General features: G+C 41.2%; 4 protein-coding genes across 9 annotated transcripts in view; 1 reads left to right on the plus strand and 3 right to left on the minus strand.

Annotated features, from left to right (window-relative positions):
* Nucleotides 1-5,034: 5,034 nt before the first annotated feature.
* Nucleotides 5,035-466,527, minus strand: tmem132e (transmembrane protein 132E). 2 transcript variants are annotated; one of them, XM_080436344.1, is made up of 9 exons: nt 465,959-466,527; nt 158,557-159,505; nt 87,472-87,612; nt 73,203-73,395; nt 62,553-62,696; nt 47,291-47,496; nt 32,630-32,909; nt 14,500-14,694; nt 5,035-9,416 (listed from the first exon to the last, which is right to left on the minus strand). In XM_080436344.1, the coding sequence occupies exons 1-9, from the start codon at nt 466,020-466,022 to the stop codon at nt 8,334-8,336; spliced, it is 3,255 nt and encodes a 1,084-aa protein (XP_080292470.1). In that variant the 5' UTR covers nt 466,023-466,527; the 3' UTR covers nt 5,035-8,333. The 2 variants fall into 2 exon arrangements, with proteins under 2 accessions (XP_080292470.1, XP_080292469.1); XM_080436343.1 differs by lacking the exon at nt 465,959-466,527 and adding an exon at nt 160,487-160,856.
* Nucleotides 466,528-482,310: 15,783 nt separating this feature from the next.
* Nucleotides 482,311-576,716, plus strand: part of dtx2 (deltex 2, E3 ubiquitin ligase) — a 449,633-nt gene continuing 355,227 nt past the window's right edge. Inside the window, exons 1-9 of one of the 3 annotated variants that reach the window (XR_013933657.1) lie at nt 482,311-483,061; nt 486,446-487,049; nt 488,633-488,691; nt 492,966-493,169; nt 495,961-496,022; nt 497,080-497,247; nt 499,301-499,462; nt 500,074-500,163; nt 501,812-503,233. Coding sequence is in view for 2 of the 3 variants with exons in the window: in XM_080436349.1 (XP_080292475.1) it covers nt 482,689-483,061; nt 486,446-487,049; nt 488,633-488,691; nt 492,966-493,169; nt 495,961-496,022; nt 497,080-497,247; nt 499,301-499,462; nt 500,074-500,163; nt 501,812-502,048 (1,959 nt within the window). In the remaining variant the exon portion in view is untranslated. Of the gene's footprint in view, nt 483,062-486,445; nt 487,050-488,632; nt 488,692-492,965; nt 493,170-495,960; nt 496,023-497,079; nt 497,248-499,300; nt 499,463-500,073; nt 500,164-501,811; nt 503,256-576,716 lie in introns of those variants that run through there. The other 2 variants (XM_080436349.1, XM_080436350.1) reach the window with 2 other exon arrangements.
* gtf2ird1 (GTF2I repeat domain containing 1) lies at nt 511,613-550,318 on the minus strand. 2 transcript variants are annotated; one of them, XM_080436345.1, is made up of 27 exons: nt 550,047-550,318; nt 544,109-544,238; nt 543,493-543,634; nt 542,014-542,193; nt 541,031-541,214; nt 538,335-538,651; nt 536,684-536,779; nt 535,833-535,916; nt 533,942-534,125; nt 529,869-529,894; nt 529,226-529,358; nt 528,174-528,217; nt 527,862-527,942; nt 526,637-526,768; nt 522,905-522,958; nt 522,598-522,702; nt 519,209-519,392; nt 518,595-518,656; nt 517,451-517,516; nt 516,555-516,822; nt 515,520-515,548; nt 515,365-515,412; nt 514,650-514,727; nt 512,876-513,068; nt 512,448-512,485; nt 512,243-512,352; nt 511,613-511,823 (listed from the first exon to the last, which is right to left on the minus strand). In XM_080436345.1, the coding sequence occupies exons 2-27, from the start codon at nt 544,232-544,234 to the stop codon at nt 511,755-511,757; spliced, it is 3,033 nt and encodes a 1,010-aa protein (XP_080292471.1). In that variant the 5' UTR covers nt 544,235-544,238; nt 550,047-550,318; the 3' UTR covers nt 511,613-511,754. The 2 variants fall into 2 exon arrangements, with proteins under 2 accessions (XP_080292471.1, XP_080292472.1); XM_080436346.1 differs by having other exon boundaries at nt 522,598-522,675; nt 550,047-550,051.
* The window catches only part of clip2 (CAP-GLY domain containing linker protein 2), a 43,091-nt gene continuing 18,959 nt past the window's right edge, over nt 552,585-576,716 (minus strand). The window contains exons 6-18 of one of the 2 annotated variants that reach the window (XM_080435170.1): nt 571,517-571,714; nt 570,629-570,732; nt 570,354-570,414; nt 567,363-567,413; nt 565,896-566,300; nt 564,756-565,349; nt 564,167-564,224; nt 561,522-561,605; nt 560,013-560,169; nt 555,577-555,736; nt 554,864-555,049; nt 554,694-554,753; nt 552,585-554,582 (exon numbers count right to left, since the gene is read on the minus strand). In XM_080435170.1, coding sequence (XP_080291296.1) covers nt 554,571-554,582; nt 554,694-554,753; nt 554,864-555,049; nt 555,577-555,736; nt 560,013-560,169; nt 561,522-561,605; nt 564,167-564,224; nt 564,756-565,349; nt 565,896-566,300; nt 567,363-567,413; nt 570,354-570,414; nt 570,629-570,732; nt 571,517-571,714 — 2,130 coding nt within the window. In that variant the 3' untranslated portion in view covers nt 552,585-554,570. The remainder of the gene's footprint in view (nt 554,583-554,693; nt 554,754-554,863; nt 555,050-555,576; nt 555,737-560,012; nt 560,170-561,521; nt 561,606-564,166; nt 564,225-564,755; nt 565,350-565,895; nt 566,301-567,362; nt 567,414-570,353; nt 570,415-570,628; nt 570,733-571,516; nt 571,715-576,716) is intronic. The other variant, XM_080435171.1, reaches the window with a different exon arrangement.

Raw genomic sequence — 576,716 nt, forward strand, 5'->3', positions numbered from 1 at the left:
GTTAAGTAGTAATTATCATTAGGTGTCTTTGTATACATTCTGTTGTTGAGACCCTGAGAAAAGGCTACTGCTAAAATGTTGGTCAATACAATACAATACAAAATCTGTGGACTTTTCTCAGTAACCATGTGCCGATTTAAGAAACTACTTGACGATCAACAGTTTGACAAGAAATATTATTCCAATGTTTACAATGTTTTGGAGCAGCCCTATACCCCTCACTTGATTTACGTATTTCATATTTGAAACTCCCTTTTTCAAATGTGCTTTCTATCATTCCCTATGCATGCGAGATGCATGTGTCCCAGTGCAGTGCACATGGTGGGAAAGATGTGATACACAACTGAGGTGGACCATAGAGACATAAATGTAACTCCATACCCAATTAGCTCTGCACCAAAGTGGAAAAAGTGGAAAAAGGTTACTGTTGGATTTAGTGAAAAAGACGCTAAAGACAGATTTAAGACAGCTGGGGCTGAATTTGCACAGACTCTCGTGATTCGTTTTTTAGGGGGCATGTTGTCACGTTGATCAATGTATATTTTGGTGTTCAGCAAACATGGACTTGTGCTGCCATTTTTATGCAAGTCTGCGATTGGCTATTATTACCAGAGTGTTGTAATTGACTAGTTAGTGTACTGTGTACTGTAGATCTCATAAGCTGGACAGACAGATGCACAATTGACTTGTTAATGTCCATAGCCTGGAGGGACGATTGCTCTGCAATTATTAATTCACAAAAATGACATAGTTGTCATTGACAGATTAAAAGAAATATTAGAGATTTGAGGACCGTGGGCAGGTGTCAACGTGCAAAAGAAATATGATGCTGATCGACCAATATGGGTAGTTTGTGAGATTAGCTTGGTGTTTCTCAAAGTGGGGTCCGGAGACCCCCAGGGGTCCTTGGGGAGGCCATTTTTTAAATACAGCATCACAATCATTTTAACCACTTTATCCATTTATACGTTGGCTATTCAAAAATAGCAGATATACAAGCTCAAAGCGCGTCACTTTGTGCTCTGCTGCAAGCTTGTACATCTGGTATTTTTGAGAATTTTGGAAAAATATCCAAAATGTTTGTAAATCTTTTTTTTTTTTCTCTTCTGGGGTCCCTGGCACAAAACATTTTCAGATGGGGGTCCGTCCGTGGCCAAGCACATATCATTTTGGGGGTCCTTGACATGAAAAGGTTTGAGAACTATTACTGGATTAGCTGGCAGTCACACAGTCAGGGCTGAGAACACTTTCCCCTAGCATTTGGTTTCGAAAGATTAGTTAAGTTTTGTGAAGAAACAATAAATTCAATGGCTCTAAAATGTGTCTAGGTCAGGATGTACCGTAAAAGGCTTACATTGATATTCATAGCGTTCTTCATTGTGGTCAAAAACCTTTCATTTCAGTGCACCACCCTTGTAGTGTTGGACAGCCTTTTTTCTGATTCATTAATTATGAATGAAGCCATTTGAGGTTTTTTTTCCCCCCCAACCTCAGCGTCTGTGAGTCTGCCCTGTCAAAATATCAGTGGGCTGCCATCAGAGTATCCAGTTTTTGTGGGTTTATGCTTTACTTTTTCTCTTTTTTCCCCAGAGACTGACCAGATTGATTTTTGGAGTTCCTCATTCATCATCACCAATATGAAGGACTCACAAGGAAATGCCTCTTTCAGTAGTTCGCTTTTTAACTGCACACTGATTGCCAGTGGTGGACAGTAATGAAATACATTTACTTGCGTACTGTGCTTAAGTAGAAATGTAATTTACAAAATATAGTGGAAAATAGTAGATCTACAATCTCACGTCACGACACATTGTGAGCTTGTAGATCTTCTGTTTTCACTATTGCTGATGTTATGGAAAATGTCTGCATAATACTTTTTTATGTCTAAATTTCGATACAGCAATGCATTGATATTAAAAAGAAAATGTACTTTGTAATTTATACTTTTGAATAGCATGTATTTTTAAAAGCATGTACTTCAGTACTTTAACTCAAGTACAAATTTGACATAGCAACTTTCACTTGTAGTTGAGCAATATTTGTCCAGGAGTACTCTGTCCAACACTATTGATTGCTCATCTCTCTGACATGTAGGTCTACACTTTCATGGAATCTAGATAGTTCACAACAGTCAGCATTTTGACAAATTGGAGGATGAATCAAGGAAGCACTTGTTTCCACTCCATCTTTCAGTGTAGTAGGTCGGAGAGGCTTATTGTCGGTATCAGCGCGGGAGTCTTTCCCCGTTCCGCAATGCACTCGACCCTTGGGAGATGGATTGCTGAGGTGAAACGCAACACCTACCGTCAGCTTCCAGTAAGTTTCCACACGACTTGCCACACCCAAGCCATGCTACGCATAGGCTGAGTTAGCGGTGCCCGGGATCGAACCCATGACCTTGTGGTCTAAAGGCGAGTGCTCTATACCGACTGAGCTACCCGGACACTAAATGAATGTCTCCCCCTGCTCTCCAGCAAGGAGTCATGGTTTGGCTCCGTCTCCCGCGCTTCAGTGGTTTCACTTTGGTTTGGCAAGCCACCTGTAGTTGCTTATGTCAACCAAAGATAACTCGGCTCATAGGCTGAACATCACACATAACTTATTCTTTAAGTGTATAATATCCAACACGTTAAATAGAATAAAAAGGTGGCCTCGATACAGTCTGTGACCATCTTGATCAAACACATTCACTGACTTTATTTGACTTCAAATATTTGAAGTTTGGCATACTTAGTTTGGCCTTCCTCATCAACCTCAGCTTCATGACAGGAATGTGATTTACTTCCATATGTCTCATTACTGTGTTCAAATAAAGTTTGAGACATTTTCAGCAATATATATACAGTATATAGAAGTCGCAATAGCCATAGCAGTATATCACACGGCAGTTTGAGTATTTTGCTTAAAATACCGTATAGCATTTGTACAGTTTGTACAGTTTTATTATATGAAATCTAAAATCTTATTGTGACCCTTAACCACACTAACCCTGGTGTCCATGTTTTGGGCAAAGTTTCAAAACATTTCAATATTTTTGTATTTTCTTTTAATTGACAAAGTGTACTGTAGGGCTTAAGTGGTTAAAACTGAACAAATCCACAGAGGGCCAGAGGAAGGTAGTCAAGGAAACAATCTGTAGATTTCACACGCAACTTGGATGTAACCCCAGCTGGATCATGGGTGTTTGATGGAGCCTGGTGACAGGTGCCTGTCACGTTGAAAGATCAGAAATACTCAGAGACAGGTTACATCACTGAGAGCTGGAGAGAACTTCTGGGAACTCGTCGGATTACATCACTGATAACGTGCTTGTTGTACTTGCATAAAAGGACAACCATTAAGTTTCAACTTAGCATTCATTATGTTACATTGTTTTAGACTTTTTAATCACGTAAAACATTCTTCTACAAATTGTTTAATTGTTGAAGGAGAATCACCTTAAAGTAGGTAAGTAGTTCACCCCCCAAAAAATGACTTATTGTCTATCAATTACACACACCATAACGCCTTGAATTCATGGAGAGTTTTTAGTTGTTGTTGCATTCCAGAGCCAATAATTTGATGACCAGCCACCCCGTCATCAAATTATTGGCTCAGGAATGCAACAAAAATTAAGTTCTAGGCTTCATGGGGTGAGTGATTGATAGAAAATAAGTAATTTGTTTGGTGAACTACTCCTTTAAGCCGATGAAAGACGCAGAGTGATCAGTTGAAGGCATTTGAGTCAAGTGGGAAAAGATATTTATCCTATACCGGCATGGGTACAGGAACATATGGGGGCCACTTTTATTTCCACTTTTTTTGTTGTTGTTGTTAATCCCTGCATCCCCGCTAATGCCCCTCTGTGCGCCCAGCAGGGTGTGTGATGCACAGGACATTTAAATTCATTAAATCCTCAAAACTTCAATTTGAGCGCTCGGAGAAATCACTGCAAGATTGTGTGTATTAAAAGAGAACTGAGTGAATAATGCAATGCAGCCCGCGGCTATTGGGGCAAATTTGAAATTGCGTGTCCGTGCTCTGTAAGTCAGCCAGTTATGCGTGACTTGTTTTTAGACTGTTAAATGTGACTGGGCTCTCTGCCGCTGGAATCCTCAAGTATGTTGAAATCCGGGATCAGCAAATGTGTTCCGGGCCCTCAGACATTCTTATCTTTCAATAATTTATATTCCTACTAACCCGTCCCCGCTCCTGCCATTTCTCGTCCCTGTGTAGTGCATTCCCAGTCTACATTCTGACCACATACTGTCGTAAAACAGCGATAAATTCGGCGGTGTCGTAGGATTATTTGAGGATTGTTGCGCTTGCTAGGCTGCACATCTTTCATTGGATATCTGGGAGCCAGTCGAAGAATAAGTGGTAAAAACAATCCGAAAAATACATTTTGAAAGCTTACTGTAGATACCAATATTACGATGATACAATACAGCCTGTAAGTTATATATATGCTTACCGTAGATACCAGCACTAATGTTACAATGACACAATACGTTTTGAAAGCTATTTATACTTTCTGTAGATACAAGCACTAATATTGAGAATAATAGCTGAGGCACACATTGACTTGTCGTCAATTTGGGAGAGTAATACTTTCTTGGGGCCTTTGCATTTCTAACAAGTGCTGACTGGAAACATTTGCCAATTTCTCAATAACAAAAAACTGTGTGGACACAAAATGATTTATGCCCTAACAACGGAGTCATTGCTGGTCAGTGACAGTACAGGATAGGATAGGCTGGCAAAGGATAGGCTTCTAAAAAACAACCCTGAACATAGTAACCTACTTTGAATTCTGCTATAGCAGCATCCTATCTGTGCCAAGGACAGCGAGCAAATATCACTGCAAGGAAACTGATTTCATTATGAAATACCATGTGCAACGTGCAACCCTTTCACTAATGGATAAAAACAATACAACACTATCGATCTCGTTTTGTTTGTGTTTGTTTTCTTGGAATGACGTTGTGAGGAGTAGGAAGGACACAGTTTGTGTATTACATTGTCTTTAGTACTGTACATATAACGGGGAGGAAATACAAGGAGTTTCTCAAGAGAATACAGGAAATTTAACAGTGCTCTATACATGAACATATTATCTTTAGTGTGACGTCGCCTGGTACAGCCAGTGGAGCTGCACGTGTCGCAGTCTTCCAAGGAGGGGAGCGGGGATACATCTCAAGGTGTTCAATCACATGTAGGAAAGAAGACAAGAGTCTCTAGTAGCAGCTTGGAGGAAATACAGAAAGTCCAGTATGCACACCATCACCACAGTGGCATTACACGAAAAAACAAACAAAACATGTACATACAATATATACACAAGGTGAGCGGGACTATAAAATGACTTGAGCAATAAAATGTTTCAGAGACATACAGCAGTGATGGCAAATGCATGAGCTAACGTGAAAAATTCAAATAAAACACTGTAAAAAGCTGCTATTAGAAACTTAGAATCTAGTATTAAGCAGTGTCCTGGTTCGGGCTGACCGTGTTAATACAAGAGGCAAAGTACAGTTGAGAATCCTACATTCATCCTGAGACACCGCCGTGTGAAATGTGAAGTTCAAACTTTGGGGGTAAAATGAAAGGCCTGTGACTGACTTGGTTTCATGGTAATCCTGTGACTGAAGGGAGGGCTTGGACTGTCAAAGACATTTACTTTTAGATTGCATATTATCAAACACTAGATTACGGTTGTTATTTATTTAAATCACATGGAATGTATAGAGGGCATGCAGAAAGTCAAATCCTTAAAGCCCCAATCCAGGATTTAGTTTTTGGAGTATAATAATTAGGTAATTATATACATAATATTCTTGATGGGTAGGATGCTGATGTAAAATAATCTCTGAAAATTTCAGATCCCACCGTGACTAAAATACAGGTCCAGTATGGTCCAATATTTACAACTATTATAAACAAACCATTTACATCTTGAAATGACGTCTTAAACTCCCATTTCAATGTCACATTATGATCCGTTTATTGGGAGCTCCGTCAATCAGTTTCAGAATGAATATTTGTCTTCCCTCTGGTGATCTATTTGAGTTCTGGATTGGGTCTTCAAAAAAAAGAGGACAAAGAGGACTAAATACCACTAAAATATCAACAAAATATCACATTTTGATTTTTTGAAAATTTGATGATTTTGAAAGCCCATTCTCATTATCACTGAGAAAACAAGTGACATAAGCCCGCATACGATGATCAATGTCAGTCAGTCAGTCAAACAAAGAATAATCCAAGCCCTCTGCACTAAAATGGAAATAAGGGGAAGTGTTATTGAAACTCCTTTTTTCTTTTTGTTCACCATTATAAGTGATCTCTGGTCATACGCTCCAGCTACTCTCCAAATACATGGCAACAGCAATCACAAATCTATGTAGGTCAGTGGCAATTTACCCAGTCATGGTGAAATTGTGACAGCTCTTTTGTATGTGTACCAATTCATTTCTCTGTCATTTGCAGTTTAAAAGGTAGTTTAAACCAGCATCGGTAGACCTTCAAAAAGCTCAACTCAACGTTCTCCTCGTTTACGCAATCCCACCAACAAACCACATCCATTTGCTGAGCGTCTGCAATCATTCTGATTTGTGCAAAAGCAAAAACCACGTACTGTCAAACTTAGGATTTCAGTTTACCAAGTCAGAGTCCTGAGATATTCAAAACATTTCCATGGCATCATCACAACCACAACCGCGGCATCTGAAGAGCTTCTCGTCTCAGTAGCGTCACAGTACCACTGATTTCTCTGAAGCCCGATTTATACTTTGTCGCACCGCAGTGTATAAATTTAGCATTAGAGTACAAGGCTTTTGGTCCCCTCTCTGATCCACTTCTGACAAAGCATCTTTCTGCCCCTCCGTGCTCTGACTGACTGGAACGGAGACAACAAAAACACAGCAGGGACACGAGGGATAGTCACGATTTGAGAGATGATGAAGTGACTGGTTTATCTAGCAATCATGTCAGGTAGATGAGAGCCCCTTCCTGCAGTATTTAAAAGGACACTGGGTACGGTGTGGGCACGCGTCCATCTGCGTTCCCAATCATGACTTTGCCAGAACGCCATCGGGTTGAAGGCCAGCCAAGCTTGTTGGAGAAAAATAAATCATAAAAAAAAGATGAATAAAAAATAAAAAATACATAGCAGTGCCAAATCCCATACCATTTTTGTTAAAAAGCGAACAGCTCAATAATCTGTGTACCAAGGGGAGCCTCCATCTGACTGCTTAATGGTCCAAGCCCTCAACATCTAGCTACAGTTTAACTTGGCGTGAGCTACTAGTTAATATGCAACTCCAGCTGCATATGATTAATACATACTGTATACTAGGAGGGCCTGTATGCGTTTCGGCCTGACATGGCATGCATGTAATGCATGATAACATATGTAATTTAGTAATGAGTGTATTAATGATTACATAATTACAATACAAACATTTACAAATTTGGAAACTGATTCTGATTGTGCCTCAAGATCTCCTCGCATGCAAACAATGGCGGAGCTCCTTACGATATGCAAGCTCCTCTCTTTTCATACCACATGTCTTGAGATCAGCGGTAGTATGTTAACTAGTTGCTCTTACTACACTGTCTCCAGCCACAGTGAGAAAAACAGGGTGTCAGAAATGATACAAGCTGTGAACCGTGACCATTTTTATAAGGCATTACATTTGCTTGAGGACCAGATGAAATAGTAGTAGGGCACTGCTTTTGGCCACCTATGAAATGTAGAAAAAACGTCAGGAATGAATTTGAGTGTGCTGCACCAAGAACCACTGAAAAGAATGCTCTCCCTTCTTTGGCAAAACCAAAATGATTTCATAATATAGTAGCTTCCACAAAGAGCCTCTGACAGGAATTTGTTCATCAAAGGTCTCTTGGTATGGAGTTTGAAAACATATAGTTAATATAGTGGCAAAACAGGGCCAGATCCCATTCCATACACCTGTCCATATCAGGCTTGCTATTTCATCGCCCCGAAAAACAAGACAACAGCAGCACTTTTCATGAGGCCATAGCACAGTGCTTCCAATCAAAACGCATCATTCGTCTGGTCAGTTCAGATTGGGGTCTTCTGGTCTATAATGCACCTGTCCTTGTGTTTTTGCCATTCTAAAGAGTGTGAGCATGTAAGGGGGGGTGGGGGGCAGGGGGCTTGGGGAGCACTGTGCAAACAGTAATGAAACGAACCCTAACCGCAACCAATAGCTGGCCTTATTCTTTTGTTTGTTTGTGAAAAATTATCTTTCACTCGAGTGAAAGAGAGAAAAATAGAAAGGAACGTTTCTTTTAGAAAGCCGAAGGCAGCGCCTCTCGCGCTCTTGGTCTCAGGCTATTTCTTTTATTCTGCGCATGTAATCGTGTAGTTCCTCGGGGTCTTGGAACCCCATGTCCTGGCAGACCCATTGAATGTCCTCTTCGTCCGCTACGGGGATGGAGTTGTAGGGCATGTCCTCTGTGGGCAGCGTGGTGAAGGTGGTGAACTTGACCCTCTTGCGCTTGGAGGTGGGTGAACTGGCCTCCTCTCCGTTCTCTTTAGTCGAGCCCCCCGAGCTGCCGTCGCCCCGCCCGTGGACCTGGCTCTGAACGCTGGTCTGGGAGCTGCCGCTGCTGTGGTGGTCCCCGTGGCAACAAGTCTGTCCGGCCTCCAGGGCGTTGCTGGGGCTCTCCACCTGCTGTGGCGAGAGGTCGCTCTGTGCCCTCAGCGGCTGGCCGTTTCCCAGGAACACCCAGTGGTGGGAGTGGTCCATGTTGGCCTGGCCCTCCGGGGGGATCCTCTTGTGGCGGTACTTGAGCACAAAGACGATGCAGTTGATGAGGAACACCAAGATGGCCAGGCAGAAGACACCCAGCAGGGCATACATGCCGATCTCCAGGTCGGTCATGTTGCGAGGCGAGTGGACGTAGTCGTCGTCGTCCTCCTCCTCCTCCTCCTCCTCGCCCTCGGTGGGCCTCTCCTGGTTGCTGATGGTGGGGAAGTTGGTGTAGTCGATGGGAACGCTGGCGGGCTGCTCGTTTGACGTCTCGTAAATCCGCCCTCCGACGTTGGCGTCGACGACGGGCCGCCTGGTGGGAGCGGCCGGCTCGCCCTCGCCCTCCGTGTTCACCTCCTCCTCGGAGTCGTCCTCCGGGCCGAAGCGGACTTTCACGTAGACGCCGGCCGACGCGATGACGCTTTTGCGCTTGGTCTTCTGGCAAGCCTCACATATGGTCATCTCGACTCGTACCAGCTCGCCGGAGCCTTCGCCCTCCGCCACCACCACGGGCCAGCGCTGCTGGGGCTCCTGGGAGACCGACGCGACCTTGTCGTCGGACGTGGAGGCATTGAGGTTGTAGTCCTTGGGGTCGAAGTAGCTCAGAGGGGCCGCTGTGCTGTCAGTGTAGTACATCCATATGGACAAGCTGGCCTCCTGTCAAAGCAAAGAGAGACACGTTGCTGTTAGCAAGGTTGAATTTTATACATTTATTTATCAATAAAAAAATTAAAACACACACGTGTCGCGGTGCATTGTGAGCTTGTAGTTTGGCTATTTCCGGTATTTGTATTAATCCAGTATGGTATTAAAATGCTTAAAGGTAGGGTAAGTGATTTGCTTTGGTTAAAATAAGTGTTAAATAGCTCTATATTCTGATAGTACTCATTGCTATAGAGTGTTTGTTCAGTATTAGGAGTCTCCTTGTCTCTCCACCTCTTTATTAAACAGAAAATGCATTTTCGTTTCAGTTTCAGTTTCATTTCCAATTTTATCCAACCAGGACAGAGAACTCAATCAGGATACAGATTAAACAAGTGAAATTGGAAGTGATGACACTAAGAAATGAGCAGACAAAATTGGAACTGGAACACTATACAAATGAAGCTTAAAAATGGGTACTTTCTCCTGATTGGCTGAGATTTTGACACCTACCGAAAAATGTATTTTCTGTTTATTAAAGAGCTGGAGAGACAGGGAGACTCCTGTTACTGAACTAACACTCTATAGCAATGATTACTATCAGAATATAGTGTTTTAACCTTTTAACAAAATACTTTTTGTTTCAACCAAAAAATATCACTTACCCTACCTTTAAGAAAAACTGTTTATTTATTTTTTTACCCTGGCTGTTAACATTATACGCTTATTTTAAGATATTGCAAACAGCCCTATAAAAGTCAACAAAGCATATTAAAATAGCAGTAAAAAACAACAACAACAAAAAAACTATTTGGGCTATAAAACAGCCACGATCCAGACTTATGTTTATATTTCCCAGGAGAATATCTGAGTGGTTGAGATGTTCTTCTTTCACGCACCCCGGCCTCTGATTTGATGTGATTAACGGCCTTTGAAGTTCTGCCAATCCCCGAAGCATCCCTGAACATCAGAACATTGTACTTAGCACACACGCCTGAACAGGCACGCAGTGCACTCGGTCTCTGATGAGCACAGTGGTGCACCACTTTAACCCTTAAAGACCTGAGACGCATCTGTGTCATTTTTAGATTTCTTTGGCTATTTTTCGAAAAATCGTGAAAATGAATACATATTTTTAAAGCGAACATTTTTGACTCAAATCTTTGCTTCTGGGGGATTCTACAAATGTCTTCTAAAACAGTTTTTTTTAAATTTTTTATTATGTTGCTATTATATCAAATGGTTGTCAAACTTTTTTCATGTCAAGTACCACCCAAAATGTTGTTCCAGGTACCCCCCAGAAGCTTTTTTTTTTTAAATGTTCGCTTTAAAAAACTATATACATATTCAAAGATTTGCACACATTTTCATGATTTTTCAAAAATAGCAGATCTACAAGCTCGTAGCGCGGCACTCGGTGCCGCGCTACGAGCTTGTATATCTGCTATTTTTGAAGAGTCTTAATGGGTTAAAGCGGGCGGGCGGGAAAAGGGTAGCAGGCAGGAGCGTTGTCCCGTGGACAACAACGCAGCGGTACTGCCCGGCACAGGGCTAAGTAAATGCACAAGCATGTTCCACCCAGGATCTGTGGTGTTGTGTGTGTGTGTGTCATCACGACCTCGCTCACATGTTGTGTTACCCCCCCCCCCTCTCTCATCTTCGGGGAAAGCAACAGTGCGGGGTGTGCCCTGCATGCCTCGGGTTGGCCTGACAGATTTAACCCATTAAGACCTGAAGCCGATTCTACAAAATGTCTTCCCAACAGTATTCTGGAAAAAACGTATGTTTCTACTGTATATCAGTGGTGGTGCGCAAACCTTTTCATGTCAAGGACCCCCAAAATGATATGTATTTGGCCGCCAACCCCATCTCAAAATATTTTGTTCCAGGGACCCCCCCAGAAGCAAAGATTTGAGTTAAAAATGTTCACTTTAAAAGAATATATATATATTCAAAGATTTATATTTTCATGATTTTTCAAAAATAGCAGATCTACAAGCTCATAGCGCGGCACTCGGTGCCGCGCTATGAGCTTGTAGATCTGCTATTTTTGAATAGCCAAAGTGTAAAATAATGCCTTTTAGCTCAAATAAAAAAATTACACAGATGCGTTCCCGGTCTTAAAGGGTTAATCTGCGTCAGAACTGAAGAACAGTACCGCTGGAGTTCTTGCCATCAACACAACAAGGCTGATTTTTTTTTACTTTTGTTTTTGTCCACAGCTTGCTATAAAAAAAACACAACCGCTCATACCGCACCTGTTGGGAATACTGACTATGCAGGGAAACAGTTCTCTCTCTCTGACATACTGTAGCCTTTTAGTTTCTGAGCAAGTTGCCAGGAGAGACACTGTGGAAGAAGGATTTCTGGATCTGAGCCAGGGCTCTGCCATGTCAGCGTGTCAGGATGAGTGTTTGATATGCATGATTTGAATAATACATTGAACACTGCCTCCCTGTCGTTATGAGTCTGCTCCATGCGTAATGAGGGCTCACACAGGAAAAACAAAAACAAAAAGTAAAGATAAGGGTTGTATGATGCTGACAAAAGGTTTAAAATATTATGTTGAGACCTAAAGGCAGAGATTTGTGCACTCTGTATGGCACACAGCTTAGCCCACTAAACTGGTAGCACACATTTCCTTTGAATGTATCTAACGTGCATATTTTCACTAAGTATGTGTAAGATTGAGCAGAATAGCGTCACAGCTACCTGTCAGGCTTGAATTTGTACTTTACTGCAACTGGGAATTAATGACGACATTAATTCAGCATAAATGGCTGGGCTTATAAAATATGTATGTACAGTATAACACTCCAGCGGAAATATGATTCTCACGGTAACTTTGCATTAATTTCTATTTCCATTATGAGAAGTAATGCATAATATATTTAGCTATTTATTTAAGCAACCATCAAAAGTAATCGCTAGGAGGCAAGAAAGTCATTTTTAACGTAATGAGTTATAATGACAATACTCTAACTTGTCACCTGGGGAGTATTTATTGGAGTCAGCGGTTTTAGACCTGGTCAATTGGAAAGGGAATAGCACAAAAAGACTCTCGACTGTCAACTTCCACCCATATATTCTTTATGACTTTCATTCCATTCTAAGTAATAGGGGACATTTAGAAAGTTTCCCTGCGAAACAAAATCAAATAGCTTGAAATAGCTCCAGCACTCTTGTGAGATCTGCGCTGGCAGAGGGCTCGGCTGCCTTTTATGGCCAGGCCTTGGAGAGCACTTAGGACAATACATTACAATAATTAAATTTCAAGGTGGCCCGGGAAGCGGAGAGCAAGAAAAATTGGAATTAAATGCTACTTTCTCTCGCGCGGGATGCTCGATGTGGTTGCTTGGCCACGCAGGGAAGACCGGTGGAAGGGCAGGGTAGTGTCGAAAACGCACGCACTGTAAAAGCCTCAATGTTCATTTGACCTATTAAGACCTGGAACGCACCCGTGTCATTCTGTTAAGATTTCTTTGGCTATTCAAAAATAGCAGATCTACAAGCTCGTAGTGCGGCACGAGTGCCGCGCTACGAGCTTGTAGATCTGCTATTTTTGAAAAATCTTGAAAATGTGTGCAAATCTTTGAATATATATACATTTTTAAAAAGTGATATTAACCACTGATATTATAGCAACATATAACAAAAAAAACTGTTAGGATTTAGAAGATATTTGTAGAATCCGCCAGAAGCACAGATTTGAGTTTAAAATGTTCACTTTAAAAAATATATATATTCAAAGATTTGCACACATTTTCAAGATTTTTCAAAAATAGCAGATCTACAAGCTCATAGTGCGGCACTCATGAGCTTGTATATCTGCTATTTTTGAATAGACAAAGGAATCTTAAATATGACACAGATATGCGTTCCCGGTCTTAATGGGTTAACTCAGAGAGTGTACAAATGTAACCGAATGGACCCGCAATGACCTGTTCAGTCCCATCCGGTTACACTTGTACACTGTCTGAGTTACGAATGGATAATTGAACGCTGAGGATTTCACTGTGTATACACACATTTCCCTTTACGTGAAATACTGACCAATTACTTCCGTGAGAGAATAGCCCCCACAAAGCCTCAGCTCTCATTGTCAAGGCACAGAGGCAGAGACAAATAACTAATTCCTCAGTCTCCTCACTTCTTGCTTGTGATGCAATGCGCCTCGAAAGTTATATTTTTTAATAATATAAACCAGTGACGGTTCCAGCCGCATTACCTTAGAAATATGGATCAATGCTGATAGATTCTTTGATATAAAAAAAAAGAAACCAATTTTGGATAGTGCTACACCACAACTAAAACTGCCGTCCACGCTAATAAACAATGTCTGGAAGCTGAGGGGACCTGACTCACACAATTAATCCACTGTTTTACTCATTAATAGTGGCAGGCGAAAATGTGAAAATTTGCGTGGCACCATAACCTGTGAGAGTTTTTGCTGTAAGTAAACATTTTACTGCTCTACAGAAAGAGTTGTGGGGAGACACCAATTACTTCTTGGAAGCGACACAGGTTCACATGAGAAGCACAGCAGGCAGGGGCAAGTAGAACCTGTCTGTCCAGGGTGGAAAGCAGAAACGCTCCAATTAGATTGGTAAGTCTGTCCTAAACTTTGATGGTCACTGGGAACGGTAATAGCTTATGTGTGAGGTTACCTAAGGAGAAACTAGATTCTATTATTGACGGTGAAATGCATATCAAATTGATATAATTTTGTGGAAAATTAATCCCTTCTTTTTGCAGTTTGCTGTGCACAACACATACTGGATATTTTATGTTATAACCTAAGAATATGTTATGACCGCTAGAAAGGAGAGATTTGTCATATTTACCATTCACAGGAAAAACAACTGTATGACAGGAAAAATTATATATTGTAATCAGCCATTATTTTAACGAGGACAAATAATAATTGGGTTTTTCTTAGTTGCCACAGCTGCTGGTAGAAGTAGCAGTTATCAGTCAAAGCTGATGAAAACAAACAGTGCTAATGAATAGTGAGTATCACAGCAAAATGCTTTTTTTGAAGTGTGCAATGTTCCGATGTTTCATCCTTCATTCCACAACATGATAAATAATAGCAAACCTGTTTGGGCGCGGTGAGCGTCTGGAGCCCATAGGCCTTGGCCACCATGGTGTGACTGTTTCCAGGGCTGTGCTGGAGAGACAGACTCAGGCCAGAGATGGCATGAACGCGCAGCTCTGAGATGGACACCTTTTCATCTGTGACAGAGAACGACGACTGTCCCAACACTGCATCCACGGCCAGGGGAGACTCCACCTGCAGGACAACAAAAAACATCACCACATTAATAAATGTCAGCCCTAAATACGTCATCGTACGACACGAAGCTTCAACAAATGGATTGCCTTGTTCAAGTTGAACATGAATAGTTCACAACAACTTGTGTTGTTTTTGTTTTCCGATGTGTTCAGTGTCCTGAAGCAGAGGGAGGCTGAATCAGGGCATCTCTGCCCATCCTGGTCCAAAAAGACATGCAAGCAAGATGAAATATAAAAATAACCAGTCACCTTGCTGTGCTTAAATCAGCCACTTTGTGCCCTCCAAGTGCACATAAACCCCTGTGTCCATCACAGTGCCAACAAGTACGTATAATACCAAAACCATTAAAAAGTCAACAGTCTCCCCATGTAATCGATAGTCTTTGGCTGGCCTTTACCACCTAGTACTTTGAGCACTTTTTAAAGATCATCACTTCACCTTGCAGCTGCAGGCAGAGGTTATTAGTAGAGACAGACCAACGTATTCGTCTGGTCGATATCAGACATGATTTGACTTTTTTGACAACATCTATTTTTAACCACTTTCAACCTGGCATACCTTTTGGGCATGTCATAATTGGCAAACATTTAAAAAAAAGTTTTCAGCTTTCCGTGTTCGAGGAATATTCTAACTCAGACTTAATCCTAAATCCTAATGACTTGGTCAAAGAGAAGAGCGGTGCCCAATGATGCCCCAGCCTTGTTCTTAGATTCAAAGGTCGGACCGTTCATTTGAACTCAGCACTACCATTCTCATGAGTCTTCCAGTGTGAATGATGTATGGCTGCATCAGAGCAGTGCAGGCTTTGATGCTCCTCAGTGCCAGTTGAAGCTTTTATTTGGAGGAAGCGAGTGGTGATCTATGTTTTAAAATGGTCATAAATAATCTGTGTGTGTGTGTGTGTGCGCGTGTGTGTGTGTGTGTGTGTGTGTGTGTGTGTGTGTGTGTGTGTGTGTGTGTGTGTGTGTGTGTGTGTGTGTGTGTGTGTGTGTGTGTGTGTGTGTGTCTGTGTGAAGCATGATGCATGACACTCGGATGATGTGACATTCAGACTCCAGTCATTTTGGATTGACTGGGGACATTTTTGGTGAAAAAAAAGAATAAATGTAAACAGGGAAATACGGTTCAGCCCGAAGCCTTCAATTTATCCGTCTCAGGTGATTATGTGGATTCCTGCTGCAACATTCCAACTGAGAAAGACAAGGCGCTGTATTTATTTATCCCTCATTGTTGGAGCTGTTTGTTTATACTTGCAGGATTAGTGCATTAGACAACTGAGGCTGTGTACCTATTCAACTGTAAAAAATCTATAGATTTCCGTGTCCATCATTGCTATTAAATTGGTCTCCGGGTGTTTCAGTGGTACTGAACAAAGAGAGAGAGAGAGAGAGAGAGAGAGAGAGAGAGAGAGAGAGAGAGAGAGAGAGAGAGAGAGAGAGAGAGAGAGAGAGAGAGAGAGAGAGAGAGAGAGAACGTCTCGCATATCAAGCCTGCCAATCTATTTTGAGTCCATATCCTCCTCTCTCTCTCTCTCACACATATCATTCATTTTTCTAAGTAAGGCCTCCTTGCTAGTAATACTGTATGGAACTGGCAACCAATTATCTCTTGCTCTGTCTCTCCCTCTCTCACGTTTTAGTTCATCTTTTTAAGTAAGGCCTCTATATTAGAGGTATAATGGAACTAATTATCATTAGTCTTTTCTATGAAGAACAAGGTTGTATTTTGAGCTGAACTTATTTATATACAGTATTGCTGGTCCCAGAAGTTGGGAGTCATACACCATCCACGGTTCGTTCCTGCTGTAACTCTTTGTAGATTACTGTATGCTGACACATGGTGGGTTTTGAAATGCTGAGCATGGCATTAAAAGCCACTGGAGTCAGCCAATCCCATTAGCCAATTGTTGTTGAAAATATTTAATCACTTTTACCCTGGTGTCTCTATTTTGGGAATGTAATTATAGGCAAAAAGGAGTTTCAGGAGTTAAAGTTGTACAATGCAGAATCCCAAATAACGATTTTTAGCAACCTCTGCTGGTCACTACCGTCACTGCATACAATTTCCCTAGTCCTCGATTACCCAGAATTCCATTCGTTTTCACCGGAAGCCGGAAGCGTTTCAAAAAGCGATCTTTTAATTGTTTTATACTATCTACGGATCGTTTCTCTTAGCCAGTGGAGCATTAGTTACCATGAGCTGTGCTTTCTTTTTCTGTTCTTTTTCGATCTTCCAATCCTACATTATCTTAAAATCAGCGTGAGGTTCCTTTTTGTTAATAGCGCGGTAGTTCCTGGCCAAACAGGAAACCGTTGCGGTAGTTCCTGAGGACGTCGGCCACGACGTCATGACGTTGGCCAGGAACGTCATTTTCCCGGGAAAGTCCCCCCCGTACACGTTCAATAGAAAATATATAAATAAAAGGCTTCCGGGGGTGAAATTCACGGAGTGGGTGTTGTGAAACTTTTGCCACTCGCAAAAGATATACAATTTAACTTTAGTTTTGTTGAAAACGTTACCTAGTATTACTTTAAATAAAAATATAATTGAAACATTTTCAAAAATAGCATATCTACAAGCTCTCATCACATCACTCCACTTAAGAGGGCTTAAGTGGAGTGCATAATGAGATGTTGCAAACGACAATGCAATATCAGTCAGAGTGCCAGTGTAGTATGTTTGAATGGAGGACGAGCACCCAAAATAACAACCTGGATTAAAGCCTAATAATAATACATTTTATTTATAACGCACTTTACATTTTTGCAAATCACAAAGTGCTACAGGGTTTAAAAACAAAGGCATAAAGATAACAAAGGCAAGACAAAAACAAAAAACATTGGGTAAAAGTAGATTAAAAACGAATTAAGACATAAAAAATATGTTTTGAGTCCATATCCAAATATCTACCGCTCATCCGATATATTATGCTTTCGGATTCAGGCGGGGCTACTCTGCTACGCATGGCCAAATTCCACTTCCATGTGTACTGTATATTGTTGAATCTGATGGATTAATGTGCCAGAGGGGAGAGTTATGGTTCATTGGTCATAGAACCGCGCACGCACGCACGCACGCGCACACGCACACACACACACACACACACACACACACACACACACACACACACACACACACACACAATACCCTGGGGGAGGATAGTAGATGGATGCATGACTTTTACTTTTTCATGAGGAAAGAGCCCAGCGGAATGATGGATCACTCCCTCTATTCTGCTTTCTCCCCAAAAAACCTTTGCATTAGGCCTTATTGAAGAGCTTCTTTTTCCAGTGATCGATTCAGCAAAAGAACCAAAGCAATATCATATCACAGGTCTAGCAGAGCAATTTATTGTGTGTGTAGTGACAAGGAGACAGATCCAGGGGCCTTTTTGCCTGATCGAATTTTATTTTTTCTAGCATTGGTTTTCAGTAATTCTGCATACCTTTCTATTGTGGTTGAGGTTTTCACAGACACAATACTGTAAAACTGGCTAAAGATAAAAAATCAATCAACTGATTGATTGATCATATACGCTGTCCCTGTCCCAAGGCAGGATAACGAGGGTAACAACCAATGCCGGGTGATCATTCGTTTATCACAGTGGTTCTGAAAGTGTGGTGCAGGGACCCCCCGGGGTCCTTGAGGGGGTTCCAGCTGAATGATCGGTAACTCTCAGAGTTACGGGGGTCTGTGGCCTGGCCTAATGCATTATCATTTATTGTTGATCGCTGGTATCTCGCACCTAAAATAGCTGAACTATTATAAGCGCACAATGCATCATATTGGCCGGATCAACTCAAGGAATTCACAGACTGGCTGCCTACCAGTATAAAGGTGAGGCATGCCAGCAACACACTGCCTGTGTTCTGACTCAAGTCTCTCCCCACACTGTCAGGGAATCCCAGTGGGACTTTACCATTTCTTTTTACCGGGGGAGTTCCTTGTTGAGAGCAATGTTAATCTATTGGCCTGGGGCTGCATTTACTGGCTTCACCAACCAGGGAAGAAAAATGTTTTATTGAAACGTTGCATGTTTATGCACAAACTGGGCCAACATATTTTGGTCGTTGTGTGAGCTCAGATCGACATCATCATTTGGGTAATGGTGAACAATTTCAATCAGTGTTTTTTAAATTGTTATTGTGTTTCCAGGTAGTGCACATTGCACTATATACAGGCCTCACGTTGAAGCTATCAAACTGGGATTCTGCTGAAACAACAACAACATGCACATACGTGTACTAGTTGCATTTTCCTTGGAGTAGTGAGACAACATGGCGGAGCATTGAAAATACTCAAGTAGTCCCATGAGATGGTTTACCACTTCTTAAACCATCTATACTTAGTAAAATGAACTTGAGTTGTCACTGTACTTAGTGGGCTCTTTTTTCCCTCTACACACCAAATCTCTTCGCTGAAAATAGCTCATCTACAAACACTGAAAAAGGAAATAAACTCAGCTGTAGTTTAACATATTTATTGAATTGTAATGAATGACTGAATTAATTAACTAATTAGACTAACATTTTTCTTTTGTTCCAGTGCATGGGACAACTCCACAGAGAAGGACCTTAAAGTGAGGAAAGGGCTCGCATGGAGAGCTCTTAACACATTCCATGCCAGAGTTTAATCTCATAATGTACTCACCAGTGCCAGCGTTTTATTGTTGTTTTTTTGTTTTTTTCATGTCGCCACAGACCTCGCTAAATAAGTTAAAAGTGCGCGTTCATTTGGTTCTAAACACACAGCGGATCTGTGAGAAACGGCCAGCGAAAACAGTTTCCAAATGCGAGCCACCATCTTGAAGATACAGCCGATCAACGCTAAACAGTGATCAGCGAGGAGAAAAACAACAACCGAGAAAATCGAGTTTTAAACAGGATCCCAGACAGGAAGCGGATACGATCGAAAAAAACGGAACCCGAATAATTCTGTTTCCGACCGGAAACCGGAAACGGAAATGGATCAAAAAAATTCGGAAAGTGCACCTGGGGCAAAATCAATGGGAATCGGCGGTTCGCGTAGATCTACACGACTGGCACGCTGCGGCTTTAAATAGGTTCGCGTAGATCTACGCGACTGGCATGCAATGTGTTAATGGCATGACCAGTGCGTGGAAATCCAACCTCCCCGACACATCAAGATCGGTTTCTTTTCTGCTATGTGGAGTCCGTTCTCCTTTATGGCTGTGAGTGCTGGATAGAAGTCCTTGGATGGGTGCCACGTGCACCAGAATGTTACGTGTGGTGCTGAACATCAAACAGGACAAACACATCACAAACAAACGTCTGCACAGGGTGCTGCCACGTGTGTCAGAGAACATAGCAGTCAGGAGGATGAGACTAGCTGGTCATTGCCAGAGAGAGAGAACTTCCTGCCAGAAACCAACACACAGGCGTCAATCAGTAGGACGTCCCCCACACCTACTGTACCTACGTGGATGGGCTTAAGAAAGATACTGGTGCAGAAAGCACAAACGAGCTGGCCAAATTTATGGAGATACGGGATGACTGGAGACACCGATGGAGGGCTCGTCTGAGGACAACGTATAGAGAGAGCTCATTCTGAATACAACTGCAGCCAATTAGCATTTTAACAAGGTAAAAATAGGACAACGAAGTCTGAATGCAGTCCGCTAGATGCACTGTTTAATATGCAGCAGCATTATAATTCTCATATATAGATAAACAATGAGTACAATGTGTGTAGCTTCTGCATTGCATTTCAAAATAAATCTCAGCTGAAGTTTTTACAGAAAAGCATTTTGTGAGGACCTCACATGAACCAACGTGGGTAGGCCGATAGTGATGGCTTTAAAAGTAGCCTAAGACTAAACCGTGTGTGTGGAGCTGTTGTAGTGATAATGATGATCTTTCTAGAATGTCACAAGCCTGTCGTCACTGTCGGGCGTAAACCTTGCATGTCCAAAACTGTTACTTTTCAGGAAATGGAAAAAATAACCTGTATTCCAATGGATTCAATGCTATAATTTAGTCACAAGCTCCTGTTAATAATTTTCATTGGTTAATAAATATTTATAAAACTTTTTTTCTTTTCTTCAGAAATAGTCAATCTACAAGCACACAACACGTGCCAAAAAAACCCTAAAAGGTTGAAATATGGAGATGCAAGTTTTCTGCCTGACAGCGACAATGTACTATGTTTGTGTACTACAATTAGAGAAATCTAATTAGAACAATCATCTCTGTCAATAAACACAACATAATTGCAATTATTCAAATAACGAATGCGCACAGCACGTGGAAGGATTTGAGCTTATTATGTACAATTGTGCACTGTAGGAATTCCACTTCCAGGCCCAAATCTATGTTATAAACAGCTACTAGAAGTACTGGCACAGGGGGCGGTTAAGGCTCGTAACATAATATAGGCTCTGATGCAGCCTGACAGCGAGTTCCGGGGTTCGATTCCCGAGTCCGGCAGACCTTTACTTTAAGTCACTCCCTGACTCTTCCCCGTTTCCTGTCAATCCCCACTGTAATATCAAATATAAAGGGAAAAAAGCCAGGGAAAAAAGAAAGGAGGGGGGAAAAAAGAGTCACACAGACTTGGTTGATATTCTTAAACTATTTTTGTAATCTCTAAATAATTGCCTCAAGGACCAAGAAATCACATCACACGAACAATTCAAGACCTTGTTTTATCTTGACTCAGCATGAATTCTCCCTGATCTCTTATTAACATCTGGAGAGCCCTCTCTCTCATACTGTAGAGTGGAGATAGCTCCCCCGCTTGAAGAACTCGTCTGTCCTCCCTAATCATGCTCTCTCTTTGCTTTTCAAAGCTTTATGGGATGAGAAGCTTTGGATGTGAGAGGGAGAGGAGGGAGAGGGCCAGGCCGCATTGGCCACTGTGCTCAGATTAATGGCACTGAAATGGGAGGCAAATGCATCCAAAGAATAAATGGAGCCGTACCACTGAAAATTCACACGAATAATATCTTTCTTTAAAACTGAGGCAGGGGGCTGTTCAGTATGATAACAAACACTTAATACGTTCAACTTAATCTACCTAGCCAACGGAAAGTATGCCGCACAGTGAAATCCTCAGTTGTTTTAAAAATGTACCCCTAAGGCTAAACAAATGATTGTACACAGGCTAAGGACAACACCCTGTGTTGCACGCACCAAAGGGCCATTTGCATCTTATGCAACCGAATTAAACCACTAAATGTAGGTAATTATGCATGGAGTATTACAGATTAGCCAAACCTACCATGGGATAGACATGTTATTTTCAGCATTAACATCCTGATGTGTCCTGGACAGTGATATTTTGCCAATTAATGAGGACACTTAACAGACACTGCATCTAACAAGGCGTGCATGAAGGATTCAGAGGGATAACAATTAAAGTGGAACACATTATGCACACATCATTTCACTAGCTGCATCTCATTTACATTTTAATCACGCTTTGTTGGCCCTGCACCTCCACTCCAAATGCACTTGATGATGTTATTTGGAGAGGCATTGTGAGTGACCTTTTGTTTGTTAAGTGAGAGGGGTACAAGGGTTGACAACCTTATTTCCTGCTGTCTGACCATATTAAAAAAAGACCCATGGTGTATGTTTATAGCACAAGCATTTGCTTCAGTGCCAGCCCAAGGTCTTTTGGGGGCGCAAAAGAAGAAGTCTTACAGAAGAAAAGTTTGGACGTCGGAAGGAGCATGTAATGGCCTTTATGGGGCCCCCAAATAATTTCCCAACGGACAAAAAATAATATATCATCTGTCATCTAGCTGCACCCAGCTATACAGTAACTGTCTGCACTGCACAGGATACTGGCTGTTTTAGCAACCGAGTTAGCTAATGTTATTTACAAACCACCACAACCTTGAGAAGGCTAAGATAACGTATTGGCGCTGTAGCGGTTTTAAAATTGTGAGTTTTTTCTTTTTTTCCACCTCACACAGATAGGTAGGCTACATTTGTTTCATGGCAGCTGGACAGTGACACCTAGCTGGATAAGCTACTGCTGGCAGTTGACAGGCAGTGACAGACAGTAGACACTAACCCTACCTCACCTGCCAGTTTGGTGGTAATCGTCAGGTGTGCTGTGCACAGCATCCACAACTTAATAAAATCATCCTTCCTAGTTCCAGAATTAGGTTTAATAACTTAAATACTTTGTTGACGGGGGTCCCTCAGAGGTCTATACTTGGTCCCCTCCTTTTTTTAATAGGGATGCTAGGGTTCATGTGGTTATAATTTTTTTAATTACATAAAAATGTGATTGGCAAAAATACAAATCCCCAAACCAATTGTGGGGTCCTAAACAAATGATACTTTGTTTAGTGGGTTGTTCCAGCCCTGTTTTATGTCTGAAATGACCATTAAGTGAACGATCATTCTGGGTGAACATTACTGAAATGGATCTCTAGAGCACCGGCAGATCCAAAGCTTTGTGACATGGAAATTTAAAAGAGGATTTTACGTGGGGTAATGGGCTGAGGGTTGGTTGCATTGAAACAACCTTAATGGAACATATCTACTGTATGTGTCTGTAATCATAACATATCCTCATGATGCATTGCAGTCAGCTACTATCTCCAACGAGTGAAACCTCCGTGTGACAAAGCATATTAGGCATTACAGTTTACAGCCAGTCAGTTACTGTATGAGAAATATTGAAAAGATCACATGGACATGGCCACTATATTCCATTAGTGCTGACTGATGTTTGAGTGATTGGTTGATTGATGTTTTTTATTGATATAAATGCATATGCAAGAATATTATTTGTACATATGTCAAACAAATAAAACGCAAAAAGGAGGGGGGGCACTAATGATTGCTGACATAGCACATGGGCAAATCAGGAGGCATTTGAAAGCACACAAGCCTGACAGTAGCAGTAGCCACCATCAAATGAGTTGTTACAAATAAAATAAAGATTGCGAGGAAGACTAGAGCATAGACCTCAATTTATGAATTATAAATTGATAAATCATCAATAAAACACTGTAAGATGCTTTTGAGAAGGCAATCAGATACAGTATGCAAGACTGTCAGCGGGTCTAAACAGAGCAGGGAGCTGAAAGGCCGCAGGTGACGAGTAATTCACTGCTGCTGAAGCAAGAAGGCTTCAATAAAACATCAGAACATGTCATCAAAGCCAACCTCGCCCAAAGAATCTTTTCAACACTCCCATACCTTTGAATCATGTTTATATTTTACAAATAATGAATAAGGAATGAGCTATAAAAATATTGCCCCTTTTTGTTTTTCTTCGGGAGGTCATCTGGAGTTTTGTGATAACTTGCAGCATACTGTACAGTAACTGCAATATCACTCGTGTTATTTATTTTGTTTTGTTGTCAGGGCTTGAGATGAAACGCACAATCGACTAAATACTTGCACTTAACATTTCCTCTTATCTGCATCTCTCTGTGTTTTTGTCACTCGGGATTCTACCAGAAGCGGTTAGACTTCTCGAAGCCTCGCATTCCACAATATGGATGTTTTTCTCCTCCATCATCATGCACTTCAAACATTGGGTTTGATACAAAACACACAGCTTTCGGTGTGAAAAGCCAAGGGATCAGCGAAGCTGCGAACATTATGGATATCTGCCGGTTATGTTTTGTCTTCTCTTGTCTCTAGGTCTCCGACTAGCTGCAAGCACAGACAAACCTGAAGAAGATTATTAACCTCTCTCAAGCAGTGGAAAGTCCTCACGGAAATGTATTCTTATGCAAAAGGCGAGTCTGGGTATGAGATGAGTTGACAGTTTAGTCAGTTGTTTATTTACAACTTTATTTATTGCACTCCAAATACAATTCAATAGTTCTTGTCAGAGTCAGTCGGAGACACTTGACCTGTTCAGTCATCCCTTGAAGCCTCAAAAAGCGGTGGCAATAAGAAGAAAAATGGCCCGCCACCTAAAATGCCAAATAATAGACCTGGGTACTGTACATAGCCTTCTTTCATCACCTGGCTGGTTACCACTGCCTGCAAAAAGCCTATTTTACTTCCAAACACTGATGTTGATCAAGCTAGTAGCACCATCCCAGCCATGTGGCCTGAAGGCTTTGCAGGTTTGCAAACAACTCAGTAAGGCAGAAAGGAAGGGAGAAGCAGAGAGCCAAAACAACCAGATCTGTCTGTGCTCAAGAACAAAATATGCATGCGCGCACGCACACACACACACACACACACACACACACACACACACACACGACGTGCATGTACACCCGCCCACCCACGCACCCATGCACGCACAAACACAGACACTTGACAAAATGTAATATTCAGAACAACAGCTTCAACAAATTGGAGCTCCATCTGTCTCTTTTTGCGGACTAAATTGACAGATCAATTTTGGTGTGGTTATAGTTAGATTTTTTTACGCTGTCATCTAAAGTGGCATGCGAGACGAACATTTCTCATTATACTTTTCGTCAGTGAAATTAACATTGGCGTGCGCTGATGTGTATCCCGTCTCTTTTAAGCTCATTAGCCGATAACAGGAAGTGTTTTTCGGTAACAGGGATAAACTAATTGAGTGACAATATACATACATGAAGTCTCTCAAAACAGTGAACAATTAAAGGAATGATGCTCACATCCCAGATCCACACTGGAGCCACACAATTCTCATGTGGATCCCAACATCCACATGATTCCATTTAAACAAGGGTCTGGTCTGGTCTGTCCGTCCGTCCGTGTGTCTGTCTGGAGCCAATCTCGCAAAGTCAGATCTCAACAGAGCTTGAATTGCTCAGATTTGGACACGGATGACGTCATTGGCTAGACTCTTTCAGATACAGGTAGTCTGTAAGTAAGTGGTTGCCGGTGGAAATGGACGGAAACCCTTCTCAAAGATGAAGAGTCATAATAAGTCATAAATACATCATAGATGACTGGCGTCATAGACTGGCCACGTGAAGTCTGAGATCAAGAAGCCAGACTGTAATTACACCCTGTCTTTCGGTCACAAATTACATTTCACCATCAACCAATCACCAGACTAGCTTATTCACTTAACAAAAAAAAGGCCCCAATTCTGAATTTATTTCCATATGCATATAATTCCTCTAGGCTTCTTCTTATTTTTGTATATTTTATTTTAATATTATTGTCATTGTATGTTGTTGTAGCGCAGTACTTTGAGAGTCAAGTCAAGTCAAATTTATTTTATATAGCACATTTAAAAACAACAGCAGCTGAACCAAAGTGCTTTCCAAACAAAAGCAAGACAAAATAGACCTTAGTCTATTTACAAAGCAAAGTAAAGGCATATAAAAAAGCAGAAGCAACAATAACAGAACAGAGGACCTTGTACCTGTATGAGCAGTGACAAATAAACCTTCTTGATTCTTAATTGTCGATATTCATATTCATATTCAGGACGAAGCCTAGAGTAAGAGAAATACTTCAGTTCTCCATCATAAGATGGATAAATCATCCATTGGACTGAGCCCTTTAATAGGGACTTAGGGAGCACATTGATGGACTATATACAGGGCTGTTCATTTCTCCAACAGGGTCAGGGCTCTCACTAAAATATGCTCCATAAATGCAGATATTTAATTTCTTTTAGACCTTTATGATTTGGTTTTTCTACGACACCCATCATTCAAGTTGAATGGGGCGGAAGGCAAAGTGAGCGATGTGACTCCATAGTAAGTGCAGCTGAAAGAACCAAGTATGAATACACACAGATCTCATTTCAGTATGGTGTTGTTTTGTAAATGAGACATCTCAGGATTCTTCTAATTGGAACATTGCTAATGCTGTCGAAAGTTAAAGGGAATGTCGATTCATTTATAGAATGCAGCTGGAGTTGGAATTTGTATATCAATGAATGACTCACTGATGGGTTGACGTCAAAAGGAAAGCAATGGATGGCTGAGCACTTTGCGATATAGCCGAATAAATAAACAATGAATAGATCTATTAATCCATATTTTTCTGTGTGTGTGTGTGTGTGTGTGTGTGTGTGTGTGTGTGTGTGTGTCTGTGTGTACACACAGATTGCCTGTCTCTCTATCGGCTTCGTAGATTGGTTGAAACATTTGCCCATACAGTATGGAGATCCCTTACAACGGGTATTGTAAGTGCTCTGATAACAGGTACTGCACTAAATACTGTACTCTCACAGCAGGTATTGCACTAAGTACTCTGGCAAAGGGAACTAACTGCACGAAGTACTCTGGCAAAGGGAACTGCACTAAGTACTCTAGCAAATGTGTGCGCTAGCATACTCAAAAGTAGGATTGGGTTAAAAAACAGTATCAATGAAATGAATAAGGCAACTGACGTCGGCATAAGTGGGATGATACAATAAACAGTGAATATTGAGCCATTCCACTAGATGAGATTGGGACAATGGCCAAATGTAACCAGTTTACCGAGATGCAATCATCTTCAGCACTGCTCTATAGAGACACTGGTTCTCAACGTCTGGTCCGAGGCCCACCACGGGTCCAAATGGACCCCTACAGGTCTGTAACTCTGAGAGTGTACAAATGGAACCAAATGGACCCATAAGGGTCAGAGTTAAATAACACTGAGGATTTACAGTGTACAGGTATCCAATGGGGATACGTGGCCCTAATGCATATCAAACTGGTCCTTGAAATGAAACGGGTTGAGAATCAATGAACTAAACTGTCTATTATACTGGAACCCCAAAATACATTGTCAAATTCTTGGTGATTATTTGCACACAGAGAGTGAACAAATGGAACCATAAGGGTCCATTTGGTTCCATCTGTAACACTCTCAGAGTTACTGACCCGTAAGGGTCCCTTTGGACCGCTGGTGGCCCCCGAACTCGCTGTTGAGAACCAGTGCATCCAGACACCATAGATGATGTCACAGCCATTGAAAGTCATACCAGTGACATAATTAGTTTACAACCGCCTTGTTTTCTGACAAGCACCGAGAAGCATTATGTACCGAGGTAAATTGATCTACAATTATTCACCCCTTTCAAGAGATTACAAATGATGTATCGCTCATTTAGGATGATGGATGGCTGACATATATATCTTTCCTCTTCACTTCACTATCATCAGATGCATCTATCAGACAATTATTTTCTGTCTCGCGACAGGCTGAGAGTGTGATCACTCACGATGGTCCAAACTGTCAACAACTTTGTTTTTTACGTTCCAACAAATGACCAGTCAAGCAGCATTAGATCACTGCGCTGAAGCATAGTCGCAACGTATATCTACCCCGACATATTGTTGCTGTCAGGCAGAAACCGCTTATGTCCATATTCTAACTTTTTATGTTTTTTCATAAATTAATGCCCTACTTCGTCATACTACAGTGTCATAAAAAAGTAGCAGAAATAGCCGATCTATAAGCTCAAAACGTGTCACGATGCAATGCGTTTTGAGCTTGTAGATGTGCTATTTTTGTATTCGAATCCTGAAAAGTAAAATCTTTGGACATATGAGGTTTCCACCCGACAACAACGATGCTTTGACTGATGCATTTTTTAAAATATTTTTTAAGCTCCGCTAGCGGCCAGGCTTTAAAGGAATGGCTATGTCTGTTGCACAACAAAAATAGCTGACAACACGTTAGATAGATTTTCCCTATTTCTCGTATGAAGAAGTAAGCCTACACAGTATATAGTTAAGTGGTTACAAAACTTCAGACCAGTAGCCTTAAGATCTTATGTTATAAAAGTATTGGAAAAGACAGTCGTATGTCTGGCAGGTGGAGGGAACACTTGATCCCCCAGGAGTTCACTTAAAGAGCAGACAGAGGAGAGGAGTACGCCACACTAACCTTATTCCTACAGTATCTGTAATGTGATTTGGAGGGCCCCATGACTCATGTCAGGACTTTATATATAGCCTGCTCTTTCAATACCGTTCAGCCATATCTGCTGGCGGAGAGATATTTTTATGATTTCCATCTCGAATTTTAATATCGTCGGTTGGATTGGGAACTTAATGTCAGATGGGTCACAGTGTGTGAGAGTCAACAGCGTCTTCTCACCTACCTGAAAATGTACAATATTCTGTTTCCTAAAGAGCTGGAGAGACCCCTGAGACCGAACAAACGCTCTGTAGCAATGATTACTATCAGAATATAGTACTCTAACCTTTTTAACAAAAAAAACAAAAAACAAAAACAAAATATCACTTATTCTACCTGACTTTGATGATGAATTAACTAATTTTGCTGGGGACCCTCTGGAACCCCATCAAGGACCCCTGGGGTCCCCGGTCCCCACTTTGAGAACTACTGCATTAAATAATCTTGATCGATGTTTATATCATATCAAAATAAAGTGTCCAGAACATTAGCTATGTCTAGTTTGTCAACCTCTGGATATTTAGAACAAAATAATATACTTCTAATAGTCAATAACAAGTGTCCTGTTCTTCCAGATATTATGGTTAATATAATAATAGAATAGAATAATGCTGCTCCAATGCGACGCTGCCGGCGCTATCTAACTAGAAATACATGTTTGGTTGTGGTGACTTCATGATGAAAGGCTGCTGGTGACTCAGTTCAGTAATAAGCTTCCGTGTAGTGGATGCTTTTGTGTCTACAGTAAGGAGAGGTTCCTTGAACTGAAAGTAAATAAAGCAATGGATACAGTTATTAAGTTCAGACAATCCCCACCTACACAGAGGGAGCCGTAGCTTAATGGGTAGGGAAGGTCACCGGTTCGCCTCCCGGGGTCCGTGTGTGTCCCTGAGCAAGACATTAACCCATAATAACAGCTCCCATTCTGAACGGCTCTTAGCAGCCATCAACTGGGTGAAGCTGAAACTCAATTTCCCACTGGATTAATAAAGGTCTATCTTCCTTTATCAATGGAGCTGAAACCCAGTTAGTAACGCAGTAAGCATTTAGGTATCGCATAATAAGCGTCATTTTTAACAGAAGGTGCATGCCATCACTAACGTCTATGTTTTACCAGTGAAATTAATTATTTTAATGTGCACAGTTTTATGATGACTCTGTTGGATAAAAGCGTCTGCTAAATGACTGTAATGTAATGTAATGTTCTATATATCTCATATTGAACCAAAGTAACGGAAAAATATATATATATTAAAATGAAAATAGATATACAGTACAATGCGTCATGATGCAACATGTTGTGAGCTTGTAGATTATATATTTTCACTACCGGGTATCTTGAAAATAGGGCTTAATTGAATAATTCATAATGTTTTATTTAGTAAATTTGGGTCCAGGGAGAATCCAAATGTCTCTGCCATATTGGACTGTCTGTGCTCTTGGCCTACAGTACAAAAACCTCACAGTACAAAGAGATTCAGAATCTCCTTTTGTTTGTACGACCATTTGCACACATCATTTAGACAACCTCTTGTTTTGTATGAGTGCTATTTTGCACAGCCTTGAGGAATTCAAATTGATCTGTGGTTAATTTTCCCTCTAGTGGGACAATAAAGCCTTGAACTTGAATTGCACTTCATTAACCACTTAAACCCTATCTACTTTGTTGATATGGTGTCCCCCAGAGGCCTATACTCTCCCGGTCCCCCCTACACCAAATATTGATTAAATCTCAATTTAAATGTGGTGGACAGCAACAAAGTACATTTACTTCAGAAGTATATTTTTTTGAGCATCTGTACTTTACTTGAGTATTTGGTATTTTTGGATACTTTCACTTTCACTCCACTACATTTCAAAGACAAATATCATACTTTTGACTCCACTACTTTTCTAGAAAGGGAAAAAGTACATCATGATTTAAACATCTTAAGCCAGTGTTTCTCAAACTTTTACATTTCAAGGACCCTTAACTCTGACAGTCTACAAATGTATTTTGCAATTGTATACTGTCAGAGTTACTTGTAAGGGTCAATTTAGGTCAAAGAAGTGAAAATCTGAATAAAATGGTTAATATTTCAGTAAAAACACATCATATAAGTCACATAATACAGGTCAAATTTTTCGGAGGGAGAGAGGGAGCGAGGAAGTTTGCACGCCTGCACGTGTTTGTTTGTGTGGCACTGGCCACAATGAGACGGACAAGAGGTGCATGGAACGGTGTGGTGGATGCATCTTGCCGTTAGTAAGATGCTAAGATTCATAATAAATATCACACACCTAACACAACAGAAGTATTTTCAACTTCGACCTGCAAGTGAGAAACTCAAAGTGGGCAAGCTGAGGCACAGCAAAGCGGGGGGGGGGGGGATAAATTGATCAGCCCCAATGGGTCTGAGGTTCTGACACACGAAAGCTTAACGTCTGAGTTTTTCATGAGGCGGAACTGTAGGGCCAGGCTACTGGAGCTATGTGAAGACAAGAGGTGCATATATATTCCTCTCGGATGCAAGTGTAATATTACTCCTCTTATCAAAACTCCGGTTTTAGAAAATGTACCTATTATTAAAGACATAACGATGAACTAATATAGCTATTTATTTAGTATAGCAGTCTCAGTCTGTACGTGTGTACACACATGTTTGTTCAGAGTGCGCACACGCACAAGCATTTGTTCAGTGCATGTATGTTGTTAGATTGGTGAGTCGTGAAGGAGGGGGGTGGCGAGCCATGGCCAAGTCTTTTTGGGGGGTCGCCAGTCAAAAAGGTTGAGAACCACTGCCCTAAAGGAACCCACAGAGTCCCTGGACCCCACTTTGAGAACCACTGATTTAAGCCCCATTTCAAATATAGTGGAAAATAACAGATCTACAAGCTCACAACACATCACATCGCGACACGCAGTGAGCTTGTAGATCTGCTATTTTCATTTAATGATGCCCATGCCCAGAATAGGGACATGCTAGGGTTCATGTGTGGTTAAAGTTCCTGTCTTAATGTTATGGGGTGCAATACATCTTCAGAAGCATCTCCCATAAAACCTTATATCTCATCAAATCAAAAGTTAAAGCCTCAATCTGCGATTTCTTCAACAGATTGACAGACAGGGCCGGATCTAGGCATGGGCAAGGGGGGGCAATGCCCCCCCAAATGCCCTGACTGCCCCCCCCCCAAAAAAAAAAAAAAAAAAAAACGGGGGGGCTTGTGAAAGTTACATTTATGTCATGATATGAAATGTGAGCTTACCATAATCAAAATAATCCTTAATCATATTCCATCATGTATCATTGCACAATTCAAATAATGCTCTGCCCTGATTTTCCATGGGCAGTGTTGCCAGATATTACTACTCCTAAACAATAGGAAGCAGTATTACACAAACAGCCAGAAAAAACGCAAAAAAAATTTGACGGCGCGCTTTGCGAGGCGCCGAGGAAGCCGCCCCCCCAGCATTTCTTAATGCCCCCCGAATTAATAATTTCTGTATCCGGCCCTGTTAACAGAGTGTATAATAGCAGGAACCTATAGGTTTACAACTATAATACCAAAACATATTGTACCAATTGTTTAGGAAAACGGAGCGCTGGTGTGGGGGGCTTCTTTTTTTTTCTCGCATTAATCCCCAAGATCAAGAACGCCCCTCCCCCACCCCCAATCACGGCTGATATACTGTGTCAGTGGTTCCCAAACGTTTTAGCTCGAGACCCAAAAGAGAAATGTGATGTCTCCCCAGTACCCAAACTAGTGAAAATAGCCGATCTACAAGCTCACAACACGTTGCGATGCAACGTGTTGTGAGCTTGTAGATCTGCTATTTTCACTACTTCTTAAAAGTATTTGTATCCTCTCTAATTAATGGATCTATTATTATTATTATTTCATGGAATTCTTTTGAAAAACGTTTGAATTAGTTTTGAACTTTTTCTTTTAATTTTTAAATTTTGGGGGGAAATTAAAAATTATAATTAGGAAACAAAAAATAAAGGGGTATTTACACAATAAAAAAATGTGGCCACGACCCACATATGGGTCCCGACCCACTGTTTGGGAAACAGTGCTGTATGTGATCCCCCCCCCCCCCCCAAAAAAAACCAAGGACCTAAAAATCCACTGTGTTTTTTTACCTTCAGCACAGTGGAGCCCAGCTCCAGGCCGACCAGGACGGTTCTGTCCACCAGCTCGGCGATCCTGGGGTCGGCCACCTTGAGGGAGTCCTGCACCAGGTCGGTGACGTCCACCTGCCAGTCGGGTCCCAGCATGGTGATGACCTGGTCGGTGCCCTCGGTGGACGTGGTGTGGAACTGGGTCAGGACCTTGACCAGAGCGCGCTGGTACTGCAGGGTGCAGCCCCGACTCAACCGCCTCTCGTCCTCCTCCTCCTCTGCGTCGCTGTCCCTGGTGCTCCTTGGAAAGAGAGAGAGAGAGAGGAAGAGACAATTTAGTATTGTCATTATTGGTTATTATCAGGGTTTGATTTGTGTTGAAAAAAAAAAAAAGAGGAAGGGGGGCATTTTCTTAACCATTTAAAGCCCTATATAATGTACTGCTTCGTAGAATTTTGATTTCTCCCCCCCCCCCCCTAAAATATAGATGGCAGGGTTAATGTGGCTAATTGGCTAATTGGCTAATTTTATGAAATTGTTCGATTCTGATATTATATCAAACATCACACCATCAATATCAAACATACCAGTCTACTGTACATTTCCCAAAGGTACACATGCTTAGTGAGCCCGCCTGGGCAGCAGCCAGAGGCCCTGGTTGTCGCAGGTTTGATTCCAGGCCAGGCCGGCAATGTGTTGAAGTGTGTCCCTGAGCAATACTTGTAACCCCTAATTGCTCCCCGAGCGCCGTAGAATGGCTGCTCACTGTATTAATATATATATTAATATGATTATTATTATGCTTGCCCAAAAATGCCTGAATGTTGCTCTGCTATACATGTGGCAGTGGAAAGTATATCAGGTCCCCTATCACAACCCCCCTTTTCTCCCAGTCTGTTTATTTTGGGTGATCCTGCTACAGTATGTTGAGTGACGTACTATATCCCACTTTAGTTGATTAGATGCAAATTATGTTATCTTATGTTAGGGAAGAGGCTCTTGGTTAAAAAGCCACCTCTGCTCTGCACCTGTGCCATCCCTCTCTTGGCCAGTTGGCTGCTTTAGAGCGACTGTCATATAAGCTACAGGACAAGTTGGAAAAGTACAATTTGAAATGGGGGCAATATCATCTTTATATGATGGGAGGTCTGACGGCGTTTCAGGCTCTGAAAAGCAATAACTTACTAGATAGTGTGTGGTACAGAGGATTTTTTTCCCTTCGCTGAAGCCCCTATGTTTGTTGAGTGATGCTTCTAGGGGTAATTTGTTTTGTTTTGTGTGTTGGTGTTGTGTTGTGTTGATTGTGTTTTTTATTTTTTATTTTTTCTGTTTGTGTGTTAGTTGTGTTTATTCTTTTGAAAACGAAAATGTTACGGTTTTGTTAACACTATATGTGTTTGATGTCTGTGTGTTTACTTTAAGTCTGACCAGAAGCAGGGATAAAACATATCCCCACTGGCAATGATAAACGAAAGCTTTTCCTCACCCCCTGCTAGGAAAATTTAATCCCGTTTATTAATTATAATTATTACCTCCACCCACAGACGTTTTTTTTTTGTCTGTCTGCCTGGGAAGAAAATCAGAAGATGTGGATTCTCACCAATTTAGCTTGAAGATATTTGTATAGACCATACTGGATGTCTGGCATGTTTAGCTATGACTCACCGTACTGTATACTTGACATTACTGCCAACCATTTCACAAAGCATACTGTGGTTTTATCTTTGGATTTCATTCCTTTCGATTCCATGTCAGTGCTGTATGAAAATCAACTGATGCAGGCTTGAAAACATGCTTGAGATAGATATTCCAACATGCACTATTTCATTGTGGCGTTCATTTTTGTCATAAGTCTAGCCGAAAATATCCTCTGGAGAAAAGATTGATTCACAAATCACTTCAAATGTCTTATTTAATAGACTATTATTCAGGTAGATTTGGTTGCATTTTAACGACTGCACTAAATGTAACAATAAAGCAATTAATGGCTAAATAAGCCATGTATGTTTATGTACGATAATATGCAGTAGCTGAGGTGAATGAGTAGACAGACTCTAGCTGTAATTTTATGGTAATTGGTTTGCCCTTTTTGGAGCTCTCAGCTTTTGTTTTTATATGGACAAAAACATTTTTAATAGAACTGATTGTTATTAGCTATCACTTACAGGTCTGTATGATATTGTATGTGGTCTTTCAAAGGCATTGCAATTGTTCTGAATCTGAACATGGGATCTTTTTGACAAAGAATAAAAATGTGAATTACTTATAGAACAAAACAAGCGTCTACATCTCATTTTGTTTAGTCTTCTGGGACTACCACTACTTCCAAAAATCTCACATAATTACAGGGACTGATTGTATACATCAGTACGTGTTTACTTGTTGTGCGGTGTATATCATAGCATGTGGTGATGACATCCTGCTGTCATCTTGGGTTTGCTGCCTCTCTTGTTTGCTCTGCAGGTGGCTCATTAGTGTAACCTGGAACACCCAAGGCACCCGTTGGGTGTGTTCCCGCTTCTATAGAAGTCCTGGCTACAGTCTAACCCCTCTCTGCTCCTCCCTTCAGGGAGCTTTGATGTGCCAAGACCCCCCAACTTCAATTGATTTCCTGTATCCGTGTCACTCACGTGGGTGCCCGCCCCTTCAGGAGACCAGAAGCAGGTCATGAGTTCCATCAATTCCAATAGAGAAGTGAATGTGAGCACAGATTTTGATCAATTATTTTGCCCCATATAGTCTCTGAAATGAATACAAGCCACATATTCTGAACATTTGAACACTAAACTGTCATTTTTCAAACAGACAAATCAGAAGAAATGTCTCTTTCTTTAAGACCTGTCTGTGTCAGCAACACACTCTCATGAGTTCTGGCAATATTGATCAGAGGACGTTGCGAAGGATGCGAAATCTGACAACAAACAACGCCTACGTAGGACACCCGGAGTGTATACCATTTCATACTCTTGGCAAGGTGTGGAATGCGGTATCTTCTCTAATAAGGATCTTCTGTCTAACCCAGTGGTTCTCAAAGTGTGGTCGAGGGACCCTCAGGGTTCCTTGTAACTCTGAGAGTGAACGAATGCTACTTGGTATTTGATTCCATTTGTTCACTCTCAGAGGTATGGGGTCCTTGAGATTAAAAAGTTTGAGGACTGGTGTAACCTCTCTCTGTTCCTCCCTATAGGGACCTTTGGATTGCGGTTTGGTTGTTTTATTTACTATGTTACACTTCACACCATGCACACCCCTCTTACACTCATCTACAGCTTACAACACTGACATTAACCCATTAAGGCCTGAGTCCGATTCTTAAAATGTTTTCTAAATCCTGACAGATTTTTGAAAAAATATATAAAAAATATTTGTTTACGATTTTTCAAAAATAGCAGATATACAAGCTCATAGCGCGGCACTCGGTGCCGCGCTATGAGCTTGTATATCTGCTATTTTTGAATAGCCAAAGAAATCTAAAATGACACAGATGCGTTCCCGGTCTTAATGGGTTAACACCCCATATTGTAAATGTACAGTATTTGGTAAACACTTTGATTTGGGCTAATTAGACTTCAACCTTGGTGTGTCTCCCATTTGTTGTGGTCAACGTGCCAGGTCTCTACTACGTTTTTTGTTTGGTTCTCATATTTGAATGCACAAAACCTCTCGCCTGCCAATCAATTAGCTGCGCCCCCCCACTAGAGACGCCGGAAAAAAACAAGCAGGTGGCTAGACTTAATTAATACTTTGTAGCAAGTCCATATTGGACGTAAAGCCGCTTTCAACGCAAATGCCAACGTGACTCACATTGGCATGTTTTTTGCAGTTGAAAATCCTTCATATTTGTCATGCAGCAGGCAATGTGTCAAGGTGTTAATTAGACTTAATGCTAACGACATGTGACAGACAGTGAGGGTTCAGGCGATACATAAACATACGTTGGGTTGTGATTAATAAGATTCAACAGGGGGATATCTAACCAGCACAGCCCCGTAATTATATCACACAAGATCAAAGCAGCCCTCCCAGCCCCTGGATGCAGTCCAAGAGTCGTGTTGCAGGCTTTCTCTCTAGTGGTTCTCAAACTTTAATTTCAAGGACCCCATAACTCTGAGAGTCTGCAAAATGGAACCAAATGGACCCGTAAGAGTTACAGACCTAGTAAGGTCAAGGAACCATGAGGGCCCCTGGACCCCACTTTGAGAACCACTGCTCCAGAGAGAGCAGTGGAAAGTTCCAGAGTGATGTCTCTTGGGTAATCTGTCTCGCTCTCTCTAGAGGCCACAGTTAACTTGAACACCTTTCAACCGGGTGTCCCTATTTTTGGGCATGTCATTATATGTGCAAATTCTTTCATATAAAAAATTATAAAAAATATGAATAGCAAAAATAGTAGATCCCCAAGCTTGCAGCCCCTGCAGACCTGCTATTTTCACTGTTTATTTGTATTTATTTTTTAAATAGGGGTTGAGTGCAGGGTTAAAAAACGTGTCACATGTCATACACTTCACGTGATAAAGTGAACAAGTTCTGATCCTGAGGTTCTAAAAACCTGTAAAGTGCCCTGTGCTGTGCCAGCTGTGTCAGATTAGACCCCCCATCACGCCGTCGGTGAGAACATTTCCGAGCCATAAACCCTTAAACCCTATATACTTGACCAGGGTCCCCCAGGGGTTTATACTTCCCTTTTCCCTCCACACCAAATCTCTTCACCGAAAAGACCTCATAACACACACACACACACACAAACCCCACACACTGTCACGTTTATGGTGTCAAACAGATGTGCAGCATGTCCCATTTTAAGCCTCGACTCATTTTATTATTTCACATCAGAGCGCATAATGAGAAGCGCCACAGCGTGTCTCCATACGGATGACATCTGCTACATATGACTGAGAAAACGGACCTGTAACTGTACTTGATCTGCCGTTGTTTTCATCTCTTCGCCAGAAATAGCATATCTACAACAAGCACACAACGTTGTGAGCTTATAGATCGTCTATTTCTGACGAATGTTCCCCCCGGAATAGGGGGCTCATGTGAGGTAGAAGTGGTTAAAAAAACACACACAGCGTTTTGGAAGAGCGCCCTTCTTATTTCACAAGACCCCTAGGTAGGAGGGTTAAACGAGCCAGGTGCATCCCCAACCAAGCACAATCTGTTCTACAGATAGGTGTATGAATTATCCAAAGTCTCCACAGCAGGTCTGACAGGATGCCAGTCTGTCCTTAAAAGGCCCTCTGCCGCTTCATTTTTCACTGGGGCTTTTTTATTGAATTTATTCCTTTGACTCGTGTTTTGGACGAAAGATTGATTTGGTAGCAGCAGCAGGGCGTGTCAGAGACGAAAAAATACTTCCCACTGGGGGTGCAGCAGTTAATTGAACAAATCGATTATTAAAAAAATTATCGATAATCGAGCACTTTTAATAAAAATAAACTATTTATAAAAGATTCCCATTGTGGGCGATGTGACGTGTTGTTATTTTCAATATTATTGCATTTCACTGTTGCGTGACGAAGTATAAAATAATGCATAAGTGGTTAATCGATTCGTTGATCAGAACGGATTAAAAAAAAGGTTTTTTCGATTAATCGAAAAAGTAATCGAAAGAATAATCGCTAAGAAAATAATCGATGGTGTTGATTAATATCTATAATGTTAATATAAGATTAATGTGGTTAATTTGAGCATGTTGTGTCTACTCGCCCCGACAGGCCCATGATTACATTCACTGTGCTGCAGGATGCAACGTTCCAAACCCACTGAGAATGCAAAAGCATGAAAATAACTGGTTCGGTATCACACAAGACAGTGAACACTGAGGGGAAACAAATTGAGAGTATGCTTTCTGTGTGTGTGTGTGTGTGTGTGTGTGTGTGTGTGTGTGTGTGTGTGTGTGTGTGTGTGTGTGTGTGTGTGTGTGTGTGTTCTCTTAGCTAAAACCCACATGCATATGCATGCATACTGTGTGAAATCAGTTGAGACCAAAACATGGTGCAGTGGTGGACGCAATCTAATCCAGCAGTAAATGATGACATCTGGGTATTCCACTATGGGACTCTGTAGCTTTGAGAAAGAGTGTCCTTGCTGTCTAGGACACGTAGTTTAACTTGCGTTCACAAAGCATTCAAGGCAACACCATGGCTATGCTGTGAGTCTGCAGACTCTTGATTAGAGTGGGGGAAAAAATAATGAGACACGTTTCATGTCCTACCCGGGATTCAAACGCGGGTCTCCTGCGTGTGAGACAGTGAGACCAAACTTCTTCCGCTCTTCCGACACAGAATCCTAACTTGGCAAGGATATTGCGCTTATGAGCTTGGGGCAGTACTACTTCTCAACCAGCAGGGTGTTTCACCCCGACACCAGGGTCTACATTTCTCAACGGAACAGCAAGGAGACCGCCCCCCAAAAACCACTGCGGATGTGCTAGTTTAGTTATAGTATTAACATACTCTACCAAACAACGTTGGTTAAAATAATGTTTTATTCATTAAAAAATAAGTTCTGGATTGCAGCTTTGCAGCAGTTTCACAACTCCAGACTCAGTTCAGACAAAGTTGACCTTCCTGGGGAATGTACTGTATGTACCAGGAATAAGCTTGATTTTCCCTTTTCTGTTTTTTGCCGAGTAGATAATATTGTCTGTTCTTATTAGAGTCTGTGATACAGCCCGAACAAGCTGCAGCTTCACTGCACACAGACTGACCCCCGCTGTCCTTTTTTAGAACATGTTAGAGGATAATTCGGCCAGTGAGCAATGCTGCTGCAATGTGGCAAAAGACGCACTGCAGGCCATGGGACCTTGCGTCTGATGAGGGCTTACAATGTGTCACACTGCAGAGTGCATGGACACTGTACTATGTGGAGGAATTACAGAAAAGGCTCACACAAAGGAGAGGAAGCCTAGAGCATTTACTGTATACAATTGTTATTTTTTACAGTTCACAATACGCCATGACGCAATGCTTTGGGAACTTGTAGATCTATTTTTGCTCTTATGAGTACAACTTTGGAACACTTTGAAAATGTTGAAATGGTTTGAATTGTTTTGACATTTTTAAACATAACATTTCACCTACGTATAATGACATTCCCATTGGGATGCCAGGGTGCAAGTATTTAAGGCTAGTGGAAAGGCAGAGCAGCATAAGAATGAGGGAGAGAGAGAGAGAGAGAGAGAGAGAGAGAGAGAGAGAGAGAGAGAGAGAGAGAGAGAGAGAGAGAGAGAGAGAGAGAGAGAGAGAGAGAGAGAGAGAGAGATGCGGGCATGAGAGGCAGATTGTCAACTCATGCTTGTGAGTGTAAATTAGCAGACAGCATTTCCATAACATGAATATGATTACTTTAGCCGGGCCTGTTGTTAACATAAAAGCCAGCATCTTGTTTTGGTGTTACATTTACACTGCTAACATCACACTAAGTACTTAAATTGAGATGGAATAACTGTTAACAGTGACTATTATGAACAAAGAGTGTGTTCTGGTCACCTGATTAGCTATACTGCACATTTATTGACAAACTATTCTCAGCTTTGCAGCACATGGCTGAACCCATTTTGGGCGGGAACCCCTATTTGTAACTATACCTTTCAAGACAGGAACCCCTTTTGGGGTTCCTGTTGCTATAGCAACATATATATATATATATATATATTTTTTTTACACATTTTTGTAGTTTTTCAGAAAACTTGGATTTAGAAGGCGTTTTTAGAATCGGCCTCAGGTCTAAATGGTCACACCACTCCTTGTTTTGAAGCCGGTACGTGTGGTAGGAACGGTGCGATAATGGCAAATGTATGAATAAAGTTTGATATTAGACTTGAGACTTAATCTTTTTTTCCTCTGTGATCACACGGTTACGCACGCTAGTCAACTCCACAAGCGAGTCTTTTGCCCAATGCGCCATTTTGCCCGATGCACTGTTTTGCAAGCCGTTTTTGAAGCTTTTCTGTGTGTTTCTCGAGTGATTGCCTCCTTTGTCTTGTTAAACAGAATTTGGGGGCAGTAAAAGGTTTGTTTAATACGTTGGTAATGTTTGTAATGTAAACAATGGAGTAAACAGACTACTGTATATTTTCATTTATGATGTGTTCCAAATAGCATTGACTCCATCTACAAATAAACTCTTTAAGAATGCATGTATCCCGGATTGGGCCTTTAATATTTTTTAACTGCAATTTAAAGTGATGTTTAGTAAAGGCAAATCCATCTAAGCTGCTCATTTTTTTTGCCAATGACACATTAACTTCTCGGTTCTCAGCATGCATTTGATCTGTGAAGAATGGCTAATGAAGTTTAATGGAGATAATTTGGGTATTACAGTCAATTGTCTGCAGATTTAATGGATGGTAGGAGGCAACAGAAGTAGAACGTGTACCCCATCAATAAAAACACTAACTTAACTGGAAACATCATTAAACCTAAAAATAATTAAAGACCCATGGGGTAAAAGACTACCACGTGAGTAGACCTGTCTAGTCGGTATTATGCAAGAGCATATCAGCAACTTCAATAGACTAAGTTAGGCACTTTTTTTAGAATGAGCTGTCTGCAGCTGTCTACATTTGCAGTTTTTTCTCACTTCGCACAACATTACAGGGCATTGTACATACACTGTATGCATAAAGCATATGAAATGCTCTGTTCTCAGCAGATCCTGCAGTATGCAACAGAGAAAATAATTTTCTGTAGGTCTGCTCGCTGCATTTATGTAAATAGAATACAAGCACAAGTCTGTAAATGTATTTGGGTATTACCAATTGGTAGGGGTAGTAAAAATATTAAGGTTCTGGTTCCGCAAGGCAATAATCATAATCATAATCATAATCATAAACAATCAACACGAAAGAGTAATCAAAGAACAGCAGCAATATTAAGACATATTATTCATCGCTGGTCCAACAGTAGCTTGAGTGTCAAATTATTGACATTCTATGAAAGCGCATTTTATAACATAAAATGTATGTACCTATGTACAGTATGTTAGGACCCTTTGTAGTAGTTCAAAACGCAGCCATGATCAGGGAGTACTGACATAATATAATACAGTAATATAACATAAACGTTACAATTCAGTTTTGACCCATCTGCAAATGGAAGCATAATGGGTCCTGTAGCTCTAAACTCAGCAAGTATCCACTCGTAGTCTAATTCTGTATTCTGCTTGATATACTGTACCAAGTGATATGAGGTTGAAATTACTTTTCTATCATAAAATGTTGAAATGTTCTGGTTCATTATTTCCATTCTGTTCTCAATTGTATCCAGTATAACTCCCATTGATACCTGGAACGCATCTGTGTCACTTTAGATTTCTTTAGGCTATTCAAAAATAGCAGATATACAAGCTCATAGCGCGGCACCGAGTGCCGCGCTATGAACTTGTAGATCTGCTATTTTTGAAAAATCGAGGGAAAAAAAATTAGGTTTTTTTTTTCAATTTTTTTTTAGGATTTAGAAAACATTTCTAGAATCTTCTCAGGTCTTAATGGGTTAAGAAGTACCATATTACTCAGTGTAAATCAATCCTTTTACACACACAAATAGGTATGTCATTAGAACAAGATTTCACAAGATACAAGCCCCTTTTACACAGACCGTTCATGGCAGGAATGTTGGCCCATCATTCCGCCTCACTGGTCTTTATAGAAGGCAGAGACACATTTCTGTGCCGTCTTTGAAGCCAGCAGCGGTGGTAGTCACAGAGCTGAAATGACTAAGGGCCCTTAATCTTACCCCTTATGCCTAAACGTATAATCCATATTTTACTATTTTGAAAAACATTTACAAATAGTTCAAATAGCCGATCTACATCGACACGTTGTGAGATTGTAGACCGGCTATTTGAACTATTTTAAAATGTTTTTCAAAATAGTAAAAAATGGCAAAAACTTTTAGGGTTAAGGGGTAAGGCGTAAGATAGGGCCCATAGGCACAGCCAGCAGGGCATGTTTATGTTTATTAAAGCAGTTGTTCTCAAACCTTTTCATGTCAATTGGACCCCCAAATTAATATGCATTTGGCCACAGAGCCCCATCTGAAAACATTCTGTGCCAGTGATCCAAACACAACATTTGTGTTGTTAAAGTGTTTCAAAAACATTAAAAAGACACGTAAATCTTTCTCAAATTGTTTGTGAAAATAGCAGATCTACAAGCTCACAGTGCGTCGCGATCGGCTATTTCCCCTCCTCAAGGACCCCTGGGGATCCCCGGACCCCAATTTGAGAAGCACTGTACTAAAGGATCTCCATTAATCTTCCTGGGGTCCTGAACATAGTAAATACGACAAAGACATTAATTCACAAGACTCATATAAAGAATAAAAAACTATCAAAAAAGTAAAAGTAAATCAGGCAAGTTAAACAGAGTGAAATAAATTAAGGATAAAGTTGTGACACACAAACATTATAATTATGTACAAAAACAAATGAGCTGATTATGTGGCAACAAGGACAATTACATATTATGTGTTAAAATACCTTCAAATTGCAATGGACAAACACTACAATTATGCATAAAAAACTGATGAACTAATTATGTATAATCAACAATTAGAAAGACTAATGGATAAATAAATGAAAGAATTTAAGGATATCGCAATAACAAACCAACTGGAAACACACACACACACACACACACACACACACACACACACACACACACACACACACACACACACACACACACACACACACACACACACACACACACACACACACACACACACACACACACACACACACACACACACACACACACACACACACACAGAGCTTCTGCACATGTACTGTAGGTCCTGTAGAGGGCATGGAGTCACTCAAACTGGTAGGGTTTGTTCTTGGGGAGCATGAATGGTAATGCGTCCATACGATTAAAAATATCTTGTGTGGAAGTGCAAATTCTGGCCTATGGGTGAAGCTAGAGGAAAGGCCATGGCGCCACCAAAATCAGTATAGGGTACATTTTCCAGGGGACATGAAGATGCACAACCACCATTGAATTGAGATTTTCAAATCCAAACTGAAGACCCAGCTTTATACTCTTGCTTTTAACACAGTTTGAGGTCATTGCTCTATCTGTTTGTTTTGTTTTGTTGGTGTTTGCTACTGCCTTTTATTTTGCTTTGTGTATAGACTAAGGTCTATTTTTTGCTCTTGTTTTGGAAAGCACTTTGGGTCAGCTGCTGTTGTTTTTAAATGTGCTATGCAAATACATTTGACTTGACTTGACAACAGATTTCATGGCAATCAAGCCAGTCGTTTTTGAGATATCTTATTTTGGATTGGCACCTAAGTGGTGGACGGACCGCCCGTCCGTCCGTCCAAACGACCGACTGACACTGGCATCCTTAGAGCCCTGCTACGTGGGGGGGCTTAAAAATAAAACGAAATATTTACGCTCTGCACCAATCGGATCAGTAAAGTTCAACACAGTTCTACAGTGCTTCGTCGAGTGCAGCAGAGCGGCATCCTTAACACCTTTTCATCCTTTAACATTAAAGGAGGGAAGGTGTTGAGGATTAAAGGATTTGAGTATAAAAATACCTTTGTGTCGTTATGAAAGAGTAAACAGCAGGTCCCCCACACTGTCTTCACCTCTACCGAAATGTTTATCCTCCTTGAATTTAGTTTATAAATCGACTATACTTTTACTGAAATATAAAAAAAATCTAACAATAAACAGTAAACAAGTCCACAAAGTGCATCAACCACCATATACATTGTTGCATAAATCTTCAATAACATTCCCTATGTAAAGAATGTTAGAATTTAGAATGGAGCTTATATCAGTTTTCTCATTTTAAATGATATAACATTTAAACCCGGTATGCTGATACACAATTGCGCGTGGTAAACCAAAGTTAAAGAAACAAAACATGTCTGATATAATGATGTACACAGTAAAATCCGAGTGTTCATTTATCCATTTTATACACTCCCAGAGTACAAATAACACTCAGGATTTTACAGCGTATAGTCAAAGCCACCGCTCAGTTACAGTTACATCATGTTCCCTGTGAAAAATGACATCACCCCGTTCACCTGTGTCACCCGGCCACCCCCACAGTCTCGCATATTTTTATAATGTGGCTGTGAGAGAAAGAGTTCTTTCATCATGCTGCCTGACAAGGCCACATTCTCAGTACAGTCAACACTGACTTAGTGCCAAAGGCAAATTCAGGTGACAATGCTCTCGCTCAAACGTGTCATTTGTGTTCAACTCGGATGCTGCAAGTCTACTGCACCGTGCGTCATCGTGCGTTGACGACACGAGGCTCATTACCTCCGCTGAGACTAGCATTTCCTAACGCTATGGCTTGTGGGCCTGTATCACAGTTTTGTGGGTCCCCACACGGCAATAGTACTACAATATTTTAATGAGATATTAGAAAAGGGGGTTAATTTGTGTTCAGGGTTGAGTGGGTTTATAGCCCTCGTTCCCACGGGTATTATTATCCCTAAATACAGGCTACCATGATAAATCTTGGTGTTTTATATTCTTTCGGTTGAGCTCATTCCACTTTTATTGCCCGCTATATTCCATCTATTGACAACAAGCTATAATATTGACACGAAGGCCACGCGGGTGGCCTTGATCCTTGAGGAGGGCAAAGTCATAAAAACAGACATGAGAACCGGCTTGGATGACTGAATCACATACAGTACAGTACGTACAGTACATGATGTACAGTACATGCACAGTCTGTATACTGTACTGTATCTATATTTTTGCCTCCTTATTGAAAGTGTAAATCTCTAACTGTTAAATTATACTAGACTTCACTGTACGACAAATAGCAATAATAGCAGATCTACAAACTCTTTAAACAATTTTTTTAAACGTTTTAAAAAGAAATATGTGGCACATTTCAAAATATTTTGAAACAATTTGAAAATTTGCCCAAAATAGCGATGCCAGTGTTAATGTGGTTACATATGATAATAATAATAAAAAATCTAATCAAACCAAATTAAAACATTACCTATTTCATTAACCACTTAAACCCTATATTCTTCGTTGACTCCCCAGGGGTCTGCACTTTTGGCGCCCTCCTCCTCTCTCTCTACACCAAATCTCTTCGGCAAAAATAGCTGATCTGCAAGCACACAACGTGTCGTGTTGCGACGTGTTGTGAGCTTGTAGATCAGCTACTGAATGTTTGCCTATTTTTGCTGAATGTTCACATTATTATGACGCGTACAGAATAGGGACACTAGGGTTCCTGTGGTTAATATAGCATACTGTATATGTGATTCTTTCTTGGCGGGTACAGGTACTAACAGTGTAAATGACCCTCTTCCAGACAGAACCGATCAATGACCTGGTTGTTAGTATAATGAGCCCTTACATGTTCTTTCGGCACCCAGTGTTAAATTGCTGCAGTACCTATAGTTTCTGATGGCACTAAAAGCTTTCTAAGCATTTTAATCAATGTCAAATTAAGCCTGCTAGACTAAAATGTCATGACTGTTTTAAAGTAGTTAAATTAGTTAAGTGGATTATGCTCAATTACTCTCTAGTACAATCCTAGCATGACATTGAAAGAGGACACAGTGCAGTGCTGAACTGGTACTGTCTATCCAGGTCCATTGCTCTGGCTCCTTCAATATCAACTGGATCATATATTTCACATATAATGAAATGACAAGTCATTTGAGCAAACACTGCTGACCTTCCTTCGATGTCATGGGTGGTGACACTGAGCTTAAGTCATTACCATGTTGCAGTACTGTACTCAACAAGACCTGCCCTAGAAGAGGCAGTATACCCTCTATGTGGGGTCCTTGGGGGGGGATTCCAGGGGGTCCCAAGCTAAATTAGTATAGTATCATTTCAACCACTTTAACCATATTTTATACTTTGGCTATTCAAAAATAGCCGACCTACAAGCTCACAGCGTGTCACTTCATGATGTGCCATGAGCGTATATCGGCTGTTTTTTTTCTTATGTTCGAAAAATTTAGAATCATTTAGAATTTCCTTTTTATTTTTTACACAAATCTTCTCTTCTGGGGGTCCACGGCACAAAATCTTTTGAGATGGGGGTCGGCGGCCATATACATATCCATTTGGGGGTCTTTAATCTCTCAAGAACAGATTCTGCTCTGTGTTTGAATCTGTCGGGGGGGTTCGTCATATCGCGTACGCACTGGCCTACAAGTGGGCGTGCCTTCAGATCAGGAAGCAGGCCGCGCTTTACCCAATCAAATGTAGTGGGCGGGATTTACGTGTCCGCCGATCCTTCCCCACTCGAAACAAACCGAAACTCATTTAACAATAGCGTCCTCGGAGCAGACAAAACCACGGAAAGATATTCACATTTTAACTTGCTCTTTCATCATAGAAACAAGTGGGCTTATAACCAAAACGATCCATGTTCTCTGGGAGAAGTGGTGTTAGTGTTCCGTGTAGAAATATTGTTAGTGGGAATGAAAACATAGTCGCACCAACCGGAAGTCATGCGCTGAAGGCAGACCAAAACCCCGGTTTCCTTGCGCACGGGTGCTACGTCAACTTCCTCCCAGAGCCAACTGAGATAGTAAAAAACAGCAGAGGGCGCTGTTTTTCCTTTTCATTTGGCGATGGGTTCCCAGATTGGGGGGTCTTTGACATGAAAAGGTTTGAGAACCACGCGCTCTATTAAAATTAATTGTAATGTGGAGTTGAGAGCTCACCTGCGATCGGGCAGAATCGGCACCCTCCAGCCTTTGATGAAACTGAGGTTGCTGTCGGAAAGTTCCACGTTCAGCGGAAGCTTGGGCACCCACACCGTCAGCTCCAGCGGAGCGCTCAGATGTTCGTAGCTGAAGATGACCCTGGCGTTCATGGAGCCGCGGGTCTCCTTCCCGTTGACGAACACGTAGTCGCAATTCATGGAGACCTGGGGGTAGACAAGGGTCAACAGTCAGACACCATCTATATGGTAATAGTCACGTCAGTGGCTGCGGGTGCCGGTGATATGTGATGATGTACAGTGGAAAAGCAATACACGTGTCAGCGTAGCAATTCATTACACAGGATTTTTTTACGGTCGAGCAAATATAATGAATTATACGTCTCCCTCTCACTTACTGACTGCTCATTTAAGACACAATGATACCCCTGTTAATGCGCTAACTTTGTGCTGGGAGGGACATTTTGGACTTTTGTACAGATAATGCTGATGTGCAAACGATGTTTATGTGGGGATGTTTCTCCACTGTAATTTGCATCTCTTATGCAGCACAGGAAGAGGCCATAAGTAGCTGTTTACAACCAGTGTTGCCAGATTCTGTGAGAGAAACACGCAACCAGGTCTAGGAAAACCAGCCCAAAAGAAGCGACTATGGGCCACATGAGCACTTTAACATATACATCAGCTATTTGAAAATAGCAGATCTACAAGCTCACAACGCGTCGCGATGCGACGCGTTGTGAGCTTGTAGATCGGCTATTTTCAAATAAAATCTTGCGGGGAAATTATAATAAGCAGATCTGGCAACACTGTTTACAACCAGCATGGACCCCTCACCACCCAACCCACCCATCTCTATCACCAATTCTAATTTTAGCGCAGTAATCTATGTGCGGATCGACACATAATGTGCCAATCAAACAACGAATTTGCATGAGAGACGAACGCAGAAGGCACCAACTCTAATTTATAATCTACAAAGCTACATCAGATACTATAATAATGATTGCCGAGTCCATATGCGAGTCTTCAGTAGATATTAATATTATACTTATGTAATATGTGACACAGCAGGGGTACGTGGCGTCAACTTACGAAGTGGAAATTCAGGAATAAAAGTCCTCCAAGGAATTGCAATATTGAACTGAAAACTGTGCCTTAGGGTTTTCATTTGCTCAAAGACTCCAGCTCCAGCTGAATTATCATAAATACTTGTGCACCGTCTAATACTAAATTATTAACTGCAATAGATCTAGGGGGGGGGCTTTGCTTTTGGGATCCCATTGAAGATTTATCTGACAGTGGGAGGGAGCTGACATTGTAATCAGAGCAGCTAATCTCCCGCAAATGGAGGTCGAACCGGCCGGTCTTCTCAGGGCTGGAGATTCATCATAGCTGGGAGGAGGTCTGAGTAATAAAATTCCCCTTCCACACAGACAGGCTAGAGGTGGAGAGGGACTGTGTTTTCCACTGGGTCGGGCTAATGCAATTTCAGAGGATTTGACCTCAGAAATTACCCAAGAGCCTTCCTTGGTGTGTTGTTATTGTTCTTTTGGAGAAGATGCATGGTATCATCTGTACATACAGGCTCGTAAAACAATAAAAAATAATAAATAGGGAAAGCAAAATAACAACACAATAACCTAGCTCCTTTGATTAATCCCTTAGTGGCCCTTCTGTGACAATGAAGTACCTGCATGCATGCAGGCAGGCAGGCATGCAGGGAAGGTACACGCGCGCACGCACGCGCACACACACACACACACACACACACACACACACACACACACACACACACACACACACACACACACACACACACACACACACACGTGAACGTATCTCTAGTAAGTCGGACTGTGAGTCCACTAACTAGCTGTGAGTGCTCTCTGCAGCTGCGTTGGTGTCTATTGCTGCTGATAAACTTGGCCAGCTAATTGCCAGTCAAAAGCTGTTAGCAGCTACGGGCATCAGAGGCCCCATGGGAGACTGCTTGAGGAGGGCTTTCAACGCACCGTGGCGCCAGGTTGCCAGTGCACGGCCGCTAATGCACTGTGGCACCTTCCACAGCGCCAAAAGATTGCCTGGGTGGAGTGGACAGGTCCTGGCCACTTCAAGCCGTGTACTACTGGCCATGCATGATTATAATCAACACCTCATAGAGACTGGGTCAGTTAAATATAGGTAAGCACACCTGGTACGGGCTAATTCAGATGACCGCATTTTCAGCTGAAAACTTATCAATTATTAATTCGGCAAACAATTGCAGATCTACAAGTTCACAACGCGTTGTATTGTGGCACATTGTGAGCTTGTAGATCCGTTATTTTTTGCTATTTGATGACGATACAACATGTTATATAAGGTTTAAGTTTAAGAGTTAAGGAGTGACTGAGACAGGGGTGGAAAGAGGTGTCAGAGGATCCAATAATAGAGACATGATAAATGGTTTGACCAAAGTTCCTCAAGCCCATGTGCTAGTTCACTGTGCTGTGACATAGAAAGAAAGAAAGAAAGACAGAAAGACATAAAGAAAGAAAGAAAGACAGAAAGAAAGAAAGAAAGAAAGAGCTTAATCAGCATTTTACAAATGCATGAAATATTTAGGCTTAATAACTGCTTAACCGAATACACAATACTGATGACTTTAAATCAATCTCAGCAGTGTAGATACATTCCATACTAATAAATCACATTTGGCCTGGTTTGCATGTTCCATAAACACCTATTATCAGTGTTCAGTATCAAATAATTCATCTCCATGTCTTATTCACTTACTCAAAATTCCCTCTTAATCAACAATGCTATATACTTTCTATTATACCACAGTTATAAATAGTTCCAACATCATGACCTCCAGCATTCTACTGAGTGCCAATATCTCCCTATGAAAGTAGGCAGACCAAATTTGTATAAAAGTGTCACTCTGTCTTATTTAGCTTAACCTACTGTAGCAATGACCTCCAGCTGTCAAAAACTGTGAAATATTAACGAGCAACAGTTTGCCACTGGGTGAAAATGAATTACAAATTACGTTGAACAAAAAAATTCTGAGGTCAATGAACTTAAAACCTAAACATACACCAAATGGGCCAAATCAACGCTATCTTATCCAGAATGCCACGGCATGCCTGGTCTTCGTCCTCCCAGAATTCTCACGCGTCTCCCCCCATTGTGTTTCCTTCTCCGGCTGCCGCATCCAGTACAACACACTGACTTCCATAACAGAGTATTTCTACATTGCAGTCGGCTATTGATACTTTTACTTAAGTAAAATATGGGAGCACTTTTTCCACCACTGTGCACCGGACCTGCCTTGTTTTGGCTGAGGCGCGGTGGTACTCCATTCTTCTTTAATGTGTGTGTGTGTGTGTGTGTGTGTGTGTGTGTGTGTGTGTGTGTGGGGGTGTGTGTGTGTGTGTGTGTGTGAAGCAGGGTGTTGCTGAAAAAGAGCACTGGTGCTCAGCATGGCTACCCTGGGTAAATAACAGTACACCCAGTACAACACACTGGTGATGGCCTACAAGGAAGTCAAGGGCACGGCACCCCCTTACGTCCAGGACATGAGTGGTGTGGGGTTCCACACCACTTCCATCAGCTAACACAGGAAGTCTGTTCGGATCTTCCCTAAAACAAGCTGGTCATTGCTCATCACGTCCTAAACTGGAATAAATAACCCATTGCAGTCAGAACTGCAAACTCACTCCCCATTTTCCGCTGAAGTCTGAAAACTCACGTCTTCAGAGTCCACCATACACCCTCGCACTCCTCTTTGGTGTCCCTTCTTGTCACCTTACAGTATATCATCACTGTTTTGGCATTCAATCATAAATATTGATAATTCAACTGACTAGTCCATTCCCGTGGGGGGATATGCGCACATGATCTGGCAACCCGGGAGGCAGTTCGTCCCATAGCTCGCGGGGCCATCCCACAGCTGGGCAGCCGTAACCATGGCGACATTCTTTTACACAAAAACGCTATTAAACAGCTGAGATTTGGTGAAATCGAAAAACGGGTTTCGCTGTTCCGTGCACATGGTAATGGTCAATGGCTGTGTGCAAATTCAGATCAATTGCTCCAGCCACTGTGGAGAACCGGGCAGAACAAATGTTGGCCTCACCACCTCACCACTACAGAGCTTTGGATATAATCACAGTAATACACTCGAGGTCATATTTTCATTATATTAGAATTGGTGTGCTGATCTAGCACTTGAATTATTGCTTAATTGTAAAAGGTCTCACATGGGAATAAGTGGCTAAAGAGTGGTTCTTAAAGTGGGGTCCAGGGACCCTGAGTTCCTTGAGGCAGTATGCACCCTTACAGGTCTGTAACTCTGCAAGTTACGGGGGTCCTTGAAATTAAAAAGGTTTGAGAACCACTGGGCTAAAGCATAGCTTTATGCATAATGTTATTGAAATGCATTCAATATAGTGATGCTACTTGCTCCTTATCTTGTAATCTTTATATTTATTCTGCTGCTGACTGCTGTAACAACTGAATTTCCCCTCGGGTGCAATTAAAATTGCGTCTTATCTCTTACCTTATCAGATACTCCAGGCAAAAGAACATTCAAAATCCAAATGCAAAAAAAAAATGGTACAACATATGTTGTACCATTTCTTGGTGTTGAAATTAAAATATTTTCACTTTATCAGAAACATAACGATTTAACCACTAATGCCCTATTTTATACATCGGCTATTTGGAAATAGCCCACCTACAAGCTCACAACGTGTCGCGATGCAACACAATGTGAGCTTGTAGATCTGCTACAAAAAAAGAAGAAGAGAAATTGCATAAAATCTTGAAATAATATGATTTTCTTTTTATTGTTGACATGATTTTTTCTTTTTATGGAAGATTTAGGTTGAAAGTGGTTAATTTTCCATGGGAGGGGGGACAGAAACAGACTATTGTTCCATTAACAATAGTCAGCAGCGGTGGCCTAAAGGTTAGAGGAGTGTGTTTGTGACCGAAAGGTCCCCAGTTCAATCCCCTGGACCGGCAGGAGAAATCTGGGTGGGGAAGTGAATGACCACAACTAACTCCTTCCCCAACACAGCTGAAGTCTACGGAGCCCCTAAAGTGGCATAGTGCAGATTTTTTTAATGTCGTGCTAATGTCATATATGGCGTGGCCACGTCTTATTAACTCGAGCGCTCGAGATCCTAAGACGTTCCCACGTCATAATTAAAGTGAGAGAACGAGATCCTTATGTCGTTCAAACGTCTTAATAAAGCGTGCACTCGAGATCCTTATGTCGTTCAAAAGTCTAAATAAGGCGTGCGCTCGAGATCCTTATGTCGTTCAAACGTCTTAATAAAGCGTGCGCTCGCGATCCTTATGATGTTCCCACAATGAGATCCTTATGAGAGCCTATACTCACCTTTACGCACAGTGGATTTACTTGGATTATGCGACACAATAGCCTGTGCGTTCATCCTATTCTTTATTATGGTGAAGAAATTGATGCTATTATTATAATAATAATAATTATTATTATTATTATTGTTTTGTTCTTGTTGGTGTACAGTTGGTTGCAACTTGCAATGGATACTGTCGCTGTCAGGCAGGGCGCATAACGGCACACAAAGGCACAACATTCAGATCAGGCTCTCTCTGGACTGATTCTCAACGAATCTCTGTGATTCTAATTTTCCTATGATCAGCAGAAGTGAGAGTGTCAATTCCTTGATCAAATATGGTTTTATTCAAAGGAAATCAAAGGCTACAGCTTATGGAGCCAACATCGGTATAGTGTCAAAGCGGCTCAGAAGAATGCCCTTGAGCATTGCACTGAACCCACAACTGCTCCAGGGGAGCTGCTCAGTGGTGGATAGTATAAGGCTGTGGTTATACTGGGCAGCTCCCATGGGTTTTAATGTGTGTTTAGATGTAGTTCACATCAAAACGTCAGTCACCCTTGTTACTAACACCTAAAAAAACCCTAAAAAAACGACCTTATATATATATATTTTTTTTAAAACGTCCGAGCTGCTCCAGTGTCCTCTCCTTTTTCGCTGCTGTATTCTCCCGCTCCTATGTCGCACCGGTAGTGGTGTAAAGTAACTACTGTAAGTACATGTACTCAAGTACTGTACTTAAGTACAATTTAGAGGTATTTTTGGAGTATTTCCAATTTTCAGTACTTTTACTTCTACTCCACTACATCTCAGAAGCAAATATTATGCTACTACAATTATTTGAAAACTTTAGTTACTAGTTACTTTATACATTTGGATTATTATTACAAAACATACATTAACCATTTCAGCCCTATATAGATTTCGGCCATTTGAAAATAGCTCACAATGCGCAGCTATTCAGCTATTTTCAATTTTATACATTTGAAAAGTTGTGAAATGGGACATTCTGCATAATGAGTACTTTCTACTTCTGGTACTTTAAGTACATTTTGATGCCAATACTTTTGTACTTTTACACAAGTACATTTTTAATTCCGGACTTGTACTTGTAACAGAGTACTTCTACATTGCAATATTGATACTTTTACTGAAGTAAAAAAATGTAGTGCTTTTTTCACCACTGTGCACCGGACCTGCCTAGTTCTGGCTGAGGCGTGCCGTGCATGGTACTCCATTCTTCTTTAATGTGTGTGTGTGTGTGTGTGTGTGTGTGTGTGTGTGTGTGTGTGTGTGTGTGTGTGTGTGTGTGTGTGTGTGTGTGTGTGTGTGTGTGTGTGTGTGTGTGTGTGTGTGTGGCAGGGCGTTACGGAAAAGGGCACTGGTTCTCAGCGTGGCTACACTGGGTAAATAACAGTAAGAACATCTTTTTAAATTAAAAAAGTGAAATAAAAACTGACAGTAGCGGCTGAGTGGTTCTCAACCTTTTCTTTATCAGGTGGCAGCCTGATACATGAAAATCCCCAGCAAAATGTGTTAATGCAGCATCACAATCATTTTAACCCCTTTATCCATATATTATAAGTTGGCTATTCAAAAATAGCAGATCTACAAGCTCACAGCGTGTCACTTTGTGCCGCAGCTTGTACACCTGTTATTTTTTGGAATGTTTTGAAAAATCTCGAAAATGTTGGGAAGATTTTGAATAATTTTTATTTTCAATACAAATTGACAAATATTCCCTTCTGTGGGTTGGGGGGGGGTATATAATCCATTTGGGGATCCTTGGCACGCAAAAGTTTGAGAACCACTGGCCTACAATTCCAATCCGTCTCGTCAACAGGCACATCATGGAGCAGCAGGACATGACACCCACATCTCCATGTGAAGGACACGCACAGCTCAGTCCTGATGGGTTTTGGCACTGCGAGTTAGAGCCAACGCCAGCTCGGTGACATTCACATTCTCACCACAAAGGCATGGCAAAGCACGTTTTCCAGACAGAAATGACAGAAACTTTTCTAGGTAAAACTTTCTGCCCGAAACATTAAAAAAAATGTCATGGGTGTTATAGTACATATCTTCACTGTCGGACAGAAACCTTACAGTATCAGTGTCCAAAAAACTGATTTATTATCATTATAGGTGAATTTATAAAAAGATAGCGAAACAGATCTACAAGCTCACAACGTGTCACCACACGGCACGGCCACGTTGTGAGCTTGTAGATCATCTCTTTTAGGTACTTTTACGACTATAAAATAGAGCAATCATTTATGAAAAAAAGATGACTAGAAAAGTGCGCTAGCCGTACACAGCCGTACACAGGCAGGCAGGCAGACAGACAGACAGACAGACACACGGACAGTGGCAAAAACGTAATCCCCGCCACCGGCCGGTCGGTCGTGGCAGAGATAATGATATATGGAGACACAAAGTTCCTGTCCGACAGCTATGATATACTGTTTATTTAAGGCTGATACAAAGGCTTGTATCAATATTGTGAATGGGCCTTGTAACTGTTATGAAGCATTTCTTCACGCGTTATGAATGTGTTGCTAAGCTCGCTCCAACTGTTACTAATGAGTTCATTTAGCTCTTATCTGCTAAATGAGCCGAACCCCATTAGCCTATTGTTGTTGAGATTGATGATGTTGAGTTTGAAAATTATCTGTGGCTCTGGTGTTCTCATATTTGCTGTCTTGCCTTCTGGAAGGTGTCACGGGCCTAATTCAACAAAACATCTGCTACAACGGGAGCTGAACTGACTAGTAGCGTAGAGAAACATATGCACTGGCGTATACCGTATAGCTAGCTACCATTTGTTTGTCTTTTCACTGATTCCCTTTGAAATATGACCTGTGGCGAGTACAGTAACGACATAAAAACCTGCTATTTCTGGTCTGCATGAACAGTGTGAGGTTTGTTGCCGTTGAGAAATGGCATAAAATGGGATTCGCAGCACAGCACAGCTGCTGCAGTGTCATCATTTATAAGCAGTACTCCTAGTGCTAACTGCCTGTGTTCTGATGGACTCGTGCATGAACGTGCCAACTTGCTGTGTACAATCTAGCATCAGTAAGCTAGCACAGCACCCAACTTTATATTAAATTGTTTTGATAACCTGTCTCAGGTTTCGCAGTGACTTTTCTTTTTTTAAAACTAGAATCTAACTGTTTATTCCTTTGGGGGAAAGGCATAAGGCAATATGTCAAGTAAATGCAGTCAATTAAATGAATTTGTATAGACCATGCAGGTGTATTGCTAAAGGCCGCTGCATATGGCATGCCTACATCTTGAGCCACTGTTAACCACTTAAAGGGAAAGACCACTCATTTTCAACATTGAACTATGTCTTTAATACACCTTAGAGCTGTTGTGTGGAAATAAGAAAAAAGTCCCCCCCGCCTTCTGTGTTGCCTAGAAAAGGATATTTGATTGAGGTCATGTGATCAATGTTGAAAATGAGTGGTCTTCCCCTTTAAGCCTTCATCATACTTCATGAAATTATGACAAATAGCTTAAGTTATTTAAAATGTTTTTTTATTTTATTTATTTCTTACCATTAATGGCAATAATAATATGCCCAAAATAGAGACACCAGGGTTAATGTGGTTAAGAGGAAAAACAAATAAATACTGTTCCACATTTTTCAAGACATTTCCCCCAGTTCTTAATAATAATAATAATAATGATGATAATATAGACCTTATTAATCACGCTGGGAAATACAGGGGGGGGGGCTTGGTCATCCCATGGCTATAATGGCATTCACTTCCTCCCCACCCATTCAGCTATGGTCTTAACACCTAAACGATGAGACCGCCTTCTCCCTCCGTGACTGCAAGCACGCTTCAATGCCCCCTCGTGACCTGAACAGCACAACTGACCAGACGGTTTCGTGACACAGGAGCATCCTCTAGGGCATTTACTTCACTTCCACACAACCCCCCCCCTTATTTCCCCCTTCTAAACTTGCAGGGGGGCTCCACTAAAATGTGAATGTGTCGACACTGATGAGGCATGGGCCAGGGAGGCTTGCTTTAACCCATTTAGACCGGGAAAGAATCTGTGTCATTTTTAGATTTCTTTGGCTATTAAAAAATAGCAGATATACAAGCTCGTTGCGCGGCACCGAGTGCCGCGCTACGAGCTTGTAGATCTGCTATTTTAGGAAAATCGTGAAAATGTGTGCAAATCTTTGAATATATATATTTTTTAAAGCGAACATTTGTAACTCAAATCGTATTGCTTCTGGGGATTCTACAAATGTCTTCTAAATCTTAACAGTTTAAAAAAAAAAAACGTATGTTGCTTATGTTGCTTTTTTCATGTCAAGGAACCCCAAAAATTATATGCTGTTGGCCGCGGACCCCCATCTCAAAATATTTTGTTCCAAGGACCCCCGGAAGCAAAGATTTGAGTTCAAAATGTTTGCTTTAAACAACATATATATTCAAAGATTTGCACAAAATGTTCACGATTTCTCAAAAATAGCAGATCTACAAGCTCATAGCGCGGCACTCGGTGCTGCGCTGTGAGCTTGTATATCTGCTATTTTCGAATAGCCAAAGAAATCGAAAAAATGACACAGATTCTTTCCCGGTCTTAATGGGTTAACCCACACAGGGCAGGATGACCGTGGGCACACACACACACGGACATCTGACACGAGGCTTTATCTCCATCGTCACATATGAGGTGATGGGACTCACACAGCCTGGGGAGAGAGGATGATTGGGTGGGGGTGGGATGTATCTTGCTCTTGTGATGGTGGGAGGTCCTCTCTCTCACTCTCATTCTGACTATGTTACCTTTCTCTGCCAACCTTTCTCCCCACATTGCACTACCGTGCCTGAGCTGAACCCTCGGGCACTTGAAACTTCAAATGTGCATTCACAAGCATGTGTGTCTATGCACTTGTATTTATGTGTGCACTCACTCACGCACATGCCTGCGTGCAGATACACTTGTGCGCGTGCACACGCACACGCGCATATACACACGGTTCACTTATCTGCCAACATTGACATATACTGTGGCTTATTTATTTCCTTTGGAGGGAGAGGAACAAGTAAACAAATAAATAAATAACAGTCCCCTCAAAGAAAAATGAGAGCAGCACATCCTTTTTCAAAAGTTGGGAAAAAATTGCAACAATGGCAGGCTGGCAATTATCCAAATGGAAGCAAGCTGAGGGGTGAAAACAATGCATTGTTCAGGATAGAGGTTTAGGGCGTAATCTGTCTTCAAATGCGGTTTAAATTCCAATCTCAGTCACCAGTGCCATGCAGATATGACGGGACATTTTAAAGCCTGTCACTTCATTTAACTAAAGTGGGGACTGTTGTGGGCAAACAAATATATCAGCGGAAATAAGACAATTATAACTAGAGTAGGTCTGCATGACTGCCATGATTTGAACAGTGGCCCTCATTTATCAACGCGGTGCAGACCAAATAATGGGCGTACGGCGAGATCACCGCAACTTTCGGCATTTATCAATATATCCTGACGTTGCCTTCAGCCTACCGTACGCTGAGATCTCACGTCTGGTCGAGACCAGTTGTTTACGTTGGCTGCGCCCGTTTATTCCATTCTAGACCTGCGGAGCAGCATTGTCTGACTGTCTGACAGGCATCTGGACACATATATCCACTCCAAAATGTATATCTACACTAATCCCTGTAAAAATATAATATTTTATAAACTAATTTAAACAAACTGCTTTAACAGTCATTCGGTTAAGCTTGCAGATCTGGCTGCATTGGCTATTTGAATAGCAGATCTACAGGCTCACAACAGGTCGCATCGCGACGCGTTGTGAGCTTGTAGATCTGCTATTTTCAAAATATACGAGCGCTTCTGCGAGCGCATTTTCGGGAGTTTAGACCGGCGCAGCGGCGCTGCTGTTATATTTCCATGGCCACCGGGAGATCAGACATTTAACCCACGGTCCAACACACACCAGCCTTCATCCATTAATGTTCTCTCCAGGCTATCTCTCATTAATGTGGCGTGGCATGGGGACTCGCCCGCCCGACGGTCCGAGTCTCACTGGGAAATGGGAATAGCCTTGACTGCTTTATTTTAGTAACTCGAGCGCGCACTGCTCGGTATGGGTTAAATACATTAATATACAAACGTATTCGGATCCATTCATGGCGATGTGGTATCATAATCTGTCATTCATGTAAGCTACTAGCCTACTTCATTGACAAAGATTGTACCGTTACGCAGTTGGGCTTCAAGTAGGTGCGTGTGTGTGTGCGCGTGTGTGTGTGTGACTTGACAGGCAGCGAGGCGAGGCGAGCCGGCGAAACTCTTTCTTATTGGCTTTCCATGCTCTATTTGGTCGTATTCTGGTTCGCCATGTCGTAAAATCGGGGCGTTTCGAGAATATTTGAGGGCGTGTTATTTAATTGACGCTCGGTTTCAGCTGTGAAATTTATCAAGGCTCCGACCCAATGTACGCTAGGATTGGCTGTGTAGGATTCGTTGATAGATGTGACTTCGACGTTGGTGTACGGCCGCATGTATGGAAAAATATAAGCCAGTTTATACGCTCTGTTGATAAATGAGGGCCACTGTGTGCCCTGTTAAAAACACACAATAAAACCTTGTTTCTCCAACTTTGTGAATCTTTGTTTTTCTTTTCTTTTCTTGTTTTTGCATTCTTTTGAATGCTTTATTGAACTGTCAGGACCTGTACATTTCCCGGACTTGAAGGTCCCATCCTAAATAAGTCTCTAAACTTCAGTGGCATGGGCAGTGAAGCTAACTCACTCGATATTACACAGCCTAATGCCTCGCCTTTAATGGTTGACAGAACATGATGTGAAGTGCCAAGGAACCAGCCATCCCATATCAACACTTGTTCCAACTCTCTATAGTGCGGTCAGCCCAACAGCAATGCAGACAATCCTCTCTCAAAACCTATAAAAGCTACACAGGATATTTATGACTGTGTGTGGTGTCATTCTGATCTCTGCCCCATGAAACGCTTTGATCGAATTATAATAAAACTCCTACTCTCTTCGGCGAGCCCCCTTGTGCCTAACTAATCTGCCTGCAGACTCATGCAGAGCGAGGACGGTGCACCAGTGGTTATGATCAACCACATTTATGAGCACCTCGAGGGTTTTTGTTTTTTAGCAGTGCATTTAACACGACGCAGCTTATGGAATCACAGGGGTGAAGCCAATTCCATCCGTCTTCTGACAGAGCACAACAGGCATAAGCCATAAGGACATGGTTATGAATATTCTTTGTACAATGTCTGTTTTTAACATATTCTGGAGCACACTTTTTTTTTGGGCTTGAATGTAGATCATGGTCTTAGACCTCACTTGAGTGTCTTAACCAGGATTTGATTTGATATCCCCCTCTGGTGATTAATTTTTTTTTTATCACCAGTGGGGATATGTTTGATCCCTGCTTCTGTTCAGCCTGAATTAAATACATGCTTTTCCTTTTGGGAAATGTAGACTGTTAGTTTAACCACATTAACCACAAAATAGGCTATCCCTATTTTGGGAAAGTTTGCCAAAATGTGTCAAAATTCCTCTTTCTGTTTTTGTAATTCAAAAATAGCAAGAAACGTCCCACTCTGTGTGGAGTTTGCATGTTCTCCCCGTGTCTCCCAGGGTAGTTAATACCCTCACAAAAACATGTAGTAATCCTGGTCACTATACTGCCTCCCCCTGGTCAGCCGGGGCGCCTGATGGAGGGGAAAGGAACTGGTTGGAATAACGTGTTCCTTCCACGCGCTACGTCCAACCGGGGAAACTCCCCCCCTGTCAGGTGACAAGAAGGTCAGTTGGCTCTCATGCATTGAAGGAGGCATGAGCTCGGCCCTGGGCTCCCTAGGCTGGCGGGGGGAGTGTAGTGCCCAGGATCACTTAGAAAATTGGCACAGGGTGAAAAAAAAAGGGTTACAAAAATCGTGGGATAAAAAATTTAAGAAGAAAAAAAAAAACGGCCAAACTACAAGCTCCCAACCTGATAATTTAATTTCTCTGATTGTCATGAAGAAGCATGTAGGGCTTACGTTAAGTGGTTAAGAAAATCAAACCCTGGTGGCAACAGATGCGGGGCAGGGAGCATTATGATATTCTCCAACCATTATCTGAAAAGCTTGGCCCAAAGTTGGCCTACAGGCTGCGGTGCATTGATCTGGGGGTCACTACATCTTCTCTACACCATCACTTTCAATATGCTATGTCTGATCTGATGTTATTTAATTTCAGCTCACGCTTTGTTCTATTGGCCACATAGCTGTCCTCCTTCCCCACAGTGCAATCCATTACGATCGTATTTGACTGGAGAAAATAATGTGTAATCACATCCCCTATCGTGCTTTGAACGTTGCTGTGATTGCTCTGCAATTTACTTTAACCCATTCAAACCGGGAACGCGTCTGTCATTTTTTGATTTCCTTGGGCTATTCAAAAACAGCAGATATACAAGCTTGTAGATCTGCTATTTTTTGAAAAATTGTGAAAATGCATGCACATTTTTGAAAACATAGTTTTTTAGAGCGTTTTTTTTTTACTCAAATCTTTGTTTCTGGGTGGGGGGGGGGGGTCCCTGGAACAACATATATTGAGATGGGGGTCCGCAGCCAAATACATGTCATTTTGGGGGTCCTTGACATGAAAAACATTTGAGAACCACTGATTATAGCAACGTACGTAAAAAAAAAAATAAACTGTTAGGATTTAGAAGACATTTGTAGAATCCCCTTAAGCAAAGATTTGAGTTACCAAACGTTCGCTTTGAAAAATATGTATTCAAAGATTTGCACAAAGTTTCATGATTTTTTTTTTTAAATAGCAGATCTACAAGCTCACAGCGCGGCACTCGGTACCGCACTGTGAGCTTGTATATCTGCTATTTTTTGAATAGCCAAAGAAATCCAAAAATGACCCCACAGATGCGTTCCCGGTCTTAATGGGTTAAAAAAAAAACTAATGGGAAGTTGATATTCTATCCTCAAGCTTGCATTCCCTGCAGGTCTGCGTCTGAGTGATGATTGTTCTGCTTCCCGGGACAATGGTGTTGTTGTGGCTGCTGCCATCCCCCCTTGGCAAAATGAAAGACACAAGACGGTGGGCGTTGCACTAGATTAACACAACGTACAGTATCTCTGTAGGGCTCGACTGACTATAGATCAAGGGGTGGTGGGACTAGTGTTTTAAAACCCATGATATGGAGCCATTAGTACTTCTTTTGTAGCTTATATTGATTTAGATGTGGCATTTCAGAATGTACGTCCATCGATTCATAAGGGAGATACGGCAGAAATTGAATCGAAAGCACACATGGGCTAACGTATAATGATGTTTTTATGCTCTCATGGGGTTTTAATCCATTAAGACCTGAAGCCGATTCTACAAAATGTCTTCTAAATCCTACAGTTTTTTTGGAAAAACGTATGTTCTATATCAGTGGTTCTCAAACCTTTTCATGTCAGGGACCCCCAAAATTATATGTTGGCCGCGGACCCCCATCTCAAAATATATTGTTCCAGGGACCCCCAGAAGCCAAGATTTAAGTTAAAAATGTTTGCTTTATAAATATATATATATTCAAAGATTTGCAAACATTTGCAAGATTATTCAAAAATAGCAGATCTACAAGCTCATAGCGCGGCACTCTGTGCCGCGCTATGAGCTATTTTTGAATATATATATGTTTTTGAATAGCCAAAGTGTAAAATAATGCTTTTTAGCTCAAATCTAAAAAGGACACAGATGCGTTCCAAGTCTTAATGGGTTAACAGTGGTGCTGTTTTTTTTTTACAGCGCGAGGCGCGAGGGACAGATGAGGACATTTTCTACGTGAACACCTGACTCAAGATTATGGATATTCGGGGAATTGATTTTCCTCTACCTTCACAATGTCTTCATTGGAGGACTTGCATTGCACGAAGGACGATATGTCAGTGACGGCTCCATTCATCTCTATGGAGACCATCTTGACAGGAATGGCCACAGTGCGCCCGGTCAGGATGGCTGTGTTAATGATCTCGGTATCCTGTGAAGAGAAAGCAAGAGACATTTCACATCATGGAGCAGTTTGATGGAAAGAGCTCACTCCCCCCATGGATGGTGTCATTTATTTTTTAAGATTGCAAATCATTTCCAAAATTTCCATTTCTAACGTTTTCCCGCAATGGCAGACCTGCTTTCATGTAGCCGAGGCCCCTCTTCAATGGTTTCTGTATAATCACCTGCATTATTGCAAAGACTGTACAGCAACAAGCCTTATACAGTATACCTTTATGTCAGCAAATACGACAGAGATTGAAATTAAGCAAAAAAAAAAGGATAAATCATCATTTTGTACGGGTTTTGCAGCAAAAGATGAAGTTGTAGGCACGGTGAAAGTTTGCAAACTAGGCACAAACTTCAACAATCATTCATCTAAAAATGACTTATAGCACAGTTGACCCTCCGTCACTGCATTTCAGTCACCTTCACTCTTCTCAGGTGAAGGGGGGGGGGGGGGGGGGGGGGGGTATATTCACAAATATTCACATATATTCATTACAATATCTAGTTAAGTTACAGCCGCAAAGAAAATGTGTTCAGTTGCATTTCTGTAATGGAAACGTTTTTAATTAGGCCTTGTAAACACTGAGCGAACAATTCGCCATTAGGCATAACATCGGAACATACATGAACTGTGGAATTTAGATATTTTTAAACAGAGGAATTTAAAACTAGGAATGGGGTAAACTATAACAAGACATACATTACAATAACTGTATTGGAAACACATGTTTGATGGGGAGAAAATTGTTATATGCTTGCTAAAATATGTGCATATATTTACAGTAACACTACTGACAAAGAATCATCTTGTGGGAAAACGAAATAGCAAGCTGGATATAATAATGTAAAACTAACACTTTATTTACTCTAAAACAAGGCCCAAATTGTGTGTCCATCCACATGCTTATTTTGACTGCTATGGAAAGGAAATAGCCAATTAAAATACACGCCTTCAGTTGAAGTGTGAATCCATTCATTTTTATTGTGTTATTATTTTTGTATTACTTTTTTGCAGAGCATGGAGGCTGCAAAAAGGGTACGCGCATTATCTCATTTGTGATGCTTGCAGGGCCCATGCAGGAGAGAGACCAGGGCCATGGACATGTCCCTAATTCAACACAGTGAAAATAAAATATATGTCAGGCCCTCATCTTTAAGGTGTTAATAAAGCAGCAGGAAAAGCATGTGAGAAATTACGCCCTTCTAGTTTTCATGGTTTCCTGTGTAATCACACTGCGCCCCACACTGAGTGTGTGATATATCCAGCAGCGAGATGGCTTCAGCCCAATGAAAACTCATGCACAACAGCATAAGTCTGTTGCAAACACCTTACGGTTCACAATATCTGATTTGATATAGGAAATGCACTGAATGAACTTGTAAAACTAAACAAAAGAACAAAAAAAGATTTGGGATATATACTGACAAATACAATGCAATAGTTGGAATCAATGGAATTTCATGAATTATATTCATGAATTTCATATATCAATCTTACAATACTTAAATAAGTAAAACAGTAGATGCTGCATAGGGAAAGGATAAGGGAGGTGAAATAACTTAAGAATAACTATGTACTTCTAACTATGTACTTCTGTACTAGAAAGGTGGTGGCATAAGTTTGCTCTGGAAAAAATGTGTATGATGATCTTTTGGTTCATGACTACAAAAACTGAAACAATAATAATAATCCTACCATAAATGTGCGAAATCTCATATGTGTGTGCTTGGATATGTGTAGTTCACGTATCTCGAGAACCGTGCCACCGATCGACTTCAATCTCGGCGTGCGTATCGCTGAGGACCTGAAGGAGTGTGGTACTGAGCAGGAAGTTGGTCAGATAGGTGGTTGTCAAGATCCGCTGATCCGACCGATATGCCGACAGATATACAGTATAGGCAAAATAGAGACAAGGACAGAGAGATACAGAGATCTCCATATATGGCCATAGAAGGACAGTGTCTTGAGACAGCTTGTGATTTGGCACAATAATGACATTTTATTGAATCGTGTGTCAATTGTGACTCACAATCGTGAGTCAATTGTGTGTGGATGTATCTGTAGTTCACGTATCTTGAGAACCTTAACCTCTTACTTTATGAATTCAGCATAGCAAAAAGGTGAGTGATGGAGCTGACCATTCTCACGTAGCTACCGGTTTATGGTACGTTTACAAAAGCACGCATGCATCACACCAGGTGCTGGACTGAAGAATGCATCCATGAACATTTATCGGTTTACCACCAAGTTTACTGCCCTTGTTTTCTCACCCTTCCATCACTCCTTTCTTCAACTAATGGGACACCTCATTTGGGCTTCGCTGACTTGGTGCGGTCAATAGTGGTCTAATGTATGCGGAGAGCCACAGATTTAATTTGATTCAACCACAACCTCTAAGAAGTCTCCCACTCCACACACTGTTAAATCAGTGGCGCGCCCCTAAAATCACTTCCTGGCCCCCAGTTGCAGCAGGTCAGCCCCCTGTTGGAAGAGAATCAGCTTACAGTAGCAAACGTTTACATCCTGGGATTTGTTTTTGCTTTTTCATTTGAATTGTTCTTCTGTCTCTTGTTTCCTGGCTGCTCTCCCGTCCTCCATCTTTCCTTCCCTCCCTTGTCATGTTTCCATTACAATCAGAGCTGATGGACTCTGGAATCCCATTATGTGTCACCTTTTCTTTGTGTTCCCCCTTTGAAACAAGTATCTCATTTGTGCTTTTGGTATAAACCTTGACCCGCCCACCCCACCACCTATACCTATACCGTATCAGCACATTGTGAAAATGCTGATCTGTGCTAACAAGCTGTCAGTGGTTGTGCAGCAGCGCTAGCTGCCAAGTGCCGCTTGGTCCCTATATCTGCCTTCATCCTTACGATGGCAATTATTCCTCAGCTAAAGAAACCAAGAGCACGTGGTGTAGGATACGGTCTTTCTCTGTAATGTCACAAAGGTTCCAACAAAGTGACTTTCATGTGATAAAAAAATGTGGCATGCATGTGCATGTGCTTGTGTGTGTGTGTGTGTGTGTGTGTGTGTGTGTGTGTGTGTGTGTGTGGGTATGTGTATATATGTATATATATATAAATATATATGTGTGTGTGTATATATATATATATATGTGTATGCGTGTACACACACACACACACACACACACACACACACACACACACACACACACACACACACACACACACACACACACACACACACACACACACACACACACACACACACACACACACACACACACAATATATATATATATCTTGCAGACAGGATAACGCAGAGAGACAGGGCACGGGACATGCGAGACAAAGACAGGGGTCGGACGCGACCCCTCGGGTTCCCGCACTCACAAGTAACACACAGCCCGCACGACAACCGGCCCGAGCCACCAGGCACCCCGTATCGCCTTTTGCTGTATTTTGTCCATTTCTCTGCCATTGGCCGTTCAATGATGCACTTTTCACTTTAACCCATTGAGACCTGGAACTGTCTAATTTTTTGATTTGCGCTAAAAAGCATTATTTTACACTTTTCACACTTTTCACTATTCAAAAATAGCAGATATACAAGCTCGTAGCGCGGCACCGAGTGCCGCGCTACGAGCTTGTAGATCTGCTATTTTTGAAAAATCGTGAAAATGTGTGCAAATCTTTGAATATATATATTTTTAAAGCGAACATTTTTAACTCAAATCTTTGCTTCTGGGGGGTCCCTGGAACAAAATATTTTGATGGGGGTCCGTGGCCAAATACATATAATTTTGGGGGTCCTTGACATGAAAAAGATTGAGCACCACTGATATAGAAACAAACGTTTTTCGGAAAACTGTTGAGATTTAGGAGACGTGTAGAATCGGCTTCAGGTCTCAATGGGTTAACGGCCGTTGTATATTACCCTGACCTTTGAGAATCCAACGCCAGGCCCCGTCAGTGCACAGACATTCGTCGTCAGTGCTCATTAACCTCTAATGGTAGGCATAAAAGTGTGCCTTTAGTACCTGGGTACAGCGCCCTGTTCATGGGGTCTTTTTTTTACATAATATAAATATGAAAAGAGCTGAGCCCCTGTTTGACGGTCAGGTCAGATGGCATTTAACCCATTGAGACCTGAAGCCGATTCTACATGTCTCCTAAATCTCAACAGTATTCTGAAAAAAGTATGTTTCTATATCGGTGGTGCTCAATCTTTTTCATGTCAAGGACCCCCAAAATTATATGTATTTGGCCGCGGACCCCCATCAAAATATTTTGTTCCAGGGACCCCCAGAAGCAAAGATTTGAGTTAAAAATGTTCGCTTTAAAAATATATATATTAAAAGATTTGCACACATTTTCACGATTTTTCAAAAATAGCAGATCTACAAGCTCGTAGCGCGGCACTCGGTGCCGCGCTATGAGCTTGTATATCTGCTATTTTTGAATAGCCCAAAGTGTAAAACAATGCTTTTTAGCTCAAATCTAAAAATGACACAGTTCCAGGTCTTAATGGGTTAAGAGATTACGGTGGGCAGCGGAAGCTCAACTTATAGCTGCCAGGAACTCACTCCTCACACAGCTCCTGCCTTACCGTTTCTACACTACCAAATACAGTACAGTTAAGTTCTAGCTCATTGATTTCCCTCTAAACATAATACAGGATGCAGTTAAAGCCAAGTCGTGCAAGAGACATTAAACCATATGGGCGTCGATATGGGCATCTTCAAAAGTAACCAGACAGCTAAAGCTCTGAAGTTCTCAAGGCATTTCGCCCAGCACGCCCTTTAATGTATATTATTCTGACTTAAAATGCAGAAAAGCTGCTTAATGACCAAAGGCTTTTAAGGTGAGGTTGCTCATTTGAATCCCCCTTCTCACAGTGCAAAGCCTTGCCACCTAATCTCCTTCCATTGTTCCATGTGTGTAATCATTTGTCATGGTTGTTAATGAAACCCCCCCCCCCCTTGACCAGTTAAACCCTATATACTTCATTGTCCGGAGTCCCCCAGGGATCTGTACCAGGCCCGCTCCTTTTATCCCTCTACACATCAAAATAGCTGATCTAAAAGCTTGCAGATCTGCTATTTTGATGCCGGTTGCATTCAGAATATGGAGGAAATGTTGAATCAGATTCTTTCCCATGTTAAACAATACATGTTTGCAAAACACCATAAGGCTCTGAATGGTTAGCCTGTTGGATGTAATTGCTGCTCTCTATACCAGGTGCCGTCCTAAATCCATTCCCACTCTGCCTTCTAGCACCTCGCTAATTAGGAGGTTGACTTGATCCCGATTGGAGTGCTCCCTTTTTTCACTTGATCAGTCACATGGGTCAAGACTGGTTAGATCCTTCAACAATGTCAGCAGTGCCCAGAGAGGCTAATGGGGAGCACTAGGGCGTTCCCACTGCGGGCGGACACAGTGTGAATTTACTAGGTTGCAATGATTTTCTGGAGTGATTAATTTTCCTTGCAATGGGAACCTTGCCGAAGTTTGGAGCACGTTTCACGGGCCACCCACGATTCTTAGGCCCGCGCACTGCAGGCACACAGGCTGTTATTGAACAACATTAGTACGCTCCCATGGATCGTGATTGCGGGACCCCCAGCTGCGGATCGAGAGTTTTTGGAATATGGCTGTGTACTTTAGATTGATTGAATTATGAATATTTTATTGGGAAGAAATGTAAAAACATATTTATTGCTGTTGTTGTCATTATAGTTGCTACTGTTGTTGTTGTTGTTATTATTCTTGTTGCTGCTGTCCATCGTATGTGCCCCCCCCCCCCTCTTCCCCCCTAACAAGGCAGATGGCCCCCCCACCCTAGAGGAGCCTGGTGGCTCTGCTCAAGGTTTCTTCCCGTTAAAGGGGAAGTTGTCCTTGCCACTGCAGCCAAATGATTGCACAGGAGAGAAAAACGTTGGGTCTCTGCTCGATATTTAAAGTGCCTTGTGACAACTTGTTGGGATTTGGCACTAAAATAAGCCACCTGTGTGGCTGCAATGAAAAGTAAAACTGCTGGTCTGGCATATTTAGGCCAGTGACTAATATGACTCACAGTATTCTTGACATTACTGCCAATCATTTTCCAAAGCATACCCCGTGGTTTGTTAGATTTTCCAGAAAGCCATTGGATTCCATTCACTTTGGTACGGTATGAAAATCTAGCCTGGTAAACCCTCCCTCCGGAAATCTCAATTCCATTTAATTTCAGGAGTGAGTCTGGCCTGATCCGCCTGTCTGCAATATTGGCTGTGCTGGAGTTGGGCGGGAGTAATACCGTTGACTGACAACCCCTTCAGCCAATGATAATTTTTCCCCTTCAGCCAATCAGCAGTTCACCAGTCTTAATGTGACGCGACGGGACTTTTGAGACAGCCATACCCAAAATGGGTTGCCTTTTTCGGGTACAATGGTGTCACTGCCCGCCCCTACCGGTTCTCTAATTTTTTTTTTTTAAATAGGCTTTGTCATGATTAATTGACCACATATATGAAGTTAAACAACTAAATTCTATCCAAACGATATCTTATAAGTAAATTCCGTGCCTCAAAATAGAAGTTAGAGAGCTTTTTGAAGTAAAAAAATAGCGGAGAATTGGCCGCACAAGAAAAAGATGGCTGCCGTTCGTGTTTTGGGCTCACTCGAACTCGCCACGTGATTGGCCAACGTAAGCTGTCAATCACAGAACAATGAGCGACGACGCTGATAGGCCCGGCCGTTTGGCATACAGAGCCAATATTGCAGAAAGGCGGATCATGCCAGACTCACTCCTGAAATGAAATGGAATTGAGATTTCCGGAGGGAGGGTTTACCAGGCTAATGAAAATCTACTCGCAGAGACTTTCTTGACAGACTGTAGGTAGTCCAACATGCCATGTACTTAATGCATCTTAAAGCGTGGTTTTACATGTCGGGTGGAAACCTTTTATTCTAAAAACGTTTCAAAGTAGTGAAAATAGCCGATCTACAAGCTCACAACACGTTGCATCGTGATTGTGACGCTTTGTGAGCTTGTAGATCTGCTATTTTCACTACTTTTGTGCGACACTCTGGTATGTTGAACTAAGGCATTCATTTACAAAAGAAAACGTAAAAAAAATATGGAGATATGAGGTTTCTGCTTGTCAGCAGATACAGATACAGATATAGGTATAGATATAGATATAGATATAGATACAGATACAGAGATATAGAGATATATATAGTTATATACACGATATACTGTATGGCGATATACCCACGGACCCCCATTTGAAAAGATATGCCAGGGACCCCCATAAGAGAAGATCTTTACGGTTCTAGCAGTGATTCTCAACCATTTTAATTTCAAGGACCCCCAGTTTGACATGCATTAGAGGCTACGGACCCCCATTTAATGGCATTTCTATCTCTGGGACCCCACTTTATATTGTAAAATCAATGTTAATTTAACTCTGAGAGTGTACAAATGGAACCAAATGGACCCGATAGGGTCCATTCGGTTCCATTTGTATACACTCAAGAGTTACACACTCATAAGGGTCCATTTGGTTCCTAACTATCCATCATTTAGCTGGGCACCCCCTGGAACTCCCTCAAGGACCCCTGGGGGTCCTCGGACCCTACTTTGAAAACCAATGGGCTAGACAATGTATTAACACCGCTGGTCCTTTAACCTCTGTCACCCTAATATCCCTATTTTGGGCATGTCGTTATAGGTGAAAAGTTTACGTTTTAAGTTGAAGTTAGTTATTATAGGCGAAAAGGTTTACAAATTCACAACGCGTTGCATAACGACACACTGTAAGCTTGTAATGCATCTCAATGCAACGCGTTGCGGTTGTCTCCTACTTTCATCGCACAACAGAGTATGTAGGGCTTAAGTGGTTATGTTTGCCTTCCACTGCAGTAATGATGCAGTTACTATCAGCACCATGGTGATAGTGTGTGTGTGTGTGTGTGTGTGTGTGTGTGTGTGTGTGTGTGTGTGTGTGTGTGTGTGTGTGTGTGTGTGTGTGTGTGTGTGTGTGTGTGTGTGTGTGTGTGTGTGTGTGTGTGTGTGTGTGTCTCATGCTGCAGTAGAAAAGCAACTGTTAAAATACAGAGAATATTTAGAATATTTTCAAAACAGCTGTGGTCGTCTATGCTGTTTCTGTATCTGCGCACAAGGAACAGGTTAAGTACTCGTTAAGTATAGTGGGTAGTAGCTACAGTAGTCTATTGCACATTTATATACAACAGAATGAGTTCAGTAGCCTTTGAATTTCACGGTCGGAAACGTTTTATTGTGTTAAATACTGTATGCAGTATGGTTATTCTGTCGGTATGGTCATTGAGCAGGTCAAATGAGACCATGCTGCCACCAGCACTGAGGAAGTGCCCATGAGCCAGGCACCAGAGAGCTTTACAGTGCTGTACTCAGAGCTCTAATCCGACAGATAAAAAAACACTGGAGGATCTCATTAAATATTCCTTTGTTATTATTATTTTATATCTCTTCATCACTAAAAGTACTGCATAATGTGTTTGTGAGTCCAATGAGACTTTAAAACAATACTGTCGAGCAAAATGGAGGAATAAACTATAGAGCGGTACCATGCTTTGAACCTCTTGGAATCGGCGATGCAGAGAGTTCACCCAATAAAGGATATTTAATGTATAAGAAGGTTTGCAAGGTCCAGGGGCTCCCTTTTCATATGTAAAACTATTTCTTTTTTTGTCAAAGGTAATTGGCCAATGCTTAACAGATTCAATGTCCCACCACACACCGGTAGTGGGACCTTGAATCACCTCAACATTTACCTCAGGGGCTGGATTCTAATCATAATGAAATCTCCTTCAGGCGAGCTGAGACACTCTCCATTTCATAGAAAGCTATAGTCGAGACCACAAGAGAGAGGGCCTAAACCTAAGGGCTGTACCCTATTGTATCGTATTCGCTTAATTTATTTTCCTTTGTTCCCACAATCAGTTTACCAACCCCACTAATTACCACCATTCAGGAGTAGCGCCACAATTAAACGAGTGGGCAATTACAAATTCTCTTTTGAGACTCCATTGGCTCTCAACAAATAATATCAATCAGTGATAATGTAAGCAAGTAAGAAAGTAGAAACGCATTAGAACATATGGAGCACCAGTAGAACATTGTTGAGTGGGGGTGTGCAATGATGGGCCTCTGGGGGTGAGGGGAGTGGCATGTACAACTATAGTAAAACACATCTTATGCTAACCACATACTGTAGAGCTTTCTGCACTGAGCCAGACAAGTATAAGAGCATCTTGAAATCATGTAATAATCAAAAAATATTATTATTATTATTATTAATATTAGTAATATTATCATCATCATCATCATCAGCAGCAGCAGGATAAGGATGAAAGTATACACATGTTAAATACTTAATTTTAAAGGAATACTTCACCCTTTTTTCCTATCAATTACTCAATTACTTTTTTTTTGTCGCATTCCCGAGCCAATGATCCAATATTTGACCGAATAAAGTTAATAGGGGACCAATCTTAACAAGAGAAAAAACATATTTAAACGTTTTTTAACCTGAATCATCAGTAGGCTCATCAGTGATTACACTGTGGGAGTTGTTTTGGAGTTTATATTATTCTTTTATATACGGTAGTTTACTTTTGGTCTCCTACCGCAGCAGAGTCCTCAATTATTGAATTATTGGGTCATTAATGCTCCATGAATTCAAGGCTTCATGGGGTGAGTAATTGATAGACATTGAATTTTTTTTGGGTGAAGTATTCCTTTTCCTTTAACCATCTCATTGTTGGGATGGTGGCAACACCAGAAAGTAAAGAAAAGATCTGCCACTGAATCCAGTGTACCAGGGAAATATGAGCATAGCATATTAGGAGTGAACCATTCGTTAACCTATTCAATCCCGGAACGCATCTGTGTCATTTTAGATGTCTTTGGCTATATTAAAAAATAGCAGATCTACAAGCTCATAGTGCGGCACCGAGTGCCGCGCTATGAGCTTGTAGATCTGCTATTTTTGAACAATCTTGAAAATGTGTGCAAATCTTTGAATAGATATATTTTTAAAGCGAACATTTGTAACTCAAATCTTTGCTTCTGGGGGGTCCCTGGAGTAAAACATTTTGATGGGGGTCCGTGGCCAAATACATATCTAAAAATGTTTTCTAAATAACAGTATGTTGCTATATCAGTGGTGCTCCAACTTTTCCATGTCGAGGACCCCCAAAATGATATGTATTTGGCCGCGGACCCCCATCTCAAAATATGCTGTTCTAGGGACCCCCAGAAGTTGTTCACTTTAAAACATATATCTATATTCAAAGATTTGCACACATTTTCCAATTGCAGATCTACAAGCACATAGTGCGGCACTCGGTGCCGCGCTATGTGCTTGTATATCTGCTATTTTTTTTATAGCCAAAGAAATCTTAAAATGACACTGATGCGTTCCTGGTCTTAATGGATAAAAAGAAACATGAAGCATGTGTTCCTGGATCATGCGTGTCATAATGCACTCACCATGGACAGGGGGAGGATAGCCTGGATGTCCCTCTGCACCACCGTCAGCTCCGTCACCACCTTCTCAGAGTCAGGGGGCGGGTTCTGCCCCTTGTAGTCGATGTTCCAGTTGATCCTCCGGGTCACCGACAGGCTGGTGAAGTTCTCCATCTCGAAATCCAGCTGCATCACCTCCACGTTGCCCAGGAAATCCCTGCCGGGACAGATGAGAGAAAATATTGCTGTGCTGCGTTGCAATATGCTCATTGAACAGCTCATTGGCAACACAGTGGGAACTGCCTCAGGGTCAGGACTGCATTTTTATCATCAAATGTTCCATTTAAGTCAGCTTTTCTGTCATGAAATAGATGTTTTGTGATAATTCTTTGACTTATGCACACAGCTAAGACTGACAGAAAATGTGTTTTCAGGAGAACTGAGTAAGGATACATATTAAACAAGTGAAATTGGAAGTGATGACACAGAGAAGTGAGCAGACAAAATTGGAACGTATATAACCTATAAAAATGAAGCTGATAAATGGGCACTCTCTCCTGATTGGCTGGAAATGTCACCTACCTTAAAATGAATTTTCTGATTAATAAAGTGCTGGAGAGACAGGGAGACCCCTGTTAATGAACAAACACTTCTATAGCAATTATTACTATCAGAATATAGTGCTTTAACCTTTTAACAAAAAACTTTTTGCATCATATCACTTACCCTACCTTTAAAGTTCCCAAAGACAATATAAGAAACATGGGGAAATTAACTGGTCCTAAGATGTTACATGTCCTGAACAAAGGCACTAGATCAGTGGTTTTCAACCTCTTATCATACAAAGGTCCGTTTTTTATTCCGTCTTTGAGGCACGGACCACCATTTGATGAGATTTAGCCTCTCAGACCCAAGACTTGTTGTGGTTGTTGTCGTTGGATACGATTTTGTCCACAATTCCATGCTGTATTGATGTGGTACCATTAGGAGAGACAACAGGCAAACGTTGATCAAAATAACAATTCTCCAATTAAGTAATGCAGATATTTAACAATAATTTAAGGGTCCATTTGGTCACCAACTCGCCATCATTTAGCTGGGGACCACCTGGAACCCCCTCAAGGACCACTGGCAGTGTTGCCAGATTCTGTGAGAGAAACAAGCAACCAGGTCTAGGAAAACCAGCCCAAAAGAAGCGACTATGGGCCACATGAGCACTTTAACATATACATCAGCTATTTGAAAATAGCAGATCTACAAGCTCACAACGCGTCGCATCTTGTGAACTTGTAGATCGGCTATTTTCAAATAAAATCTTGCCCGGGGAATTATAATAAGCAGATCTGGCAACCCTGACCACTGGTGGTCCCCGGTCCACTGGTCGAGAACCACTGCACTAGATGGTCACCGAAAAACTGCATTTACAGCGCAGAATGCTTTTTTTATAGTCTTCCCCACACTCCGAGCTTTACAACGCCTCACATTCAATCATTCGCTCACTGGCGGCGGAGGCAGCCATGCGAGGCCCCGGCCGACTCGTCAGGAGCAGTTAGGGGTTCGGTGTCTTGCTCAAGGACACTTTGACGTGACGCCAGGCAACCAGGAATAAAAGCGGAAACTTTCCATTTGCCAGATGACCGATCCACCTCCTGAGCCATTTCTTTATTTTCCTTTTTTAACCCATTGAGAACGGGAAAGCATCGGTGTCATTTTTCGATTTCTTTGGCTATTCAAAAATAGCAGATACAGTATACAAGCTCATAGCGTGGCGTGAGAGTGGCGCGCTATGAGCTTGTACATTTTCTATTTTTGAAAAATTGTGAAAATGTGTGCAAATCTTTGAATATATATATATATATATATATATATATATATATATATATATATTTTTTTTTTTTTAAAGTGAACATTTGTAACTCAAATCTTTGCTTCTGGGGGGTCCCTGGAACAAAATATTTTGTCCAAATACATATCATTTTGGGAGGTCTTTGACATGAAAAAGTTCGAGAAACACTGATACATAGCAACACAGGTTTTTTCAAGAAGACATTTAGAAGACATTTGTAGAATCGGCCTCAGGTCTTAAAGGGTTAACTCTGTGGAGACTGAATCCTTTACAATGTACAATTTGAGCTCAACGGAGTGCGCTTCTTTATTGGCATCCATTATGACAGCAATTTTATGATCAGCTGACGTGTACGTACAGTGCCATGTGCTGCACTCGCTGATGACTATTCATGGGGCCGCTGCAGAACTGATGCAGCATGCAGATCCTGTCAATAAACAATTGCTGCTTCCTAAAAATGTATGCTCCGTCGCATGATGGTGTCCTGTGCCGAAAACAGCAGATTTACAAGCTCACAACCAATCGCACCCACGCCGCGTTGTGAGCTTGTAAAATCGGCTATGTTCATTCATCAGGCTTAATTGTACAAGTCCCCTTCTCGTCACACCAGAGTGTAGAGCTTCTGCAAGCAGATAGCTAATTGAGTCTCATGCGCTCAAACATTTGTTGACCTACTGTATACTGTAATGACTATACATTTGATTCTAAATGATCAGTAGCTTACAGTATAGGCCTACGTAGTCCAATAGTTTTGATAGCTGTGAGTGCATTGGGGCTGGGCAACATATCAATATTATACAGTGATATTGTGATATGAGACTAGATATCGTCTGGGATTTTGGATTTTGCAATATAATTTACCCTGGTTTTAATCAATTAAGCCCTATTTTGTACTACTTTCGAAAAAATCCAGAAATAGCTAAAATAGCCGACCTACAAGCTCACAATGCAACGCATTGTGTTGTAAGCTAGTCTGGGAGGCTTCGGCTCAAAGCCTGGACAGCAGGGGCGCGGCCACTGATTTCTGATTCAAATCAACAGCCAATGAAGAAAAGGGGGCGGGATCCACATGCAGTGGGTCTTACATGTAAATAGGAGCGACGGGAAGCAATTTCCCCTTGAGAAATTGCGGCCGCCATTGTTGTGTACTGCTGTTTGCCTCTCGTCGGACTTTTTAGACGAGTAGACCGGTAAGAGGCGTGTCCGCTCAGATTCTGAGCGCAACGCACGTCCGGCCCACAGATAGCAGGGCTTTGGCCCAGAAGTTCCTTCGCCGCTCCCGTTTGTATGCGAGGCGAAAAACTTCTGGGAACTCAGATTAGTTGTAAGCTTGTAGATATGATGTCTTTGTTATTTTTGAACATTCTTGACAGGAAAAAAATTATATCATCGTTACAATACAATATTATCATAACAATATCGATATTGAGGTATTTGGTCAAATAATGCCATGATATTTGATTTTGTCCATATCACCCAGCCATAGAGTACATCAATATAGATAGCAATCTAACAGCCTCCACTGCAGTGTATGTGACCGTGAAACTGAAGAAGGCTTCACTGATGCCTGTTGGGCTAAAGTTCAGCAAGCCCTATATAAAATCTACTCTCTGGTGGCAAGGAGCAATATTCAATTTCCACCTATGACAAGAAGTCAAGAACCATTACACCTATAGCCCTCACCTGATACTGAAGCTAAGTGAGTGCGATCTCCCAGAGACTGCTTTCTGACGAACTTGGGCTTGACTAAGTCATACAATGTACAGTAAGGCTCGCCATCGGTCAATATGGCACACAGAGCGGAGTTCATGTAAAGATATACCTAGCTTTTTGCACAATAACTTGCACCACAAAAGGAGTTTTTTTAGTAGTGGTTTGCAAAGGTGACTAAGTGTATGGATGTGCATGTGCATAAAAATGTGTAGGTGTGACTAGATCATTATTGTATATATTTCCAACATGTTTCCACTGACTGTAAATTTGATTTTGCCATTGCAAAAAAGGAGCTTTATTAACCAAAATAGTCTGAATACTTTGTGTAATATATCTTCAAATTACTTTATCTTACTTGCAGTGAACAAAGCAAATGTAAAAATGTCTGCAAATAAAATGATAAAATTGGGTATTGTGGTAAACTAGGATGATATATGACCATTATGGCCACTTTTGACCATGAGGCCAAAAGTTAATAATCTCTTCAGGGCAACCTTAGGATGGATTGTTTAATAGAATATGCCCATTCGTTCAGAATATTGGCTGTGACCTTGACTTTTGACCTTTTTCTTTTTTCTTTTGACCAAATACTATCTTCGGGCAGCCTGATCATTCCCACCAATTTTCATGAAAAGTCCAACAAGGCATTTTCTATTTTAACATTGCCCTCAATTGTGACCTTGCTCCTGGACAATTCTGACCAAAGAATTTGGTTAAAAAGAAAAGTAAAGTTAACTTTCTACAAGATGTATAACAATCAGTCCATCCACAAGTAAGACGCGCGAACGCTGTAAGCGAACGCAGCTCGAAAATATTGTGTATTTACGGACTTGTAATCCGTGTTATTTCACCGTGATGGAGAGAGAACATCGACATCGTGTGTGTGTGTGTGTGTGTGTGTGTGTGTGTGTGTGTGTGTGTGTGTGTGTGTGTGTGTGTGTGTGTGTGTGTGTGTGTGTGTGTGTGTGTGTGTGTGTGTGTTTTGCAGGCTGTTGTGCATTTTAATCAGAGCATTGTCTACATTCCTGCACTCTGGCGCACTCTGGCGGCTGCACACAGGCAGTGCACGCACACAGAGAGACACACACACAGACAGACAGAGACACACACACCCCGAGCACGGTTTCATAGTAAGCTCCACTTGCGCGGAGGCGCGCCTTCGGCGTGCCTCCTTCCGCTGCGTTCGCAATTATTTTGCTAACTGACAATATGCTGCCACTCATTGCTGTGGGCAGGGGTTAATATGCTTAAAGCTGTGGACAGTGAATCCCTGATTGATACTTGTGGTAAATAATTGAGTAACTACAGACAGGCAGGAGGCAGGAGGGGAAAGTAAAGAGCGAGTGCTTATGGATGTTAGTGGATGTTAAAGCCTTAATGATCGCCTCCCCATATAGGATATAATATTTATTTTATAAGCTGTGCTTCAGGGTTCTGTGGTGGTTGAAATAATGTAATCCTTTGATCCCAGCCCTGTTAAACTGATTAATATGGAGATTCCAATACATCTGGTTCATAGCTGCCAAATAAAAACAGCTTTACAGTATTTTGTAATGTATCAAGAATGACGTACACTAAAATAAATGTGCAATACATTCAACACACTATACCAAGATACTAGGATGATGAGTTATCTCCATAGACAAGTCGACCATTTTTACTGCAGACATTTTGGCAAGTCATAGGACATGCAGTGTTGGGTAATAAAATTAATTCTGGGTGCGTTTCATTTAGGTGTGTATGTGTGCCAGCATTAAGTTAACTGTACAGGAGTTGTCCATGCATGCTGGAATCCAGTAAATCCAACAAACCCCTAAATGAAACACGGCCAGAAATAATCTTATTACAGTTTGGATTGACCATCCAATGTTGCTCTTCAGAAGAGAAAGTTGCGACGTCACTTCTGTCAATTCTATCCATCAATCCGTCAATCCGTCAATCCGTCAATCCATCAATCCATCAATCCATCAATCCATCAATTCATCAATCCATCAATCTCTCTCTTTTTCTCTCTCTCTCTCACCACATTTCTCTCTCCTCATGTGTTAAACTTATGCAAGTATGAAATGGCCTAGAGCTAAGGGTGCAAAATCATAAAAAAAAACATAAACTGCAAAAGGATGAAATTTATTAGCAGAGGGAAAAGTATTTCTAGTGTCTTCCAAAACAAGTCACTTTGATCGTAAATAACTGTTGGTCCACAGACTAAGGCACACTTCGGGGCAAATCAACAAACATACACATTCACGCATGCACACACACGCGCGCGCGCACACGCACACGCACACACACGCACACACACACACACCCCTACCAAAAGGTGCACTGTGCGATGTGTAGCCCCTTCCCATAAACAAGTGGAGTTACAATAAACAAGCCATTGTGTTTCAGAACAAGCTGGCTCTCCTCCTCCCTTGTGGCACCTCCCCTGGCTCCCCACCCCATCTATAAATAAGCTTTCCACACAGCCAACACACTACAGCAGCCAATGTGAAACAACTTTGCCACTTCTGGCTGACTGTATCCATTTTTGTTTTAGTTAAGTCAAGTGAAGAGCTAGATTTTTCTTTCAATTAAATTGTTCATTACTTTTCGCAGAGAGCAACCAAAGTGCTGTTAGAACAATTTACAATTTAGTCTTTTTTTGCGGACGTGACTTGCAATCAGAGTGACTTACAAGTGCGAGAGCAGAGTAAATATGAACACTAGTCAACAAACTGCAGGGTCAGTAGAGGGCAAAGAAAACAATATAGTGCTTCAAAGAAACTGGGATAGGTTAGGTAAACATCAAATATATAGCATCGGTCTAAATTGTTTAGACTCTAAACAATATGCTACCTACTGTATCTCAGCATTTGTGGACAAGACAGACAGATATCCAACAACTAACCAATAGGGGTGTGTCGATACACTCATGTCATGATACGATATGACACGATATTGGGCTCACGACATCGATACGATATGGCACTTTTTTTATTATGAAAATATATGGGGGGGAAAAAAAGCGAATGCAAACAAATACTTCTGTTTTTGCATTATTATTATTGCAAAAAAAAATCGAAGCAATATATATTTTTTCCGATACGAAAACGTATCGCGATATATCGCGGGATGATATATCGGCACACCCCTACTAACCAACATACTGTATACAGTACATGTGCATATTATAAATAGCATCTATCTTCTGTTAGAGGTCATTCATTCTGCAGTGGAACATCTACTGCACAGAAGTGGAAGGCACAGGTGTGGGAGGGAGGGCAGGGGTGGACTGGCCATTTGGCGTACCGGGCAAATGCCCGGTGGGCCGCGGGCCAGTGGGCCGCTGGGCCACCCAAAAAAAAAAAAAAAAAAAATTAAATCAAATATTTTCGTTCCCGTTTTAGGATTATTACGGTCATTTCAGGGTCGCGTGGCCCAATTATTAGTTACGTTAATGTTTGGGCTGGGATGCTTTCCAGCAGGGGCCTCAGTGCGGCTGCAGAGTTCATGTGCAGGGCTGGGCTGAACAGTGAAACGCTCCCCCCCCGTTGACAAAACGGGGGGGGGCCGGTCCGGACCAAAATGCCAGGGCTGAATTTTGGTCCCAGTCCGGCCCTGAGGGAGGGGCTGAGAAGATTCGAACAAATCTGGCAGGAGATCTGGGAGGGGGAGCCCTAAGTCTTAACGGATCAGTTTACATCAAAGATTCACGAGTCAAAGTGGAACTGAAAACTACATGCAAAATCCAATATGTACGGTCTGCAATATTCTGAAACTTGCAACGATGAATCAGAAGCAATGCCCATCAGCCAAAATGTTAGGACTCGAGACAGGGGAATTTACATGACTGTAACGTTTCTCTGTGTTTCTTCTTGTTGTAAATCTTTCAGGAAATTATGTTTTTTATGTAAATTAGGGAAGAGCTTAGAGCGGGCAATAGTCTTTGACAAAATGCTTTGGAAAAAGAGGGGAAAACAATGACAGGGACATGATCGTGATCACTTGTCGGTTGCATTATGTCCCAAATAAATACAATACATATTATTAAGGCCTTGTGACCGTCAACATAATAATAGACGATTGACATAATATAGGGTATTGTGGTATGAAAACCCCTATATTGTGGTATTAATACTTTTACTTAAGTACATTTTAGTACTTCTTCCACCACTGGATGTTGTATGCTTGTGACTATCAAAAATATCACAAAGCAGCTTCACAAACAGATTTTCTCTCATGGCCTTTTCTGAATGACAGTAAATAAGTAAATAAGCACGTTTTCCAAACCCTGGCCTGCAGTGTTGCTTGCTTCACCCCAAGCTTATTCTTTTGTTATCCAGAACAAAATGTTGCTGATTGCAAATTGGCTTATATAAAAGCAGATGAAATTAGATTCTGTTGTCCTGAGAAGACACTTTGTTTTCAAAAAACATTTTAATCACAATTTGGAAAAATCAATAACCCCAAAAAATCTATAATAAATTGAATTGTCGCTATTTACAAGCACTATTAGCATTAATCCCCTTAAAGTTAATTTTCAGAATGGGCTGAAAATTGATTACAATGTGGATGGTTCCAACAATGCAAAACCTGCTTGAAGACACAACAGTGGACAAAGGCCACTGAACTATGAAAGAAGGATAATTAGATCTACACTGTCACTGTGAATGAAGAAAAGCGTCACCTCTTTCTCTCACTGGGCAATGATTTTTCAGGTAATTAACCCTTAAAGACTTGGAACGCATCTGTGTCACTTTTTGATTTGAGCTAAAAAAGCATTATTTTACACTTTGGGCTATTAAAAAATAGCAGATTTACAAGCTCATAGCGCGGCACCGAGTGCAGCGCTACGAGCTTGTAGATCTGCTATTTTTGAAAAATCTTGAAAATGTGTGCAAATCTTTGTATATATATATATATATATTCTTTTGAAGCGAACATTTTTAACTCAGATCTTTGCTTCTGGGGGTCCTTGGAACAAAACATTTTGAGATGGGGGTCCGCGGCCAAATACATATAATTTTGGGGGTCCTTGACATGAAAAAGTTTGAGCACCACTGATCTAGAAACATATGTTTTTCAGAATACTGTTGGGATTTAGAAGACATTTGTAGAATCGGCTTCAGGTCTTAATGGGTTAAGACACTAGTTGACCAGAGTCCCCCAGTCCATACTAGACCCCCCCCCCCCCAATACACTTATATCTGTGCTGAAAATAGCCGATCTAGAGTACAAGCTGTGAGCTTATAGATCTGATAGTTTCACCCAATGTTTGCCCCCAGAATAAGGACATAAGGGTTCAAGTGGTTAACGCCAGAAGTTCACCAGACGCTTATAGGACCACTTCACCTGTCTTCATAAAATTGGTCTTCACTAACGCTCATATTAAGATGGCACCATTTTTGTCGCTCTGTGTCTCAGAGGAGGGCTGTGGACAGTTCAGTGGACCAGTGACATACTGTAATCAGTAGGCAGGTTTGGTAATAGCAAACAAGATTTTTTTTTAATTAATGCTAGAACAATGGCTTCCATTTCAGCATGCTCACTTTCCAGGAAGAGACAGGCTGTAATTTATCTTAGCTTGGAATCCCCATCTAGTAGGGGGTACTAAGCACAAAAAATGGCCAAATCGTTACGCGGCGGATAAAAGCATGAAATTTGATACAGATGTCCCTTGGGTCTTCCTAAAACATCCTAGAAGGGGTGCCCAAAAAAATCTTAAACAGGAAGTGAGTTATGGACAAAATTCAAAATGGCCACCTAAACTGTTGGCCGTTGACTCAAAAGACACCAAAATAATCTCCAAAAAGCATAAAATTTGGCACATATGTCCCTTGGGTCATCCTAAGACATCCTAGAAGGGGTGCCCAAAGGAATCTGAAACAGGAAGTGAGTTATTGACTAAATTGAAAATGGCCGCCTAGTGTTGTCGATTGACTCAAAAGACAACTAAAGAATCTCATAAAAGCATACAATTTGGCACACATGTCCCTTGGGTCATCCCAAGACATCCCAGAAGGGGTGCCCAAAAACATCTTAAACAGGAAGTGAGTCATTGACAAAATTGAAAATGACCGCCTACAGTGTTGTCGATTGACTCAAAAGACAACTAAAGAATCTCATAAAAGCATACAATTTGGCATACATGTCCCTTGGGTCATCCTAAGACATCCTAGAAGGGGTGCCTGAAATTAGGAAACAGGAAGTGAGTTATTGACTAAATTGAAAATGGCCGTGTACAGTGTTGACAGATGATGCAAAAGACACTCATAAAAAATAATCTCATAAAAGCATGAAATTTGGTACAAATGTCCCTTGGGTGATCTGAATGCATCCTAAGGGGTGCCAAAAAAAGTTTTAATAGTCTCTCAATGGAAAACACTCCTCCCACACGGGCTGCACTGCTACAATATTCAAATCGAGCAGCCAATCTGGCATTTGGTCCAGAAGCCTGAAAGCTATGCAATCTCTACCATCTCCTGACAAATATGGATGGATTAAAGTCGCTGATTCGTGGACACCTTTATGGACACTCTTGCCAGAGGCTGCTTAAGTTTGTAGAGAACTCAAGTGTGGCTGCAAAGCTGAGCCCTTCTGTTCGAGAAAGTGTAGATGCCGGGATGCTGGGTTACCTTGCAGAGCATTATGCCAATGTGCTGGTAATTGCGAAATGGCACACATGAATACATGTAGTTACTAAACACTAATCACAAAAAAACAGTAATGATCAAGAAGAAAATACATGAGAAGATAGAGTGTAAAACAAGCAAGAAGATGTAGAGTGCAAAATAAATAAGATGCAGAGAGTAAAATAAGAATATGCAGAGTAAGATAAGATGCAGAGTAAAATAAATAAGAATATGCAGAGAGTTAGATAAATAAAGAAGATTCAAAGAGTACAATAAAAAATGTATGCAGAAAGTAAAATAAATAAGTGATGTAGAAATGAAAACAGAAGGTAGACTACAAAATACGGCAGGTTATGCACTGCATAACCTGTCATATTGAGTCTGCATAATATGCAGACTGCCATGGTCAACTGTTTAAACAGCCATTTAGAATTTCTTCATGGTCCCTTCCTAAAAAGTTTAATAAACAAGCAAACAAACAAATAAATAACCCCTTCTAGGATATATTAAGAAGCACTGAATGTACGTACCAAATTATACACTTTTATGAAGTCCCGTTATGTTTTCTTTTGTGTCAACTGCTTTAGGCGGTCACTTCCTGTTTAAAACCTTTTTGGGCACCCCTTGTAGGATGCGTTCAGATCACCCAAGGGACATTCGTACCACATTTCATGCTTTTATGAGATTCTTTAGGTATCTTGCATCATCTTTCAACACTGTAGGCGGCCATTTTCAATTTAGTCAATAACTCACTTCCTGTTTCAGATTATTTTGGGCACCCCTTCTAGGATGTGTTAGGATGACCCAAGGGACATATGTGCCAAATTGTATGCTTTTTGGAGATTCTATAGGCTTTTTGAGTCAATCGCCAACACTGTAGGCGGCCATTTTCAATTTAGTCAATAACTCACTTCCTGTTGAAGACTTTTTTGGGCACCCCTTCTAGGATGTCTTAGGATGACCCAAGGGACATGTGTGACACATTTTATACTTTTTGGAGATTCTTTAGTTGTCTTTTGAGTCAATCGACAACACTAGGCGGCCATTTTCAATTTGGTCAATAACTCACTTCCTGTTTCAGATTTTTTTGGGCACCCCTTCTAGGGTGTCTTAGGATGACCCAAGGGACATGTGTGCCACATTTTATGCTTTTTGGAGATTATTTTGGTGTCTTTTGAGTCAACGGTCAACAGTTTAGGTGGCCATTTTGGATTTTGTTCATAACTCACTTCCTGTTTAAGATTTTTTTGGGCACCCCTTCTAGGATGTTTTAGGATGACCCAAGGGACATCTGTATCAAATTTCATGCTTTTATCCGCCGCGTAACGATTTTTCACTTAGTGCCCCCTACTAATCCCCATCAATGACGTCACTGCAACAGTAGGCAGGTTTCTGAACCGTCCATAGCCCACCAATGAGAGGGAGAGTGAGTAGACGCAAATGGTGCCATCTTACAATGAGGACCAAAAGTTTGAAAATGGGTGAAGTGCTCCTTTAACACATTGAGTGCCAATCGCGTAGATCTACGCGAACCTATTTAAAGCCGCCACGTGCCAATCGCGTAGATCTACGCGAACCGGTGCTTTTTCATATTTTTTTTTTTAAAAATGACTTTTTTCAATTTTTGGTACGGCACATTTCATTGTAGCACCACCGGAAACTGAATTATTTGGGATCCGGTTTTGCCGATCCCGTCGGCCCCCATTCTAATGACGAAACTGAAACTCCATTTTCTCCTTGTAGTTTTTTCTCCTCGCATATCACTGTTTAACGTAAACCGTTCTAACTACTGTACAACATGGATGCCCCGTGTGACACGTGGTCTTCACTGGTGGAATCAGGGAGATCTCCGCGATGTTTACAAACAGTGCACAGCTCAATCTTAAGGATTCTATGGCGACGTGAAAAACAAAACAAAAAAACAATAACACGTTGGTTGGCACTGGTGAGTACATTATGAGATTAACGTCTGGCATGGAATGTGTTAATGGTGCCTGGAGGTGTAAATGCTGAACGCTAACGTTGAGGGGCTGTGGCTTTGGGAGGGTTAAAAGTGAACTGCTAGCGTTGGTTCATTGTTTTTTATGATCTATGTTTTGATTCATAGTGAAACGCTACCAGCATTTAGGCTGTCAAATAAACCTTATTGGGTTGTCAAGTTCTACAACCATAATATAACTTGTTGCCCTGGGCTGGCCTATGAGGTTCAAGGTGATCTTTATTGGTGCGTCTTGTGTACAGGAGTAAAAAATATCAGTTTTTATTATCGTCTCCTTAGACACAATAATAAATAAAAACAATCGTAGTGTGTTATTTGTGTCTTTGTTGTTCTTAATCTTGACCCATATGGGGGGACTGGGGGCGGACTGGCGTATCTTACACCTTAAGCATCTTTGTTGTCTTGAACTTCTCTCCCTATGTTTTTGTTTCTTTTGTTTGCTTGTTTGTGTGTGTTTGGTGGTTGGTTTGTTTTTAGTTTGAATATTTTTAGGAAGGCAGTATATGTGGAAATAAACTCTATAACTCTATAACTGTGTTATCCTATGATTGTGCAATCTACTGTTTTGTACATTTGTTCTCACCATTTGTACAGCATGCTGGTCCTGATATGCATTTTAATAATCGAACGACGGAGAGGACCTAAAACATGGGTGTACGGTACCCAAGCAACTAGCCATTTTGTCAAAAGCCCAGTCACTTCCTGCATGTGGTCACTTTAAACAAAACAGTTGCTTTGCGGTGTGGATCTGCAGATGAATTCTCAGTTTCTCATCCTAATGAAACAAAGAATTGACGTAGCAATTCCTAGAGACATGCCTCTCATTTTACATAGTTTTATGAATGATTTGTTCTAACTTTAATATCTACTTGAGCAGTAGTGACATATTCCACCTTGTCTTTGTCCCAAGGTAGTTTCTCTGAAGCTCTATCTATGATAATTCCACTAGATTTACAAGGCTATTTTCTGTATTCTCTGAGCAGGTAGCAAGATTACAGAACTAGGGAGGATATAATAGCGGGATGGACGGGACAGTTTATTGACAGTTTATTGGCTTCTTATGCACTGTGCATAATGATTATCCAGATTTCGGATACCCTAGCTGTTTCACGATTCACATTAAGTCACACTTAACAGAAGGTCAATTGTGCTTGCAAAATATCAGCATTTTGTCAAAGTACTGTATAATATTGTTAATTTAGCCACTGTGGAACTGCAGGCGCGTGTCATGGCCACAAGCACACGCGCACACACACACACACACACACACACACACACACACACACCTATGCTCACCAAGTCAGAACGACTGGCTTAGGCGAGACTTTAAAGGGATAGTTCACCCAAAAAAATAACCCATGGAGACTTAAATTCAGGATTTTAGTTTTTCCGCATTCCTAAGCCAATCGTTTGATGACCAGCGGTTCCGGTAGGAGACACAAAGGAGACTTTCTGTGTCTCCTACCGGGAACCGGAACATGGGGTGACTAATTGATATAAAGAAAGTCATTTTGGGGGGTGAACTATCCCTTTAAGTCTACTTATATCGTATTTTTTATTTGTGTTTCTCATTTCAAGTTGAATCTCTCTACTCTTCCCTGTACCAATCCTGTGTTTTAGGCTTACTGGTCTTGTGTTGCCAGACGATTGGAGATCTCAGCCTATACAACACATCTGGAGACCTCTAAATGCATGGTAGGTAGGTGCTACAACAGCATTTGTGCTTTGGAAAACAATCATATCATCGCTCCTATATGAAGGGCTGCCCTAGAGAATTTGTACTGGTTCTGAAATGCAGTTTGCTCTTTAAACTCTATTCCCACCCAGTTCTAGCTCCGAAAGCTGCGAGATTGTCCTTGGTTCTCTGCTGTTGAGTGAAGCGTTTAGAGACTGACTTATGAGCCTATAGATGCTTACTGCTGCGCCGCTATAAGACACCTGAATTCCCCTCACCCGGGGGGGGGGGGGGATTCAGGATCAATAAAGGTCTATCTATCTATTGAAAATGAAAAATATCCTTTTTTGTATACAGGATGATAGAGCAAAGTATCAACGGCTCCGGCTCCAGCGGGTGGTTGGGATGGATGCGGTGTGTGTTTAGGCCCGCGGCTGTTGACTTACCCCTGTTTCACTCCTTTGTTCTTGTTCACATCGACGGTAGTGATGGAATGCTTGGCCCCAGACTGCAGCTCCCAGTCTACCTTCCACTGGGCATTTTTCGATTTGGTCTGGCGCAGGTTCACCCCTTTCTTCGCCTTGACCCTGGTGGAAAATGGAATGGTGAAAAAGGGGGGAGATAAGTCAATTTTATTAGAGGGAGGGGGTGATTTATGAGCGAGGTCAGGAAGTTGGGTATCTCACGTGAACCATATTTCTCCTCATTGTATCACGTCGTGGCAAAAGCAATTTCAGAGATGAATCAATGACAGATGGAAGTCGACGACAGGGCTTCTAATACATATTAGACCATGGGACAAAGGTTATTGGGTTAAATTAAGGTTACTTGTGTGAGGTAGCAATGTCTTTGAACATCATAAAATGATGATGTACTGTATTACACACAGCATTTATAAAATAAAAACAATTTGTACTTCAACAAGACATTGATACTACAGTCACCATGCTTAGTGACCACATCCTATAATGTATATCTGTACTTTACAGTTAGTGACTGATATAACATGGTAAGAATTCCGTAATTTTGTGTAATGTGATGTGAAAGTAAAGTGTATGTGTGAGGATGTGTACTGTTACTCTACTGTAGCTTAAAGATGTAATACTGTATGGACAATTTTGCACTTTGAATAATTAACATCTGCCGTACAAACCACTGAACATTGACTTAATGTAACTGTGATACCATCGATACAATTTGGAGCTGCTTTGTACGGAGAGAATCCTAGGGAAACAGAAAACGCGCCTGCAGGCGTACAGGGGGATTTTCCGGTGATGAGGATATGTTGCTGTTGCACTAATAGAGAATAAAGCTCAAGCACTGTATGGGTCCATAAAACAAGTTTCCCTTACTGTATAATATACAGAGACAATATTATTGTCTCTTCAGCAGCTGCACATTTTACAGATGACATCGCATTGCTCCCTGTTTATGTTCAGCATTAGCTGGGCTGTCCTAAACGGTCTCACTGTGGATTAATCACAATCATGGCCTACAGGCTGTCCAGTAGTAGGAATATCATTGGTAAATTCTTCCCATTTTGAATTGTAAAGGTGACTGTAATTTGGGCTCGAAAACACTTTCCCGGCATGATTTTATCCAGACTTTTTGCTGATTATTGTAGATACCTCCACCAGCACACAGAAGGGAAATAAATAAACATTTTTTTCCCTCTGAGTTATAGTGAATCTGCTCATTCGACCACAGACCTAAACCCGACTCCATCAATGATGCATGATGGGGGACCATCCACTCACCCATGTGCATCTAGAGACAATGGAGATTATTGATTTATTCTAATGTTCTCGTGCTCATGAAACAGGATATGGAATGAATGATTAATATACTAGGATTCTCTTTGTCTGTCTAGTGTCTCCAAGCCATCTTGTTGATAAACAAAAGGCACTCTGTGATGGCTTACTCGCAAAATGCCGGAATTTCAAGGATCCCACGCATAACAATTTTGCCATATAAATCCCATATTAATACAACCCTACTTCCAATAAACGATAGGTGCAATTTCAGAGTACTGCCAAAGGGTAGGCAAGGTTGTTATCAATATGCAAGTGTCTATCTCTGTATGAGGACATTAAAGCCCCCCCCCATCCCCCCCTCATGGGACACTAATGACATTGCTTTGCTTACAGGGAGAGGCAGCCTAGCCTTGTGCCTTTGTTGCTCCGTGTTTTCTCTGTGTTTTCATTTCAATTACTTTTTCTGAAAGATTCAGGGACACTATGTTACTGAAATACCCTGTTTTAGTTCAGCTCACGTCGCTTTGTATGACACGGCCGTTTGATGTAGTGTACAGTAAATGAGCCTTTAGGCAGCTCCGGTGTCTTTCAGACTCACCTAAAGGGATGTGGATGGATGCGGTTTTTAAGCCCTGTAGTGTTTCTACTTTCTATTGTTCAAGGCGAGCACTGCAAACTGCCTCGCCCACTCTACCTGTAAAAGCTACCGACCTGCAAATTAATACATTCCGAAACGAGGAGGAAAAAAATATTAATTGAATCTGCACAATACCAGGGATAGAGAGAATGCCCATACAGACGCTTATAATGCAAAAATAAATCTAGAATAAGTCTTATAATCTGTGTTGTAACGCTTTGCTTACTATCAGTTCGCTCAAGCGTGAAAGGTGGCGTGCCTATTGCCGTTGACTCTTCAATTAATCTCCCAAATAACCTGATTATAAGTACCGATTATTGATATTAGTAGAGCATGACCTCTCCCTTTACACTCAATGCTACCCAAATAAGAACGCAGACATAATGAGCAACATTTACATTTACATTCATTACGCATTTTCCGCAGAAGATTATTATAAAGTCTACTCTATATTCATCATAATCTTTTGAGAGAGCTTGCATATTGTACAGTCCCAATGTTTTTAATCAGATGATCCATTTCACAGACTCCAGTTAATTTTTCCCCACAAATGAGAGGGGATGAGGCATTACCCCTGGGAGCACAACATGAATGGGGCACAGTACTAAAGCTGATTAATGAAAGAGCATAGCAAATGGAAAAGCCACAGCGTCGACCAGCAATAATGTAAGCCCAGATTCTCAGAGAATCTTTGTCAGCTGCGCTGCCCTTACAGAAGCGAACCGAGACACAGTCTGAGCCACTTTGAACATACAGAGTTACATTTGGTCGTCCGGTGCCAAAAAATAGCCGATCTACAAGCGCTGTGAGCTTGTAGATCTGCTATTTTCGGCGTGGGACACCGTCGTGCGATGGATGATAGATTTGGCTTGAGACTAAGTGCTATTACTTACTCATTCCACACAGATGCCTTGTGCCATGGCAACACCTATTAGATTCTGGGTTTGTTGGCTGACTGTTAAACAGGAGAGCTTAGCTCTGAACACTTCCACTCATTCCAGGCCAGACTTGTGAAAAGGCTTGCACATTGGTAGTCCGACAGTCGGACCATAATAATGTCTCTATTAACTCTCACTCGTTGAGCACACATTTAGTTTGTCAATTTCTATATGCTGCATGTTACTGTATACAATATACTGTACTCTGGTATTTAACCCATTAAGACCTGAAGCCGATTCTACATGTCTCCTAAATCCCAACGGTATTCTGAAAAACGTATGTTTCTATATCAGTGGTGCTCAATCTTTTTCATGTCAAGGACCCCTAAAATTATATGTATTTGGCCGCGGACCCCCATCTCAAAACATTTTGTTCCAGGGAGTCCCAGAAGCAAAGATTTGAGTTAAAAATGTTGGCTTTAAAAATATATATATATTCAAAGATTTGCACACATTTTCACGATTTTTCAAAAATAGCAGATCTACACGCTCATAGCGCGGCACGGAGTGTCCGTCCGTCTCAAATGATATCAGATACAGTATCACCCTTAAATGCTGCATGTGTTGAACTACAGTAACGGCGTCTCCCCTGCAATAGACAGCGGCTGGAAAAGCGATGGGAACTGCTTAGCTCCTTAGATCACAAGCAGCAGTCTAAGCAATCATCCGGAGCACTTTAATATCTATCTTGTGTTTATCGCTGCAAGTAAACCTCTTTGAGATTTTTTTATTTTTCTTTTTACAGTGGCTTAGAGACATGCAGCTGGAGAGCCAGCAGGGGGTGTAATGCAGCCAGGGACAGATTTTTAATGGGAGTGCTGAGGAAATGAGTAGATAAGCTGGGGCAAGATCAAAGAGTAGATCAAAGAGCAAGATGACACATTTTGACCTGCAGCTGCCAATGTGCATGTACTGAAGCGATTACGTAACATCCGCCAAGATGGGAACAATTGTCAAAGATCACAGATAATAGACAAATCCAAAGCATGCATTTACAGCATGGGATTACAGTCAGTGGTGGAAAGTAACTACGTTGCATGTGCATTTACTTTATTTTACACTTTGGCTATTCAAAAATAGCAGATATACAAGCTCATTACATGTTCGTCCTTCGCGTGCGAAGATGACCATTGACTTCACGATGTCTTGTGGGTGCGAAGATGTAGATCTGCTATTTTTGAAAAATCGTGAAAATGTGTGCCAACCTTTGAATATATATTGTTTAAAGCGAACATATTTAAGTCTATTCTTTGCTTCTGGGGGTCAAATACATATAATTTTGTGGGTCCTTGACATGAAAAAGTTTGAGCACCACTGATATAGAAACATACGTTTTTTTCAGAATACTGTTGGGATTTAGAAGACAATTGTAGAATCGGCTTCAGGTCTTAATGGGTTAAATACACAAAGTAATTGTAATTAAATTAAACATTTCCATCTACTTTTTACTTCCACTTCACTCCATTTAATAGTCGTAGAGTTCATTATTTTCACCCCTTTCTTTCTCACAGTGTAGTAGTTTTGCCAATGAAGCCTCCCCACACATGTCTGTGTCGACACTGCTGTTGTACCCCACTGGCTGAACTGCCAGCGAGGAGCCCCCGCCGAGAAGTAGCACCTCTGTCCTACTCCGCACGTTCAACACACCACTCCAAGACCCACTATGGCATCATATTGCTGACATCAGGGTACTCCATACTGTAATTGGGGATTTGCGGATTTTGCCGATATTTTTGGGGAGATCCGCTGATCCGACCAACTGGCAACTTCCCACTTGGCGCATCACTCAGTGTTGCCAGATTCTGTGAGAGAAACAAGCAACCAGGTCTAGGAAAACCAGCCCAAAAGAAGCGACTATGGGCCACATCTTGCGGGGAAATTATAATATGCAGATCTGGCAACCCTGGCATCACTCCCTCGGGTCCTCTGCAATATGCATGCCATGTTTGAAGTCGATCGGTCCTATATATGGGCATAGCGGTCGGATTGGACTCGAGCACGGCACCTCTTCGGGTCGCTGGGAAGTCGGTCGGTCGCACGGTTCTCGAGATACATAAGGAACTATACAGACGGACACACAGACGGGGCAGAGATTTTGCGCAGTCATTGTAGGATGTTCAAATCATCCGATATCTCACCAAAAATCGAAGATTAGAGAAAGAAATCCCCAAAAAAAGGAAAACAGATTTGTGCATCCAAACTCTGTTATTTCTTCTTTCCTCTCTCCCATTAATCATCTCACGACCCCCTCAGATTTATCTGGTGACTCTTAGGAGCCTGACCGCCGGGCTGGGGAACACACTAGAATAAACTAGCTCAACTGTATACAAAGTAGTTCAACACGCTCCACCTTCAGGAGCTGCAACAGTAACATGCTGCTTCAGTATTAATAATAATTATATTATTATGATCAGTCAGAGGGATCAGACCGGTACTTTTACATTAAAATGAACTAAAATGTTCATTTTAATGTAAAAGTACCAGTCCGGCTAACTCATGTATTTTTAATGCAGCATTTTAAGTTAGCATCAGGGACATCATAGAGGCCATACATGATCATTGAACTGTTTAATGTTTAGCTTCTATCACAATTGAATCACCTTGCACATCCTTGGAAGATAATTCCTAGGCTGACAAAAGTATATTGTGCTGCTACATGCTGGAACTTAAGAATTCTGGCTGTATTTCTCCAGATTCTCAATTGAAAGGCCTTTCCAAATAATGTGTGTGAGAATAGATGCAGTGCAGCTAACACATATATCTATTGGATTAACCACCAAATGTTTTTTAAACATTTTCTCCTTGCTTTTACTTGAACTACAGTTCAAAGGCAACTGGTGCTCCGCACTGCACAAATCCGATAAAGTTTCAGCTATACTTCAAAGCTTAAACTGTGATGAATAGCTGCAGCTCCTAAACTAGACCTTAGTCCATGCTTATCTCCTGCACCACTTCCATTATTGATGATGTGCAACATTCCTATGTTTTTTTAACGTAAAATATCTAAGGGGCAAACAGATGGGACCTGTATTCATCAGTTATTGCAAGAATCTTTTTCTCAGCAAAGTAGAATTTATATACGCACTTTGGAATACTGTAAACTGTTGTGGGTCCTAAACAGCAAGTCCCACAAACACAGCTGTACTGTATTTACTTTGATCAGCAATAAAGTCACTGACAAATGTCGTCCACCTCAATTTTAATATTTGATTCAAGTTCAAGACAAACTCTCTATAATGGTACATTTGACTGGTTAAGTCTACTTTAATGTAGCCTCTACAGCAGGGGTCATCAGCGTTTTCAGGCCAAGGACCCCCTAGCCGAGAAAGAGTTTCAGATAAACCTTTGCCGCTCTTTTTTCCCTCTACATACTGTATATAACTCTTTGCCAAGGCGTTGTGAGCTTGTAGATCGGCTATTTTTGGCTAAAGTTCTCCTCAGAAAAGGGATACTAGGGTTCAAGTGGTTAATGTAAAACAAAATAATCATATCACACAAAGATTTGGGGGACCCCCTGTAGTAACTCTGAGGACCCCCTAGGGGTCCCGGACCCCCTGTTGAAGACCTCTGTTCTACAGTTTGTCTTGTTTAGAATCTAAACATTACCATGAATGCATACATTCCTTTCTTTTCTTTTTTTTTTTAAATGGCCAATAGAATCAAATGTGTACTGTGCAGTGTCTGGACAAAATCTGAGAATTGCACCATAAACAAGTTACAGTATAATAGCCATTGTTACTTGAACTTTTCCAGGTAACCCTCTGGGATAGATACTTTTGGTCCAAACAGTGCTGAATGGGTGAAGCCAGAGCCATTTATTAGAGAGTTACGCCAACCCGGGGGGGCAGAAAACAGCGCCGGTCACACGTAGTTCATGTAAACTCGAAATAGTGACAAACGCTCATAGACTCAGTGCAGTCCGTAAACTTCCGGTTCAGGGCTTTGTCACTATTCGCCAATAGAAGGCTCTGTAGAAGACCTGGCCTGATGAAGTGAACGGAGGTGGCGTAACTCTCCAAATAAATGGCTCTGGGTGAAGCTATGTGATGCTGTGTTCATTGGTTCATTGGAAAAGTTCTTCTCTCCTCTTTTCTATTTTCCCCTCCATTTTTGCACTTTTCCAATAATTAATTAATCCAACATGCCCTCGACAAAACAAAGCATAGCTTACTTTGTTGTTGTGGTAGCTACATGGCTACCGTCTCGCATGCATATTTACATCATGCACTTAACTCCTCCTACCTTCCCGACTTAATTAACAGCTCTACTGTCTTATGGAGATGTAAAGCAGGCGGCATGCTACAGATCAGATCAAATGTGGGAAGAAGCCATAAGAGTTCCCTGCTGCTTTTGTCTGGTAAAAGCAGGTAGTATGCTGTTCATTAGTGGTATATGGAGAGTGTCCAACCATGACACCAGTCTGTGTTGCATAAACCTGATGACCCCATGGTCTAAATGGCTTTAATTTAATGCTAATGCTATGGGGTTTGTCCTTTCTCATCAGCTATATTCACTAACAACTAAATTGGTTAACAACAACAACATATAGGAGTAGATAGATGGTTACTACTACTGTACGCTGATGCCCGTTAGGAATGATGCCTGTTAGGGACTTATGCCACAGCGGTTATGATTAGATAGATTCAAGGGATTCAGCAACAGGCCCATCAAATTGGTTCCAAAAAGGGGGCTGTGTCAGTTCTAAACGAAACACTGTAGTTCCCAGGTTTTTCTCAAACCAAACATATGTTGCTGGGATTTTAGATTTAAATTCTTTGAATAATTCCTCCAGATCTTTCTCCCCCCTCGAGTTCCTTCCATTTTTCAAATTTATTTTAATCAGATACAAGACCCCCTGTTCCGGTTTGCAAATATCACTGGGAAACTACAATCCCCGAGTGAAATTACCGGCCAAAATGACCAAGACGCTCCTTGCTGCATGCCAAACACAAACAGTTTGGATGCCAGTATCTGCCGTTTGCTATTGACAGAGCATGTTGCAGTGTGGGACATTGGGAAAAAAAACAACATTTGATCATGGATGGTCGTGACAACAGCCTGCAGAGCATTTGTAGTGCCACCAGTGCATGGGCCCCTGATAAATGGAGTTAGAACTTCATGCTGGTCCCTTCAGCACTGCGCAGATAAATGCAAAAAAGTAAATAAACAACTAGAATGTCAGCACTAGAATGTCTCAAAGGCATTAACTGCACTCAGTTTTGCATTATAGCAGAAACCAGGCCTTCTCCACAAGCTAAATCTGGCCAGGGAAGCTTTTTTTCCCCTCTCTCATCTGTGGGCAGAAGCTCCATTAGGTCCTCCGAGGAGGCACTTTATAGACAACTTCACCACTTGTCGGTTCTGCAGACACGACAAATTCCATTCTGTGACAATATGCATAATTCAAAATAAGTGCATATTTGTATTTGTCCTTGGCCTCTGCCGGCTTTTCATGTACAACATGTGATTCAATCACATACTCCCGCTGCTGCGAATGATACTTTTAATCTCGTCTCGGGGCCACGCGGTGAGCTACTTTAGGTGCAATAAAACCCTCTTTAAGGTTTTGAGAACTTGATGCACCCACCAAGTGTGCTGAAACCATGAATCTATTGCAAAGCTGCTGCTCATGACCATCACCCACTGCCAATGTTTAACAAGATCCAATCCACATCCTCTGTGCTCGCCAAGTACTGTGGCCATTCTGGCCAAGGTCAAAGAATCTTTTAGTGTTACACAACCCCACTAAGCATTCTAGCTTTTCTTTTTTTCTGGTTCATGGCTCTGTGAAGATATCTTTATGGATACACATGGACAAAGCCACACACAAACCCTTAAGCCCAGTACTGTATAAAGGGCAACATTCACAGGGCTTTGTCGTCAACCAGACATGATCTGTGATAAATACTTGATAAATTTGGTTGGCCTATACAGCAAATTAACCCATTAAAACTTGCGTTGGCTATTCAAAAATAGCAGATATACAAGTTCACAGCGCGTGAGCTTGTACATCTGCTATTTTTGAACATTTTTGAAAAATCTTGAAAGAGTGCAAACTACTGATTTAAAAGGCATTTGTAGAATCGGCCTCAGGTCTTATTGTGTGAAACACCGAGTGCCACCTAAAATAATGGCTTTCTCTGTGACAAGATGCACAATTCAAATTCAGTTGCTGATGAGGACGCTTTGCGCGTGATCTGTTCGTCATATGGCAGCCATAAGGGCCAGAGCGGCCAATCGTAGCAGATGTTCATTTTGCATAGTGATGCACAGCACCACCAAAAGATCTGACACTCATTATCACAATCATATGATAGAGCAGCCATCTAACTGTGAATAGAGCAGCTGGGCCATGCAAAAGTGCCTGGCCACAGCAGGGACATTATCGGCATAGACAGAAATTCGGTAAAATAAAATAGGCTATAACAGGCAGGCACAGCATCGCCCAATAGTCTGGATGTGTCCTAATCTGACAATTCATTGGAGGAGAAAACAAGGACAAGAGAGTGGGGATAGTAATTTAGTTGTTCTGATGAGCTCTTATTTTGAGGATCGCAATGGGTAGCTGCTGACCTAATGTGGATCCATGTAGGCATCTTTTAGTGACACAGTAAACATTTGCATTGCGTTCGGAGCAGTGGTTCTCAAAGTGGGGTCTGGGGACCGACCCCCTGGGACCCCCAGCAAAATGAGTTAAGCCATTTTGGGCGGGAACCCCTTTTTTAACTATACCTTTCAGGACGGTTCCTGTTACTATGTACTGCTGTCTGTGCCTGAGCACAATGTGGGGCATCGTTACTATGTACAGTATATAGCAACATATTTTTTTCGGACCCAAATGGGTTAAGATAGCATCAAAATCAGTTCGACCACTTTAACCCTATATATACATCTTACAAGACATTTTAACAACACAAATCTTGTATAGGGTCCAAATATTTTCAGATTGGGGTCCGTGGACAAATACATATCGGGGTGTCCTTGACATGAAAAAGTTTGAGAGCCACTGATTTAGAAGAGTTGGTGGTTTTTATAAGCTGGTAAAGAAATGTGTGGACTAAAAGAAATATCCACAGCATACAGTATAGAGAGGATGCTGAGCTCTCTAGACTATGTAATTACCGTGAATTATAATGCCGAAAGAGTGGCTTATGCTCTGCTTTTCTCTCAAGTTTAGGTGTCTAATCATATTCCCACGTGCTTTAACTGGATTCTGAAAACACAATTATAGGCTTCCCAACAGTGGCAAGGCTGGTAAGCTGTTAGGAGGTGAGTAGATGATTGTGCTTCCTCTTGAAGTGTTTGGCGGATATGACAAAGTCATTTCAGTCCGTGGGTAATTCCAGTGCTATGTGCATCTGTCCCTTTGGCGATGTGGGTGGCAGAGCGGGCAATTAACAGCACGGGTGTTCCTTTTCTGATTTGGGGGAAATTGCATGAAAAATGTTTCTAGAAAACAAGTTAATAAATATTGCTGTCCTTGACTCTTCGTATTGAACATATTCTTTACACAAGCGTTTTAATTTATCATGCTCTACAGGGAGGGTTCAATAAACTCATAATCATTTGTACTGCCAATAACAAATTCCCCACGACTCAACTTTTAGACTCAACTGAGAGCAGTTATTCAATGTAGAAAAACAGCAAACAACTCAAAATGTATAATAATATAATAGTGTTTATTTATTGAAAACGCAGCTGTGAAAAGCTTTGCAGCTTCAATTAATCACATGAAGTTAAGGTTAATTTATTGTTGGGCTGTTTTGCAAGGCTGTACACTACAGGCATCCAGGCTCAAAGAAATGGCCTCCTTTTCGTGCGTTTTTCTTTAGTCTAACCATTAACCAAGCATGTTCTTTGAAATGATACGAATGGCTTTACATAGACACTCTGTCTTTTCTTGACATGTTCTCGCCATAAGGTTACATACTGTAGAGCCAACATTATGCTTTGTCTGACGTAAACTAACAAGCTGAAGCAGCTGCCATGCAGCACATGACAGGATTGTCATGCTACAGTATACACACAGTGCTCACGCTGCCATTGGATGGGATCTTTTTATTAAGACATGTGAAATCTGTGTAAACCACATGTAAATTCACCAGTGTTATCCACTCCATATCCAACTCAAAGAGTGGACAAATATAACCAAATGGACTCGTACAGGTCCATTTGGTTACATAAATGTTTTGTACAATCTTGGAGTTAAAGGTACAATAGACACTTAGCACTTACAGTGCAAAACCTCTGTAGCGTAAGTTTTGTGCTTCTCTCGGGTAAAAAGTACAAACTGAAGCACACATGGATAATATCAGCAGCCAGCTTACAGAGATAAACAAAACCATTCTGACCCTGAGAAAATTCTTTAAATTATTATTTTGCCACCATACAATTTGTTTTGTGTGGAAAAGCAGTACTTTTATTCCACACATTTTAAAAGCTCTGTAGAAGTATTATTTTCTTTTTTTTAACCCATTTAGACCTGAAGCCGATTCTACAAAATGTCTTCTAAATCCTGCTATATCAGTGGTGCCTGACTTTTTCAGGGCAAGGACTCCCAAAATGATATGTATTTGGCCGAGGAGCCTCATTTCAAAATATTTTGTTCCAGGGACCCCCAGAAGCAAAGATTTGAGTTAAAAATGTCCGCTTTAAAATAATATAGATTCAAAGATTTGCACACATTTTCAAAACATTTCAAAAATATTTGAATAGCCAAAGTGTATAATAATGCTTTTTAGCTCAAATCAAAAAATGACACAGGTGCGCTCCAAGTCTTAATGGGTTAAATTATCTGTTTCCATAAAGACGTTATTACTACAAACCTTTAACACTGAGGATTTTACTGGGTGGATGGTGCTAATGCATTGGATCAGATTCTGGACCACTGTGTCATGCACAACAGACCACCGCTTCCAGGGCTGCCTGTGTGACAGGTGGTCTTCCACCGCTTCCAATTGCATCCTGGAGCGGTTCGTTTGAGCTCGCCACATGTCCTCCTATGAGCATGATTGCCTTTAGTCTGTCTGGCAAATAATGTGATACCAAACATACCAAATAACTCATGATCCATTACTGAAAATTCAGAGGTTGGCCAAAATGGAGTGCTATAATACAATACAATGATACATTTATATGGGGTGGGGTGGGAGGTTATTGTGGGGGAAAACGGAAAATACAGTGCCTATGCTGTCTGTATATTTTAAGTAAATATCTACAGAACAGTCAATGTTAAAAAGAAAAAAGGGTCCATGGTTTAACAAATGTAAAATTGCAGTTCCTTGAAATATATATTTTTGATAATCACTGCGTTAGAAAATACAAATTAAAATACCTTCAATAAATACAACACACAAATGTGACAACAGGGGATGAGGAGACACGACGGCAGACAACGTTGAAAATTGAAATTGGAAAACATAGTGCTGGCTCGCGGTCCCAGAAAAAATGCATACTATAGTGGACACAAACATAATAAAAAAGCTATAACCGATTAAAAAATATTTGTAAAATGATAAAGGCTAAATTGTAGTCACTGCTTGTTATACTAAAACCAGTCTTCTGTGTTCAGACTGAGTCTATGCCACACGTGTCAGTGCCAGAATTGATTGCATGTAGAACAGAAATTGTGAAACACAACCAAAGTGAAATGTATCCCTCTGTAACACACACACACACACACACACACACACACACACACATGTGCGCGCACACGCACGGGCACAAGTGTTGGCTGGGAAGGCTCCCTGCTGGAGGACAATTATTCTAAGTAGTTTTCCCATCAGCCAGAGCCATGAGTGGAAGACCCTCGGGTGAGTCAGAACCTTTCTGTGGAGGCAATCGGGGAAATAGCCACCGTCCAATTTATTTGATAAGGCGAGGGGAATTCAAGACCTGCCAACAGATGCAGACAGAAAAACCCGGGACCCCTCTGAAAGCCAGTTGCTGACATTTTCCGAGGTTCACATCACTATGCATATAATGATATTTTAGCCAAGGCTCATGGTGAAAATCAAAAGTTCAGCGGTTCAATGGACTGCCGTTTGCTTTGTGCATACCCAGCTGGCAGATTAAACAAAATCTATTGGCTGCAACCCACTGGGGCATGAGACACTGAGTCAGACAGAACGCTGCCTCATGGACAGCAGTAATTACAATATACTGATGGCGTGCAATTGAGCTTTGCCTTAAGTTACCTAGGAGACTCAATTTAAAGATCCTCTTTGAAGGGGGGCTTTGCAGCATTCTAAACGTGCTGCTCACCATCTCCCCAAAGGTAGTCCGTCCCCATGGGGGTGGGGGGTGGGTTGAGTCAACAAGGACTACCAGCCCCGTCTTGGGGGCTCTCGTCAACATGAACGCAGGAATGTGTGAGAAAATGTTGCGTTCTCCCCTTGGACACCCCCGACCATTAAAGGGCCACTAAGCCATTATACACACACACAGACAGGCGTGGTGGTGAGACAATCACACTTGTCTACTATTCATTACTTTCCTTGGATCGATGCATTTGAAATTAAGCCTGTGTGTTAAGTGTGCTTTCGGGGTTGCCTGGTCTGATAGCTGGACCAGTTAGTGCGCTAACCACATGCTCCTTGTGATTTGCGATGACCCAGGTTTCAATCCGACTCCCGGCAAGTCTCGTGTCTCTGCCCTCAGCTTTCCTGTCTCTCTATAATTTCACATATATACACATATATACACATATATATATATATATATATGTTACAGTATGACTGGAAAACCAGTCATGAAAAACGAGTGCTCGTTTTCTTCGAGTTCCAAAAAATAAAAAAATAAAATCTTGGAGGTACCGAAACTATGGGCGGTGTGGCGACTCGCTCTGTGCGGTGACTCGCTCGGTGCGGCGACTCGCTCGGTGCGGCGACTCGCTCGGTGCGGCGACTCGCTCGGTGCGGCGACTCGATCGGTGCGGCGACTCGATCGGTGCGGCGACTCACTCGGTGCGGCGACTCGCTCGCCGGTGCCTCTCGTGGCTCAAGTCACCTTCAGACGGCGCGCCTCCGTCGGTGAAAACGAGTGCACCTTTTTCAATCCGACTGGTTTTCCAATCATACTGTGACTGTATATATACATATAATGCTTAACCACTGAAACCTACCGTCCCTGTTCTGGGTATGACATAGTAGGCAAATATTCTGCCAATAGCCAATCTACATCTGCTATTTTTGGTGAAGAGATTAATAGAGATTTAAAAAAAAAAGGAGTTGGCCAAGGATAGACTCCTGGGGAACACCGGTCAATGAAGTATATAGGGTTTAAGTGGTCTAAGGAGAACCATAAGCCGTTCAAAATGAGTGGCTGGCCCTCCTAACAGAAGCCACAAAAGTGGCTTTGTTGAAATGGGCCATGGTTGCATTCTTGATCATGGTGAAATTAGAAAAGAAAAAAGAAAAAGAGGGGGAAAAAAACACTTCAAGAAGAGTGCAGCTGCATTCTTGATGAGTGTGAAATCTGAAGAACTTCTTCTGAAGAAGTGTTCTGGAGAGCAACATTCAGGCGTCGTCAGCACATCATGTCAAGCATCTCAATCTTGTACCTGTAGGCTTGATTCATTTTATTCAAATTACCCCAAATTTACATCAAAGATCAAGTTACAAGCAAAGCTAAAAGTTAAGGATGGCATTTGACATATGATCTGATAGGGCCTACTGTAGATCCATCTTAGAGAGTTTTTCCAGAACATTCTGTCCCATTAAATCTGTTTCGGGGTCAATTCCAATCTGTCAAAAAACATAAAAAATGTTACGTCTGTCCTTGCTATCTTATTTATATGAACTCTCCCTTCTGGCAGGGACTATGAATGTGTGCTGGGGCAAAGAACGCTCCAGTGCATGCCGCTCAGTGCCAGACATCATGATCATGAATACTGAGCAACTCTTCCCTCGACGAACAAAAACAAGAAAATCAAAAGTACCGATTTTTTTAATGCATACATTGGAGTGTGTGTGTGTGTGTGTGTGTGTGTGTGTGTGTGTGTGTGTGTGTGTGTGTGTGTGTGTGTGTGTGTGTGGGGGTGTGTGTGTGTGTGTGTGTGTGTGCGTGGAAACAAACACAAACTCGCAACATTGTTCTTTATCAAGACAACAGCCCTTTAGCCGCTATATTGCATGGCTGAGGCTTTGCGCATGGCACGACACGTCATCACAAAGACGCATCATATGCATCTTAAAGGACAACAAACTTATATTTTTGTTAACAGTGATGGTACTGTATGTTAAATACGTATGTCAATCCACTCACTACCAGTTACTACACTATAAGTATTAAAAGTGTATTTGTCGATCCACATTTTGGAATACAGGTATTTGCATGTTTTTGAAGAGGTCATACTTTGTTTGCAAGCTTAAAAAAAACGAACTTTCACTGTTTCAATGTATGTAAAACTCAAGTTTAGCCGTCAGAGAGCATTACTGTATCTGAAAAGCTCTGTAATTAAATTGCAGAGAGAAGAAAGATTTTCACTGAATAAACCTTTCTTCACTTTTTACTATTTACACTGACACTCACAGTGGCTTTCAGCATATAGTGTACACTGTACAGTACATACAAATAGTATTGGGTATTGAGACACAGTGGTTGTTACAGGTATAGCATCTCAAATATCTTCATCACAGGTCTCTATAATGTTAGACCACCCTGGTGCATCAACATTATACCAGGGCAACAAGGTTTACTGCAATTATAGGATCAGGGTTTTACATAATTTGCTAAATTAGTTATCTGATCTAATATTTAATATCAGCCTTAAAGAGGATTAAATTCATAGCCACAAACACGCTAGGGGTTGCATCTGGGGGTCATATTGTATTTTCAAACAACACACTTGAGATAATACAGTATCTGTTTGTTTATCCATATCTAACTTCCATGAAATGTACAAACCCTGTCTTTACAAAATGTGTTGACATGCGCAACGTAGTGTTATGTAATGCATGCAATTGCAAATTGTCAGCCTTTAAATGGCTTTATGAACTGTGGATCTATGTTTCTTGTACAGGGCAAAATCACAAGTGTTAATTTAACTCAACACTCTTTTTCACCCTTTTTTTTAAAGGTTTATTTTTGGGGTTTATGCCTTTTATTTTATAGGACAATAGACTGACAGGAATTGGGTAGAGAGATGGTGAGTGACACACGGTAAAGGTCGTCGGGACCGGGATTCGAACCTGCAACACGCAGTCAGGCAGCCAATAGGTGCCCAGACCGCCACACCAGCAGCCCGGGCCAACTCAACACTCGTTTTAACTGTGTACTGTGTGTGTGAAAAAGGGCAGTGATACTGAGATGATTCAATGAGGACATACCCCGCCCTTGATGAATTACTGTATAGAAGAAACACTGACACACACTGACGTTAGTACAAGGAAAGTCATGCGCATCTGTCTGTCAATCTGATAAATGCGCACCAACAGCATTAAAGTGCCAATTACCACCCGCCCCCCCCCCCCCCCCCCCCGCTTCCACACGTCGAGTCCAGTAAACAATGTGAACTCCATTCCAGTCTTCAACGCCTCACGCTCCCCAAGCTCTCACCAATATCTTCTCAGTTCTGCTCCTATCATGCTTCATTTTGTTTTACAATTAGCTCTATTCAGCTCCTTTTTTTCTTGTTTTTGGCATTAGGTTGTTTATCCATCGCCTGCGCAACATTTGCATCCAGAATGCCATGGTGAATGGAATGTTATTGTTGTTGACTGGTTCATTGCATGAACCAGCCGATCTCTGTGATTGGTTCATAAATTGTCTTGGATGAAAATTAACTCAGGCAGAGTCCCTAGTTTTAAAATGCAGAATCTGAGCATATACACAGAGTGCATCAAAGCTGTATTAGGTAAGTTTTGTTTTGTGAATAAAATGTTACTCTGTCCAATCTGTATGGTAGAGTATGTTAATACAATATAACTTGTACAATTGGGGTGGTTGTATTTGGTCTCGGGCTGCTCTTCTATTGAGACATTTAGATCCTGCATGTGTCTAGGTTAGACATGACACGATCCTGTTTATGGTTTGACATTAATTTGAACCTGAAGGTCAAAATTCTATTTCTCCGCCAGGCAAGCAGGCAGGTATACTATTATAGTTGCAAGGCCGCATAGTTGCAAGGAGCGTACATTATCCAGTCAGCTAAAGAGCCAGACTCCCTAGTGAGCGGTAACGTAGCACGATACAAGCCTACAGTCGTCTCCCCCACATGGAAGCACGTCCACGCTCCCAGGAGTGACGCTCGACCGGGGGGAACCTCCACAACCAGGCGGGTAGCGTGCTGTCGACTTGCGCGACAGCCGCAACTATGGCCCTTTTTCTGTGAGAAGGCTGCCACTAATCTAGTGTTGATCCAACAATCAAGTGTTGATTATCCAGTCAGCTAAAGAGCCAGGCTCGCTAGAGAGGAGTAATGTAGCACCGTAGAAGCCTACACTATTAGCTCAGTGGTCAAAAATTGCAGCACTTGCCCAGGAGACCCACGTTCAAGTCTGGAGTAGAACAGAAAAGTTACATAGTGCAGCTTTAAGCATGACTGTTCCCTGATATCTTTCTAAAAGTAAGAGTCCGTGCTGATCCTTACACACAACTGAAAATTCACCGAACTAAAGGAAAACCATAGGGTCACTAAAATCAGTAGGGTTCAATTAGTTTTTTTGTTCATTATTAGAGTAGCTAATTCTTTTTACCCCTTTTTTCTCTCTTAAATGCAGTTATTCTGCCAATGACGTCAGCCCCACATATTTCAGTGCTGCCTCTGCTGTTGCACACTACTGGATCACCTACCAGTGAGGAGCCCCCACCGGGAAGATGTAGCACCTGCATCCTACTCCTCCCGTTTAACACCCCCGCTGGCAAGCACTGCCCCAGCCCACAGGAGTACGTGAGGCGACAAAGACCACCCTCTCAGTCCGGCTTCACTGCCCCGAACACGGGACAAATTGTGTTCGTATAGACCAGGGGTGTCAAACTCATTTCGGGGCGAGGGCCGCATTGAGGGAAAGCGTGACTTGATGAGGGCCCGACCAGTTGCGCGGACGCACATGCGCGCTCGTGTTCACCTACACAGCTGTCACTGGTTTGTTATAGACGCTCAGCCAAACCGGATGCCCCCATTTGGGGTTGGCTCAAGGCTGGCGCTAAAGGAAAGGCCATAGAATCAGTTTTTGAAATACAGTATGTAGCTCTGGACCAAAGTGGTGGACAGAAAGACAGACAGACCGACAGACCGACAGACCGACAGACTGTAGCATCCTAAGAGCTTTTATTTTTGCTCTTGCTATGATAGACTTTCATATTTTCTTCAGTAATGTACGAGGAGTACAAGGAGTTCCTCTGACAGCGTTGCTACCCGCATTCTTGAGAATGATGTCAATTAGCCGGCTACAAAACGACAGCAATACTCCCGAGAGCGGCTCGGAGCAACATGACACACCCCTCGCCCTGTGTAGATCTATGTCTTTCAAATGCAAATCTAGCGTCATTGACCCTGGGCACAGGCATTCCTCCCGGTATATACCCACTAGAATACAGTACATCACACCGTTAGAGAGACATCTCCAGAGAAGCATGAACTGTAAGGATAGACCATAATCTTCCCACTGCCCAGAGAGAAGCTGTACACAAATTCCATTGAGATACAGTGTGTCTCCTTATGCAGGACTAGTGCAGCTGTACTGTAGAGCTGTTGGCGGGGGAGATGCTCAGACAGGCAGCCCCAGCAGTCCAACCACATGCTTTCACATGAGAATCAGAGGTACACTTAAGTTCTACTCTGAGAAAGATGACATTACTAAGAAATAACTTTTTTTTGTCCCTTTAGCTCAACCATGGTATATGCTATTCTGACATGTCTATAGGTAGACCAGTGGCCACTAGAGATGTTTTTCCTTGCGGAGGATGGCTCTTTTTGAAAGCCCTGTAAAGGTACTTCATCTTACTGCGCTGTGCATCCCACACATTGAACAGATTTTAGACAGTAATTAACTGTGCTGGAATAAAGCTGGGGTTGGAGCATTCAATTAAGTGTGGGAGTCCTATTTTTTTATGCTTGTTATTTTTGTAACCTTTTTTGCGTGCTTTCTTTGAACCTTTCATGGAAAGAGAGGATCTGTTGCCATGGAATTTAGTTGGGTTGATCACTACCTTGCCAGAATTACACTGATAAAGTACATAAAGGGCCACTTAAAGGTAGGGTAAGTGATATGTTTTGGTTAAAACAAAAAGTTTTTTGTTAAAAGGTTAAAGCTTTATATTCTGATAGTTAAAATAATTGTTAAATAGCTGTGGTAGTAATCATTGCTATAGAGTGTTTGTTCAGTAACAGTAGTCTCCCTGTCTCTCCAATGCTTTAATAAACAGAAAATACATTTTCACAAACTTTCAGCCAATCAGGGGAGAGTGACCATTTATCAGCTTCCTTTTTTATAGTATTTCAGTTTTGTCTGCTCATTTATTTATGTCATCACTTCCAATTTCGCTTGTATAATCTGTATCCTGTCTGAGTTCTCTATCCTGACTGGATAAGATTGGTATCCAGACCTGAGAATGCATTTTCTGTTTAATAAAGAGCTGGGGAGACATGGAGACTCCTGTTACTGAACAAACACTCTATAGCAATGATTACTACCACAGCTATCAAACAATTATTTTAACCAAAGAAAATCACTTAGCCTACCTTTAAGGTAAGGTTAATACATCCTGTATTAAGTTTTTTGATATACGTTTTAGTATAGGTTTTTAGTTTTTGACGGCAACAGCTAAAATAAGTCTTCCATTATAACTAACTGATATTGTGCAACGTCTGAACTCCAAATAATATTGCTGACTTATCTGTAAAACTCCTTCCTGAAGGTGTGCCTCATTACCATGATGACATAAATAAACAAATCAGGTGTTGATCGGACTATCATCAAGCCATTACCGATCCATCTGGATATCGGCTTGGGACATCTCTAATTCCAACACATCATTTGTAAACATTGGTAAAAGCCATCCCTCATCATTGTCCTTGCTTAGTGCGCAAAAAAAAGAAGTCTCATAGCATTTGTGTGTTCCGGAGACACCTGCCTCTCCCCAGGCCCTGCCAAGTCCTCAGTGACAAGAATTACCCATGAAGCACTATAGACAGTGTCCCAATAAAACCAATTACCATTCTCTTGAACGCCCTCGCGCTGATAAAAATTTCAGGGCTAAATGGACCGTATCCTGCACAAATCCAACTATTGTAATCATAATTCAATGCACACACTGCCCCTGCTATATAGGATAAAAATCTACTGCTAATGGACTTTAGAACGCTCAGAGCAGGCCTTTTTGATGGTCAAAACCTGGCCCTCTCTCCCTTCCCTTGTGCATGAGAGGGTCTGCCTGGGAGGGACAATCATTGACCATGCAAACACTCATTGTTTACTCATGACTAATTAAAAAACTGCTCAAACAAGTCAACTAAAATCCAAGCTGTGCATGTGTTCGATTTTAATTTAGCCAAATTACGTTTATTAGCTTTTACATAATTGCCTTTTTGTCAGTAATTACAGTTTATTGAAATCACTGTTAAACATTTTGGAAAGAATACATTATGTAAGCAGTGATTGATGACTTGAACTTGTAAAGCTCTTGCTGGGGCTATTAACGATGACAATTCATATTTACACATGCTTGTCTTGCAAGCCATTGGGTACATATTAGATTCTCATCAAAATGCAACGGTTCAGAATCGTTGGGTGTTATGCTATCATTTCTCAAAAATTCTCTCTAATTTATTAATATTGTCCATTCAATAGTGCACTAGAGTACTAACATGAGTATTTACATGACATTACAAGTAACTTGTAATGTCATGTAAATTTCAATATGCTTGACAGAGCAAAATACATTTCTAGCTAGTCTTGACGGATTCATCGGGAAAAGCAGGGAAATGAAATTGTGGATTGTTGATATGCAGTCCAGAGAACTTCTCCACTTATCTTTGTATTCATTGTCATCTCTCTGCCCTTTCGCCAGAGAGTAGAAAACAATGATGGCCCATATTAATCTCAAGAAGATATAAATGTCACATCAGGCACTTATTGAAGATCAGTGAAATATCAGATTCTTGGCATTGCATACTAAATGTCAGAGAAAAAAAAATATATATATACAGTATACTATTGGTGCTGTCGGGTGGAAACCTTGCTATGTCCAAAACCGTTACTTATCAGGATAAAAATAAAAAATAAAAAAGCTCAAAGCTCGTCGGATTGCAACATGTTTTGAGCTTGTAGATCAGCTATTTTTGCTCCTTTTGCGTGACACTTAAGTATGACATTTGACACCTTTTGAGGGGTAAACACAGCTGAAGGGACATTAATTGATGGTGTGTTTCACTCAGGTGTTTCTGTGTGGCAGCATGGAGAGCTCCTTTACAGTGAACTTCCTGCTGGTGCGAGACCCTAAATAAGACCCTAAATAAAACACACCCACAACAGTAGATCACATGCAGACCTACACCAAGGTGGTAGTTTGTCTACCTACTGTGGTGTGATGTTGTGTCAGTGCCCTGTCCCCTTTGGGCCACTAAAATGTCATGATACATGTGACCACTAAATCACATGTGTCGAAGTGTCTCTGAGCAAGATACTTTGACCCCAAAACGGCTCCCTGAGCGCTGTATTAATAATAGCGTCCACTGCTTAGGATGGGAAAATATATTTATAGTGCCCACTGGTCCTTAGGATGGGTAATGCAGAGGACAAATTTCACGGAAGTACAAATATACAGTGACGAAAATATCCCAAAGGAGTGGGGACCAAATTATTATATATAAAGTAAATAAATGGATTACAGGATTAACAGTAGTTGACTGTGTAATCAGCTACAGTACAGAGTACATGATTTTCAGTACAAATATTTAGCCTTCATTTACATACGATACATTTACATAAAATTACTGGCAATTACAAGCAAATCACAGCGCACCTGGTGACTATCAGTCGTTTGGTGTGATAGCCCCAGTTACATGTACTCGGTCATTGTTTGTTTACTTTAAGAGTGCTCTTCTTATTACTCCAGTACGCTTCACATTGATTGGCTCGCAAAATTAGGCGACCTCGCGGTCATGCAGCTCAATATGAGATGAGGGAATCGCGTTAGATTCATGAGTGAATCCTGAATTCAATCACTCGCTTATGGAATTTGTATTTGTTCATTGATTGCATGAGCCTATAATGGGAATTTCATATGTCCCCAGTGCTGTAGAAGGCCACGATTTCCCTCAAAGAAGGGAAATGGAGCAGATGGCTGCATATGCACTGCCAATGACCACGGCATCCTTTGGTGCATCCTTTAGTGTACTGTGCATGCCATTTTAGGCCCCATCCATCTGTACTTTGAAGGAGATATCACCAGGCTTCCTTCTACTTACTTGGGAGAGCAGTAAAAATCCAAGAGAAAGAATCCATGAGTCACGTAAAAGCTCACATTCTTCATGCTATAAGCTGCACTGACATTTCGTGAAAATGTTGCCTCAAAGAGAATCTTAAATGTGTTGTTAAATTGCAGATTTGTTGAAGGTCACACGTAGCTTCTGTAAATTATGTGATGGAGAGGCGAATAAAGATAAACAAAAAAAAAGGAAAAATCCTTGGAGGCGGACTGCGTTTTATCATGCCTGTGAGGTGGTGGGGCATGGGGTGCACAATCCCACTTCACAACATGGAGCATGTATAACATTACAGCCCGAGACCCCACTTTCACCTTCTAGTGCTTAGCATTAATACCTTGGACTGTCCTCATGTCAACCCTCCCCCCCCCGCCCCCTCCCAAGGCTCCGGTGAAATCGCTGTGCTGTGCTATCTTTTGTCCTCAAGACTGTTCCCTCTATACCTCCCAACACCCACCGAAAACCTGTCTCTTCTTTGTTCATTCATTGAACCACTTCTCCGTCTTCTTCTCGCCCCGCCAGTCTAATTGCCTTACTTTGCCAAATGATCCAACGAACTGTGCTGAGAGTTCAAAAGCTACAGTAATTATTCTGTCTGTTCTATCCAATCACCAAAACCCCCCCCCCCCTACCCCCCAACACTTTTGAGCTGGGGGCGCTGAATCAAGACGCGGGAAGACGGTGGATGAAGTTAGCTCTATGACTGTCAATTCTGACAGCAAATTTCTTATGACAGCCGGAGAGTAATTATCTTCAAGCAGCCCCAAAATATGGGGCTGACAGTTCTATCTTCAACATTTTTTGATACACCATGCGATAGAGGTACAAATGCTGTTATATTTCTAGATTTCTGTGAGGAATATTGCTCAAGTAATCATGTAAAAAAAAACATGTCACTTGTGAAAAGATAAACCATCAGAAATTTAAATGTTCATACATTTGCATGGTTCACAGTTAACCAAAATGCTGGACTGTGGCATCGTGTATCTGAGAAATCAATCATAGGCTCAATGTATAATTATTGGGTTCAGAATCACACACTTTGACAGGCTCAAATACAATGGGTCAATTAAGATAATATTGCGTGCTAGCTCTCGTTCTTTAAAGCTTCAAACACACGTTTAGTACCTTTGGGTTCATTAACTAATTATTTGAAATTATCTGAATATACCTACAGAATTCGAGTCAGATATATAGTTCATTATCACTAGCCATGATTTTGCTAGTTTCTCTACTGTAAATCCATGAAACAATAATATTGCTCCGATAAGTTATAAAAAGGAGAATATATCCAGGGGAATTTCTGTTCATAACTATTTCTGATAACGCAACAAAGGAGAAATAACTGGAGGCAGGAATCGCTATCAGACAAGACTGAATTACTTCGCAACTTCGTCAGATCAGCAAGTGACCAAAGCGTTGAAATGATGCCAAGACTCCCAGGCTAGTGTAGACCCCTGAGGTCAGCCATCTAATTAGACGATCACATGGGTGTCGAGCGAGCTAGAATCACACACTGTGGCAGCATCTCACTAAGTGTAATCAACAAAACATCCCCAACTGATATTTTTCAGCTAAATACAGTCATATCATTAGCGCCTGGCTTTTGGAGATTAAGCAAGAAAAGTGCTTTGAGCTCAGCCACAAACATTTTCTCTTTTTTTAATCAAAGAGTTAAAACGAAGTGCTGATTCACTGAGAAAATATCCCAAGATCCCCTCTTTGAAAAAGCAGCCTGCCTTTGTGTTTTCCCATAGGCATTCCCCACAAGATAACAGCTAAGGACACTCCAAATCACACTGCAAAATCCTTCCCCTTATTGAGTAGATTTTCTTAAAGGCAGTTTGTGCATATTTAACTGTTGGACAGCATTGGTAAAGGAAACATTATTAAGCCTCCGGAGTCTCTGAAAGTCCACCCTAGATTCATACCATAACCTCTTCAAACCTAGCCTGGTAAACCCTCCCTCCGGAAATCTCTATTCTATTTGATTCCAGGAGTGAGTCTGGCCTGATAGCCCATTGTGGGGGTTTCTAGTGGAATTACCAGCTAACCGAGCCTATCAGCGTCGTCGCACATCGTTCTGTGATTGACAGCGACAGTTGGCCAATCAGGTGGCGAGTTCGAGTGAGCCCAAAACACGAACGGCAGCCATCTTTTTCTGTCCGCTATAATCTCCGCGATTTTTTGACTTCAAAAAGCTCTCTAACTTCTATTTTGAGGCACGGAATTTACTTATAATATATCGTTTGGATAGAATTTAGTTGTTTAACTTCATATATGTGGTCAATTAATCATGACAAAGCCTATCTAAAAATACAAATTTAGAGAACCGGTAGGGGTGGGCAGTGACACCCATGTACCCGAATAAGGCAACCCATTTTGGGCTTGGCTGTCTCAAAAGTCCCGTTGACGTCACATTAGACTGGTGAACTGCTGATTGGCTGAAGGGGAAAAAATATCATTGGCTGAAGGGGTTGTCAGTCAACGGTATTACTTCCGCCCAACTCAGCCTGCAGCCAATATTGCAGAATGGGCGATCAGCCCAGACTCACTCCTGGAATCAAATAGAATAGAGATTTCCGGAGGGAGGGTTTACCAGGCTACTTCAAACCCCTGTCAGAACGTAACCACTTAAACAGTATATACTGTACTTCATTGACCGGAGAATCCCAGGGGTCTGTACTTGGTCCCCTACTTCTTTCCCTTTACACCAAATCTCTTCGCCGAAAATAGCTCACAAGCAAGCTCACAATGCGTCACGTTAAGTCACATTATGAGCTGGCAAATCTTTTATTTTCACAGAATATTAACCTATTTTTGCAGAATATTCACTTATTATGACATGCAGGGATGCTATGTGGTTAACAGTGCCTAGCCTGAACCTGTGGAAAATTGCTATTATCAAAATGTTTGAACATCTAATAATCTCTGCCAACAACCACAGCTGCCTTATTCTACGTTTGCGTTATGTGTCATTAATGGGGCATTTAATTAATAAAGTTGGGTTTTTCCATGGCACCAAGCGTAGCTTCCCCTAAGAGCCCATGCAGCTTTAGTCATTATTCATGTACCCTCAGTTTCTCCCCAAAACAGAAATTTATGGGATTCTGCTTGAATCCCGTTTCTAAAAAAGAGCTGATTCATCAGTCAGTCTGCTGTCAAACAAACGGATTATGCTTTTCGTCCTGTGCTGGAGAGAGAGGAGGAGGAGAGAGATAAGGGAAGGCTGAAGAAAATGAGAGGACGTAAGGAGTGGACAGAAGAAAGGAATGAGAGATAAAAAAGGATTACGGGAGAAAGGGAGAGACGTTAAGAGTGCGGACGAGGAGACATATGAGAAGTAATAGAATGCAACAATAAATCACATATTGTTATGGTTTTGTCCCAGTCTTCTGCGTGTAGAAATCAGCACTTGTTTGTGTTCGTGTGCGCTCACGCGGCCTGCACGAGTGAGATAGATAGGGAGAGATGAAATCTTTATAGATAAAATAGCTGTCACAGCCTGCCTGACCTGGCGGTCCCACTCTCTACTGCAGCCGTTCCCAACCACCTTTCTGGACCAGGGCCCACTTCACAATCTCGAAAGCGATCGTGGCCCACCCATCTGACCACTTAACGCGGCAGCCATTCGGCATGTTAAGTGGTCAGATGGGTGGGTGATCGACATGCGCTTTTAAGATTTGAAGTTTATTTTAACGATCAATCAATCAATTGTGTTCTGGCTTGGATCACAGGAACTAACTAACATACAGCATATCAGTATCGCATATCAGTATCACAGTGACAACTCATTTTTAAAGGTTTTAAACAAAAGAATACCACCAAAAAAAATCAACATTCATTTTTCAATATTATATTATCATAAAAAAATCATTGTCAATTATTTGGGGGCCCACTTACAATATCGTCAGGGTCCACCAGAGGGCCACGGCCCACAGGTTGTGAATCGCTGCTCTAGTGGGTTGTGTGTGTGGGCGTGTCTTTCTGGAGCTGCTCCCTGGCAGAGTGACCGCCTGCAAACAGTCACCTCCACAAGCCGGTCAGGAATCCCTATGGTCTCAATCGATCCTTTGCCAGACCGTCTCGCGTTCATGCCAAGCTCTCAAGCCTTTTGTCGAGGCCTTGTTTTTGTGACCCGATACTGACTTCTGCTCTGTTTTCTACATGAACATTTTCCCTGTTCTTTTGGATTTTCCTTTTCTTCGCTTTTTTTTTTTACCTGGGCCTGCCCACTGTTTTTGCTGCTGCCTGCTTTTTGTTTGTTTGACTTTTGTTGCCATTAAAACTCTGCAAAGAGTGTACGTCTGCTGTGCTCTCCACAGTGTCTGAGTCTGACATTAGTTCAGTTCTGTTCAAACTTTATAGCATTCAGTGGTGCAGAGGTACAGTAAATGAATAAAAAAAGTTGGGTAAACACTAACTTTGTCTGTCTGTTTGTCAGTCTACCGATCGATCAATGGGTAGATCTTTCTTTTTACTGTTGCTGTCCAAATGGTGACATTTGCCAGCTTGGTACATCAGGTCTCAGTTGTTCTCTGTTATCGTCTGTTTCTTCGTCACTTGTGCTATTGTGTCCATTTCTCATTTATTTCAGTCTTACTGTATTTCTTTACTACGTCTTGAATCAGCTGCCATTCCTGAAACCTTGTCCTTCATCTCCGTCTCTGGCTCCTGCATCTCAAGTCTCCCTTCCTTGTCTCTTCTCATCTCTTCCTTCACTGTCTGGAACTATGATCTTCGCTGTCTGGACTCTGGAACTATGCTGTCTGGTAATCAAAAGGTCACTGGTTTGTCTCCTGGCCCCGGTGTATGTGTCGGAAGTGTCCATGAGCAAGACCCTTAACCCCTAACTGCCCTCCCTCAGGCGCTCCTCATAACCATATGAGCAGTCATCAGCTCAGTGTAGGAGTAGCTGAAAACTGATCTTTCCCCCGCAGGACTAATAAGGTATTCAAATCAAATCAAATTAAAAAATATAATATCGGCCACATTGTTGAAATCAGACACAAACTGTGCATTTGCACTGTTACTAGCTTTGAGTAAATTATAACAGAGGCTTAAGGAAATGATAGAATACTTTTCCTGTGGTATATTGGAGTAAGCTTAAAACGCTAACAAGCTGATTGTTTACTTGAGTTTACCCTCCACTGCACCCGCGATTACATCTCAGAAAACTGTTGTGACGGAATTTAGTCATTTTTGCGGCATTTGACAGTATTATCTAAATGTGTTCTAAATGTTTCAGTGCACCCTGTCTGTGTCTAGTTGGCTGAGGGCGTTGGGCTTTCTCTGACATGCACATTCATTAACTCAAGTGTGCAGCGCTGTTCCTCTCCACCCTTTTTGGTTGTTAAAAATGTCTTGTGAGCCAACCACAACACAATGCAAGGCCAAATGCAGCTACTGGATATAGCTGATGTGCATTTTTTTGTTTCCCAGATAAAATGTCCAGGACTTTCAACTTTCTGGATTTTCTTTATTTTCCATCATTCTTCCTTTACAAAGCAAACTCCCTGGGCTTTGGAAAACAAAGTAAAAAAATATCCCTCAGGTAAGCTTGAGCCTCAATTCCACCAGACGTGCACAGTAACAAGCACAAAACGCCATTTAGGAACGTCAGGCCCCAGCAGGGACTAACTACAGTCATTTACATTATCCATTGACCGAATAGACTATGTCATCTACTGTATCTATCTATCTATCAATCTCTATCTATCTGAGGGAGGGGAATGGTGGGGGGAGGGGTATTTTTAGATCTGGCTGTGCGCAAGCGCTTCTATTTCTGCGTCGGACACACTTCTGGTGGAATCACAAAAACTTGTCTAGAGTGGACGCAGAACAGAAGTGGGCAGAAGCGGCGCTTAGGTTCTGCATTGCTTCCATGCCCGGTGGAATTGAGGCGTTACCAAATTGTCTTTGCTGAGGGGGAGGAAAAGTGGATGTTGTAATATTTAACACGGACACCCTGTGAATTGCGGTGAAGCACAGGGGGCGCCAGCCAGTTTCCTTTCAGGACCCATGTTGATCAACTGGACAGTTCACACCATTTATAGCAGCACACAGCTACTGTATGTCCAGCAAATCTGACAATATGTCAGATAAAAAATCCATCAAAAAATGCATTCCGGTGCGTTAACAGCCCGGCTCCTGTCTTTGCAAGAATTTCACTTTGCAACAATTCACAGCGCCTCTGTGAGAGTGCAGAGAACCCGCCGTAACAGGCATTTGTAGCCTCCATTGCAGACCACTGCACACAATTACAAGTCACACACTACATTTATAAAACTAAACTAAGCATGTTGCTTTTCATCAAAATCAAAGGTAGGGTATAGAACAAATCTGGGTAGAACAAAATATCAAATCAAGGAATTGCCACTCTCTCTTTATTCTCCCTTCTGTACAACAACAGCACAAGCCTGCAGGGTAAAACAGACACACACACTTCCTGTCTCGCTTCATGAGTCATGACAGGGAAATACTGCACTATAGAGTGAATACAGTACGTATCCATTCATTGTACACCTGGCCAATTCTGTCTGAGGCGTTCTCTGCCAACTCATGATAGTACGGTAATTTGACACACAGCTATAGGCATTTTCCTGCCTGAGTAGTGCTGAAGCAGTGCACTGCACTCTAAACCACATGGAGAGGTGATATATCACCATAGTGTACTGCTACTGCCAGAAGAAGAGGTGAGAGTTCCCTTAATGGAGAGGGGAGAAGCCTCAAGACAACATAAATTAGATATGTATGTTTCATTAGCATGCATGCAGTTGCAGAAATTATAGATCTAGTTATCCTTTTGATTGTTATTTGCCTGAGTGCGTTGAACGGAGCTCCGCCTGTGCAGCTAAGTCCTATTCACTGAACTGAAAACACAGTCGAACATTCAGCTCAACTCACTCAACCAATGAACTGAAAAAGGCTTGTTCATTGACTATAGACTCAAGTCAGTGGAACATATGTGGCATACTGTATTACTTCAAATCCATCTGCAAAGTAACTAGTAACTAAAGTTTTCAAATAATTGTAATGGAGTAAAAGTACAATATTGCCTCTGAGATGTAGTGGAGTAGAAGTAAAAGTACTGGAAATTGGAAATACTCAAGTAAAGTACAAATACCTCAACATTTTACTTAAGTACAGTACTTAAGTAAATGTACTTAGTTACTTTCCACCACTGCGTATGGGTCTTGCATAACACTGTATATACACCCGCATAATAAGCATGTGTGTAACCTCTCGAGTATACTGCCTGAACTAACCTCGCAAGCTACTGTACATATCATTCCCGCTTTTTCAAAGGTGGTAGAATGGCATGGCCAGCATAATATCACTGCGTAGATATTAGTCTGGAATCTGTGTGGAACCTGCATTTCCAAGCGGCGGATTCAAAAAAAGGCCTCTGGTGATAAACCCGCCCCGCCCCATATTTGCATACCGGTTCCTGATTGGTGCCCCACAACTTCGGGGGCAGCAAAATCCAATCACAACCAAGCGGGGCCAGGCTAATCTGCCGAGGGTTTTAATTTATTTGCACTGGCAGATTCATCTAGTTTCCAGGCTAGCATACCCGTTTCCTGTTCAGTCGGTCTACCGATACAGCTCTTAAATGAAGTAAAAAGAACGGAGCAATTAGTTTCTAATTGTTCCCATTGTATATTAATAATCTCTGATGCACAGCTCAGCATGATCCTTTCCACACTTCAACCTCTCAGAATAGCCCTTTTAATAACAGTGACGGCCGCATTGACCTTTTATATGATTTTAAATATACCATTATCAGTGACAGAAGGAAAAGGTGGTGATGCAAGCCATCTCTCTATTGTATGGCCAACCATCTAGTCTAATCACATTTCATGTTGGCCTATTATCTCCTCCAATTAAGATGGCTCTGATTAAGACTACTTTAATTAGGTATGTTGACCACTTAAGCCATATTTCAAATATAGTGAATAAAGCCAATTTACAAGCTGTAGGTCAGCTATTTTCATTATTATTATTTTTTTAACATTCCTGGAATTTTTTTTCATGTCTAAATTTTAATACAGCAATGCATTGATATTGTACTTTGTAATGTATACTTAAAGTAATACTAGGTAACGTTTTCAACAAAACTAAAGTTAAATTGTATATCTTTTGTGAGTGGCAAAAGTTTCACAACACCCACTCCATGAATTTCACCCCCGGAAGCCTTTTATTTATATATTTTCTATTGAACGTGGACGGGGGGGACTTTCCCGGGAAAATGACGTTCCTGGCCAACGTCATGACGTCGTGGCCGACGTCCTGGCCGACGTCATGACGTCGGCCAGGAACTACCGCAACGGTTTCCTGTTTGGCCAGGAACTACCGCGCTAATAACAAAAAGGAACCTCACGCTGATTTTAAGAGAATGTAGGATTGGAAGATCGAAAAAGAACAGAAAAAGAAAGCACAGCTCATGGTAACTAATGCTCCACTGGCTAAGAGAAACGATCCGTAGATAGTATAAAACAATTAAAAGATCGCTTTTTGAAACGCTTCCGGCTTCCGGTGAAAACGAATGGAATTCTGGGTAATCGAGGACTACGGAAATTGTATGCAGTGATGGTAGTGACCAGCAGAGGTTGCTAAAAATCGTTATTTGTGATTCTGCATTGTACAACTTTAAGTATTTTTAAAAGCAAGTACTCCAGTGCATTAACTCAACTACAAATTTGACAGAGCAACTTTCACTTCAGAAATATTTGACCGGGAGTAGTTGTGTACTTTGTCCGCCTCTGGCTATACACCACGGACTGTGACTTTGTCGGTGCGTCCAGGATGTCTGGTCGAGGAGGAGATCCAGCTGCTGTTTTTGCCAAACCGTTCATCTGCCGCTCTGTGGACATGGCTAATGTCACAATTTTTTAGGTGCATTATGTTCACGATTGGATTTGCCAATCATTTCTTCCGTGTGTTGGAATACTCATCTGGCCCACCTTGGTTTTCTAACCAAATTTATCTAGATTTCTTTAATATTCTGTGTTGATGATTGATGAAGTGATGATTGTTTGTGTAATATGTAATAATTTGTTTAATATGTATGTTGATGGTGCAATTTATGGTGCAATTGCTGCTGAGGTTTTTCGCATTACTCGATCTCTAAAATGATGTATCACTGCCAACGCACAATCATACTCTTTCTTGATTCGTTTTTTAAATTTGGGTCTGAAGATCAATGCTCTTCGTAATGCTGGTTCATTTGTGTCTGACCATCAGTGTATTCTTTTTTTTATATTGTTTTTAATGCTTACATTCAACCCATCAAATACCTAGCCTGGAAACCAGACGAATCGCCCTCTGCAGTTTTAATATCTACGCAGTGATATTAATCTGGCCATGCCAGGCTATCGAATGCCCTATCCATCCTTGTGCTCTCAAACAGCATCTTCTCCTGTCTTAGTCCTGACCGTAGTGAGGATATGACCTACCCTGTCCAGACTAATGACCAAGTCTGCTCACTTTAATTACCACTGTTCTGTTTTTGGTCACCCCGAAAACAAAAAAAAACTAATTGGTTTATATTGTTCACTCGCCTTGGATCAATGATAACATTTGTTGTCTTAAAAGAGAATGCAGAAAGGTTGAGTGTAGGAGGAATAACAATACGCTGGAGGTGCGCTACATCCACATGAAGGAACTGCTTTCATCTTTTAATCAGAAATTGAAGGAGGCAAGAACTGCCTATTCGTTTTTAACTTGATGCACTGAAATAAGAAAAATACTAGAGCTTTGTTAAAGGACGACTTTATGACGACATTTTCAACCTGTCTTCATATAATTGGTCCTCACTCAAATTGTACCAAATTATCATGAGCATTAGTGAGAACCCATTATATGGTTGGAAGTTACAGCGTGCAAGGTTCTTACTCCTAAGACATAAACATACGTATATCTGTGCAAGCACCCAGATTGGTGGAATCTGGTCCTCTGCCTTTTCAAATGATGAGTGCAAAATGTGTTTTTTTTTATTACATTTTTATCCCACGATTTTGTAACCCATTTTTCACCCAGTGCCAATGCCTAAGCTTGTAATCCTGGGCGCTACTCTCCCTCTGCCAGCCTGGGGAGAGCCCCGAACTGAGCTCATGCTTCCTTCAATGCATGAGAAGTGAGCAGGCCGCTGCTTATCACCTGACAGGGGGGAGTTTCCCCCGGTAGGACGTATTCCAACCAGTTCCTTTATCCTCCATCAGGCTGAACAGGGAGAGGCAGTATAAACCCAGGATTACTGCATGTTTTTTGTGAGGGTACTTTCTCTATAGGAACACAGGGAGAACCTGCAAACTCTACACAGAGAGGCCCTTTCGCCAACCCCACCTAGGGTATGGGCACTGATGACGCGGAGGAGAGAACACAGCGCCCACAGCCGAACCCAAGACCTTCTAGCTGTGAGGCGACAGTGCTACCGACTGCGCAACATGTTTTTTTATCCATTCTTTGTGGATAACATCACTGACATAAGGTCCAAGACAATGCCTTCCGGCTGTAAAATTCCTAGGGTTGACTGTCCGGCAACTGTTTCCCTGTTGAGCCAATTTGGCCCAATGTCTTTGGAACAGCCATTGTCTTCCATATGTGTCCCTCCTCCAGCCCTCTTGACATAATTCCTCTCGCTTGAAAGATCCCTTATGGAGGCATTAATAATACAAAAAATCATCCCTCCATTCCTCCATTCCTCCACCCATTAATCTACCTAAAATGGTTAAATGGTTCGTAACGCCCACACCAGCTAGAGGCTCTATGGTCCAGTCATCTTTACACCACATGTAGCATAGATTAAACAGCCTTTTTTGTTTGTTTGTTGGCCATAACCACTTAGAAAAAATAAAGTGTTTTGCATGAACAGCCCATCAGGCAATTAGTATAAACTAATCAGGCCGCTCAGTATTATTGCAGACAGAGTGAAACCTACAGTACATCAATCTGTATTTCCAGGTGCACTAATGAAGTATGTGGGACAGTGAAGCACTGAAGAACCTGCTTCAACTGCATCACTGCCAGCAGCAGGTGAGCATAGTCAAGTTTGTTAGTGTAACCCGATGAAGGTCTAATAGACCGAAATGTTGCTATACTCCCATTAAAACCTTTGCTCTTGCATTTGAAGAGAGTGTGCGGGATTTTTTTTCTTTCAGTACGTTTGGGCCCTCGTCTAGTCTCCTTGTCGCCTTGTGCAAAAGCTTTTCAAGTTTGTTAGTGTGAAAATTGTCTGTCTGTCTGTTATTGAACATTTTGCTATTTTCAGCGGCGCGAGGGACTGGGGGGACGGTGGACGGGGGTGTGTGTTAATTCATACACGCATCTTTCTACTGTTACAGCACAGTACTCATTTCTATTAAAGGGATATTTCACTTTCAAAAAAACTTTTGGTCATTTTATCGTCTACTCAGGCCTTTGTGAGCCCCCCAGACAGTTTTTAAGTTGCTTGATTCAGTATTTAAATATTTGACATTCATTTTAACAGACACGCCCCCTTCCTATACAAACCCATTGTAACTTCAAACTTCATTTTAACCATGTTAGATTCATCAAAAACACCCGTCCTTGGTTCTGGTGACTCACCCTGCCCTCCTAATGCGTGAGGGGGCCGTGTTTTTCCGATCATTTTTTTCATTTATTTTATTTTATTTTTTTATTGTATTTTATTTTTTTCATTTTCTCCAAAAAATATTAAAAATAAATGAAAAAAGTAATTGAAAAAACACGGCCCCCTCACGTATTAGGGGGGCGGTATGAGTCACCAGAACCAAGGGCGGGTGTTTTTGATGAATCTAACATGGTTAAAATGGAGTTTGAAGTTACAATGGATTTGTATAGGAAGGGGGCGTGTCTGATTATATGAATATCAAATATATAAATACTGAATCAAGCAACTTATAAACTGTCTGGGGGGTTCACAACGGCCTGAGTAGATGATAAAATGACCAAAAGTTTTTTTGAAAGTGAAATATCCCTTTAAGTTTAAATGTGTTGGGTTCGATTCCCGCCGGGGGACGCTGTGGGCGTGTCTTCTCCTCCGCGTCATCAGCGCCCGTACCCTAGGTGGGGTTTCGCGAAAGGGCCTACTCTGTGTGGAGTTTGCATGTTCTCCCCGTGTCTCTCAGGGTAGTTAATACCCTCACAAAAACATGTAGTAATCCTGGTCGCTATAACGCCTCCCCCATGACAGCCGGGGCGCCTGATGGAGGGGAAGGGAACTGGTTGGAATAACGTGTTCCTTCCACACGCTACGTCCAACCGGGGAAACTCCCCCCTGTCAGGTGACAAGAAGGTCAGTTGGCTCTCATGCATTGAAGGAGGCATGAGCTCGGCCCTGGCCTCCCTAGGCTGGTGAGGGGAGTGTAGCGCCCAGGATCACTTAGAAAATTGGCACCGGATGAAGAAAAAATAAGGGAAAAAAAGAATTAAGTGTGTTATCAAAGCAACACACACAATGGATATGAAAAAGTTTGAGAACCACTGAACTTGCGAATGTGGGGAAAAAAAACAGGAGAAGCTGGCTTATGTATTGAAAGAAAACAGCCTGTACAGCTTGTTCTGCAAGCTGTTCTCCCAGAAAGATACACTAATCAGTGCAGGACTAAATGACTGGAATAATTGCAAGCAATTACTCAAGATGCACAAGAACAGCCCAGAACATGCTACGCACATGACATGGAAGCAATTACAGATTCGCCAAGAAAAGGTGACTTGATGACACTTACAGAGGCTGAGGTTATTTGAGAGTGTTATTCGCTAGTTGTTTGCGACTTTACGTCATAAAATTAAAATCACTGTTGTAAAGCAAGTTTGTTAACCCATTCAATTCAGGAACGCATCTCTGTCATTTTAGATTCCTTTGACTATTCAAAAATAGCAGATATACAAGCTCATAGCGCGGCACTCGGTGCCGCGCTATGACCTTGTAGATCTGCTATTTTTTCAAAAATCTGCAAAACTTTTTGCAAATCTTTGACTATATATTTTTTGCAACTCAAATCTTTGCTTCTGGGGGGTCCCTGGAACAAAATATTTTGAGATGGGGGTCGGTGGCCAAATACATATAATTTTGGGGGTCCTTGAGATGAAAAAGTTTGAGAGCCACTGATAATATAGCAACATAAGTTTTTTTTCAAAAAAACGGTTAGACATTTGTAGAATATATATTCAAAGATTTGCAAAAATTGTCAAGATTTTTTAAAAATAGCAGATCTACAAGCTCATAGCGCGGCACTCGGTGCCGCGCTATGAGCTTGTAGATCTGCTATTTTTGAAGAGCCAAAGAAATCTAAAAATGACAGAGATGCGTTCCCTGGATTGAACGGGTCAATGGGGTTAGATCTGGCGAAGGGACCTAGCATTGGACAGCAGGTTGGATAAGGTGGTCATGCAGCGTTAATAGGATGATGATGGCATGCACACATGCCTATTAGCCACAGTTGCGCGCCCACGCTTTCAGGGGTGGAAGCGGGAACCATGTACAGGTCCTTGCCTAGGGCTACTAAAAGGATATGTCCCTGTCAGCTGGGACCGGGTTCATTTGACAAGTGATGTGCAGTAAACAATCTAGCCTGGAGACACTGGCAAAAAATGAGCAAATTTTATTTTAGTATTATTTAGTCAGTCTTAAAAATGACAATCCACCTGTGTGTGGGTGTGTGATTTACAATACAAATATGCTGTCGGTAATGTGCCACTTTCTTCTCGTTGAAATTGGTTGTTTTCACATCTCACATTATCCAAATGAATGATTTGTTTAATCAAGCTAATTTAATCAAATCAATCAGACTGGATTGACCATTTGACCGCTACGGAAAACCACCTCATACCACAGAAAAGATTTCTATGCACGCCCAAATTGGCTGCATTCATTCTTGATTAGTTTCCAGTTTTTGGAGAACCACGCCTGATTTATAATGGATAAGTGCCGGTGTCACGCATTGGAAAATGGCAGATCTACAAGTTGCGAGGTTGCGTTGTGAGGTTGTAGATCACCTGCGTATAAATCAGGCTTCTCGCTCCACTGTGTGTGCTTGCATTCGTTCTCCAAGTGCAGCAGATGTGTTGTGTCAAGCGATCAGAAGGCCTCACCAGGGGCTACCAGCGTTAATGAGTCGGAAGTCATTCATGGCGAGGCACTATTGAACAGCTATGGATTAAAGCACGTGGCTCATTGGGCAGTGAGGGGAGAGTAAAAACAAGCAAGCCAGGTGGAGAGGTGATGCAGTTGTACATGATTGTGTACTAGATCAGTGGTTCTAGAAAAATGTCATGTCCAGGACCCCAAAATGTATTATGCATTTGGATCCCCCCATCCAAAAGTATTGTGCCAGGGATACCCAATACAACATTCGTGTTGTTAAAATATATTTTTTAAATCCAACAGAAGATTTTGTTTTAATAACAAAGCTACAAGCTCACAATGCATCGCGATGCGACACATTGCAAGGTTGTATATCTGCTATAGCCAGTGTATAGGTTTAAAGTGGTTAAACTGATTTAGATGCTATAATGATTAATTTAGCGGGGGACACCCTGGAACCCCCTCAAGGACCCCTGGGGGTCCCCGGACCTCAGTTTGAGAACCACCGTCTGCACTGGATGTCTTGAATGATTCAGAACCTGGAAGTAAGTGTTCACTTGTTTGAGCCATCATGCTAGCTAGAAGATCAATGCCTGTGCTCTTTTATTCTTTTTTTTTTTGGGGGGGGGGGCTTTTTCTGCCTTTTTATTGATAGGATAGTAGGCTGACAGGAAATGGGGAGAGAGGTGGGGGGATGACATACAGCAAAGGTTGTCGGGACCGGGAGTCGAACCCGCGACACACTGTCAAACTGGATTACCAGCATATGTGGTATGCGCCTGGACCGCTAGGCCAGCGGATGCCCCCGTGCTCTTTTATTCTTGTCTCTATGAAAAGCATCATTGTTTATTCTCTCATTATTCCAATCACAACATTGACTCAGAGTAATTTTTATCAACTGCAGCAAGAAGATAATTGATGATCACGCTAATGACAAGGTTCCTTCCTTGACCTCACCGTCTATAAAGAGGGCGATAATACACGCGCGACGATGATCTACCATGACCCGATGAATAGAAATGCACTCGTGAAAGCAGACGGTAGTCATTCTAAATGTCTGATGCAATATTCCAGAAGACAATTGCAGTAAGGATGCAGCAGTAAATGTAAGTTTATTTCATGAATAGAGCTTCTTCTAAAAACTGATGTAGACAAAGGGAGGTGCGCTCTAGTAGGCACAGGCACTATTCGTCAATAAACAACGCATCAATGACTGTCCCTGCCTTCGATTCTCCACAAAATATTCACCCCTGGCAAGTGAAAAAACACATTTTAGAACATTGGCAACTACTAAAGTGATCCAATAATGAGGAAAGTTTGCTCTAGTTCTCCCCTCATTATATTCAAGGGGTCTCCTGCTATTAAAGATCGGGTCGTTCATAATGCTTATGAATAAACCCACCATGCAGAGTTAGATGCCAACCCCTTCACCCCTGTTTTGTGTGTGTGGTGCAGTGGGCACTGTGTTCATTGAGAAAACAACACGAGGAACAAAATATGAAATGTATTTGTTAATTAACTGCAGTACTACACAGACACGTTTATATCTACTGAAACGCCCGTGCAGGGGTGGTATAACACGTCGTTAAAACACGGTATTGCCGAACACAAAACTATCATTCGACACAAAGATGTGGACTTACGCAATAGCACACCATTATGTCAATGCTAATCATGGCTCTCCTGCCACCTTAAAGAAGTCTGAGGAATCAAAAAAGTTTCTCTCTCTTCACCAGGAGGAGACATTATTATTAACTTCTGAAAATAAAATGGAAGCCTATTGGCAGGGCCGGCCGCTGGCATAAGCAGTCTGTGCGGTTGCTTAGGACCACAACCACTAAGGGCGGGCACATGATCAGTACCCTCCCCCAAAGAAACCCCCCTCTTATTATTGTTATGTATTTATATATGTAATTATGTTATGTATCCCCTTCCCAAAACTGGCATTATCAATTTAAAGAGGATATTTCATGCAATTAATTTTCTGTCTGTCTTCTGAAGGTTTTTCCTCAGCAATGATACATGAGTCTCAGAGTCAGGCATTTTTTAGGTTGCTGCTGGAGTACTTGCTTTTAAAAAATACTAGTATTACTTTTAGTACACATTAACTGTATTGTCTGTATTGTTTTCACAATGCGATTACAGAACCTCGGAATGAAATAGAACTTGCTTAGAATAACTAGAAACGCCTAGTGAAAAACTTCATAATAGAAAACAGCCATTGTACAACCTCCCACACATTCCCGCTAATTGAGAAACATTTCCACCTCAGAAGATCACACTTCTTGAGAAAACTTGGCCTTTCTCTCTTCCTGTGACGGCTGCTCTTGTTCAGCCATCTCTGGAGATGTGTTACTAGTTACTTATTTGGATTATAATTACCAAACATACATATATATGTACACATACATGTACATGAACCACTTCAGCCCTATTTAAAGGGTTGAGGAGCTAACTTAGTCAATTGGCCATTACTCATGGTATGGTCAAGATGAAGCAGCCATGTTTCGTCTGACATACCGTAGACTCTTCTTCTGTGGTTTCTGCGGGAGCAGGAAGAAAGGTCATGCTCGCAGGCAATCAAGAAGTATGATCATCTGTTCTACAAAGATACCTGAATGTTCACAAGGTTCTCAATCAGCCTGAACACGTACTGTGACAGACTGTGACAGACTGTATCTTAGTTGAAGTTAAATATGTCTCTACAGGTGAGAAATATCAGTCTGGTCGCCATCCTTATTTTTCTATGGTCGTGCGTGCGTGCGTGCATGTGTGTGTGTGTGTGTGTGTGTGTGTGTGTGTGTGTGTGTGTGTGTGTGTGTTGTGTGTGTGTGTGTGTGTGTGTGTGTGTGTGTGTGTGTGTGTGTGCGTGTGTGTGTGTGTTTTGGTTGCATAAGCAGAGAGTGTTTTGAGAATCTTGCTTAGGGCCACCAACTCCTAGGACCGGCCCTGCCTATTGGATTTCACAACCCTGAATTCTGTGGAGCCATGTTGATAAAATAAGGAATTGTTCGCTATGATGTTATTTGTAATCTAAAGGGTAAGAGATGTAATTCATTTCGACTAGGTTGAATTAACCACATGAAACGTAGTGTCCCTATTCTGGGGTGAACTGAACATTTAGGCAAAAATAGCAGATCTACAAGCTCACACATCTGAGCTTGCAGAGCGGTTATTTTCTGCGAAGACATTTATCCAAGTCACAGCTGCTTTGACATTGAAACGCTGCTGATTCAATATTTAAAAGATCTGTGTGCTCCAGTGTCTTCCTCCAGGTTAGTCCTCATCCAGTGAAGTTACCCCCCTGTGATTGTATTGATCTGTTGTCCATTACTGAAAGCGCCCAGTATTCTGAGGAAGCTGAAGCACGAGTGTTCCTCTACATTTGAAGCATTATAGAATATTTGCAACTATTTGAATGGGGTTTCTGGTCAACTTCTGAAATATTTCAGAAAGTGTAAAACATTATGTCGAGAAAACAAAATAGTGGAGGTACTTCTGTAACTTAACTGGCAGCAAGTTTGACACTGATCAGTCAGTAGTTTGTGAGATTAGCTCCGGACACCCCCCCCCCCCCCCCCCCCCACACACACCACACACACACACACACACACACACACACACACACACACACACACACACACACACACACACACACACACACACACACACACACACACACACACACACACACACACACACACAACACACACACACACACACACGGTTAGCCTCTTGCAGAGCCACGGCGTGAAATACTGAGTAAGAACGGGGAAAAAACGTGTCCGGAATGCAACCCATGCTGTATCAGTGCCATCATGGTCTATCCCCCGAGCCACAAAAGGAATTAAAACCTCCGACTGGGTTACTCCATAGGGAATGTGACCCCTAACCCAATTAGCGCGTTAGCCCCATGCTCTGCCCATTAAGCAACATGCTACAGGCACCAGATTAGCTCGCCCCCCCCCCCCCCCACACCGCCTACCATTGGGAACCCGGCACATGGTCTCCACACTGCAGTGTTAAACATCGTTCCTTGCATCCTTCCATCCCAGACAGCCAGGAAGCAGAAGTGTCCCCCCCCCCCCCTCGATCTCCTCCTCAAGCCAGATAATACTGTGGGCCACCTGGGGCGGGACACAGCACACCAACAACAATCATAGGACCAAGAGGTGGGGGACCGGAGAGAGAGAGTGTTAGGGACCTGTTGTCAGTTCCAATTGGCTTGCCCTCGCACGCACGCACGCACGCACGCACGCACGCACACACACACACACACACACACACACACACACACACACACACACACACACACACACACACACACACACACACACACACACACACACACACACACACACACACACACACACACACACACACACACACACACACACACACACACACACACACACACACACACACAGAGAGCTCTCTGTGCGCCACTAAAAGAAGCCAAGTCTTGCTCACTTGAAATGGCTGGCTCAAAGCTGCACTGTACCGTACGTTGGCTAGGATTAAAATCCTTTACCGGTTCTCTGGCATGCTTTGCGGGCGACACAGCAACACATCAAAATGTTGCGTCACATCATGACACTTAACGCTAGTACTTCACAGTGACATTTTATCCAGATTTCAGTGTGTGCAGTTAATATTTCTCACTACTCACAGATTCTGCATGACCAGTAAATGGAGTTTGTGAGGGATGCCTAGTGCTGTGAAAAACGTAACCACTTGAGCCTCGACTGTATGGTAAGTGAAATTGAAATTCTTTGAAATGTTTCACCTACAATGACATGCCCAAAATTAGGGAGGCCAGGTTTAAAGTGGTTAACGAAGCCGTGGAGAATATGAGCTGAAGGCATGTGTCTCTCTGCCATTCTTTAAGGATTAGTTTGCCTTAATAAATAGAATAATGAAACCATTTTTGGTGATGCGCAGTAATTGTCATTGTGAACTGTTAAACACTTGAACCCTAGAGCTTTCCCTATTCTGGGAATGCTTTTCATCCCCATGTCATATAGTCAAACATTCAGCGAAAATAGGTGAACACAGAACCAGAGATAACGCGATCCGAAGATTTACTGCTCCATTCACTTCCTGGTTAACTTATTACTTAAAAATGCTGCCTGTGTACTTTTTTTTTTTTAGTATGTATTTTTGGTCGAGACATGCTATTCTCAAAGGCGGACAACAAATGTCAACGAGGTCGCGATGACCTCGTTGACATTTGTGAGGCCACACAGTGAAACCCTCAGTGATTAGCAACTATCAGGGGATCGACCATACTGGAGATAAATATTCTGTGACTACTTGAAAAGGATATAAAACACAAATAGCTGGCAGTGGGTGAGTTTATTCATGTATATACTCTGGCAGTTAAAGAGTTAAGTGTTAATATCCTATGCATCCAGGCATCCTTCTGGGTGGTAACAGAATCTGCACTAAAATGTATAATGACTTAAGGGCAAGCAGTATAATTTTGATCATATAATCCCATAAGGCCAGCATCAAATACAAAAGTGTAAGATTCTGAAATGAGATGTGAGATAGGCTAATTAGTAGGCTAATAGTGGACAGTAGCCTAAAGCTTCTTTTAGATGCCTTTAGGGCAACAAGAAGGCAAATATTATTCTAACAGTTACATTTGGTGAAATGGTCAAAAGAAAATCGCAAGTGCAGTATATTTAGACAATCCACATCATAATGTCTGTTAGAACGCTGGCCTCCATGAAATGACAGTTGGAAACGGTGATCAACTGCACCATCATCTGTTTCCACTTTTATCTTTATGCTGCACAGGGGATTGGAGAAACACAATGCGTCTCTTTAGGAAAAATAGAGTTGCAAACGTTACACTTTTCCTTATTACAACCTTTGTGAAAATGCCGTTGTTTTGTTGTTTTGCAAGCTAAACAATTTGAAATTATACACGGAGATGTCTTTATTTTATTTTTACCTTACCAACTAATAAAGATGCATATTAGATGAGAGCACATGGGAAACAAACTTAGACAATAACGATTACCATGGCATTTCTAATGGTTTTGTTTGTTTGCTTTGTTTAGTATTTTATTTTATGTTGAAAAAAAGACAAAATATTTTTAGTTCATGTGTGTTTGGGCACGTGTTATCATTGGCAGGGCACTGAATTATATAAAGTTGAGTCTTTCCACGGCACCATGCATGGCTTCCACTAAGAGAACATGCAGCTTCAGTCATTATTCATGTACCCTCGGTTTCTCCCCAAAAACAGACATTTATGGGATTCTGTTTGAATCCCGTTGCTAAAAAAGCGCTGATTCATCAGTCAGTCTGGTGTCAAACAAACAGATTATGCTTTTCGTCCTGTGCTGGAGAGAGGAGGAGGAGGAGGAGGAGGAGGGAGATAAGGTAAGGCTGAAGAAAATAACAGGAAGAAAGGAGAAGACGGAAGAAAGGAATGGGAGATAAAAAAGAATTAAGAGAAGGAGAGAGACGTTAACCCAATAAGACTTGAGGTTCCGATTCTACAAAATGTCTTCTAAATCCTAACAGTTTAAAAAAAAAACATATGTTTCTATGTCGTGTAGTGGTTTTCAAACTTTTTCATGTCAAGGACCCCCAAAACGTATATGTATTTGGCCGCCGACCCCCATCAAAATATTTTGTTCCAGGGACCCCCAGAAGCAAAGATTTGAGTTACGGTACAAATGTTCGCTTTAAAAATATATTCAAAGATTTGCACACATTTTCTCGATTTTTCAAAAATAGCAGATCTACAAGCTTTGAATAGCCAAAGTGTAAAATAACTAGAGGTCTGGGCGCCGCTAGCCGAGCTTGTATATCTGCTATTTTTGAATAGCCAAAGTGTAAAATAATGCTTTTGAGCTCAAACCAAAAAGCTCAAACCAATGCGTTCCAGGTCTTATTGGGTTAAGAGAGCAGACAATGAGACGAGAAGTACACAGAATGCCACTATAAATAACATATTGTTATGTTGCTTTTTGTCCGGTCGTCTGTGTCTCCAAATCAGTTGGTGTGCACACACGCCTGCACGAGTGAGATAGATAGGAAGAGATTAAAATCTTAATAGATAAAACGCCTTCCGCATGCAACGTGTGCCCAATACACACGGTGGGACGGGTCAAGCAATTGTCCTGACATGAAAATAAAATAGGCAAAACCCTCTGTGTTAATTCTAGGGCAAAAAGCTGTAGCACTTCCTATGAAGCCCCTATCTGTAATGCATAATAAACCTTTTGTAATCTGCTTATAACGTATAATTATAGCTATAGTCATAAATACTCACAATGCTTTTAAACAGTCATCATAACACATTATAAAATATTTTGTAATGACTTATAAGTCAAGTACAGTATATATTTATTGTAATCTGCTTATAATACTATATCATTACAGTTCTAATCACTCTTAAGTACTCTCAACACATTATAAAGCCTTTTATAATGACTTAAAAGTCAAGTATCATAAACCTTCACAATTACTGGTCACTCAGACTTTTTCTTATGGCCAGGATCATAGTGTACTCTTAGTTGTAATACAATATAATAATCTTTATAATGCATTATAATCACTGTTATAATACAGTATAGTGTGATTATAAGACACTATAAGTGGTCATTGAGTGTCTTGAGTATAGTGGGAAAATTTGTTCTTGAATTAAATGTATGCAAGAGCAACACACAAAAGGTTACTGCATACAACTTCAGGAACACACTGTGATCCTTGCCAAATATGTTTCTGAGTGCCCAGCAGTTAAGTATTATAATACTTGACCTTATTAGTAATTTATAAGTCAAAAAAATCTTTATAAGGTATAATGAGTTCTCATAACTATAATAACACAGTGCTACTGTATAAGCAGATTACAACGCATTATAACCACTTTAACCTCATACCGGAGTCCCTCAGGGCTCAATACTAGTGTATTTTCTGTTTTCTGGAAAGCTTTCCCCACAATACCGATGTTGGGGTTTAAGTGGTTAAGTATGTTTAAAATGCATTATAGACATGGGTGTCATAGGAAGTGTTACCAATCAATCAATCAATCAATCAATCAATCAATCACTCCTTCCATCAATTACTGGTGCTGTCCAAATGGAGGGGTGACATTAGCCTGCTCCTCTCCTCTCCTCTGTTGTTCTGTGTTATCATCTGTTTCTCAGTCACTTGACTCCTGTTGTGATTCTGAATCTTCTTTCCCTCTTTACCGTCCTTCTTTAATCTCCACCAGGCGACTCATGTTTTCAACCCCGTGTCTGTCCACAGCTAATCTCACCCACCACTTGGCTGATCAGCGTCATATTTCTTGTGCACGCTGACAGCAGGCCAAGGACCTAAATTCTATAATATTTATATTTTTCTAAGCGGTCAACAACAATAATTTTTTTACATTTATAATCACAGCCAGTGGCAGTCTTAAGCACCCGTTTCAAGAGCTCATGTGGTGCTATATCCCACCCTTCATGGAAACTTGTTTCCATGGCGAGATAGAACTCTGGTTCTCAGAGGTCCAAATGGACCCTAACAGGTCTGTACACTCCCAGAGTTAAATTAACACTGAGGATTTTACAGTGTCCCAAGGAGGAAAAAAGGCCCTGTTTGTACCCTCTCAGAATTACAGACCCTTAACGATCCATTTGGACCCCTGGTGAGCCCCGGACCAGATGTTAAGACACAGTGATTTAGAGGAGATGGTTTTTTTTTTACCACGTTGTTACTGTTTGGAGCAGGTCTTTATCATTTTGCTACTGTGGTTTGAGTTATTGAGTGTTTTAGTTAACTTACAGTTTGTCCTGCAAATATGCCCAAGTCTAAATTATGCATACCCATGCAAACACAGACTCAGACTCAGACACTGATGAACATACCCACACTCTCCACACCTGGGTTTTTGATTTGTGGAGCACATCTTTTTTTGTTTTGTTTTTTTTTGTTGCCAAATTGTTTTTGGAACAGTGAGAGCAGAGAGCACAGCTTATTGTTTAGTAAACAATTGCACTGAATTGTTTTTTGCCTGCCTGTCTGCTTGACTGACAGATTTATTCATCAGTGAGATCGAATTGACGATTGTTGGTTGAGTGTTGAAAGAATAAATATCTTTAATCTAGTGTTGCCATGTTTGCTGTATACAGCTTGCTTCAGGGTAGTGACACTTCATTACTGGTAGTTTAGCCACTTGAACCCCAGCATTGCTGTTCTGGGGGGAAGATTCGACAAAAATAGCAGACACAAGCAGACACAAGCTCACGTTGCAACACGTCGTGAGCTTGTAGATCTGCAATTGTTTGCGAAGAGATTGGGTGTAGACAGAAACAAGCTGTCCATAACCCAAGTACAGTTGCAACTCGGGTCCATTTCACTAAGACTAAAGGGTCTAGTCTAAGTGGTTAACCAACGACATTTCCAATACTGGTAGTGACAATGGGCCCGATTCACCAAGCTGTTTACACCCATATTTTGAGTGTAAACAGCCTTATGGTCTTAAATGGGGGCGTGGAGCAATGCAAAGGATCTTCCATATGAACGCGCCTCTGACCTTCAAGCAAAAATGAGGAACATCTGTGATCCGCACATATCAGGGATTTACACACCCTTTTGTGAATTGCACGTCGGTTTTTGCTTAAGAGAAAATACACCCTCCTTTAGCCACTTTATTTACACGTTATTTACACTGATATTTACGACCAGATTAGTGAATTGGGCCCAATGTTCAAATGGTAAAATTACATGTTTGCACTTCCAAGTCAGGGAGAAAGATGGAGGTACAGTACTAGGGCATGGCTCCTGGCGGAAGTTGTGCTCTACTGAGTGCACCTTTCTAGTAGTTACATCTTTTATCAGCTGGCATTCCTGAAACCTTCTCCATCATCGTCATCATGTCTCTCTGGCTTCTGCATGTCAAGTCTCCTGTCCTTCCCTGACCTCATCTCTTGCCTGCTGTCTGAACCTACAGAATAACATCGGCCACGCTGTTGAAATTAAATCTGACACAAAATGTGTGTCTGTATTTTGTACAGCTACTAGCTTGGAGGTAATCATAACAATAAAGGATGATCAATATGATATGATTGTTTTTTGCTGCGAGGAAGCTTAAAACTGCATGGAACGAGCTGACTGTTGATTAATAAAACGGATTGTGGAAAATATAAGCTGCACATGAGTGGCTGATAGCTACTTACATGCTCTTTTGTTCAACATATTATCATTTGGCACAGCACTGCTTTGGTAAGAGGACTAAAACAAGCGATCCCTGAGTTCGTAAAAGACGAGGTGTAGAGAAAATCGGGCTGGAGTGTGCATAACCCATTTAAACCATGCTTAAACGCTATTTCTGAAATAAAGACGAGGGTGAGCAGCATTTACCCCGAATGTACCCTCCGCTGCACCCGATTACATTTCAGAAAACTCTTGTTATGGGATTTAATAGAGTCATTATTGCAGCATTTGACAGCATTATCTAAACGCGTTCTAAATATTTCAGTGAACCTGTCTAGTTGACGGAGGCAGCGTTGGGCTTTCATTTCTCTGACATGCACATTCATTAACTCAAGTATGCAGCACTGTTCCTCTCCACCTTTTCCGGTTGTTCAAAATGTCTTGTGAACCGACCACAACAAAACGCAAGGCCAAATGTAGCTTTAGGCTACTACTGGATAGCTTACCAGCTTTTTTGGTTTCCAAGATAAAAATGTCCAGGACATTTGAAAATGTGGGATATTCTTTATTTTCCCTCATTATTAATTTAAGCAAACTGCATGCATACTTTGGAAATCTAGATAAGTGTTTGTCAAAGTGGGGTACAGGGGCCCTCTGGGTTCCTTGAGGTGTTTCCAAATGGACCCCTACAGGTCTGTAACTCTGACAGTGTGCAAATGGAACCATTTGGTTCCATTTACACACTGTTAGAGTTATGGGGGTCCGCGGCCAAATACATATCATTTTGTGGGTCCTTGACAGGGAAAGGTTGGAGCACTACTGATATAGCAATATATGCTTTTTTCAAAAAACTGTTAGGATTTAGAAGACACTTGTAGAACTATATATTCAAAGATTTGCACACATTTTCACGATTTTTCAAAAATAGCAGATCTACAAGCTCATAGCGCTATGAGCTTGTATATCTGCTATTTTTGAGTAGCCAAAGAAATCTAAAGTGACACAGATGCCTCCAAGTCATGTGTCTCTAATCCACATACTAGCACAGGGCCTGAGTGGGTTATTAGCATGTTTATTCTGCATCACCCAGGGCTCTCAAACTCACAACTTTAGACACCATGGGCAAGTCGTGAACTTTCGAGATACAGCACTTGCCAAGTAACAGTACTATCTTCACACTATGACCGAAGGCAGATTTCAAACCAGTGTCAGAAATTCCATTGACAATGTTGTGCAATACAGGTGTCTGTAATTTATATTTACAAAACCAAGTGCTCCATAAGGGAGAGAACCCGATGTTTAACACATTGAGTGCCAATCGCGTAGATCTACGCAAACCGGTGCTTTTTCCTTTTTTTTTTTTTAAATGACTTTTTTCAATTTTTGGTACGGCACATTTAATTGTAGCACCACCGGAAACGGAATTATTTGGGATCCGGTTTTGCCGATCCCGTCGGCCCCCATTCTAATGACGAAACTGAAACTCCATTTTCTCCTTGTAGTTTTTTCTCCTCGCATATCACTGTTTAACGTAAACCGTTCTAACTACAACATGGATGCCCCGTTTGACACGTGGTCTTCACTGGTAGACGCAGGGAGATCTCCGCAATGTTTACAAACAGTGCACAGCTCAATCTTAAGGATTTTAACAAGGTCTATGGCGACGTGAAAAAAACAAAAAAACAACAATAAGACGTTGGCACTGGTGAGTACATTATGAGATTAACGTCTGGCATGGAATGTGTTAAAAAAATTCTATTTGCATTGACTGCATGAGGATAGAAGTCAAAATACTCTCGAAAATGCATTTTTAGATACAATTCTGAATTTATTTTCATGAGCATTGGAGCTTATTATTTGGCAAGAATTTGCAGTAGCTGTTTGCTGTTCACAGTCAAACATTTTGATGCTCTGTGGGCTCAATCTTTTTGATAAATAATCTTTTGTTAAGGACAGTCTGCAGATGCAGTGCAGCCAGTTTGATGTCAACTGAGCAAAATGTGTGGGAGGACATAGGATCCTACAGTACATGAATTAATTCGTTTTACAGTTTTTAAGATAAAACAGTGATGTACTTCATAAATCCTGCCAGCTCAAGCATCTGAACATTTCTGCTCACTTGGGCCTGTATTTTGGTGAAGGTTTCAAAGTCGTAGCGCTAACGACTGATTTGTTATTTCAAAGTTGCAAACTTTATACGGTTGCTGTGTATAGCGCCACTATCAGATTCAGGACTGTAAAACCACAGTGATATTTGAGGACGCGTGGCATAGTATTGTACCCGTGTGCAGAGTTGTATTTATGCTAAGAGGGGATTTCCTGGCAGAAGGCTGAATATTAAAGGAATGACAAATATACGTATAAGAGGGATTAGCAGTAGAGCTAAATAGCCCTCAGGTAGCTTACCAAATTCACTTTGCGGAAAGGTGGAGGAAAAGTGGATGATTGTAATTGTAACTGACCCAGATGATGATATAGATTGCTGGCCATTAAACTGTAAAACACCAGGCCAGTGCAGGAGATAATAAATCTCAGATGGGATAGTGAAACTCAGCGAAACCAGCCAAGGCCAGCCAGAGGTGCAATGACTGGGGATTTTGAAATGTCCAGGCCCAGAATTTCAAGTGGTTTTGCCCCGACATGAACCCATATGTGCAACTCTTACAAATCACAAAACTCTGTTTCTCAAACAAAACTGAGCATGTTGCTCTGCATCAAGATCGAAAGGTAGAACAAATCGAAGTAGAACAATATATCAAATCGAGGTAGAATTCCCATTCTCTCCTTTCCCTCCCTCCTGTACAACAACAGCACAGGCCTGGGTAAAACAGACACAGACACTTTCCTGTCTAGCAGCTTCATGACAGGGAAATGCATATGCTGTACCATGTGAATACAGTACGTGTCCATTCATTGTACACCTGGCCAATTATGTCTGAGGCACTCTCTGCCAACTCATGATAGGACGGTAATTTGACACACAGCTATAGGCATTTTCCTGCCTGAGTAGTGCTGAAGCAGTGCACTGCACTCCAAACCACATGGAGAGGTGATATATCACCATAGTGTACTGTTAGTGTCGGAAGAAGTGGTGAGGCTACCCCTTAATGGAGCAACAGTATAGGGAAGAAGCCTTAAGACAACATAAATTAGATAAGTATGTTTCGTTAGCATACATTCAGTCGCAGGGATTATAGATCTTGTTACCTTTTATTATTAATGATTTTTTTTTTACTATTTCAGTTCTTACTCAAACACCAGTGAAGAGTTATATTTGCAGGTCATCAATCCACATGAGACGGATTACTTTGGTGAAGGCGGTGTTATGTGCCGTGATCATTTTATTTTGGTGGCAACTGTACACGCTATATTGAAACCGAATCCAATAAAATTACTACCCACTGCCTTTTTAACAGTCCATCAACGCTAATCAAACGCTTTAGATCTCTTTTACAGAGATGTGAGGCTGGGGAACTAAACAGCCATTGGAGAGCATGGGAGGGCATAGCAAATGGCCATAACAAATCTGCCCTAGTTGGCTGAGAGGGAGGTATCAGGTTTGAGAAGTGTGCTCAAAATTCTAATTTAATTCAGTTTCACATAAAAAAGAAAAAAAACCTTCAACTCAGGGAATCTCCACAATGTTGCCTTCTCTCCATCGCCCAATAAGAAGAAAGAGAAATAAGATGAAAGGAACGGCTTTCACACTTGATGGGTGGGGAAACATGGCCTGTAGAGCGACTTATTGACGACATGTCCTAATAATACAGTATATTGATGTGACCTGATTTTAACCACTTTCAACCTAGCGTCCCTATTTTGGGCATGTCATTATAGGCGCAATTTTGACGTGTTGTGAGCTTGTAGATCAGTTTTTTTTGGTGCTTTTTTAAAGTGTTTAAATAGAATAAAGTTAATTGTATGTGTTTAAGTTAAATGTTCTCAAACAGAAACTTTTGTCAAATTTAAGTTTTTTATCAAAATAATTACAACATTTAGCACTTAATTTCTTTTATTTAACAAAATATCGGTCAAAACATCAGTAATCGGTGGTCTAATGCTGCGTTCACACCGACAGCTACAAAAGGCTGAAGGCGAGTGAACGGGCCTACAACCGGTCTCTACACGCGATCTCGGGCGGTGCCCCCATAGGCAAATTCAAAGGGCAAAATTAAATTAAAATTGTTTTCTTTTGCTGATGGGTTCCCAGATTGCAGTTGAAGCGTTGATCACGCTCCTTGATGTCAATATAAAGCCTGGGGTTCAAAAGAACACAGAACTGGCTGACGGAAATAATTAGTTTTCTCCCCATTACAAGCAGGAATCGTGTGAAGAGAGAAGGTGAGTGGAAATGGTTAAACAGCACTTGCTTGTTTTTAGTGGTGGAAAAAGTACTAATTTTTTTTTACTTAAGTAAAAGTATCAATACTGCAATTTCGAAAATACTCTGTAAAAGTCCGTAATTCAAAATGTCCTTGAGTAAAAGTACAAAAGTTTTGCCATCAAATATACTTTTTGGGGGCACGGTGGCGCAGTCGGTAGCGCTGTCGCCTCACAGCTAGAAGGTCCTGGGTTCGATTCCCGCCGGGGACGCTGTGGGTGCTGGGGGCGTGTCTTCTCCTCCGCGTCATCAGCGCCCATACCCTAGGTGGGGTTGGCGAAAGGGCCTACTCTGTGTGGAGTTTGCATGTTCTCCCCGTGTCTCCTAGGGTAGTTAATACCCTCACAAAAACATGTAGTAATCCTGGTCGCTATACCGCCTCCCCCATGACAGCCGGGGCGCCTGATGGAGGGGAAAGGAACTGGTTGGAATAACGTGTTCCTTCCATGCGCTACGTCCTACTGGGGAAACTCCCCCCTGTCAGGTGACAAGAAGGTCAGTTGGCTCTCATGCATTGAAGGAGGCATGAGGCATGAGCTCTGGGCTCCCTAGGCTGGCGGGGGGAGTGTAGCGCCCAGGATCACTTAGATAATTGGCACCGGGTGAAAAAGGGTTACAAAATCGTGGGATAAAAAAAAATATGTGAGCTTGTAGATCTGCTATTTTCTTTTTTTATCTTAAATTTTTATCCCGCGATTTTTGTAACCCATTTTTTTCACCCGGTGCCAATTTCCTAAGTGATCCTGGGCGCTACACCAGCCCTACACCAGTATTACACCTGTCCCCCACAGTAGGGAGGCCAGGGCCGAGCTCATGCTTCCTTCAGGCATGAGAGCCAACTGACCTTCTTGTCACCTGACAGGGGGGAGTTTCCCTGGTTGGACGTAGCGCGTGGAAGGAACACGTTATTCCAACCAGTTCCCTTCCCCTCCATCAGGCGCCCCGGCTGTCATGGGGGAGGCGGTATAGTGACCAGGATTACTACATGTTTTTGTGAGGGTATTAACTACCCTAGGAGACACGGGGAGAACATGCAAACTCCACACAGAGTAGGCCCTTTCGCCAACCCCACCTAGGGTATGGGCGCTGATGACGCGGAGGAGAAGACACGCCCCCAGCACCCACAGCGTCCCCCGGCGGGAATCGAACCCAGGACCTTCTAGCTGTGAGGCGACAGCGCTACCGACTGCGCCACCGTGCCTCCTAGATCTGCTATTTTTGGTGAGGACTGCTACAGTTTTTTGCAGCCAGCGGATTCTAAAAAACGTGAGTGCTGCGCCTGTCACTCACTTTCAGGACCCTCCCCGTAGCCCGCACCGCCTTCTGCCTTGAGCACCATGGTGCTTCCTGAGTCTTGGGACGGTCCGCCTTCGACTCACCCGATTGGACAGAGGGGAAAATCAGCTCCTGCCTCCAGCAGTTTTCTGCTTCAAATGGACAAGTCGTGTAGAGCAGATAAACGCACGGTCTGCGCGACAGGCGGAAAGATCCGCTCTTGCGTGAATCCACGCATTTACATTGACAAAGCATTGGCAGATTCTGCCCCAGAGGTAAAATAAAAGTGCGGTGGGAGCGCGCCCTAACAGAGTATTTTTACTCTTCTTCCACCACTGGGGGTGGGGCTATATTCTCTTCTGCTGAATGCACTGTAGCCTGCAAAGCTATTAAACCGCTACGTTTTTTAATAATATCATCATGTGCATATACAGTAGATGCAGTCTGCAGTTGTCGGCTTTCTGTCCAACGTTATTAAAGTGCATAGAAAAATAGTTTAAAGCCAAGAAATGAACTTCCTGGACTGCTTTGAACTCACCATAACCCTCTCCAGTACTTGAGGAGCGTACAGGAGAAACAGCACACTATTGTGAGGGAGTGCATATGGGGAGCACTTACGGATTAAATATGATTCAGGCTCAGCTTCTAATCATCTGACTCATACAGGATACTGTACAGAAATCTCACAACTGTGTTTATGACAAATGTTTCCACCAAATTGAAAATCCCTGCCTATGCGGTGATCACTTTCCCACTTTTTCCATGCAAAGAAAAGGACACAAATGAAAGGATTATGGTTACTCAGAAAGATAGCACACAGTTGGAGTCTCTGGAGAGTGTATTTAAATGGAACTTTAATGCCAATGCATTTCCATTCAAACCTTCTGATAATGCAACGGAAATTGCAGGATTTTAGACTAAAAGGATACCGCCCATTAGGCGGAGGCTGATTATGCACACCAAAGAGTTCTGTTTTGCATAGTAAGTCCATTAGGAGCTTAAAAAGTAATGTACACCGTGCAATTATTTTAGGGTGTCATTGCCCTCGTCTGACAAGCAGTGATCTCGTAATTTGGCACGCTGTGTTGGGAATTGTTAATCGTGGTTGTAAATTCTGATGGCTTATAAAGTAGGTAGATGTCGGGCCCTCGCTATCCAATGGACATGATCCTGGTGAACTCCTACCACGTCGTTATCGAGTGCGTTCTGACCTCCCCCACCACCTCTGCCCAAACACACAACACACACACGCACACACACACTCACACACACAACGCTGCGGCATGCTGCAGGCTGTAGCCACTCTGCTGAGTGGATCATTGGTTGTCTGCCACTGCCAATCAATGACCCGCACGCCAACAGAGACACTAACCCACCCACCCCAGGCCTCTCAGCATCAAACTCCCGTCCATCACCATCTGGTCTGCATGCACGCCACCTCCGCAGCTTCCACCCGAAGTCATCCAGCTTCTCGATAATCCCACCTACGGTTGTTGGCCCCCCACAGCATCCCTCCTCCTCCTCCTCCCCTCCTCCGACCACAATCACAGCACTGCTGATTCGTGCTGAACTGCACTGCACGGGCAGTTTTGGCACCAAAAGACTTCCATGGCTGTAACACATTCACGTCAACGCTGCACATCGTTGTTTGTCTTGTCCTATGCTTCATGTCCTATGCATCATGTCCTATGCTTCATGTCCTATGCACCAAAACCTATTCCTGTATACTACATACAGGAAATAAAGTACGTTTCTGAGTTCTGATAACACATTGACCGTATCGCTCGCCACTGTGTCATTTGACATCTCAGAAAATGAGTGCAGAGTTTATAACAGAAAAGTGTTATCGTTTAACCGAAACCTAGCATCCCTAGTCTGTGCAACATTTGACAAAAAAAAGGCTATCATTCTGCAAAAAAAAAGCAGATCTACAAATGTACAAAGCGGCACACCACTTACACTTCACACTGTGAGCGTGTAGAGCGAGCGGCTATATTTTCAGTGAAGAGATTTAGTCTATAGGGAGAAAACGGGGGCCGAGGATAGAGCCCTGGAGAACCCCGGTCAGTGAAGCACAGTTTAAGCGGTTAACTTCTTTTGAAAGTCAAAGTTAACTCTCCCTCTGTGTCCCCGGGTGACTGCGCCTGTACGCATGGGCGACATAAAGTGCCCATCACCATACATGCATGCAGCCCCATATGGGGTTGTGTTCAGGGTGTCTTACTCTAAGCACTCCAGAGAGCAGCGTCTATCTGAACTGCTACAGTAGATACACTTACTCAGGGCCGGTGCTCATGGAAATATAGGCCTATATAGCCTTATCTCATAGACCCAGACAAGGCCACATGGGAAATACCGCAGTGTGGATGTGGGAGGAGACAAAAGAGAGTATATTGGCCAGCCGTACAGTTGGCCAGCAGGACATTGAGTTAGATTCAAGGTAATTACTGGAGTTACTGCGGAGTTAGGTGCTTATTTCAACCAGCTGGGGTCCAAACTCCTCTGCCTGCCTACACAGTCAAATCCTGAGTGTTAATTTAACTCTGAGAATATACAAAAAGTATTTTTACATTCTCTTAGCTACATATGGATAAAAAACACTGTGTACATTTTGAAAGCCTGAAAATAGTCTCTAACAGCTGTTGGAAACTTAAAGGACCACTTCACCCATTTTCATTATAATTGGTCCTCACTAATGCTTATTATAAGATGGCACCATTTATGTATACTCAGTCTGTGTCTGAAAAGAGGGCTGTGGACAGTTCACAAACCTGCCTACCAGTGACATCATCTGTAGGTAGGTTTGGTTTGTATTTATGTTTTTATTAATGCAAGAACAACGGCTTCTATTTCAGCATGCTAACTTTCCAGGTAGGGAACAGTTGTAGATCATAATAATGAGCATTGGTGAGGACCAATTACATGAAAACAAGGTTGAAAATGGGTGAGGTGCTCCTTTAAGACAAGAGGCAAGACACAATTCACTCCTATTGCTCTCTCTCTCTCTCTCTCTCTCTCTAATGAAAACTGAAACTTCAGATGACATCACCGCTCTTTGAACCACGACTTTGGCCGAGCTGACCATTCGTCATCATTTGTTATGTCAACAGACGTTAGCCAACGGCTGTTGGAATCTTAAGGAGTATCATACATTACATTAATTACTGCACGCTCTCTAGTCAAGGACTATCGGCCCTAAAAACTTGCCTGCCAATGAATCACTTCCCCCGCTGTGATCAGAGCAAAAAAAAACATGTTAACTGGGCACACCTCAAACATGGCCATGCCAACGAGGAGGCGGGAATGCTCAATTCGCTCATTTATAATCATTAGCTTAGCCCTCCTGAAACGGTGCCCCCTTGCTGTCGTCAATGGACACGCACTAACCCACTGATGACCTTTTCAATATTTCTTCATTTCGGATTGGCCCAATTTCCCCCTGTGTCCCCGAGAAACCATTTCTGTTTCCCATGATTCATTTAACCATCGTTCACACCACGCCGTCTAATGGTAGTAGAAATAATGCCAGTGAGCACTTCTTTCTGGCATGGAGCAGCGTCAAATATACAGCCAATAATCTCCTGAGTGGCTTCTCATTTCCACCACACCCTCTTGGAAGTGCCGTGACACCATGTGATGTCATCACAAATGATATCTGTACCATGGAAAAGGACATGGGAGCTGTGCCCTCTGACACTCAAATCATCGCATGTACAAGATATGTAAATCATGTTAGGATCACTAATTTTGTCACCTGTGTATGATTAGCAATGTGTACCGCGAACGCAATGTCATAGCCTACTAAATGATAGTAACGATAGACTCATAAATTGAGTCATTAATAAGAATAATTCTCTTCATGTAGAGCATTTGAAGATTGTAGAAAAAGAAACAGGCAGAGAGCACTTGATTAAAGTCCCGCCCGCTTTGACACACTAATACTCGGTTTCTACTTCATTGCACGACGGTGCCACGCGGCAAAAATAGACGATCTGCAAGCTCACAACGTGTCATATCTGCGACAGGTTGTAATCTTGTAGATCTTCTATTTTTGGTGCGCAACACCGTCGTACAACGAAGCATAAATTAACCAAGATAAGTTGTGCTGGGCATAATGGGCATAATGGTGATTTCTACTGATCTATTACTGGGCTGGACAAAAACCCAGCAAAGGGCAAGATGTAGAGAAAGTAATGAGAGCCGAACCAATTTCCGTCTGACTGCCGGTGACAACATGAAAGTGAGAGGTGAAGTTAAATGGATAGAACCCATAGTGGAACATCTGAATGATCCTGGATCTTGGCCGTAAACCCGTCAAAGTTTTGAGGAAAACCTGAGAAGCATATGATGTGTGTGTGCGTGTGCGTGTGCGTGTGCGCGCGCGTGTGTGTGTGTGTGTGTGTGTGTGCGTGTGTTGGATGATGGGTGCTTTGGGCAGATCAAATACAAGATTATCTGATGGAAGGGGGGGGCGTAACATTGATGCTGACTGAGTAATACGATAAGACTAATTGGCTTTCTACCAAAGCCCTCAGTGGGAAGGATGTCTGCATGTTGCAGACTGGCCAGAGAGGCTCAGTGAATAGATGATCTTGTTTCAGTAGCTGCATGAACCTTCACTAAACCCAGCTCACGTTTAACCACTAAGACCCTCTATATTTACCCTCTATACGTTTTTTTCCCCGTACACCAAATGTCGTCGCCGAAAATAGCCGATTTACAAGCTCACAACAACGCGTCGCATTGCGAAGCATTGTGGGCTTGTAGATCTGCTATTTTAGCCGAATGTTCCCCCAAGAATAGTGACGGATACGGCTCAAGTGCTTAAAAAGGAAAAATCCTTATGGAGCTACAGAATATTTCAAACTAGGGCTGGGCAATGAATATATATATATCGAGAGTTTTTTTTTATATAGCATAAGTGTATTTTCCCAGTTTTATTTAAAAAAAATTATCCCGCGATTTTTGTAACCCATTTTTTTCACCCGGTGCCAATTTCCTAAGTGATCCTGGGCGCTATACCAGCCCTACACCAGCACTACACCAGTCCCCCACAGTAGGGAGGCCAGGGCCGAGCTCATGCTTCCTTCAGGCATGAGAGCCAACTGACCTTCTTGTCACCTGACAGGGGGGAGTCTCCCTGGTTGGACGTAGCGCGTGGAAGGAACACGTTATTCCAACCAGTTCCCTTCCCCTCCATCAGGCGCCCCGGCTGTCATGGGGGAGGCGGTATAGTGACCAGGATTACTACATGTTTTTGTGAGGGTATTAACTACCCTAGGAGACACGGGGAGAACATGCAAACTCCACACAGAAAGGCCCTTTCGCCAACCCCACCTAGGGTATGGGCGCTGATGAAGCGGAGGATAAGACACGCCCCCAGCGCCCCCGGCGGGAATCGAACCCAGGACCTTCTAGCTGTGAGGCGACAGCGCTACCGACTGCGCCACCGTGCCTAGTTTTAATCACATAAGCCTTATTTTATACTTGTTGAAAACTTTTCAAAAATATTTAAACTAGCCGATCTAAAAGCTCACAACTTGTGAGCTTTTTGATCTAAAATGTTTTTTGATATTTTTGAAAATTGTCAACTAATTAAAAAGAAAATGGATATTATCATCACAATATCGATATTGAGGTGTTTGTTAAAAATAAATTGTCTATATCGTCCAGCCGTAGTTCAAACACAGGGGTAGCCAATCAACACACAAGTCTGGGGATGTCCATATATTCTCAGCCATGTAGAGTACTCTAATGATCTTTAATAAATGAGCATCAAATCTCAATAAACTGTATGGCACCCAGTAATCCTTGGTGTAAATTTAACACAGAGTGTAAAAATGGGACCTAGTGTTAAATTATCATTGCTGATTTTACTGTGTGATTTGTGCGCTCTGCATTGAAGGTGCAAAGCAAACTAAAATCCTACGACACTGCTCAGTGGTTGCTATAAAATTATAATGTGGGTGCTGCCAATCATTGGCACATTTCCCTGCAAGGGAATGTATTGCAGAATATATGTATCTTATCTCATAGTGTCTATACAGTGCAGTACATTTTCCTTATTTAGTATGCAGACTATAACCCTTGATAGACTGCAATTCTTGATATAAGTTATTAAAACAGTAAGCAGTGCTAAGAATGGCAGGATTAGTACTGTACTCTTTAATATTTGACAGTATTTTAATTACAAATGACTAATGCAAGCCATTTGAGGCAATAAGGGCCTGATATTTAATGAGAATGAGAAGCAGGCCTATAAAACAGACCTAAAGAAATCCTCGATTTACATTAGCATTAATTTACAAGATTACATAACACTCTTGGTACTGTAGGGGCATGCATGCAAATAGCAAGAAGTACTGGCACTACAGTATCCAAATTGCAAGTCATTTGCTTCAAGCACAACGCATTCTAAGCTGTTAATGCCAACCTGTGCTGAACCATCAGCCAACTTTAAGTCAAATGTTTCCTATATTCTCGCTAGTGGCTAAAGCTCCCTCAACAAAGTTACTGAGAGGGATGATACATGTATACAAAGTCCAGTTTGGTTCCTTCAGCATTTTTGTAAAGTGAAAAACCCCTGCATAGAAGCTGAAATATGACTCGTTCATTGACACTAAAAAAGAAAGAAAGAAAAAAAAAATACCCTCAAGTTCAAAGCAGTCCATTTCATTAAAGCCCTGGCACACACATCTCTGTTGTATGGCCTGTGCCCAAAACGCTTTTAAGAGGATTTCCACACACTATGTAGCATAAATGGCAAATTCTTTTCCCCCTGCTGCTGCTGACCTTAAATAACACATTTTTGCAGAGTCTGGGGACGAGGCAGACCGAGGCGAGCGAGCAAGCGACAGGCGGGAGATAGTGTGGAAGAGAGAGAGAGAGATTCTGAACATGCACGCAGCGAGTTAGTGAGTCTTCGCAGGTCTTTCTGGAGTGTCAACCTGCAGACAGAGTAGTATAACCCATTCAGACCGGGAAAGAATCTGTGTCATTTTTTGATTTCTTTGGCTATTCAAAAATAGCAGATCTACAAGCTCGTAGCGCGGCACCGAGTGCCGCGCTACGAGCTTGTAGATCTGCTATTTTTGAAAAATCTTGAACATTTTTGCAAATCTTTGAATATATACATTTTTAAAGCAAACATTTGTGACTCAAATCTTTGCTTCTGGGGATTCTACAAATGTCTTCTAAATCCTAACAGTTTTTAAAAAGAAAACGTACTGTATGCTGCTATAATATCAGTGGTTCTCAAACCTTTTTCATGTCAAGGACCACCCAAAATGATATGTATTTGGCCACGGACCCCCATCTCAAACTATTTAGTTCGCTTGAAAAAAAAATATTGAAAGATTTGAAAAAAAGGCACGTTTTTTCCCCCGAAAATAGCAGATCTACAAGCTCATAGCGCGGCAATGAGCTTGTAGATGTAGAATGACACAGATGCGTTCCCCGGTCTTAATGGGATAAGCGAGGGAAGTGCTGGTGGCACAATCCAATATGACCCTAATGGAGAGGTGTCTTTTTATGTGGTCAGCCAGGTTGGGAGACTCCCCCAGACCTCCCCCCTCCTTTATCAGAGAGACTCTGACGGGCACTTGTTGTCCGTGTCACTCGATGTGACCTGACAGACCGGGCCTTTGGCAGCCTGCGGCCCTTCCCCATCCCCACGCGCTGCGATGTGAACGCGGGCAGTCGGTGGCGAGGAGGTGATGACACTTCCCATCAATGAGGTGGGAGAAGGCGAGGCTTGATAATACAATTGTGACACGGACGGAGGCACGGAGTGAACTACGAGAGGAGGCAGGAAACAGCGGTCAGGAAGTGGCAGTGTTCCTATGATGTGAGTCTCATGCTACCACAGCAAGGGATTCTCTGCCTTTTGAATTCCAAGGCAGGGACGTCATTTGGGGTCCCAGTGAGTGGATGGCAATTGCCACCCCCTAGCATTCACATTTAAACTCTTCAGTTAAACTGTTTTTTTTTTTTGCAGATTAAAGGAGTATTTCACCCCAAAATAATCGTATTTTCTATCAATTACACACTCCATGAAGCCTTGAATTCATTTGAGATTTTTTGGTTTTTGTCGCATTCCCAAGCCAATAATTTGATGACCGCCGGAAAGATGCCAATGTCTAAGGTAGGAGACTCCGCCGGTCATCATGGGGTGTGTAATTGATAGAAAATAAGTCATATTTTTGGGTGAACTACTCCTTTAATCTAATTGTAGATCGGTGCTGAGTGCATTTCAATCCATCTACATGTGACATACAAGTTACAGATGTGTTTTCTTGTCTGCAAAAATACATTCATTATCCAACCTGGTGTCCCTATTTTGGACATGTCATCACAGGCAAACGTTTTCTTTTCTTTATTTACAAAATACTGAAAATAATGGATTGTTGTGAGCTTGTAGATTCATTATTGTAGATTCACCTCCTAGTTTGGTTCTGAAATGACGCCTCAAGGACCCCCAGTTTGATACCATTTTTTATCTCAAAAAGTTCTTAAAAAGTTCAAGCTATATTGAGCAGGTTGGTGCTTTGCATGGTTTCCTCCGCCATCGGTGTATGAATGTGTGTGTGAATAGGTGAACGTAAAGCACAATCTATGTAAAGCGCCTTTACCATTCAGCATTTATATTCCGTTAGGTGCTGTAAGACTGTTAGTCTTAAAGCACCTTTAACGTTAACCCATTAAAACTGGGAAAGCATGTGTGTCATTTTAGATTTTAGCGTTGGCTATTCAAAAATAGCAGATCTACAAAAAAATCCACATTGAGAACCAGTGTACTGTATGTAGACAGCAATTTTGCTGATTCTTGTCACATGACAAGGACTGAGTAAAGTTCAATCTCAAAGTAAAGCGGTGAGTATATGAGAATAACTGAGTGCTGCCAGCTGTTGAAAGTTGACAGACAATATCTGAGCACTACTGTATGTTTAGAGTAGACTGTTGCGCCTTTCTTCGTCCTTAATTCAAGGTTGGTTGCAGGTGCAGTAGTCTCAATAACTAAGAGGAACAAGAGTGGTGAAAGACTCGCACAACCACAAAAAGTTAAAGGATGACCCGGGACCCAGAGACTAGAAAAATGAACTTTTCTCTTTATTTTTACTCACACATGCTCAAAGTGCTAAGAGGGCATAAAACCCTCACCCTGACACGGACATTTGTCTTACGACCAAAACATTTGTCCTCTTAGCACTTTACACTTACTTTACAAATATTTTTTCCGCTCTCTGCCAAAGGAGTTATCCTTAAACTTCATCGCCAGAGGAAACGTTGTCACTGTACATTTCTCCAGAAAAGTTCAATGACAACGTTTCTGGACCACAAAAACGTTCAATTTTTAGGTTTACGTTGCATTTCAACGTTTAGGTTTATGGTTAGGTTTAGGGGTTAAGATTAGGGTTTAAGGTTAAGTTTAGGCACTGTTTATTGTGAGGTTAGGCTTAGGGTTAAGGTTAGGTTTAGGGTTCGTTAGTATGCAACGCAAAATCTACCTGGTTCTCATCTGCGGACCATGTTTTTTGGGGATTTTTTTTTAATCACTGTACGTTTCTGCAAAACTTACAGCGACAACGTATTCTCTGGCGACCAGGCTGGCTATGACGCAGGTGCATTGCCCTTACTGCTGAGTCGAGCTACGTCTCAGCGCTGTGACGTACGCGTGTTCCTGTGCAATAAGGACACTTGAGAAAATGCTTCTGAATATGGGTCACTGTCCTTGGCACGCGTCTCCTGCCTTTAGATTAGAGCCAGGATATTTGAATATTACAGTACAGCACACATTGTACCCAGGGCTCCGGAGCACTACACAGTGTATCCAAGACACTGGTGTGCTGCAGATGAGGATATAGCATTAACCCATGAAGACCTGGAACGCCTCTGTGTCATTTTTAGATTTGAGCTAAAAAGCATTATTTTACACTGTGGCTATTCAAAAATAGCAGATATACAAGCTCGTAGCGCGGCACCGAGTACCGCGCTACGAGCTTGTAGATCTGCTATTTTTGAAAAATCTTGAAAATGTGTGCAAATCTTTGAATATATATATTTTTAAAGCAAACATTTGTAACTCAAATCTTTGCTTCTGGGGGTCCCTGGAGCAAAATATTTTGAGATGGGGGTCCGCGGCCAAATATACATATACATTCTGGGGTCCTTGACATTAAAAAGTTTGAAAACCACTGACATAGCAACATACGTTTTTTCAAAAAACTGTTTTTTAGAAGACAACTGGATTTAGAAGACATTTGTAGAATCGGCCTCAGGTCTTAATGGGTTAATAGGGTTCATGTGTGCAATGTGCAAGACAGGGGACCTATTGGCTGAGAACACAACTGGCTCATCGAGCTGAACATTTGGCAGTATGTCAGGGACTTGGGGCAGATTTAGCGCTGAGACGCGGAGTGCAGTTTTGTTTGTATCCCTTGTTAAATTGTCACACTTTACTGGAGCGCTGAGAAGCAGCAGCGCTTCCCAATGTCAGCTAAAGCAGAGAGAAGAGCCACCCAACGAGCGGTATATCTGTGTCTGCATCATGAAAAGCCACTTATGCTAGATAACATTAATACCGCAATGCATCGTATTATCACATCACCATGGTAACGGAGCATTTGACACACTGCCACTTCATGTACAGTACGTGACACGCAAGTACACACACACGCACACGCACGCACACGCACACGCACACACACACACACACACACACACACACACACACACAGTACATCTCTAACAGAAAGGCACATGGCACCGAGAATACTAAGGGGAATTCCACAAGTAGCGAGGCTGCCCTCTCTCTCCCTGCCTGGCATGCCGTCTTCTGTCATAACAAGCCACGATCTTCAAAGCTGAAGGACTGGGGAGGAGGGAACGGTAGAAGGAATTAACGACCGATGGGGAGGAAGGCGGGTGGGGGGTGTTGGGCCTTTTTCCTTTTCTCCGGGCCTCTGATTCATCTTTAAACATGTATCCTTATTGCATCTTTAATCGTCTTCCTTGACGCACGGGGGGGACCTCAGCAGTTGGCTTCCACAGCTATTGAATTCACCCGCCATCGAGCCAGGATCACCCATGGTGCACCAACGGGGGGCTTCCTCCTCCTTCTTCCCTGACCCCGTCTCATCTCAACCACTTACAGTAACCACTTAAACCCCATATGGATAACCGGAGTCCCACAGGGTTCAATACTAGTGTCTTTTTTACTAGTGTCTGTTTTCTGTTATTGTGGGGAAAGCTTTGGCTGAAAATAGCCGATCGACAAGCTCACAACGCGACGCGTTGCGTCGCGTTGCGTCGCGTTGTGAGCTTGTCGATCTGCTATTCTCAGCGAAAGCTTTCCCCACAATACCGATGCTGGTGTTTAAGTGGTTATAAGCCCTATATACCAGTTCAAGGACCCCCGGTTTGATATGAATTACAAACCTGAGGCCGATTCTACAAATACCTTCTAAACCAGTAGTTTTCTCATTTTCAAGATTTTTCAAAAATGATAAAAAAAAAATGCAGATGTACAAGCTCACAGCGTGGCACGAAGTGATGCGCTGTGAGCTTGTATATCTGCTATTTTTTAATAGCCAACGCAAAAATCGAAAATGACACTTTCCCGGTTTTAATGGGTTAAGCCACGGACCACCATTTGACACCATACTTATTTTTTTAATCTCTGGGACCCCCAGTCTACACTATAAAATCACCACTGTTCATTTAACTCTGAGAGTGTACAAATGCTTGATCGTATGACAAATACCGAAAACAAAAGCTCACAACATACACTGTATGACTAAAACCATTACTTTTGAGGAACTGGGAAAAATAACCTGTGTTCCAATGGATCGTAAGGAGTTATCATTTAGTCACAAGCTCTTGTTAATACTCTTCATTGGTTCAATATTTATAAAACCCACAAGACAGACTTAACTGTCAACCCGGTGTCCCGATTTTTGCCTATAATTACATTCATAAAAACACACACACACACGCACGCACGCACACACACACACACACACACACACACACACACACACACACACACACACACACACACACACACACACACACACACACACACACACACACACACACACACACACACACACACACACACACACACACACACACACACACACACACACACAAAATGTCTTGCCAAACCACAGAGTTGTATGTAATGTACTGTATGTCAGTGTATAGCATACTATAGCACAAGCTGGCAACGGGAAACATTATGCAGCTGCCAGAACACTGGGAATACAGGAGGGAGACTTTAACTCCTTTCTGTTGTATCAGTCTTCTCTGCCACCATAACAGACAGACTCAGGAAGGCTGTGTTCCCCGTAGTGTGGAAGATGCTGGCAGATATAGACAGAATCATGCTCAGTTAAATGTTTCAAGAGGTAGGGGGGCTGTTACAGAGGTCCCCTCGTATTACTGGGTCTCCTGGTAACCTTGTTACTGATTCATACACGTTCTGGATCTTTTCTTTTTTTTCTTCAGTTAATCTATTACAGGGTTTCCCCAAATGTTTTCATGCCAAGGACCACCCAAAAACCCATAGCCTCTCGCTGCGGCCCCCCTATTGTGAAATGGCTTTTAAAGAAAAAATGTAATAGAAAATGTGATGTTTAACAATAATTACATGCTAAACTTTTGAATTGAAATTACATATTGTTTATATATTTATTTTGTCCGACACTTTGAAGACCACTGAACTTTTTTCTTCTTCAAATTTTTTATCCCACGATTTTGTAACCCATTTTTTTCACCCAGTGCCAAGTGCCTATGAAATCCTGGGCGCTACACTCCCTCTGCCAGCCTAGGGAGAGCCTAGAGCCGAGCTCATGCCTCCTTCAATGCATGAGAGCTAGCAAGCCGCTTCTTATCACCCGACAGGGGGGAGGTTCCCTGGTTGGACGTAGCGCGTGGAAGGAACACGTTATTCCAACCAGTTCCTTTCCCCTCCATCAGGCGCCCCGGCTGACCAGGGGGAGGCAGTATAGAGACCAGGATTACTGCATGTTTATGTGAGGGTACCTACCCTAGGAGACACGGGGAGAACATGCAAACTCCACACAGAACTTTTACACAATCTTGACTTCAGGCAATGGCACACGTCAGTGATAATAACATAAATTATCATGAGATACTGGATCAGTGCTATGGAGAGATGACAGCAAGACTAATGGCGGGTCATACTGCACATTTCAGTGAGGGAGAGTCTCCTTGAGCACAGATGTTGTTCTGATGGTGTGAGGACAGAATGCTTGGGATTCCTCGGGATGATAATTAATGGCTAGGAATTTTGTTCTGTGTAGAGAGGGTGTCTCTGTGCTGTGCTATAACTGAGTGTTGTGAGAGACACCTTTAAGCACTTGAATCCTGGCTATTATTTTCAATAAAAGCCAAAAAAGCAGATCTACGTGCTCACAATGCAATGACAAAGTATAGGGCTCAGCTGGTTCATACATTTTTTATACATTAAAAGTAATTGACATCAATATGTTGTAAACACCCCACTCCCTTCAAATCAAGTGTTTACGCTCGATTTCAGAACAGTAAATCTCTGCTAATGCTCTGGACAACAAAAGGTGTGTGTTGTAGTCTGTAGCGTTTCATGATGGATGCCTCTGTCATCTTACATCTGCATGATGTGGTAAATGCTGTGATCGTTACCAATGCTGCAGTACTTTGTGTGCCTGCCTGCCTGCAGAGCATTCAACCCGCCACAGCATGTGGTCGCCTTAGCTTACTGTGTGAGCATTGTGTGCTCTCAACGTTTACACCGTCGTGAACAATGAATGACAAGATATTTATTACAGGGTGGCCCGTAAAGGGGCTGAGTCGTCTAGCACAGGGTCCGTCTGTCTGCCTGTCTGTTCCACATTTCTTATATACACTGCCAGTAGTTCAAGAAGTACACTGAATACTTTTTTTTAAACGTTCTGTCAGTGGTGGAAAGCAACTAAGTACATTTACTTAAGTACTGTACTTAAGTGCAATTTTGAGTATTTGTAATTTACTTGAGTATTTCCAATACTTTTACTTCTACTCCACTACATCTTGGATCCAAATATTGTACTTTTACTCCAAAAACATACAATAACCACTTCAGCCCTATAAACTTTTCGGCCATTTGAAAATATCAGATCTACAAGCTCACAATGCGTCGCGATGCGACACATTGTGAGCTTGTAGATCTGCTATTTTCAAAAGATTTTTATACATTTGAAAACTTGAAATGGGACATTCTGCATAATGAGTACTTTTACTTTTGGTACTTTAAGTACATTTTGATGCCAATACTTTTGTACTTTTACTCAAGTACATTTTGAATTCCGGACTTTTGCTTGTAACAGAGTATCTCTACATTGCAGTATTGATACTTTTACTTAAGTAAAACATGTGAGTACTTTTTCCACCATTTTGTGAATACATAATCTCCCACCGTCCCACTGATACACCATATTTGGGCAGGACTGACATCATTACATAACATCAGAGAGTCACAATTAAACCATGCCGTTATTAGACACCATCTTGTTATTATTATTATTATTATTATTATTATTACTATTAGCTGTCTATAAGAGGGTCGTCTGTCTGTCTGTGTGTCCAGAGCTAATCTTGCAAACTGCTGGGTCGGTCTGTGGCAAAGTTTTTGTACACACTTCCAGCATGCCACAGAATAGTTTCTCAGATTATGATTTAGACTTTTTGAAATATTTAACTTTTTATAATTTTATAATGGAAGTCAATGGGGCTCTGATTGGGCTGAAACCTCGCCCAAATTAGGATTCATACGTCATAAATATGTTATAGACAACTGACGTCAAAGGCTGGCCACACATGAAGTCTGAGCTCCACATAGGGGCCACGCCGTCCCCATGTGGATCCAACACCAGGTGGCGCAGTTCGCTGAAAACAACCTCGCCCGTAACATCAAAAAAGACAAAAGAGCTCATTGTGAACATCAGAAAGACCAGAGGTAGCAAAGCACGCCCCCATCTCTGTCAACGGGGTGGAGGTGGAGCGTGTCACCACTCACCAGCTTCAGAGTTTTTGGGGTCCACATATCAAAAGACCTCTCCTGGGCCCTCAACACCTCTACCCTGATAAAGAAGGCCCAACCCGACGTCTGTTCTTCCCGAGGAGGCTGAAGAAAGCCCATGCACTCTAGTATCCCACCAAACTGATAAACCTTTATTTACTATTGTACCACAGCAAGCATCCTCACCTACTGCATCACAGCTTGGGAGTGGCAACTGCACTGTCTTGAGTGAAAAGACAAGTGAAAGAGTGAAATCAAATCCACCCATGACCCACCCACCCACACACACCACGAGAGACGGGGATGTAAAAACAAAGAAAAGACAGATGTAGATCGTTACGTCGATACGTAGGTACATGATATAACATGGTGTTTCTCAACCTCTAATGCACTTGTATTCCAAAACAGAAGTACTTGGTGTGCAGCCAGGAGTAAAGGCTGATTTATGCTTAGTTGCGTGCCGGTGTTGTGCACCGAAAACAGCCGATCGACAAGCTCAGAATGTGTCCCAGCGCGACTCGTTCTGAGCTTGTAGATCGGCTATTTCCGACACCGACACGAAGCTAAGTATGAGTGAGCCTTTAGCCTCCTGCTAATGGGCTTTGTTCTAGGTCAGGATACTCAACAGGGAAAAGTGAGTTTTTCAGAAACAGAAAAGGTGCACTTTAACATCCTTACTTTGCGAAGTACTGGACCGGCCAGAAGTGGAACCAGTGAAATGAAATAATAATATTTTATAGCTCAACAGCGTGTGTAAAAAGGTCAAACTGGGCCGTGGCGGCAGGGATTTTTGAGAGTCCATAACTTTTGGGAGATTGTAAGACTCTTTTCTGCTGCACTGCGAGATAACGTTAATGAACCATTTTCTGTAGCCGCAAATTGTAGCGGTGTCATTCCTGCCGGGGCTTAATGAGTTATTGAAGCCTAATTAATTCTGTGCAAATCCCTATACTGAAGTCTCTGAGAGCTTTTGTTATAATGACAACAGTCACTTTTACAACAAGTTTCATCATCATTCATCGGTTGCTCACTCATATTCAGCCTGTTTCTCGAAATTACTTTCTATATTCTTCATCACTTGGTTTCTCTTTTTGTGCATATAAGTGCGAGTCCTAATTTATTCTCTAATCAACAACATAGCATTGATGAGAGGTGCAGAAACTAAACTTAGACATGTCTCACATCCCCTAAGCTCTAATTCCACAAGAAGTGGGCCACGCTCATGAGGAATAGTAATGTTGTTAATTGTTAATTAATACACTTCATTCCCCTATTGCCATGGGGAGAGCGATCAAGTCATCTGATTAAAAATGACTTCTAAATAGGTAATGGTATAGCAAAGAATACACCCAATTAGAAACATTGCATTACAGTATGCTTAATGTATAGATCATTGTACAACCAGGTATAGATCAGGTTAGGGCTTAAGTGCCTTGCTCAGGGACACCTCGACACATTGCCGGGGCCACCGAACCCGAGACCTTCTGCTTCCTAGGCGGGCTCTCTACTCATTCAGCTATGACCACCCCTTCATTCAATTCATGAACCTTGGTTGTCAAGATGGACGTCTCTGCTGATGGAGCTGTGACAGGTGAGAGATGACACGCTACCAATGTAGACATTTGTAAACAAGTGTCAACACAAGGACTGTTCTGGATTGTAAACTGCGAGTGTGAAGCCGTGCTTTTCTCTGAAAATGTGCACTCACGCTCAGCTAGCACTTCCTGGATAAGGTTAAGTACTTAAGTACTGCTTAATAACACCAGAATATATTCTACACTGGAAAGTTTACGACCAACTTTAGTAATTAAGCCATGAAGTGCACTACAAATGATTTGTATGATCAGGTACTGAGTAAACAAAATGTGCTTTGTATGTAAAGCACCACTTGAAAAGGCCAAAGAGACTTCAATACTACCTCTTTGCCTCTACTTTATCTTGCCTGGCATTTAATTACTGCTGGCAACTTCCTGGGCTGAGAGGAATGAACATTAATGAGAAAAATGCAACATAGTCGTTTGTCTTTTCAGAGGTAAAATGGGCATAAATAGTATTGCATCTATTGGAGGTAAATACCTAATACAGCAATACAAGGGAAGGGGGCAGAGAAGGCAGGGCATATGTAACAGTATGTGGGAACCAATATTTCAATTTTAATATTAATCCTGCAAGTAGCGATGATTGGGCCCTCGCACCTAGCCTGGCATGGCCAGACTAATATCACTGTGTAGATATTAGTCTGGAATCTCTGTGTGGAACCTGCATTTCCAAGGGACGGATTAAAGAAAATTCCTCCGGTGATAACCCCGCCTCACATTTGCATACGGGGCCCTGATTGGTGCCCCACAACTTTGGGGGCAGCGAAATCCAATCACAACCGAGCGGGGCCAGCTTTAGCTGGTTTCCAGGCTACCTAGCACCCAGATAAAAGTATAAAGACTATACTTCCGATCACCAGTAGGTAGTGCTATGACTATGAATAGAATTTCAAAATTGTAGATTCAAGCTTGTAGATTTGAGTACAGACTGGAACTCTCATACAACTTGTGCAAAATGTGGAAAAAGATATGAGCATGTGGACTCGAAACACCTTTCGAGTTTCTTTTTTCATGGCGTAACATTGAAATTTGCCATGCCACTACAGCAATGAAAATTCGCAATCTTCACACTAAAGCATCATGAAGGCTTTAAGGCTTTTCTGACCACAGGTGGGTATGGTCAGCCCGCTAGGAGTACCACAAAGTATAAAACATGTAATTTCCTGTTGCCAGTAGGTGGTGCTATGATTATCAATGTTGGCACGTAGATGTGTTCAGGCTGGGACTCTCGTCAAGCGTGAGGTTTGACGCAGGCAAGAAGACGCAAACTACTTCTTGTTACATGTCCAAACATACACTTTCATAGGGCCTATATGCTAGGCCTATATACTGAGCATGTTTGAGGTGGATCTGAGGAACCTCTTAGGAGGAGATAGTTAAAGTACAACCCTTGAAATGGCAAAAAAGAGGGGTTGGGTTAACGTCATGGCACCAAAGGGCTTTTTTCTTGCCACACCAATTCGTCAATAGGCTACTTCTGATGTGTGTGCAAAGTTTTCGAGCACCTCTAGCCCTTCAAAAATGTGATTAATGTGTCCCAACAATAATCCTTTCATTACAATAGGGCCCTTGGTGCTCGGGTCCTAATAATTATAATATTATTACAGTGACTAAAACATCAGTCAAACAACTAGTTCCAAGGCTAGTACTAACTACTTATTTTAAGGCCAAATCTAAGTTTAATGGAAGAAGGGATTTTAACAGAAACCACTGACTGAATTAGTCTCATCCTCATTGTGCCATTTTGCCCTGGCTTTGCCTAAAGGACTGTTCATACCAAGCAGTGTTGCCAGATTCTGTGAGAGAAACAAGCAACCAGGTCTAGGAAAACCAGCCCAAAAGAAGCGACATGAGCACTTTAACATATACATCAGCTATTTGAAAATAGCAGATCAACAAGCTCACAACGCGTCGCGATGCGACACGTTGTGAGCTTGTAGATAGTCTATTTTCAAATAAAATATTGCGGGGAAATCATAATAAGCAGATCTGGCAACCCTGATACCAAGCACTACTGTATAACTATAAAGATATATAGTTTTAAACATCATTCTATCTCAAGTTACTCCAAGTTACTCCATCCACTATAACAAGACAATGGTGAATGATTTATAGTGTTTTGTGTGAACGGAGCTTAATGCTGGAAATGGAATGAAATCGCAATGTATGTACAGCTTTCAGGGGTCAGAGGTCAGGTCAAAGGACACTTACTTGAGGGTGAACTGCTCGATGGTGGAGTTGGGCATCAAGTAGAGGGAGATCCTGAGCGTCTCACCTGGCTTCAGGGGTTTGTCAGGCAGACGGAGGAACATGTTCTTGTCCAGCTGCTTGTCCACCAGCAGCTGCTCCTGGCTGGCCTGGTACAGGCTGATGCTGCCGATGCGCAGCAGGGGGTGATGCGACGGCGGCTCTCCCCTGGAGCCGGCGCCCCTTTGACCTTCGACGCACTCTCCTCCCACGCTGGGCTCGTGGAGGGTGTAGTAAAGCTCCGCTTGGAGGGTCTCGCTGGTGAGGCCGTCCAGGAGCCCGTCGCTGGAGCCTCTCCTCCGTCCCAGGGGGGCCATGTTGGTGTTGAACCAAGAGGCCGGCAGCTCCAGCTGGGCCAGGCACTGCGCCAGGTTGCCCCGCATCCGGCAGGAGGTTTTGGTCTCGCGGACGTCGCGGAACGCGTGGAGCCGGACGCAGGGCAGATTGTCCTGGGCCTTGAAGTCGTCCCAGTCGCGGCCCGCGATGTAGAAGAACACCTGCACCGTGGGGTTGTTCGAGAAGACCCGCGCCTGCACGATGAACGCCCGCACCTTCCAGTTGACTGTCAGTTGGCCGGGGATGTCGAGCGAACTGGCTGGCTGGAGGAGCTCCTTGGACAGAGCCTGGTCCTGGGCAAAGGGCCCGAAGCTTATGTTTATGGCAGGCAGGTCTTTTGTCTGGAACACTACAAAGCTCTCCGAGCGCTGCAGTGGGTGTCCAGAGCTAGGGGCACTGCCACCGCCGCCAACGGTCTGGCCCGTGGCCTGGGCTTCTCGCAGGAAGAACGCCAGCTGGGCGTTTGAGAGCTTGAAGTTGGCGGGGAGGTAGACATGAGGCGGCGCTGGGCTGGCGGTCGACGCCGAGGAACTGACGAGGCCGTCTGCGCCGGTCGGCGAGATTCTACCTGCAAGCGCTGGGGGGAAACAACAAGAGAGAGAAAAGTTGAAAGAGGTTAACCGTGCACTTAAAACCCATTAGTTGTTGAGCGGAGTCCCTCAGGGCTCTATACTGGTGTCTTTTGTGTTTTCGCTCTAAATTAAATATGTTTGCTGCAAATAGTCGATCTACAAGCTTACAATGCAACGCGCTATAAGCTTTCTTTCTTTTTTTACGTACCACTAATATAACAATGTTGAAAAGTGAGATTGAGAAGAAATTAAGAGAGAAAGTGAAAGACAGAGAGAGAGAGAGAGAAAGAGAGAGAGTTGTTTAGTTCAACTTTTGCTTTGGCAATGTAAATTAAGTTTTCTCATGCCAATAAAGCATCTTCGAATTGATTTGAATTGAAAATTGAGAGAGAGAGAGAGAGAGAGAGAGAGAGAGAGAGAGAGAGAGAGAGAGAGATGGGGAGAGAGAGAGATGGCGAGAGAAACGGAAGGGACAAACGGGAGTGGACAGATGGAAGGTATTCACATAGGTCAGCTCCGCTCACTGAGCCGCAAAAAAGTGGGGGATTGGGGAGAAGGTCAGCTCACACTAATCAGCTGATAGCTGGCCAATACATGTCAAGCGTCCCGGCTCCTGAGGGCGCAGGCTACCCAAAGAAACGTGTTGCAGAAGTTGCCTGGCAACTGATCGTTATCGTTGTGATGTGACCAAGTGCTAAATCATTTGGTCCTCCAATGCGATGCACGCAAAGCTCAATAGCCACTCCAAAACTTTAATACTGCAAAACTTTCAAACAGACTAAACCACAAAAGCATGGCTCATCATTCAAGGGCCAAAAGTACAGAGAAACGCTCGACTCCAGCTACAATGGCATATCAATTTACATACAGTGTCTAGTGGAAAATGTCCAGTCAACTGATCTAACATGCAGAGCTTAACTCATTATACTGTAGCAGTCAAAAGAGGCTAGAGTCCTCATAGAACAAGCAGCATGAATGTGACATACTTATCAAAATTACCCAGAACTTAACGCAAAGATATTGCATTTCCCCACGGTCCAAATAATAGAAAAAAAGTCCCATATTCCACATGGATTTATCATTGAAGATGTATCCTTAAAACTGAAAAAAATGAAAAAGGAAAAAAATCTGAAAAGCTTTCTGAAGCCCGAAAAATAGCCACCTCTTCAAAAGCTGTTACTCAAAGAGACTCCAAAGAAGTTTCTTTCTTTCTTTTCTCGTGTATTGCTTCAGAAAATCGTATCTAGTCATGTACAAAAAAGAGAAAATTGTAAAAAAAAGAGAAAAATGTGCAGTGGCAGTTCACACTTCAGCCGTTGGTTACAAAAGATCCCAGGCGAGCCCTCTTGAACTTGTGCTGCTGTAAGTCTCTGTGGTTAAGGTCGTAGTCCAGCGTGGTTTAGCCCTGTGCTCTGTGGCTCTTTGAATCCCAGACTGCACTCCGCTCCGGGGCAGTCTCCAACAGACAGGCACGGCCTCCTCCCAGCTGGTGGGCTGTACGCCGCTACAGACAAAGCCTCTGACACCGCCCCATCTTGCCACACCTAGTCTCTAGTCTATAATCACCATTTTAGCTCCCAGACTGAGCTGAAGACATACAGCCCTCAAAGGGCCTGACTTAGACCCACACACACACATCCACACAATGAGGTGGAGGAAAAAAAATGAACATTCTCTGACTCGATTCATCCTCTCCCTCTGGACATGTTCAGGCAGACTCTCGTGTGTGGGTGTGGGTGTGTGGTGTGTGTGTGTGTGTGTGTGTGTGTGTGTGTGTGTGTGTGTGTGTGTGTGTGTGTGTGTGTGTGCGCAAGTGTCTGTGGTAAAAAGGTGAGTGTGTGCGTGTGAGGTGGGACTAGATAGGGGGTTGGAATGGATGTATTGCTTGGATGCCTTTAGGCCAAACAAGTGAGAGAGAGCGAGAGAGAGAGGGGCGGGCGGGTTAGGTAAAGATTATTGATGAATTAGCCCATGCAGCTCTCCCTATGTTCCCCTCCTCCTCTTTGTCTGCCCTGGCCCCCCGAGAAAGCAATGAGAATGAGAGGATGCCAGGAGGAGGGGGAGGGGACACTCTCTCTCTCTCTCTAGTAACATGTGGCTGGAATTCCAATAATACAAGGCAGAGGAATCCATGGATGTCTCTCTCTCGCTCTCTCTGTGTGTGTGTGTGTGTGTGTGTGTGTGTATATATGTGTGTGTGTATATATGTGTGTGTGTGTGTGTGTGTGTGTGTGTGTGTGTGTGTGTGTGTGTGTGTGTGTGTGTGTGTGTGTGTGTGTGTGTGTGTGTGTGTGTGTGTGTGTGTGTGTGTGTGTGTGTGTGTGTGTGTGTGTGTGTGTGTGTGTGTGTCCTAAAAGAGAATGGCACACACAGTGCCGGGTCAACAAAAGATGAGGCAGCAGCCCGGGCAACATTCCACAAAACCAAAAAAAAGTGACTGCAGAAGATCACCCAAATAACCTCGCTATCGATCATTATCACGTGTTGTTTCTTTTTTATGCCCCGCTATATATTTACTCAAACATCCATTTGAGTTTTAGAGCAAGCAATAGAATGGGGGGTTGCAGTAATCTACTTCCTTTTTTTTTATTATTACCATAATTCCATCCCAATGCAAATCTTGTAGATGTTTTTCATTAGCTAACTCCCACCGCTTGAAATCGGATAGCTATTAAGGGGAGTGAGTGGGTTTCGTGCCAAAAGGGACCACAGGGCCAATAGGGCATTGGGTCAATGCCCAAAAACTCTGAGGGATCTGTAATGGAGTGTGTCTTTCCGATGCTCTCGCCAGACAGCAGAGAGACACAGGAGAACAAGGGGTAGGGGATGACCTGTAAACACAAGTCCCCGACCCAGAACCAAACATGGGGACGCTGCAATTTTATGCTTGACGCTCTAACCATTACATTACGGAACAACCAATGTGATGAAGTGTCTCTTAATAGGACTGCTATGGCGCAGTACTCTCATTCTCATGGTACAACCGACTACATAAACCGCTTTTTATATTCATACAATGAATGCACTGAATAGGTTATGATGAATCATGAACAGAAACATGTTAATTTATCCACTTGTAACTCAGAGAGTGCACGAATGTAACCAAATGTGAACCGTAATGAACTCCCAGAGTTAACCCATTCAAACCGGGAACGCGTCTGTGTAACCACTTTAACCATTATCTTGTACTTTGGCTATTCAAAAATAGCAGATCTACAAGCTCATAGAGCTATGAGCTATGAGCTTGTAAATCTACTATTTTGTTGAAAAATCCTGAAAGTGTGTGCGAATCTTTGAATGTATATGTATTTTTTAACTCAAATCTTTGCTTCTAGGGGGTCCCTGGAACAACATTTTGGGTGGTCCTTGATGTGAAAAAAGTTTGAGAACCACTGATATTATAGCAACATAATAAAAAAAAACTGATTTAGAAGAAGATTTGTAGAATCCCCAGAAGCAAAGATTTGAGTTAAAATGTTTCGCTTAAAAAAACATATATACATATTCAAAGAAAGCTTGTAGAGCTGATCTACAAGCTCTTAACGCGGCACCAAGTGTCGCGCTACGAGCTTGTATATCTGCTATGCTTTTTTAATAGCCAAAGAAATCGAAAAATGACACAGATGCGTTCCCGGTCTTAATGGGTTAAAGGAACACAACAGCCCCTCCTCGGGGCTCGAGCCGCGTCCCGGCGGTGCAGGCGAAGAGACGGGATGATGATTACGGCTCTCTGTGCGTCGTGGCGGGTGCTCCGGGCTTCACTCACTGGCAGCGATCACAAGAGTGGGTGTGGGTGGATATACAGATGGGCTTCCAGGGTTGAAACCCTATCACTTTCACTGGCTTCCCTATTAGACCTCGGGCCAAATTGAGTTGAATGCTCTTCCTGTTGTGCTCCTGTTACATGAAACATCTGTTGTTGCGTGGGGGGGGGGGGAAGGTGCTCTTCTTCTCAGGGCTCATTCACATCCATCAGACTACTTTGTTTGATGGGGACTAATGAAAGATGCTGCATAGGACCACTTTGAAGCTAACAGTGAGTTTGATCCTCTTGTGCTGTTATGCCGATAGCAGACCTAACGCATATTCTGATTTCTCCATTTATTTTAGCGGAGAATCTTGTTCAGATATATATCAGGTTTGTTGCATATTAAAGAGTCCCTCTCAAAACGGGATTATTAAGCAGCTGCTTCTGCACAGCAATGCAATAAAGTTGTCATTATTAACGCTCACAAAGAAAGTAAAAATGAAAGAGTTAAAAAATTCCACTCAGAATCAAACTGATTCACCATATAGACGTGATGAAGATAGACCAGTATGGTATAAAAGAATGGGAAGTTATTGTAAACTCACAAGCTAGCTGACAAGCCACACAAACCTGAAACGTTGCCATCCTTAGTAAGCCCTGTTATTGACAAAATATGGAATGTGTCTAAATATAATTAGCTCAGGCAGTGCTTGAGTTGCCAAGAAGCCACTTTGTTTGCATAATAGCTATGCAGATCAAAGTTAAGTCTTCAGCAGCAGAGAGAAATATGATTGACAGCTAAACTAAATATTGGTTCATGGAACTGAAAAAACGTAAATAATACGGAAACAGCTGGCATACTACCATAGAGCTGCACGCAATTCTGGAAACTCTATGTGAAACAAAGGTCTGTACTTTACATGTACTAGCCCTATTTTGTGTGTGTGTGTATATGTATGTATGTATGTATATGTATATATTTATATATATATATATATATATATATATATATATATATATATATATATATACACACACACACACACACACGTAACATGTCAAGATTTCAGGTTTGTTTCATACAGTGGCGTAGCCAGAACGCTAGCCGAGGCTGGGCCGCGGGAGTTGCGGGTGGGCACACATGTGTGGCCGGACTGTGCGCGCGTGCGCGAAGCGCGGTTTTAGACACTTTTTTCGCGGGTTTGTGACTGATTTCGGATACCTATATATACACTGTTATCAAAATGGCTGAATATGATATAAAAAATAAAATATATAATTTTTTAATATATATACAGTATATATATTATTTTTTTGGGGGGCAGAAAAACCAAATGGGTGGGCCCAGGCCTACCTATGCCCACCCGTGGCTACGCCCCTGGTTTCAGAACCACAATGAGGCAAGACATTATTACGACAACAACCTGGTGATTTCCAAATAAGAATTTTGATTTAGCAAAGGCTTTTTGGAATAGTCACTTAAACTCCATACCTTACTTAAGAGTCACTTAGGATCCATCAGATATTGCTTCGCTTCTGAGGGATAAGAGGTAACTGAATTTTCTTTTGCTTATTTCCTGGTAGGACGTTCATTTAAGGATATGCTTTTAGTGAACCAGAATGCTGAAATGAAGTGTGCACATCTTGCAGCCTATATGTGATATGAAAGCAGTTGACCGTGGAAGCCAGATGTTGTGAGGAAAGGCACAGATTGAATAAACATCTCCTAAGGAAAATATCAGGAAAGAAGATGTTTGAGAGTTTAGAGAGGAAAAGCTGCAGCATGCTTACTCCCCTACTAATGTGGCGTCCCCTGGAGCTTTCCTATCGATCGTCATCTCAGCCCTTTCCCCCTGCCCTCCTTCCTCTACATTACACTGAATATCAATACCCTGGTCTGATGATTTACGCTCCGTCGACCACGTGATCATCTTCCACTTTTTCAGGATGTTTGGGAAATCAGAGATATAAAAAATATTTATGCCTTTTCCTATCGCTTATTCATAGAATTTTCATGATGATGTAAGGATTACAAAAAAAGCTGTCTAGTGGAGAGGCCAGGACCAAAATTTTGATTTATTTATCCATATCTCGGATCACTGAGACTTGTATGGAAATAAGGACTCGTAATGTAAAATGGATTGCATCATCAATCGATTAGCTGTGCAGACAAATCAGAATGCAGATGAAAATATCTAATAATTTTTCTCTGAGGGAACCTTATTTTTCTGGAAGGTTCCCTCGGTACAAACAAGTAGGAGACAGTATACAGCCAAAACTGTCCCCTACTTGTACTTGTTTGAGTCCTTCTAGGTTTTGAATGAAAGTCAATTTGTCGTGCAATCAGGCTTTCACGTGATGAGCTACTGTATATCGTCCCTGTCGGGTGGAAACCCTGTATGTCCAAAAGTGTTACTTTTCAGGAAATGTGTTCCAATGGATTAGTTCAATATTTATAAAACCCACAGACAGACTTAACCACTTTCAATTTCACTTTCAAAAAGAGCAAAAAGAGCAGATCTACATCGCGCTGTGAGCTTGTAGTTCGGTTATTTTCACGACTTTTTTATTAGTGTCCGGGTAGGCTAATCTCTCAAAAGACAAAAATCACTCTGCAGCTGAATCTGTCGGGAGCTCCTGTTACAACGTGTATAGTTAGGAATGTTAGGAATGTAAACAAAGACACGTGGACCGGAAGTGGAAGGCTGAGGGCGGACCTAGCGGCCAACATCCTGTTATCCAAATTCTATTGGGATGTCCCCCCAGAGTCAAATTCAAAGGAAAAAAAACAGCAGAAGGAGATAACTCTTTAACACTTTTTTTTCTTTTCTTTTTTTTCTGGAAAATTAACATTTTGTTAGCTGGTTTCTGCCCGACAGCTGAGATATGTGAAATGTACTTGAGCAAGTAAATGTATTTCATAAATGGTCAAAATGCTTTACACGTACCACCGAAACTATATAAAAAAAGGTTTAGAAATGCACCAGCACAAGTCATACAGTATAATAGACTAGATATTGTCTGGGATTTTAGATATGGTAATAGTGATATGGCAAAAGTGTTGTCTTTTCCTAAATCGAATCACTTAAAATTTATTTTTAACTAAAAACTATTTTTAAACGGATCTACAAGCTCTCAAAGCGATGCATTGTGCTATTTTTGAAGATTTTGAAAAAATGTAAAGAAGATTGATATTATCGCAACAACACAATGTTATCGTCAATATCAAGGTATTTGGTCAGAAATATCATGTTTGATCGTGTCCATGCCGCCCCCGCCCTACATACAGTACAATAAAAAGCAATGCAGTTGATTAGAAAATAAGTTAAAACGATTTTTCATCCAGCACTTCTCCTGGCCCTGCCTCTAACCTTCGCAGCAGGATGCTCCATACTGTACAGAATATTATGTCAAGGCAGCATTCTGAATTTTCTTTAGTAAGCATCATAGAGTACCATATCCAATGCCCATATACAGTACTTAACTCAGCAGAATAATTCATTGTTGATGCCTAATAACATCGGCAATATGATCCATAATTCATATTGACATATATTATTAACATATATTAACATAGGTTACGGTATATATATGGACAGTCTGACTTATCTGTCTCTTGGGGAACCATTATGATGGAGCCAACAACTGAATCTCGCATGTGGTGCCTTTATTCTGACCGAGCTGATTCACATTCAGGAGACGTCCGAACCTCGCTTGTTGATGTCAACTGACCAGCAGACACTTTAGGCACGGCATGCAACCAAATTATTTAAATTGGCCATCCAGCCCTTAAAGCTCAATCTTTACACATAAAACGGCTGGGTGAAACCCTGACAACTCTTTACCGCAGCGCTACTCAACCCGCGGCCCGCATGCGGCCCCAACGCAGCGTCTCTGCGGCCCCTCATGGTCAAACCCCCGCCAAAAAAAGGAAAAAAATGGGGGTTTGACCCCCATTTTTTTTGGGCCGCGCGGCTTTGCCGCGCACCCAGGATAGGTGTCCCTTATTTCAATCTCTGGGAGTTGGCAACCCTAACCTTGCCATACCTTTTGCTGAACTGATGCCACTGGATATACACACAAAATAAACAGCTACAGTGAAAAGAATCTGATGTCAAAATGTACATTTTCTTATAACAATAACAATGTGTAGTGTGTTACAAAATCGAAAAATCCAAAATAGGACCGACATTTTTAGCTTGCGGCCCTTGGACTTTTGGTATTTTTCTGAGTGGCCCCTGAGCCATCTTAACTCATTCACTGCCTAGAACGACTAAAACGACTTTTGTCCTTTAAGCCTCCACTGCCAAGAACGACTAAAACGACTTTTAATTTTTTCAAAAAAAAAAAAATCTTTTTTTTTTTTTTTTTTTTTTTTTCTTATTTATTTATTTAATTTTTAACCTAAAGACCAAGGAGATATGATTTGTTGAAGATCTATACTCCCATTCACTTCCTTGTTAACTTAAAACTTAAACATTTTGTATCTTGGCTCCTGAGTACTTTTTTTTTTCTATGAAAAATCTCTGGCAGTTTGTCAAACGCAAAAATAAAAAAGTTCTGGCAGTGAATGAGTTAAGTTGAGTAGCCCTGCTTTACCGTATAAGAACTACTTTTACATTACTGCCAAAGTCTCCGAACAAGCCAAATGACTACTGTGATGAATTGAAATTTATGTGGCAGTGCACTCTACTACTTAAAGCCTTTTCATCTCTTTAACCAGTCCATGGGCCGACCATAATAACTGACTCCAGACCAGGATTAGGGTTTTGCATGTACTACTGGGCCTCTCAACCTATGCCGTTTCTCCACACAAACGCCTTTAAATAATGAACAAAAACGTATTGTTGTTTGGGATTCATCGATGTAGCATGCCTACCATGGCTTGGTTTAGTAACTCGATTGTGCATGAAATTGTAGCAAGAGAAATTATGATTTGGATGAAAAAACAATCACAACTTATCTGACCAGCAGTAGCATGCTATCCTGTACTGGCTAACCTTTTAATCAGATATGTATCATCTGTTTACATATTTTTTGCATATTGTTTAAGCCATATCAGGACAGTGGGATGTGCATTTAAACAGAAATCCTATGACTCAAACTGCCTGGTGGGTTATTATACGGTCTAAAATACAGACATAACTCATTCACACACAAAAATGTAATCACTGAGAAAACTGAACTTCTTCTTTTCATTTATTTTTTTACACATCAATGGACCTCGTCAGGTTTGGCATTACCATACGGATAGAGAGTAACTGACAAGCTAAAAGAGAGGTTTATAATGTAACAAAGGATTTCACTAGGAAGGATTGCATGTGCCACATTTGGACCCACAAAGTAGCAAATACGTCATATGTGCCTTAGCCCTCTGTGCCACTAAGACGCCTCATATAGCTTTTGTTCTTATGCTGCCAAATGGACCCTTACAGGCACAGCTACTGCATGCATGCATGAGTAGAATGGATTGATGAAAGGATGTGAATGCCTTGTGGCACTGTGATATGTGCCTCAATGCTATCTGCGTCTCACACAATCTATAGAATTCTCCAGAGGGGACAAGCCTCATGTGGTTAACCAAGCTTCACAATCTTCTGAATACAGAGTAGCCCGTCGCAGTGATTCTCAACCTTTCTGATTTCAAGGACCTCCAGTTTGAAACGCAATAGGTCACAGAGTTCCCCCATTTGATACGATTTGTATCTGGGACCCCAATCTAAACCTGTGGAATCCTCAGTGTTAATTTAACTCTGAGAGTGAACACATGGAACCAAATGGACCCTTGTGGGGTCCATTTGTACACTCAGGAGTTAAAGACCCCTTAAGTTCCTATTTGATTCCAAACTATCAATCATTTTGCTGGGGACCCCCTGGAACCCCTCAAGAACCTCTGGAGGTCCCCGAATTCCATGTTGAGAACCAGTGGCTTATTATTGTGTCCCTGTAGCTTTTACAATACTCTTGCATTTTATTGACATGACTCTTCGCCCCCCTCCCCCCCATCCTTTTTTTATGGCTTTGAGTTATGTAATTCCTCTCACAGAAGATATGTTTTTAATCTACGCAATTTTTAGGAGGACCAAACACTGTGGACAATATTAAGATTTGATACGTCATTGAACAGGATCCACCTCTGAAATATCCATCACATGAAAAAGAATGAAAGAAAAAAAAAAAAAACATTCTGAAATGACACTAACACAAGGAAACACAATAGGAAGCCAGGTCCATAACACTTACAGAATGCTAGCCTTGCATTAGACTCAACTCCTGTGAACTTGACAGCAAACCATCATTCTGACCAATCTGTATCAATGTCGCTCCATCAAGGAAACCCAGAGGAATGCTGATGCCAGAAATTCGCTTCATCGGTCACATCATTCATACAGGGTACTCTGGCTACGCTGAGAGATTGCAAACTCAAGAGTTTGGACGTAACGCTAGGCTACGTCTAATTTCAATATTGTCCTTGGAGTAGCCAATTTTCAGGTTTTCTTTATTCTAAATGTTGTGTGTTTAATTAATGCCGTAAGTTAATTTTCACTGCACAAGACCACATTCAGCTCCACATTACTAATTATTGCCCTTTGGGGATAATAAAGCATCATTCATTTGTATCTAGGCTATGAATATAGATGCATATACTGTACATCATAATTTAGATAAAAAAAGAAAAAAAACACACAACCCTAACCGAGGGGCCAAGCAAAATATCAAAACACACAGTCACAGTATATACAGTATAGCTCATAGTTCTATTAAGACTAGTGCCAACTACTAAGTTTAGCCTATTTATCACCAATTCTTTTTACCTTGAGCGAGGCTATTAATGATTATTGTAATCAACAGTACGACGTATTTTGTATTATTTTGTCATTCAATGGTCAAAGGTAATGACTTAAGTTTAATGGCAAATACTGTACATTGTAGATAATACAATGTAATCAGTTATTTTATTTTAGTAAGTATTAGATTATGTCGAATTTGAGTGTGTAAAATGTATGTGGTTAAATGCTCAGTGTTAATTTGAGTGCAAATTGACCATTATGGATCCATCTGGGTCCATTGTCATTTGTACCCAAGTTACCATCATTCTTAACCACATAAAACCTAGTGTCCCTATTCTGGGCATGTCACAATAGGCAAACATTATGCATACTGTAGGCGAATATACAGCATAAATAGGAAAACATTCAGTGAAAATAGGCGAGCATTTGTTGAAAATAGGCAAACTTTGTCCGAAAACAGCGGTTCTACAAGCTCACAACTCATTGCAAATCGCTAATGACTGAGATATGCTGTATGAGAATATGAGGTTATGGCCCAGATTAGTTTGAGGCTTTGATTTTGGATGCGTCTCTGCAGAAAAAATCGTACAGCTGTTACTGTAACATTTCCAGCTGTGAGATATGACCTCGGGTAGTGTTCTAGTCTTACATTTAATTGATCAGCCTCAGTACATGACTGCCTTAAGCTACAAGCTTTCACTGTAAGGGAAAAACAAAACCTCAATGTTACAAAGCTGTAATCTATGGTTGATCAGCACAACTTTTCCAAAGTATTTGTCTATCTATGCATATTATCTTATAGTTTTTCCATTGGCACAGGGAACAGCAAGTCCTCGATTTGGCTTCAGGAAATAATGTATGATTAAGAAATAAGATTAGTTTGCCAAGTTACTGGGGGATGGGGTTCCCCTCAGCACTTGATTTCCCTGCCTCTGATCATTAAATTTCATTGCCAGTGGGGATGTGTTTCATCCCCACCCTTCTGGTATGCATTTCCTTATGCCATCGTATTAATTTCTTTCTTCAACTTGTATTTAACCAGGGAAGTTTTGATGAGCACATCTGGGGCAAGCTTCCTCGCTAGTCATCCGGAAAAAGAAAACCCGAGGCCCAACAAACCAAACATTTATGACTACTGGATACTGCCAGTATTTTAATGACTCAACTATACCTAAAAGACAATCCCAAAGTAGAAATGTCCTTTAATGACAGCAGGGTGAAGGCTGCCAATGCTGTCTGGTTAATATTGCTAGAATATAAACACTGCATCCCATCACCACAAGCATGCTCTATTTAAAAACACACACTACAGAAAGAAAACTCCATTCTACTTCATCTAGCTTTGGCATTCCAGCGATTCAACTTCTTCGAGCCAAATCTGCATTCCCAACTGCCTGGAATAAATTCTGCACGATACTAGTTCAGCAGCTTATCCACTGCTTGTAATGCTATTCAAATCAAATAAAATGGAAGTAGGCAGCCTTTACCCCATTGTAAGGAATGTCTATTGTAAGTGAGTCGTTCATAGAACAAGTGAAGGATTCAGAGCCCAGCGTCTCAGGGCTCTACGGAGGGGGAAAGGGATATCTTTGTTTCAAACTCCTTCATATCACTGTCACACAAACACTCAGCTTTTAGTTGTCTTGTTCCCATGGTGATGGTCTACACACAACTCTCTGCCAAATCACCATAACAACAAGCTAAAAAAGGGGTGCTGAGAAAGGGCATTGGCTGTGGATATGTCAGGGTTAGAGTGTGAGATCATGATACCAACATACTAACTGTCCAGCCAAGAAAATCTCTTTTCCTTGGCTGGATATCAAGAAAAACAAACAAAACAAAAAACAATTTGATAACATTTTTTAAACGCAAGTCAGGGATGAAGTCAATTTACAAAACATGTCACACAAAGTACTGGAAATGTCCTCATTTCGATCTCAGTACAAACTGTTAATCTATTATTCTCATTGTACTGTCTGCAATAACAAGTTAATAAATACCGATGATGTCAAAATGTTCCAGAATTTTTTTTTTTCATGCCTTGTACACAGAACAAAATGTTGGCGCAGGCAGGGTTTGTTTAGTTTCTTTGAATTGCGTTAGCATTCATGTCTGTCTAATATAGCTTAGTGTCATATTGCAAGGTTGTTATTGCTGGTGAAGAACATATTGCCAGGTTTTGATCGCTTTGTAAACCAAGGTTTAAGAGCAAACACAGATGGGCAGAAAAGTAGAAATATATTTTTCCGCATTGTTGCCAACATTGTAAGCCAAATAACAACTGATATGGATTTTTATAATGTGCAGCGCTAGAGGCAACAGAAAAATACATCAAATGTATTGCTTTGTCAAGGATCTTGATATTGTTGAGCATTGTCTATTCTTTTAGTTGAATGGCAACTAATGGTAGAATGTGCAGGTCTCCGGTGCCATGAACTACCGTCACAAAAGCAGAACACACATAGCCTACAGTACTGGCTGTGAAAAGAGTATGCAAACTAATGTCAGCATGAAATAAAAGGACTAGTACCCACATTTATTACAAATATCGTTGCTGTCGGGGCAGAAACCTTGTATGTCCAAAACTTTTACTTTTCAGGAAAAAAATAACCTGTATTCCAATGGATCCCATATAGTTATTATTTAGTTATAAATAAATACTATACTTGTCATTCGTTAATGTTCATAAAACCCACAGACAAACTTAAGAACTTTCACTTAACCCATTAAGGCCTGAGGGCGATTCTTAGCTAATGTCTTCCAAATCCCAACAGTTTTCTGAAAAACTTAGGTTTCTATATCAGCGGTTCTCAAACGTTTTCATGTCAAGGACCCCCAAAATGATGAGGATTTGGTCGCTAACCCCCATCTCAAAATATTTTGTTCCAGGGACCCCCCAGAAGCAAAGATTTGAGTTAAAAATGTTCGCTTTAAAAGAACATAAATATATACATTTTCACACATTTTCTCGTAGCGCGGCACTCGGCTCAAAATCAAAAAATGACAGATGCGTTCCAGGTCTCAATGGGTTAAAACATTTCTAAAATAGCAGATCTACGTACAAGCTCATAAAAATAAGCAATTTTCTCTTGTGCAACGAAGTGGGGCATTCATCTGCGAAAATGACATAGAAAGATGAAATACGGAGATACGAGTTTTTCTGCTCAACAGCGACAATATGATGTGAAGTGTCTGCAAGAGATATTTTTTTTCATTCTCCTCCATAGGAAGAGGAGTGCAGTGAATCATCAAAGGTGAGCCTAGATCCTTGGCGTGCATTTGGTACAGCATGGCTCAGTGAAAACTCACTGTGCCGTTCAGAAACCCCAGCTCCCTTTTTCCATTTGAACAGGAATCCTTTCAAGGTGCCTATTCAATCCCCATGGTCACAGTTTGAGTCGTTTAACCCATTAAGACCGGTGTGTCATTTTTAGATTTCTTTGGCTATTCAAAAAATAGCAGATATACATAGCGTGGCACTCGCTTGTATATCTGCAATTTTTTGGGGAAAATCGTGGAAAATCGTGGGTCTTCTAAATCCTAACAGTTAAAAAAAATACGTATGTTGCTATAATCAATGTATTTGGCCGTGGACCCCCATCTCAAAATATTTTGTTCCAGGGACCCCCATAAGTTGTAACAGAGTTGAAAGTGTTCACTTAAAATATATATATATGTTCAAAGATTTGCACAAATGTTCACGATTTTTTTTTTTAAATAGCAGATCTACAAGTTCATAGCGCGGCACTCGGTGCCGCGCTATGAGCTTGTATATCTGCTATTTTTTTTATAGCCAAAGAAATCTTAAAATGACACACAGATGCGGTCCCGGTCTGAATGGGTTAACAGGAACAATACACGTGCATTTTCATCACTATTCTGTGATTTAGCTAAAAAATTATACGCCGTCTCCGGGCAGGTTGATGTTAAAGGTTATGAAAAAAAAGGGGGGAAAATGGCATTCAGTACACACAATGACATTAAAGGCCCATACTACAGGCACATACATCACATGAAGCAAGCATACATCACAAAGCAAGCAAACCGCATGTTCTGGCAGCACATACAGTACAGACTTTGAAGTAGGGCTACAGCATTGGTTCCCAAAGTGGGGTCCGGGGACCCCCAGGGGTCCGTGGGGGGGGGGGTTACCAGGGGGTCCCCAGCTAAATTAGTTAATAAAGCGTCACAATCATTTTAACCCCTTTATCCATATTTTATGCTTTGGATATTAAAAAATAGCAGATATACAAGCTCATAGCGCGGCACAGAGTGCCACGCTATGAGCTTGTAGATCTGCTATTTTTGAAAAATCGTTAAAATTTGTGCAAACCTTTGAATATATCTTTTTTTAAAGCGAACATTTGTAACTCAAATCTTTTCTTCTGGGGGGTCCCTGAAACAAAATATTTGAGATGGGGGTCTGCGGCCAAATACATATCATTTTGGGGGTCCTTGACATGATCAAGTTTGAGAACCACTGAGCTGCAGTATATCACAAATAGCATGCATTTCAACCTGAGTCAGTCACAAATAGACAGAGCTGCAGTAAGTGTTGTTAAATATAATGTTGACAGCCTGCTCTTGAGTCCAGCGATAAGATCGCAAACCACTGATAAGCATGTACCATTTTTATATCCCACACCGATTGGGTGTGATTGAACGCATTGTTCGATTAACCCCAAATTTGAATCACACATTGAGGGGCCTCTAAACAACACAGACCCAACGCAATTTCACTTGAACCCATTAAGACCTGATGTCGATTCTACAAATGCCTTCTAAATCAGTAGTTCTCACACTTTCAAGATTTTTCAAAAATGTTAAAAAATAACCCGCAGCGCGGCACAAACTATATCTGCTATTTTTGAATAGCCAACGCAAAAATCTAAAATGACACTAATTAATTAATTTTAATGGGTTAACTATAGGGGCACCACAAATACAACAGACATCACTCTGTGTTGCAGAAACACAAGGTAACTTTTTGATATTCCATACTGTTTACCTTCTGTAATTGGCATCCAAAATTAGACAGAGGGACCAACCGAATTTCCTACAAAAAAACGCCATACTGTATATCATGAACGCAACATCCTATGAATACACATCTCTCTAGTCTTGTTTAGCTAACATTGACTCAGTTACTCAGATAAGTTCGGTAGCATTTTAATGACTTTGGACAAGATTTAAACAAACATACTATATGACAGCCGCAACCTCTAAGAATGAAGTAATTAACAGCACCAGCAAGTAAGTACACAATATTTGATCAGTCAGTGTTGAGCCTAATGTGCTCGTCGGTAGGGCTGTCACGCTTACAAATTCAAGTTGACTATTTTTGTCACTCAAATAATTGCGATTAAGGATTTAATTGTGTGTTTGGCATTGAACATTTGAACATATTTATGAATACAATTTGTATTTCTGTTTGCCTTCTAGGCTTCGTAATAAAACATGGCGCAGAGCAGGTATGACAAATAACTTAAATAATACAAAGGACTTATTTACATATTTCATAATTTTATACATGTAAAAATGGCAGAAATAGCTGATCTACATGCTTACAACGCTTACAAAGCTTGCAATCTTGTAGATCTGCGATTTCTAGCTTTTTTTAATATTTGAAAATATGTGAAAATTTTTTAACGAGGAAATGATTATGACAATTATGCAAAAAGAATTGCGATAATCCCAAATAATTGCGATTACACGATTATGTAATAGTTGTGATAGGCCTACTCGTCGGTGGCAAATGACAATTGATCGCAGTGGCACAATCAACCCTGTGTACTACAATCATCCACTCTATACCAGCAGCACCAGCAGTACACCTTACATTGAGGACTATTTGAGGATAATCTTTACACGGTTTTCGGTTCTCCTCTCATAGGCAATATAGAAATACAAGTAAAAGTCCAGAATTCAAAATGTACTTGAGTAAAAGTACAAAAGCATTGGCATCAAAATGTACTTAAAGTACCATAAGTAAAAGTACTCATTATGCGGAATGTCCCGTTATCCAGTTTTCGAATGTATAAAAATCTTTTGAAAATAGCAGATCAACAAGCTCACAATGCGTCGCATCGCGACGCATTGTGAGCTTGTAGATCGGCTATTTTCAAATGGCCGAAATGTATATAATAGGGCTGAAGTGGTTAATGTGTGTTTCGAAAAAAAAGTAACTAGTAACTAAAGTTTTCAAATAATTGTAGTAAAAGTACGATATTTGTATTGGAAATCCATGTATCCTACATGCCTGCCTATCACTTTTGGAGCAACAGAAAGCTCCTGGTGTATGAGTCAAAGGATTTTGTGTTGTGTATTGTATATTTGAATGTATTGTAACTTTTATCTTTGATTTTCGACTATTGTTTGGACCCAATGTTTCATACAATTACATCAATAAAGTAAGTAAGTAACTAACTAACACTTTCTTCCCAACCTAGCTACCAGGCCAGGGGATATCGTTTGGATCTTATTCTGTGAGAAAAGTACAAACTAAGCATTACACATGTAATGTAAATACACATATAAATAAATACGCATTTTGTACTGAACTCTGGAATAGGTTGTGGATTACAGGGCCCTTTCCTCCACACAATTTATCCGGTTAATACAAGTATTGGAGAATTAACCCTCACCAAAATTATTCTCTGGCACTTATAATGGATTGCAGCATTTGAGGCCCTTTTACAGACACTAAACCTTTTTTTGACCACCACTCATCTAATATTTCACTTTTATGATCTTTGCAGCAAACCCCAGACTCATTCCCAGACCCAAACACAATGAACTATAGCTTTCAAACATTATCAGGTGGGAGGGCCAGCTTGGGCACAGATGGTCATTCAAAATAAAATCTGACATGTCCAATCTGCTACACCGTGTATTATTTATAAGTAGGCATATCCCAATTCTTGTCATGAGCAGCATATTAAATGTGAGATAAAACTTGCTATAGTTATCACACTGATACAGTTGGGGGAGGGGGTGGGGGTAGCTCAAGTCATCCAAGCTGATTAGTTTATATAATATAGATGTGGTATAATAACCATATTCTAAGGCTATAAAATCTTATGTCTTTCTACAGGTCTATATCACTAAACGATTAAGAAAAAGCATTACACCATTGACTCTGAGGTCAAGGTGAACTGCCCAACAAAATGACAACATATGGTTAACCTCGACCTCCGAGTCGGAGTGGCTATAGAGCAATGCCTCTGGCACCTTTTATCCAAAGTGCTTTTACTGGGATCATCACACTCACGGCTATAGAATGGGCCACGGTGTTATAAAACTGAAAAGTACTGTATACTGTACGAGAAGGAGGTCACACTTGGATCAATGCAGTTTCTTTTCTTTTTCCATTTTGTGTGCTTTTTCTGCCTTTATTAGATAGTAAGAGAGACCCGGGAGTCAAACCAGGGATTTGCTGTCCGGCATCAGCTACGTATGTGGTATGAACCTAACTATCAGCTAGGTTAGTGCTAGCTCTAGTGCTACCTGCTAGCACTAGCCTGCTATCAGGACGCCCCAATGCAAGTTTTATCAGGGCAAAGCCCTAAGTGCTTTTACAATGTGTGTTACGTCCACCCAATCGCACACAGCTGGTGGAGTCAACCATAAGGCAGCAACCTGCTTATTGGGAGCAGTTAGGGGTTCAGTGTCTTGCTCAAGGACACTTTGACACAAAGCCAGGAGGAAACCGGGAATCAAACCGAGAACCTTCTGGTTCCCAAAAGGCCAGCAATGGCCTCTACCTTCTGAGCCAGTGCCACCCCTATCAGAAGATAAACAGAGCTGCAGAAAGATAAGGTTGATGAACTTGGAAAAAGAAAGAAAGAAATTAAATGAAGCAAACTTTGTTAAGCAAACAAAATGGAACATTATAATGCTTTCATGACAGGTGTCAGGAGGAAGGTGTCGTGTTTAATCTTCAAAAAGCAGTGAAATGTTGCTGTCTATGCCAGTATCAGAAACAGCAAAGGATGACAGCCACAGACAGCTGCACAAAGATGAGACCATCTTGAAGAAACAAAATCTATATGTAAACATTGCATAACAACCATCTTGTATGACATCTGGCAGTCAAAGACTACTTTCTCGTAGAGTTTATTCTTTAATTGGGATGTGTCTATAATTTTCATGTTGCCTTATAGTCAGTAAATAGGGCTGAAGTGGTTACTGCATGTGTTTTAATAATGATCTAAATCTACAAAGTAACTAAAGTTTTCAAAAAAATCAGTAGTGGAGTAAAATATGTGCCTCTGAGATGCAGTGGAGTAGAAGTAAAAGTATTGAAAATTGGAAATACTCAGTAAAGTAAAAGTACCCCAAAAATTGCTTAAGTACAGTACTTGAGTACATGTACTTACTAGTTACTCTACACCACTGCTTATAGTACATTTTATAAAAGCAGAACTCACACCAGGCCATTATATATTCTGATTATGGCACATTCTGATTACATCAGCTTGTTATATAAGGTTCCCAAACATATGCCCCTTTGCTGAGATATTGTCGCTGTAGGGCAGAAATCTTGTATCTCCACAACGGAGGTTGTGGGTTCAAATCCACCACGGTGCATCCAGCTTTGTCGAGCGTCGTTTGGGGGAGGGCAGCAAGTAAATTCATACTACCTCTAACGACGTCGCTGCTTGGCGGTGCCAGCAGCTTCTTCAAACAATAGAGGCACTGAGGCAGCTTATCCGCCCACCCCGCTGCTGACTGTAGGCTACCTAACTGTGAAGGTCTATAGTGGCCAAACGTGTTCCGTGAGAACAATAGCCAAGCCATTGAAGCCATGGGCAATTAGCATACTGTTGACCATGGCCTCTCTTAAGTCGTCAAACACACCATGAATAGAGCCTCAGGTAGCGAGGTAGGCAAGTATCACTATTCACCTGAAAGCTGAGGAGAAGACCACCACTGAGAGAGAAAAGAGAAAGGCAGGCACACTGAATGAAATGAAGGGACCGGGTTTGCCCACGGCTCTGGCGTTGCCATGTCTGCTTACTATAAGCGACCTTGTTTTTCTGTAAAGTTGCTGGTAAATATTGGTAGTTGCGGGTTGCTTTTTATTTGTTGTGAGCTTGTAGCTTTGTTGATGCATATAGGTTTAAGTGCTCATGTGGCCTATTTAGTCACTTATTTTGGGCTTGTTTTCATAGACCTGGTTGCTTATTTCTCTCGCTGGCAACACAAAATCTGGCAACACTGGTCACGCCACAGCTGTCTTGTATGATGAATTAATGTGGCCGTTTAAAAAAAAGGACATGAGAATGTACTGTATGCTAGAAACTGAACTAACTGGCAACTCCACCTGTTAACCCCGTGATAATGATTGAGAGAGAGAAAAAAAATAATGAGAAAACCGCTCGATTATCCTCTTTTCTTTAATTATTGTTCTTTAAATCTTTTTTTTTTTTTTTTGTCACTTCAAATTGAATTATTCTACTTAAAATGGTTTATTGGGGCTCCTTACGAATTGCATTTGTTTGTTTTTAATGTCAATAATGAAAGTAGCTATTCTTCTTCATAATATTTTTTTTCAAAGTGATATACTGTATAGCAGTGACTGAGACAACAATGCTGTATAACTGAATGCACATGAGCGTGCGTGTCCGCGTGCCCATCAAGTCACTTTTTGAACAATGCGGCCCACAACCCAAAATGAGTTCGACATCCCTGCTCTACGTCCACACAGAAACACAGAAATGTGTGTGGGGAGGAATCAACTGGCATAACGACTAAATTGGGGAGAAAATGGGGTAAAAAGCTAAAATAAATAAAAATAATTTCTTTTGTCTCCATATTTCATCTTTTTATGTTTTCTCATAAATGAATGCCCTATTAGGCATGCTTTGTTGTGTGACAGTAAATAAGTAGGAAGTAAGAAAGTAGCACAAAATAGCCGATCTACAAGCTCACAATGAATTGTAATGCAATGCATGAATAATTCCGATTTTCGGCTGTCGGCTGAAAGTGGTTGATTCTGTCTGTGTGTTTTGTTTTAAATTGGGGGGGGGGGGGTACTTACTTTTGGTATACATATTTAACCAATGCAAAGCAACAATATAATTATACCACCGGAATCAGATTCAGCTTTGTTTGTCACACTCACATCACAGGTTTACAGGTGTAAAGAAGTTTGCAAAATAATAGTTTAATTAATAATTATTTTGTAGTATTTCATGGGAAGACAGATGATAGAGGATGGAGTGAGAGCAGATCGAGAAAGAGGTATAAACAGGTTAAATGAAACCTAACGCTGGAAGACGGAGCAGTTATAGCTGTCATCATTCTACTCTTCATTACCACAGTTTTAGATGTTTTCGATTTTTTTTATTCAGAAGTAACAGTATGTGTCTTTGATAATGAAAATAAAATAATGCATAATGCAGCAATAATTATTACAATTATCTTCATTTCAATGATATAATAGGCACGTCCTGCCTGGTCCCTCGTTGATTTAGCCTCAAATGGAGCAAAACAAAAACAATAAGTTACTAAGAAACATTTCTTGACCTTTTTTTTTGCGAGTTGCCAGAAATCAAAGCAAAGTGACTGGATCAAATATTCATAAACCACTACAAAAGGAACATGTATTATTGATTGAGCGCAACAATACAGTGTACGGTTGTTGTTGTTGTTTTTACTGCATAACAGCATCCTAAAGTAACTACTGTACCAAGGCATGTATAAAGAGCCAGTTGAGTTCTTGGTAGACCCTCCAGAGTGATTTGCTCTACTACACTACAGGGGCCAAGGTTAACTCTCTAGCTAGCGACTAATGGAATGCGTTGTGGCTCCGGGTTCGTGCTCACTGTCTAGGGAGATATTATGGCTCTGAAAAATGAATAGAGGAGGGCAAAGAGACTGCTTGTTTAGGGATCAAATGGCCGAGACAGGGGGGATAGGCAGACGACAAAGAACTGTGCTAACATGCACGCTAGTAAAGTGGATGTTGTGCATGCCATATTGAGCATTGTTCTCTTAATGGACCTTGCGAGGGAAGAAGTCCGGGGCTTTTGTTTTCAGACCATTAAATGGTGCATAGGCCTATTTGAGTTGCTACACAGGAGACTATAGAGATACTAATCGTTATACTTTTCAGGAAGGAATGTCTGCAAAGAATAGCCAAAATGTCTCCCTTGGCTAAGGTTTTTTTTTTTCAATTGGCTGACAGCTTAGTGTATACAGAAAGCAGTTGTTTGAAACTCAAATCCAACCAAATACTGTACACATAACGGCTTGGCCTGATCACATACAGTTTATCTGAATTTGCACAGTGCATTCCTGCTGTGATTTCTAGGAAACAACCCCATTTTGCACTGAATCTCTGGAGTGGCAAAGTAAAGAAGCAAAACAAAGCTACTGTGATTTGTTTGAACTAACTTCATGATTCATAAATCTGAACCTTGGTCGGGGACACATTAACCCATTAAGACCGGGAACGCATCTGTGTAATTTTAATATTTTTTTGGCTATTCAAAAATAATAGCAGATCTGCAAGCTCATAGTGCGGCACCGAGTGCCGCGCTATGAGCTTGTAGATCTGCTATTATTATTTTGTAATCCTGAAAAATGTGTGCAAATCATTGGATATACGTATTTTTAAAGCAAATATTTGCAACTCAAATCTTTGCTTCTGCTGGGATTCTACAAATGTCTTCTAAATCCTTTTTAGTTTTTTGAAAATTTGAAAACATGTTTTTTGAAAAAACATATTTGCTATAATATCAGTGGTTCTCAAAAATGATATGGCCGTGGACCCCCATCTCAAAATGTTTTGTTCCAGGGACCCCCAGAAGTTGTACGAGAGTCAAAAATGTTCGCTTTAAAAAATATATATTGAAAGATTTGCAGACATTTTCACGATAAAAAAAAAAAGAAGATCTACAAGCTCATAGCGCGGCACCGAGTGCCGCGCTATGAGCTTGTTGATCTGCTATTTTTGAATAGCCAAAGAAATCTAAAAATGACACACAGATGCGTTCCCGGTCTCAAAGGGTTAAGCGCTTGAAGCCAACTTGACATCACTCACCCACAAAACCAATATATTCTCACAATTTTGTCAAAAAGGATTTCTCAGGCCTTTGCTGTTCTCCATCACAAACACCCTCCCTGTCAGGTGATAAAACATGAAGATTGGTGGTGTCAGCCCTGGCAGAGCTGCCTCCGCCTTGGCCTTCTTAGATAGAAAGAAAGGATGAGTGAAATATGGGTTTTTACCCAAAACATTCTTATAGTGCCGTGAAAAGCCATGTTCGAGCGAGAACTCGGGGAAGTCAGATGTAATTATGAAATGAAGTCATCCTCTTTTAAAGCCACAATCCGCAAGTCCCGCACAGTCATTAGAATTTCAAACAGCCGATAGGCCGCTTTTGTCGCGCTTCACTGCTCCACATCATCGCTCCCGAGCAGAGTTTCTGTTTGTGAAAATGCAAGACTGGGTGCAGAAGAATGTTTGTTGCAGATGGGGTCTTTATAATTGCTGCAGTCTCACATTTATTTCCATTTTAGATAGTACAGGGTTGTAATCATAATGCAAAAGATTAATGGTTTGAAGTCTTGCTTTTAATTTCCTTTAATAAGCTACAGGTACAACAGAGTTTTCCATGGTCTGCCTTTTCTTTTCTTTTTTCATTTTCTCTCATCTCATCATGTTTAAAGGTTTCATGACATCAAATTAGAATTATTTAATATTTCGTTTTTCTTTTAGGTTTTCTGACCTCCATTTTCTGTGGTCTGGGGTTTTCTGAATAATTAGGCTCAGAAAAGGGTTGTATTGGCCCGTGGACTTTGACGTCACAGTCCATTAATCCCCTACCCCTCCCGCAGAGGCGATGACTGACAGGCTAAATCCCTAAACAGCGACACCCGCAGGCAAATAGTTTTTGTTTCATTGCAGCTGAAAAGGCCTCAGAAGGGGGTACGGTGGCGCAGTTGGTAACGCTGTCGCCTCACAGCTAGAAGGTCCTGGGTTTGATTCACGCCGGGGACGCTGTGGGCGCTGGGGACGTGTTCCTACGTGTCATCAGTGCCCATACACTAGGTGGGGTTGGCGAAAGTGCCTTTCTGTGTGGAGTTTGCATGTTCTCCCCGTGTCCCCTAGGGTAGGTATCCAAAACATGCAGTAATCCTGGTCTCTATATACCTGGTCAGCCGGGGCGCCTGATGGAGGGGACAGGAAGTGGAACTGGTCGGAATAACGTGTTCCTTCCACACGCTATGTCCAACGGGGGAAACTCCCCCTTGTCAGGTGATAAGAAGCGGCTTGCTAGTTCCTCATGCATTGAAGGAAGCATGAGCTCAGTTCTGGGCTCTCCTTAGGCTGGCAGAGGGAGAGTAGCGCCCAGGATTACATAAGCAATTGGCACTAGGTAAAAAAATTGGTTACAAAATCGTGGGATAAAAAATTATATATATAAAAATGAAATTAAAGGGCCTCAGAACAGAGAGAAAAACACCTGCCATGGCTCACTGGTGTGGATGTTTCAGTTAAAACCTTTTAATACACGTTTGAAGGACCATGATAAACACTTTTAATGTTTTGAAAACCAGCATGTCATGAAACCTTTAATCAAAACGGGTAAACTAACATTAGTTGTGGTACAGGTTCTAGAGGAAAACTAGAAAACAAAAATAATTTCCCCAATATTCTGCCATAAACTTTCCACGTTTTTGCTTCCTTCCACAATCAACTGACCTTTAAAGTGTATGCTACACTGTACCTGTTCTCTACATGAATGCAGGAAAAACACTTTGTTCTTTACATCTCTGTACTTCCTTTGTTTTTTCCCCACTCTACCCCCGAGGCTGCTGTGACTCACACTTTGAAAACCTCCACGGTAGACAATTAGAGCTCTTCACTTGTGTGACTGAAGCAGCTGTTCCGGAAGAACAAAAAGAAAACAACGGCGACTTTAAGAACGTCATCTCTAAATTGGTCCGTTTGTTTGTGACACAAAAAAAAACAATACAAAAACGGTTGCTCTCGTGCGAGTCAGTCAGAGTCGTGGGAGCAGTAAAGCTGTCAGATATATACGGCAATAACGATAACATTAGACAACTATATTGATGACGCTCCAGGTGCGGAGGCTGCTACAGCTGGAGGTGTTTGCTCCGCTTGTGTTCCCCACGCATTGACGTGACAGATGCGGGCGCAGAGAGGAGTCCTGGCCCTGCCCGCCATGCATCTCCGGCTGAACAAAACATCTGGGAACAAAAAAAAGGAGGCTGCCGGGTGAAATCACAGAGGAGCTCTCATTGATAATCTCACAGGATGCAATTTGGAGGCAGAGCTGAAGGGTTGAGAAGCATCAATGATTTATGAAAACGGCATCAAACGGGGGCTCGGAGTGTGTGTTTTTTTTCCCTATGATGCAACTGTATGCAGGCGTTGTTTGATAGTGACTGTAATTCCTCCAACGCGGTCGTGTTGCAAAATTAATGCAACTCTAATCAAACCAGGGAGTATCCTAAACGCAATCAACCGACTGCTGACTGACAACTTAATGGATGGCTGTTGCATTTTCAGTTTACTATTTTAGTTATTAACTCATTCACTGCCAGAATAAATAAATACATTAAATCATCCACTGCCAGCGATTTTTCGATTTTCTTACCTTTTCAAGTAGTCACAGAATATTTATCTCCAGTATGATCGATCCCCTGATCGTTGCTAATCGCGGGAGGTTTCACTGTGCTTCCGCAAAGTGTCATCGCGACCCCTGTTCGCTTGTTATAGGCCGTTGAAAATAGCATGCCTCGCCAAAAATACATAGTAAAACACAGGAGGCGAGATACAGGCGATTTCCCAATCGTAGATGTTTCGGTCGTTAGACCTTCATCAGGACAGACATTGTCGATGTCTGTCCTGATGAAGGTCTAACGACCGAAACGTCGAATAAAGAGCAACATTTTTGGCAAGTTCCAGACAGTGTGCTGGTCCTTTTGTTTGATGTCATTATCAGAGATGCACTTCTGGGTCTGTAACTCCGAAAGAGTACAAATGGAAGCACATTTTAAAGTACAGACTGGGGTCCCACAAACGCATATCAAAAACCCAAGTGAACATCACTTTGGTTAGTAGATCAATGAGAAAATGATACGGTATTTGAATTTGTTAGCATGTCTTGCAGCAATTTTCTTTAACAAAAAGTCACTGCTGTAGCTCTGGAGTTGACAAAATGTGTTTGGTTTCTCTATGAAGTGGATCATCGCAACAAAAGAGACAAACTGCACGCGAGAGGCATTGTTGTTTTGTTTTGAGCATGATGCACTGCAATGTTATTGTCGCAACGACACCATTGAAAGCGTAGTGGTATATAAGTGTTAACCCATTAAGACCGGGAACGCATCTGTGTCATTTTAAGATTTCTTTGGGCTATTCAAAAATAGCAGATCTACAAGCTCATAGCGCGGCACTCGGTGCCGCGCTATGAGCTTGTAGATCTGCTATTTTTGAAAAATAGCAGATCTATCGTGAAAATGTGTGCAAATCTTTGAATATATATATTTTTTAAAGTGAACATTTGTAACTCAAATCTTTGCTTCTGGGGATTCTACAAATGTCTTCTAAACAACAGTTTAAAATATATATATATATATATATGTTGCTATAATATGAGTGGTCCTCAAACTTTTTTCATGTCAAGGACCACCCAAAATGATATGTATTTGGCCGCGGACCCCCATCTCAAAATATGTTGTTCCAGGGACCCCCCCAGAAGCAAAGATTTGAGTTACAAATGTTCGCTTTAAAAAAAAAGATTTGCACACATTTTCACGATTTTTCAAAAATAGCAGATCTACAAGCTCATAGCTATGAGCTTGTAGATCTGCTATTTTTGAAAAGCCAAATAAATCTTAAAATGATCACACGGATGCGTTCCCGGTCTTAATGGGTTAAACAAACACTAACCACACCAATTCCTTGCCAGGAATCGTCTACGAGGAAGCTCTCCTCCGGAGGGCTTCAGAAGAACCAGAATCAAAAGCTTCAAGGTCACAACATGACAGATTTTTCCATCTGGTGGCGTGTCTGTGAAAATGATATTCTACAATTCGAGGAAGAAAGCACAGCAGGATAAAGCTGTCCATGGGGACTCCTGCCCCTAAGCGGGCTGCCAAGCGCTTCCACAGCCTCAAGGCCAGGACCACTTCTGCTCTGGGACCAGTGGTGGAAAATAACTAAGTACATTTACTTAAGTACTGTCTACAGTATTTGTACTTTACTTTTTCCAATTTCCAATACTTTTACTTCTACTTTACTTCTACTACATCTCAGAGGCAAATATTGTACTTTTACTGCACTACATTTATTTGAAAACTTTAGTTACTTTTTAGATATAAATTATGATAATGAAACATACATTAACCACTTTAAACCTATTTTATGCCTGGGCTATTTGAAAATAGCCGATCTACAAGCTCGAGCTTGTAGATCTGCTATTTTCAAATATTTAGTACTTTTACTTTTGATACTTTAAGTACATTTTGATGCCAATACTTTTGTACTTTTACTCAAGTACATTTTTAATTCTGGACTTTTACTTGTAACAGAGTATTTTTATATTGCAGTATTGGTACTTTTACCTAAGTAAAGAATTTGAGTATTTTTCCACCACAGGACAGCTGCTTCCACCATGCAGGCAACTAACCTGTAGCTTTATGAACAACACACACATGCTGTAAAAGCCTGTGCCTATACTACGCACATGCGTGTGCACGCCATATTCTTTTTCATGTTCTGCATCAGGCAGGGGGATTGTACAGAGCATCGGTTCTCAAAGTGGGGTCCGGGGACCAGCAAAATGTGTCAGCATCACAATAATTTTAACCACTTTAACCTTTTATACTTTGGCTATTCAAAAATAGCAGATCTACAAGCTCATAGCGCGGCACAGAGTGCTTGACTGAGGCGGTTGACAGCCCCTGAGTCAAGCAGGGGGGCCGCTGGCAACAGCTCGGGACTGGCAGCTGAAGGTCGACCTATAGGGAGACAGCTCTAATTCCCGGAGAACATCGCAGCGACCACACTCAGGCCAGACGTGGTCCTGGTGTCAGAAACAACAAGGCAAGTGGTCCTGGACTCAAGATGCTGGGAGTGAAGGGACTGCACCACAGAAGAGCCATCAAAAACATCACCGACGCGGCAGAAAAGGCGTCAAGATGGCTGTGGATCAAGTGGGGAGGTCCGTGGACCACACAAGCTACTCAGACACAAGTCGGGGCCTGATCAGCCCCGGTTGGGTCGCCTGGGCGAGGGTGTATGATGTTTGCCCAGTAAACTCAGGATACATCAGTGAGGATGTACAGTAGGCTGGAAGAACGCAGGCTTTCCAATGCATAGAGGCTTCAGCGACAGCGACGCCCCTCTGCACTCTGATTGGTTAGGAGATAACAAGGTTCACTCCCACTCCTAAACCACCGTTCCTGCAAGGTTCCCCCAGGCTTTTTTTCTTTTGAAAAAAAAAAAAGAAAGGCATGGGTTTCCGAGGCTACTGAGGATGTGTCTAAGTTGCACCAAAAGTGTTTATTAAAACTTCTGTACCTATTGTACTTATTTTCCGCACGCACGCACGCACACACACGCACACACACACGCTTCTGTTGCCATTTTTTGTTCTTTTTTGTGTTATTGTTGCAATGTTGCAAAGTACAATGTTGAGGAACCAAATCCAAAGAATTTGACTCTCATTTACCAGTACATGAGATGTAACGAAAACAATCTTGAATAGTGAAAAACTAATCAGACCAGAACATCTGCAATAACCAGCCATCAAATAACTGTCACCGGTATGTTTGACTAACAAGTGTGCGTGCATGTGTGTGTGCGTGCATGAACGCGTGAAAGCGAGTGATACATAGATGAGACAAAGAATGATTCTGGTTGGATTCCATTAATCAAGCCTTTGCATAAGACATGACTAATCTACACACAAAGAACTGCAGCAAAGATTCATTCCATGAAATATTCATTTACCTGCCCATGTTCAAACATATTGGTATTTCCTCAACATCACTTCAAATTATCAATGTAATATCTACATACATATTTACATATCAGTTGAGACTGCAGAAGCAATACAGTATACTATTCCTGTATTCAGCATGAATGCCTTTTATTGGCGGAGGGGTGGGGGGGCATTAGGGCAATAATGTAATGCAAAATCACCCTATTACGTGTACTGTATAAGCATGGCCCTAGCAGTGGGGATAGATATTATTTATAATGTATTTAGTGTGAATTATGTGAAATGTTGTGATTCATCATGCATAGCCTATAGTTATTATTCTGAAGCTGGTCTCACGTGCCCGGCATACATTATGCATGTACATTACACTATTCACCTAAAGGTGCGCGGTGCACGCACACGCACACACACACACACACACACACACACACACACACACACACACACACACACATTAGCATGCACTCAAGCATACAGTACAAGTGTCAGGTCCTATTAGAGAAACTCCTTGTTCTGTCACATCATTAAAATGACTGACAGATACACATATCTATCAATGCCGCCTTCCCTTCAGTCTCTCCCCTGCATGCATGTCTGTGGCCTTTGTTACCGCTAAGACACTTCTGTCAGTCTTCTGCCTCGACTCCGTTTGATTCTGTTTAAACTATGTACTGTACATGTATGTGTGTATGTATGTATAAGCAGTAAATCGCTTCCTCAAAAGCGGACCAATGTTGTTCTGTAATGCCTAATTTATGCGCCGTCGTACGACGACTTCGTGAGCTTATAGTTGCGCTATTTTTTCAGTCCGTGACGCAGTATAAATGTGGTTTAATGCTCATATATGGCTACCTGCATGTCGTCACGAAAACAGAAACACTTCCGGGCAGGAAAGCCTCTGGTAAAGTAAAAGTGGAAGTAAAATGTATGAAGAGAGCGATATTTGAGTAGTAGTTTAAAATATATAGTATGCATGTAAAAGACAATTGTGTATTGTATACATTAGAGGTCTTCAACGTTTTCAGGCCAAGGACCCCCTTGGCTGAGAGAGAGATAAAGCAGGGACCCCCCATTATATATTTAATAACATATTATTTACTTCCATAGATTTCCTAGGCAGCTTCATAGATTTGTTTGACAGCACTGTCATCAGTGTATGTTGTTGGACTCATGTTAATGTGAATTTTCAAACTTTTACACACTTAAACACTTAAACCGTCAATACTAAGTAAACTTGACCTTTCATTCCGTATTTGGTCTGCTCTTTTTTCCCCCCCCGACACCAAACCTCTGCCGAAAATAGCAGATCTACGAGCACACAACGCCTCGCAGCGCGAGGCGTTGTGTGCTTGTAGATCTGCTATTCTCAGAATAGGGAAGTTTTGGCGGACCCCCTGTAGTAACTCTGAGGACCCCCTAGGGGTCCCGGACCCCCTGTTGAAGACCTCTGGTATACATAATACAAATAATAATAATAATAATCCAGCAACACTTGACAGCTACTGATCCTGTCGAATATTGGATTTTGTAAGGAAATACAGGCATAAGTGTTCATATCTACTGTACCTACTGAGACATATCACGCAGGGAAAGCCAGCCCTTTAATTAGCCATGCAGCTTTTCTTCCATGGCTGATAGAATGAATAAATTGAAAGTCTGCGTGACATTCAGCACACCACAAAGGGACTCGGACAGGCCTTTGTGCCAGTAGCCGTCAGGCTCCACCGCTAAGCTTGACCCCCACGTGAGACACGCACAGTGTGTTCTGTTCTCGTAGGGATTGTTCTTTTTGTACAATTGTCTTCTGCTTGGACTCTGGAACTGTACTGTATGTTCTTTTGTATTATTATTACTGTCTTCTGCTGTTGTGTTGATACATGGTTGATAGACTGTACATAATACTACTCAGATACTCGTTGTTGAAACCTGTTTACACTGTACATATGTTTGATGTTTATTATTTGCAGCAATGATGACATATACAGACAAAAAACATTTGTATTCAAAATGTGCAGGAGAGGTATGAAACCCTATTAGGCTTATACGAAGATCTCCCCTAGAAAAAGAGAAAATGCATCAAATCAGTTTGACCTGTAAAAAAAAAAGAAAAGAAATAAGAGACATACTATGAAGAACAATAGTAATAAAAAAAAAGTTAAGACCAAAGTTGCTTTAATTATTGATATTTTTGATAAGATGTGTTTAAAGTCCTTTCAGGTGTTCTGGCAAGTTGTTCCAGAGGCTTGGACCTTGATATCTAACTAAATTGGCCTTGTGTAGTCCTAAAAAAAAATGCCACGTGAAGATCGGAAGCTATTCTTGTAGGATATAGTCGTGTACCTGATTATTGGGCAAAAACAGCTCACAGAAACTTGAAGGGGACAATTCATTTTGTACTGAAAAACGAATAAATAAGCACAATTTGGCCCAATGAGTTGGCCGTCAAAAAAAAAAACCGTCTTGGTGGACACGGGCCAGCAGTGTGGTCTGGATGCCTACTGGAGGACACGGGCCAGCAGTGTGGTCTGGATGCCTACTGGAGGACACGGCCCAGCAGTGTGGTCTGGATGCCTACTGGAGGACACGGGCCAGCAGTGTGGTCTGGATGCCTACTGGAGGACACGGCCCAGCAGTGTGGTCTGGATGCCTACTGGAGGACACGGGCCAGCAGTGTGGTCTGGATGCCTACTGGAGGACACGGGCCAGCAGTGTGGTCTGGATGCCTACTGGAGGACACGGGCCAGCAGTGTGGTCTGGATGCCTACTGGAGGACACAGCCCAGCAGTGTGGTCTGGATGCCTACTGGAGGACACGGCCCAGCAGTGTGGTCTGGATGCCTACTGGAGGACACGGGCCAGCAGTGTGGTCTGGATGCCTACTGGAGGACACGGGCCAGCAGTGTGGTCTGGATGCCTACTGGAGGACACGGGCCAGCAGTGTGGTCTGGATGCCTACTGGAGGACACAGCCCAGCAGTGTGGTCTGGATGCCTACTGGAGGACACGGCCCAGCAGTGTGGTCTGGATGCCTACTGGAGGACACGGCCCAGCAGTGTGGTCTGGATGCCTACTGGAGGACACGGCCCAGCAGTGTGGTCTGGATGCCTACTGGAGGACACAGGCCAGCAGTGTGGTCTGGATGCCTACTGGAGGACACGGCCCAGCAGTGTGGTCTGGATCATAGACATATAAAGGTAGACGCCTCCTCTGGCTCTGAAGCGTCTGTACGGCGGGCGCGCTTCCGCTTCTGGGGGGGCAGCTGGAACTTTCTGCGTGCGTCACAGAAGGGGGGGCGTTCAGTAGGCCAATCAGAGGCAGGTGGGGGCGGGACAACTAGATTCTGACAAGTCCTGGAAAAGACGCGCTGTGATTGGCCAGTAGTCAACACGCTGTGATTGGCCAGTGGCCAGTGCCTGTACCCCCCGGAAATATGGCGGCCACCATGTGAAACAGGTCGCTCCAACGAACTGCAGAGGCCAATGAGGTATCTAGGTTTCTATATCTATGGTCTGGATGCCTACTGGAGGACAGGCACACAGCTGCAGTGTGAGTGACGGATCAAACGAGCAAATGAGGGCGAGTCGAAACAGAGACTGATGCACTCTTTAACGTCACACTTAACCACCACAGCACCCATAATCCCGACATAATTGGCATAATCTTTGTTTCCCCTCTTTGCCGAATAATATCTGGGAAGGGAACGTTTTTAGATTATTCTAAGTAAAAAAGCTAAATAATAAATAAAACAGCAACAAGATCAGGGGCTTGGTCGAAAACATAGCCGAGGCTTACCACCCAGTACTACCACTGGTACTAATTACTGTATAAGAATGACTGACGATCAGCGCGAGCGGTTGAAGGGCTGACAGTCTGAATGCTGCAAAAAAAAAAGGAAAGCTAAGTGTCAGCTTTTCGTTAACGCGCGTGCCATTCAAAGTATATCAAAATGTTACATAATGACAAATATATGAACTGCGAAAACCGAAATCTGACCTCGAAGCAGTAACATAAGAGGCCTTTTTAACAGTCTGCATAATGCCATCTGGAACGCTGCTAAAATAGCGTATGCTTGATTTTTAAATAGGTCATCTTAACAGTCAGAGAACATGCAGCCTCTCTGTCAGCTAAGCTGTACAGCATCTCATCTGTACATGTCACTGTAGGAAAAAGTACTCAAATGTTTTACTTGAGTAAAAGTATCAATACTGCAATGTAGAAGCACTCTGTTACTAGTAAAAGTCTGGAATTCAAAATTGACTTGAGTAAAAGTACAAAAGTATTGGCATCAAAATGTACTACCAAAAGTAAAAGTACTAAAATGTTTGAAAATAGCAGATCTACAAGCTCACAACGCGTTGCGATGCGACGCGTTGTGAGCTTGTAGATCGGCTATTTTCAAATAGCCTCGGTATAGAATAGGGCTAAAGTGGTTGATGTATGTTTTATAATGTAATCATTTATCATCTACAAAGTGACTAGTAACTCAAGTTTTCAAATAATTGTAGTGGAGTAAAAGTACAATATTTGCCTCTGAGATGCAGTGGAGTAGAAGTAAAAGTATTGGAAATTGGAAATACTGAAGTAAAGTACAAATACCTCAAAATTGTCCTTGAGTAAATGTACTTAGTTACTTTACACCACTGAAGGAACGCCATGGCCCCTTGCGCCTCAGGTACTGTATTCCTGTCGCTCACCTGTTCACACCATTATATTACACTATATAAAATCTGGACATACTGTATTACATGTCGTAAACTGTCAGGCCGAAACCCTGTACAGTATCTCCGTATATCATCTTTTTATGTTTTTGTTTTCTTCAGAAGTTATAACGCCCTATTTTATACTTGGTTGATGACGGTGTCGTGCAAAAGTAGCTGAAATGGATCGCGATCTACAAGCTCGAAACGTGTCATGATGCGACGCGTTGTGAGCTTGTAGATCTGCTGTTTTTGACAGATTTTGACAGCTTTTGCCATTATTGATGGCCAAAATAGGGATGCCAGGTTGAAAGTGATTAAGTCTGTCTGTGTATTTTATAAATATTCAACCAATGAAAAGTATTTACAAGATGTGACTAAATAACTAAACTGGGTCCATTGGAACAGAGGTGCTTTTTTTTCTCCCCCATTTCCTGAAAAGTGATGGATTTGGACATATAAGGTTTTCCGCACAAAAGCAACAATTCACTGTAAGTATAGAATTCTCTTTGCTATCACGTACCATACATAGTATATAACATACATACTGTACCACGCACTCTTTATATGAAAGGATGGTTCCACTTATTTTACAAGTTGCACATACGGCTATTGTCCTTCATCTCACACTAAAGGCTTGTGTATAATAGACTAGCTGGAACGCAGCTCTATCCCCCAAAGGAGGTTTCTGTGTCACCTACAGTTGATATTGCAGAATATCCTACCATGGTATATAGCCCTAAGGTATCCCCCCTTTAATGGAGAGGGTATTATTGTTGTAAATGGCTCTTAATGTTGTCAATCACTGTGTCAGGTTACCTGCTGTGTGTTATCTGTGAGGTCCCCCCCTATTGGATTGCAGGTAAAATGCTGAATCCAAACTAAGCCTAACCTCACAAGAGTAAACATGAATTAGCCATTTCATTTGTGGCTGTTCCTTTTTTAACTTTTTTCTTTTTTGTACTTATTTTTTAGGTAAAAAAAAAAAAGGTAAACAAATTGAAATAAGAAAAGGAAAACACTTTTTGATCAAATGAAAGTGAAATGAGCGTAAGATAGGTGATAAAATGGTACAAGAGTAATGGAAATGGGATTTTCTTTTTAATTAAATATTGAGGTTATTGCGATGGAATTTGTAGCTTAAAGCGGTGTTTGATTTGCTGCACTTTGATTATATTGTTCCTACATATAAAAAAAAACATCTGCAGTTTTATAAATATTACTCTGTCTGTCTGTGTCTGTCTGTCTGTCTCTGTCTATTTCTCTCTCTCTCTTTCTGTCTGTCTGTCTGTCTGTCTGTCTCTTTCTCTCCCTACCTGTCTGTATCTCTATGACTGTCTCTCTCTCTCTCTCCATCCCTCCCCCTCTCTCTCTCTCTATCCGTCTCCCCCACCCCCCCTCTCTCCCTACCTGTCTGTATCTCTATGACTGTCTCTCTCTCTCTCTCTCTCTCTCTCTCTCCATCCCTCCCCCCTCTCTCTCTCTCTATCCGTCACCCCCACCCCCCCTCTCTCCTCTCTCTCTCTCACCCTCCCTCTCTCTGCCTCCCCCCCTCTCTCTCTCTCTCTCTCTCTCCCTCCCTCCCTCTCTCTGCCGCCCCCCCCTCCCCCTTCATGCTCTCAGTCCTGTCATGGCGTGGTGTAGCGCCTCCTTGCTCTTCCCTCTTCTCATCCAGATGTTATCTGACGGGAAGCAGCGCCTGTGTGTCTGTCATCAGTCAGGACAAGTGACAGTCGCGTCGGCGGCCCTGTCACGGCTGCCGTTTCTCAGGTCACTGAGGGGGTGTGTCACCATGAAGAGCCTGGGCGTCACGCCCGCACCCTCACCGGAGCACATGAGACCAAAGTGAAATGAGCTCCAGGGAGAGAGTGCATGTTTAAAGGCCAATCAGAGAGACAGATCGACGTGGAGAGGCTGTGCATCCTTTCACACATCGTCGCCGTCGCGCAGAAACCTCGTATCTCCATATTCCTTTAACTTTTTATGCTGCAAAATAATGTCCTACTTCGTCAAACTACAGTATACTTTACTTTATTCTGTTTATTGACGGGACAGCGCAGGTTAATGAACATTCAATACATGTACCAGAAAAGAATCAATCGAACGATGCTGATGTCACGTACGTAAACATGCCGGATAAAGCAAATTTCCATCCGTATCACACGAAAGTAGCAAAAATAGCCGATCTACAAGTTCACAGCTTGTCGCAAATCGGCTATTTTTGCTACTTTTGAAAAGGAATTTGGGTGAAAGTGGTTAAAATGTGTGTTAAAAGTATTAACAAGAGCTTCTGACTAAAATTAACTCTGTTGGATCCAGGTGCTTTTTTCCCCCCATTTCCTGAAAAATTATGTATTTTTTTGGACATAAGAGGTTTCCACTCGACAGTGACGACGACACGCAAACAAACAGGCGTGTGAGAACGCACACATCCACACACACGCTGCCAAACACTCACAGCGCTGACAAATTATACACGCTTCAATCGGTAGTTTATACAAGACTAGCGCAGCATGCACGTTAAGCTCCAATATTTACACGCCAATGTATATACAAGGCAAGGAACACGTGTGCTCAAGAGGATATAGGCCTATAATGTACACGCTATAACGTATGTTTCAGAGACATAAACACGTGTCTTCATCCCATCACACGCAATTAAGCGATACCGTCGGCGAGATTCCATATGTAAATGTAATGCTCGGCCGGAAATGTTACATTACCGCGTGCCAGACGAGTACATGAGCGTTTGCCGCATGCACGCACTCATCGCCAGTGGTGGAAGAAGTACTCAGATGTTTTACTTAAGTAAATGTAGCAATACCACGATATAAACAATACTCTGTTACAAGTAAAAAGGCCTGTGTTCAAAATGTCACTTGAGTAAAAGTACAAAGGTATTATGGCATCAAAATATACTTAAAGTACCAAAAGTAAAAATGCAAAAATGTTTGAAAATAGCAGATCTACAAGCTCACAACGCGTCGCGATGCGACGCGTTGTGAGCTTGTAGATCTGCTATTTTCAAATAGTCTAGGTATAAAATAGGGCTAAAGTGGTTAATGTATGTTTTATAATGTAATAATTTATATCTACAAAGTAACTAGTAACTCAAGTTTTCAAATAATGGTAATTGTTGTAATTGTAAAAGTATTGAAAATTGGAGTAAAGTAAAACATACCTAAATATTGTACTTAAGTACAGTACTTAAGCAAATGTACTTACTGTAGTTACTTTACACCACTGCTCATCGCCAAGCACGCTGACTGGATATCAGACGTTGGGACTGGAATTCTCTACAGTGAGCCAGCCATCAAAATGCTACTTATTCCAATACTGCATGACTTTGATCAGTCCATGGGGGTTCTTATGAAGAGCGCGAGGCACAGCGTCACTGTGGGGCAGAAACCTCGTATCTTCTTACTTAATACTTTTATGTTTTTCTTTTTCACAAATGAATGCCCTGTTTTTTTACTGTCATATGACAGGGTCTCACAAAAGTAGCGAAAATAGCCGATCTGCGTTGCAATGTGTTGTGAACTTGTAGTTGTTGTTTTTTTATGTCCAGGTTGTGGGTTTAATACATATTTAATCAATGAAAGGTATAACAATAGCTTTGAAATAACTACATTGACATACTGTACACGGTTTCATTTATGTTGCTTCTCAAATCTATAGTGTTAAGCCCGATTTACACTTTGTTGCACACCGAAAATAGTAAATCGTGCTTTAGCTGTCTCAAGATAGGCTATTTTCTACTAAATAATTACTTCTGGACACAGGGAAATAATAAAAACTACACAAACATAATTTTCTTGTGGAATAAATATGTGGTTCCACGTTACAGTGTGAGATGACCTTTTTGGAATAAAACACTGACATATGCAGTGAAATTAGCCAGGTCTAACCAGGCAATCACTATGAGAGATACAGATACAGAATGTGCATGAGGTAAATAATGAGTGGAAAGTGAGAAGGTCATAACATTACAAAAATGGTCAGCAGGCTTTAAGAGACTGGAATAAATAGTCAGAAATAAATGGATAGAAAGGAAATTCCCATTTATAGCAACGCCGTGTTTATGTCAAACTTAGAACCGGAAGCAGTCCACATATAGTCCGCCATATATAGTCTATCATCTACAAGCCCGTTGCGATGCAAAGAGGTGTGAGCTCAGCTATTTTTACCATCTTTACATTATATTTTATGTAATACAAGGTTTATATACAGTAGGTATGGTACTGTAGGTAGGTATAGGTAATTCATCCCAGAGGGGTAATTAAAGGAGAATTCCGGACAAATTAAGTGTTATCTTTGATGTCTCGTTACTCACCTACCGATGTGAAAAGTAGCGTTATTTTTTTTCATATATTCCCCTGTCGTCATTTTTTAAACACCCTCCGTTGTTATAATGGGAGCGTGAGGGTTAGTGAAATTCGTCTATTATAACCGACGCAAAGTTGTTTTTTTCACTACTAGTATTCATAGTAGAGTCTCATGATAGTCAAACATGCGTTGAAACTATCTGCGAGGCTGCCGTCAATGGCGAACGATTTAACACTGGTTGCTTGTTTCTTCCAGAACCTGGCAACTCGTGTTGCCAGATTCTGGAAACAAGCAACCAGTGTTAAATCGTTCGCCATTAACGGCAGGCTCGCAGGAATTTTCAGCGCATGTTTGACTATCATGAGACTCTACAATGAATCGTAGTAGAGAAAAAAATAACATTGCGTCGGTTATAATAGACGAACTTCACTAACCCTCACGCTCCCATTATAACAACGGAGGGTGTTTAAAAAATGACGACAGGGGAATATATGAAAAAAAATAACGCTACTTTTCACATCGGTAGGTGAGTAACGAGACATCAAAGATAACACTTAATTTGTCCGGAATTCTCCTTTAAGTGCCATATGATGTGTTCCATATGAAGATACGTTGGTTAGAGTATCCATAGCAATACTGTAAGTACCAACTCCACTCCACCTGTTAACCACGCGTCCCTGTGATAATGAATGACAGAGAGAGAAAAAAATAAAACAGCTTGCTCTGTTCTATCAATGGATTAAAGGTAGAATCTTGCGTGCTTACAGTCACCTCTCGCACGAGTATAAAGTACTATGACGTTAGAAAATAAACAAATAAAAACGGTCACTTATCGGGCAATACCAGAACTTTTTTTTTGCTTTTTTCCAGCAAGTTATGCTAATTATTTTAGCTGGAACATTTCTGGCGCTGTAGTAAGAAAGGCGCTAATGACCCCTCTCTAATTTTACACTATGTATGATTTGACGTCAATACCAGCACACACTGGAATGTCCTTCAGGTACTTTTATTCAGTTATGTCTCTAAGCCTTCATTAGGGCTGTCACGATCATGATATTTTACTTGACGATTATTTGACATACACATAATTGCACTTAACGATTTAATTGTGTTTATTTTTAGGCATTGAACACCGTAACATGTAAATAAAAATTACATTTCCGTTTGGCTTTTAGGCTTCGTAAAATTTTAATACAGCAACAGCAATGCATTGATGTAAATGTTTTATCATGGATGGTATCATTATTAACCTCTTTAAATAAACATGGATGTATCTTCACTGGGGTTATAAACACCAGTGGTGGAAAAACGTTTAAAACAAAATTACTTAAGTAAAAGTATCAATATAGATTTGAATTATTATTACAAAACATACATTAACCACTTCAGCCCTATTTAAACTTTGGCTATTTGAAAATAGCCGATCTACAAGCTCACAACGCGTTGCGATGCGTTGTGAGCTTGTAGATCTGCCATTTTCAAAAGATTTTAATACATTTTAGAAATAACTATGTAACTTGTGAAACAGGACATTCCGCATTACTTTTACTTTGGGTACTTTAAGTATATTTTGATGCCAATGCTTTTGTACTTTTACTCAAGTAAACGTTGATTACCGGACTTCTACTTTTAACAGAGTATTGCTACATTGCAGAATTGATACTTTTACTTAAAATTTTCGCCAGAAACAGACTGTATCAAATATAAGTGACTGACTATCATAAACGATACAGAACCTCCTCCCTGACAATATCGCCGAGACAGTTTGTTTATTTTTGGACCACAATTCTTATATGAGACGATTCTAAGATGACCCAGTGTTATTCTCCATAGAGAAATTACTTTACGAACCAGGGGATGAACGAGTGACGTCAGGACTTCTGTACTCTATAAGGCTTCATCTATAGTTCATTGTACGATGGTCTCACGTGCTGAAAAAAATTGCCGATCTACAAACTCTGTTATTTTCAGCACGTGGCACTGTTGTTTTTGGCTTCAGAACACCCCTTTCCCTCATTTCTGATCAAATCACCCCCTTTTGCTGACTACAATATATTGCTTAGAAAACTGCAAGAGAAAACCATAGCTATCATACTGTATAATGGTGCAATATAACAAAAATGATAACCCACCTTTAGAACAATATAACATTGCAAAGAAATGGAGTGAAAGAGTTAGTGCCTCCAGGGCAGATTCGTTTTACACTGTGGCCATACTATTTCAGTAAATCCCGTTTTGATTTCAAGTACTGTAATGTGCATAAACATATTGCTCTCTATACAATAACAGTTGTGCAAGTCAAGTTTTTTTATTTAACCCTTTAAGACCGGGAACGCATCTGTGTCATTTTCTATTTCTTTGGCTATTCAAAAATAGCAGATCCACAAGCTTGTAGCGCGGCACTGAGCTTGTAGATCTGCTATTTTTGAAAATGTGGGCAAACCTTTGAATATATAAAATCCTAATTTTTTTTGAAAAAACGTATGTTGCTATAATATCAGCGGTTCTCAAACTTCAAAGATTTGCACAAATGTTCACTATTTTTCAAAAATAGCAGATCTACAAGCTCGTAGTGCGGCACTCAGTCAGTGCTGTGCTATGAGCTTGTATATCAGCTATTTTTTAATAGCCAAAGTGCAAAATAATGGTTAAAGTGGTTACACAGATGCGTTCCCAGTTTTAATGGTTTAAGTTGGGTTAACACTTTACAGATCAGCAGGTTCACACAAAATGTTCAATGTTTTCTCATTAGATTCAAATAAATTCGCCCATTTTCCACGTTCTCCCACGCATACCCCTAGGGGCACACGTACCGCGCAACCCCCCCATTTGAGGAAGTTTCGAACACTGTCACAGGAAGGCCCACGCAATACCACTCTATTCTCACACGTACTGTATAATATCCATTGCAATGTCTGCAAATGACAAAACACCACATCCACTGGAAATGGTTAATGGTTTATTTTACTGCTGCTGTATGAAGCATTTCATCAATGGATTTGGAGCGAGAGAGTTTTAATCTCCGTTTTTTGCTGTTCAGGAGTGGTTCAAGAAACAACTCATCACAGTGGGGAGACTATCGACGCGAGCTTCAGCAGAAAAAACAGAGGAAACACGTTTCAATCTGTTTTTTTTGTTGACATGCAGACACGGCTGGAGAAAAACAACTGCAGGCCCTGAGGCTAGTAGATGTTCTAGGCTCTACTACCTATAACATGACGCATAGACCTGTGTGTGTGTGAGTGAACGTCATACTTTACATGTATTTGTATGACGCAAACAGACACATTATACTCAGGTGGAAAACTACTCAAGTAAAAATATCAATACTGCAGTGTTGAAAGTTTTACTTAAGTAAAAGTATCAATACTGCAGTGTTGAAATACTCTGTTGCAAAGTAAAAATTAAAGTAAGGTATTCAAAATTTACTTAAAAAAGTACAAAAGTATTGTTATAAAAATGTACTTAAAAGTACCAAAAGTAAAGGTACTCACTGTGCAGAGTGTCCCATTTCACAAGTTCAAATGTATAAAAAATCTTTTGAAAATAGCAGATCTACAAGCTAACAATGCGTCGCATCGCAAAGCATTGTGAGCTTGTAGATCGGCTATTTTCAAATGGCAGATATATATATAGGGCTGAAGTGGTTAATGTATGTTTTGTAATGATAATCTAAATCGGCAAAGTAACTAGTAACTAAAGCTGTCAAATAATTGTAGTGGAGTAAAAGTACAACATTTGCCTCTGAGATGTAGTGGAGTAGAAGTAAAAGTATAAAAAATGGGAAATACTCCAGTAAAGTAAAAATTCCTCAAAAGTGTACTTAAGTACAGTACAGTAAAAGTTACTTTACACCACTGCAACACATCACAACATGATGCATTCTGAGCTTGTATGGCTATTTTCAGTGAAGATATTTGGTGTAGAGGGGGAAAAAAAGAGTGGACCGAGGACACAGCCGACCCCGGTCAAGTATAAGTATTAGTTTACTAAGTCTAGAGGGTTTAAGTGGTTGAAAGCTCTCTGGCTGATTGCCTTTGTTCGTGTCATTCTCTGAAGTGGGTCAATTCATCTGGAAAATCTTCCTGCAAGTCTCTGTTTCTGCGGAGCCTAGTGCCTTTTGAAGCTTGACAGCAGCCATGCACAATTCATGTGTGGACAAGGAGTGAACTTCTGTCTCCCGTCCAACTCCGCAATAAGTCAATCATTAATGAGGGTAAATATGTTCACAGCGGACACTCTGTCAGGGCCGCGTGAGGCTACTTGCTGCTGCTGGCAGTGAAGAGAAGACATGGTGGAGTTACCTGTGTGTGACGAGCCTCGGTTGGCCAAACAAAAATACCCCATCGGTGACACACTGATTCGATTAACCCATTAAGACCGGGGAGCGCATCCGTGTCATTTAAAAATTTCCTTGGCTATTCAAAAATAGCAGATATACAAGGTCATAGCGCGGCACTCGGTGCCGAGCTTTAGATCTGCAATTTTTTTTTTAAGTGAAATTTTTTGCACATTTTAGAATATATAATATATTTTTAAAGCGAACAAAATATTTTGAGATGGGGGTCCGTGGCCAAATACATATCATTTTGGGGGTCCTTGACATGAAAAAAGCTTGAGAACCACTGATATTATAGCAACATACAGTACGTTTTCTTTTTTTAAACTGTTATGGTCCTTACACACCGGGGCGATTTTTTTCATGAGAATAATACGTTTTTTTTTTAAAACCTTATAAAGTCAATGCAAGCTTCCACATCAGTTTCGCGGAGCGAAAAAAGCGTCTTTTAATTATTCGGAACGAGTCCGAATTTTGCGTATATTCGCATATTCGCCGGTGTGTAACCGCCTTTAGGATTTAGAAGACATTTGTAGAACCCCCAGAAGCAAAGATTTGAGTTACAAATGTTCGCTTTAAAAATTTTATATATTCAAAGATTTGCACACATTTTCAAGATTTTTCAAAAATAGCATATCTATGATCTCCTATTTTTGAACAGCCAAAGAAATCTAAAGATTCTTTCCCGGTCTTAATGGGTTAAATGACTTTATTCCATTCATCCCTTCACACACACACCCCTCCCTGCCCCTTTCTTCTGCCACTCAGAGCTGTAGCATCAAAGTGCAGGCTGTCGGGACGGTGGACTTCACAACGCATAGCTTTAACATTTATCTTTCCTTCAGAAATGTTTGTAGGCTCCCCTCTGTGAGGTTTCCCCGGGGCTTAGGCCTCACACTAGGATGTGCATTAATCCGGCCCCCGGCTGAGCCAGGTATAACAAATTTCTCTTATAGGCCTACAATTTATACCTTCAGAACTCTATCCCCGCATATAATGACTAAAGGTGAAGGGTTTTGTAACTTAACCCATTAAGACCTGGAACGTATCTGTGTAATTTTTTGATTTGAGCTAAAAAAGCATTGTTTTACACTTTGGCTATTCAAAAATAGCAGATATACAAGCTCATAGCGCGGCACCGAGTGCCGCGCTACGAGCTTGTAGATCTATTATTTTTTTTAAATCGTGAAAATGTGTGCAAATCTTTGAATATATATATTTTTTTAAGCGAACATTTTTAACACATTCCATGCCAGACGTTAATCTCATAATGTACTCACCAGTGCCAACGTGTTATTGTTGTTTTTTTCACGTCGCCATAGACCTTGTTAAAATCCTTAAGATTGAGCTGTGCACTGTTTGTAAACATCGCCGACATCTCACTGATTCTACCAGTGAAAACCACGTGTCAAACGGAGCTCCATTGTTGTAGTTAGAACGGTTTACGTTAAACAGTGATATGCGAGGAGAAAAAACTACAAGGAGAAAATGGAGTTTCAGTTTCGTCATTAGAACGAGGGCCGACGGGATCGGCAAAACCGGATCCCAAATAATTCCGTTTCCGGTGGTCAAACCGGAAACGGATAAAAAATTTCCGAAAGTGCACTTTTGGTGAAATCAACGCGAACCGGCGGTTCGCGTAGATCTACGCGATTGGCACGTGGCGGCTTTAAATAGGTTCGCGTAGATCTACGCGATTGGCACTCAATGTGTTAATGTTCGCTTTAAAAAGCGAACAGGGGGTCCCTGGAACAAAACATTTTGAGATGGGGGTCCGCGGCCAAATACATATAATTTTGGGGGTCCTTGACATGAAAAAGTTGTGAGCACCACTGATATAGAAACATACGTTTTTCAGAATACTGTTGGGATTTAGAAGACATTTGTAGAAATCGGCTTCAGGTCTTAATGGGTTAATCCTGTGTTTGTTACGCACGGATCAACATAGAAACTGGCAGAAAGAAGTCAGAAGTGATGGAAAGGGGCTAATATTCCCTCAGCACAGTGGAAGAGGGGGCTGAAATAACAGTGTTGTGTGCTTTAATAATGTCTTCGGATTACTCTTTCCAAGCAGGACAGAGTTACATGGGGCATCGATGTCATGTATTTGGTAAAAAGAGGTATTGATCCTAGCTAGGCTCCTTTCCCCTGTTTACACACGACCACACAGGAGACGACCAGGCAGGCAGCACGCTTTCTAATGACATGGGCGTGGTCGTGTGGAGGATATTAACCCATTGAGACCAGCGAACGCATCTGTGTGTCATTTTTTTTATTTCTTTGGCTTGAGGACTTGTGGATCTGCTATTATTATTATTTTTAATCGTGAACATTTGTGCAACATTTTAACTCAAATCTTTGCTTCTGGGGATTCTACAAGTGTCTTCTAAATCTTAACAGTTTTTTGAAAAAACTTATGTTGCTATAATATCGGTGGTTCTCAATCCTTTTTCATGTCAAGGACCCCCAAAATGATATGTATTTGGCCACAGACCCCCCCTCAATCTGATTTTTTTTTTGGTTTGCTTTAAAAATATATATATTCAAAGATTTGCCAAAAATGTCACCAAAAAAATAATTCAGATGATCTATGAGCTTGTAGATCTGCTATTTTTTAATAGCCAAAATAAATCTTAAAATGACACAGATGCATTCCCCGGTCTTAATGGGTTAAAAGACCTTCAGAAAGACATTCAGACTGTGACCGTGCACTGAAAAGCTCATGAGCCGTCGATTGCGGTGACAGAAATCTCAGGATATCTATCTGTCCAAATTGTGAATGTGCTCATGGAGAGGCTAGAAGAGGACGCCAAGCGAAACACAAAACAAGACGGGGTCTGATAACGCCGTGACTCCCCCATGTGGATCTCTGACATCATGTCCATGATGTCACTCTGGCCCAAGGAGTGGTGGGGAACAGTGGATCTGAGATTATGAATTTAACAAACCACTGGTCCAAGGACCACCTGGGGGTCCAAATGGACCCTTATGGGTCTGCAACGCTGAGAGAGTACATATGTACACTCTCAGAGTTAAATAAGCACTGAGGGTTTTACAGAGTAGATTGGGGTCCATTTTGGTTCCATTTGTACTCTCTCACAGACCCCGTAAGGGTCCAATTTGGACCCCTGGTGGGCCCCGGACCTGACGTTGAGAAACAGTACACTAAACTATTTGGGCGATACCCACTGGGAACGCTTTCCCCTCGGTTATGCAATACCTGTTGTACCTGTTGTCAGAAAACTTGGTGCGCTACCCATTATCATAGCACCTGTAGGCCAGTCTATGTCATCAGTACTATGATGTCATATTGATGACATCATAGTGCCCATCTATGGGCATAAAAGAGACAACAGACAGACAGATGGATTTATTGATATTTCTGGACGACCGCTGATCAGACCGACTTCCCACTCGGTACGACACTCCCATGGGATACACACGCCAAGTTGTGTTCAAGTCGATCGGTTAGACAGTTATCCAAATATATGGGTGGGACACACACACACACCGATTGAGATCCTGTGCATTTATAGATAGACGTGAAACATTCTCACACACACACACACACACACACACACACACACACACACACACACACACACACACACACACACACACACACACACACACACACACACACACACACACACACACACACACACACACACACACACACACACACACACACACACACACACACACACACACACAGGCTGCCAGCATGCACAAGAAGTTTGGCCCTGATCGGTCCAGTCGTTTGCCAGATTAGCCGCGGAGGCAAACATACAGACAAACCCTCTTTTAGGCAGCTAGCTCGCACCAAAGGAGCCGCGGCGTACAAACTTCCTGCAAGTTGCTGAAGGATGATCAAATTGAATCACATGCTATTGTGCGGTGCCAGTCCTCCAGCTCAGTGGTGTGTCCTACCGTGTTACGCTATGTACCTAGTGTACCGTCCAAGAAAATTTGAAAAAAAAAACGTATACCGTCCAGTAACCATCCGAGGAAACTTATCCGATACGCAGGAGGAGGGGCTGAGGGCAGCAAGAAAGTAGACTTCAGTTCAAATGGCCTTTTTCATGTGATAATGTGGTGTCCGAGGTGAAGTGGGGCTATTGCCTTGAGGTGATAATGACCACTGGCCATTGGAGTTTCGAAGTAATTCACACATTAACTTACAATAGAGCGGTTATTTCATTCGGTGACTACTATTACATGTGGGCGTGCCGTGTGTGTGGGAGGGAATAATTATGGTATACCCTCCGAGAAAACCTAGAACACACACCGCTCGAGCATAAAAATGAAATCCTCAGCCATTGCACGGCCACCAAAATCTCCTTCAGCCGAATCTGGTGTGAGGCGGGTCATCCGAGTTGTTCCATTGACTGCATGGTAAAAAAAAACAAGTTGGCCTCATAAGTATCTGACAAGCAGGAGTCAATGGCAATCTTGGCTTCTACTGTTCACAATGCACTTGTCTGAACCCGTCAGTTTGTGGTGTGGTAATAGATTTTGACATGAACAAGGACTGTACACAGCCTCCAGTTCCGCTAAGCGCCAGCCTCAGCATAAGGTGACCATAGCCAATAAAAGTGGCCATATACTGTAACTTGACTGTCTGAGTTGGCCACAAGATGTGACGTCTGGACTGGCCAGCAAAGCAGAGGAGGACATTTGTGTGGGCAACGGCAGATATCTCACAACACTGCACTTCAGGACAGCTTTAAAAGAACAATCCACCTCCTTACATTGATATGTTTTACTGTATCGTCAATGTAATCCTGGGGTAATATTTGTATTCACTTTTTTGGTGCAACTTCTCCCTCGCAACTTTGACATCTATTTCCACTGAGTCTGGAAAGAAGCCCTTGCTCTTTAATTATTAATTATAACTATATTACTATTACAGTTTGTTTTAAAACTCAATTGTACTAAGGGGAATGCACAGAATGTCTGTATCTGTCCGTCTGTTTGTCTCCTATTTGTGCCCATGAACATCATCAACACTTTGGGCTGGTGTCCAAACAGGCACCAGCCTAATTTTATTAAATGATTGATGTTTTTTTTAACCCATTAAGACCTGAGGCCGATTCTTACTAATGTCTTCGAAATCCTAACAGTTTTCTGAAAAACGTATGTTTCTATATCAGTGGTTCTCAAACCTTTTCATGTCAAGGACCCCCAAAATTATATGTATTTGGCCACCGAACCCCATCTCAAAATATTTTGTTCCAGGGACCCCCCAGAAGCAAAGATTTTGGTTAAAAATGTTTGCTTTAAAAGAATATAAATATAATAATTTGCACACATTTTCTCGATTTTTCAAAAATAGCAGATCTACAAGCTCGTAACGCGGCACTCTGTGCCGCGCTACTAGCTTGTATATCTGCTATTTTTTTATAGTAAAAGTGTAAAATAATGCTTTTTTAGCTCAAATAAAAGGGCTAATATCGATTAATCGATGAATTTGATTAACTGTTGCACCCCTACTGTAGCCTATAAGACCAGACGAATCTGCCAGTGCAAAAAAATTGGTAGTTGGTTGTAGGTCTAACCAATTGCGTCGCAGAGCCATTCTTTTGACCCCGCCCCTTGAAAAAAAAAACGTCCTCATCGAAGCACCAGACTCGTATCCACACTTCGATATAGTCTGGCCAACGCGAGGCTATACCCCTACTGTAGATTGTTCCTTTACCAAAAGCACATCTCACAGTTTGCCACTGGACAGGCTGTTAAAGCTAAAAGGCTGGCGCTACTGTCACAGTTGACCGTGAAGGGCCACGCCTTCCCGCAGAGGAAACTGTTGGAGCAGTTTTCTCTGAAATGACCAAATAATGATTTTATAAATATCCTTGGTACAGCAGAGGGCAGAGATAGGAATACACTCGCTGAGAGTGAAGAATGCACAGCTGCTGAAAGCCGTGACCCGACTTGGGTGATTCATGCATGTTGTTGACATTATTTTTCATATCTTCATAGAATGTACTGTACATAGAGTAGCATACAGTAAGACTGGAAGCCACGAGGGAGAAAGATCATGTCTATCAGCTGTATGACTTACATTATCTTTCCAGTATGAATGAGAAGGGGTCATGAGGTACAAGAAGGCAAACAAAGGCAAAAAGTTAACTTTTCCCTGCCGTATCTAACTCTCTAAACCGTTGACAATAGCAGTATGGATCTGTGATTTATATTTCAGGAATTCAGACAGAACCAACATGATTTTTTTCCTATATTTTTTATCCCACGATTTTTGTAACCCATATTTTTTCACCCAGTGCCAATTGCCTATGTAATCCTGGGCGCTACTCTCCCTCTGCCAGCCTAGGGAGAGCCCAAGCTGAAGCTCATGCCTCCTTCAATGCATGAGGAGCAAGCAGGCCGCTTCTTATCACCCGACATGGGGGAGGTTCCCTGGTTAGACGTAGCGCGTGGAAGGAACACGTTATTCCAACCAGTTCCTTTCCCCTCCATCAGGCGCCCTGGCTGACCAGGGGGAGGCAGTATAGTGACCAGGATTACTGCATGTTTTTGTGAGGGTATTAACTACCCTAGGAGACACGGGGAGAACATGCAAACTCCACACAGAAAGGCCCTTTCACCAACCCCACCTAAGGTATGGGCACTGATGACGCGGAGGAGAGAACACGCCCCCAGCGCCCACAGCGTCCCCGGCGGGAATTGAACCCAGGACCTTCTAGCTGTGAGGCGACAGCGCTACCGACTGCGCCACCGTGCCCACGATTTTTTTCCTTTTAATCATGGTATCAAGAACATAACCACTTAAACCCTGGCCTATACTTAAATGACCAGATTCCCAGGGGCTCTATACTAGACCTCCTCATGTTTTCTCTACACTAATCATCTTCCGAATGCTCACCCCCAGAATAGAGACACTAGACTTCCATGTGGTTAATTCTGAATGTGTGTGGTGTTGTGTGTTTGGGATTAAAAACTGTTCTGGAGAGTGTGACAGAAAATACGTTATTTTCAACCTTTTTATCTCATCTCTCAAGACACATTTTTACTAATCACTATAGACAAAGTCAATAGTAGGGTAACACCATTTCAACCACCACCACTAAAAAAACACAACTACTTACATCTGCAAGTCTTTGAGAGTTACTAAGGTGCGTCACTGAGTGAGAAATATGTGCACACATAATGATGATTACTCTACAGTTATTTTTATCTTTATGTTAATTTGTGGTGATCTGTGACCTAAAGTGCTAGTCTTCCTTGGGTCCACATTTAAAACATGAATTAACCATTACAATATACAGTACGCGTACGTTCAAGTTTAATTTCTTCAACCAACATCATAAGCAGAAGCATCATGCAAACATTTTCCTTTCATTTATTTGTTTATATCAGGGACCATGTACAAAATATATGAATCTCAAGCAAAGAGAAAATATGCTGTGTACCAGATTTATATCTGGTGCACATGTTATGTAACAATTTAAGAGCACAAGGAATAAAGGAGAGTTTGTGTCTTTTGGTTCTGCTTGTGGACATTTAAAAAGAAGCTTCCGATTAGTTTGATTAAACCCTCCAGACTTAATCTGGACCTGAGTTTTTTCCCGCTTTTTTCCTTCTACACCAAATGTCTTCGCCTAAAATTGTGAATCTATAAGCTTGTAGATCTGCTATTCTTTGCCAACGTCTCCCCGCCTTCCAGAATATGGACGGTATAGGGTTCAAGTGGTTAATCTTTGAATATATGTATTTTTAAAGCGAACATTTGTAACTCAAATCTTTGCTTCTGGGGGGGGGGGTCCCAGGAACAAAATATTTTACAAACGTTCGCTTTAAAAAAATACATATATTCAAAGATTTGCACACATTTTCACTGATTTTTCAAAAATAGCAGATCTACAAGCTCATAGCGCGGCACTCGGTGCCGCGCTATGAGCTTGTATATCTGCTATTTTTGAATAGCCAAAGACGTCTTAAAATTATAACACAGATGCGTCTTAACGGATTAACAAACCGCTAGTGTTTGAGGTTGAGGGTGCTCAGGGTGGCCTCATTACGCCTTTGACTCAGTGGAGGAAGAGAAAATGATGGAATGCCAATGATTCTGCAGCATCTTTTCTGAGACCCTCTCCAGGCTCCTCGGAGAGAGGGCCCTTTCATCAGCCCACCCCAAACTGGGGCTGGCGTGCTCAAGGATTGGACGAATGAAGGTCAGGTATATTTGTTTCAGAATGGCACATGGGAGACCTAGCTCTTTTGGCAACAACCAAGGTAATGGATCCTCGCCCGGCATCTATGACTGCAATATACTGGATGTGGGAGTCCCATGACAAATCCCATGATATCTGAACTCCAGGCAGTTTAAACATGAAACCGCTCACATATGAGGTATATTAGAGAATATAACATTAATATGTATGAGTACAACTTTCATCTCACATGTGTAGGAGTGAATAATTAACGTATGCACAGTATTCTCATATAAAAAACCAACACTTTCAAACAGAGTTGCCAGCAAAAACTACAAATGCCCCATTATTCTAAGCATCGTACAAGGCGTTTCCTTATTTGCTTTTTTAAACATTGATTAGACATTTCTGTGTTAATTTAGACAATAACAGTCAAATAATTCCACGTTTTCATCGGTCTATGTGCGCTTAGTGTTTGCCCTGGGGGGAGCGAAAGCCAGCCTTCTGTTGCCTATCCGGTGGCATATGTATATATGGCTCTAAATTGTGTTTTAATTGACTGTACTGACATGATGGAGTTTTGCGTCGTACGGTACAGTGCTGCCGACGACAAAGTCGCATGGCACAAGGACACGCTGTACTGCATTTGTGCATGATTCAGGCAACGTTACATCACCAGAACGTGCAGTACACATCCAGAAAGCTGATCATCACATGAAGATAATGGACAAAGAGCTTCATATGAGGAAGCGTTCTAAGATAGCACGTACAGTATGTTCACGGCGACAGAGGGAGAAGCGGTGAGTATCACGATAGCATATGGGGTCCACGGTGTAACAGGATGATAAATGAAAAATGTCACGCGGCGTAGCAGTCGGGGGTCTACTGAGCACAAACAGTTTAGCCCTGGATAGTTGGCGATAAGATATTGTAGGTACCATGGTGACAACGGTGTTAAATGGCACCTGCAGATATAGCAAGGCAAGAACTGTGGCAGGCAGGGGTGGATTAAGTACTCACACGTTTTACTTAAGTAAAAGTATCGATACGGCACTGTAGAAATAATAATAATTAAAAGTCCGGAATTCAAAATTTACTTGAGTAAAAGTACAAAAGTATTGGTATCAAAATGTACTTAAATCACCAAAAGTAAAAGTACTCGTTATGCAGAATGTCACGTTTCACAAGTTATCAAATGTCTAAAATGTCTAAAGATCCTTTGAAAATAGCAGATCTACAAGCTCACAACGCGTCGCATCGCGACGCGTTCTGAGCTAGGGCTGAAGTGGTTAATGCAGGTTTTTCAGGAATAATCTAAATCTACCAAGGAACTAGTAACTGAAGTTTTCAAATAATTGTAGTGGAGTAAAGTACAATATTTGCATCCGAGACGTTCTGGAGTGGAAGTAAAGTATAGAAATACGGAAATACTACAATAAAGTACAAAAAAATCCTCAAAATTGTCCTCAAGTGCAGTACTTGAGTAATTATACTCAGTTACTTTACACCACTGGAGGCAGGTGAGGTGATGGTGCCTCCGCACGCTGCGGTAACAATGGTGGTGATAGCAGGAGTCACTGCACAGGGAATGGAAGCTGTGTGGGAAGAGTAATGTACGGTAATAACTTGGCAGTCCTGCTGCAGGTGGTAGGTAGTACAGTAAACAAGTGTGCACAGTACACAACTTCCTGGGTTTTAAATGAACTCTGAGAGTGCACAACATTGGAACCAAATGGACCCTCCATTTTGGTTCCATTTGTGCACTCTCAGAGTCCATTTGTGACTGAGGCTAGAAAAATGGCCCTCAAGTCGGCCGTTTTCAAACAGTAGAAATAAGGAAATAAGTTCGTTTTTTGTTGTTGTGTGTTTTTCGTTTTTTTTTCTTCATATGAACACAGTTCAAATGTTGAGGAAGGTTTGTATTCCAAAAGATAGACGTTTTAGAATCATTAAGTGGTTTAAATTACATTACAAAAACAGCTGTGTTTGCACTCAAGAGTTATCCCCCATAAGTTACAATTATATCACGGATCCACAAATTGATTTTCTTTAGGTCATGGTTCAGCATTACAAATGATTCTGTCCTAGGGGGGGCCCAATAAGATCAATTGTATTACTTTTATTTATTCTATCTTATTCATTTATTGTTTAGATTATATCTGCCCGTCATAACAGCCCAATAGAAACCGATTCATAGCAGCGATTAATGAAACAAATTGTTAGAATACTCATACATCTGGGACTGTAAAATTCTCACATTAAACACGTCATTTGGACCCCTGGGTGTCCCCAGAACCCACTTAGAACACTGTATGACACCCAGTAGACCACAGCAGACCTGCCAAAAAAAAAAGCTAAACCAAGTTTACAGTGGCGTGCCTGGCATGCCTTAGTATTCCACATTCTCATTACAATTAACTATTGTGTTAAGGGACACATATTCATACACAAACACACAAATTAATAAAAAAAAGTCATTTTCACAAAATGGCAGCAGTGAGCCTGTGAGACGTCTGTAAACCAAGCCAAGGATGCCAGCACATAGAAAATGGTCATGTTAACAGATTAAGACCGGGAACACATCTGTGTCATTTTAAGATTCCTTTGGCTATTCAAAAATAGCAGATATACAAGCTCATAGCGTGGCACAGAGTGCCGTGCTATGAGCTTGTAGATCTGCTATTTTTAGAAAAAAATCTAGAAAATGTGTGCAAATCTTTGAATATATATATTTTTACGTAGAGCAAACATTTGTAACTCAAATCTTTGCTTCTGGGAATTCTACAAATGTCAGTTTTATGTTGCTAGGATATCAGTGGTTCTCAAACTTTTTCATGTCAAGGATCCCCCAAAATGATATGAATTTTGGCCGTGGACCCCCATCTCAAAATATTTTGTTCCAGTGACCCCCAGAAGTTGTAACAGAGTTAAAAATGTTCGCTTTAGAAAAAATATATATTCAAAGATTTGCCCACATTTTCAAGATTTTTCAAAAAATAGCAGATATACAAGCTCGTAGCGCGGCACTCGGTGCCGCGCTACGAGCTTGTATGTCTGCTATTTCTGAATAGCTCAAAGAAATCTAAAACGACACAGATGCGTCCCAGGTCTTAATGGGTTAATTACTTCCCAGAAGGAACATGCATTCTCTCTAATTCGTCCCCGTTGACATGTCGGGTATAGAGTCACATTCCGCCCTGGGAGGAGAGCTTACACCCATTTCCATTGGAATGGGATCGTTGTTCCTCAGCATCCTATTTCCATGTCGATTTTTTTGTTCCCAGAGCAAAAGTGTAATTTATTCCCACTGTCTTTCTAGTTGGAATGCGAAACACGCGCTCTCTCTGTTCAATGTACTGTGTATTGAACACACAAGTGCTGCCGAGGAGGTGTAACGTGGACAGTCCATAAGCCCCCTAATCGGGTGCGATGGCGAAAGGGAGAGTGTGTTTGACGTACTGCCTTAAAAACAATCAGATTTTTTACTGATGTGTCGTTTCGCCGTGTGCGGGGAGTGTCATTACTCCCAAGCGTTGCCAATGAAGGCACACACACACACACCGCGCTCGCTCTCCTCTCGTCTCTTTGTGCGTCGTTTTTACTCTCCGCCTCCTCCTTTTCACGCCCCGTCTCTCTTCAACCGTCTCGCCATCCTCCTCTCTTCACCTCTTCTTTCCATTCAGATCACTCTCCACCCTCTCGACACCCCTCCTCTGCTGCTCTCCATCTAATCACGCCCCCCCCCCTCCCTCCCTCCTTTTTCCCGACTGCCCTTCCATCCCTCTCTCCTTCCTGAGAGCAAGAGCGAGAGAGAGAGAGAGAGAGAGAGAGAGAGGGACCAAGGACGTAGGGAGCTGATTGGAGTGTGGGACGCGTTCCCCGGGCTTTATGCCACCTTGGTCCCTTATCCCATTCAGACCTGGAACGCATCAGTGTCACTTTTTTTTAAATTTGAGCTAAAAAAGCATTATTTTACACTTTGGCTATTCAAAAATAGCAGATATACAAGCTCGTAGCGCGGCACCGAGTGCCGCGCTACGAGCTTGTAGATCAGCTATTTTTGAAAAATCGTGAAAACGTGTGCAAATCTTTGAATACATATTGTTTTGAAGCAAACATTTTTAACTCAAATCTTTGCTTCTGGGGGGTCCCTGGAACAACATATTTTTATATGGCGGTCAGCGGCCAAATACATATACGTTTGGGGGTCCTTGACATGAAAAAGTTTGAGCACCACTGATATAGAAACATGTTTTTTTCAGAATACTGTTGGGATTTAGGAGACATTTTGTAGAATGTCGGCTTCAGGTCTTAATGGGTTATGACAGGCTCGTAATAAATGACCACTGCCTCGGCTGATACATGGCTGATATCTCCAGAGACTTCACATGAACCGCTCAGGCACACGGAACACATAGGATGAAGCGGGGGGCAGGGTGTGACGGGTGTGGTGGTGTGTGTGTGTGTGTGTGTGTGTGGGGGGGGGGGGGGGGTTTGTTTGCTGATGTGAGGCGCTTGCTGCCTGGGTATAGCTTGCTGTCTCAGCAGAGTGACAGCTGGGTAATGAAGTCCTGATGATCTTCCCCGGAATGAGAAGTGCCCAGATAGGGGTTGGCTTTGTCAAATATCGACTCCCTCGTGGTTTCACTACCTCAAAGGTTCAGCCGGCATCCGACGTTCGCTTAAATTACCTTCAGCCTTGTGGACACTTCGGGGTCAGGTCTGCCAATTACAGGTCAAAGAAACAAACAGGTCAAAATAACGGGCGTGGACGGAATCCCGTAGTGGTGGTGCCTTCGATGTGGACCGTAAGGGGCAAGGAAGGAACCACAGTGGATATTTTGATTTGAATTGAGATGTTTTCTTGCGTCTTCTCTATTCGGGGGGTCGAGGATCATGCCACGCGTATGATAATAAATCACGCATTGAGCCTGCTAGACCTGGGACTGTATGTTTTCACTCTGCGGGAGAACGAAGTCAGTGTGTTTGAACCTTTACCTTGAACCAGGCACACAGAGAGAGAGAGAGACCCCCCATAGTGGCCCCCAGGCTCCACCTCATGACTCTGATAAAGACATCAGTAAAGCAATACCGCATCCCTTGGTAGGGCTGGAGATTGGCAAGAATCTGACAATATTGCAGTCTTGTTAAGTTGAAAATTGAGAGAAAATGTAATAGGCTAAACAAATCAATAGTGAAATTATATAACTGTTTACGTGTGTGTGTACGTGCGTGTGTGCAATTGGAATGGAGCAACATTTATTCAGTACAATAAACTATTTATTTTTTATTTCAAAATGTTGTTAGAGGATGAACCTCTTGAGATGCACCATCTCGTTTTCAACAGGAGTTCTCAGGCACAAAATATGGAAGTAAATAGATTAAACAATCAACAAGGATATCTCCCACCACCCCATACCACTACTACAGTACATCTGTTACAAGTGTTTGTCTGTACAAAAAGAAAGAACGAGAAATCACATAGAGACCAACTAACATTGTCAAAATACTCTCTAGTCTGATTATACATTAAGAATGAAGGTAAATACAATCAAAGACAAGTACAAGTCGTGAAGAGAGTTATCGATCTGAATGAGTTGAATTGTTCCAGTCTGATGTTGCTATAGACATAAAAGCATGTCTCCCAATTTCTGGAGACACAATAAAAAAGGTTGTTGAGCGTGTCTAAGTGAATAATGATCAAAATGGAACTAAAAGCTTGTTTAAAGTAAAATAATTGCTAAAGCAAATGCATTTGAAAAGAAAGAGGAGCCAACGAAATGTCCTCGAGAGTGAAGTGGTAGACCTTCATGAAACAATGATGTGTGTGCAGTAAGGACACCTCAGGACAAATCTACAATTATTATGGTAAACTGCATTTACCCTGCCTGTTTTTCTGATCTCTTTTTCCTTCTGTACGTCTGTTAACCTCTTACTTTAGCTTGCAATGCCAGTAACCAATACCCACTGCTTGCAACATGCCAACATATATTTACATACATACATAATCACAAGATGGCCGTTCCAGCGGGTTAAGGGATCGAAACAGGCGATTCTGTTTAGATCCCTTAAGCTATCTCTTCGGGTTGTGGGATATACTGTAAACGATGTAAACAATAACGGTGGACATGCATCGCCGAAAGACAAACAACGCAGTGATGCAAAAAAAAAGAAGCAGACACGGCCTTTTCCAATATGTGAGTGCATAAGGGTCGGCTTCGAAGGAGAGGATGGATGTGGAGTTCTGTAGAGAGTTGTGTTAAAAAAAGCAACAAACAGCGGGAATGTTATTCACTATATACCTGCAGTAAAAACTAAATCGATACATGCTTCACAATCGATTCAGTATCATGAGAAATAAAATAGCGAGGCTGCTGTAAGTATGTCAATTATTTCTCACACACCTAAAGTTCCGGAACATCGGAGAACAGCAGCCCACCCACGTCCACGTGAAGGAGTTAAGGTGGAGTGACTTGGCTTCAAATTACCGCACGGTAACCTCACATCCCCTTCTGCCCTTTGTCTTTTCTGTCCATTTGGGGTAGTAGCCCTTTCAGTCAGCAACCAAAAACTACTCTCAATCATTGTGCTGAATAGGGTATATTTTTTCCTGCGTTGACGTGACACAATAAAGCAATGAAATGCAACTGCACTTTATCTTCCAAAGCAGCGCCCTCACGAGTGCCAACCAATATTCGGTGGTTAGAAACCACCAGTGTTAGCAAAATATTTAATCAGAACCTAAAATCAATTCCCTTGCCTTGGGGTTATACGTAGGCCTACAGCATGGATGTGGTTCTTTGAGCGTTTAAAGCGAAATATTGAGGAATAAGGTGTGAAACACCATCAGAAAGTAGAAAGGAGTGCTCAGTAGACACTGGGGGCATGACTAACCTGCAACATTTGTCACAGAGGTAGGGACGGGTAAGTGATTTTCTTTGGTTAAAATAAGTGTTAAATAGCTCTATATTCTGATAGTACTCATTGCTATCGGAGTGTTGGTTCAGTAACAGAAGTCTCCATGTATCTCCAGCTCTTTATTAAACAGAAAAGACATTTTCAGGATAGAGAACTCAGTCAGGATACAGATTAAACAAGTGAAATTGGAAGTGATGACACAATGAAATGAGCAGACAAAATTGAAACTGGAACACTATAAAAAAGCTGATAAATGGGTACTCTCTCCTGATTGGCTGAAATGTTGTGTCACCTGATTATCAAAGAGCTGGAGAGACAGAAAGAGCTCTGTTGACTGAACAAACACTCTATAGCGATGATTACTATCAGAATATAGAGCTTTAACCTTTTTAACAAAAACACTTTGTGTTTTAACCAAAAAAAAATCACTTACCCTACCTTTAACCCATTAAGACCTGGAACGCATCTGTGTCACTTTGGCTTTCTTTGGCTATTCAAAAATAGCAGATATACAAGCTCATAGCGCGGCACCGAGTGCCGCGCTATGAGCTTGTAGATCTGCTATTTTTGAAAAATCTAGATTTTTTTTTGTTGTTGATTTTTTTCCAAAAACTGTTTCCAAAAAAGAATCGCCTCAGGTCTTAAAGGGTTAAGCTGGCTTGACAGAGGCCCTGTGGGGAGAATTGAGCGATGACACTTTAGCGCATGCGGTAGGCTGCCTGCTCGATGCTTGACAGCTGTCAGCTTCACATCAGTCAGCGGAGGAGTGCCGGGAGGGAGGGAGGGAGGGGCCGCGCCAGCACACACTTCCACTCAACTCCTGATTATTTATATAGATTTATTTCAAGCTTTTTAATTATGAAATTATTACAGCGGTGACATCATAGCTCTAGTGTCCTCCCTCCCTCCCTCTCTCTCTCTCTCTCTCTCTCTCTCTCACACATACACGTTCATTTGCTACCTCTCTCCATCTTTGCTGATGCTTTGCGGATCATCGGCACTCTACACTCTGTGAAAGGGTTTTAACCCATTCAAACCGGGAACGCATCTGTAATTTTTTAGATTTCTTTGGGCTATTCAAAAATAGCAGATATACAAGCTCATAGCGCGGCACCGATGCCGTGCTATGAGCTTGTATATCTGCGATTTGTTTTTGGAAACATCATGGAAAATGTGTGCACATTTTTTGACGTTGAACATTTTTAACTAAAATCTTTGCTTCTGGGGATTCTACAAATGTCTTCTAAATCCTAACAGTTTTTGAAAAAAAAACTATAAAGCTATAATATCAGTGGTTCTCAAAAATGATATGTTTTTGGCCGTGGACCCCCATATCAAAATGTTTTGTTCCAGGGACCCCCAGAAGTTGTAACAGAGTTAAACATGTTTAAAAATGTATATATTCAAAGATTTGAAAATAGCAGATCTACAAGTTCGTAGCGCGGCACCGATTGTATATCTGCTATTTTTTTATAGCCAAAGAAATCAAAAAATGACATGTCATGGGTTCCCGGTCTTAAAGGGTTAAAGACTGAGTTAAGACAGCTTGGACTGAGACTCTCAGAATTTAGGGGTTGTATATTATCACGTTTATAAGTGTATATTGTGGTGTCAATCTAAGCGCGGCTTGCACCAGTGTACTTGCATGCCTCGGTCTACTGTCAGCATGCACAAGAAATATGATGCTGATCGGCCGAGTAATTTGTGGAATTAGTTGTGGACAGGTACACACACAGACAGACAGGGGTGAATTCATGATCTCTCCTGGCAGAGTTATAAGCATGGAAAAAAACCATAGCGGAGGGAGCTGGGACTCTAACATACTGGGCACGTTAAAGATTGCTAATTGACAAATGAGGTTACCGGTGGGCCCTCAGTCACGAGTGTCGTTTCTGGACGCCATCATTCAGATTTCAATCAACCCCATCTCTACACTTCTCCAGCCTCAGTCCAATTAATCAACGCTTCATAATCGCATCATCTTCCACAAGTCCCCGAACGGCCTACAAATCATGCCATGGTTATTAAGAAGATGCATGAATGTTGGCGCACATGCCGAGAACGGAAGACACACACGGCAGAGAGAAGGGTGAACATACGGCCTTGTGCCCACACGCAAACTCACGCGAACTCACACACAGATAGACATACACACGCACGCAATGCTAACTAAGATAGAAAGACCAACATGCAAACAGTGGACTGCAAACTGTAACAAAACGTTAACTATTAGGCTAACAGAGTATGAAAAATAAACGTACCTGTAGCAGCCAGCAGGAGAACGTAGCAGTACAACACCACCCAGAGCGGAACAGAGAGGAAAGAAAAAAACAACAATATGTCATTAAATGCCTGACAGACACTACAGGCAACCAACAACAAAAAAAAAAAACTGACTTGCAGGCAAAGACAAACTTGAGTGTTGATCAAAGAGTAGGACATGTCGAGCCACTCTGTCTATATCACAAGACTGGAAACAAGGTGGGCCCAAGGAAACCTTTCAGTTCTGTCAGCTTTATCAAGGGTGCCTGACTGTGACACAAGTAATACTGTAGGCACTGCAGAATCATAAACAACAATGTTGTCAATCCATCTGTTTGCTTTTCCCCCTGTTTATTTTTTTTTTTAGGGGATGGGAAATGCGGTATCAACGTTCAAATTCTTCTTTGTGCATCAGTGCATCTGTGCATCATGCATATAGTAGTAGATACTATTTATGAATACAGCGTTCGCAAAGATACTTAAGTACATAATACATAATCTACAAGCTAAGTAAGACAAACTGGTCCCTACCGGCAAACATCCAGCCCGTTTATTGAGATATTTGAGTTATGATTTTAATCTTTGAAGTGATTATCTAGCAGCAGCTAGGAAATCAGCAGCAGTTAGCGCATACGAACACTCATGCACGCGCCCGTGCATGCGCACACGCACACGCACGCACACACACAGTAATGTTTGCCCCCTGCTGACATTGTTGCAGCAGTAAGGAGACAGCCAAACATGCATTGCACTCTGATTAACCACTCGCTGCATCGCAACGTGTTGTGAGTTCATAGAGTGGCTATTTTCCCTGTTTTTGAGAATGTTTGACTTTTATTTTTGTATTACTTTTTTTACTTAAATTTTTATTTTTTTTATAAAATGAAACGAAATAAAAGAACACAAATGCCTATAATGACAAGCCCAAAATGGGGAAGCCAGGTTGAACGTGGTCAACTTGTGAGGTCATCTGAGCAGCAAAGCTACTAAATTGCGGCGTTTCAAATACCCTGAAACCCTCTGCAATTCAGTCAATTTGATAGAATTCACATTTATTTCTGTGCTGGCCTTTTTTTATTGAAACGCACGTACTGGACACCTGAGGACCATTTTCACGACACTCGCCGTTTTGATTGGGAGCATAAATATTTTTTTTCATAAATGTTATGCATTTATAGAGGGTGCATTTACATTTTACAGTATACATACAAACCCACACATGAATAATTCACGGTGACGTTTGGAAGTCTGCGTGTTATTTACCGTTGCCATGCAAATGTGGGCTCAGCTGGCAAGCAGAGAGGGAGGAGAGGAGACAGTCTAAACATTAGCCATCGCACTAGTTGATATTCACTCTCAAAGCCAAGGACACGTCATCCTTAAATCACTGTCTGAGTGAGACACATATGACATGTTTTCAAACGTGAAGCTTGTGGAGATCCATCCATGCCAATGTTTTTGATATACCCCTCCTGGTCATTCATTTATATGGCCCGTGGGGATATGCTTTATCCCTCCTTCTGGTCAGACGGAATTAATTACATGCGTTTCATTTTGGGAAACGTGGACCGTCTGATAAATGTTTGATATTTATGTTTGATAAATATCGCAATTTAACAATTTAATTAAAAACTTTTTGCTAACCACATTCACTCCTCCTTCTGGTCAGACTGAATTAATTACATGCATTACATTGGGAAATGTAGACGGTCTGATATATACGTTTCATATTTAATTTAATTGAAAATGTCGGTTAACCACATTCACCTGGCGTCCCTAATTTGGGCATATTTTACATATTTGCCAAAAATGTGTCATATTGTCAATATTTGTAAAGTAATAATAATTAAAAAATAGCTGATCTATACAAGCTCAGAATGTGACGCATTGTGAGCTTGTAGATAAGACTATTTCCGCTATTTATGTAGGTCTGTTAAGAAAATGTCCCCCCCTATTTTCATTTTTTTTTTACAAAATGGAACCCTGTTCATACAGTAACTTCTCTGCCTTCCTTCTTATCCTTCAATCAATGCCCTAGATCTAGATATTCCTCTGTTCACAAGCATCTCTGCCCATCACACCATTTCCCAATCCAATAAATATGATGCTGCCTCTCCCTCCCCATATCTCTCCAATCTGGCTTGTCTTCTTCAATAGAGTGCTGCTGGGGAGGTTCAGCGGCATCATTTTGGCAGATGTAATCCTGACAGACAATCACCCCTCTCCAGAGTCTGTACTGTAGTGTGTGTGTCAACCAGTGTTGGTTTATCAGAATCAAATTGTCTCTGATCATGTTATTTTGGTCAAGAGGAGATCATTCTCACTCATTTTCCCCTCCTGGCAGAGCTGTCCGCCAAGGCCGCTTCTCTGCTGTGTCCCCCCCATCAAACACCACCATCACGACACAAAAACAACACTAACTAAAGAACAACAAAGCACTCAATGCCACAAAATCGACCACTCTCCCAGCCCTAAACAATCCATCCTACATCCGATCTGCGCGCGCGCGCACGCACGCACGCACGCACGCACGCACGCACGCACACACACACACACACACACACACACACACACACACACACACACACACACACACACACACACACACACACACACACACACACACACACACACACACACACACACACACACACACACACACACACACACACACACACACACACACACACACACACACACACACACACAAGCATGTCAGTGTAATGAAATTAGACAGCATAGTTACTGACAGGGCATTGTCCCTGCTCATTCACGCCACCAGACGTGTCCCACAGAGCTGTGTTACCAGGATATTGCTAATCACTCACAATGGTTGGATTAGCAGGGGAGGACAATGGGGGTCTAAATGTCAGACCCCAGCACCTGTCTAATGCCCCCTCGTCGGACAACAGCGTGCAGGGGGCCAAATGTGGTCTATGACTTATTGCATGACGGGGGAGGATCCAGCAGGTCTCCAGAGATTACTAAACCATAAATCCAACATCCCAGCCCAGCTTGGCCTGTCCTCCATGGCTCTCTTTCGTAAGTTAGGAATGAAGAAATATTGCAGCCAGTTTCATTTTCTACTCCATCCTCACTTTAGTGCAGCCAGTGTATTTTTTTCCCCTCCTCCATCTTGTGCCTGTTTATTGGGGAGAATATAGCTTGTCTTGTATAATTTAATACAATTACATGTATTGTGGCCTACCATCAAATTAGCAATTTGCACATTGAATGAATATCTAGTGCATAGCAAAAGGTCTAATGAAATTAGTGCTAGAAAGAGCTCTGCCATTTCCCCCGAAAAACAAGACGCCCCAGAAAGAATGGGCATTCAATCAAGCCCTTGACTCGGTTTCATTATCCTTCCATTCATTATATCCAGGTATAATTGATTCTTGCCGTTTCATTTCTGCATTCTGCGCCTGATGCTGTGCCATTAATTTTGTGGCCGAGGCCAGCCTACAGCAAAACAAAACACAATGTTTGAGGTTCAATTTAATTGGCAAAACAAGGAACTTAAGAGTGCAAACACTCCTTGATGGCACATACCGTCTCATAACAGCTTGCCTTCAGAGGAGAAAAGTGGCATTTTCTGTTCATCTTTATGGGTAAAATGATTTTGAGGAAGTCTTTCTGACCGCTGTGTTTTTCCTGTGCAGAATATTACTGTCACTTTGGAAGAAGCACACATACCAATTGTCCATTAATGGACAATTGAGAGATGACCTTTGCTTGCTTATTTCCATCAAAGCGTTCTCAAAATAATATGGTTAAATGGTGTCCTTGCTTTTCCGATACCGACTATCGGACTGATTATACTCCTGAGGTATGTAAAAGTGACTAACTCCTTTAACTGATTTTGATCCATGATTATTGGTGAGTTGTTCTTATGTTGATTCGCATTACTTTGATGAGTTGATTTTGGGCCCAAACAAAGCAACGGTTATCATGCGGTGTGTGTGCTAGGAGTGCCAAATCATCACAAAATCCTGATCTTCTTCTAGCTGTTTGGTCAGGCTCAGTTCGGCTATTGCTGGTTACCTGTTTATTAGTTGAGTCTATGCAGAGGAGGAAGAGGAAGGTGAGCGCAAGCATCCTTGCCGCACTGCAGTCAGGACCTAAAACGCCTCTGATACGCATCTTTCACGGAGGACATGACACTGCATCCCTTGGTACCAAGCCCCCAGAACCGCGGTAGAACGGTGAAGCTGCTGTTGCCTGGTGGTCAAATCTGAGATTGCAATACTGCCGCATTTTTACCGTTTGAAACCCTAGTGCGCCTGATCGGTGTGACTGATTTGGTGCTTCATGCGCTGGGTGAGCAACTTCATTTAAATGAATAAGTGGTTCTCTAGATATATTATAACTCTATGCTTGGTACAGTAGGTGCTCTTGATGATGCTGATGAACGTTGGAGGGAAGCCATAGTGCGGCATCAGTTTCCACAGAATCTCCTCACCAGTGGAAGCCTTTCCAAAATCTATGAAATTCACATAGACAGGAGAGTTCCATTGACTATTGTTCAATGATAATCCATGATGTGGAAAGCAGCATTATTCCCCAGTAGTTTTTTCCACTCCATGGGGTCTCCTTTCTTAGGTATCTTCACAATGTTGCCATCTCTCCATTCTGCCTGAACATTTTCTTCCTCCCACGTGATTTGCATGAGCTGGTGAAGCATGCTGGTGGAGGGTTTGAAGTCTGTCCTCAGGGCTACAGCTGGTTTGTCATCCACCCCTTCCTTGCTTCCTAAGGCCTTGATGGCCTTCTTAATTTCTTGATTTTTTTTGTGGTTACATTTGTCTTCACTTATTTGTTTATTGCTACATATTCCTTCTGTGTTAATCACCTTCCTCGCTCCGTTTTGACTTCTGTAATAGTACCTCCTGTTTTCCCCTTCTCTCATTGACTTTGTAGTATGTTTCCATGGATAGCAGGGGCTTGTCGTTCATCTTCCTTCTCCCTACAACTTCTTTGCATGTCTCTTACCATATCGTTGTCAGACCTTTCCATGTACAGTATGTTCCAGTATGTTCCTTTTATCAGCAGCATTTGACACAGTCAACCACCAAACTCCCCTCAACACCCTCTGGCATCCCCCGGGGAGGCACTCAAGTGGTTTTCCTCCTACCTTACCAGGTTTCATGGAAAGGTTTGGTTTCATAGTCCTGTACCCTCTTGACCCCCACGGGTCTGTACGTGTGGGGGGGTCCCCTACTTTTTCCCCTATCCACCAAATCTCTTGGTTCTGTCATCTCTGCTCACAAGTTATCCCTATCCTATCACTGTTATGCTCAACTGTTTTTCTCCTTCCCTCCCTCTGCCACACAGGTTGAAGAGCGCACCTCTGTATGCCTGGCTGACATCTCACAGTGGATGTCTTCCCTCCGCCCCCAACCCCACATCCCTTACCGCTCACTTAGATCAGCCATCACAGGAAGTCTGTTCAGACCGTCCCTAAAACCCCCTGGTCAATGCTCCAATGTGTGGAGCAGAGACTCCACACATGACATGACAAGCAGCCTCTTTTTCCTCCTGGCTCCCAAGCTGTGGACAGAACAGCAGACTCACTCCCCTCGGAGTCAGTAATATACCACATTTATTGTAGTGTAGAAACAGGTGCAAGCAGAGTGTGAATTAGAATGATCCTCCGTTGAGAAATCAGAGGGGAGTTGCCTGCTTGATGCTAATCACTTTCTTTAATTACCTAAGTGAAGTTAAGCATATCTGACACCAACATAATAACCTACGGTGTCCCCATGAGCTCATTTGACATGGTGATAATGCATCCAGATAAAATGATCAACTGTCTAAATTACTGTCTATCAAGCACACTTTTTAACAAGGTGCTAATGTGTGGCTTTCAAACAAGCAAACAAACCTACAGTAGGTGGCCAGTGACTTTGACCTGTTTCACTTTCAAAACCTTTGCATCATGCATGTCACACAAACAGAATGCGTCGCATTCTGTTTGTGTGACATGCATGATGCAAAGGTTTTGAAAGTGAAACGGGTCAAAGTCACTGGCCACCTATACTGTAGCTACTGATATCAAATAGAGTAATAGTTAGACAACTCAAAAACTGGTGCTTGCTATCGTGATTTCCTTTTTTACATGGAAAACCAAAGTTTGTGTTTAAAAAAAAGTCTATCTGTTTACCCCACACCCCACTAAATACATTGCAGCACCACTTCCTCTAAATATGCGAGTTAATGGTATCTAAATCTGCACATCACAAGGAGATCTAGGATCAGTCTGTATCTGCATATCACAAGGAGTTGGAGCAAAGGCTGTCAACAACAAACTGTCAACAACACAAAACAAGCCACGCAAAAAAAAAGAAAGAAAAAAAAAACACTGCTCTCTATTCTGAGCAAACTACTGTACTTTGCTGATTTCCCGTCATCCTTGTAAAACAGGCAAAACTTTCATGGGCCCCAGAGCATACATGTCTCAACAACTGAGGTGGGTGACAGTATGGTAGACCCAAAAAGAGAATAGCATGAAAGATTGAATGATTGCGTCTCTATGGGACCTCACGTTGCCTCCCTGGATGTGCCTACGGAATGACAAGCAGTGTGTGATATTAGCGTTGTTTGCCTTTTGCAACAGGACTTGGAAGTTCATCTTTGCAGTTGTGTCTTTCTTAGGTCTATAGTGAATACTGTGGTACAGTACTTTGTTCAACTTTAATGGGGTCATGTTTACTCACACTTCTTGTTTTAAGAAAATAAGACTTCTTGTCTTGACGGAATTGTATTTGGGTGGACCATGACAGCAGCGCCAGCTCCATAAACGCCAATGTCAGTGACAGACTGATTGACTGACTGACCGACAGTCTAATGAAGTTACGATTGGTCGGCCACTATAGTGTTGGAACATTGGCTGTTGCTCTTTCAAAATTATTCTGTGCAAACAGTCTTCTATTATGTCATCAAGGACATTTAATGTGATTCCACAGTCTCCAGGTATACCTTAAGGGGTCTTCAATTACGTCCTCAGCATCCTCAGAAGTAGTGTAAAATTAAAAGTCCCCTAGCCTACACACGGTCCAGCCATATACTACCTATTCTTGTTTGGTGTGCACCATGCACGATGCATCCGAGTCCCGACTGTGTGTACCATGTGTGTATATGTTCACATTAGCCCCAGCTCGCCTGATTAAAGTCACAGTGCCTCAGGAGCTAACTAACAAGCTTAACCTCTATTACATTTCTTACACCTTTAGAAATGACGTAGTATTTACACATTATTATTGAGTTGAGTGGAGTATTTTTTCATTCATTCCAAGCCTTGTCTTTTCATTACGTAATAAGCTCTGTAACCAGCTTATATTACTCAATACTGGGTATCCATATTTCGACGCAAAATTCAATTCCAGTCTCAAAAAGTCACTTCCACTCTTAGATTAATATCTTGAGGCGGGGGTTGCAACGTGATAAAACGCCACAACAAATACACAACGAGCTGGAAGCTATCAGGGCAAGACAGTGAATTATGTAGAGAACGCTTGCATGGCGACAAGAGACCATTCAGACTGGAGAGGGGAAATGAAGAGGTGCCTGCCTAATGGCTGGAGCCAGTGTATTGAATGTCAGGGGGGAATGGTGCTGACTATCAATTTGACTACTGCTAATCAATACAAGAGTGGACCGGCATGTTCCTGCTCTAACTTAATGGTGGTTTGTCCACATAGTAGTCAGAGATGAGCAAAAAAACTACATGAAAATCGATCACAATACAAATTACAAATAGGCAAATAAACCCCAATATGGTCTAGTAGTAAACACAATTTTCCATACATTATTGTCTCCGCCAGGCCGAAAGGCATGGCGAGAGTATGTTTTACCCCCTGTCCGTCCGTCCGTCTGTCCGTCCGTGTTTCATTCTGTCATTCTGTGTACAGCTAATCTCCGGCATTGTTGGCCCGGTCGCTGCAAAACTGTGCACACACACTCCCTGGATGCCAATTCAGAACCTCTGCCCCAAATTTTTCACATGGGCCTGTTATAGCGCCACCAGGAGACCGATTTGTGCAAAACCCGTTTTTTGATATTACTCCTACAGATTTTATCCAAACCTCACGCATATCGTTACACAGTATCTCTATAGTCATGTGATCAAGACGCATCTGTCCGATATTTCATATTCCATCCTGATTGGCTAAGGTTGGCTTCCAAAGTATGCAGGATTGGTCCGTTTTGAACAAAATGTCTCAAATCATGAACGCAGCGTGCGATTTCCATGAAGATTTTCACGCACATTCCCACTAGGCCGCGGAAGAAATGCCACCCTTTTCACATTGTCCTGTTATAGCGCCACCAGCAGGTCTACTTTAGCAAAGCAAATTTTTGCAACAAAATGCCTCAAATCATGAATGCACGCACATTCCCACTAGGCCGAGGAAGAAATGCCACCCTTTTCACATTGGCCTATTATAGCGCCACCAGGAGGCCACAATAACCTACCTAACCTGGCGGAGACCTGTGCTCCGAGGAGCACTTTGTCTAGTTTTATCATCATGCAGTTGCAAACTGTGTTCAGTACATCCACAGCCTGCTGATGGCCTCTGACTTTGGCTGGGGACAAAGCACTGTGCTCCAGGGCATCTCAACGCAACTTAAAGGAGAGACGAGCCTTTCTCATTCTTTATTCCCTTCCTACGGCTCCCTTGTACTCATTCTCTATTCACTTCATACGTAATATATAGCATCTGCAAATATAAATGATAAAGTGCCCGATGCATATTAAATGTGGAATTGCAGACTTTCTCTGCATATCGTATACCGATATCACACACATACTGCACAGTATATAATGACTATAGAGTATATACAGTACATACTTATACTGTAGATACTGTACATATATGTATATACATACTGTATGTCTTCCTGCTAAAACAATTATAAAGGCCATCCATCATCTACAGTATAGTACAGTATGTCCTAGATATTGCCAGATATTCATTCAACAAACTTCACACATTGTCAAAGTCCATCTTGTACATTGGAGCATATTGAAATGTGACCTTGTGGCTACATTTTTCCTACAAAAGGACAAGAATTTACTTCTATTTCGAGATCCCACAAATGGAGTAAGCGTGGTCGTGCACTAAAAGGTGAGGGGGACACAGTCCCTAATGGCTCTCATGCAGTATTTAAAGGGGCGGTGGAGAGCACTAGAGCCCAAGGCACACAGGGGCTAGGGGACAGGGTAAACACTTTACAGGTAATGGCATCACAAAAGACTGAGAGGCCTTCATATCATTCTTTCTTTCTGCCGAAACGCCTGGCGGAGAAAATAACGGCCGGGGATAGCTGCCGTAAAGCTGTCAAGCTAATGATGAAGTTGACGCTACCTGAAGGATAGGGTAGCCATAATGTGGAAGTGCCTGTCCTAACAACAGGAGGAACAGCCGTGGCACATCTTTATCCAAATTACATTTCCTCCAAAAATGGCAATTATACCGACTCACCGAATCCCTTGTTATGATTTATTTGTTGATAATAATTATGTTATAGTTTGCAAAATATCACAAAGCCTATCGTAAAAAAAAAGGTGAGGAATAAACAACAACAACTATGTCTGACTTTGGAGCAATGACAAGGCAGACAGAGATACCATATGTGCTTTTATTGCAAATGGAAATAAATAAGTCAACAGAACAAATGTTGTTTTGATAAATGTGAAGTGACTTACATGCAATCTCGTCTTCGCCTCAGCTCTTATTTCGCATGACGAGACTTTGCTGACTTTCTAAAGAAATCGGTGACATTCTGAAAGCCTTGCGTGTGTTGGGACGGCCCCAAACAAACGGCACAAACAGAGGACACCCATTTTTCAACACAGACCAACAGCCATTCAGACTACATTATATGCACTCTTGCATTCATCCCCGTCTCAAACAAGGTGAGGCCGAGGTCTACGTACTCCACGGGCAATATTTGGATTTCATTCAACATACCCTCATTATTTCAATTTCAGCGAGAAGAGAGATGTTACTCAATAACAACATCTTTCAGCCAAAGATGTTAGAACTCAAGGTCTAACGTGCACTTTTTCCAAAGAAGGTGCAAGGCTTTCAGTGCAAGTACAGAATAGATCATTTAAAAGGATAAGTGACAACAAGCCTTAGATGCAGCTAAATCATTGACAACACGAACTGGATGAACTTTCTGTTCACGTTTCTCTAGTCCTGTGCTCCTGGTTGCTGCTCACGTACAACAACAACACATTGCTGGTGATGACCTACAAGGCAGCGAAGGACATGGGATCCCTGTTAAGCCTAGTTTATACCTTGTCATACAACCGAGTCACATGCCCAACATAATGTGCAACAGAAAAACATGATGTATCCCTTACCTATGATCCATTAGGTAGCCAACAGCAGTGGTTCCCAAAACGTTTTAATGTCAAGGACCCCCTATGTAATATTTATTTGGCTGCGGACTCTCATCTGAAAATATTTTGTGTCAAGGACCCCATACAAGATTTGTGTTAAAAAAATATTAAACATTTTCCAAAAAAAATCAAGGCTTTGAAAATAGCAGATCTACAAGCTCACAATGAGTTGTGAGCTTGTAGATCTGATATTTTCAAATAACCAATACAGTAGGGTATTAGTGGTTAAACTGATTTCGGTGATGTATGTTAACTAATCTTGCTGGGGACCCCCTGGAACCCCCTCAAGGACCCCTGGGGGTCCCTGGACCCCACTTTGAGAACCCCACTTCCCTACAACAAACCTGGTTACCCACTCCAGCTGGCCTCCACTGTCCATGTCCACTTATTCTGACCTTGCATGTTGCGGAAGACATTCTGGATAAGAGTGTTAAATGCTAAAATTGTAAAGACGAACTTGAATTGCAGTATCTGTTTTGTTTAAAGTCTGTGCTGTGGTATAGTATTTTTACAAGTTAAACTTAGAACTTAAAGATGCGGAAGATCTGCAGTTTCTCCACCTGGTTCCCTTCTGAAGGCGATATAATCTCCTCCACAGAATGCTGAATAGCAGTCTTACTGCCATTCGACATTAAGACTAAAGGTGGTTACACACCGGCGAATATGCGAATATACGCTAAATTCGGACTCATTCCGAATAATTAAAAGACGCTTTTTCGCTTCGCGAAACTGATGTGGAAGCTTGCATTGACTTTATAAGGTTAAAAAAAAACCCATATTATTCGCATGAAAAAAATCGCCCCGGTGTGTAAGGACCTTAAGAGTTTGTATTTACATTTCCAAGAGTAACATACACGTACAGTAAAACTATCCTGAGTCTCTAAGGCATTTATTTAAAGAGCGCTAATGTTAACCACTTGAACCCCAGCCCCCTCCAATTCTGTGGGAACATTTGCCGAAAATAGAAGTGTTGCGACGCGTTGTGAGGTTGTAGATCGGCTATTTGCGGAGAAGAGGTGTAGAGGTGTTAAAAAAAAGTTAACCAAGTACAATACAGAGCCAACTCAAGGTCAAGTTTACAAAGTATTTAGTTAGGATTTAAGTTTATTGTTTATCGGCAGAGCAATTGTTGGTTTTGGAACAAGAATGCAGGCTTTTATTGCATTTTATAACGCCCAATGTGTGCACCCAGTGCAGTTGACATGAATCTCCAAGTAAAGTGGAACAGGGACATAATATTTGTTTGCCGGTTAGATATATTGTCATTAGTCAAAACTTGCACATTGTCAGCGGAATAGTTTTGACACACTCACATCAGGAATGCCACCATCCATGGTGACGGTTTAGGCTTACAATGCTGGGGAATCCTAACCGTGATGGGAGATTTCGTTCGTTTTCCACACTCCCAGATTTGAAGGCTATTTCTCAACACCTTTAGTATTTTTGGCACAATTGACCGTATCATCGCTGTCAGGTTGAAACCTCGTTACAGCATGTCCAAAAGTGTAACTTTTCAGGAAAAAAAGAACCTGCATGTGTTCCAATGGATCCAATGCACTTATTATTTAGTCAAAAACTCTTGTTAATACTTTTTAAATGGTTAAATATTCCTAAAAGCCTAAGACACACTTAATGACTTTCACTTACATTAATTTTTTTTAAAGAAAATAGCAGATCTGCAAGATCACAATCGGCAATTTTTGCTACTTTTGCGCGACACAGTTGTACGACAAAGTAGGGAACAAATGTACCCCAAAAAAGCTGATATGTATATATATATATAATATGGAGATACAAGGTTTTTGCCCGACATTGTACACTATGATATGAATCGCCATTATCATCATTGAAGGAAAATTGGAAATTAGTACATTTGGACATTACAGTGAAACAGTGTGGCAAAATAGGAAACGTATCGCAATACTTTTATTTCTTGTGGGTTGTCTTTGTCATGAATAAGACTTAATTTCTTAAAGCAGGGGTAGGCAACCTTTATTATCAAAAGAGCCATTTTTGGCCCCAAAATGAATTAAAAATCTTTCTGGAGCCGCAGAATGTTATTTATTTATTTGTGCTTTTTCAGTTTTTTAAATATTACTTTTTTATTGTTTGCTTTACCAGTAAGCCAGCAGCGTTGGTGGTGAAAGCAAACAAAAGCATTAATAAATTCTTTATTTTCCTTCAATAATTTGTTTCTTATTTTTATCTGGTGTATAGGTGCCACTTTTTTCTTTACAAAAGGATAATGTAAGAATAACTTTATGCCTACTACAATAATAAATTATTGTTAAAATGTTTATAAAAAAATCACACCCAGTGTGAAGAGAGTGGTGCCTTTGATGAGTGAATTGGTGTAACTGGTTGCATCCTTGTGTTGCAATCAGCTGCAGCTGTTGAGGCCGTGCTCAAACATACGGACGGACAGGCACACACACACACACACACACACACACACACACACACACACACACAGTCAAATGTAGTAGTGGTTGGCACCACTCAAAAAACAAGAAAACCTCTTATTCCTTTACATACTTATTTGCCCAAGCAACTGGGAGCCACGGGAGAGGGCCTAAGAGCCACATGCGGCTCTAGAGCAGCTACATCTTGACGTAGCAATAGCGTCATGAAAAATAAAAGGCATTTCTTTCAACAACGCCTCAATGGAAGTGACAGTGTGTGAGAATACATCATACAGATTCAGTTGAAAAGTACTTAAAAAAGCTGTATAAACAGTATGGCTAAACTTATTCAGGAAATACCAATACAACCACTATTACTTAGTGTTATGTATGTGTGTTCCTGTCTGTGTGCATTGCAAGTGTTTACATTCCTGTAGAACTAATGTCTACAGAACCAGAAGGAAGTTTATCTTCAATGGTGACTGATTCCAATTCTCCCTGCAAGATGATGGCAAGAGATGATGAAACCTATTTTTATTTCATTTAAATAATTTTTCAATGTTTGGTTGTTATTGCAATCAATCTGAATGCGCAAAGACTGAGGGGAAACAGCGTTGTGTGCATCACTGAATTATTCAAGAGAGCAAAAGAGAATTTCACGATCAGTTCTCTGTACTTCAAAGCTACAAATAGTTATTTGATGCAGGGAAAGAAATGACAAATTCTCATCTGGGCTCTCTTTGTCAATTTGCAAAGTACCGGTAGCAATGAAAGTCTGAAAGATAAACCCAGTAACCATTACTGTTATCAGTACCCTTTGGTGTGAATGAAGAATGCAGTCTCTTCCTAGTACCGTATGCTATTGTTATTGTGTCTAATTTTGAAACACTGGTGCCCTTGTCAAAACCTTTATTTATTTAAGATATTTTGGGGGCTTTTCTGCCTTACGTTTATTCGAAAGTACAGTGGAGAGAGACAGGAGAAAGGGAGAAAGTCAGGGAGTGACATGCAGCAAAGTTGATTCCCAGGCCTGGGAATCAAACTAAGGACCAGTTGTCAGGCCTTACAGGCTACTGTATGTGGAATGCACCTTAACCACTCGCCTATCGGCAAAACGTTTATTTTGGCTCACCTCAAATAGGTCTACTAAACTTTTGATACAAGTACTGACAGTACTTCAAAGATGCCTTAGACGTTTTAAAAGGTTCATGGGTTCATGTAGATATTGTTCGAAAACACTGCTGTCATTTGTTACAATGGCTAATGACAAATTATAGAATTATTATAATATAATAGCAAATTCAAAAAGTGAGTGCCATGGACACTTGCAAAAGAGCATCATGCAAGACCAAATAGCAAAGAGAACAGCTGCATAATACCTCTTACCGCAGCTTTTGCTTCGTCTATTGCTTCGGAGTTTGCAAGCAAACCATGCACAGTGTCTATGTATTCTGCAACCAGATGAATCCATGGCAATGAAGAAGACACATACAGTACACACACACAGACAGATACGGTATAGAGAGGTACTCCATCTACTGTACCACATCCTCTGCGCTTGAGTGAAGCCTTTCAATATGTATTGTATTAAGTACAGAAAAGGCACATTTAACTAAGCGCAGGGGCACTTAAGTCGGACTTATTGAGCAGGTGTATCTGTGCCTTTCTTGGTATCGTATTGCATGAGTACTCTTCATTATCAGTAGCCGTTTCTGGTAAATGGTAACAAATAGTCTGTTCTGTGAGTGGAGATGAGGCGAGATAAGATATAATAAAGTTATATAGGCCTTGTGCATTTTACGACCAATTCGATTACAGACTAATGGTCCCGATTACCCAGTCTGTGATCAAATAGAAAGAGGGGGAAAAAAACACAAAAAAAAACCCACCAAAAGGACTTTGATCTCCATCTGTAATTGCTAAATATTCTCCTGGCATGTCATTGTAATTAGGCTTACATGGTTAAATGAGTTATTATTAGTCATGGGCAGCCTACATTCTGGATAATAATTATTTTGTTCATCAGTTTGTGAGAACTATGTGTGCTGATATCCTGCTATTTCTGAGGACAACAACAACGTGTGTGTGTGTGTGTGCGTGCGTGCGTGCGTGCGTGCGTGCGTGCGTGCGTGCGTGCGTGCGTGCGTGCGTGTATGTTTTAGTGTCTTGAGCTCATGGACAACTTGACACACTGCTGGGGCTCGAACCTGGGACTTTCTAATTCCCAGGCAGGCTCTCTACCATTCAGCCATACATACACACACATACAGAACACAGTGTTCAGCAGGTGAGGATCAAGTAAACAATAATACAAGATGGGGTCCAATAATTGCGTGGCTTCCATGTGGATATAGTATCTGACATCACATTGATGATGACGTCAGTCTTGACCATAATATATGGAGAGTCTTTGTGTTGTCGGCAAAACTATCTCTTACAACGGAGTGATGCTGTAATGACAATAAAAGTGCTTTTCACGATTTATTTCTGGCATATCAACGACGTCATAATGATGACGTCAGTCATCTCCAAATTTGGGCATGTTTCAGCCCGATCCAAGATCCATTGAGTTCCATTATGAAATTAAAGTTAATGTATCAAAAGAAACATTTGTGAAAAAGGCACTAAAGGTGGTCTACTGGCAGCAAGCACAATACATTTGGGGCTGACTGGTCCAGAAGTTTTGGAGATGAGCCCCAGACAAAGACAGACAGACACGCTTCGCTTATAGACAAAGATAGACTCCTGCAGAACTATGGCCATAATAAGACTGCCAAGAAAACAATTATGTGCTACAAAGTAACTAGGGTAGCAAGTAGACATCAAGCCTAGCATCTCTGTGTGTGTGTGTGTGTGTGTGTGTGTGTGTGTGTGTGTGTGTGTGTGTGTGTGTGTGTGTGTGTGTGTGTGTGTGTGTGTGTGTGTGTGTGTGTGTGCGTGCGTGTGCGTGTGTGTGTGTGTCTATATCTCGAGAACAGTTCGACCAATCAATCAACTTCAAACTTGGCGTGTGTATTGCTGAGGACGCCAAGGCAGGGCTGTGCATTGTGTGAAGTTGGGCGGATCAGCGGTTTTCCAAAAATATCTATAATCCACCAATCTCTGTGTAATCTGTCTGTATGTCTGTTGGTCTGTCCCTTTATGACATCAGAGTACTGACATCATAGACTAGCCTCCAAGTACAGTACTATGATAATGGGTACTGACTGCACTACAGTATGTACTCTGACAATGGGTATTGACTACTGACTAGTCTATCTAACATAGGACCACAATGGAAACACAGGACTTTTTTTGTGTTATCCTTTCAGCTTAATGTCTGACTGCACCTCGTGCATTTCTGTCTAATAAAGTATTCAATCAATCAATCAATCTAAATAGGAACGGAAAAAAGGAGTATGTAGAGTGGACTTCTTACTGCATGGCTCTGTAGGAAGCTATAGCCATCTATAAAGGAACTTAAAGTCAATTACGATAGTTCCATTAGAGTATGACAACTTGGTTGGGTCATTAGTCCAGGGACAATAAACCAATCACGTATGAAAGGATTCAAAAACCTTATTTTCAGAACACACTCTATCAAGCCCGGCTTGATTCCACGATGTGATAATAATCTTGCAATACAGTAGCCTGCTGTGCAACTGCACAACATGGTGTGACTACGATCATGTTTTAATGAGGGGAACATGAGCTTGTTATCATTATGACCCAGCGTGAAGTCTTCACTTGGTTGAGATTCATTATGACCCAGAGTGAAGTCTTCACTTGGTTGAGATTCATTAGTCTTCGCTTGGTTGAGATCTATTCATGTCCAGAGATCTTGGCCTGTTAAACATGTCTGAAGATGTAAGGTACTGTTCTGCGTGAACATGTATAAGACATACAGAATATTACAATAGGCAACCGCGTTGCTAAGTTCCAGAGATGGTTTCTATGGTACAAACCTAAAAAGCTGATGTGTCATAAGGATTTAATAGTCTTTTTGTTTGATAATTCCAAGGTATACACTTGACTCAAATGTGTAAAGATATAATATGAAGTGGCCACACAAACTGCTGCTGCCTCTAATGCGTACAGTAACGTATTAACATACTTTTCCTTGAGGTCTTGTCTTCAGACAGCAAAATAAAAGGGCATACTGAGCAGACTACAGTACCAGCTCAGGACTTGCATGGCAATTGCCTGACAACAGTTGTCTAGACAGAACTGTTTGGAGTAGCTATAGGACATTCTCCAGGGAAATGGCTGATGGCATTTACATGACTTATTTAATAATTTATTTATCCTCTCCCAGAAAGTTACCCTTGGGGAGATGCATGAGCAACAGGTTTCACCCCTAATTGGCACCAGTAGTGCCTCTGATATGTTTCATTCAGTAGTTAGGGAGACAAGTTGGACAGGATTTTCCAAAACATTAGTCTGATAAGAGTAATTACAATTCATTATGGAGACAAATACAAGCAACTTGGAAATAAATTACTGGCTACTTTGACCTGTGGATGTGGCACACACCATTGTGTGTGTCTCGCTTGTGGTTTAAAGTAATTAGGGGTTCCAGCCTGAAGGTAACCTCACTCCGTCAAATGGAAGAAGCTTGCGACACACATTTTGTTTCACAGCGTACTTGCATCTGAGACTCCGGGCGTAGAATCGATGACAGACGGAGTTTCATTTTTTCAAGGTACTAGGCAGGTGATTGGATGATCCCGCCCCTAGCAGCCGCTGATTGGTTCGTATGCGCAGCGGTTCGGGCAGCTTTACTCTGTGAGCAATCCCAGACCCTCCTTCCTGAAACCAAATGCAATGCAATGCATGAGATTTCCGGAGGGAGGGGGTGTTTACCAGGCTAGCCTGAAGGGCCTACTTTGTGTAAATCTTTCTTATTTCACCTTCTGCCGTGGTTTAGCCAATTCCCATGAGATGGAAAGTAGATCACAAAAAGGTCACGCACATCCATTTTGGCGCTGTGCAGGACAAAAATAAAAGACTGCACAATAGCTTGCTACTCCACCACACCACCACATTTACTGTGCACATTAACACATTGCATGCCAGTCGCGTAGATCTACGCGAACCTATTTAAAGCCGCAGCGTGCCAGTCGCGTAGATCTACGCGAACCGCCGATTCCCATGTTAAGTGCCCCAGGTGCACTTTCCGATATTTTTTTATCCATTTCCGTTTCCGGTTTCCGGTCGGAAACGGAATTATTCGGGTTCCGGTTTTTTCGATCGTATCCGCTTCCTGTCTGGGATCCTGTTTAAAACTCGATTTTCTCTGGTTGTTGTTTTTCTCCTCGCTGATCACTGTTTACCGTTGATCGGCTGTAGCTTCAAGATGGCGGCACGGATTTGGAAACTGTTTTCGCTAGCCGTTTCTCACGGATCCGCTGTGTGTTTAGAACCAAATGAACGCGCACTTTTAACTTATTTAGCAAGGTCTGTGGCGACATGAAAAAAACTAAAAAACAACAATAAAACGCTGGCACTGGTGAGTACATTATGAGATTAAACTCTGGCATGGAATGTGTTAAAGCCTGAAACAAGTGAAACATACTCCACACAAGTACACAAACGAATATGACAACGCGTGGCCAAGGCGGCACAAACATGTGCTGTATCCCCTGGTGAACATTTTCAACATGCGGCACGCACCGGTGGAGGCAATAAACCCAAATGGAGTTACAGTTGAAATATAGCCTGATATATTCTGAAAGATAGAGCAGCAGACTGCACATAGCCAAGAAGACAGCGTAATTGTGCTGTTGCCGTGCAATAGAAACTTTCTGCAAAGCACATCAACGCTTTTGCCCCGCGTTACCATTGTCAGGTGACACGTTCCAGAACATGACGACGCGTGAAATCGATCTTAGCGTACGGTAGCTTGATACTTCCGCGCCGCTTGCGTACTGCCTGGAGTAAGTTGCGGGCTTAGATGTGGTACTACAGCAGCCAGCTGTTGTGTGGGCTTTTATTTTTGATCTGGTAAATGCCAATGGTACAGATATTATATTTTCACCAATGATCAGACATCACCTATGCTGTGAGCCTCTCTTCATACAGTATATTATTCAGTTTTGAAGATATTGATCAGTGAACTTCAATTGGGCGTGGCTCAGCAAATAATTTGACCAAATCAACAACCGTTGGGCCAAAACTGCCAGGATATGTCTACATAAGTAGAAACATACCCTGAAGGTATCATTCAAATCAATCGCATGTAAAATTATTTTTGAAATCGCCCATTAGGGCATGGGTTCCCAAACTTTTCAGCCCGCGACCCCAAAATAATACGGCCATTGACTCGCGACCACACCTAAGCCTGGAGGTAATTTATGCACATAAACGTGAACGTTCGGTGCGCATTTCTAATGTATTAAAATTGTAAAATGTACTATTTGTATTTAGATTGTATTTCATCCATTCTGTTGAAAAGAAGAAAAAAACCCAAAATAATTTCGCGAACCCACCGTCAGTGTCCCGCGACCCCAAGTGGGGTCGCAACCCCAACTTTGGGAACCCCTGCATTAGGGGGTGCCATCAGTTCCAAACAGATGCATGGGCCATATCCAATGACAATTTGTCTAAACAAGGTGGATATGTGTAATTAAGCTGTTAAAACATCTCCCCAAAAAGGTTTTTGAAAACAGCGCCGCTGAAAAGGGCCGTGGCCCGGCTCACACCGCTAATGAACATCTGCCCGATCGTCACGAAACCCGTTAGTGTTAATGCAGACCTGTCGGAAACTGTCAAAGCTTTCGCAGCTTCCAACTTCTGACAGTTCGTGTCGGCTTGAACCCCCAAATCGCTACTTTGTGGCTATATTTAGCTATGCGTTTCTGTGTTTATATACAGCCAGCCAGCCAGATAGACAGATAGACAGATAGACAGATAGATAGATAGATAGATAGATAGATAGATAGATAGATATACTGTAAACAAACACACAGTACTAGAAGTTAGCTGATTGATTCTACACCTAATCCTATCTGCTGTGTTTTGTCTTGTACACAGTGCCGGGCTCAGGAAATGTGCTTAAACTATTCCTGCCTGTTCTCACTATCTTTATCATCATTGTCTTATTCTGCTGCTCCCTATAGCCCCCGGCCTCACACTTTATATACTGACTCAAGTTTCACTTGAGCTTTGGTATGCAATGAAGAAAACTTGGTATGGATTTTCTGTTTTCTGATGTGAGGGCATGCTTACATGTACTGCAAGGAAAAGCAGTTTGTAGCGCCTGGTATAAAGGACAGACATTTTAATCCCACTTGTCATAGTTGATGCAACACCGTCTGTTGCGAGGCTCATTTTGGAATCCTCCAAGGTAACATTATATGTCAATTTGATGTCATTTTTCACTCAAGCATGGCTATAAGCTCACGGCTTTCATGGCAATAAAACCTGGTGAAACAACTCGCATACAAGACCCCCTATTCTGCATTCGGGAGATCAAAGGGTGCATCATAAATTATGTTCCACTACTGTAGGCAACGGATGAATAGTGACCCAGTATGGTGGTTATTTAGCAGGCAGGTGAAGATGCCAAACGAAAGGAAAAACAGAGACAGCTCTTCTGATAGCAAAAAAATATCTAAGGGGCTACAAAGGGACTACAGTAGCTTGTAGTTTTTTAGCTAGTTCTGGGACAGATATGGTATTGAACTGTCCATTGTCTGTGTGATAAAGAAATACAGAAAATGTATGAAATACTCAAAATAAAAAGCCTTCATTTGTTGGCCTGTTCATTAGCAGAACATGACACCAACATGTTTCGACTAATGCTGAACATCATCAGGGCAAAACCTGACCTTTTGCCATGAACCCTAGCGTCCCTATTCAAACATTCAGCGAAGATAGCAGATCTACAAGCTCACTGTGAGGTGCGAGGCAATGCAAAGTGGGGTCCGGGGACCCTCCGGCCACGGTTCCTTGAGGGGGAGACCCTTACAGGTCTGTAACTCTGAGTGTACAAATAGAACCAAATGGACCCTACCAGATCCATTTGGTTCCATTTTTACACTCTCAGAGTTATGGGTGGCCTTGAAATAAAAAAGTTTGAGAACCACTGCTGTAGGGTTTAACACATTACCCGCCAAAGACGCAGATCTGCGTTCTATTTAATTAATCACTTGCCCGCCAAGAATGCAGATCTGCGTTCTATTATCAATCATTTTTATTTATTTTTATTCCACGATGTTTAATATCAAGGCAGGTAATGTGTTAAGTGGTTACTAATGAGTCAATAAATGAAGGCCATCTATATTTTGTTTTCTGTGAGAAAGGTTCCCTTAGTGTGTTTCTGTTGGTTTGGTATTCCAAATCACACATTATGCTAATTACTGTATAAACCCAAAGCACCATACACAATCACTGAATATGCAAATCACGCTATTAAGCATCTGTGCATTTAACCTGTTTGTGACCTCTTTCATTCAACCTTGTTGTGGTAAAACTTGAAGCACTACAGTTTGTTGTTACAAGTTCCAGCAATTTTCAAAAGAAAAACAAACACGCATTTAATTAACCCATTCAAACCGGTAGAGCATTTTAATTTTTTGCGTTGGCTATTCCAAAATAGCAGATGTACAAGCTAAAGCTACAAACGCGTCTGTAGAAACCAATGGGTCACGTGACAGTTCCCTAGTCCATATTTTTTACAGTCTATGGCTTGGACTCTCTTCAAACCTGTGAAATTCTGAAAATATCAGACCTCCTTTATAGCCCTTCAAAAGTGTGATTAATTTGTCCCAGCAATAATAGCCTAATTCCTTGAATTACAATAGGGCCTTAGCCCCGCCTTCAGTGCACGGGCCCTAATTATAATGTTGAGGAAAAGCAGGCTTGAAGAATCTTTTATTACATTAATCAGAAAAGAATACTGGGTGGGACAAGAGCACATTTCTATTTTGCAATCAGCTCAAAATTAGGCCTTTCTCTCCCTTTCTGACTTTACACACAATCCACGTTTTGTTTAGCCTAATCTTCAACAATATCTTAACAATTACGTACCCTCTCCACACAAAATAAAATGGACTTAAAATGCAACCCCGAATACTGAAATAAATAATAAAATATCACTTTATACCACTCTCAGTCTCTCTTCATTGGCCCCAAACATTGCAATGAAATGATCACATTCCTACTTCTGCTTTATAACCATTAAATGGGTTCACCGTCCAATATATCACAGATTTACTTTCTCCCTATAAACCTTCTTTACTCCTCCATTCACAGGATATAGGAGTCAATGTCAAACCAAATTAGCCAGGGGAAGAATCTTCAACTACAAGGTCAGGTACAGTACTCAAGATGCCATCACAGTATTGTTTAGGAGATCAGAGCCTATGTACATACAGTGTTCGATGTGATGGGGGGGGGGGAGGGGGGGGGATACGCTTCTGCTTTTGATACCCCCATGGTCATTCTTTTTTTTTATCACTGCTCAGACTGAATTAAATGCATGCATTTCCTTTTGGTAGGGTAGACTATCTGATATGTTTGATATTTATCTTTGATAACACCTCAATTTAACATTAAAAATGTATGTTAACCATATAGTTTTTTCACATCGTGATGCGGTCTTGAGAGCTTGTAGAGCAGCTATTTTCACTAGTTGTCGTACAACCAAGTGTATAGGGCTTAAGTGGTTGAGAAAATGTCCTCGGCTATACAAATCAAACCCTGTCTGTATGAATACCACCTGTCCATCTGTCCTCTTTTGGAGGGCTCTGTGACACCACCCTGCGATGTCTTTATACTGCAGGTGTGCGCCGGTATAACCACTGAACACTCTCACATCCACATTGTGATATGTTTTTTCAGCTATTTAAATTAAAGGCGTGTATATGTCTGCGCTGTTGAGCACACAGTGAGAAATGTGTTTTGAGAATGTGCTTCACACAAAAAAATGGGACTTCATTAGTTAGTCCTACAGATAAAAATCTATCATAATAATCATAGTTAAAACAAGTTAAAAACCCAAATAATGAAGCTAATAAGTGCAACCAAGATGCCATCAATTAAAACAGTTGCAAGCAATAAAGCCTCAACTCATTTTGAAATTTAGGAATAGTCACAGGCAGTGTCTTGTAACCCACAGGTCTCCGCCAGGTCAGGTAGGTTATTGTGGCCAAGACAGACACACGGACACACGGACGGACGGACGGACGGACAGGGTGCAAGACATAGTCTCGGCCATGCCTTTCGGCCTGGCGGAGACAAAAATAGAACAGAAAAGAAGTGGAAATGCTGTGCTACATTAGAGGAAAGGCCATGCTGTTTCCTAAATCAGTAACGGTTAATCTTCTGCGGCAGTGTTTCCCAAACAGTGGGTGGACTCTAAACCCATTTCTGGGTCACAGACACATTTTTATGGCTACAAAGTTTGGTAGCCACTGTTCTGGGGGGCATGATGGTGCACCCAGCTAATTGCATGGCAATCCACCCGGTATATTTTGAGATATCTTGTTTGGGACTAAAATGTTGGATGGATAGACAGACAGAAAGACAGACAGACCAACCCACCAACATCCTACACATTTCTACAAACAGAAGATTGCGCTTTTGAAATGATCCTTCTACCAACAACCCACACAGAATGTGTTCTAACCTTAAGGATATTCTCTCAAGGAGAGAATTCAGTCATATAAATAACTAAATAGTATCCATGCATTTAAATTCAGTGCAATAGCATCCATGCCATTCATGTTGGAATCTGTTCTGAAACTACTGTATGCTTACAATTGTTACAATTGTCACTGCAGTCTACAACAGCCATGTCATTATTTACAGTACCTGCTATTTGTGGCACGCCTCTGTAGCAGTATTCTATGCATTATATCACCGTACGCAATATCTTGCCTTCCACACGCCAATTATGTACTCATCATTCCACAGATTGTCACCCTGTATACCAATCATTATACGAACACGCCTGACACATTGGACCCTATAGCTGAATTCACCTGCTTTCTCTCCTGAATGTTGCATTTAACATACATGTGCCGTCTACTTCCTCATTATTAGAGATTTGACAGTTGTCTATGTAGTGACTACTGTCTGAATGGAGGCATGTCCTGCAATGTCCTATGATGGTAATGATAAGCTTACATGTCAACATAGTTTGCTGCTAGCAGTCTTGTCTCAATTGCTAAATGTTTTTGTTGTGTTGTCACAGCACCAGGTACAATGATGTTTAGATATTAAATGCTGCAGAGAGTGAACAGTCCATACAATATCAGTAATACATAATCTCTAAGAGGGTGGTTGGGCCTGTCAGTTTTGGGGTTTGTTTCAGAATAATGTGTAGTGTACTGCTACAGCTTGATTGATTAACCTCAATTACTCTCCAGTTGCGATTGGCTATTGTGCGTCTTGACAGCCATTAGCCGCACCCATTAGTGAATACATTTGAAGGATGTCGGGAGCTACCAAAGTTTTCAGAAGTACACAGTCTTCAAATAAGACAGTTGAATGCAAAAAAATGCCAAACTGAACTCGCTTGGCACAGGAGCGCGACAATGATGCATACAGTAAACACCTCAACAGAAAGCTCATTGGAACTATGACAAGGGAGGAAGACAGCTTGGCACGAAAAAGTTTGTACAAAATCCTCGTCAAAACTAAACAAGCGAGTGTTTGCTCTTCAGGCAACTCCGTTAAACACAAATGAGACAAGTTTGGTTTCTTGGCATAAGTTTGAAGTGAGAAATCATTTATCAAAATTCCATGGCTGAATTGCCTAATAATGCAACTGCAGAAGAGGTTCTCTGTGTGTGTGTGTGTGTGTCTGTGTCTGTGTGTGTGTGTGTGTGTGTGTGTGTGTGTGTGTGTGTGTGTGTGTGTGTGTGTGTGTGTGTGTGTGCGCGCGCTCTCGTGCTAATCTCACAAGGCGCTGGACAGATGCACATGTTCTGTGAATGCTGCCAGTAGGCCAAGCTAGTAACTCCCTGAACATTTCTCACAGTTTATACTTTAGAGAAGGAAAAAAAAAACGACTTTAGGAAGTCAATGGAGGTTGTATTGGTTGTCAGAAAGTTAATTCATTCCCTGTTACATATCATTAAGAGATTCTTAGTTTGGATACATAGACAAGTCTGCGGAAGAAGATTGAGATACTTTCTTACAGCAACACTCAAATTGCACAAATTGCAGATTTTTGTGAAGACCCTCACCGGCAAGACCATAACCCTGGAGGTTGAACCAAGTGATAACATTGAGAATGTCATGGCCAAGAAAGATACAGGACAAAGAAGGCATTCCCCCTGACCAGCAGATGCTGAGCTTCGCTGGCAAAAAAAAGGAAGATGGCCTCACCCCGTCTGTCTGACTACCACATCCATAAAGAATCCACCCTCCACCTAGTGCTACATCTGAGGGGAGGAGTGCAGATCTTTATCAAGACCCTCACTGTCAAGGACAAGGAAGGCATTCCCCCTGACCAGCAGAGGCTGATCTTTGCTGGCAAGCAACTGGAAGAGGGACGCACCCTATCTGACCACACATCCAGAAGGAATCCACCCTTCATCTTGAGCTGCGTCTAATCTTAGTGAATTCATAAATATGCGCCAGAGTGCACGCGTGGTGTTTTCTGGTAATAATAAAACAATCATTGTAAGTTTGATACAGGAAATTATTAATATATTATATAGATACGATAGATAGATAGATAGATAGATAGATAGATAGATAGATAGATATAAAATAAAACATGGCCAACTGGGCAGGACATTTGAGCTTGATGCATAATGATAGATGTCATTACCCTCCTCCCCAGACCAACAGTGGGGATAAACCTATTATAAACCTGATAATCAACTGCAAGAACCAACAAACACGGGGCGAAAACAATTATAGGAATTTAATTGACACAGGCAATTGGCAGTATATTGGCCAAAAATAAATATATCAGAACAGCTGGCCAAACTGGGCAGGAGATTTTGGTTCCATGTGAGGTGGATGATGATAGTCTACATCCTCCTTCCTCCCCTTGTCAACAGTGGGATTGGCAAATAAAAAGGGGTGGGTGGGGCGGTTCACTGAGTAAGAGCACATACCACCATGACATGCAGTAAAGTGCCTCGGGGTTGGATTTGAACTGGGATCAGCTGTGGGAAGGACTAAAGCCTTATTGATATGTGCTCTTATTCAGTGACCCACCGCCCGCCCTAAAAACAACGAAAAAACATTGCCTCTCAAAATCCAACCCAATGTCCTCGTCGTGAGAGGTGCAGGTAATGCTGACTAACAGGGCTCTGGTCAAACTGTGTAGGCTAATCATTCATCAAACAAGATGGCGTGACTGTGTCCAGACATTATTGGTGGACTCAAACATCTGACAATTCAGGGCGTTAAGTGACGTCGACTGGAATATGTTTCAAGGTAGCACCAAAAAGGAAAGAGCTGGAGCACATGGGTCGTCTTAAAAGACTTTGAATAGCTGCAAAGAAAATGACTGACGTTTCGACAGCACAGCGTCTTCACTCTGAAGACGACGTTATGCACTCGAAACTTCAATAATGTCTTTGCTCTTACAATGCGGGGACTTGTGTCTGCCTGGAGATATGAGGGAATATAAAACAGGCAGTCGATGCAGCGTTATAAGAACAAAGTGGAAACTGCAGTTCTAGTAAGAGACTAACGACATGTGTGGCAGAGATTAAGAGAAATCACAGACTATACAGGCAAGGACTCGTCTATCAAAAGTGCTGACGCTAGGGCGCTCGTGTGGCGCAGTGGTAAAGTATCTGCCCACCACCGCAGAGGTTGTGGTAAAGGTTGTGGGTTCGAATCCACCGTGGTGCATGCGGCTTTGTCGAGCGTCTATACGAACACAATTGGCCCGTGTTCGGGGGAGGGAAGTCGTGCGGGGAGGTTGTCTCTGCATGTATTCCTACGGGCTGGTGCGGCACCTATCTGCAGGGAGTGCTGCGCGGGAGTAGAGTAGAACGCAGACTCTACGGCCTCCCGGTGGGAGATCCTCACTGGCATGTGAGTCAAATACAACAGCAGTGACAACACAGAAATGTGTGTGGGGAGGAATTAAGATTGGAGAGAAAAAGGGGTAAAAATATAAAGAAATGCTAGGTTGCCAAAGCTATGCTAGTCTGCAAGGGCTTAACAAAAAGCATATTTTGATTATCGTGATAATGTAGTTAATCGCAATTATTTTTGCCACAGTAATCGTGACATGCAATATCGTCCCATCCCTACGGCCAGTAGTGCTGACCTCAGTCATCATGAAGTGCTTTGAGAGGCTAGTTAAAAGTTGTGGTCACACCAGAACCGTTCCTACGAGTGCAGTAGCTTTAGCATGTTGCTTGTTGTGACAGAAGAAAAGCACTAAACACATTTCAATGAAGGAAACATACTCCGACTGCTCTTTTGAGTTTCAATGTGTACAGTATATTCTGGGAGAGCAATATTAAATAGGGGTTAAGGTGGGGTTATCTTATGTGACACAGCTGCAAAACAGCCATTTCTCCAATGCTCCCAGCACCTTTTGTCAATACAGCCAAAGTAGTTTCAAGACAGGAGGAATGGAGTGTGTCCTTGCTTTTTAAAAAGCTAGTGAGTTGAAAATGAGAAATATTGCTGTCATTAATGCTGGTGTGTGAACAGACGATAATGCTGAAAATAATTACATTTTCTATCTATGATTAGTCGAATAATCAAAGTAGTAATGCGATCATTATTAAAATAGTTGTTAGTGACTTGCAGCAGCACAAATTAATTGTTTTCTGGCCTTTTCAAATGGCATTGTGGTTTGCCTGTACCAATTGATGCACTTTTATGACATGATTTATTAGCGTCATGCCATACAAGCCACTTTATAATCAGCTAAAACCAAGGCCTTTCTTCCCTGGAGCTAAACGAGGAGTGAGAAGAACATACATTACTGTGTACATACATTACAGCGCAGACTATGTTTTATGCTTGCTCGAGACTCTTGGCGCCTGCCTATGGACAAGGTCACCTTCTCATCCTCTCCACACATTCATTAAAACTTGAGGTCTATCTCTCTGTTCAGATGGAGTGCTTTTTGCTTGCCATGGTTAACAAGCCAATAAATAATATGACCCTCTGCTGGAGTGTCCCATGCAATGCAACAAATTAGGGCTCGTTCACAACGGCCCGGATAGTAGGTATTACGGAGTCATTCCTCTACGTCTCAACCCTCTGGCCAAGGAGAATTATTATCACACAGCCTGCTTAGCCATTATCATACTGTATATTATTTTTTAGCTTATTGTTGTTAGTTGGAATTAGAGGCCTGATATGTATGTCATTGTGAATCTCCTTTCAACTATGAAGTTGGATTTTTACTGTATAAGAGGTTAGTTTATCCACCCCATTGACTGCTAAAAAGTACTAATTCAAAATGCATTTAAGCCTACTGAGTTCTATGCGGAGTGCTCTAATCTGCCATAGGGACAAAAGGACTTTGCAGAAAATGTATATCAATGTATAAATTCAGATAAAGAAATGTGCTTTGCATAAATATTCACCCACTCTTTGCTTCATGTGGGCCAAACTGACAAACTGACGAACTGCGGAAAATGTGTTCACGTTTCATCATTTCATTACCAGACATAATCTTTATTGTGTTCCTAGGAGTTCTGAATAATACTTTCTCAATGCTTCAGTATGTCTAGTTAGTTCAAGACTCCTAAATATATCCTAAAGTTGACGTCTGAATAAATATTACATAAAAGTTGAGCATTTTTCTCTGTGTGGCAGCTCAACCCAAATTAAGCAAATACCGTGACATTTTCTGCTATTTATCTTTCACTATGACAGAACAGAGAATAAAATAGACTACTCTGCATAAAAGCCATGTATCTCCTAAACCCATTAATGCCTCTGAAAAATTAAAGCAGAGTAGTAGTATTGATCAAAAGTCCTGGTTTACGGTTCTTAAAGGAGTAGTTCACCCAAAAAATTACTTATTTTCTATCAATGACACACACCATGAAGCCTTGAATTCGAGGAATAAGTTTTGTTTTTGTTGCATTCCTAAGCCAATCATTTGATGAGTTTGCGGTAGGAGACTCAAAGAGTCTCCATTGAGTCTCCTATTGACCGACGACCCGGTCATCAAATTATTGGCTTAGGAATGCGACAAAAACAAAACAATGTCCATGAATTCAAGGCTTCATGGGGTGTGTACTTGATGGAAAATAAGTAGTTTTTTGGGTGAACTACTCCTTTAAGATGTTTTCCTATATTTTGGATTCATCCTAACTAAACGTGATTTTCTCCCAAAAGCCCCCGAGAGGTTACGAGAGAGGGACCATTCATACTCACAGATGTGAAAATGGGACACACCCTCACCATGGTCATAATAGGAGTGGATTTCATGTCCCCCATCAGACTGCAGCCTGACCCAATCTGATTATGTATGTACAACAAGTCTCATGGACTGGGGGCATATGGTATAAAAGTGGTCACCTGACCTCTTGTTTCTTTGAGCTGGTGGGGATTTTTCTGTCATAAGAGCTGCCATCAAATCCGTTTCAGGTTATTAAATATGCTCCAGCCAAACAATCCTTTCAGTACCTTAAATGATTGTGTAGGGCTGGCTGTCTCCAATTCATTACCCCCACATAGTTCAGCTCCTTTCCCACCAAGGTTGAACTATATATAGACTCATGACAAAGGTCATTCAATCCATTAGGACTATCTCCATACAGCTAATTCAAATGGGGAAGCAGCTCTTTGAAAAGAAAAAAAAAATTATGCATGACTTACCTATGATGGAGGAACCGTCAGTAACCGCAGGATATGGAAGACATGGGTGAAAAGAGAGACAGACATAACGTTAAAATGGAATTCTAATTCATACTGTAGGTAAATACAGGCAATTAACCTCTTTAACCCTGGCATGTCATCGTGACACACAGTGGCCTTGAAGATCTTTTATTTTGTATTTGTATATATATATATATATATATATATATATATATATATATATATATATACACAACAATAGGGTTAATGTGGTTAATGAGCAATATACACACATAATATCCACACACACATCCTCACAATCCATTCTGATCAATCTCACCTCCAGTTGCAACTATCGCTAGTAGAACACTGGGAGAAATGGCCAGTATGGGTGTTCTATGAATCTATGTGTAGCATTGACTGATTACAAGTTTGACCTTTGCTTCCATAACATTGTGTTTATGATGGGCTAATGTTTAGCCTGGCTTCCAAAGGAATTACTAAATACAATGGGTGGCAATCCATAACTTCACTGACATTCTTATTGAAATGCATTACATCTCTGGTCTCTATAGTCTGATGGCCCTAATGCATTCAATGCATTAGCAAAGGTACTGTATAATTTAGCAAAGGAATCCGTACGTAATAACATTGCTTTGCCTCAGTCATGATTTACAGAAGTCCTCATGGTAAGTATTAAATGTGTCTTTTCCCAGAATATTTCATATGTATTTTGTGTTCCTTGAAATAATGCATTTGTTTTTTATGGTGCCAGCCTAGGCTACTGGATGTGATCAATTACTTAGTTGTGCTCAACTATAAACCTATAAAGGCAAGGCAAGACTATTTGTATAGAACCTTTCATACAAAAAGTGCTTTGTACAAGGCTTAAAAAGGCATTTGAAACAGAAATAAATAAGAACAAGAATAAAAAAAGAAAAAGAAGCATAGGAAATGTTCAGTTCAAAGTGCAATTATGCTTTTATTATTCTCACACTATCATCAGGAGTATGTATTGTGTAGGAGCGTTCAGCCACCGACATGTAGAGAGGTCCTAGATCCAGGGTTTTTGTATTCTGTATGTCTGTCTGTGTTGTGTGCTCAGCTACTACCCTGTGTAAATAAAATACAAATCTGCACCCTCAACATTTTGAATTCCCAACCCCCTTTTTTTCTCTTTACTCTTTCTGTAAAAACGTTTGTTGTTGTACAAACACAATACTCAGTCAGAATCAACAATTCACAACTTGCAAATTCACCAAGAAAACAGTTTCTAACCTTCAAACTAAATGGTGTGTAATATGTAAATATGTGTGTATTCCACTGTTACATTTGCACAACCTCAATCACCATATCCCATCCCTTCAAACAAATGTGTGCAGCTATTTCAAACACACTGCTATCACTGCTATTGACAGATTAGGAGCTAGCTGGTTTTAGTAGTTAGGGCTTGGGCTGTAAAATAAAGGAAACAATAAATAAATACTAAAGACAGTGGTTCTTAAACTTCTTAAAGGACCTCCATAACTCTGAGAGTGTACAAATGGAACCAAATAGACACGTCCATTTGGAACCCCCTCAAGGAACCCTGAGGGGCCTTGGACCCCACTTTAAGAATCACTGTACTGAAAAACTCAATAAAAAATATTAAAATAAAAAAGAAGAATCACTGTACTAAAGATGACCAAAAGAAAATACAAAAGCCTGTAAATATTACATATACACACACCTGACTCAGTCGCACATGCACACACACGTGCACATGCATGCACATACACACGTCGCCCTGTCCCTCAGTCCCTTCACGTTACACTTGTAATGACTCATGGCTAAGCTATCTATGGATGACAGAGAAACCATTGCAGCAGTAATGGCAGCGAGTGCAACTTCGGCTCAGCAGGGAGAACGACTGAAGAGGAGGACATGAGTTGAAACGCATTGGCCAGTCTGGCGTAATGGGCCGTTAAGTATAGACTACGGTATGTTCTTATACGACATTCTGAAGTAGAATGTTTAGTTTTTTGACACTTGACGTTCACCACACAAAGTGGTAAGACCACCTGTTTTATTAGCCAGTTAAACCCGGCATGTACTGTATATACTTAGGTGACCGAAGTCCCCCAGGTGTCTATACTTGGTCGGTTGGTCCCCTCCTTTTTTCCCTCTACACTCAAATCTCTTTGCCAAAAATAGCATATCTACAAGCTGCTGAATTCCAGCCTTTGGTACATTGGCTTGTCGACCGATCAGCTTGTCAAAGACTATGACACATAATATAATGCTAATCCATACTTTGGGAGTGTTTTGTGGTGTTCATTTCTCATTTGAATTGATCCAAATCTTTTGCCTTTCACTTCACACACGCACCATATAATTGTAGGATGTAAGCAATGGGCTCAGCATGAGGCCAAGAATCCTCATAAGCTTTAGGGCACAGGCCTAGACTTTAAGGCCCATGCGGTATATAATAACCTGTTCCTCTCTCTAACACGCTTAGTCTGACGACAACAAAGTCTCTGAATCAACAGTTTACTCCTTCGGCTTACCCTTCTTGATACTTTTGGGAGACTAAATACAGCATTTTTGCCTTCATTCTCACGCTTAACATACAATTTCCCAACATCTGTCTTGTGTTATACGATCGTCATACGATGGTGTCAACCTCCGGAAATAGCTACAAGCTCTCAACGTGTCGCAGACTTCCGGCGCACGACACCGTCATATGATGGAGCATAAAATTAGGCATCACTGATGCAGACTCATCACCCAGCAACTGGCGGGGTCAAGCTTGAAGTAGCCTGGGAAGCATACCTTTTCGGGTCTATGATCCGGTCGGGAGCGGAAGTAACCCTACGTCACCGGGCGCGTCATCTGCGCGTCATCTGCGCGTCATCTGCGCGTCATCAGGTGGCCGGAAACGCAAATCCGGAAAGACTTCACCCCAAAATACGTCAGTCCGTAGTTTAGCTTATTTTTTAAATATAAATGTGAGCGTACTCCTGGAGACTATTTAGCGTCTGTGTCTACCTTTATTATCCCACGGGGAAATTCTATTCCATTTAAATAGGGATTGGGGAACCAAAACAAAGCGGCTCCGCAAAACCGGAACGGCACAATCCGGAAAGTAGGCACAATCCGGAAAGTATCACCGGATCACACAGGTCTTTAATAACGAATACCAGGCTTTCCTCCGAGGTGGAAAGACTGGTGACGCGAGGTTAAGCTTGAAGTAGTTCCCTCACTGTTACTTCAAACCTCGACAACTCACTTCTCTCGATTATTAAATCATGGCAACTCCCTTGCCTCACACACACAAAACCTGCAGCATTGACTCACAGACGTATGACTCCATTGATCCCTTTAAGTCTGGCGTGTAGAATGGGATATCCATTCCCACATGCTGTACAGAAGTACACCTCCAGCATCAGTACTTCTTTATATTTTTGGATGGGAAATGCCAAAGATTTCTCTGGAAGCTGGAGCAAAGCTTTGTGTTGGTTTTCAGCAATAATAATACCCAAGGTACTGTATAAGGATTAATCACATGGTTATTATAGCTTGGAGCTGGTTCAAGTTAGGCTCTGTAACATTGGTGTTGTTTAATTCCTTCAAGTTTTTGATTGATTCATATTTTTACTGGCAAAAATGCCTATAGATGAACATAGATTTGTCAAAAGGATACAATACAAAAACGCCTCGAGAGCTTATTTCTATTGTGGTCTTTTGAGTGCAAATGTGTGTATAAACTGAGAGTCATGCGTTTGGGGTGTGGGGGTGGCGGAGGGAGTGTAGCAGAGAAAAATGTAATCAATAATAATTAAAGTTAAGGTTAGACACTGTTAGTATGTCCACGTTCAGGCATGGGTTTGTTAAGGTAAAGCTCTGGGGGCCCAGACGGCTTAATAGAATTTCCTTTACTCGTGACCACGTCCACCGGGCTGAATATCGACTGCCTTTTTGCAAAACTATTAAAAAACACAACACATGCATAAATTTGTATTTTATAGTGTACTTTCACTTTATTGGGTTGTTAATTTGATTGACTGTTTGCAGTCCAAGATTCAAGGGCCGACAACAGCAGCACTGTATCATTCCATTCAGATTGGTAAAAGGAAAAAAAAGTTTCGTGCATAAATGAAAGTGGTACTATATACGTTATATGATATTTACAGCCGTTGCGCCTTTTTTTTGTTTACAGTATTGAATCAACCAATTGAACCAATTGGTGTTCGTCATCTCCGGATTACTTTTTCCCCTCCTATCAGCAGTGGTGGAAAAAGTACTCAAATGTTTTACTTAAGTAAAAGTATCAATACTGCATTGTAGAAGTACTCTGTTACAATTAAAAGTCCGGAATTAATAATTTACTTGAGTAAAAGTACAAAAGTATTGGCATGAAAATGTACTTAAAAGTACCAAAAGTAAAAGTACTAAAATGTTTGAAAATAGCCGATCTACAAGCTCACAACACGTCGCGATGCGACACGTTGTGAGCTTGTAGATCGGCTATTTTCAAATAGCCTAGGTATAAAATATGGCTAAAGTGGTTAATGTATGTGTCATAATATCATAATTTATATATGAAAAGTAACTAGTAACTTAAGTTTTCAAATAATTGAAGTGGAGTAAAAGTACAATATTTGCCTCTGAGATGTAGTGGAATAGAAGTAAAAGTACTGAAAATGGGAAGTACTCCAGTAAAAAAAGAAAATCCTTAAGTACAGTACTTGAGTAAATGCACTTAGTTACTTTACACCACTGCCTATCAGCCACTGAATTATATCATCCGTGAAATCCGAAACAGCACTGGTTTAGGATCACGATTTGCAGTGATTTCCACTGCAGTAAGATCATACATAATGTGTTTTTTGTGAGGTAATTATTGTATTGCAGACTTATCTGAATCTGTATCTTCATTTCAACTCAGACAAAGATCATCTATGTGACAGTCATTTTGTAAAAAAGACTGCTTGAGCTGTACAACCTCCACCTGTAGGCTGCCCTTCATCAAAATAGGCCTTTCTCTACTTTATGTACAAGGGAAGGGAGCGGATTTAAAAGGAAAAACAAGTCCAAGGTTTCCAAAAGGCCATTCTGAATGAACTGCACAGCATTCTAACACCAATAATCCTACTGTACTATCCATCCTTTGCTGTTCAAGGGCAATAGTGAGGGACTGTGTGCATGTTTGTATAAGCCAGCCTCCTCCTTGTTGATCGCAATTAGTATTATTGCTGCTGCGTCTAGAATCTTGAGGAACCAGATAAAAAAAAAGTTTACTTTTATGTACTTTTATGCACTTGGCCCCAGGTCCATCCAAGTTCTTTCATCTCTTTCTCCACAGATCTTCTCCAGGTCTCTTTAGGTCGGCCTCTTTTTCTCTTCCCTGGTGGTGTCCATCTCATGGCTACCCTTGGGATGGCACTTGGGTCCATTCTGCACATGTGACCTATCCACATCTTTTGAGCTTGATGACACTTGACAGTGGGGTCAAACCTGTGCTCCGGTAAAGGTTTTCATTGGAGACGGTCATGGGCCAGAATATTCTTAGTATTCGTCTGAGGCATCTTGTCTGAAACACGTCCAGCTTGTGACAAATGGCCTGTGTCACTTTCCATGACTCTGCCCCATACAGTAGGACCCCAAGGACATTACTCTTGAAAATCCTCAGCTTGGTTTTTGTGCTGATCTTTGATGATCTCCATATGTACCCGACTACCCGTATACACAAGATCAAGTACCTTGAGCCAGCCTTTATGAAATATTTCACCAATAGTATGAGAGCAACACTCTACGTTCAAACCCACATCAAACTCAAAGAACCACTCATGTGAAACAAAATTCAAAGAAGGGACAACATCAAGGCTATCATCGTCTGCAGAAAAGCCCAAAAAATCTCAAAGAACTACTGCCCTGCCAGGCCAAAGTGCAGTAGCTACGTTTTTTGGACCTTATTTGTGTATCCCAAAGGTCAAATTAGCCTTCGTGATTTGGGGGGATGAACAATTATCTCAAGAACAGATGTACATTTATTGTAATATCACTTATATGCCGATATCTCATTTGGCTGACCAGCTGAATCACTTTTAAACCCATTTTTCTTTGATTTTTCTCCCCGTAGTTACTGCACTTTGGCTTGGTAGGGCAATTCTAAAACAGAACAACTTTTGAAGAGTATATACGCTATGTATGGAGACCTGGGCTGTTTCACAAACACCAAAACTCAACTGGCTTGGGGACTTAACAATAAATATCTTTGGCCAAAACAAGTGTTCCAAAGTCGTTGTAATGTGGTAGCTTAGGCTAATATGTATAGGATTATGGTAATACAGTATCTATTCTGATATCATTATGATAGTGAAAATGTCCCATCGAATGGCCCTCACAGTAATCTGATAATAATTGCCATTAAGGCTGCAAAACTAACCATTATTTTCATAATTGATTCATCTGTCAATTACAAGGTCTTTTCGATTATTTGATTAATCTACCGTAATGTGACTAATTTAGACCATGAAATGACAGTAAAATCAGGTAATAAACAGTCTACAAAAAGCTGCCAAATGTTCCTCACATGCTATCTGATCCCAAACAGACATCTTGGAATTGCTTATCGTTGCTGTCGGGCAGAAACCAGCTAACTTTATTTTACCGCTTTTGCATTTTTCCCCCCATAAATAAGTGCTATTGAACACCCTTTACGTCCGTGTGTTGATTAAAAAAATATTGAACCAATGAAAAGTAATAAAAAGTGCTTCGGACAAAACCAGCTCTAACTTCATTGGAGGGGTGGAGTTAGCTGGTTTTGCTGACTCCAGGCTCCACCCCCTTTTGACCTCTAACCTCATTGAGAGCTTGGAGGTCCATTTAGCTGTACAATGATGAACAAAACCATCCCAACTCCACTTTTTATTTTGTTTTAGTCATTTCCTGAAGAATTATATAATGTGGAGCAAAGACAATAATTCACATTTTGGTGAGCAATAACAGCAAATGTCCATAACAAAGACAATGTAAAGGCCCTGACTCACTTCACTTTGAGAACCAATGTGCTATACTGTACACGCCAATGTGCTATACCGTACGCCAATCACAGCTCGGCTCATGTTGCTACGTGCGCACAGCAAACCATATAGCTCAGCTCACATCTCAGCTCATGCTGCTATGGGCCAATCAAAGTTCAGCTCACGCTGCTACGGTATACGTGCGTACAGCGAAACCGCACAGCGCCGCTCGCGCTGCAACACCAATCATAGTTTAGCCCACGCTGCTATGCGCATACAGCGAAACCGTCAGCTCGCGCTGCTTGCTATAGGTTCGTTCACACAGCGATCCCGTACAGTTCAGCTCACACCACTATGTGCGTTCGGCGAAACCGCAATCACGGTTCGATCTCACAGTACAGGTTCGTGTCTCATATTCACTGTTGATAGTCTGTCCATATATCCATTCATATATTCATTGCCGTTGGGATGTGCCGTGTACTTTCATACGTATATTCACTGGTGATAAGATTGTACATTCATATTTATAGATGGAATGTACATTATGCTAACTCAGACCATGTGCAGAGGTCTAGTGTCAGAAGTCTATTTAATTTTGTATCTTCTTCTTTTCTCTCTATACTACTACCTGCACATATCCTGTGCTTCACACTTTGCTGTTGCTGCTACCACAACTGAATTTCCCCATTGGAGATCAATTAAGGTTTGTCTTATCTTACAAGGCCGAGCTCCATGGCTCCACGTTATCAACAATATTAGCACACAGCTCACATTAGCACATCGTTAGTCTCGTGTAGCCAGACGATCAGAGATCTCCGTCTACGAATACATCTGGTAACATCTAGTAAATTCAATGAATGGGCTAAAGGAATGGGCTAAAGGATGTATAAGCTCGCTTATACATCTGCTATTTATTTTTTTTACTTGAAAGTGACGAGAACTACGGATTTATAAGGCATATGTAGAATCGTCCGTACGAGATGGCATCAGGAGGATTAGTTTTCAAAGCAGTGGGCTTATAGGTTTGTTACCACTGGTTTTCTCCGGTGTACAAGCCCATTCAACACATTTAGATTTCCCAAGACGCATCAGCAGCCAGAGATCTTGAATTGTCTCGCTATGCAAGACTGGGACATCATTGGTGGTGTGTAGGCATTGTTCATTATTGACTATGCATAATTACTGTAGCCCAATGTAAAATGATGAAGGAAAGCAATTCTCCCACTACAGTACGCTGAAGAAATGTTTTCACTTTCATTTGCATTTTAATTAATTAATTTAGCCGACTGTCTGAAAGCCTTTTCAGCTGCACAGAGAAGCCACGCCATTATTAGACGGTTATTTTGTTTTCACACTATGAATTCGCTGGAAAATAAAACTAAGCCAAGTCGCTACTTTATAGTTTATATCTCCAGAGCTGAGGCTGCTTTTGGTGGTTGAAAGACCAGTCAGTGTGATTAGAAGTGGCAGCCAGTGGCCCACTTCTGTCCCTTATCTCACGATCTGCCGCAGAATTGGCCATGTAATATATTATCCAGGGTATTTTAGTGTTTTGGCAATAAAACCAAAAGAAAATAAACAAGATGTATAATGTATAGCTTTATATATAGTACCTTTCACGGGGGAATACACTGAAATTACACTCCAGATAAAAACATGCTCCAACATGTACACACCACACACACACACACACAATTATGCACACAAAACACACACGGATGAGTGCGCACACATGCATATCATCCCAATCTAATCAGCGATTCATCCCTTGTCCTGCAGACAGTAATACATAACACAGCTAAAGTGCCGTCAATTTGATACAGCTAAAGTGCCGTCAATTCGATCATTCTCATGCTTACCCTGTGGTGCAGAGTCTACAGTAGCTAGTGCCTTCAGCTATAATTGAGAGGGAAAGGGAGACTCTAGCGATGCGCTAATAAAGAGATTCTACTACAACAAAAATGCAATTCAGGGCTTTCCTCGACAGCTCCAGTGCCACTTGTGCCTTGAAAGATTACATCTGTAGATTGTTTGTGTCCTAATGCCAAAGGGGTGGGAAAATAAAAAAGCAGTCGGTTGTGCTCTACTTGGGCCCTACTTACTATTCAACAGCGGAGCTATTTAGTGTCACTCCCTGAAGCTAATAAGAAGACGTGTTTCTTCCCGAAGCACAGGGCATGCACCGACTACAAACGGGCCAGAAACCTGTGTGTTTAGATAAATTGTGGCTTTAGGTTCCGCTGTCTTTAAGACGCCACAGATTCTGCATGGGCAAACATAGCACTGACTGCATACGGTCCAAGACACCCGTTGATGTCATTACACATTATTTTCATAATTCAACCCATTCTGTCGGCACACCGTACTAAGGTCCGATGACCCCAAGAATGTGTGCTCGGCAAAAAACAGTACAACTTTGTGGCACTGTGACAGGCAATTAGAGGCCAATCATTTCTGGAGAGCATGCATGGCTGGAGGATGTTGCAGGAAAGATACTTGAGAGAGAGATAGAGAGAGAGAGAGAGAGAGAGAGAGGGGAGCTGGCCTATGAGACCTCCACCAGGGATTTGCTTTCTTTCTATATCCTCCAGATGTTGTCCTACTTTACGACTTGGAAAGAGCTCCCTTCTGTCAGGCACAAGGACCGTAACATCATTGTGCTGGGGGAGTCGTCACCGGAGTGAGAGGTGTTCCTGCAATAGTTGGTTGTTTGTTTGCAATCATGTGGCAACTGCTCGGAATCAACAAACACCACGATAAACCTTGTAATACGTGTGTTTAGACATGCCCCTTCAAGTTCCTGTCGTGTACACTGCAACTTGAAAAGGTATTTAAAGTGATGAATGCCAAATTGAATGTAATATGGAGCTGGAAATGGAAATGACGAAATTTTTTGATTGAATACTTAATTAACAGTTTGCAAACAGTACAAACAGCACAGCCTTGATGGCTTGTTTCCATTGTGGTCCTATGTAATTCAATTCATAATCAAGACATACAAGAAACCTCATCTAAGTCCTGTTGTGAATTGCGGACAGGTGCTCTTTTATGGTGGTTTTGAATAAAGATAGAGGGAGTCGCACCGTTTGATGTCTGGTGATACAGCGTTCCACATTTTGGAGACAAAATGGTTGGTATTTTCCATTACTTAGTAAGTCATTAATTAAGTTAATTCTTTAGGCATATTCAAGCACTTATTTTGACAGCGATAGCGGAGATAAGAGAGGAAATGTGGCACTTGGCTTTTGTGTCGCCCCTAACCTCGTCCGCAGGTTTTCCTCTTCTCACGAGGAGAAACCTAACTATGATGTAACCCAGGGGTACGTGGGCAACTTTGATGATGGAGAGGGCCACTATATTTCCACACTCACTCCAGAGGGCCACATTGCATATATGTACTGTCACACAAAAGTAGCAAAAATAGCCGATCTACAAGATCAAAACGCGTCGCAGCTTGTAGATCTGCTATTTTTACTATTTTTTTTATTGGAATCGTGATATTTGTTTAGCTATTTTTTAATTGGAATACTGAAAAGTGAAATTTTTATTTTATTCATTTAGTTATACTTATGTTAACTTTATGAACTTAAATACAAATACATTGGACATAAAAAAAGACGCTAGAATTGTAATACTAGTCATTAAGCTACCAATATAGATATATAACATATCCGATATTAACCTGCGGGCCTCATTAAGTGAAGGTGGGGGCCACCGGGCTGCCAGTTGCCCATGTACAGTATGACGTAACCTGACTGCACTGATGAAATTCCCTTTATTCTACCATATTCAAAGAAACCTCAACATGTCATAACTCACATGTATTCCTTTTCCTGGGCGGGGGGGGAGCATTTCTTCTGTGTGCTCTATACCAGCAACACAAGGGTATAGCCAAAGGGAGACCTTGGTATATTTTATGTGGGATGCTTTCCTCATCAGCTCAAGTGTCAAACAAACCCCAGAGACCTAATTTATCTAGCAGAGATCAGCTAGCCTTTTGTCCTCATGTCAATCATCCTGATGAAAATGTCCACAAAAGCAAGCCCTACTCCTCTGTGTCTCGACGCGTACACACACACCACACTCGCTCTTTCTATTACGGTCCCAGTGCTTTGACCTGTGTGTTCTCTAACTATCTGAATTCCCTTGTTTACTTATGCAGTACTTCCCTCACACAGTCTCAATAACAGTCATTTGGTTTCGTAGGTACATTTCAAGCAATAGTCTGTGGGACTGTCATGAGTATACTGACACTTTCGGTTTCAGTACATTACTACTTTAACATTACTATTTTTAGAGCTGGCGTTTCGTACAACACAAGCATTCTAATAGTTTGTACAGTGACATCATGTCAACATTAACCCATTAAGACCCGAGGCCGATTCTACAAAATGTCTTCTAAATCCTAACAGTTTTTTGAAAAAATATTGCTATGTCAGTGGTTCTCAGTGTTTTTCACGTCAAGGACCTCAAAATGTGTAGGTATTTGGCCACGGACCCCCATTTCAAAATATTGAGTTCCAGGGACCCCCAGAAGCAAAGATTTGAGTTACAAATGTTCGCTTGAAAAAATATATATTCAAAGATTTGCACACATTTTCACGATTTCTCAAAAATAGCAGATCTACAAGCTCATAGCGCGGCACTCGGTGCCGCGCTATGAGCTTGTATATCTGCTATTTTTGAATAGCTAAAGTGTAAAATAATGCCTTTTAGCTCAAATCAAAAAATGACACAGATGCTTCTCCCGGTCTTAAAGGGTTAATCAGGGAAGAAAGGGTAATAGCTATAAACAATAGTCTGCGCCTACCCATTCCATTAAAATGAAGATAAAACACCACAACAACAGGTATACACATCTTTTGAAAATGTCACTGTGTGTGGGCGGGTAGCCTAATACCCTCATAGAAATTAATTTATAAAAGTGGAACGATGATAATTGTTCTGAAATAATAAGTAATGAATTGGCGTTGTGCCATATTGGATAATGGACTGAGGAATTGTTGGACTGACGAACATCACAGCCATTATCATCACTGCAGTGCAATACTGTGTAATCAAACACAGCAGGATGTTGAAATTGCATTTTTAAGGTAGCTGTATTATGGATGTTTTGTATGACACGGTTGCACTCAACCTTTCTCTGATTATAGCTTTCTTGTTTTACTTGTACTAATACGCCGATCCTGCCCTGACTTATGGAAATGGTCATGTACTGTAAACACCCTCAAGATTTTTCAAAAAATAGCAGATCTGCAAGCTCATAGTGCGGCACTCGGTGCCACGCTATGAGCTTGTATATCTGCTATTTTTTAATAAATGTTTTTTTTTTTTTTACTTGAAAAATATAAAAACTATATTAAAAAAAACAAAGAAATCTCAAAATATGTTGTTCCAGAGATCCCCAGAAGCAAAGATTCTAGTTACAAATGTTTGCTTTAAAATTATATATATATATTCAAAGATTAGCAATTTTTTTTTCAAAAATAGCAGATCTACAAGCTCATAGTGCGGCACTCGGTGCCGCGCTATGAGCTTGTATATCTGCTATTTTTGAATAGCCCAAAGAAATCTTAAAATGACACACAGCTGCGTTCCCGGTCTAAATGGATTAAGATGCTTTTTGTCTCTCTCAATAATTCAATATATTTTGGCGCGTAAACACTTTGTCGGGTTTATTATCAACGAGCGCATGCCTGGTTATTGCCATGACTGCAGTAACGTGCGCTAAAAATACTAATGCTACAGTATTCAACACTTCAACCAAATTATTGTCATGATTATTCCCTGTAATCGGGGTGTCATGTGTGTCAATGCAGTGACACCAGAGCTTGCCTTGGACCAACAGATCAAGTGCCAGGTTAGTTTTCTCACACACACACACACACACACACACACACACACACACACACACACACACACACGCACGCGCTTGTTGCTCACAACATTTCATTAAGTCTGGGATCCATACTTGATGTGCATTGGCCCTGAACTATAGCTAATAGGTTAACCCCTGAGTTCTTTAATAGAAGTGATACCGCCAACCTAGATTCAAAAGGGCCACAAATCCTATTTCTAAGTTATTACTTTTCTTTTTTCATTTCTTTTTTATAGCTTCATGGCCTTGTAATAGTCAAGCATAAGGTGTACATTTTTCTTTAGTGTGTGCAATTTTCTATACATCTTTGCCCCGTCTATATACGAGCTGTGTACACATATTGTTATAACATGTCAGAGTTGTCCTTTTTTCTGTTTTCCTCCTATGAAATATTGCACAAACACACACTAAGGAAAACATGGACGTAGCAGAAGCTTCAAACTGTCCTCAGTTATTCTGTGACATCATATGTGAACAAAGTCTAGTTCACATCAGCTCAGTTTAATTGAGACAATGCAGCGGGGGGGCGGTCCAGCTGCCTTTTCTTTGTTTCTCTGCCTGTTCTTGGACTTTATTTAGCTCCCGTAGCCTATTTCTTCACATTTACATCAGTCCCGCGTCTCTGAAGTTCACTGCTCACTCATCCTCGGGGCCATCTCGCATTAATGGGGCCCATGGGGGGACCATTAAAGAGGGACTAGGGGACAGAGACCTCCAGACAACCTGGAGTATACTCATAGAATGACTAACCGCACATCACGCTCCTCCTGTTTGACGTTATCGCACGGGGACTGAAGTTTGCATGAGCGAACATCGACGCTGCTGGGCGGAAACCTCTTACGTCCATATTTCATCTTCTTTTTCATATTTTTGTCAGTGTGATGCAAAAGTAACAAGAATGCCGATCTACAAGCTCAGTTGTGAGCTTGCGTATCTGCTATTTCCTCTATTTTTGAAATTCATTGAAAAATGTCACATAAAATGGCCAAAATAGGAACACCAGGTTGTAAGTGGTGAAGCATGTTTGTGGGTTTTATCAATGTTTAACCAAGGGCCCAGCTTGAACGTTTTACATTGAGTCTAATACGGAAGAGACAGTTCATATGAATGGCCTGTAGTTTTGCTGTTTTACCCCTGCTGGTATCAGAAAGAATATTCTCTTAATGAAAGCGGATGGGTTTTTGACGAACTTTAGATTAGATTTTCTTACCTTAATAAACACTGCCATAAATACTATATGCTTCCAGTCGCTAGTTTAAAGTCTCCTTTCAATCATCTTGATATGCGTTTTGCTGAACGATGGTCCCATTTATTTTAAAATTGACGATAAAGTAGGCTATGCTCAAGGAGGGGGCGGGATGATTTGATTGACAAGCTACACAACCAATAGCATTCATTCCCCGCCCCCCACTCTTGATTGACAAGCTACCCCAACCAATAGCATTCTTTAGGTGATTAATTTCCGGTTCCTATTCCCGGTTACTTTTTGGCATAATATCAAAGATGGCGGATTTCAAATTCCTGAACAATCGTCTTCATTTTCTGGTCTGTAGAAACCAGAGGTGTGGCTTAGTCCATTATTTTTATACAGTCTATGTGTTTAACCAGTGACTAAGTTAGATCCACTGGAACACAGGTTCGTTTTTTTTTCCATTTCCTGAAAAGTAACAGTTTTTTGGACGTACAAGGTTTCTGCCCGACGACAGTGACACGATACACACAACCGCTCGCTTACTCATCAGACACAGGCGTGCGTACGGTCGGGCATCTCTATGCACACGCTTCCCTGTGCCCCGTGTCCTTGGATGGTTCACCTTTGGAGTTAACCTATTAAGACCTGGAACGCATCTGTGTCATTTTTTGATATGAGCTAAAAAAAGCATTATTTTACACTTTGGCTATTCAAAAATAGCAGATATACAAGCTCATAGCGCGGCACAGAGTGCAGCGCTACGAGCTTGTATATCTGCTATTTTTTTTTATCGTGAAAACTTGTGCAAACCTTTCAATATATATATTTTTAAAGCGAACATTTGTAGCTCAAATCTTTCCTTCTGGGTGGTCCCTGGAACAACATATTTTGAGGTAGGGGTGAGCGGCCAAATACAAATAAGTTTGGGGGTCCTTGACATGAAAAAATTTGCGCACCACTGATATAGAAACATACATTTTTTTCAGAATACTGTTGGGATTTAGGAGACATTTGTAGCATCGGCTTCAGGTCTTAATGGGTTAATTCAGGGAGAGGGGGTTGTAGAAAAGTAGTGCAGGGTCACGCTGAGAGAAGCCTGCAGGCAAGTTAGATTTCTGTCCCCATTGTTTCATCCAACACACTTTCCACATCCCTATCTCCGCCGACATAGTACTGTATACCTGTCCATCAGGATATCTATCAAATGGTCTCACAGAGAAGGGAAGAAATCTAACAAAATGAGTCACGTCGGGTTCAAAAGTGCACGGCACCATATAGGAAGGGAATGGAAACCGAATGTGTTTTTTTCTTTTTTAGTAAGCGTAGGAAAAACAGAAGCGTGTGCATGTATTCACAGAGCCCATGGCGATTCTTCGAGAGCTATCAAATCTGAGTACAATCTCCATCTGCGAGGAAGCAATAACAGACATAGAGAGTATACCGTAAATGACTTCCATTCACCAAGTCAATTTCCCTACAGGCATAATAAACAATACCTTTATTCCTACATGTACAGCCATGGGCCATTACGGAACGGTAAACTGTGAGAAAGGCCTACTGGATGTAAGACTTCAGACGGTGACTAAGTGCTAGCATCCTTGACGTACTGTAGGACTGAACATCTCTGTGCGTAAAAAAATATATATATAAAATAAGAGCAGTGCATATTTTTCTACTGATTATGTTCTAGATGGAACGAGAACTCTTTTTTTTTTTACTAAATCTTTATTGGAACAAAGGATTTTCAAAAGACAAACACACATACAATGATGCAAGACAGAACACAAAAAAAGGAAAGAATTTTTTTATTAAAAATAAAAGGACAAGACCAAAAAAAAGAAAAGAAAGGCTGCATTCTACAATTGTTACAGTTATTACTCTAGTAAAAATGTGTTATACATTGTCCATGGGCTGACATTTTGTATAACTTGTCCTCTTGTAGGGAACAAGAACTTTTAATCCAAGAGTGCCCTCTCAACGCTGTTGCTCAAATTCCACGGTTGTCTGGAAATACGACATGCCAAAAAACATGTTCATGTTTATGTTCTCTGTGAACAGTGTCTTTATGCGAGTTTACAAAACACTTTTCTTATTATACCTCACACAAACACCCTTCTTTAACAAGCTACTCGTGGCCGAGGTTATACAGTCAGGTTATTCAAATGGATGAGAATAGTCTTGTGTATTGTGTGGTTTTGAAACACTCGAGGACAGGCATTAGCATCAGGTCGGTTAGGCGGTGATGCGATAAACGCCACCTTTGTTTCCATAGAGACACTTTCTTTCTCTCTCCTGGCGAGGAATAAAAAAAAGGCAGGGCAGCAACATAAAAGGAAGTCCTGACAAAACCTTTTGCTGGGCTTTTCACTTATTGCGGATGTGTCTAAAGAGGATGGTGAGAGGGCAGAAAAAGTCTTAATGGATTATTTAACAGGACACATCCGCTCTGCATGGCTGCTCGCCGGCTGTTCCACAGCCTGCTTTCTCTCTGCTGTTGTCGCCAAGTATCCAAACGCGACAGCTGGCACACCTGATATATCTGATTGGATTAGTGCAATCAGTGGGTGATGTGTTTAACCAATTGAAACCGGGAAAGTGTCTGTGTGTCATTTAGAGCTTTCTTTGGCTATTACAAAATAGCAGATATACAAGCTCATAGTGCGGCACTGAGTGCCGCGCTATGAGCTTGTATATCTGCTATTTTTTAATATTTATATTTTTAAAGCGAACATTTTAAACTCAAATCTTTGCTTCTGGGGGATTCTACAAATGAACTAAATAAACAGGTTTTTTTTTTAAACGTATGAAGTTGCAGTGGTTCTCAAACCTTTTTCATGTCAAGGACCCCCAAAATGTAAATGTATTTGGCGGCGGACCCCCATCTCAAAATATTTAGTTACAGGGACCCCAAGAAGCAAAAGATTTGAGTTAAAAATGTTTCCTTTAAAACATGTATATATTCAATGATTTGCACAAAATTAATGTTCACGATTAAAAATAAATTAGCAGATCTACAAGCTCATAGCGCGGCACCGAGTGCCACGCTATGAGCTTGTAGATCTGCTATTTTTGAATAGCCAAAGAAATCTAAAAATGACACACAGATGCGTTCCCGGTCTTAATGGGTTAAAGCTAACTGGGGTGATGGTGGAATTAGTGGTGGTGCTGGTGCTATATGACTATAGCTGGGGTATGTATTCTATTCTTGCCAAAAAATAAATAAAAAAATAATAAAAATGAAAGGTGGTTTCAAAACAACCGTCCAAACGGTTTTAAGCTAGCAGTAAACGCCGTCCTGTTATAGTGGCTCGTTGCTAATACGATTCTGAACTGCTGGGTGGATTCCATGCCTGCAGGGTCCAATTTGACTCCAGAGCAGCTACACGGTTCTGATTGATGATTGATTTTAGAATTGTTCAAATGTTTTGTGTCTACCACACTAAGCACTATAGTGCCGTTTAAAGTGCAGCATAGTTATGGAAACGCCGCTGGAGGGCTCGTCCGACAACAACCTAGAGAGAGATTACTGTGAACGCAACCCTGATCGGTACAGCAGGAATAATACGTGGGTTAAGGGAACACAAGTCACCAGTGGATGCCATGCAATGCACAGTAAAGTGCTAAGTAGTCATGTTAACTCATGCAGTGCCACTGACGTAAAAAAAAATAAACATTTTAGTTTTTCTCACACAGAACCCAAGATATCGTGATCCGAAGATTTGCTGCTCCATTCACTTATTGGTTAACTTATTACTTAAAAATCCTGTATCTCTCGGCTCCTGTGTACATACTGTACAGGTACAGTATGTACATGAGGTTAGACATAAGGTGGCATAAGGTTAGACGTACAGTAAAAGGTGGCAACACTTAGGTAGGTCCACATAGCAGCAGATATATGTACATGAGATTAGGCCCATTAATCCCTCCTCCACCCCATTCACCTCCATAGCTGCTCTTTTCCCTGCTCCTCTCTTTCTCAATTCAAATTAGCTTTATTGGCGTGAGAAAACATACGTTTACATTGCCAAAGCAAAAGTGGAAAAAAAGTGGACAAAACTCTCCTTCTCCAACTCTCTCTCTCCCTCTCCCACTCAGGTTCCTGCTGGGGGGTCACCGACCGTCCGCGAGGCTGTGCCGTGCGAACGACCTCCTCGCCAAAGACTCCTGGGTCAGAACCTAAGCCCCTTCCACTCGTCCATTCTTATTCATTCAATAATTCGTCAAAGGTGTCAAAGGTGTCAACGCATTGTACATGAGATTGAGGTGCAAAAGAGTATCAGCGCATTTGTCAAGTTCACATAGAATGGTAGTCCACATAGGGCTGTACATTTCACAGGTAAAAATCATAGAGTTAAAAATAATAGAGAGGGCACCGGATATCCCCTCCCATCCACTTGCATTGAGTTGCTCACCCAGCGCATGGGCCGAAATCACCCCTTCTTCCGGGTTGGAAATGTGATGGGCGGGGCCTATTTGGGGTTTCTGCGCGTCACTTCTGTGACGCGTTTTGCGTCTGTGACGCGTTTTGTGTCACAGAGGTGCGCAGCCCCGTGCGCAAGCTCGTGCGCAAGCTCATGAGTCGAGCCCATTGGTCGAAACCGTTTTCGCTCGTTCACGTACAGTGGCCCCAGACGTTTTAAGCTGCAGTACCTATGAATGGCCAGCATGTCCATTGCGCATCAACGCAAACTCTGGGTTCTGGGGGCTTGGGTACAATACACAAGGTAGATCTACAAGGAAAAGGAAAGTCAGAGGCCTGCCTGGTGACCGGCGATGGTCAGGCCTTGTCCAACAGTCTGATGGCAGAAAGACCATACTGTTTCCTATTTGCAGATAATAGTAAACAAGTCTCTATCTCTTTAACCATTTTCTAGTTACTGTGGAAAATAACACAATAACCGAACATTATGCACCTAATGTTAAATGTAAATACCCATTAAAAGCCCTATTTACCACCTCAGCAGTGTCGCCACGGAACAACAAGGATAATGAAGTAGAATGGCCTTGTTTAACCTGTGTCTTTAGAATGGGTGAACAGTCAGGAAATAAGGAAAAGGGCTGTGAGAGATAATTAGAGAGAGAGAGAGAGAGAGAGAGAGAGAGAGAGAGAGAGAGAGAGAGAGAGAGAGAGAGAGAGAGAGAGAGAGAGAGAGAGAGAGAGAAGAGAGAGAGAGACAAAGAGAATGAATCCTTTCTCCCCTGAATCCTTTTAGCAATCAACCACACTGTAGCCTACAGAGTTTGTGTGCAACTTCCAATGGCTGCCATCCATTCACAGTGTGATCTCTTCAATTTCACGGTCAATTAAATTCAGGGATCTGAACATGGCAGGCCCACCTCTGACCCTGGGGAGGTGGGGAATCACCCCAACGCCAATCAGTCACCCAAATAACCCACTAACAGACAGTATACACCTAGCCAAATTCCCATGTCCAACATTTCACGTCAGGTTAAATTCACGGTATTGCTGAGTGAAGTTAGTGTTATTGTGTCATTGTATGTCATTTTAATTTGAAACAGGACTTAGTTGATTCAAGGTCAGTCAACCACCAGGGCTCCAAATTGACCCTTACAGTACAGGTCTATAACTCTGACAGTATACACATTGAACCAAAGGGACCAATTTGCACAATCTCAAGAGTTAAATTAACAGTGTGGATTTTACAGTGTAGATTGGGATCCCGGAGATAACCCATTGTACACTCTCAGAATTACAGAAGCGAAAGTGTCCATTTGGCCCACTGGTTGTCCTTGGAAGTAACGCTGAGAATCCGTCTGTCACAACTTCAAGTATGCAGGCTACTAGGGCATTCACAAATACTGAATATTAGAATATTCGACTATTCTGTGATTGCCCTACAGGCTACTGAGTCACATCCTGTACGCCAGAGTCAAAAGTTATGATTTGGTCAAATGCAGTGGTGAAAAGTAACTAAGTACATTTACTTAAGCACTGTACTTAAGTAACATTTTGAGGTATTTGTACTTTACTTGAGTATTTCCAATTTCCAATTTTGATGCCAATACTTTTGTACTTTTAATCAAGTACATTTACAATTCTGGACTTTTACTTGTAACAGAGTATTTCTATATTGCAGTATTGGTACTTTTACTTAATTTGAGTACTTTTTCCACCACTGCTTAAACCCCATATGGCTGAGCGGAGGCCCTCAGGTCTCTATACTAGTGTCTTTTCTGTTTTCTGTTATTGTGGGGGAAAGCTTTCACAGAAAATAGCCGATGGACAAGCTCGAGCTTGTCCATCTGCTATTTCCCTGCAAAAGCCTTCCCCACAATAAGGTAGGCTGGGGTTTAAGTGGTTAAAGACAACTGCTCTCAGTCAGATAACATTACTCACCACCAGCGAACTCACCCAAATACGTATGCCTGTGTGTGTGTGTGTGTGTGTGTGCAATCTGATACACTGGCTGAATTGCATTTCACATACAAGGATCTCGCTGATGGCATTTTAATGTTGTGCGCCCATGATTTGTGATCCATTATATGCATGAGCACACCTCACTATAGCTGGAGAGAAAACAAAGGGACTCCCGCAGACATCAAACAACACAAATCGGCATGTTGCAGCTAACAAGCGGACACACACACACACACACACACACACCCAGTGGTGGAAAAAGTACTCAGATATTTTACTTAAGTAGAAGTATCAATACTGCAATATAGAAATACTCCGTTACAAGTAAAAGTCCAGAATTCAAAATTTACTTGAGTAAAAGTATAAAAGTATTGGTATCAAAATGTACTTAAAGTACCAAAAGTAAAAGTACTAAAATGTTTGAAAATAGCAGATCTACAAGCTCACAACGCGTCGCGATGCGACGCGTTGTGAACTTGTAGATCGGCTATTTTCAAATAGCCTAGGTATAAAATAGGGCCAAAGTAACTAGTACTGTAACTAAAGTTGTCAAATAATTGTAGTGGAGTAAAAGTACAATATTTGCCTCAGTCTGAGATGTAGTGGAGTAGAAGTAAAAGTACTGAAAATTGGAAACACTACAGTAAAGTAAAAAATAACTCAAAATTGTACTTAAGTACAGTACTCGAGTACATTAGTACTTAGTTACTTTACACACCTGATCATTGTGTCCCACGAGGCACCTGATTCCCGCTCAAACGCACGGATCGGGGTCCCCACCCCCCTTCAGACCACGTCACCCCGACTGCCTGCATGGCGGCGCCCGTTCAAACACACCCTCCCCTTCCAGAGGCAGTCCCCCCAAACGCCTCAGCTAAATCGGTGGTTCGTAACCTTTTCTGGGCTCAGGGGCCCCACTTGAAAATCTGGAAAGCGTTTGACCGCTTAAGACGGCAGCACAGTATACGTCTGCTGCTATGCTCACGCAACCTTTACACCTTATCTCAGGTACCATGTGTAAATATGTAGATAACTTGTTAGATCTCCTTTCCCCCTTGACCCCCCTTTCCCCTCTTCTTCTTCCCTCTCTTTTTTTCTTGGAAATAACGATACGATGGGAACTATGCACGAAAACGAAGTTCACCCACTTTTTTACTTCTGAAAACCTGGGATGTGACAATAAAGCTCTGATTCAGTGGCCAGATGGGTGGGCTGTGTGCTTTTTCGGAGCATATGTTTATTTTAAAGGAGTAGTTCACCCAAAAAAAATATTTTCTATCAATTGCACACCCCATGAAGCCTTGAATTCATGGATGTTTTTCAGTTTTTGTCGCATTCCTAAGCCAATAATTTCATTACCGGCGGAAAGATGCTAATGTATCCGGTAGGAGACACAAAGTTGACTCTTTGTGTCTCCTACCAGAAATACACCCGGTCATCAAATTATTGGCTCAGGAATGCAACAAAAAACTAAACAAATCCATGAATTCAAGGCTTCATGGGGTGTGTAATTGATAGAAAATAAGTAATTTTTTGGGTGAACTACTCCTTTAATGATCAATCAACCGATTGGGTCCTGGCTGGGATCAATGGAACTTAACGTAGTATACTATAAGTTCCTATTTATTGGTATCACAATGAATGAATGAAAAAATGCCATGATTTTTCTTTTTACATAATTGAATATTAATTCAATTTTAACGGTTTTTTTGCCTATTATTTGGGACCCACTTGCAGTACGCTCACCGCCCACCAGTGTGCCTCTGGCCCGACACTGGTGGGCGGTCAAAACACACTGGTGGGCGGTCAAAACATATACGACATGCAAAGACCAATAGATTAAATGCAACAACGCTAAGCTGGAGAAGCATAATACACACGAGGCCAGATGTACAGACATGCAGACATACAGTACATACACACAAGCACAGACACACACACACACACACACACACACACACACACACACACACACACACACCATATGTAGGCCTAAGTGGCCACACCCTGCAAACCCCCCCCCCGTCCCCCTTTGACCCAATTAGCAGCAGCAGGGTTTTTGGTGCTGTAAATAATGCACGAGGGGCGAGTTTTGTTTTGAAATTTTAATTGTGCTCTGCTGGTCTGACGATGTGCATTAGGGAGTGGGGATGGGGCTGGGGGTGGGTAGAGGTGGCTCAGAGTGATTTTCAACAGCCTTGGACCTCATTATAGGAGGAGAGGGTTAGTGAGAGGGCACATGGACAAAGCGTGTAAGACGGTGGGGGTCTCCACTTACAGTTTCCCAAGAGAGCCTTTTGTGTCTGCTGTCGACCACCCAACCTCCTTGCCCCCGACCATCACTGTCTGCTCCCATTATGATGCAGGGAGCACAGCCACGCGCGCTAACAAAAAGACCTGCAATCAAGCGCAATTACTCCAACATTACTCCAACATTTATCCTCTGCACGCACGCTTGCTGTTGCCGGTGGAGTGATGCTTATCTGTGGCCATAAATCATAAGCTTTGACAGACCCAAATGCTTCCAAACACTCTTTGCCTCTGAATTAATTGAAAGCCAAAATATGCTACCACTTGTTTTAGCTGCTACTACGCGCTAAAACAATGAAAAACCTGTTGTGTGTGTGTGCGCGCGCGCGCGTGCGTGCGTGCGTGCACGTGTGTGTGTGTGTGTGTATGTACAGTATGTATGTATGTATGTATATGTGTATATATATATATATATATAATAATTTACGGGGAAAAAATGGAGATAAGAGGTTTCTGCCCGACAACAACAAAATAACAGTCTAAATATAATTACAGCTCAGATGACAAAAGGTATAACGTTTGCAGTGCTATAAGCAATGTTTACGGAGGGCGGTTCATAATAGTCAAGGACAGTGACTGAGAGTGGTGGTGAAGTGGCAGCCATGTGGAATCGGAAAAATTGATGTATCTTCAAGAATTGTTCATTTAAAAGAGTGAAGCATACAGGTCAGTGATTCAAGAGCAAAACACTCCATGAGTGTCTTATACCAGTTACAGTACTGTAGCTTCATGGGGAGGTTTGTCATTTATCCAAGACATACTGTAGACATATTCTTCCTAGCAGATCGTCGCTGTCAGGCAGAAACCTTGCATCTCCATATTTTCATCTCAAAGTGGGGTCCGGCAAGGACCCCCAGGGGTCCTTGAGGTACTGTTCCAGGGGGTCCCCGCCTAATTAGTTAAATATACCATAGCTTCACAATCAGGTCTGCGGTCAAATACATATCAATTTGGGGGTTCAAGACATGAAAATGTTTGAGAACAACGTTTATAGAGAGCCTTTGGACACATGAATGTAGAATGATACAGACCTAGATCATTAACCTCTGAAAAGCTTTCTTCAGTATTTACAGCACTAACTTTTAACTATCATCAATTAATCATTATTTATTTACTCATTTTTCTTGTCTGTTGACAAACTGTAAGTACAGCCGACTACTGTAATGCTATTTAAAGCCGCTGACAAATGGCCATGACCTTGTTTACATGGTGTCCTTATTTGTCCCAATGCGTTCCCCCCCCCCCTGTGATGTTACTACTGCACTTAGCTGGCCCTCATTTACATCAAAACAACAATCCTTCTTTGTGACACAATCTCTGAGCAGTTAGTGGCAGACAGCTTGTCACAAATGACCGACATGTTCATTAAAGTGTGTCCTCACACGCCCTCTGATCTGCGACGTCAACAAAACCCTTTGTTGTTCCTCTAAACAGCTTATGGAATTATGAAAAATGATTGTTTGTGTGTGTGTGTGTGTGTGTGTGTGTGTGTGTGTGTGTGTGTGTGTGTGTGTGTGTGTGTGTGTCTGAGTTAGCCAACTGCATTTAACATTCTGCCGCCATCTGTCTAGCTTACGCTTAAACATTTAAACATTTTAGGCCACATCAAAATCAGCCTCAAAAGATTACCAAACCAGTAGTAAAACCGTGCAGAAGACGGAGCTGTCAGGTTTATGTGAGGTTGAATCAACTGAATTTATTACAACATTAACCCTGGTTGTCCCTATTTGGGGCATATAAATTCTCAACAATATCCTGGGGCTATATTTATGCTTAATTTATAAAATAGCCAATCTACAAGCTAACAACGAGTCGAATTGCGACACGCCGTGAGCTTGTAGATGGTCCATTTGTGTCATACAGCGGTGTCAGGCTTAAGCGCTTAATCCTGTTTCCATCGCAAATTGACAAGCAGCCCCTTTGAACAGGAAATGAACAGAACCCCCAGAGTGACAGTTGGGACACAGCTGACGCATGGCATCATGACACATGCAGGAAGGGTCAGAGGTCAACGAACGCAAATGAGAACAAAGAGCTATACGATATGACAGGTCCCTAAAGAGCACAGATGGGCCACTAGACTACCATGCTAAGATTTGCCCCAACTATATAATTGATGAGTGGGGTGCCTGTTGGCTCAACCTTATGCTCCTTGTTGTGAGTGTGAGGACCCGGGCTCGGGTCTGGTCCCTGTCTGGCCTTGCATGTCTCTCCTCTCTCTCTCTCTCTGCCCTTGGTTCACTGTCTCTCTCTACACTGACCCATCTGAGATAAATCTTGAAATATTATTGACAGTTTCAAGTCACAATGATGAATAGACCATGCCATGCTTACACTGCAATTTAAAGATGATCGTGGTACATATAACGGATATGGACGCCATCTCGCCATCTCCCAACACAACCAAACAAAATCGAAGAGCTCTTCGCGGCATAAACACAGCATGTTACTGCCAATTGTATTCCACTTAAAGCTTTAATATAGTTGGGAGAGAGATTTTGAAATGATACATTTATGGACATTAAATGGAGTAAGGAAAATGACACCGCGCTGCTATTAGCCACTGCAATGGCCAAGCTGCAGCTGCAGAGCTAGAATACATCAGCGTGTTATTGCAGAGTATCCATCACTTCATAGCTGATTGATACGGGCATTAAGAGCAGTTAATACGGAGGATTCCATTCCCAAACGCTGGCAGCAATCAATGGCAGAGAAGATGAGAGGCTGTAATGGCTTGTCTGCATGATGAGGTTAACCCCAGCGCCCCGTCTCTGGCCATAAAATAAAAAAGAAAAGGCTTGTGCACAAAGCTCCCATTGCCGATACACTTGATCATTCATAGCTGAAGGTCTAGCTCGAGCTCCAGTGACCCTGATGGAATAATAGGGACACATTCACACTAGAGTTCACTCACTAGGCACACAGGCACCTTTCATGCCATTTCACACGTGATCCAGGTTTCAATTTGGATCGGGGGGGGGGGGGGGGGGGGGGGGGCACTCAGTTTCAGGATGAGGATTAAAACATAAATACTTGGATTTACTTGGATTTGAATGCACCTGTTTGTACTTCAGTTGGAGGAAGGTTGCAAGACGTCTCACTTAACCACCAAACGCGTGGCACATTCTACAGTACTGTAGCTCTATATCTGCTTGGGAAGCGGTGACCAAAAGCCTGACGTGTGCTTCTCATTTGGGCTCAAACGTCCATTTACGGCCCACATGGGGGACCACACTGACCTTTCATCTGACATTCAGCATAAACATAATTTATTTTGTTTATGTTGCAGTTCAGGGGCTCAGTTTGGGGGGGAATTGTTTCAGGTACAGAGAAGGTCTGACTTTGCAACATGCAGGCTGGACATCCTACTACGGTCTGTGGAAGTCCTGATGGAACTATTGACCGCACGCACACACACACACAGATAGATTTAAAACATTTTTTAAAATAAAAGCAGTGGTGTAAATTAGTTTTTCTACTTACTTTGAATTTGGTATTTTGCAAGGCATTGGATATTTACAGTTGTCTACTGTAGCTAAATGTAATCCTCCACTTCCTGCAGGTATATATATATGTGGCTGACTTGACTACTCAATGAAATATGTGAAATGAAATAGTGACATCCATCACTTGATTTGGGCAGTCTACACTATGTCACCTGAGGTAGCCGGAGAGAAATCATATTACATATATTTGCTGATGCTGATTATGATGTATCTGACTGGGGAGTATCATTGACAAAGCCATTTTGACAGGAATATTGTTTTTGTGCAGGTGTGGCTGAAGACAACTTCACTTTGTGATGGTGGGGCTCAACAGATACCGCAGAATGACTGGTTTCCATTAAAAAATTGTAAGATTATGCTCTTGCACTTAACAATTAACCACTTAAGCCCTATATACTTCATCGTATGATAAATAGCTAAAATAGCCAACCTATATCTGCAATTTTTGCAATTTGGGATTTATTTTTTGCCTTATTTGGATTATTATTATTTATTTTTGCACAACTGACATACCCAAAATAGGGACGCCAGGTTGAACGTGGTTAATTAAATTAAACAACCAACAAACACTAATTTTCAATGCATTCACCAAAAACAAAAGGTGAAGTAAAAAGTATCGACATCCAATACAAAGCTCAACTCCTGTCTCCCTGTATTCAGCCTTCTCATTGCAGCTAATAAGGTGCTCAATGGGCCTTTGAGTGCACTGTGCACTAATGAGAAACAAAACAGGGCATTGGACACCGTCCAGCAAAAGCAACCTTGAGAGGCATAACAGAATAACCCTCGACTACTTACAGTGCAATGGAACAGCGCAGCACATTCTTTGTCCTTCCTATATAGGCCTTAAACATGTCCTGCTACTGCAGCGTGTGAAAAAATAAACATGCTACTGTACTAATCACACTAAAGCCCAAACACTGACACGTTAAGCCCCAAATCGGTTTCCTCTCTGCCAACTGGTTGTTTTTACAATAGGCTCTATGCACAGCAGCCATATTGGCCATATTTCACAGGTTTTACCAATGGTACTAATGAAGGTTCTGTTCCATTTAGCGTAGCATGTGTTCTCAAAACTTAATTTCAAGGACCTCCATAACTCTGAGAGTGTACAAATGGAACCAAATTGGTACGGGTCCATTTGGTTCCATTTGTACACTCTCAGATGTTAACCACTTAAGCACTATACTGTATACTTTGTCTTATGTACAACATGTTGCATCACCATGCACTGTACAGTACAGTCTGCTATTTTAGCTTCTTTTTCTTAAATAAAATTATAAAAGTTTTTGAATTTGTTTGAAAACATTTGAAAATGTTCGCCCATAATAACATGCCCAAAACGGGGTCGTCGGGTTAAAAGTGGTTAATACGTTTATTGACATGTTTAACTCGCAATTTCCTGCAGGGTACCTTTTGTTACGTCTACACAACCAGGCCCAGAAAATAGTATAATATGCACTTTAAAGTTGACTGACCACAGCTGAAGGCACTGGCCCCAAACGACTGTCTAATAGATCTAGTTGGCATCGCGCCTTTGAGGGTGCGAGTTCTTTTTTTTCTCCCTTCTACTGAAACCATTGCCATTCAGTACACTGAAAATCCTTCTGAGCTGTAGTTATCACAGGGATTTTGGCTAGGGTAAGCGAGTATTTATTATGGTCCGAGGGGGCCGACTTGCTCCAAGGCCATTCCACAGGCTGGAGAGTGGGAGAGTGGACACTTCCACTTCTTTCCACTCGTAATGAAATGCTTCATGGTTGTGGTTAAAGCTTCGATAAAACACTATTCACCAGATTGTGGCTTGCTGGTTGGTATCTCATATCCATCACACTACAGACCTGACAAGCTGCTCCATCTATGCCAGGACAAACTGCCAGTGGCTATGCCATCGCTCAATACCTGGTCAGTTAGCCACTTCTGAAAGTGGCCACTATTCCGTCTGCCAGTGCATTTGGATTAACCACAATTTTTCCCCATTATTTATTGGCCCACCCACGCGTCCCTCACTCGCAAATCTCTTAGCCCCTCCCACTTCATGACGCAAGGGAGAGATGTGAGGATGAGATACGAGGACGGAGGAGTGGATTTTTATAAATGGGACATCCTTGCACAGGCGAGTGTCATTTTGAAGCGACCTATGAGATGTTAAACAGCTGGACCACCTTCGGCCTTTTAGCGGATTCTTCATCCGTTCCTCCACCCGTGACCCAGAAATCGATCACGTTCCATACCAAGTTCCAATTCGTAGTTTTGCTCCTTGAGGAGTCGAGAGAGAGGAGAGGGGGAGTCTCCGTGAGCTGCTTGAAGCAAAGACACATCAAGTGGATCCTCTACAGATTTTCTTTTTTTTGTCAGAAGGAATGACGCAAGAATTGAAATCTGTTTTAGATGCCGCAAGCAAACAGACCTTGTCTCCTTGGGCTATGAGATGTAAACTACTCCAAAAAAAAACACAGCCCTCATAGACTACAAAGGCAAGGGGTTATTTGGAGCCAACGCAACATTTTATGTGCTCGTATTCTAATAATGTTAACGTGTCCATTTAAAAAAAAACGATTGATGGATGGTCAGAAGGGTCAGGTTTTACACTACACACTTAACTGAGAGGAACTCCAGTCTGATACAATAGAGTGAAGTGTCCCACTTGATTAAACTGGAAGAGAGAGATACTGAAATTCTATGAAAAACAGTGGTTAACCCTTTAAGACCGGGAATGCATCTGTGTCATTTTAGATGTATTTGGCTATTTAAAAATAGCAGATCTACAAGCTCATAGCGCGGCACCGGGTGCTATGAGGTTGTAGATCTGCTATTTATTTATTTTATCGTGAAAATGTATGCAAATCTTTCAATATATATTTTTAAAAGCAAACATTTTTAACTAAAATCTTTGCTTCTGGGGGGGTCCCTGAAACAAAATATATATGTTACAGGGTGAATGGAGAACCAGGTAGATTGAAGAAGGCGCGTTCGTTTTTACCACCCACCCAGCAATTCTGTAGAAGCAACACTAGAGGGAGCCACAAGCCAGGCTTGTGCACAAACATATGGCTGCGACCACAGTCACACACACACACACACACACACACACACACACACACACACACACACACACACACACACACACACACACACACACACACACACACACACACACACACACACACACACACACACACACACACACACACACACACACACACACACACACATGCTTTTTTTGGTTTATTGAAAGCAGGACTGTTAAGATACTTTTATTGTGTTCTGGCTTTTGTTTTAATTTCTCCCTGACACACACACACACACACACACACACACACACACACACAGTGATCCATGAAAAGAACTATTCTGTCCCTATCGGTTTACAACTCAAACGGCGCTGAGTCGACAAGTGGAGCATCGGCCGGTCAGCGCGGGCACTCGCGCCTGGAGGCGCGAGGGCGCGCTTCCTCGGCCTCAAGCTCCACTTGTCGGCGCGCCTCCGTCGTGGACAAGCGTGTGCGTGTGCACGCGTGTTCAGCGTTCCCCTAGCGTAGCTTCCTGGTTGCTATGTGGGGGGGAACAACAAAAGACAGGTCCGTCGGCACATCAAAGCCCCGCCTCTCCGCGTTCTCCTTCTCTTCCTCGGAGGAGGAGGACGGTTTATTTCGCGAGGAGGAGCTCCTCCTCGCGAAATAAACCGTCCTCCTTCTCAGAAGGAGGACGGTTTATTTCGCGAGGAGGAGCTCCTCCTCGCCTCACGTAATAAACCCCCGCCTCGCAGTGCCGCGTCCTCCTTCTCCTCCTCCTCCTCGCGAGCCTCGCTAATAAACCCTATCTCGAAAAGCCCCGCCTCGCCCCGAAGCCCCGTGCCTAAAAACGAGCGCTCTGTCTTCAATCTACCTGGTTCTCCATTCACCCTGTGACATATATATCAGCAGTTCTAAAACATTTTCATATCAAGGACCCCCAAAATTATATGTATTTGGCCGTGGACCCCCATCTAAAAAAAATGTTCTAGGGACCCCCAGCAGCAAAGATTTTAGTTACAAATGTTCGCTATAAAAATATATATATACTCAAAGATTTGCACAAATGTTCTCTACAAGATCTACAAGCTCATAGCGCGGCACAGAGTGCCGCGCTATGAGCTTGTAGATCTGCTATTTTTGAATAGCCAACGTATAAAATAATGGTTAAAGTGGTTGCTTTCCCAGTCTTGATGGGTTAAAGTACTTCTTTGTTATTCAGTTATTCAGCTCTTTTTCACATCCTGGTAGTACACTACTATATTGTAGGTTAGTTTGTAAATCAACACTCCCGTACTCCCCTCTTTGTATTCCCATAGTCCCCCCCCCCCCTCTGTTCGTTTTTCACAAATTGCATCCTTATACACATTTTGAAAGTGTGAAATACACATACAAATTCAATAACGGTTTGATTGATTCTCTACTTACACAGTCCTTATAGTGGCTTGTTATGCACGGGTGGGATCGATGAGAGAAAACAACGGTTCAATTCCTAAGCATATTATTTCACATTTCATTTTCACATCTGTCAAGATCTGTGAAATATAAATTAACCCGTTAAGACCGGGAACGCATCCGTGTGTCATTTTTTAGATTTCGTTGGGGCTATTAAAAAATAGCAGATCTACAAGCTCATAGCGCGGCACCGAGTGCATGAAAAGTTGTGCAAATATTAGATTTTTTTTTTCTTTTTTGTTCTTTTCATTTGTAACTCAAATCTTTGCTTTTGGGGGTTCAACATATGGAACTAAAAGTTTCACAAATGTTCGCTTTAAAAAAATATATAATCCAAGATTTAGCCACAATTTTTCAAAAATAGCAGATCTACAAGCTCATAGCGTGGCACTCGCCTATGAGCTTGTATATCTGCTATTTTTTAATAGCCCAAAGAAATCTAAAAATGACACACAGATGCATTCCCGGTCTTAAAGGGTTAATAAAAAAAAGATTAATTAGTGTAGCAATAACGAGAGAGAGAAATCCAGCGCCCAATACAACATGACATATCTAAGCAATAACGAGCTATACAATCTGTTACTAGTCGTCCAGCTGTGTAAGCTTCCTCGTTTAGTTTTTTTTGGGGCATTTCTGCATTATTTCAATAGCAACAATAGAGAGAGATTGCAAAGGCAGACATAGAGAAGAAGGGGAATGTTACACAGCAATAATGGTCCGGTCCGGCCAGGAATTGAACCAGAGACACAGCACACGCTGTGGTATGCGCTGGTATGGTCGGCTATGAGGTCACGCTCTTCCTTGTTTTGTTAACCCATTGTGACCTGAGGCCGATTCTACAAAGTCCGGAATTCAAAATCTGCTTCAGTAAAAGTACAAAAGTATTGGTATCAAAATGTAATTAAAGTACCAAAAGTAAAAGTACTAAAATGTTTGAAAATAGCAGATCTACAAGCTCACAACGTGTCGCGATGCGACGCGTTGTGAGCTTGTAGATCGGCTATTTTCAAATATCATATGTATAAAATAGGGCTACAGTGGTTCATGTATGTTTTATGATATAGTAATTTATATCTGCAAAGTAACTAGTAACGAAATTTTTTAAATAATTGTAGTGGAGTAAAAGTATAATACTTGCCTCTGAGATGTAGTGGAGTAGAAGTAAAAGTACTGAAAATTAGAAATACTCCAGCAAAGTAAAAATACCTCAACATTGTACTTAAGTACAGTACTTGAGTAAATGTACTTAGGTACTTTACACCACTGCTTACAGTATGTTGCTATAATATCAGTGGTTCTCAACCTTTTTCATGTCAAGGACCCCCACAAGTATTATGTATTTGGCCACGGACCGCCCATCTCAAAATATTTAGTTCCAGGGTCCCATGTGGATGCCATGTCCTAGAGAGCATACAGCTTGAATCCCATATATGAGGACGAGGAGACGGTAGGCTAAACATACGTACTTGAATTCACACACTTCATACTCCATTTGAGTATCTTCACTCCACCAAGCTCCTCGGGGAGGCTCCTCTCTCTCCTCTCCTTGGGATTCCTGATAAGCGACATTATGAAATGGAGCGTCCTTCAAGATGGCACAACTCCATTTCGGTGTCGCAAACAAAGTAATGGGATTTGCCCAGCGTGTTTTCCGATGGCCAACTGGCTTCTAGGGCCACATATAGGACGCAAATAGAATACTATGCACTCTAATAGTGGTTGCTAGGCTACCGTTTTTTTTAAAGACCCCATGTAGTTAATTACCTGATCTGTCCAACTCTCCATTAACCCATTGAGACCTGAAGCCGATTCTACATGTCTCCTAAATCCCAACAGTTTTCTGAAAAACGTAAGTTTCTATATCAGTTTTCAAAAATAGCAGATCTACAAGCTCGTAGCGCGGCACTCGGTGCCGCGCTATGAGCTTGTATATCTGCTATTTTTGAATAGCCCAAAGTGTAAAATAATGTTTTTTTTAGCTCAAATCCAGTTCCAGGTCTTAATGGGTTAATGTTTTTGCATGTAAATCTGCAGGGTTGGTTTTGTTTTCTTTTCTTTCTTGCGTGCTGCTGACTTGCTCACTTTGAATTCCCATAAATATACTTACAGTAGCAACTTATTGCACGCTGTTACATCACCCCTAACAGTAACAAAGTCAAGGACAGGCAGTCCCACAGCATGGGTCATTAACCCAATACATCACTGCACAGTTGAGTCAGACCTGAATAATGACCCTAATCACGATCCGAATCACTGAGCAGAAAGTCTGTGTGTGTGGACTCAGGTTTTACCCATTTACATCTACGGTAGCATCTCTGCATTAGTCAGAGTGCTATCAAGTTTCCTCAACTCTCTCGACTTCAACCAGAGGAAGAAATCCGGTCCGTAGTCCCCGATGCTCCGAGCACTCGTGGAGGCAGGATTTCAACAGCCTCTTTGATTACTCTGAAACGTATCTCTGCCAGATCGATAGCCCCCAATGGCTGGCCGGTGGCTGCGACTCCAGGTCCATTACCAAAACATCAGTCTCCTGGTAAAAATCTAATGCCTGCTGTGGGCGCTGACAGTGTTTACCAGCAGGTGTTGCTTTCCTGTCTTTTCATCACCGTCCTCGACCATATGCAGTGTGCCGCTCTGCGGGGCTTGCCTGTCTACACACAAGTCAATATAAAGGCCAAACGCTCAAGTTGTCACGTGCAAGCACACACGCGCACGTGCAGGCACGCTGACATACTGTATTTTCTTTTGTACAACCACTTGAATTATGAAGTGTAGCCTGGGTTGTACTGGGAAAAAATGAAAAAAATAAAAAAAATAAAAATAGACCATCTGCCTTTGTACTTCGCACTCGGTCAAAAAAAAAGAGAACTGGCATCCTGCCTAAGGGGTTATCTTGGTACATTTCAGCTGCTTCACGCCACTGAAATAGGTGAAGAGCACCTGCCTTATGAGCCAAAGTTTTGAGCAAGGATTACAGTACTTTACCTGCAGTAAGAGCCAGACCAACACCCATTAAAGCATCACATTCCAAGGATGCTCACACAATGGTGTATGTACTGTAGGCATATGTGCAATTGTTGTCATTTAGTATAATATGTATATCATATATTTTAATGCAATATAAATGTATTTCTACATTTCAACAGGTGATCCACCCAAAAAAAGTTGAAAGGTTTCATGACATTCAGTTTTACAACACATTAAAAGTATGTATCATGGTCCTTCAAACGTGTATTAAAAGGTTTTAACTGAAAAATCCACTCCAGTGATCCATGGCAGGATTTTTTCTCTCTGATTTCTAAAGCCCTTTCAACTGCATTAGAACCTTTAACCACTTAAACCCCAGCATCCGTATTGTGGCTCACAACGAGTCGCGTTGTGAACTTGTCGATCGGCTATTTTCCCGGCGAAAGCTTTCCCCACAACATCAGAAAACAGAAAAGACTCTAGTATAAAGCCCTGAGGGACTCAACCGTATGGGGGGTTTAAGTGGTTAAAGAGGGACTCTAGTTTCTAATGAGGAAAAGCAGCCGAGTCGCTGCTCACCTGTTTGTTTACCTGAGCAGATAGATGCACACATGGGAACCCGCTCTGAAATATTCCGGGCGCAGATTGGCTTTTTAGGATAACGCAGATAAACAATTAACAAAGCCTTTATTTCACCGGGCCTTGTGTGTGCCAAGTGCACAAGTGGAATTTGCATATGGATGCATGATTGATACAGATCGTTTGTGCAGATGGTGGTTTTGCTTTATTCAGCATGCAAAGGGAGTCCTATCTTCTTATCGACTTTCAACTCTTTGACAGAGGGATAATTCATAGCGGTGGATACGTTCGGTTGCGTAGCAACCTGCAATTATGTCTGGTATCTTGAGAGAAGATATACTCACTCAAACACTCATAGACATTGCTTCCCCTTTTCTCTATTACCTCTATTTAACCCATTTAGACCGGGAAAGAATCTGTGTCATTTTTTTGATTTCTTTGGCTATTAAAAAAATTGCAGATATACAAGCTCGTAGCGCGGCACTGAGTGCCGCGCTACGAGCTTGTATTTTTGAAAAATCGTAATTGTTTGGCAAATCTTTGAATATAAATATATTTTTTAAGGCGAAAATTTTTTACTCAAATGTTTGCTTCTGGGGGTCCCTGGAACAACATATTTTGAAATGGGGGTCCGAGGCCGAATACATATCATTTTGGGGGTCCCTGACATGAAAGAAAAAAAACTGTTAGGATTTGAAAGACATTTGTAGAATCCCCAGAAGCAAAGATTTGAGTTACAAATGATGCTTTAGAAATATATATATTCAAAGATTTGCACACATTTTCACGATAAAAAAATTTAAGCAGATCTACAAGCTCATAGCGCTCGGTGCCGCGCTTTGAGCTTGTATATCTTTTTGAATAGCCAAATAAATCTGAAAAAAACGACACACAGAATGCGTTCCCGGTCTTGAAGGGTTAAACCACTCCAGACTCGAGTATAAGGATGAGGAATGGACATGATAAACACAAGCATTAGCCATGCCAAGGAGAGACGTACGATAGCCTGTCAAAGCGCTAAAAAACTAATTTAGCAAGTTAAATGAATCAAAAACCTCTAGATAAAATAATATATAAAACGTGACACTTCACGAGAGCAGAATGCGGTGACGCGAAAGCAACGGTTAAGGTTGAAACGGGGACAAAACGCCTGCAGCAGTGCCCGTGTGGGGCCTAAATCAAGCGTTTTTATTCTTTTCAGCGCAAAATGGCATGTAGAAGTATGGGGAATTATGGCATACCCCTACACGTTCCCCATGGCAAGCATCAACACAATAACACAACAATAAGCAACAACATGTGGGCGCGTCCCTGAGGCACTGTATTAACCCAGTAAGACCGGGAACGCATCTGTGTGTAATTTTTAGATTTATTTGGCTATTCAAAAATAGCAGATCTACAAGCTCATAGCGCGGCACCGAGTGCCGCGCTATGAGCTTGTAGATCTTTTTTTTTTTAATGTTTTTTTTTTGTTTAGTTTTTTGAAATCGTGAAAATTTTAGCAAATCTTTGAATGTATATATTTTTAAAGCAAACATTCGTAAATCAAATCTTTGCTTCTGGGGGATTCTACAATGTCTTCTAAATCCTATTTTTTTTTTTTATGTTGCTATAATCAGTTCTCAAACTTTTTCAGGTCAAGGACCCCCAAAACTATATGAATTTTGGCCGCGGACCCCCATCTCAAAATATTTTGTTCCAGGGACCCCCAGAAGTTGTAACAGAGTTAAAAATGTGCGCTACAGAAAAAAAAAGATTTGCACACATTTTCACGATTTTTCAAAAATAGCAGATCTACAAGCTCGTAGCGCGGCACTCGGTGCCGCGCAATGAGCTTGTAGATCTGCTATTTTTGAATAGCCGAAGAAATCAAAAAATGACACAGATGCGTTCCAGGTCTTAAAGGCTTAACCGAAAGTGGGTGGGTTAGCAGGGAAGATGTTGCATAAGCCAGAAGACCATATTATTTGCATACGTACATATACAATCATTTCCCAGGCAGTAAAAGCAGACGACTAACAGTCTACCTGGGCTGGGTTGGACAAGAATTCCAGCTTATTAGGGAGGCGAGCGAGAGGATGTGAGCCACCAGAGACGTATGTGATTTAATCAGGCTAGGACACCCTGGTACTGTAGCTCAACAAGTTAACCCATGAAGACCTGACGCCGATTCTACAAATGGTCTTCTAAATCCCAGCAGTATTCTGAAAAAAAAACGTATGTTTCTATATCAGTGGTGCTCAAACTTTTTCATGTCAAGGACCCCCAAAAATTATATGTATTTGGCTGTGGACCCCCATCTCAAAATGTTTTGTTCCAAGGACCCCCCAGAAGCAAAGATTCGAGTTAAAAACGTTCACTTTAAAACAATATATATTCAAAGATGTGCACACATTTTCACGATTTCTCACAAATAGCAGATCTACAAGCAGATCTACAAGATCTACAAGCTCGTGGCGCGGCACTCGTTGCCGCGCTACGAGCTTGTAGATCTGCTATTTTTGAATAGCCAAAGTGTAAAATGATGCTTTTTTTTAGCTCAAATCTAAAAATGACACAGATGTGTTACCGGTCTTAATGGGTTAATGTGCTGATCACATATTCACAGCCAGACGTGTGCTGCATGTCAATGGCCCTCTCTCTGCCTCCTGCTACAGTACCTGTGTCTCTCCAGTGTCCCTACTACTAAATAAAGCTGTGACACAAATTAATTACACCAAAAACTACCTATTAACCCATTAAGACCTGAGGCCGATTCTACAAATGCCTTCTAAAATCAGCAGTTCTCACACTTTCAAGATTTTTTCTAAAATGTTCAAAAATAGCAGATGTGTCACACAGTAAAATCCTCAGAGTTAGTGTGTAACTCTGAGAGTGTACACATGTAAGCATGTATTATGTGCACACTCTCAAGAGTTAAATGAACTGGGAACGGGATAATACTGTGCAGTGAAGCTGCAGCCAGTTTTTTTTTAATGAATATAATGTATAGTGTATAATTTGTATTGTTAAAGGTTTCATGACATTCAGTCACATTAAAAGTATTTATCACGGTCCTTCAAACGTGTATTAAACGTTTTAACTGAAAAATCCACTCCAGTGATCCATGGCAGGATTTTTTTTTCTCTGATTTCTAAAGCCTTTTCAACTGCAATGAAAAAAGAAATTGTTGCCTGCGGGTGTCGCTGTTGAGGGATTTTGACTGTCAATCATCGCCTCTGCTCCAAAAAAAACGCAACCCACAACTACCAATATTTACTAGCGACTTCACAGAAAAACAAGGCCAAAGTCGCTTATAATAAGCAGACGTGGCAACACTGCCGCCTGATCATCGGGGAGGGGGACATATAACTCTATGAGGGGTACTGAGAGAGGGACAGCGGGAACATTATACGCTCTGCTCTGAGCGCTGTAACGCTCCCCATGCGTTACGCCCTCCCGGTGAAACTCCTCACTGTCAGGTGAAAAGAAGCAGCTGGTGAAACCATGTGCAGCAAAGGAGGACATGTGGCTGTCTACACCCTCCCCAGGACAACAGCGGGGGGGTTGGCAGGGACAGGGGCCACACAGTAACACATGGGAGGAATTGTCAATGAATAATTTGGGAGAAAACATGTTTACTTTCATTCCACCATTTTAAAAATGTTTTCTAAATCCTATCAGTTTTTTGAAAAAAAAATATTTAGCCACCTGCCCGAATGCCCCCGCCCACTCTAAAAATATATCGCGAAAATTGCTAAAACTATAGAAAGCAGTAAAAAAAAAAGGTTTAACACTCATCTTTTATTTACTTTAATTACAAGCTAAAACATAAACCTTGGTTATAAACAAACAAAGTTGTCCTTTAAGCAAATCTCTTCGCATAAAATAGCCAATTTGCTATTTTTGCCAAATGTTTGCCTATTTCTGCCGATTATGACACACCCAGAATATGGACGCTAGGGTTTATGTGGTTAAAATAGTGAATGAGATAGTAGAGAACATTAAAAAGAAAATCTGCTGTATAATGTTCACACTCTCCCATGAAATGTTCGCAATCTTGTAGCGCACAGCTTTTACATGTTTGCCCTGTGGTTATAAATATAATACCATATCATATCGTTTGATGTAACTTTAGTACAGTAGATATTTTGAAATAGGTGAACATGCTGGCAATTCCCCTGGGGCAAACATTACACTCTTAACCCCCTTTTCTTGCGGAGATGATGACATTGCGAGCTGCCACTTACAATGGAGGCCTGAAGAGGATCTAGATTATCCTCCAATCTCTCGTCTTGTCCGAGTCATTATACACAACCTTCAGACCCACCCAATCACCGACTTTCATTTGATTTATTTTTTCATTTCAAGTACTTATTACCTGCAATCACATTCAGTTTCTCAAATCATGTGTCTAGAGGAAATTTCCTCAGATTAGGATGTTTAAACCATCAGTCGACTGCGGTCACCCAGGGGCCTGTACTTGGTTCTCCCCCTTTTTCCCCTCTACACCAAATCGCTTGGCTGAAAATAGCTTGCAACGCGTCGTGCTGCGACGACGTTGTGAGCTTGTAGATCAGCGATTTTTGTGGAATATTTTCCTGCCTATTATGACTATGCCCAGTATGCTAGGGATGCTATAATGGTTCATGTGGTTAAATGTACAGCAATGCCTCTAAAGAAACTGCAGTTTGCTGACCCAAATTACACAATGTTTACATCGCACCTACGCAAATAATAAAGCAACACTTGGATAGCACATCAATATGCTGCCATGCTTGGCCCAGACAAGCGTTTGGAAATTTCATTATTGTGGGTCCAGGGGAGACTAAAAATTGTTGAGCGTCAATTTAATAAGCATCATGAAAGATAGCCAAGCCAGATCTGTGTTTAATGAAAGAGCATGTATGTTTAATGAGCAAACTAGAGGGCTTTGTCCTGGCACAACAGTGGCTGTGGAATTAAAACAATGCCTGTGCGTCCTTGTAGAGATCAGCCAAGAGGCCTTTTTTTTTTTTTTAAACAGCGCACTCTACAAAACAATACGGTTAGGTGCTGTGGTGGGACGTTCAGGACAACGCATTCACAAAGCCAAATTACGCTGTATATTAACACAACAGAGAGCACGTTTTGGAGTCCGGGGGGGGGGGGGGCACTACCTGTTTTTCATGCTGTCAGTGTAGAGAGAGTCAAACAGAGAAACCAAGGGCAGAGAGAGAGACATGCAGCGAGACAAGAGACAGGGGTCGGATGTTAACCCGGGATGTTCATGCTCACTAGGACAGTGGTTCTCTAAGTGGGTCAGACCTGAAGCCGATTCTACAAATGTCTTCTAAATCGCAACAGTATTCTGGAAAAAAAAACTATGTTTCTATATCAGTGGTGCTCAATCTTTTTCACGTCAAGGACCCTCAAAATGATATGTATTTGACCGCGGACCTCCATCTCAAAATATGTTGTTCCAGGGACCCCCCCAGAAGCAAAGATTTGAGTTAAAAATGTTTGCTTTAAAACAATATATATTCAAAGATTTGGAAAATGTTCCAGATTTTTCAAAAATAGCAGATCTGCAAGCTCATTGCGCGGCACTTGGTGCCGCGCTATGAGCTTGTATATCTGCTATTTTTGATAAGTGTAAAATAATGTTTTTTTTTTTGCTCAAATCAAAAAATTACACAGATGCGTTCCAGGTCTTAAAGGGTTAAAATAATTACTGAAAATACTGTTTTTTTAAAATAATTAAATTCACGCAAATTTTTCTTATGGGGGTCCCTGGCACAAAATCCTTTCGATGTGGGTCTGCAGCGAAAACGCATGTCAATTTGTGCTTCTTTAACTTCTTCCAACACGAAAATGTTTGACTGCACTAGGAGCAGATACACCATACGGTCTGTATGTATTACACCGGCTGGCTGAGCCACCAGGCACCCCCAAGGCTCTATCTGTTGAGTGTTGTCATGTCCTCGTGAATTACTTTCTGTATAGTTTGTGATCAATACGTGGGGGCCACTATGTGCCAAAGGGCCCAGCGTGTAGTAGACGGTGTGCTCAGCAAAAGCACCGAGGCCTTTTGTGTGTCTCTCGACTTCCCTGGGGCTGTTGCTGCAGTTCACATTTTTTGCCCCCGCTCGCAGAGAGATCAAGCTGCAGAGATTTTTATCAACACCTTGGCAACAGCTCCGGACACAAACAGAGCAGAAAGTACACAAGTAAAGGAACACGACGACACCGAATTGTGAACAAAGCTATTTAACCCATTAATTAAGACCTGGAATTTTCAAATGAATTGTCATTTTTTTTATTTGAGCTAAAATGCATGATTTTACACTTTGGCTATTCAAAAATAGCAGATATACAAGCTCATAGCACGGCACCGAGTGCCGCGCTACGAGCTTGTAGATCTGCTATTTTGTTTTTATCGTGAAAATGTGTGCAAATCTTTGAATATATATTGTTTGAAAGCGAACATTTTTAACTCATTTTTTTGGCTTCCGGGGGTCCCTGGAACAGAACATTTTGAGATGGGGGTCGGCGGCCAAATACATATCATTTTGGGGGTCCTTCACTTGAAAATGTTTGAGCACCACTGATATAGAAACATGCGTTTTTTTCAGAATACGGTTGGGATTTAGAAGACATTTTGTAGAATCGGCTTCAGGTCTTAACGGGTTAAGTGACAGTAAAGTTATTGAGCATGATGTACCAACATGTGACATTTTATAATCAGAGAATTCTGATTTTCATTTCCCTTGGGCGATCATATTAGGACTATAGTGGTCGACTATACCTGTCATGCCATGAAGTTGATCCATACTGTATATGTGGCGAGGCAGAGAAGCGATCTATAAAATTAGAGCTCAATTTAGAGATCAATGCGACATTGTGCGCGGACAGATTACTAATAACCGAGCCTCATTGTAGAACAAATTGGTCATTATTATCACAGATTAGTCACATTATTATCTTTCGTACTAACAAGCACAACGCCTCAGTAGACCTCTACTGTACTTAACATGAATAAAGAAAGGCGTAGCCATGGATGTGTGAATATTTCTTATTAGTAGAACAGATATAAAAAAAATGTAAAAAATCAATCACAGACCCATGTCTGTCTCTTATGAAGGTAGTGCGTAATGAAATACAGCACTTCTCTTCCACACCAGTGGTTATGAATCAGTGATGTCGGTCATTAATTGGTGGGTGTGGGAAGACGGGGGCAGCGGTGGCAGCCTGTATAAGGAAAGGGGGGAAAGCAAGTGGAACGAGGAAGCGTGCGAGAGAAGGAAAATGAATTTATCACCGGCGTGTCGGAGCACCGGAATCTGATAGGACCGCAAACAGCACATGTTTCAGAATTAATTGCAGCGCTAGCTGCCAAACGCTGTCATATTTGCTTCAGAGGAGAGGGACTAAAACGACAGGAGATTACTGCACTAGCATTTTGATTGCAATCCCTCGATGGGGACAAAGAGGGAAGTCAATTTGGCTTAGGATGTGGCCCTGACAACAGCAACAACGGCTGTGGAAAATGAGCCAACGCGCTCTCTTTTTCTCACATTTTTCTTCGTCAAACAATTTTCCTCTCTCTTTATTTTAAGTCTGTAAACACCAGGAAGATGAAAGCGATGGGAGAAGAGGGTACGAGAACTGGCATTATAATTTAATCCCAAAAGTATATGCGGCTCAAGAGGATTTAGGAGTGGTTGTTAGATGTTGGCTCAAAAGGACCTTCATGTTGATGCAATATTCACTAATGTGCCCGGTGAGTATCAGGTAATGGTGCTCATTTGTAGCTTTCAATTAGCTAAACATCCTGCACAATATCCAAAACGGGGTCTCACATCGAGAAGCCAGATTCAACAGCATTAATCACAGAAACCGTGCCGATCCAGCGAGCATTTAGCCAAAGGATGGTTGTGTTCATTTGTTTCAATATGTCCCAGAGCAGCGTGAAAAGCTTTAAGATTGCCTCTCACAGACTGATGCATGGGAGCGTGTACAGTGGGTGGTTTTAACACATTACAATTGTCTTCAGAAACTAAACAAAAAACAATAACTACACAATATATTAATGAGACTATCATATCAAGTGCTTTTGGCCGTATCAGCCATCATTTTACTGGAGGCAATTTCCATAGTTATGTGGTCAGTAATATACCTTGCTTGGATGGTATGCTAAAAAAAAAAGCTATTATGACTACATTCTCTAACATTTGTTCACTGCGCTTATTGCTCCAGCTATCCAAGACTGGTCCATCGTTAACTGCTTTAATATTTGTCATTTAAGGCCAATGGAAAGAAACGCTGAACCAGTTCACTTTCAAAGTGCTCAAGAGATGAATATTTAAGTGTCACGTTTTGTTATACCTGCCGAGGGAAGCTAAGCCCTAATGCATCTAATCTTAATGAAATCACTGACAAGTCACACTCTCAAACAGGGGGAGTTGTAATAGATTCCTGGCATATTTCTTCCACCTTCCTGGCTCATCTGACCCTCTGGGACCATGGTGGCTTAGGTTTACGTTTGGGCTGCTATCTGAAGTGTGCTGCAACCAGGCCTCACCACAAGTAATCATTTGCATTTAGATTCATGCCTCACTGCCCCTTTAACAAGCCCGGCACCCAAGGCTTGGCAAATCTCCCAATAATCATACCTGTATTTGCCTTGGTTTTAACCAGTAGTGGATGAAGCATGGATGGATTTTTACTTAACACATCGGGTGCCAAACACGGTCTGAACCGTGTTTGCGCAGAGTAGCGGTCCGGTGCCGAACACGGTCCAGACCGTGAAATATGTCTTTTTGTTTTTTTCGTTTTTCTCCACACGGGCGGGGCTAGAGCAGCTCTGGGAGTACCCATTGTGATCTTGAGAAGGATAGGCCAGATAGATCACCGGGAAAAAAAACATGGCTGCCATCCACTTCCTGTCTATTTCCTTCTTTAAAACACCTATATCTCCGAATCTGTTTCCGGTGGGGAAAACCGGTCATGCGCGATGCGCGATCCCCCCCCATTGTAACTCGCGAGTGAAATGTTATCGTTCCAGGCTGTAGCCAGGGTCATCGCGCAACATGAATGGATGTTTTTTTTTACATGGATTTGCTCCTCGTGGAGTCTAGAGCTTTAAACAGCAAAGCGCAGTCAATGGGGAGAATGCTGGCACCCAACGTAAGTTGTTATGAAAAAATGCTGGCACCTGATGTGTTAAGGACAACTACACCCATTTTCAACCAATCTTCATATAATTGGTCCTCACTCATGTAACGCTCATGGTGAAATGTTTAAATGTTTTCCTACTCTGTGTCTCATAGGAGAGCTGTGGACACTTCAGAAACTTTTTTTTTTTTTTTCAAACAAGATTTCACATTTTGATTTTTAGAACAATGGCTTCCATTATACAATACTGTAGCATGCTAACTTTCCAGAAACTTTCAAGTAACGTACAGTACCTCAAAGTTTTATTTAAGTACAGTACTTGAGTAAAGGAACGTAGTTACTTCTCACCACTGGTTTCAATGGCATACTTTGTGTTTGCAGTGGAGGAAGATGAACATATTGTATACGCTATGAGAGCTACTGTATGATGGCTGTACCACAGCCAAGACAAGAGCTGCATTCACAAAAGCTACTTGCTATACGTGAGTAAAGGAGCATGAGTGAGTTTGATGCTTTGAAAAACTGCAGCGGGTGACGGGGATTAAGATGAGTGCAACACCTCACCAGCCAAGGAGCACAAGTGAAAGAAGTGCCGGTGATGCAGAGAGATAAGAGGTGGCCATGCTTTATGAGGCTTTAAGAAAAGCAAATGCAAATAAATCCTGTCCATTGGCAAGTGGACGGGGGTGCTTGATCTGACTGCACAATGGATGTGTGGGGTTAGTCGCACAAAATCAAACTGTATAAATTGTAAAGCCCAACCGACATATTAGACTGGCCAATATATTGGCCATTATTTGACTTTTTTTTAAGACATCGGTATCGGTAATTATGCAGCTGATATGCCTCTTTTTACCACTTTCAACCTGTCATCCCTATTTTGGGCCTGTCATTGTGCAAAAAGGCAAACATTTTCAGGTTTTCAAAAATAGCACATCAACACGCTCACAATGGCAGTACAGTTCAATTTGGCTGTTTATTCAGTGCCAATGACGTGTTTGACGTGTTTTTCCGCAATGGTGCAACGTGCCAATGACGTGTTTGACGTGTTTTTGAAAATACAAAATAAAATGGAGAAAAACTTTCAGAACCCAAAATATCGTGATCCGAAGATTTGCTGCTCTTTAACTTATTACTTAAAAAGGCTGTATTTCGGCTCCTGTGTACTTTTTTTTTTTACGCATTTTTGGTTCAGACATGCTATTTTCAAAGGCAGACAACAAATGTCAACGAGGTCGCGATGGCCTCGTTGACATTTGTGAAACCACACAGTATAACCCTCAGTGATTAGCAACCATAAGGGGATCGATCATACTGGAGATAAATATTCTGTGACTACTTGAAAAAGGTAAGAAAATCGAAAAACCGCTGGCACAGTACACAATTATTGTTTTTATTTAATTGGCACTGAATGAGTTAAGTTATTTATTAATTAAAAAAAATTGCATATAAGTTAAATGATATCAAATAGAAACTTTTTTTCCTTTCAAAATGGGTAAATTGTGGTTTGGCACGTCCAAAATCGGGATTGCCATCGGCCCCAACACATCTGGCATCGGTCGGGCATCACAGCACAGACATGGAATCCAGATTTGACTGCGTGTAGGTTCTATTATTATGGCAGCATGGGTGTGCATGTTTGCATGTCAGTGGTGCTACAGTGTACCCTGTAGCGACAAGCAAGTAACACTGTTACTTATCGCTGTGCGCATGCAGCTCGTCAGAGTGTAGTGGCCCTCATGCTGGCCGTCAGTGTCCAAACCTCTTTGACATGAAACGGAACATCAAAACATGGGCGCGCGCGCACACACACACACACACACACACACACACACACAATATGCAGGATTACCGCTGACAGTTGGTTGCGTACATGCAGGGTTTTACTTGGCCTTGGCAGGAGGTGGTAGAGTACACAACACCTGTACAATTTGTTTTTTAAAACAATAGTCCTCCAGTACCTGATGATACTGTAACTGTGTAATACCCAGACTTTATTTTTTTTTAAATTTTAAAAACCAAGCAGCACGCCTTATTATCAAGCATCATCATCTAAAATCAATATGCAATGTACGATGCAAGGAATTCAATGGGAACTTTTTAAATCTCTCTCTCTCTCTCTATTATAGTCTATACAGTATATCCAGCGTAGCGTAAACAGATGGCAGGGTAGGGGTTAGTTTAAGCTGTCTCTTTGAGACTTTTCTTGTTTTATTTCGACGTTTCTAAATAATGTGTCCATAATTTTTTATTATTTTTTTTACATCTATGTATCTATCTTTTCATTAAGCGGACCTAAAGAGGACCTTAACAGCACCAGTGGCTGTTAATAATGAACAGTCATTGAGCAAATGAAATTACATTTTCTCAATGTTGAGCTTACAAAAAAGAAGTAAAAAAGTACTACATTAAAAGTTAGATGTGTTGGTGTATGCCTGTTTTAGGGTGAGTTGCATTTAGGCTTAAAATACGTTAATGATATAAAATAAAATCATATACTACTTTGTCTAAAAGGTCCGTCCAAAAAAGTCCTTGCGGTCTTGTTTCCATTGGGGTCCTTGGTATTCAACTCATGTCACTTGGGTTCAGCCAAGGCCACTTCCGTATTTTAATGATTTGTATGTAAATCATTTTCCTGATCAGACAGATGCAAATAATGTCACTTCTGCCCGACAACATTTTAGCAACTGTGGTGTTACGACAGCCTGTGACAACTGTGTTTAGAAATTCACCCAAATGTCTTAATATTAACAAACATTGTGCATATCAAAGCACAGTGTGAATATATTAAGTGGAGGTACAGTAGTAACAAAAAATGTAGCCCATTTATGCCCACCAATACATTTTGATTACCATCCGTCACAACATGAGGCCATCATGCCATGCACAGTTTCTCTACTTTCCTTTAATTAAAATCAATGAAGAATGTATGTAATCAGAAATATGACATTATCTACAAAAATAATTGGATGAAGTAAACACGTACAGTCAAATAATTCACTCCAGATAAAGCTTCACGCCTCTTTATAAACCACTTTGCTGTACTGTTTGACAATAAATATGAGTGTTATAAAACAATATATAAACTTACCCTCACCGTTAAGGCCTTTATTCAGCTGACTTTCATTACTGTTAATTAGTTTGCCTTGAATTGTATGTTGGTTCCATTAAATGTCTACAGTCAGTCACGATAGACTGCAGCCACAACAGGAATATTATCCAGATACACATACAGCACACAGTAAAATCCTCAGTGATAAGTCAACTCGGAAGCAGAGCTGAATTAGCAACAGATTTTACTGTGTGCACGCACTTACGGGTCTATTTGGTTCCATTTTGTACACTCTTCGTAGTTTAACTAACTATATATTTCACTGTGTGCACTCTCACTGACAATGACTTCCTGTACTGTAGGCCTAGTCTGTTCTTCATCAGAGCTCATAGCCTACAGTAGAAATGGTGTCCTTGTTCACAGAATGACAATATTTTGCAAAATATATTGTGTGTGTGTGTGTGTGTGTGTGTTGCTGTAGGTTATTCTATGCTAAAGCTTTCATAGTTTTGCATGTTACCAAGTAAACAATTACCCACATCAATAAAAATGATTGGGATAGATTTTAATGAGAGCAAAACCAGATCAGACTGCTGACTGTGTTGTTGTTTTTTTCCCTGATAACATATTGGTGGATATCTTGCCTTTTATAGCTTGTTCCTAGATGAGTCACATAGACCATTATTTCTTCAATATAATTTCCTTGCTTGTTCCATTAGCCCAGATGCTCCTCATATTTAGTGCTGTGCAAGAATGCACAAACAAATCCATAACTCATCAATCCACATGACGAGAGCGAAAAGAAAAAAAAAAGAAAAAAAAACTACAGCAAAGCACTTGGCTACCAATGAGACTTGCTAATATGGGAGAGTTACCAGAGTAAAGACAACAATGGCAGCCAGCCTGGCCACAATAAGAAGGGCAAGCTTTGCTGCACTGCCATCCAGGGCACTAACCACACAGAAATCTGTCTGGCAAGAGGCTATGTGGAGTTGCAGAGAAATAAGACAGTAGTAGCTACAACGGCTGTTCCCCAGATTTGACTGGCTGCCTACATTCTGGGTGCATTTAGGGGACATAACGCATAACATTATTAACCCATTGAGGCAGGTTTTTGAAAAAACGTATGTTTCTATGTCAGTGGTTCTCTAACTTTTTCATGTCAAGGACCCCAAAATGTATATGTATTTGGCCGCGGGACCCCCATCTCAAAATATGTTGTTCCAGGGACCCCCAGAAGCAAAGATTTGAGTTACAAATGTTTGCTTTAAAAATATATATATTCAAAGATTTGCAAACATTTTCTCAATTTTTCAAAAATAGCAGATCTACAAGCTCATAGCACTCGGTGCCGCGCTATGAGCTTGTATATCTGCTATTTTTGAATAGCCAAAGTGTAAAATAATGCTTTTTTAGCTCAAATCTAAAAATGACAAAGATGCGTCCCAGGTCTAAATGGGTTAAGGCATAGCCTACAATGAATAATTTCATTCAACCTTTTTATTGTTTCCTAAACGATAGTTACTGCTATAGGATTGCACTGGGATGTAGCCATTGCACTGTATAGAAGCCATTGAACACATAACTGTCATACAGTAAGTAGTAATGGTAATACTAATCACAACGTAGCTTTTCAATGATGAACATTTATAGAAGCATCACATATGTGTTGTAAGCAGTGGTGTAAAAGTATCTAAGTACATGTACTCAAGGTCTGTACTTACTTTACAGGAGTATTTCCCATTCTCAATACTTTTATTTCTACTCCAATACATCTCAAAGACAAACGTTGTACTTTTACTCCACTATAATTATTTGAAAACTTTACTAGTTACTAGATTTTAATTACTTTTTTTCAAAACCACTCCTCATTTGATTGATTGATTGAAATTTTTATTAGGCAAAAGAATGTAAAACAACACAGTTACATTTATAATGCTTTTGACTAAAAGGTCCGGCCAAAAAAGTCCTTGCGGACTTGTTTCCGTTGGGGTCCTTGAATTAATTTCATAGACATATATAGTAGCAACCAAACAGTTCAAAAATCAACATGAAAATACAGATACTACAGAAAAAATACAACTATGTACCAAAAAAAAGGAGCATGAAAAAAATTAAAATAAAAAATAAATGTACAAAAAAAGGGGGGGGGGGTGAAGCATGGAAAAATAACGATTATATACAAAAAATGCATGAGGAAATACAAAATATGTACAAAAAAAGAGGAGGGGGGGGGGGTCGTCTGTCTACAGGGAAACTGGTACTATCTCCTCTTTCGGCCTCCAGAAAGATGAGTTTTTAGGGCTGTTTTGAATGAGCCCAGCGAACTGCATTTTTTGAGGGATGGGGTTAGACTATTCCATTCCTTGGTGGCTGTGCTATAGAAGGAGAATTTGCCCATGTTTGTTTTATGGGTGGGTGGTACCAGATTGTTGTTTACGCTCCCTCTAGTTTCGTGGCTGTGGGTGTCACTAACTTTTTCGAGGTATTTATACAGATATGCGGGTATAGGGGGCATTTCGGGTAAATATGCATTTACAATTTTGAAGACCAGACCCATTTTTAGTTGTTTAACCCTGTCTTCCACCCTGAGCCAGCCTAGGCTGGCAAAGTGAGTGGGAGAGAGGTGGGTCATGGGCCCCAGTCCGAGAAGTAGTCGGATCAGTTTGTTTTGGGAGGTTTGAAGCTTAGTCTGCAGTGACACTGAGGTGTTAGAGTACCAAGAGGAGCTAGCATAGTCAAAAAGGGGCTGAATCAGGGCCCCCGAGAGGGTCCTGAGGGCCTGAGGGTTGACAAAAGAGGAAACTCTGCCCATAAATCTGGTTCTCTGGTTTACTCCTTTGACCACCTTTGTTGCCATGCTTTCACCTGACAGGTATTTGTCAAGAATACATCCCAAATAGGTAATCTCTTCTTTGCTAGTGATGATTGTGTCATCGACTATGACCTTGAAGTCATCTACCTTCATTTTACTGAGGGAATGTTTAGTCCCAAATAGGATGGATTCAGTTTTCCCAAGGTGTAGTGACAGTTTGTTATCGGTAAGCCAGGTACGGATTTTTGAGAGTTCAGAGCTGAGAGCTTCCTCAACTTGCAACTTGTCCTCACCCGAGATCAGGAGTGCCGAGTCATCAGCGAACAGGAACAGTTTGCAGTTACAGGCAGCATTCATGTCGTTAATGTATAGAAGGAACAGTAACGGCCCTAGAATGCTGCCTTGAGGAACCCCGCAGCTCACCGGGAGGGATGAGGACATGGTTCCGTTGATGTCAACCACTTGTTCTCTACCCTCCAAGTAAGATCTCATCCATCTCATCTCATCTGGTCTTTGGGTAGTGCTGTGTGTGGGACTAGTTTGTGGGAAGAATAATTTGGACGGTCCCCAGTGTCCAGACACCTGGCTGTGCAGGTGCAGCTGTTTTGAGATAATTCAAGGCTAAGCCTCCTCTTACCCGTGTCAAAACATGCTGACCCATCTGCATGCAAGCAGGGGCTTTTGAAGGCTTACAGTAACTCTCTTCCAAGACTCTTGTGATGAACTACTGTATGCTGTTTTTGTTATGCAACATGCAACCACCTGGTATGCAAACAAAACTTGACTATTGTGAAGTCAGGTTAAATTGTGAGGGGAAATGCATGTAGCAAACCATTTGGTAAAGGCAGTATAGAGTATCCTACTTTTTGGCCACACTACTTACATTCCATTGGTGGCAGAAGTGTGTGTGTGTGTGTGTGTGTGTGTGTGTGTGTGTGTGTGTGTGTGTGTGTGTGTGTGTGTGTGTGTGTGTGTGTGTGTGTGTGTGTGTGTGTGTGTGTGTGTGTGTGTGTGTGTGTGTGTGTGTGCGCGTTGTCCCTGCCTTCAAGACGTCATTCTCAATTAGCTTGCACAATTAAAGTTTTCCTCCAGTTGATTGATTGATTGAATACTGTACTTTATTAGTCAGAAATATAAAACAGCAAATATATTTTAACCCATTTAGACCTGAGGCCGATTTTAAGACAAAAAATTCCAATTCTAAACTCCAACTTTAAACACGTTGCTATAGCAACATTTAAATGACACAGATGCTTTCCTGGATTGAAAGGTATAACAAAACAACGTATAGGCTTTCCAGATCTAAATGGGTTAAATCATTACAAATATTCTATATCGACTAATATTTTTGTTTAATATGGGTTTTCCATAAAAAACATCCAATGAATGGTGAAAATGGCTAAGAAGCATATCTACACCTTTACACCCATAGACTATCCAAGAATATCCAAATTGGAAGTGCCCTCACTCCCATACAATGACGCAAACTGAGATTTCAGGGACATACAGAGATACTATTCCTCTCCAAGTGGACTAATGTGAAAACCGCACCCCGGTAGAAAGTTCTGTATGGTCAAAGTCATGCCCCTTGAAAGAATTAACCATACAAAATACATGTAAATGTATTTTTGAGTGGAGGGGGTCTTTAGGCTGCAGTTGAATGTGACTTCAGAGAAGGATAGTATAGAATAGGTGATTAGAGCATACACAATAAATGGATGGATTACATTTCTTACCGAAGGACATGCTGCTGTGTCAAAGTGCACTATTGTATCACCATCTATGTATGCATGGCCATGATAACGCACTGTAAAAAAGGCAACCAGTTTTGTTCCCATTAACAATTTACAGTTATCACAGTCCAAAGTAATATTTGTCCGGAACACGCAGCGCACAGCATCTTTAAATTCTAGATGCATCATTTATTGTAACACTTTAAAAAAAAATATCGTCTACCCACTCAAGTCTTTGCTTAGAATAGAAGCACTAGCATACTTTTACAAAAAAGAAATACGATTATTGACTGTACTTTTCAAAGCGGTAGGGAGGGGTCAAACGCACCTAATCTCATGGGGGAAATTCAGTTTTCAGCTTGACCCAGCTGATGGCTGTTCAGATGGTTCCAATGAGCGCTCAGAGGGGAACGCTTAGGGCTTACAGTAGGCCTATGTGTCTGGTTCATAGACACTTAATTCAAAAGATAGCCAGGGCTCGAACCTGGTTCCCAGGCAGCCACTCTACCCATTCAGCTATTGCTGCCCAAAGCAGTACAGCAGCAACAGCAGCAATATTTGTGAACACTGGAACTTGCCTGTAATATTCTATGAAATGGATCATGAAAGTAGAAAAAGTGTAAATGGCTGCTTTTATATGATGTGCACGTATCTTATTCAGTCAGTGCAATGGTCTGAAATTCAGTAATTTCACATTCCATTTTAATGCAGATAACTGTTTATTGAGCTTTCAAAATACTTTCATATTAAGTATTTTATTTGCGTTGTGTGAGCTAGTAGATCAGCTATTTTTTGGTGAATATATTTAATATGGAGCAAAAGCAGGAGGGGGTCTAGTATAGATTCCTTGGTAATCCAGTCATCTGAGTAGGTTTAAGTGGTTCAACACTAAAAATTTGTCACACTGCTGGAGTCCTTGGCGATTTCTTCAGATAAGTCTCAATATTTGGGTAATGAATGTAATTAGCTAGAGATTTGGCATCCAGACAACACAGAGTCACGGCATGGTGATTTGTTTCCCCTAATCTTACCTACTCTCAACCATTGATTAATTCATACTTCAGAAAATAGCACATCTCCAAAGCTCACAACACGTTGCGATGTGACACATTGCGAGCTCGTATAGATCCTCTATTTTCTGCAGGCAACCTTGGGATGCAACTATAGTATAAAATCTGTGGTTCTTTTCTGCACTTGAAAATCTCAAAAGTGGGCTGCATGCCTTTTAAAGGGTAAGACCACTTTGGTAGAGGTTTGGGTTGTGTAGTTACCTTGCCATGATGTAACCCCAAAGGCGGGCAAGAAATGAAAAATAATTTCTCCATTGATTAGAAATTGATCATTCAAAAATATGCTCCTCACTGACTTACATTGTATGGTAAAACAGCTCTCAAAGTCACTCTTTTAGCACATAAATGAACCCAAACATAGCTGATTCAGGCAATATAGAGCATCATCAAACCCAGTACTGTTTGTTTTTTTAATAAAAATGTCATCTTCCTGTTGATTTTACTATTTGAAGATCTGGATCCGGATCCAGTCCAGGTTTTCTACTTATTACAAATGGCAAAATCAACAGGAAGTTGACATTTTTATTTAAAAAAAAAACAGTACTGGGTTTGGTGATGTTCTATATTGTCTGAATCAACTTTGTTTGCGTTTGTTTATGTGCGAAAAAATTGACTTTGAGAGCTGTTTTACCGTACAATGTAAGTCAATGAGGAGCATATTTTGAATTATCAATTTCTAATTAATGGAGCAATTATTTTTTATTTCTTGCCCACCTTTGGAGTTACATCATGGCAAGGTAACTACACAACCCAAACCTCTACCAAAGTGGTCTTGCCCTTTAAGAGCATGTTTATTTTAATGATCAATCAATCGCTTGTGTTCAATAAAATAATGAACACAATCTTCACGGCCCATCAGTGGGCCCCAGCCCACAGGTTGAGAACCACCGGTATAAATGAAGTCTCTGGTATCACAGGAGTCAGGGACACACGCAATCAATCTGTTTTCATGTGTCGAGCAACACACGAGTACTTTCAGAAACTCTGTTATGATTATCTATTTCAACATTTATTTGACTTTTCAAAATAGAAACCCTGCACAGATAAAGGTTGCTGCCGCTTCTGAGTTGTTTGCCTTTCATCATGACATTGACATTTAGACTGCTAAATATCCTTCAATACCAATAACATTATAACCCTTTAATACCAACAATTGTAATTGTGACATTTCCCTCTATTTCATTTAGCCTACCCACTGTCTATGGGGGCGGATATTTGCACTAGGCACTTGCTAATCTTTATTTTTAATTTCATGAAGTGACATTACAACGTGAAATCGCGCAAAGACACCCGACAAATAAATTAATAATAAAATAAATTAAAAAACTATTTTTTCCCCCGAAGTTGTTTTCGCACGGAGGGGGGGGGGGGGGGGGGGCAGGGGGCTGAGCTTTGCTTGGAGCCCCAAAGTTCCTAAATCCGCCCTGCACACAAAAGACTATGGGGTAGTATTCATACTGTATTGTGCATGGAATCTTAATGATTGATCTATTGTCGTGCATCTCCAAAGAAACTATGTGAACATGAGTATATAATTGATAAAGCCAAATACAATATGACAGAGTTTACTTACCCTGTCTGAGCATCAAACATTAAGTAGTTAATTGATCAAAATGTAAATGAACAGACAAGCAAACACCAAACACTACTCTGAATCATCACAAATGTTGATGCTGCGTCCCATACGTACACACTGTAAGATTGTGTTCATTTTAACCATTTGTAACTCAGGTATACATTTGCACAGCACCCTCTCTGAGTTAAATTAACACGGAGGATTTGTGTGTGCAAAATGTGGGTTGTCAATTCATTCTGGCCTGGTTCTGGTTTCACTTGCCACACACAGCATACTACTGCATGTTTTATATGCCAACTGGGACACTTTTGAACCCACGCTGTTCTTCTTCACTCACTGGCAAGTAGCCAGCCGGCAAGCCAGCTAGCTCAAAATGACTTACAACAAGGAACGCCAGCGAAAAGAGACGACACATTTAAGAGTCCTGGGAGATTGAGCACTTTTTTTTTTCTTTCTTTTTACTTTGTCTTTAGAGAAGGCTTTTTGTTAAGCAGCCTTTTTTCTGTCAGGTATCCAAACTTAGAGCATTACATATCCAGTCCTCAGCTTGATGTTATATGTTAACCCATTAAGACCTGGGACGCATCTGTGTCACTTTTTGATTTGAGCTAAAAAAAAAAAGCATTATTTTACACTTTGGCTTTTCAAAAATAGCAGATCTACAAGCTCGTAGCGCGGCACTCGGTGAAAAATCGTGAAAATGTGTGCAAATCTTGGAATATATATTGTTATAAATCGAACATTTTTAATCATGAAAGACCTAAAAAAGAAAGGATTGTTGCAATAAGTGTGTGTGTGTGTGTGTGTGTGTGTGTGTGTGTGTGTGTGTGTGTGTGTGTGTGTGTGTGTGTGTGCGCGCCTGTGTGTGAGACAAATGCTTTTAGTCTCTATGCTGGGTTCCAAGTATCCATGGGTAATGAATAATGAATCATAATGGTTGCATGAATAATGCTGAATGGTCATATCTATTGTAATCATGTGCAATGTATGTGCAACAAAGAACATCACTGCAAGAGACTATTCCCAGTACCATGTATAACTAGTCTATTGGATTCCATTAGCTCTACTATGCATACATGCATATACGTACAGTACATGTATATGTACATGTGCAGTATATACAGTACATGTAGTTGTACATCCTCCTACAATTCCACAAACCTCTGTAGTGCATGGGTGCATGGCGTCGTCGTGGCGAGGCCAAAATTGTTCTGCCCGGTTCTCCTCAGTGGCTGGACCAATTGATCTGAATTTGCACACAGCCATTGACCCATACCATGTGCACCTAACAGCGAAGCCTGTTTTCCGAAATCTCAGCTGTTTATTAGCGTTTTTGTGTTCGCTGGCTCCCGGGTTGCCAGATCACGTGCGCATATCCCCCCGCGGGTATGGTCTAGTGTTCATAATTTGTGCTTTCTTAGGTCATGAATAGATTTAACCAGGGAGTGCAAGATCTGAACATAAATGCCTTTTGAAGGAGTTCATAATGAAGCCAAATACTGAAAAGGAGTTGATCTGAAAAGCTAAGCCTCTCAGCATTCTGTGTGTGCCATTTTTATGTCTTGATATATAGTGGGTGTGTAAACATTATGTCATTTGAATTCTAAATAAAAGGTTATGATGATGATGAATTGGGGAGAATGAATCAGCTTGTGCTATAGGCAAACTGGACTGATTCAAATCAAAGGCGGGGTGAAAGCAGACGAGGATCGTTAACAAACTGTCACTGTAGTAGTTTAGCAAACAAATTCAACAATCCTACATATCGATCCGTCTATTAGTGTTTCTGTGGCGGCATCTTTATCTCTCCCTGTCACACTCAAGCCACAATTAGCTACCTTCCTTTGTGAATGTGGTTCTGTAAACAGACTGAGCCACTATAGTATCATCCACTTCCCACACCTGTCATATGGTTGGGATTAAAGTGAATATTATCTCTACCAGGCCAGAGCGGCCGGGGGCGGGTATTATATTTCCCCCCCCTGTCCGTCCGTCCGTCCGTCCATCCGTCCGTCCGTCTAATCTCGGGCACACAGTGTGAAACTTGTGACTGATCTGTGTGAAACTTCTCTACCCCAAATTTGCCGAATCTGCCTCATGATGGTGCTATAACGTTTTAGCCTAAAACTCCTGAACCGTAGGTCGTACAATCAATGTTTTGCCACCTGGATTCCATGGATCATGATGCAACTCCCAATATAGACCGATGACACCCCTTACCGTTTTCCTGTAATTGCCTTCAGAAAGTCACGGGTGGGGCGGGGCCCTAATTCTTACAGAAAATGCCACATATCTTGAATGCAACATCCAATCATACCCAAATTGGAATTGCATGTTGAGGGGCCGCTATAGAGCACATCTCCAAAGGCATTTTCACTTCCGCCCATAGGGGAACCTAAACAAAAACAGTTGCATCATCCGTTTTCCCCCCGCAGCTTCCTCGTGTCCTGATGGCTGCAGCCCACGACTGACAGCTCTGCGTAGGCAACCAGGCCTGGCAGAGATCTAGTTCTCTAGTTCTTCTACAGTGCTTCTCATGCATACAGTACTGTAGTTCTCAAGTGTTGGTTCCCTTTCGACTTTCTAAAAGATAGGTTCAACTTGTTAAAAGCTCACAATCCAGAAATGATGTCGCTGCAATGACTTTCAACACACTTTAAGATACAAAGACATTTTTAAGGAAACTAAACATTCATAGTTGATTTTGCTGCTAGCTTGTCAGGTTGATTAGCTAATCGCGTTTAACAATCACAAGTACAACAAATAAAATGTACATACTGAAGGTGGTTCATCTGAGTACAGGGTTTAAGTGCTTCAGCACTCAAAACCTGTCTGACTGATGGAGTCCTTAGCCGTTTCTTCTAAGTGTGCAATCGTCTTCAGATAAGAGTCTTCATATTTTGTGTAATGAATATAATTAGCTCGAGATTTGGCTTCCAGACAGCACTGAGTCACGGCATGGTGATTTCCCCTAATCTTATACTTACTCTCAACTAATGATTAATTTAAACTTAGTTGCGTGCAGGTGCCCCATAAGAAAGGGGCAGGTGGACCATATCCGACCCGGGGCAGTTTGTTGCATGTCATCCCCTCTCTCTCTCTCTCTCTCCCGCCTTTCCAGTCTCTCTTACTGTCACCGAAAAAACATACAGTAGCAGAAATGCGGGGGAATGCATACTCTTACATAATTAATCGTACATACTGTAAGAAACAGCGCAGCACTATGAACAAACAGAAGTCTTAGAACTTAGTACTTCACTGGTCCTTAAAAACGTGGCATTATGTCACACTTATAGCAATAGTTTGAAAGTGATAAGGAGACAAAGGTCCTTCTGACCTCTTTGGAGGACTTGGACAATACTGACAGTAAAGCACTCACTACTCAATGCCTTCGAGGCAGTAAGTGCCACATCAGCTCCATACTGTACCACGAACAATCTCATCCTACTGCTATCACAGATGGGACACAAGGCTCTCTACAGGCGCCATTGTGCTGTATGTGATTGAGTGTTAGTGATGCATTGTGGGTTGCTCGGCGAGTGATTTACTGCCAGCTGCTCTGCATTGTGTCAGAAAACTGAAAATCAACTGAAAATGCACTGAAGGATCGCTTTTCTTCTCCTTCACGATCCGGCCCCGCCTGTCTGCTTGTGAGTGCATTTGTTTGTTAGCGAGATAACTAGAGAACGGATGGTCGGATTTTCATGAAACTTGGTGGGAATGGTCACTAGGCCGCCTCAAAGAGATGATTAACGTTTGGGCTGAAAATGTACACGGTCAAGGTCACGGTCAAGGTCAAGGTCAACATCGGGAACGGATTAGTAGATTTTAATTAGGCATGGCCAGTGGCGTAAAGTATTTAAGTACATTTACTCAAGTGCTGTACTTAAGTCCAATTTTTAGGTACTTTGAGTATTTCCAATTGTCTATACTTTTACTCCACTACAATTATTTGAAAACTTTAGTTATTAGTTACTTTGCAGATATAAATTATTACATTATAAAACATACATTAACCACTTTAGCCCCATTTTACACCTAGGTTAATTGAAAATAGCCGATCTACAAGATCACAACGCGTCGCATCGCGATGCGCTGTGAGCTTGTGGATTGGCTATTTTCAAACGTTTTAGTAATTTTACTTTTGGTACTTTAAGTACCGGTACATTTTGATACCAATACTTTTGCACTTTTACTCAAGTTAATTTAGAATTCCGGAATTGTACTTGTAACAGAGTACTTCTACATTGCAGTATTAATACTTTTACTTAAGTAAAACATTTGAGTACTTTTTCCACCACTAGGCATGGCACACAGGAGCAGGGCCTGCGTCCTCTGGATCCATTTTATTCCCAGATGAAATGACAACTCTGTACTCATCCTCAGCTTCTGGACTACTACCAGATGGAACATCTAAAACATCAGACGCCCAGCGACCAAACCCACATTAACACTCCATGCCGAGCTCCATGGAAATCAGCGGTAGAAATCACACAGCCACTTTCTATTATCTAATCAGGTTACTTCCCTTGAAACGAAGGATGTATTTTCCACACCTGGTCGTTATCAAAAAGAACAGAAATAGCCACAGAAAATAAATTACAGTTTAGAAGGAGAAAATAAGTTTCCATTTCCTGGGAAGATAGGGAAAGATAGAATGGATACCCATTTTATATTCATCCTACAAGCAGAAAATACGACGTGCCAGGCATTGCCCAGATAAAATAGGCACAAAGTACTTGGAGGCTAGTCTAGTACATTAGTCGTCTATGACAGTGGTTCTCAACCTGAGGGTCGGGACCACCAGGTTTTTTTAATACCTTTTTAATGCCTCAAAAAAAGAAAGAATGGAAAAAAATAAACACCAGTACTGCATCAAAAGTAATCAACAAACTATACAATAAAAACTGGTCAAACATTGCCTCAACTCCTACAATTCCAAAATTGTAGGAGTTGAGGCATTACATTTAGTTGAAAAGGTTGAGAACCACAAGTCTATGACTTCAGTAAAATTACACTGCGGCACTGTGATGTCAGGTATGTCCTTATATGGGCATAATCTGTCCAGAGAGACACATACGTTTTTATAGACTTTTTATAGAAAATACGGTAACTTTTTATAGACTTTTTATAGTTATTATAGAATAGACAAGCAGATTTCTGAGTCAATCACCAAATATTGAGCTATACATCGTTTGTGAATGCATTGAGTTCAATATGTACCAGATATAGGGGTAAATATTGCATTGGCCTATAATTTACCAACATAATGGTGAAATAAACATCCACAAAATACACGTACATGAAACTGGGAGCGTACCGTTACTGTGAGGGATGGGCCTGCTTTGCACTGCAGTGTGTATAATGTATAGGCTCAAGTGTTTAGCAGCTGCAATAATACAGCTAGCAAAGCTGTGGCATATACACAATATGAAACGAAAAATTATTGTTTGGGTATTAAAATACAATTTCAAGAATGTTTCACGGACCACCTGCACACGTCCCACAGACTCCAGGGGATCCACAGACCCTACTTTGAGAAATAATTGCACTATGGGGTAGCACCATTATCATTATCAAGTCTCCATGATAAACAAAGACATCATTTATACAGATTGCCCTACACTTAAAAGATACATCTACGGTGCATGATTGACACTTTATAAATGCCAATTATCGCCTCCTTAAATCTCTTGAGGGCATTTATGAGATTGTAATTTATGCGACCGGGTAACAGGCAACCTGCATATTTCATGCAAATGAAGGTAAATACATTTTTGGCGCCAACGAGGTAAGATCAAAGACGCGCCGTCACTCCTGAAAGCTTTCCTGCAGAACATCTTCTGAAATCCAGCCTGGATTTGTCATAACCTTTGGGTATTATGTTGTGAAAGTTACATTTAACCAATTAGGACCTGGAACGCATCTGTGTCACTTTTTGATTTGAGCTAAAAAGCATTATTTTACACTTTGGCTATTCAAAAATAGCAGATCTACAAGCTCATAGCACGGCACCGAGTGCCGCGCTACGAGCTTGTAGATCTGCTATTTTTGAAAAATTATGAAAACGTGTGCAAATCTTTGAATATATATTGTTTTTAAGCGAACATTTTTAACTCAAATCTTTGCTTCTGGGGGGTCCCTGGAACAAAGTATTTTGAGATGGGGGTCCGTGGCCAAATACATATCCTTTTGGGGGTCCTTGACATGAAAAGGTTTGAGCACCCCTGATATAGAAACATACGTTTTTCAGAATACTGTTGGGATTTAGAAGACATTCGTAGAATCGGCCTCAGGTCTTAATGGGTTAAGCAAATTTGTCTTAAATAATTGTAGTAGTTCTCCTGGTGATTGACTGAAACGCAAGCAACAACCAGCAAAGATGAAAAGAACAAGATCTGTACGTGGATCTGTATTGTATCTGTATGTAGGTACATAAATTCCAGGTTTATAAGCTTTAAAATCAGAGTCAGGGGCATTTTATTTCTCTACTTCCAAGAGTGTAGTGTAGCCTACTGATCTAATGATGCAGTAACAATGTAAGTCTGCTGGATATTACAGCTTGAAACTTTTTTGTTGTTGCTGCAGAAGCAATGGTCAAAAGCCACAAAGGCATCTCCAAGGACTGTGAGTGGTGGGCTCAATTTAGAGGCATTCATGAATCCTCGAGGCCAAAGAAGTTCCAGTACGACAGGATGTTAGTCCGACATAACAGAATGCGTCACATATTTCTACTGTTGTTGTAATCATCCATGTCCCCAGCTGTGTGTTGATCTGATTCTGCAGGTCTGCCCGTGTCAACACCAAGTTCTTTAAACACTAACATCAGTATTCTGGGGCAAAAAATTGCCGGTCTACAAGCTCACAACGCATCGCAACGCATCGCAACGCAACGCGTCGTGAGCTTGTAGATTGGGCTATTTTTGGCAGAGATTTAGTTGCAGAGGGGGGGAAAAAAAGGAGCAGACCAAGTTTGGACCCCTGGGGGACTCCGGTCAACAAAGCATATTGGGTTTAACCCATTAAGACCTGGAACGCATCTGTGTCACTTTAGATCTCTTTGGCTATTCAAAAATAGCAGATACACAAGCTCATAGCGCGGCAGCTTGTAGATCTGCTATATTTGAAAATTATTGAAAACATTTTTTTTAGATTTTTTTCAAAAAACGGATTTAGAAAACATTTTTAAGAATCGCCTCAGGTCTTAATGGGTTAGGTGGTTTTTAATCACATCCACAGCACAGCAGGGGGCCGCTCCATGGAATTTAACACACATACACACACAAAAACCCTGGGAAGAAGTTGACAATCAACTTCCATTTGTGGGAAGCCATGACCTCCCCACGTCCATTTCACTTTTCTGACACTGTTGCTAGTCAACACAATGATTGAGATCTCTCTGTGCCACTACGTACCTTTTCATCCAGGTGGAAATAATTGGCAATTAGCATAAAAAGCAATTAGCAGACTATGGTCAATTATATTTTTTTTACCCGTGCATTGTGATAGTGGGGGTTGTGGAGTTAAGTATTAGTCCATGTACCTCATCTCGCTGAACTACATTACAAACTGATGAGGTCACGGAGAAGGTACCACATACTCGCGGGGGACAACACAGAGAGAGAAGGTACCCAGTGGTGGAAAAAGTACTCAAATGTTTTATTTAAGTATCACTACTGCAATTCAGAAGTACTCCGTTACAAGTAAAAATCCGGAATTCAAAATTTACTTGAGTAAAAGTACAAAAGTATTGGTATCAAAATGTACTTAAAGTACCAAAAGTAAAAGTACTAAAATGTTAGAAAATAGCAGATCTACAAGCTCGGTGAGCTTGTAGATTGGCTATTTTAAAAGTATTGGAAATTGGAAATACTCAAGTAAAGTACAAATACCTCAAAATGTTACTTAAGTACAGTACTTAAGTAAATGTACTTAGTTACTTTCCACCACTGCTTGTGGGGACAACACAGAGGGAGAAAGTAACACATACTCGCAGGGACAACACAGAGAGGCTCAGGAGACGTTTTTGCCCCCGAGCTATCCGAAGCCTGAATGAGAACAATGCCTAGGATGTCCACCTCTCTTCCCCCGGACATAATATGGCCAAATCCCTCTTACACATGGACATTTTATAAAGACACCTAATTTTAAAAAGGTTTTATCTTTCTTAACCTATTCTTATTTTTGTTCTTGCGCTCCACCTAGGCTTGACCCGAGAGACATTTCATCCGTTTTAAACAGTGTTTTTAACTGTGTGTGACAAATAAAAGTGAACTAGAGAACTGCACTTCAAGAGTCCCAGTAATAAGACTGGTGGTGGGGTTGTTGTTTTTTTCTCCTCGACACAAGAAAGCACTGGTGTGTCTGCTGCACTTCTATTCATCCTGGACTGACATGCACTTAAACTACCACGGCAGGTTGAACGTCTGCGGAGACAAGAAAAGCCTGTGAACAGTGGGGTAGCTTCCTGAGTTGCCAGATCTGCTTATTATAATTTCCCCGCAAGATTTCATTTGAAAATAGCCGATCTACAAGCTCACAACGCGTCGCGTAGATCTGCTATAGATCTGCTATAGATCTGCTATTTTCAAATAGCTGATGTATATGTTTAAAGTGCTCATGTGGCCCATAGTGACTTATTTTGGGCTGGTTTTCCTAGACCTGGTTGCTTGTTTCCCTCTCACAGAATCTGGCAACACTGGTAGCTTCCTCAGGGCGAGGGGTGCGTCTGCCACAGGGCCCCAGGCTCTAGGGGCCCGTAAGGGGGCTAGAGTGTTCACAACTAATTTTGTTAACGTAGCTTGTCATTCCATCGTTGAATTCTATGTGCGTTCTATCTCTTTGCATGGCGTACATACCGACAAGCATACAGACCACTGTTATGCTCTCTTGGGTATTTTATCCCCGTCTATAATACACATGGTGGTGGGTCTCAGCACGCATGATCTGTCGCTGTCCACCAGCGGTGGTGCTGAACCATTCGCTAATCGATGCATTTACAGTTGAGTGATGTGTGCCGTCCTTGGTTTGTCCATTCCATCAGGACTGGCAACCGGTTTTCTTTTTTGTGTCCTTCAGAACAAGCTTGTCTTGAGGCTTGTGTGGCTCAATAAGTGTCAGTTTGTGTTTGTGCTAGGATATCACCTATTTTACAGTCCTGAATTTCAAAGTGATTTCATCACGAGTTTGCTTCGCCCTTGCTGGTGAACTAATTTGACATCCATTCATCTTCTAATTTGGCATAATATCAAATAATACATAAATGCATGCAGCTTATTGGAGTTTTGTATCAAAATATAGTTTTTAATATTTAATGCCAATTCTGTGAGTGATCTCAAGCTTAGCAAAAATGACAATGAAACACATTTCATTGTGAATGATCAAATGAAATGTTTAACAGTAAATGACTAAATGCCCAGCAACACAGAATACGATTTGCCACAGATAGCGATTGTCTAACGCACCTAAATGAGCATATCTAGTAGATCGGCTTTTTGATGTGCATGGCATGATGCGCAACCAAGTATAAATAAGGCATAGCTCTCTCATTATTTTCTGGGGTTATTTTGTGAACTTAGCTGGCAAGCACGCACTCACAGCACAGAACATGTGGTAGACATATTTGATGAATAACGCGGTGACAGCATTTGAGAGACCGAATGTGATTCCGTACACAGTAATGTCCTCAGCGTTTATTCAATTCTGAGAATGTACAGATGGAAGCAAATGGACGGGTAAGGGTCAGTGCACTGTAAGAAGCATAAGAGCAGACAGGTTGAGGGTAAATGTTATGGGACGATCATGCAGATTCTCCAGGTACTATCTGATGATGTTATGCCTAATATCATGATTTGAATTCATGTATGACAGCATGGTTTACATATCATTTGAGTATACATCTAAAGCCGGATTTATACTTAGTTAGCTGCGTGTTTGTCTCTTGTAGATACAAAGTATATCAAGCCCTTAACATAGAAATACAAAGATATAAACTCTTACGTTTGTAAGTAGTGTGTTTTATTAGCCTACAGTATGTGAGGACCTCTTTGACATGCACTCGTGGGCATAATATACTGTAGATGCCAGTAATAAACAGTGATCATCTAAAGAGAATGCTATTTTCAGATATGAAATTAAATCTTGCACTGAACTTTCTGCAGTATTGTCAATCATACTATAAACAGAAACAAAGAGATTAAAACCAGAGATATAATGTATAGACTTCAGGTGCTGGGGATACCAGCAGTAGTGTAATATACTTGACACAAATATTCAGAAAACTAAAATATTTAGCATGACTCGTACCAGCTCATTAAGTCAACTTGCATTTAATTGACTCCGGAGGCAGATTGGAAATGTTCCCACACAGTCATATCCAAACACAATAATCACGAGTACACCAGAAATATCTTTCGATCTTAGGTGTGTATGCCCTTCTCATTTTCTATTTCAACTCAACTTGTGCAGTCACCCTACAGCATTAGCTGACTGTAATGACATTCAGTAGCACTACCTGTTATGTATTACCTGCACTTTATGTGTGTGACTTTCAGATTTAAGAGCAGCAAAACAAAACAAAAAATAAAGACAGCTCTATACTCATGAGAACAACCAATATTGTTGCCTGTGAACCCAGTGTGTAAAAGATGTAATTTTCTTTAATGCTTGGAACCACTAGCAAGTGACAAATGTTCACTCCCTCTGTGTCTTCTCTCTGTGTGTTTTATTGTTGTGGAGTAAATTATCTAGCAGCTACCAAGGCTGTCCTTAAGTCCACCAGTTGCAGTTCTGTCGCAATTTTGTTGACCTATAAATCATTGCACTGAATTTGCTGCATTAAAGTGTAAGGGTAATTTCCTATCATAAATGCATATAAAAACCATGTTCCATTTAGTTGAGTAAATTTGAAGATCCATATCGTTGCGGTTATCGTGCTGGTCTTAGTGTAGCCTACAGTAATTCACATTATAATTCATGACATGACCTTACTTGAAGTTCAAGTTCAGAATGTTTAGCTCTCTCTCTACTATTAGACTGAAGAAAAAACTAATGACGTGAGATAGAATAATTGGACTTTGCCAGGTCAGTAATTCAGCTCGAAAATGTATGCACACTCTGGAAGAACTCCGTTTTAACCCAATAAGACCTGGAACGTATCTGTGTCACTTTTTGATTTGAGCTAAAAAGCATTATTTTACACTTTGGCTATTAAAAAATAGCAGATATACAAGCTCATAGCGCGGCACCGAGTGCCGCGCTACGAGCTTGTAGGTCTGCTATTTTTGAAAAATCGTGAAAATGTGTTAAAATCTTTGGATATATATTCTTTTAAAGCAACACTTTTAACTCAAATCTTTGCTTCTGGGGGGTCCCTGGAACAAAATATTTTGAGATGGGGTCGGCGGCCAAATGCATATCATTTGGGGGGTCCTTGACATGAAAAAGTTTGAGAACCACTGATATAGAAACATACGTTTTTCAGAAAACTGTTGGAATTTACAAGACATTTCTAGAATCGGCTTCAGGTCTTAACAACTCATTCAGTGCCAATGACGTCGCCGACGTCACGTTTTCATAAGCCCAGAGTGCCAATGACGTCGCCGACGTCATGAATTTTTTTTAGAACCCAAGATATGATGATTTGAAGATTTGCTGCTCCATTCACTTCTTGTTTAAAAGGCTGTATCTCGGCACTCTTTTTTTACAATGTATTTTTGGCTCTGGCACTCAAGAGCCAAACTGCCAGAAATAAGTCAGGCACTGAATGAGTTAATGGGTTAAAATGATATTATATGATCAATTTGAAGACTAAGCCTGCTCACCGAACCTTTAATTATTTTGTTATTTCATCTGTTGTCTGGATGTCGGAAATCATTTGCACTGTTTATCCATTCAGGCAAGTTATACTGTGTTACTTATCAGAGACAATTGGATAAGCCTCTGTGTCAAACCCTGTTTTTCTAGAGAGGGCCTATTTGCATCGACAACGCTCGGCGTGATAGGAGCCCCGTATCTCCCCCAGACGGAACAACATCTCTGTGGTTGGCTCTAATCTATATATCCAAGACTCAGTTTGTTGATCCTCTAAAGAACGGAAACACAATATCTAACCGGTATATTGTATTACTACTCCTGTGCCAAGGATTTGCAGCGTGGAAACAAGAATACCAAGTCTCACATCTTTAACCCATTAAGACCTGAGATCCGATTCTACAAAATGTCTTACAGTACATGTCTTCTTACATCCTAACAGTTTTTTTTTGAAAAACCTATGTTGCTGTCAGTGGTTCTCAAACGTTTTCATGTCAAGGACCCCCAAAATTATATGTATTTGGCCGCCAACCCCCATCTCAAAATATGTTGTTCCAGGGACCCCCCAGAAGCAAAGATTTGAGTTAAAAAAATGTGTTTAAAAATATTTATGTTCAAAGATTTGCACACATTTTCACAATTTTTCAAAAATAGTAGATCTACAAGCTCATAGCGCGGCACTCGGTGCCGCGCTACGAGCTTGTAGATCTGCTATTTTTGAATTGCCAAAGAAATCTAAAATGACACAGATGCGTCCCAGGTCTTAATGGGTTAAAATAAGGCACATCCTTGTACAGACCTAACTGTAGCAACGGGAATTTGATTAGTGCCAGGGACCGTTCAGCCGGTTATTTCAACATAACTGACATATCTTTCATTTCCTTATCAACTCAATTCAATTATAGTGCCAAATCACACAAAGTTGTCTGGAGACTCTTTACATATTTGAGCGATCCAATGTTTTAGCAAGCATTTGGTGGCATTGGAAAGGAAAAAAATTGAAGAATTCTTGTGCAGAACAAAGCTCTAGCCTCTAGGGGCGGGAGGAGGAGGGGGGCGGCCATCTGCCAAAACTTGGCCCACCCTTCAGTTTTCACAAATTTACACAATATTAGATAATTGTATTACATAAACAATTACTCTACAACTAATAAACAGTCATTCAAGCTTAAAGAGGTGGTGCCATGGTTTTGCACTTTTTCTGTTTTTCATGAGTCTATGAGGTTGAAAGAACTTCATTAAGTAGGTGTTTTTATGGTGTTTTATGTCTTCTCTGACTATTTTGAGTTTCTTCCTGGAGGCTGAAACCTTGAGGGTCAAACGTGCCAATAGAAAAACAGCGCTTTAATGACACAGTAAAAACATACCCTCCCCCTCATTATCATAACACAACAGGTGTGGGCATGAGGAGGAGGAGGGACTAGGACAGGTGGGTGGTGCTAAGGTGGTGGAGGAGGTGCTAAGGTGAGAACCAGGTATACTTAATGAACTGGAGGCGTGTCCACAGAAAAACATAATTTTAACACTTTCTGTAACCATAATACCTGATGATTATGTTTTAGGGGGGGGGGGATCACTGAAAATCACGGCACCCAGTCTTTCACAATAATAATAATATTACCCTAACTGTATCTATATCTTATTCACGTACTGCAAATGCAACTCTAACAGGGTTTGTGTGAAAATAACAACAGAGATTACTTATTTTCCTGCCTGCAGATAGATAGAAAAGTCCAGATAGAAATAGCTGCCCCCTTGTGACATCTTATTATGGGAATCTATTATCCATCTGGTATCGACGCCGTTTGGAAACTTTTCTCTATGCCCGAAATGTCCCCGTCCAATCAGTGTCCTCCTACCAGAAACACAGGCAGAGTTGTGGGTAGGTGACAAAAATCAATAATGGCAACGGCGAAGGACTTGATTGCCTCAACCGAGATTAGCGTAGGAAATTTGTGTTTAAATCAGCCAATGTCTGCGCTTTGGACGACATCAAAACCCTCACGCCGAGGACTGAGATAGATCTAATTCAATTTATACCACCGGTCCTTATTACTGCCTCTGTTTGGAAATTTGGAATTAACTCGACACCAGACTGATATTGCGGTAGCAATAAATCAGGTTGGACCTCAATGGCTTTTTTTCCCAGATGCTGCTGGAAAAGAATCTATCACCTTTCAGTTCTGCTCCAACACATATATGAAAGGACACAGTGGGCCTTATGGCAGTAATTATATTCATAAAACCTTGCAGGGGGAAAAAAAAATTGTTAAATCGACCGGCTCTTTTTTTGACCACCAAACACAACACATAATTGTCCATCCCTTTTTTGCACTACTATGCCTGAACTGCACCTGCTGTATTTATCTGCATGTATATAGAATATATTGTGAAGTTGTTTACACAAAGTTAGGTGACAGCCACGAAAGAAAAATGCTGGTGGTGTATACAGTACAACATACCAAGTGTTTTTTTCTTTATTTTTATGCACATGTACATTTGTTTGATGATGCTCTTTTCATTCCTTTTTGCACTCTTTAAATCTTTTTACGTTTTTCTTTATTCTATTGTTATTACTTATGCTGCTGCATTGTCTGAAGGAAGCCAAACCAAAATAAGTTTTACTCTTATGTACCTGTACACAAGATGTAACAATAAAGTACAACCTTGAACCTTGAAGGACTTGAAACGTGCATGAAACAGGCTGATGTGATACATGGTGTCTAGAAGAAGTTGTAGCTGTTTATTTTCACTTCCTAAGCCGTTTGGTGCACAATATTTATAACCTCCTCTCAGTTTCTGCAGTATAAGTAAATTGAGTTATTCGCCACAGTTTAAACATTTTAAAATGTGTGTGTAAGGTGATGGAGAGGTCCAAGACAAGAAATGCCACCCCTTGTGGCAATGCAATAACATTATTTTGTGGCATACGTTTTTTGTCATAGTTGCAAAAAGAAAAAAGGTCAGCGAACCATGAAAATCTTTGGATTATTATTTTGTCCATATTTCCCACACCGTTTCGACAACCTCTTATCTATAACTGTTGATTTTGTTATCCCGTATGGCAATAAAGGAGGATAATCATTTCCAATAATCTCTACAAAAGGCGTAGACATGGAGGTCTCTACCTTTGTAAGTAATTGCACACCGACTTCACAAAACATGTCATGCAGCAGGAAGCACATCCATCTCCGGCATTTTCGGTAGTGATGATAAGGAAAACACAGTCATATAGCAGAACTAACCCAATTAAGTAAAAAATGTACGTACTTTTTCCACCACTGGTGAATATTGGATCATTCCAGCAGTAGCTGCCTAACCATATTCAAATCCAGTTCGGGAAGTGGCTCACAGAATCTGATTATGTAAGCTCGTGTGACACGGGTGGAATGGAATCTTATATACCGTCTAGACACAAGAAGCTAGTGAAATACGCAGCGGGCAAGGATCTGATTGCCTGTTTGCTTTTTTATTTGTTTTTACGATTAAGATTTAAGAGTACATTCTGAGGTTCTTTAGGGTGACCGTGGCACCCAGTTACATCTGGCAGGGTAATACTAAAATCCGGATTTATAGTTAGTTATGGGCTGGTGTCACACGCAAAGAATAGCAGATTTACAAGCTCACAACACGATGTGACGTGGTGTGAGCTTGTTAGATTGGCTACTTTTGTGTGCGCGACATTACATAAATCAGGCATACTTGTTCCAAAGACTCATCTCATGAGTATAGGCTAAACTTGTAGTAACTGACAGTAGAGTATCTCTATTTATATCAGAGATACTGAGATATCATAGATGTATACCGATATATATGCTTTTGACTATTGTCATATGTTATGTTGCTCAAATAAATCATTAACTCATGAGTAAAGGCTCTTTCCCTCTTAAACACCTTATGTCTTTAAACTATGTTGCAGACTAGCAGTAGATTCAACACCAAACTTCTATGAATATTGATTGTTTTCAAAGCTATAATCCGGGACCTATTTAAATGAATGGAATTAAATGTAATTGTAATCAATCAATCGATAACGTGTTGCATCGCAAAACGTTGTGAGCTTGTAGATCTGCTATTTTTGATCGAAAAATCGTGAAAAATGTAACCCTAACCCTTTAACACTAATCTTCTCGTTTGAGGTTCCCTGGCACAAAGTCTTTTCAAACAGGCGGCCAAATCATATCAATTTGGGAGTCCTTGACATGAAAACGTTTGAGAACGACTGTGGTAGAGAATGTTAATACAATACAACTACCACATCTGCAGTGGTTGAGGGTCTCTCTACTCTTCCACTGAAATATTTCAACCCTTTGTGTCGGCTAGGACACCTAAAATAAAGTTATTTGAAGCAACCAGACACTAGTTGCACCGGCATCTTTATTGTAGTTTGGACATGGATGCTGACAGGAGAGGGAGACAACGGACATAAAACTTAAGTATTGTAGCTGTACATTAATCAATACAATCTTCAAATGTTTACAACATCACTTGATAACACTACATGGTTATAAAAGGGAGTTGCATGTTCTCTATTCTAACAATATTTCTAGTTAACTAAGCTGCTGGTCTAATCTCAAACACAAGTTGCAGGCAAGCTTTAAAGGTGAGGCCAGAATAGAATGCAGTGACATCTTGTATTGGCATTAGTCCATCAACCAAAGACATACTTGCCAATATTGAAGTTGAACAGTAAAGAACTGATTAACTTTCTTACCACAGATAATGATTTGCACTATGCAGGTGGAGTTGCCAAGTCTTTGACCTACATCATCTTGTATTGAAAATGGTCAATAAAAAAATTGAATAAAGAGTGGAGGACCTTCTCAAAGTCAGACAGGGATAGAAAAGAGATAACAGGATGTGATGTACGTTCAATGAGCTTCATAACCATTCTTGATCGATTGGCTCTCTACGTGTTATCCAGATTCACACAGACCTGGGGTTTGAGAAGTGTTTGTCATTATCTTTTAGCACAACAACAAAGCCAAATTGACATGATGTCAACACTTCTTTTCAGTTAAAATGTGTATTTTCTTTTTAGTACATTTTGATGACAATACTTTTGTACTTTTACTCAGGTACATGTTTTTTCCCGAACTTGTACTTTGACTTAACCCATTAAGACCCTCTACAAATGTCTTCTAAATCCCGACAGTATTCTGAAAAACGTATGTTTCTATATCAGTGGTGCTCAAACCTTTTCATGTCAAGGACCCCCAAAATGATATGTATTTGGCCGCCGACCCCCATCTCAAAATGTTTTGTTCCAGGGACCCCCAGAAGCAAAGATCTGCTATGAGCTTGTAGATCTGCTATTTTTGATTTTGTGTAAAATATGCTTTTTTAGCTCAAATAAAAAAATTACAGATGCGTTCCAGGTCTTAATGGATTAAGTAACAAATCCATCCATCACTGCAAACAATATTGCTGGGATCATTTTCAGAGTGATTTGATGAACAATAGAGCCACCGACAGCCAAACACAATCCATCTGAAATTACAGGACGGCAGGTTCAACAAGTCCAACACAGCTGGAGCATGCAGTGCCTGCATGGAATGGTGTAAACATTGTGGATGCTCACATCAATATTTGTGTATAGTTATCGTTATTCTTGGGTGTGTGGACAGCCCTTGGCTCTTATCATATGAACAGGAATAAATACACTTAACCATGACCTTTTCTCTCCATTCTATACTGGAATAAAACCTCCCAGCATGGCTAAAACGATGTATTTCCAATGCCTCTACAAATCAGATAGTTGGCTATACAGTGTGTGTAATGATTCATTTTACAGTAGGCTTAAGGTCAAGTTAGAAAACATTATGTTTTCGGACATTGCTGACGGACAGATCGGTGAACCAATAGGATTCGGCGGAATAGGTAGGGCAGTCTACTTAGGCAGTGACCCCCTGGAACCCCCTCAAGGACCCCTCGGGGTCCCCGGACCCCACGTTGAGTACCACTGTCCACTGGTATAGAGTACCGTCACATTTCCTGCTCATTGTCAGATTATTTTTCTTTCCCTGAGACCAAGTAAGATTAAGACATCATAAACTTATATAACTGCAGAATACCAGTGTTTACTTTCCCCACAGCTTGAAGGGTAAACTTTAAGCTAGTACTTTTGTACAACTTCTGTAAATTCATTTGAGGTCATATCTTGTCTACTGCAACCACAGTAAATGTTCAGTATTTGTCAGTATAAGAGTAGTTCTGCTCCTGCTGGGCATATTAAGGTATCTCTCAGAGATATGGGTTATAGGTTCACTAACACCCTTAAAGCTCTCATTTCTACCCGAGGGGATGACTCATGTTCACAAACTTCAGATGAAAGTCAACTGTGAGTTTTGTATAGGAATGGACTTACAAATTGGCAGCTGTGAACGGTTCATTATCACAATTACGTATCACTCATGTTGGCATCACTTATACTAAACAGTGACAAATATCCAGTTTCTGCAACAAGGTGAGCATGAGTGCAATGGAAGAAGCGGTGAAGTCAGTTAGTAATCATTTCAATAATTACACATGCCACCTGATATCAAACTGATGATGAAGAAATGGCTTTTCCAGGTAACAAATGTAAATTGTGGTTTCAAGCAAACGATGAACTTGGACCAATGGCAAGTCTATGAAATTTCACCAAGGTTATTATAGTTTTTTAATTGTATTTGTTTCGTTTAGACTTGCATTAGGCTTAGTTTTTGTTTAGTTTTTATTTGTTAAAGTGTTAAAATATTAGACTTATGTAGGAAATATTGACAAAGAGGTTTTTTTGTAAAGCGCGTTTTTTATTTGTATTTCAGTTAATTAAAATCTTTTTTTCAATTCGAGTTTTAGTGCTTTCATTAAGTTTGGTTAACTACAAAAACCTTTATTTACAGTCACCCAAATCTGGGTCAGAGGCCAACTGAATCATGTTAGGGGTGGCAGAGACCAACTGAATCATGTTAGGGGGTGGGAGAGGCCAACTGAATCATGTTAGGGGGTGGCAGAGACCAACTGAATCATGTTAGGGGTGGCAGAGACCAACTGAATCATGTTAGGGGGTGGCAGAGACCAACTGAATCATGTTAGGGGGTGGCAGAGACCAACTGAATCATGTTAGGGGTGGCAGAGACCAACTGAATCATGTTAGGGGTGGCAGAGACCAACTGAATCATGTTAGGGGTGGCAGAGGCCAACTGAATCATGTTAGGGGGTGGCAGAGACCAACTGAATCATGTTAGGGGGTGGCAGAGGCCAACTGAATCATGTTAGGGGGTGGCAGAGACCAACTGAATCATGTTAGGGGTGGCAGAGACCAACTGAATCATGTTAGGGGGTGGCAGAGACCAACTGAATCATGTTAGGGGGTGGCAGAGGCCAACTGAATCATGTTAGGGGGTGGCAGAGACCAACTGAATCATGTTAGGGGGTGGCAGAGACCAACTGAATCATGTTAGGGGGTGGCAGAGACCAACTGAATCATTTTAGGGGGTGGTAGAGGCCAACTGAATCATGTTAGAGGGTGGCAGAGACCAACTGAATCATGTTAGGGGGTGGCAGAGACCAACTGAATCATTTTAGGGGGTGGTAGAGGCCAACTGAATCATGTTAGAGGGTGGCAGAGACCAACTGAATCATGTTAGGGGGTGGCAGAGACCAACTGAATCATGTTAGGGGGTGGTAGAGGCCAACTGAATCATGTTAGAGGGTGGCAGAGACCAACTGAATCATGTTAGGCGGTGGCAGAGGCCAACTGAATCATGTTAGAGGGTGGTAGAGGCCAACTGAATCGTGTTAGGGGGTGGCAGAGGCCAACTGAATCGTGTTAGGGGGTGGCAGAGGCCAACTGAATCATGTCAGGGGGTGGCTTTCCACTGTAGTACTGGCTGAATTAATAGTGGCATGGAGCTGCTCCCCTCCCATCCTCCTCCCAGGGAGAGATTATTAAAATAAGCTTGGCACCTATTTCTATGGGACACTGGGTTGCCATGCCAAATTAATATCACTCCCCAGGTTTTCTATTTGGGATAAGTTCAAGCTAAAAAAAAACGATTTAGGCCTCTCACTTCCGTGTGTTGATGTTCACCAGGCCCGCTGAGCATTACTCTCTTCACTTGCAGCAGAAATAGGAGCAGCCCCAGTGAGAGATTACACTACAGGCTAGCTGTAAGTAAGAACCATTAATGTGATTTGGGGTTAATGCACATTGATTAATATGTCTCTGGGGGCTCCGACACTGAATGACTGCGCTTGTCATCTGAGCTAAAAGCAACAAAAAAAAAGGAGCATCAGACTGCCGTCGCTACAAAACAACAACTCCTGTAAAAGCCTCCACCGCACATTTTAATTTATTTCTTCCCCAAAGGTGAGGTGATATAAGATCTAAACCGACTGTGGAGGAAGGGAGATGGTATTACTCTCCGCGGGGCTGATTAAAGCCGCTCTACACCCAGAGTCAGACAATCGGCTTATACGAAAAAATACTTTTTCTTTTAGTGTCACTCACCCAGGACCATTATGCTTTGGCCAAAGGGAGGATGGGATATGGGAGCCATCTTCTCTCATGCCATCATCAAGTTTCCCCTCCGAGGTTTAACCCATTAAGACCGGGAACGCATCTGTGTCGTTTTTTGGGGCGGTGAAACCGCCCCTATATGTGAGGTTTGGATATTTGCACACCAAATCCTGCGCTGTGATTGGCCACCAGTGTACCCCCCTAACCCTGCACCGTGATTGGCCAATCACAGTCTATTCAGGACTGTGATTGGCTAGGGAAACATGACACATGTGCATAGCCCTATAAATAGGACTATGCACTTAAAAAAAACACATTTATGTTTTTTTTTAAGTGAATCAGTGATTAGCTAGCAAGACACCGCCCACTTCACACTGGGTGTGATTTTAATATCTTTTGACTATTCAAAAATAGCAGATCTACAAGCTCGTAGCGCCGAGTGCCGCGCTACGAGCTTGTACATCTGCTATTTTCTGGAAAATCGTGAAAATGTGCGCAAATCTTTGAATATATGATATGTTTTTCAAAGCGTAATTTTTTACTCAAATCTTTGCTTCTGGGGATTCTACAAATGTCTTCTAAATCCTAACAGTTTTTTTTGGTGTTTTTTTTATTATGTTGCTATAATATCAGTGGTTCTCAAACTTTTTTCGTGTCAAGGACCACCCAAAATGTTATTCCAGGGACCCCCCAGAAGCAAAGATTTTAGTTAAAATTCAAAATATATATACATTCAAAGATTTGCAAAAATGTTCGTGATTAAAAAAATGCAGATCTACAAGCTCATAGCGCGGCACTCTATGAGCTTGTAGATCTGCTATTTTTGAATCGCCAAAGTATAAAATAATGGTTAAAGTGGTGACACAGATGCGTTCCCGGTTTGAATGGGTTAAGAGCCTCAGCAATCTTTCTTCATGACTCGTCTAGTATAGTCTACAACGCACCAACACCAGCGCTTCTGGTGCTGGTCTGCAGCAGCTGTAATGGCCTTATGACGCTTCCCTCCCTCTCTCCCTCCTCCCTCCATGGTCTACTGCAAGGTCATGTGTCTATGCGGGGAATACTGGCTGCATGGGTGTCCTACTTAACCAGTTAAAGGGATAGTTCGACCAAAAAAATTACTTCTTTTCTATCAATTACACACCCCATGAAGCCTTGAATTCATGGAGATTAAAGTTTTTGTCACATTCCTGAACCAACAATTTGATGACCGGCGGAAAGATGCTAATGTCTCCGGTAGGAGACTCAAAGTTGACACTTTGAGTCTCCTACCGGAGACCATTTTTGGGGTGAACTATCCCTTTAAGCCGTACTTGTACTTGTGCAAAAACAGCGAAAATGCCGAATGCATAAGCTCATGCTTATAGATCGAGCTTGTAGATCTACTATATTTTGCAACTTTTTTGAAAATGTTTTGCCTATAATGACATGCTCCAAAATATAGGGAACCAGGTTGAATGTAGTTAATTCGGAGATTTCTTCCTATACCATTATCAACTTATTTCACATCTAATGCAATCATACATCATTTTTTAAGCAGTATACTTCATGAATGTAGAATAAATACAAACGTGTTGATAACCAGTGGTGTAAAGTAACTAAGTACATGTACTCAAGTACTGTACTTAAGTACAATATTGAGGTATTTGTACTTCACTGAAGTATTTCCAATTTCCAGTACTTGCACTTCTACTCCACTACAACTCAGAGTCAAATATTGTACTTTTACTCCACTACAATTATTTGAAAACTTTAGTTACTAGTTACTTTGCAGATATACATTATTATGTTATAAAACATACATTAACCACTTTAGCCCTATTTTATACCTAGGCTATTTAAAAATAGCCGATCTACAAGCTCACAACGCGTCGCATCGCAACACGTTGTGAGCTTGTAGATCTGCTATTTTCCAACATTTTAATACTTTTATTTTTGGTACTTTAAGTACATTTTGATACCAATACTTTCGTACTTTTACTCAAGTAAATTTTAAATTCTGGTATTTTTGACATTGCAGTATTGATACTTAAGTAAAACATTGGAGTACTTTTTCCTCCACTGTTGATAACAATAACATGCGGTTATTATCTCACTTTGTATTATCCTAAACAAGCCAGATTTGATAACTTAACAAGGTACTGTAGGTGCACCATATTATCATCATCAATATAAGACTTATATCATAGCAAGTATCTCAATATGTTTAGCCACTTAAACCCTATAAATTGTACTTCGCTGACTTAGTCACCTCCTTTTTCCCCTCTACACCAAAATAATAGGTGAGCAATGCATAGATCAGCTGTTTTCACCTTTTATGGCTCCAGTATAATGGTTCACGTGGTTATATAACCAAAACACCTGTCTTGCCTCAAAGCCTCACACACACACCACACTGGTGAAACGACACCTTAATGGAGACCGATTCCCACAGTTGTCCAAACAAAACGGCAATAACACGCCTTAACCCACTCAATCCGGCAACGCATCTGTGTCACTTTAGATTTCTTTGGCTATTCAAAAAATAGCAGATCTACAAGCTCATAGCACGGCACCGAGTGCCGTGCTATGAGCTTGTAGATCTGCTATTTTTTTGAAAAATCGTGAACATTTGTGCAAATCTTTGAATAAATATTCTATAAATGTCTTCTAAATCCTAAAAAAAATTTAAAAACCTTATTTTGCTATATTAGTGCTGCTCCAACTTCTCCATGTCGAGGACCCCCAAAATGATATGTATTTGGCCGCTTACCCCCATCTCAAAATATGTTGTTCCAGGGAGCACAGATCTTAGTTAAAAATGTTTGCTTTAAAACATATATGTTCAAAGATTTGCACAAATGTTCAAGATTTTTCAAAAATTAGCAGATCTACAAGCTCGTAGCGCGGCCATGAGCTTGTACATCTGCTATTTTTGAATAACCAAAGAAATCTAAAAATGACACAGATGCGTTGTTCCTGGTCTTAATGGATTAAGCAGGATGTAACTCAGACATCACAACATGTTGACCAAGCATGCCGTCTGTTACTTCATCTGAACGGCAAAGCATCACCTTGTGAGACAGAAAGTAAATAAGCAGCAGTCTGGACCAAATGAATAAAAACCATCACCCCAGGTACACTACAAGAACTGTTCAGTAATTGAGTCAATAATTGTGTTTGCTTGAACTAAGCTGTCTGCTTCCTTAAGATCCTCAGAGATAGTTGCTGCTGGCAATTTCATTCCTTAATCCAACAAATGCCCAAAAAATAAAACTAATCAATTGTGAATCATCCTGTTTGGGCGCATTTTGCCACATCATCCATCAACACGGCTGTCTTCAACGTTCCAGTCTACCGTTCTACCATTGTAGGCGTGTAGACAACGATGCCTTGTGCTGAAACGTTGCACTGATTCAACAATAACGTCAATTTCATTTAAAAAGGAGTAGTTCATCCAAAAAATTACTTATTTTCTATCAATTACACACCCCATGAAGCATTGAATTCATGGAGACTTTTTTGTTTTTGTCGCATTCCCAAGCCAATCATTTGATGATACTAATAAAGATGCTAATGTATCCGGTAGGAGACTCAAAGAGTCTCCTTTGAGTCTTCTACCGGAGAGACCGCCGGTAATCAAATTGTTCAATCAATCAAATCTCCATTAAGTCAATGCTTCATGGGGTGTGTAATTGATAGGAAATAAGAAATTGTTTGGATAAGATGGACTTAAAAATGATGTACCAGAAAACAGATTTGATGCAGAACAAGAGCTAAAAAAAAACTCTGACAGTCTTGCCACTGCTAATCATTTAAACAAAATATACTTAAAGGAGTAGGTCACCCCAAAAAATACTTATTTTCTATCAATTTTTTTTTGCATTCCTAAGCCAATAATTTGATTACCGTCACCTACCGGTAGGAAACACAAAGGAGACTCTTTGCGTCTCCTATCGGAAATACACACAGTCATCAAATTATTAGCTTAGGAATGCGACACAAACTAAAAAATCTCCATGAATTCAAGGCTTCATGGGGTGTGTAGAAAATAAGTAATTTTTTGGGTGAATTATTCCTTTAAGTTTACTGGGGTCCCCTACGGATCTATACTTGGTCCACTCCTTTTTTTTTTACCTCAAATCTCTTTGCCCCAAAAATAGGTGAGCTTATAGATCAGCTGTTTCCACTCTTTTTCCCTCGAAATTAGCCGATCTACAAGCTTGCGCGTTGTGGATATACTCATGTATTCCGGAGGGAAAATATACCCATACTGTACATATATATAACATACGGCTTTGACATGTGCCATGTCACGCCAGTCATTTTTGTCAAGTGACGCGGTCGTACGTCAAAATATTAATTTGCCATTACCGCCATGTTCAATTTACACAGAACCATGTGCAACTATAATTAACACTAGAGTTAATCATACATCTGCTGACAAGAGATTTATTGTAGAAAGTATAGCCATAAGGATGAACGATGAGGAAGATAATATCTTTTGGCAATTCATGAGATGAGGGCAGCTTGGAGATCAAACAGGAGGGTGACCTTCTGCCATTCTGGCTCTGCAATTAACTACATTGTTCACTTTAACCCATTAAGACCGAGAACGCATCTGTGTAATTTTTAAGATTTCTTTGGGCTATTCAAAAATAGCAGATATACAAGCTCATAGCGCGGCACCGAGTGCCGCGCTGTGAGCTTGTAGATCTGCTATTTTTGTGAATAATCGTGAAAATTTGAGCACATCTTTTGAAAATATATATATTTTTAAAGCAAACATTTTTAACTCATATCTTTGCTTCTGGGGGGAATCTACAAATGTCTTCTAAATCCATTTTTTTTGGAGAAAAAAAAAAGGAAATATGTTGCTATAATCAGTGGTTCTCAAACCTTTTCATGTCAAGGACCCCCAAAATTATATGAATTTTGGCATCGGACCCCCCCATCTCAAAATATTTTGTTCCAGGGACCCCCCTAGAAGTTGTAACAGAGTTAAGAATGTTCGCTACGGAAAAACAGATATTTAAAGATTTGCACACATTTTCACGATAAAAAAAATAATAAATAGCCCAAAGAAATCTTAAAAATGACACAGATGCGTTCCCGGTCTTAGTGGGTTAATCGCCACCAGAGGACAGTTTTTGTATGTTCCCACACACAACAATGACCTTCAGAGCTCCTTACAACACACACTTCCAACACTGTGTGTAGAGATGTGTGTGTGTAGAGGAGGCAAAACACATCACGGTAGAGGTTGATCTACAAGCTCACAACGAATCGCGGCGCAACGCATTGTGAACTTGTAGATCGGCTATTTTCCTTGAATGTTCGCCCCCAGAATGTGGATGCTATAGGGTTCATGTGGTTAAAGGAAAAGATCTGAATAAGTGAGTGGAGAAACATACCAAATGCAATTAACTCCATATACAGGTGGACTGCATGACATGCATACAACTGAGCATCCTTTAAAGGGTCTACACCATGCATTTAAAAAATATATATTTTCAATATAATAGTTTATGTCCCTCAAACGTTTTTCAAAAGGTTTGAGCCTAAATCAAGCCTCAGATATACTCATTCCAACTAACTTCTTTCTGGCTTATTAACTCTCTCAGTGCCACGCCCCGAGATATCCCGAGTTTTTCCCGAGTACCCTCAGTGCCAGCACGAGAAATCCCGAGTTTTTACTTTTGACTGTGGTCGCGCTATACTGTTTATTTTTCATGATCACTTTCGCTTCCTGACTCCTTCAGACTCATTGGGTTCCGGTTTCATGACGCAGATTCCGTTTCCGGTCCTCATTTTTTTCCCGCGATCATTTTCGGCCAGAATAGGGAAAGTCACGGTTTTTCTCTCGGTATAAAAAACAAACGGAGAGGTCCACATCTACTCTCTTTGGTCTGGGTGACGATCAGTCATCGTAGTCGTGTATCACATCGTAATTTAGCCCGATCAACGATTGTCAAAAATGTCAACATCCGGTTATGACCGGATATGACGTGAGCCTGTTTGGGAGGGGGCGAGTGAGCCAGCGAGATCATCAATGTGTCGATTTGTTGCTCTCTACTGGTAGAACTGTATTATGGGTTTAAAAACCCAATCAGATCATTTATTTGAATGAAAAATTACAACAAAAAAAAACGCAAATTGCTGGCACTGGGGGAGTACTTTATGAAAATACTCTTGGCAGTGAAAGAGTTAAGCACGTTCACCTGCAATACCACATTGTCCTTATTTGGCACGTGGCGCTATTGAGCCAGTTTGTATGCATGTTATCTCCAGGTTCTGTGTGGAAAAAGTGTACCCAAAAAAAATTCAAAAAACGTTTTTTAAAAAACTATTTTTTTTTTATGTTGGAACTAAAAAACGGGAGGGATTATACAAAGTAGGTATCGCATGTGACGTCACAAACGGGCGAAAATCAGTTGGCTTGTTTTGAGACCAATTTACACAAAACCCCAGATATGCTGTGAAAGCCTAAGTGCTCAAACTGGGGTATTTTTGGGGAAGGAAGAGAGGTAGGGGAGACCAAAAACACACAAAAAAGAAGGAAAAGTTAAAATTCATGGTGTAGTCCCTTTAACCCATTAAGACCTGGAACGCATCTGTGTCACTTCAGATTTCTTTGGCTATTAAAAAATAGCAGATATACAAGCTCATAGCGCGGCACCGAGTGCCGCGCTATGAGCTTGTATATCTGCTATTTTTTTTAAATCTTGACTTTCTTTTTTAGATTTTCTTAAACATTTTTAAGAATCGCCTCAGGTCTTCTCAACTACACCGTCTCTCTCTCAGCTGTCCTGCTGTCTGTCTCAACTACACTCTGTCTCTCAGCTGTCCTGCTGTCTGTCTCAACGGCACAGTCTCCCTCTGTCCCACTGTCTTGTCTCCCCTACACTGTCTCACTGTCAACGTTCCTTCTGTCTGCCCCAATAAAGCACAGCACTGGCTCCTGTATATTTATAAAACAATTCTAAACACTAAACACTAGACTCTACCGACATCTCTAATTACATGGCGTTCTAGTAAGTACCAAACAAGGTCCCAGAATTGGTTGGTCCTTGAGGTCCCTCGAGGAAAACTGCTGTTAGTCATTGTGCTCCTAAAGCATGGAGTGCATTCCAAGAGACCTTTGTCAAATTGGATGCCTTAATTCTAACATATTATGGAATGGATTTTGAAGGAGTTTGTTTTAACCCATTAAGACCTGAGGCCGATTCTACAAAATGTATTAAAAATCCTAACTGTAGAAAAGGCCCCCAACTTATAGGTTTAAGCATTTCATGTATGCATCATTTCGTTGGCACTCTGATACTGCATATATAGAGGTCTGACTGTGAACACTGATTGCCAAGCTAAAACTATCCAAGTGCCTTTATTCTGAATAGCGAGTCAAATCCTGCGAGAGTTTACCACAATCTCGCGGGATTTTCTAGAAGCTACAGACATTCTCAGAGACATTCCTGACGTCAATACAGAGTATTCAGACTTCTTTAAGATGTTAATTCAGTTAGTTTGAGCCTGCTCCTAACTAGAGTGTGTTGTGTGCGTCAATGACCATGTAAGTTCATTGTTGATGTTATAATTACTTATGTAACTAAACATGTTCATGAAGTTTTTAAAGTGCTAACTAAGCTAAGTGCTAACTAAGCTAATTCTTGTGGCTAATATCTATTGTCTGAATTAGCTCCATGCTTGTCAGTAATGGCTGACGTTCAGGGATGATAATAGTTGGGCTAATTTATACATCTCACAAGTCCTTAATATGTTGGTTATTAAGAATAACTACTGCATATAAGTTTATGACTGTTTATTGTATGATTATTTGTCATGTCATGCCAATGCATTCTGCATAATTCAAGCTGCAGTATTTTCTAGTCACAGTTGGGTAATTTATGACAGTTCCTATAGGATTAAATTTGGATACAACTACTATTCTAAACTCTAAACTGTGAAGTGTATGCTATTTGGTATTGTATCTTTCCAGCTAGATGACACCATTTGACTGGTTTGATATGTGTGTGTGATATGTTAGACCTCTGATGGTACATTGTATTTATATTAGAGCACATATGTGTCTTTATTCTGTTTATTCCCAGAAAACCACACATACACCTTTGCATTGTTGAACTGTTAGTACATGCCTGTACGACTGCAAAAGGAGAAAGTAAAAGGAGAAAACCCAGCATCAAGCCTCTCTCTAGCCTGCTGCAACCCTCCTGATTTCGTGTATAAAGGGGCGTGTGTATAGAGCCGGCGAGAGACGGCGCCTGATCCCATTGGTTCACCGATCTGTCCGTCAACCCCCGCCCCGTTAACACAACATTACGAGCGACGCCCACTGCACTCTGGTTGGTTGGGAAATGAAACACTTCCTCATACCCAGTACAGGCTATAGTTGGGCCAGGCTTTTATTTTTTAGCAAAACTAAGCAATAAAAGCCTGGAGATCGAGGCTAGCCTCTCTCTGTCCTCTTCTTTAATATCTGGAATAAGGGCCCCTAAAGTGGTGTTCTGGCCGACCGACATGAACCTAGTGAACAATAGCAATCGGCACCCCAAATTCAGCATAGCTGCATCCCCTTCACTACACTACACCAGGGGTTCCCAAAGTTGGGGTCGCGGGAGACTGACGGTGGGGTCGCGAAATTATTTTGGGTCATAAATTCAACAGAATGGATGAAATACAACCTAAAATGATAAAAAATAGTACATTTGACCATTTTAATACATTTCAAATGCGTACCGAACGTGCAAGTTTATGTGCATAAATTACCTCCAGGTTTAGGTGGGGTCGTGAGTCAATGGCCGCCTTATTTTGGGGTCGCGGGCTGAAAAGTTTGGGAACCCATGCACTACACAACAGTTTTTTGGAAAAAAAAACTACAGTATGTTGCTATTGCTATATCAGTGGTTCTCAAACTTGTTCAAGTCAAACACCCCCAAAATGATATATATTTTTCCGCCAACCCCCATCTCAAAATATTTTGTTCCAGGGACCTCCAGAAGCAAAGATTTGAGTTACAAATGTTCGCTTAAAATTCACGATTTTTCAAAAATAGCAGATCAAGCTCGTAGTGAGGCACTCGGTGCCGCGCTATGAGCTTGTATATCTGCTATTTTTGAATAGCCCAAAAAATCTAAAATGACACAATGATGCGTTCCAGGTCTTAACTGATTCACTGCCAATCACGTAGATCTACGCGAACCTATTTAAAGCAGCCACATGCCAGTCGCGTAGATCTACATTATATACATTATTTATTTATTTATTTTTTCCAATTTGACCCAAAGACCAAGGAGATATGATTTTTCGAAGATCTAGACTCCTATCCACTTCCTTGTTAACTTAAAACTTAAAAAATCTGTATCTCGGCTCCTGGGTACTTTTTTTTTTTCAATGAAAAATCTCTGGCACTGGCTAAAAAAATATGAAAATACATCTGGCAGTATGGGTTAAATATTGTTGCCAAAATCATGTTACATTTACTGAGGATGTTTTGTATGATAATTTGACAAATTAGATTCTTTATATTTTATTTTATTATTTGGTGATGATGAATATGGTTATGATTATTTGATATGGTTGTTTTGTATTGTATCTTTTATATGTTGCAAATGTGAACTTTGTCACAAAGGGATTTCCCTGTTAATAAAGGTTAAATAAAATACATAAAGAAAATTACATAAGGGGTCGACCCCCCACTGGCTTTGAAGGATATAAGATGCACTGTAGGTTACTGTAGGTCAAAAGTAACGTTCCGTTTTAGTTAGTACGTACAGTATTATGATTGTGCGTGGCATCTTTCCTGTAGTTCTTGACCTCTGTTGAGCTCGGTGAATATTTCTGTCTGACAGGCATGTCAACAATAGTAATGGGTTGTTAGATAACAGCATTTACAGTGTATCTATAGTGCCTCTCAGTGACAGAATAATTGAATTGTAGTGATGACTGGGGCCATATTCCAATGCATAACAATTAATAATATAGTCTAAGTGCCTGGGATGAACAGGCACGAGAAGAGTCATGCTTTAAACAAGAACACTGTTCTTGTTCCAAAGCATGAGAATTGATAGGCCAATTGTTACACATAATACAATTTATAGGGTTCTATTTTCGGACAACTCTTAGTGCAGTCTTATGAGCAGTGGTGGAAAGTAACTAAGTACATTTACTGCTGTACTTAAGTACAATTTTGAGGTATTTGAACTTTACTGGAGTATTTCCGATGTCCAATACTTTTACTTCTACTGCACTTCTCAGAGACAAATATTGTACTTTTACTCAACTACAATTATTTGAAAACTTTAGTTACTTTTCAGATATAAAACGTATGTATATAATATCAGTGTATAATATCAGTGGTTGTCAAACGTTTTCATGTCAAGGACCACCCAAAATGATATGCATTTGGCCATGGACCCCATCTCAAAACAGTTTGTTCCAGGTACCCCCCAGAAGTTGTAAAATGAGTTAAAAATGTTCACTTAAAAATATATATATATTCAAAGAATTGCCCAAATTTTCATTTTTTTTTCGAAAAAATAGCAGATCTACAAGCTCATAGCACGGCACTCGGTGCCGTGCTACGGTGCTATGAGCTTGTAGATCTGCTATTTTTGAATGACCCAAAGAAATCTTAAAATGACACACAGATGCGTTCCAGGTCTTAATGGGTTAAGCGACATCAGTCATCTACTATACAGGGTCCCCACACATTTTTAGCAATGAATTTCCAAAACTTTTCCAAAACTTTTCCAGAATATTTAGCCCAATTTCCAGGCCTATATAACAATCATTCAGCGCAATAGTCTCTTACTCCTATGTAGAATGCCCAAAGATAGGCAGTGTAGCAAAAATAAAGCATAGAATATAGAATAGTACAATTTCATTCAAAATTTCGTGCAAAATTAGGGCATAGCTCACTGGAAGACTCATTATGGCATCCGTATGACTTATTTTATTTAAATAATATATGCCATCACACAGCCCGTTCGGCGAAAAACTACTTATGTTACATATTTCGTGTAATGTTATACATGTTTATGAAAATGTTTTGTATTAACAAAATCAATAGCCAAAAACAATGCATAGCCAGATATTTTTCCAGGACCCTTGATAAATTCCAGGACCTTTGATCAATTCCCAAACTTTTCCAGTACTGGATTATTTTTTTTTCAATTTCAAAATATTTCCAGGAATTTCATGACCGTGGGGACCCTGACTATAGTAGAAAGTTGTTGTATTTTCCCACACTGTGACTAGAGAGATCTTTCCTCATACAGTACACGCAGCATTTGTCAAGGCAGCGTCGTAGTTCGATAACCACTTTATTGCGGTTGTCGTTTTTATTTTTTCTGTCCTCATGCATTGTTTTCCAATTTGGCAGACATTGATTCAAGCGTCCAATCAGCTCATACGTACGCAGTTTATTTGTTTTTCAATAAAAGTAGCCTCCAGGGCGATCGATATTGTCTGTGTTTCTCGTCAAATTCATAAAGGCGCTCCGCCTGCGCAAAGCTGCCATTCTTCTTTTGGACCTTTGCTCCCCATTCCCTCTTCTCACCTCAGCGTACCAAAGCCTCAGCTCAGATTTTTTTTCTTCTTTCCAACCCTTCCTATATGCCGTGCTGCCAAGTCCTGTGTGTGGCATTGAAGGAAAGGCCTCCCTATTCTCTGACAGGCTCTCCCCGGTGCATGGGGAATTATTTGCTTTGCCCTTAATGCTGTAGGTCAGACACACAGCTCCGGCAGAGGCAGGTCGAGAGAATATAGAGTGAATAACAAAGACGAGAAGATCATGTAATCCAATGGGCCTTTAACCCCTTTGGCTGATCAACAGTCTTGGATTGACAGGGATTGCCCTCTCTGGTCTTTTCTCTCAGCAGATGGCAGGGATAAAAAATGACTGCTCTTTAGATCAGCCTCTCTTTGGAAAAATAAATACAAGACTTGAGACTCATGGCCGGTTCAGGATCTCTCTGTAAAATATCAATGATTTCTGCCAGTCTGCGTTGACATTGTCAGTCACCTGAGGAAGTGTTGCTCTTCCGTTTTTTTCCCTTTATACATCACATTCATTCACGAGCATGACGATCATTCAATGTCAGCTTTCAACCACAACTTCCAATCCTATTCACAGAGGTCTTTCCCATAGACCTCAGTCAATGTTCCATGTTGCCAACTCAGTATTCTTTACCCATTAAGAGACAGACAGTGAGACAACCGAGAGAGAGACAGTGTAGTTGAGACAGTGGGACGGCTCAGAGAGACACAGTGTAGGGCAGTGTTTCTCAAAGTGGGGTCTGGGGAATCCCAGTGGTCCTTTAGGGGGTTCTGGGGGGTCCCCAGCAAAATAAGTCAATATACATATATATACACAATGTAGCATCCAAAATCACCACTTTGACCCTAGATACATTGGCGATTTGAAAATAGCCAATCTACAAGTTCACAATGAATTGTGATGTGACGCGTTGTAGTGTTGAGCTTGTAGATCAGCCATTTTGAAAAATGTTTAGAACGTTTTAACAACTAAAATCTAGTTCGGGGGTCCCTAAAAATAGTTTCAGATAGGGTGTCCGCAGCCAAATACATTTCAATTTGGGGGTCCTTGACATGAAAATATTTAAGAACCACTGGTGTAGGTGAGGCACAGCGGGGTAGGCCAGGGAGGGAACGTGTGGCTCCGGAGATGAGCAAGCACAGAATTTCTACCCATTTAAAAGTGTTCGTTACCAACAGGAATTGGGTATTTGGGTGCAGTTCTGCTGGGGAACATAACCTGGATGTGCAGACATCTGATGAATTGCACACAAGCAGCCAGGACCTCAGCCAGCTGCACAGGGCTACGTGGAGGTATTTGTTCTGTCCCCGCAAATCATTAGCTGCTTACACTCTTGAGGCGCAAAAAGGCAAACTTTTACTCAGAATCATCAGTAGAAGTTCCATTTACCCTGGCCCACAACGACTTCTTTCTACTTTTTAAATATGATTATTCCACAGAATTTAGCAGAGACGAACACATTTTGTTTCTGTTTAATCATTCACTGGTTTTAGGCCAAATTTCGGTGCCTGAATTCTTTCTAGTCTCTAGTCCCCAACCCCCCACCCTCGTTTTGGGATTTGTTGTGGATCATGATCACTCTGGGAGTACCCAGCAAGAGATACTGAGACAACTGCGGTGCCATTAGCTCACAGCTTTTCAGCTGGGGTGGGATTTGATGGGAAATTTGGTTTGAGAAATTGCTGCAAATTCTATCTAAGATACGAGATGTGTTATAACATATACTTAAGCTAAAATCACATACCTGCAGATGCTCAGCATCAAGCTCCCGGTCCCCTACATTTGTTACCTCCATTGTGTTCTTCTAGTGCAGCATAATCATAATAATCACACACACACACACACACACACACACACACACACACACACACGCGCCACAAACCAGTTTTGCAATTGTTCAAAGCTGCCCTCTTATTGCTCCATAAATGAATACAGGGGCAGAGAAAAGCCAAAGCTAAAAGCATAATGACTGAGGAATAATTTGAACCATGAATCATTCAGATAAATAATAAAGCCATACTTGAGCTCAAGTTGTATTGGGAGTCATGTCAAAAATGGCAAGCTCTGTTAGAGAGTCAACATGGCTTCATTATCCTCCCGTATCAAGACACCTGATAAGGAATTATTGCTTATGCAATGTCTATTACTGGTATCTGAATGTCTGCATGTTTGTGTCTTCACCTAATCTTTCTGGAATATATATATATGTACAGTACAGTATAATAAACTGTATATACCGTTTTTTACATACAAGTTTATCAAAGATGCCTCAAGCTTTTCTAACATCCTCAGATCATGACATTATCAACACCACAATCTGTAATGTGTGGAAATATCTTTACTCGGTTCTGCCGAGAGTCCTCCCACAGTTTTGACTGTTCTGTGGCCTCTTAGCTATTGTGAGCGATTCAGCCGAGTGCTGTATAGAAGGAAAGCTGCCACAAGTGGTGTGGTGTAGGAAAAAGAGGCTGGCTTTTTTGGCAAAGACAAACAGCTAAAGGGAGCTGGGTGGTGTATAGAGAGAGAGTGTGTGCGTGTGCGTGTGCGTGCGTGTGTGCGTGCGTGCGTGCGTGCGTGCGTGCGTGCGTGCGTGCGTGCGTGCGTGCGTGCGTGCGTGCGTGCGTGCGTGCGTGCGTGCGTGCGTGCGTGCGTGCGTGCGTGGCTTGATTCATGTCTTTAATAGACGAGATTTACGTTGGTTCGCATGCGTTCACCTGTACCATTTTGTACCATGTCATTTTTACGAGCGAGTGTGCGTGCGTGTGTGTGTGTAGCTGAGCATTCACGCGTGAATTATTTCGCGCGACACACCGTTGCGCGTGTGTGTGTGTGTGTGTGTGTACACAAATGGATTATCACCCTGGCGTTCATCGTTCATCCAGCATGTGTTTTTTTGCTTCAAATACTTTTTGTCACTCCATTTCATTAGACTGATGACTGCCCTTGGGTGACACAGCAACAGACAATAGAATACAGGAAGAGATTTAAGGATTTTCTTTTAAAAAAGTGCTATATAAGTGTTTATAAGGGCTGAGGTAAAAGAGGAACGGGGGAAAAGAGTGGATGACCCTCTGCTCTTGTAAGTACACTACACAACGGTGCCATTCAGATTGTGCAGAGTTAAGCAAGTAATTTCCATAAATCCTAACGACTGTGCATATTGAGGACAACAGCTTCTGCCTTTACCCACACATAACTTAAGGGCTAGTGGTGCACAAGGAGCGGGGCACACACACAGAGATTAATTACATCACAATTAAAGCATTACTCAGGATTTTCCTTTAAGATAATAAATCATGACCATGAGCACAACTATTCTTCATGGCTTGGACCTGCGGTGGCTCAGCAGGAGCTAGTCTGGGGGCTAGAGAAGAGAGGGTGTACAGTAACTCGAAGGTCACCCGTTTTGAACTCCTGGCATATGAATGGCATCACCTGGGTGGGGAGAGAACCAGCCCCCCTATCAGCTCTGTACAGCTGGTGCAACTGACGGTAACATCACTGTGGTTGTTCACCAACTTTGCACGGATAAATAAATTAAACTCAAAGACATTTTCAAAAGCTACAAGTAAGACGCGCGAACGCGGGAAGCGAACGCAAAAACCAAAAAATGATTTCTTTAAAGTAACCAATAAAAATAAAAAAATACCAAAAAAATCTGCGTTAAAAGGAGCATCTTAGAAAAATACAAATTCACAAAAAAAAAACTTTGAATGTTTTTGAACAATTCAACAAAGTGTTTGAAGTGCCTGTTTCACCCACTTCCGGGGGGCGGAGCCAAAATCCGAGCCCGAGGAATGTGTTCGTAGACCCCTACTTAGGGGGGGTAGAAAAAGTTTCGGAGCGATTCGGGCACTTTTCATTTAACATGGGGTTTCAATGGGGAGTTTTTAGGAGCCTTCTCCGGGGCGTGGCTTCCGGGGGAAGGGGCGGGCTTAAACACAACCTTGACAGGTGTGTTCAGTTTTCAAATACCTTTCATTTGATGTATGGTACGTCTAAATTGGACATTTACTTATCTCAGAGGAGCTGCACACAGAAAGTGCACACAGAGACCCAGACACACACACAACCCGAGCACGGTTTCATAGTAAGCTCCACTTGCACCCCCACTTGCACCCCCTTGTGCGTTCGCAACAAGGGGGAGGGAAAAAAAGCGACAACAGTGTTGAGATTGCTACTGTAATAGTATAGAAGTAATTCTCCAACAATTCCCCAGTGAGATCCAATAGTTGCCTACAGTATATGCTGTATGCACAAATACATCTGCAAATCTGACTATACTATTCCTTTTGAATATAAATGGCTTAATGGCGTAATTGTAAACTTTGTTGCTGCCCTATGCGCCAGCCGGCGTAATGGGGATACGTAAGTAAGTAAGTAATGGCGTAATTGTCCGGCCAACAATTTGGTCCTAAACAAGATGAAATCAAAGGCTGCGGGGCTGGATTTGCCATGGAATTAGCTGCTCACCTTCATGTTACATAGAGGATGAACCCTTCTGATTGTGATGACCTTCCCTGCCTTTCATCTATGGCTGCCCTTAGACCAAACTTTACCCTGGCCTTGCACACAAGCCATCTCAAACTCTATAAGGGGCAGATTGCCATGACTCTTGCTGAGTGCTCCCTGGAGGAGGAACCTTAATCATTTGAGTGATCCCATCACCTTTCCTCTAGCACATGTACATGGGCAACTGGCGGCCCGGGGGCCACATGCGGCCTCCACCTTCACTTAATACGGCCCGCAGGTTAATATCGTAATATTGATATAATATTGATTTCAGCTGCTACAATTGCAAACATGACCCCCTTTAATTACTTCAGTCTATATTAGTAGCTTAATGACTATTCAAACTCTATTTTCTTTCTTATGTCCAATGTACTTGTATGCAAGTTGATAAAGTTAACAAAAGTATAACTAAATGTATTTGAAATTAAATAAAAAGGCTACTTTTCAGGATTCCAATTCAAAAATAGCAAAAATAGCAGATCTACAAGCTCAAAACGCGCTGCAAAGCGACGCGTTTTGAGCTTGTAGATCGGCTATTTTTGCTTCTTTTGTGTGACAATATATGCAATGTGGCCCTCTGGAGTGAGTGTGGAAATATAGTGGCCCTCTACATCATCAAAGTTGCCCACCCCTGCTCTAGCACAACCCTCGCAACCCTAAATGTCAACTTTGCACACAGGACAGATTGCAGGGGCATTAGTGAGCCCCCCCCCCCCCCCCCCAACACACACACACACACACACACACACACACACACACACACACACACCTTTAGCCCCTCTATTTACATGGCGGGGGTCTGAGGGATGACACTGTCAGTCGGTTTCCAAACCACTTCGTAGCCAGCGGAGCCTTTAGACTCTTGTTCTATTGTGACAAGTGAAGCTTTGGTCTAGTACCAGAGCAAGAACAATCATTTTGGTCATAACTGGCAAAGGGAGCCACAGGGGAAGTGATGGATTGTGATGAAGACCCTGATGAAGATCCTTGGGCGATCGAAAGCGCTGATCTGATCTGTGCAATAAACAGTGGGAGCTAACAACAGTGTCCGGACTCTATTATTATTTTTTAAAGTGATGGAGGCCCTTGTCAACGCAGAGGTTGAGGCAAGATCATCTATTTCAGGGAAACAATCTAAAAATGTGCCCTGCCAAGGTGTCTGCCATCTCCTACAGCTCATGGACTAATGGACCAAAGGAGGCTATTATGCTTTTTCACATTTAACCACTTAAACCCCAGCATTCGTATTCTGGGAACAACTTTTGCAGAAAATAATTTTCAGCATAGAGTAATGTAGAGCGAAAACAGAAAAGACACTAATCCAGAGCCCTGAGGCACTCCGCTCAACAACGTATGGGGTTTAAGCGGACGCACACTATGAGATCTACCAGACCAAAATAAAACACGATTTGTGACGAATATTAGAATGCCATAAAACAAGGTATTGAGAAAAGGCATCTGAAGACTAGAACATCCCGTCTATGAAAACCACGCATGAATAGCAGCAGACCACTCTGAGAAATATTTTTTTCCCGTCTGGCACTCCGACTTCACATGACAGCTTAATAATAGTAATAAGCATTACTGGTGTAATAACTACAAATTGGGAACGTTCACTTCCAATGGAGGAGGTCCAGGAAGTGTCCCATTATAACATCATTATGGGCCTTACAGCTCTCATTATACCAGCCTACTGGATGAGACATGTTCACACCCCCTCCAGACGGAACTGTCAGTCATTACGGAGTTTTCTATAGGGTACGTGCATCTCACAAGCAAATAACTTTGTGAGGGATATTGTGTGTAATACTATGTGTACACACACACACACACACACACACACACACACACACACACACACACACACACACACACACAAACAGTGAGACTTAATGTACCAGAACATAGTGAACCTTGTCAAAGTACACTCCCCCTTCTTGAATGAGAAGCCAGGGCTAGAGCAGTAAATAAAACTAACATGACCTTCAATTTAGATGATTAGTCTCCAGTCCGTCTCTCTCACATATTGTATTTTATCATCCATAAACGTGAAGTAAATGCACGGAACAGAGTAATGTAATAATCAGTCGGCAGTGCCACAAGCCATGCCCCCTTCATAATGATTAGTTCGGGCTGTCGGGTTTCTTTACAAAGACCCCAATGTCCCATTCTTCAGTTCCTTCATCCCCTCTTCCGCATTGATACCTCTTCATACCAGAATGGATTATCACTCGGGAGAGAATCCAGTCAATCCACCATGCTAAAGAGCTCCCATTGACAAACGACATGACGGCTTTATGTCTGTCAAAGACTCGGTAGGCCACCGATACACAGTCATGTGTTGGCATTGTGAAGATTTGTCGTCCTTCTGTGCTTGTTGTGCCTGCTCAGTGCTCAGTATATACTGTATGTATCACATTCATGTTCACTGGTGTAATTCAGCAAAGCTGTGGCTGATGGAGAATATGGCAAAGAAATAACTATATAAACATAAAATACAAAACACTGTGCATTATACAAAGTCCTGTGTGTTGCAACTCTGAGAGTGTACAGAAAGTGAACCAGATTAATACTGAGGATTTTACATATATATATATATCGGTATAGTATGGCTTCAGATGTGATAGAGATTTGCGAGACCTACCATGCTTTGCTATAGTTGGATGATTTATAACTTACAAAATTGCCAGTGTAAGTGGACCTATACCCTTATACCCTATACTTAGTTGAGCAGATTCCCAAGGGCTCTATACTAGGCCGCCTCCTGTTTTCGCTCTACACTAAATATAATTAGCCAAAAATAGCCAATCTACAAGCTCACGTGTCACAAACAAATATTAGCCCCAGCATAGGGAGGGATGCTAGGGTTCAATTTGTTAATCTCTTCACATAGTCCCACGACCAACCGTCACCAGCTATCAATGTATTGAATGTTGTGATGTTACAGACTTTTATTTTGCTATTTGCCATTTCAAACTGTGAAGGTACAGTACACAGTAGATGGATACGTGCAGTACATAAACTGCAAAGCGAAAATTAAGACAAATTAATGATGACAAAATTAATGGTTTAAAGGGACTACACCATGAATTTGAACTTTCCCTTCTTTTTTGTGTGTTTTTGGTCTCCCCTACGTCTCTTCTATCCCCAAAATACCCCAGTTTGAACACTCAGGCTTTCACAGCATATCTGGGGTTTTCTGTAAATTGGTCTCAAAACAGACCAAACTGATTTTCACCCGAACGTCACGTTCGGTACAATCCCTCCCATTATTTCAGTTCCAACAAAAAAATATATATATTTTTTTTACTTTTTCCACACAGAACCAGGAGATAACATGCATACAAACTGGCTCAATAGCGCCCCGTGCCAAACAGGACAATGAGGTATTGCAGGTGAAAGTGCTTTATAAGCCAGAGAGAAGTTAGTTGGAATGAGTATATCTGAGGCTTGATTTAGGCTCAAACCTTTTGAAAAACGTTTGAGGGACATAAACAATATGATATTAAATATTAAATATATTTTTTTAAATTCATGGTGTAGTCCCTTTAATGATAACCTCACGAGAAACACATCTAGTGCTACTAATGTGTAGTGAAAACAAGCCTGAGTGTACCAGTCCCCTCTTCAAAACCACTATAAGAGCAACACATGTTTTGTATGGGATGGATGGCATATAAATATAATGCACTATTAATCCATTAAGACTGGGAAGGCATCTGTGTCATTTTAAGATTTCTTTGGATATTCAAAAATAGCAGATATCCAAGCTCATAGCGCGACACTTGTTTCTAAATCCTAACAGTATGTTGCTATATCAGTGGTGCTCCAACTTTTTCATGTCAAGGACCCCCAAAATGTATTTCGCCGCGGACCCCCATCTCAAAATATTTTGTTCCAGGGACCCCCAGAAGCAAATATTGGAGTTAAAAATGTTCGCTTTTAAAAACATATATATTCAAAGATTTGAAGACATTTTCACGATTTTCCCTAAAATAGCAGATCTACAAGCTCATAGCGCGGGCACTCGCTATGAGCTTGTATATCTGCTATTTTTGAATAGCCAAATGAATCTTAAAATGACACAGATGGATTAAATCAAGTAAACTGACCTTTTCTGAGTGCAACCCTTTCCTTATATAAAACACCCCTAACATAAGCCTACTGCACTTATCTCTGGTCAGATATTCTGCAACAATGAACTTTTAGGAATATCAAACAGGGGAATAAATTATTAGCTTTTAGTGCATTATTCTGTCCATTAGCACATTGGAACTACTTTTTAAAGGGTTTCCGGCGTTTTAAATGTTGCTTGAGCAAATCATTATACAGGTCTTCAAAATGATGCTGCTAAATTGACCCCAGTCCAGATTAGATTGTTATATAACTGACTGTGATTGATTTCTTCTTCCATTAGCTCTGCCAACATTTAATTGTTACAGAGATCTCCTCTGCTGTTTTGGAGATGCTCCGTCTGTTGATTCTGGATTTAAAAAAAATGTCTATATATTTTGATATGGACTATATAACTCATAACATAATAGCGATATAGATTAATCACACAGGCATCACCCGATATCCCACTTCAGGCAACAACGAATTCGGGGCAACCATTTGTTTATCACATACCCACATCCTTCCTTAATTGTTCCCCAAGACGTAACATTACGGTCAACGAGAAACTGTTTGACCCTGAAATGAAATGGTAGACCTGCCTGGATTTGGTACTGTAGGCCTGCTGGGATTTTGTTGCCTGAAAACACGGCCGGCCTTGGCATTAAGCAGCCATTCTGTGTAAACCATCGAAGGTCACCATTTCCTGCTCTGTGTTTTGGTTTGTGCCCCAAATCACCTCTAGTGTCTCCTCAGGAGTAGATACCAACCACGTTTGGCAGCCGAGTTTGGTGAGTTCCTTAAGCAGCGAGTTAACTCGCTGGGACAGTTCAACAGCAATACAGGGTGTATCCTATTATACATTTGGCAATGGTGCGCATGCGTGGCTGTGGCTTTTGCATGGCTGTGTCTGTGTCGTTCATCCGGGTCCTACGCTGTACTGTCGAGTTAAAACCGTGCCCGTGCCTGTGCCTCTGCGTGTCTGCAACGGAGAAGACGCACAGCCACAGGGTTGCCAGGTTTGGAGCAGCCACGCAGCCACAGGGTTGCCAGGTTTTGCTAGACTAACAAGCAATGCACACACACAATTCGTTTGCTTCTTGCACTTTGCGGGGAGTCCGAAGGGGTCTGCGATGTTTCGCGGGGGTTCGAAGGGGTCCGCGATGTTTCGCGGGGGTCCCAAGACTCCCAGGGGGTCTTTTTTTTATCCCACGATTTTGTAACCCCAAAATAAGCGAGCCATCACTAGAGCCCTGTGCGCGGCTAGGGGGCAGGGCGCCCGGACCTCTAGTAGTATACGTTTATACTTAAAAAAATATATTGTTGGCTTTTTTGTGATGTTACTCTTCCTGAATACTGTACTTCTAATGCCCTGTATATGTACTTGTAACTTAAACTGCTATGCTGTCTCTGGCGCTTGAATTTCCCCCACGGGGACATAAGGTACTGTATCTATCTATATATCTACGATAGGGTTCATGTTGTTAGTGGAGTCGAGTCGAGAGTGGTGAGTTGCTTTTGCAGCGAGTTCAATCGCGGTGACAGCTCAGCAGCTGTTTAATGCAAGTCTTGAGTTCAAGTCTAGAGTTGAGAGTGACCGCACCTCTCTCTCTCTCGGTATGGGTGGCTGAGAGCTTGTCAGTTGGCTCAGGGATCAGATCTAATCCAAAGAGCTCCCGCATTCTTGTGTTTGCAGTACAGCTGCAGCTCAGAAAATCTAATAACGAGGTGATTGGATCACATTCCTGCAGGTGCACGGGGCACTGCCTTCATGATCTCCGTGGTGTGTTTCTCTTCTTTCACTTCGTGAGCTCCTTATTGCAGTTACGATTGCCGACAGCAAGCGATTGCTTGGACAAAAGCTTCAAAAGTACAAACAAATGTTTTACGTGCAAAACACTACACACTGTTCGTTACATTAGACACTCGGTTTGGAAATGTCCCTTGGAAGTCATTGGGAAACACTTTTATTCAAACAAACATACTTGGCAAGAGCTAAAGAGCATCACCTAAATAAGTAAGCCTCAAATTGCTAACACCCACCCACACAGACGCGCTGTGTTGCTTGTGTTTGTGGTGTGTGTGTGTGTATGAGTGTGAGCATGAGTGTGTGTGTGTGTGTGTGTGTGTGTGTGTGTGTGTGTGTGTGTGTGTGTGTGTGTGTGTGTGTGTGTGTGTGTGTGTGTGTGTGTGTGTGTGTGTGTGTGTGTGTGTGTGTGTGTGTGTGTGTGGGCAACATGAAGGCCCTGAGAGCGAGTAGTGGTTGTGAAAGATAAAGAGGAAGAGAGAAGAGGGCAAACAGAGAGAAGAGGAGGAGGATGAAGACCAGAGGACCTGGGGACACCTAGCTGTTTTAATGTCTACAACAGGTAGTTTGACTGAATGTGTCTGACCCAAATGACCCCCCCCAACCTATACCACCATCCATGCTGAAAATGTAGTCATTGTGTTTCAGTTACATTATATTCGTGGTACAGACTAGTTTATATAGATCTGCAACTACCCATTTCCTTAGCGATTATTCTATGGAACACTTTTCCAATTAAAAGAATGAGCAAGAGCATTTTTATATATTTTAATCAACAATTTTTTTTTAATATAACTGACTAATATCAGTCTAATACTATTAGTCTGATTAACCACTTGAGTCTTATTTTTGTACAGGTTGTACAAAGGGAAAATAGCCGATCCACGGCAAAAGCTTGTCGATTTTGCCATTTTTAAATGGATTACTTCATAAAAAGCGTTCAATTAACTGTTGCACCAGCACCAGTAAGTGCATACATTCTCTGTTACAGAGTTGTGGTCATTGATGCAGCTGCACAGCCTCGTGGGTTCGTTTCCATTGATGAAGCCGCAGTCAATCTACGTAGGATCCAGGCACTGGGGGCTGAAATGTGGACAGGACAGACGTGGGGGGAAATATCACCTTGTGTGCACTGCAGCCATTAGTCTGCAAGGAGTTCTCCATCACGTGGTCACCCCTAGGTCCCTACAATACTGCACACATAATCACATTGCCCGGACACACTACATAATGCAGTTGTACAGGACGCACCGGAGCTGATTTGTTGTCATGTGGCAGTGGTTCTCAACCAGTGGTCCGGGGACCACCAGTGGTCCTTGAGGGGGTACCAGGGGGTCCCCAGTGAAATTAGTTAACATAGCAATCACAATAATTTTAACCACTTAGTTTTGGCTATTCAAAAATAGCAGATATACAAGCTCATAGCGCGGCACCGAGTGCCGCGCTATGAGCTTGTAGATCTGCTATTTTTGAAAAATCCTGAAAATGTGCGCTTATCTTTGAATATATATATTTTTAAAGCGAACATTTGAAACTCAAATCTTTGCTTCTGGGGGTCCCTGGCACAAAACATGCTCAGATGGGGGTCCGTGGCCAAATGTATATCAATTTAGGGGGTCCTTGGCATGAAAAAGGTTGAAAACCACTGTCATGTGGGATAATGTTAAGTTTCCACCAGGCTGCTCTGGTCTGGGCCGGATTCACCAACCACAACTAACTTACTTACACACAACAACTTACTTACACACAACAACTACTTGTTACTCCCCATGTCTCTGTCCGATTCAGCAGGGTGCGATTTGTTGGGAGGAGGGGGATTCATGCTTCTGCTTTTGACATCCCCCCCCCCCCCACTCCTCTGGTCATAATGTTTGGCTGAATTAAACGCATGCATTTCCTTTTGGGGAAATGCAGACCGTCTGATATGTTTGATATCTAAGTTTGATATAATAAACAAATTAACCATATTAACCCTATCATACCCATTTTAAGCAAAACACATTATATGATATGTATCATTCATTTCAGCAACTATAGCAGGTCTACAAGCTTATAGGTCAGCTATTTTCAATATCTGTTGTGTGACAAAGTGTATAGGGCATAAAATATAAATGGTTAAGACAATTTCATCCCCCCTCCTCCCGTCTGTTTTCTTTTCTTTCTTTTTTTCACAGGCACCCTGTGTTGGACAGTGTATGACTGCCAACCACATGCCCACCTGGTCTCTTTTGCAAGTGGTGCAAGAGGCATGTACACAGACACTGAGGTGGGGCCAGGCCACAGTTGGATACGCAAGGTGATGTTTTCCCTGTTGCCCAGCGGGGGATGACATTGCTGCTGATGTGGCTGAGGTGGTATGGCCACTGGCCAGTCCCCTAACACAAGGTGAAATCCATGAACCATCCATGCCATACCTTGTAAGTGCACTATAACTCTACTGTAATTATGTTTTTTTTTATGTGAGTTTGCGGTAACATAATTGTATTGATTGATGTACTGTTTGATTACAAATTTTATTTGGGTTTTGCTGTTAAAAGCTGCAATATAAAAAATAATACGCTTTTTTATTTTTCTTAAGCCTTTCTATTTTTGCATTCGTTGAAATTTGAGCAATCTTTCATACATTAGCCTGTATATGAAAATTACATCTGTGTGTAACCCATTAACACCTGGAACGCATCTCTGTCACTTTTTGGTTTGAGCTAAAAAGCATTATTTTACACTTTGGCTATTCAAAAATAGCAGATATACAAGCTTGTAGCGCGGCACCGAGTGCCGCGCTACGAGCTTGTAGATCTGCTATTTTTGAGAAAATGTGTGCAAATCTTTGAACAAATATTCTTTTAAAGCTAACATTTTTAACTCAAATCTTTGCTTCTGGGGGATAGGGGTCGGCGGCCAAATACATATAATTTTGGGGGTCCTTGACATGAAAAAGTTTGAGAACCACTGACATAGCAACATAGGTTTTTTTTCAGAAAAACTGTTGTCAAAAACGGTGACGCAATCAGCCAAATTCCGCAAGTGTGTGTGTAAGCAACCATAAAACAACTGTAAAAGTCACGTTCTCAACTCTGCGCTGCCAGACACTGAGAGCAACAGAAGGAGAAGGCTGCTCCATCATGTTTTACAAGAATGTGACGACAGCAGTGTTCAGACTCCAGTGTCCTAAAATTGTTGAGTATCACTGAAGATGAGCAAAACTTAGCATGAAATGCCATGCTTTTATCTGACAAGGTGCAAACTGAGCTTTTGGGGTGCTGCTGCTGTGCAACAAATATGAAGTGGCAAAATGCAGCTCCCGGTGCTTTCCTGATGAAGTGCTGCTCGTGGGTTTTTTGAAAAGGAGTGACAGAAGACGACACCAGCACCTTTCTGAAAAGTTCAGAGATTTTCAACAACAGTAGAAGAAGCGCTCGGAGTGGCCACAAAAGTGGAAGTGCTCTGCATGAAAAAAGATGCTGGGTGCAGCAACTTTTCTCTAGGCAGCTGTGTCTGGCTGCATACACTCTCTCTCCAGATTGGAAACAAGTGGAAAAAAAGAAAATTTAACAAGGTTAGGCTACAGAGCAAAATACTCCCAAGGGTCCATTTTTATACTGGTGGTGGTTGTTTTTCTTACCTGTACTACTGCCAACTATACTTTTAATCTTTAAATGTCCTTACACACCGGGGCGATTTCTTTCATGCGAATAATACGTTTTTTTTTAAAACCTTATAAAGTCAATGCAAGCTTCCACACCAGTTTCGCGGAGCGAAAAAAGCGTCTTTTAATTATTCGGAACGAGTCCGAATTTTGCGTATATTCGCATATTCGCCGGTGTGTAACCGCCTTTATTCTTGTCTTTTATTTTGATTACATCCAGTATTAATTATTATTATCAGGTTGTATTGTTGTTTGTCTCGCTAAGATGCCACACAATGACAAATAAAGCGCTCTCGATCTCCCCTTCAGAATAAAAAAAAGGTACCAAACTCCACATCTAGTGCTGGACAAGATATGATCCGTTTGATATTCTTTCCAGATGATGACAATCACTTTTGCTACGTTGAATACTAAAGAAGTCCAACGCAGCAGGCATCCTTTCACACCCTATGAGGCGGAGTAGACAGACGTTCATTCCAGCAGCCTCCCAGGACGATAACTCCAGGATATATACGCTTATCCTTAATCAATGAACCATGACTGGACTTTAGCGAAAGAATAACCTTTCTGTATGTCGTCTCTGTTTCAACAAATGGATCTCTATAGAGAGTGATGGGAAGATAGGAGACTGTTACAACACAAGCTTGTGAAGGCAGTTCAAACAAAAGGCATCTTTACATAAGTAAACTTATGTACTGTATACAGCAGTGTTTCCCAGGCCTGTTAGCTCGAGACCCAACGGAGAAATTAGACGTTTGCCCGGGACCCAAACTAGTGAATCTACAAGCTCACACAATGCGTTGCTTCGAGCCATGTTGCGAGCATGCAGATCTGCTGTTTTCACTACTTCTTAAACGTAAAAAAATTTATATATTTGGAAATGATTGGATTTTATTTATGAAATATTTTAGAAACATTTTTTAATTGTTTTTAATTGATTGAAAGTTGTGATTCTTTCTATTTTATTTATTTTTAAAAAATCTATATATTTTTTAAATGTGACCCATATTAACGATTGGTCCGCGACCCAAACATGGGTCCCGACTCACTGTTTGGGAAACAGTGGTATACAGTACACTGTACATTGAATGCACCTCAGCCTGCCGCCTCCGAGCCACGTGGAGACTCCAAGCAGAAAGTCTTTGTGTCATTTTGCTGATTATAAAACGACAGCTCTGAGATTCATATCGATATATTCATTCTTGTTCCACCAGACCTTAAAATGTATCACCATTTTGATACCAAATTGAATTGATAGACCCTTTTCACAGCAGGTTATGCAGCTGAAAGTAATAACATGAATTGTGGAATGCGTTTAATTTGTGCGCCAGCATGGACTACAGTTAACTTCATGCTGGCACACAGAAACACCAGTAAATGAAACACATCATTGTGTTCAGTTGGTAAGATATCTGCTGTTAAAAGGGTCCATTGCTTATTGGTTTAACACTGAAGTGAGTTTAGTAGGGTTATGACTGTGTGCGCTGGTAGCTGACTACACGGTCGCAATGGGTTCTATTGCGCCTGGAGAACTACGTTGTCCTTACTCCTCGCAATCACACACACACACACACACACACACACACACACACACACACACACGATAAAAAAGAGATTTAATCTAATAAATTCCTTTCAGCCATGAAAGAGGCGCACATGAAACAGAGACGTTAAGAGTGAACTGAGAGTGAGACAATGAATGTATTAACACATTGAGTGCCAAAAACGGTCCGGACCGTTTTTGAGAAGCCATGCGTTGTGTGCCAAAAACGGTTATGACCGTTTTTGGAAAAAAAAAAAAAAAAAAAAAAAAAATTTTAATTTATTTTTTCTTCTCAGCACCAGGAGATATCATTTTTCGAAGATTTAGACTCCAATCCACTTCCTGGTTAACTTATGACTTCAAAAGCCTGTATCTCGGCTCCTGTGTACTTTTTTTCTAAAATATGTATTTTTGACTATTTTCGACTATTTTCAACTGGCTGCAACTATGGAACGGATTACCTAATGTTTTAAAATTTTCCCCCCCGATTGTACGAGACCTCTATGTGTGTAATGAGGGGATCACCTTGAGGACGGTGATCACTGAAAATATTTTGTGACTACTTGAAAAAGGTTAAAAAATGGTTAAAAATCCAGGCACCGACTGTACCCTGTTTTAAAAAGACCCTGGCAATCAATGTGTTAAGAAAGTGCTTACAGTTTTTCTCAATGTGGTACTTTTTTTGCGACACAAAATGACCAGAACCTGTAACTCATGTACCAACTCCCTGAACCATTTCTGCTAAAATACAAGCGCATTGCCTACATTGTAATTGCAATTGAATTATGAAATCTTGTGTTTCCCATATAGGAACACAATGTCATTCAAAATGCTAAACTTTAACTTCCTGCTATCCACATTAACTCCTCACATAGGCAGACAAACAGTAAGTAACAATTGTATGACGTGTCGCGCCACAAATAGTAGGTCTATAAACTCGGGGAGTGTTGCTGTGTGTGTGTGCGTGCGTGTGCGTGTGCGTGTGTGTGTGTGTGGAGAGCTCTGAGAATATGAGGTATGCTTTCATAAAACAATGGAGAAAAACATTTACCTTTATTAGTGACACAAAAGGAATCAAACTCAAGACTAACAGATCCAATAAAGCATGATATTTTAAGCTGAAACGACAAGAAAACATGAAACATCAGCTTGTTTAACTGAGTTCAACTAAACACTGTATCACATTGTGCACGAATCCCAATAAACACGGCACCATATTCTATACCACACAGCCTGGCCATAATCACGATCCTTACCGCAATCCATTTAATAAATCCTATTTTCTTCTTTGCTCTGTGCAAAGCCTGCATTCAGCTTTTAAAAATGCCCCAGGCCTCAACTAAGACAAAATAACTCGCATGATACTTGGCAAGAGCAAAGATTGCGGAATAACCTGTACTTTTGATGCATTGGAAAAAAATGTAAAGTTGGGTATTTATTTGATTAAATATGGTCGACTTAGCCAGGTAGCACCTTGGCATTTGAGGTGTCCCGTTTAGCCCTATTTGTTCATTTTCATAAACCCAAAGTGTAAATGAACCATAACGACGACAGATGAGCCATCTCATCTCGACACCGCCTTGTGCTAGGCGCTATAAAATATCATGGTGTTTCTCTTTCTTTTGAGCAGACACTCGTTATGTAACAATTGAGCACCACATCAAAGCTTTGGTCTTTGGGTCATTAGAGAGGTCATTAAAAGATGATGACCTTAACTAAATGATGCCGTAAACCTTTTAATAACACATACTACTAAATCACCAGTGTCATTTCAAATCCTAAATGTCCTTCAGTTATGAAGACGAGCTGAAGAGGATGTACAACACGATACACAGTTGCAACGGGGCGGACCCCTTCCAACCCCGTCCTCCCTCCCTTTCTTTCTGCACTTTAACCACTTGAACCCTAGCCTTTGGTGTAGAGGGGGGAAAAGAACGGACCAAGTACAGAGCCGACCTTGGTTAACTAAATATTAGTTTACCAAGTATCGAGGGTTTAGGGCGGCGGTTAATTGAGTCTTTGTTTGGCATTGTGTATAACGCCATTTGCACAGCTCTATTGCAAATACCTCGGATATAGCTATATATATATAGAACGGTACTCATTCAATACAAGTCTGTAAATATGCAAATAGTGTTATCCATGATTGACCCTTTGTCCCCAACCCCCACACACACTCACAATAACACAAAAACACACACACACACACACACACACACACACACACACATATTTAGCGAGGCCGCAGCTGTATTTTCATTACATACACTATGTGGATGTACATTGAGTTAATTACATTCATTTGAACTGAACTGAATGCACCCTACAAGATGAAGAACCCTAGGCGACTGTAATACATAATTTCTGCCCACGAGCCAATCAGTGTTCAGATCTAACTACCAATTAACGCCTTGGTTATTGATCGGTTAACCACCCCTATATACTTTGGTGAAAATAGCCTACAAGCTCACAATGCGTTGCTATGCGGTGTGCGCTTGTACATGGGCTATTTTTGCCTAATCTTCGTCTACTTGCCCAGAACAGCATAGCTAGGTTTCATGTGGTTAAAGCCATATACAGTATACTGTACTTGTCTGTGTGACAAATAGGCAAAATAGCCAATCTACAAACTCACGTGTTGCACCACGACATGCAAGCTTGTAGATCTGCTATATTGCCATTTTGGAAAAAGATGTTTGAAAACCCAAACTAGGGATGCCAAAGGTTAATGCAGTTCATGTACACCATACACCCTGGTAACAAAGATTTGCCATTTTCACTCACACACCATGAAATATGTTATGTATAGTGAAGTTTAAATTACCGTAAGATATCATTTTATTCTCAGCTCTCAAACTCTTAAGTACAGTACTTAGTAAATGTACTTACAGTAGTTACTTTACACCACTGACCGTTAGTCTAACGGTGCATACAGTACACAACAAGTCTGTGCACACAACATGTCAACAAGTCTGTGCTTAAAACCTGTGTAGGAAAGTTTTATGCAGGATTTGGGGATTGTTCTTAATTGAATTTGTCTACGCATAGGCCCCGGTCTTAGAAAATAAATGAAAATGTGTAAATTGATCTTAACTCTTTGACTGCCAGAGTATTTTCATAAAGTACTCCCCCAGTGCCAGCAATTTTCGTGTTTTTTTATTTTTATATTTTGAATTTTTCTCATGAAAATAATTTAAGGACACATAATGTAAAGACCCAGCACAAATCCGCCACTAGAGCGCAGCACATGACAGCTTTGATCATGTCGTTGGGTCTCTCTCACCCTTCTTCATAGATTAGACAAGGAAAAACATGAAAACGGATGTGACGTTCCCCCCATTGTTTTGATCGGCGAAAATTACGTTGTGATATACGACGGCGATGACTGATCGTCACCCAGACCATAGATTATAGAAGAGAAACTGTCCGTTTGTCCGTCATACCGTGTGAAAGACCGTTTATTTACCTATTTTGGACGAAAATGACTGGGGAAAAGAATCAAAAACCGGAAACGGAATCCAGGTCATGAAACCGGATGCAGATGTCCGTGAAGTAAGTGGAACTCGAGAATAACATTGAATATTAAGCAGCATAGCGCAATCAGAGATTAAACAATGAACGCGCGTCCAGCGCGTCCAGCGCGTCGACGGCCAACTGGACAAAGTAGCACTTGACGCGTTATCGCGTCGTCCGCAGTCAAAGAGTTAAACACTAACCTTCAAAACACACCAATCAGAATTGCAGGATCAATTAATACAGGCATTTCCATGTGCTTTCATGGCGTGACTCTGTCTGTAAACCGTTGGACCGATCAGTGTTAGATTTCTTGTGAACACATGTCACTAGGCTGTTTTTCACAAATGTTCGTTTTTGAAACGTTTTTTTTCCCTTTTTTAATCGATTTTTATAATGTATGTCAAAGGGCTCCGATTGTCCATATTTGGGCACGTTATTGGCTAGACAGTAGACACTATAAGGACTTGAATGGCGCGAGTGAAAATCGTGAGTGAAACCTTGAGTCATACGTCGCACATTAACGTCATAGACGACTGGTGTCGCTTTTGAACAATGGATCCTGATAGTGCTGAAGCCGCCATCAAAGTGGGTCCTTAAAACACACAGCACAACTCCTTCAATTTCTAGATCAGTCGCACAATAACATTCCTCAACAGGAAGGAGAGCCGAGGCAACCAGAGAGCAAAGCCCAACATGTCCTTTGAAAATAACCGGAGTTTCCATCAGGCTTCTCTCTGGTTCACGCCTGGATTCATTGACCACCCCAGGTTCAATGTTCTTTTTTTCCCCCGCCAGCATATTCCCCCATCTCTGAATGTGATTGAGGAATCTTTCTCAGCATGGTGGAGAGTGTATAACTGCAAGCCCTCTATACGCACAGCAAAACAAACCTGGAGGCGATGGTTGGGCCGCCTGTGGTGATGTGTCTGTGGAGTTTGGGATGAGGCACACAAAAAAGGCATTTTTCACATGCCACTTGGCAAGAGCAAAAATAACGTGACATTGACGAGACGTTGTGGACCCACAGCTGCGACGAGATGATGAGAACGCTGATTGCTGTTGCGGAATAACCTGTGCTTTTGATGCATTGGAAATACTGTAAAGTTGGGTATTGCACTGTGCCGAAATAGACAATACTTTCCTGTTTTGTCAGTGTGACATTTCACGTCCCCAGATGACAGTGAAGTGACAATCTAAGGACTTTTAAGACCTTTTCTATAACATAAAAAAAAGAACATTACTGAATCAAAAGTAATCAACAAACTATACTATAAAAACAGGTCCAACATTGGCCAGATTGTCAAATTAGAAAATAGCATAAATATTGTGAAAATAGTAGATCTACAAGCTCACAACGCGTGAGGCGTTGTGAGCTTGTAGATCTGCTATTTTCACAATATTTATCTGTGGAACCAAGTCAAACTAAATGTACTTCCTACATTCCAAGTGGTTATCAAGGTGTGTGAGTGTGTGGGGGGGGGTCCACCCAAAATATGATTATTTTGGGTGGTCACGGCCTAAAAAGGTTGAGAACCACTGCTCTATGCAATAGAAGAAAGAAAAAAAAGTTTGATGTGGTGTTCTGCTCATAAAAAAATACTTTAGTGTTTCAAACTCATGAAACTCCTGATTGACTGACATCCTGTCATTCTGGACCAGTAATCCATCGCTTGGAATGTCTTCATTCAACTGTGAAAGACGTAAAGAAAAGGAATCTAGTTCTTTTCAAGCAATACATTTGATAACGGAGCAAGCTCTAGATTAGACGTTTTTGAAGGAATTCACATTGCTTAAAAAACACATACAGCGAAAAGCTTCTATGTGGTAAAACGCATTTCTTTGCATTTCTGTTCCTAATTTCTTTTTTTGAATGAATGTAATGCATATAACAGTATATTGAGTTTTGCAAGGACTGATAACATCCTTCTGTATCCGTTTGTGGAGTCAAACGTTTTAATATTGAGAATAACGTATATGTTATTGTATTCCAATTCATAGAATAAAAGGTGGTATTTTAAGATCCGGAGAGCGAGACTCTGGGAAAGACGCAGGGTAAACTTATCAAACTCAGAAGAAGAGTCTTGATTCTTTTGAGTCTCAGACAGGTAACCAGCACATTATTCTATTGCCTGAGGACTGAATTACAGAACAGACATCTGGCTGTCTGGCAGAAATTGCTGGCAAGGGGGAAATAAAAACTTTTTGAGTGCTTCCGGAAGGCTTTGTGTACATCCACCACATCAGCTTCCACCAGGTATAAAAGTGGGTGGAAATCTTTTGAGCTATTTTATAGTCTTTTATTGTCTGCCTTTTGAAAATAACATAATAACATTGCCGAGATACGGCCTTTTTCAGTAATAAGTCAAACAAGAAAAAACATGTCATTGGCACGTTATTTTTTTTTTCTTTTCGTTTAACTTATTACTGAAAAAGGCTGTATCTCGGCTCCTGAGCACTAATTGTTTTACTATGTATTTTTGGCCCTGACATGTTATTTTCAATTTGTTGACAATTAATGTCAACAAGGTCCGATGACCTCGTTGACATTTGTGAAACCACACAGTGCAACCCTCAGTGATTAGCACCCATCAGGGGATCGATTATACTGGAGATAAATATTCTGTGACTACTTGAAAAAGGTATAAGAAAATTGAAAAATTGCTGGCACAGTTCGCAATTATTTTTGTATTTCATTGGCACTGAATGAGTATTGAGTGCCATTAACGTGTTTCACGTGTTTTACCGCTATGGCTGTATCTCGCTTCCTAAGCACTTTTTTTTTACTTTGAAAAAAAAAAAAAAAAAAAAATCGTACTGGCCAGAAATAGCCAGAAATAATTCAGGCACTCAGTGAGTTAAAACCTCTGGGATATCATGCCTCCATTTAAACTATTTAGACATTCTCATGGTCCAACACCATGAGAATGGTTAGCTGCGGGGTAAAGCCTGATTTATACTTGGTTGGCGCGCCGGTGCCGCACACCAAAAACAGCTGATCTACAGGCTCACCATGTGCCGCGCTGCCTGCGACACAATTCATTTCTGATCTTGTACGATATCATGAACCGCCCAGACCTCTCAGGTCATCTGGGAAAAATAAACGTGGGGAAGCAGCATTTAGTTTCTATGCACCACATATCTGGACCAAACTCCCAGAAAACTGCAGGTCTGCTGCAACGCTTATTTCTTTTAAAGGGATAGTTCACCCCAAAAAATATATATTTTTTTTGCATTCCTGAGCCAATAATTGGATGACCGGCGGAAAGATGCTAATGTCTCCGGTATAGGAGACTCAAAGTTGACACTTTGAGTCTCCTACCGGAGCCGCCGCCGGTCATCAAATTACTGGCTTAGGAATGCGACAAAAAACAAAAAATCTCCATGAATTCAAGTCTCCATGGGGTGTGTAATTGATAGAATTTTGGGGATGAACTATCCTTTTAAAACCAGACCTTTCTGTTTGCCGCTGCCTTTTGATTTTTCTTTTCGTTTTCATTTCTCTTCTGCACTGTAACTGTATTCATTTGTACTTATTTTGTTTTATGCATCCTAATGTCATTTTATAATTTAGCTTGATGTTCTGTGTAAAGCACATTGAATTGCCTTGTTGAAATGTGCCACACAAATAAAACAGCCTTGCCTTGCCTTGCAGATTGCCTGTTTTCAGCAGGAGGGTGCACAGGCTAAATATAAATCACCTATAACTGCTGAGGATTTTACGGCCACTTTACTACTTTTTCAACATCTTTATTGCGAGACTGGATTTGAAGTTATAGGTTTAACCCATTGATACCTGGAACGCATCTGTGTCACTTTAGATGCCTTTGGCTATTCAAAAATAGCAGATATACAAGCTCATAGCGCGGCACCGAGTGCCGCGCTACGAGCTTGTAGATCTGCTATTTTTGAAAAATCTAGATTTTTTTTTTTTGATTTTTTTTCAAAAAACTGTTAGGATTTAGATTTTTTTAAAGAATCGCCTCAGGTCTTAATGGGTTAAATAACAGTTGGGGGCAAATAAGGGATGGAAAGGACCTCGCCTGCAGAAGGCAAAACGTGGCAGGTGTGATGAGCCACCACCATCCAGCATTTGATGTAATCATATTCCTGCAGATTTATCATGTGGAGCGAGATTCACACACTTGTCTCGTGAATGACTAAAGGGACAACATTTTCTCCCAAGTATGATCATTCATTCTTGGATCAATAATGAAATTATCCCAACAAGACCAGAACAGGTGGTAATCAGAAGATCCATTATGAAGATGTGCTAAAGAGATTGGTGGTTAACCAATTGAGGCCTGAGGTTTCGATTCTACAAAATGTCTTCTAAATCTTAACGTTTTTTTGAAAAAACATGTTTCTATATCAGTCGTGCTCAAACCTTTTCATGTCAAGGACCCCCAAAATTATATGTATTTGGCCGCCGACCCCTATCTCAAAATATGTTGTTCCAGGGACCCCCCAGAAGCAAAGAGTTAAAAATGTTCGCTTTAAATAATATATTTTCAAAGATTTACACATATTTTCACGATTTTTCAAAAATAGCAGATATACAAGCTCATAGCGCGGCACTCGATGCAGCGCTACGAGCTTGTATATCTGCTATTTTTGAATAGCCAAAGTGTAAATATATATTTTTATAGCTCAAATCAAAAAATGACACAGATGACTCCCAGGTCTTAATGTGTTAAAAGCACTCACACTTTTCTCTTTTTGTTTGGTTTATGAGGATCATTATGACTGGATGAACATGACTAAACAGCACCAGCATAACAAGACAAGCGTATCATGAGAAAAAAAAACATAACATGGAAATCACTCACTCAATTCACTGCTCTCTATAGGGAGTTATATGTAGGGGACTATACAGTGAACTCATCTGTGAAATTAAAAAACATAATTTGTGTGCCAGATAAACATCTCCATTTTTCTTTCAGTGCAATGCGTGATGGTATGTGTAGGGTTTGCGAAAGTCACCATCGGATGTGCCCTCTTTTCAGGATGTTTTGTGGGATAAGAGACTATATCGGAGTATAATAATTATCATGATACATTTGGACACCACTACAAAACGGCGAAATCACTAAAGTGATCACAGCGGCCCCTGAGACTGTATTGCTCCTTACACCCAACCAGACTAAAGTGATTTGAACAGATTGACATTGCCATCCTTACAGCCCCATGCCCTAGCTAAAACCCTAATATCATATTAGCCCATTCAATCCTTATCTGTGTCATTTTAGATTTTAGCAGTGGTGGAAAAAGTACTCGAATTATTTACTTAAGTAGAAGTACCAATACTGCAATATAGAAAGTTACAAGGAAAAGTCCGGAATTCAAAATTTACTTGAGTAAAAGTACAAGAGTATTGGCATCAAAATGCACTTAAAGTACCAAAAGTACTAAAATGTTTGAAAATAGCAGATCTACAAGCTCACAACGGGTCGTGTTGTGACGCGTTGTGAGCTTCTAGATCGGCTATTTTCAAATAGCCCATGTATATAATAGGGCTGAAGTGGTTAATGTATGTTTCATAATATCATAATTTATATCTGAAAAGTAACTAGTAACTAAAGTTTTCAAATAATTGTAGTGGAGTAAAAGTACAATATTTGCCTCTGAGATGTAGTGGAGTAGAAGTAAAAGTATTGGAAATTGGAAATACTCAAGTAAAGTACAAATAACTCAAAATTGTACTTAAGTACAGTACTTAAGTAAATGTACTTAGTTACAGTACTTTCCACCACTGGATTTTAGCTATATATACAGCAACATAAGATTTTCAGAAAACGGTTAGGATTTAGAAGGAATTTTTAGAATCGGCCTCAGATGCGTTAGTGGCAGAAATTGGAGGGGTTTTGAGATGTACAAGGTGGACGATCCTCTGTGGAACATGAAGGTGCACAAGGCCACAGTTTCATGGTAATCATAAGAAAAGGAAGATGTCTTTCTTTTTTTTGGTTTGTTTATTTTGACTGTAAAAAAAATGAAAAAATGTTAAACTGTTGTCATCAATGGAAAATGAACATTTCAAAAACTCATCCCTAATATGTACAAAAGAATGCGTACACATATATATGAATACAAGAAAATGTCTGTACACAAGATGACTACAATAAAAACAAAAATTTAAAAAAAAAAGAAAAGGAAGATGTCAAAAACGAAACCGCAAGGTGTGTACCAAAAACTAAAAATACAAATAAGGCAGAGTCTTATCAGTCTTGTGCAAACTTGTGAGACAGTTGATGGTGGTGGTACGGTAATCTGTGGGATAAATATGTTTTTTTGCATTTCTTTGCTTTCATTCAGAGTATAGAGGGACAGGAAACTGAGGGCAGAGAAAACCGAGACATGCCTGACAGTTGGATTCAAACTCGGATCCTTCCGACTCACAAGAAGCAGGTGGTTCTACCACGCTTTTCATGTCAGAACAGCATGCCAACCAACACCGCTGTGCTCTTATTGACATCTTTGAATATAGGCTACCTTGCTGACGAAATTCTAACAATTTCAACCCCTCCAATTGAATGTGCCCGGTGACTGACTTCCTTAGGTCAGGCACATGGGCACACTGTCATATTTACTACACTTGAGGGGTTCTTTCTGTTACTGTACGTGGCCAATTCCTTCCACCCGGAGAGAAAACCGAGCCGAAGAACGCACTGAAGGTCACGGTAGCATCAGTGAAAGAAAGGGTAAAATAATGATTGCATTAATATGCAGCTGGGGAGCTTTCTGTGTTCTTCCTAAAAGGTTCCAGGGAGGAAGCGATACAATGGTCTCTCATTGTGCATTCTGCCTTCACACTCTTCAGGGGAGAAATGCGCGCACCAAACAAATATGGAAGTAATTTCATGCTCTCAAAGACACGCACACATGCTGATATGTACACACAGTGCACAATGCATGCGTGCATACATAGTGTAGGTTTTTTTTATTTATTTTTTTAAGCAACCATATGGCATGTGGGTTACAAAGGGCTTAGTTTGAAGTTGTTGTTCAGTCATCATGAATTTTATTTGATTTAATCTTCAGCATAGGATTTTCTGGCAGCTACAGTACAAGCGTCATTTAGTACCGTCAAGTCTTTTTATCTATCTATTGCCTACTAGGGCTGGGTGATATGGCCAAATCAAACATCATAATGTGTTTGATTAGATTTTAGATTGTGACAATAATATCGTATTGTGACAATAGTATACATTATATTTATAATCTTTTAAAAAAATATTCAAAAATAGAACCTTATTGTAAGCATTAAATAATTATTATAAGTGGTTAAAACCAGATAGACAAAACAGGATGCTACCCAAAATACCAGATGGTATCCATCTAGTCTCATTTCATCATATTGATATATAAATATTCATATATTGCCCAGCCTTAGTGCCGACTAATGCCTGGCCAGGCATCCCTTATTTCCATGAAAAAACAAGCGACGCCCAGAAAAAGATGAAATCTCACCGTACATATGTAGTTTTTGTATATTTTATTAACCACTTGAACCCCAGTATCCATATTCTGAAGGGAACATTGGCCCAAAATATCCGATCTACAAGCTCACGATGCGACACAAAGTGGCGCGTTGTGAGCTTGTAGATAGGCTATTTTTTGGAAAAGAGATTTGATGTGGACAGAAAAAAGCGATCCTAGAACAGAGACAACTCAGGTCCAGTTTACTAAGTCTAAAGGGTTTAAGTGGTTAACAACCTGTATTATAGTGTAATGAGCTGATTGAACTCGTAGGATGTGTGTCATTGATTGAGTCTCAAAAATAAGAAACAAAGAGTGTCCCTCATCAGTACAATAAGGGTCTTTTAGTTTCCAAACCAGGGACAATTCTGTATTTCAAGGGACGGTTGCCAACCCTACAACTGTACTTGCTTTCATGTCCTACCTGAGATTTGAACCTGGGATCCCCGGCGCACAAGAGCTGAAAGTTCTACCACTGAGCTAACAGTTTGCTTGCTCTGGTGAGATATTTAATTTTGACTTTCAGTCAGTACCACTTGTCACCCAGTAGTGGTCATCAGGATCTAAATGTCTCAATTGATGACGAGCAGGGACATAGATATATATAAAGGCTAGATGACTCACCCGCGCTGCTGGCCAATGGAGTACGACGTTGCCACATGGCGGCCATCTTGAAACAGTCATTCATAACATTATGTCTATGGTGCATATACTTTAAAATAACCATAGCGTGCTCAATTTTCATCCGATTTTCAAACGGTTTGGTGTTTTGTAAACACCAAAGATGTAATAAAATTATAAAATTATAAAATAAAATAAAAAATAAAAAAACATGATTATAATTATAAGTATGCAGTATCATAACTACATCTTTGGTGTTTACAACACACCAAACCGTTTGAAAATCGGATGAAAATTGAGCACGCTATGGTTATTTCAAAGTATATGCACCATAGACATAATGTTATGAATGACTGTTTCAAGATGGCCGCGGTTGAGCTACGCTTGCTCCGTCCCCTTGAGCCATCTAGCCTTTATATATATCTATGAGCAGGGAGACCAAATGTAATTATAAAACCACCGCAGCTGTGTTAGTTATATTGTTGTTAGGCTTTAATGGAAAACGGTCGCATATAAGGCAATACCAGCACTTTTTGCTACCAAAGAGGGCATGTGCCATTCCAGCAAGTTATGCACATTTGTATTGCAGGTAAAACACAGGCACTGTAGTGAAAACACTGCTATACTGATACTCTCTAGAGTCTACAACACACTGGTTAAAATGACATTTTATCCACTAGAATAAAAGTTACATGGCGGAGCTTTATTTCGACCAAATATCCAACACGACAAAATCCTAATATAACTTAAAACACAATAACAGCTACGTTAATGTGAAGTTAAATCAAGAATCCGCCCTTGATCTTGGACAGCTAAGTGTGCGTCATTGTTTTCGCCAAAAAAAAGATCTGAAGATCCTCTAACCAGATCCTCTGAAGCTCCACTGGCCGCTAGGATCTTCTGAAGTTCCACTGACAACTAATTAAATCCTTGTTTGTAGATGTTGGCAGATTGGCTGCTACGGGGCTGTTACTGTAGCTTTCATGTACTCATTACATGAAATAAGACTTGTGTGGATATTAAGTCCCCCTGTCCGTTGTTCAGGGAGCAGCTCCCTAAAGTGTCAAAAAACTGTCATCAGAAATAAAGGCTCCGCTTCGTTGCCTTCCAACTTTGAAAAGAGTTGCTCGTGATCACACGCCGTAAGAAGAAAGTCCTCATCGAAATAACATGTTTCAGGCTTTACTTCACTTTAACTTCCAATATTTTGACAGTTAGGTCTAGGAAGAACGAATTCTGTCACCTCTTCATTTTATATCGTTTCACCCCCCCCCCCCCCCCAACCACCCGAAAAGGAAGGTTGGTTATGCTGGAACGTACACATTCAGTTACAAATAGAAATAGTACAGATGTTAAGAAACCGGGCTGTTACAAGTTGGCCTGAGTTTGCAAAGTGTGAAAAGGAAAAAAGGAGGTACAGTAGGGTCATCGCATCTAAGCAGCACTCCAAAGAACTGCCAGAGTGAGAAAGTTGATCTGGGAAGTAATGTAGCATTTTCACCATGCAGTATTCAAGACAACATTGATTTCCTAAAGCAGGCCGCAGAGTGCGCTGACCCCCATCAGAAAATGTTTTGTGCCAGGGACAAGGTTTGTATGTCTGTTTCAAAAGATATTCCAAATGTGTCCATTTTTTTCAAGATGTGAGCTTGTAGATCGGCTATTTTCAAATAGCCGAAGTATATAGGTTTGAAGTTGTTGATGCTATATTAACTAATTTATCTGGGGACTCCCTGAAACCCCCTTAAAGGTTTAATGACATTCACTTTTACACCACATTCAAAGTCTTTGTCCTGGTCCTTCAAAAGTGTACAAAAAGTTTTAAGTGAAAATTCCATTCCAGTGATCCATGGCAGGTGTTTTTCTCTCACATTTCTAAAGCCTTTTCAACTGCAATGAAAAAAGAAATCTTTGCCTGCGGGTGTCGCTGGTGAGGGATTTTGCCTGTCAATCATCGCCTCTGCTCCGCCCCCCCCAAAGGAAAGGATAGGGGAGGGGAGGGGCGAGGAGGAGAGTGGGCGGGATTAATCGACTGTGACCTCACTGTCGAAGGGCCAAGCTCAGATTACTTTTCAGCCTAATTATTCAGAAAACCCCAGACCACAGAAAATCCACTGAATGTTCTAAGTTCAGGTTTTTTGGGTGTAATTGAGGTCATAAAACCCCAAATAAAACATAAAAAATAAAAAAAGTGAAAATGAATGTCATGATACCTTTAAGGATCCCACATGGAGAATGACTGTCTTAAAGAGCTAGCAATGCCATTTTGTAATATCTGTAACCATGACATTTGCCGTCACGGTGTCACCGTGAACCTATACTGTACAGTACCATTGGAATATGGGAATGTTTCAGAGTTCACTGTAAACGTTTGGCACAAAAGTCCCTTTTGTCTGAAAATATCTCTGCGAGAAAAAGCTGATTTGGCAAAGCAGAGGCAATTCAGAACTCACAAACAATGGATTGGGGCTGGGGTGAGGAGAAGTTTGCAGAAATTAACGGCTTTTCATACCTGCCTTAAAGGAATGATCATCAAAGATAGGCTCTGATGCACAAAAAAAGACATGACCCACAGCAATGATCTCTGGGCCACTGACTTTGCAATGGTATCACACTGCCAAATTGTCTAATCATCATAGACTAAACCGTCCATGTCTTCATAACCTCAACTTCGGAAATTAAATCATACTTTATGCAGGCACATAGCATTTTGAATTGTACAAATTTGTAGGCACACTGCATTTCAAGTTTACTTGTTTGTAGGTACACTGCATTTCAAGTTTACTTGTTTGTAGGTACACTGCATTTGGGATGTTACTCGTTTGTAGATACACGGTATTTTGAAGTTTCTTTGTTTGTAGATTCACTGTATTTAGAAGTTTATTAGTGTATTCACACAAACAAAATGGCGCGTCATAGCAGCTCCCCATTAGGAAATGAACTGCATACACTGTCCTCACTAACAAATTAATGTAATATTTTGGTTTGCGGTCTTATCAGGATTTGTGCCTGCAATATCATGTAAATGTAAAATCTGCTGGGACTGAGAGCAACCTTACTTTACATTTCAAGTAAACCCACAGTGGCTACTTGCAATGCTTGCTACGCCTACATCATTACAGCCAAGACTGAGTGTAGATGGCCAGTGGAACTTACACATTAAGCTCTTTGTAACACATTGCATAACTGACCACAGCCAAATGGGTGTTAAGGCTATCGGCTTCACCACTCGCTGAGACCACAATGTGTCAACAAGCCTAAAAAGAGCGTGGTAGATATTACACAGTAAGCACACAGTACGCATTTAACCACTTGAACCCTAGCAACCATATTATGAGCATCTCATAATAAGCGAACAGTCAGCAAAAATATGGGGGGAAAAAAGGGAGGGGGCCAGGTACGGACCCCATGGTGGACCTTGGTCAAAGAAGTATAAAGGGTTTAAGTGGTTCACACTGAGTGTAAACAAGGACCCTTGTGCATAAATATTTACATTTTGCCTTCATTAATGCCATTCATGTCACCAATGAAAATAAATAAATATCAAATAACATGAGAGATACTACTACAGTATATGCTAAAACATGCAATTTTATGAACCTCCCCTTCCTCACATTTTATTTTTTCAAGCTGTGGATTATGACCAGAATTCTTTCCAGTATAAAAGTGTATCCATAGTCTGCATTATACTACACTAGAATTACAATACACCCCAGTACAGACCAAACACATTATACAAATCCAAGAGAGGCCAATTAAACTAATTCTGTTGAACCACTTAAGCCCCATTTCCAATTTAATAAGAATAATTGAAAATCTATTTGTGAGATTTATTTTTTTGCCATGTTTTGCCTATAATGACATGCCCAAGTAAGTACAGATGCCAGGGTTAAAGCAGTAATGTCACAGCATAACAAGAGAGGGTGACAAACATTATTGTCACAGCAAGCATAACTGCAAATACATCTCTTAAATCCTAGCATCTTGATCACAATACAGGCATTACATTACAGACTTTAAAGTGGTATAGTTTGAAAATCAGTGTATTGCAAAGTTCAGGGGGATGAAAGGCGCTCTTGAAACCGCCTCCATCACGGCTTGATTCATGTCACATGGAATTATATAAGAAAGAGAATAAAGGGCGAGAGAGGGCTGGTTCAGATGCACCGCTGTACAAAGAGAGAGAGCTAAAGGAGAGAGCACTCAGAGAGCTCCTCTGTGTGCCAACAGAGTGAGAGGATTGAGTATTGGAGACGTGGGACATATTCCTCTGATTTTTACTCGGCAACAAAGGATTTAGCACAATGGGAAAAGCGGTGATGGTGATGATGATGATGATGATGATGACTATGATGATGATGATGATGAAAAGCAGTGAGCAGTGGGCCATTGCTTTCATCCCCAATCCACGTTTAATCTGCTTTGGGATTCTAAACAACCACTAACCTGGTAAATCTAACTATATTATCAAGAGCATTTTATTCCTCCAGTATCCAGTGTAATGGACCTCCAGTGTGTTTGGGGGTTCTCTTGGGAACCTAAAATGATATTAGCATAACAAACTCCAAACCAACACATTTGGGAGAGAATTTTCATAAAGCTCCATGTAGGCTAATTTAAGCCCTTCGAGACGGTTGTCGTGATTAAGGAGCGGTGTCGAATCGGAAGGTCCACGGTTTCGATACTCAGTCTCCTCCAGACTTGGTGTCGTCCGGTTGAGTGTCCCTGAGCAAGACACTTAGCCTCTAACTGCTCCCCCATGTTTGCTCACTCAGAGCAGGCCACTGCTGGGTCAATGCCGAGTCCCTCTGGCATCACTGCAAATATACTAGATTTCTTTGGCTATTCAAAAATAGCAGCAAACATTTTAACTCAAATCTCTGCTTCTGGGGATTCTACAAATGTCTTCTAAATTCTCATCATAAGTCGTCCTTGACTTGAAGATCGACACTGAACATGCTGTACAAAAGACAGTTGAAAAGAGACTGAGTCATTCAAAGTATTCTCTCTGAGCAAATCAAAGCGGGCACAGAGGATGCCAGTGAATCATCCTATTGTGTAGCATTGTTTCTGTGTGCTTACAGGTTGTCACTAGTGGTTATTAACACATTCCATGCCAGAGGTTAATATCATAATGTACTCACCAGTGCCAGCGTTTTATTGATGTTTTTTTCATGTCGCCACAGACCTCGCTAAAAACGTTAAAAGTGCGCGTTCATTTGGTTCTAAACACACAGGGGATCTGTGTGAAACGAGCAGTGAAGACCGCGTCGCTTTGCGATCCGCCATCTTGAAGCTACAGCGGTGAACGCTAAACAGTGATCAGCGAGGAGAAAAACAACAACCGAGATAAACGACTTTTAGACAGGATCCCAGACAGGAAGCGGTTACGATAAAAAAAAACGGAACCCGGATAATTCCGTTTCCGGTGTGCACTTTTTGTTCATTTCGAGAAAAAAAAAAAAAACACCACTTCGCGTAGATCTACGCGATTGGCACGTGGCGGCTTTAAATAGGTTTGGGTAGATCTACGCTGTAGTGGCACTCCGTCTAATTCTTCTCAAAATGTACCACTTGGTGGTGTAGACCTCATGAAAACACAAAAAAGTATTTGTACGCGAACGACAAGACAAAGTAACTTTTCTTGAAAAGGTTTTAGTTAGAAAAACATAAAAGGTTACAGGGTCAAGTGTACGGTCAAAAAACTGTGTTGCTTCCTTCAGTGTCTGACTCCAACTGAACTAAAAGACTGTTTGACATCATCACATCTATACACAGGTGCATCAAACTAGACTAATTAGGCCCTAATCAAACATCAGACAGATTAACAGGTCAGGTCAGCTAGACCTTTGTAGACACACCTGACACTTATGAAGCATAATCAAATGTAATCAGATTACCAGCAAAAGCTTTTTAAACTTTCTAGCAAAAACTGTTTTTAATCTTCAACATGAATTAACTCAAAATAAAACAATGACAATTGGCTCCTACATACGCGATTGGCAGTCAATGTGTTAAAGGGGTTTATTACCATGACAATATCGGATGATGGCATCATGGGTGGCGTGGGTTCATACCACCAATTCTGCAGGTCCAATGTGTTGACTTATGTAACCATATGAACAGGAAGCAGAACGTTCGAAAGCAGAGCGTGCACGCTCAGCAAACGGTAAATATTAAATGTATTAATATTGCTGTCTCAGTTATTTGAACACTTCGGAGGCAGCACCCGAGACAATCTTCTACCATTATCAACAAAAACCCTACGTGGGATTTAATATGGAGAAACAAAATGGTGCTACATCTATCCAAAGACACTTCCAGACTTCTTTAGATTCTGTACTGAGGTGCACAATATTAACACTTGATGGGTGCTCGCTTGCTTTATGTTGTCAGTTACCTTTATGGTGAGGATGTGTTCAGTTAGGTGCCTGTGTTAATCTGAGCAGAATTACTCTATGAGCAGAACCACTTTGGCATGACAATTTGGTTAAATGTAATATTGCCGTAGACAATTCAATTGCTATCCTAAAAAAACAAAATGTGTAAATGTAAATGCTCCAATTGTCATCTTTAATTCCTAGCCAGATGTGAGAAGTGAGAAGACGTCTCTTGAATGATGAATGTCCATGACCCTCTCTCTTGTTTAGTTAATTTTTTTTACGGGATTAACATCCACGTTCAAGTCAAGTGAACGTTTGTCATAACTTAATTTTGAAAAACAATAAACTGTTTTGCTGAAGATCACTTCAAAGGCAATTGTGCTCTTTCATGTTGCCATAACTAGCGTGGGTTTATTTTCATTTCATCTTGCGTCAGCATTTCTATTGCTTGCTCTCTTTTACCTAGTAAGGGCCTTGACGAGTCATTAACACATCAAAGTGCTGTGAATGTCACCATAAATCGACAATCCGTTCTCAAGTGGGATTCTACTTTTGGCTGGGACGACATCTGAAATGGCTCCAGTCTAGAGGGTAGTTAGTTTCTCCTTCATACATGCAAAGTGACCCTTCTCCTTTTCATTAATACGGGCACATTGGTCTCCCCCATTGTGCATGCAAAGTGACCTATTATTTTACATTATCATGCAATCACTGTGTAATGTGCATAATAATAAACTGAAGGACTTCATAGAGCGGCTATGTAGTGGCAATGTAGATTTGAAGTGGGTAACCTCCGCATCTGGAGGGCCTGTGAAGGCGATACAGTTAGGTGCTCCACTGCCGCCACTCAGGGAGTCTAAAAGCGCCTAGATACATCTAGCAATCTGTAACATGACTTCTGGGCTTTGTGCGCTCATCTGCACACTGGGGCCCTGGCACTGGTATGGGAGCTTAACCAATTAGGACCGGTAACACATCTGTGTAATTTTCTTTTATTTCATTGGGCTATTCAAAAATAGCAGATAAGCTCATAGCGCTATGAGTTTGTAGATCTGCTATTTTTTTTTAAATCGTGAAAATGTGTGCAATTCTTTGAATATATATATTTTTTTTTAAAGCGAACATTTAACTCAAATCTTGCTTCTGGGGGGTGCTCAAAATGTTGGGAGAAAAAGTTTGAGCACCACTGATATGTAGCAACATACGTTTTTTTCTCATAGAAGACATTTGTAGAATCCCCAGAAGCAATAAGATTTGAGTAACAAATGTTCGCTTAAAAACAATAATATATATATATATTCAAAGATTAGCAAAAACAATTCACGATTTTTCAAAAATAGCAGATCTACAAGCTCGTAGCGCGGCAAGTGCCGCGCAGCGAGCTTGTAGATCTGCTATTTTTGAAAATGAGCTTGTATGAGCTTGTATGAGCTTGTATGAGCTTGTACTGTATATCTGCTATTTTTTTTAATAGCCAAAGACCTCTTAAAATGACACAGACGCGTTCCCGGATTGAATGGGTTAATCTTATGATTCAGTCAATCTCTCTGACCTGGTTCTTTCAGCTCCCCCTTGTGCGCAGGCAGGCAACCGGGGGGGCAGCGAGCGGCGCTTCGCGGGATATGTGTCAGGCAAAGGCAGAGGGACAGCTGGTGCACATTTCTCAGGGTGTCGAAAATCAGAATGTCAAGCAAGTCGACGCGCCAACTGCCTCACTTCTTCAGCACGCAAAAGGTTACGGCCGGTGTCAACCGTGCCTTGTGGCGATGTTGATCTCTGTGGAGTGTAGCAGACACTGCTATCACTCAAAGACCTGTGAGCGAGAGCCCCTCAACCCCCGAAAATCAGCCCAACAGGGCCGGATACCGACATTTTTAATTAGAGGGGCAATAGGAAATACTGACGGGGCGTGGACTCAGCATTTTTTCCCCCTGTTTTTTCCGCCTACTTTGCTTCTTTTGGGCTTGTTTTCCTAGGCTTCTTTCTCTCGCAATATCTGGCAACACTGTCCATGGAAAATCAGGACGGAGAATTATTTGAATTGTGCAATGATGCATGATGGAATATGATTACTTTGATTATGGTAAGCTCACATTTCATATCACACATACCATAAATGTAACTTTCACAAGCCTCCCCAAAAAATATATATTGGGGGGAAAAAAAGAAGAAAAAAATTGTGGGGCAGTCAGGGCATTTGGGGGGGGCATTGCCCCTAGATCCGGCCCTGCAGCCCAAGCTGACAGAACCACAACCGCCCTATATACTTACGTTGTACGATGAATAGGGAAAACAACAGCTCACAGTGCAACATTAAAACAAATATTTGTGTGTGTGTGAAGATTTTCAATTATAATGACAAACACTAAGAAATGGAATTCTTTGAGACACACATACTGGTATTTCGCAGAAGAATAGTCAGCATGTTAGGATAGAGCAATAGAAGGAGCAGAGGAGACACAGCTGGGTATCTTTAGCTGGAGAGATCACGGTTGGAGACAGAGTGGAACAGGATGCGGCCAACGGTCGCTTCGACCCTTCCAGGCTCACAAACTGTGTACTAAGATACACTGGCAGGCAAAAAAAAGGATAAGCTCATCTTGATTGGTCAAGCATAATGTGAGTCTGAGTTTAAGGAGAGTGACTTGGGAGTATAAAAGCCCATGGACTGGGGGAACTAAGGCCGAGCTGATCATATGACCATGGATGCTTCTGTGTGAAATAAACGGCAACTAACTCAGTACACAGCTCTCTGTCATGCTCGACTTGTCTTCATTCTTCAAGAGTTTCTACCAAACCCAAAATAGGGACTTCAGGTTGAAAGTGGTTAAAGCACACACTGATACATGTCATTGTCTCTTCACGGCTTTGGTTATATATTGCGCATAAAACAAGACCATTTTCCATTGGCTTCGTGTTTTGATTTCTTGTTTGCTTATATTTTGCCCAAAGTCATTAAAATGTTACCAAACTTACCTGAATAATTGAGCCAATGTTGGATAAACAGCAAGAGTGAACATTCCCCCTCATGTAATGGACGACTACTGTATGCAGTGCAGACCATACTATCTAGTGCAATACATGCTAATGGCATTACTGCTCACACTGGCTGAGCAGTAATGCGGAGCTTTTTCTTTTATGGCCCTTTGCTACAGAGTACAGCGATAATGTATGAGAACAATACAGCTACATTTATGCCAACACCAAGTGCATCATCGGAGTAGTGGATATGTGAGTAATTTGAAACCAAAATCAACATTCAAAATATTATAATAAAATAAAAAACATTACAAGGCAGCAGAATTTGGTGAATCAAAACACACACAAAAACATAACTATGCAGTGGAAATAGATGAATAATTTCTCATTTAAAAACAAACTTACGAGGAAGAAAAAGCTGGATCTATAGTGAATAGCCTAACATCCAGCAAAGAATAGCCATTTGTTTAAATCACATAATTGTTTTCAACTGGTAATTTGGCCCCCAATTACAGGGTCAGGTTTACTCCCAAAGCCTCAACAATCCACTGCTGGTCTTTTATGAACACCATTTGTTTTGAGAATAATAAAATGGACTCACCTATTCAGTTGTGAGAGCGAGCAGGAGAGCAGCAACAACACATAGAAAAAGGAAAGAGGAAAATAAGATTAAATGTCTTCACAGATAAAATAACGTTTTAGTTTTCTTTTGGTTTAACCACTGAAACAAATCTTCTCTTCTGGGGGTCCCTGGCACAAAACATTTTCAGATAGGGGTCCACGGCCAAATACATGTAAAAAAAAAAGAAAACGTTTGAGAACCAGTGCCATAAGGTGTAGGGTGGGCATAAGGTGTAGCATAAGGTGTAGGGGGGGCCGTAGCTGAGTGGGTAGAGAAGCAGTATGGGAGTCAGAAGGTTGCCAGTTCGACTCCCACCGGCTCACCCAGTACACATGTCCAAGTGTCCCTGATCAAGACACTTAACCCCTAACATAAATTACCACTATAAACAAGAAGATAGAATATACTGAGTTTATTTGAATTTTTTTAATCTGTAATTTGTTTCTGGGGAGGCAGTCATGTATGACAGACTGCCTCCCCAAGACTCTTTTTCCAGGAGGAAAGTTAATCACTAGTGCTACAGAGGTGCTGCAATACTAACTTACAAGATAGCATCTTCCCGTCAGGCCTAGGTGGCTCTGGTATAGACCATAATGCACTGAAACATGTCTGAAGAAAGAAAGTCAATTTCTCCACTAATCAAGCGCGTAAGATAAATATGTGTAATGAAGGCGGCTGGCGACTCCATGTGTATCGGAGGTGGCATGAGGTTGTCTACGGCAGTGGTTCTCAACCAGTGGTCCGGGGACCGCCACCAGTGGTCCTCGAGGGGGTTCCGGGTGGTCCCCAGCTGAAATGATGGAGAGTTGGTAACCAAATGGACCCTTATAGATCCTTACGGGTCCATTTGGTTTCATTCTACACTCTCAATAGTTAAATTATTGTTAAACATCTGCATTAATTCATTAGAATTGATATTTTTGATCAACAACAATCATCAATACAGCATGGAATTATGGACAAAATCTCATCCAACAACAACAAAATATTCTAAGCTTTGAGAACCACTGGTCTCCATTCTCTACACCCTCCCCAGGACAACTGTCAGAGGGGCTTGGTATAGGGAACGCAGTACACATGGAGGGATTTGCAATGAAAAGAAAAACAAAAGACACTAAAGACAAGGAAAATAGCAAAGAGTTGCAACAAAACAAAAAAAACTAACAAATGTCAGACATCCTTTGGCACGTTTTCAATTTGTATGTAGACGGCGAGTTAACTGGATAAAAAGGTCAGAGGCTCTGGATCTGGTGTTAGGACTGGTGATGATGGAGTGGGTCGGTGCAAAGTTCACATACTGTAACACCTGCTGTGGAGATCTTTATGCCCTTATTGGCAAAAGGTCAAAGTAACAACTGAAAAGGTCGTACACAGTCAAATCCTCAGTGTTAATTTAACTCAGTTACAAATGGAAAAATGAACACTGAGGATACACGGTGTACCTGTCTGAGGAATCCGATTCCCGTGCCGTTTACATAACTTGCAAGCATAGCAAGCTGTTGATGACACTTTAGCCTCAAGTGTGTCTATTCAAAATCTGTTAAAAAGATCAGAATTAAGATATCAAGAGCTACATTTATTAACCAAATTGGCCAATAAACAAGTTTATGACAGTAGCAGCAACATTTGGGCTTAAATCATAAATCTGCAAATATATCTGCTGTATCTGGTGCAGAAGTCTTTAATATTAATAGTTTGTTGCCTGTGGCCAAATTTGACTTCAAAAATAAAAAGAAGGCTTTAAGAAAGGCTTTGAAATCACAATCTGCAATGGTGGATGAGAGGCAGGCGACCACATGAGGGGAAAAGGAAGAGGCTTAAGAAGTCCAAAGATATGGTACGTTGATGCCATTAGCCACAGCCTCCTGGCACTAGGCTTCCCTTCAGAGAGGATGAGGGGAAGTGAAAGAAGGCAAAAAAACTGTGTGATTCTCCTTGAATCTTTCAGGTGTTGAGCTCTAAATATTCACAACGCTACATGGGGTGTGACTCTGAACTGCACTGGAGTAGTCTCTCTTCTTCAAAAAGAAGAGGATTCACGCTGCTGTTCCACACGCCTTTCATCTTCAATATAAATAAACCTAAAAGGTATTCGGCTACTGCAGGGGGAACTGCCTCTGAGGCAGGATGTTTCTTCAGAGAGCGTCGGGGTGCTTGCACCAGCTGAAGAAGAGACTTATTTGTCCCAGCTGAAGATGAGAGGGCCATGGAAAAATGCGATGGCTGTGGCTTGTTTGCTGAAACGAGCGAACGATACCCAGAGAGTCACTGCGTCTCATCTTAAATGCATTTGGGTCACACTGTTACAAAACCATCACATTTGGCTCATTACGCCGTCTTACAAAAGTACTCATGCTGTTACAAAGTAACATTATTTATTTACTCGTCGTCAGGGTCTAGAAAATCCTTCCGAAAAATGTGTTTCTATTTGTTTCTAAATGAAATGTTTCCATTTGCCATTATGTTGGCATTCTGGCTAACCCAGTTCTTGTTCGTAAATTACAAAATCATTCTCATCTGAATGGACGCTGGCATAGTGGTCCAGGCACCTAGGCTACAAAGTAGCCTGACAGCACGTTGCGTGTTCGAGTCCCGATCCCGATGGCTTTTACTGCATGTCACTCTCCATCTCTCTCCCAATTTCCTGTCAAACTACTATCTTATTAATAAAGGCATAAAAACCAAAAATAAATCTAATACATCTAGTAACAGAATATGTGCAATTAATGACACATAACTAACTATCGACAGTAGTTAACACCTAACCAAAAATAAGTTGGTTGATGCTTTGTTTTGGTTGATGCTTAAATATCCATCTACAGTGCACTTGTACTGCACAGTTCTGTCCAAAATGCGAGCAGGCCGTGGAAAATGCATAGATTTTAATGGGAGCATGAAAGCAGAGTGAACATTTCCCACTGCGGCGGGCAGAGACATTAGGGGAGGGAGGGACTTACTTTGAAAGACATAAAGAGTTATTAACAGGGGCGCAGCCACAGGGGGGCCTGCTAATTATATAACTAGCCATAGTCAAAGTTGTGGCGAAACAAAGTTCAATTAACCCATTAAGACCGGGAAAGTATTTGTGTCATTTTAGATTTAAACCAATTTAACCATTGTTTTATACTTTAGCTATTCAAAAATAGCAGGAACCTGTGAGCTTGTAGATCTACTATTTTTGTTTTAATCTTGAACATTTTAGCAAATCTTTGAATATATATATATATATGCTCAAATCTTTGCTTCTGGGGGTTTCTGGTACAACATATTTTGAGATGGGGGTATGCGGCCAAGTACATATCATTTTGGGGGTCCTTGACATACTTGAACCACTGACATAATTTAGAAACATACGTTTTTCAGAAAACTGTTAGGATTTAGAAGACATTTGTAGAATCGGCCTCAGATCTTAATGGGTTAAGTTTTAGAAATAATGATCATGGTAATTCGATAAAGTGTTAAAACTTTGAACTTATCGAACTTTGGAACTTATCGAAAATCCAGGATAATCACTGGCTCTCAGGAGAGGAAGCTGCACGTGAGAATTCAAAGACTCGGTGGGTTGCCATTAGTTTGGGGCAAAGCTTGCCATGGAATAACATTCGGGCGTATTACTGAGCTGGAGAGTTTGCCTTCAGCACAATCAGACTGGGATTGTACAAGCAGCTGCTGCTACCAGGATCAGTTACGTTTGCCCGGGAAAAATCATTACAACATCCGTGTGATCATTTCTATTGAGGACGCGTAAAGGAATGTTTTCATTCAGGGAACAGCCTCGCAAAACGTTAACCACTTTGACTCTACAGTATATAAAGCCCCCCCCCCCCCCCCCCCCAGGGTTTACACAGGGTTCTGTACTTGGCCTCCTCCTTTTTTCACAAGGGCACAACGTATCATGAGCCTGTAGATGGGCTATTTTTTGCCAAAAGTTCACCTACTGTATTGTTAGGTGATGATCACCATTATCATGACGAGTGGTGTAAAGTAACTATGTACATTTACTCAAGTACTGTACTTAAGTACAATTTTGAGGTACTTTTACTTTACCGGAGTATTTCCGATTGTCTATACTTTTACTTCTACTCCACTACATCTCAGAGGCAAATATTGTACTTTTACTCCACTACAATTATTTGAAAACTTTAGTTACTAGTTACTTTGTAGATATAAATTATTACATTATAGAAACATACATGAACCACTTTAGCCCTATTTTATACCAAGGCTATTTGAAAATAGCCGATCTACAAGCTCACAACGCGTCGCATCGCGACGCGTTGTGAGCTTGTAGATTGTAGATCTGCTTGTAGCTTGTAGATCTGCTATTTTTAAACATTTTAGTACTTTTACTTTTGGTACATTTTGATACCAATACTTTTGTACTTTTACTCAAGTACATTTTTAATTCCAGACTTTTGCTTGTAACAGAGTATTTCTATATTGCAGTATTGACACTTTTACTTAAGTAAAATATCTGAGTACTTTTTCCACCACTGGTGATGATCACCATTATCATGACACTATACAAATATAGTGTTAAGATGAGGAGCCCCATGTTAACTAGGCCTCAACGATCTAACCCTGTTGTCCTCCACACACTATGATGAGATAACATTGACCTTCATGTACAGCTGATGTACTGTACAGCTCCAGTTAGCTGTCCATGTGTGACTTTTCTTTTTTTATGGGAGAGGAGCTATCCATGGTACTGAACACAATGTTTGTTATACTGCTGCCTCCAGGCGTTTCCAACCTGACATGTAAACAGCTACATACTGTACATAAGCACATGTGTGCTGTAGGTGTACAGTACATATTGCATCATGATCTTTTAGACAGAGTCAGACCGTTGTCCTCGGCGATGTTAAAATGGTTGTATGGAGAATGTTGAGAATGACTGGCATGGTATTTATTTAAGTTGATCTTTTTAGCCTGTTTCTGTGTCACTATTACTATCCGTGTTATTTGTTGTACTGCTGTAATGTGTTAAAATGTGCTCCTTGTGTGAAGGATTCATGTGGTTTAGCACACAGAATAGTTTGGTTTTGAGTTTTTTTTTTACTTTACTGGAGTATTTCCAATTCTCAATACTTTTACTTCAACTCCACTACATCTCAGAGGCAAATATTGTACTTTTACTCCACTACAATTATTTGAAAACTTTAGTTACTAGTTACTTTGTAGATTTTGATTATTATTACAAAACCCACTTCAGCCTATATACATTTCAGCCATTTGAAAATAGCTGATACAAGCAACGCATTGTGAGCTTGTAGATCTGCTATTTTCATAAAATTATACACGTTATACATTTGAAAACTTGTGAAATTAGACATTCTGCACAATCAGTACTTCCTACTTTTGATACAATTTGAATACTTTTGAACTTTTACTCAAGTCCATTTTGAATTCCGGACTTTTCCTTGTAACAGACTATTTCTACATTGCAGTATTGATACTTTTACCTAAGTAAAAAATGTGAGTACTTTTTCCACCACTGTGTATGAGACTACACATACCATAGCAGTAGCAATGGTCACAAAAAAGTATACAAAGCATAATATAAATTAGATACAGGATATATTTTTGTTTTACTGCACAATACCTAAGCTTATTCGTGTGATCACAGCTGACCTTGGAATTTAGAAACTCCAGAACCGCAACTGAAGAATGATTTATCTTGCCGGCACATTCTATTTCCTAATTATCCTCGGCACCATGGTGAAAAGGAAGACGTTGGGTGTCAAGCTCAAGCAGTAGCCACCATTTGTTATTTTGACTGTGGTGATGTGCTTAGAATTGATATGTAGGGGAGAGGGTTGCCAGGTCTGCTTATTATAATTTCCCCCCAAGATTTTATTTGAAAATAGCAGATCTACAAGCTCACAACGCGTCGCGACGTGTTGTGAGCTTGTAGATCTGCTATTTTCAAATAGCTGATGTATAGGTTTAAAGTGCTCATGTGGCCCAGAGTCGCTTCTTTTGGGCTTGTTTTCCTAGAACTGGTTACTTGTTTCTCTCACAGAATCTGGCAACACTGGTAGGGGAACCACAATCAATTAGCAAATGGATCGTTGACTCGAGTGCTGACTTATTACTACATTCAAAAGGCTTCAATTTACCTACCATTGCAATCATTTTACTTCACCGTGTTGTACTTTTCCCCCCAACCTGCTAATCTTTGAATAACCAGTGTTGGAAAGTAACTAAGTACATGCATTTAAGTACTGTACTTCAGTACAATTTTGAGGTATTTGTACTTTACTTGAGTATTTCCAATGTCCAATACTTTTACTTCTACTCCACTACATCTCAGAGGCAAATATTGTACTTTTACTCCACTACAATTATTTGAAAACTTTAGTTACTAGTTACTTTTCAGATATAAATTATGATATTATGAAACATAAATTAACCAAAATAGCCGATCTACAAGCTCACAACGCGTCGCATCACGACGCGTTGTGAGCCTGTAGATCTGCTATTTTCAAACATTTTAGTACTTTTACTTTTGGTACTTTAAGTACCAAAAATGTTCTTTTTTTCCCCTACATTTTTATCCCACGCTTTTGTAACCTATTTTTTCACCCAGTGCCAATGCCTTTAAGTACATCTTGATGCCAATACTTTTTTCATTCTGGACTTTTACTTGCAGGGTATTTCTATATTGCAGTATTGGTACTTTTACTTAAGTAAAGAATTTGAGCACTTTTTCCACCACTGTAAATAACTGAAGGGATTCACAAATAACAGACTGCTCAAATGAAGGAACACGCTTTCAGACACGTGTTAGTTGAAGAGTATCTGAAACGACGCTCTTCACAGTCTCCGAGGTAAAAAACGTTTTGGTTGACTGACAGATGGTGCATATTAATGCAACAATCTTCAAAGTGTTCCAAAGCTTTCCACAGTACGCTTGGAGATGAATCAGCTACGGGGTATATAACGTACAATATGTGGAAATAACAATGTGATGATAACAATATGGAGCGACATGTAAACAGTGGTACATTTAGTACATTTACTTACGTGCTGTACTTAAGTACAATGTTGAGGTATCTTTTACTTTACTGGAGTATTTCCAGTTTTCAGTTCTTTTACTTCTACTCCACTACATCTCAGAGGCAAATATTGTACTTTTAGTCTTTTACTGCACTACAATTATTTGAAAACTTTAGTTACTAGTTACTTTGTAGATTTTGATTATTATTCCAAAACATACAGTAACCACTTCAGCCCTATATACATTTCGGCCATTTGAATACTTTAAGTATATTTTGATGCCAAAATTTTTGTACTTTTTACTCAAGTGAATTTTACATTAGAGTATTTTTTACAATGTCGTATTAATACTTTTACTAAGTATAACGGTATAGTACTCTTTCCACCTCTGGGAAATAACAATGTGATGATAACGATATGGAGCTACATGTAATAATCAATACAGTAAAAAAAATGATACCAAGGCTTTTCTGTGGCAAAGTGCCATTGATGGATGAATCATTTAGCGTTTTCCGCTGCTTAGCTCAAGCCCTTACCCCAGAGGAACTATTGGCAAGTGAGTAGGTAGTGGTGCGGTGCTTTGCTCTAGGTCCTTGGCTTTATCAACAGTACAGATAGCTGCAGCAGCCATCAAACCTTTGGACATCTTCATAATGGGACTGTCACACTGACCCCAAGGCTACCCTGTTGCCACAAGTGCATGTGTCCATTCTTTATAGATGATTTTCATGCTGAGAAAATAACAGCAAACGTTCCAACCCATTTGAACTTCCGTTCCATCTGCTGGATGCAAAATAGACTAATCCTAGTCATCCATTCATTTATTTATCTGTTTAACCCATTAAGACCGGAACGCATCTGTGTCATTTTTAGATTTCTTTGGCCATTAAAAAAATAGCAGATATACAAGCTCATGGCACGGCACCGAGTGCAGTTTCATGAGCTTGTAGATCTGCAACATTTGTGCAAATCTTTGAATATATATTCTTTTAAGCGAACATTTTTACTCAAATCTTTACTTATGGGGATTCTACAAATGTCTTCTAAATCCTAACGTTGTTGCTATCCTTATGTTGCTATAATATCAGTGGTCCTCAAACATTTTTCATGTCAAGGACCCCCAAAATGATATGTATTTGGCCGCGGACCCCCATCTCATAATATGTTGTTCCAGGGACCTAGCCTGACACTCAGCCTGTTCATTTCGTTTCACTCCATTATTCAGTCTGAAAACCCTCTCAGTGCAGACGTTTTCTGAGGTGGGGGCGTGGCCAAAGTTGGGACTCTTTGGCGATTGGTTCATACTGGATTATCCCGATCCCGATTCGTCATACAGATTTTCAACCGAGAAACCCCCGCCTTCGACACCGTCACCAGACCCTGAATGCGAGGCAAGCGATTCAGGCTACCAGGGACCCTCAGAAGTAAAGATTTTAGTTAAAAAAGAAATACATATATGCAAAGATATATGCACACATTTTCATGATTTTTCAAAAATAGCAGATCTACAAGCTCGTAGCGTGGCACTCGGTACCGCGCTATGAGCTTGTAGATCTGCTATTTTTGAATAGCCAAATACATCTAAAATGACACAGACGCGTTCCCGGTCTTAATGGGTTAAAGCCTCAGGATCACAGTGAGTGAGAGCCCCCTTGTTTCCGATGCCGCCGCCTTGGAACAAAACAAGAACGAAAAAAACTACGATTTGTTACAAACAATTGGCATTAGCTCAGCTAGTTATCTAGTTATAATGGGGAGTAATTAATAATGTGATCTTCCAGATCGGGAGAAATAAAGATACTGGGGACAAGCCGTCTATAGTGGCAGAGGCGATATTATGGCAGAGACAATAGAACCGCTCTCGGGTTATTGAAGGGAAGAATGCTCCACTCATGTCAAATTTGTTGCCTCCTCTGAGGAGGGGTAATCATTCAATGTAATTGGAGTGTGTGTTTTATCAGGGTGCAGAGGGACAAATGCAAGCAGCTTATAAATGATGACGGTGACGAGGTGGAGGTTTTGTATGGGATTATCAGGATAAATGGTATGTATGGACAGGGGGCATAGCTAGCTGCAGAGGGGCTCCGAGTACTGAGGAACTAAATATATGATAGAATGTCATCATTTAGTTTTGGCGCCTGAGCGAACAGATTTATCTTGGAGCAGTCTTTGCCGCTGTCACTGTGGCCATTGTTCTTTAACCCGTTAAAACCTGAGGCCGATACTTCACACGTCTTCTAAATCAGTTTTCTGAAATACGTATGTTGCTACATCAGTGGTTTAAAGATGTTCGCTTTGAAACATATATATATTCAAAGATTGGCACACGTTTTCACTATTTAAAAAAAATTGCAGATCTACAAGCTCATAGCGCGGCACGAAGTCAAAGCCAAATTATAAAATAATTGCTAAAGCGGTTAAAATATAGCTAAAATCTACAATGACACAGATGCTTTCCCGGTTCTAATGGGTTAAATCAGCACATTGGTAGTGTTGATAGAGACTGTGAATATCTCCCCAGTTGTCATCTGAAAGGGAACTAGCAGAGCCGCTGGCTTACAGCGACATTGTTTCCCTAGAAGTCTCCATCCTGGGAACAATAGGGCTGTATTGTATACGCCGTGGCATACCATCAGCTGTTTTATGCAGTTAATTGCCAGAACAATGAAGAACAATTGCGTTTATTGTGACATGTAGGAATATGTCTCTCTCTCTGGTTGTGGTAATGGGGGGTACTTGTTGTTTCCCCAAGGCCTTAAAACTACAAACTGTAAGTTTTTATGTCCATCGTCTGTTGCAAACGACATCCGAACAACGATAAGTGTCTGATCTGTTGCACCGTCTGCTTCAAATAACTTTACTGACAATGTCAACCAGTCAGTGTCCTCCTATACTTAACACCAGGGTCTAAGTTTCTCAGTATAAAAGGCCAGTCCACACCAATGCAACTCCTTGAAACGGCCAGTGGGGATAATGGTTGCATGCAAGTAGTTGCATGTTGCAAGGAGTTGCTTTGGTGTGGACTGGCCTTAAGAGTAGAGAGACCACCTCCACTGTATATGTGCTAGTTATATTATATGTATTAACCCTTTCAGTTCCAATGACGAGAAAGATTTTGTGGTTTTTGTGGTTTTCCACTAGATGGTGCTGTTCGCTAACCTGGGAGTCACCATTTGACTCCCAGAGAAGCAAAGCAGCAGCAAATCACGTGATTGCAAAAAAAACAGCCCGTTCACTTCCTTGTTATTCGATTTGGAAAAATGGCTTTTCTCTGTTTCTGTTGCTTTTTGACGAAAACAACCTACTATACATTCAACTGCCCACAACTATGGAACGGATGATCGCGGCGGCACGCCTTCCCCCCCCCCCCCCGATTCTACGAGACTCGGATACATCTTTTAAAGCGATCCGGAGATCGATCATACTGGAGGTAAATATTCAATGATTTTTCAAAGGTTAGTGAAAACACTCGAAAATCTATGCAGTGGCTTGGCAATTTATGTTTTATTTCTGGCAGTCAAAGAGTTAACATACTCTAACTCTACCATACAGGTTGGTTAAAATTATATCTCGACGACCTTTACTGCGTGTGAGTCCCCATCTCTCTCCCCCCATTTCCTGTCAGTCTACTATACTATCAATAAAGGCAAAAAAACAAACTGAAAATGTTTAATTCATTGAAATAAGTCCTGGGTAAGACTCAACGCGGTGGTTGTAATTAAGTGAAGTAAATGCTGGTTCTCAGTCTCATCGTAGTGGGTGTCTCATGCTTGCTAGCTGGCCCCACCTCCACCTTTAACCAGACCTTATAAATAAAACATGTCACTGTACTGTATGTGACTAGATAAAACAAATCTTAGGGTCTAAATTCCCACTAGCAGCCCACTTTGCCCGAGGCAGACAAGGTCATGGGGTCTCCCACATCAACTGGGTTCATACTCCAGGGAGCAGGAAGATATATTGAGGCTGTCGTGGCTGATAACCTTGTATGTCCAAAACGGTAACTTTTAGAACCTGTTCTCCAATGGATCCAATGTAATTTATGTATTAGTTATTTAATAGTTATTATTTAGTCACAAGCTCTTCTTAATACTTGTCATTGGTTAAATATTTACAAAATTCACAGACACTATTGACCAGTTTATTAACTTTCCCTTAAATACAAATAGTCGATATACAAGCTCAAACGCTTGTGGAATAGCTATTTTTGCTATTTCTGTGAGACACTGTAGTATGACGAAGTAAGGCATTAATCTACGGGGGGGGAAATCCATAAAAAGTTGAACTATGGAGATACAAGATTTCTGCCCGACAGCAACGATATGATGTGTGTTGTTAGAGACCAAAGTGGTGGAGAGATGGATAGACTGACCGCCCGACATAACATCCTTTGAGCTCAACGGGTCGAAAAACAGGTCGAAAAACAATGTGTCATGATCTGTGTTATTGTGGTTTGCACTCTGGTCTTATAGGCCCCTTCTGGCCATGTTTTCTAGCAAAAGGGAAACAAGATTAAAGGCAAACCAACAAGAAAGGAATACGCAAATAAATGTCCAAAGCTGGTGAAGTCAAAAACAGAGAGAGAGAGAGAGAGAGAGAGAGAGAGAGCAATACATGTCCAGGAGCTAGAGCAGTGTCAACCTTTTCAGGATCAGGGGGGCCCACGTCAAAATCATGCATGTTCAGAGCATGTTTGTTTATCCCATTTAGACCTGAGGCCGATTCTAAACACGCCTTCTAAATCCTGACCTAAGTTTTCTGAAAAACAAATGTATGTTGCTATATACTGTACATAGCAGCAACAAGAACCCCAAAAGGGGTTCCCGTCCTGAAAGATATAGCTACAAATAGGGGTTCCCGCCCAAAATGGGTTATTTTAATGATCAATCAATCGATTGTGTTCCGGCTTGGATCAATGGAACTAACGTAGTATACTTTAAATTCCTATTTATTGGTATTATATATTTTTTTAATATTACCTAATTATATTATCAGTAAAATAGTGTTTTGCCAATTTGGGCGCCCACCTGCAATACCCTTGCGGCCCACCAGCGGTCCCCGGCCCACAGGTTGAGAACCACTGGGCTAGAGAACATGGCCAGAGGGGGCAGAGGAGCAGACCGTGACACAGATCATGACACAAGTCAAATCCAGTGGCAGTCCCTCCCAATCAGGCAGATTTATCATCCTGCCAGTGATGAACACAGTCACAGGCTCATAATCAACTCTGTGATTATTAACAGCTTGCAATTTACAGGCTGACGGGGACGGTCAGCCTGTAAATTTAATGAGGGGCACACAGTTTGTTTATTTACCAACTTATTTACTTATTTATGTATTTACTTATTCATTCGTTCATTCTTTGTGCCATTTCTCAAGGCTGTGCGTCTCAGGAGTCCTCTGAAAACCCTACAGTAAGGGTGATAAACAAGGCCTTGTGGGGAGGCTGCTTTGGAGCAGAGAACGGGGCCTAAATCAGGGCCCATGCTGTATGGCAGATTATATGGGCTGCTGCTGGCACAGGGGAGGAGGGTTTGCTGCAGACTAGAGGTAGGATCTGCTCCACAGGACAGAGACGCCGTCCTGCTGCTGTTATACCCTTGGTGTTCAATGAACTCCCTTCATTAGCCTCCATAACCCCCCCTCTCCCCCCACCCCTCCCTTTTTTACTCCGTTGTTTCTCCGTCTCTGTCCCTTTCACCCTCTATGCTCCACAGAGTGATGGGGAGGGCCATCTGAATAGTAATAACCTGGCACGGTGTCAATCTGTCTTCTCCTTCATTAAGGTGGCTACGGCATTATTGCCACGCTGTAATGACTTCACACATCTCCATCCCAAAGGCTCGGTTTCGTCGGGGCCTTTGGAGCTGTCATAAAAGAGAGAACACACGAGATGTGCCAGAGACGTGTGAATTATTAATTCCCGCAATCCCTCGGGGAGGTTCGCGCGCCTGCTATGTATGTTGCCGTCTCCTTTTGGGGTCTTGAGCAGAGGCGGAGTTAGCTAGATTTCAACCGTCTCAAATTAAATGGGCCCCCTGCCACCAGGCCCCCCCTGCCACCAGGGGGCAGTTCAACCCCACCCCCGCCCTCCTCCAAACAGTGGTGCATAGGAGTACAGCTGATCCTAGAAGTATTAACTTATCATGGTTTATAAGCAGATCTGCCGTAGCCTACTTGAACACAGCCAGAATCTTTCACTCACTGTGGTGGAACGCTATTGTGGTGGAACGACTTACTCTGTGTGTGTGTGTGTGTGTGTGTGTGTGTGTGTGTGTGTGTGTGTGTGTGTGTGTGTGTGGCGGGTTGCAGGGGGTCCCATAATTATTCTCAATAAAAACACATGCTGTATTTCAGGACCTCTATAATTGGACAGCTCCAGTACGGGTGGCGTAGAACCTGCAGACACTGTGACAACAAACTGACAATGTTTTGAGAATCACTAACATTGAGATGTTTCTACAACTATGGTGAAAAAAAACAAAAAGGTGACCAGTGAATCATCTTGACTAAAATCACACTATTTGTGGCCTTTGGATCATTTTATTTTTGTATTAATTAATTAATTTACATATTCATTTACTTATGTGTGTATGTATGTATGGACAGTATGTATTCATTTGATATTATTATCATCATCGTCATGTTTTGCACATTTGTGAGCTGTGCTGATCCCACTGATTCTAATGAGTCCACAACTCTACGGCGGTACATCTGTCAAACTTGCTTTCATTTACTTTACTTACACCCGTCAAGGCAAAGCAAAAATTCAGCCATGCTTTTCGACAAAAAGCCGGTGAGTTTGTTTATTTGTTTATCACCGTTACTATGCATGCACAGCACAATACACAAAGTAATATGGTTTAGAAATATGGCAAGTCCAACTTGGGCCAGGATTCACTGCCTGTAAATAGACAGAAGATAATTATCTTCTGGTACTTCTAAATAGTTTGAAGAATAACAAGTTGAGCCGCACGCTGTTGTTGCTTCCTTGTCAAGTTATTTATTTTCTTTTTTCAATATATGAGCGACGTTTCAAGCCCATGCTCTTCTTCAGACTCTCAGAAGAAGAGCATGGACTCGAAACGTCACTCATATTGGAAAATTCAAAAGCTGACTAAGGGAGCAACAACAGTATGCAGCTCAACTCTCTATTCTTTGATCTCAGTTGACTTCGGGGCCAGCGCCTGCCTTCAAGAGGTCGGATGTACGCTACTACTTCTAAACAGTTCAAACTTCAGGAGATCCCTCTGAATGTCATTCCAAAACCTGATCAATTAATTTGAGTTACACGTGAAATTGCTGTGTAGCTAGTATAATTTGGTTAAAGCAGTTCATATTATGGTGGCCAAACCAGCTGAACAAAAAAGTTTACCTTTTATTTTGTGTTTACTACTCTTGCATTCTGACCCTGCATCATACAGGATTACTGCTCACGCATTCTGAGACCGTCTGCATTTGTATATTGTAAAAGAACATTGTGTTCCAATGGATCCAAAGTAGTTTTTGTTTAGTCATAAGCTCTAGTTAAAGATTTTTTTAAAACTTATTTTCTATCAATTACACACCCCATGAAGCATTGAAGATGTTTTAGTTTTTGTCGCATTCCTAAGCAAATAATTCGATAACCAGTGGGAAGATGCTAATGTATCCGGTAGGAGACTCAAAGGAGTCTCTTTGAGTCTCCTACCGGAAATACACCCGGTCATCAAATTATTGTCTCAGGAATGCGTCAAAAACTAAAGAATCTCCATGAATTCAAGGCTTCATGGGGTGTGTAATTGATTTTTTGGGTGAACTATTCCTTTAATACTTTTCAATATTCATAAAAACCCAGGCTAGTTTTTCACGACCCGCTTGTACGACAAAGTCGGGTATTCCTTTACAAAAAAAGCATTAAAAAGATGAACTATGGAGATACAAAGTTTCTGCCCCGACACTGACGATATACTATTACTCGCGCATTCAGACATTGCATTTGTATGCTGCTCACGCATTCTGACACCGCATGCTTGCAGTAATCTGTAAGCTACCACCTCCGCCCGGTTCAGCAGCGTTATTATCTGTTATTGATCATTTATCATTGTTGCTGCAGATTCTGTTTTCCGCCTGGACCCCTGGGAGGGGATTTATGGCTCGCCCCCCCTTGCTTTATCCTACATGCTGCAGCATGGGTAAGGGGCTTCTGAAAACCCTATACCACCAAACAAGATTTGCACTGTTCAACCCATTCAATCCGGGTAACGCATCTCTGTCATTTTAGATTTCTTTGGCTGTTCAAAAATAGCAGATCTACAAGCTCATAGCGCGGTACAGAGTGCCGCGCTATGAGCTTGTATATCTGCTATTTTTGAAAAATCGTGACATTTTGTGCAAATCTTTAAAGTAATACTAGGTAACGTTTTCAACAAAACTATAGTTAAATTGTATATCTTTTGCGAGTGGCAAAAGTTTCACAACACCCACTCCGTGAATTTCACCCCCGGAAGCCTTTTATTTATATATTTTCTATTGAACGTGTACGGGGGGGACTTTCCCGGGAAAATGACGTTCCTGGCCAACGTCATGACGTCGTGGCCGACGTCCTCAGGAACTACCGCAACGGTTTCCTGTTTGGCCAGGAACTACCGCGCTATTAACAAAAAGGAACCTCACGCTGATTTTAAGAGAAAGTAGAATTGGGAGATCGAAAAAGAACAGAAAAAGAAAGCACAGCTCATGGTAACTAATGCTCCACTGGCTAAGAGAAACGATCCGTAGATAGTATAAAACAATTAAAAGATCGCTTTTTGAAACGCTTCCGGCTTCCGGTGAAAACGATGGAATTCTGGGTAATCGAGGACTAGGGAAATTGTATGCAGTGACGGTAGTGACCAGCAGAGGTTGCTAAAAATCGTTATTTGTGATTTTGCATTGTACAACTTTAAATATATATTTCTTAAAGCAAATATTTGTCAAATATTTTGTTCCAGGGACCCCCCAGAAGCGAAGATTTGAGTCAGATATTTTCACTTTAATAAATATATATTCAAAGATTTGCACACATTTTCACGATTTTTCAAAAATAGCAGATCTACAAGCTCATAGCGCGGCACTGAGTGCCGCGCTATGAGCTTGTAGATCTGCTATTTTTGAATAGCCAAAGAAATCTAAAATGACAGAAATGCGTCCCCGGATTGAATGGCTTAAGGTGCCAGTAAATGTTAAAAGTATTTTCTGGTTAAAACAAATAGTTTTTTGTTGTTGTTAAAAAGTTAACCGAAAATAGCCATGGTTCATGTGGTTCAGTACTTTGCTCTATAGGAATTTGGAGGAGTCATATCATATCTCCGTTCTTGCATGGCTGTTCTTATTCATTGACATATATTTGTATATATACTGTCTCTTTGGACTATAGCTATATGTGGTCGGGTTGGACAACACTTTCTCTACCTTTTTATAGGTATCTGTCATATATTATATAAAATTGTTTTGACATGTTAATAGATTTACGTTATAGTTCCGGTTGGCATATGTAAATTATTTGTTACATATCCTTGTCATTTCCGTATTTGTTCTTATTTATAGGGTCTGCCTTTACTGGCATTTAATTAGGAAGGATGCACGCATTGCGTTGCCATTATCGTTGCTACTTGTATGTCAACAGCCTATATACTTTCAATAGCACTGGTGTGTTAGTAGTATTCTTCAAAGAGCTTCCTACTTTTTTTATTATTCAACTAATACAAATGAGATTGTAGAGTGCAGCCGACTGAGATTACAGCATTTTTCTGTCTTTTTTATATTATGTTTCTGGGAATCGTCCTTTTATTGTTGAGAGAACAATCGAAAGAGACGGGAAATAGTAACCTAGAATAGAGATTACAGCCGTTTTCGACTTGGTGCAAATTGCTTTTTATCCCCCATTTAAGGCTATTTTCTACATCTCAATTTATCTGAGTTTAGGGACATTTGTTTCCTACACTCTTTAAAAGTGACAGCAGCAGATAATTTAAATGCCCAAAAAAACCTGAATGGAGTGAATGAAGTAAGCAGCTCATAGACACTGTTTCATAAGCACTATGATGTTTTATTAGGGCATGTACACAGTGGGGAATGTACCCTCCACATTAATAATGGACTTTCACAAGAATTAAGAGATATTACCTCTTCTTCCTAATGGGTATTCTCTACTAGACTAAAAGTACAGACTCACCAGACAGGATCGTACAGGCTTAACCCATCGAGACCGGGAACGCATCTGTGTGTCATTTTTAGATTCCTTTGGCTATTCAAAAACAGCAGATATACAAGCTCATAGCGCGGCGAGCTTGTAGATCTGCTTTTTTTTTTTTTATCGTGGAAAATGTGTGCAAATCTTTGAATATAACTAAAATCTTTGCTTCTGGGGGATTCTACTAAATAAATGTCTTCTAAATCCTAACAGTTTAAAAATATATATATATGTTGCCATGTCAAGGATCCCCTCCCCCCCCCCCCCCCCCCCCGCATCTCAAAATATTTTGTTCCAGGGACGACCCCCAGAAGCAAAGATTTGAGTAAAAAAAAAATATATTTTTTTATATATATATATATATATATATATATATATATTTATTTATATATATATATATATATATATATATATATATATATATATATATATATATATATATTATATATTCAAAGATTTGCAAAAACATTCAAAAAAAATTTTAAATAGCAGATCTACAGACTTGTAGCGCGGCACTCTGTGCCACGCTATGAGCTTGTAGATCTGCTATTTTTGAATAGCCAAAGTACAAAATAACGGTTAAAGTGGTTACACAGATGCGTTCCCGGTCTTAATGGGCTAGACGACCATGCTCTGCTGCCATTCGCTTGTGGAGGTTTTGTGGTAGTGTTGTGTGGGAGTGATTGTCTCAAGTACTGTGTAATGATCGTCTCTCTCTATGTGAAGTGTCTCGAGACAACGTGTCGTCATTCGACACTACAATAAAATTGAACTGAATAGAGAATACACACAGTAGCAGTTATTCCTGTTATTGTTACATTGCGATTATATTTTCCAACCCATTATCAGAGTGTCAAGGACGGCTGGTTTCAAACACGGATAAATATCTGTAATAACTATATATAAAGGAACAAAACGGCCCTGGAACTCGGGGGTGAATAGGCCTACTACTGTGCAATGTTGAGTGAATGTTTCTTCGCAGGGCCACACACAGACACCAGTGAATACAGTCATTAATCATAAGCATTGGCAATCCAATCAATTACCCACGGGAAAGTGGTGAAACAAAATCCATGAACTCTCGAGTCAATGAAGTCAATGAACTCTGACCTTTTCATCAATCTCAATCCACCCACGGTAATCAGACAGTTGTACCCAGTACAGTATATTGATATTACAGGGGGGCTCCCCCAGCCAGCCAGGTCAGATGATAGATCAAATATTAATAGCAATATAGCATGACGTGTGCTCAAAGTGCACCAAATTAAAAAGGACAGATTAAAGGACAACAGTTGACATTTAATGTCGTTGCTGTCGGGCAGAAACCTCGTATCTCCAGCCCAGGTTCTAACTTTTCGTGTTTTTTTTCGTAAATTAATAACCTACTTGATCATAACTGCAGTGTCACACAAAAGTATCAAAGGTAGCAGATCACATTTCGAGCTTGTAGATCTGCTACTTTTGTTATTTTTTTTATTATTTGTATCCTGAAAAGAAACAGTTTTCACCCCAGAGAGACGATATATAAAAAGAAGCATTACAAGACTGAATGTCTAAAAGTCCCACTAGCGGCTCCTAAAGACTGTGCCGATTCTTACACTGAACCCCATGAACCCTAGTGTCCTTATTCTGCGGTAACATTCAGCAAACATAGCCAACCTACAAGTTCACAATGTGTCGCAACACAACACGTTGTCAGCTTATAGATCGCCTTTCTTTGTGTATTCCGATCAACTAAGTATATCGGGGTTTAAGTGGTCAATTGTACCAAAGTCATTTGAACCGACAGACATTGCTATCCTTGTGGGGGGGGCGGGGCGGGGGGGGGGCGGTTGCAAAGTCAGCAAATCAATCGAACAACAGCAAATCTTTAAAGTGAACTTAAATAAATTATCATAATTAAAAAGCTACAAAATGTTTTTTAAAAACAAGTCATAACATTTTTAAGGCCATGTGGTCACCAATATCACTAAGTGCACAACAGATTCCAGTCAGTAGTTTTTGAGATGTCTTGTTTCGGGACAAAGGTTTTGGACAGAGGGACCGACCTAAATTGCCATCCTTGGCAGTTGGCAGGGGTTAAGAAAGACTCGATGTTACATTGACAAAATGCACTTTGATTTCAAAAGCTGAAAACATCCACACATAGGCATCGTATAGGTAGATAAGAAAAGGTAGTAGATTAGAAAAAAAGAGGCATGCCAGGAATAACACAATGGGAATTGCGTATAGTACAGAGTTTAACCCATTAAGACCTGAAGCCGATTTTTAAAAAAAAGTCTTCTAAATCCTAACAGTTTGCTGGAAAAACCTATGTCATGTATTTGGCCGTGGACCCCCCATCTCAAAATATTTTTGATGGGACCCAAATCAATCCAGGGACCCCCCAGAAGCAAAGATTTGAGTTCAAAATGTTCGCTTTAAATAATATATATATATTCAAAGATTTGCACACATTTTCACGATTTTTCAAAAAATAGCAGATCTACAAGCTCGTAGCACGGCACTCTGTGCCGCGCTATGAGCTTGTAGATCTGCTATTTTTAAATAGCCAAAGTACAGCCGCATGTGTTCCCGGTTTGAATGGGTTAAGAGCAGAATGCATGTGTCTATCCATACAGTATATAGAGTTATTGACGTCATATTCAGCTCGGTCAAATAGATCTGTCAGGCCAGAGAGCTTCTCAACACATCTGCAAGGAATCTCATTACATACAGTGTTACTACTATAACCAACATTCTTCAGCCAAAGCAAAAAGGCTTCAAGGCTGACAGTATCGAGAGATGGCGCCATGATGTAACACCGCTGGTACTATTCTGTGTCAGTTATTGCCGTCAGTCAGAGCTGTCACTTCTGCAACTGCATGCTGTATGTCCTTGAATCAACTTAGGAAAAGGCTGCTGCTGTAGTTTGCCAAATCATGTTGAAGAGACAACTGAACCACCTAAAGCCCTATAGACGATCTACAAGTTCTCAATTTTTTTTTAAATTGTTCCTTATAATAAATATGCATTTCCCCCCATAAAAAGGTATACCAGGGTGAAAGAGGTTAAAGGTAGGGTAAGGGATTTTCCTTTGTTAATATTATGTGTTAAATAGCTCTGTATTCGGCTAGCACTCATTGCTATAGAGTGTTTGTTCAGTAACAGCTCTCTCCAGCTCTTTAGTAAACAGAAAATACATTATCAGGCCGGGATACCAATTCTATCCAATCAGGAGAGAGGATACAGGATAAACAAGTGACATTGTAAGTGATGACACAAAGAAATGAGCAGACAACATCGGAACTGGAACACTATCAAATTGAAGCTGATAAATGGGTACTCTCTCCTGTCCTGATTGGCTGAAATGTATTTTCAATCAATTTAAAAGCTGGAGAGAAGGGGAGACCCCTAGCCTGGCACCAGACCATAGACCCCTCATGCTTCAGACTGATAATTAGGCAAGCAGACCCCTGTTACTGAACAAATACTCTATAGCAGGGGTCTTTTTCAGGCCAAGGACCCCCTAGCTGAGAGAGATGAAGCAGGGACCCCAACTACATATTGTATAAAATTGTGTTGCAGATTAAACTTTTTCATAGATTAGCTGGATTCATGTTAATGTGTATTTTCAGATAGTTAACCTCTAAACCCACAATATTTAGTCAACTTGACCGTTGGCTCTGTACTTGGCCTGCTTTTTTCCCCTCTACACTGACTCTGAAAATAGCCGATCTACAAGCGAGGCGTTGTGGGGCTTGTAGATCTGCTATTTTCGGCTAATGTTCCCCACCACAAAGATTTTTGTAGTAACTCTGAGGACCCCTTGAAGATCCCTGCTCTATAGCAATGATTGTTATCAGAATAGTGCTTTAGCCTTTTAACAAAGAAAAAAAAAACTACCGCTTACCCTACCTTTAATTAAGCCATATTGAAGTATATATGGTTCCATTGTTAAAACACAGTCTGCTCTGCTATTCAGTCACCCCGAAACAATCTAAACGATCCTAAAGGGATTTACAAGAACCAAGCAATAATAAAGCAATAAACTCTCTAAATTGGTGGAATTAAACTTTAGATCTTTTGCCAAGTTTAATCTGACTAATAGCACTAAATGCTCAGTCTCCTGCATTCTAAATGCCATAGCGATTACATATAAGTTACTTAATCATATTAATCATGGGCTTTTGCTGTTCGGCCACACATTTTTGGAACAGCTTTCATCTTCAATTGTGGGTGATAAATATATGTAATCTATAAATCTTTAATGATTTCTTTCTTGCCATTCAAATCGCATTGTGTTTCCCAGAGTTGTCCTTATTTTGCAGTCATATGTGCCATTTTACCATCTTCTGTATTTCATATTTGTCTTCATAATTCATGAATCATTTTGAACCTGTTTTGCAAAGTGCTACACCAGTGGTTCTCAACCTTTTCTGGATCAGGGGGTACTTGAAAATCGTGAAAGTGTTGGCGCCGCCCACCCATCTGACCACTTATACAATTCTGCCCGAACCCGACCCTACCCGACCTGACGTTTTTGGGCTGGGACGAAAATGTACGCTAACTAGTCGGGCCGAGTCCAGCTAGCCTCACGTGGCCTAGACTGAAAGAACGAGCCCAATCGATGGTCTTGATAGCGCTTCCTATTGCTTCACCAATCTATGTCCCCGCCTCCCCTCCCCTCCCCCCCCTCCGGCCTGTGCACGGAGCACGCTGACGTCACCAAATTTAGAGCGACGCCCCTCTGCACTCTGATTTGTTAGGAGATAACAAGGTCCTAAGACCAGTGTTCCTGCATGGTTCGCCCAGGCTTTTTTTCTTTTGAAACAAAAAAAAAAAGCCTGGGTTTCCGAGGCTACACGTGGCCAAAATATATTTGTCTGGTCCCAGGCTAGAGCCGAGCCTCAGGTTTCGTGAACTGCCCCTAGCGAACGGTAAGGCCAACGAAAATGGCAGTGGATGCGTTGGATGCAGCTCAAAGTGAACTTTACTCAGGTATCTAGTTCGTCGCCGTTCGACCTTCCTAGCCTGTGCTATAAGAAAATAAACTGGCAAATCGTGGCCGTCCAAGATGTTTTGGCCATTATCTCTGGAATGGAAGGTCCAATCTGGACCAATTATCGTAATTGTTCGGGCCAGGCCCACGTTTGGGACAGCCCACCTAGGGCCCAGTTAGGGCCCAGTTAGGGCCAGGCCTTCATTTTCAGGCCCGTTGAGAACTCTACTTGCAATATCCTCCACGACCGCACCATTGAGAACCACTGCGTTACCACAAAATGGAAACGTACATCCTTTAACCTTCTATTAACGTCTTACAGTCAATCCCTATGGGTTGTCAGGACCACTGTTTATTACTGGGTCAATGTGTGCTCCCAGCAGGGAGCGGTGCTCTGCTCAGCATGCACGCCTTATCTTAGTTGGGGTGCTTGATTGATGATCGCTGAATAAACTCATCTCTCTGCAGCAGCGACCCTATTGCTTTAACTCCACGGAGACGACCAAGGAGTACCGGCTGGCAAAGTAATCCTCCCGGTTTAGGATACGGGCCAAGAGTGTAAAAGAGAGCCTAATGAAACCAGACCGTGGTGCAGTGGTATTGTGTTTTTGGCAAGAATAGCCTAACTAACTAACTAACTGACAAGCTGCAATTCTTGCAATGGATTCGAGTACATTAAGGTTTGTTTTATTCCGTCCTCATTGCGACGCGCACTATAACATTTATGAAGTCATTTTTAAAGTGTTTCGAGCGGTTGCTGACACACTTTGTAGTGTGGGACTGTTAATAATGTCATCAAAGCCGGGCAGCATATTGTATGCACCTGGCATACTGGCAGGAAGACGTTTTAAGACAAATCAAGTGATGTTCAACTTTCTTTGGTTTTTGGTTTTAATTAAGACACAACCAAAAGAATTGGGAGGACATTTATATATCCCTCAACTTTTATAAATATTCCTCTACAGTAGCTCAATATTATGTTAAGTTACGGGCTATTTGTTCTAATAGTCATTATTCGTTTCCAGTTATATCCAGTTTTATCTGGAACAGAGACAATTAATAATTCACTCAATGGATGTTCCCACGTTCCCAGGTGCCATTCTGCCTCGTCTCGGAAAAGGAACAGCTGTATTCAGTAGTCTCAGACGAGGTTTACAATTACAACAGAGGGAGTCTTAAAAAGAGCTCGTTTGAATGTTTAGCCGTGTTTGAGGGTGGGAAGGGAGGGCAAGCTCTGTCGCTGCAGCAGCGTAGCGACTCCTACAGGTTGGCCACAGTGCCTGTTCCGGCAGGGAGACGAATTAAGTCTGTTAGCATGTTTCTCCACGTGCGTCTTGTCCTCCCGGTGAAAGTCATCAAGTGCAAAGCACACTGCTGGTACAGCAGCACGTCATTAACGCACGTGAGGAGCACCAATAGGAAGCGTCGCGCTCCAGCACACCGCAGAGAGAACACCAATGAGATCCTACACACACAGTGTAGGACATTTGTCGTGTCCTGGGTATTCCACACAACTCGATTCATCAGCTCAACGGATAATCTCAAGACCTATGGCTCGCCACTCGGCATTCTCTTTTTTTGGGGGAAGGTTTTTATAATGTGCGCCATAAAACTCTGTATATTTCTCCATTCTAACGATCAGTCTCTCCTCAACAACAGGTTGAGACTAGTCTGCAGGTTGGGAATCTGCTACGGGAAGAGGGGGCCGCTATGTTCCCTCAGCCCTATGCTCCACTTCCCTCAAAACTAACCCTAACCACAATAGTGGTGGTCCCCAGGTTGCTCTTAGTCAGGATGGTGGTCCCTGGGTCAAAATCAGTTGAAAACCCCTGCTATAGACCCCTTAACAGACGACGTCACACTGATAAGAACCTGTATGCGCGCAATGAAACCCATTCTATCAGGTCTCGCTAGGACGCGCCTCACTAGCCAACACACAAGAGGGGGTTGGGGTGCGCTGAAACCAGCGCACCCCAAAACAACAGGTTGAGAATTGATTGCGTGAAACAATCACCTGTGCATCCAGTCTCAATGTTGGTAAACAAATAATATGCCAAGGGAACACACTGCAGGGCTGAGGGAACACAGGCATAAAGAGTAGCTTTGACCATGGGGTACCCAGGTGCTGGAAATAGAACAATGGCATGCAGGGTTCACTGGGCAGGCACGTCGACAAAGTGCGGGTGCGCGTCGGGTGCCGCCGGCGTAGGGGTTATTATACACAATGATGTGGGTGGCTGTTTTGATGCACGCCGTTCGCCAGCTGTGTCTTTTTGCACGTATCCGTCAGGTGGAAAGAAGCAGCTGGCGACTTCATGTGAATCGGAGGAAACATGTGCTCGTCTACACCCTCCCACATGATCAACTGTGGGGGTTTTAGCACTGCAGCGACAGACACTGCATGTGTGTTGTTGGGGAAAATTGGGCATTGGCATAACGGGAATAAATTGGGAGGGGGAAAAAAAGATCTTGAATGTGACCAAGATACGACATGACTTGGAGCAAAAATTATAAAGGCCTGAGGCGATTCTTAAAAATGTTTTCTAAATCCTAAAAGTTTTTTGAAAAAAATCTTTTTTCAAGGTTTTTCAAAAATAGCACATCTACAAGCTCATAGCGCGGCACTCGGTGCCGTGCTATGAGCTTGTATATCTGCTATTTTTGAATAGCCAAAGAATACTGCGTTCCAAGTCTCAATGGGTTAAGAATGGAAATCCATGTTTGGCTTTGCAACAGGGCCAAGTATAGGGTTAATCCTTTTCTCTGATGACATGTAACAAGCTAAGTGCATCTGGCCGACTGAATTCAATAGTATGGTCTTAATTCATTTCCCAGTATTAAGTAACTAAACTGTTTGAGCTTTTGTTTTCTATGAATTTTATAATTCCACAGATCTCTTATATAACTGCCTGGTTTGACGATGTAAAAAAAACAAGCAAATACAATAAAAGCTGATGCCTCCCTCGGTTTCAAACAGCCATAAACAAGTTGGAAGGAGAATAAAAGAGAAAGGCTACGCTTGCTAATTTTGAGCAGCATAAATGCTTCCCCTGACAGGCACAGTCTGGTCTACTGGCAAACTGACGCAGTCAACTATGCATATCCACGTGTCTATATTCAGTGACATATTACAGCCATCATGTAGACTGCTGATATTTGATTATTATCCATTCAAACTTTAAATTAATATGGATTTCATAAACTAGATTTGCCCTGCAAAAGTAGGCTTCAAATCTTAAATTCGACGGAGAACATCTCTGCCAGTGATTCAAGGCTGTGTCAGCTCATTACTTTACATACTATTATGCAAATTATCATTCATTCAGTTCAAGCTATATTGTCAAAGTTATGCACAGGCACATACAGTACAATTAAATCAAATAATGTGCTCAGAGCTGAATCTGCTGCCATGTCAGTGGCCTCAATGAAGGCCTTGGCAGTGGTGGACAAAGTATATACTCAAGTAAAACTCGAGTATTCAAAAAAAAAATTAAAAAAAATCTGAAAAGTTCATAAATCTAAAATAGTGAAACCGAAAAGCTTGCAACGTGTTGCGCTCTAACGTGCGTTGTGAGCTTGTAGATCGGCTATGTTCACTGTATTTGAAATAGGGCTTAAGTGGTTAATGCATATTACATTTTTGTAAGTTTGGGTCCCAAGACTCCCTTGGAGTCATAAGTACAACATTTCTGTTTGAAATGTGGTAGAGTCTAAGTCATGAAGTAATGTAAAGAAAAATACATACTCCAAAAATATACTTAAGTATAGCCAAGTATAGCTCAAGTAAATGTTCTTAGTTAATGTCCGCCACCATGTCAGTGGCTTCAGTGAGGTCCTTGGGAAGTGTGCAGTAGTCAATGAACAAATCCATCTAATCACAGTCTGAGGAGTAACCATGGCTTTGTTTACACTCTGCACAGGCTGTATCAATCAAACACGCCCAGCAAGACAGACTGTCCAGCACAGACACAGACAGACTCAATCAAACCTGCTGACACCTTTCCAGCCCGGCATTCATCACTTGACAAATGCATGCACCCACACACGCACGCACACCAGTGGTGGAAAGAAACCAAGTACATTTAAGCATTTAATACAGGCCTTTTACGTACGAGTATTTTTATGGTATTGCTACTTTTACTTAAAAACAAATCCGAGTACACACACACACACACACACACACACACACACACACACACACACACACACACACACACACACACACACACACACACACACACACACACACACACACACACACACACACACACACACACACACACACACACACACACACACACACACACACACACACACACACACACACACACACAACCGTTGCAGAATATTGCCTTGATCCGTTGATATAAATCAAAAGAAATTTGTCCTGACAAATATTAACTGGCTGAAATACTGCACCATAATTAAACGTGTATATCATCTCTGATGAGCTTGTCATATTCAGGTTAAAATCGTACCACAAAGATGAACAATTTACAGCAACGAAACAAAGGTTCATTAAATACAGAGTATTTGAGCCCTGGCTGCTTACGCCCGTCGGTGTTCAGCAGCCGAGCAGTAAAATCGGGTTGATTTCACTCTGAAAGTGGCTTCAAAAGGTGGCTTCAATTTTGAAAACCTGTGGTGTCAAGTGTAGTTCCCTTAAGGCAGCCCATCTCCCTATAATGTTCACTCCAGGGATGTCTGTTTACAAATACTGCATACTATAGCTACAAGCTAACCCCTTTTTGATTAAAGCATTGATACTAAATGTACCCCGTAGGATAAGACTCAACACTGCATAGCCAAGATATGTCGTTCGTGATGTCACAGTCAAAGTCAGTTAGAACGAGATGAAAGGAAAGAACGTTAAGGAGAGATTGGGGCATTAAAGAAATGTTGGCAAAGAGAAGCGTGAGAGAGGAAAAAAGGGAAGACAGCACACAAAAAGAAAAAAAAATAACACTCAGTAAGAGATCAAGCAGAGAAGAACAAGAGAAATACAGAGATGTTCTGTTTTGACGTATCACATCTGCCTGCCCGCCTGGCTGGCTTTCACACAGGGAGAGCCCCCCACCACTACACTGCAGCTGCCACAGTTACATGTAAGGAAAGGCCATTAACACAATATAGAGCTCCTTTCAAAATGTACACAGAGGCGGGGGGTGTGTGGGCGGGGGGACGGGGTATGGGTCGGGTGTGGCAGAAGTGATAGCCTTGCACTTTTGTTGAGGCGACCACATATCTGCTGGGACGAGGCGGTGTGCGACATGGAGCTTTAAAGGCTACACCATGACGATAACTTCCGAGGGCGGCAGGTAATTCAGATCCTGCCCTCGGGGGATGGTGGATGCAAAGAAGAGGTAGCTTCAGTAACCTGAGGGATCAATGGAGGGGGGGTGGGTGGGAGCGGGGGGGGGGGGGGGTGGGTGGGAGCGGGTGGGGGGGGGGGGGGGGGGGGGGGACTCCCAGGGAACCGCTAAATAAGCTGTAAAGGCAACTCCGCACCAAACAGACTCGTCCAGACTATTGCAGACTACTCCAGACTGCAACAGACTGGTATTCGGTTGGCAAAAGTTACCATTTAAGTCTGTCGGCCGACTGGCCATTCATGTGCTAATTTGACTTTTAGCCTGCCAGCGTTGCCAGCTCTGCTTATTATAAGCGACTTTGGGCTTGTTTCCCTGCAAAGCCACTTAGGGATGTTCCCAGCGTTTTTTCTTCACTGATGTGCAGTGGTGTAAAGTAACTAGTACATTTACTTAAGTACTGTACTTAAGTACAATTTTGAGGTACTTTTACTTTACTGGAGTATTTCCAATTGTCTATACTTGTACTCCACAACAATTATTTTAAATGTTTAGTTACTAGTTACTTTGCAGATATAAATCATTATGAAACATACATTAACCACTTTAGCCCTATTTTATACATATAAGCTATTTGAAAATAGCAGATCTACAAGCTCACAATGTGTTGCGATGCACGCGTTCTGAGCTTGTAGATCTGCTATTTTCAAACATTTTTGTACTTTTACTTTTGGTACTTTAAGTACATTTTTATACCAATACTTTAGTAATGTTACTCAAGTAAATGTTGAATTCCGGACTTTTACTTGTAACAGACTCAGAGTACTATTGCATTCAAGCCTGGAATTTCGTCATTTTAGGGGCAAGGCCACTTGGCCTTTGGTGTTGTAATTTTTTGGAGGGCACAAAGGCCAAATGCCAGGGCAGGAAGGCCATCCAAAGAAATAATAAATATTTTTAAGTCCAAAAATGATTTTTAAGTCCACGAAAATAATGCATTTAAAGGAGAATTCCGGACAAATTAAGTGTTATCTTTGATGTCTCGTTACTCACCTACCGATGTGAAAAGTAGCGTTCTTTTTTTTCATATATTCCCCTGTCGTCATTTTTTAAACCCCCTCCGTTGTCATAATGGGAGCGCGTGGCTAAGGGAAATTCGTCTATTATAACCGACGCAAAGTTGTTTTTTTCACTACTAGTATTCATAGTAGAGTCTCATGATAGTCAAACATGCGTTGAAACTATCTGCGAGGCTGCCGTCAATGGCGAACGATTTAACACTGGTTGCTTGTTTCTTCCAGAACCTGGCAACTCGTGTTGCCAGAATCTGGAAACAAGCAACCAGTGTTAAATCGTTCGCCATTGACGGCAGCCTCGCAGATAGTTTCAACGCATGTTTGACTATCATGAGACTCTACTATGAATACTAGTAGTGAAAAAAACAACTTTGCGTCGGTTATAATAGACGAATTTCCCTTAGCCACGCGCTCCCATTATGACAACGGAGGGGGTTTAAAAAATGACGACAGGGGAATATATGAAAAAAAAGAACGCTACTTTTCACATCGGTAGGTGAGTAACGAGACATCAAAGATAACACTTAATTTGTCCGGAATTCTCCTTTAACTTGAAGGTTAAGGATGATTGTATTTTAATATATTATAAGAATAGTATAACTATCTGTGAAATATAACCCATTTATTTCACAAAATAATGTGTTGGCAAATGACCAATATTTAGTTATATAGGTCTCAATATGTCACATTCAGCCCTGGACTTCACTGACTGAAGTAGGGGTCAGTCACATTAATCACATTAGATTCACAGAATGTATTTTACCCACAAGTTATTTTCATTCAAATGAAATGTGAATGAACTTGCACTAATAATGACTTTAGTTGATTTTTCACTCTTTAAAATATAGTATTTCTTAATTATTAATAATTACAGCTTGTAGATTGGCTATTTTCACGATTTTAAATTGTTTTTAAATAATAATAAAAAAGGAACATACAAGATTTCCACCCGACAGCCATAATATATAGCCAATATATGGTTCTGTATCAGTATATGAGTCCGTTTTTGCAGATTTCATTCTAATTGGCTACTATGCCTGAATATGAATTTCATGAGCCTGGGTAGCTCACCCTGGCTTGGCGGAGATATGCCCTGTAGCGCATGCACACTCCGCACAGCATGCACACTCCGCACAGCAGCAGCAGGTGAAAGCAATTCACTTAAACGAGGGTTGTGTTGCACACCAAAAAACGGACTAAAACTGTCACATTGTTGACAAATGAACAGGGGACTGGTGTCTAAAAAAAAACGTATTGACAGGAAAATCGCGCATTGATACTTTTACTCAAGTAAAACATTTGAGTACTTTTTCCACCACTGCTGACATGTACACAACATTTTTGAAAACTAATTTACCAGTGGTGTAAAGTAACTAAGTACATTTACTTAAGTACTGTACTTAAGTACAATGTTGAGGTATTTGTACTTTACTTGAGTATTTCCAATTGCCAATACTTTTACTTCTACTCCACTACATCTCAGAGGCAAATATTGTACTTTTACTCCACTACAATTATTTTAAAACTTTAGTTACTAGTTACTTTGCAGATATAAATTATGATATTATGAAACATACATTAACCACTTTAGCTCTATTTTATGCCTAGCCTATTTGAAAATAGCAGATCTACAAGCTCACAACGCGTCGCATCGCGTTGTGAGCTTGTAGATCTGCTATTTTCAAACATTAGTACTTTTACTTTTAGTACATTTTGATACTAATACTTTTGTTCTTTTACTCAAGTAAATTTTGCATTGAGGACTTTTACTTGTAACAGAGTACTTCTACATTGCGGTATTGATACTTTTACTTAAGTAAAACATTTGAGTACTTTTTCCACCGCTGTAATTTACACACCTGCTCCCAATAAATTACATCACCACAGCGCAAAAGTAGGTCAAATCAATCAATCTCTCTCTCTCTGGGAGCAACAACGAGAAACAGTGAATGTAGGTTTTCATAGACATGGTCGCTTGTTTCTCTCACATAATCTGGCAACACCGACAGCCCTTTGTTGTCACTGCCACTGCGCTACCAGTCGGCTAAAAAGCTGAACATGTTCGGTCGGCTCTGGGTCGGCCGAAAAGGTCCCGACGGACCCCCCGACGGACCCCTAACCGACTGGCCGACGCTTCCCGAAGCCAAATCGGCCCAAAGTCGGGCCGATTTGGATTGGTCTGGAGCCAGCTTAACTCAAACCCAGGATGGGCCACAGATCCATCCCAGGTGTAGAGCCTGCACCGCATGCCCAGACACTAACTCACACCCCCGAGGTTCCATTTCCAAGTCACTGAGAGTTTTGTTTTGTTTTTTTATCCCCCCCACAACCGGCTGATTAATAACAGAGGGGGCTGACAACTTTATAACCCTGGCATCCCTGTTTTGGCTATGTCATTATAGGTGAACATTTTCAAAAATAAATACATTAGAATTATAATAAATCAAACAGGAAAAAAAACAAGCAAGCTCACATGTCACATAGTGAGTGACCGATCTGGGAACCCATCGGCAAACTCCATTTGAATTTCAGCAGCTAAATCTGTCTTGAGAGATTACGTCGTGACACGTTGTGGGCTTGTATATCGGCTATTTGAAGAAAGAATGTATAGGACAGTATAGGCTGATTTTGTAGCTTGTTTTCCAGTTCAGGTTGAAAACTACAAAAGATTAAAAACATGGCAGGCAAGTAAAGCAATAGGATTTATAATGGGTGTGTACTGCAGTGGGTGTGAAACCGGTTAGAACCTGCTGCTGTAATCACACATTACGTTTTAGTTTGACAGGAAGTAATTAAGATTGGACTTTTAGGGACTTTTCATTAAAATTACACGACAAAATTCTTTCCCGCCCCAAAATAGTTTTTCCTTAGCATTTTGGCATCTATTGTCAACTATTGTTTCTGCCCTCATGACCACGGATGATATGCTCTGAAAGCGTGTGGTGGTTAAGGCCATTTGTGGTCGTGTGCTCACACAAATGTGTCTGCAGTATGACGTGCATTACACACAGGTGCTCAAGTGGGAGGTCCATAACGACTTAGAAATTCATTCTGCCGCAGGCAATGATGCCCCCGTGCTACACGCTCCATCCTTGACTCTGTCCACAACTCTTCCATTACCGTATGCTCTGGGTCAGCCACCAGAAGGACCAGGGACAGGTTGCTGCATATCATTCATGCAGCGTGCACCATCATTGGCTGCGACCTGCCCTTGACCTCTTTTTCTTTTCCAGAGCCGAGAAGCGAGTGGTGCGAGATAGTCACCTCATCTTTCCCGATGGGAAGATACTGAACTCAACTATCAGCACTAAATATAAGCTCTAAAACAACTAGGATATAGCTTTTTCCACAGTGCAGCTGAAGTCAAACTGCACACACCTCTATCAGACTGCATCAACCCCATTTGCACACTAGTGCCGGTACAATGAGAACTGCACTACATGCTTCAACTACTTATACCTCCATAATATCCCTTCTGGAATGTGAACGCAATATACTTTAAATGCTGTAAAGCCAGTGTAATGTTGAGAGTAACAGTTTGTACAGATTCTTCAGACACTTGCAACATTAATTCATTACATAGGACTACATTACAACCTTTAAGCAAATTCCTCAAAATGACCAGGACACTTAGTTAGGCTCCTATAGAGAAGATATGCATACAGTAGTATTAGGGGCCGTTCATTCCAAGCACTATAATTATAACGATAACTAGATACTGTTCACCATTGTCTTTGTTGTCTCCACCAGGCCAAAGGCTTGTCTCCGCTAGGCCGAAGGCATGGCCGAGACTATGTTTTGCACACCGTCCGTCCGTCTGTCCGTGTGTGTGTGTGTCCGTCCGTGTGTCCGTCCGTGTGTCCGTCCGTCCGTCCACGTGTGTGTGTGTCCGTCTGTGATCAGCTAATCTCCGGCACCGATGGCTTGAGTGCAGCGAAACTGTGCACACACACTCCCTGGATGCCAGAGCAGAACCTCTGCCCCAAATTGTTAGCACGGGCCTGTTATAGTGCCACCAGGAGGCCGTTTTTTGCAAAACACCTTTTTTGACTACTCCTACTAGATCCGCTGATTGGCAAATTCCGAACATTATCATTATTATTCCCACAATAACCTACCTGACCTGAAGGAGACCTGTGCTCCGAGGAGTGCTTTTTATTGTTATAGTTGTGGTGTCTGCTATCCACTTGAGTTAGATTATTGTCTCCGCCAGGCCGAAAGGCATGGCGAGAGAGTATGTTTTACCCCCTGTCCGTCCGTCCGTCCGTCCGTCCGTCCGTCCGTCCGTCCGTCCGTCCGTCCGTCCGTCCGTCCGTGTGTCCATCTGTCTGTGAACAGCTAATCTCCGGCACCGTTGGCCCGGTCACTGTGAAACTGTGCACACACACTTCCTGGATGCTAATTCAGAACCTCTGGCCCAATTTTCTTACATGGCCCTGTTATAGCGCCACCAGGAGGCCGATTTGTGCAAAACCCATTTTTGGATATTACTCCTGCAGATTTTATCCAAACATCACGCAAATCAGTACACAGTATCTCTATAGTCATGTGATCAACACGGATCTGTCTTATTTTCCATATTCCATCCTGATTGGCTAAGGTTGGCTTCCAAAGTTTGCAGGATTGGTCCGTTTTGAACTAAATGTCTCAAATCATGAACGCAGCTTGCATACTCCCTAGAGGCCAAGGAAAAACATCTGCCCTGCATTTTTCACATTAGCCTTTTATAGCATCACCAGGAGGCCGACTTATGTAAAACAAATTTTTTGAGATTAAGCCTTCAGATTTTATCCAAATTTCACGCAAATCGGTACACATGATCTCTACAGTCATGTGATCAAGATGGATCTGTTTGATTTTTCATATTCCATCCTGATAGGCTACAATTGACATCTAAAGTTTGCAGGAATGGCCCGTTTTTAACAAAATGCGCAAATCATGAACGCAGCGTCCAATTGTGGTGGAACTTTGCACGCACTTTTGCACTACGTTGAAGAACAAACGCCACCCTTTTAACATTGCCCTATTATATCGCCACTAGGAGGCCAGCAAGCAAGAACATTGTGGCCCACAATAACCTACCTGAACTGGCGGAGACCTGTGCTCCGAGGAGCACTTTTTCCTAGTTAAAACTATATCTTTAAAGGTATAGTCCTTGGTGTGAACGGCCCTTTACTCACCATTCATCATTTCTTTATTTTTCCATGTTAGATTTGTATCTAAATTTGTCATAATCGGCTAACAAACGGTTTCTGATTCTAATACTGCATAATGAGCTATTTAGTTTTTCAAGAGTTTATTGCGAGGCAGCAATCTAGGGCCCTGCCCATATCAAGAGGTTTTCACAATTTGAGTCACTTTATATAGAAATCTCTCTTGGTGGCATTCGAGCAGTGACATACATTGTCAGTGACCTGTAAAATGGATTTAATCTATTTCACTTAAGAGGACCAATCCAAAATGTCACATGTCAGCCGAGGCCATATTAGGTCAGTATTATTATTCCAATGCACCGCTGTGTATAATTTAGCGCATGTACCATTTCAACCTTTTAATTATCCATTCCTATAGTGATTGAAGAGAACTCTGAACATAATAATAATACGGAGAGCACTACAGAGGGTGATGCGGGCGGCCCCGTACCCAATCAGAGGTGAGAGTCTCTCCCTCCAGGGAGTGTGTGTGTGTGTGTGTGTGTGTGTGTGTGTGTGTGTGTGTGTGTGTGTGTGTGTGTGAAGCGGTGTGTAGTCGAGGCTGACAGACAGAAAACATCAAGGACACACACCACCCCGGCCAAAATCTATTCTGGCTGCTATACTGCAGCCAGAGCCATGCAATCGATACTGATGCATCTTAAAAGCTATACCACCAGATTTCTTAGCAGTTTTCACCTGGCTATATCTTCAGACTGTTGAACGAGGTCTGAGCCCCCCCGGCCGCCACACTGGAAACAGTTTAATGAATACATGACTATATTACTGTATACTCTGTCACAGTTATTATATCTGCTGCTTTTTTTTACCCATGAAGACCTGAGGATCAAACTTTTTCGTGGCAAGGACCCCCAAAATGATATGTACCCCCCCCCCCCCAGAAGAGAGGATTTGTGTTAAAAAATATCAAAATTATTCAAAAGTGTTCAAAAATAGCAGATGTACAAGCTTGCAGCGCTGTATTTTAGAGAACCATGCTTTCCTGGTTTTAATGGGTTAAGTGCCTCATTTTTAAATACATCTTTTTTCTTATACCATGCACCCAATATGTACTGTACGCATGTGTTATTACATCTACTGCTATTTATAACTTGCTCTTCCCACTGCTATTTAACCACACACCTTATGTGCATCTTATGATATCTGACCTGTTTTTCTGTTTCTTCATTTCTCTATCTCTTTCAACCTTTCTTGAAACTGCAACAGATGGAGCCTGTACGACAAATAATTGTCTCCGCCAGGCCGAAAGGCGTGTCGAGAGAGTATGTTTTGCACCCTGTCCGTCCGTCCGTCCGTCCGTCCGTCCGTCCGTCCGTCCGTCCGTCCGTCCGTTCGTCCGTCCACGTGTGTGTCTGTGAGCAGCTAATCTCCGGCACTGTTGGCACGGCCAGTGCGAAACTGTGCACACACACTCCCTGGATGCCAAAGCCGAACGTCTGCCCTGAATTTCTCAGATTGGCCTGTTAAACCTCACGCAAATTGGTACACAGTATCTCTATAGTCATGTGATCAACACAGATCTGACTGATTTTTTATATTCCATCCTAATTCGCTAACATTGGCTTCCAAAGTTTGCAGGAGAGGTCCATTTTGAACAAAATGCCTCAAAACATGAACACAGCATGCAATATCGAGATTGAAAGAAGAAATGGCACCCTTTTCACATTGGCCTATTAGAGCGCCACCAGGAGGCCACAATAACGTACCTGACCTGGCGGAGACCTGTGCTCCGAGGAGCACTTTTTCTAGTTTCAATTTTTTTTTCTCACTTTTCTACACCTGTAAACCTGTGATGTGACAATAATGTTGCATTGAGCTTGGGCCTACAACTGTATGCAGCCTGACAAAAGGCTATTGTGGCATCTTTATAAGCAATACTGAGGGAATTACAGAAGGAATGTTTTCAAGCTTGACTTCCAAAAATCATTTTGGCAAGTGTAATGATTTTCTTTTGGAAGTGAAGAATTTCCTGTGAAATATGACTGTTGTCATGTGTGCTACTTTTAAAAATGTGAATCCTGACAATGCTGTATTTTTTAAATAGAGATAGTCTTTTTTGTCAGAGTGCAAAGCACAATTGAACAATTAAAAAAGCCCCTGCCCCCCCAAAAAAAGAAATCCTCGCATGAGTTGTACCGATTTTAAATTCTCCTCTTAATTAGTTCTAGTCATTAAATAGATGAACAGCGTTCAAGAGTTCCACTGGTTCTTGGCGTGTGTGTCATTATGTGTACATGCACGTGTGCGTGTAGTAATGTCCTTTCTGTATGACTTTTTTCTGTCTGTGTTTGAGTGTACACACGCACGATTGCACACGCACACACACTCATACACACACTCACCATCCTCAGTCTATGAGGAAATACATATTGCCTGATGAAAATAATTGGTTGATAATAATAATAATCATAATATCTCTGATGTACTGTAGGCTATATATAGCACTAATGATATAACCTCAAATTATGGAAAGGAAAATGACCCTTCCCTGTTGTAAACATCCAACAGTGAAGCATTAATTAACTAAAGCTCCGATGTTTGCATTTAGGATTATCCAATGTTTTAGCCTGTTTACTTTATTACAATTCTAATTCATTAAGAGACTATTTACACAAATTAAACTTTCACATTTTTGAAATTGTATTATGAAATTAATAAAGTTATGAGTAGAACTCTCTAACAGTTGTGACGTAAACCGTTTTAGACCGGCCAGTTCTAAGGGTGGTCAATCCGTCGGTCCATTTACCACTTTGGTCCCAAAGAATATACAGCAGTGGTTTTCAACCTTTCTCATGCAAAGGACCCCTAAGTTGATATACATTTGGCCGCGGACCCCCATTTGAAAATGTTTTGTGCCAGGGACCCCCAGAAGCAAAGATATCAGTTAATTTTCGCTTTAAAAAATATAAAAATTAAAATTAAAAAATATATATAAATAGATATGCACACTTTAAGGTTTTTCAAAAATAGCAGATCTACAAGCTCATAGCTCGAGTGCCGCGCTATGAGCTTGTATATCTGCTATTTTTGAATAGCCAAAGCCAAGTGGTTAAAAATGATGGTGACGCTATTAACTAATTTTGCTGGGGACCCCCTGGTACTCCCTCAAGGACCACTGGTGGTCCCCGGACCTCTGGTTGAAAACCACTGATATACAGTATCTCTTAAAAACTACTGATCGGAACAGAATTTTCAGAGCACCTTCATGGACCCAAGAGGATGACCCTTACTGATCTTGGTGACCCTATGGCCTTAGTTTCATCCAATGCCACACTTGGGCCAAACCTTCCCACTTGCATACAAGTTATCTCAAAATTGAATGAGCTGATTGCCATATAAACTCACTGAGCATCGTGCTCCGTGGTAGATGAACTCCTGCTGTTTGAGTTACCCAATGACCAATCCACTAGCCCTACTAGGATCAACTTTTCACGCAAGATATCTCATTATCTAATGGGCAGATTTCCAGGATGAAAGCCTACTGATTTTGGCGACCCTATTGATTTCCTGTAGCACCACCGTTCAGGAAATTTCCATTCGGCTGTAAGAAGCAGCATGGATGCTAGAGGCTGGGGGGGCTTTTAGATTCTTAGTCTTGTTAATGTTTATATAATCTGCATACAATACAACAAACTCAACAAGGACCAAAACAAGGTGAAATGCACTTTAAACTATTTGGGGACCTTCATTCGTCTGAGAGGATATGCAAACCTTGCCTGGAAGACTTCGTTCTGATTTATTGCTACTACAATATCAGGGGTGTCAGGCTAATTGTTATAATGTTTTCACTGTTATCAGTAATGAGGGCCAGTAGTCTAAATTGAATAGTCACTTTCGACACATGTCACGTTAAACCAATCAGAAGACAAAAAGGTTTAACAATGTCCTGTTCTGGTTTTAATTGATCAAATCAGCTGGCTGAAGTCCTTGTACTGTCCCAGTGAGTCAAGTCCATCTCTTATCCTAATGATCAATACTGGCTCCATTGACTGTCATCATCGATGTAGACCAGGGGTTCCCAAACTTGTCAGCTCGAGACCCAAAAGATACATTTGGCGTCTCCCCAGGACCCAATGTACAAATATACGAAATCTGAATTAATCACTTGTCTTAAAACCTTCTTTTGATGACAGAGAATTTCTTTTCAGATGTTTTTTCAGATGTTAAATTTTTCATCAAAAATTAACAAAAAAAAGTGGGTCCCGACCCATCGTTTGGGAAACATTGATATAGACCTACAACTCCACCTATAGTTCTCTGTGAGGACACTTATTGGACTGGTCTGTTTTTTGGCACATAAAAAAACAGTTTCTGATAACAGAGCACCACAATAAGATCCCAAAGGGGGCAGCATTTCCTGTCTGGACCTCTCCAGGCAAACGCAAAACCAGTTCTGTTTGTCGGCCAGAGAAACAACTCACTGCAGGAGTAGAGTATGTTATTAATGAGCAGCATTAGTGAAAATTGCTAAGAGGATTTAAAAAATGTTTTGGCTGCAGCAAATTCACAAGAGGCTTTGTGCCTTTAAAAACACTCAGTATTGTTGATATTATTTCTAGCTACGTTCTCAAATTGAGTGAAGCACTATTGCATTCTCATTGACAGCTGTGTGTCGGTGTCTATCAGCAGCAGCTCAGTACTCAAAGCTCCATGAGAGAGGAGGAAATTCGCATAATTGGTTCAATTAAAGAATACTGGATTTTAGCACATTTTCACTGCTTCTTTCCACAGGTTTTAGATAACATTTCTAATTCATCTTAATTTGCAACGAAAGCCTGTAGAAAAGCCAAAGGGGCTATGTATGTAAATCAATGTACATGGAATGTGCCAAAAGCACAAAAACGTTTCAATATTTCATAGGCTGTGTCATTCTATTAAAGATATGCCATGTTTACAACTTTGTCATGCAATGTTTATAGTATATATTAAGTAGACCATATGATATGCTACTGTCAGCTTCCAGAGCATTGCTTTAGGCTACTTGCACGTATGTATTAAGAAGGGTTAAAAGTACAGTGTACAGCACAGTTTGCTAACATTGGGCACAAGCTGCACTTACTATAAGTGCTTTAGCGTACTATGTGGTACACAGACCTTAAATGGCCAAAGGTACAATCTGTGACTTGCTCCACTTGTTCTGAACAAGCCGGATGGGAGTAAAAACAGACAGGAGGATACTGACATTGTCCACCGTCGATCCATTACGGGGAAGCCGGAGAAAAGTACTGTTGGATAACTCCTCTAATAGTTAGCCTCTGCTGGGAAAAAAAGCACTGAGTGAAAAGGCTTTTACTGTAGCCTACAGAACTCAATGTGAGCTTTTTATGATGAGGGATTCTAGAACCAAATTGAACGCAAAAAGGACATCAGATTTATTTGCTCCCAATGCACTTATCAGGAGGCAGACAGCCACATAGATTTGCCGGGAAAGCGAGCAAAGTAGAGGAAAAGAAGCAGCTGGTTGGCAGGGGTGCTATACTGTAGCAAAAGGAGGTATTGATAAGAGTTCCACCAATCATATGATAGCGTGTGATCTTACTATAGAGATGTTTTTGGTATTTAACAGTAGTTGCGCTCATGGTCGCTAGGGCGCCGCCCCCACCGCTCCAATATCTACTGTAGATCTGTAGCCTGTGTGTGCGTGCACACACACACACACACACACACACACACACACACACACACACAATACTGTAGATGTATTTTTCCCTATTCCTTTCACATTCTCTAGTCTACATTCAAGAGTTAATCTTCAGCTTGCGATACATTTAAGCCGTGAACAATAAATGATGCATTAGTCGTTCTAGTAAGATTTAAAATGCGCCCTGTGTCTGTCTTGAATAGGAGGGCGAAAGGGAAATGCATTCAGAACTCTTGCCCTGATAAAATGGGGTCATAATTACATTTTCTTTTACTGACGAGGTCTTTTAGAGGCTCTCGATGCAGCACTCCGGCCCGCACGTGAATGTAATTGAAATGGGGGAGTGAAACGTCAGTGTCATTGTGTTTGTGCGTAAGGGCAAGAACTATAGCACTCTCACGGCTGAATTTAAATGACAATAGATGTGGAGTTAATTGTGTCCTTGTTTAAATCTGGCCTGCCGCCATTAGTCCAGTCATTGCAGTAGTCCATTTACTTCTGCCCAGTGAGATACTTCCGGTGTCTGTTGCATCGAGGGGGAAAAAAACAACAGAAGCCTATTGACTTGGGTAATTGAATTCACAGATCAGACGGATGATAAATAGTGAACTGGAAAAGAGCAAGCTTTTTACTGAATCATATCAGTTCTTTGGGGAGGACATGTTTTTCTCCGCAGTGCCATTTGATCTCCTCTACGGTTTGTGTCAGACAGACTTTGTTTACAGTCTGCTGAGCCTCCCCGTAAGTTTATCTGTGAGACACCACCAAAGTGGACGAAACACACCCCTGCATACAGCAGCATGCAGGGGAGGTGTGAAAAATATCACGCTCTATAATATGAAGTCACTCAGTATTGGTACACAGATGATTGGTTTTTCTCTCCGCTAGTTTGTATCATTGAATTCTAGAGAAAAATATTAAGGAAAGGATGAATGGCGTTTCAAATTATGGCTTCGTTTTTAGCTCTTTATCAGCAGCCCCATAACTGTTGGTTTGACAGCTTAGAGAGCCTCACACATATTTAGGCAAATTCTACAGTATTCCACCTCAATCACTTCAAGCAAACCAGCTTAAAAGGCAGGCATTATGTTGCACTTAAATTAAGGGGCAACAAAAATATGACAAAACGTGTGTCTGATGAGCTTCATGTTTTGGAGGTACACTAATAATTTATTACAAATTTGATGCCATATGAAAAAATATATAAAAACAAAATGGTAAATGGTGCATTTGTATAGCGCTTTTATCCAAAGCGCTTTACATAGATTGTGCATTACATTCACCCATTCACACACACACTCATACACCGATGACGGAGGAAACCATGCAAGGCACCAACCTGCACATCGGGAGCAATTAGGGGTTCAGCATCTTGCTCAAGGACACTTCGACACCAACTCTGGGGGAGCGCCCCAGCCCGGGATCGAACTGGGAACCTTGCGGTTTCCAGTTCCCTCTACCCGGCCAGTCTACCCCTAGCCTGAGGCTACGAGCTCAATCCATGGTCTTGAAGGGCGGACCCAAACACAGCCGCCTGGATTTGTGCGTGGCTTCCTATTGCTTCACCAATCTATGTCCCCGCCTCCCCTCCCCTCCCCCCCTCGGCCTGTGCACGGAGCACGCTGACGTCACCAAATTTAGAGCGACGCCCCTCTGCACTCTGATTGGTTAGGAGATAACAAGGTCCAAGACCATCGTTCCTGCATCGCTCCCCCAGGCTTTTTTTCTTTTGTAACAAAAAAAAAAGCCTGGGTTTCCGAGGCTAGTCTACCCCTGAGCCACTGCCGCCCCTGGGCACTTTAATCAATGCCCAATCTAACCCAAAGTTTGTCTTGGCTGGTCTGGTCTGGAGTAAGCTATAGCCTTCTCAGTTTAAGGGACTTGAGGGACCTTGAATTCAGCCTCTCAGGCAACACTTACTCTCAGGCTGTGTACCACCTGCAACAAGCACCATGTATCAAATGGTTACGTTTAGGTTATATATTGTTAAGTTAGAGCCATGGTCGGGGTTAGACTCTGCCAGTCCTATCGAAACGGTTAGGATTTGTCCAGCCTGAGAGAAAATGCTGTCTTGAGTTGTATCAGGGCATGAAAGTCACCCTCCCTGCAGCTTTCTGGCCGATTCAATGGCAGCGTATATACTGTAATATCACTCTAGAGGGGAATGTCCCTCTAGGTCTCCCTTGTATAAATTTGCTTAGCTACAGTAAAACTTAAAAAGAGTACCTCGAGTAAAATGAGCTCGCAGCCATCTCCCTACATATCATCAGTCCAGACATACTGTGTGTAGCACTAATGTGCTGCACATGCTGCAGCAGTGGTGGAAAAAGTACTCAACTGTTATACTTAGTAAAAGTATCAATACTGCAATGTAGAAGCACTCTGTTACAAGTAAAAGTCTGGAATTAAACATTTACTTCAGTAAAAGTACAAAAGTATTGGTATCAAAATGTACTTAAAGTACCAAAAGTAAAAGTACTACTAAATGTACTACGCATCGCGACGCGTTGTGAGCTTGTAGATCTGCTATTTTCAAATAGCCTAGGTATAAAATAGGGCTAAAGTGGTTAATGTATGTTTTATAATGTAATAATTCATATCTGCAAAGTAACTAAAGTTTTCAAATAGTGGAGTAAAAGTACAATATTTGCCTCTGAGACGTAGTGGAGTAGAAGTAAAAGTATAGAAAATTGGAAATACTCCAGTAAAGTAAAAGTACCTCAGAATTGTACTTAAGTACAGTACTTGAGTACATGTACTTAGTTACTTTACACCACTGTGCGGCAGCCTCAGCTTCAGTTGAGGTGCTTGTCTGATCGAAACAATAAACAAACCGGCGAATCCAAGTTGCTTCCTCCACAGTATATGCTTTGCATGCATCTAGGTGGTTCATCAACTGAGTGAGGTCAGAGGCATGCATCATTTTGACGTTATGACGTTATATCACTATTTATGTGCAGAGATGGCTTATAGGACAGCCACCTACTGTAGGGAGACTTAATCATTTATGCCTCAATGCGGTAAATTATTTTAACCCTTTAAGACCGGGAAGGCATCCGTGTCATTTTATAGATTTCTTTGGCTATTCAAAAAATAGCAGATATACAAGCTCATACTGTAGTATGAGCTATTTTTAGAAAAATCATGAAAATTTGTCCAAATCTTTGAATATATATATTTTTAAAGCTAACATTTGTAACTCAAATCTTTGCTTCTGGGGGGATTCTACAAATGTCTTCTAAATTCTAACAGTTTTTTTGAAAAACGTATATGTTTCTATATCAGTGGTTCTCAAACTTTTTCATGTCAAGGACCCCCAAAATTATATGTATTTGGCCGCGGACCCCCATCTCAACATATTTTGTAATAGGGACCCCCCAGAAGCTTTGAGTAAAAATGTTTCCCTTTAAAAATATATATATATTTAAATATTTGCAAACATTTTCCAGATTTTTCAAAAATAGCAGGTCTACAAGCTCATAGCACGGCACTCGGTGCCGCGCTATGAGCTTGTAGATCTGCTATTTTTGAATAGCCAAAGAAATCTAAAAATGACACACAGATGGGTTCCCGGATTGAATGGGTTAATGTTACCGGGCGGAATTCTCATTTGCTGTAATATCGCTGTGTTCTACCAAGTCTCCCAGGAGCTGTGTTGATTTTGGTTTCTTGCGCCGATGTGACAAGAGGAAGGAGATTGATGGGAGATGGAGTGCGAGCACAGAGGAGGAAGTACCGCTCGCGGCCAACAAGAGCCGCTGCCGTTCCAAACATGCAAACTTGTAGGGTATCACTTTAAATAACACAGACACCACATTGTTTGATATCTAAAGCTCCGCACGATGATTCTTACACCGGATAAGAGATGACACCAATGGCGGTATAGGTAGGCATACCATGGGCTTTCAGAGAACAAAAGACTGGATATTCTTTTCGGCAGCAAAAATCCGGTACACACATTATGATTAGAAATGAAAAGGTGTCCTAAAGCCGCCTCAGATCTTTTTATACCGTGTTACACAAACCCATTACTTTTATCCACTGCTTTCATACTGCACTTTTTACAATATGCAGCCTTTTTTTAAAGTGCAGGGTTGAGCAACAGCTTTAAAAATAGTCTGTCTGGGATGATGCAAGTATTTCTCTTTTAGACTTTGGTTCCCTCAACTAAACCGCTCGATATAATACCTACTCGGCTATAGAGAGAGACATTCAACCACAAGAACAATACCAAAGAAAGACATGCTCAACCCTTAATCCCTTCTCAAACCCAAGGCAGCCCACTCTCCAGAACGCTTTGCACCTGGCAGCCTTTCACTAGCGGTGAGCAAATAATTCACAAGGCCTGTCCTCAAGCAGTGAGCCACCGAGATAAGATTAGCCCACTATGGCTGTGAATGGGAGATAAGGGGAAACTAATTCCTGGGTCTTGGGGGCAGAGTTCCTGCTGAGATCCCACCGGGGTTGACCTACAGGCAGCTGCCACTTCCTGCAATGCTGGTGGCGAACACAAATCACACATGTCACATGACATGTTTAACCCATTTAGACAGGGAAAGAATCTGTGTCATTTTTTGATTTCTTTAGCTATTAAAAAATAGCAGATCTACAAGCTCATAGCGCGGCACCGAGTGCCGCGCTACGAGCTTGTATATCTGCTATTTTTGAAAAATCTTTGAATGTATATTTTTAAAGCAAACATTTGTAACTCAAATCTTTGCTTCTGGGGGATTCTATAAATGTCTGAAAAACGTTTGTTGCTATAATATCAGTGGTTCTCAAACTTTTTCATGTCAAGGACCACCCAAAATGATACGGATTTGGCACGGACCCCCATCTCAAAACATTTTGTTCCAGGGACCCCCATGAAGCAAAGATTTGAGTTACAAATGTTCCCCTCAAAAAATATATATATATATATATATTCAAATATTCACCAAAAAAATAGCAGACCAAAAATTGTAGATCACCAAAAAATAGCAGATCTACAAGCTCTCGTGGCACTCGGTGCCACGCTATGAGCTTGCAGATCTGCTATTTTTGAATAGCCAAATAAATCTTAAAATGACACAGATGCGTCCCCGGTCTTAAAGGGTTAAAACACCGGCATACAACTTATGAACGGAAAACAATTTGGTGTTTCGCCAAAAAAACCTTTGTGGGAACACAGCAACGCGTCCCCCCTCAAAAAAAAAAACATGTTTATATCCAGGCAAGATTGTCAGCCTCAATAAGAAGGGCTTGATGCTATGGGTTTCACCAGCCTGCTGATTCTTGAGCTAAAGCTTTGTAGGAGGGAGAAAGATGATGGGCAGTCTCCCAGCCGTCTCCAGCACGGCTGTCTGTCTTTGCCATTGGCGGTGTTCTCGAGACGGCCTGCAGTGTGCACCTGCGGTGGAGCAAGCAGCTGGGAGCAGGAAGGAGGCTTTTCATGTGATTGGAGAAAGCACCCACCAAGCCCCAGAGTGCCCAGACTCACAGCAAGGCAAATTGCGACCCGCGGCCCGGATCCGGCCCACTGACAGGTTTCCATGTGGCCTGGGTTCCATCATGAGGCGACAACTAAGTTCTGGCACAAATAATTATGTTACATTTTACATATTTTACGGATTTCATGCATTATTTTTTTTGTATTTGCACAAGAGACTGGTGGTTCTGCGTTTCTCTTTATATGCACAAGAGACTGAGATGCTGTCTTTATTATTTATTATTATTATGACTTTATTTACAGTGTCTTTTTTTTTAGACTAATGTCTAATCCGGTATGCTATCTGCTACACTTCACTGACAGCACTGTAGCTGTCCTACTGTACCTACCCGACGCTAGGGTCGAAATTGGAGTAAATCACCTCCAAGCACTGCAGATGTGCAAGCTGTATGTACATACTGATACAGATTGGTTATATATAACTATAATTGGTTAAATAACATTTTATTCAGTAAAATAAATCCTCGATTGTAGCAATAATGGACGGAGAGAATGAAAAGATTTACGGCCAAACAATCACAGATGCACAATTTGTTTATTCTGGCTTTGTGGCAAACTTTGATCATTTGCCAAGAGTTTCTCTCTCTCTCCCTCTCTCTCATACTGTATAATATAATACAAATTATGTGGGGGGGGCTTTATTAGACAGGAGCATGTAGAGAGACAGGAAACCGATAATCTGATTGGAACTCGGGTCCAAATCACAAGAAGCATGTGGTAAGTACTAACTGGTTGGCACCTCCTACACGATAGATTGATTGATTGATTGATTGAATACTTTATTAGCAGTTTGCAAAAAAAAAGCACAGGAAAGTACAGTTCAGTACAAGGTCTGCTAAGAGGATTTTAAACCCAAGGAAGCCTATGGCTTCCATTGGGGTCCTTTGTACTCAATTCATCGAAACTGTCTGCTCTGAACGTCATAGACATTCATGGTAGAGGAAAAGCTGCGAGACAATTCTTCAGATGAGAATGGATATGCACACATACATGGCTTTGAATATCAATGCTTCATAACAAAGGCTCGAAACATGCAGCGCGGCATGTCGCGGTGCCTTTGACAGCATGTTATTTTGCCATGACAGGAGCCTATGAGTCTCAATGCAATCTTTTCCACAACTTTGGAATGTGTGTGGAGCGGTTTCAAAGTGTGGTAGTGTGCCAAAACTTGGGAGAAAATGAAGAAGCGTGTCAGCTGCCCTGCCATTCTCGCTCACGTTCGTCAACACAACAGTGCACTGTCTCATAATACCCAATACTCTGGCAACATGGCAATTTGTCACGGCACGAACAGCCCTTGTAAGACTATGCTCCCGACATGGGAAATGGGAATATGAAACGGAGCATTCTCATGAATATGCAATGAGCCGTCTCCGCATCGACATCTCGGCACACCCATATAGATATTATGTCAGATCATATTAGACATGGTTACACTAAGAATTATGCTAATGACACTTTGAAGTCAGATCAGAAAAATTCCGTGAGAGATTAACCCTTTAAGACCTGGAACGCATCTGTGTCACTTAAGATTTCTTTTGCTATTCAAAAATAGCAGATACACAAGTTCATAGCGCGGCACCGAGTGCCGCGCTATGAGCTAATAGATCTGCTATTTTTGAAAAATCATGAAAATGTTTTTTTTATAATTTTTTTACAAGCGGCCTGAGGTCTTAATGGGTTAAATATATGATATCCGCGGTATATAAATCCACCTCATATCCGCACATATACTGTATATAGGCCTATATCGTAAAGCACACAGCATACCAATGATGTACAGTACTTCATATGATCCGGTGTCATTCCCACGGACAGACGAGTGGGTGGCATACATGCCTAATATACACACATGGGCCTGTATCGTAAAGCACACGCCATACCAATGATGCATTTCATATGCTCTAGTGTCAATTCTATGGACAGACTACTGGGTGGCATCCAGGCCAAATAGATTGTTTTACAGCTAGCCTGTTATTCTACTACATAATTTATTCTAAAAAAGTTTAAGACATCCACTGTGCTGTGTGCTGGTGGCTCAACCAGTTATTTAACTTGTTTTTATGTTATAATTGTGACATTAGGTTTGACTAATATAGCTCACCTGTTACACCGGGCAGTACCCCTCGCACTCCAAAGAACAACCCATAAAGCACAAAAGCTTTGAACGAAATAAAGAATAAAACATATATTAATGTCTTTCCAAAATAATTAACCATCTTATCTGATGGTACTGAACCAGGTTGCCTAAATAATTTATCCCAATTTAATAATCATTCACCTTGTGGGTTGATTATGCATTCCACTGTCTGAATGATTATTAAATTGGGATAAATTATGTAGCCAACCTGGTTCAGTACCATCAGATAAGATGGTTATGATTAAATTGTTATAAAGCCTCATCTGGAAACTAGCGGAATGCTCAAGCCTCGGTAAAAGGATAAAGTAATTCTGGCTACATTATAATGTTCTGTTGCGAAATCAGGTAATTACTAAATTCTAACATTCTAGTGCATAATAAAGTGAGAAAACAAGCTGAAAGTACAGTTTAAATAGGCCTGTTAAAAGTTTCAACCAGGCTACTGAACATGCCTTGAGAAAAGTGGGAGATTAGGTTACCGGCTTTCACTGCATGCCAATTTTATTTAATTCCACAAAACTGTGAAAATAATGCAAATTTCCCATGATGCCTGTATGTAATTTATCAACTCAATGTACGCAGGTAAGGCCTGCATGTTGGAGAAAAAAAAGTCTTCTTACAAATAAAGACGGCTCAAAAACGGTCTGAGCTTTCAGGCACTTTTTTTTCTTCAAGCGCAGCATTTTCGTTCTCTTTCATGTGGAACAAACCTCCTCTGAGGTGGAAAATTGAAATTTTAACAGCAAATCACTGTCTCTACCATCCCCTTTCTCTCTACCCCTCCTTGCCATGTCCAACAAAAGCAGATTGACGGCACTGGGCGCAGATGCATAAACAACTTTGCCAAACGTGCTCATCTTCTAATGAAGAGAAACGGCTTTCAAAGAGCAGCTTTGACTGCTGAAAGCTGTTGACTCTTAAAATACATGTATTACATGAAGCTGAAAAATATCAATAGGCTACTGAGTCCTTGCAGAAGACCCATGAGGTCCTTATTCAATATCTCAAATAAGAATACCCTGTAATAGGGCAAGAACTTATGCCCTTTAATAGGGCTGGGCAATTAACCGAAAATGTATCGAAACATTTAGAACCTCTCACCAGTTTAATCTAGCTCATGCTGGTTAATCTGGGAAAAAACTGTCCTTATATACAGTATCAACAAATTGAACAGTTTTTTAGTAATGGACTAGATCGATTAGTCTGATTAACCATTCAAGCACTATTTGATGCATCGTTGTACAATGGTGCTGTGCAAGAATCGCACGCCACAAGCTCTAAGAGCTCGAATCACGACGCGTTGTGAGCTTGTAGATCGGCTATGTTATCTGTTTCAAAATCAAAATCAATTAAATCAATTATTTCGAGTAACTGTTGCAATATTTACAGTACAGACCTTGTCAGAGAACTGTGCGTAATTTATACATGCGATAAAATAATCGTTCATTAATTGTTGAAATAATTGTGATATTGATTTGAAGTCATATTGCCCAGTCCTACTTTGTTATCGATTAATGTGCTCCTCATACACCAACTTTGGCATGAGGGGGATACGGATTGCAAGTAAGTAGGTCGGAGTGGCTTATTATCGGTATCAGCCGAGAATGAGGGTGTCTGTCCCCTTTTCAGTGCGCTAGACCCCTGGGAGATGGATTGCTGAGGTGGAGCGCAACACCTACCTATCAGCTTCCAGTACTTACCACACAACTTAGTTACCCAAGCCGCGCTACTCATACTGTATGCAGAGTCGGCGGTCCCCAAGATCAAACCCAGAACCTTGCAGTTCAAAGGCGAGTACTCTACCGACTGAGCTTACCCGGACACAAACTGAGAGACAACTTAAAAGCAAGGCAACCACTTAAACCCTATATACTTCAGTTGACCGGGGGGGGGGGGGGACCCAAGGGGTCTATACTTGGCCCCCTCCTTTTTTCCCCTTTCGCTTGCCTGGCCTTAAGATAGACTGAACTCTTTGACCTTTGACTGCCAGAAATAAAACTTAATTTTCTACACCACTGCCAGGGATGTTCGGGTGTTTTCACTAACCTTTGAAAAATCATAGAATATTTATCTCCAGTATGATCGATCCCCCGATCGCTTTAAAATACGTATCCGAGTCTCGTAGAATCAGAGGGGGGGGGCGGGGGGGAGAGTTGAGCGAGCCGCCGCGATCATCCGTTCCATAGTTGCGGGCAGTTGAATGTAGGCCGTTTTCGTCAAAAAGCAACAGAAACTTAGGAAAAGCCATTCTTCCAAATGAAATAACAAGGAAGAGAGTTGGCTGTTTTTTTTTGCAATCACGTGACCCGCTGCTCCTCTGCTTCTCTGGGAGCAAAACGGTAAACCATAGGCGAACGAACAGCGCCATCTGGTGGAAAACCACTGAAAACACAAAATCTCGTCATTCTCGTCATTGGCAGACTACACCTTAGCAAAATATGACGAGAAATCTTGTCATTGGCAGTCAAAGAGTTAAGGTGGTCCAGACATTCTTTCGTGACAATCTCAGCCACTCCTTCTGAACAGATAACATAGCTGCATAGGCTTTCTTGAGTCTTCAAAGGAGAATGCTTGTAGTGTAAAATAAATACATTAATTAATTAATACAAACATGTATTTGTTGTTGTTTTTAATTAGATTAAAACAGATATTAGGAAGAATGCTTTAATTTGGCCAAATTGTAAAGCAGCAATTGATGGTTTATAATTCATAAAAGGATATTCACAATCGCTGTAATCAGAATTTATATATTTTATAATTTTTTCATACATACATTTTACTCCTGAAGCCATTTTGAAGACAAGAAGACACAGTATAAGTTATTTGTTGAATTAAAAATGTTAAACACTTTCCACCTGTCATCCCTATTGCAGGCTTTTCATTATAGGCGAAAACACGAAGAATGTATTAATAAAGTACATTCAAAGAATCCCTAAAGCAGCAAAAAATAGCACATCTACAAGCTCACAATGCATTGTGAGCTTGTACAGCAGACTAGTTTTGAAATAGGGCTTCTGACACCACTGATTTTCATTGCTGCTTCCTCGACAGCTCTCTACAAAGGTCCCATCTTACAAATGAGACACGTGTGAGCTACACACACATGTGCACTCAACTGGTAAGTAAAAAAGAAAAGACAGAGTCAAGACCCAGCAAGACCCAGTAAAATTGCAGGCAAAGATGATGCCATCAAAATGTAATACAGCACTGGCATCACAGGGGGTGGGCTGAAAACAGGGTCAGCCCCGGGTTCCATGTTCTGGTAACCTCACTCCGTCAAATGGAAGAAGCTTGCGACACACATTTTGTTTCACAGCGTACTTGCATCTGAGACTTCGGGCGCAGAATCGATGACAGACGGAGTTTCATTTTTTCAAGTTACTAGGCAGGTGATTGGATGATCCCGCCCCTAGCAGCCGCTGATTGGTTCGTATGCGCAGCGGTTCGGGCAGCTTTACTCTGTGAGCAATCCCAGACCCTCCTTCCTGAAACCAAATGCAATGCAATGCATGAGATTTCCGGAGGGAGGGGGTGTTTACCAGGCTAATGTTCTGGGGCAGGGGTGGGCAACTTTGATGATGGAGAGGGCCACTCACTCCAGAGGGCCAACGTTGCATATCCTGTCGGGCAGACACCTCTTATCTCCGTATTTTAACTTTTCCATTCTATGTCGCACAAACGTTGCAAAAATAGCTGATCTACAAGCTCAAAACGCGTCGCAGTGCGACGCGTTTTGAGCTTGTAGATCAGCTATTTTTGAAATTGGAATCCTGATTTTTGTTTTGCTATTTTTGAATTGGAATCATGAAAAGTATCAGATGCATTTAGTTATACTTATGTTTACTTTATGAACTTAAATACAAATACAAAAACATTGGACATAAAGACAATAGAATTTTAATACCATAAGCAAGTATGTAGACTGAAGTAATTAAAGCGGGTCATGTTTGCATGTTTGGAATTGTAACAGCTGAAATAAATAATATACCAGTATTCCGTGGGCGGTGGGGGCCGCATGTGGCCCCCGGGCCACCAGGTGTCCATGTATGTTCTGGGGGGTTAGGTTTAGGGTTGGAAGCGGGAAACGGAACCCGTAGAACATAGAACCCGGGGAACAAAGATACGCTCCCCTGAAAACAGTTAACCCATTATTACCCGTGTCATTTTAAGATTTCTTTGGCTATCCAAAAATAGCAGATATACAAGCTCATCATAGTTATGAGCTTGTAGATCTGCTATCTTTGTACACGCATAAAATAATGGCTAAAATCTAAAATGACACAGATGCTTTCCCGGTCTTAATGGGTTAAGCCCTATATACTTTGTCAAACAACAAACAGCGAAATGAATGACATGCCCAAAATAAGGATGTCAGCTTGGTTGTTGTGGCGGCAGTGGCTCAGGAGGTAGAGGCAGTGGCCGTCAGGGAACCGGAAGGTTCCTGGTTCGATTCCTGGCTCTGTGTCTAAAGTGTCCCTGAGCAAGACACCGAACCCCTAACTCAGTGGTTCTCAATGTGGGGTCCGGGGGCCCTCAGGGCCAGGGGTCCTTGAGGGGGTTCCAGGGAGTCCCCAGATAAACGACTGATCATTGGGCCCCAGATGAATGAGGAAGGTAGTGCACGCACACCCGTGGCCCAGGTGCAAGACAAGCAGCAGTATCATGAAAGGAAATGGAGCTTTCCCACTGATAATGCTGTGTGTACTGGTAATCAGGCCTGGAATTTTGCCATTTTAGGAGCAAGGCCACTTGGCCTTTGGTGTTGTCAATTTTTTGAGGGCACAAAGGCCAAATGCCAGGGCAGGAAGGCCATCAAATAAAATACGATTTTAGAATTTAGAATTAATTTAATTTAAGGGTTAAGGATGGATTTAAAATGTAATATGTAGACTATCTGCAGTGACATAAATACATGATGGTATTTACAATATGATCCATGCTCAGCCCTGCACCAATCAGAGTCACTGGATTGGTTAAAAGATGGGGAGTTAAGAATTCAAAATCTCTACATGACAAGAAAGAGACACTGGTGTCTACATGTTGACAAGAAAGAGACACTGGTGTCTACATGTTGACAAGAAAGAGACACTGGTGTCTACATGTTGACAAGAAAGAGACAGAGGAGAAAGTGGTACAGTCAGCTGGGGCATTAAGGCCACTGTGGTCTCAGGGTATGCCATTTTTTTTGAGGGGCACAAGGCCAAACTGAGGGGCAACGACGGCCATGGCCTTCGTGGCATCCCTGAAATTCCTGCCCTGCTGGTAATGTAACCAAATGGACCTTGGTTCCATTTGTACACTCTCAGAGTTAAATAAATACTCCCGATGAGCAGGTTGCTGTCTTGCACGGTTGCCTCCGCCATCAGTGTGTGTGTGTGTGTGCGTGCGTGCGTGTGCGTGCGCGCGCTGTGCGCGAGTGAAAGAGTGAATGTAACACACGTCACATTGTAAAGCACTTTGGATAAAAGCGCTATCTAAATGCAGACTATTTATCATTATAAACCATTTAATAACCCCATTCCACGCCTACTCATTTCACACATCTCTGTGGACTGTATACATGCATCAATAGACCATGAATAGATGTTATTGGCAGTACATGGGATTGAGGCGTGAAGGATTGCAGATGTAACCTACTTTCAATAGATGCATATTTGAGATAGTGCCCATGATGTTATACTGTGGGCCTAATATACGCCTATACAAAGGAGAACATGATACAAATATTCTGTTGACAGACAAATATTCTGTTGACAGACATACTTTACAAATAACTAAATGTATCCTGTCAAAGATAAGAATGAAAAAAGCACATAACAGTCTGCACAGTTGGTCATTGAACAGCTCAAAGTTGTAACAGCAGACAATGGAGACGAGACTATTGTGATGTGTGCATCTAATTGTGACCCGCAGGTTTGCATTTAACCACTTAAAACTAGACAAACTTAAACAAAAATAGCAGATCTACAAGCTCTCAACTTGAGAGCTTGTAGATTGGCTATTTTTGGCATTTTGGGAAAAAAAGGTCCAAGTACAGAGTCAACTCAGGTCCAGTTTACCAAGTCTAGAGCAGTGGTTCTCAAACCTTTTCATGTCAAGGACCCCCATATTGATATGTATTTGGCCGCGGACCCCCTATCTGAAAATGTTTTGTGCCGAGAAGAGAAGAGAAGATTTATGTAAATAAAATTGATCTTTAATAAAAGAAATAATCTAAAATAGCAGATCCACAAGCTTGTATATTGCTTATTTTTGAATAGCCAAAGTATAAAATATGGATAAAGTGGTTAAAATAATTGGGATGCTATATATATATTTTGCTGGGGACCCCCTGGAACCTCCCCAAGGACCCCTGGGGGTCCCGGACCTCACTTTGGGAACCAATGGTCTAGAGGGTTTAAAAACGCACGAGGACACCATGAAAACGTTCTTAAAACGAGCTCATGTCATAGGCTAAATTGTGATGTTTCCCATGAGGTTTCTCTGGTGTGAATGTGGGTGCATGGCATGCAGGTACAGGGTCTGTGATATTTATCATTTTCATCACGTTGGGTGGTTGCGGGACTGCTGGAGCCGGTGAGGGCGATGTCAGAGATGATGCATGTATCACAACTAGAGAGGATTAAAGCCGCAATCCAGAACTTTTTGTTCTGTGTGTGAATGACACGTTATTTTAACCCATTCAGACCTGAGGCCGATTCTACAAAATGCCTTCTGAATCAGTAGTTCTCACAAGATCGTTAAAATGTTTTCAAAGATAGCAGATCTGCTCGCTGTGAGCTTGTATATCTGCTATTTTTTAATGGCCAACGCAAAAATCTAAAATGACACGGATACTTTCACGGTTTTAATGGGTTAATCTGGCAGAGTATATAACTAACACAACTGCAGTGGTTGTAGTTGGTCTACCTGCTCTTCTAGGAGAAATGTGTGTCCTGTGGTCGGGTAGGACCACCGCTGGTTGACAAGTGGTATTGCATGAAGCTCAAAACACAATTTATCCTCTGCCCACACAGACTTTCTGTATTAATTCACCAGTAGAAATGTTGCCGTTTGCATGGGGGATCCGGGTTCGAATCTCGGTTAAGACATGCATGTTATGGATTTTTTTATACATAGTAAAATGTTAATTTAACGGGTCCATTTGGTTACATTTGTACACTCACAGATGGTTAAATGAACACACAATGCAGAGTTCTCTGTGATTAGTTTCATATACAGTGTGACCTTTAAGATCAGTTGAATACATTATGGATATAATTAGACCTAATGTTAGATTCATAAGATACAGAAGGCTATGATAGGATATCATATCTGCTTTCTTCTGCCCATTCAATCCCATGATGTTCATATATTGTTCAGCTCTGCAATTAAAGCTTGGAATCAAAACCCCATAATGGATTCCATTTCAATGTCAGCTCAAAAGGCAATGATGGTTAATGTTAGCTATAGCTGTTGTCTTTACGTGTGAAGGGTTCTGTTTATTCAAAGATATGACTAAAATAAATAATAAAATATGAATTTTCATATCTTGAAAGTATCCAATAACATGTTTTAGTTAAATACAATGCATTCCTGATTATATCTTGGCCATTGTGGTGGATTTTTGTACGTGTAACGAGATACATCTCCAATGTATTAGGCTATAGGCTATAAGCCCTCTCTCTGTTTGCAGTCTGCAGTAATTCATATTCCTTGAAAAGAACTGCTTTGAACTCTGCGAGAGAAACCGCATCTCAGGTTTCATGTTGTTCTGCAGTCTCTCTCCAGTGTAGTGAGGCAGAGATCATAATGTCTTTCTTGCCCGTCTCCGTCTCAGCATTGGGTACAGTTTGCAGAAATAAATCACAGTGTGCTGTTCTTTCTACCTCTGTGTAATACCAAAGAAAAGGAGGAAAGCTACTGTATAGCCTCGCATAGCCAGATGAACGTCTCGCAAGCTCAGTTAGCCCATTGAGACCTGAAGCCGATTCTGCTCAAACTTTTTCATGTCAAAGACCCCCCAAAATTATATGTATTTGGCCGCTGACCCCCATATGAAAATATTTTGTTCCAGGGACCCCCAGAAGCAAAGATTGGAGTTAAAAATGTTCGCTTTGAAACACATATATATTCAAAGATTTGCACAACTTTTCACGATTTTTCAAAAATAGCAGATCTACAAGCTCATAGCGCGGCACGAAGTGACGTGCTATGAGCTTGTAGATCTTCTATTTTTGAATAGCCAAAGTATAAAATAATGCTTTTTAGCTCAAATCTAAAATGCTTTCCTGGACTTACTGGGTTATAGTGAAGCGAAATTGGCGTGCTGCGTTCGTAAACCCTTGTCTGTTCTCATGAACAATTTAGAGGTAGAACTGTAGTCTTTGGAAGGAAACTTCACAGATTTTGAACCATATCGCATTGTTCTGATGTGAGATTATATGTAAGTGTGGGAAAAAATACTTGGAAATAAATGTCTTCTATGTACATGATGTCAAACATGTCGTTTCATCGGGAGGGTGTACACTTCTGCATTTTGCAGAGAAATACACAGAAGACAAGGGTATTCTTTCTCAAATGATTTCATCTCATCAAAACAATGGTATTTAGGTTCAAAATTGGCAATGTTTCCCTTTATATTAAGCAGCTTTGAGGGGTCGATATATGGTTGAACACCAAAAAAGTATATGAATAAAAGTTTTTCCAATTGATTCTGAAACTATTGAGCATGCTGCAGTAATGTAGCATACTAAAAACCTAGGAAAATATGACTTCCGGAAAGGCGTAATTTTCAAGATGGGGTCTTAACTCATTCACTGCTAGACTTATTTCTGGCTGCGTTTGCCCACTGCCAGCGATTTTTCGATTTTCTTACCTTTTTCAAGTAGTCACAGAATATTTATCTCCATTATGATCGATCCCCTGATGGTTGCTAATCACTGAGGGTTATACTGTGTGGTTTCACAAATGTCAACGAGGTCATCGCGACCTCGTCTTAATTGTCTGCCTTTGAAAATAGCATGTCTGGGCCAAAAATATATAGTAAAAAAAAAGTGCACAGGAGCCGAGATACAGGATTTTTAAGTAATAAGTTAACCAAGAGGTGAATGGAGCAGCAAATCTTCGGATCACGATATCTTGGGTTCTGTTTTTTTTATTTTATTATTACGTTTTTTACATTCTTGGCAGCATTGGTAATTGGAAATAATTATTTCTTGGCAGTGAATGAGTTAAGATATCGACCGGCGGAGCTTAACACAGTATATATCTCAATTACTACTCAACCTAGAAAGGTGGTTTTGATGTCTAACCCTAAGGTTTTAGGGCTTAAGGAATGGGGGATGGGAACAGAGGACAGTATGGATGCCATGAACTGGGTGGAGTCTGCAGGATAATCAAATCTTCCCACTTTATGTCAAGAATATAATATATGCTATGCTGCTTCAGACAGACCCTTGAAGGTCATTCATTGTAACTGCTTCACTGCCTGCCAGATATGGACTGCCATGTACTACTGTCTGTGGACTGTGTCAACTCGAGGAGGAAGAGAGAAAAGGTTCACATATAATGAACATGCCCAAAATAGGGTTGCCAGGTTGAAAGTGGCTAATAAATGTATTGTTGTAGACAAGAAAATGCATACCGGCATCTATAGCATGTGTCACATGTCACAGAGGTACACTAGATGGACGGCCATGGATTGAGATGCACTCAGTGGTGGGGAAAGTACTCAAATGTTTTACTTAAAAGTATCAATACAACATTGTAAAAAATACTCTGTTAAAAGTGAATGTCTGTTATTCAAAATTCACTTTAAAAGAACAAAGGTTTTGGCATCAAAATATATACTTGATGTACTAAAAGTAAAACGTATTCATTATGCAGAATGTCCCATTTTCACAAGTTTTCAAAATGCATTAAAATCTTTTGAGAATAGCAGATCTACTGTACAAGCTCACAACGCATTGCAATGTGACGCGTTGTGAGCTTGTAGAGCGGCTATTTTCAAATAGCCAAAGTGTATATAGGGTGAAGTTTCCTTCCAAAGACTACAGTTCTACCTCTAAATTGTTCATGAGAACAGACAAGGGTTTACGAACGCAGCACGCCAATTTCGCTTCACTATAACCCAGTACCTCCGGCGGGACTTCTCTGGCATCCCTGTGGAGGTTGGGGGCATTGAACAGGAATGGGCAATGTTCAAAGCCTCTATTGCTAAAGCTGCGGCTGTGAGCTGTGGTCAGAAGGTCTTAGGTGCCTCAAGGGGCGGTAACCCTCGAACACCCTGGTGGACAGCGGTGGTCAGGGAAGCCGTCCGACTGAAGAAGGAGGCCTATCGGGGTATGATATCCCAGGGGACTCCAGAGGCAGTTGCAAGGTACCGACAGGCCCGAAGGGCGGCAGCCACAGCTGTGACGGAGGCTAAGCAGCGGGTGTGGGAGGAGTTCGGGGAATCCATGGAGAAGGACTTTCGGGCGGCACCAAAGTTGTTCTGGACGACCATACGGCACCTCAGGAGGGGAAAGCGGGGAACCATCCAAGCTGTATACAGCAAGGATGGGGCTCTGCTGACTTCAAGTCAGGAAGTCGTAGGGAGGTGGAAGGAACACTTTGAGGAACTCCTAAACCCAATGACATCAGACCCACCCTCCCTGACAGGAGCAGAGCCTGAGGATGATGGGGGATCGGCGTCAATCTCCCGGAAGGAAGTCACTGAGGTAGTTAAACAACTCCACAGTGGCAAAGCTCCGGGGGTTGATGAGATTCGTCCAGAAATGCTGAAGGCTCTGGGTGTTGAGGGGCTGTCTTGGTTGATACGTCTTTGCAACATCGCGTGGAAGTCTGGGACAGTACCGAGGGAGTGGCAGACTGGGGTGGTGGTCCCACTTTTCAAAAAGGGGGACCAGAGGTTGTGTGCCAATTACAGAGGTATCACATTACTCAGCCTCCCTGGGAAAGTTTATGCCAAGGTACTGGAAAGGAGGGTCCGGCCGATAGTCGAACCTCAGATTCAAGAGGAGCAATGTGGTTTCCGTCCTGGTCGTGGAACAACTGACCAACTCTTTACTCTGGCAGGGATCCTGGAGAGGGCCTGGGAGTATGCATATCCGGTCTACATGTGTTTTGTGGATTTGGAGAAGGCATATGACCGGGTCCCCCGGGAGTTTCTGTGGGAGGTGTTGCGGGAATATGGGGTGAGGGGGACCTTGTTGAGGGCCATCCAATCTCTGTACGCCCAAAGCGAGAGCTGTGTCCGTGTGCTCGGCAGTAAGTCGGATTATTTTCCAGTGGGGGTTGGTCTCAGACAGGGCTGCGCCTTGTCACCTATCCTGTTTGTGATTTTCATGGACAGGATCTCGAGGCGAAGTCGTGGCGGAGAGGGTATACGGTTCGGTGAGCTAAGGGTTGCGTCACTGCTTTTTGCGGATGATGTGGTCCTGATGGCACCATCGGTCCGGGACCTTCAGCTCTCACTGGATCGGTTCGCAGTCGAGTGTGCGTCGGCTGGGATGAAAATCAGCATCTCCAAATCTGAGGCCATGGTTCTCAGCAGGAAACCGGTGGATTGTGCAGTCCGGGTAGGGAATGAGGCTTTGCCCCAGGTGAAGGAGTTTAAGTATCTCGGGGTCTTGTTCACGAGTGAGGGGAGGACGGAGCAGGAGATCAGCCGGAGAATCGGAGCAGCAGGAGCGGTATTGCAGTCGCTGTACCGCACTGTGGTGACGAAAAGAGAGCTGAGCCAGAAGGCAAAGCTCTCGGTCTTCCGAGCAATCTTCGTTCCTACTCTCACCTATGGTCATGAAGTGTGGGTCATGACCGAAAGAATAAGGTCGCGGGTACAAGCGGCCGAAATGAGTTTTCTCAGACGGGTGGCTGGCATCTCCCTTAGAGATAGGGTGAGAAGTTCGGTCACCCGGGAGAGACTCGGAGTAGAGTCGCTGCTCCTTTGCTTGGAAAGGAGCCAGCTTAGGTGGTTCGGGCATCTAGTACGGATGCCTCCCGAGCGTCTCCCTAGGGAGGTCCTCGCTGCACGTCCCACTGGGAGGAGACCCCGGGGCAGACCAAGGACCAGATGGGCGGATTACATCTCCACACTGGCCTGGGAACGCCTCGGGATCCCCCAGGAGGAAGTTGCTAATGTTGCTCAGGAGAGGAAGGTCTGGAGCTCTCTGCTGGAACTGTTGCCCCCGCGACCCGACTCCGGATAAGCGGTTGAAGATGGATGGATGGATGGATATAACCCAGTAAGTCCAGGAAAGCATTTTAGATTTGAGCTAAAAAGCATTATTTTATACTTTGGCTATTCAAAAATAGAAGATCTACAAGCTCAGAGTTTAGGAACATGCATGAAATAGAATTTGAGGTTGAATGGGAACACTAGTGGTTGGCAATTTCGCAAACGCCGATCCCCTGAGACCCCAAATGACACCTCTGGTGGTCTGTAGAACTGTCTGCTAGTGACAAGCACTTCAGGTAAACATTACATTTCATCAAGTCTTTGAGGGGCACTTAGTTTTGCTTTGGCCTTCAAACAGTCCCACTTACAGACAATATATTCCCAGGGAGTGATAGTCTAACTCATGTTTTATGGGACTTCAATATTGTCTCTTTTCTTTGCTTTCCAGTTGAGAGGAGAGCAGTTAGTGGATTGCTCCCTAGCTTCAAAGAGCTGTGTAGTTTGTCCCCCTTGAGATAGTTTGCTGTGTCACATTGCATTGGCTACAGTACACTCTCCTCAGGAGAGCCGAAATCATGCTTTCTTTGTGCTTGTTTAACCATACTAAATCATATTCCATTCCGGAGTGTTTTGAGACCTTAGTAATTAACCCATTTCCCCTTTCTATCCTTAGCCCAACATTTTACAGCCACTTTTTAGATTGCTTTTCATTTATAGCGTGCTCCACTTGACATCTCTAGCAGACCCCAGGAGTATTTCTGAACCATATATCCAGACTGTGTATCATTCAAGACACTAAAATGTGCAACAACTACGTCTTGTCCTCTGCTTGGTGAAGTAACAGTCCGGGGCAAAAGGGTAATCCACTATTAAGTGGAATTTGGAACAGCCCACAAAATTGCATCCGAATCAATCCCTTAACATGCTAATTAAGCACCACCTCTGATGCAATTTCCTTGAAAATTGTGGATTGTGCATAATGTATTCCAAGAAAGACTAAACCCTATATCACTCTCCATTTCAAGTGGTGATTCTGGTGAATACATTTTGGTTTGTTACACCGCCATTATTTAACCTGTTAAAACCAGGAAAGCATCCGTGTCATTTTAGATTTTAGCTACTGTATATATATATATATATATATATATATATATATATATGTATATATATATATATAGCACATTGGTTCTCAAGGTTGGTTCTCAAGGTGGGGTCCGAGGACCCCTGGGGGGGTTCTAGGAGGTCCCTAGCAAAATACAGCATCACAATCATTTTAACCACTTTAAGCATATTTTATACTTTGGCTATTCAAAAATAGCAGATATACAAGTTCATAGCGCGTCACTTCGTGCCACGCTATGAACTTGTAGATCTGCTATTTTTTTTGTATCGTGAAAATGTGTGCAAATCTTTGAAGATAGATGTTTTTAACACATTGGGTGCCAAAACCGTATATATACGGTTTTGCGCATACTAACGTTGAGTGCCAAAACCGTATATATACGGTTTTTTTTTTTAATTTTTTTTTTTTTTTTCCTTCACAGCAACAGGAAATATCACTCCTACAAGATTTAGACTCCAATCCACCTCCTGGTTAACTTATGACTTCAAAAACCTGTATCTCGGCTCCTGTGCACTTTTTTTTTTTACAATGTTAATTTAACTTTTTTGAACTGGCTGCAACTATGGAATGGATTTCCGAATGTTTTAAATGTTTTCCCCCCAATTGTACGAGACCTGTATGTGTGTAATGAGGGGATCACCGTGAGGACGGTGATCACTGACATTTTTTTGTGACTACTTGAAAAAGGTTCAAAATGTTTAAAAAGTCCTGGCACTCAAAGTATAATATTTTAATAAACCTCTGGCACCCAATGTGTTAAGCGAACATTTTTAACTTAAATCTTTGCTTCTGGGGGTCCCTGGAACTACATTTTTGAGATGGGGGGTGTGATGATTATCTATGATCATGATCTATTTATTGTCTGTAGCCACAAGGTGTCAGTAGTGTCAGTAGTGTGTCAGTACCTATATAATGAATGCACAGAGACAGGAAGTGAGTTCATATAGAGTTCATGACATCTGACAAACATCGTCCACATGTGGTTGATATACATCAATAAGCCTTGTAATTAAAGGACATGGTCATCATTGACTCAACGAACAGATCAGGGGGGTCGGCGGGCGGCCAAATGCATAATTTTTTACATGAAAATGAGCACCACTGATATAGCAACATACGTTTTTCTGAAAACTGTCAGGATTCAGAAAGCCATTTTTAGAATTGGCCTCAGGTCTTAATGGGTTAATATGGATTTATTCCCGGCATGGATGGATACGTCATGCGCCCTCAAACCACAAGCTGCATTTGGTGACCTAAAAAGACCCAAAACATTGAGTGATCGTCTCTATGACCTACAGTGATGCATGGGCTTTATTTTGTCCAAACATGAAACTTTATACTGTCAGCACATGCCCTATATAATGACGCATAGTATATAGTAGGTAGACACGAGATCAATTTACCAAGTTCTAGCATAATAATTTTAGGTTAAGATGATGACTCAGCACTTTGTGGACAGTATTGTTCTGGGCATAGAACGTAAGCATGATGCATGATGACCCAGCAAAATCACACAGTAGCTCAATGATATTTATTTACTCAATGCAGCAGCATAACGTCAGGGTTAGGATTCCAGCCATCTTTCAATGAAGTGAAGTTTATGTTTTTCTACTATTTAAAGTGGTAGAAGCTGATAACTTAGCCTAGCTCTAAAATATCGTTGCTGTCAGGCAGACACTTTATCTCAATATTTGTTTTAATATATAAATGAATGCCATATTTTATACTTCGTCATATGACGAAGTCAGGCAAAGAGTAGCGAAAATATATGTTACTCTACAAGCTCACAAGAGGTTGGGAGATGCAACGCGTTGTGAGCTTGTAGATGTGCTATTTTCGGCGAAGAGATTTGGCGTAGAGAGAAAAAAGGAAGGGACCAAGTATAGACCTCTTGGGGGACCCAGATCAACAACGTTCATCCTTACAGTATGTGTAAAAATAGGAGAAATTACGCAGTCGCTCTGTGAACTTTGAACGGTTTCTAAGAGGCTTGTGGTGCTTAATAATTACAGACCCTCACCTATTTTTAAGTACCCCACTGTTTGCCATTTCTTAAACCTGCCTTTCAGTATTTCTTATTTATTAGGCAGCTTTCTGTTACGTATTTACCGATGTGTCAAAATCTGGAAGACAGGCAACTCTCAACTTTGTCCCTAATTAGAAGTATCACTCCCTTGAATTATTTGTCAAGCTTTGCAGAAAACGGAAAGCTTATTAGTGAAGTTGAGGAACAAAACAGAGTACTAGTAAAAATGACGTGAGTTTTAGCAGGCTCTGTGTCAAAGCTAATGAGTGCCAGGGGGAGAGTGAAGCAACCGGTGCAAAAAAAATAATATCATACCACCTTGGTGCAGCTCTGTTGAGGCAGAATTGCCTTGTTTGCTAATTGTGCAGGGATTAAAAACAGTATATACTGTAGCTAAGGCCAATCAGAGGCGAAGAGCCAAGCAAGCCTGTAGAATAAAATGAGAGAGAAGTATATCTTTGGCAAGTGAGTGACTGAGCGAACAAGCGCATGTGTGTGTGTGTGTGTGTGTGTGTGTGTATGGGGAAAGAGAGAGAGAGAAAGAAATCTGGGACAAGCACTGACTGCAGGGTGGGGGGTGGGAGGGATGGTGTGCGGAGAGGATTTCTGAGAGAGAGAGAGAGAGAGGGAGAGAGGGCTGAGAAGGGAGAGCAAGAAAGGGAGGGAGCTAAAGAGAACAGAAAAAAGGGGCTCACATCGCCTCAAACGCGACTCAATTGTGAGGTGGGGGATTTGAATTCATTTACTCATGCAGAGGGGCAGGATACTGAGAGGAGCTCAGCCACTTCGGAGAATTCAGTAGGCTGAAAGCCTGCCTGACCATCCACACACACACACACACACACACACAGAGCATAGAGAACAAGTGCATTGTGGGCTGTGGTACCCGATTCGAGGCAGAGATTTCCCGCATCTACATAAATTAAACTCATTCCCAGGGAAAGGAGTGGAGATCAATTCATTTTTATTTTACCACACAGAAAAATTTGATTATTATAATTTCATTTTTTTTTCTCTTCTTTTTTTTTTAAAGAAGATCCAGTGCTTCAGACAAAACTTTGGAGCATGATGTTAAAACGTCGTATGGCTTGAACAATCAAATAGCCAAAAGCCATTTCAAATTCCTCAAGACTCCATTGTGATTTCAGAACATTTCAGGAATAAGTAGATCGTGGTTGCAGGCCTCCGCCAACCAGTTTCTCGGTTCAGACGCATATGGGATACATGTACTGTAGTGAGTTTAGACTTTTAAAGGGGCCACACCATGAATTTCATTTTTTTTTTGGGGGGGGGGGGTATTTTTTGGGCTCCCCAGTGTCTCTTGTACCCCAAAAAATATATTTTTTTAACATTCAGTCATTCATTCTCATTTCAGAGATTTTCAGAATGGGCGTGTCTGAACAGGCCATTTCAGAATGGCAATGCAAGTGACATCACTTGCATTGCCATTGCATTGATGCTGGCCAGACAGAATTGCTCAGTAGCCCCCCCCTGCCCAAGAGGACGTTTTGGTATTGCAGCTGAAAGTGCTGTATAAGCCAGAGACAATTGACTTGGGATGAGTATATCTGAGTGATGATTTAGGCTCAAACCTTTTGAAAAAGGTTTGAGGGACATACACCATATGATATTAAATATCAAATATTTTTTTTAAATTCATGGTGTAGATCCTTTAAGTAATTTAATGAACATGTACATCTTGTATGGTCACAATGACCACCTACTTCTAATCTCTCTAGGTCGTCCTCAGACGAGCTCTCCATCATTGCTTCCAGTCAGACGTACTGTATGTGGACGGACGGACGGACGGACGGACGGACGGACGGCAGACGGACGGACGGAGGGACGTTACAGAAACATAATGCCTTCAGCTACGGCCGTTACCAGCGAAGCCTACTATACATTAATCTTTCCAATGAAAGGCATTTGAAAAATGCAAGAATTTCTTTTTTTAATAATTCGCTATCATCTGAAGTATTGAATAAAGCCATTATGGACACTAATAACTGAGAGTATCCCATTAGTCTATGTGCTATGTGTGGGCGCCTTTAATTATTAACCTTCGCTTATCATTGACGATGACACTCAGGATAAGCTCGTCCATGCAGCGAGTGCTGCTTTAATAGCAAACATTTAATCCGATAACAATATTGAATATGTCTTTGTGGGGAGAAGACCAAAAGCAATTGCGAAAATGTACCCTATAATAAAAGAACAAGCTCACTGAGGAAGGATTGCCATTTCCCTATCAATGCAGGGCAGAACAGCAGTCGGTGTGTTAGATTAAACCTAAACTTCATGACAAGCAATTAAAAGCTCCCGTTTCAACATCCAATCTCACCACTCTTTGGGTCCCCGAGAGTCATTTTGTGAGGAGAAACAAAACACCCTGTGTGCATGTGATCCAGTGTGCAGGTCTAAGAGCAGTTAAGACTACACAGAATAACGAGGAGAGGCGTTTGCAGTCTGAAATTCAGGCCCAAGCAGAATTCTTTACTCGATGTGCTACTTACTTGATTTACTTCTACATTATTCCATTAAAACCGGGAAAGCATAATTTTAGATTTTAGCTACATAAATATAGCACGTTGGTTGGCTATTCAAAAATAGCAGATATACAAGCTCATTGACATAGCACGGCACGAAGAGCTTGTAGATCTGCTATTTTTGATAAAGCGTGAACATTTTTCCAAATCTTGGAATATATATATTTTCAAAGCGAACATTTTTAACTCAAATCTTTGTTTCTGGGGGTCCCTGGAACAAAATATTTTGAGACGGGGATCCGCGGCCAAATACATATAATTTTTGGGGTCCTTGACATGAAAAAGTTTGAGCACCACTGATATACTGTAGCAACATACGTTTTTAGAAGACATTTGTAGAATCGGCCTCAGGTCATAATGGGTTATGAATATATTCTCAATGTTAAATGAGGATGCATGCATGTTGCAGTCAAGATCCATTGTGTGTCCCCCAAAAAAGATCCAAGCTGAAATTGAGAGACATACTGCTGCTTCATTCTTCATTCATACAAGCCTGCACTGCTCTGTTTTACTCAGTAAGTGTGGCAAAGCTTAGTACTACGTGTACAGAGAGTACACGTGAAAACAGCGTTTGTAGAGTCTATGCAATTTGTTCCGGCCGTACAACTATAGGTAGACCTACAATGAATCTTTGCCTGGCAGAGTTTCAACGGGCATATTAAATGCAATTTGCTAAGCAAAAATCAATCGATTGGGAGTTGCTGCCAGCAACCTCACTGCAACACCAGCACAAATGAAAAAGTGAATGGAAAACAACCTCACCGCTAACCAGACCCAGAACTGCATGAGACAAGTGTGGCATTCAACGCTACGCCACAATTAAACGAAAGATCTAATGCAACAATTGTAGTTTTGTGCTGGTGCACAATACATTCAGCATAATGTCTGGCCTTGCCGTGATTTTTAAGAGGAACTGGTTGCTTAGCAGCGCTTATATATATATATATATAAGGTAATATATTGTCACACCATACATCAGCCATGCAACCCACTCTCCAATGCAGCTGTCTACATCACAAGGACAGAAGGCTTTCTGCCCCAAGTGAATGATTTATGTAACCCTCATGTCATGTAAGTAGCCTCATGTCCACATTCCATGATAAAATCTCTGTAATAACTTTAATTTTCATTTCTTACAGATACAACTACAGATCTAAACTATACTGTATGATGCTGGTATAGTAAAAAAGTACCTGGACTACAGACAATTTGTGTAACTAAGAACACATATTTTCACGCAGGCCTGCGTTCTTTGGCCACTGCTCCGTTTCCCTGGAAATGACACTAACTTTCTTGAAAACATGAGGGTAACACGGTCGCCCCAGAAGGTGATATTAGAGGCCAAATGTTTCAGCTCTTTTAATTAATGTGCAGTGCCCATTTCAAAAGCAGGCGCTAGAAAATGGAAGGAGCAGTCAGTAATTTATTTTCTGTTTACTTCTGCAATAGCAAGTACAGTAATGCCAGCTGGTGTTTGACTCAACGTTCAAGCCCTCTGTGTAGAAGAGTGTCTGCAACAGCTACACTGAATAGAACCAGTAGGATAGCTACTTCTTGACCTTTTTCACTGGGATTTGATTGTTTCCACAACAACCGTTGTATTTAGAACCACAACAAAAGGAGGGGTATACTAGATAGCCAGTTACTATACTGTAGACAAGAGAAAGATTGGTGCCATAAACAACATTTGGTTTGTGTGTATCATGAGCACGGGGTTCAAGTCTGACCTGATTAGCCATAAACATGCTTTTATCAGGCTCCATCACATCCATGCCAAGAGCTGCATACCAGTACAGAAACAGGGGATGAAAGCGGTGACAGAAATGGTTTCATATTACAGTAGGTCCGTGCGGGCAAAGGGAAAAGTAAACCTCATGAAATGAAGGCTCCATGCTTACAAATACGCAAACTTTTGGGGTCGACGAACTCAGCCTGCCTGCGAGCTCAAACAGTGAGGGTTTGACTAATGTTTTCTCTCTCTTGGCAGGTTTCACCATCACCAACCATGTTGCAGCACACCCAGGTAGTCCATAGCAACAGCAAAAATCAATGGGGCTCTCTTGTGTATGGCTAGATTGGACATAATTAGTTTGTTCTTCGCACAGCTAGATTATCTGTTTGCTGCCTCAGCATACGCTGATCTAATTAGCCAATCCTTTATTAACATTGTGTCTTTCATTGCATCTGTCTACAGTGTATGTCATCTACTCACTCAATGGCACCAAGGTAGGTTGTGCTGGAACTACATGCACAGCATGCTTTAAATTGGGCCTCACTGTCAATTTATTTTGTAGCATTGCTACTTCTCAAAACAATTCATCATTATAACCAATCTCTAGTCTAGACCAAACTCAACTAAAAACGGTGGAAATCTCGAAAACGAGTAATTGCGCCGATATTTGACTTCGGTTCGTACAGACTTATCAGCGCATTATAACTTCAAAAGATAATAATTTAACCTCTCAACATGCTAAATTAGATCTGTAAAACTCATCTATGATTGCTTCACATAAGACATGTCATAACACAACCCGATCTCCAGAGATTACCGTAACATTGCACGGAACGAGTGCACTTCATTCCGTGGATAGCCGCCTCGGAACTCCCGAATTGCGTGCATATGGTACGGCGCTGCCTTGTGACAAAACCATTTCGGAGGCGCGCAGTCACAGGCGAATTGTCCCCCCGTGAAGGACCACCGAGGGAGCTAAGGCGACCGAGTTGCCGTCCTGAACGGTGGGACATTCGCCTGTGCCTACTCAGCGCCGTTTGAGTTATGTACCGATAGGCACAGAATCGTAAATTTTATTGTGCGGACTGCTCTGCTTCCGGGTTTTTCCGTGTTGCGACTGGTTACGCCCACCGTGGGACTCGCCGTACATATGCACGCAATTTGGGAGTTCCGAGGCGACTATCCACGGAATGAAGTGCACTGTTCCGTGCAATGTTACGGTATTCTCTGGAGATCAGGCTGCATAACAACAGTAGTTCTGGTACACTGGATAATTATCTTAGTGCTCACAATGGAATAGTTGGCACTGCTGGCTGAAGGGAGTCTGATGATGTGTAGGTGTTTTAAACACTATTTTATGTCTGACTGAAATGTCTCAAGGGTTACAATCATTTGATTTATGAGCAACAATTATTCATATTCTATAAAAAAGACAAGTCAAGAGGTTTTGCAGGCAAGTTATTTCAGCTAACAAAAATGCCTATACCCGATGGCACATAAATGGGTCCAACAGTAATTATCAGAATTCAGAAACCCACAATTCAGAATTTCGCTTCCCTCTTGGCTCCGTCTTCAGCTGCTCTTGTGGTGACAGCTGTCATTTAAACAAATTCCACAAATTCAACTGTTTACATTTGTGCCATGAATAGTTTCAGCAGATTAACAGGCTTCCTTTTCTCATCAGGGCCCACACACTCTGATGTTAAGCCACGTTTCATTCTAAGATGCATTGTGATCAACAGATCACCAGCCGCGCCTGGTGCTTTAAATGCAAATCCCAAAACAACCGCAGATATGCCCCATTGTTGTGATGCAAGAAAGTAAATGGGCAAAAGATGGGGAAACTATCTGGCGTCATCTTCATTGAATGCGAGTCATGTAACAGGGCTGGGCGATGACATCATCAGTTTGTCACCTAATAATCCAAATGAGCAACACATGCAGTGTTGCCAGATTCTGTGAGAGAAACAAGCAACCAGGTCTAGGAAAACCAGCCCAAAAGAAGCGACTATGGGCCACATGAGCACTTTAACATATACATCAGATTTTTGAAAATAGCAGATCTACAAGCTCACAAGCTTGTAGATCGGCTATTTTCAAATAAAGTCTTGCGGGGAAATTATAATAAGCAGATCTGGCAACCCTGAACACGTGTTGTCGGCTTCATATCATTCATCTTATCAAAGTGCTAAATGAGATGTTATGTTAATGTGTCTCTGCCGAACAATGCTGAGAATTATCATCACATCTGACGGTTATTATTCATTTTCTTTTTGACATGCATTAACACTCAGTACAGAGAAGGATATGGAGGTACGGCTCGATCAGGAAGAAAGAGAAGGGGAAAGTGAGAGAGGAATAACCCGGCCGAAACCTGACCATGCTGATTGAGTCGTCAGTGAAATAACACGGGCAGCAACACCAGCTTAACGCCGTCCAAAAGTTGATGAGCCAATCAGCGTCTGTCTGTCAGTCGGTCGGTCGGTTCTGAGCACAGACACTGATTGGTCTTCCACTTTCTGGTTTCTGCAAAACGCCCACTTAACGCTTGGGGCCAGACCATTTTTATCATAATTCCTGAGGAGGCTCAGGTCCTTTGGCGTGTCTAACAGGATGATGGCCAGCGCCCTCTTCTCTGCAATTGCATGCTGGGGGTTACATCAACAAGAGGGACAAGCTACTAGTGAAAAAGGCTGACTCTGTTGTTGGAGCTTAAGAGGTTGGTGTGGAGGTGGTGGCGGAGGTGAGAGCACAATGAAAAAAGGTGTTGGCTGTCGTGGCTAACCCTTCCCATTCCCTCCAGAAGGAAATAGTAGGGTGACTGAGTACCAGCGGTGAACACGCATCCAACTTTCCAATACAGAAGACCGACGGACTGGGTCAGTCCTTCGTGCAGGCAGCCATGAAGCTGTACAATGACGCTAATGCTCGATCTACATTCCCTGTGGACTAAGTAGTACAGTACTAATTACTAATGACAAATCTGACTCTTATACTGGTGTCTCTTTATCTTTCATTCCTGCTGTATTCTTATCATGATCTGTTCTTTTTGTCTTTTGTATGACTGCTGTAACTGCCATGGCGACAATTTCTCTCGTGGGATGAATAAAGGTCTATCTATCGACTATCTATCAATAAAAATAAGTAATATATTGTTTATTTTATTTAATGAAACAAAAATTAGGCTAAAATAAATAGCACATAATGTATAACCTGGGAGAGAATTCCAAGTCATTGCCAGTGATCTTCCTTAGTACAACGGAAGGCAGTGAAGCAGCGAGTCAGGAAAGAAGCTTCTAAAAAAGCACAGCGTTCCCCATCATAGCCATCGTTAAGTCCAGGGCCTGGCTCACACAGTTAAAACAAGCGTTTCGTCGCTGCCTTATGCCTTATGTGAGGCATAAGGCCGGTTCAATTCATTCCCTATGGAAGTCACATGGTTTGATAAGGCTGACTTGCCTCGCCGCTCTCTGGCTTTACCCCCCCTCCCCTAACGCAAGTCAGCTTTATCAAACCATGTGACTTCCATATTGAATTAATTGAAACGGCCTTATGCCTCACGCAAGGCATAAGGCAGCCATTAACGCGCTTGTTTTAACCGTGTGTATGCAGCCCAGCAATACCCTAGCACCCAGAGACGGAGCAGAGAAGCAGTCCGTCTGTCTGTGTCTGTTTTTGTGGTTCACCATGTTAATGCTTTTGGACGTGTTGTGGCCCTTCTCTATGTAATGTCAGCCGGTGAGCGTCTGGCTCTAGAGACTGCAGATGTCTTTCAGCTCTTACATCGTCTCTGTGTAGACAGACGTACGGTATGCTGGGGCTGCAAATACATGTGTACGGAGAGCACAGGAAATATACCCAACCCACTGAGCACTCGGCTTGTCCACCTCATCTTCCATTTTATACCAATGCATGGTCCACTGTAAGTATAGATTTTTAACGCCGCGGTGGCTCTGCAAGCTCTGCAAGCTTGGCTAGCCGACTATGAGAGGGTCTGTGTGTGTGTGTGTGTGTCTGCTCTGTAAGTGTCTGTATGGAGCGAAACTCGCAAACTGGACCGATCAACGCTTAACTTTATATGCACACTGCCAGTAGACCCAGAAGTAACTCCACAATCATATATTTTTCCCCCACATAATTTGATCGTTTTTGAAGTATTTTTCAATTTGAAGTCAATGGGGCTGTGATTAGGCTGAAACCTTGCCCAAATTTAGAGTCATACATCATAGATATGTCATATTAGAAGATTATCATTATTCTTTTTACATTTTGTGAATTCATAATCTCAGACCCACCATCCCTCCATATTTGGGGAAGACTGAGAAATAGGCCCCATCTTGGGTTTTGTTTTATGCTGAGTCCAGGGCAAACTCATTTAATGAAAAGTACTACAGTATACACAAAACTCTTTAGTTCAATCTTGGCAAGAGTATTGAGCCCCCACAACCAGGTTCATGACCAGGGTTGCCATGTCCACTTACTATAAGCGACTTTGGGCTTGGTGTCTAATGTTTAAACCAGTGGTTCTTAAACATTTTCATGGCAAGGACCCTCAGATTAATATGTATTTGTCGTCGTCCCCCCGTCCCCCCCCCCCATCTGAAAATATTTTGTGCCAGGGACTCCCCATACAAGATTTGTGTTGTTAAAATGTTTACTGTTTTCTTCATTATTCTTATTTTTTAAATAGCAGATCTACAAGCTCACAACGCATTGTAGATCGGCTATTTTCAAATAGCCGTATCCTAGTCGCTTCTCTTGGGCTCGTTTTCATAGACCTGGTTGCTCATTTCTCTCACAGAATCTGGCAGCACTGTTCATGACTCAGATACCTTATGGCTGGGTGTTTGTATAGCATTCCATCATGCAGGCCATTAAACAGGGAATTGTGATATACTGCTGGGAGGTCATTTAAACAGACGTCAACAAACCCAGGTGCAGTAAAGCAGGCCAATACATTTCCACAAAGATTGTTCCCTGTTCCAGGTGCATCTATGAAGAGGTTCTCTCCGATAAGTTTCAGCTATTCATCTTTTGTACGACGTGGCTCTGTAGGGGGCCAGCCGTCTAGAAGAGGGTCTCTGGGTCTGTGTGCGTGTGTGTGCGCTTGTCCGGGGCTATTCTCGCAAACCGTTGGGACTAAACGGAAATGAATGGAAGTTGGCAGTTTCCAAATTTGGGAGTCATAGACATAGATCCTACATTGAAGTCTGAGACCCACATGGGAGCCATGCCGTTATTAAACAGCGGCTCTTGTTTCATATCGTTGCCGGGCAGAATCCTCTCATCTCCACTTTTTGTGTTTTCTTTGTAAATTAACGCCCCACTTGATCATACTACAGCATCACACAAAAGCATCAAACGTAGCAGCTTCTGTTGCAGCGGAGCTACAACAGAAGATTTTAACAAATGTTGAGCTGGACCCAAAACTTTTCCTATTAGGTCTTTATCCAGCTGGCCACGAGATAAAGCGTAGCGAGCAAATATCTTTTGATCCATGTTTATTACAAGCAAAAACGACTATTGCTTTATCATGGAAAAGGATAGGCAAACCAAGCATGGTTTAAGTGGTTTAAGGAGTGCCTTCCTTTGGAAAAAAATACTTACACTCTAAAAAATAAATAAATTGATAAAAAATAAATATATTGATACAAAATAAATGAAAAAAGGAGCAGATCCACAAGCTGGAAACGCGGCGTGTTTCGAGCTTATAGATCTACTAGTTTTGAATAGACATTCTGAAAAGTAACGTTTTTTTCCACCCGACAGATACGCTATATAGCTTACATACAAACGCGCACGTACACACACAAACGACAAGACCTACAGTATATTAATAAAAAGCCAGATTATTTTATATTCATTGATCATTACTTAACCCATTGAGACCGGGAACGCATCTGTGTCACTTTAGATTTCTTTGGCTATTCAAAAATAGCAGATATACAAGCTCATAGCGCGGCACAGAGTGTTTTAAAAAAACTGTTAGGATTTAGAAAACATTTTTAAGAATCGCCTCAGGTCTTAATGGGTTAAACCGGATTGAAATTACTGGTGCAGTCTCGACCGCTCGTGGCATGACCGCTGTCATAGTAGTCTGCCCCAACGCTCCTGATTTCGTGTATAGAGGGGCGGGTGTATAGAGCCGGCGAGAGATTGCGGCTGATCCCATTGGTTCACCGATCTGTCCGTCAACCCCCGCCCCATTAACACAACATTACGAGCGACGCCCACTGCACTCTGGTTGGTTGGGAAATGAAACACTTCCTCATACCGAGTACACCGACGCGCTGGGCCAGGCTTTTATTTTTTAGCTAAACTAAACAATAAAAGCCTGGAGATCGAGGCTACTGTCATAGTGACGTTTCTCATAAACCATACGAACTGTGCACAGGATGACATGAAAGTTTCGAAACCATGTGTTTTAAACGTCACCGTCTCGCGACGTTTTGCCACACTACGTTATTGATATTTGATCAGAACAATGGGATTTAGGTTGGGAAATCATTGTTTTTCTTTTTAAGAGCAGATCGAGGCACTATGGAATCCATCTGCAGTTCTGGAACCCCACCCCACCCCACATGCACTCAACTAATGTGCCCCCACTTGACCTACAGTACACTTCAGCGGTGCCAGACATCCAATTAAAGCAGGTTCTTCATCACTGGGCAGTAGTCAAGTTGGCAGTAAGTCTGATGTGACCGCATAACAATGTGCAAAGACAGCTGTGAAAAGTAAGAGTCACGACTGTAAAACATTTTAGGATATTCTGACAATTCCTGGCAAATGCAAGGATTGCGTTTGTGGGACAATTTGACAGGAGTGTTACATGGTATGAAGAAAACACAGCAGAGTTCTGTTGTCTGTTGATGGTCCCTGCAGTAATAAAACTAATGGTGCCCTAAGTCAACCTGACAAAGACAGAAAACTACCCACCTGTAGCTCAACATTACAGTAATAGGCAAATGGACTTCTAAAACTCTCTTGGCTTTTAACAACCCAATACACTGTCTAGAAATTACATCTGCAAACCACAATTTAACCCATTAAGACCTGAAGCCGATTCTACAAATGCCCTCTAAAAGTTTTCTGAAAAATGTATGTTTCTATATCAGCTGTGCTCAAACCTTTTCGTGTCAAGGACCCCCAAAATGATATGTATTTGGCCGCCGACCCCCATCTCAAAATATGTTGTTCCAGGGACCCCGCCAGAAGCAAAGATTTGAGTTAAAAATGTTCGCTTTAAAAGAATATTTATATATTCAAAGATTTGCACAAATTTTCACGATTTTTCAAAAATAGCCAAAGTGTAAAATTATGCTTTTTAGCTCAAATAAAAAAATGACACAGATGCGTCCCAGGTCTTAATGGGTTAAAAATATTTCAAAACTACGTAATAAAACAAGAAAAAAAAGAAAAGTGGAACAGGAGGAGCAGTCCCGCCTGGTTTATGCTTCGGCGACAAAGTGTCATAAATGTCTTCTCCCCCAAAAAAGGCATTGAAAAAATTGCTGATTTCCACACTTATGTTAAAAATACGTTATTTTTGCAGAGTGGCGTGTCGCGTGACACTTTGTCACCAAAGTATAAATCAGGCTTTTAAACTACCCACTTCTGCTGCCATAAATCAAGGCTCCTACTTTAGACAGGAATAATTTACAGACTTCCGAGCCCAACTGGTACCCCCTTTTCAACTATGCCTGAATTTAAAGTCCTGACCACAAATCCCTTACTCCCCGAGTAATGCTAAATCCCCACCAGCAACGGCAGCGATTTCTGCCGCTCCCGTCTAATCACAAAATGGGTGTGTCCAAGGTATGACTGACGCTTTTTAAATAAGCGAGTTGTGGTCCCGCGAGACTAGCACCACTGCTCCAAGTAGCTCAAACCTATGGCAGCTGTGTTCGGCAGGAGAGCTCACAGGCCGGGAGAAGTATAGAAGTACGGTCTCTGGCAGCTTGTTTGTCTATAGATTTTTGGCCATGCAGTTGCTCATCTTTAATATTAGGTATGACCACAAACAGCATTGACTTTTACAAGGTGTGTGTTTATTGAGTATTTTACAAGAGGACTCAGGCATTCAGAATCAGAGGACTGGAACCATCCGTTTTAGAATGTTAGATAAGATTTGTGTGTAAACATATGTAAATATGTCAAAGAAATAACCTTGGGATTGTTTGGGTATTTCGAGACAACACAATAGCACAAGTAACTGACCAATATGATCTCTTGATGAACATTAGTAGTTTAAACGCATCCTTTCAAGATAAAAAAAAAGAAATGGAAAAGAAACCTTCACTCTGGGAGCTGCTGCATGTCTTTCTAGACACAAAATAAGGGTAGCATTATTCAAATGATAACTTAATATGCAGCAACTCAATGTGATTACATTTTAGTTTGACATTTCCACATGTACTTGTAATGTATTACAAAAATACAGTAAAAGTCAATATTCACATTGATTGGTTACTTTATGACAATATGAAGACTGAAAGTATATAATTTGACATTACATTTTAAAAGAAAATTGCATGCTTTCTGCTAGTCACACAGAATTGCAAGACTAGCTCTATTGCATTTTTTATCTCATGTAATTACATTTTAATAATCATTTTCAGTATGTAATTCTTGTGTCAAAATTATAATAGAAATATCAAACTGATTGCAATAGTAAGACATTTCGAAGACCACACTGTGCTCTGCAGCTGCCAAAAGTCTAATGGTTATCCAAATGAGAAAGAGAGCAAAATAGCGCCTCCTCTACTGTATTAATTCAATCTCCTCACCGGTAAGCCGTTTCCCTGGTGGTGAAATGGATTGACAAATGATTGCATTAACATTATCACAGCCTCCCCACCTGTCCATTATTCAATCAAAGAGGGATGACATGACATCACATGAAGCACTATGTGGAAAACTGTCCCATGGGAGAAAATGACCCGTCGCTGACCACCAAGTTTTCAAAGTGGGGGGCCGGCCGCCAGGGTTGCCAGGTCTGCTTATTATAATTTCCCCGCAAGATTTTATTTGAAAATAGCCGATCTTGTGAGCTTGTAGATCTGCTATTTTCAAATTGCTGATGTATATGTTAAAGTGCTCATGTGGCCCATAGTCGCTTCTTTTGGGCTGGTTTTCCTAGACCTGGTTGCTTGTTTCTCTCACAGAATCTGGCAACACTGCAGCCCCCAATTTCACAATTGGGGGCTGCAAACCCCCAAATAGCCAGGGCCAGGGCTATTGACTATTATTGTAAAGTTTGGGAATAACTCTGTCAGTCAAAATGAGCAGGACTCCACTTTCACGAGATACTCCGTCAAATACAGTCACTGGTTGTTTTAGGTTTAGTTTTCTTTGGTAAATGAATGCCCTACTTCGTCAAACTAGTGTCATACAAAAGAAGCAAAAATAGGCCCCAAAGAAAATGCATACAAGCTCACAGCATTGTGAGCTTGTAGATTTTTGCCACTTTTGCTTTTTTTTGTTAAAGTGGCATGGTCTGTCTGTGGGTTTAAAAAAATATTGAACCAATGAAAAGTATTAACAAGAGCTTGTGACTAAATAACAACTACATTGGATACATTGGGAACACTTGTGCTTTTTTCCATTTATTGAAAAGTAATAGTTTTGGACATACAAGGTTTCCCGTTTCCAGTGACGATAATATTAGACATTTTTCCAGGAACGGGGCATCATCTTGAGGCAACAGTTCCCCCCATGTGTGATGTCATCCCATCTTCAAGGATTCACTGACAGGTGGAAGACTGTGATAATGTTAATGCACTCATGGTACTGGTATCGCCCCAGTCTGTTTACTCGTCTGTCACACTGATAACAGACAGTTTTAATCCGATTTGCATCAAACTTGGCAGGTGAGCTGGGCGTAGGGGTCGGGGACTTGAGATATAGATAAAAAAAAATCTCTCCTCAAGAGGAGCCAAGGTTCAAAGTTTAGCGCTGTGCTTATGAAGAGCAAGTGGTGTGGGTGTACAGTAGCATCTCTATTTTGCATTTTAAATAAATGTCTCTCATCTCATCTGCCTGCTAATCCATTTTGCCAAGGAAAAGCCATGCCAGAAGATTTAATTTCAGGCCTGGGAGGCGTTAATTCACTCATTTGGATAGCTCCATTAGCGTTTTTGACACCTGCAGAGCATAATGTGGTCTTTGAAAATGACCACACCATCAGTTATCATTTTGAAGCGACATTGCGTTCAATTTGCAATATAACAATTACAATAAAGCTAGTCAAAAAGGCACGCAATTCATTTGTAGACCTGAGGCCAATTCTACAAATGCTTTCTAAATCAGTAGACTTTCAAGATTCTTCAAAAATGTTAAAAAATAGCAGATGTATAAGCTCACAGCGCGGCACAAAGTGACGGGCTGTGAGCTTATACATCTGCTATTTTTTAATAGCTAACGCAAAAATCTAAAATGACACAGATGCTTAGATTTTAGCTAAAAAGCATTATTTTACACGTTGGCTATTCAAAAATAGCAGATATACAAGCTCATAGCGCGGCACCGAGTGCCGCGCTATGAGCTTGTAGATCTGCTATTTTTGAGAAATCCTGAAAATGTGTGCAAATCTTTGAATATATATATTCTTTTAAAGCAAAAAAATTATACTGCAATGCTGTTCATATAGTCGTATTGAAAGACGTGACAATAAACCTTGAATCTTGTAAATAGGGTCCAGGTTGAAAAAAGTAAGACAGACACATCGGAATGGCCTCCCTGTCTACAGCTATTGATAGTAAGACACTACTGTACAGTATGTGCACATTGTGCAGTTTGTGAATGAAGCTGCACAAATCACGACGTGGTGTTCCGTGGTGAGTGGTGATGGTACTGTAAGTCTCCTTTGACCAAATGGACATAGTGATCTTTATGAATAATTCAGCTACACGAACCCGAAGTGCTTCACAAGATCAATGTTGGTGTCACTAAGAGATTCACCGACGAGAGGAATATGCTTTTATATGCTAAACCTATCAACTACCATCCAAACTTTCAGTTTCGCTTCAGGCATTTCCTGGCTGAGCAAACTGTTGTGTTTGTCTGTGACCGGAGGTGGCTCCCGTTTTGTGATGTTATGCACATACTGAACTGTGCCGTCAGCTACGATTGGTCTACTTTTGAGACTGAGAGTGCAGACATACAGACAAGCCCTGTGTAAAAAACTATTAAGAAATGTGCTTATATCCTTTAAACACGAATTCAAGTTCATCATCTTGGAGTGGGACTCTCATACATCACAGGTTTGAATGTCATTCTCTAATTTGGGAAGCATGATGTCTACATTTTAGTTGTAATGTTTGCTTCAACTATAGTTGTATATTATATAATAATACTAATTATTATTTTTATTTTGTATTATCCTTTTATTTTCGCACATTAAAATCCTGTGTTAATTTATCCATTGGTAACTCCGGGAGTGTCAGTATACAAAAGTATTGGTTCTATTTGCATACTCTCAAAGTTAAATTAACACAGAGGAGATTTTACTGTGCATTTACAAAATGTAGGCTCAGGTGAAGGGCCTAACTTTCTCCCGATAGATCAATTAAATACAATAAAATTTCCACTTATGGTGTTGCAGTGTTGACTGCAGGTCACATGCTCGGACGACAAAACAGTGATGAGGTAAATCAGGAAATCTCCTGAGTCACTGTGTGGAATTAATGTTCTCAGGCTCAACCTGTAACGCCTGATTTACACTTGCTGGTGTCTCACACCAAAAATATGTGTTTTAATACACTGCATTTTTCGGTCTGATACACCGGCACACAACCAAGTATACATGAGGCGTAAGGTTCCCCACACCTGCACTTGCAAGTCTGTTGTTCTAACTTAATGTGGGGGTGTTCCCAAAAGAGGGAGCAGCTGCGCTCAGATGTTGCAGATGATGGTTGGAGTTTAAAGCCTGATTTATACTTCATTGTGTGCTAAAAAATAACATCTACAAGATCGAGTATAAAATTTAGCATAAGAATGACTGCAGCAATTGACCATATTCACAAGGCAGCCATTTTGCTCTGGGGTTTTCTACCACACGATTACGACAAAGACCAACATTCTGATCCACAGAGTTCCTCACTATCAGATTGTTGCTGTAATAGAAGCATAATGGCAATACCTTTCCACAGGGCATCCTTGGTAATAAATGTGGTATGTTTCTGTGTTTCCATATTTGTTTAAGTGCATCAGGTCTGCAGCGGTGGTTCTAGCTTGTACGTTTGGCCCTAGGGGAAAACATGGAAAGTTAACACGGAAGGTTTCCATAAAATGAATGGGAATATGGGCGCCGATGGCCTAGTGGTTAAGATGCATACCACATCTAATGCAGCCTGACAGTGAGCCGCGGGTTTGATTCCCGAGCCCGACGACCTTTGCTGCGTGTCATTCCCTGTCTCTCTGACTATTTCCTGTCACTCTACACTGGGAATATTAACTTCCTGGTATAATACCTGGATGGCAGTCGACTTCCTGGTATAATACCTGGCTGGCAGTCGACTCCATCATAGAAGTAGTTCCTCAACTTCCCTTTCATAATAAACATTACCGAATATTTAGCAACCACTGTGGATTTTTTTGGCCATGGCCTTTTGGCTGAATCCACATTTTATTTTTAGATTAGTGGGTATGTGTAATGACAGGATTCCTACACATTTTCCATTTTAAAATTCCATACTTTTCCAGACTAAAATTTAGATTTGTCACACCATATTTGACATAAGAGTACAAATAGCTAGATATTTATGTAGCTAAATGCTTTTAAAATCCAACCTCTAATTTATCTTCCATTATGTCTATATAGGTTATTCTAATATGTTGCCAAATAATTTCAATAAGACTGTAGCTATGTACATTCATATGCTCATGGAAATCAATTAACCACCGCCTTAGCCGTGCGATGTCAAGTGGCGAAAATAGCCAATGTACAAGCTCACAACACGTCACATTGTGAGCTTGTAGATCGGTTATAAGAGCTTTTTTTGTTGTTGCATACAATGTCATGCCCAAAATAGGGACGGCATGTTGAAATTGGTTAACACCAAATCCAGGCAATGTTAGATTGCGCAATGAACTTTGCTTCATTGGCTGTTTATAAAGTAAAACATACTTGTCAGCACTGTTTAACAAATAATTATAAATAAGTAAACTGAAACGGTCGTACCTATACTCATTATTTCCCCTTAATAGATTGAAAAAACAATTATTATCGTTCTCCCCATGAATCTCTTTTCTAAATAAGAACCGAAAATGACTCAATACAAAATAATTAAATGTTTGCGCCGTCTGTGAAGCCTCATTTATTAACTGTGTCCATGGACATGACGATGAATGTAGCCATACAATTATGGTTTCCTTATTAAGAAAACATTTTCTAATAACTACACTGCGTAAGTAATAAATGTTCAGACAAGCATTCGTCACAATGTTATTTGTGATGCTATGTATATATATGCAATTCAGAGATATTGCCGCATTTTCTTTCAACTTATTCCGTGGGGGATGTGTGAAGTTATTATAAGTCAATAGTCTGGAAACATAAATGTCTATACTCTTTTGTCTTATTTCCATACTTATCCAGACCTGGAAATGACTAAAATCTAATTCCATACTTTACATACTTGAGTAGGAACCCTTTAATGAGCATTGAGAAGTATTCATGGGGCGTCTGGGTGCTGCGGGGGTTAAGTTCCTGTCCACCACCGCGGAGACTGGGGTTTTAATCCTCCGCGGATTTCAGCTGTTACAATTCCAAACATACAAAAAATACCGCTTTAATTACTTCTGTCCATATTAGTAGCTTAATGACTAGTATAACAATTCTATTGTCTTTTTATGTCCAAAGCATTTGTTTTTAAGTTCATAAAGCTAACTAAATGCATTTGAAATTAAATGAAAATGTTACTTTTTCAGGATTCCAATTCAAAAATAGCAAAAAGAAATCTGGATTCTAATTCAAAAATAGCAAAAATAGCAAATCTACAAGCTCAAAACGTGTCGACACGTTTTGAGCTTGTAGATCGGCTATTTTTGCTACTTTTGTGTGACAAAGAATGGCGAAGTACAGCATTAATTTACGAAAAATACGGAGGTGTCTACCCGACAGTATATGCAATGTGGCCCTCTGGAGTGAGAGTGGAAATATAGTGGCCTTCTACATCATCAAAGTTGCCCACCCCTGTCCTACAGGTTAGATGGGGGGACCGTTCAGCCAAGGCGCAAAACTGTGAAGAATAGCATGTTCCTCTGCATGCGTTACGCCCTCCAGGTATTACTCCTCACTGTCGGTCAAAAAGAAGCGCCCGGCGACCTTGCGTGTATCAGAGGAGACACATGGTTGTATAAATCCTACCCAAACTGTAGGGGTCAGCAGTAACAGGACTACATGAGAGGATTTGGTATAAGAACTAAACTGGGACTCTGAGAGAAAATGTATGAAAAAAACATTTATGAAAAATTACTCCTCACAGAGCGCTATGCTGAGATTCCCAATCACATGCATGTTGCTGTCCCAGCTGCTCCAGATTTGATTTCCCAAGGGTGAGTGCTTGTTTCACAGATTTGGAAGTCTCATCTTTCATTCTCGACATGCGTGTCTAAGGTTAATCCACTTCTACCTCAGAGGGGTCAGAATCGTCAACCTCGCCATATGTTTACTGCTCAACATAAAAACTGTCCAATGTTTAACAACCTCAATATGCCAGCATTAGACTCAGTTGAAGGGCAGGCCACGTTAGCAACTTGTTTGGCCCTTTCCACTTCATTACTACTGTGAATTTTAACTATTAGCCTACATTTAAGCTTGGGGAATTCTATAATATCTTTAATTCAGAATCAGAATCAGAATCAGAATCAGTTTTATTGTCACATCACAGGTTTACAAGGTAAAAAAGTGGGTGAAATTCTTTTTTGTACATCGTTCCCATCGCAACGTTAGTTTCCATAGAAAGAAGAGGGGGGGGGGAGAAGAAGAGGGTGGGGGGCAGGTGGGAAGGAGATCAAAAACAAGAGAGCAACAGAAGGCCAGACAAGTTATCTACATATTTACAAATTACCTGAGATAATAAATAAAACTAAAAAAACTAAACTAAGGTGCCTGAGCATAGCAGCAATGTATTGTACTGTGCATGTTATACTTATACTGTGCATGATAGACAAAGGACGTTAAGGTGCTTAAGGAGCACAATAAAAAGACCCAAAAAAAGTCAGTGCGTTATACAAGGGATTAAGGTGCAAAAGGTCAGTGCGTGTCCACCTAGAGTGGACTGACCCTAGTATAATCCGCATGTAGCTCCATGAGGGAGTGCAACAAAAAGTCATTTGTACCTGGTGTAGTCCACAGGTGTGTCCGAGGGGGGGGCTAAAGTCCAAGTCATTGTCCCTGGTATAATCCACAGGTGTGTTCAGGAAGAGCCAGAAAAGTCTGCGCCGCCTGCTGTCAGGCTGCTGAACTCCACAACGAAAAAAACAGCAACACACAAACACTTTGATCTTTGAATGAGCTCAGTTGCCACTTGCTTCTGTGGTGTTTGGCAGACAACTGACATTGACACACTGGCAGTAAATAAGTTTACCGACTCACAGAGCACAGCTGGTCATTAACCGTTAATATGGCACACCTGCGGGTGTGAACACAACATCTTAATTACGTTGTGTTATAAGTGGGTGCCTTTCAATAATATACCATCCCACTTGTCAATACCACTCTGCAACTAAGGCCATTAGAGCCAGCGCCTGTAAAAAGGTGGCAATCCTCTTTCTAAGCAAAGTCCCGCAAATACGCCGGCACCTTTGATCATTGATGAGTTGCTTTGTGCAGCACTTGAAGATGTAAGAGACAAGCAGAGTTTTATGACACCAAGGGAATAGTTCAGTGATGTGCTCTACGTGCAACTCCCATTGTTTGTCATCAGCAACATACCCATATCGAATACCCACTACTGTACACAGCCGAGAAGTTTATCATTTTATAGATCAACTCATTAACTTTTGTATCCATCACTTGATAACAGCTGCAAGTTGAATTAGAAAATCGTGCTCCTCAAAGCACAGATCTTCGCCAGGCTGGGTTGCCTAGCCAGGGCTGTATAAGTTGTGGGTTGCGGCCCTCAAGTCACGAGGAAACTGCATGGGGGGCATGGCATTTCTACGACATACTGTGCATCTTTACGCATTTGTGGCATCCCCTATGGGCAGAAGTGAACGTGCTTTTAGAGGTGCGCTCTATAGAGGCCCCTCAACGTTCAATTTGGGGATTATTGGATGTTGTGTTCAAGATATATGGTGTTTTTGTATGAAATAGGCCAAGTTTTATGGAATATCAAATATCATATTTGTGTTTGACAGTGTCAAACATGACCCATAAGATGATTTTTACCTAATTTGTTGAAAACATTTGGTGTGGGGTGTCTTCCTAGTCCTACTGGGAGCGTGCAAACAAAGTTTGATGCCAATCGGTCCGGCAGTGTCTGAGACGGACACACGGACACACAGACAGGGGCAAAACATATCTTGGCATGGCGGGTCGGGGGATAAATAAATTAAGACACCTGCAGAACGGAGGGCAACGATTTACACATGTACTGTAAGTTGTGATTGGAAAAAGTAGCCAACACAAGTGAACATTTATTGAGTCCCCGTGAATTTACATTATGCATAGTATGCATTCTTCTCTGCTCTAAAATGGTCCGCTCCAATTCTATGTCGCACAATGCCAACCTCGAAAGTAAGGCAAAGCCATTACACTACTTAAGAATTAAGATGGCCGGTAATTTGGTTTTAGAGTAATGAAGTCTATGCAGAACTTTTAATTGTGTTAACTGTTAACCACTATTGGCTGAGCAGTGAATTCAGGGCAAACGCTCATCCTATAAGTCCTCAGAGATCTTTGACTAATTCATTACGCTAAGCTCCTTTGAGTTTGGCAGTCAACAGCTCAATCTGATCATTGAAGAGGGATATAAATTGGGAAACTTCATTACTTTAATTTTCTTTCCCGTTATCCCCCAGTTATGAACAATAAACCAAATATGGACTTTTTCTGGGAAAGAAACAGTGTCATAATGCACCAGCCGAGTTCTTGATACTCAAGTTTAGTCTCTAAGGCAGTAAATGTCCCTGCATTGACTAACTATATTTTCTCAACTGGTTGGCATCTAAATGTCTCTTTAACAATTATACGATTTGGTTCTAAAACGACCCACCGCTTTCTAACAACAGACAGATATGGGTTTTTTTCCTTCACACCGAAGTTCATCTAACATTTTAAATTCAGCACTGTGAAATAAAAGTAAACCCTTATTCACAATTGGTCACATTAAAAGTATATTATACATTCTTTTTCAAGAATCGCTGCTAGGTAAAGTTAAGGTACAGTGCAATGTCACATGTCTTGTTTCAATTGAAAGGAATGCTGAGCACATATTAGGCCCAGGCCTATTACAAGCGATGATTTCACTGTTGTTATCACAACTGTGCTTTGAACACGTTCTGAGACATGAACTGAGTCCTGAGGTCGATTCCCAGCCGGCAAGACTTTACTGCATGTCACTCCCTTACTCTCTCTCCGTGTGTTCCGTCTCTCTACACTGTACATCAAGTAAAGGCTCCAAAAAGGCCCACAATGTATTAAAATAAATCAATGTTATGTCTTTTGGACAATTCCATTTCAAGTTCAAGATTATCAAAAGGCTACGACCTGTGGCTAAAAAAGAATCACCTGGGGAGAGGAGAGTCAGCGCAGCAAAGCCCAGCTGATCAAATTTGTTTAAACAACCTATGGGTAAACTGATCCGTTTTAATACACTTAAAAATTGTGTATTAGGCCTAGATCTTGAGCAAAGGGCGTCAGCTGGACACACTTCAATGTTTACCAGTAGGCTCTTTTGACGAGAGCAGTTGTGTAAGCCTAACTGCTAAATCGTTGTCGTGTGCATTGTTTAGCGAAATTAAATTGCCCTGTGAGAGATTATTAACGGCTGCCAATTTTAATCAGAACACTAGTAAATGACATCAATGTCAGATTAGCCAAAGCAAGTGTTCTCGTTTCTTGTTCCTCATCTAGAGGAACATGATGAATTGATGGAGTGAATATAATGACTTCATGGTGATGCATTTACGGTTCATCTAAACTCAATAGACTATCAGACATGCCACCCATTAGAATCTCACGGAGACCCCCAAGGCTGTCTGATTCACACAGTTGCGTGCGAGGCGGTGGAACTGATCATGGTGATAGATCGATCATCTTTTATGACATTATTTATGGTTAAATATCACATTAGCAAGAGTATTGAACAGAAAATAATGTATATTATGTCTAGCTTATCTTTAAGCAAACAATTCCAGCACGAGTGATAATGGTTTTAGCAAATAGAGTGTGGTCTATATAGTTTAAACCACATTTATTAAACATTTATTGCTCCAACTTGGGGCTTTAGGGATGAAATATAAAAAAAACATGTCCGGCATGTAGCATGAGTCCCCCATTACCTATTATTCATGTTCACATCAAGTTTCATGGGCAGTTTCATGGTCTCCAGCTTGGTGTCGGAGGAAGTACCATTTAGTGACAGCTGCTATACTATGTGGATTGGTCCACCATTGGTCCATCCATTGTCATGCTCTATGCAGGAGCCTAGGTATTAAAAAGAAATGAATAAAACAACTCTGCCTCAGCGGGATTTGCGGGGCGTTTTTGGTGGGTGTCCATAAGTAAGTTAATCTCATATTCCAGGAACCAGAACTTTTAGGAGAGATGGGCGGTTAGGACTAGAGACATTGACATCCGTGTTGCCACATTCTGAGAGAGATATAAGCAACCAGGTCTAGGAAAACAAGCCCAAAAGAACAGACTACGAGAACTTTAAACCTATATATATATATATATATATATATATATATATATATATATATATATATATATATATATATATATATATATATATACACATATACACACACACTCACTGTATACATCAGTTATTTGAAAATAGCCGAGCTTGTCGATCGGCTATTTTAAAACAAATCTTGAAATAAAATGTGGAACATTTGGAATATTTTATTTTTGAAACATTCTAACACCATAAAATCTGGTGCAGGGCTCCTTGTTGGCACAAAACATTTTCAGATGGGGGGGTTAGGGACAAATACATATTAATTTGGGGGTCCATGACATGAAAATATTTGAGAACCACTGGTTTAAATAATAATTAAAACATTTGGAAGCAAGCCCAAATAAGCAACCGAGTTCCAAGAAACAAAGTTGCTTATAATAAGCAGACATGGCAACACTGATTGACACACAATTAGGCTATGTTGTGCAGACTGGCAGCCCAGATTCCAATCAGACTGATTTGATCAAGTCTGCAATCGGATTTGCCTGCAGTCTGAACAAAGCCTTTTGTCTGATGGTATATATATATAACACTTGTATTGTTAGGCCAATACCTTTTTCTTTTTTACATCCTTTGTACACCTAATAACCCCCAATGTCAGATCCTCACTTAGGCTGCTCCTCGTCATGACTGAACCCTCCCCAGTGCATCAGAAATCACACAATGACATGCATTCTGGAGTGGATAATGTGGCTGTCAGGTCTGTCTCCGGGATGCTCACTATATACTGTATGTGCTCTGCCATAATAAGATAGAACACTAGATGGGATTTCATGAAAGCTTCTGTTTTCCAAAAAGATATTTGCAAGGCTTGTTTGTTGTTTGCTTTTCACTCTGGTTGTAGGGGGGAAGCAATCTAGCTGTGAATTCAAGTCTAACTCATACTTAGTCTAAATAAAATAAAGACGTTTAATGATAACCTTCTGATTGCCAACAAACTACTTATTTTGTACCGTTTTTCAAGGTAATGTAAATCACACAACAATTTAGCAGAGGTTTGCATCATTCAACAACATCACACAAATTACAATATTTTTTTGTTATTGGTATGACTGGTAATTGACGAGATAAGATAATTTAGTTGCGTCAACGGTATGCTGGCCAAACGTATTTATTGGGCCGATAAACAGAAATACTGTTTTAAAGGAAGACTTAAATTCTGTATAACCTGATACGCACAGCCTCTGGGCTAGATAACTCCTAGACAACATCAATGAATTTGGTCAGGATTATTTTGGAGCCGTTCAACACAGTGAAATCAATTGAGGACAGTTCTGCTTTGTTTGCAATTGGTTCAGCATTCCTTTACCCTTTTTTTTACATTTAACTTTTTATACTGTACTTTTTTGGTACTTTCTTATCCTGTGCAAACACAGCCTTAATTACCTACTGGCCCTGATAATGGGCACAGTTCAAGAATAAGCCCAGAGAAAATGTTTCAAGCAATAGGCCAAAATCTAATCTAAATCTAAAGGTTACATTTGACCAGTCTGGTATTGTGTCATTTCTTTGGTGAGGAGCTCTATTGTATGAAGTGCATTAACAGTAGAGTATTCAGAAATAGGATCACGACTCAAGCCCAGACACAGCTATACGATCACTAGTTTCACCCTAAAACCATTAAAAGGTTGATCTGAATTGGGAGGCAAGCCAGCTAATGTGCAATCATTTGCCAGTTTAGAAACATTTCAACAAGAGTTTGTGAACTTGAAGGAAACTAACAAGCCCCAATCCGCTGCCTCAGCGTATTGCGTTTCCAGAGAAGAGCATGGCTTAAGTTTATGTGACTCCTCTCACACGTTTGTCACATTGGGGTTTGTGCTCAGTCGGGAGTTGATGAACAAGATGCTGCGGGCTAAAACTCTGGACATATTTCTTCAGCTTCCAGTGCACTGATTGCAGCCCAATCACTCATGTGGGGGAAAATTGTCCATTCGGATTATTTACAAGATCGGAGAGCCGACTAGTCCTCTGTCCAAGAGGTTTTCCTCCCGTTTCTACTTCATTGATCGCTGCATTCAGCTTTTTCTGTTGCAACCAAAGAAATAATGATACAGAATGGATATTTCCATTCATAGCAATGCTGCGCATCTGTGTCAAACGCGGTAGAGGGAGTAATCAATCCATGGGAGCCTCCGTGACATGTTTCTTCCATATGAGGATGCATTGGTTATACGGCATCCATAGCAATAAGCGTAACTGGGTCCTCCGGTTGGTGACTGTGAGAAAACAACCATCGATACACTTGTATCTATGGTTGAGACAAAAAAAATCCATACCTCCCTAATGTAAAGCTGCAATCCGGAACTTCTTTGATGAATAAACCATTATTTTAACCAATCTGTAGAGTATGTAAATACAGTATAACTAGCATATCTACAGTGTTTGGAGGTGGTCTCCCTGCTCTTAAATTGATACATTTAGATGCCCAAGTGCAGCAAAAGCCCAATGTATCTTCCCTAGACCGGTGGTTCTCAACCTGTGGGGTCCCCAAATTATTTTGGGGGGTCCCCAGATGATTAGCTGCATGTGCAACATGGTTCTCTAAAAAATGTCCAATACATCCCTCCATCCAAATGATGCTCAACTAGAAGTAAAATTGCAATTGTCCACAAAAGTGTTAACAAGTTATGAATATGCATCCTGTGTTCTTCAGAGGCAGAAACAACATACAGTAAGCACTAATACTGCAAGTTATCACACCAGCAGAGCCAGAGGCCTCTATAGCCTTCACCATAGATATGAACAACATAATATGACGTGCTCTTCCGCAGTTAAAATTTGCACTTTACTGAAAGTCCTCTGAGGTGCCCACTTCAATTATGGCCCTTTCCATCTTTCAGGGGTCTGAATAAGTAGAGTCTGGCATATCTAGAAAGTATTACACCCCATGGAAAACCAGAGATACGCTCTTTGTTGCAACAGATGGCCCTTACATGATAAAAAAAACAAAACGTAAATGTTCAATGTAGATCAAGGTTAGGTTATGGCCTAACTCACTTCATCCGTCATAAAACTCCATTAAATAATGATGGGGAAGTGGCCAATGCTTTTGTAGGATCACAGAATTATGTTAAATCAGACACGTAACTCAATACCTACCCCTTCATATTAGAAAATGTACCAGCTTCCAAAACCATGCAGTCATGTACTCACTAGTAATTTCTTTTGTTTTTTATTGATGGAACTATTACCTACCTACCTATTTTCTTGTATTGGTCTTAGTGTATTGTATTTTGTAGTTATGTCCCCTGCCCAGGGACAGCAGATGAAAATGAGCATGTAGTTAACTGGCGCAGTTTTTCTTTTAATTCCCCTGCTAAATAAGCAATACAGAAAAACCTAAAAAAAACTGACATTCTAAATTTCATAAGTTGGCATGGTGAAGCAGGCCCTCTCTGAAACAGGATACGAATTAGGCTACGGTATATCATAGGAGACATAAGACAGACTATAACCACCAATCATTCAGGACGTTAACAAGTGGGCATATTTAGTGGGGGTTTATGCTAGAAAATGTCATGTGAGAAACACTTCTTGTTGCATGGAAAAAAGGGGGTCAGTCAGTAATGTTAACCAATCTCATGGAACATAATGCAATAAAATCAAGCATCCCTACGAGATCTGTTAATTTTTGGTTTGGCCCATACAGATGTAGCTATCAAGGCTGAGAACCCTGGACAATACGTTTTGGGAGTGTATTTTGTCTGGGTTCTCTGACGTTTGTTAGCACACTATCATCTGTTTCCAGAAAGAAAGAAAAAAAAGGCTGCCAGGCTGCAGGACTTCAGCACTAAGCCAATTGATCTTTGCTATATCCAAACTGTGCTGGAAATGTGCAGTTTATAACTGATAAGCATCAGTTTACAGCATACAGCTCAATGTGAGGCTGGGCAGAGCACCTTAATCTTGATTAACTAATGGGTTTAAGGGTATTCAGTCGGGTAAACAACCAGAGGAAATTATGGCGAGTGAGTGGTAATACACGGGATTGGTATGAGGACATGCCAAACTTTCTTTCAGTTGACATACCGCAATGTGTGAGACTTTGTGTAAGAGCAGCACTGGTTGGTTTGTCCAACAGTGAAAAGTGACATTGTTCTCTCTGTAAATTGTCAGGGACAGGGTCTCTGGGCGTTAACAACTCATGGAATGATAGTCTGCCTTGGGAGTCTATCTGGTTATCTGTCTGGGGAATCTAGATCTGAGCTCAACACAAAAATGATACGTAGCTTGCGAGGTTAGTTCAGGCAGTATATACTCGAGAGGTTACACTGCTCGTTACTATGTGGGTGTGTAGTGTTATACATACAAGACCCATACGTCATACACTGACGTGGTGGCAATCAGCTGACCAATTGGGCGGGTTATTTAAGCTCACCTAAATCTGTGTTCCTTCCGCTCTATGTGTTCCTGGTTTGTTGTTATGCGGCTGTTTGATCCCAGCACCACCAGTGGGCTCTGCTATTGGTTCTGTTCCCCATGGGGTGTTATTATTGTCTAATTGTGCTGAGCAGGGAGAAATATGTAGCAGAGCCTGAACGCCAAGATAAAATATTACATCCACACTTGTTTTCTCATTATAATATATAATATTGGTTCAATCTATTTGTTCTATAATATTGGTTCAATCAATTCTTGAGTTATATGACTGAACTAAAATTAATTTTCTGAAGAAATTCAGTTCATAAGGAGATTTATCAAGAGGTCTTGGCTTGCACTCTCCGAATCTGCATAGGATACACCCACACACACTTTAAGCAATGAAAGCAAAATAGCAACATAGTCATTATAGTTAATTGATAGCCATTAAAGCCATGTCCTTTGGTATAGAATTGTGTGCTTTCATCATGGGGTACATGAAAATTAAACTACTGATTAAATGGTGTGCCAGGCCAAGTGTAGATGTTGTGAACAACTGGTATGCGTGTGCCTTTCAGAAAGAAAAAGCCACTAAGCCCTGGAGCCATCAGTAGGGGTCTTGCACATCACGCCACATGTGAAGGAAGCAGTGCTTCACAAAAGGTTCCTTTCATCACTTAAGGACATCCTCACAATCCAGTCTACAATGTGCATCGCAGCAGCCAAAATACACACCAATGTCAAAGTGCTTTAAATGCATTACGCTTGCAAAACAATATAGGTCAGAGCATAAATTGATACAAAATACTTAGCAGGATTTCAAAATGTATTAAAGCCAGGTATGGCCGATTCAAATAATTAGCATGACGTGAAAAGACTATCAGAGACCAGGTCATGTGGAAGAGTGTAATGGAGTGGTGCTCCCATCTTTATGGAACTCCCGTCCCGAGTCTCACGCACTCTCGTTTCCCGTGGAATGATGCACTGCTGCACAGGCAGACCGTGATGGGAATCAAGCATGTTTTTAAACACCTTCCAGCATCTGCCAATAAAACTTGCAAAACTCTCAATCAACATTAGCCCAAAACAATAAAGGCGTTACAATAACCGAGCAAAACTTCCATTACTTCAGCCAATACTAGGTTATCTAGTCAAATATGCCATCAAAAGATATGAAAACAGGCTATATTGTAGCCTACTTTATAGCCACTTATATTGATGCCATAATTGGTTTCACTTTTAATTTAGCAGTGCACCACTAAATTAGTCTCAGTGTGAGTCATAGAAAACATCATAACAGTATGGAGATGATGGTTTCGTTTAACCAAATGCAAATTGATTAGACTAGAACATGACAATTGGACTGTGACTCTGCTGTTGTTTAGTCTGTCCTCTGCCCATCGACTATTGTGTAGTACATGGCGTGTTTGCCAAGTCATGGTTTGAATGTAGTTGGCACGCTTCCCAGCACAGACCTAAGCCACGTTATGCAACTGACAGCAAAAGAATCCTATGTTTTGCTTAATCACTACATTTGTCACACCTGGCCCACTGTTCACCCGTTAGTCATAATCCATTAAATCTAGTCATCAAGGTTTACTGCGTTATTTTGTCCCCTGCAGGCAGTTTTATAAACAGGTATGTGCCCACTGCCTCCCGTGCTAATACTTGTCATATAGGCGGCACTGGTGCCCCCGTCAGGACTAAAGAAATACAAAATATATTATATTCCTCACTGAGAATGCTAGTACTACTGATTGTTCAGGATGTGTTTTGCCATTCAAGAAATCTCTGAAATAGGGTCTAACTCTAAACTTTCACTCTCCAGGTATGGAGAGTGCTTTTTTTCTCCCCCATATATTTTCATGATAAAAAAGTGCGTATCGTATCGTATCGAAATCGTATCGAAGTTGTATGCCCAATAATAAGCTGATACACCCCTAGTGTGTGTATATAGATATACCGTATAATTATATATATATATATATACCGTATATCTAGGTGTGCCCTGGGATTTTTTGGCTATGCCAGGTGTGCCTTGGCACAAAAAAGGTTGATATACACTGCTCTAATAAGCTTATGCTTTATTGTCAAATATTCCATCACTAAGTTAAGATATGAAATATCAGGCCAAGAACATATGAAGGGGTGAGAATAATAGGAGTCATTCAAACACCTAATTTCTCTGGAGCAAATCTTAAAAGTCGGCAATATTGCAGTTTCATGCCGGGGATATTCTGCTCAACTGTTCCATCCATCAAATACACTCTCTCTTGAGATTTCCATTACTTAGCAAGTAGACATATGAGAGTGACATGGAGACAGAGTGGTTAAAACTATTTGGGTGAGTGCAGATGTGCGCGCGTGGTTTGTGTGCCAGCGTGCTCTGTGTGTGCAAGCGTGCTGTGTGTGCAAGCGTGCTGTGTGTGTGTGTGTGTGTGTGTGTGTGTGTGTGTGTGTGTGTGTGTGTGTGTGTGTGTGTGTGTGTGTGTGTGTGTGTGTGTGTGTGTGTGTGTGTGTGTTCCTCTCCTAGATCATCTGAGAAACACTTCAGTGGGAACAGGCCATGTGCCAAATCTCTTGGTGAAATTACTTCTTACAGCTGTGCCTGCATTGTCCCGGAAGGTGTGTCTGCCAATATTAAACGACATTGCCCACTGCACTGCCTTTAGAGGAATAAGTCTAGAGATAATATTATGTAGGATGCAGTATTGCTGGTTTGCATTCATGGCAAAGCCCTAAAACCATGTATGTTATCATGCAGTACATGCTTACTTGCAGTACATGTTTACTTTAGTAACGAGAGCAGTAGAAGCGAGACAATTAAATTACAATAAATATAGGATAATAATAATATTATTCTTTTTTTCTTAAAGTTTGAGAAAATAGCCATTAACATTCATGCTGTAATATGGGCAGTTTCTATCTGTGAGAGGCAGAGTTAAATGTAGCCTATGTAGGCCTATAGATTATTCAAAACTTTTCATGTCAAATTGTTCTGTACAAGGTGTGGCTAAGCAATGCAGATCATGTAGAATGTGTTTTATGAGTTGGCTTTGTGCCACATTGCCGGGATCATATGTTCCGTTTAAAGTAAATGTATATAGACTCCACCAGTCCACCTAATAGAAACAAAGCAAAGGCAGCACGGTTGGTTCTACAACTCAGCTTGCCCCCATACGATTATAGTTGCAGGCAGCAATTGGTTGGTGCTGCATTCATGATCTGCGTTTTGTGTTCAAGATTAAAAATACAAGGGCACATCACCAATCAATCAATCAATCAATCAATCATCTTTAGGATTTATTGCTTTTAAACCCATTTACCATTTTCTATTTCTGGGCTGGGGGCAAGGCATTGCATTATTATAGTCCTATCCTATTATCCCACCACCAAAGACACTGTAAAATAATACTTCGGAGTATGAGTTAAGGAAATTCAAAATTTTCTCTATAAAAGCCTGTGTGTGTGCGTGCGTGTGAGTGCGTGTGTCCATTTTCGTAACGCAGATCTGCTAGTGACTGTCTGACTAAGGACATAAGCTATAGATGGGTTTCCGCGCGACGTCATCACAGAGCAGAGTGTGCGATCTGCGCATGCGGGAGGTAGAACGACCCGGAAGTGCCATTCACTCTATTGTTATTTTCGGGATTTAGATAGGCATAATGCTGCTATTATAGGCATAATAGGCATAATGCTGCTATTATATACAGACAGATCCAACTTCCGACAAATCATTTTTATTGAGTAAAGAAGATATTACAAACTGCATCATTTAATCTACTTTCATTAAACCCGGTGAAGACCATTTATTTTATCAATGTGCAATGGCCAGAGCTGCTGCGGGTAATAGCGCCCTCTACAGGCTCTTCCCTCCACTGCGCGCGCATCATCCTCTCATGTTTACCAACGGGAAACCCATCTATACGGTAACCAGAAGTCTCGCCCCAAAACACACTCGCCCCCCAGCGGTTCTTGTATTCTTGCATTTGTTTTACTGAGAATAAGGTTAGGTTTAGGCTTTTCCTGAAAAATGACTGTCATATCATGACAGTCATGGCGGAACTTCAACCTGGTTTTGGCACTTTTATCCATCCAGAATTTTAACCCCGATCGATGGCCAGTTTCTCCAAATGTTCTCAATATGCTTTCAACTACGCTACCCTGTCGGTTGGGAGGGGTACTGCACTGTGATAAATTACAACTCTATGACAAAATGGCCTCCGATCGGATTAAAATACTTTTTATTGAACAATATGAAAGATACAGGTACTTAGACCCACCCGTTTCAACTTATTACATCTGTGGCCATGGGGTAAGCACTTTATATTTGAAATCTGAACGTAGATGTACGGGTTGTAAATTGTAAATGGAGAAAGTGCCAAAACCAGGTTGAAGTTCCGCCATGGCGCTTGTGACAGACGAGCGTCATGTAAACCATGGCTAGGTTTAGGCATAGTTTTACTGGGGTTACGTTTAGGAATAAGGTTAGGTTTAGCCAGGCATAGGTTACTGTGGTTACGTTTAGGAATATGGTTAGGTTTAGGCATAGTTTACTGAGGTAAAAAGTCAAAGTGTCGCCCCCCCCCCGGAACTGTTTACTGTACATATTTTTACTTTCAATTTCTGCCCATTCATATGATGTTCACTGTACATATGTTTACGTTTCGATTAAATTAGAACAAAGGACCCCAATGGAAACAAGCCATAGTGCTTTCTTGTGCTCGTCTTTGCTAACTGTTAATAAAGTATTCAATCAATCAATCAAAAAAAAAGATTACGTTTAGGAATATCTGGTGGCAACCGTTCCGAGGTCGCCGGATTTGCCCCGGGGGGGCGACTGTGTTTTGGGGCGAGCGTTTTGGTATTCAGCTATACCACTGCAGCTGCATGTCTTACCAGACATTTGGCACCATCCTTCCAATGCAACACAATGATCAAAGCCTATGGTCCACTCCACTGCCCCCCATGTGTATCTGTAGGCTACAGAAGGGTTTATGGACACTCACCATTTGGTAGAAACGCCACACACAGCATCAGGACAGCTCCTCTGCAACACCGTGCACCTGCCATCGTGTACAAATCCCCAGATGTGTGTAAATCCAGCCGTGAATCGGGAATAAATCTCTCTTCACAACATATAGCCTCCTTCCTTCCTTCCACGCGATGCTATGGCAGCAGTACTTCCACGATCTGAAGTTGTTGGACAATGCGCAATATTAGATCTTCTCGGTGTGAGTGTGTGTGTGAGTGCGTGCGCGCAAGCGCGCGGTGGGAGTGCGTCTTGCCCCAGTCGTATATAATATACTCCCGGTATTGTAATATAGATGATCGTCCAATATAATTGACCGGGTAGACGTAAGGCTTCGCTGAAGGAGGTTTGAGAAAGTTACAGGTCTCTCTCTCTCTCCAGCTCGATCCTCCCACTTATCCCTCTCTAAACGGTCTTGAGATGAGAGGGGGTCTACAAGGGGTGGTCCAGGTCTTGAGATGAGAGGGGGTCTACAAGGGGTGGTCCAGGTCTTGAGATGAGAGGGGGGTCTACAAGGGGTGGTCCAGGTCTTGAGATGAGGGGGGGTCTACAAGGGGTGGTCCAGGTCTTGAGATGAGGGGGGGTCTACAAGGGGTGGTCCAGGTCTCTAAATGGTCTAGAGATGAGAGGGGGGCAAACAAGGGGTGGTCTAGGTCTCTAAATGGTCTTGAGGTGAGAGGGGTTCCCAGGGGTGCTCCAGGTCTGTGGAATTCGATGGTCGCACAAAATCAATGCAGACATAAATGACAGGCGCCCACCTTTAAACACGGCGGAATCCTCGTCCCCAAAGGCTTGCTGCTGCAGCCCACTCGAAATGAGATGAGGACCGAAAGAATTCAGAAAAGCCGCTTCACATTGATTTAGTCCCGTACATGGAGTACCACCATGGCTGTAACGAGACCCACACAAGGAGAATTTAAAAAAAACAATGAAACACTGGCGTTAATGAAAAGGTGAAAAGGCGAGCCGACGGTCCGCGATGTTCGCAGAGATTGCGTTGTGTTTGTTGTAGCTCATCGGCAGCATGTCCTTTTCCTTATGAATTACTTTAGGAGTCCGATCCACACATCACACAGCGCCAGTAAGTGACAAATGTAAATGCAATCTTATGCCAGACTGTGCAAAAGCTGCTTACAAAAACACGCCACGGGGGTTACAAAACTAAACAAAACATTTAACACTCTTTTCTGTCTCGAATAGCCCGTCAATACTTCCCACGGCGGCGTTGATCACGGTGATTTCCCCCCGATTTGCATGACTTCCCACTGAGAAGCGATAGACTCACTCCAAAAAGAAGTTCCAGGTTCGTGTTGTATGGCAGATAGATCAGATGGATCAGCCTCTCTATAAAGAAAGTCTTCGCACAGATTGAAAGAAAAAATCTCGGTCACAGCTCACTGGAGCATCGCCGTTATTAGAGTCCAAGAAGCCTTCATTTCATCCTGCTTTACTTCATTTGGTCCTTCAAGGGTGGATCAACTTCTTCAACCACTGTCTGTCTTCTTTCCCCCGGTGGGTATGTAGGTGTGTGTGTGTGTGTGTGTGTGTGTGTGTGTGTGTGTGTGTGTGTATTGTTCAGTGTGCGCTGCACTACAGCCTCTCCGTCCTCCTCACTGTGTAGCCCACGCTCCTCAGTCTGAACATTTTCATGCACAGCTGAAAGTGGGCATCATGAACAAAAATGAATCACGTGACAGGCCTACCCTCATCACAGACCGTGGCTGACGCGTGCATACGTTAAGGGCAGTGGTGGGGGAAAAGTACTCTTTTTTTGTTTTACTTAAGTAAAAGTATGAAATAAAGAAATTATCCTACAAGTAAATTTGTCCGGAATTCAAAATTGGCTTGAGTAAAAGTACAAAAGTATTGGTATCAAAATGTACTTAAAAAGTACCAAAAGTAGAAAGTACTCATTATGCAGAATGTCCCATTTCACAAGTTTTCAAATGTATAACATTTATAAAAATCCTATGAAAATAGCAGATCTATAAGCTCACAATGCCTGTGCATCACAACGCATTTTGTAATAATTACAAAACATTAACCACTTCAGCCCTATACATTTTGGCCATTTGAAAATAGCCGATCTACAAGCTCACACTGCCTTGCATCACAACGCATTGTGAGCTTGTAGATCGGCTATTTTCAAATGGCCAAAATGTATAGGGCTGAAGAAGTGGTTAATGTTTTGTAATAATTACAAAATCTACAAAGTAACTAAAGTTTTCAAATAATTGTGGAGTAAAAGTACAATATTTGCCTCTGATATGTAATGGAGTAGAAGTAAAAGTATTGAAAATTGGAAATACTCCAGTAAAGTAAAAATAAATACCCTCAGAATTGTACAAGTATGCTGCCCTGCCAAGGTAAAGAAATCACTGAAAATGGGTTTAAAAGTGATTCAACTGGTCAGCCAAATGAGATATCGGCATATAAGTGTTACACTAATTTTACATCTGTTCTTGAGGTAATTGTTTATCCCCCAAAATCACAAAGGCTAATTTGACCTTTGGGATACACAAATAAGTCGTGTCCAAAAACGTAGTTACTGCACTTTACCTTGGCAGGGCAGTATGGTATTTGAGTAAATGTACATAGTTACTTTGCACCACTGGTACTTGGAGCACTTTTTCCCCGATCTTCACCAAATCTCTTCACCGAAAATAGCCAATCTGTGAGCTTGACTGTAGATCTGCAATTTTTTGCAGACCTCAGAATAGGTTCAACGTAAGTGGTTAAGCGTTCACTCACAATATTGGTCCTCAACGACGTGAACAGTGTCTGGACTGTAGAGGGCGCTGTGTTCAACTTGAAGCCTGCTCAACCAACGCCAGAGGCAGAGGCAATTATTTGTTGAAATGCCAATAGAACATTTACAACTATAATTGAAACAATTTCGTGCTCGCTCACTGGGAAATTGGGGAAATTGAGCCAAATATGTGACATGTGACATTATTGAAACGTTATTTGCGTGCATGCAAAGCTTGACAGTTATTAATGCGGTATTAATAGCCTATTAGATAGGCTATGTATGCAGTATCGAAATTGGCCCTATTTCAATCAGCCGGAATGTAATTGACAATAATTGGCATATACAGTACCTTAATTTGGCTCACTGTGCATCATTGCACAAATTGTGCATTATTGCAATTATTTATCTTCAAATAAGTACAGTGGTCATAATAAACGACAAAAAGCCTAGAGCAATACGATTAAATGTGCATACAACAAAACATTGATTTAAAAAATGCCATCCATCTGATGTGAAATTAGCATCCGACTATGTGGTAACCAAAGCAGCAGCAGAGAGAACAGCAAACAAATGACTTAACTAACATTAAAAAAGCAATATCCTGCAATAGAAATATTGCCAAAACATTCAAGCTAGCTTGTGTCATGGTGTTCTTTAGTGCTTAATAAGTGTTTTATCAGCATGTTCTCTTTCTCTGCTTCTTTTCTTGACATGTACTTGTCAGTGTAGGTGTGAGCTGAATTGTTAATTGGATAGGATCCCCATTAATCAACAGCTTTTTAAATTATTGCATGTTCACATAAAAACAAATAAAAGACAACGTAATAATGCAGAGCACATTATAGCTGTATTATGAGAGGAAATCGTTTGCTGCAGGTTGTTTTCCATAAAAGCCTTTGCACAAAAAGTGCTGTTCTTGTTTGACCTTGTAAAAGACGTTTTTTTGCTTATTTTTGTTTACGATTATCAGTGGTGGAAAAAGTACTCACATTTTTTACTTAAGTAAAAGTATCAATACTGCAACGTAGAAACGCGACACGTTATGAGCTTGTAGATCTACAAGCTTGTAGCTTCTCGGCTATTTTCAAATAGCCAAAGTTTAAATAGGGCTGAAGTGGTTAATGTATGTTTTGTAATAATAATTCAAATCTACAAAGTAACTATAGTAACAAAAGTTTTCAAATAATTGCACTGGAGTAAAAAGTACAATATTTGCCTCTGAGATAGTAGTGGAGTAGAAGTAAAAATATTGAAAATTGGAAATACTCCAGTAAAGTAAAAAAAATACCTCAAAATGTACTTAGTTACTTTCCACCACTGATGATTATATAAACCTCAGTGGTCTCAAGGCTGGCAATAAGAGTGCTGCACATCTCTGTAGCCATCCACTGCTCTCTCCTGGCCCTATCTGATGCCATCACTCAGGAAGACACACTCTGTGTTTTCTATAAAAGGGAGGGACAGAATCTTGTATCTCGGATGTCATCAACTCACCTTTTAACAACTCCCTGAATAGAGTCAGTGGTACACTACTGGTGCTGAAGAATGACAATTCTTGTCAACAGCATGCACAAAAAAAAATCAATGCTGACATCAAAACTACCTGAATCTGAAGTTGTTTTTGTGTTCTAACAAATGCCACTGTTTTTGAGAGGTCCTTAGAAGTTTATGTCACGGGACAATGCTTTCAAGCATATTGATTATTTCGGATGATCTCAAGAAAATGCTTAAAAATCCACTCTAAAATGGTACCAATGGAATGTGTACCTGTTGCGCTGTGGCCATTGACTTGTTTGCGTTGTTTTGCAGAGCTGGACCCAAGAAACCTTTCCTGAACCTTATTGATAAATGCACTCTTTCATATGTCTTTATAAACTAATTCTGTCAATATACCACTGTCCAGCATTGCCACTAAACCACCACTAACCCCTTTTAAGATGCCAGAGTTCTCTGAGCAGTCAGTCTTATTAAGCCACCTTGACAGCAAAGCCAAACATCATTTTACAGTCTGACATTGAACCTTCCTTCGAGTTGAGCAGCAGTGTTTACTCCCCAGAATAATAATAATAATTTATTGCCGACCAGTTGAGATGAGATTTTTCCCATTTTATGTCCTAAAGTCTTCACCCTGATCTTTTCCACTAAACACCAAAAGGCATTTACCTCAGTTATGTTAACAATGAACAAATAAGAGAACCTTGAATTAGATTCAAAATATTGTAGACACTTGGCTCTAAGCCAGACTTTTTATACCTTTTTACATTAAATAAACATTTTTAAATATCAAACAAATAAACACATTTTGTTCCAGATTTTCTCTACCTGTTGTGTTTTTTTTAAACTGTGGGTACATTATGTAGGCCTAAATGCTAGTAGATACTGCTTGTTGAATTTATTTTAGAAAAGGCACTAGCTTTGTACATGTAGCCTACTTTGCACTTGTGTATAATAATAGGATTTAAATTTGACAGGAGACAACATTTTCTCCACTTAGCCAGGTATATCGGTCAACCGTTTTAGTCAAAGGAACACTTCACCTATTTTCAACCTTATCTTCGTATAAAAGAAGCTACTGTTATTGCATTAATTAAGAAATATATACAGTATATATTTGTATATAACTTGAAATTGCCACATATTATTTAAGTGGACAAATTTTTTGTCCACCTCTGACTCTGAGACATAGAGCGTGGAGACAGAAACGGTACCATCCTATAGTAAGCATTAGTGAGGAGGACCCATGTATGTGAAAAGGGTGAAATGTTCCTTTAATTGTGTTGTCGTGGTACACTACCGTCCCCAATCATAGTAAGCACATAAAATATACGTTACTTACTTACAGCACATATTCTGTTGTTTTGCAGCTAACCCCCAAGTGTGTTTAGAGAGAACAACAATGTGATGTAAACAAATCATCTCTCAAAACAGCATTTGTGCCACAAACTGTGGCAATTAAAGTGAAAGACTTATTAAATTTGATTTTAAAAAAAGATTTCTAGGAGAGACAATGTCATTTATTTACTCACTGAACAATGTGTCATACTAATTAACTAGGTGAGAAAGTTGCCAGAGTGTACATTTAAAGGGTAAGAACACTTTGGTAGAGGCTTGGGTTGTGTAGTTACCTTGCCATGATGTAACTCCAAAGGTGGGCAAGAAATACAAAATAATTGCTCCATTGATTAGAAATTGATAATTCAAAATATGCTCCTCATTGACTTACATTGTACGGTAAAACAGCTCTCAAGTCACTCTTTTAGCACATAAATGAACGCAAACAAAGTTGATTCAGACAATATAGAACATCACCGAACCCAGTACTGTTTCTTTTTAAATAAAAATGTCATGCTATTTTTACTAAGTAGAAAACCTGGACTGGATCCGCGGATCCAGATCTTCAAATAGTAAAATCAACAGGAAGTTGACATTTAAAAAAAAAAAAAAAACAGTACTGGGTTTGGTGATGCTCTATATTGCCTGAATCAGCTATGTTTGGGTTCATTTATGTGCTAAAAGAGTGACTTTGAGAGCTGTTTTACCGAACAATGTAAGTCAATGAGGAGCATATTTTGAATTATCAATTTCTAATCGATGGAGCAATTATTTTTGATTTCTTGCCCACCTTTGGGGTTACATCATGGCAAGGTAACTACACAACCCAAACCTCTACCAAAGTGGTCTTACCCTTTAACAACTAAAAGTATGCTATTATTATAGGCAACTTTTGCTTATTTGGAGTAGAGAGAGGGAGCAAGAGGTGGAGGAGAAGTAAAAGTATCAATACTGCAATGCAGAAATACTCTGTTACAAGTTTCAAAATCTGCTTGAGTAAAAGTACAAAGGTATTGGTATCAAAATGTATTTAAAGTACCAAAAGTAGAAAGTGCTTATTAGGCAGAATTCACAAGTCCCATTTCCCAAGTTTTCAAATGTATACAAATCTTTTGAAAATAGCAGATCCACAAGCTCACATTGTGAGCTTGTAGATTGGCTATTTTCAAATGGCCAAAATGTATATAGGGCTGAAGTGGTTAATGTCTGTTTTATAATAATAATAAAAATCTACAAAGTAACTAGTAACTAAAGTTTTCAAATAATTGTAGTGGAGTAAAAGTACAATATTTGCCTCTGAGATGTAGTGGAGTAGAAGTAAAAGTACAGAAAATTTGAAATACTCCAGTAAAGTAAAAATACCTGAAAATTTTACTTAAGTTACAGTACTTAAGTAAATGTACTTAGATACTTTACACCACTGGAGGGAGCAAGAGGAGCCATTATGTGGTCAACATACCGTACTCATCAACTTGAATGGATGCATGAGTTTCAAAAGGCCTATAAATCACTTTGACGTTAAAAGCCCACAACATTAGATAAGTTAGATACCAGCCATTGATTTTCACATTGGTATCACTCATGAGATATTAGCACAGCAGGGGGGAATTGACAGATCCTAGGATGTAATAGGAGGACTTACCACTTAATAGCTAATGTAATCCTTCTCCAAAGTTATACTCCAGGGACACTGGGTCTATTTCAGTGTTTTACATTGTCTCTTAGCACTCAGGCACTGGACAAATGATAGGCAGGTAGGCAAACATATGTGACAGATGAACATATTCTTTAATTACGGCTGATCAAGAGGCAGTGTCTTCATGTTATTCTTTATCCGATGTCTCTGCACCACACAAATAAGGTCCCATATACCACACACACACACACACACACACACATTGTTGATCATTGTGATGCATTTAATGTCATGGCATGCCATTGAAACGAATCCCTTTGAATCTTGTCTCTTGACAGGTAGTTGTCAGTTTTCAGTTACTTGTCAGTTTTCAGTTACTTGTCAGTTTTCAGTTACTTGTCAGTTTTCAGTTACTTGTCAGTTTTCAGCTTGTTCTCAGCTCCTGATATTTGGTGGCCTTGCTGTGTCTAAGCACTTTGTATTTGTGGTGGCTGCCAGTTCCTGGAGGAGGTTGAAAAACATGTGACAGAGTGTATCAGAACAACTATAGACAGGCTCTACTACGATGATCCCACAGAGACTTGTGACAAGAAGCTTCTTTAGTGAGCACAGTCTGGTCAGCTGCTGACTGTGGGACATTGAAGAGAGAGGTCTTTCTCTGGACAGGGAAGAGCTGATGATTGTTTTTCTCACCCTATAATGGTGGAACATGATTGTCTGTCAGATGTGTTAGTGAATGGCACAGTGTATATCATGCCAGTGCCTGTCAGACCACCCATTAAGAACTATGGACACTAGGCCCAATTTGTCTCCAAATTGGGCCTCTCATCGACAGCCACTCCAGCACCACCACCTTAGTTCTGGTGGTGCTTACTACTGTAGCTCTAACACCAGCACGGGCAAATTTCAAATATGCTCTTGGAAATTAACAACCATTTCCAAACCCAGAGTTATAGACCCATCCAGGTCTGTTTTGCATACATATCAATATGATTATACATCAGAAAAGGTATTTCAAGTCAGGTATTTCAAAACACTGAATAATCTTCTTTCAAACAGTGACATTAATACGTCCTTTTACCTTAAAACAAAAGGACAGAGGAAAAAGCCCATGCAGTGAATGAGTGATTAGAAAAGTAAAATCAAACACATTAATTGAACGATTACCGCAAGTGATGATATCATAGGAAGAGTTTGATTATTCTCTTGCTGAGTTTAGTCCTGACAATTTGTGAAACCTTGTGAACGCAATATCTTAGGAGGGCATTGATGGAGTTTCATGACATTTGGCACAAATGTCTGCTTGGATTCAAGGATTAACTGATTAGAAGTACAGTAGATGGTGTGTGTGTGTGTGTGTGTGTGTGTGTGTGTGTGTGTGTGTGTGTGTGTGTGTGTGTGTGTGTGTGTGTGTGTGTGTGTGTGTGTGTGTGTGTGTGTGTGCGTGCGTGCGTGCGCGTGTGTTGTTTTTCGCTCTCTCTCTGTTGGCATTGGTCTCTCCCTCTCTCTTGCCATTCCTGTCTCTCTCTATGCCTCTCCAATCCATGTGTCTGTTCCTCTCTCTTCACTGGCATCCATCTCTCCCCTTATGAAATATGGATATGGAGTTTGCTCTCAAACGGATATTTCACTTTCGATTACAGCTTCTAAGTTGCTTGATTTAGTGTTTAGATATTTGATATTCATTTTTTCAGACAGGCCCCCTTCTATACAAACCCATTGTAACTTCTAACTCCATTGAGCAGTGGCTCAGGGGTAGAGTGGCCGGGTAGAGTGAACTGGAAAACCGCAAGGTTCCCAGTTCGATCCCGGGCTGGGGCGCTCCCCTAGAGTTAGTGTCGAAGTGTCCTTGAGCAAGACGCTGAACCCCTAATTGCTCCCGATGAGCAGGTTGGTGCCTTGCATGGTTTCCTCCGCCATCGGTGTATGAATGTGTGTGTGAATGGGTTAATGGCACAATCAATGTAAAGCGCTTCGGATAGAAGCGCTATATAAATGCACCATTTACCATTATAACCATGATAGATTCATCAAAAACACCCGTCCTTGGCTCTGGTGACTGATAAGGTCCTTCTAATATTTGAAGGGCCGTGCTTTTTCAATTACTTTTTTAATTCATTTTATTTTATTTATTTACTTATTTTAGCACAGGTCTCCGCCAGGTCAGGTAGGTTATCGTGGCCTCCTGGTGGCGCTATAATGTGAAAAGCGTGGCATTTCTTCTTAGACCTTTGATGGCAATTGGACGCTGCATTCATGATTTGAGGCATTTTGTTCCAAAAATGTGTTTTGTTAAATTAGACCTGTTGGTGGCGCTATAACAGGGCAATGTGGAAGGGTGGCATTTCTTCCTCATTGTAGTGCAAATGTGTGAGCAAACTTTCACCGCAATCGGACCCGGCGATGATTTGCGGCATTTTGTTGAAAGCGGGCCACTCCTGCAAGCTTTAGATGTCAATCTTAGCCAATCAGGATGGAATATGAAAAACAGATCCATCTTGATCACATGACTATAGAGATCATGTGTACCGATTTGAGTGAGATTTGGATACAATCTGAAGGAGTAATATCCAAAAATGTGTTTTACATAAGTCGGCCTCCTGGTGGCGCTATAAAAGGCAGATGTGAAAAATGCAGGGCAAACATGTTTCCTTGGCCTCTAGGGAGTGCACATACAAAGTTTTACACAGATCGGTGCAATTATAGGTAAAAACACGAATCGGCCTGTTATAGCGCCACCATGAGGCTGATTTGAAAAATGTCAAGTGGCCTTTCTTCCTCAGCCTAGTGGGAATGTTTGTGCAAAATTTCATGCTGTGTTCATGATTTGAGGCATTTTGTTCAAAACGAAGCACTCCTGCAAACTTTGGAAACTATTCTTAGCCAATCAGGATGGAATATGAAAAATCTGAAAGACCCGTTTCGTTTAATGACTATAGAGGTACTGTTTACCGATTTGCGTGACGTTTGGACAAAATCCGTAGGAGTAGCCTACTGTCAAAAAATGTGTTTTGCAAAAAGCGGCCTCCTGGTGGCGCTATAACAGGCCCATGTAAAAAATTTCTGAATTGGCATCCAGGGAGTGTGTGTGCAAAGTTTGGCTGCGATCAAGCCAACGGTGCCAGAGATTAGCTGGTCACAGACGGACGGACGGACGGACGGGCGGACGGGGTGCAAAACATACTCTCTCGCCATGCCTTACGGCCTGGCGGAGACAATAAATGAAAAAAGGAATTGAAAACAAAGAACAAAAAAAAAACACAGCCCTCACGCATTAGAAGGGCAATATCAGTCACCAGAACCAAGGCCTGGTGTAAACAATGATGATGAATATCAAATATCTTAATATTGAATCAAGCAACTTAACAACTGTCTGGGGTGCTCACAAAAGCCAGAGTAGGCTAGAGGTTAAAAAGACCCCAAACATGTTTGAAAGTGAAATATCGCAAAATATCGCTTTAATGTTGGCACACAAAGCATACTTTGGAGTTTAGACTCCATTATTACACGTCCCACAATACTGTAGATGTAGCCTACCATAGAATTGAACTTGACTTCTCCTAACATGAAACTGATGAAAGTAGTCAAAATAAAATCAGACTAGTCTTGTTTCTGCTTTGTGTGCAGTGTTTTCCTGCCAACCAACTGACAAATATTATTAGGAGATTAGGCTACTATTGAGAACTGAATACAGAGTTGTTTAGCTTTGATGCTATCTGATTGTGGCAGCATTTTTCACTTGCCTGGCTCTACTTAAAACACCCATTCCATTCCTCTGTTCCGGAATAATTGTCCTATGACACACAGATCAGATGTAAAAAGTCAGACATGCGTGAGCAAGAATATAAGGACAATATCATATTCACAGAAGCTAGGCTATTTTACTTTTTTTAATATGGAAAATTAACACAACTTTAAAAATCAAGCATTTTGAAAACGTTCAAGTAGCCTATCTGTAGTCACGTACAACATCTGCAGTTGTGCTAGCACATCTATCTGTCCCAAATGTACCTGACCTGAGGTTAGTTTCACTCTTTCTGAATATGAAAAACAAAAGGATCGGATTGGTGTTGGTGTTGGCACTAATATTATTTTGGGGATCCAAAAAAGACAAACATTAACAGCTCCATTTTTATGTTGTAATGGACGGTAGAGTGCCGGATAAAGAGCTTGTTGTGACATGCCAGTTGAGTTCAACTTCAGTCATTGCTTGTGAAGTGAACTTGTGTGAATGTAGATGGTGCTCTTATGGTCTCATTTAACTAAATCAAGTAGCCTACATACACCAAACAAGAGGGTAATGTATTTTAAAAATCAGACTGTTAAAAAGTGTCCCCCATATTTCGCACCTATGGCCTGGAGTCAGGTGTATGTTTTCAATTTACAAGCACACAAGGACAAAGATATTCAACAATGCTTAAATTGTTCAATCTTGTTCCTCAAGCTGGCAGTTACCCTGAGATTTGGGGTTGAGAAGCTTAATAGACAGACTAAGCTGGACCCTAGCAACTCCCAAGGCATCCATATTAGTAGTAATATGTTGGGATTATTAATGATTGCATTCCTTGTGGAACAAGTAAAGGGCAAATTGGCTCTTGACCAAATCACTTTGCCATGTTTACATCGTTCATAGTTTAATATTAATCAGCATACATGCAAGTAGATTTTCATGTTCAAAATTAATTACAGACAGGCTTTCAATTCTTGTAAATTCTTGTCATAATGCATTCAGGCGTGTGTTGTGAAATTCTCAAAAAGGGGGTCAGGGGTAATGTTTGTGATATGAAGTCAATGTATGTCAAAGTTAAATGTTAAGTAACTTGCAATAGAATAACTGAACCAAATTGGTTTTGAATTGTAGAACCAGATGTAAAACTATATATCCTAAGAAAATCAACCATTGCGACCATTATTATAGAGACTGTGTAATTGATCCACTCCACTGTTTTGTATAACATTCCTTCCCTTTTGCTTCTGTTCCTTTAATACATTCCTGGTTCATCCCCTTCACTCACCAACCTTTTTGGGTTGGGCCCTGGACCAGCCTAGAGGCATATGGCTGACTCATTGAGTGATGATGTTACACCATTGGTCGGCTGGTTGGCCTAGTAGGCTACCCGACTGGCCATTCGCAGAGCAATCGTCCCTTCTGGCTAGGGAATGTAGTCTGTCCTCAGTTGGCCTACAACCAGTGGTGGAAAAGGTACTCAAATGTTTTACTTAAGTAAAAGTATCAATACTGCAATGTATTTTACTCTGTTGTTACAAGTAAAAGTCCGGAATTCAAAATGTACTTGAGTAAAAGTACAAAAGTATTGGTATCAAAATATACTTGAAGTACAAAAGTAAAAGTACTCATTATGCAGAATGTGCCATTTCACATGTTTTCAAATGTATAAAAATCTTTTGAAAATAGCCGATCTACAAGCTCACAATGTGTCGTGCGACGCATTGTGAGCTTGTAGATCGGCTATTTTCAACTGGCTGAAATGTATATAGAGCTGAGGTGGGTAATGTAGCCTATGTTTTGTAATAATTATCAAAATCCACAAAGTGACTAGTAACTTAAGTTTTCAAATAATTGTAGTGGAGTAAAAGTACAATATTTGCCTCTGAGATGTTGTGGAGTAGAAGTAAAAGTATTGCAAATTGGAAACACTCCAGTAAAGTAAAAGTACCTCAAAATTGTACTTAAGTACAGTACTTAAGTAAATGCACTAAGGTACTTTCCACCTCTGCAACTAACTAGACCCCAATCCTACATGCAATGAGCAGCAAGAACATGTGATGGCCGTCGGGCCGAATAAATCACACAAGGAGTCTGTAAAATGACTGAGGTGGACAAGCTGCCTGTTAGCATTGTTGGAACCAGAATACTACATGCCATCAAGAGCAGCAGTCAAATCTCAAGTTGAACAACACTAGTAAAGAGCAGTAACATCAGCTGAAAGAAAAGTTATCTACAGTCGAGCATGTCGCTCTCACAACAGATCGCTGGACAGCATTGTCAACAGAAAGTTTCATAACAAATACGTGCCATTACATCGATCAAGAATGGCAGCTTCAATCTGTGGTGTTGATGAGCACAAAGTCTACCGGTTAGGCACAGCAATGAAAAGCTGAATAGTGCTGTTGATGCCTGGAGAGTGATTGGCCATGTGACAGCCTGAGTCCACGATAATGCAAATATATGCATCTTTCATTTCGGGTCGGGCATTTGGGTTCATCAATCATAATATCGGTATTTTAGCCTCCTGCCTAATTTATGCTTTTTGATGGACTGCACATCAAGAATAGCAGATCTACAAGCTCACAATGTGTTTAGGATGCGAAGTGTGAGCTTGTAGATCTGCTATTTTAGGTGCACGGCACCATCATATGATGAAGTATAAATCGGGCTTTAGGCTGCTATAACATTAAATTAAATATAAGAATAGAAATAATAACGTTAATTAATTGAATAATGATGTAGGCTAACCGATTGCAAAACTATCCTTTAGAGTAGAGACAGCCCTAATCTGGACTGCAAGCTGATTGACACCAAGTGCAAGGTCCTTGTCGAAACGGGAGCTTGGATAAGGGCCCTAGTCCGATGGCCACAACACACCGTCTCCTGTGGTCGTCCACGATGCAGATTCGGACCATAAAAATGAGCGAGCGGCGCAGATGCAAGTCTAAGGACAGCTCCTATAATAATGGTGGCCAATAAAAGACATAAGTGACGAGTGTGTCATTGGACTGGATCTACTGGAACGACAGAGCGCCATGGTGGATAGTCTGAGGGCCCACCTCCATATGGGCTCAGTGATGATAGCCCTTCAGCGTTGCGTAGCAAGAGAGCCAAGCACAGCTTGGGCGCTCATTCACATCAACAGCCCGACCGGCCCAGCCGGCCATTCAGAGTATGTGAGTCAACAGGGAGACCAGCCAGCTCGGTTCGCCGTCACAGACAACCACAGAACCATCAGTATGATGATAGCAGTTCTCCAGGGCAAGAACACGGTAGCAGAGGACAGGGATACCTGTATCCCCGCAGAGCCTCAACTTAGCGACTCACACAGACTGTGCAGAGGGCAGGAAAATATGGTGGTCCTCAACCTCCTCCGGGGTTAGGTTGAAGCCAGTCCACTGCTCAAAATGGTCCTCAGTAAGCCACATTAGATCAAGATTTTACAGCGTATTATTTTCAGTGTGCCAGCCTTGCTGTTATCAATGGCCTGCTGAATCGTCGATGGCGAACACCTGTAGAGGGAGGCAAGATCTGTCAGCTCCCGGTGCCTTGCTGCCTTCGGGCTAAGGTGCTCTAGATGGTCCATGGCTTGGTGGGGTGGTCCACTTCGGGATCACACAGACCCTGTGACGACTTCCGGCTGGGTTCAGGAACCCTGACAACGGCGCCAGAAAAAGGCCTGTGAGTACCGAAACGCAAGAGAGGAATTTGCATCAGAAACATACAGTAGGTGTGGGCATTGAACCTATATGAGAAGAAGTGAACATGAGGGTGGAGACGGAGAGACTCTCCACAACTTAACACCTGGAGAAGTGATCTGCCTCAGTATCCCCAGACTTTTATGTTGGGTAAGAGGGGGGTTACTTGGGACAGCAAAACCCCTCAAGGGGATCTATGTTTCATCCCGAGCGGGTAATGACTGGGGAAACTTCCCAGCATGTCTGTGTTTGTCATGTCTTATTGTGATTATGTGTATAGTTTTGTGTGAGGGAATGTGTTTATTGGGGTGATACATAGTGTTATGGAGTTTGTGTCAGTGTTGTATAATGTATATATTTGTCACTGTGACACGGGGTAGCTGCTGTGAGCACCCCCTACCATTTCCCCTTCATGTGGAGATGGTTTATAGTGGTTTGGAGTGCTGCGTCACAATGAAAGAGTGTTCCTATAGAAAGTCGTTGTCATGACTACTCCATCCCATCTGAATCCCAGCGGTCTTAACAGAATGTACACATATCCATTCTTAATGTGTTGTTGAGATTACACAGTATTGCCTATACCCGCACGCACGCACGCACGCACGCACGCACGCACGCACGCACGCACGCACGCACGCACGCACGCACGCACGCACACGCGCGCGCGCGCACACACACACACACACACACACACACACACACACACACACACACACACACACACACACACACACACAGAGACAGATGTTGAGTTTATGAAACACAGGATAAGATGAAGATTTCCTTCGTGCAAGCACACATAGAGTGTCGTCTTGGTGATGAATGGATGCAAGTGAGCTTGCGTCATTTCCAATTAGTCATGAGAGTCGCCACTGTGAGTTCGATGATGTACACCTTTTTTAGAGAAGGGGACCAGATTCCTCTCCTGGGTTTCATTCTCAATGCAGCTTTGACACCTCTGAATTTTTCAACAATCTAATCTTATAATATATGACAATGTGACACAAATATTGCCCACTACACCTGTAAACTGTCACTTCACTGCTTGAAATACACCACACCGATGTTTGGCTCATACTTTCTGCAAAATAAAGTAAAAAATAAATGAATAATAATAATTATTATTATTATTATTATTATTTAAAAGAGTTAAAAAACAAGGGACGTATGTAGGGAAAATGAGAACGTGATGTTATCAAAGCAACTGTTCTTTTCCTGTGGAGGGCAGCAATTTGCCTGACATGCGTCAATTCGTTCTTAAATTTCACATGACGGAAAAGAAGAGCAACCATAGATCACGTGATGATTAACTGTAGAGAATATGAATTTAGAAAGAAGATAACTAATTGAGAATTTAGCAGAAATTAAAGAGCGGTAGGCTATGATTTAACAAATATACAAAGGAAATGTTCGGGGGAAAGGTGCTACAGACATATATTTGAGTAACTTAGAGTGATGAAAAATTTGATAGACAAAATTTGAGTTCGTAATTTGTTCAAGTTATGTATTAAATATAGGTATTTATGGGTATGACTCAGGTTTTAAATTACAAGTAGGGACTAGCTGCGTTGAATGAAGAAACAAGTAGGTGGCGGTAATGCACAAATACGGTTGCCAACCGCCAATGAACCCAAACAGAAGAAGAAGAAGATCAGAAGAAGAAGAAGAAGAAGAAGAGCAACCACAAAGAAGAAGAAGAAGAAGAACAGAGAGACAATCCGAAAAGGAAGAAGAGTCACTGAGTCAGAGGCTTATTTTTAACTCTATGGTCAGAGGCTGACCCGTCATAATGTCTTCTTCTGTCTGTGGTTCATTCTTCCTCCACCAGCAGCAGCACCGTGTCTGCTCTCACAGCTCCTCATAACTCACTCCATGGAAACCTGGAACGAGCCGAGCTAGCAGCGCTAGCTTAGCACCGGGGGGGGGGTTGTTGTCATCAGAGTCATCATCCTTTGATAAACAAGAAGTGGAGCTCTATTAGCTGTGTTGTTGTCTCTCTAAGCTAAAGAAGCCCAGCGCTAGCGTTATTATTACACGGTAGCTGTCTGTGTGTGAACATATGGCGGTGGTCTCTGGCTCTTGCGTCCGGGTGGGTGGCGGGGGGTCTCGGACCCCCTCCTCCTCCGCGGCCCCCCAGAGCCAGCAGCAGCAGCAGCACGTCTCCTCTCAGCCCATGGTGGTGGTGTGGGAATGGCAGGACGACCAGGGCTTGTGGCGGCCTTACAGCGGCGCGGTGAGCGGACACATCGAGCGCTGCTTATCTCCCCCTCCTCCTCCTGGGGGTCCCGGTGGGGGTCTTTCCGGTGGTGGGGGTCCTCCTCCCAGTGCTGGGGGTCCCGGTGCCACCAGCATCTGCCTGGGCCAGTCGGACCCCAGCCTGTCCCCCTACCTCATAGACATCCCCAGCCTCAAGCAGTTCCGACAGGACACGGGTATGTTTTATATACACTAGTGGGGGGAAAAGTACTCGCATTGTTTTATTTAAGTAAAAGTATCGATACATGCATCGCAGTTAGCTGTAGAATACAACTCTCGTAGACGTATTTATGATTCTGACGTTTTCAATCTACGAGAGCTGTAGGGTTCACGCCCCATAGACACAGGGACTTTCTGCACTATGCCCCGTAGACACTCCAAACATGTACAAATTGAAAATAAAGGTGCTTACCCCCACGTCCCAAATGTTAACTGTCTCTACGCGGTAGTAGTTTAATGTCATAATCCATATATTTCAATAAAGAAGTGTTTTAATGCCGTCTCTGGCCGAACGCCATTTTCCCACCCTCGTTTACTTCCTGTTTACATTGAGTGTAATTCCGCGTTTCACCGGATGCGCCCCGTCACTACCCGTCACGACCGCCCATTGGGAACTTCCGACAGAATCGGCCACAGACGGCATTAAAACACTTCTTTATTGAAATATATGGATTATTACATTAAACTACTACCGCGTAGAGACAGTTAACATTTGGGGCGTGGGGGTAAGCACCTTATTTTCAATTTGTACATGTTTGGAGTGTCTACGGGGCATAGTGCAGAAAGTCTCTGTTTCCATGGGGCGTGAACCCTACAACTCTCGTAGATTGAAAACGTCAGAATCATAGATACGTCTACGAGAGTTGTATTCTACAGCTACATCGCAGTATAGGTAGTCATCGCAGTATAGAGCATCGCAGTTCCCGCCCACTTCCTGGTTTTTCCTGGTGCCGGAAGGAAAAACTCAATGCATTTTTCCCATTGACATTTCCAAAAATATTTATATCAATTAATTTAAGCCTAGAATCAAGCCATCCAGGGTCCTGGTGAATCATGACCATAAAACGTTTTTTTCTGTGATTTTTTAAAATTTTATATTTAATGATATGATATACTATATTTAATAAATACCCTCTGTTTTGCCGTTTTCAAAAAAGTTTTTTCACAGAATCAAACGTTTTATGGTCATGATTCACCAGGACCCTGGATGGCTTGATTCTAGGCTTAAATTAATTGATATAAATATTTTTGGAAATGTCAATGGGAAAAATGCATTGAGTTTTTTGAAGTGGCACCCGGAAGGGGCGGGAACTGCGATGCTCTATAGATAGTAGATAGTCCGTTAAGTGGAAGTCCCGTACTCAAAATGTACATGAGTAAAAGTACTAAAGTATTGGTATCAGAATGTACTTACAGTACCAAAAGTAGACAGTACTCATTAGGCAGAATGTCACAAGTTTAAAAAAATAGTAGATCTATAAGCTCACAATCTATTTGCAAATGCCCGGGCTGAAGTGGTTAGTGTATGTGTAAAAGTACAGCAAATTGGAAATACTCCAGTAAAATAAAAATACCTCAAAATTGTGCTTAAAGGGCTAGACCACTTTGGTAGAGGTTTGGGTTGTGTAGTTAAAGGGATACTTCACTTTCGGGCCGGGGACACATTTAAAAAAAATATTAAAAATAAATGAAAAAAGTTATGGAAAATTCATGGCCCCCTCACACATTAGTAGGACACTGCGTGTCGTGAGGGGGCCATGAATTTTCCATAACTTTTTTCATTTATTTTTAATATTTTTTTTAAATGTGTCCCCGGCCCGAAAGTGAAGTATCCCTTTAACTTGCCATGATGTAACTCATGGCAAGGTGGACAAGAAATCAAAAATAATTGCTATAAAATAATCCATTGATTAGAAATTGAGAATTCAAAATATGCTCCTCATTGACTTGCATTGTATGGTAAAACAGCTCTCAAAGTCACTCTTTTTGCACACAAACGGATGAAAACAAAGTTGATTCAGACAATATAGAACATCACCAAACCCAGTACTGTTTATTTTATTTAATACAAATATTAACTTCCTGTTGATTTTGCTATTTTTATTAGGAAGAAAACCCGGACTGGATCTGTGGATCTAGATCCGGATCTTCAAATAGTAAAATAAACAGGAAGTTAACATACAGGTTTACAGGGTTTGGTGATGTTCTATATTGTCTGAATCAGCTTTGTTTGTTTACGTGCGAAAAGAGTGACTTTGAGAGCTGTTTCATTGTACAATGTAATTCAATGAGGAGCATATTTTGAATTCTCAATTTCTAATCAATGGAGCAATTATTTTTTATTTATTAGCCACCTTTTGGGGTTACATCATGGCAAGGTAACTACACAACCCAAACCTCTACCAAAGTGGTCTTGCCCTTTAAGTACAGTTGTTTAGATCGGTTCTTCACGGCCAAGGCTTCGATTTCTCCATGCAAGCCTTTCTGTCTTTCGCTCGATTAATTTGTTTAAAGTTTCAGTTCTGCTCCGATTCAATATATCGGTTGAAAAAAAAAAAAAAAGGTTACTAAAGCCCTAATCTAAGTTATGATGATGACGTTTGACTGCTCCATGCGTGTTGTTACTATTCTTAATGTAAATGTGATATAATGGCATCATGATGACATGGTTTAGGTTAGGTTACTTCCACACGTGTGGTTGTTTGGGCCCTTTTCCCAGCTTGTTATAGTAGCATGTTTATGTTTACAGCACCAGGTACGTTAGCGCAGTTGTTCTAAAAGTGGGGTCCGGGGACCCCCAGGGGTCATTTTGAGTGTGTTCCAGGGGTCCCCAGGTAAACCATTGATAGTTGGAATTGGAAACCAAATCGACCCTTACCAGTATGTAACACAGAGAGTGTACAAATGATCATTTGTACATTTTCAGAGTTATGGGGGTCTGTGGCCTAATGCCTACAAAATATAAATGAAAAAGTTTGAGAACCACTGCGTTGGCGGATGTCAGTCAACGCCTAACATTAGCTGCTGGCCTGTTCAAATCAATGTAAAATATTGTATCTAGTGTCTGACAGTGCTGTGGTGGCTGGCTACTGATCTGTATACCGAAGTGCAACATGACCCCCCCCACAGGCCAGAATTAATGGTCGCTCAATACTATTCACAACACAGTACTAGCGATAACAAGTTTTTCTTTCCTCTTTAAACAATGTTACACTTGTCCAAACCCTAGTGTTATGCACTTGCAGCTGCTGTGATAGAAAAAAGGTCTCTGAAATGTTTTGAGTTTCAGTTTGTGTGAACAATGTAAAGAGCGGTTAAGGCTTAAGGGTAGGGTATTACATTAAAAAAAACCTCATGGTTGGATACACACCTGAAACTCAGTTACTTTTGATCAAACCAAAACAACAGCACCAAGTGAAGGATTTGCTGGTTCAACCGATTCCTTAGACTGGACTGGATTCATAAAACTCAATACATTCATTGGAAGGGGCGATGGGGGGGTGTTCATAAGATTCTACTGTATTTAGGTTATCCAACATCAATCCGCCTCTCTTTTTCAGGAAAGACGCGATCGGTGCGTCGGTCGCTTTTCGCCCAGTCCTCGGGCCTGGGCAGCGGCGTCTACTGGGAGTGGGCCAACGACGAAGGCGGCTGGACGCCGTACGAGACGCGCACTTCAATCCTGTTGGAGCACAGCTACCAGGCCCGCCAGGCCACCGCAGACTTGAGTCCTCACGGATATAATTACATAGTCGACCTCACGTCCCTGGCCCAGGTTAACAAATCCACCAGCTTTAGACGGCAAGTGCGGCGGCAGTGTAACTTGCCCTACCCGCTGGCGTCCCCGGGCTCCTCCGCGGCCGTCCCCTCCTCGGGCCCCGCCTGCTCCTGCCAGCAGTGTCTGAGTCACAGCAGCACGGGTCCCATACCCAGCCGCTCCCGACACTCGTTTTCGTCGGGGCAGCTGAGCAACCGCCCTAGCCTGCAGGTGGGGGCGGGAAGGGCCGTGGTGGCTCACCCCACCCCGGTCTATTCGCCCTACCCTAGGAGACCTCTCTCCGTCGGGGGCATGTCTTGGGGCTGTGCTTGGCCTCCGCCGCCCCCCGGTAGTCAACTTTCTGGGCCAACGTCGCTGACGAGCTCGACGGCTGGTAATGGTCTAAGGTTGGTATCTGTGTGGTTTGGTTTTGAGTTCTGCACTCGCTCTTAGGTGTACGTTTGTCACTGATGGACTGGTTAACCCATTGACTCATTGAGTGCCATTAACGTGTTTCACGTGTTTTAGCGCTATGGTGCAATGTGCCATTAACACATTGACCGCCGGGCCCGTAGTTCTACGGGCCGTTAAATCCAACGGTTAAGCGCCGATCCCGTAGCCTACGGGCTGTGGTGCTTTTTCCTTTTTTTCCGATTTTTTTTTTTTTCAATTTTCTAGGGGGACCATTTTCAGTGTAACACCACCCGATGTCGACCGGAAGTGCGATCACGTTTTTTGTTTCCCGTCTGTCTCCATTCTAAGTCGTACACAAAAACCCCTGTAAAAGCCCCTGTAAACATGTAGTTTTTCATCCTCGCATTTCCCATGTTAACTTAAACGGTCAGAACTCAAACATGGCGGCTCCGTTTGACACGTGGTCTTCACTGGTAGAAGCAGTGAGATCTCCGCGATGTTTACAAACAGTGCACAGCTCAATCTTAAGGATTTTAACAAGATCTGTGGCGACGTGAAAAAAACAAAAAACAACAATAAAACGTTGGCACTGGTGAGTACATTATGAGATTAACCTCTGGCGGTCAATGTGTTAACGTGTTTCACATGTTTTTGAAAAAAATAGAAAAGAAACACTTTTTTTTTTTTTTACTCTGAACCCAAGATATCATTATCTGAAGATTTGCAGCTCCATCCACTCCTTGTTTAACTTATAACTGAAAAAGGCTGTATCTCGCTTCCTAAGCACTTTTTTTTTACTTTGAAAAAATAAAAAAATAGAAATCGTAATGGCCAGAAATAGATATTAATAATTTGGGCACTCAATGAGTTAAGACCTGAGACGATTCGTAAAAATGTTTTCTAAATCCTAACAGTTTTTTGAACAGCATTGAACTCATCTTTAGTTTGGCTTTGGTGATTATAATTTTTTTTAAATGTGTTAACTTTTTGTCACTGGGAATAAAAACGGAGAGTGCACAGGCCCGTAGACACCCTTCAACTTTGTGTTTTAACTTGTTTCATGGTACTATTTCTGTGTTCTCACGTTACATCCGCATAATATGCTCTCATAAGCTACGATAGGCAAATGTTGTTGGACAGAGGAGGATAGAACACAGTGTTTCAACAGAATCGGCAACTGTTGTGGATTTGCTTTGTTTACCTGAAATTGGAGAGAGATGTTATCCATTTAAGCTGTTTTTCTACTAGTACTATGAACTGAAGGGGGCACTGGGCAGTGAAAACAACATTGAATTTGAACATTTGTGCTGTCTTTCGAAGTGAAGTGCTACCTTCAGTTCAGTAACGCCTGGTGTAACTTGTATTCAGCCTTTTTTTAAATACTTTTGTAGTTGTGTGCCGCCTGTGTTGCACATAGAAAATAGCAGATCTACAAGCTCACAACGTGCTGCATCGTGAGCTTGTAAATCGGTCTTGTTTGGCATATATCTTGCTTGTACCAGCGCAAACCTTTTCTGCTGTTATGCTTCCTGCATGTCAGTCAGTCAGTCAGTGTCTCCTTTTTCCTGTTCCACAGTGTTCCTGCCATCCCTGTCCAGCTGAATGGATCCACCGGTGTGAGCTCTGCCCTGGCAGGTAAATGGGTCACCAGCCATCCATCCTGAATGTCCTGTTCTGCGTCACCGCTATTGTTTGGCAGTTGTGTGAGACATTGTAACCAGGGTTCGCTACCACAAAAAATAGTGGAAGTGGGTTTGGCATTTTCTTAACCACTGTTTCCCTATATACTTATTGGTTTACTATAGTGTTGGGCGATATGTCAAGAAATGCATTCCCACAAGAACAGCTCAGCTCCCAAGTTCTTCTGGGGGTCCCCAACCACCGACACAGTGCAGTGTCAGTGTCGGGTTACTATAATAATACGACAGCACACTGTCAGTATGAGGAACAGAGACGAGACAGACAACACAAATGGAACTTGACGGGAATCTTGAATTAATAGCGTGTCGAAACGAAGTTCAAGCAGTGTAGAGACTAAATCCTAGACGTACTCGTATGAACCCTTGTGGGTGCAATTCATTGACAGCAATGATGTTGCAAACACGGCAACCAGTTCCCTTTTCACGTGGGCTTTGTCTTTTTAATAAGACGGACAATAAAAAATCCTGCAGGCTATTCACCTGGATCAATCTCTCTCTCCCTTGAAAAACGAGCGTAGGGCAGCAAATCCCCAATTATATTTTGTGTACCCTTTGATTGACTGGTGATATAAACATAACTGACACAAGGTATTAACAACCAGACTTTGCCAATTGCTGAGAAATTTGACAGCAATCAATTAAGAATTAAGTGCAGGATCTTATGAGACTGGGACAAGCATTGTCAAGCGAGGCTTTTATAGAGACCAGCTAGATAGGTTTCACTTTATTTTTGATGGCATGTCTAAATAAAAATGGATCGCAAACAAAGACGGCTTAATTGTGATCGTCATTGCAGTCACTGCCCTGTTTTGTGAAAGACTCATTGGATATCAGTGCAGCACAAACATGCATAATATGGCCCAAATTGATTTTCATTTTGTGCATGCGTTGTATGGAGCTGTACAGCTTAAAGCCAATGTAAGTGATAGTTTTTGGTTAAAACTAAAAGTTTTTAGTTTAGAGGTTAAAGCACTATTTTCTGATAGTAATCATTGCTATAGACTGTTTGTTCAGTAACAGGAGTCTCCCTGTCTCTCCAGCTCTTGAGTATTATCAGAATATATAGAGCTATTTAACACTTGTTTTAACCAAAGAAAATCTCTTACCCTACCTTTTAATTATGTTGAGTTGAATTCCCATGGAGGCAGACCATTATATTTGCAAAATAAAGGACAAAAATAACCCGAAAAATTGCCTGTATTTGTCCATTCACCCAAGCCTATCATATAATGAATTATTATGAATTTGGGTTAATAATTTTAACCTAAGTTAATTGTTAAATTGGGATCGTATGATCAAACCCAAAAGGAAAGGAAATACTAGTATAGTATATAGTAGGGGGGGGTGTGTGTGTGTATCAAAAGCAGTGGCATGGATTCCCCATCCAAATCAAACTCTGATTGTTACGCTTTAGCCTCTAGTTTGAGGGCAGCAAACTCTGCCGACAAACTGCCCAGCACAGTGTTTTCTTCCAGTTCCGCACAGATGCTAACACAATATCCTGTCAGGCCAGATATTCCCATGTATTGTGAGCCTGAGCAGATGCCATCATGGCTGTGGTGTTCCTGATGTGGGTGTGTCAGCATTCAATATTCCACTGACAATTGTGCGAGTTTGACCATCAAGAGCCATGTCTAACCAGCCAAAACGTATTACTTCCCTCGTCCCCTTTATTTGGAGAAACACCTGGACTGTGTAGCGTACACAGAATGAGAATAGAAGGCAATAAAACCAGTGTTCTTGTGGTGGGTTGGGTTGACCGGGTTCTCCTTTTTCATTTGGCCCACGTTTTAGTCGGTTGGCACCAGTTGTACCAACATGGCTGCTGTGTGTCAAACTTACGAGCCAATTAGTTCCGCTGCAGATAATCAGTAACATTATTGCCTTTAAAATGGACACCAATGACAAGTGTCAGTCTGTTTCATCATCTTCTAGGAACTATTGGACATGTAAAACAATATGGAACCTTAAAACAACTCTCCAGGTAGACTGTAAGAATCTCTCCATTATGAATACAGTACTGTTAGTGTAGTCTATCCTATTTTGGAAAAGGAACAACATTCAGTCTTGTGAAAGTGATACGGAAGGGTAAGAAATCAAACCCACGCATTTTTTCTTCAATGATAGACAGCATGAATCCATAGGCAGAATATTCCAAAGCATGTGCAGCTAGAGCAAAGACCTCTTTAATGTATACCCTGCAAATCCCTGATTGTTAATTACGGCATTTTTAGACTTGAGTTAAATTAACACTCAGGATTTGCCGTGTAGGGCTCTATTAGCCCCTAATGACTCTTATGGATAATGACCGAGGGGTGTAATGAGAAATGTCTGTCTTGTAAGAAGTAAGAAGCCCAAGCACTTGATTTTGTATGATTTTATGGGTTACCATGAAAATGCACCTCGTTTAAATTATTCAATGCTGTAACAATCAGGAATAACACCATTTAACCAAAACCACAAAGATGGAACCGAATTTTATAATGATTGGGGTTAGTTTTGTCATAAATATGGCTGTTTTGTTTTTGTGTTGCTGCCTGTCGTCAGCTTTGTTTCTATCACGAGCCAGCAGAGACCCTTGCTGGATTAATTGGAGGATCCTCTGAATAAGCCTGTAAAAGATTGAAGATGGAAGAATGAATAACCGTCTTGGTTTTGTGGCCCGATCACTGCACACAAATGGCCAATCAACTTCGTTTTTTTCTTCTCCTTTATTCTTTTTTTACAATGTCTAGATAACAGCTGGTCATTTAACCCATTAAGACCTGGAACGCATCTGTGTCACTTTAAATGTCTTTGGCTATTCAAAAATAGCAGATATACAAGCTCATAGCGCGGCACCGAGTGCCGCGCTATGAGCTTGCAGATCTGCTATTTTTGAAAAATCGTGAAAAAAAATATGTTTCATTTTTTTTTTTTTTTTCAAAAAACTTAGGATTTAGAAAACATTTTTAAGAATCGTCTCAGGTCTTAATGGGTTAATAGAGTCTGCAACAGTCTGCAGAACATTTTTTACTATTGTTTTGTCACAGTTAGATTCTTTGATTTGATGAGAAATTGTAGCACTTTTTTTTTTTTTTTTTTGCATAATAGAGAGCAATTTGAAGGTTACATGAAGATTTGCATGCTTTGATTTTCCATTTTCCTATTGCATTATTCTAGTTCAAACAGCAATGTACAAACAAATGGATACTTAATACTCCAATGGGGCGAATGGTGACAGTTGTCGTTTAATTCCACAGCAAGATGTTCACATGAAATCCTACCAAACTTAGGCTTTGACATAAATAGGATAACACGCTAAATTGCATTAACCCCTCTACCTCAGTGGTTCTCAACCTTTTCAGGGCGCGACCCCCCCCCCCCCCCAAAATAATCATATTTGAACTGGGGACCCCCTCACCCTGACAAGCACTTGGAATTGTAGGAGTTGAGGCATTACATTCAGTTTGACTCGGTTCCACAGACAAATATTGTGAAAATAGCCGATCTACAAGCTCAGTCACAACGCCTCGTTGCGAGGCGTTGTGAGCTTGTAGATCGTCTATTTTCATTTTTTTTTGCCTTTCTTATATTATTTGACAATTTGGCCAATGTTTGACCAGTTTGGTATAGTATTAATAGTATAGTTTGTTGATTACGTTTGACTGTATGCATCTTTTTTCCATTTTAACTTAAAAAAAAAAAAAAACTCTTAAAGGGATACTTCACTTTCGGGCCGGGGACACATTTAAAAAAAATATTAAAAATAAATGAAAAAAGTTATGGAAAATTCATGGCCCCCTCACACATTAGTAGGACACTGTGTGTCGTGAGGGGGCCATGAATTTTCCATAACTTTTTTCATTTATTTTTAATATTTTTTTTAAATGTGTCCCCCGGCGGAAAGTGAAGTATCCCTTTAAGTCCTTAAATTGTCACTTTACTGTTATCCCCCCCCCCCCCAAAAAAAACATGTGGGTCCCGACCCACAGGTTGAGAACCACTGCTCTACCTGACTGCTATTGTGTGTGTGTGTGTGTGTGTGTGTGTGTGTGGATGAATCGGGACGGGAGAGTGCAAGTTGTCCACTACTGCTTTGTCCTGCTGCATTTCTCATCCTTTTGATTTCTTCCTCCCTTGCCCCTCCCTCCGGCGATATCTCCACTGGCTCTCCACCCCGGCCTCCCTCCCCCCCACTCATCCCCACCCCACCCCACTCCACTCCAGGCATGGCCTCCATTTTGATGTCAGCAGTGGGACTCGGCGTGCACTTTACCAGCGCCCCCCTCCCCCAGCAGCTGCAGCAGCCTGCTCCTCTCTCTCTTCCTCCTCCTCCTCCTCCTCCTCCTCTTCTATCCCCAGGCAGCAGGCCCAGCAAGGCCCACAGCAGCAGCAGTTCAGTTAGGAGGGCAAAGAGGCAGCACAGGAGAGGTAGCTACCACATCACAGTTGTCCCGTTTTCTTTGCCTCTGCGTTGTGTAGTCCTGTCCTCCTCCCCGGTCCACCCACCACCGACTCCTCCGAGCTGACATGACGCATGGACAACATTTCATCTCGCATCTCAACCCTGCATTCACTTGCCACATTGTGTTATTCCTGGGGGCTGTCAGGTTTCTACGGCGTTGGCGCTGTAGGAGGCGAGCTATCTGGAATTGGGTCTGTCTGTCTGTGTGTGTCCGGGGCTTATCCCACAAACCACTGGACTGATCAGCGCCACATTTCTTGTGCGCACTGACGGTAGGCCATGGAAGTAATTGCCCACAATTTTAACTGACATTTTACAATTGAAGTCAGTGGGAGTCGGATCGGGCTGAGAACTTGCCCAAATATTTTTGTCGTACATCATAGATCAGTGGACCCCTAAATTAATGTATATTTGACCACGGACCCCCATCTGAAAAGATTGTGTGCCAAGGACCCCCCATACTTGATTTGTGGTGTTAAAAATGTCAAAAATATTCAAACATTTTCCAAGAATGTCAAGATTTTGGGAAAATGGCTGATATATAGGGCCATGGGGGTCCCCGGACCCCACTTTGAGAACCTCTGCATTAGACCACGGACCACCATAACTCTTGAGAGTGTACAAATGGAACCAAATGGACCCAAAAGGGTCCATTTGGTTCCATTTGTACACTCTCAAAGAGTTACAACCACATAAGGGTCCATTTGGTTCCTAACTATCCATCATTTATCTGGGGACCCCCTGGAACCCCCCCAAGGACCCCCACTTTAAGAATCCACATGACAGCCACGCCGTTATAAGTCTAGTTTTTTTGTTTAGTTCATCATCATCTAACCACCACAGTGAAGAGAAGAGTTTAAATTTAGCTTTAAACATCTTAATTTGGAAATGTAATTTTGCTCAAAGAAAAAGGCATAGGTGTGCTGACACTTTGAAGCCACCTTGTCAAAGAAAGAAGCATGCTTTCTTTTTTTGGTGGAACTTGAACGTTAATCCCACCCATCCTCATTTGTAGGCCTCATTTCCCCCCCCCTGCTTCGTATTAATTTCTGTCTGCATACATTTCCCATCTCTGCCTGAGCCGTCATGAATATCCATCACATTTATTATGGCTGTCATTCATCTATGTTGCCCATTTGTACTCTGCTTCTTTTTTTTCCTTTTTTTTCTTTGAATCCACTGGAAATAATGAGGGAGCAGGCAGGAATCGAAGCGAGCGCCCATATCTACGGAAATGTGAACAACCATTTAGAACGGCGTTCATACGTTGTTCACTCTGTCTCTCAACTGGTGGCCTTCATAAAGAGACACTGACCCAGGCGTACAGGATTGATGCCCCCACTAGAGCTGTTGTAATTGAGCAAAACCCTAAAGATGGATGTTTACCACTGAATCTGGTTCCACAGCGGACTTGACACTCCCGTGTGTACATGAGAGGGGAGACATGCACATAGACTGATGGTAGTGGTGTGTGATTGGTATAAAGTCGTCCATTACTCACCCTTCATTCCAACCATAGCCACCACCATACATTAGTACTGTATTGATTCATTTTGCATGAGCCTCATTTTCCATTTTCAGCCCTGACCCTCAGTGCTGACATGACACATCTACCCCCCACTGCCCCATCAAATAATTATTTAATGGCTTAAAGGAATACGCCACTGTCGGATTTGTGGATGTTTTGTCAATTCGTGACATTAACGGTGTCGATCGATGCAAAAATGTTTTGATTACATGCAATACCGCCCGAGAAAACAAGAAGGTAATTTTCCTGTTCCAGTCTGAACACGGCGGTTCTCAATGTTCAGTGTCGACTGCAAAGTTATTTCTCTAGCAGTTTTAGGCTGTTACCCCTAGTGGCAGAGGGGAGAATGACGTCTGTGTGACTATGTCAGCACCAACCCGATCTCCAGAGGACAACGTTCTCTTTGAACGTTTTTCAACGTTTTTGAAATTCCGTGAATAGACACGGAAAAACCCGAAATTCCGTGCATAGCCGCCTCGCATCTCCCCCATTGTGACTAAACCATGACGGAGGCGCGCAGTCACAGGCGAACTGTCACCCCGTGAAGGACCACCGAGGGAGCTAAGGCGACCGAGTTGCCGTCCTGAACGGTGTGACGTTCGCCTGTGCCTACTCAGCGCCGTTTGAGTTATGTACCGATAGGCACAGAATCGTAAATTTTGTTGTGGGGACTGCTTGCGACTGGTTACGCCCACCGTGGGACTCGCCGTACATATGCACGCAATTTCGGGGTTTCTAGGCGACTATCCACGGAATGAAGTGCACTGTTCCGTGCAATGTTACGGAGATCTCTGGAGATCAGGCTGGTCAGCACACAGAGTAGACAATCTGTGCTTTCGATTTGCTGCTTCGGCAATGCAGAGAGCATTGACGGACTTGGCAGTGCACCATTTATTGGTCATTAATCCTACTGATAAAGATGGATAAGGTTGATAAACAATGGAGTATTCCTTTAAGGTTTATTCATGAGTTGTGCCTTGGACCCATTTTGTATGGCAGGGTGCAAAGAGCTTAATATATACATACATACATGTCTGGATCAATACACATGCCTGTGTCTTGACTAAAAAGTCAGGTGCCAGACTGCAAGCCTGTGACGGAGAATTCATTGTCATTGTCACCTGACTGATTTGAATGGATTTCAATGGCAGCCTCACTGGGCCCTGATACTGTGCATTCTGGGTGTGGATACCAACTCCTTAATCGTGTCCTCTCCTTTCATGCCTCAGCCCAGAGACCAGAGGAGGTGATCCAGCGCTACATGGAGGGGGTGGCTGTGGTCCCAGATGAGGTACTGTGAGACCCATTCAGTCTTTTAAATCAGTGGTTCTCAACCTGTGGGTCGGGACCCCCATGATTTTGGGGGGGGGGGGTCCCCAGATGACATGAACATTGGACTTTTAAGACTTTTTTTAAAGGGCAAGACCACTTTGGTAGAGGTTTGGGTTGTGTAGTTACTTTGCCATGGTGTAACTCCAAAGGTGGACAAGAAAGACAAGAAATAAAAAATAATTGCTCCATTGATTAGAAATTGATAATTAAAAAGATGCTCCTCATTGACTTACATTGTACGGTAAAACAGTTTTCTTGACATAAAAATTTCAACTTCCTGCTGATTTGACTATTTGAAGATCCGGATCCGTGTTTTCTTCTTAGTAAAAATAGTAAAATCAACAAGAAGTTAACATTTGTATTAAAAAAACAAACAGTACTGGGTTTGGTGATGTTCTGTATTGTCTGAATCAACTTTGTTTGCGGTTGTTTACGTGCTAAAAGAGTGACTTTGAAAGCTGTTTTACCGTACAATGTTCTAAGCATATTTTGAATCATCAATTTCTAATCAATGGAGCAATTATTTTTGATTTTATGTCCACCTTTTGGAGTTACATCATGGCAAGGTAACTACACAACCCAAACCTCTACCAAAGTGGTCTTGCGCTTTAATACTAAAAAAAAAAAGACCATTACTGCATCAAAAGTAATCAACAAACTATACTACGGTATATAAAAACTAGTCAAACATTGGCCAAATTGTCAAATAATCTAAGAAAGAGGCAAACCTTTTGAAAATATATATTTTTATTTATTTATATATAAATATATATTTTCACAGATCGCTGGAAGCCGACAATCTGTGGAAGTGAGTCAAACTAAATGTAATGCCTCAAGTCCTACAATTCCAAGTGCTTGTCAGGGTGGGGGGTCCCCAGTTTAAATATGATTGTTTTGGGGGGGGGGTGGTGTTTCAGTCACGGTCTGAAAAGGTTGAGAACCACTGTTTTAAATGGGGTGTATGTTGTGTTTACAACACAGGCAGTTGTGACGCTAACATCTTCAATCTACTTCAGGATTGTATTATCTGCATGGACCATCTGTCAAATCCGTCTGGCTACCAGACGGCGTCATCAGAGGGCGGGGCCCAGAGCGTCCTCCCAGACACTGTGGGCAGGTTCACCAAGTGTGGACACACCCTGCACATGCTCTGCATGCTGGCCATGTACAACAATGGAACCAAGGTATGAGAGTCTCCAGGCTAATGTTGCATGCAACGTGCATAGTTAAGACGTGTCAGGCAAAACAGAGGGCAGCACAAGCAGTAACATTTTGAAACATTATTGTCTCCGCCAGGCCGAAAGGCATGGCGAGAGAGTATGTTTTACCCCCTGTCCGTCCGTCCGTCCGTGTGTGTGTCCGTGTCCGTGTCTGTGTGTCCTGTCTGTGTGTTAGCAGCTAATCTCCGGCACCGTTGGCCTGGTCGCTGCAAAACTGCACACACACTCCCTCGATGCCAATTCAGAACCTCTGCCTCAACATTTTCACATGGGCCTGTTATAGCGCCACCTGGAGGCCGATTTGTGCAAAACCCATTTTTTTCACCCATATTCCATCCTCATTGGCTAAGGTTGGCTTCCAAAATTTGCAGGATTGGTCCATTTTGAACAAAATGCCTCAAATCATGAACGCAGCTTGCGATTTCCGTGAAATTTCACAAACGCATTACCACTAGGCCGAGGAAGAAATGCCACTTGACATTTTTCAAATCAGCCTCATGGTGGCGCTATAAAAGGCTGATTTGTGTTTGTAACTATAACTGCACCGATCTGCGTGAAACTTTGCACGCACACTCCCAGAGGCCAAGGAAAAACATCTGCCCTGCATTTTTCACATTTGCATTTTATAGCGCCACCAGGAGGCCGACTTATGTAAAACACATTTTTGGATATTAAACCTTCAGATTTTATCCACATTTCACACAAATCGGTACACATGATCTCTATAGTCATGTGATCAAGATAGAACTGTTTGATTTTTCATATTTCATCCTGATTGGCTAACATTGACATCTAAAGTTTGCAGAAGTGGCCCGTTTTGAACAAAATGCCACAAATCATGAACGCAGCGTCCGATTGAGCTGACACTTTACAAGCACATTCGCACTATGTTGAACAACAAATGCCATCCTTTAACATGGCCCTATTATAGCGCCACCAGGAGGCCGATTTTTTCAACACTTTTCTTTTTTGTATTACTCCTACAAATGTTGTCCAATCATCGTGCAAATCGGTACCCATTATCTCTATAGTCAAGTGATCAAGATGGTTCCGTCCGATTTTTCATATTCCATCCTGATTGGCGAATTCCGAACATTGTTGGCCCACACTAACCTACCTGACCTGGCGGAGACCTGTGCTCCGAGGAGCACTTTTTCTAGTTTTGGTAATGTTTTTTTGGGTCATGCGAGTGAAGAAGACACTTCTGTTGATCATTGAAACCACTGGAAAGAGAATTATCATACTGGAAAGTGGTTGGTGTTGAGAGAGAATTATCACACACTATTCTACCCGATGTTGGCACAATTCAGTCTGAATTAATTTGGTTCGCACTGCATGGCACTGCTTTTCAGTAAATGCACACATTGAATATAGACTACAAATTGACTCGGGAAGCCATACGTTTAGTTCTGTCCTCATTAGCATGACATTCCATCAACTACAAATGCTGCTGCCATACACTTAATATTCTGTTCCCTAAGATGAAAAGTGTAGGAACTGACGTTCCTATACGCTACATGTCCCAGTTCAGTCAGTTCTTATTAACCCATTAAGACCTGAGGCCGATTCTACAAAATGTCTGTTTTTAGAATGTCTTCTAAAAACTGTTTAAAAAAAAAAAAAAGATTATGTTACTATGTCAGTGGTTCTCAAACTTTTTCATGTCAAGGACCCCAAAATGTATATGTATTTGCCCAAGGACCCCCATCTCAAAATATTTTCTTCCAGGAACCCCCCCAGAAGCAAAGATTTGAGTTACAAATGTTGAAAAAAAAAATTATTATTTTTTTTTTTCAAAAATAGCAGATCTATAAGCTCATAGCGCGGCACTCGGTGCCGCGCTATGAGCTTGTATATCTGCTATTTTTCAATAGCCAAAGTGTAAAATAATGCTTTTTTTTTAGCTCAAATCATAAAATGACACACAGATGCTTCTCCACGTCTTAAAGGGTTATTATTACTTCTAGTATGTCATCTTGAGCACATGTAACTCATGCCCCCTGTTCCCTTCCTCCAGGACGGTAGCCTCCAGTGTCCCTCGTGCAAGACAATCTATGGAGAAAAGACTGGCACCCAACCCAAAGGCAAGATGGACATCTATAGCATCTCCCAATCGCTTCCTGGCCATCCCAACTGTGGCACCATCCAGATTATCTACAGCATACCCCCTGGCATACAGGTAATACCGCCAAACACTGTGTTTGTAGATCTGCTATTTTCAAACAATTTAGAACTTTTACTTTTTGTACATTTTGTACATTTTTGTACATTTTGATACCAATACTTTTGTACTTTTACTCATTGATGTTGGCTTTTACAAGCACAACATTGTAGCAGTGGTGTAAAGTAACTAAGTACATTTACTCAAGTACTGTACTTAAGTAAAGTTTTGAGGTATTTCTTTTACTTTACTGGAGTATTTCCAAATTTCAATACTTTTACTTCTACTCCACTACATCTCAGAGGTAAATATTGAACTTTTACTCCTCTACAATTATTTGAAAACTTTAGCCGATCTACAATGCTCACAATGCGTCGCATTGTGAGCTTGTAGATCGGCTATTTATTTATACATTTTATACATTACTTCTGGTACTTTTAAGTACCTTTTATTACCATTACTTTTGTACTTTTACTGAAGTAAATGTTGAATTCCGGACTTTTACTTGAGTAAAAAATGTGAGTACTTTTTCCACCACTGATTGTAAGCTTTTACAAGCACAGCATAGTAGTAATCTTAAGTATTCTCTTGTGTTCACTTTGTGTTCCTCATGTCTGTCTTGTGTCTAGGGTCCAGAGCACCCCAACCCGGGGCAACCATACACCTGTAGAGGTTTCCCTCGCTTGTGCTTCCTTCCAGACAATGAGAAGGGCAGAAAGGTAAATGAAAACTAAAATGTCTCCCTTCTTTCATCCGCTGTTATTGACACCATCAGCAAAGACAACTGTATGGTAGAGAGTACTATGTTAAAGCTGCAGTCCATAACGTTATTGAACTCTAACCAGTCTGTATGGTAGAGTACGTTAACCCATTAAGGCCTGAGGTTCCGATTCTACAAAATGTCTTCTAAATAACAGTTTTGAAAAAAACTCATGTTGCGATGTCGGTGGTTCTCAAACTGTTTCATGTCAAGGACGCCAAAATGATAAGTATTTGGCCGCTGACCCCCATCTCAAAATATGTTGTTCCAGGGACCTCCAGAAGCAAAGATTTGAGTTAAAAATGTTTGCTTTAAAAATATATATATTCAAAGATTTGCTCAAAAGCAGATCTACAAGCTCATAGCGCGGCACTCGGTGCCGCGCTATGAGCTTGTATATCTGCTATTTTTGAATAGCCAAAGTGTAAAATAATGCTTTTTTTTAGCTCAAATCAAAAAGTGACACAGATGCGTTTTCCAGGTCTTAATGGGTTAATACAGTTAGGTCCACTACTGGTTGACGAGAGGTATTGCATGCAATTCAAAGGGAAATGTATCGTCTTCCCAACGAAAGTCTCTCTTATAGTCCAACAGAACATTTCAGCGCTCATGCGGGGGAGCCAGTTTGAATCCCCGGTAGGGCATTAAAGTTACGAACTGCAGCTTTAATAGGCCAAATGCTGTGCTCAAAATAGCAGGTGAGCGTTGTTCTGAGATTATGCAAGTTTGTCATATTTTCATCTACAATTTGCAGCAAGAATATCAAGCTCCTTTAAAGATGGGTAGAATTGTGTCTTGACTGATGGCAAATGCACACTTATCTTTATCTCTCTCTCTATATATATATATATACACACACATACACTCACACAGTATACGTTTACAATTATATAATTGTCATTTGCACATCACTTCCCAAAAGGTGTTATCATGATTCATGATACAATAAGCTTATTTTGTCCTTCAAATATCCATTGTTTCTATGTACATTTTCTAGCTATTTCCTAGCTTTCTAGTAACTGCCACCGTTCAGAATTGGTTTAATATAATAAATAACCGTGTCACCACCTTTTGTGTCAGAAATGATCGAGAGTTTCCTGAGACAAAATGGCCTGTGGGGAAAAACAGTCCTCAACATAAAATATGATTGTCTCTCTACATAGATGGGATAATCAAGGTCACACCTACTGGTAGATTGTGACATAGAATTATAATAACATTTCCCTTTTCTTCCAAAACGTAATGCAAGACAGCCCATCTACAATATAGTATATTAGCAGATACTGAACATGTATATGTTGCTGAAATATATGGTTTTATCAAAAGAAAACCACCTAAGTGGAAAAAGCGGCACTCCAAAATAAAGATTGCAAGACAGTGGCTCAGATGTGGTTTCTCATTTTATTGAGAGATGTGAACGCTAACGCGTTTCGGCCGCAGCCTTCCTCAGAGCAGATTAGATTAATCTCGCGCTATGAGCTTGTATATCTGCTATTTTTTAATAGCCAAAGTATAAAATAATGCTTTTTAGCTCAAATCTAAAAATGACACAGATGCGTTCCAGGCCTTAAGCTTAATGGGTTCATCTCTATGCTTCCTGCACACAGGTCCTGGAGCTGCTGAAAGTGGCGTGGACGCGGCGTCTCATCTTCACCGTGGGCACGTCCAGCACCACCGGCGAGCCCGACACGGTGGTGTGGAACGAGATCCACCACAAGACGGAGATGATGTCCAACCTGTCGGGCCACGGCTACCCCGACCCCAACTATTTGGACAACGTCCTCTCTGAGCTGGCCTCTCAGGGCGTGGCCGAGGACTGCCTCAAACAGCCCGGCCCCAGCTAGGCTAGGCTAGGCAAGCAGAGCGCCTGGCTTGCAGACTGTCTCCATCAACTACTGACCAGTACATCTGCCCCCCCCCCCCCCAGAGAGAGAGAAAAATGAAAACCTTTTATGTCCTCAGCCACTGGTTAGTTTAAAGTCAGCATTGCACAGAGTCCCTTTACCACCACGTTTGAGTAACTGGAGGATAGACATGAGCAGAAGACTTAAAAGCTTCTTTAAGAAGCTTTGTAAAGGTGCATAGCGTAGTGCAGGGGGTTGGGCAACCTTTTTTTGGGCACGAGATCACTGAACAGTCAGTGAAAACCACCATTGCTTTTACGTCTTTAATATGGGCTGCAAACTAGAATACAAATGTAGAAATAGTCCATTTAATTAAAAAACTTTTGAAGGACACAAACATAGAAATATTGCATTTAATATGAAAACTTAAAGAGTAAGTCAATAATTTAATATGAATAATAAATATAAGGCGTATAATGAACAATAATTATAAAATAATTAATGTACTTTCAAAATACCAATCCATTCAGGCATCACTGAACTTAAATATTAAATGAAACAAAAACAAATTAGTCCTGCAGAGACGATAGAGTGAAATTTAATTACACATCTGTTGCTGTCTGGGAGCTAACTGCCAGTGCGTAAAAAGTCAGGATGGTAGCTGCAGGTTACGATGCTCAAAAAGAAGCATAAACGGTGGTTCATCTGTCACTGCTGATCAATACTTTGACTTAGAATGTAGGTATTTAGCGGTCACTCTTATCCTTGAAAGCCTTCATGTGAGCAAACACAGTACCTCACTACCTTCATGCAGTCATACCATCAAATGGCATTCTGCCGAAAATGCAGTTTGCCGACATTAGTAGTCTGTTGACTCGTCCGACTGGCTACAAATGATTTCTTGTTTGGCAAGGACGTATGCTACGGTCGCATTCGCTTCCTTTTTCTCAGTTCAGTGTCGGCTGGGAAAAGTCTTACAAAGTGATTTGTGGTTTTGTCAAAGTGTCGTTCCAAGTTTCCTTTTACTTTGCCATCGCTGCGCAGTTGTTAGATATGACAAATTCATTTTCCATTCGACATGAAGAAAAATTATCTTTCCCCGTTCTGTGTGGAAATGACTCTGTCTTCTGTCTCTTCGCATCTCTTCCCAAACTCATCGTCAGTACTACTCTCTCGCCAGCTGTGGTTTAAAAGTAGTAGCCGAGTACTACTAACAGGTTACTCACCTGAACCATTGATATGCTGCCAGGGCCGCTCCTATGTTAATTTGTGTCGCGTCGCTCCCATGATATGACTAATGGGGGGTTTCACATTTAAACAAGCAAACCTGAGCGTGACTGAGTGGCGGGTGATGTGAATGGATGTTTTTGTCTGGGTTTTCTAATTGCTCGCGGTCGACCAAAAAGCCCATTAAGATGACCGGTCGATCGTAAACACATGGTTGCCCACCCCTGGCATAATGTTTATCAAGAGGTATATTAGAATGCATTAACTCCAGTTTCCACTCCAGTACATTTCTGCTTGTCTTCTATTCCAACCCATCAGATGTGCTGCACATAGAAGCTGAGAATACGGATGACGGTGGATCTCCCATTGACTCTTAAACTTGATTCATTGTACCTTCACGTAGTTCAAGAGACCCTCTTGTAATCCCATAGACCTGCACAATTAAAATGGTAGCTTACATAGGGGATAAAAAAAAGATTTCATTAAGCACTTTAGTTCTTACAGTGCATTTATTCAAGATTTGTCATGTACCAGGTTAGGGCTGGTTGGATTGTGTTCTAATTGGTAATTTATGCAATTTAAGAATGGGTATCTCTGCGGGGAGAGTCGTGTTCAGCACAAGAACACTCTGAAAATTCTATTGACGTGGCTAGGTTTAATTCACCTAACTAATGGGAAAAGGCAATACCTTGTTTTAAATATGAAAACACTGTAAAAGAAACCGTAATATGTCCATGGATACTGGTTCAGAAATTACAGTTCTGGCTTGGATTCCGAGAGACTCTTCTAGTTTTTAAACATGGAATACCGTTCATAATTTGACCCTAATTTTTGAGTGATTTACTTTCCCAAATTTGATCCGCAGATGGCTACCGCACTCACATGGTGATTCACATGGGTTATGAGGTGGAACAAGATCCTGTAATGTGTAAAACATAAGGCTTGAACCATTTTTCATCCAAGTATATCAGATAGACTACTGAGAATATATATTGTACACAACCTCTGGTCAAGTAAAACGTTCAAGTGTGACAATCAAGGTCAAAATATTGCCAACAGGACCAGCGGTGTTGAAACAAGAGACGTGTAAAAGTCATTGTTAACCTGACCACTGGCTCTGAATTGTTCACTTCTGTTATTCTGCCCATGATATTGCAGTACAGTTGTTTAACTGGGTCTTGAGATGTATGCAAGTGTAAACATTCTCTGCAATAAAGAAATTATATAAAACAATTCTGTCCCCTTATGAGGTATACAGTAGGTTATATGGATATGATGGTTTAACATAGTCTGATAATACTCTAAAATAATTGTATTGTCACTAATTGGCATTTCTGGCTACTGTGCTATCCTTAACTGCTAACATTTTCCAGGAGGGTATATTCCATCTGTGGAGGGGTAGCTGGTACAACATTACTGTGCCCACCAACTCTGCCAAAGTGCCCTGGAGCAAGGCACACCAAAAAGCACATGAACTGTACGTGTATTCAACTAGCATGTTGACAAAGTGATTTTTAGTTGGAAATCTCAGTAGTCAGTGGTTCAGGTAGATTCACAGATACACCTCTGAGGCTCTGAAGCAGCTGGACCTTTTGCCATGATGTTGCCTGTCTGCTGTGCAGTGATTCTGATACCATGCATGTACAGTGTTGGAAGAAGTACTCACATCGTGTACTTAAGTAAAAGTACCAATACCACAATGTAGAAAGTCAAATAATTAAAATCTACGAAGTAACTAAAGTTGTCAAATAATTGTAGTGGAGTAAAAAGTACAATATTTGCCTCTTGAGATGTAATGCAGTATTGAAAATTGGTAACACTCCAGTAAAGTAAAAAATCCTCAAAAGTGAAAATGTTTGAGAAATGTGCATCGAGTTAAATAATTTTAATTTTTCAATGATCCTAATGATTATCCTAATAATAGAGAGAGAGCAAAAAGATGGAGAGGGGGATGGAAGTAAACCTCCTGTTTACCTGCAGGAGTCAGGTCTGCCAAACAGAGCTTTATGGAAGTGCTGCCATTCACACAATTCTGCCCAAGGCTCATGCTGTGCAAGACCCCCCAACACCTGAAACTCTTCCCGGATATTGCTCAGCTTCGAGAATTGATGCAATGGTGGAAAGGCAGAAATGATACATATTCAGATGGCTATATGTTGACCATAGGAAGATGGAGACGGAATCTGAACAAATTAATGTCACTCCCAAGTCAAACATAATGTCAATCCTCTCAGGTTAGGCCCAATGATCTCTGCAAAGAAAGGGCAATCTGAACGCAACATTTGAATTACACGGCAATAAGCAAATGTATCTAGAATCATATACCCGGCCATTAGCATCAGTGCAGTCAGCCCTACAGTACCTTTCTGCTCAACTGCCTCAGCCAGTGCTCGACTCCCACAAGCTGCTCAAGCTGTTGCCTTTCTCCCTGGACTGACCCCCTCCACCGCACACATTTCAGCCCCAAACTATACAGCAGTCTCAGCCTGTCAACACAAACCCACATCAGTTGCACTCAGTCCAAGTATAATGGAGTCCACGGGTTGGGGTTTGTGCCATCAGCGATCTCTGACTGCACCCTCGACTCCCACCTCACTCATATTCTACTTTTTCATCTCACATTGTGCCACAGCCTCGAAGTAGGCCACATGAGTAACTGGCCCTTGAAACTATCAATCCCAATGTTCTTACCCTCCCTCAGCTCCTTTCATTTACCCTCACTCATTCCTAAATCTGACACACTCTTCATGTATAAAAATACCATCTTTTCTGTGTTTTACTAATGAGGACCGCCATGAATTTACCACTCTGAAAAAGGCCCTATGAAGCCCTTTTATTCCCTAATGAACTTGAAATGTGCAAATATCACATTCTGTTCTCTACACTTACCTACCACTTGCCCACTTGGCATATAGCTTGGAGCAGTGATTTGGCCAAACTCTGCACCTGGCTCTGAGATCGATATCCACCATTATTAATCCTCCCATTCACCCAGGAGATTCCAGAGGTTTCTATAACTTTGCTACAAGAGCCTAACCAGGCTAACAAGAGCCAGGGAGGAGTGGGACCCTTGTAGCTCCAGTCTCTAGAGTGCATCTATAGAACTAGATAGCTTTTTTTTTTCTCTTTAGTTTTTTTCTGCCTTTATTGATAGAAACAGTAGACTGACAGGAAATGGGGAGTGACACGCAGCAAAGGTCGTCAGGATCGGGATTCGAACCCACGACACGCTGGCAGCCTAGGTGCCCAGGCGGCTACACCAGCCGTCCCGGACAGAACTAGCTAGCTTGTCCTTCCCCATGTCCAGACTAGTGAGCGCCAAGGCAATTTAGTTGCCAACTATGCAAAGTATTCCCATTCAACCAAACCAGACACAGTAGGCAACACCCCTTACACTGATTGTTGCCCACAACCCTCATCTGATAAACCCCATAGAACATATAGGTCTTCAAAAGGGTCTCCAGGACCCCTAGGGGGCCCTCAGAGTTACAACAGGGGGGCCACCAAATCTTTGTGCGATACAAACTTGTTTTCTTTTTTTTTTACATATATCACCAAATCTCTACACCAGAGAGCTGGTGTAGAGGGGGAAAAAAGCCAGGCCGAGTAAAGAGCCAAAGTACAGATTTAAATGGTTCAATGTCTGAAAATACACATAAATATGAATCCAACAGATTTATAGAAAAGATCATGTGTAAACAAACAATAATTCACACAACACTGATGATAACGCTGTCAGGAACTGGTGTTAGGACACAAGTGCAGGAACTCAAACTCAAAAAAACGCAGGAGGTGAGGATCACATTAACTTGACTTTACTTGACGACCGACGCAGGATAACAACGGTACAAGTTACACACAGACATAGTCTTTTTCACTACAAGAATTACACCCCAGTAACTAACAACTCAAACATAGAACCTGACACACTTAAGATCCAGCACTGAACACGCTCAAGGACACAGACTACACAATCTCTGGAGCTCGTCACACAACCAGGCTCAGCTGGTCCTCACAGGGATTCAGGGCAATCAGACTCTTAGGAGATTGCATGGCCAAGGGGAATTAATAGCAGGGCATGCTAGGGGTAGAGGCAGAGGCAAATCATGGACAAACGGGGAGTGGCTGAGGCTGTGACCATTACAGATGCTGTCAAACAAGTCTGTGAAGCTATCTATGAAATTATGAAAAAGTTTAATCTGCAACGTCATTTTATACAAATAATCTCTCTCAGCTAAGGGGTCCTTGGCCTGAAAAACGTTGAAGACCCCTGCCATAGAAAGTGTTCAACTTGGCCCCTGGGGACTAGACTCTCACTTGACCCTTCAGCCCATCTGACCGACCCATCTGAATCAATACCCAGATACACGGTACGTTTGTCTCTTCCAAGCCTTCTGCTGAACTTATTGATGTGGAGAGACTGTGGCAAGTTGATGTTCTTCCATTCACAAACAAAAATCCGAACCACAGAGGCTGACCCTTTGAACCTAAATGTCTGACTGCTGTGGCACCCCGTGTGGCACTAAGAATAAGGGGGGAGAGAATAAACTGAACAAGGCCTTTTAAGACCATGCCTCATCCCTTGAGGAACAACCAGAGGAATACAAAATAAAGGTCAAATTTTATCCACCCGTAATGTGGGAGAGAGAGATCAGCTCGATCAAAAATTCCCTGGGAGTTTCACTGGGAACCCAAAACATATCAAGTACTGAACACCAGCATTAATAGAAATTGAGAAGGAATACATAATTCAATGCCCAGTGAGTCATGTTTCATCCAACCTCGCTGACCTTGTGACTCCAAACCATCTGGGATGGTGATTATCTTCCCTTTCCCAGGCTGTGTATGTCAGGTGACTGCACAAAGGTGTTTGGAATAATCTAGGTCTACTAATCACTTCTACTCTTGCCTCATGAAAGCTTGCTGTACCTACTTAATCTCCAAATCCGTGCGAATGGGCTAAAGGAGACCAATAGCATTCCAGATGATGCTGTTGTCACGGATGGAGCTACATCTAACTAAAGGACACTGGTGAGCGGGTACAAAGACCGGCTTCATAACCAGTCGGGTGGAACAGTCAGGCGGCAGGCCTGTTGTGCGGCAGATAACCCTCCCATCTATTCCAGACTCAGACCTTGAAGTGTAATTTCTGTCTAGATCAGTTGTTTCCACATGGATGGACGTTAGAAATATCAGCAGTCAGTGCATGGTTCAGGTAGAACCCTTACTATGCAACCAACCCTGAGATGGACCTAAAACGGTATCACCTGGCTGTAGCGTTTGTTCATTTGCCGGGATTCGTGTATGCAATGCAGTGATTCTGATTCCTCATACAATGTCATCATAAATATGTATGTACACTAATTTGTGTGCATGGTACACACTTTTATTTAACATTGCAATTTTCAGTTGTTTGCCTTTGTTCAGATTTATTAAATGATTTGACCTCACAGTGTAATTGCCATAATTCCTGGAATGTGTCAAAGCTTGAACTGAATGGTGAAGCAAGCTTAACTACAGGCAGGGGGTTGATTAGAATGTAGCCTACTTCTGTTGGTCACTCAAGAAACCATCAAGAAATATGGAGTTGTTCTAACCCTCCTGCAGTGTTCGCTTCAATTTTCTTCAACCAGTGGTCAACAGGGGTCTATCCAGTGATTATATATAGAAGATTCACTGAAAATGATTATCATAAATACACGGAGACCATAATTTGTACACAGATTATATGTACACATCAACATGCAGTCATCTCTCTGTCTGTCTGTCTGTCTGTCTGTCTGTGTGTGTCTGTGTGTGTGTGCGTGTGTGTGTGTGCGTGTGCGTGTGCGCGCGTGTGTGTGTGTGTGTGCGTGCATGCGTGTGTGTGTTTTCCATCTCCTGGATGAACATAACATAGTCTTTCCACATTCATTTTAGACCGGGAACACAAAGGGTGTAACAAAGTTGAATAAACAACTGAAAATTCTGTTCACGTGCCTAGTGGGGAGGAAATCATAAGGTCTCAGATGAAAAACACAAAAGTTATTATTAAGGAAAGTTGGAAATCGCCTCGGACAGATTTGACCGGAACACTGCAGCAGGGTTAAATCCTTAGACATTCACACTTTGATTAGTTTTACAGTTCCCCCCGAGTATTTTCAATTTTATCAAATGCTGTACACGCCAAGAAATAATTACGTATTTATTCTAGTAAATAAAATGTATAAAAAGCCAGCTTTTATTTGAATCCATCGGCATCAATCTGTTTCTAGCAGTACTGTGGTCAGCTGACGTGATCATAAACTGTAGGTCAAGGGTTCCTAAACTTTTCAGGCCGTGACCCTCCAAAATAATCTTATTTGAACTGGGGACCCCCCACCCTGACAAGCACTTGGAATTGTAGGCATTACATTTAGTTTGACTCGGTTCCACAGATAAATATTGTGAAAATAGCCAAACTACAAGCTCACAACGCCTCGCACTTCGAGGTGTTGTGAGCTTGTAGATCCGCTAATTTGGCCAATTTGGTATTAAAAAGGTCTTAAAAGTCATTACATTGTAACTTTAGAAATGTGCATCCTAGATGTTTACTATTGAGTGAGAAAACAATGTTGCACATTAAGCTAATCATCTGGGGACCCCCCCCCCAAATAATGTGGGGACCCCCACAGTTTGGGAACCACAGCAGTTTACTGGCAGTTTACTGCATGTTACCTCTCTCCCGTCCTTCCTGCCTCTGTTCACTGTCCTATCTCAATAATGCATGAAATGCCCAAAAGAAAAGAAAATGAAAAAAGAAACATAATGATAATATTCCCCAAGCTTAGAGACAGTCGTCTCTAAGGTCTAAGGTCTCTACTCTTGAGGAAATAAATTATTCTAGCTAGTAGCTACAGGAATGACACATCTATCTTACTGTTTCTCTGCACTATGCAAGGTTACATTTTTACTGCATCCAGGACCTAGAGTCAACCCAGAAATTAACTTTGAGGTGTTCATCCAAAGTATAATACGGGCTGTCAGACTATCTTAACCCATTGATACCTGGAACGCATCTGTGTCACTTTAGATTTCTTTAGGCTATTCAAAAATAGCAGATATACAAGCTCATAGCGCGGCACCGAGTGCCGCGCTATGAACTTGTAGATCTGCTATTTTTGAAAAATCGAGGGAAAAAAAAATTGGGTTTTTTTTCAAAAAAAAATTAGGATTTAGAAGACATTTCTAGAATCTTCTCAGGTCTTAATGGGTTAAGATCCTTTTGATTATCCTCCCGAACAAGGTTGTAGATGAGATGAACTTCCATTTGGGCCCCTGTCCCCTTCTTTCTCTATTTCAATAAATCAACAATTCCAACCGTCACCAGTGTTTTATTTCTGTGACACACCCGTTTTCAGCCGGGCATTCTAAAATATATGAAAGGTAATCTCCAAAAGAACTCAAGCAAATAAAAGTGCAAGGCAACACATTTTATTTCAAAGGCCTAATTGGCGTTTAAGGTACAGCATATTAAATATTGGTTAGTCCAGAGACAGTCATCGCAGAATAACACATACCATTCTTCCTTTACACATTACATTCAGTTTGACTTAAATGAGATATTTTACATAGTGTTAAATGTGCTAACATAGAAACAGTGAGGAGTTTTACCAAATACTTTGCCCCCGGAGTTGCTGTTACCGCAGGTAAAAGTCCTACTAATAAGGACAGTAGAATTTATACCTGGCGAGAAGGCAAACTTTAAGTCCATCTTGTTTCCTTAACTTCCTGATAGCTTGTGTTGGCCTGGTGGCATCTGTCGGCTCAACACCCAATTAAGACACTTTATACGGGTTATGTACTTCATTTTGGTGGTTACCTGTACTTGAGTTAAATGCAATAGTAGCGTCTGTGTTAGTGTTTTAAAAGTCCCTAAGGACTCGTATTACAGAATAATGTATTTTACATCCCTGCACGTAATGTTATATTTCAATAAATATAATAAATAAAAAGTACAAATATCTGAATAGACTGGAACCAGATTGTTATCAAACACTTTTGTTTGCCGGCAATGCGAACCAAATATTTCCATATTGGAGCAAACTTGGGAGTAAAAGACCTCAACGGATGGACAATGAAATGCTAGGGCAAATACATTATTTAAAAAAAAGTAATAGGCTTCGTGAAAACCACTCATTGTCATAACCAGCTTTTAACGAGACTCATTTTAACATTTCGTCGTCTTGTCAGCACCGTCTGGGCCCGTGGGGACGACCAAAAAGAAAGCACTTGTCCTGTAACATAATTACACACATTCATTCATTCTACTATTCCTGAACACTCAAGAAACCATCATTCAAAAGGTCAACCCTACAGGCCTCTGTGTTTTTTTTTTAGTCTGTAGAGTTTTCTTAGCAAATAGCACTCAGGCAAAGTTGAAGGTTCGGTATGGAATAGTAATAAATAAGTGTTAGAAACTCCTAATTGTATCCCTTTGCTGCAGTAGAGGATTTGTCCTTCAGTATTTGACTTTCCCGGGAACTTGCACATTCACGCCACTGTAGTCCACCATGTACATCGGCCATTGCTATAAAGAGAGAAGAAATCAGGACTTCATGATTTAATGATTTGATTTTGAGATGATCAGTGATAAAGAGTTTCTAAATGTTTCACTTCATTAGATGCAATTAAATTTACCTCCACATTGCTGTATATCCTAGATTCAAAATATACCAATTATCTGAATATGTTAATACATTTCTTTGGTCTGGCTTACTAAAAAAATGTTCATGACACCATCACTTATATAACATCAGCTGTCAAGGCTGAAAAAGCGTAGAGACAAATTATAGGCTTTGGGATGCGACAGAAACAAAAAAATCTCCATTAATTCATGGAGTGTGTAATTGATAGAAAATATTATATATCATTTTTTGGGTGAACTATCCCTTTAAGTCAAAAATATCTGTTCATTTAGTTTTATTCCCTTCCCCCCTTTTAACCTACCATCACTGGGATCTGATTGGTTGATACTGCTAGGTCAGAGGACGCAGGCACTCTGTTGCTCTCCTGCACTCGCTTGCGTTTGCGACGATTGGTGGAGGCCTCTTTCTCCTCTGCAAATACAGAGCAATGTTCTTACATTTCAGAGCCAAGGCTACAGGCCTTTGAACACGAACTCCTACTTATATGTGGAATGAACAGCACGTACCTGTGTTACAAGCTTGAGTACATATTTCTGCAAAAGGCCTGCGTGGGTGAAATAAGCAAATGGAGTTTATTCAGTTGGAAAAAAAAGGGTTTATTCAGTACTTTTCTTTTCAGGCCAGAAGGCGACATAGCTCTGGTCTCGACACAGCTTTTGCTCTCTTCAAAAAGACGATTGATCGATGGTGTGCAGTCGGTATTTTATCATTTGTCTTCTATGGTGAAAACAGCAAAGACGTATGATATGACATGGACTAAAAGCCAACGCAGCTGGAGCACATCAATTCTAAACTACTAGTTTGATGACAATAGTCATTCATCGACTTTCTGCACATACTCTTGCACTACTGCTTGAAACTTTGACTGGACCAAAAAAAAATACGTAAAAGCAGAGCCGAGGTTCAGGAATGGCTCAGAGCTCAGGGTACTCACTGTAGTTGGCTCTTGACGTTGATAGTTATTTCATCCCTGGCTTGGAGGATTTTCTCCAGGGTCGCGATGTCATAGGTGTTGGGGTTTCGGAAGGGAATATCATCCGGAAGGCCACTGACTTCTACGGAGTCGGGGCTCGCCCGGATTAGTTTGTATGGGATCACTACAGACCGGTCCAAGCCCAGAGCATCACCTAGAAATGAAGCACATCGTATAGATGAGCACCGCATGCTTTGCATGTATGTGTTGACAGCAGTGGTGGAAAAAGTACTCACATTTTCTACTTAAGTAAAAGTACAAAAGTATTGGTATCAAAATGTTTTTTTTTAATCTTTTGAAAATAGTAGATCTACAAGCTCACAATGCGTCACGTCGCATCGCCACGCATTGTGAGATTGTAGATCGGATATTTTCAAATGGCCGAAATGTATATAGGGCTGAAGTGGTTAATGTATGTTTTATAATAATAATCAAAATCTACAAAGTAACTAGAAACTAAAGTTTTCAAATAATTGTAGTGGAGTAAAAGTATATATTTGCCTCTGAGATGTAGCGGGGTAGAAGTAAAAGTATTGAAATTTGGAAATACTCCAATAAAGAGAGAAAACAAGCAACTCCTAAAGGAAGCAAGCTCTTTATAGACAATAACAGCAACAGATAGAACACATGTTTTCTGTTCTACCAGCCAGACAGGTTTAAAGTCATACTGTAGAATGGAGCAGGATACAATGGAGCAGGATATAAATAACAACACTAATTCAATGCAAAGTACTAACACTTGAGGCATAAAAGGACCAGCAGGACCTAAATTAGGTCCAGAGTGCCTCATCTGAACCCAAGAAAACAAATCCAGAACACGGCACAGCGTTGTCCGCTTAGTTCTTGCAGTTGAAAAGAGCTAAAAGACACCAATATTGGAGGAGATCCAGAATTCATCAGTGTATCTTTGTGTATCTTTGGGTGTCCCTGACCACACACAGATGGACTAGCTGGCTTAATGTGCCGTATTTCAACCAGACCGTGTTGGCATAACACAATAATGTGACTGGATATTTCTTCAGAACTTTGGCCCACATCGGCTGTCTGCTGGATTAAAGCTAGAAGCTGGGATTGCCAAGGAGAAGGGGAAAAAAACAAGCCACTTCCAAAGGCACTAAACTCTCCAAAGAAAAGTACAGCTCTGAACAAAAAAGGCCAAATGACATTTTATCTGATAGAAATGATGCTTGATGTTGAATTCATTTAGAATGTGACCTAGACAGAGTTTTGAAAGCAACGGTATTGATTGTCTTTACAGGTGGAGACAATGTGGCTCAGCTCTAAACGTTCCATGCTGGTGAGGCTGGCCAATGGCCACATTAACCACTCAAACCTCAGCATCCGTTTTGCGGGGAAATAGAAAATAGCAGATCGACAAGCTCACAACGCGTCGCAGCGCGACGCGTTGTGAGCTTGTCGATCGGCTATTTTATAACATATACAGGAAACTGAAAAGATACTAGCATAGAGCCCTGAGGGACTGCACTCAACCATATGGGGTTTAAGTATTTAATCACCTGAACCCTCTATTCTTTGCAAAACGGACCTGAGTTGGCTCTTCTTTTTTTTTTCTCTACACCAAATCTCTTCCCTGATCTACTGCTGATCTACAATGAGCTTGTAGATCGTCTATTTTCGGCAAATGCCCCTCCACCCTCCGGAATAGGGATGCTAGGGCTCAAGTGGTTAAATGTGACTAGCAGTCTGCGGCAGCTTTTACCATCATTCAACTCACCGTATATCTTGTTGAATAGTTCCTTCACTTGCTCACGAAGGACCACTTTCTCCCCCATACGGTTGATATCATCGTCCTCTGTTGGTTGAAAACATGACTTAATGGCATACTTGTATACAGTGGTGGAAAGTAGCTAAGTACATTTACTTAAGTACAATTTTGAGGTATTTGTACTTTACTTGAGTATTTCCAATTTCCAATACTTTTACTTCTACTCCACAACAGGCAAATATTGTACTTTTACTCCAATACAATTATTTGAAAACTAGTTACTAGTTACTTTTTAGATATAAATTATGATATTATGAAACATACATTAACCACTGTATCCCTATTTTATACATGGGCTATTTGAAAATAGCCGATCTACAAGCTCACAACGCGTCGCATCGCGACGCGTTGTGAGCTTGTAGATCTGCTATTTTCCAAATGTTAGTACTTTTACTTTTGGTACTTTAAATACATTTTGATGCCAATACTTTTGTACTTTTACTCAAGTAAATTTTTAATTCTGGACTTTTACTTGTAACAGAGTATTTCTATTTGGCAGTATTGGTACTTTTACTTAAGTATAGAATTTGAGTACTTTTTCCACCACTGCTTGTATAGTATAGTTAGTTAGTTAACAGCATACGTGTAAATGTACAGTTAATATGGTAAGTCAAAACGCCAGTACAAGTCTGGAATGGATGTTATGAAACGGTTTACTACTCACCATTTATTGAGGCATAGGCCTTCTTTAGTAAAGTAATACGCCGTGGTGCTGAGAAAAAGAACGAATCCATCCATTGCATGTTAGTATCTACAGTCCACAGCAGTGACTAATGATCTGTATGAATCCTTCTGTTCTATTCTACAAACTGTCCTTACCTGGTTTTGGAATGAGTCCTTGAAACGGTCTGCAAAGAGCAAAGTGAAACAAAGTGGTATTGATGAAGAGGTAGCAAAAAAGGTGACCTTTATAATTTAACATTTTTTGACACATTAGAAAAATCTGCAGAGGAGATAAAACAGTTTCCCTGTTCAACAAGAAGTCGAAAGGAAGTTTAAACATCCACATAACTTTTTATTTTATATATACAGTATATACTGTGTGTATTTATATACACAGAATATATATATATTCTTTTTTTCATTACATTTTTTTATTTTTTTATTTAGAGTAGCCAATTATAGTTTTCTCCCAATTTAGTCATTATGCCAATTAACCCTCCCCACAAATCTTTGTCTTTGTCTTCCACTACTGGCTATACTGTACAACACACCCACTGACAGGCCTGACCCCTGCCCCGTAGGGAGCCGCTGGTGCAGCAACAAAGACCGCTCTACCCGCCAGGCTTCCCTCCCCCAAACATGGAAAATTGTGTTCATATAGACGCTTGACCGAGCCGGACGCAGCGTGACGGAACGGAACCCCTCCATGGTGGCGGCGAGGTTCTTCACACCCTGCGCCACCCGAGCGTGCGCCCAACTCCCCACAACTTTAACCCATTAAAACCGGGAACGCAACAGTTTTCTGAAAAACGTATGTCGCTATAACATCAGTGGCTCTCAAATTTTTCATGTCAAGGATCACCAAAATTATATGTATTTGGCAGCGGACCCCCCCATCTGAAAATATTTTGTTCCAGGGACCCCCCCCCCAGAAGCAAAGATTTGGGTTACAAATGCTTTAAAAATATATATATATTCAAAGATTTGTAACCCATTTTTCGAAAATAGCAGATCTACAAGCTCATAGCGCGGCACTCGGTGCCGCGCTATGAGCTTGTATATCTGCTATTTTTGAATAGCCAAAGAAATATAAAATGACACAGATGCGTTCCCGGTCTTAATGGGTTAATGACTAATGATGAACAGCAGTGATGAAAAGGAACATACGATGGCTGCTGTGCCCTTTCCCACCTGGTTATGGTGAAGCAGATCTTATCGGCCACGGCTAGGATCCGCTCCAGATTCTGAGAGCCAAACGTGCAGGGTTTCCTAAAGGGGATGCCGGGGGGCAGGCCCTCGATGATGACCGAGCCCGGGTTACTCTTGATCCGCTTGTAAGGCACTTGGACGGGATACTTGATGCCCAACGCCTCGCCGTACTTCCGGTTGAACAGGTCCTGGACCTGCTCCCGCAGAGTGTTAGCCAGGTCAATTCTGGACAGCTTGGCCTCCAGGCAGTCTGAGGATCAAAGGAGATTGAACGATGATTCACTGAGCATTTTACGTAATGTGATTGAAATGCGCCTTCCCTCCTACATAGAGCGGTTTGTACAAGAGAGGTTAGTCAGCCTTGTTCAAGAGCGCTTAAGTACCTCTCTCCCATCAGCATTTGATTGCATTAAAGCACATACTGTTTCCTGGAACACACAAGTGGCATAGAATATTTGTTTAGCCTTGAGCTTCTAAGACTTATTATGAGATACTGAGATGTACACTTGTAAGTGCCCACTGTATTGTAAACTTGTTGACTGAGCTTATTTGATTGACAGTCGTTTTTCTTATCCTGAGAAAATATGAGAAAAGACATGTATTTACTGCAAAAAATTGTATTACCCACTTTTGTGTTTCTCATATTGTTATCAGTAAATGCAATATAATATTTTGAGTGGACTCCTGGAAGAGTAGCTGTTACGTGAGTAGTAGCTAAGGGGGATCCGAATAAACAATGCAGGAAGTTGGGTGCTGAAAATGCTACAATTGACCTTCATTTTCAGCAGCTATATTTCAGAGATAAGAAAGAGATCCATAAAAAATTACATTCAGTTCGTTTTGTGATACAAAGTGAAATAGTTGTCCTCAAAACGCACCTGAAAAGCCTGGTCTCTTGGATATAGCTGCGGCGTCATCTGTCACTGAATCCGTCGAATCCAGTTCTTTGGAGAAATAGAAGTATAATTACTTAAGACAGGAATTTTTAAGCATTTGTATTGTTCTTTCGGAAGATGTATCGCTTTATAAATGGAACGTTTTGGCCGCTCCTTATTTTAGAATTGCTGTCAAGCGCTTTGACGACAACAACTTTTTAAATTGTACCAAATATACCAAAAAGGGCCCAGCCTCATCCCATAACTTTCAAAGAGCAGTAACAAAAGAAAATAGCATCTATAATTACCCTTAAGTGCTCTCAGCTTGTAGAATTTTCAGCATGAACTGAAATGACGTTTCTCAAAAAAACTCTCACAAAACTTCTTTAACAAAACTTCCATTTTGGTGTTGGTCATCTTAACGTCCTATACTTTGTTGACCAGTGTCCCCCAGAGGTCTATAATTGCTCCCCTCCGTTTTCCCTCTACGCCAAATCTCTTTGGCAAAAATAGCCAATCCACAAGCTCACAATGCGCTGCGACGCGGTGCGAGTGTGTAGATCTACTATTTTTGCCAAAGGTTTGGCGAAAAGCCCAGGAAAGGGACGCTAGGGCTCATGTGGTTCAATGTAGGATTCTAAAATCTATACAGAGTATATCAAATGGATGTGGGTTCAGAAAAGTTCAAGCTTGTATAATTATTTTCTAACATTCGATCTGTGACTCGATCTGATGTTGAATATCACATTAAAACCGGGAAAGCATCTGTGTCCTTTTAGATTTGTGCGTTGGCTATTCAAAAAATAGCAGATCTACAAGCTCACAGTGCGGCACGAAGTGTCGTGCCGCGCTGTGAGCTTGTACATCTGCTATTTTTGAACATTTTTGAAAAATCTTTAAAGTGTATTTTTATTTAACACAAATCTTTTCTTCTGGGGGTCCCTGGCACAGAACATTTTCAGATGGGGGTCCGCGGCCAAATACATATCATTTTGGGGGTCCTTGGTCCACGAAAACGTTTAGAACTACTGATTCAGAAGGCATTTGTGGAATCGGCCTCAGGTCTTAATGGGATAATCTATGAGTAAATTCAACCGTAGGATAAATAATTAAATTTCCCGAACTGGGGGCAGGAAGATGGACGTACCTGAATCACAGCTCGGGGTGGAAGGCAACTCTTGTTTAACTTGCTCAGTTAACAGCTCCGGTCTGGAGAGAGAAACCAACAGTAATCATGACAATCGTAATTCCAGAAGAAATACTTTACTATACACATACAGCTATGTTGCCAGTTTTTAACCAGTTGACAACCTTTGTTCAAATTAGGGCTGGGCAATTAACCGAAACGATATCGAAACCGATATTGAGAACCAATAATAAACGTCTTAATCTTGCTCATGTAGGTTAATTGAGAAGCAGGTTTTTGTGATATCAAAACATTTTCTTCTTATGTCAACGAATCAACACAAAAACTTAAATCAATTTTTCATAATCAATTAAATCGATTAGTCAGATTAACCATGTAAACCCTGGATTATACAGTACTTTGTTGTGCAATGGTGGCGTACAAAAATAGTAAAAAGAGCTTTAAAATAATTGTAAATATATATTTAAAAAATATATATATGCATCGTTCATTAATCGTAATCGAAGCAAAAGTTTGAAATAATCTTGACATTGATTAGAAATCACATCACACAGCCCTAGTTCAAGCTCCATTCACGTACGTAGTGAATGTGATTCCTCCCCGCAGTGGCTCACCTTATGATGACAAACTGGATGTGACTGCTAACAGCGAGGATCTTGCGCAGTTTGGCGCCTCCAAAACAGTTGGGCCTCCGGAAGGCGATCCCCTCTGGCAGCCCAGTGACATACAGGTCCTCTGGGTACATCTGGAACTTGGAGTAGGGTACCTTGGCTGGCTCAGGAAGGCCCAGAGCCTCAGCTATAGGGGTGGGAATGTGGAGAAGAGTAGGGGTACGACAGTTAATCCAACTAATCCGTTTAATCGAGTACTAGACCATACCCGTCGGGGGCAGTGTTGCCAGATTCTGTGAGAGAAACAAGCAACCAGGTCTAGAAAAGGAAGCGACTATGGGCCACATGAGCACTTTAACATATACATCAGCTATTTGAAAATAGCAGATCTACAAGCTCACAACGCGTCACGATGCGACGCGTTGTGAGCTTGTAGATCTGCTATTTTCAAATACAATATTGCGGAAGAATTGCCAATCTACAAGCTGACAACGCGTTTGGATGCGGCACATTGTGAGCTTGTAGATCGTCTATTTTCAGTGTTAATGCAATACATAGTGCGACGGAGTATAAAATAATGCGGAACTGGTAAATCCATTTGTTGATATAGAGAACAAAAAATAAATAACGCTAAACACGCTTCTCTATTATTTTGATTAATCAAAAAAGTAATCGATAGAAGAATGCTGTGAATCGATAGTTGCTGCCCTGCTACAAAGAGAACAGAAGTGCTTGCTTCATTGATTATGTGTAATTGTAATGTCAGTATGGCAAATAGAGGGAAATGGATTCTTCAGGCCTGCTTGGACAGGACGGCTTTCACTGGAGAAGGGCGGGTACTGTAGTTTCCATCAGTACAAAATGCTTTAGTTACATGCAGAATGCCATTTGTGATAGGGCTATCGATAACTATCGATTATTTTCTTAGTGATTATTCTGTCAATCATGTTTCCCTTTAATCGAGTAACAGAGAAGCACGAAAATGGCCGATCTACAAGCTCACAATGTGTCCCGTAAAAAAAAATGCTCCCATTTTGGACTTGCTTGGTGCTGATTACCTACAAGATGTACAACTTTTGGTGATTTTTCCCTCCGCTGAAATGACGTGGGCTGGAGTAATGCATTCAGATAGCACTTCAAACATATGTATGCAAGCAGACAGACAGACAGACATGAGGGCCAATAAGAGTTTGACTTGAGTTTGACTTTGACTTGATTGTAAATGAGCACTCTGTATGCCAAAGTACCTCCAGGCACTAAAGCAGACGGTTTGTAAATTCAGAACGCTATCAGAATCCCTGTATGTTCATAAGCGCCATCATTTCAGGGCACATCTTAAAGAAACGCTGGCCAAGGAAGAAGTCATCGGGTTTATAACCAAATATCCTGTAACTTATTTACCAACACTCCTCATCATCTATTCGTCACATCTGAAACATTCATACCATGTTTTGTTTTCAGTTCTAACTGAACTCCCTTTACAGAGCATCAGATAGCTAGCCTGACACTCAGCCTGAGTTTTCATTTCGTTTCACTCCATTATTCAGCCTGAAAGCCCTCTCAGTGCAGCCGTTTTCTGAGATGGGGGCATGGCCAAAATGGGACTCTCTTTAGCGATTGGTTCATACCGGATTAACCCAATCCCGATTGGGCTGGGCCGCCAGGTTAGATTTTCAACCGAGAAAACCCGGGGTGATTGCGTCACCAGACCCTGAATGCAAGGCTAGCGATTTCAGGGCCTGGAGCCAGGCTATCAGATAGCATTAACACATAAACAATCGTAATAAAAAGGCTTAAAATACTGTTAACAATTTACAAGTTATGCACATCTAGCAGACGCTCATATCCGGAGTGACTGACAAAGTGCAATGAACCCTCGTCGTCAATAAATGGCAGGGGAAACGGTCACGTAAATAGAGTACAAAGAAAACAATTAAGTGCTACAGAGGCTAAGTGCTAAGTGGCAACTTATCTATGGTGAAAATGACATCAGTGAAATAAGGGGGAGGATGAAGGAGAAGTCACTATCAAGTGAGTATTCACACGGCACCAGGGAAACAACTGCAGAGTCCCACATAGGATTCAATCTGTTTTCTTAAGAACACTGCATTGTAGGGGTGCAACAGTTAATCAAACTAATCAATTTCGAAGTGTCGAAGTGTCCTCGAGCAAGACACTGAACCCCTAATTGCTCCCGATGAGCAAGTTGGTGCCTTAGTTGGATAGTTTCCTCTGCCATTGGTGTATAAATGTGTGTCTGAATGGGTGAATGCACAATCATTGTAAAGTGCCTTGGATAAAGGCGCTGTATAAATGCACCATTTACCATTCATGACCATAGGTGAGAGTAGGAACGAAGATTGCTCGGTAGACCCGAGAGCCTTGCCTTCTGGCTCAGCTCTCTTTGTAAAAATATATAGTTTTTTAACCCATTAAAACCAAGAATTTGGATTCTTTTTGCGTTGGCTATTAAAAAATAGCAGATGTACAAGCTCACAGCACAAGCTTGTACATCTGCAATTTTTTCATTTGAAAAATCTTGAAAGTGTGAGAACTACTGATTTAGAAGGCATTTGTACAATCGGCCTCAGGTCCTAATGGGTTAATAAAATAATACATTTGCAAAAATAGCAAAAATAGCATATGGACAACGTTCACAACGTGCCGCGATGCGACCTTGTAGACCGGCTATTTCTGGCGAGCGACACGTCATAGAACCAAGTGTAAATCAAGCTTCAATGTCTGAGACACAACTTTGAGAAATAAGACATGAATCGCATTTCAAACAACGTAGGTAGGTATGTGGTTCATATTATGAGTTACAATAATCAGTTTCCATCTTTCTTTTGTTTTTCAGACTTGATAAAAAAAGGTCAAATTACCCATTAACTCTTTCAATGCCATGCTTATTTATGGAATTTTGGTTCTGAGTGCCACAACCAAAATTAATTGTAAAAAAAAAAGTGCTTAGGAGCCGAGATACAGCCTTTTTCAGTAAAAAGTTAAACAAGAAGTGAATGGAGCTGCAAATCTTCAAATCATCATATCTTGGGTTCTGAACATGTTTTTTTTTTTGGATTATTATTTTTTTTTTTTCATGACGTATTTGACGTAGTGTGGCACACGGGGCGTCAGGCCTCATGACGTATTTGACGTATTGTGGCACTGAAAGAGTTAAGACCTGGAACGCATCTGTGTCACTTTAGCAATAGCAGATCTACAAGCTCATAGCGCGGCACAGAGTGCCGCGCTATGAGCTTGTAGATCTGCTATTTTTTTTAACAAAAAACTGTTAGAATTTTTTTAAGAATCGCCTCAGGTCTTAATGGGTTAAATACTGAATCTAAGCAGTTCTCTCTCTCTCTCTCTCTATACAGCATTACGTAGCTTACCATACTTAATGCTGAAGAGACTTTCCACTTGCCTCCGCAGCTGCAGAATCATTTCTCCTATGTCCTCTATGAGGCTTCCTGTTGAAACATCCGGACACAAAACATCTGTAAATCAAGAACATGAAGACACTAACATATCATTTTGTACGTGTATGTTTACACTGCATTGCACAGAGGGGTTTTAACCACACAGAGGGGGTTTAAACCACACTGCTGTAGTGTGCAGAATGCAGTGGATTCAGATAATCCCATATTAGTCATTTCTAACATGACCTTTTTGAAAAGCTTATTTTCCTCTCTACTGTACCTTCAGAGGATGTTCTGAGGACCTGGGAGGCTGGTTTGGCTGGTAGAACTTCAGCTGCAAGATGTGAAGGGACATATTAGTGGAGTGTGGACAGTGGTGGAAAGTAACTAAGTACATGTACTCAAGTAAAATGTTGAGGTATTTTTTTTTTACTTTACTGGAGTATTTCCAGTTTTCAATACTTTCCTATGTACTTTCAAATACATAGGCAAATATGTACTTTTTTTTACTCCACTACAATTATTTGAAAACTTTAGTTTGTAGTTACTTTGTAAAACCTACAATAACCATTTAAGACCTATATATACCTTGATACCTTGGCTATTTGAAAATAGCCGGTCTACAAGCTCACAAAGCGTCGCTTTGGGACACGTTGTGAGCTTGTAGATCTGCTACTTTCAAAGGATTGTATACATCTGAAATGGGACATTGTGCATAATGAGTTCTTCTACATTGTGGCTTTTACTTAGAGGGATATTTCACCATTACTTTTGTAAAAGTAATGGAAAATATTTTTCCATAACTTTTTCCATTTATTTTTTAAATATTCTTTTAATGTTTATTTTATTTGAAAGTGAAATATCCCTTTAAGTACAAAATGTGGGTTCTTCTTCCACCACTGAGTATGGAATGCACTCCTGCTGTCAACCGTTTTTATGAAAGCAGATAATCTTCACTCATGACAACAGGTCAGAAAAGGCCCGTTTTAATGGTCACAAGAGTGCTAATAATGATCATTTAATTAGTGGACGGACTTACAGACAGAGGTAATGCAATACGGCTCAACAATGGAACCGGTTTGCAATTTATCACATATACCGCATAACCAAAATTTGGCCGTGTGAGTACTCTACAATGAATTCTGGGATACCCCAATATGCGTCATCAAAGGTTTGACATCAATGTAGCCCTAGTCTAGCAAAGGTTCTCAAGTGCAGTATGACAAACAATTTGCACATAATTTTTTTTTTAATGTAATTATTGCACATATTGTGTGAAGAATATATTCTTCTGAGGGAGGAAAAGACTTGCATTTCTGAGTTCTGTTGTTTTCTACAATTTACAGTGTAAGTGGCAGACTCTTTTAATGACCAATTAAGCCCCATGTACTTCATCATACGAAGAATAGCAAAAACATTGTTACAGTAGTCATTTTTAGATTTCTTTGGCTATTCAAAAATAGCAGATATACAAGCTCATAGCGCGGCACCGAGTGCCGTGCTATGAGCTTGTAGATCTGCTATTTTAGAAAAATCATGAAAAGTTTTATTTTTCTTTTTTTTGGCGGACATTTGTAACTCAAATCTTTGCTTCTGGGGGGTCCCTGGAACTAAATATTTTACAAATGTTCGCTTTAAAAATATATATAATCCAAGATTTTGCCACGGATTTTCACGACTTTGAAGGTGGTTAACAAATGACACAAGTCCCTGTGAGAAAAGCAGAGATGTAACAATGGGGATTAACTTGTTTGCTTAAGTGTTATAGATTCCTTGAGGCATGATGCGCTTTGACAACCAAGCTAAGGCTGCAAACGTATTTGACAATAACTGACTCAGTCTGGCTGCACACGGGTAATATTAAAATAGTAAAGCTGGGGGAAAAGCACAACTTGCACATTAATAAGCAAGCAAGCAAGCAAAGCACCTGCCCAAGCGACAACATCCACTGTGAAGCTCGCTATAATAATCTATTTTCAGAGCGTGTATAGTTTTTCCCTTCCTCCCAAAACATTTTCTGCTTTCTAGTTTACTCTGTGTAGTCTCTGCAGAGCCTTTCATCATAAGACACAGCACCATCATCATCTCTCACTGAAAGAGCAAACCTTTGCATTCTCATACATAATAAAGAGGAGGTAAATATTTATTTGAAACCTCTACAGAGGTTTATAGAATTATATGAAGCATGGCAAAATGGTTACAAAATAAATCCAATGCTGTTAATACGCTTTTAACCAAATATACGTATATTCCTGATATGAACGATATATTCCTGATATGAAAGCTGGCTTACAACAGTAATAATGCATGTGTGTGTGCTGTGGGTATTTAAAGTTGAAGAACATTATACTGAATGTTATACAGTATTCACTGTACTTACCTCCATTTTCTTTCCTTAAGAGGTCATTTGTGAAAGAAAAGAAAACTTAAAAATAGCACAATGAAATCAACAAAATAAAACAAAAAGCCACCTAAGTTAAGGCCAAGACCACTTGAGTAGAGACTTTGTTCTTGGGGTTCAGGCATGTACATGTGTTTGTGGTATACATTTACAACAAATTGCCTCATTTACCCATTTGCACTGAGAAATCACTTGATAAATAGATCCAGTTTCTCAAAATGTGGGCCCACAACAGTTTCTTTTCACCACTAAGGTCTATGCAGTGCTTCTAAGCACACACTTTGGAAAACTCACTGCCCTCTGTGTGCCTTACAAGAGGTTAAGTTGTCTTCATACTGGATCAGGCACAGACTGAGGTAAATATTTGATAACAATGCTATAAATTACAAACTATTTTACAGGGCGATTCTCAAAATGTAGCTGGATGAATGAGGCACGTTGAAGTTTGAAGTGAACCACTTAAGCCTGATTTTATACTTTGTCATATGATGGTGTCATGCAGTGAAAATAGCTGATCGACAAGAGATTGTAGATTGGCTATTTTTGCCTATGATGACATGGCCAAAATATGGAAGCCAGTAATGTAGTTGAAGGAGAACACGGTCTACTCAAATGTTCTTGATAACCTTCCTCTGTCTCAAGTCTACAGAATATACTGAGCTGGATAGGAGATAGGGTGTGCTGGGTCTCAGTGGGAGTTTTAAGGAGCTAAATCTAGCCACGGCTCTGAGCAACGGGACTAGAGGAGAGAACGGAACTCACAATCTGGAAATGTGCACAAACATTCAGTCACTTTTTTTTCTCCCAATTTAGTAATTCTGTATGTATGTCCCTTGTCACTGCTGACCCCTACTGGCTGGTATTAGGGAGGGTACAGTCGAGCAAAATGTCTCTGTGTCGGCGCCAGTCCGCTTCTTTTCAACTGACAGTGAGGAGTATCCCCAGGAGGACGTAACGCGTGCGGAGGAACACGCTACTCCCACCCTTGAGGGGGTGGAACACGGCCAATTGTGTTTTGTTCATTGGCTGGCTCCACATTTTTATTACCAGACATTAAAAAATATATATATATAATACGGTATATATATATTACGGTTTATGCCCGTTCTACAGTTGCATAATGATGATAAGAATTTTGACAAATTAAAGTCCTGAAAACAGGTTACTTAAGCTGAAACCCAGTAACATTTCCAGAGTGAGAGCCATTGTTTGTATCATAAGCCCGGGACAAGAGCAGATTGATCTAGGTTGGAGGTGGGGTAAGTGGGGTATATATAAAGGTTGGGGTAGACTGGGTAGACACTAGTGGTGACTGGGGAGTTTTAGGGGGGGAGGGGGGTGAGTCGGCATGGGAAGGCGGAAGGGAGAGGAAGTAATCTAATAAAAAGTGGTTCTCATACGTGTGACGGCTTATTTAGCTCCCTACAACAATGGGGCAGAGCACGTGTTGGCAGAGCTGGCTGGCATCAGGCTGTCTGTGGTGGTGGTGGGTGTGGGGTGGGGGGGTGTGGGGACTGTGGCAGAGCGCCCCCCCCCCCGGAGCTGCAGTGAAAAGAGCGTTGTGCACGAAAGCGGCCACACACAGGAAAAGGCCCTGCCGCCTGCAGTTACCTGAGTGATTCTCCAGGGGGTGGTGTGGAGCAGAGGGTGAGGCTGTGGCCGGAGGACACGCCCCTGCAGTCAGTGCCACCGGCTCACAGGCCACAGGCTCACTGCAGGGCTCCTCTGAGGACGCACTGGCCTCTGAGGAGAGAAACCAGGAAAGAAAGTTAAAGACGGAGAGCATTTTTACTGTACTGGGAAAAAACAAAGCCACAGAGAAACAAACAAGGAGCTGTTAAGCTCTAGCATCGTCATAGACGAGAGACAGATTACATTTATGGTAGAGTATGCACCTGAACCACAATGACCTCAAGAGAGCAGGGGAGTTCAAAATGCTGAACCTGGCTCTTGGGAAAATAACCATTTAGAATCTAAATATTTGGATAGAATGAATACAACAGAGGAACCCAACTACAAAATACTGAAGATTAGATAGCAACACCATTAGGCTCTGTGCATAACTGTATGGGCACACCCGTTTCCTGTTCTGGTTCACACACGAAGGTGTTATATGGGTTTCCAGTTCAAATCTGCTGCCGAGCCAATCAAACGATGGTATGGGAAACTGAACCGCAACAGGAAACGGGTATGCCACCTTCTGGAAACCCGGGATAAAAGTTTTTCAAAAATTGTTTTTCTTTCTCTTTTATTCGACTGAGAGATTGGCCTAGTTTGTTATAGTAATTAACTAATAGTTTGCCAAAAATAGGATATACATCATCATGATTTATTGGGAGAAACCAAGCAAGTTTATGTTAAATCAGACATTAAGCACCCCTACAGCCCAAATGGAATGTTCCTCTATTGCATAACATATTTTTTTGCATGATTTGACTGAGAGATTGTCAGTCGAATCAGACTGATTCGACTGACAATCTCAGTCGAATCAGTCTCAGTTTTTCCGAATCATCTCATTCAACTATTGGCCAATCAGATTTGACTATAGAAATGTCCGTTGATACATAAGAAATAAAATAAGAACAAAATGCATGACATGAGGAAGATTAAGTTTATTGGTTCTAAATGACGGTTTCTATATATTTTCGGTTAGCTGCCCAGCCATACTTCTATGACAGTTAGTATGGCAATTCCCTTCTGATTTCCTCCTCTCTGCCTTTTATACCTTTCATTGCTGTTAGACCATTACTGAATGGTAGCATTTTGGTAGACCACATTGACTTTTAACAACTGAATGATGTGAAAAGGTAACGGTAATGATGTGCACACACACTACCTGGCACAGTCACTTGAATGATTTCCCCATCTGGGGGCTCCGTTTTAATCCTCTTCAAAGGAATGCAATCTCCTGAAGGACCTGAGGGGAACAGACGAGGGGAATTAAGTGTGAGATAGATGTTTTAAATGACTGTGGGAGAAGCGGTGGCGAAAAGTGGCGCTTTTGCAAGGATTGTTAAATATCGGCGTTAAAGTGGGAAGTGACACTTTGCGGTACAATACTGTGGAGTTATTTCATAACAAGGGGCATTAAGCCTCATAGAGTTGAAGAGAAAGTCAACATGAAGTCATTGCTTTTCTTTACACTTACCAGCTTCACAATCAATTAGGGGACTCACACACGCACTTGCTGATCTGCAACAAAAACTGCACAAGTTAGCAACTGCAATTTGGAAAACAGAGACATTGAAAGTGTGTAAGTGGAGTGCATTTGTTCTGTCCATGGCTTAGATCCATTCGACTGTCAAAATGTTGCATTTTTTCTCGCACTCGTCATGGACTATCAGCAAATGTATTATAGGATTGGGCCCAAACAATTCAGAAAACAGGGCTAAAGCAAAGCACAAGGCACATTTTTTGTTACAGGGTATTGTGGTTGAGGAATTTAAATGTACTAAGTAAACTGTTGTGCTAGAATCCTACAGTATGTGTTGTAGTACATAGAATAACAAGTAGAAAAGTAAGGCTGGACAGACTCCTAAGGAAGGGTCTGTTTGTCCAAATGCTGTACAGTGAACACCTAAAGTGAAAGATCACTGAACACAACATGACTATTGTCGGACAAAAAAAGAATGCTTGAAATGATTTTGCAGCAAACTCAGTATTACAAGGGTGCTCTCGATCCATGGATTGTAAGAGTTACGTTTATATAAAGCAGAGGTGCAACCGTTGATCAAACTAATCAATTTAATCGATTATGAAAGATAACCGCTAATCAATTTGAATAAAATTATGGATTTTTGGGGGGGAAATGTGGAGATTTTTTTTTATTCAAAAGTTACATTTTCTAAAATACCGATAATCAGCTTACAGCGCAAGCTCGTAGATTTGTGATTTTCTGTATTTCTGCACGACATCGTTGTATGATTAAGTGTAAAATAGGGCTTAAATGGTTAATGAGACTAATCAGTTTAGTTGATATATAAAAAAAATATCTATATATCTAAATATATATATATATATATATATATATATATATATATATATATATATATATATATATATATTATATATACACAGTATATTTACTATAAAAAACCTGCTTCTCGGTTATTATAATAAAATATTATTATTATTTAAAAAAAGCAATCGAAAGAAAATAATGGCTAGTTGCAGCTCTAGTATAAAGGGTGCTATTCTGACCTGCTGCTGTGAGGATTGCTGACCAGATCCACTGTAGCGGGCGGGACACTGAGGTTCAGGTTGTCAGGGAAACCGTCTTCGGGTGCAGAGCCCATGTCAGACTTGCCCTCCTCCTTGGCAGCCCTGCCTGCAGCTTCAAGAGAGAAAGCGATTGAAGAAGAAACCCCCCGAACGCAGGAAGCTATTAAGCCAAACAGAATCTCTGGTGGGACTATTTACAACCCAAATGTCATATCAGGGTCTATGGCTCCAACTCAAGTTCCCTTGAGGATGTAATTTCTGGGGGGGGAAAAAATCCCACTCGAGTGACACAGGCGATGTCGTGGAACTAAATTGATTTAGCTAGAGATAATTCTTGAATTTAATTTCCACGTTCTGAAAAGATGGTGGACTGCGTGTTTGTGAGACAAACTGAAATATCACTGCACATCAGGTCCTCACAACAAACAGAAACCCTGCATGGCCCAGCTCTGACATTACATAAAACACCACATTTTCCTGCATGACATCGAGACTCTTCGAGTCAGAATGCGTGAGGGAATAGATTGGCAGTATGTGAACTATAAAAAAAAATGCATTACTTGTGCATGAGAAACTGTATTGAAAATGCCATGAGAGCAAACAAAACTGATTAGATTCTTACCTGTGAAAATTCTTTCATCAAACATTCTGGAATAGAAAAAGGAAAACATGCTTTTAATAATTGTGTTCAAAAAAACTTTTTCAAATATCTGTTCACCAACATTGACAAGACTCAATGACCAACGAGAAAGGGGTGCTTCGCAGAGCACATATCTCCACCAGGCTGGGTTGCCTAGCCTGGCGGCTTTGATGTCAGAGATATTAGACAGTATCTAATGTGGTTCAGGATACGCAATTAACTCTCTCAGTGCCAATGAAATAAAAAAATATGTTCATACTGTGCCAGCAATTTTTTTTTTTAAAGTAAAAAAAAAGTGCTTAGGAAGCGAGATACAGCCTTTTTCAGTTATAAGTTAAACAAAGAGTTGATGGAGCTGCAAATCTTCAGATAATGATATCTTGGGTTCTGAAAATTTTTTCCCAAAACATTTTTTCTTATATATTTTTTTAAACTCGGGATTTCTCGTTTTGGCACTGAGGGCATTCAGAAAAAACTCGGGATATCTCGTTGTGTGGCACTGAGAGAGTTAACATAATTAACATGATTTTACATCTATTAACTATCATCACAGTGCAAAAACTAAAAAGGAAAGAAAGTAAAAGAAAACTTGGGTATAATATGTTATTTTACTTGTGGCAACAAACAGGCTTCCCAAAGAACACAACAACTTCTGACCAGTTGCTTATCCATACGTAGTGCTCTGTATGCCTCTATTAACATCTGCATTAACATGACGCAATCAATAGTTCACTATCAAGGGTATTGTGTGGCAATTTTTATATTCATGATAAAAGTACAAAGTCAACAACAAAGTGCCTGAGCCGATAAGCTCAGACAAGCCCATCAAATAACTCAACAGGGTTCATGCCTGAAACATCTCTCAATGACAAAAGGAGAGTGATGTAATTTAGAATTAATCACATTTTCAATCTGCACTAATTGTATTAACGCTAATGAGCTGCCCACAGGATTCGTTTAGAAGACGTGTTATCTCAAACAAGGCCTGGCGCCTCATTTAAATCAGCTTAAAACAAATGGATGGAGGAGAGGGGTAACATTAGCACAATGTGCTTGGCACGGGGATGTCATCTCTGACACAAGTGGAAGTGATTTAGCTGACAGCAGGGTACAGCCTGCTGGGGGAAAATAAGATGTTCAACTGACAAACTCTATAGACTGAGCTGGTTTAGTGCCATCCTTTCCTATCAGAAGGAGGAGATAATTCCAATACGTCGTGCAACAGTAAATAAAGCCTGATTTATACTTCATCGTAGGACGGTGTTTGCGCACCAAAAATAGCCAATTCAATAAGCTTTTAGATCTGCTATTTTTGGTCCACAACGCTGTCGAGCATGAATTACGCATGACGCTCAGTGCCAGAAAACCTTAAAGGTGCTGTAAGGGATATAGATTAGATTAGATTTTTTTTTGGCATAGCTGAATGGGTAGAGAGGCTGTCTGGTAAAGGGTCCCTGAGCAAGCCACTTAACCCCCAAACTGCTCCCTGGGCGCTGTATTGTTAGCGCCCACTGCTTCTAATAGTTAAAGGGATACTTCACTTTCACATAAAATAAACATTTAAAAAATATATTAAAAATAAATGAAAAAAGTAATGGAAAAATCACGGCCCCCTCACGCATTAGAGTGTCCTACTAATGTGTGAGGGGGCCTTTATTTTGCCATAACTTCTTTCATTTTTTTTAAATATTTTTTTTTAATGTTTATTTTATGTGAAAGTGAAGTATCCCTTTAACACATTTACCGCCGGGCCCGTAGTTCTACGGGCCGTTAAATCCAACGGTTAAGCGCCGAGCCCGTAGTCCTACGGGCTGCGGTCTTTTCGCGCATGCGCGGTCCGGGTGCACTTTCGGATTTTTTTTGATCCACTTCCGTTTCCGGTTTGATGACAGGAAATAGAATTATTTGGGATCCGGTTTTGAAGATCACGCCCGCTCCCATTCTACAGACGAAACTGAAACTCAATTCTCTTCCTGTAGTTTTTTCTCCTCGCATTTCACTGTTTAACGTAATCCGCTCTAACTCAAACATGGATGCCCCGTTTGACACGCGATCTTCACTGGGAGATACAGGGAGATCTCGCGGATGTAAACAGACCGTGTAGAGCTCAATCTTAAGGATTTTAACAAGATCTATGGCGACATGAAAAAAACAAAAAAACAACAAAAACACCTTGGCACTGGTGAGTACATTATGAGATTAACCTCTGGCGGTCGATGTGTTAAAGGTAGGGTAAGTGATTTACTTTGGTTAAAATAAGTGTTAAATAGCTCTATATTCTGATAGTACTCATTGCTATTAGAGTGTTTGTTCAGTAAAAGGAGTCTCCCATGTCTCTCCAGCTCTTTATTAAACAGAAAATGCATTTTCAGTGCTCTCTCCTGATTGGCTTAAATGTTGTCACCTACCTGAAAATGTACAATATTCTGTTTACTGAAGAGCTGGAGAGACCCTTGTGACCATACTCCGTAGCAATGAACACTATCAGAAAATAGTACTTTAGCCTTTTTAACAAAAAGTGAATAAATACCCCAAAATATCACTTACCCTACCTTTAAGATGGGTTAACCCATTAAGACCTGGAACGCATCTGTGTCACTTTAGATTTCTTTGGCTATTCATAAATAGCAGATCTACAAGCTCGTAGCGCGGCAGCTTGTAGATCTGCTATTTTTGAAAAAAATTGATTTTTTTTTTTTTTTTTAAATCTGTTAGGATTTAGAAAACATTTTAAGAATCGGACTCAGGCCTTAGGGCGCGCTCCCACCGCACTTTTATTTTACCTCTGGGGCAGAATCTGCCAATGCTTTGTCAGGGTTAGGCTGCCTTGAGCACCATGTTGCTTCCTGAGTCTTGGGACGGTCCGCCTTCGACTCACCCGATTGGACAGAGGAGGAAAATCAGCTCCTGCCTCCAGCAGTTTTCTGCTTCAAATGGACAAGTCGTGTAGAGCGGATAAACGCAAGGACTGCGCGACAAGCGGAAAGATCCGCTCTTGTATGATTCCACGCATTTGCATTGACAAAGCATTGACAGATTCCGCCCCAGAGGTAAAATAACAGTGCGGTGGGAGCGCGCCCTTAATGGGTTAAATGCAGAGGCCAAATTTCACTTTTTGTGCAAAAGCACTGAGACAAAAAAATACCACCTTTCCAATCAGGAGAGAGAACCAATTTATCAGCTTCAATTTGTGTGTGTTCCAGTTCAAATTGTGTCTGCGCATTGCTTGTTTCATCACTTACAATTTCACTTGTTTATCCTGTATCCTGTGAGTTCTCTCTCCTGATTGGATGAAATTGGTATCCCGACCTAAACATTAATTTTCTGTTTGCTAAAGAGCTGGGGAGACAATGTTACTTAAAAGGTAGGGTAAGTGATTTACTTTGGTTAACATAAGTGTTAAATATCTTTATATTCTGATAGTACTCATTGCTATAGAGTGTTTGTTCAGTAAAAGCATTTTCAGTGCTCTCTCCTGATTGGCTTAAATGTTATCACCTACCTGAAAATGTACTGTTTACTAAAGAGCTGGAGAGACCCCTGTGACCGAAAAAACGCTCTGTAGCAATGATTACTATCAGAATATAGTACTTTAACCTTTAACAAAATATATATATATATCACTTACCCTAACTTTAACAAATACGCTATAGAAATATTACTTACAGCATCTTTAATAATTACATGTGTGGAACATGTATATAACTTGGTTAACTTTGTACATTTTTGGGGTGACAGAGACTCTGTCAGAAGGTTCCCGGTTTGATCCCGGCTCTTCCTGGCACCGCGGCCTTCACATAGGACGAGCAAGGCCGGCAGCCATGCATGTGTGTGTGAGTGAATGCGAGGCATACATTGCAAAGCCTTTTGAATGGTCAGAAGACTTAGAAAAGCGCTGTATAAAATGCGGTCAAATCCATTTTTTGGAGCGAGATCAAGTAGAAAATGTGATTTTCTGAAGTGCTAACAGGGCATTGCGGCGGCCACTAGTATTTTACACTCAAAATAGAACCCCAGCAACCCCTTTGTAACTTCCAGCTGAAAGCATACACTACCGTTTGACTATGAAACGGATTCCGTGGCGCTCGTCCAGGATGCGCTTGAGCTTGGGCACGCCGTAGGTGCAGGGCCTCTTAAAGGGGATCTGGTCAGGAATGCCGATGATCTCCACCGCACCCGGGTCACACGCTATCTTGCGGTATGGCACAGGCACCATATGGTCCAGCCCCAGCGCCTCGGCTAAAGATAGAGAACGATAGGGGAACCAGACTTTAGAGAAAAGCTGCAGTGGTGGGAAAAGTACTCGGATGTTTTACTTCAGTAAAAGTAGCGATACCACAATGTAGAAAATACTCTGTTACAAGTAAAAGGCCTGGGTTCAAAATGTTCCTTGAGTGAAAGTGCAAAAGTATTGGCATCAAAATACACTTAAAGTACCAAAAGTAAAAGTACTAGGATGTTTGAAATTAGCAGATCTACAAGCTCACAACGCGTTGCGGTGCGACGCGTTGTGAGCTTGTAGATCGGCTATTTTCAAATAGCCTATGTTTAAAATAGGGCTAAAGTGGTTAATGTATGTTTCATAATATCATAATTTATATCTGAAAAGTAATGTAACTAGTAACTAAAGTTTTTGAAATAATTGTAGTGGAGTAAAAGTACAATATTTGCCTCCGAGATGTAGTGGAGTAGAAGTAAAAGAATTGGGAATTGTAAATACTCAAGTAAAGTACAACTACCTCATAATTGTACTTAAGTACAGTACTTAAGTAGATGTACTTAGTTACTTTCCACCACTGGAAAGCTGTGATGCTAGTTTTCATTAGAGGTGCACTTGAACACCAGATCCTAATGCTTTATTCATTTTTGCTTTAGAAGTTGCATATGATGAAAAGCTACCTCCAGCAAGATGCAGATTTGAGGTGGAGATTTATTCATTTAGGCATTTCTTTGACGAAGGAAAAAAAAAGATCTAAATTCTAAAGCTTTGACTTTTGACACTGACATCTTATGCGATGAATATTTCATGGCAGCAAATTAGATTTTAATATTGGAGGACCTGCAAGCCGCCATTACACGCATCCAGTGTGGATTTCAAAACAAGAGGGTTGACCCTAATGTCCCTTAGGCATTCCCTTGGTATAAAGAAAATTATACAGCTACTACACAGTCAAATCCTGAGTGTTCATTTCACTCTGAGAGTCGTACAAACATACACTCTGAGTTGCAAATCGATCCATTTACACTGAGGATTTTACTGTGTACATTTACATTACATTAGAGTCATTTAGCAGACGCTTTTATCCAAAGCGACTTATAAGTGACAATAAGTGCATTCAACATACTGTAGGTAGGGAAGAAAACTACTAATCACCAGAAGTCTTAAGTGCATTCTCTTCTAAAACAAGCAACTAAGAGTATACCTAGCGCTAAGGTAAAAGTGCAATATATCAGCTACCTACTTTCTTAACCCATTAAGACCTGAGGCGATTCTTAAAAATGTTTTCTAAATCCTAACAGTTTTTTGAAAATAAAAAAATGTTTTCAAGATTTTTCTAAAATAGCAGATCTACAAGCTCATAGCGCGGCACTCGGTGCCGCGCTATGAGCTTGTAGATCTGCTATTTTTGAATAGCCAAAGAAATCTAAAGTGACACAGATGCGTTCCAGGTCTTAATGGGTTGTTAAACAGATGAGAGAAATAGGAAAATCAAATGAGCAAGAGCTAAAACAAATAAGTGTATCGAATATACAAGATCCAATAAAACAAGAGTTTGTACAACTAATTGACAACAAGTAGGCAAGGCAAAGAGGAAGGGTAGTGTTTCCTGAAGAGGTGGGTTTTCCTACATTTGCTGTCTACATTTCACAATAAGAATGGCAATGCTATAGGTTGAATTGATTCAAATAAAAATAAAATGAATACAGACAGAATGTTATCCTCACCATATCTGCTGTTGAACAAGATCTGGACACATTCTCTCAGTGTGTTAATGTCTTCTGTTTCCCGGATAAAAGAGTCCCATTTTTCTGGAAAGGGAAGACAAACAACAATATGAAAATAAAAGGTAAAAACTAAACCTGAACACTAAATACCTCACGTTGTTGCTATAATCATATGGGATAATCATGGCTCTTGCAAACTGTCATCCAGAGACAAGATCTGAATGGGTTTTATTGATAGTAAAATGAAGACTTCATTGTAGTCTTATCCTGATTTAATCATCTCTATCTTCTGAAAGCTTGAATGGGAAAGATGTTACAATTACTGTTTCAGGTTACTCTTGACAGTAACTTAGTAATAATACATTTTATTTATAACGCACTTTTGGATTTGCCATTCCAAGCAAGCTTGCTGACTGTCAATGTGAAAACGGCACTAATGGCTTCAAATGTGACATGTTTTCTAATTTAGGTGGGTGTCCATAAATTAATACTGGTTATTTTAGTGTAGTGTAGTGGGTCATTATGAGCAAACATTTGTTTTCCACCACAAAACATTAGAAAAATACAAATAGTGAAAATAGACAATCTACAAGCTCACATTGTGATCTTGTAGATCGTTATTTCTTTATTATTTGTCGTACAACAAAGTACATAGGCCTTAAATGGTTATGTATGCCAAAATGAGTCATTATTCATTTGAGAGATGTAATATTAAGAGTGAAACTATGCCTGCGTAACATCGTACAATCACATTGTCTGAGGAGGTCCATCCCACTTTACTGACAGCCAGTTATGAAAGAAAAAAAACAACAACTACCGTTTGAATTCCGGCGTAATTACCATGTGATTACCTGATTTCTCATGTACTATGGAGAAAAGTAACCTCTTGGATATGTGGATACCAGGAGGGCTCTGTCCCAGTTCACCGGCTAGACCTGTCGTCTCATCTGAAAATATGTATGAGACAAAACGTATGTGTATGAGACAAAACACATCATGTCTATTACAGTAAATATAACTAAATATTTACATTCTAAAACTGTGTTTTTAAAAAGTGAAATTTGACTTAGGTGAACCTTTTCACATATATATGTTAGCACACACGCGCATGCGCACACACACACACACACACACACGCGCACACACACACACACACACACGCGCGCACACACACACGCACACACACGCGCACACACACGCACACACACACAAAACAACCTCAAACAACAGCGTCCCTTAGTCTCAGTGAGCCATTTCTGCTTTTGTTTATCAAATATTTAAACAGCAACACTGATGCCAGCTACGTCTCGCCCTGCAGTGCCATCAAGGGGCCAGACAGAAAACCGTAACATTTTCCGGACATCACCCACACCCACACCCACACCCACACCCACACACACACACAGGCGGACATTTGGTGAAAATAACAGATCTACAAGCTCACAATGGTTTGCAATTGGGCATAGAGCAGGGGTCTTCAACGTTTTCAGCCCAAGGACCCCCTAGCTGAGAGAGAGATGAAGCAGGGACCCCCTCTATATTGTATAAAATTGTGTTTCAGATTAAACTTCTCTTTTTTCCCTCTACTCCTATACCTCTTAGCCGAAAATAGCAGATCTACAAGCTCACAACGCCCCTCAGAATAAGGATGCTAGGGTTCAAGTGGTTGATGTAAAAAAAAAAAAATCCTCTCACACAAAGATTTGGCGGACCCCCTATAGTAGCTCTGAGGACCCCCTAGGGGTCCCGGACCCCCTGTTGAAGACCCCTGGCATAGAGGACAAAAGGAGTGTGGCACTGGGGGACCCCGGCCAACGAAGTACAGTATATACTGTAGGATTGAAGTGGTTAATAGTGATATATATATACCTGACAAAATGCAGAAGGCTCAGGTTCAGGTGAAATATTGCTTTAAGTCAGTAGTTCTCACACTTTCAAGATTTTTTCAAAATGTTCAAAAATAGCAGATGTACAAGCTTGCAGCGCGGCACAAAGTGTCGCGCTGTGAACTTGTAGATCTGCTATTTTTGAACAGCCAAAAGCTAAAAGCTAAAATGACACAGATGCTTTCCCGTTTTTAACAGGTTAACCCTTTGAGACCTGAAGCCGATTCTACAAAATGTAATGTCTTCTAAATCCCAACAGTTTTCTGAAAAACGTATGTGTCTGTATCAGTGGTGCTCAAACTTTTTTATGTCAAGGACCCTTAAAATTATATGTATTTGGCCGTGGACCCCCATCTCAAAATGTGTTGTTCCAGGGACCCCCCAGAAGCAAAGATTTGAGTTAAAAATATTCGCTTTAAAAGAATATATACATTCAAAGATTTGCACACATTTTCACGATTTTTCAAAAATAGCAGATCTACAAGCTCGTGGCGCGGCACTCGTTGAAGTACATTGAAGGAAATATGAACGCCATCCAAAGATATAGCATATGAGCGACAATCCTCTTAGATCTCGTCGTTATCAATCCAAATCCCAGTTTATACGGCCGTCTTACCATTATTGGTCACACCCTCCGTCTCTGCCCCTGCTGCCCAGGTGCCCAGTCGGTCCTTGCCCAAATGAAGGAGGGATGTGGGTTTGAGGTCCAGCGTGCCGTCCGGGTGAGGCTTGGAGGACATGGGCATGCCGTACAGGAAGCTGGACAGGACAGAGTTGCTCGTGGACGCGGGGCTCGACGTGGTAGCGGCGGCCTGGGCCGTCGTTCCCTTGCCCGGGCCGTGACTGCTTTGTGGCATGACCGCCGGCGAGGAGTTGTGGTTGTGGTTGACGTCAGCGCTGGACTTGGCCTCTCGAGACACTTCTTCTGTTGGCCTGTGTGCAAAAAGGACACGTAGGAGTACAGTTACATCAAACTAATATATTTAAGTGATTATTTAAAAAGAAAATCCATAATCGAATTTGATAAAAAAATATCGACTGGGGGGGGGAATGTTATAATTTTAGAATAGAAAAAGTAGTAGATCTTCAAGCTTGTAGATCGGCTATTTTTGTAAGAAACTGGTGTACAACGACGTATCAAACAGGATTTAATGACATCAAACTTAGTCTATTGTGAAAAATATCCAATATGATTTTTTCACATTGATTTGTTTTATTTATATATTATTTTATATTTTATATATATTTTTAAATTATTTATATAAAAAATAAAACACAAAAAAGTCACCCTTTTCAATTATTCGATTCATCGAAAAATAAAGTAATGGAAAGGTGCAGCCCTACAGACACGAGTCAAGAAGCAACAAGTGCACATGCCAGGGACATTACAGCTCTTTCACAAAATAGGCTTAACCGACATACATTTGTACTTGCCAGGGCTTGACGTAAAACTATTTATTGGTGCCACAGACCCCTTTTCACAGCACACGTTTTGATGGGTTAACCCAGCTGAAGATAATAATGTTATTTGTAGTTGAGTTTCATTTAGGTGTTTCTGTGGTATACCGGCATGAAGTGAGCTGTCCAAGCTGGCACACAATAACACCAAAAAATTAAACAGACAAGTAATGTTATTACCGTCAGGTTACCTGTCAAAATGTCTGCTGTGAACAGGGTCATTCATAAGCCACCCCATTCATTCTGTATCAGTTATGATTGTGTTTCTACTACACAACACATTTTCCATTGTTGTCGACAGTACGTGATAGAAATGACCAATATGTGTCTGGTCAGTTTTACTTCTTGTACCGTACAAGTGCACCTCTACAAATGGAACCAAATGGACCCTAACGGGTCCATTTGGTTCCATTTGTATACTGTCTGAGTTACAGACTTGTAAGGGTACATTTAGACCCCCCAAAAGGAACCCTGAGAGTCCCTGGGATACACTTTGAGAACCACTGAACTAACTAATACTTTAAACATTTAGGATTCACCTCAAGCCTACAATCTAATTGTCTATTGCTTCATTTTAACAAGCCAGGCAACCAGGAGAACCAAACAGAGTTGCGCTGCCACGAAAGCAGCCCGAACCCTAAACAGCAATAGCAGGTCAACTATATGACCGTGTGAATGAGAAAACAAGGTGGCCTATTAGGGCTCACAGTAAATCTGAACAATTGGCTTTAACTTTTGGTGAGGGTAAAATTGCATTTTATTCATTTCTTTGCTTGTTTGGAATGTGTCATCATGTATTGAAGGCATTCACTAGTTTAAATTGAATCCCATTACCTACTAAAAGAGGTAATGGGACGCATTAAGGCCTTAGCCTTAATGCGTTCTACCATATAACATGTGACAGCACTTATGAGTGAAGAGACAGAACACATGGAGACGAGATCCTTCAAACAGCCACAGTACTTATGTTTTAGTTTGAACGCGGCTAAATATGCATAAGCCTGCATTATTTGCATGACTTTAAACAACAAATAGACGGACCATTTGGTGGTTTTGCTGACTGTCAGTTAGAAGCCGATTAATTATTAAGGCATTCACATCACACGGAATCTAAGCCATATTTGGCTTGTTCTGCCAGCATTGCTCCGCAGAGCCTGCCGAGCAATATTTCATGTTTTGTTTTTGTATTTAGAAAATGGGGTACTTGCACGGGCTTTTATTGCTGGTGATCTGTTAAAACTGTCCCCACAAATCATAAGAGGGTCTAGGTTTTTATCCTAGTTACAAAGGAGGACTTGGATTATGACAGGTTAACGTTTACCACATCTATTTGTAGTACTGCAGCTTTTGCTGCTGCAGTAACACAGATCCTGTCAGATTTTACCATCAGACTGTATTTTCGACTCATAATCTCCTTTATTCTGTTATCAAGCACTGCATTGCGATGAATAACGTGTGGGATGTAGAACTGAGAGGTGAGCACTAAACAGTATATTAAGGCTTTTCCTGTATCCACACTTAAGGTTTTGCAATATCATTACCAATGCTTTTATTGTTTATTTATTTTTATTTAATTTAATTTTACATCGGATAAATAAATAAATAAATGAGCACGGCAGCATCAAAATGAAGACGTTGAAGTACTACTTTGCGTGACGGCTACACAATCGTACTTTTATAGGTTTGTATTTCTATCTTATTTTGAGAATACAGTTTGAATGTTGTCTTGCTTTCTGTACTCTCCCTCATATCTAGGTTCCTACCTTTATATATATGTGCATTTTTTTTTGTGGCAGTGAACGTGTGATGATGCACAATGTGAGTTTCATATCAAAGGACATTTAAGGGCCTCACCTTTTAACTGTGAATTGGATGCGATGGCTTTGCTCCAGAATCTTCATTAACGTCTTGGTGTCGTATTCGGAGGGCTTCTTCAGGCCAACTCCCTCAGGCAAGCCGTGGGCCACTACAGAGCTGGGGTCCTTCTGGAGCCACTCATAAGGCACAGGGACCAGGCTGCTCTTCCCCAAAGCCTCACCTTGTATATCACAACACAGAAACTAGCTATAGCACATGACACAACCACTTGACTTAAGCACTATATATACACTTCAGCGTACGGCGAATAGCCAGTACAGACTTCTGTAGACGCTCACAACGTGTCTCATCGCGAGACAAGACGGGGGTTAGATTGAGACCCGGTTTGTGCACTTACTGGCTGAGCCACCAGGCACCCCAAAAACATGTCCCTCTTATGGCAGACAATTTCACATCTTAAGTTATAATGTTATCTTAACCCATTCAATCCGGGAACGCATCTACAAATGTCTTCTAAATCCTAACGGTTTTCTGGAACACTTATGTTGCTATAATATCAGTGGTTCACCAACTTTTTCATGTCAAGGTCCCCCAAAATTAGATGCATTTGGCCGCGGACCCCCATCTCAAAATATTTAGTTCCAGGGACCCCCCAGAAGCAAAGATTTGAGTTACAAATGTTCGCTTTGAAAAAAATATATTCAAAGATTTGCACAAATTTTGCACGATTTTTCAAAAATAGCAGATCTACAAGCTCATAGAGCTTGTAGATCTGCTATTTATGAATAGCCAGAGTGTTAAATAATGCTTTTTAGCTCAAATCAAAAAATGTTCTAGGTCTTAATGGGTTAAATTTGAACAAATTTAAAGTAATTACCTAATTGTCCACAAAAGCCAAAGTATGGCGAATTAAACTTGTTTTTAGGAGTAGGTCCAAGTAATCTGATATGAATTAATGTACTGTATGTTTCAATAGCAAGATTTTAGCAACACACATTTAATTAGAGCAAACTTCTTACTGTAAAGAACAGTGAAGACCTCCTCCACCATCTTCCTCAGGACAAAGATGTTGGACTGGACTTGGTCTGACGGAGTTCTCTGCTTCCCGTGGTCAGCATCCTTGTTCATTTTAACCAGCTCACCATCCTGGACTTTGGTATGGGCATTCGTTGTCGTCAACGTGTGCAAACAGGGCACACCTGCAACCACATGACAAAGGCAAATCCTGCAAGGCTCAGTCAAGCTGAAGCCTGATTGATACTCTGTTGCGTGCCAGCGCCGCTCACCGAAAATAGACGATCCACAAGCCTGTGGATCGCTGTTTTTTTGGTTGCGCGACACCGTCATACGACAGAGTATACATAAGCAAAATTGTGAGCACAGTCAAAACATTCAACTTGATCATAAGCTTTATCTGTGTAATTTTAGATGTTAGCTATAACCATATTATTTTATACTTTGGCTATTCAATAACAGCAGATACACAAGCTCATAGCACGGCACCGAGTGCCGCGCTATGAGCTTGTAGATCTGCATTTTTTTTTTTTTTTATCGTGAAAATGTATGCAAATCTTTGAATATATATATTTTTTTAAGCGAACATTTGTAACTTAAATCTTTGCTTCTGGGGGTCCCTGAGATGGGGGTCCGCCAAATACATATAATTTTGGGGGTTCATTGACATGGAAAAGTTTGAGCACCACTGATATAGAGACATATGTTTTTTTAAGAAACCTGAAGACATTTGTACATTAGATGCGTTGCCGGATTGAATGGACTAAATCTACTGTATAAAGTTCAAGTTGTGTGTCTGTTTATCTACTGACGGTGGATTATAATATGGATGTGCGTGAGTGTGTCTGGACAAATATGCCCATATATGGACATGCAATATGTCCATTGCCCACTGGTGGGGCTGTAAAGATTGCAAGTGGGCCCCCAAATAATAGGCAAAACACTAAGATTTTAGGGTGAGTGAAATGATCTGTCATTATACCGAAACTTAAACTAGGAACTTAAAAGTTAGTTCTATTGATCCAAGCCAGAACACAATCAATTGATTGAGCGTTAAAATGCTCTGAAAATGCACGCGACCCACCCATCTGACCACTTAAGTTGGTCAGCTGGGTGGGGTTAGATGGGTGGGGTCAGATGGTTGGGCTGACCACTTGAAAAGCCGTGAAAAGACTGCTGTGTTAAGTGGTCCGAGAACGCTGTCAAGGGCCCTGACCCAGAAAAGTCTGGAAACCACTGCTGCAAAGGGTCAAATTGTGAGATTGAGCCATTTACTCATGTGACCATTTTCTGCAATTTGTACGGTACTAGGGGGGAAATAGCTGGTAATAAATGTTGTGGATGGTTGTTGAACTGACATTAATGCAACAATAATAAAGCTGATAAATCCTGGTGAGACCTGGCCTGACACACAATAGTAATCCCAGGTACTGATGATACAAAAGTAAACGACTTTGAACGGCACACAAGAGAGCATAACTCACGGCAAAACTTGTAAAAATCTGTTTGGATTTCCCTCCTGGAGTTGAGAAACACTCTGCCCTTTTCTGTGCCCACAGCGATGACGCTGTCCTCGTGCACTGTCACGCACGCCACCTCTGCGTTGAGCTTCGACATGGCCATGCACTGCAGAGAGAGGCGAGGATACACAACCGTCAGTTAATCAATCGGCACACGTAACAAGTCTAGATGCAAAAGGTGTACAACTAAAATCATAAAGAAAACTGGTCTTCTAAACGGCATAATTTGTCTTCCATGTCATGTTTTGGTTCAAGGAGTTTACACACACAGTACAGCTGGTAGCAGCATTATAGGCAGTGACATTATTCTACTTCATGTTTCCTCAACCTTAATAACAATAAAACATAATAAGATAGAAAGTTTACAGCAAAATAACATGATTGATATTAAAGGTTTTCGGGTCACTTCAATCAGCTAATTTGATCTAATTTAATAAATTGTGTTTATAAATGTTTTATGACAAAGTTTATGTTGTGAAATCAAAGCTGCCTACGCAGTTCCCCTTTCTTATTTGACGTGTCATTGTCACTTGTCGGCAGAATGTAACTTTGTACAACGTGATGAGGAGTTGAAACATACCACTGAGTCCAAGGCTGACACCAGGCTGGTGAGAATCTCCTGTCTGGGTGACACCAGCGGAGCCGGTGCCTCAGCCCGGGAGTTGGTCCTGACGCCCTCACATACCAACTTCCTCATCTGAGCCATACCTCTGTGGGAAACCAACACAAAACTATTAGGTCAGCCTATACCACACTCTTATTTTAAAAGGAGAAGTTCACCCAAAAAAAATGCTTATTTTCTATAAATTACACACCCCATGAAGCCTTGAATTCGTGGAGATTTTTTGGGTTTTTGTCGCATTGCTAAGCCAATAATTTGATGACCGGCGGCCGCGGGGTCTCCGGTAGTCTCCTATTGACCGATGACCCGGTCATCAAATTATTGGTTTAGGAATGCAAAAAAAAAATCCATGAATTCAAGGCTTCATGTGTAATTTATAGAAAATAAGTATTTTTTGGGGTGAACTACTCCTTTAAGAAGGCATGTAGGCCTGTGTGTTTGAATGCTGACGCTTGCATTCATGAAAAAAAATGGTTTATTTACTTATTTTTCTCTGATAAGAAAACCGGTTGGTTGTGGGGTTTGACTTTGAGAAACAGTAAGCACGTATGACTTTGATATTAAGGCTCCAGACAGGTGAACTGTTCTGGAAAGGGAACAGGGGTGTTACTAGTATCTAAGAGGTTTTAAAGGTGTTGGTAATAGCCCCATTTTAATGTGCTAATATCTAAATCCGTCACATCTATTTGAAAGCGGCTACTTATAGCTCTGTCACCCAACTAGGGCTAAAGCTCATTCAGATTACGTCCAATGGGTCTCTTCGAAGGTGCAAAGAAATGCTGCGGCAGTGTGAATGAGAACCCAACAAAAAGACCTCACGCATTCAATCGTCCACAAGCTAACTAACCTAATAATGTAGATCTAAATGGCTCATACAGGACAAAGTGTGGTGGATTTTAAAATCATAAGCAAACAGCCTCAACATTTTTTTGTATGTTTTATTGTCAAATAAACAGGGACATTGTAAATAAAAGAAAAAGTGGGAAAGAGATAAAAGTTGTAGGGGGGGGGGGGAATGCAAACCTAAATCCAGGCACTGTGTGTTCTCATGGCAACTGAAATCCGTCTCCTTGGAAACTAATCTCGGGGCATTTGAACAATGCAGCTCTGGCCTTTAATCTCTCCAGACACTGGGAGCCATTATACTAGCCTCCGGCAAGCCCAAACCACAGACTCAACAGCGAGAGGTAGGGAAAGGGATGGCCTCAGCTGTATACCAGTCTGGCCAAGCCTATTGCCTGTCTAATTCTGCCTCCCCCGAGGGCACAGCAAACATTAGCCCCTCCTCACTTATTATGGGCTTGAAATAGATGGCCTCTTTCACTCATATCTTTAAGGCCAAAAAAAAAAAAGCAGTGAGGGGGGAAGGGAGGGGGCTTGACACAGAGCTCAAAACAGACCTGTCATTTGTTTACCAGAGGAAGCTCAAGGATAAAGGTCAACGTCCATGACTCCAAATCAGTGTATGGAAAATATACCATACATGATCAAACATATATCAAGCTAAGGACAAACGATACACAATGTTCTTTAGGACGTAATTTCATGTCCTATATCTTTTGTCAAAATTGAATCTACAGGTGTCATCTTGTACATCTTAAGACTCTAATCTGTAGTTTATAGCATTATGAGGCAGCCATGACCCAAAATTGCATTATAAAACAAAATGCCAGACGCCTGAGGAATACTGGTTCAACCGAGATCATAGAACTAGTTAGTCTACTCTACTGTATGTTAACTACTGTTACAAGAAACTATGGATTCCAGTACAATGATCTGATTAGCAAAAAAGGCATTCTAATTCTAATTGATAAGCTTGTCAGGTATAAAGAACACCTCTCTGTGCTTTAACAATTAATGACTGTGAAGCTGACCAAGCGGTTTATCTTTTCTAACTTTGTGTCTTGTTTCACATGCATCCTCAAATCATCCATTCACCCAAAACACATCAGCTTCCTATTTTCAACAAACTGTTTCCAAAAGAGCCATGGTGATTCTTTACAACTTTACAACATTACGTTGTAAAGTTGACATTAATCAGCATAGCACTAGTGCACTATCAATTTCTATGTGACATTAAACAGCATAGCACTAGTGCACTATCAATTTCTATGTGACATTAATCAGCATAGCACTAGCGCACTATCAATTTCTATGTGACATTAATCAGCATAGCACTAGCGCACTATCAATTTCTATGTGACATTAATCAGCATAGCACTTGACTAGTGCACTATCAATTTATATGTGAAGTAGGCTACTACCAAACTATTAGAACTTAGTGAAATATTCATTTCAATTATCGTACTCACTTATTGTACAGATGTAGAGTAGACAATAAAGTAGGGAACATTTTCCTTAAATGCCCCATTTATGTAGTCCATGACTTGTGTATTTTAAAGCAAATTTCTCAGGCAGATGGATTGGTTAACTGAGCTCAGGATTTAGGCTTTAAGGTTCATCATCGGACTGTAACAATCCTAATGTTACAGGGATGACAAATTGTGACAGTCAACTGTTCTGTAGCAAATTTAAGTTCAGGACATTTGGAGCAAAAGCCCTCCTGTTGGCCTGTGCTCTTGACCCAAATTAGGCCGATATCCTGGAAATCCTAATACGGCGTGAGGGTTACGGTGGCTTTGGGGAAGGGGGGCCTAAGGGTCTTAAGCCTTGGATATATTCTGCCACGCCTCTGATCTCTTATTACATTTTATATATATTATTACATTTATCCTTAATTTTTTTTAACCCACTCAATCAGGGATTATTTTATACTTTGGCTATTCAAAAATAGCAGATATATAAGCTCATAGTGCGGCATGAGCTTGTAGATCTGCAGTCCTTTGGAAAAATCGTGAAAATGTGTGCAAATCTTTGAAAGCGAACATTTGTAACTCAAATCTTTGCTTCTGGGGGTCCCTGGAACTAACTATTTTGATATGACGGTTGGCGGCCAAATACATATCATTTTGGGGGTCCTTGACATGAAAAGGTTTGAGAAACACTGATAAAGAAACATACATGTTACCTGCTAGGATTTAGAAGACATTTGTAGATGCGTTCCCGGACTGAATGGGTTAAAAAAATTTAAAAGAGGGAACCAAAGATTAAGCCAATTATACCGGGATTATACTGGGTGATGTGGTGTTTAGTGTGAAGATAAGAGCACATCAGGCTCATGGTCTCTGTTCCGACTCGCCCTCGTTTGCTCCCAGTGTGTGTGTACACTATTCCATCACTCACACTGCAGCTCTGTGCCTGTCCTTCAGCAGGAATACAGACCTCACTGCTGGCTAACTTTACAACATGGTCATTGTTTGACGGGAATATGGTGAGAACTGGGAACATCGGTTACTCAACTATTCTCGTTAAATAAAATACCATTCTCACTTTGGTGATTTTTACACAAGCGAACGGCTACCACTAATGACAGCCAGCTGGTAATTAATCAAACACATGATGTAACAAATTTGAATTCTTATTAGCGTCATTGTCATTTGTGGTTTGTTGTTCTTATTTGTTTGGTCATCATCATACAGTTCATAATATATAGTCTATGGATTATTTATTTCTACATATAAATGCCAAGAGCTAAATAATAAAAGCTGCCTCCTGCTCTCTCACACACACACACACACACACACACACACACACACACACACACACACACACACACACACACACACACACACACACACACACACACACACACACACACACACACACACACACACACCCTTTGCATATGCTTTGTATTTACTCACGTGGGCACTACTGTATGCATTTTAATCTAGGCTAATTTCACAATAAAAACGCGATTTAGTGCTCATTTAGGTATAGAAAGTCACTGCAATAATATATATACATACACAGTATATGTTATTTTTACAGGCAGCCCAGATAACCCAGTAAATGACTATTGGGCGTAAAGGGGGAGTCAGAGTTTGTTTGTTAGTGTGAGCATAATTTATTGTACTGTAATTACCCTATTTACAGAAGTCAGCAACGGAAACTACATCACTTTGGAATTGAAGAAAACCCCTGAGAGTCCCCTGAGAAAAAATGCCTGAAACCCACTGGGCATCAAGTCAACAATGTTGTTCTCTAATGGGACAAACATCTGTGTGATACTGGCTGATGTGTTCAGCATCACTCTGAGTGACTCTGGTATACTGAAGCTCTTAGAGCCAGAGGGTCAGTCTTCTGTTCTGTTCTGTGGAGCAACATTTCACACTTATATGTGGTTCATGACATGACTGTGTCTGGTAGTATAGTGGTAGTGGTTCTCAAAGTGGGGTCCGCACAGTCGCGCACTCCACGGCCCCATGAGGGGGTTTCAGGGGGTTCCAGGGGGTCCCCAGCTAAAATGATGGCTAGGTTGGAACCAAATGGACAGTTAAGTTAGGTCTGTAACTCAGAGAGCGTAGAAATAGTTCCATTTATACACTCTCAGAGTTATGGGGTCGAAAACAGGGGGTCCTTGAAATAAATAAAAAAGTTTGAGGAACCACTGCTGTGGTTCTCACTTCACACAGGAGAGCTGGGCTGGTAGAGAACATTTCAGCCAAGTAGTAGGAGGCAGTTCTGTTTACTTCATTTACACACGACTAAAGGCACAAGCCTTTGCGCTCCACACACAGAAAATGACATATTTTCAGTTGTAAATATGTGTGAACGTCCCTGGGAACCCGGCGCAAGGCATCCTGCGTTTGTCTCCAGGTTGACAGTAGTCATTGTGCAGAACTGAACCACTGATCCAGATGTTAGTTGGAGATTACAGCTGTAACTGTAATCTCCAACTAACATCTGGATCAGTGTTCATGGTTCACATTATAGCGTAGAGGAGGTGCTGAGCAGTGGTGGAAAGTATCTAAGTACATTTGCTCAAGTACTGTACTTAAGTACACTTTTGAGGTACTTTTACTTTATTTATTAACTTTTATTTCCAATGTTCAGTACTCTTTACTTCACTACAATTATTTGAAAACTAGTATTTTACTTTGTAAATTTTGATTATAACAAAACATAATATTTTAAATACATTTTATACATTTGAAAACTTGTGAAATTGGTACTTTCTAGTTTTGGTACTTTAAGTACATTTTGAACATCAGACTTGTATTTGTAACAGAGTATTTCTACATTGTGGTATTGGTACTTTTACTTAAAGAAATGTGAGTACTTGTTCCACCAGCACTGGCTGAACCACCACGGATCCAGATGTTAGTTTGAGATTACAGCTGTGTGCACAGGGTTCACGACACAACGTTATAGCGTCGAGGAGGCGCTGAGCTGTGAAGTGTTGTTGTGCACAACTTGAGCAGCAAGCTGTTTCCTCTTCCCTTTTCAACCAACACTCCTCTGTACCACCAGCCCAAGTTGGCTAACAACAAGCTAACGTTAAACATTAGCCAGCTTTGTTGCGCCACCAGCCAGCCAGCAACCAACACACAAGCCATGGCCAAGTGCTGTGGCTAATGCTAGCGATTATACAGTTAGCTCTGCGTTAGACAAACGCCGAATCCCAGACATACATAAAACATAGCCTCTATGCCCCGGCAGCAAGGTTAAGAGGACGGATAAACACCCACGGCCAACGTTATAACGTCAATAGGCTAATTAACCCGTTGGGGTGATTAACCAGCGCCAGCTAATTAACGTTAACGCTGCCTCTACATAACGTTTAAATAGCCCGACTAGCGTCAATGGGGAATATAGCTGGGGTTTTGTTGGCTAGCTAACCGTTAGCACCGCTTCCATCTCCTCCTCCCCTCAATCCTAGAATTAGGTTATAATCTGTCATTTCGAAAATGTACAGCCGTTAAAAAGTCACGTGCCTCCGCGATCGCACTTTCTTAGTCCGATCGCGATTACGAAATGATCATAAAAAGCTTACCTTAATTAGCGATTATTACAATATCCTTGTTGCTACTGTCTGTCAATCCCGGAATAGGTTTTATTCCCCGTTTTTAATCCATCAAGAAACCCTTCACAATTCCCTATCTAGAAGTAACGGCTGGTGAGACATTTCAATCTGAAGCATCACAATGATAATCTGTGTTGTTGCCCTGGTCTCCTGATGGTCTGTTATATTTGTGGATTTCTTTTAGTTTAGTTTTCTCTCTTTTTTTCAGAGCTGTGTGTGTGTGTGTGTGTCCCTTTCTCCTGTCTTTGTTCTGTAATCCAGTAAAATTGAAACTCATTCGCCTCTGCTAATCCCAGCCCAACTCAACAACAGCATCTATTGGCTGCGATTTACATACGAGATTAAATAAGGCACCGCTGGAAAAACCATGGGGGGATTTATTTTACCTGGAGCTTGATGTGATGTGACAAACAAATACCACATATTCACAAGGGATTTGTTTTATGATTCTATAAATCATAGGTTCTCAAACTTTTTCATGTCAAGGACCCCCATATTGATATATTGGCCGCGGACCCCCACCCCCCACCCATCTGAAAAGGTTTTGTGCCAAGGACCCCCATAAAATAAGTTTTGTGTTATTTTTATAATTTTAATTTTTCAAAAGTTTTCAATATTTTTCAAAAAATGTCAAAAATTGCAGATCTACAAGCTCGCAGCGCGGCACGAAGTGACGCGCTGTGAGCTTGTAGATCTGCTATTTTCGAATAGGCAAAATATAAATGGATAAAGTGGTTAAAACTATTGTGATGCTATGTTAACTACTTTTGCAGGGGACCCCCTGGAACTCCCTCAAGGACCCCCTGGTCCTTAAATCAATTGTGAATCACTTTACAACTTCAGACAGCCCAATTGTGCATTTTTATGGAAACCCCCATGGATCACATTATGACTTCAAAACTAAATGAGTTGCGTATAGCAGCTCATATTATACGACCTCCAAGTTATATAACGAGATTTAAATTGTGAACTATTTTTGGTCAGCCAGCCACATGGGCTGTGGCTCTGTGGCATAACTGTCATGGCATGTCGAAACATGTGATCCTTGTATAGCTAGTTGCCTGATGACATTAAACTTAATTCTATTTCAAAGATTTGAATACAGATAAGAAAGTCATTTCAGAATGTAATCTCATATTTACCGACTGTCCCTATTGTAGAAATCAATTATCTTAATCTGCTGGATTAGTAATCTGATTAGCCTACTTTTTTTGCATTTAAATACACTATTAACCAATTTCAAATTAGCCTCTATAACATCATGATTTGTGTGCGTGGGGATCTCATTTTAAACAAGCTTAGTGCTTTATGAGCCTTCCAGTTTAGTAGACCTTGTATTGTGAATTTGTACTGTCATGTACTGTTGTTCTCATGTCTTACTAAATAAAGTACATCAATCAATCAAACAGAGCCTGTAGTCATTTCTTCATTTATAACCATCCATATAATTGGCTGTTAATAACAGGCTGTTTTTTCCACCCCTTTAACAGATGTTAAATGTAAAGGAAAGTTCACATGAGAGATGCTGCCACACACTTGTAAACTATAACCCTGCAGTTTCACACATAAAATTGTTGAACATCTTCCAACCCAGAGTAATTACACTGTCATAACATGTCCTCTGGCAAAAATCACATGAAGAGCATCAGACCTGATAGGCAGTTTTGCACAAATGGAATGCCTACACGAAAAGTACATTAAAAAACCTATAGAGGTATAGCTATTCACACTTGTGCGATACACAGTGCTGTGTACAATTCAAACCTGAGGTTTAAAATAACCGTTTAAAAGTCTATTTTACTGACTGCAGAAAAGACAATAGAATTACAATTATTTTATGGTTTTAATAAACCATAAACCATTATCTGCCATATCTCTTTATGGCAGATGGTGTGGAAAATAATAGAACTAAGCATGAGGCTTTCGGATTTGGGTCCTCACTGAATTATTTTATTTATTTGTATTATGTGACTGTTTAGCTTGTTAATTATGCTCCCACAAATATTGTTCACGCAACATGGCTGCAAATTGTCCATCAATCTGAAAGACAATTATGAAAATTATAATCCTTTTAACCAATAAAGGTATTTGCCCATTAGTGTTACAGCAGTATGCCTTTGATACTGTATATGCCTTGACATGGAGAGAAGCGTACACAATTCAAAATGGTGCTTAAAACGTACAATTCACTTACAAAAAGCCAGATTTACAACGGCCTAGGCTGACAATATCCATCTATTGTACAGGTCAGCATTTGCGTGCATATTGTGTGTAACTGAAGAGCTGGCCAATGGCCAGGTTGCTGGCTTTTACTGTATATTTTATACAGTGAATACACTTCAACTTGAATAATTGCCACCTGCAAGTTATTAGGAAGTAATGAAGGCTGCTGTTACACTGCTGTTATGTTGGTAAAATCGACCAAATTTTTGTTAAATTCTTCAAAGAAATCTACTAAATATACACCGCATTGGAAATAGTGAGAAATAAAACACAACAAAATCTTACTCACATTGTTAATATTTAATGACTGAATCTCACAAATCATCGTAGTAATAATTCAAGGGTATGAATCCTCCATTTGAAAACAGCATGTATAATATCCCATGGACATTTTTTTCTCCCCCATGGAATTTCCATGTCTTATCTTAGCTGACAAGGGCCTGCCCTACATGTTTTGTCAATGAAGCATTACTCCCACCTAATGTTCTCCACTCGTAACTCTGGCCAATCGAGCAACAGTCTACAATTAGGATCTCTCATTTGAGTTGTATGAATGGTATTTGGAAGACTTTTGGTATAAATTCTGTATCTTTTGATAAAGTGTTTGCAAATGAAACACAGATGTCAAACCAAAGGAAGTAACAGTGGAATCATTTATGGTTTTTGCCCCCAACACAGCCCTTGAATAGCCCTACAAAAAATATGTCAAAATCACATAAAACCTTTTATTTTGATGTAGCTGTTTTCAGCATGAGAGGGCAGTTTTGATACACCTTATATCTAGTTAATATTAATGCACAGATGGAGCCTTTTGCACAAATACATAATAGACCAAAGAAAACAAAATAGTCAATAATTCCTGATAACTAATACAATAGGTGTTATGGCGTAGAGTGATTGACTCGAGATTTACGGAATACAGAGAGTGGCATAATACACTATATCCATTCTATAGATATAATAGTGGTTCAGTGGGCCTCCCATTCCCATGTATCTGTAGTTTTAGCAGGAAGGCCAATGATGATGCTGTAACTTGGAGTTGCTCTGTGATTACCCAGCCAAAAACAGCTCACATAAGATTATTACAAAGCAGAATAGCAAAGTAAAAGTAATAAATAAAAGAAACGTGGTAATCAAGACTAAATTCTTCTGTTCTTCAAAATTGTTGTTCACCAGTCCTTTTTCCTTCAGAATCAAAATACAGAATTTTCAAAAGGTTCCTGGCAACTCATAGATTCAAGATCTCTAACAAACGAACATAAAGCGTCAGTATGTTCTCAAAGTTGTAATATCTTGTCACCTCCAAGTCCATCCTCATGCTATTTTATAATACTAAGAGCTGTTTGTATGATTGGCTAATGGGTGAATTTTGCAACATATAAATTCACTTGAGATAGAGAATCGTTTTGGTATTAACTGTAAACAGAAACGTTCTTCTGGAGTCCAGCACAACATTAGGTTAAATGTCCATTATGGCGATTTTCCACCGCGTGGTACCGTCTCAACTTGACTCAACTCTACTCACCTTTTTTGGTTTTCCGGAATTTGTTTTGGTATCACCTCCGCCGAGGTTCCAAGAAAGCTGAGGCGATACCAAATGTGATCTGAAAACATGCTGAAGTTTAGGTTACGGCCGGTCCATGCGCCGTCGCAATGATGGCCATCTACATTTAGGGGGTACTATCTGCAGTAGAAAACAAAGTACTTGGTACCAAAAGTGAGTGTAGTCGAGTCGAGTTGAGTATGTGCAGCGGAAAAGTAGCATACATTTCACTTTGTTTTCAAATGTACCTCTTTGTCAATAAATCCTGATAACTAATACAGTAGGTGTTACGGCATAGAGTTGGACTGACTTGAGTTATAGGGAATACAGGGTGTGGCATAATAAACCCGCCATTTTTGAATAGTCAAGCTACTATAGTGGCCGCACATTGTTTTTATTCTTCTGAAACAACATTTTTCTCCTCGCTCTGACAAACAGCCACATATTGAAAATCAAGAACACCATCCCCTTCGATATCCTCCATTCCTCCTGTGTGTGTCGCGTTGAAGATTACGTCACGGCGGTTTCATGCGGCGTCGCGATGACGACCAGCTACATAGAGGGGGTACTATCTGCAGTGGAAAACAAAGTACCTGGTACCGAAAGCGAGTAGAGTCGAGTCGAGTTCAGCTGGTACATGCAGTGGAAAAGTGGCGTAAATGTCACACTGGCCTTTTCTTTCAAAATGTACCTCTGCGTGTTCCAATTCAAGCTTCTCTCTTCTCATATCAGTGTTGTTCCTGGAAGGCCACAGAAACAGAATTATTGCTCAGGGCTAATGGCATTAGGAAATATCACTTTGTTTCACGATTCTACAAAATGCAAAGCTGTTAAAATGAGTGATTACGAACATCTTCAGTAAAAGCCGACTCCTGCTGGTGAATCCCATTAGCTGAATTTGCGCCGTGCACCTGAAAAACGTGGAGAGGAAAACCTATTAGCACGACAATGTCAATACAATGTCTGACACAATCTCACACAAAAAAAGTCAAATCGATATTTTAATCTCGTATTGTTTTACCGGGCTCTTTTCTGGATGTTTGCGCATGGCCTGCACCAGCTGGTCAACTTGTTGGTTATGTTCCATGGCCCCCCGCAGGGCGTCCTCTGTACTGAATAGCCGCTGACGCAACCGGGTCACCTCAGAGTCCAGGGCTGAGGGATCCATGGAATACCGACGATGGTCTGGAGAAGATCGCTCACGACCCTGACAGATACAAGCACAGGGAGATCACTATCGTCTAGGGTTAAATAATCATACTGTGCTATATGGTTTTTAAGTGGTCTACTGTATATCAGTGGTTCTCAAATGTATTAATGTGAAGGATCCCCAGATTGATATTTATTCGGCGGCAGACCCCCATCTGAAAGAATTGTGTGCCAGGGACTCCCAGAAGAGAAGATTTGAGTGAAAAAAAGACAGATTTGTGTTAATTGTTTAAAAAAAATAATTTACGATTTTTCTCCCCCAATTCTTTCCCCTCCTGAATAACAGATCTTCAAGGTCACAACGCCTTGCCTCACAATGCGTTGTGAACTTGTAGATAGGCTATTTCTGAATAGCTGAAGTATAAAATAGGGTTAAAACTGATGGTGAATGCTATATCAACACATTTTGCTCGGGAGTGGGGACCCCCAAAAAGTGGACATAAAAGTATATTTTAGCAATATAGCATGTGTATTTCTTTACAGATATCAACACAATGACTGACAGCTGTAATTCCTTCCACTCACCAGTAGCAGCAGTTTTTCCCTCAGGGTCTGGATGTCTTCCTGGAGTTTCTGTTCCTTAACCCTCCACTCGGCCTTGTGCACCTCTCGACCCAGGTCCCTCTCCATGTCCCGAGAGTGGCGGTGGGAATCCAGGAGTAAAACCCTTAGCTCATTCAGATTCCTATCAAGACAACACAAATATACAACGTTTAGAAATAAGATTATACAGAAAAGTGTTATGGAGTTCACTAAATATCACAGAAATAAGAACCCCACACACACACACACACACACACACACACACACACACACACACACACACACACACACACACACACACACACACACACACACACACACACACACACACACACACACACACACACACACACACACACACACACACACACACACTTTATTTTAACTCTGATCTGGTAATGTTGGTAAATCCTTGCAATTATCTTATTTCATGTGGTGGTCATCATTAGACCCATGATATACCAGCAATTTCCTTTCCGGTTACCTGATACTATCTGTAATACTTATTTCTATTAATTAAATTTAAAGTCACAGAATTGTTTTCAGACGTTTTTAATACGTTTTGCACAGGGATGCACATTAGACAAATGTATCCTGGTGGTGGAAAGGACTGAACACCTTTTCTGGATCAGGGCCCACTTGAAAATCACGAAACAGTTCGCGGCCCACCCATCTGAGCACTTAACACGGCAGCCTATCGCACGCATTTACAGAGCATGTTTATTTTAATGATCCATCAATCGATTGTGTTTTCCGGCTTGGATGTGTTTTGTTCATTTATTTGGGGGCTTGCAATATCCTCACAGCCCACCAGTTGGCCCCCGGCCCACAGGTTGGGAATCGCTGGAATAAAAGCTTAGGTTCAGTGGTGTAAAGTAACTAAGTACATTTACTCAAGTACTGTACTTATGTACAATTTTGAGGTACTTTTACTTTACTGGAGTATTTCCAATTGTCTATACTTTTACTTCTACTCCAATACATCTCAGAGGCATATATTGTACTTTTACTCCACTACAATTATTTCAAAACTTTAGTTACTAGTTACTTTGCAGATGTAAATTATTACATTATAAAACATACATTAACCACTTTTGCCCTATTTTATACCTAGGCTATTTGAAAATAGCCGATCTACAAGCTCACAACGTGTCGCATCGTGACGCGTTGTGAGCTTGTACTGTAGATCTGCTATTTTCAATCAGTTTAGTACTTTTACTTTTGGTACTTTAAGTACATTTTGATACCAATACGTTTGTACTTTTACTCAAGTGAATTTTTAATTCCGGACTTTTACTTGTAACAGAGTACTTCTACATTGGAGTATTGATACTTTTACTTAAGTAAAACATTTGAGTACTTTTTCCACCACTGCTTAGTATAAGAGGCAAGGCACAACACCTATGGGAATAGGTTTGAAAGGTTTCAAGTTGCAAAGTTTGGTAAATAACAGGATTGCAAAGTTGGGCTCTGAGGAACTGCTATGAGGCTGAATAACTATGCTCCACTTCTTGACTATGAGGCCCTTCACACCTGATATCAAATGTTACAGTTACATTTAGAATAGATAGTCCTTATCAGAAGATAAAATGCACCCCAGACAGTGAAAACAACAACGAATTGAGGACATGAAGTTTGGGACTTGTAGCCACATTGAACCCGGGTGAATAATGTTGTGTTTCTGCATCTACATTCATGATAGTACTGTAGGTACTGAACTGAATAATTCTTGCCAGTATAGTTTCTCTTATTCTAATTCATTATTTAGCCAGGTTTTGCTGAGCATACAAGCTATTTTTTTCCTGCACTGCCCTGCTTCACACCCAAACACCTGGAAGCAACACAAGTACAACTTGGTATTCTACTGCTGGCCACTGAACAGTTGCTAAAAAAATCACAGGTCAGCACCACAGCACCACAGAAATCAAATACTGTAGCTGTGTGATAAAAAAGGGTGCACCTTATGAAACAAAGTCATACTGCCAGTGCTAACATTCATTCTAGTAGTCTTCTTGGCCAATCCCAGAATTCAGTTAAAAACAAAACTGCTCCAAAATTAATGCTGCAGTGTTCCATGTGCCAAGGATTTTTTCGAAAGCAACAGTATTGTCAGAAACGGTATGAATTAACTAAAAGTACATAGGCTACTGCTAGATAAATATATTGCGGGTATATTTCCGTTGCCTGCGTCATTTGAGTGTCGGGGGCAAACACTCGTGACTATACATATTGTCAAAAACACATTTGGAAGGGTTATTATGAAAAATATTCCAAATATTCCATTTAAAGAAGCCAAAAAATAACTTGTATAATTGAGAAAGTTACGTCGTGACAGCATAACTTTAAAATCACAAAGAGTTTCCATGATTATTTCTGAAGTGCCATTAGGTAGGCACAAGCCTGGGTTAGAAAGTGCTACCAATATTTCTGTCATATAAATTCTAAAGGGAATAATGAAATACATTAAATTGATGTGATAGGGACTTTAACAGGTTTGTCAAAGACCTCTAAAACGGTCACTAAATCAATTCTTTAAATGAAAGTAAACAAGACCCAGACTCTAATCTAGTAGTAGGATAATTGCTTTTCTTAATCCTCTTAAATTGTGCTACAGTAATATGCCTACTATCTTGAAGAATGCCTGTACATCACCAATGATGAGCTAACATGCTAACGTGAGCTTTGTGTACCAACATTGTTAACGTTGCCTATGAAGCTTATAGTCTTGTGGTTGGCTATGTTCATTCATATCCTGTTAAAACATGAGCGGAATTATGATTGGTTTACTTTTATGGGTACAGAGAAACAGAGATAGAGATACAGAAAACCCTGGCTAGGCCCCTTCAGCGTCACACCGTAAACAAACTTAGTTAGCAGGGGCGCATGTTGCATGGAGCTGAGGATGCAACACAGCCACCAGAGAGCAGCTGTGTACTGAAAGGAATGAAAAACGGCACATAAGAGCAAAAACAAAATCTGAACACGCATGTATTTTCTAAAAAGGGGTCAAGCACATATAGTTTGTTTACTGTAGCTGCAAGCACCTGAGCCACTAGACCACTTACATTACACAGGCCTCATGACATGTTTACCTAGTGGGATACAGTACGTTACTCCCTGAAGGGAGATTAGAAACACCTGTGCTGGAAAGTTTGCACAAAAAAGGCCTTGTTTGCACAAAAACGTGAGAAAGGCTGCAGAGCGTACTGATAGATGACGGGATATTATGTGTCGACCTGGTCCAATTCTGGATGGAGACCTGTGTTGCGTGTGCTTCCCGATCTCTGCCAGAGGCAGATCGGACACGGCATTCATGATTTGTGGTATTGTTTGCAACACGAGCCCCTGCACATTTTGGAAGCCAGTTGTTGCCAATTGGAATGGAATATGGAAAATCGGACTGATGCGTACCAATTTCTGAGTTTTAGTCAAAATGTGTAGTAGTAACCAAAAGTGTGTTTTGAAGAAAAGGCGAAATGACGGAACATTTTGTAGGCCGTTCAAGAGTGTGAAGTGTGAAATGTGAAACGGCCTGTTATAGCGTCACCATGAATCCTTTGGGGTAGAGGTTCTTCCTTGGCCTACTCTGAGTGAGCATGCAAAGTTCGAGTTTCATACAGATCGGTCCAGCGGTGCCCGAGATGAGCTGCTCACAGACAGACAGACAGACAGACAGACAGACGGGGGGTGAAAACATAATCCTCACCCCCAGCTGTTTCGGCCTGGTGGAGAGAATAATAAAAAAGAAAGACTGCTTCCATCACAACAAAAAAAAAAGCAGCATTTTCAATTGACCCCCATGGAAAAAAGCCACTATGTCAGCATAATACATTGTGACAGTTTAAGGTTGTGTACCATGGAGCCGGCTAAACCAAATCAAATGTTTATTTTTAGGTGCTGTTGGCAGCTTCTGTGTACACAGTATAAGTCCTTTAGGAGGTCACATGAGGTGACACAAGCTATGCCATTTGTCAGGAGTGAGTGTTGAGCCTCATCAACCAATTTCAACCTGGCGTCAGTGTTGCCAGATTCTGTGAGAGAAACAAGCAACCAGGTCTAGGAAAACCAGCCCAAAAGAAGCGACTATGGGCCACACGAGCACTTTAACATATACCTCAGCTATTTGAAAATAGCGGATCTACAAGCTCACAACGCTGAGCTTGTAGATCGGCTATTTTCAAATAAAATCTTTCGGGAAAATTATGATAAGCAGATCTGGCAATTATGATAAGCAGATCTGGCAACCCTTAATTTCAGATATACAAGATATACAGTTATATGTATGTGTGTGTGTGTGTGTGTGTGTGTGTGTGTGTGTGTGTGTGTGTGTGTGTGTGTGTATATGTTAATTAAGTATCTAACGTATCTAACGTATCTAACGTATCTAAAGTATCTAAAGTATCTGAATATTGAATGACCTCTCTTTCTTTAGCAGATCCTGACTGATGACGACCAGCTGCCCAGAGGCATCATGGGACTTCTTGGTGATAGACTCAAGATCTGCCTCCAATCGGTGCTTGTCCTTGCCGAGGGCGTCTACTTTCTTGTCCCCTGAGCGTACTTTGGTCTCCAACACTGAAGGAAAAGGAAAGATTCTGAATTGAGATTTTTAAGATTTTTCTTTAAAATAATACGTAAAGTCCTTGAATTGCCATAAAATGGGACAATTTGATTTCTAGAAATGGCAGCAAGTGCTCCTGTTTCAGTTTTTATAATTCTGACAAACCTGATTTTGATTTTGATTTTCTCTTATCTTCATCACATGAACTGTGATAGTGACAATAGGCAATACATTAAAAAGACCCATGTGAGCTACTGTACCTTAGGTACACATATTTATCATTTTATCTGCTAGGGTGTAACTTGCAGTCTATTATTATCACAAGCTAAATAAATAGGATAATATCATTGCTATTATTTCATGTATGTGACAATACATACAAAAATAATGTTTATGTCATCTAGAAGTACGCCAGTGAATTTTCTTCTGCTACTTTTTAGCTTGTTTTCTCCAATAATGCATGTATTTTCCAAAGCATTTTACATGGCATGTTTTGCATAGCGAACATTCCTTGACAGTTTCTAAACTCTATGAGAGGGAAAGCAATCCAATTAGTTGAATCAAGACTTGGCTTCATTCAGTACTATGCAAGATGATTAAGCGTGAAGACAGAAGTGCTGATTCATACAATAATGATCAGCAGCTATTGAGCTGCAGTTTATATACTGAGAGCCTCCTTCATTTTCAGAATTGTAGATGTTACACATGCATATAAAGTACATATCTGCCTTAAAAAATGTGTTACAGAGAAACTTATTCATGCTGTTATCTCTTCTCCCATGACTACTGTAATGCTGTTTACCTGTCTTAATCAAAACAGCTGGCTCGGCTCCAGTGTGCTCAGAAAGTGGCAGGAAGGCTTCTAACTTAACTAGAACTACGAAACACCACCACATCTCCCGTTTCAGCATCTCTTCATTGCCTAACTGTTCGGTTTAGAATTGATCTCAAGATTTTATTGATTACTTTTAAGTCTTTGCATGGCTTGGCTTCAAGTTATATTTCTGACCCCTTGACACCAAATGAGCCAGCACGCACCCTGAGGTACTCAGGTACTAGGTAGGAACCTCCTCACTGTACTGGTCCTGTGTCTAAAGAGGTGACAGAGCTTTAGCCATCTAATGACCTGCCTGAGGAACTCTGCAAGCCCAGCAGGATATGTACTAGCAGTGCATTAAATTGAATGGGGTTTTATGAGCTGCATCGTGGAAATATAACCTAATAGCTAAAGATACTTTGAATTGAGCAGCCTATACGCATGAAAACAAATCTGGATGCAATGGAAGTGGTTGAGTGCCATTCTTTTTTTCTTCTTTTTTTTTACTTTGCCTATTGAGTTTTCTTTTAAAGGTCATTTACTACTTACCAGTAATCTGTGATTTGAGGCCGTCAACCTGTGAAGTGAGAGTTGACACCTCTTTTTCCCTTTTCATCAACTTCTCTGTTGTTTCTGGGTGAAAAAAAGAAATCGTTATGGAATCATAACAATTTTAAGACAGACAAATTATTTGAATTAAAAAAAAGAAAAAGTAAGCACTACATACAGTGGACCAGTGGTTCTCAAACTTTTTCATGTCAAAATGATATGTATTTGGCCGTGGACCCCCATCTCAAAATATTTTGTTCCAGGGACCCCCAGAAGCAAAGGTTTGAGTTACAAATGTTCGCTTTAAAAATATATATATTCAAAGATTTACACACATTTTCACGATTTCACGTTTTGTTTTCCAAAAATAGCAGATGTACAAGCTCATAGATCTGCTATTTTTGAAAAAAGAAAATCGCAAAAAATTGCCAAAGTATAAAATATGGAAAAAGGAGTTAAAATGATTGTGACGCTTTATTAACACTACCACCGCCAAGCCCGTAGCCTACGGGCCGATAAATCCAACCGTATAGCGCCGATCCCGTAGCCTACGGGCTGTGGTGCTTTTTCCTTTTTTTCGAAAAAAAACTTTTTTCAATTTTCTATACAGAACATTTCATTGTAACACCACCGGAAACGGAATTATTCTGGATCACGTTTTGCCGATCCCGTTGGCCTCCATTCTAAAGCGCACACTGAAACGCCATTTTCTTCGATTGTAGTTTTTCTCCTCGCTGATCACTGTTTAAAGTAATACTAGGTAACGTTTTCAACAAAACTAAAGTTAAATTGTATATCTTTTGCGAGTGGGAAAAGTTTCACAACACCCACTCCATGAATTTCACCCCCGGAAGCCTTTTATTTATATATTTTCTATTGAACGTGTACGGGGGGGACTTTCCCGGGAAAATGACGTTCCTGGCCAACGTCATGACGTCGTGGCCGACGTCCTCAGGAACTACCGCAACGGTTTCCTGTTTGGCCAGGAACTACCGCGCTATTAACAAAAAGGAACCTCACGCTGATTTTAAGATAATGTAGGATTGGAAGATCGAAAAAGAACAGAAAAAGAAAGCACAGCTCATGGTAACTAATGCTCCACTGGCTAAGAGAAACGATCCGTAGATAGTATAAAACAATTAAAAGATCGCTTTTTGAAACGCTTCCGGCTTCCGGTGAAAACGAATGGAATTCTGGGTAATCGAGGACTAGGGAAATTGTATGCAGTGACGGTAGTGACCAGCAGAGGTTGCTAAAAATCGTTATTTGTGATTCTGCATTGTACAACTTTAACATAAACCGTTCTAACTACAACATGGCGGTTCCGTTTGACACATGGTTTTCACTGGTAGACGCAGGGAGATGTCCGCGATGTTTACAAACAGTGCACAGCTCAATCTTAAGGATTTTAACAAGGTCTATGGCGACGTGAAAAAAACAAAAAACAACAATAAAACGTTGGCACTGGTGAGTACATTATGAGATTAACCTCTGGCGGTCAATGTGTTAACAAATTTTGCTGGGGACCCCCTGGTTCCTCCCCAAGGACCCCTGGGGGTCCCCGGACCCACCTTTGAGAACCAATGCAGTAGACAACATCAAAGCCCTTCTCACTACAGTGTTCTTTCCCCATCACCGCTGCCCAACTCTTCCTGGCCATGACCATCCATGGTATGTTGCAAACACTACCACACGAATGTCAGTGTACTTTTATTTATTTACCAGGCGCGATGCACATCAATCAACATTTAATGTTCCACAATCCACATCAATGTAAATGTGCCAGAGTTAGCCAATTTTAATGTGCAGTCCCTGGGCAGGTTGACATCAGCAACTTTGCTAACTAAACTAAAAGTCTTTTGTAATCAATTGATTACATTGACTTTCTTCAACTACCCTACAGGCCTACACACTTTAGTTTCCCCTAAACAACCCCTGAAAAAGAGGTACATGACACTTTGCACATTTCACCTCAGTGTCCTCAATGTCATAGATTGATTTGAGTGTTGAAAACACAGGTGCATTCATCACTGAAACCATGTGTTGGCTATGATGAGGTTATGACAAATGCCAATAGAATCTATGAAGCCAGTTCAATCAGACAACTGGCGCCATTATGGAAAGTTATTTCCCTGATGATATATGAGATCTGGTTCTGATTCTCATCGCTCCCTGCAAAGCGTAAACAGATAGCCAACATGAGAGCAAGCAGTGATCAATTACCCAAGCTAAAGTGAAGGTGGATGCTGGGCAAAAGCAATCAGCAGCTGCAAAAGTGGCAGCAGGTACACAGTAAAACTCCTCTGTTTTAATTTAACTCTGGGGGTGTACAAATGGAGCAAAATGGATCAGTGATGGTCCATTTTGTTCCATTTGTAAGCTCTCTGAGTGAGAGCTTAGCATAAAGCGGCCCTATTACTGTCAGATCTGAAACATGTGAGTTGTCTGCCTGAGCTTGCGTGCCGGTTCACTTTATTTTTGGTTGCTTTTAAACGTTTTAAAAGTATTATTTAGTTTTTTAGCTGGCTGACAGTATGAACAGGTAGCTGACCAAATGAACATAAATATTCCAATTTTATACTTTTAATGACATATCCCATTTTCGCAGAAAAGCAGTAAATATTTAATTCAAAGGAGTTTGATACCTTCAATATTCTGTTTCAGCTTCAGCTTTTCATCTGAGATGTCATTATCCTCTATTACCTGAAAGGACAAAAGTATTAAGGAATTATTAATAGTATTCTTAGTGAAACTTTTTAGGAGGCATTGTAAAAATGTGTTCACCGTTTGTTGGCACAAATCGCATGCAAATCGAGCAGTGGTGTTAAGTAACTAAGTAAAAATATTGTACTTTTACTCCACTACATTTATTTGAAAACTTACTTAGTTACTAGTTACTTTTCAGATATAAATTATGATATTATAAAACATACATTAACCACTTTAGCCCCATTTTATACATAGGCTATTTGAAAATAGCCGATCTACTGTAGTGATCGCATCGCGACGCGTTGTGAGCTTGTATATCTGCTATTTTCAAACATTTTAGTACTTTTACTTTTGGTACTTTAAGTACATTTTGATGCCAATACTTTTGTACTTTTACTCAAGTCCATTTTTTATTTCTCGAGTATTTCTATACTGCAGTATTGGTACTTTTACTTAAGTAAAGAACTTGAGTACTTTTTCCACCACTGAAATCGAGGCACGTTACTCTACATCAAAGCCACTTACATTTGCATCATGGGACGTGTAGCGGTCCGCCTCAACGGCCTGGAGCCGGTTCGCCGTCACCCTCAACTTCTCCTCCAGGTTCTGGATCTCCTCTCTGCTCTGGCCCTGGGCCTTCTGGAGAGCCTGGTAGTCCGCCATCTTCTTCTCGGACAGTTCCAGTCGCTCGGTCAGCTCCTCTGTGGTTCGACCCTGCTCCGTCCGAAGCTTCTCCGTCTCGGCTAGCCTCTGCTCGGCTCTCTGCAGCTTCTCGGTCGCCTCCCTCAGTTCCAGCGCTTGCCGAGTGACTCTTTGGACCTCGACTTGGCTCTTCTTCCACGGCTGGCTGTCTTCTGCCAGCTGGTCCCTGGCCTCCTGGAGGCGCCGCGCGCAGAGCTCCTCGCGCTCCTTGGACAGGACGGCCGCCTCGATCGCGTGCTTGGCCTTCAGATTCTCCACCTCCAGCTGGTGCTCCATTCTCAGGCTCTCCAGCAGGGTTCTCAGCTCCTGCGGATCCTGCAGCTCCTGGCCTGACGTTGAAGTGCGGTCACTGCTCAATGAGGCCCTTAGCTCCTCTATGGAGCGCTGATGGTCCGTGACTAAAGCCTCCAATTTGGCCTGCAATGGAGTTCATTAAAGTGTCGGAAAATCTCATATAACAGAACTGAAAGATCCTATCTATTGGACAGTGGTGGAAAAAGTACTCAAATGTTTTACTTCAGTAAAAGTATCAATACTGCAATGAAGAAGTACTCTGTTACAAGTGAAAGTCCGGAATAAAAAAATTACTTGAGTAAAAGTACAAAAGTATTGGTATCAAAATGTACTTAAAGTAGCCTATGTATTTAAAGTAGCCTATGTATAAAATAGGGCTAAAGTGGTTAATGTATGTTTTATAATATAATAATTTATATCTGCAAAGTAACTAGTAACTAAAGTGTTCAAATAATTGTAGTGGAGTAAAAGTACAATATTTGCCTCGGAGATGTAGTGGAGTAGAAATAAAAGTATAGTTAATAGGAAATACTCCAGTAAAGTAAAAGTACCTCAAAATTGTACTTAAGTACAGTACTTGAGTAAATGTACTTATAGTTTCTTTACACCACTGCTATTGGCGCAGTTCCAAATAGTTTTAGCATTTAACAGCATAACGGCGGGGTATACCTTCCAGCTGTCCATCATCTCCATGTTTTCCTTGGTGGCCTGTTGGACTCTGTGCTTCAGCTCGCTGATCTCCTGGCTCTGCTTATCCACCGTGGCCTTAAGTCTGTCCGTCTCCTGCTGGCGTTCCGCCAAAGCCTCCTCGTGCTTCTCCTTCAGCTCGCTGCTCTCTTTGTAGTGCTCCCGGCCCGCTGACAGCAGCTGCTCGCGGAGGAGGAGGGCGCTCTCCTCCGGTTGGGTGCCCGCCGGCGCCGCGGCGGCGTCCGCGTCTCCGTCGTCGCCGCCGCCCGGCTGAGAGTCCGAGTCCGGGCCTCGGAGTTGAACCTGAAGTTTGCCGATCTCCGCTCGCCTCAGGGTCAGCTCGTCCTCCAGCTGCATAATTCGGCTCTTTTCTTCGACCGTGGTTTGCTGGCGAGACAAATAGTTCGAAAAGACGCGTTATCGATTTTTTTGTCGAGCCACGGCAGAAAGACGCCGACTCCCCAAAACGAATGACATCATTACCATCGCAGGTCATGGCCCCTGTAGCGGAATGATGTCGTTTCGATGAGAATATGGCATCGATAAAACTGACTGAATGTGTATTATTATTATGCGGGCATCCAGGCCTAAGGAAATGACAGAATCATAAGCACAAAAGCTGGAGCTGTAAGCTATTAAGCATTCAAAGGGAAATTCCCGTGGTTGAACGGGAAATCCTGGCAGGTAAAAGCTTGAAAATCGGCAGCTCCACTGCAGAGATTGCTAATTATTTAGACAGTGGCACATTGTCTGATTTCTTTTGTCTTCACTCCACACTTTGGCTGTGAGATGAAACAATGGCTCATGTTAACTGTAGGGACCGTGTAGACTGTCATCTTTTATTCAAAAGTATGGCTTTAAGTTATAAGTTATTTAAATTAATTATATTTCTTAAAATTAGAACAGTTCAGCAAAGAACTTCAAATTCATCCTGGTCCGCATTTAAACTCAGTCATTGCATCATTTCACTTTCAAGGTAAAAATCACCAAACAATGTGACCCTGTGCAAATAGAGGCTCAACGAATGTGCAAAAATGCAGAATATGAGTGCACAGGAAAGCCATTCTCTGATTGTCTAGAAGCAGCCAGGCATTATACAACAAGCCAACAGCAAATCTCAATGCACAACAAACTCTACATAAAGGAAATTATCACCGCACACATTTTTATCCAATCGTAATAGAAAGTGAAAGATTAAGAAAGAAGACCTGTTGCACAGTGCATACATGTTAATTTCAATCATCAGGGCAAACTATCTACTAGACCTCAGAATTGCTAGTTGATAGACAACAAAGAATTTGTCTTCAAAGGCATTCTACACAACACACAAGAATGAAGGATTGTCTATGCAATGTTAATGTCCGTTACAGTGTCTCAAGTCATTTTGAAGTCAGGAAGTTGGACAGCTCAGCAGAGGATCAAAGCCAAAATAACATTCATATTTTTCACCTTGATTCTCTTACCCAACCTCAAGGATACTGCATCAAGTTTGCATCTTCCCTGTTGGCAAAAGCAGACCTTAATATATAAATTGCACACTCTTGTGAGTGAACGGGTCCAAAATGCAAGTAAAACTCTCAACTCTGAGGTGCAAAAATGAAGTGAATGTAAAATCAGGAAAAGTGTGTATTGCAGTTTCTTTCTCAGGGGTTGCGTTGCATTTTAGTCTATGTTATACTAATATGATTGATTCCGATGACTCCAGTCCAAATGTAAGCTGAAGTATTTGAAACACCTTTTTCCTTTTTTCTTTTGATGAAAATGAGTGCAGTATATTGTCCAATAGATTTGTTTTCCCTGTAATATTTGCACATGCCCTTTGCTTCTTAAAACCAGCCCATTATTTCAGTAGAAATTGTCCATGAATTAGCAGAGAACCAGAAATCAATATAATATAATCATCATAACAACATTAACCAGTGCAAGAATTGAGGCAATTATTTTCTTCATATCCAGTCTCTTGAACTTCTGAGAAGCAAACTCAAACAATAGGAATTATTTCAAGTATTAAACTATAATTCATAAAGAACTTTAACAAACATTTTCAAATTTGTGAACTGTGTGATTTTGTTTCTCAAACATTCAATGCAGTGAATCAGGCTCTAATTTACTGTACAACTGACAGCCAGTGGAAACGCACACACATTTCATTGGAAATTAAGGTTTCCAATGACAATCTTTCCGGTGTTACCTCTATACCTTCTGTAGCCTTAATGTATATATTATATATAACCTCTAGTCCTTTTTGAGTGAACCTGAGGTTAGCACTAAAAAAATTAAGAATAACAAATAAAATGCAAAGGCGGAGCAATGCAAAATAAAGTAGCTACAGGCAAACAGCTCATGGTTTACCCTCTTCTTCTCTAAATCTTTCTGAAGGGTCTCTGCTCTCGACTTTTCGAGGAGCAAACACTGCTCAAGCTGCCGAATATGGGCATGCTCCAATTTCGTCTGATTCTACAAAGAGACAGAGAAAGCAAGAAAGAGAGAGAGAGAAAGAGAGAGAGGCAGGAAATAGAGGAGTAGGAAAAACCAAGACATACAGGGTACAAGACCTTCAAAGATGGAGAGGAAAGGATACAGATCATAAAAGCACTCAACGGGTTGTGAGTGGACGCTGAAAGAAAAGCAAGAAATGACTAGTTCCCAGGCTAGGCTCAACAGACTGCCCGTAAAATGACTGAAATGTGGAGGAGGGGTTGAGAGAATAAACTTCAATCAATCAAAATTAATGAACTTTTTTATGTACGTATTAAATATAGCTGCAATCTTTTTTTAACTACCGGTACACAATAAAAAAGTTTAAATAATTAAACTTTTTTTTATTAAGATTTATATAAGAAAATTATCTAAAGTTAAGTAAAAAAGGTAATAAAATCCCTGATGTTGAAAATACGTTATCCTATTAATTGTGGTTAAAGTCCTGATGTGTGTTTTTATCATTCTAAACTGCTTGGTCAGTTTTTCACGCTGCAAGAATGGCTTTATCCTGGGAAGGGTGATGCAGGCTTTCATCTACGACTTTTTAAGCTGGAATATAAGCTTTCAACACTGTCAATGATTGATGATTAATGCTCTGCGCGAACCCAGCCGAAATGGTAATTAACTGCTATGAGCTTTTTCCAAACTGGTATTTTAGTTGGCCTGTCCTAACACATATCCCTTTAATTGCCCTTTAAGCATATCTTATCCTATTATGACTTAAGCCTATTGTCTTATTATCCTCTTTCATGTGTCAATGTGGCTTCCATGCTGCGCTGGAAGGAACATTATGCTAGAATATTATAAAGTTAAGCTACACTTACACAGAGAAAAGAGAGAGATTAGGATAAGAACCAGTGATTTTGCTGAACGACTTTTTTTTAAAAGAGTATTTTGGCGGATCAAGTGGCATGGAGGGGCTCAAAGAATAATTCACATGCATTGTGTCGTCTAAATTAAGAGCTCTATGGGCTTATGGATATTTCTTTGTTTTACATAATTTCTGGAAACTGTAGTTTGCAATAATACTAAAATGTCCACTAAAAGGTGACCATCTTCTCAAACATCTACATTCTTTATCATGAGATATATTAAACACAAAGAAATGACCCTTATTAAACAAATGTTATCGATTTGGACAGCATCATATTTTGCTCAGAGACAAAGAAAGAAAACAAATCCTGGTGATACTGACAGCGGCTTGGCCTTGCCTTTAAAATGACTATTTCCATGCCCGTTCCATGCGCAGAATGCATTAAGGTGTAGCCATTGTTATGAGCTTCAAACTTAGTGTTGAATTATCACATATTTTATTCACATACAGACCTCACCATTAACACGGGTCTTCATTCCTACATTTTTGTCACTCTGGCGCCCTTGTCTGGCCATCCAACATAAAACATGTCTACAGTTACAATCTGAATATTCTTTGCCTTCATGGTATTACTTGAAAATCAATACCATATTACTGTAGATAATTTAATGTATACTCCTTTGCAGACCCACACAGATGTGTATTGCATACACAGTAAAATACACAGAAAAACAAATGCAACAAATGGAACTAAATGGAACCTCCCAGGTAATTTGGTTACATTTGTACACGCTGAGTTAAATTAACACAGATGATTACTGTGAAGGGGTGAGAAGTAGATTTTTTTTTTACCACTTAAAACCTATACTTAGTTGACCAGATTCCCAAGGGCTCTGTAGTCTGTACTCTTTTATACCTTCACCGAAAATAGCAGATCTACAATCTCACAACGTGTCGCAAAACACATTGTGAGCTTGTAGATCTGCTACTTTCGTCAAAAGTTATACCCAGCATAGGGATGCTAGAGTTCAAGTGCTTAATAAATCCCATGATGTCAGTATGCTAATGTGAACCAAAATAACCTGATAAGAATGATTCATTATCATTGATGGGAGAGGACATCATTAACGTGTGCTGATAAATACCTCCAGGTCTCCCTTGTTGATGGATTCTTCCTCCACTCTGAACTGGAGGTCCTCTACTTTCCTGCATGGATCAATTGAAACCAATAAAACAATCAATCAGAGTCACAATTGCTGTGTTTTAATTTAACCCATTAGGACCTGAGACCGATTCTACAAAATGACAGTTTTCTGAAAATGCTATATGAGTGGTGCTCAACTTTTTTATGTCAAGGACTGCATTGTACACTATGGTCCTACAACTGAAAACATACTACTGTATACTCCCGCTGTCGTACCTTTTCTCCTCTTCAAGCTGATTGGCCAGTTCCACTTTATCTTTCTGAGTGCTGGATAACATGGTCCTGACTTGCTGAAGGGCGTTGTCATTTTCTGACAGGTGCTGCAGTCCAACGACAAGAAAGGCATGGACATCTCAAGCGGATGCACTCAACAACATCTACTATCACTTTGGCACTATGGGTGGTTTTAGAGCATGTTTATTTTAATAATCAATCAATTGTGTTCTGGCTTGACACATTTGTCAAGGTTTAAAGAAAAATATACCATGTAATTTATTTTACATTCTTTTTCTTTATATTAAAGGTAGGGTAAGTGATATTTGTTAAAAGGTTAAAGCTCTATATTCTGATAGTAATCATTGCTATAGAGTGTTTGTTCAATAACAGGAGTCTCCCTGTCTCTCCAGCTCTATAATAAACAGAAAATACATTTTCAGGTAGGTGAAAAAATTTCAGCAAATCAGGAGAGAGAACCAATTTATCAGCTTAAACTTTATAGTGTGCCAGTTGCAATTTTGTCTGCTCATTTCTTTGTGTCATCACTTCTAAATTTCACTTGTTTAATCTGTATCCTAACTGAGTTCCCTATCCTGATTCTATAACATTTGTATCCCAACCTGAAAAAGCTTTTTCTGTTTATTAAAGAGCTGGAGAGACATGGATACTCCTGTTACTGAACAAACACTCTATAGCAATGAGTACTATCAGAATATAGGGCTATTTAACACTTATGTTAACCAAAGAAAATCACTTACCGTACCTTTAACATTATATCATCAACAAAATCTTAGTGTTTGCCAATTATCTTAACGGCCAACTTGCAATACCCTCGTGGCCCACCAGTGGGCCCTGGCCCACAGGTAGGGAATGACTGATCTTACATACCTGCAGTTGCTGTGACTTGAGCGAGCTGAGCTCCTTCTCCACCTCACAGATACGGCTGTTGGCCTTGGCCACCTCGGCACGCTCCAGGTCCCGCTCCGCCAGCAGCTGCTCTATGTGCTGCTGCTTCTCTTTCAGGGCCTCCTGGAGCGCCGTGGTGCCCGAGATCTTCCGCGCGTAGCGTGCCGAAGTCTCCGTCAACTGGAGCCGGGAGAAACGGGAATCAGAGTTCTTTTTTATCCTTTCACTGGAAACGCGGCTCGAATGTTACGCACTATGAAAGTACGCACTCAGCCTGCTGTGTCATAATTATGTTCACTTTGGATGAGTACCTTCTGTTCACACATGATAATCTTAACAATGGGGATCTGTTTCGCAGCGGCACACAGTGTTAAGAACACAGTAGTGTTTGGGACGCCCTGGTGGCTTACAGTATCATGTACACAGTGTACTGAAATGTAGAAATACTCTGTTACAAGTAAAAGTCTGGAATTCAAAATTTGCTTGAGTAAAAGTATTGGTATCAAAATGTACTTAAAGTACAAAAGTAGAAAGTACTCGTTATGCAGAATGTCCCATTTCACAAGTTTTCAAATGTAAGAAAATCTTTTGAAAATAGCAGATCTACAAGCTCACGATGCGACGCATTGTGAGCTTGTAGATTGGCTATTTTCAAATGGCCGAAATGTATAGGGTTGAAGTGGTTAATGTATGAATTGTAATAATAATCAAAAATAACTAGTAACTAAAGTTTTCAAATAATTGTAGTGGAGTGAAAGTACAATATTTGCCTCTGAGATGTAGTGGAGTCGAAGTAAAAGTATTGAAAATTGGAAATACTCCAGTAAAGTACAAATACCTAAAAATTGTCCTTAAGTACAGTACGTAAGTAAATGTACTTAGTTACTTTCCACCACTGCAAGTACATATCATGTAAATAAGGCTATATATAATCCTTAATATGTTGTATGTTTATGTTGTTGTTTGGGAGTCCCGGGCCCTAACCTAAGAAAATATTCTATCCCTATGTGCCGACACCGGTTCAAATTGAACCTGCGGTGCTTTACTGCAAGTCATCCCCCCACTCTCTCCCGCCTTTCCTGTCTCTGTCACTATCTGAAATAAATGAATAATACAAAAACACTGGGCGCTCGGGTGGTTCAGGGGTAAAGCACCTGCCCACCACCACCGAGTCCGAGTTTGAATCCACTGTGGTGCATCCGGCTTTGTCGAGCGTCTATACCAGGGGTGGGCAGCATTATTTTTTCCAGGGGGCCATACTGACTTCGATAAAGTGAGTGTAGGGCCACACATTAGACTATTGAATTGAAACTTGAATTAAGTTTGAATTATGCTGAATTATGTTAACCCATTAAGACCTGAAGCCGATTCTACAAATGCCTTCTAAATCCCAACAGTATTCTGAAAAAAAAACGTATGTTTCTATATCAGTGGTGCTCAAACTTTTTCATCTCAAGGACCCCCAAAATTATATGTATTTGGCCGGCGACCCCCATCTCAAAATATTTTGTTCCAGGGACCCCCAGAAGCAAAGATTTGAGTAAAAAATGTTTGCTTTAAAACAATATACAGTATATTAAAAGATTTGCACACATTTTCACGATTTTTCTAAAATAGCAGATATACAAGCTCGTAGCGCGGCACTCGGTGCCGCGCTATGAGCTTGTATATCTGCTATTTTTGAATAGCCAAAGTGTAAAATAATGCTTTTTAGCTCAAAACAAAAAGTGACACAGATACGTTCCAGGTCTTAATGGGTTAAAACTGCATGAATTTGGTAGACACGATAGACTACTTACTTTACAATAGGGGTGACTATTTTGCGTATTATAATTTTTCACAGCTGTACTGTGTCACTCACACTATCAAACATTATTGCATCATACGCGTTATAAATATGGACTCAAGGCAGACTGTTTCACAGTTACATTATAAACGTTTTACATTTGAGTACATACAGATGGAATATGGAAAGCAGGTATGTACTCAAATGGTACATAATGAATTACTTAATTGGGAGTCGAGTTGAATTAATTTCCCTCAAAACCATTGACATATTGCTGCCTTTTAAGATGTCGATTTTTGGGGGGTCATTTTGGTCTACAGTACACAAACTCAATTGGCCCGTGTTCAGGGGAGGGAAGCCGGGCAGGGAGGGCGATATTAGTCACCGCACGTACTCCTACGGGTTGGGGGCGGCGAGGAGTAGGAAGGAGGCTTTACATACTCCCGGTGGTGGCTCCTCCCACTGGCAGGTGAGCAGTGGTGGAAAGTAACTAAGTACATTTACTTGGGACTGCACTTAAGTACAATTTTGAGGTATTTGTATTTTACTTGAGTATTTCCAATTTCCAATACTTTTACTTCTACTCCATTACACCTCAGAGACAAATATTGTACTTTTACCCCAATACAATTATTTGAAAACTTTAGTTACTAGTTACTTTTCTGATATAAATGATTACATCATAAAACATCCATTGACCACTTTAGCCCTATTCTATACCTATAGGCTATTAGAAAATAGCAGATCTACAAGCTCACAACTCGTCGCGTTGTGAGCTTGTAGATCGGCTATTTTCTAATATTTTTGTACTTTTACTTAAGTACATTTTGAGGCCAATACTTTTGTACTTTTACTCAAGTAAATTTTGAATTATGGACTTGTACTTGTAACAGAGTATTTCTATATTGCAGTATTGGTACTTTTACTTAAGTAAAGAATTTGAGTAGTTTTTCCACCACTGCAGGTGAGCCAGTAGGATACAAAGCTTCAGTGACAACACACAGTAATATGTGATGGGAGGAAAAAAAACACACTGTAGTTTTAAGTAGTGATTACTATACTGGGGCCTTTGAATTCACCGTAAGGAGGATGGGTTTAAGAAATGAGAAAAGGCTTTGGCTTGAGGAGATGGTGGCCAAAGAAGAGGTTTCAGACGATGAAGCCGTTTCAGAAAGAAACTGCAGGGGTTTGACAAGCTCAAGAACCCTCAGAGTTGGTTATTTCAGTGATGTTTGCAGTGTGTAATGCACAATACAAAATTTTAATGTATCTTGTGTGCCAATAGTGGAGCATGTAAATACTAAGGCAGGGTTCACACCAGGCCAAGGGCCAAGAAGATTACAAGAATGTTACTGCATAACGGCTGCTTTTGGAAGACGCTGATCGGAGCGCCGTTTCTAGCCGAAGGGAGCACTTTGAAGATGAAAATAGTTCAATCTTTTTCAGAAATGCGCTTATGACGTCAAATGGACCACTTTTTATCAGCTGTCCAATGTACACAAATGCAAAGCTGCATGTCCGAGCTCATGGTCTTGCTATGGTTAGTGTGAACATTTTTCTAATACTGCCTGAGAGTATAGGTCAACACCGAACCTGTGGTGGTCATGCTTAACATAGACACAGTAAGACTTTTGTGTACACTATAATGATCTGTTAAGTGAGGTCTTTAAAACTAAAGGCGGTATCCAATTCAACAACATTTAACAAAATCAACATCAAATGAACCCAAACGATTGGGACTCAGACTCAGGTCTTTTAAAGGAAGAGGTAAATACAATGTGGGGATAAGCAGCTTGGCAATTCAGTCCAATTGATATTGCCCTCAGACACCGTTTGTTTGCCAACAACGTAGACGAATAAGTGAGCAGGCATTAAGACCTCTCATTTAAAGACCTCTCATTACATTTATTAACACTGTGACATGCTGATGCCACATCCATTTTAGTTAGTTTCCAGTCAGACCGTAAGAGTTTAGTCTTAAAATAAGAGCACTTGCAACTGACATAAGGAGACGTACACTATTAAGGTCATTCGTCAACATTTTCGTGATCACCCAGTGTGCCAGACAATGAAAACCCCCATTGCTTTCATGTCTTATCAGAATAATACAAGCATAGAATAAGACAATCATTTTACCACCTTCAACCTGGTGACCCTATTTTGGGGCATGACATTACTGGCGAAAACTGTAAAAAACATTTCAAAAGTTCACAACACGTCACGATGCGACGCATAGTGAGCGAGCAGATAGACTATTTCTGTGTTTCTTTGTCTATACGCTGTAGTACAATAGGGCTTAAGTGGCCAATACTAAAATCTAACAAAGTATGTGCGTGTGTGTGTGACTGTTGCTGTCCATTCGCTATGGTGCTGAAATGCGAGCGTTTGGCAACTTTTTCCAACAAGTCATGCACAGTAGGCTGGTTATTGCAGGTTTGAGGTGGGGGTTTGACATTAAAACTGTTTTGAGCACCCACCGGCAAGAAACCTAAATCTGCGCCTAAGCTCCGGCGTGTGGGAAGACTTCTTTGATGTTGTCAGTATATTACACAGATAATGAAGGGCCTGTGCCCTCGGTCATTAACTCTTTAAGACCCGGGAACGCATCTGTGTGTAATTTTTTTTATTTTGTTGGGCTATTAAAAAAAAATCATGAAAAGTTGTGCAAATATTTTGATTTCTTTTCTTTTTTTTTTGGCGGACATTTGTAACTCAAATCTTTGCTTCTGGGGGTCCCTGGAACTAAATATTACATACAAATGTTCGCTTTACAAATATATATAATCCAAGATTTTGCCACAAATTTTCACGATTTTTCAAAAATAGCAGATCTACAAGCTCATAGCGCGGCACTCAGTGCCGCGCTATGAGCTTGTATATCTGCTATTTTTAAATACCCAAAGATATCTAAAAATGACACACAGATGCGTTCCCGGTCTTAAAGGGTTAAGGAGGGGACATGAGCTGGCTGGATATCCGCTTTGAATCTAATGACTCCCCGTTTGTGTTTTTCCGGGGGCATGCCAGAATTGGGCCTCAATTTCTTTTTAGGATTTGTGAAAAGGAGGCCTTTAAAGAAACAGGAGTACAAAGGGGGCGCTTTAAGATTTTGTTCTGTAGGAAAGATTACAGATATTAAATTTTGAAAAAGTAATGTACTTTACCCCAGAAGGCAGTGGTGAACTGTAATGAATGACTAATGACTTGTCTCCAGGTCTATTAATGGACTGTTCCATTTTGGCTCAGAAACTCTCACATTGGAACCATTCATATATTTTGTCAAAATGGTGTATTAAACGCTCTGGGCACATGAACCCTAGCGTCCCTATTCTGGGGCAAACTTTCGGCAACAATAGCAGCTTTTGTAGAGCCGCTATTGTCGGCGAAGATCTTTAA

This window comes from Gymnoscopelus braueri (genome assembly GCF_963280865.1).
Source record: "Gymnoscopelus braueri genome assembly, chromosome: 8".
Taxonomy (NCBI): domain Eukaryota; kingdom Metazoa; phylum Chordata; class Actinopteri; order Myctophiformes; family Myctophidae; genus Gymnoscopelus; species Gymnoscopelus braueri.

Excerpts from the sequence above, each read along its gene's own strand:
- tmem132e (XM_080436343.1), bottom strand. The coding sequence starts at position 160,571 with ATGTGGAATATGGGACTTTTTTTCTATTATTTGGACCGTGGGGAAATG. Across the intron at positions 159,506-160,486 it reads GTTCTGGGTAATTTTGATAA|CGCTTGCAGGTAGAATCTCG; the intron begins GTATGTCACATT and ends GTTTCCCCCCAG. Across the intron at positions 87,613-158,556 it reads ATCGAGCAGTTCACCCTCAA|GGTCAAGGCGAAGAAAGGGG; the intron begins GTAAGTGTCCTT and ends ATTTTCCACCAG.
- gtf2ird1 (XM_080436345.1), bottom strand. The coding sequence starts at position 544,234 with ATGGCTCAGATGAGGAAGTTGGTATGTGAGGGCGTCAGGACCAACTCC. Across the intron at positions 528,218-529,225 it reads AGCAATCCTCACAGCAGCAG|ATCAGCAAGTGCGTGTGTGA; the intron begins GTCAGAATAGCA and ends TTTTTGTTGCAG. Across the intron at positions 517,517-518,594 it reads CACCCCGAGCTGTGATTCAG|AACTGGATTCGACGGATTCA; the intron begins GTACGTCCATCT and ends ATTTCTCCAAAG.